General features: G+C 43.7%; 1 protein-coding gene across 10 annotated transcripts; it reads left to right on the top strand.

The window, feature by feature from the left end:
• Window positions 1-179,803: 179,803 nt before the first annotated feature.
• Window positions 179,804-459,911, top strand: epha7 (eph receptor A7). Of its 10 annotated transcripts, none has more exons than XM_068025783.1 (18): window positions 179,804-180,080; window positions 182,902-182,966; window positions 190,969-191,638; window positions 289,632-289,787; window positions 290,930-291,265; window positions 399,866-399,990; window positions 403,347-403,515; window positions 411,254-411,407; window positions 412,355-412,396; window positions 413,799-413,854; window positions 425,213-425,326; window positions 429,076-429,261; window positions 431,325-431,386; window positions 433,493-433,702; window positions 439,580-439,729; window positions 442,720-442,913; window positions 444,722-444,877; window positions 457,405-459,911. In XM_068025783.1, exons 1-18 carry the CDS (start codon window positions 179,984-179,986, stop codon window positions 457,517-457,519), a joined length of 3,057 nt encoding a protein of 1,018 aa, XP_067881884.1. In that variant the 5' UTR covers window positions 179,804-179,983; the 3' UTR covers window positions 457,520-459,911. The 10 variants fall into 10 exon arrangements, with proteins under 10 accessions (XP_067881884.1, XP_067881883.1, XP_067881887.1 ...); XM_068025782.1 differs by having other exon boundaries at window positions 425,201-425,326; XM_068025786.1 differs by having other exon boundaries at window positions 411,254-411,362; window positions 425,201-425,326; window positions 457,405-459,910.
• Window positions 459,912-576,716: the final 116,805 nt, after the last annotated feature.

Raw genomic sequence — 576,716 nt, 5'->3', positions numbered from 1 at the left:
GCTGTCCTATAATTTAATTCTATCAACAGGGGGCTGGGAGATACCATCTCTCCATCACCAATGGCTATGCATGCCAAAACCTGCCTTATGTCCATCACCTCTGCCTCTGCAGCTGAAAAGGTGGTGTTGGCTGAAGGGCCACCTCTGGTTCTCTGCCTCTCCTTGCTTTTCTATGCTCTCTTCTCCTGCAAGGGACAGTACAACAAACTGTTGTGCCTAATTTATCTCAGAATGGGAAGATTGACCCTTTATCCAATTATGTCAAACTCCCAGGCACCTGACCTCAAGATACAAACACATAACAAAGAGAAGTTTAATACAACAGTTTTATTCAGACACCAAAAAGTACAAGTCTCACATCTTGTACAAAATACTACCTGTCAATGCAGAGGTGATCAGTCTCTCGTCACGGTTGGTCACTGAGCCTCTAGACTCAGGATCCTGCCTTCGAGAGTTGTTCCCGGGTTCTCACCGAGAATACTCTCCAGTGTTAATCCTTATATATTCTTTAAGGCTTCTTGCTCAACCCATAAATCACATGATCTTGTTTTGCACAAATCTTCAAGCATTATCTCATCTTTGGCAAGCATTAGCCATTTAGCCACCTGGACAGAAATCCAGACTTGTTTATGATAACTGCTCATTTCCCTTTATCTGTTCCCCTTTATCTGTTTTTATTCAACAGTCCTGTCCAACGGTCACCAACCCTTAATCACAAGTCTCATCATGTCTGGTAGTGTCTCATCAATTTCTCCTCCTGTCTTTACTGCCTTAAAAGCATGTTGGGTATAAAGCGTTACTTGACCAACTTTTCAGGGCCTACAGTCCCCCCTTTGATCCTTATAAATTTTCTAATTTATTACGGATCACATTGCTCATTCTTCTAAATCGCGCCCTTGTACAGTCATAATTTCATTTTCAAAGTGAAGGCATGTATAGCACAATGCTAAAGGAAGCATAATTTCAGCATCATTATTGCATAATTGATCACTCGTACGAACACCATCACAATTTCTTTTCAGAGTATAGGCGCCATTCATTGTGTCTGTCTTAAGTATCCATGAGTAGGTTACACAACTAACCTTGTCTAAACATCGGCACAGTGGCGCAGTGGTTAGCCTCACAGCTCCAAGGATCTGGGTTCGATTCTGGGTACTGTCTGTGCGGAGTTTGCAAGTTCTCCCTGTGACCGCGTGGGTTTTCGTCGGGTGCTCCGGTTTCCTCCCACAGCCAAAGACTTGTAGGTGATAGGTAAATTGGCTGTTGTAAATTGCCCCTAGTGTAGGTAGGTGGTAGGGAATATGGGATTACTGTAGGATTAGTATAAATGGGTGGTTGTTGGTCAGCACAGACTAGGTGGGCTGAAGGGCCTGTTTCAGTGCTGTATCTCTAAAATAAAAATATATGGCAACTTCAAATATTGGTTACTTGTAAGGTAATTGTGCAACCTTATTCATGAATCCTCTTAACCTTCTTGATCAATTTCTGGAGTTTCCAGACCAAACAGGCCAAATATAACACCATGAGACATAAGGCTATGACCAGGACATGGGAGACGATCCTTATCCAGGGGTGTATCTGCACATTCGTGCCCCAATTCCATAGATCCTCCCACCAAGGTGTATCATTAACCTTCTCAATTTCTTTCCTTAATTCATTAATTTTTTGTTGTAATACACGTTGGGTACCGTTGCAAGCCCTTGCGAACGGCAGTGAGCTATGTGGACAATGGTGGGATAGAATATCAGAAGTGTCTCAAATACTGTGTAAGGTTCTCCTTCATGCTCTTGGTTACTTGGAGCTTCACTATCTCTCATTTATATATCTCCACCAGTTCCACTTTGCCCATCCTCACCGGCACTTGAGGGTGCAGGCACACCATGTGGTTAACAATGGGGCAGGACCTATTGCATCCATATTGATACTCCTGTCATGTCGTAGTTATACAATATCTCCCATCTCCCATATAGGCCACATGAGTTGGTTCAAATTCCACCTGTATAGCCTCCATGGTGCAATTGGCTGTTTCATTACAACCACATTTAGCCTTTTCCATCTTGTATATAGGGTGAGGACATACCATAATGGAGGTGCCTATACTACACCTGTCAATCGTGGTCTCTATCATCTCCCCCTCTATTTCTAATGCATTTGGTGATGTATCGTGATATTTCACGTACTGATCCCCTCTTATAACCCCAATATTTTCGACCTTATAAAGTACCTTCCTATGGGTTGATCTTGGTATAACCAGTATTGCCAGGAACACCCCTATCAACAGACTATTATTAACAACACAATTATCAACCGAAGTATACACCCAGGTTCAAGCCCTGAGCTGGAAACCGTCCAAATGTTGGTTTTGGTGACACGATACATTAAATAGATGCGTATTTGACATCCACAGAGGGACATCACCCTCATGCAGTTGCCTAAAGTTTTCTCTTGTTTGTTCAATCATCCAAGACCCATAACCGGTACAGACATAATTTCTAGATACATATTCAGAGATGTTCTGTCCCTCACCAATCAGCTCGTTTATGGTCCGAGCATGGCTTTCAAGTACCGTAACCAGGTCCCGAATTGTTCGAGTCAGGAGTTGGCCTGCACCAACCTGCCCACTCTGGATATTTTGTCCCTGTCTTAGCATTTTCTTCAGTTGTGCACTCAGGGTCTGGACTTTATAGTCCACCGAGACCAAGTCAATTGAATTAACCATCGAAGTCCCGGTATTGAATATGGTAGCTGCGTGGTTTATTAAGCTATGCTTCCGTCGGCGCTTTTTGGAACTTAAGGGTGCGGGTCTTGGGGCACCACTAGTAGAAAACGGTACTTGTTTAGTGACTTGCTGTATCAAGGCTTCATACAGGGCTCGGATCTCCACGGGACACCACTGGGGCAATTTGATATCAGATATGTTTAAAGCTACGGGTACCAGCTCATGGTATACATTATCATATAGGAATTTCTTAGTTTTTATCAACACCAGTCCGTTCTCTGGCCCAGGGCTCAATGCTGGACACATGGGATTATTATTCATTGTAGTTGACCCCAGGGACGTCAAGGTGGTTGTCGGATGTGTCGTGGACGTTGAGATTGCTCTTACTTCGATTTGAGTGTTCTTATTGGAACTACCGTCCTTTGAGCAGAGTACCGAGTAGGCACCCTCACCCTCAGCTTCCACGCATATTGAGCGGCCCTTACATTCGCTGATGATGGCGGCGTCAATTTCCACAAAGTCTCCAGTTCTGGTTACATCTTTAAGGAGGTTGTACCGCCGGGGACACGTGATGCAAGCTCTCTCGCCCACGCTAACAGTTACTTGTTTTTTCCAGGTACGATCGGTACTACCCTCTTCCATCATCGGCTCAATTGTTGTGAGGTTATGTCCTCCGCTTATTAATACTTCGTCATCCTGACAGTGGTCTCATTTATCGATCTTTTCGGTTCCCTCCCCAAGTATACGGATGGTGCCAACCACCATAGTCATCACGAACGATAGATACCAAAGTTGCATTTTGTTTCCTGTAGGATCAAGATAATATCTGCTCTTATTTACAGTCTTTCCATCCGACATCTACGACATTGGTGAAGATTTGAAAGGACAGTTTCCTTAACCTTTGTCGAATCCCTTCATGGTCAGGTGGGGGTCGATACTATCGAGCCTGCCTTTGGCCTGATGTTTGGAGTCTGTGCCCGGAAGAGGTTCCAATGGCGCCGGAGGGGCCAATGAGATAATCCTCAGTTTCATTCTTAAGTAATAATTCCAGGCCTAGACTTTGATCATCCCATATATTTTCCCCTTTCGGATTAACCCGTCCCAAGGCATCCATCATCACATGATGTTGGTGACTGCTCTGTTGTTCACCATATCGTTTCAACTGATTGATGTGGAACCATCGGGTGCCTCCATAATTCATCATGACTTTGTAGACAGAGGGACTGGCTTTGTCTATTATGCTTTGTCTATTAAAGTCCAGCATATTTAGGGGACAAAAAGGTTCCCATTTGTTGTACTCGGATCATAACTTGCTGACCAATATTTAGATCACACAGCCTAACTTTCCCATCAAAGTAGGCTTTGCTGGCCTGCTTTCTCTTCCCCATGTTTATAGCTGCTGTTAATTTAGTTGTTTTTAAATTGTCCAATAGGTTTCTCATGACCCTTTCATGGGCCATTGCTTCCACTTCTGGTTCTGACAGGTCCAGGCCCAAGAGGCCTTCAATTCCTCTCATCTCCCTTCCCGTCATAAGTTGGTAGGGGGTGTTTCCAGCAGAGCTGGATACTGTGTTCCTAATCATCATTAATACGCAGGGTAATACCCTGTATCAGGTGGAATTACTTTGTCGGACCTTTTTTCTAATCATACCTTTAAGGGTTCTATTCATCCTTTCTACTATGCCACTGGACTGTAGGTGATATGCTATGTAAAACTTTTGATCTTTACCGAGCATGGTCATAACTGACTGCATCACTTTCGCTGTGAAGCGCGAGCCTTGATCTGACTCAATACTACGAGACAGGCCCCATCTGGTAAAGACATGCTACAGGAGTATTTCCGCATTAGTTTGGGCAGTATTTACATGAGTGGGGAATGCTTCCACCCACTTGGTAAAAATGTCTATAACGACCAAAATATATTTGAAACTCCCCTTGCAAGGTTGTAGCGGTCCAACATAATCTATCCGTACGTTGGTCCAAGGACCTTCCACGGATCTGGTGTGTCTCAAATCTCCTTTTTGGGCATACTGGTCTGGGTTATTTTGGGCACAGATTAGACAATTTTCCGCATAATGTTTCATGTCATTCCCAAATTGAGGCCACCAACACAACTGTCCTAACTTCTTAACAGTGGGTTCAACACCCTGGCGTCCCTGTAAATCGTGGCATTGATAAATGATTTGGTTTCTGTCTTGTCTGGGTACTACAAAACCCATGAGTGTTACCAAGAGCAATGTTTTAAGAGGATGGAAGGACAACATTTGTGAACGGTCAATGTGAGGGGTGGGTGTGATATTGCCATAAGTTGAGGTGAGTATGGTGACTAGTCATATGGGGATATGAGGACATGCCTTGACAGAGACGGATGGGTGCACTTGCAAGTTTGTTGGTCTAAGGAGCAATCTGCAGGAGAAGGGTGGTGAAGGCAGAGTGAGTGGGTTTGTACTTGAATGTGCCATGCCACTCACTTTTCCTGACCCGATCAGGTCAGTAAACCTCCAGTGGCACTGTAACCAGTGAGGCATTAAAATCCTGCTGCTGACCTCCTCGGCCACCTCCAGACACATCTGCTTGTTCTCTGTAGTTGTTTTCTGCCTCCCATCTGTGGGGAACAGAATCTCCCTGCAGGCCCTTACAGCACACAGCATTATGTCCAGGGACGCATCAGAGAAGTGTGGTGCTGCCTTTCCATGTTGGTACTCCATCTGTGAAGTTCTTGACTCCGTGATGACATTTTGACAATCCTTCAATTCAGAGCCTCGCAGGGTCCCTTCAATATTAGAGCTGAAACAGACTGATGTGGATCATCATCACGTCTGCCCTCTCTAAATGATCAGAAAACCCAAAAGTCAGATGTAAATGCAGTGGCTAAGTTTAAAAAGCCAGTGACAAACATGGCGTTAAAAATTCCAGGTCCCCAACATACTGCCGGCCTCCCCTGCTAAAATAGGTTGGAAAGTTAAGCAACATGGATTGAGAACCATGTGTGGTTCATTGCCGCTTACTACGAATTAAAGCTTTTTACTGACCAATCCAGCAATGAGACTTCAACCCATGGAATGGAATGACTGATTTTTAATGAGATTTACGATTTGTAAATATAACCTTGTATTAAGCTTTGCTAGGAGTGGAATTGATCTTTGCCAGCAGCACGAACCATGCTCATAGTAAATTGGCAGCTTGCTTTAAACCATCCGTGGAAAAGAAAATCGTGCATGGTGCAAAATAGGTTGCTAATTCGTTACATGCGTCTTTTGCACTATCGGCAAAGGTCAATTTCACCCTCTCTATCTTTAAAGGGATAACAAAATTTTGCAGATCTGAAAACTAGATGCTGTATCTTTAATTGTGTCTGCAATTATAGGTCATTATATATTCTGTTGTTGCTATTATATTTAAGCATTAATAATTATAATTGAACTTGTCACAATACTTGTACAATTGCAGGAAACAAATCCATTGCCATGGAGATCAGATTTTAATCAATTGGCTCCATGAAGCACTGCATATGGTTCATATTCTGTGCAAATCATGGACCTGACAAATCATTTCCTACCTTACTTACCAATCAATGAAGCAAATGCAGGAATATAAAAGCCATTTCTGACTGTTTCACATCTCACAGTGGCATGGATAGAGAAATGGAAAAGATACAACAGAAGGCCTTAATCAATATACGTGGTCGGTAAATGCAAAGGTACATTTACTGAAAGCTAATGGTGCTTCGTTAACTTTCTGAAGTGAGTATCTATCAAAGATTATTCTGACAAATTATTCTGAGCCCAGTTTAGTCATCTCTGTTCATGTTTTGTTTCCTTCAAAACTGAAGCTGAACAATAGCTGAATGTCTCTCAGATGGGCAAGATGCCTTCATCCCACCAAATATTTGTGCTTTGGTGTGTTTTGGCATTAGAAGAGGCTAATTTGGGGATGATGAAAGGGCAATTATAACCCAACTATTCAGGATGGACTGAATTGAATAAAGATACCTGTACTAAGAATTAAAGAAAGGAACACAGTCTCAACGTTTAGCTGATAGTCACGATATGGCTTTTAATTGTGTTACTGCCTAGAGTAGCATAGTGGTGCAGCACATTGGAACCCCCTATACTGAGTAGTTCACCCAAAAATCCTCCCGTCACTGAGCCTATTATTTTATCAGAATTCAGATACTTTCCCACAGTGAGAAAAAAATCAAAGGGGAGTCACCCAATTACAAGCTCTTTCACATCTCATTTCAAGGTTTATTTCAGAGTGAAATTAGTACAGATCTGGGAGCAGTTCAGGTACCTGTCTTCTGGGCTGGGTGTGGTTTAAAAGGCGAAATTACCTTTAAAATGCTGTTTTCCTTCAATGGAAATTGAATTCAATTCACTATCACCCATTTTACATTATCTCACAAAGTCAAGATTTACCCAACAACCTCCCCCCACCCCCATCCTCACTGTGTCTTCCTTAGAGCTTTCTTAGTCTGTACCTGGTGTTGTGAATAATTGTGTGAATAAATTTCCTCTACAGAAGTTTGAACTTGCAGATAGGATTTCTACCATTTCTTAGCCATTTAGAACTGTTTGAGACCCATAGACATAAATCTGCTCCAGCATCTATATACTGATATCACCTAGCATTCTCCTCATTTGCTTACTTTTCATCTGTATATTTTGAGGTAATGCAATTATTTGGTGCAGTATCTTTTCAGCTCTTAAGTCTGGAGTGTAATTTAACCTCAACTGATAGGATGTAATCTCTCTCTACTGGTTGGAAGATCCTATCTGAAGCATGTTTGGGCAGCTTCAACGCAGCTTGTAGGTGGCAAATATATTATTGCCCACAGGACAATATAAATTTGGTACTTTCATGTGGTAGCCTGTGTTCATTAAATGTGATGTAATTTAAAGGCTCCACATTGAGGTAAGTACATTTCAAAAATTTACTTTTTGGGTCGCAGGCAGTTCCAAGGTCAGGTTTTACTGAATGCATCAAAGCAAATCAATCTTGTAGTGGTGACCTCAAATGGGCATTATCTTTCTCAAATATGCAATGGCACAATACCTGTTACAGGCACTGCACTGCACTCTAATTGTCTTTCCTTTCCTGACATGGCTGGTGGCACACTTCCAGCTGGAAATATGTGTGTACTTCAGGCCCAGTCGCAGCTGAGAAAGGGCACTGCACAACTCAATCTAAAGGCCATAGACCTAGAAATTCTGTGAATTCTCCCAACTTCCTGCTGTAACTTTGGCAGGAGACTGGCGGACTCACCAGAGAAACAAAACAAACAATATATTCTCTGTTGGATCCCCTGTGCTCCCACTGAAGTTACTGCAATAGATTGAGAGACCCTCATGGAATTTTTATGGCTTTGTGAGTCAAAGTAGAGGCAGCTTTACTCTGCATCTTACTCTGACACCCTTTGCCTTATTGAGCACAGGGGAAAAAATAAAAACACCAAAAGAAGATTTCGTTTTTTGAGAACCCATAAATACAAGTGATCATTCCAATTTTTTAGTACTTTCCAGCAAAATGATAAAAAAAAGCCCATGAGCCAGATAGTGCTGTATGTGAAGAACATTGTTGAGAGGCTGACTTCTATGAAGGGAAAAATAGATCACAGTAGTTGGGAGAATGTTAAAGACAGTAACATAAATCAGTTTAATTTAAGGTTTATGATGTCATTTTACACCGTGAATGACAACATTGCCATGTAACTCGCTCCTACCTATCCATTATTCTAGGTCCTAAAACCTGCACATGGAGACGTAATTACAAATTAACTGCATGATAAATGAGTAGTTCAAGTTGTTGTGAAGACATTTTTTTCATGTCAGCATATAAACTGCTCTGTCCAGATTAGATTCTGTGTAATATTAATGATCACTTTCAAACCTAGTAGTATCAGAGGGAGATGTAAGGTTAATGTATTTTGTACTGATTTGTTGACTCCCCTGCAATTCAATTAATTTCTGTGGGAAAGTGCTGGAGGGTAGATCTATACTATAGCTGTGCTTCTGCTTAATGTATAAATATGAATTGAATTAAGAATAGCAAAAAATATCTTTTTGTTCCTCCATAACAAACTGGTAACTGTAAGAAAAGTGAGAGGACAAGAGCCTTATTTATAATTCAAATTCTTGATGATAGCACAGGGATATACAATGTCCTTTCAAAACCATCATTGCAGTTTATACAGTCAGTCATTCAAAACAACTCCTGTTGATGTGATGGGTAAAGATGCGCTTTGGATATCCAAGAAGAGATCAATAACATAAAATGTGAAAACCGAGACAAGATTTTATCTCTGAGTGTGGACTCAGTGAGGCTCTTTCAGCAATTAAGATGCCTCTGTGTGACACCAAATCCTTCAGTTAGAACTTCTGGTGTCTGTGTAGTTCAGATTTCAGGATTCCTTTTTAGCAAAAGAAACATTACCTGAGGTTGTTATGCTAAGGGTAATTCACAATGTACTGTGTCATCTGAGACTTTCGTAGCGCACCCATTTTACAGTTATCCCATTCTGGTCAATGGGCAAATTGCTTGCTCAATAAATTTCTTGATTGAACTGCAGATTTGACTAGATTGCTACAGGTCAAGAGCTGACACACAAACACACTTTCATAAATGACTACATTATTGACAAACTCCAATCAAATTACCCATAGTTTAAAAAAAATCTTGCTGCTGTATGAAATGCATTTGCAGTAAGAAGTGCCAAAATTTTGTCAGATGCATTATTAACCTATCGACTATGGCTACATATTATGGAATGTTCCGTATATTGTAACAACATTAAATTCATGGGAGCCGTGTTCTCATAAGAACATAAGAAATAGGAGCAGGGGTAGGCCATTCAGCCTTTCGAGCCCACTCCGCCATTCAATGAGATCATGGTTGATCTACTTCGACACCATTTTCCTGCACTATCCCTGTATCTCTTGATGTTTTTAATGTGCAGAAATCTATCAATCTCAGTCTTCAACATACTCAACCACTGAGCCTCCTCAGCACCCTGGGGCAGAGAATTCCAAGGATTCACCACCCTCTGAGTGAAGAAATTCCTTCTCATCTCAGTTCTAAATGGCTTGCCCCTTATTCTGAGGCTGTGTCCCCTGGTTTTAGACTCCACAGCCAGGGGAAACATCCTTCCTGCATCTACCCTGTCGAGCCCTGTAAGAATTTTGTATGTTTGAATGAGATCACCTCTCATTCTTCTGAACTCCAGAGATTAATGGCATAGTCTACTTAATCTTTCCTCATAGAACAACACCTCCATCCAAGGAATTAGTTTGGTGAAGCTTCGTTGCACTGCTTCTATGGCAAGAATATCTTTCCTTCGATAAGGAGACCAAAACTGCACACAATACTCCAAGTGCAGTCTCACTAAAGTTGTATATAATTACAGTAAGATATCTTTACTCTTATGTTCAAATCCTCTTGTAATAAAGGCCAACATACTATTTGCCTTCTTAATTGCTTGCTCTACCTGCATGTTAGCTTTCAATGACTCAGAACAAGGACACCCAAGTCTCTTTGAAGTTCAACACTTCCCAGCCTCTCACCATTTAAGGAATAGTCTGTATTTCTGTTTTTCCTACCAAAGTGGATAACCTCACATTTCTCCACATTGTATTCCATCTGCCAAATTTTTGCCCACTTGTTTAGCCTCTCAAATCCCCTTGAAGCATATTTGCATCCTCCTCACGACTCACACTTGCACCTAGTTTTGTGTCATCTACAAATTTGGAAATAAATCTCCAAATCCAAATCATTGATATAGATTGTGAATAGCTAGGGCCCAAGCACTGATCCAGTACCCCACTAATCACAGCCAGCCAACCTGAAAATGATCCATTTACTCCTACTCTCTGTTTTCTGTCCATTAACCAGTTCTCAATCCATGCCAGTATATTCTCCCTGATCCCACGTGCTCTAATTTTGTTTACTAACATTTTGCATTGCACCTTATCAAAAGCTTTTGGAAAATTTAAATATACCACATCCACCAGTTACCCCTTATCTATACTGCAAGCTACATCCTCAAAAAACTCCAACAGGTTTGCTAAACATGAATTCCCTTTCATAAATCCAGTTTGACTCTGCCCAATCGTAACATTATTTTCTAAGTGTCCTGTTATTACATCCTTTATGATATGTTCTAGCATTTTCCCTATGACTGATGTTAGGCTAACACAGGGTTGTCCAACATACAGCCCGCGGGCCAGGATCCAGCCCGCCAAAGGTTTCCATCCGGCCCATGGATGTATTTCAGAGATGAGAAATTTTCCATTTGATCTTCTTCTAGACCTGCTTTTAAAAAACATCGTGCTGTCACATTCACAGCTGACAGCAGGAACAGCACTTTCCCAACTTCGGACAGATTTAGGGTTTTCCGGTGGGTTTTGACCATTTTGTAAAAGCCTGAAAACTTCTAATCTGTCTGAAGTTCAGAATCCACTGTTCCAGATGTCAGCAGCTGTTAGCTGTGAAAGTGACAGTGCAATTTTTAAAAAAAAATCTGACCAACCACAAACCCAGATGGTGTTTCCAGTTTTTTTCCCCAGCTACTCTTAAGCTTTTGTGTTGGACGCACCTGCTCCCTGCAACTGTCAGAGAGAGAGAAAGATGGGGGTGGGGGGAGAGAGAGAGGGAGAAAGAGAGAAGGGGGGAACAGAGAGAGAGGGAGGGAGCAGAGAGAGTGAGAAATGGGGAGCAGAGAGAGAGAGAGAGGGGAACACAGAGAACGATCGGGGGCAGAGAGAGAGGAAGATGGGGGACAGAGAGAGAAAGAGGGCGGACAGAGCGAGAAACAAGGAAGACAGAGAGAGGGGATACAGAGAGATGGGAGAATGACACAGGGAGGCAAGAGGACAGGAGACAGGGAGAGACAGAAACAGGGAGAGAGGGTGATCACAATCACACCTAACAGATGGACATCTATCCAGAATACCCCACATCGCTACAAGAAGTGTGCGAGCAAACATTGACTACTTGTGCAAGCAAAAAAAGTGCCAGGTATCTCACTAAATCAGTGTCCAACATAGTGAAAATTAAGTAAGTCAATAAATTAATCTTATCATTTGAAGCTTCTTCACAAAAATGCACATTTGTTATTGTTTTGATTAATTTTTAATGCCTTTACCTTTCCAAAATTTTCTCACTGGCTCCCGATGTAAATCAAAAATTGTAACGGGGCCCCCACGTGAAAAGGTTGGACAACCCTGGGCTAACAGGTCTCCAGTTCCCCATTTTCTCTCTCCCTCCTTTCTTAAATAATGCGGTTACAATTGCCACCTTCCAATCTGCAGGAACCATTCCAGAATCTACAGAATTTTGAAAGATGACCACCAATGCACCTACTATCTCTACAGCCACCTTTTTCAACACTCTGAGATGTAGATCATCAGGTCTAGGGGATTGATCTACTTTAAGTCCTATTAATTTCTCTAGTACTATTTTTACTAATATTAATATCTTGCATTTCCTCGTTTACACTAGTCCATTGATTCTCCATTATTTTTGGGAAGTTTTTAGTATTTTCCTCAGTGAACATGTGATTACAGAAATTAACTTGGCTCTCTGGATGGAGAGAGTGGCTCACTCAAATATTTAAATTCATTTTTCAGATATCAGGAATTAAACATTGTTCTGTATCCCGTTTTGGGCATGGGGCTCACGATTTGCGATTTGCCCGTCGCTGCCTGTTACTTGTGTGGCATGATTAAGGGGGTACTGTATGACATAATTTGATCAAGGAGTGATATATAACAGTTCATCTCAGCACCAGGACATCAATGCTAGAATTCCTCAGAGCAGTGTATTAGGCCCAATCATCTTCAGCTGCTTCATCATTGAGCTTGCCTCTATCAAAAGGTGAGAAGTGAGAATGTTCGCTGATGATTGTAGTGTTTAGGCCATTCACACCTCTTAGATAATGAAGCAGTCAGTGTCTAACCACCGCCCCTTGACATTCAATGGCATTACCATCCCTGAATTCCCTACCATTAACATCCTGATGATTGACATCAACTGGAAGCTTAACTGGACAAGTCATATAAATACTGTAGCTACAAGAGCAGGTCAGAGACTGGGAATTCTGCAACATGTAACTCACCTCCTGACTCCCCAAAGTCTGTCCACCAAGTCAGGAGTGTGATGGAATACTCTCTACATGCCTGGATGAGAACAGCTGCAACAACACTGAAGAAACTCGACATCATCCAAGACAAAACAGCCCACTTGATTGGCACCCCCATCCACCACCTTAAAGATTCACTTGTTCCACACCGACGCACAGTAGCAGCAGTGAGTACCATTTACAAGATTCAATACAGCAATTTGCCTAGCCTCCTTTGACGGCGACTTCCAAACTCACGACCTCGACCACCTAGAAGAACAAGGCCACAGTTGCATGGGAACACCACCATCTGCAAGCTCCCCTCAAAGTGACACACCAGCCTGACTTGGAATTTGTTACTGTTTCCTCACTGTCACTGGGTCAAAATCCTGGAACTACCTCCCTAACAGCACTGTGGTTGTACCTTCACCACATGGAACGCAGCAGTTCAAGAAGATGACTCACCATCACCTTGTCACAGGCTATCAGGGATGGGCAATAAATGTTGGCCTTAGCAGCGATGCTAGTATCCCATCAACAAATTAAAAAAATAATCATTTGATTAAGGGTTGTTATTTAGCTTCACTTCATGAAGGGGGATGATATAACAGATGACTTGATTAAGGGGTACTATATAACAGATCATTTAATTAAATGGTACTATAAAATAGATCATTTGATTATGTGTCAGCTGTGGTCCAGTTGTAGCACTCTTGCCTCTGAATCAGATGGTTTAAGTCCCATTCCGGAAACTTGAGCTCAGATATCTAGGCTGACACTTCAGTGCAGTACTGAGGGTGTGCTGCACTGTCGAGGTGCTGTCCTGGAGTTGATGTTAAACAAAGGCTCGTCTGCCCGGTCATGTGTCATAGTCATAGAGTCATAGAGTTATACAGCACAGAAACAGGCCCTTCGGCCCATCGTGTCTGTGCCAGCCATCAAGCACCTAACTATTCTAATCCCATTTTCCAGCTCCTGTACCATAGCCTTGTATGCTATGACATTTCAAGTGCTCATCTAAATACTTCTTAAGTGTTGTGAGGGTTCCTGCCTCTACCACCCCTTCAGGCAGTGCGTTCCAGATTCCAACCATCCTCTGGGTGAAATTTATTTTCCTCAAATCCCCTCTAAACTTCCTTCCCCTTACCTTAAATCTATACCCCCTGGTTATTGACCCCTCCGCTAAGAGAAAAAGTCTCTTCCTATCTAACCTATCAATGCTCCTCATAATTTTGTATACCTCAATCATGTTCCCCCTCAGCCTTCTCTGCTCTAAGGAAAACAACCGTGGCCTTTTCAGTCTCTTCATAGCTGAAATGCTCCAGCCCAGGCAACATCCTGGTGAATCTCTGCACCCTCTCCAGTGCAATCACATCCTACCTATGGTGTGGTGACCAGAACTGTACACAGTACTCCAGCTGTGGCCTAACTAGTATTTTATACATGTGGATGTAAAAGATGCCCTGACACTATTTAGAGGAAGAACAGGGGAGTTACCCAGGTGTCCTGACCAATATTTATCGCTCAATCAACATCATAAAAAAGACATATAATTTAGTCTTTATAACATTGCTGTTGTGGGAGATTGCTATGTGCAGATTGTCTGCCTTGTTTCCTGCATTATAACTGTGACCGCGCTTCAGAAGTATTTCATTGGCTGTAAAGTGCTTTGGAACATCCTGAGGTTATGAAAGGTGCTATATTAATTCAAGTCTTTCTTTAAGAGATACTGTAAATCAGATAATTTGTTTAAGGGGTATCAAATAGCAGATCAATTGATTAAGAACTGCGAAATGATAGATGATTTGAGTATGGGGTGTCATATAGCATCATCTAATTAAGGGGAACAAAATATTCCTGAAAACAGAGACATTTTGTTGAAGCTTTTCATCTTGCACTCATCAGGACAATTTGCAAGATACCAATGTAAGGAAAAGCAACAAATTTATACTGTATGAAGAGATTGCTGATTCGTTGGCAAGTGGATTCTGATTGGTAGAGGCATTGCCATGGAGAATGCACCAGTTTATGGTGACTGACAGTTAACAGCCAAGCTGGAATGTTGGAACCAGTAAAAGACAAGCCAAAGTCTTAGAAGGGAAAGAGGCAAATAACATAAAATGAGAATCCCCTGAGGCCTGGCCAGGATTGTCGACTGAATCCGTGAATGCCACAAGAGGAAGGTTTCACCAGAGAAACACACCGACACAAGGGCACAGAGGAAACCTAGAGAAAGGTCTGAGGTACGTCAAAGTAGACCAAGATAAAGAGTACAGTCACCTCACGTTCGAACAAGCAATAATTGTGGTGGTACATATCCTCACTACAAGACTTGTCCAGCGAGAGGAAAGAAGTGTAAAACCTATGGAAAAATGGGACATTTCGCAAGAGTATGCAGATCAAAGCCTGCAGAAGACATTAATAAAGAATGCCAGAAGGAAGATTATATATCCATAGCACAAGAGAAAATTTTTGTTCCTCACAACTACAAGTACCAATGCCTCCCATAGGCAATTCGACAGTCTCTGCAGTCATTGAGTCAGGAGCAACAGTCAACATAATGGATGCCCCAACATTCCATGAGTTACAGATGAGACAGAAACTGCAACTGAACAAAGTTATATCTAAAATTTTCTCCAACAGATCAGATACTCCTCCACCCATCCTAGGAATCATCCAAGTTATTTTCAAATCCTCCCATGGGTCCATATGTCAGACTGAGTTCCATGTTACAGACTCAAGCAAGGGAAATCTGCTAAGTTTCAAAACTGCCAGAGAATTGAAGCTGATCACAATCAACACTGTTAGAGAACAGAACTACTTGAAAAAGTGTGAACTGCCACAATTCATGCCTATACAACCCCACACACACTCAACAGAAAGCTTGAGAGATAGAGATAAAAATCAAAACCAGAGCATAAAGACACAGACAGACCGAAGGATGCATGCAAAAGATAGAGAGATAAAGAAGAAAACAAAGTCTTGGTTCAGCAAGAGAAAACATCAAAAATTATCTCACCATTTGACCCAAGAGTGCTTATGGTAGTTCAGAGAGAAGGAAACATGATCATAGCAAAGATAAGGAACTACATTATGAAGAGAAATATAACCTTCTTCAAAAAAGTCAATGCTAAAACAATTCCAGAAGAAAGTGAAGGAGACGACTTCGATGACTTCACGCCTGCGACAACTCAAGAAGCAGCTCAGTCAAATCGAGCACAGCTGAGATCAACACTGAAAGAGCCACAGAGAAGATCATCGAGACCTCATCAATTACCTATCTGATTTAAAGACAATGTCATGCATTGAGGATGAAGAGAGCCAGGCGGGAACAAAGTCTGGCATTGAGGGTGATGTGCCTGAAGTCTCTCTCCTCCAAGTTTTCAAACTTCAGTCCACTCGAGTTTTGTTTAACATAATTTTGCATGATTAAGTAGCGACAGATCAATTGTTAATTTTTAAAGAAAAAGGGGTAACTTTAAATTTAAAAGAAGGGGGATAATTAAATTAAATAAAGAAATGAAAGTGTAGTTGTGACTTCGCCTTTAAGAAACTATACCTTTAAGAGATCAGGCCACTGATGCAACTGATGACATGAGACATATATCAGGAAGAGACATCATTTTGAGAGACACACTCAACACATGGCTTCCAAAAAAAACGCATACAGCAGAAAGGAAAAGACTTGGACCTGAGGTCATGCAATGAAGATAAGTAAGACGATAAATAGTGTATGTGTTGGATCCAAATGTAAAGCCTGCAGTTATCATTTCATGAAGACTTAAAATATAGCACAACACAACAATTGGAATTTGGGGTACGATATAATTTGTCATTTGATTAAGAGGAACTATATATCAGTTCATTTGATTCAGGGGTGCTATACAAATGATCATTTGAATAGGGGAGTAGTGTATAGCAGATCATGTACAGTGTACTGTATAACATCATTTGATTAAGAGCAACAACAGAGCAGATTTCAGCCAAAATTCACAGTAAGTTAACCCCGGCTGTGCTCGCATACTTAGTTACAGGACATCAATATTAGTGCTTATGAGCAACTGTCTCACCAATTTATTCATTGTAGTGTGACATAGGGTATGTGGAGACCTAAATTAGAGGAAAAGGGAAAAATATATAACCGACAAAATTAAAAATATACCGAATATCATTTATTTCAAATGATGAGATAGTTGAGGCAAATGTAGAGGTTAAAGCAAGCAAGTCCAGTAGGCAGGCCAGGCAGGGGCAGGACAGGGAGTGTGGAAGGTCTGGTAGGCTAAACTGTATTTACTTTAATGCAAGAAGCCTTACAGGTAAGGCAGATGAACTCAGAGCATGGATCGGTAGATGGGATTGAGATATTATAGCTATTACGGAAACGTGGTTGAGGGATGGGCAGGACTGGCAGCTCAATGTTCCGGGGTACCGATCTTTCCGGCGTGACAGAGGTGGAGGTATGAGAGGAGGGGGAGTTGCACTATTGATTAGGGAGGACATCACGGCAGTACTTCGAGAGGATATCCCGGGGGAAATGACCAGCGAGGCCATATGGGTAGAACTTAGAAATAGGAAAAGGGTGATCACTTTGATGGGATTATACTATAGGCCCCCCAATAGTCAGAGGGAAGTGGAGGAGCAGTTATGTAGGGAAATCACAGATCGGTGTAGGAATTATAGGTTTGTAATAGTAGGTGATTTTAACTTCCCTAATATTGACTGGGACTGCCTTAGTGCTAAGGGATCAGATGGGGAAGAGTTTGTTAAGTGTGTCCAGCATAGTTTTCTGAAGTAGTATGTGGGTGGCCCTACTAGAGAAGGGGCTACACTCGACCTCCTCTTAGGAAATGAGGATGGGCAGGTGGTTGATGTGTCAGTGGCAGAGCACTTTGGGACCAGTGACCATAACTCTATTAGCTTCAAGATAGTTATGGAAAACAATAGGACTGGTCCTCAGGTTGAAGTCCTAAATTGGGGGAAGGCTAATTTCGATGGGACCAGACAGGAACTCTCAAAAGTTGAATGGGAGCGGCTGTTTACAGGTAAAGGGACATCGGGCAAGTGGGAGGCTTTTAAAAGTGAGATAAGAAGAGTTAAGGGCTGGCCTATTCCTGTTAGATGGAAGTGAAAGGCTGGCAAGTTTAGGGAACCTTGGTTGACGAGGGATATTGAGGGTCTGGTCAGGACAAAGAAGGAGGCATATGTCAGGTATAGGCAGCTGGGATCGAGTGAGTCCCTCGAGTATAGGGGATGTAGGACTACACTTAAGAAGGAAATTAGGAGGGCGAAAAGGGGCCAGGAGATTTCCCTGGCAGATAAGATAAAGGAGAATCCTAAAAGATTTTATAAGTATATTAAGAGTAAAAGAGTAGCTAGGGAGAGAGTAGGTCCCCTTAAGGATCAGTGTGGCAATCTATGTGTGTGGAGCCACGGGAAATGGATGAGGTCTCAAATGAATATTTCTCGTCCATATCTACCATGGAGAAGGTCATGGAAGCTAGTGAGTTCAAGGGAGGGAACACCGATATCCCGCAGCAAATCAACATTACAAAGGAGGAGTTGTTGGAGGTTTTGAAGCACATAAGGTGGATAAATCCCCAGGGCCTGACCGGGTGTATCCTAGGATGCTATGGGAAGCAAGGGAGGAGATTGCTGGGGCCCTGGCAGAGATTATTGTATCATCGTTAGCCATGGGTGAGGTACCGGAAGACTGGAGGATAGCTAATGTTATGTCTTTATTAAGAAGGGCAGCAGGGATAAGCCAGCCAACTACAGGCCGGTGAGCCTTACATCAGTGGTGGGAAAGTTATTGGAAGGGATTCTGAGAGAGAGGATTTATATGCATCTGAATAGGCATGGTCTGATTAGGGATTGTCAGCATAGCTTTGTGCGTGGGAAATCATGTCTCACGAATTTGATTGAGTTTTTCGAAGAGGTGACCAAGAGGATTGACGAGGACAGGACGATGGACGTTGTCTACATGGACTTTAGCAAGGCCTTTGACAAGGTCCCGCACGGTAGGCTGGTCCAGAAGGTTCGAACACATGGGATCCAGGATGAGCTAGCAAATTGGATACAAAATTGGCTTGGTGGTAGGCTGGTAGTGGAGGGTTGTTTTTCAGATAGGAGGCCAGTGACCAGTGGTGTGCCTCAGGGGTCAGTGCTGGGCCCTCTGTTGTTTGTCATATATGTTAATGACTTGGATGTGAATGTAAGGGGCATGATTAGTAACTTTGCAGATGACACCAAAATTGGTGGTATAGTGGACAGTGAAGAAGGTTGTCTAAGGTTACAACAGGATATAGATCAACTGGGAAAGTGGGCAAGGGAGTGGCAAATGGAATTTAACGCAGACAATTGGGAAGTGATGCATTTTGGGAAGTTAAACCAGGGCAGGACATATACAGTGAATGGCAGGGCCCTGGGGAGTGTTCCTGAGCAGAGAGACCTTGGGGTACAAGTGCATAGTTCCCTGAAAGTGGCAACACAGGTAGACAGGGTGGTGAAGAAGGCATATGGCATGCTTGCCTTCATCGGCCGAGGCATTGAGTACAAGAGTTGGGACGTCATGTTACAGTTGTACATAACGTTGGTTAGGCCGCATTTGGAGTACTGTGTGCAGTTCTGGTCGCCGCACTACAGGAAAGATGTGATTAAGCTAGAGAGGGTGCAGAGGGTACATCACAAGGATGTTGCCTGGTTTGGAGGGCTTGAGTTATAAAGAGAGATTGGATAGGCTGGGTCTGTTTTCCCTGGAGCGAAGGAGGCTGAGAGAGGACATGATAGAGGTATATAAAATTATGAGAGGCATTGATAGGGTAGATAGCCAGAGTCTGTTTGCCATAGTAGGGGTGAATAAACCGTGAGGGCATAGACTTAAGGTGAGAGGGAGGAGGTTTAAAGGGGATCAAAGGGGTAAATTTTTCACACAAAGAATAGTGGGTATCTGGAATGAGCTGCCTGAGGAGGTGGTGGAGGCAGGAACAGTAGCGACATTTAAGAGGCGTATGGACAGGTACTTAAATGAGCAAGGGATAGAGGGATATGGAATTAATGCAGGCAGGTGGGATTAGTATAGATAGGCTTTATGGTCGGCATGGACACAGTGGGCCGAAGGGCCTGTTTCTGTGCTGTACGACTCTATGACTGTATGACTCTATAGCAGCAATAAGGAATTTGGATTGAAATTGTCATTCCCAGTCTAGCTGTACCTTCTTGTCATATTGATGTATAGATAATGCTTCAAATAGTCTTACACACATTTCGAGAGGGATAATGTGTGCAATTCATTCGTGGACAATTCTTAATGGCACAGTTTTGTTACACTGCACCACAAATGAATGGTCAGATCAATATCCACTGGAGCTAATTACTAATCCCAATGAAACTGTTTTGGATTGATGGAAACTAATACTAGGTTAGTACATTCTTCACAATCCAGCAGGGAAGTTAGACGCGTTGAGTAACAGGCAGCATGATCATGTATCTTGTTGAATTTGAAGAATTGAACAAGATGCCAGTTTTGGGGAGATTTTCTTTCCAGCTGGAATTTTCAATATGATGTGTTAAGATTAATGTTGAATGCTCATTTGAATTAATTTGACTTGCATTGCATTATACATTTCCTTCAAATGTGTAACCAATAGGCAGTTGCATATGTTTCTGTAGTCTAGTTCTCGTTTCCCATCAATGGAGGATTCAGTTCAGTGTGATATATGTTTTAATGTCGCCATTAGAAAAATATCAGAACATATAGGTGTCAAAGTAAAAAGAGTATTCTGCAGATCCAGTTCCACTGTCTTGAAGATATATCACTAGGCATTCAGTATATAATTATATAATGATTCTCATATATTATGGGTAAAAGCAATACATCTTCTAGCTTAACTTTCAATGTTGAAGACAGGAACTGAATAGTGCAGTGAAACATGAAGTGATTTGGCGGCCTCAAATACATGTAAATCTTGTCGACGCACTATTGTAATAGTCCTCAAAATAGGAGCTGCTGAAGGTAGAATGTGGCAGGTGGATTGAACTGTGGTACATGAGTGAAACAGAAGTGGGAGAGTTTTCGACAAGGTAGTAATGTTTTTGTAACTTTGGTGTTGTTTACATTTCAGGTACAATCCATGCCCATATCTGCAAACTGCTGGCATTCTGAAATATGGAATGGAAAAGAGTTGTCTACCATTTTTGCAAGAGAATAGTTAGGCCACAATGTGAGTTTTATGTGCAAGTTTGGGCTCTCCATTATAGAAAAGCCATTAAAACTATATAGAAATGAATCACATAAATTCAGAAGAGTGGAACAAGCTACGTGAACTATAGACTTGAGAAACAGGGGCTATTTCCACTGTCTTCAACAGAAAGCTGAACATACGAATTAGAAGCAGGAGTAGGCCACTCGGTCCCTCGAGCCTGCTCTGCCTTTCAATAAGATCATGGTTGATCTGATTGTAACCTCGACTCCACATTCCCGCCTACCCCGATAACCTTTCACTCCCTTGCTTGTCAAGAATGTATCTACCTCTGCCTTAAAAATATTTAAAGACTCTGCTTCCACTGCCTTTTAAGGAAAAGAGTTCCAAAGACTCACGGCCCTCTGACAGAAAAAAATTCTCCTCATCTCTGTCTTAAATGGGTGACTCCTTATTTTTAAATAGTGACCCCTAGTTCCAGATTTACCCACAAGAGGAAACATCCTTTCCACTTCCACCCTGTCAAGACCCCTCATGATCTTACATGGTTCAATCAAGTGACCTCTTACTCTTCTAAACTACAGCTGATACAAGCCTAGCCTGTCCAAATTTTCCTCATAAGACAACCCGCCCATTCCAGGTATTAGTCTGGTAAACCTTCTCTGAACTACTTCCAACGCATTTACATCCTTCCTTAAGTAAGAAGACCAGTACTGTACACAGTACTCCAGATGTTGCCTCACCAATGTCCTGTATAACTGAAGCATTACCTCCCTACTTTTGTATTCAATTCCCCTTGCAATAAACAATAACATTCTATTAGCTTTCCTAATTACTTGCTGAACCTGCATACGAACCTTTTGCAATTTATGCACTAGGACACCCAGATTCCTTTGCAGCTCGGAGCTCTGCAATCTCTCATCATTTAGATCACATACTTCTTTTTTATTCTTCCTGCCAAAATGGACAATCTCACACTTTCCCACATTATACTCCATTTGCCAGATCTTTGCCCACTCACTTAACCTACCTATATCCCTTTATAGCCTCCTTACGTCTTCTTCACAACTTACTTTCTTACCCATCTTTCCGTCATCAGAAAATTTAGCAACCATACCTTTGGTCCCTTCATCCAAGTCATTTATATAAATTGTAAAAAGTTGAGACCTCACCACTGTCCCCTGAGGCACACCACTTGTTATATCTTGCCAACCAGAAAATGACCCATTTATGCCTACTCTCTGTTTTCTATTAGCTAGCCAATCTTCTATCCATGCTAATATGTTACCCCCTACACCATGAGCTTTTATTTTCTGCAATAACCTTTGATATGGCACCTTATCAAATGCCTCTGGAATTCAAAGTACAGTACATCCATTGTTTCCCCCAGAACATATTACTTCTTCAAAGAATTCCAGTAAATTGGTGAAACATGATTTCCCTTTCACAAAATCACATTGACTCGGCCTGATCACCTTGGCTTTTTCTAAGCACCCTTCTATAACATCTTTAATAATAGCTTGTAACATTTTCCCTAAGACAGGTGATTTAATAAAGGTTTTTAAGATTATGAAGCATTTTAATAGAATTAATAGGGTAAGACTATTTCTGTTGGTTGGGAAATCAGTGATGGCAGATAATCAATTTGAAATTATCACTGGGAGAATGAGGAAAGAGGATAGGAAAAATGTATTCTAACAGAAGGTTGTTTGAGCATAGAATGTTTTCCGACAGGGAGTGTTGAGGCACAGACCATTGTAACTTCTAATGGAAAACTGGATAAATATTTGAAGCAGGGGAAAATATAAAGTGGTGTGGAGAAAATGGGATTAGTTTTGGATTATTCTGATAGAGGCAGCACAGGCACAGAACAAATCGCCTCCTATTGTGCCATACACCTTTATGGTTCGAATACCTCTGAGATTCCCTGTAATGCAAAAATCTTGCCAAGGCATGGAATCATGGCTGTTGTAGATTTGATTATTTTGTATAATAGAATTCAGGAGAAATAATTGTATGATGCTAAGACACAGGGTGGGAAATTCCTGGGAGTTGCTCCCACTTTAATGGCATTACTTTCCTGAGGAAGTTTCCAATCATGGTCTCTTGATGGAAAGGTGTCACAAGAATCACCATTAACTCTTTATATTGGACAAGCAGGTACATGGCAATTGCTGCAATCTTGAGTGAAATATTACCACCTGATATCTAAAACAACTTTGGGGGGAATTTTATGCTGTCTGCCACAGCAGATTTGGTGGCGTGCGGGGTGATATAATTAGGCGGGAGGTTTTTTTCGCATTCCCAACAGCAGGATATTTTAGAGGAATTGTGTTGATGACGGGTTTGAGGCATTCTAGGGTTCCCCCACCACGGTGCAGATTGCAGCTTTGCATTCATTTAAATAACATGAATATTCATTGCCCTAAACATAGTTACGATTTAGTCCTGCCTGCCAGATTAAGTGAATGGCGAGCAAAATTCCCGTGCCACCCAGTTTTACCATGGCATGCAACAGTCGGATTTGTGCAGTTGAGTTTCAGGTCTATGCTCTTCTCTCTTTCACTCAGCCACTAAACTAACACCAGCATCAGAAAGGATGCTTGCTTTCAGGCTCGGCACCAGCAAGGGTGAATCATCTCAGGGGATGGCGGTGACGCCATGGGAGGGGGCTACATGGATGAGCAGCGGAGGGTATTTAGGGAGGGAAGGGTGAGGTGATCAGTGCATGGAGGAGCAGGGGAGGGTAGTCAGAGGGAAGGGTGGGGTTGATCAGGTGCACGGAGGAGTAGGGGAGGATGAAGTGGAACGTCCAAGTTGTTGAATGGTTGATGATGGTAAATCATAGATCATACATCATAGATCATAGAAAATAGGAGCAGGAGTAGGCCATTCGGCCCTTCGAGCCTGCTCTGCTATTCATTATGATCATGGCTGATCATCCAACTCAGTAACCTGTTCCCGCTTTCGCCCCATACTCTTTGATCCCTTTAAACCCAAGAGCTATATCTAACTCCTTCTTGAAAACATACAATGTTTTGGCCTCAACTGCTTTTTGCCGTAGCGAATTCCACAAGCTCACCACTCTCTGGGTGAAGAAATTTCTCCTCATCTCCGTCCTGAATGGTTTACCCCATATCCTTAGACTATGACCCCAGGCTCTCGACTCCCCCACCATCGGGAACATCCTTCCTGCATCTACCCTGTCAAGTCCTGTTAGAATTTTATAGGTTTCTATGAGATCCCCCCTCTTCTGAACTCCAGCGAATATATTCCTAACCGACTCAATCTCTCCTCATACGTCAGTCCCGCCATCCCAGGAATCACTCTGGTAAACCTTCGCTGCACTCCCTCTATAGCAAGAACATCCTTCCTCAGATAAGGAGACCAAAACTGCACACAATATTCCAGGTATGGCCTCACCAAGGCCCTGTATAATTGCAGCAAGATATCCCTGCTCCTGTACTTGAATCCTCTCACTATGAAGGCCAGCATACCATTTGCCTTTTTTGCCGCCTGTTGGACCTGCATGCTTACCTTCAGCGACTGGTGTACGAGAACACCCAGGTCTCGTTGCATATTCCCCTCTCTCAGTTTATAACCATTCAGATAATAATCCGCCTTCCTGTTTTTGCTACCAAAGTGGATAACCTCAGATTTATCCACATTATACTGCATCTGCCATGCATTTGCCCACTCACTCAACTTGTCCAAATCACCCTGAAGCCTCTCTGCATCCTCCTCACAACTCACCCTTCCACTCAGTTTTGTGTCGTCTGCAAATTTGGATATATTACATTTAGTTCCCTCATCTAAATCATTAATGTATATTGTGAATAGCTGGGGTCCTAGCATCGATCCCTGCGGTACCCCACTAGTCACTGCCTGCCATTCGGAAAAAGACGCAGTTATCCCTACTCTTTGTTTCCTGTCTGCCAACGAATTTTCTATCTGTCGCAATACACTACCCCCAATCCCATGCACTTTAATTTTTCACGCCAATCTCTTATGTGTAAAGATGCATTTTGTTGGCTGCGGGGGTGATGAGTGGATTAGATCAGTACTGTGTGAAGATATTTGGACATTTGGTAATGGTCTAAAGGGAGGGATGAGTGCTGTTAATGTTGGGAAACTGTTGGGGCAAATTGAAGGTCCTGTCTTGCAGAGGGAATGGTCACAGTCAATGGGGGAAAATGGATTCTGAAGGGGGGAAGGTCAAGACTAATGGGTCGGAATTCAACAGCTTCATATAGAGGAGAATAGGACTCAGCAATAATGGCCAGTTCAATGTGAAGAGGTTCAAGGGTAAGAGTTGGCATGTCGATAGTAATGGGGGAGGGATGGCATAAATTCATTGATGATTACACTGTACACAGTAATGGGGGGAGGTTCAATGGTAACAGAGGGAAGGGTCACGATAACATTGGGTGGATCAAGGGTGACAGGTTCAAGCTGGACGGTTGCAGGAGGAGGTTGGAAGCTAGGAAGACTTGCCCTGAATTCCACGTGCACCATTTTCTCCAACGATAATGGAAACCATGTGGACGCTCAAGGATTGCAAGGAGAGTGGGAGGAGGCAAACGACAGTGGGTGTGTCTTCTACCTGGCGGCAATTTAAAGACAGATATAAGGGAGCTGTTCATTGCCTTGATGTTTCAGCTCACTAGCAACAGAGAGCTGGATGATGACAATCTGCTTCTTTATTGTTCAGTTAAACCACAGTGACATCGGTCTCATACACCCAATTTGTCTAGTACCAAGGGAAGAAGAACAAAGAGAGAGACTAAGGAGGGCTCTTTTACCTCAATTCATGATGCTTGAGCACCAGCAACAGGTAAAACAGGAATGATAACATTCAGGAATAGCCTTACCAAAGACAAGCCCTGGCAGGTCATCACATCCTCAGGACAAGGACAAATTATCTTCAACTGTCAGAGTGGCAATGTCAGAGACGTCTAAGGATGTCACGTGAGATGGTCACAGAAATTTGTAAGATCCTGCGGCTTGACCTGCAGCTGTCGGCTTCAGTGGGAATCCCATGCTGGTTGACTGCTGTACTCATTTTTTTTCTCCAGTGGCTCCTTGCAGGGATCCATAGGCATCATATGTGGCATCTCGCAGTCTGCGACCCACAGTGCATCAAAGAGGTGGCCAATGCCGTTTCTCGACATGCCAATGATTTCATCTACTTACCTGTCGACGAGGATTGCCAGGCAGCAAGGTCTGCTACTTCAGCGCCATCGCTGGGGTCCCTAAAGTGCAAGGGGTGATTGATTGTACTGATATGGCCATTAGAGCTCTCTGGGACCAGCCTGCTGTATTTGTCAATCACAGAGGCTTCCGCTCTTTAAACATACAGCTGGTTTGCGACCACAGGAGAAGTATTGTGCGTGTTTGCACACGTTTCCCAGCGAGCTGTCATGACTCCTAAATTTTGAGGAACTCCCAGCTGCCAGCAGTTTCCGAGGAACCAGCCAAAATGGACGGATGGATCCTAGGCGGCAAGAGTTACCCACTTTGTACATGGTTGATGACACCAGTACATCATCCCCAAAGAACTGCTGAAGAGAGGTATAATGCTGCTCATGCATCTACCGGAGACATTATTGAACACACCATTGGCATAGTGAAAATGCGATTCCGTTGTCTTTACCGATCTGGAGGAGCTCTTCAGTACACGTCACAAAATACATTGTCTGCTGTGCCTTGCACAACTTTGCAATTAGACGCGGCAACATTCTGCAGGTGGAGGAATAGGAGGAACACCAGTCCTCCTCAGATGAGGATGGCTATAAAGAGGGTGAGGAGGAGGACAACAATGGCAACAATGCCATCACTGATGTGAGGGCCACGGAGAAACATGCAAGGGACATCAGGGAGAACTTCAGTTCTACATGTTTCGGCCAACAATATGTCACATCATCAAGGAATATTGGGAGGAGAAGCATAACAATTCCCCACCAAATTCCCTTTTACATAAGGTCTTATTCATTGCTGCAATCGGAAGGAAGCATTGCTGCACTTTCATGTGATTGGCATTTGAAATCATCTATGGGCTACAATGAATGCGAGTACACACCATTACAAGCAGTGTTAAGTTATGACTGTAGAAAGCAAAAGTAAGGCATGACAGTTTTGGAAAAAGTTATTAATCATCAATAGGAAAACAGCCATTATTGAAGAGCGAAGGCTCAAATTCCAATGAGGTATGGACTCTGGACCTTTCCTGAGATGCTTTGCAAACATCATTGCGTTCCTGCCATAGGCGTCCAAAAATATTTCTTTGCATCCAACTGTAACCAAGCAAAACATTACTGAGAGTGGATCAAATTTTGCATGAAATAAAATGTATCAATAAAACTTTTCCATTCTCACAATATGTACATCACCCATGCCACCTTCATGCTCAAAAATCTTTAAATTTTCTTAATCTACCATTATGTCAGGTGCTACCCTGACATTAGCAGCTGAGGTTGCCGCCGCCTGTTCAGTGCGCTGCCCTGTTGCTGTGGATGACCGTGGCAGGTGTACTCTGGAGGAACGGGGTCTTGGTAGCTCCATCCTACTGGGGGTCTGCAGCAATGGTGCTTGAGTATCCCCTGTGTGTTCGCCTGTTAGAGGTAAGGGGGTCAATGTCTGGTGGGGGGAAGACAAGACACTGCTTAACCTAGAGGTGTCCAGGGCAGCTGGGAGGGAGGCAGGGCAAGTGGAGATGGCGAGGCAGGAGCCACAAGGTGTAAGGATGAAGTTTCATCTCTGCTCTTGCAGCCCTATGTCGAAACTGAAGGAAATTGTGCGAACTCATATGAAGCAGATGCTTAAAGTGCCTCTGTTTGTGTCTCCACTGCTGATACCTGCACTCGAGTAGCTCCTCCTCCATCTGTGTGCACAATGGCACACGTCTGTCTCCCTGAGAGGAAGGAGCACCTGGAGGGAGGTCCAGGTTCCTCCTTCCCCTCTCGCTTAAACTCTGCTGCGTTGGGCCAATGGCAACAGCAATTGAGTGCAGGTCAGATCACATATGGCTCGAGTGCTCTATCAGACTTGCCGCAGAGCTCGCCAGACTCTACTGAGGAAGCCATACACTCAAATGTCTGGGACATGGCAGATGTCATGGCTTGCATGGACTCCTCCATGGGAACGCACAAAGCCAAGCATAACCTCAGGCGTTTCCGACATATTTTCCACATGGCTTTGCTGCACATTCAGCAGACTTCTCATAGCAACAAACAGGATCGTCATGGGAGTGGGGCTGAGCAGAAGTCTGGTCCCCAGCAGTCCTCTGATTATCAGGGGACCTGGCTGGCACATGCTCCCTCAGCTGCTGGGACATGTCTGAGTCGTGTACACCAGCTTGTGACCCAGATTCTAATCTTAAACCCACTGTGGTATGTGTGGATGTATCTGCGGTGGTGAAGGTGGAAGAAGAGGCACTTGATGGTGCACCCTCTGGGCCATTGACTTCATCTGCCTCCACAGAGGAGGAGGAGTCTTGGGCCACATGGCGTTCTGTGACTCGAGTGCAGGCACCTGCAGTGGAGACACAAACAGAGGCACTTTAAGCATCAGCTTCACATGAGTTCACGCAATTTCCTTCAGTTTCCACATATGGCTGCAAGAGTGGAGATGACACTTCATCCTTACACCTTATGGCTCCACCCTCGCCATCTCCGTTCGCCCTGCCTCCCTCCTCTCTTGCGATCTCAGACACCTCCTCCTCAGCCATGGTCAGGGACCCCTCTTCCCGTCTTAACATGTTGATGCTGGTTGTGGCTTTGTTTACCCTGCTGCAGACAGTGCAGGTTTAATGACATGGAAAATGATGCATTACAATCATTGCATACATGCATCAACATCACTCATTCTGAATTGGCTTTTGCACGACACATCCAATCGCATAAACAATACCAATCTTCATCTTGGCACAACATCATTTAGTGAATGGCACCAAGGCTGCACACGCATTCCACTGCATTCCTTGTGCACCCTCTGCCTTAAAGACGCAGAGCCATGGCAGCAAACAATGGAGAAGCTTTGCCTGGACCACTTACCCTCGCTGATCTGAGCAAGTCATTAATCCGCTTGCGGCACTGCATCCATGTTCTACGAGTGATCCCACAGTTCGAGACCTCCTCTTCTACCTCCATTCAGGCCACATTGGTCTGGCGGGAGGGTCTTCGCACTCCATCTGCAGACAAGAGGACCTCCCACCTTTCCCCGATGGCCAGGAGGAAGACCTGCAGGGAGGCATCATTGAACCGTGGGATGGGATGGTGCCTGCTGGCTGCTATTTGATTCACTTTGGCTGTAGGGAAAATAACACTTCCTCAGAGGGCCGAAGGCAGCACCAGTAGATTTCAGGCAATGCTGGATTTCTTCATCAATCTCAGCCTTCTGTGAGAGATAACTTCCAAGATACTGGAAGTGTTCCACATTTTCCAGGCATTGATCATGAATCCTAATTAATGGATCGGGGCATGTGCATTTGGAGCTTGCTGATGGAGGATTTTGCTCTTCTGAATTTTGAGTGTAAGTCCCATCTTCTCATATGCTTCAGTAAATAAGTCGATGATTCTTTGAAGATCCTTTTCCGACAAAGCACTTACTGCAGCATCACCAGCGTTTCACCATCCCTACCTTACAGTACGGGGCTGAAACATGGACAACGTATAGGAGGTACCTCAACGCACTGGAGTCATATCATCAGCGCTGCCTGCGGTAGATCCTACATATCAAGTGGGAGGATAGGTCCACCAACATCAGTGTTTTCTCACAAGCAGGCACCACAAGCATCGAGGCTATGGTTATCTGCCATCAGCTTCGTTGGGTTGGTCATATAGTTCCGATGTCAGATACCAGGCTCCCAAAGCAGGTGGTCTTCTTCCAGCTCAGTCAGGGCAGAAGAACCAGAGGAGGGCAAAAGAAGTGATTCAAGGATTTGCTGAAAGTCAACATGAAGAAATGCAACATTGATATCAGCTCCTGGAAGACCAACACCCTGGACCGAAACAGATGGAGGCAGAGTCTGTGGGAAGGATCCTAGCACTTTGAGAAACAATGACAAAATGAAGAGGAAACGTGAGAGCGGTGAAAAGAACAAGCCATGACCTGAACTAATAATACACAAACAGACATCCCACATGACAACAAATGCCCATGTGCCATAAAGTCTGTAGATCTCGAATTGGTTTTATCAGCTATCTTCGGACTCATGAAAGACAATCATTCTCACCTGTGAGGGATAGACAATAATAATAGGGAAAATAAATGATATAAAGTTGGTGGTGACTTGCAAAATAAGGGAGGCAAAAACATTTTGATTTAAGTTGGCCTGAAGATACTTACATGAAATGAAGGCTGCTGATCCTTGAGGCTACAAGCACAGAATGTTTTATATCTGAGGCAATCATGGTGCTCGGAGCAGTGATGGCGGATTCCACCAATGAAAAGCCACCCCTGCTGCACGATCCCACATGTCCTCCCTTGCCTGTCACCACAAGGCTTATTTAAATACAAAATCGCGTGGGAAAAGGGATTTGTGGTGGAAGCGGAAGTTATGACAACTTCTGGTCCCGCCGTCGGGATCGCTGCGGCACTTATAAGATTCCACCCTTTATCTATCTTATTTTCGGTAGTTGGGTATCACAGTTTGGTTCTGAGGGGTACTTGATTTTAACTGTCCCTGAATGATTATTGAGGGAGAGATATATCATTTAATACTGTATCCTTTCGGATGACTGGACCAATATCATCCTTGGATTCAGATAGTGATGGCAAATCCGCCAACAGCTGCTGGCATTCTACCTTCAACCTGTTGATTTTTGAGTAAATGCTGTATGGCTGCTAGTACTGCAAAATCATCTGTATAGCTGGCTTGATATCAACTGGAGCAAATGCCTTGGGTGTACAAAGTTGAACTACAAAGTTAATGAATTTCTCAGCTCTCTCCAAATAATGATTTACGGCAGCATTTGTGACACATATTTAACACAATTAGTAGATACAGGGCAATAGTTAATGACCAAATCACACTGCTGGACATTCAGTACTGAATGGTAGAATAAGATTTAGACTGTGGTTTGTAAATTCTGGGAAGCAAAGGCTTGTGATTGGTAAATCATGTGAATTGTGGACCATAGGTGGAATTATTGCACAGCCCCCATTCTCTGATTTATGCAGATGGGCCGAATATTTCACACTGAAAGTAGGTGTTATATTGCACTGTGGAATTTAGTAAACAACAGACATAGATGATAGGATAGACTTCCATGACATTTATCCACAGATGCAAAGGTTCAGGAAACCGGAATGGAGACCCATTTTACCAGCCTCTGGCTCTTTTACATTGCCTGGGATTTTCAGGACTTCTTTGGTAGGAAGCTGTGGAAATGGGTACTGACAGGTCTATTCCAGGCATATTAATAAGTCAAGAAAAGGTATTGCTGACTGACCCCCTGCCTCATTTTCCTAGGACAGCGATCATTGTGAACCAACCCCTCTTCTCAGTGCCACCAAATGGAAGAAGAACAACTGCATTTATATAAAGTCCTTAACATAGAAAAATGGAAAAATGATCCAAGACATTTTACAAACATGTAATCAGAAAAAAATTAACAGGAAGCCAAAGAAGGCGATATTTGGATGGGTGGCTAAAAGCTTGGTCAAATTGGTCATTTTTGAGCAGGAGACTGAGAGAGGTCAAGAGGTGGCAATGTTTAGGGAGGGAAATCCAAAGCTTAGGGCCTAGATCACTGATGTAGTTTCAAAGGGACCAATTCAAAATTACAATGACTTTAATTGGTCCCCATGAAAATACAGGAGTGCAATCGGCTTATTGCTAATTAGCTAATTGCTGATACTGTTCTATTTTAGTGATTTGTATTGTTCTGACATATGCAGTAGGCTCTTTTATAATAATTTGCTGCACATTGTGATACTTTGACTATATATTTGTGGATATTTACCGGTGATATACTTCACCAGATATTTTTGCAGAGATCTACAGTTGGATCATTGACAGTGCCAAAATGATTTTATTTCCGAGACACATGACATTCTTTGCCTTTGCAGGACTGTCACTAATATAGGGATCATTTCTACCACAGTAATAACACATACAGTTGAAGCTGACCTGGCTTGACTGTGATTTTGCTTTGGCATGATGTAGTTTTCTCTTGACATTTATCCAGTTGGTAGAGACACAGGATAGATATTACCATCCCATGCCACTGGAATGTGGGAATATTGATCCTAATTTTGTAACCCTAGCTGATCAGCATAGGGACTTACTAATGTACCCCTTCCTGGAAACTTCTCCAGTCCCACAACCCTCCGAGATATCTGCGCTCCTCTAATTCTGGCCTCTTGAGCATCCCCGATTTTAATTGCTTCACCATTGGTAGCTATGCCTTCAGCTGCCAAGGCCCCAAGCTCTGGAATTCCCTCCTTTAACCGCTCTATCTCTGTACCTCTCTTTCCTCCTTTAAGATGTGCCTTAAGATCAACCTCTTTGACCGAGCTTTTGGTCACCTGCCCTGATATCTCTTTACGTAGCTTAGTGTCAAATCTTTATTGATAATGCTCCTATGAAGTGCCTTGCGGCATTTTATTATTTTAAAAGCACTGTTGATGATGTCGTTGTTTAGTCTTCCCATTTGTTCCATGGCATTGACTTGAACAAGTTCTCTGGCCAGTTCTAAAACATTACTTTTTAAGTACACTGTTTCTACAAGACTCAGGAGTACAAAATTTTAGATGAACATCCTTCTTTAACCTGGATAATAAAAGCAAAATACTGCGGGTGCTGGAAATCTGAAATAAAAACATGCCTGCCTACTGGTTTGTTCATGTTTGTGCTTTTGGCTAGGGCTGCTCATTATTCTGTCATTAACACTCCCTCTGCATTAATGCATCATCTTTCACCACACCATTAGCACACTCTCTTTGCCTTTCCCCCCATGAGCTCCTTGCCAGTTAATCTCTCTGGCCCTCTGTCCTATCACACACCTTCCCTTTTGTTCTCTTTTCCCCATCCCCACTTTATTTGCTTAAAACCTATTACATTACTAACCTTTGCCAGTTCTGATGAAAGGTCACTGACCTGAAACATTAACTCTGCTTTTCTCTCCACAGATGCTGCCAGATCTGCTGAGTATTTCCAGCACTTTCTGTTTTTAATTCTATAATCTGTGTTTTGATTTCACAACCTGCATTAATGATAATGTGTTTTAATACTTGTTTATGTATGTGTAGAAAAGGCACCTGCAGGTCCTACAGATTCTTTCTTGTGTTGCCTAACCCATCTAAAATGTGATTGATTCCTATGTTGCATTTCAAGGATCAGTTTTTTTTTTAGTTTCACCATAATTTGTATCACCTCCAGTCTCAGACCATAGATTGTGCAAATTTTGCAAATGTTTTCCACAGTAAAACTCACTTTTTCAGAGTTTTAGTCATATTAAAATCCATCATGGCACTTGAATCATTCTGTCTTGAACAGACTTAAGTGAAGTCCTTTGATGGGTCAAATGAGGACACATGAGGTAATCTTGAAGCCATGTTGCTCGTAAAACTCTATTGTTATTCAGACAGATACAAATACATGAGATCCACTGGAAGTATGGTTATGACTCATTTTAGACAAGCCTACATCTATGTGAAGTCCATAAACCACAAAGGAGTTAATTAATCATACTTCCTAACCTCATTTCTAATTAACACTAAATTATCCATGAACCTTTCTTTCTTGGCACATCTTCATTGCCAAAATGCCATGCTGGTCTTGATCAACACTGATTATTTATTTTCAGGAAAGATTCTTGCCTACTCTGCAATTACTGCATGGTCTCTGTTCTCTACTGTTTGGATGAATATGTGTTTGTCGGACAATCCTCGACTTTAACAGCATAATTAATCCATTTAAAGTATACATCCTGGACTCTGACACCACCCGTTATACTTCAAAATTCTCAAGTTTGCTAACTGACTTCCCATAACTGCAGGACCAATATAACAGCTCCAAATTGGAAATCATGCATCCATACATTGTGATTTAAAAGAACATGGCCACAAAATTTGATTGCATAGCACCTGTATCTTCGGTACTATGGGTACTCTTTGGGCAGTTTGTTAACATGGGTGCTAGAAGCATGTGCAGGAATTATGCAGAGCAGACAAATTGTAATATCAGTCTGGCAATGCCATTTTCAACTACAATGTTCCAGCTAACACCCTTTCTTAACTTCTCACAGCTGAACATGCGTTCAGCAACAAGAAGCACCTGCCATGAGCCCAATCAAAGGGATCATCAACTACTTTCAGGTTAGTTGCTGATTGATTTCTATTGAGTTAGTAGAAGTGTTTGGCAGTTTGCACTGCTGCTTAAAGGTGGTGAAGTCTACAAAGTGGTGTGATACGTGATAAAGGCCTTGGTTCCAACTTCAAGGGTTCTGCTCACAACACTTACTCAGTCATGGATGCCGTACTTTCTATCCCCTTGGCGTGCAGCATGACAAGTAGAATGAGGAGGACAAACAGCTTGAAGAGGGAGGAGGGGAGAATGGCTTTTAACAGGAGGCCATATTCACCCAGGGTCTTCAGGGAGTAAGCTCAGTGAGCAACGATGTGTGCACTGTCTCAGTTTCACTAAGGAGGCATTGACTGAAATCTGCCAACTGTTGTAGGCAGACATACAGCCTCAGCAAAGGGCAAGAATAGCATTGCCAGTGGCTGTAAAAGTAGCCTTGGTCTTCAACTACTTCATGCTGGGCTCCTTCCAGACTGGAGCAGACAACATCTCCAAGATTTCGCAGTTTGCAGTCCATTGCTGTATAAGAAAAGTCACCGAGGATCTGAATGCAAAAAGTGGGGAATATATTGCATTCTGTCTTTCTAGAGAGAACCAGGTGGAGTGAGCATTTGGCTTCACCAGGATAGAACTTTCTGATGGTGCAGAGTGCCATTGACTGCACACAGGTGGATTTGTGGGCACTATAAATTCAAACACTTACCACAACCACAAAGGATTCTACTCCCTCAATGTTCCGTTGGTATGTAACTATACTCAGTGCATCATGCAGGTCATTGCCCAGTATCCTAATGGACGTCATGATGCTTTATTCTGTGCCAGTCCACTGTACCATTTGCATTTCAGCACCATGAGAAATCAGAGGGTGATTACTGGGTGGCAAAGGCTATCCATTGTTCAACTGGCTCACCACTCTCGGGTACAACCCATACACACATGAGCAGCATTCATTTGGTGAGAGCCATGACACTACAGATAGAAACGTAAGAGCAGGAGTAGGCTATTTAGCCCCTCGAGCCAGTTTCCGCCATTCATGCTGATCTGTGATCAATCTCCATATACTAACCTTTGCCCCATATCCCTTAATACCTTTGGATAACACAAAATGCCGTCGAGCAGATCATTACATTGCTTAAGTAATGTTTCTGCAACCTGGATGGCTCTGGAGGAGCCGTACAGTACTCTCCAGAGTACTGCTGCCTCCTGCACAATTTCATCATCATGAAGGGCACAATCCTTTCTACCAGGTATAAGGCAAGCAGCTGAGGAGGAGGAAGGGCGGAGGCAACCAACACATCCCCTTTCTCCTGGACTATCTATGATCAGCTCATCGACTACGATTCCAGTAAATGCAACCCCAATTCCTCATTCACCAACAGTTTCACACCTTCCCTTCCCTCTATTACTGACCATCACTGTGTCCTTTTGGCCACAATGCTGAAATAAAAACCACCGTAAAACAAACATTGCAAGTCAACTTTATCAAACTATCCAATATTCCATACAGAAGTCAACTAATCACCTCTTGTGCACTCCCTTGGAGCCTGTCTTCCATGTGCCTTTGCCTGTCCTAGTGCTGCTACACTGTGCTACCCCAGTGGCTGCAGCATGGCTGGTGGAGGGCTGCTGACTTTCAGTGGGGGAGACTGCAGATGGCCTGGGAGAATGGCCTTGCGCAGTTTTGGGCCTAGAAGGCTTGGCTTTGGACTGCACCATCTTGGCATGAGTGGCAGTAGACTGGGCTGGGTGGCTGACAGACAGCAACAAGAGGACTGGCCGAGTGGCAGTAGTGGGAGGATGAATGCTATCATCCTGAGAGAAGACAGCAGGTTCCGGCTCCACAGAGCCACTGCCACTAACTCTGGCAGAACATCAGCAGTCCTCGTAATCTGTTGGAGGACAGATTGATGGACTGTTGTGAGATGCTGAAAGACCCATTTGCAAACTGGTATTCATAGCAATGATGGCAGCAGTCTGAGGATTTGTGGCAGGGAGTTGAACTTGCATGGTTTCAGTCTGAACTACCACTGCAACACTAAGATGTGTGGTTTCTGCTTGTGCTGCAATGGAAGCTGAAACATCGATAATCAGACGCTGCATCATGGGTGGGATCAAAGTGTGGGAATGGAGTTGTCCACCAATTCCATGCTGAAAACGATGGGCTCCAAGCTCTGTGCAAAGGCGTGTGCAAGGTCATTGTCAGATTCCTCCGTGCTCCTTTACGGTGACTGCAGGCTTTCTGGCATGTCTGTCAATGCACCAAACATTTCTATGTGCATACTCATCAGCCTTCTTCTGTATACCATCCCATCAGAGTTCTCATCTGATTCCTCTGAAGCAGAACTTGTGTGTGACCTCTGGGGAGCTGCCACCTGTGCTACCCTTTCCCCCTGCCTGACTGGAGGCTATTCATGCCTGGTGATTCACCATGTGCAGATTCTGCCTCTAATCTACCCTCTAAAGTTCGCATCGTGTCAGTATCTGAGCTGGTGGCTGCAAGTGTCAGAGCGAGTGATGGTGTTTCTTCATCAGTCTCTTCATCCTCTTCCACATCTTGCTCCTGTACCAATGCATGGCCAGCTGGCAATCCGTGGGTCTCTGAAAGGAGAAAGGCACAAGAATAGGGTTGCAGTGAGGGAAGAGGGGAAAATAAAGAGCTGCATATTTACACGATCTGCTGTTTGGAAATCCAAAGAGTTTGTGGGATGAGGTAGAAATGGGATGTGAGAAGGTGGATTAGATATGAGTGAAATGATTTATTATTTTAATCCCTTGTAGGGACTAAACCAAATAAGGAGCACATCCCCACAAATCTCCTTTAATCAAGTTCAAACCAGACAAATTCTCTGACACTTAATTGAGTCCAAAGAATTGCACTAGCTTGCCCTCAAAGAAAGAAAACCAACAGCGAATTTTACCATCTTTCAGATGGCCTATTTGTAATATTTATGGCTGTCATAAATATCCCAGATATTATAAAGGTCTGGGAAATTATCTTCAATACGTATCTCTCGACTTAAAGAGAAACAGAGAGGGGGTTCTTGTAGTTGTATACAGAATACTACGTGAGACGGTTTATTAACTTTTTTATATTTATTAAAGAAATTAACATGCAATAAACTTCTTAAGTGGATAAGTATATCCCAAATCAAATATTACTGACAGATGTAACAAATATTCTTATTTCTAAAGTGGAATCCAAAAGTTTAACCTTGCTAATGTTACAGCAAAATTATCTTAGAATATCCAGAATATCCATCAAAATTTAAAGTAAACTTGCAGCTTAAATCCTCGAATAAGGCATGGGATGAGCAGTGTTGTCTGAGGATACAGCACCCCTAAGTGTTTGCTTCTAAACCTTGTATTTTTATACTATTTCTAAGGTGTCATATGACTTTTGCATTAGATGTGACCTTCCTGTGATCCTTTTCAAATCCATATCTTTAATTAGCATTTTCACTTAATGTTTTACTGAAATTTGAAGTTGTGAGCTTTTATCTGGTCAAAATGTTTATAATTGTGTTTACTTGACCTCTCTTGTTCCTGTGAGTACATTCTCATTTATTGTTAATTACCCTTTTCATGGCACTCCAAAGTAACCTCCAGAGCCGACCTGTCTGAACAAACCAATTAAGTTTGTTGCTACCTCTTACTGACAGGATATTTCAATATATGTTTTTTTCTTCCAAGTCCCTGACAATAGAGATTCTATTCTAACTGGGACCTTGAAATATTGAACTCTACCATCTTAAAGGGGAACTTCAGTGAGCTCTGAAAACTAACCATTTATTCAATCTGTAACTCTAAAGGCATAATACACTATTTCCAAATTCTACTTAAACCTATCATACCTATATTACATCACATGAGGATACCTTCATCTTCAATGCTTTCAGCCCCATTCCTTGCTACAGCCTCAGTCATGGCCACTCCAATGATAGTGAGCACCATCTCCTCCATCAGGGTGGGGGCCTGGTGCGGTGCCTGTCTCCCACCAGTTGTGTGCTGCTGCCTCCTATTGTGGGCCACCCTGTCCAGCACAAGAGAGCAAAGTGTGTCAGTGAGTGTCATGAAATCTGTTTGGATGATGGGTTTTTCATGGTTGAATCACTGGCAGTGTGTGTAAACTGTGAGATGTGGGTGTGAGGCTTGCAGCAATGCTAAGTGTGTAAGGATGAGATGAGGCTATGAATGTAAGGTATGAGTCATGGTTGGTAGAGATTGTTGGTAGATAAGTGAAAGGGATGTGGTGCATTTGAGGCTAGTGGCTCAGTTGTAAGGATACGGCATTTCAGAATGCATCAACTCACATTGGCCACAAGTGTGAGGTCATTGAACGTCTTGTGGCACTGCATCCAAGTCTTCAGGGATATATTGCTGACATTAACCGTGATGACTATCTGTTCCCACTGCCTTCACAGTGTCTATCTGGAGGGCCTTCTGGACCCCTGTGAATAGAGGACTTCCCTCCTGTTCGCCACCTGCACTAAGACCTCCAGTACTGCATCAGAGAACCTTACAGTTCGCTCTCTACCATATTGTTCTATTCTTATCTCTGTGTAGCAACTTGTGATAAGGAACAAAAAGACACTGGAACAAATGCTATGAGAGGAATTGGACTTGCGTTATAAAACAGGTTATCTCTGACTCACCATAATACCTATGTTTTCAGTTGGCAACTGGAGACAACGGTTAGGACAAGATGCTTTAATAACTCAACTCAGATGGTCACTTAGAGCATAGAAAATGTTGGAGGAATCACAATGCGATGCTAATAGGTGACATATTTGTCTCCCTGTATCTCCCTGCTTGTTTTTTCTTAGGGCTGGATTCAAATTGAACACCATCACCAGTCATGTCCAAATTCAAAGTAGAAAAGCATGTTTTATAATATGAGGCCATGTAAGAAAGCCAAGAGTAAAATTATGAAATAATTTGTAATGCTCTCTAACCAGGTACTGTCTTGAATGTTGAGGAGAGAAAAAAAGGTGGAATAGCATTGTATAATTTTCATCATAGTAATGTCATGCACAAGAGGTGTGATGACATTTACACAATGCTATAATATGGTTGATAGAAATTATCATTGTCTTGTATAATTTTGTAAATCAACAAAAAAGTTTGCTAAACAGTAAGGGTAAACTATCATCAATTTTATATATATATATATATATATATAGTTACGAGTGCTTGTATATTTTAGGTTATTTTTCAGGGCTCATGTATTTTAGAACTGGACATTGATTTATTTTGGGAAAACTGAAAAGACTTCATGGATGGGTTTTTACCAGGGTCATTGAGAGGTCAGGCTTTGAAATAAAAAAGTTACTGGAAGGCACCTGTTTCCAAATAATTCCCCAGCAGGGATTGTTTTTGACTTGGGGTAGATGTTTACAGAGAAGTGACAGGCCAAGATTTCTAGAGGTCTGGATGCTTGTCTCTTTGTGACGTTGTTTATGATTTCACTTTGGACAGTTAGTTGGGATATGGACAATGGTTTGAAAAGACAGCTGGAGAAAACTTTCCAAGAAGAACAAACCACCCCAATTCAGTCTGTTCCAGCAATTTGGAAAAAGCCTGCCAGTTTTCCATCTCTCAAGGAGCTGAAAAGCAAGTGTAAGAAGCAGACTGAAACTGCGGCTGCATTCTTCCTATAAGGCCTGTGTCTGAAACCTCTGTTGCTGCATTTCCTGGAAGCCTACCCAAACTGAACTTTAACGTCACCTGAAAAGAACTGTTCTAGAAAGATCCCAGTGACATCTGCCTATACGCATTTGGGATGCCAAACCAAAACAAAGGACATCTTTCCATATCTTCTTCAAGAACTAGCAAGTATTTAACACAAGAGTTTTTTTGTCTGTTTTTTTTTGTAATAGAGCTCTAAAATGCAAATCCCTTTACTTTTTACAGTTAACTGGGTGCATGTGTGTGTGTGACTGTGAGGGGCTAAGGTAAAAAGGGAACTTTAATATTTCAATCTGTGTGTCTATGCTTTACTTCATTACTGGTTATGACTTGTTTTATAATAAACTAATAATTTTGCTGTTAATTAAAGAAACCTGGTTGGTGTTTTATTCCGGGATAAAAATAGAGTCTATGATTGACCATATCAGTAAGTGGGAAAAAATTAAGTATATGTTGTGAGCTGTGGAGAAGTGGAACTAAAATAAGCAGTGCACTCCTCCCGCCTCGGTGGTAACAATATATGTATACATATATAGACACACATGTGTGGGTGCATGTAGCCTTGTTTAGAGAGATATTTCCTGAACATTTTTCTATTGCTTTAGTTTAATTTTTTTAAATTTGCTTTTGGAATGTGGGCATCACTGGCAAGGTCAGCATTATTTGCCCATCCCAAATTGCCCTTGAAAAAGTGGTGGTGAGATGCCTTCTTGAACTGCTGCAGTCCATATGGTGTAGGTACACCAACAGTGCTGTTAGGAAGGGAGTTCCAGGATTTTGACCTGGCAACAATGAAGAAATGGCAATATAGTTCCAAGTCAGGATGGTTTGTGACTTGGAAGGGAACTTGCAGGTGTTCCCACCCACCTACTGCCCTTGTTCTTCTAGGTGGTAGAAGTCACGGATTTGGAAGGTGCTGTTAAAGAAGCCGAAACGATATTGTATTTGTAGGTTTATTAGATCTCTAAAAGAAGCACCACTTGATACTGCACTTTTATGGACTTTCAGAGGACAATTGACCAATTGTAATTTAAGTCGAGCATCTAAAGTCAGGAATGATTTCTTTTACCTCTTAACACTGTAATCATTTACAATATGATGACCCCACCCTTCAAACAAAAGTGCTGAATGTCTCAGTTACATACTCCAAATTGTGTTCAAAGAGATGCATGCTATTTTTGTTGTGCTACAGATCTTGTATTTCAGACTAGGGTTCAGAGCAAATCCAGGTCGGCAATCTGAGACAGGCTAAGTCTCCTAACCAGACTTGCACATGAATAAGCTCACACTTCTTGTACAGTACATTTGGTGTACTGGCCATTAATCTGCCAGCGAAAAGAAAATTTGTAACAGTCTATTTCAGTCTCAGTTTCATTCATACCGGCCAGCCCTTGATAAACTATCTCAGGCAAGGTTGGTCTACTCAGTTCTGTTTCAAGGGCTGTGATGAGGCAAGATATCTAGTTACTTTTTTAATGAAAAACTGCAGCTAAAGGAATCAAATTTACACAGAAATTGGTACATATGGTGCATGAAATTGTGTTCATTTATCAAATTAACAAGGGCAATAAAGCAGCTCACTACAGCAAAATATTTTCCATCCCTTCCTATGTAATTGTATTGTACTATGTCATATAATTTGCAGATCAGTAATTATGTATAATGATGGAAATCAAAATGAATTTTATGTATTTTTCAAATATATATACCACCTTATTGATGTTAAATAACTAAGCAAAGTCAGTACATGAAGTAATTCTGAAGATGCAGCACATAACAATGCATGAAAATAATACGTTTCTACCAGTTTCACTTAACATGGGTATACAAAAAAGCCATTCCTGATTATGCACGGACAACATTTATTTACAGATAGAATCATAGTATATCCAGCACAGAAATAAACTATTCATCCCATCAAGTCTGTGCCAGTGTTTATCTCCATGTGAGCCATCTGTTTGCTCCCCATGTTCTTAATATTCCGCTCCTTCAGACTTCTAATTCCCCTTTAAAAGAATTCATAGACAATAACAGTCTATGACAAAGAATTCCATCACCTTTTTGTTGCTCACATTAATCAGGCAGGTGGTGAGCGGTTACTTGTGGTACCCAACAAGAGGTGGTACCCACACTATATTGATGATCAGCTTGAATTGTAATGCATTTGGTGAGCTGCCCACAAAATCAATCCTGCCAATAGATGTCTTTTTTAATTCATTCATGGGATGTACGTGTTACTGGCAAGGCCAGCCTCAGTTGCCCATTCCTAGTGGCCCTTGAAAAGGAGGTGATGAGCCACCTTCTTGAACTGCTGCAGTCCAAGTGGTGTAGGTACACCCAGAGTGCCTGTTAGGAAGGGAGTTCTAGGTTTTGGCTTGAGCAGAAAAATCGAAGCTGACACTCCAGTGCAATACTGAGGGAGGGCTGCACTGTCGGAAGTGCCGTCTTTTGGGTAAGATGTTAAACCGAGGCCCCATTTGCCTGTCCAATGGATGTAAAAGATCCCATGGCACTATTTCGAAGAAGAGCAGGGAGGTTCTCCCCAATGTCCAGGCCATACTTATCCCTCAATCAACATCACAAAAACAGATTACCTGGTCATTATCACATTGCTGTTTGTGGGAGTTTGCCGTGCACAAATTAGCTGTTGTGTTTACAACATTACAACAGTGACTACACTTCAATAGTACTTCATTGACTAAAGCACTTTAAGATGACTGTTGGTCATGAAAAGCACTCTATAAATGCAAGTCAGTCTTTTCTTTGGCCCAGTGACAGTGAAGGAAAGGCGATAAGGTTTCAAGTCAGGATGGTGTGTGGTTTGGAGGGGAACTTGCAGGTGGTGGTGTTCCCATGAATCTGGTGCCCTTGTCGTTCTAAGTGGTACAGGTCGCCAGTTTGGAAGGTGCTGTCGAAGGAGCCTTGCTGAGTTGCTGCAGTGCTCCTTGTAGATGGTACACGCTGCTGCCACTGTGCACCATAGGTGAAGGGAGTGAATGTTGAAGGTGGTGGATGGGATGACAATCAAGCGGGCTGTTTTGTCCTGGATGGTGTCAAAGTTCTTGAGTGTTGTTGGAGCTGCACACATCCGGGCAAGTGGAAAGTATTCCGTCACACTACTGACTTGTGCCTTGCAGATGGTGGACAGGATTTGAGGAGTCAAAAAGATGTTTCTCGCCGCAGAATTCCCAGCCTCTGACCTGCTCTCTTGTAGCCGGTCCAGTCAATTTCTGGTTGATGGCAACCCCAGGATGTTGATAGTGGGGGATTCAGCGATGGTAATGCATTGAATGCCAAGAGGAGATGGTTGGATCCTCTCTTGTTGGAGATGGCCAATGCCTGGCACTTGTGTGGTGCAAATGTAACTTGCCACTTATTAGCCCAAACCTGAATGTTGTCCAGGTCTTGTGCATATGGACACAGACTGCTTCAGTATCTGAGGAGTTGTGAATGGTGCCAAATATATTGCAATCATCAGTGAACATATACTTGGTGTGTTTTTCTCCATCTTTGCCATCAAACAATATTATTTGTTCATTTAGTGCGTGAATTATTATAAGATTCACAGGAATACAAATAATATACGAACAATGCATGAATGTATATTGTAACTGAAACTGAAACATATATACACACAGCTAATACAGGAGTCCACTCTATCAGTTTACACCTGCAGCTCTCTGGTCAAGTATGATGTGACATCACTTCCATCAGTGACTCTCCACTTACAGTCTCAAAGTGATCCCACAACAATACTTTCTGATTCAATTCCTGAATGCCGAATTCAAAATTATATTGTGCTCCCTTGTTCTAGATTCCCCCACCAGAGGAAATAGTTTGTATGTAGCTACCCTACTAAATCCTTTTGCATGTTGAACACCTCAACTAGACCACATCACCTCTCAACTTATTAAACTCAAGGGAATACAAGCCAAGTTGATTTTCTGTGTCCTCATAATATAATCCTTTAAGCACTGACATTATTTTATATCCCTTTGTAACTTCCTGTTCCCATGTGCACCACCTACTATGCCTCCTAATATAGGTCCTTCTTTGGCCTCCTTATCTCGAGAGACAATGAGTAAGCGCCTGGAGGTGGTCAGTGGTGTGCGGAGCAGCGCCTGGAGTGGCTATAAAGGCCAATTCTAGAGTGACAGGCTCTTCCACAGGTGCTGCAGAAAAATCTGTTTGTCGGGGCTGTTACACAGTTGGCTCTCCCCTTGCGCTTCTGTCTTTTTTCCTGCCAACTGCTAAGTCTCTTCGACTCGCCACACTTTAGCCCCGCCTTTATGGCTGTCCGCCAGCTCTGGCGAACGCTGGCAACTGACTCCCATGACTTGTGATCAATGTCACAGGACTTCATGTCGCGTTTGCAGACGTCTTCAGAGCGGAGACATGGACGGCCAGTGGGTCTGATACCAGTGAGGAGCTCGCTGTACAATGTGTCTTTGGGGATCCTGCCATCTTCCATGCGGCTCACATGGCCAAGCCATCTCAAGCGCCGCTGACTCAGTAGTGTGTATAAGCTGGGGATGTTGGCCGCCTCGAGGACTTCTGCGTTGGAGATACGGTCCTGCCACCTGATGCCAAGTATTCTCCGGAGGCATCAAAGATGGAATGAATTGAGACGTCGCTCTTGGCTGACATACGTTGCCCAGGCCTCGCTGCCATAGAGCAAAGTACTGAGGACACAGGCTTCATACACTCGGACTTTTGTGTTCCGTGTCAGTGCGCCATTTTCCCACACTCTCTTGGCCAGTCTGGACATAGCAGTGGAAGCCTTTCCCATGCGCTTGTTGATTTCTGCATCTAGAGACAGGTTACTGGTTATAGTTGAGCCTAGGTAGGTGAACTCTTGAACCACTTCCAGAGCGTGGTGGCCAATATTGATGGATGGAGCATTTCTGACGTCCTGTCCCATGATGTTCATTTTCTTGAGGCTGATGATTAGGCCAAATTCGTTGCAGGCAGCCGCAAACCTGTCCATGAGACTTTGCAGACACTCTTCAGTGTGAGATGTTAAAGCAGCATCGTCAGCAACGAGGAGTTCCCTGATGAGAACTTTCCGTACTTTGGACTTCGCTCTTTAATGGGCAAGGTTGAACAACCTGCCCCCTGATCTTGTGTGGAGGAAAATTCCTTCTTCTGAAGACTTGAACGCATGTGAGAGCAGCAGGGAGAAAAAAATTCCAAAAAATGTGGGTGCGAGAACACAGCCCTGTTTCACGCCACTCAGGATAGGAAAGGGGTCTGATGAGGTGCCGCTATGTTGAATTGTGCCTTTCATATTGTCATGGAATGATGTGATGATACTTAGTAGCTTTGGTGGACATCCAATCTTTTCTAGTAGTCTGAAGAGACCACGTCTGCTGACGAAGTCAAAGGCTTTGGTGAGATCAATGAAAGCAATGTAGAGGGGCATCTGTTGTTGGCGGCATTTCTCCTGTATCTGACGAAGGGAGAACAGCATGTCAATGGTGGATCTCTCTGCACGAAAGCCACACTGTGCCTCAGGGTAGATGCGCTCGGCCAGCTTCTGGAGCCTGTTTAAAGCGACTCGAGCAAAGACTTTCCCCACTATGCTGAGCAGGGAGATTCCACGGTAGTTGTTGCAGTCACCACGGTCACGTTTGTTTTTACAGAGGGTGATGATATTGGCATCGCGCATGTCCTGAGGTACTGCTCCCTCGTCCCAGCACAGGCAAAGCAGTTCATGTAGTGCTGAGAGTATAGCAGGCTTGGCACTCTTGATTATTTCAGGGGTAATGCTGTCCTTCCCAGGGGCTTTTCCGCTGGCTAGAGAATCAATGGCATCACTGAGTTCTGATTTTGTTGGCTGTACGTCCAGCTCATCCATGACTGGTAGAGGCTGGGCTGCATTGAGGGCAGTCTCAGTGACAACATTCTCCCTGGAATACAGTTCTAGGTAGTGCTCAACCCAGCGGTCCATTTGTTTGCGTTGGTCAGTGATTATGTTCCCTGATTTAGATTTGAGGGGGGAGCGATCTTCTTGATGGTTGGCCCAAAAGCTCTCTTAATGCCATCATACATTCCTCTGATGTTTCTGGTGTCTGAGGCCAGCTGAATATGACTGCATAGGTGTTGCCAGTAGTCATTTGCGCAGCGCCTGGCCGTTCTTTGTGCAGTGCTTCTGGCTGCTTTAAGTGCTACGGATGTTAACTCGCTGGGGGCTTTCTTGTAGTTCAACAGTGCAATGCGCTTAGCGGCTATGACAGGTTCCAGTTCTTCAATATGAGATTGAAACCAGTCTGCATTCCTCTTCGCACGTTTGCCGTAGGTGGTCAAAGCTGACTCATAGATGGCGTCTCTGATGTGGGCCCACTTGGTCTTAGCATCCCCTGTGGGAGTGTTTTGAAGGGCTGTTACAAGTGAATTTAGAAATGTTTGTAACAGCTGTGGATGAGAAATACTGCCATACTATGCCTCCTAATGTTGGTAGCCCTGTGCTATAGCGTTGATGTCTATTTATGTATGTGGATTAGGCTTAATGTATGCCCTTTGCTATCCCTCGAATGCCTTTCTACACTTCCCAATGGACAGAGGAGTAAAGGATGTGTTTGGCCATTGAATGTAATGGTATAAAGTTCTGCTTCTGCTGATGGTCCACGGTGCCTCACACGTGCCTAGTTTTGGGCGACCAGAGATGATCTTATTCTCCTCCATTAGCACATCAGTGGTGACTTATTATAGAGTAAGATCTCACTGAGAACATGAGACTCTGCCTGCACAAAGATTGTGTGGTGGTCATTCCTGCCAATGTAATTATGGTTAAATGCTACAGGTAGACTGTTAAGGACAGGATTAAGTAGGTTACTCCCTTCTGTTAGCTCCTTCACCAACTGACATGGCCCAGCCTGGTAATTATGACCGGCGTTTTCTGCATCACCCACTCCCCCGCTGGAGCGAGCTGGAGGTGGGGCGGGGTGGGGGGGCTGTGTCATCAGATTGAGTGAGTGGCGAGGGGTGCCATTCCCGTCACCTTCTCACCCCTGCTGCAATTTTATGAGGGACGGCGGCAGTGAGAACAGCCCACCCATCCCAGGCCAATCAAGGTCCTGAAGTGGCCATTTAACTGCAACCTAAGGGCCTCCTCCAGCTGTCACTGGTATATTACCAGCAGTGGGCGGGCAGCTCAGCCTCTGCAGGAGGCCACCAAGTAAGACCTGGTAGCCACTTTGCCTTCAACCCTTAATTAACTAATTAATAAGTAGAGTAACTAAACCAGAGGGAGGAGATTACTGTATTAAGTTAGCATTTAATATTTATAGTAGGAATCTAGCACCAGGGACCATATAGTTAATTATAACAATTTAGTAAGGATTTAATAAGTATTTATTTATTTTATATTAATTAACTAATTACTGCTAGAAATGACAGTTAGAGGGGTGAAGTGCTTCACCTGTGAGATGTGGGAAGTCCATGACGCTTCCAGCGTTCCGGACGACGACATCTGCAGGAAGTGTACCCAGTTGCAGCTCCTCACAGACCGCATGGATTGGTTGGAGCGGCAACTGGATGCACTTAGAAGCATGCAGGTGGCGGAAAGCGTCACAGGCAGGAGTTTTAGAGAAGTGGTTACACCCAAGGTGCAGGCAGGTATTTGGGTGACCACTAGAAGGAGCAGGCAGTCAGTGCAGGAATCCCCTGTGGCTATCCCCCTCTCTAACAAGTATCCCGTTTTGGATACTGTTGGGGGCGATGGCCTATCAGGGGTAAACAGCAGCAGCCAGAGCAGTGGCACCACAGCTGGCACTGTTGTTCAGCAGGGAGGGACAAAGCGCAGAAGAGCAATAGTTATAGGGGACTCTACAGTCAGGGGCACAGCTAGGCGCTTCTGTGGACGTGAAAGAATCTCTAGGATGGTATGTTGCCTCCCTGGTGCCAGGGTCAAGGATGTCTCTGAACGGACAGGGGGCATTCTGAAGGGGGAGGGTGAACAGCCAGAGGTTGTGGTACACATCGGTACCAACGACATAGGCAGGAAGAGTGATGAGGTCCTTCAGGGGGAGTTTAGGGAGTTAGGTAGAAAGTTAAAAAACAGGCCCTCTGGGGTTGTAATCTCGGGATTACTCCCTGTGCCACATGCCAGTGAGGCTAGAAATAGGAAGATAGTGCAGCTAAACACGTGGCTGAACAGCTGGTGTAGAAGGAAGGGTTTCAGATATCTGGACCATTGGGATCTCATCAGGGACAGATGGGACCTGTACAAGAAGGACGGGTTGCATCTAAACTGGAGGGGCACAAATATCCTGGCTGCGAGATTTGCGAGCATCACTCGGGAAGGTTTAAACTAGTGTGGCAGGGGGGTGGGAACCAGAGCAGTAGGACAGCAAGTGAAATAAATGAAGGGGAACTAGTAAATAAGGCCAGTAAGACTAAGAGGAAGAGCAGGCAGGGAGATGTTGCGGAGCACAGCGGGACTGGTGGTCTGAAGTGCATTTGTTTCAATGCAAGAAGTATAACAGGTAAGGCAGATGAACTTAGAGCTTGGATTAGTACTTGGAACTATGATGTTGTTGCTATTACAGAGACTTGGTTGAGGGAAGGACAGGATTGGCAGCTAAATGTTCCAGGATTTAGAAGCTTCAGGCGGGATAGAGGGGGATGTAAAAGGGGTGGGGGAGTTGCATTAATGATTAAGGAGAATATCACAGCTGTACTGCGGGAGAACACCTCGGAGGGATCATGCAGCGTGGCAATATGGGTGGTGCTCAGGAATAGGAAGGGTGCAGTCATGATGTTGGGGGTTTACTACAGGCCGCCCAACAGCCAGTGGGAGGTAGAGGAGCAGATATGTAGACAGATTTTGGAAAGATGTAAAGGTAACAGGGTTGTAGTGGTAAGAAGGGTAGCAAGGATAATCCAGGAAAGTATAGGCCGGTGAGCCTTACGTCAGTGGTAGGGAAATTATTAGAGAGGACTCTTCGGGACAGGATTTACTCCCATTTGGAAACAAATGGACTTATTAGAGAGAGGCAGCATGGTTTTGTGAAGGGGAGGTTGTGTCTCACTAATTTGATTGAGTTTTTTGAGGAAGTGACAAAGATGATTGATGAAGGAAGGGTAGTGGATGTTATCTATATGGACTTCAGTAAAGCCTTTGAGAAGGTCCCTCATGGCAGACTGGTACAAAAGGTGAAGTCACATGGGATCAGAGGTGAGCTGGCAAGATGGATACAGAATTGGCTCAGTCACAGAAGACAGAGGGTAGCAGTGGATGGGTGTTTTTCTGAATGGAGGGATGTGACTAGTGGTGTTCCGCAGGGATCAGTGCTGGGACCTTTGCTGTTTGTAGTATATATAAATATAGCTGGCGGGCAGCCATAAAGACAGGGCTAAATTGTGGCGAGTCAAAGAGACTTAGTAGTTGGCAGGAAAAAAGACAGAGGCGCAAGGGGAGAGCCAACTGTGCAACAGCCCTAACAAACAAATTTCTCTGCAGCACCTGTGGAAGAGCCTGTCACTCCAGAATTGGCCTTTATAGCCACTCCAGGCGCTGCTTCACAAACCACTGACCACCTCCAGGCGCGTATCCATTGTCTCTCGAGATAAGGAGGCCCAAAAGAAAAAAGAAGTATATATAAATGATTTGGAGGAAAATGTAGCTGGTCTGATTAGTAAGTTTGCCGACGACACAAAGGTTGGTGGAATTGCGGACAGTGATGAGGATTGTCAGAGGATACAGCAGGATATAGATCGGTTGGAGACTTGGGCGGAGAAATGGCAGATGGAGTTTAATCCGGACAAATGTGAGGTAATGCATTTTGGAAGGTCTAATGCAGGTGGGAAGTATACAGTAAATGGCAGAACCCTTCAGAGTATTGACAGGCAGAGAGATCTGGGCGTACAGGTCCACAGGTCACTGAAAGTGGCAACGCAGGTGGATAAGGTAGCCAAGAAGACATACAGCATGCTTGCCTTCATCGGTTGGGGCATAGAGTATAAAAACAGGCAAGTCATGCTGCAGCTCTACAGAACTTTAGTTAGGCCACACTTAGAATATTGCGTGCAATTCTGGTCGCCACACTACCAGAAGGACATGGAGGCTTTGGAGAGGGTACAGAAGAGGTTTACCAGGATGTTGCCTGGTCTGGAGGGCATTAGCTATGAGGAGAGGTTGGATAAACTCGGATTGTTTTCACTGGAAAGACGGAGGTGGTGGGGCAACATGATAGAGGTTTACAAAGGTATAAGCGGCATGGACAGAGTGGATGGTCAGAAGCTTTTTCCCAGGGTGGAAGAGTCAGTTAATAGGGGACATAGGTTTAAGGTGAGAGGGGCAAAGTTTAGAGCGGATGTGCGAGGCAAGTTCTTTACACAGAGGGTGGTGAGTGCCTGGAACTTGTTGCCGGGGGAGGTGGTGGAAGCAGGTACCATAGAGACTTTTAAGAGACATCTTGACAAATACATGAATAGGATGAGAATAGAGGGATACAGACCCCAGAAGTGCAGAAGGTTTTAGTTTAGGCAGGTATCAAGATCGGCGCAGGCTTGGAGGGCCGAATGGCCTGATCCTGTGCTGTACTGTTCTTTGTTCTTTGTTCTTTGGTCTTGCAGGCTGGGGGGTGTGCTCTGCTGATCAGGCACCCTGTGGCCCAGGGATGGTCGCCCCCCCACGGTCCAACTTCCCCCACTGAAATACATTCCCACAACTCCCAACTGACCCCCCTTGCCTCGCTGGGGCCCAGCCGATTGTCCCCAGTGAATCCCCACAAACATACCTATTTTCCAGGGCCGGCATCCCTCTTGCTCCACTCCCTGGCTGCAGTCCCAGCAGCGCCACCGTGAGCGGTGGCCAATGCTGGGAATGAGAGCTGCCAGCCCACTGATTGGCTGGCAGCTCTTTGGAGGCGGGACTTCCTTTCTCAGAGGGGCAGAAGTCCCACCCGAGGCCAATCAAGGGCCTGGACCACGTAAAATCATAGTGTTGCTCCCAGGCCCGGCGGAGGCTGGCTCGTCCCTGAACTTTTGGCCAGTGGGCGGGGCCTCCTACCCAACGTAAAATTCCAGCCTATGTTTTTCAGGACTCAGCCAGCTTGGCCAGTAGGTTTACTACATTGAAGTCACCCATCTCACGGAATATTTTGTGCCCATGTTTCCTTCAGTGCTTCTTCTAAGTGGCATTCATCCTGGAAAAGTACTGATTCATCAGTCCAATTCTACACACAAGACTTTAGGAAGGGTGTGAAGGTTTTGGAAAGATTTACTAGAATAGTTACGGGGATGAGGGATTACAGTCATGTGGATAGACTGCAGAAGATGGTGTTATTCTCATGAGAGTAGAAAAGGTTAAGAGGAGATTTGATAACAGTGTGTTTAAAAGCATAAAGGGTCTAAATAGAGTAAATGAAGAGAAAATGTTTCCAATGGCTAAACGGTAAATAACTAGAGAGCACAGATTTATGTGATTGACAAAAGAACCAGAGGTGGCATGAGGAAAAACATCTTTATGCAACAGGTGGTTAGGATTTGGAATGCACTGCCTGATCGGCTGATGGATACAAATTCAATAGTAGCCTTCAAAAGGGAATTGTGGATAATACGAGCATATATATGAACATACAAACTCGGAGCAGGAGTGGGATATTCAGCCCCTTGAGCCTGCTCCGCCACTCTATAAGATCATGGCTGATCTGTTCGTGGACTCTACTTCCCTGCCTGTCCCCAATACCCTTTGACTCCCCACTTTGTCAAGAATCTGTCTACCTCTGTCTTAAAAACATTTCATGACCCTCCCACCACCGGTCTCCGGGGAAGAAAGTTTCACAGACTCATGACCCTCTGAGAGAAATATTTCTCCTTATCTCTGTCTTAAATGAGAGACCCCTTATTTTTAAACTGTGCCCCTAGTTTTAGTCTCTCCCACAAGAGGAAACATCCTTTCAACATCCACTCTGTCAAGTCCCTCAGGATCTTATCTGTTTCAATAAGATCACCTCTCATCCTTCTACACTCCAATGAATACAGACCCAACCTGTCAAACCTTTCCTCATAAGATAACCTTCTTATCCCAGGAATCAGTCCAGTAATCCTTCTCTGATCTGCTTGCAATGCAATTATATCCTTCCTTAAGTAAGGAGACAAATAATGTACACAATACTCTCGATGTGGTCTCACCAATGCCCAATATAACTGCAGCAAAACATCTCTGCTTTTATATTCCATTCCCTTTGAAATAAACAACAACATTGTATTTGCCTTCTTAATCACTTGCTGTACCAGCATACTAACATTTTGTTAGTTCTGCAATCTTTCTCCATTTAAATAACATGCTGCTTTTCTATTTTTCTGGCCAAGGTGGACAAGTTCATACTTTCCCACATTATACTCCATCTGTCAAGTCTTTGTCCACTCACTGAACCTATCTATATCCCTTTGCAAACTCCTTATTTCCTTTTCACAACTTAATCTCCTAGCTATTTTTGTGCTATCAGCAAATTTAGCAACCACGGGTAGACAGTGGCGTAGTGGTATTATCACTGGACCAGTAACCCAGAGACCCAGGGTATTTCTCTGGGGACATGGGTTCGAATCCCACCACAGCAGAAGGTGGAATTTGAATTTAATTAATAAATCTGGAATTAAAAGCTAGTCTAATGATGCCCATGAAACCATTGTCGATTGTTGTAAAAACCCATCTGGTTCACTAATGCCCTTTAGGGAAGGAAATCTGCTGTCCTTACCTGGTTTGGCCTACATGTGACTCCAGACCCACTGCAATGTGGTTAGCTCTTACATGCACTCTGAAATGGCCTAGCAAGCCACTCAGTTGTACCTAACTGCTACAAAGTCAATAAAAAGGAATGAAACCGGACGGACCACCCGGCATTGACCTAGGCACCGGAAACGACAATGGCAAACCCAGCCCTGTCGACCCTGCAAAGTCCTCCTTACTAACATCTGGGGGCTTGTGCCAAAGTTGGGAGAGCTGTCCCACAGACTAGTCAAGCAACAGCCTGACATAGTCATACTCACGGAATCATACCTTACAGACAATGTCCCAGACTCTGCCATCACCATCCCTGGGTATGTCCTGTCCCACCGGCAGGACAGACCCAGTAGAGGTGGTGGCACAGTGGTATACAGTAGGGAGGGAGTTGCCCTGGGAGTCCTCAACATCGACTCCAGACCCCATGACGTCTCATGACATCAGGTCAAACATGGGCAAGGTAACCTCCTACTGATTATCATGTACCGCCCTCCCTCAGCTGATGACTCAGTACTCCTCCATGTTCAACACCACTTGGAGGAAGCACTGAGGGTGGCAAGGGCACAAAATGTACTCTAGGTGGGGGACTTCAATGTCCATCACCAAGAGTGGCTCGGTAGCACCACTACTGACCGAGCTGGCCGAGTCCTAAAGGACATAGCTGCTAGACTGGGTCTGCGGCAGGTGGTGAGGGAACCAACACGAGGGAAGAACATACTTGACCTCGTCCTCACCAATCTGCCTGCCGCAGATGCTTCTGTCCATGACTGTATTGGTAGGAGTGACCACCGCACAGTCCTTGTGGAGACGAAGTCCCGGCTTCACATTGAGGATACCGTCCATCGTGTTGTGTGGCACTATCACCATGCTAAATGGGATAGATTTCGAACAGATCTAGCAATGCAAAGCTGGGCATCCATGAGGCGCTGTGGGCCATCAGCAGCAGCAGAATTGTACTCAACCACAATCTGTAACCTCATGGCCCGGCATATCCCCCACTCTACCATTACCATCAAGCCAGGCGACCAACCCTGGTTCAATGAAGAGTGCAGGAGGGCATGCCAGGAGCAGCACCAGGCATGCCAGGAGCAGCACCAGGCATACCAAGGACGGCACAGTGGCGCAGTGGTTAGCACCGCAGCCTCACAGCTCCAGGGACCCGGGTTCGATTCCGGGTACTGCCTGTGTGGAGTTTGCAAGTTCTCCCTGTGTCTGCGTGGGTTTTCTCCGGGTGCTCCGGTTTCCTCCCACAAGCCGAAAGACTTGTAGGTTGATAGGAAAATTGGCCATTATAAATTGTCACTAGTATAGTTAGGTGGCAGGGAAATATAGAGACAGGTGGGGATGTTTGGTAGGAATATGGGATTAGTGTAGGATTAGTATAAATGGGTGGTTGATGTTCGGCACAGACTCGGTGGGCCGAAGGGCCTGTTTCAGTGCTGTATCTCTAATCTAATCATACCTCAAAATGAGGTGTCAACTTGGTGAAGCTACAACACAGGTCTATCTGCGTGCCAAACTGCGTAAGCAGCATGCGATAGACAGAGCTAGGCGATCCCATAACCAACGGATCAGATCTAAGCTCTGCAGTCCTGCCACATCCAGTCGTGAATGGTGGTGGACAATGAAACAACTAACTAGAGGAGGTGGCTCCACAAATATCCCCATCCTCAATGATGGGGGAGCCCAGCACATCAGTGCGAAAGATAAGGCTGAAGCATTTGCAATAATCTTCAGCCAGAAATGTCGAGTTGATGATCCATCTCGGCCTCCTCCTGAAGTCCCCAGCATCACAGATGCCAGACTTCAGCCAATTTGATTCACTCCACGTGATATCAAGAAACGACTGAAGGCACTGGATACTGCAAAAGCAGTGGGCCCTGACAATATTCCAGCAATAGTACTGAAGACCTGTGCTCCAGAACTTGTCACGCCCCTAGGCAAGCTGTCCCAGTACAGCTACAACACTGGCATCTACCCTGCAATGTGGAAAATTGCCCAGGTATTTCCTGTGCACAAAAAGCAGGACAAGTTCAACCCGGCCAATTACCGCCCCATCAGCCTGCTCTCAATCATCAGTAAAGTGATGGAAGGTGTCATCAACAGTGCCATCAAGTGGCACTTGCTTAGCAATAACCTGCACAGTGACACTCAGTTTGGGTTCCACCAGGGCCACTCAGCTCCTGACCTCATTATAGCCTTGGTTCAAACATGGACAAAAGAGCTGAACTCAAGAGGTGAGGTGAGAGACATCAAGGCAGCATTTGACCGAGTATGGCATCAAGAAGCCCTAGCAAAACTGAGGTCAATCGGAATCAGGGGGAAAACTCACCGCTGGCTGGAGTCATACCTCGCGCAAAGGAAGATGGTTGTGGTTGTTGGAGGTCAATCATCTGAGCTCCAGGACATCACTGCAGGAGTTCCTCAGGGTTGTTAATATTAGATTCCAGCATATGACAGATGTTAAGCCAACTGGCCTATAGTTTTCTGCTTTCTGTCTTCCTCCTTTCTTGAACAGCAGAGTTACATTTGCTATCTTCCAATCTGATGGGATCTTTCCAGAATCTATGGGAATTTTGGAAAATTAAAACCAGTGCATCCTCTATCTCAGCAGCCACTTCTTTTAAGACCCTTGGATGAAATCCAACAGGACCTGGGGACTTGCCAGTTTTAGTTCTAATAACTTTCTCAATGCCCTTTCCCAGGTGATGGTAATTGTTTTAAGTTCTTCTCTCCCTTTCAATTATTGATTCACAATCATTTCTGGGATCTTATTTGTATCCTCTTGAAGGAGAAATTGTAGGGATATTGGGAAAGAGTGGGACTAACTGGATTGCTCTTCAAAAGAGCTGACACAGAATCAATGGGCCGAATTGTCTCCTTCTATGCTGCATTGTTCTGTGATTCTATGATTCTATGAATTGGAGCTTTCAGGACTGAGATCAATAGATAGTTGTTAGGTGGGATATCAAGCAAAAGGCAGATCATAGAGTTTCGGTGCAGATCAGCCATGATCTAGTTGAATGGTCGAACAGGCTTGAGGGGTTGAATGGCCTAATTCTGTGTCTAGGTCAGCTTACTTGCCTATCATCAGAGTAGTGACTGGCATAAAACAGAAGTAATTTACAGGGTTGTTTGGAAATTAGGGCACAAGTTTTAAAAAAGCCAATTTAGACTGAAGTTTGGAGCAGCATCTGGGGGTCAGGAACTGTATTTGACTCAGTCTGTTGACTGTCAGCCAGTTAGGCTAGAAGAACTGGATACTTCTCCCCTTGGCAGATATGCAGTGGGGTGGGCATATGCCAGTGGTATGAGAGTGGTCACAGAATTTTCATAAACATAGTGCATTGCAAACAGAGTGTAAAATTGGGAGTTTGGTGAGAAGGAAACTCTGGTAAGTAGTGGGTTAATTTAGTTTAACATTTGGAATTTAACTAAGAACTTCAAAAACTATAAATGAAACTGCAATCATTATATGATCGAGTTCAACATAGCATTTGAAACTGAGAAACGTGAAACAGCGACGAAGATTCTAAATTTAGGTAAGGCTGACTTCAATGCATTGAGACAGAGATTGTCCACAACTGGGCAAATCTGTTAATGGGTAAAATGATAGAAGATCAATGGGAGGTGTTCAAAAAAGAATTTAATGTGATTCAAAACCTGTTCATTTACTCCTAAGGGACAAGAACTCTATTTGTCAAATATATACAGCCAGGGCTAACTAACGAGGTAAGGATAACAAAAAACTAAAAGGAAAAGCATACAAAACGGCAAAAAAAAGCACAGATCCTAGCAAATGCCAAAAATACAAAGAGCAGCAAAGGGTGTCAAAGCAGATTGTAAGAGCTACTAAAAGCAAGTATGAAAAAAACCTTGTAAGGAAAATCAAAATCAGCACAAAGTATTTTTACCATTATTTTAGGAAAAAGGTGGTCAGGAACAATGTGGGATCTAAAAGTGATAGAACTGGGTACTTACTAAATATTTTCCAAAGCTGCACAAAACCCTGGTTAGATCACACCTGGAGCACTGTGAGCAGCTCTGGGCACCACAGCTTCGGAAGGATATATTGTCCTTGGAGGGAGTGCAGTGTGTGTTTATCAGAATGATACCTGATAAACTAGGCTCGGTATTCTCTGGAATTTGAAAGATTAAGGCTGACTTGATCAAAGTTTTCAAGATATTAAAGGGAGACGACAGGGTAGATAGAGAAAAATAATTTCTGCTGGTTGGACAGTGTAGGACTAGGGGGCATAGTCTAAAAGTAAGGGCCAGATCTTTCAGGAGTGAAATTAGGAAACACTTCCATACACAAAGGGTGGTAGAAGTTTGGAACTCTCTTTCACAAATGGCAATTAATCCTAGGTCAATTTTAAATTTTAAATCTGAGATTGACAGATTTTTATTAACCAAATGTATTAAGGGACATGGGGCAAAGATGGGTATATGGAGTTCGGTCACAGATCAGCCATGATCTCATTGAATAGCAATTGAGAGGCTAAATGGTCTACTCCTGTTCCTATTTTTCTCTGCCTCCCAATGTAAAACTATCATTGATCCTCCACTATTTCCTATCAGAACCACTATTAGCTATCTGAGCTGGTTTGGAGGCTAGAAAGTTTTTAAGCCAGGCAGGAAAAAGGCAGTGGGCGGGGGGGCGGGATGAAGAACAAAAGGGAAGGTCTGTGATAGAGTGGAAGGTAGGAGAGATTAACTGAGAGCAGAGATGATAGTGAAGGTGTTGTGATATCACTTTAACAGTCTGAGTACTTCACATACATCATCACAGGAAGTGACATCAACCAACATGTGATAGCTCAGTTGGAGCTGTTCGTCATTTAAACATGCATGTATTGTAGAGCTCTCTTGTAAACCTGTTATTTATTAATAAAGAACCCACTCTTTGATTACCTTTCAACTCAAGATTGTTTGGTACCTTATTGCTGAAAAAGGTAATAACACAACAAAAGGCAGAATGAATTAGTAACGGAGCAAATAAAGAAACAAAGATGTGTCTAGAGGAGGTGCAAATGGGAAAGCAAAATCACCAACAACAGCTGCCATCCAAAAAAATAGGCAGATGTCATGTCATGAAATTGTTGAACTTAACTTCAAGTCGGGAAGGCTGTAAAGTGCCTAATAAAAAGATGAGGCGTTGTTCCTCGAGCTTACACTGAGCTTCACTGGAACAGTGCAGGAGGCGAAGGACAGAATGATCAGAATGGGAGTGGAGCAGAGAATTGAAACGACAGGTGACCATCACCCAATCTGAGGAACAGCACCTCATCTTTTACTGGGCACTTTACAGTCTTCTGGAATCAACACTGAGTTTAACAATTTTAGATCATAACCCCAGCCCCTTTTTTTGATAGCAACTGTTAGTGGTGATAACACAGATTGGGTGATCGCTTTGCAAAATACATTCATTCATTCAGACAGTCCACATGACCCTGTGTTTCCGGTTATCTGTCATTTTAATTCTCTGCTCTACTCCCACTCTGATCTTTCTGTCCTCGGCCTCGATGGCATGGCACTTTTGTACAGCAAAAGGAGCAAATCATCTCTTACAAACCTAAGCTGGCCCATGTCTCATCTCAGCTTGATCCCAGCAGGTAGCCGCTGTTGGCCCCACCTCTAGAGCATGTTCCTGGGCATCGTCTTCTAGATCCCAATGATGTCATGCTTTGAAGGGGAAAACCCAGAAATCCAGTATGTGCTGTTGCCCTGAGAGATGGTAGTATCAAGCAGATACACTCCAGCCATTTTCACTCCACTAGGTCCTGGATCTCTGGCCCCACAGATCAGCAGGACGGCTGGTCTAATGGGTGATATCAGATCCTGAAAGCCCTGAGGGACAGCAGCATGCATTGGAGCCTTTATAGTCTGGAAGCCTTTGTGTAGGCCGCTGTCTATTCTCACCCCTATTGTCATCAGAGTTTGCTTTTCAGTGGAGGTGGAGGCACCATCTGGACTTTGACCACTTGTTGGACAGGAATCTTCTGCAAATTCAGAAGTAGCAAGTGCTTGATCCTTTGTTTCCTGCAACAAAGCCAAAGTTTTGCTGGTGTTGCAAAAGAGAGTTGTCGACTTGAGAGTCATAACTACTGCACATTCTTCACATTGATTTGAGAGCCTGCGCACAGGTACTTTTTTCCTTGAACATCCTTTTTCAGGAGAGTCCCCAGGAGTTCTGGGGCCCACAACTCTTAAACTAAAGGCAGCCTTCTGCTCAGCCTCCACTAGAAAGTTGGTACATCCTCACTTTCTTCCCATGAGCTCTATTGCCTTCTCCTCGTAGGATGTGAGTGGTTAAAAGTGCTGCATTTCGCATTCCACCCCCCACCCCCCCACTGCTCCCCCACAATTCCTAAACCTCACTCTGTCCCTGGTATTGCACTCTTGTCAGGAACAGTGTGCTATTTTCTCCTGCAAGAAATATAGAGTAATTAAGGGGAAGGTTAGCAGTTGAGCAGTGTGTGTGTGTGTCCAGTGCCATCAGAGATCTGAAGTTAGAAGTGCTCGGTAATCAAAGTGAAGGAAGGAGTTTTAGGATTGTCCTTGAAAGCAATTGCTGTTAGGAGAAATGGGTAGCCATAGTTCAAGATCCTGCATTAGAGACGCCCCATAATGAGAGTATATTGTGAAGGGTTAGTTGTGCAAGTGCTGCTTTAAGAAGATGAAGAGTGTGCTAGTGCCCAGGATAGGCAAGAAAGGAAAGAAAGAGTGCCCTGTGTTTCTGACAAGGTTGTTGAACATCTTTCATGCTGCTCTGCAGTCCTGGGCGTGAGGGAATAGGTACCCAATATCAGTATCATCTTGCTCCAGGTGATATTCCTAGCTGCCTGGCCAGTCCGTACACTAAAGTGCCTGTGCGTCTGATTTTCATTTTCTCCAGGAGGGAGGGCTTGATGGTCTTAGTCAACAAATTTGTGTGTTCTTTTCCTCCTCCTGGTGCCATGCCCTGCTACCTTGTCTTGCTGCTTGCTGCAGGTGTTCCTGTTGTAGACATAAAACTTGAGAAGTTGAATGAAAAGATTTCTGAGACATGCAGTTATCTGTCAGTCAAATGAGTAAGCCAAGAACTGCTTCCTCCTTACCTGGTTATCTGCCAGTTTGATGCTGAAGTGTCATTTTAAAAGTTGTCCTTCAGCTTCCACACACACCAGCTAATTACACCCAAATGAAACAGGATTTATGCTATGACTGCTTTAATTGTTATGCAAATGAGATGTCCCAGGAAACTATCACAGGCTACATTTTCCCGACAGAATAGAAAACATGAGCTGGGATTGTTTTTGGGTCCTGAACCTGCCTTTGATGAGAAACAGATTAAAATCATGAGTTTCATGGGGTGAGCCCTTAACTGATATGGACACATGTTCTCTGTCCAATTGGAGCCATGGGGACAGGAGCCATGGGGATGTCCCTGACTCCTTCACGTGCAGTAAGTGTGTCCAGCTGCAGCTCTTGTTAGACCGCATGACGGCTCTGGAGCTGTGGGTGGACTCACTTTGGAGCATCCGCGATGCTGAGGAGGTCGTGGATAGCACGTTTAGCGAATTGGTCACACCGCAGATTAGGATTGCTGAGGGAGAAAGGGAATGGGTGACCAAAAGGCAGAGAAAGAGCAGGAAGGCAGCGCAGGTGTCCCCTGTGGTCATCTCCCTCCAAAACAGGTATACCGTTTTGGATACTGTTGAGGGAGATGGCTCACCAGGGGAAGGCAGCAGTAGCCAGGTTCATGGCACCGTGGCTGGCTCTGCTGCTCGGAAGGGCGGGAAAAAGAGTGGAAGGGCTACAGTCATAGGGGATTCGATTGTAAGGGGAGTAGATAGGCGGTTCTGTGGTCGAAAACGAGACTCCCGAATGGTATGTTGCCTCCCAGGTGCACAGGTCAGGGATGTCTCAGATCGGCTGCAGAACATTCTGAAGGGGGAGGGTGAACAGCCAGTTGTCGTTGTGCACATAGGTAGCAATGATATAGGTAAAAAACGGGATGAGGTCCTACAAGCAGAATTTAGGGAGTTAGGAGCCAAGTTAAAAAGTAGGACCTCAGAGGTAGTAATCTCAGGATTGCTACCAGTGCCACGTGATAGAGTAGAAATGAAAGAATAGTCAGGATGAATGCGTGGCTCGAGAGATGGTGCAGGAGGGAGGGGTTCAGATTTTTGGGACATTGGGACCGGTTCTGGGGGAGGTGGGACTATTACAAATTGGACGGTCTACACCTGGGCCGAACTGGAACCAATGTCCTTGGGGGTGCTTTTGCTAACGCTGTTGGGGAGGGTTTAAACTAATGTGGCAGGGGGATGGGAACCAAATGAGGAGGTCAGTGGACAGTAAGGAGGTAGTAACTAAAGCCTGTAAGGAACTAGATAATGAAGTCAGCGTGACTAAGGGGAAGAGTAGGCAGGGAGCAGATGATGAACGCAAAGGGACTGGTGGTCTGAGGTGCATTTGTTTTAATGCAAGAAGTGTAATAGGTAAGGCAGATGAACTTAGGGCTTGGATTAGTACCTGGGAGTATGATGTTATTGCTATTACTGAGACTTGGTTGAGGGAAGGGCATGATTGGCAACTAAATATCCCAGGATATCGATGCTTCAGGCGGGATAGAGAGGGAGGTAAAAGGGGTGGAGGAGTTGCAGTACTGGTCAAAGAGGATATCACAGCTGTGCTGAAGGAGGGCACTATGGAGGACTCGAGCAGTGAGGCAATATGGGCAGAACTCAGAAATAGGAAGGGTGCGGTAACAATGTTGGGGCTGTACTACAGGCCTCCCAACAGCGAACGTGAGATAGAGGTACAAATATGTAAACAGATTATGGAAAGATGTAGGAGCAACAGGGTGGTGGTGATAGGAGATTTTAATTTTCCCAACATTGACTGGGATTCATTTAGTGTTAGAAGTCTAGATGGAGCAGAATTTGTAAGGAGCATCCAGGAGGGTTTTCTAGAGCAGTATGTAAATAGTCCAACTCGGGAAGGGGCCATACTGGACCTGGTGTTGGGGAATGAGCCCGGCCAGGTGGTTGAAGATTCAGTAGGGGACTACTTTGGGAATAGTGATCACAATTCCGTAAGTTTTAGAATACTCATGGACAAAGACGAGAGTGGTCCCAAAGGAAGAGTGCGAAATTGGGGGAAGGCCAACTATACCAAAATTCGGCAGGAGCTGGGGAATGTAGATTGGGAGCAGCTGTTTGAAGGTAAATCCACATTTGATATGTGGGAGGCTTTTAAAGAGAGGTTGATTAGCGTGCAGGAGAGACATGTTCCTGTGAAAATGAAGGATAGAAATGGCAAGATTAGGGAACCATGGATGATAGGTGAAATTGTGAGACTAGCTAAGAGGAAAAAGGAAGCATACATAAGGTCTAGGAGGCTGAAGAAAGACGAAGCTTTGAAAGAATATCGGGTATGTAGGACCAATCTGAAACGAGGAATTAAGAGGGCTAAAAGGGGTCATGGAATATCTTCAGCAAACAGGGTTAAGGAAAATCCCAAAGCCTTTTATTCATATATAAGGAGCAAGAGGGTAACTAGAGAAAGGAATGGCCCACTCAAGGACAAAGGAGGAAAGTTATGCGTGGAGTCAGAGAAAATGGGTGAGATTCTAAACGAGTACTTTGCATCGGTATTCACCGAGGAGAGGGACATGACGGATGTTGAGGTTAGGGACAGATGTTTGATTACTCTAGGTCAAGTCGGCATAAGGAGGGAGGAAGTGTTGGGTATTCTAAAAGGCATTAAGGTGGACAAGTCCCCAGGTCCGGATGGGATCTATCCCAGGTTTCTGAGGGAAGCGAGAGAGGAAATAGCTGGGGCCTTAACAGATATCTTTGCAGCATCCTTAAACACGGGTGAGGTCCCGGAGGACTGGAGAATTGCTAATGTTGTCCCCTTGTTTAAGAAGGGTAGCAGGGAAAATCCAGGTAATTATAGACCGGTGAGCCTGACGTCAGTGGTAGGGAAGCTGCTGGAGAAGATACTGAGGGATAGGATCTATTCCCATTTGGAAGAAAATGGGCTTATCAGTGATAGGCAACATGGTTTTGTGCAGGGAAGGTCATGTCTTACCAACTTAATAGAATTCTTTGAGGAAGTGACAAAGTTGATTGATGAGGGAAGGGCTGTAGATGTCATATACACAGACTTCAGTAAGGCGTTTGATAAGGTTCCCCATGGTAGGCTGATGGAGAAAGTGAAGTCGCATGGGGTCCAGGGTGTACTAGCTAGATGGATAAAGAACTGGCTGGGCAACAGGAGACAGAGAGTAGCAATGGAAGGGAGTTTCTCAAAATGGAGACGTGTGACCAGTGGTGTGCCACAGGGATCCGTGCTGGGACCACTGTTGTTTGTGATATACATAAATGATTTGGAGGAAAGTATAGGTGGTCTGATTAGCAAGTTTGCAGATGACACTAAGATTGGTGGAGTAGCAGATAGTGAGGGGGACTGTCAGAGAATACAGCAGAATATAGATAGATTGGAGAGTTGGACAGAGAAATGGCAGATGGAGTTCAATCAGGGCAAATGCGAGGTGATGCATTTTGGAAGATCCAATTCAAGAGTGAACTATACAGTAAATGGAAAAGTCCTGGGGAAAATTGATGTACAGAGAGATTTGGGTGTTCAGGTCAATTGTTCCCTGAAGGTGGCAACGCAGGTCAATAGAGTGGTCAAGAAGGCATACGGCATGCTTTCCTTCATCGGACGGGGTATTGAGTACAAGGGTTTGCAGGTCATGTTACAGTTGTATAAGACTTTGGTTCGGCCACATTTGGAATACTGCGTGCAGTTCTGGTCGCCACATTACCAAAAGGATGTTGATGCTTTGGAGAGGGTGCAGAGGAGGTTCACCAGGATGTTGCCTGGTATGGAGGGCGCTAGCTATGAAGAGAGGTTGAGTAGATTAGGCTTATTTTTATTAGAAAGATGGAGGTTGAGGGGGGACCTGATTGAGATGTACAAAATCATGAGAGGTATGGACAGGGTGGATAGCAAGAAGCTTTTTCCCAGAGTGGGGGATTCAATTACTAGGGGTCACGAGTTCAAAGTGAGAGGGGAAAAGTTTAGGGGGGATATGCGTGGAAAGTTCTTTACGCAGAGGGTGGTGGGTGCCTGGAACGCATTGCCAGTGGAGGTGGTAGACGCGGGCACGATAGCGTCTTTTAAGATGTATCTAGACAGATACATGAATGGGCAGGAAGCAAAGAGATACAGACGCTTAGAAAATAGGCGACATGTTTAGATAGAGGATCTGGATCGGCGCAGGCTTGGAGGGCCGAAGGGCCTGTTCCTGTGCTGTAATTTTCTTTGTTCTTTGTTCTTTGAACGGAGATGGGTCAGATGAAATGGGGTCTGATTAAGACTCCCCAAGGCAACTGATCCTGAGGCTGCTAGTTGACTTCAGGGAGAAATCTGCTAACTGTGCCAAAGCCTTCCACAGCACCAGAGGGAAGTGAAATGTCACAGGGGAGCCAGAGACCTGGCACCTGTAGCAGGGCTGCCCTCGCTTCATGAATGTCAACCTGGGTGCAATGTTGGAGACGGTGAAGGGGAGGAGGGAGATCCTCTTCCTGGAGGGTGGCAGGAGGAGGCCATTTGCTGAAACCAAAGAGGCCTGGGTTCAGATTGCTGCTGTTGTCAGTGGCAAAAACTTGACTAGAAGAACCTGGATCCAGTGCGTAGAAGGTTCAATGACCTCATACATTCTGGCAAGGTGTGTGCAACCCCCAACCCTCAGGCTAGGTCTCCGGACTGGCACCCAACAGCAGGCACACCACCTGAGGAGCCTCAGGGCACATGCTGCTCTTGTACATAGGAGAAGTGTTTGCCCAGGACACTTACTGACACCTCAGAATGGCTCACAGCCATAGTGCTGCTGAGGAACTGTCACTGAGACATGCAACTTCTAATGAATTAGAGCAAATGCCATTGTCCATAGAGGACAGCAGTGCCTTATCACGCTCTCTCTTTTGTTCCTGCAGGAGAAACAGGCACATAACACTTGAGGGAGGGCCCAAACAGGATGAGGGGTGTTGTACTTCCAAAGAATCACACCAATGGAGCATCCCACCTCCTGCCCCTCCTCTTCCTCCAATGAGCTGGCTGAGGGCCTCACTATCCTCAGGCCCCACACCTCTCTGGAGGGTCATGTTATGGAGAGTAGCAGACCACCACAATACCAAGACCCTTGCAGGAGTGTATTACAGGGCACCACGTGACCAGTCCAGGCCTTTAATCACATCTTTAGAAGCCCAATGGTCTGCTCAATGGTTGTCCTCGGGAGCAGGTGGCATTGGTTATAGTACCTCTGTGCGTCTGTCTGGGGGTCTCTTAGCGGAGTCAGTGACCATCTCTTCAAAGGATATCCTTCGTCTCTCAGGATCCATCCAGAGACTTTGGAGGATGGAGTGAAGAGCTGCGGCAGCCTGGACTGCCGGAAGATGAAGAAGTCATTGTGGTTGCCAGTAAAGCGAGCACACATGGAGGAAGCTCTTGTTGTGGTCACAGACCAGCTGAACGTGGAGGGAGTGGAAGCCCGTCCTGTTGATGAACCCGACTGGCTGGTCACTGGGTGCAATTGATGATGCCCTGCACCTGGGAGAATCCAGCAATGGAGGCAAAACCCACTGCCCTTTGTGCCTGCGAGGCCTCATTTGTCGTGAAATGAATGTACTTTCCAGCCCTGGCACGGCAGATGGTGAAATTTGAATTCAATTAAGAAATCTGGAATTAAAAAGCTAGTCTAGCGTGACCATGAAGCCATTGTCGATTGTTGTAAAAATCCATCTGGTTCACAAATGTCCTTGAGGAAAGGAAATCTGCTGTCCTTACCTGGTCTGGCCGACATGTGACTCCAGACCCACAGCAATGTGGTTGACTCTTAAACTGCCCTCTGAAATGGCCACTCAATTCAAGGGCAAATAGGGATAGGCAATAAATGCTGGCCTAGCCAGCGACGCCCACATCCCATGAACGAATAAAAATAAAAATAGAGTCAGAGAGTCGTACAGCATAGAAACAGGCCCTTCGGCCCACCGCGTCCTTGCCGACAATAATGCCTATCTATACTAATCCCACCTGCCTGCATTAATTCCATATCCCTCTATGCCTTGTTCATTCAAGTACCTGTCCAGATGCCTCTTAAGTGTTACTACTGTTCCTGCCTCCACCACCTCCTCAGGCAGCTCATTCCAGATACCCACTATTCTTTGTGTGAAAAATTTACCCCTTTGATCCCCTTTAAACCTCCTCCCTCCCATCTTAAATCTATGCCCTCTAGTTTTAGTCACCCCTACCATGGCAAACAGACTCTGGCTATCTACCCTATCTATGCCTCTCATAATTTTATATACCTCTCTCATGTCCCCTCTCAGCCTCCTTCGCTCCAGGGAAAACAGACCAGCCTATCCAATCTCTCTTTATAACTCAAGCCCCCAGGCAACATCCTTGTGAATCTTTTCTGCACCCTCTCTAGCTTAATCACATCTTTCCTGTAGTGCGGCGACCAGAACTGCACACAGTACTCCAAATGCAGCCGAACCAACGTTATGTACAAGTGTAACATGGCATCCCAACTCTTGTACTCAGTGCCTCGGCTGATGAAGGCAAGCTTGCCATACGCCTTCTTCACCACCCTGTCTACCTGTGTTGCCACTTTCAGGGAACTACGTACTTGCACTCCAAGGTCTCTCTGCTCAAGAAAACTACCCAGGGCCCTGCCATTCACTGTATATGGCCTGTACTGGTTTAAATTCCCAAAATGCATCACTTTGCACTTGTCTGCGTTAAATTCCATTTGCCAATCCCTTGCCCACTTTCCTAGTTTCTCTATATCCTATTGTAACCTTAGACAACTTTCTTCACTGTCCACTATACCACCAATTTCGGTGTCATCTGCAAACTTACCAATCATGCCCCCAACATTCTCATTCAAGTCATTAATATATATGACAAACAACAGAGGGCCCAGCACCAATCCCTGCGGCACACCACTGGTCACTGGCCTCCATTCTGAAAAACAGCCCTCCTCTACCGCCCTCTGCCTCCTATCACCAAGCCAATTTTGTATCCAATTTGCTATATCACCCTGGATCCCATGTGTTTGAACCTTCTGGACCAGCCTACCATGCGGGACCTTGTCAAAGGCCTTGCTAAAGTCCATGTAGACAATGTCCATCACCCTGCCCTCGTCAATCCTTTTGGTCACCTGCTCGAAAAACTCAATCAAATTCGTGAGACATAATTTCCCACGAAGAAAGCCATGCTGACTATCTCTAATCAGACCATGCCTTTCCAAATGCATATAAATCCTGTCTCTCAGAATCCCTTCCAATAACTTTCCCACCACTGATGTAAGGTTCACCGGCCTGTAGTTCCCTGGCTTATTCCTGCTGCCCTTCTGAAATAAAGGCAGAACATTAGCTTTCCGCCAGTCTTCCGGTACCTCACCCGTGGCTAACGATGATACACAAATCTCTGCCAGGGCCCCAGCAATCTCCTCCCTTGCTTCCCATAGCATCCTAGGATACACCCGGTCAGACTCTGGGGATTTATCCACCTTAATGCACTTCAAAGCCTCCAACACATCCTCCTTTGTAATGTTGATATGCTCCAGGATATTGCTGTTCCCTCCCTTGTACTCCCTAGCTTCCATGACCTTCTCCACAGTAAATACAGACGAGAAGTATTCATTTAAGACCTCGCCCATTTCCCGTGGCTCCACACATAGATTACCACACTGATCCTTAAGGGGACCTACTCTCTCCCTAGCTACCCTTTTACTCTTAATATACTTAAAGGATCTTTTAGGATTCTCCTTTATCTTATCTGCCAGGGAAATCTCATGGCCCCTTTTCGCCCTCCTAATTTCCTTCTTAAGTATAGTCCTACATCCTCTATACGTCTCGACGGACTCGCTTGATCCCAGCTGCCTATACCTGACGTATGTCTCCTTCTTTGTCCTGAACAGACCCTCAATATCCCTCGTCAACCAAGGTTCCCTAAACTTGCCAGCCTTGCACTTCCATCTGGCAGGAACATGCCGGCCCCGAACTCTTCCTATCTCACTCTTAAAAGCCTCCTACTTGCCAGACGTCCCTTTACCTGTAAACAGCTGCTCCCATTCAACTTTTGAAAGTTCCTGTCTGATGCCATCGAAATTAGCCTTCCCCCAATTTAGGACTTCAACTTGAGGACTAGTCCTATCCTTTTCCATAACTATCTTGAAGCTAATAGAGTTCTGGTCACTGGTCCCAAAGTGCTCTGTCACTAACACATCAACCACCTGCCCATCCTCATTTCCTAAGAGGAGGTCGAGTGTAGCCCCTTCTCTAGTAGGGCTTCATACTGCTTCAGAAAACTATCCTGGACACACTTAACAAATTCTTCCCCATCTGATCCCTTAGCACTAAGGCAGTCCCAGTCAATATTAGGGAAGTTAAAATCACCTAATATTACAACCCTATAATTCCTACACTTATCTGTGATTTCCCTACACATCTGCTCCCCCACTTCCCTCTGACTATTGGGGGGCCTATAGTATAATCCTATCAAAGTGATCACCCCTTTCTTATTTCTAAGTTCTACCCATATGGCCTCACTGGACATTTCCCCCGGGATATCCTCTCTAAGTACTGCCGTGATGTCCTCCCTAATCAATAGTGCAACTCCCCCTGCTCTCTTACCTCTACCTCTGTCACACCAGAAGCATCGGTACCCCGGAACATTGAGCTGCCAGTCCTGCCCACCCCTCAACCACGTTTCTGTAATACCTGTAATATCATAATCCCACGTATGTATCCATGCTCTGCGTTCATCTGCCTTACCTGTAAAGCTTCTTGCATTAAAGTAAATGTAGTTTAGCCTACCAGACCTTCCACACTCCCTGTCCTGCCCCTGCCCTGCCTGCCTACTGGACTTGCTTGCTTTAACCTCTACATTTGCCTCAACTATCTCACCGGAGAGACTATTACTTTGGGTCCCACCCCCCTGCAAGACTAGTTTAAACCCTCCCGAGTAGTACCAGCAAACCTCCCCACAAGGATATTGGTCCCCTTCCAGTTCAGATGCAACCCATCCTTCTTGTACAAGTCACCTCTACACCAGAAGAGATCCCAATGATCCAAGTAGCTGAAGCCCTCCCGCCTACACCAGCTCTTCAGCCATGCATTCATTTGCCTTATCCTCCTATTCCTAGCACGTGACACAGGGAGTAATCCTGAGATTACATCCGTAGAGGTCCTGCTTTTTAACCTTCTGCCTAACTCCCTATATTCACTTTGCAGGACCTCATCTCTCTTCCTGCCTATGTCGTTAGTATCAATAAGGACCACGACCTCTGGCTGCTCACCCTCCCCTTTCAAAATGTCCTGCAGCCGCTCCGAGACATCCTTGACCATAGCACCAGGGAAGCAACATACTATCCTGGAGTCTCGTTTGCGGCCACAGAAACGCCTATCTGCACCCCTTACGATAGAATCCCCTATCACTATAGCTCTTCCACCCCTTTTCCTCGCCTGCTGTGCAGCAGAGCCCTCCGTGGTGCCACAAACTTGGCTGTTGCTGCTTTCCCCTGGGAGGTCATCCCCCCCAACAGTATCCAAAGCGGTATATCTGTTTGAGAGGGGGATGGCCACATGGGACTCCTGCACTACCTGCCTGCGCCTACTACTCCGTCTGGTGGTCACCCAGCTCTTTTCTGCCTGTGCAGCCATTACCTGCAGTGTGACCACCTCACTAAACGTGCTATCCACAACTTCCTCAGTATCATGGATGCTCCACAGTGAATCTACCCGCAGCTCCAGCTCCGTAATGCGGGTAGCTAGTAGCTGCAGATGGATACACTTCCTGCACACATGGTCGTCAGGGAAACTGGAAGTGTCCCTGATTTCCCTCATAGCGCAGGAGGAGCATATCACGGGGCTGAGCTCTCCTGCCCTGACTTATCCTTAGGTTAATTAGTTACTCCCTGTGAGATGCAGTGGTGTGCAACCATCTGCCAGATGCCACCAAGGTCCACAGCTGATCCTAGGAAGGAGACAGAAGCCAAGATGTTTAAAGCCATAGTGACTTTAAGGGCTACTGGCAGGGCACAGTGCAGTGCTGCAGGTGTGAGGTCTTCGGCGATGAGGGCACAGAGATGTGTGACCAGAAAGCATTTGACAAGATGCCACATCAAAGCTTACTAAATAAAATAAGAGCCCATGGTATAGGGGTAATATATTAGCATGGATAGAGGATTGGTTAGCTAATAAAAAACAGAGAGTAGGCATAAATGGGTCATTTTCAGGTTGGCAAGCTGTAACTAGTGCAGTGCCACAGGGATTGGTGCTGGGGCCTCAACTATTTACAATCTATATTGATGACTTGGATGAAGGGACAGAATGTATGGTTGCTAAATTTGCTGGTGACACAAAGATAGGTAGGAGATTAAGTTGTGAAGAGGACATAAAGTGTCTGCAAAGGGATATAGATAGGTTAATTGAATGGGCAAAGATTTGGCAGATGGAGTATAATGTGGGCAAGTGTGAACTTGTCCACTTTGGCAGAAAGAATAGAAAAGCAACATGTTACTTAAATGGAGAGAGATTGCAGAACTCTGAGATACAGAGGGATCTAGGTGTCCTCGTGCACGAAACACAAAAAGTTTGTACGCAGGTACTGCAAGTGATTAAGAAGGCAAATGCAATGTTGTCGTTTATTGCAAGGGGAATGGAATATAAAAGTAGAAACATTTTGCTACAGTTGTACAGGGCATTGGTGAGACCACATCTAGAGTATTGTGTACAGTTTTGGTCTCCTTACCTCAGGAAGGTTAGAATTGCATTGGAAACAGTTCAGAGAAAGTTCACTGGACTGATGCCTGGGTTGAAAGGGTTATCTTATGAGGAAAGGTTGGACACAGGTTGGGTCTGTATTCATTGGAGTTTAGAAGGATGAGAGGTGATCATATTGAAACATGTACGATCCTGAGGGGACTTGACAGAGTGGATGTTGAAAGGATGTTTCCCCTTGTGGGAGAGACTAAAGCTAGGCGGCACAATTTAAAAATAAGGGGTCTCCCATTTAAGACAGAGATGAGGAGAATTTTTTTCTCTCAGAGGGTTGTGAGTCTGTGGAGCTTTCTTCCCTGGAGAGCAGTGGTGGCAGGGTCATTGAAAGTTTTTAAGGCAGAGGTAGACAGATTCTTGACAAAGTGGGGAGTCAAGGGGTATTGGGGATAGGCAGGGAAGTAGAGTCCACGAACAGATCAGCCATGATCTTATAGAGTGGCGGAGCAGGTTCAAGGGGCCGAATAGCCTACTCCTGCTCCTAGTTTGTATGTTGGTATCTGAATGGAGAGTTGCAGTCTCCTGCAGCACTGGCTCTCGGTCATGTCAAGTTAAGTTCCATCTTTGGCGGTAGATCCTATGCTGAGGATATAGTAGCCTTTGTGTCCTTCCTGCCCCTTGCTCCTCTCCTCTTTCCCCTTGATGCCCAAGGCTCTGGCCTTTCTGCTGAGGGTATTGCCCCTCATCAGCACTGGGACCAAAATCTGAGAGTTGGGCCCCCATTGCCAGCTGCTGCCTTCCTTGTGCTCAAGTGACCCCTCTCCAGATTGTCTTTTGCAGCCTAACCCCTGCTGTTCCGCCCCCAGGATTCCAAGAGGGTGATACCTCCTACACTGCTCGATCGCTCACTGCACTTTCCCTGCCACCTGCGCTGTGCCAAGGGCACTTGTTTCCTAATGTCCGAATCCCCCTCTGCACCATTCACACTGTTATAGGTCCGAGGTAATTCCCTGGGGGTGGCCATGACTGGGTGCCCACTGTGTATCTGCCTCCCTTCGCCTAGTCTTCCCCAGACAGCTTGAGCAGTCTGTCCGCCCCTTTTGAAAATCCCAACAACACCCATTAATGAGCTCTTAATGAGCTCCTCAACCACCTTAATTGGCCTTAATCGGGGATCAGACAGGATTGCAATCCCACCCTCCCCCCATCCGAGTGAAACTGATTGGCACTGGTATCGGCATCGGAAAACAGGCACGTTGGTTCACGCCAGTATTTTCAGGCCCCATCCACCTCCGTTCCCACCCAAATTCAGCCCTATTTGGAAGCAGGGCAGAGGAAACTTGTCCTTTGATGGTTCTGATGGGAGACTCAGTTCCGACAGCAATATAAATGTTTACCTTCAGTACTGAAATTTCTATAATTCTCAATGTAACAGATTCTTTGGTGGTCTCACAACACTATCACCATGATTTTGGAACTGGTAAAGAGCCATAGTTGAGTCTTCCAAAGCTGAATACTTAAGAATTCCAAATACTCATCTGCACAGCTGGTTTTTTATATTGCACTTATTTTTTTTAGACTTAGTCATTTTACGAAAACATTACTGAAAATCTTTGGACCACACAAAGTGTTTGGATCTAAGAACAGCATATCAGCAAGAACATGAGGTCAGAATATGGTTAAGGTTGAAATATTTGCTAGCTCTGAAATAAGAGATTTATGAAAAGGAATGTAAAAAGAAGGTTCTTGCACATTTATTCAATCAATGCAATAGTTTGAGCCCACAAAATAATTTTTACACTTTGGCATAGTCTAAACCAGTGAACGATACAAAGTAGGCACAAAGAGGCTGAGAAGAGGTTAATGAGTCTGTGAACCTCCGGGTGATAGCCAGATAATTGGAGTTTGCACATAAATTCATCAGATTCAATCAAGCCACAAGGAAAGACAGGTTCTTTTCTGTGTGCTGGAACTCGCATTTGGTTGGGTGTGTGACTCGACACACTCCACTGATCATAGAACTGGAAGCCGTCAGCAGTTAATGTCACGCAGCTGTAGAAACAGTAAAGTGATCCTCCTAGCTGGAGGAAACGGAGCAAATTCCGGTACTATATTCTAGAACTTTACTGAAAATGAGCTCCAGTAAATCAAAACCCTCATGTATCCCTTTCATCACAAAAAAAATCAATAAATTAAGTTGATTTCACCGAGGTTTCATTGATTTTGAATGACGGACATTGGTGAGTTTGGGACAAAGGGAAGCATAATAGCACCATAAGTTGTATGTTAATGGAGAGAGTTGTGTTCCTATTCTGTGCTGGAGTGTGTGAAAAGAGATTTTGATGAGAGTGTAATTCACCTTTGTCATTTTCTGGGAAGCATAGGTGACACAAATAGTTGATTTTTTGTCTTTTGTCATTTGAAAAAAATCAGGATTTTCTCTAATTTACCCCATTTCAGTTAAAATAAAACATGGAAGAATATTTAAGAATACTAACAAAATACCATATTGTTTGTTTGAATGTACACTTTCATATTCATAATCTGCTCGTGCGCATTCATATTTTTGGCTGGAATTTGCCCATTTTGGAGGGGCAAGATCTACTTGGCATTCAGCCCTATAATATGGCTAATCATCTCAAGTCTCCCAAAATATGAGCAATTGTCTGTATCAAGGAAATAATAGTAAAAAAAAGCAAAGTCAAAATGATAGGAGAATATTCCTTGAACTGCTAAATACATAATTGTGCACCATAGCTTACTTTTGTAAAAAGAAAATGTGATTTTAACCAAGGTGCAGGCAAAACCAGCTGACTGCAGACAACAGGGCACAATCTAACATGTTTTACCAAATCTCATGGGTCAGGGGGAGGATTCTCCAGAATCAGGCTTTCACAGTATATGGGTGAATCAGTGGTTTCCCTACCAAAGATCCTGAGAACACCAGCTGGGGGTGGGGACAATAGTTGCAAAGCCTCCTCCTCCAAAAAATGCAGATCATAGCCTCAAACTTTAGCTTTAAACATTTTTGGGAAAAAAAACTATCCCCATTGTTTTTCCAGGGTCTAGGCTACAATTCTGATCTCTCCCCAACAGGCAGGAGCCGAATTCTGCCTCAACTAACTAAGCATTATGACCGGCAAGTTTGTGAGGGGCTAAAGAAGGGCAAATTCCCAGTGGAGTGGGTCCCCATCCTCAGCTTCACTGATCATCTGTAAATTTGTTCGTGGTGATACAAAGTTCTGATCCCCAAACCAGGTCACAGGAAACTATGACAAGTCTGGGACCGGGTGTGAACTGGTGTCAGTGGAGTTTACAGCTGTTCTGCCAGAATCCTTGTTTTCCCAAAAATATACTTTATTCATAAAAATCTGTAAAAAATACATTACAAAACATTCCAGAAAGTGCAAGAGAAATCAGTTTTCTTCAATACAGAACGTGAGTTGTCTCACAACCCTTCCATTCCATTTTACATGCAATGTACATTTGCATTACACAGCAAACCATATTTTGGTGCATACAGCCCGAGGGGTTTTACACATGTCCCAGCCCCTCAGTTCACTATGGCGGGAGGACCTTACACAGTGGCCTTACCCCATTGAGCCTTTGCAGCGGCTGCCCTAAGCTTTAGTGCATCCCTCAGCACCTAGTTCTGGACCGTGGAATGTGCCAGTCTGCAACACTCGGTCGTGGACAACTCTTTGTACTGGACAACCAGCAAGTTTCGGGCAGACCAAAGTGCATCTTTCACCCAAGTTGATGGTCCTCCAGCAGCAGTTGATATTTATCTCGATGTGCGTCCCTGGGAACAGCCCATAGAGCACAGACTCCTGTGTTACAGAGCTGCTCAGGATGAACCTCGACAAAAACTACTGCATCTCTTTCCACACCTGCTTTGCAAAGACACATTCCAGAAGGAGGAGGACAACCGTCTCTTCCCCACCACAGCCACGTCGAGGACAGCGTGCGGAGGCGGTGAGATTCCAGGCGTGCAGGAAGGATCTGACGGGGAGGGCCCTTCTCACCACCAGCCAATCTACGTCTAGGCTAATGTTCAAAAGTTCTGGTGATGAAGCATCCTGCCAAATGACTTTGGCAGTCTGCTCGGGGAACCATCCGACAGGATCCACCATCTACTTTTCCCGTAGGGCCTTGAGGACATTCCGTGCAGACCACTGCCTGATGGTTTGGTGGTCAAAGGTGTTTTGCTGCACAAACGTTTCCATAAAGGATAGGTGGTACAGCACGGTCCAGCTGGATGGAGCGTTCCGCGGCAATGTGGCCAGACCATCCTTCACAACATCGGGGACAGATAGAACCTCAGCACATAATGACACTTGATGTTTGTGTACCGGGGATCTACGCACAGCTTGATGCAGCCACACACAACGGTGGCCATCAGGATGAGGGCGACGTTGGGTACGTTTTTTCCCCCTTTATCCAGAGGTTTGAACATCATGTCCCTCTGGACCCGGTCCATTTTGGAACTCCAGATAAAGTGGAAAATGGCTTGGGTGACCGCCACGGTGCAGAAATGAGGTATGGGCCAGACCTGCGCCACATACAGCAATAACGTAAGTGCCTCGCACCTGATGACCAGGTTCTTACCCATAATAGAGAGAGAACGCTGCTCCCACATGCTCAGTTGATGGTGTACCATGGCTACTCACTCCTTCCAGGTTTTGGTGCACACCCCTGGAACCTTCGAACCATATCCCAGCATCTTCAGGTAGTCGGACCTGATGGTGAAGGGGACAAGGGTTCTGTCAGCCCAGTTCCCAAAGAATACTGCCTCGCTAATGCTGCAATTTACTTTGGCTCCCAAGGCCAGTTAAAACTGGTCGCAGATGCTCATCAGCCTGCGAACTGACAGCGGATCCGAAAGGAAGACGATGACGTCATCCATGTACGGGGAAGTTTTGATCTGAGTGCTTGGGATTGTCACCCCTCTTATGCCTGCATCTTTCCTAATGGACTCAGCAAAAGGTTCTATACAGCAAACAAAGACAGAGGAGAAAGGACAGCCCTGTCTGACTCCAGATTTGATCAGGAAACTTTCTGATTCCCACCCATTGATTAAGACTGCGCTACTGATGTTTGTGGATCCAATTACGGATGCCCTCCCCAAACCCCATTTTGGAAAACACATCCATCAGGTAGGTGTGCAGTATCCTGTCAAAAGCCTTCTCCTGGTCCAAGTTGATGAGGCAGGTGTCCACTTCCCTGCTCCATACATAGGCAATTGTATCCCTGAGTAGCGCGAGGCTATCAGAGATCTTCCTGCCGGGTTCAGTGCAGGTCTGGTCAGGGTGAATCACCAACTCCAGAGCAGACTTGTCCTGACTGGCGATGACTTTGGACAGGATCTTGTAGTCTACATTAAGCACTGAGATGGGCCACCAATTTCTGATTTCTGCCCTCTCCCCCTTCTGCTTGTAGATGAGGGTGTTGATGCCTTTCCTCATGGATTCTGACATGCTGCCGGCCAGAAGCATACTCTTGTATACTTCCAGCAGGTCTGGGCCGACCCAGTCCCACAAAATTGAATACAATTCAACTGTAAGCCATCGCCTCCAGGAGTTTTACTCATCTCAAAGGACCTGAGGGCCTTTGTCAGATCGTCAGTTAGTGGGTTTTCCAGACTCTCACGATGCTGTTACCTAAGACCTCCGTGATAGATGATAGGAAGGACTGGGAGCCCTTGCTGTCCATGGACTTCAGGTTGTATAGCTCGGCATAAAAGGATTTGCTGATCCTTAGAATGCCAGACTGCGATGACGTCACCGAACCGTCCTCTTCCTTCAGGCTGCTGATCACAGAGCTCTCTCTCTGTAACTTTTGGAAGAAGAAACGCAAGCACATCTCATTCTGCTCAACAGAGTGGACTCTGGACAGGAAGATGATCTTGGAGGCTTCCACGGCAAAGAGCAAATCCTGCTGGCTGTTCACCTCTTGGAGATCCCCCTTGACCTCGACCCCATCGACCGCAGCCAGAGCAGATTTTGCATTATTTTCTGGAGTTGGGACATTTCCCACTCTGTCTCTTGCTCTCTCAACACCTTTGAGGATAAAGAACCTCTTGATGTTCACCTACATCACTTCTCTAGGGTCAGCAGTGTTACATTCAGCTTCCATGTCACCCTGCCAACCCACTGATCGTCCTGTAGGTGACACTCAGCCAGTAGGAGGCAGTGGTCAGAGAAGAACACTGGCTTGATGTCGATGGATCTGAGCATGAAAGCACAGAACACAAACAGAAAGTCAATCCTAGAAGGGGCAGACCCATCCGGTCTTGACCAGGTGCATCTAAGCTGTGCTCCATCTGCAGGGTTGCTGAAGAAGTCATGCAGCTTGGTATCTTTCACTGTTTCCATTAGGAATCTGGACGAAGCGTCCAGTTTGCTATTGCCACTGCCGGATTGTCCAGCTGCATCAATTATACAGTTGAAGTCATCGCCTAGAATGATCAGACTGGACGTCGCCAGCAGCAGTGGAAGCTGCTGGAAGATGGTCAGCCGCTCATTGTATCGGACCGGGGCTTACACGTTGATTACCCGGTGCGGAGCATTGTTGTACATTATGTCTGCCTCGAGGAAGCGAACGCCCACCATCTCCTTAACTTTGGAGATGGTGAAGTTGCCTCCCTGCAGCAGAATACCCAGGGCAGTGGAACAGGAATCATTTCCCCCTGACCAGATCGATGGCCCTTGGGACCACCATCGTGACCATTGCCTGTAAGTGCTGAGGTGCAGTATCCCACACTCCTGCAGAAACAGTAGGTTGGCTTTAACCTTGGCAAGGTAACCCAAGGTCGTAACACATCACATAATGGATTTAACATTATGCACGTGAAGAGAAGCAATCTTTATACCCATTTAAAACTGGATGTTGCTTACCACACCAGGTGTCCTTACTAGTCCCAGTCCTTGGGTATATTCCTGCATACCCATAGTGTGCACAAGCTGTTGCACATGCGTCGGGCTCAGTAAACCCTTCTGGCCACTCACGGGGGATTTGTTCCGCTGGGGTGACATTGGGGGGGTCTTGTAGGTGGCAAGGTTTGGACTGTCCTCTGCTGGTGGTATCTTTCCCCTCTGTTCCTCCTCGAGGACGTTCCTGCTGCTGGCTTCCCGGAGCTGGAGTGCGCTGGAGGCTTCGCTGCTCCAGGCCTCGCAAAGCTGGAAGGCGCTGGGCATCTCGCTCTTTGGGGTTGGGGCGTGCTGGGCCCATCGCTGCTTCCAGTGCCACAGAGGTTGGGGGCTTTGTTTTCCACCTCCTTTGCATTCTGCCGCTTCTTTTGCATGTGCCATCTTTCTGGTTCTTCCTCGTCCGATGAGGAGCAGCTGCTGCAGTCTGTCTCAGATGGTAGCCTCCTCTTGCCACTGGTTTGGGTGGTAACCTGTTCCTTTATTTGGAGTTTCTTCTTTGTGGTTTTCCTTTTGACCACTTGCCACTGACCAGCTTCTCCATCTGCTGTCTCCTCTTCCATGGATTCTATGTGTTGAGGAGGAGTTTCCAGGCACAGGGTAGGTGTTGAGTCGCTGGTTGCATCCCCTTTCCTCTCCTTCTCAGATGGATTTTCCTCACTGCCGGGAGGGTTGCTGGTCTCCTTTGCAGCATGAAGCGTGATCACCATTCCTTCCCCCAGCCTTTCCTGTGACCTTGCCACCTGTGAGTAACTGAGGCAGCGCTTGGGGCCGGTCTTGTAGAGATGGCCTGCCCCACCACACTTACTCTAATTACAGTGCTTTATGTGATGGCCTTCCTGCTTGCAGTTCTTGCAGATGACTGTGCTGCAGTTGGCCGCCACATGAGCAGATTTGCCACAGGTCCAACAAAGTCTGGGCAGCCCCACGTAGACCAAGAAGCCTCGACTTCCCCCGGTGGGGAAGCTGGAGGGAGGATGGATGATGGCTCCATTGGCGTCGACCTTCAAGGTGACCTTGACCTGCCGCTTGTTGGTCCAAATCCCAAATGGGTCCTTGACCTTGGTGCTGCTGCCGGCCACCTCGACGTAGCTGGCGAGGAAGGTGAGGTCATCGACGACAGGGACACAGGTGTTGTAGAGGTGGATTGTCACTACCCAGTTGCATTGTGACGGCCGCGTGAAGAGCAGCTCCACCGTGAGGATGGACAGTGGCGCCTGGTTTCCCTTCTCCTTAAACACCTTCAGGAACTTGATGCATCCTGCCACATTCTTGAAAGTTACGTCGAAATATCCACTGCTGGGGAAGTCCCGCTGGCAGAAGATGTCCGCAGCTTGGAATTCGCAACATTCAATCAGGATTTTCTTAACAAAGAAGGCACGGTCGATGGGTGCACCTCCTTCGCTATCTTTCACCGCCACCCTAACGGTGTTACGCACCCCCTGGCCTGGAGCTCTGGTGTTGGTTGCAGCCATTTTTTACTTGAAGCTTTCCTGGGACAGGCACAAAAACCCCAACCAACAGGAAAACAACAACCATGATAGATCTCCAGTCCGAAATGGCAAAATGCAGTAAAAAAACAGCACTGAAACCTCCCCAAAAAAGCACAAAAACAGCACCTGCAGAATCAGAGGCCACTGATCATGGTGTCTCCCCTACCAGAATCCCACTTGAGTACATGGGGAGTCTACTGGAACAGCCAATAATTCCAGAGTCCCAACTCACCACTAATGGAAATTCACAAACGTTTGATTTGCACTGAGCAAAACATGCACACGGACTACAGAAGTGAAGAAACCCAAGCTCCTGAAAATTCAAATGAAAAATGCATTCAACTATAAAAATGTATTTCAAGAGCACTAGTTTGGAGAAGAATGGTTACCTGAAAGGCATTACAAGGCAGTATTCTGATTCAGTTCCAGACATCATCATTAATCAGCAGAGAGATGCTCAAGCATTTTATAACTGTTATTTAAACCCCAGGATGAAATTACTGCCATGTAATCACTCCTGGGTATCTGAGCTTTTTATATGTAATGGAGTGATTTTATTCAGTTCTGAATTTTTTTCTGACAATAGTGGGCGCCGCCAGTACTGATCAATACATTCTGCACCATCTGTAGATGATAAAGGATAAGCGATTGAGAAGTAGGTTCGAAATAATTACTAGTTGCTAACCAAAAAATAATATGACTTGTTTACATTGTGGTTAAAAAAAATATGTTGACAAGTGCAGCAGCATCATGATTGAGATTTTCCTTATGAGTTACACTGCTTTTCTGGAAGGAGGGGTGGAAAATAGGGCTGCCACTTGCCCTGTCAGCTCACCACCTGTTTTAACCCATGAAACAATCATTTGGCTTTACTTCTGCTGAATGCTTCAAGCACCTGCCCAGAAATGGATGGGCAGAACCAAATAAGATAGGATTGAGAATGTTATGCAGCAGTCATTTTCTGACATTACTGCCTTGTCTACATTGAATATAATGAGCTCCTGTATACAACAGGGGCAAAGAGTTGCGAGGTTTGATGGAGGACATTTCAAAATTATAAGTTCCACCCTAAGATGTTGCAGAGACCAAAAACATTTTCCCCTGCACCAACAGCAGAGGATTTTTCATTCCAATCACCTCCACCCTCCCAATTTCCCCCACCCCTTCCCCCACCCTACCAATTGCCCACAAAAACTCTTTAACTAGCCTGACAACAGAAAGTTTGCTGAAGACCATTCTGCCAGGTGAGTGGTTATCCCACCCTTCCACACAGCTTCCATAAATCGTCACCCATGAATGAATTTGTGAAGATTTCTCTTGTTTGGAATTTCTAGTGAAATCATGACAATTGCATTCAGAATTTTACTACAGACATCAAACAGAGGAAACCTTTCTGGATGCGTTGATGCTGTTGCCACATACAGTGACAGAGGAAGCCTGTTACATATTAAGTATTTTTCATAGTGACATTTGCTGATTCTTCAGTGAAGGTGTTATCAAGTATCAACTGCATGGAGCATCTTAGCCATTGAAAGTACCCACCTCGGCAGAATTGAAATCAAACTGAACCCCACCAAACTAATATTATACAGTGCGAGGGCGCATAGAAGTGATTTCAAACTACTAATCTCATCTCAGGATTTAGATGGTGGTTGTAACTCATTCAAGCTAAGCTCTTGTGGTGTATGATATCATTCTGAAACTCTAGATCATATAACTGCCTATAATCACTCCCAGATATTCATATTCTTCATGCTAGAAAAGGATGAAAGAAACAACCACATCAGTCTTCATTTCACTAGTATGGCTATGAATATCCATACCATACAGAAATGCTACTCTAACTCACTTGGTTTTGGGATGCATGAGTCTAAATAAATTTATATTTATCTTCGTTTAGATGAAGGTATAAGCAATCAAAGCCAAAGGATTTGACTTCAAATTGTAAAAGAAGCAACAGAATGAAACCAGCCTTCATTGCATGCCAAAGATGTGATCCAACAATGTAATGATATTCAGAATCAATCTGAATCAAATTACTTTGTGAATAACAGGTGACAATCATTAGTACTACATCACCCGACATTTTGTAACAAGTCGAGTTCATCTGAAAAAGCAGAGGATGCAACAGGACCTTAGAAACAGTAAAAAAAAACACAAATTCAACTGCATTTTATTCCGACACAGTGAACAGGCTTCAACAAGGACCTTCATTCAAAGGTTCTTGTGTTTTTTCAGTATGTTTATAGATTTGGCATGATAAAGAAAGATTACAGAAAGTGTTGGATTTCTGTGATCTTTGTGTAATGATGTTTTCTTGTGTCAATAAAAAGTAGGAATCCACTTTGGAATCTGTAGATTCAAGAAGGCGGGGATCACCGAGGTTAATCTGTGCCATGCAAATGTTTCACAAGTGCTCAAACATTATCACATCACAAAAAAATGGCTACTTTAAATCCAGATCAGTGAAATTTCATCTTCAAAGATGAGTTTTGCAAACAAACATAACTTTGTCATCTAAATACATCCAATAATATTTTATATTCTATAGCATAGTAATTCTGCTCAATTGCAATTTGTTCATACCAGTCTTTATACCAAGCTGTGATGAAATGTTTTAACAAATACTAAGACTTGCTGAATTCTTCAGTGTTGCCGTTCTCATTGGATACTAGATAGTACTAGATAGTACTAGATAGTAGAACACTATTCTTTCACCTCTTGAACATGGGTTCAAATCCATCTTAGAGGTAAAACAAAACTCTTCTCTTGTGTTTGATGGCTGCTGAGGGTCTTAGGTTAGATGAGTTTGGTCTATCTCAATCCAGTTCCCAGTGGGGGTGAATCAACAACAATAAACTGCCCAAAATTCAACAGTCAGGGTAACTTCAGTCACAGAGGAATAAGGATTAATGACTGGTTGTAAAATGGAACTATCTGGCTGATGTGGGCATGGAATGCTCTTTTAATCTTCAAGTTAAAACATTATGGCATGCACTGTAAGAGCTAGATCTAAAATGAGCTTCAAACACCATCCAACCAATGCTGTGCTCGACCGGAAATTATATGATATGACCACTAATAGAATTTGGGAACAACATATTATTCACTAATGCTAACACTCCCTTACCTCAACAGCCATAATTACAAAATAGGAACACAGGAGCAGGAGTAGTCCATTCAGCCCATTGAGCCTGCTCCACCATTCAATTAGATCATGGCTGATCATCTACCTCAACTCCACATAGGAACATAGGAGCAAGAAATGGATATGTTAAAAATGTATCTTTCTATACTATGCTCTGCTCTTGTGGTGCACAAAAACAGATTATCTGGTCATTTTCACATTGCTGTTTGTTGGAGTTTGCTGTGCACATACTGGCTGCCACGTTTCGTTCATTACAACAGTGATTACACTTCAAAATTTACTTCATTGGCCATAAAGTGCTTTGAGATGTCCAGTAGTCTTGAAAGGCGTCACATAAATGCAGGTCTTTTCTTTTACGATACTGCTTCAACCCCTTGAAAAAATTGCAATCTTATTATTCCCTCTCATCCATACTAAATCTCATTGCAGACAGTTCTGGCCTTACCTGTATTGTGAGTTATGCCTAGATTTTCATTGTTCCAGCATGTTGTAGAAAGGGGTTAAACTTAATCTTTAACAATGGAGGAGACCTCACAATTATAAAATACATAATCAAATTATCATCAATTACATAACAATGCATACAATAAATACCAGGTTCTTTTAATTCTGTCACTGCTTTGTCAGTCATCTGATAATATTATTTGGCAATGATGAATGACAGCCATCTTCAACCAATGTATTTTTAGCTCTACTTGGAACTGTCATTAGTATTTTTCATTTCATTTTATGGAGATTATAATGTATATCATAAAATATATAGATAGTAGAGAGGTTAGGGTTTAGATGACATTCATAACATAATAAAACTGCACAGTCATGTTCAATACATAATTTATTATGGATTGTACATAACCATTAAATCTTCTGGCAATTTTGTCTCCTCCTTTCCCAGGTAAATTTATGAATATCTATCCATCTGGTCTGCTCTCCATTGGAGAGACCAAACGCAGATTGGGTGACCACTTCGCGCAACACTTCCATTCAGTCCGCAAGCATGACCCTGAGCTTCTGGTGGCCTGCCATTTTATTAGTGTCTTGCTGACATCTCTATCCTTGGCCTACTGCAGTGTTCCAATGAAACTTAAAGCAAGCTCGAGAAACAGCAGCATAACTTTCAATTAGGCACTTTACAGCCTTCTGGACTCAACATTGAGATCAACAATTTTAGGCTGTAATCTCTGCCCCCATTTTGTTTCCTTTTTCTTTGACTGTTTCAGATTAATCTTGTTTTTCTCTTGTTTTTGCTTTCGAATGGCAGCTGTTTATTATTCGAACATTCATACCTCCTCTAGACACATCTTTTGTTTCTTTACTTGTCCCATTACCACTCCCTTTGGCTCTGCCCCACCAACTCCTTTTGCCATTTAATGATTCCCATCATCTGTCTATCACAGACCTTCCCTTTAGTTCTTCTTCCACCGTCCCCTAAATGGCGTACTTAAAACCTATTACATTTGTAAAACTTCCCAGTTCTGATGAAAGGTCATTGACCTGAAACGTTAACTCTGTCTCTCTCTCCCCAGATGCTGCCTGACCTGCTGAGTGTTTCTAGCATTTTCTATTTTTATTTCAGATTTCCAGCATCTGCAGTGTTTTGCTTTTCTTTCCATCCTTACCCACTACATTATTCAAAGTTAACTGTTTGAACACCAGGTACAAATCATAGCATTTATTTGCAACTAGGGTAGAACATTCTGTTTCTTTGATATCAATAGTTCACTATTAAAACAGTATGGTCTAGATCAGTTCATTTGTTGCAGCAATATTGCACTGGACTGTGAACTGGAAGCACCACATCCTGGTGACTTTATTTAAATTCAGTTAATTGGCAATATTGCAATCATATCAAAGATCAATTGTATTGGAAAATAATTTTATATACATTCTTAGAATGTCATATACTTAGATTTTCAAAAGGTCTTTGATAAGGTCCCACACAGTAGGCTTATGACAAAAGTTAGGGCATATGGGCCACAATTTTACCTTCAGGCAGTGGCCCGGCCTACCGCCTGAAAGGTCAAGGGTGAGTTTGCCTCCGCGGGCCTGGAAGCCACACAGTGATTTTATGTGGCCCAAGTGCTTAAGTGACATTGATCGGGACTTCCGCCACTCTGAGGCAGGATGTCCCGCCTCCAAGAGCTGCCAGCCAATCAGAGGGTCGGCAGCTCCTCAGTCCCAGCAGTGCCACTGAGAGTGGTGGCTACTGCTGGGACTGCACCCAGTGAGAGGAGCCACCATGGATACCGGTCTAAAAAAGGTGAGTGGGTGTCAGGCCTCGCCGGGGACAATCAGCTGGGCCCTGGTGAGGAGAGTGGGTGTTGGATTTTTAAAAATTCTTTCCTGGGACGAGGGCATTGCTGGAAAGACCAGCATTTGTTGCCTATCCCTAATTGCCATTGACAACTGAGTGGCTTGCTAGGCCATTTCTGAGGGCAGTTAAGAGTCAGTCACATTGCTGTGGGTCTGAATTCCCATGTAGGCCAGACCAGGTAAGGACGGCAGATTTGCTTCCCGAAAGGACTTTAGTGAATCAGATGGGTTTTTATGATGATTGATGATAACTTCATGGCACCATAACTGGGACTAACTATCAATTCCAGATTTGTATTAATTAACTGAATTTATCAATTAATTAAATTTAAATTTCACCAGCTGTCATGGTGGGATTTGGACCTACGTCACCAGGGCATTAACCCAGGTCGCTGGATTACTATTTCAGTGACATTAACATTACATCACCATCTCCCTTGACTGCCCTTGACATCAAGGCAGCATTTGACCGAGTATGGCATCAAGGAGCCCTAGCGAAACTGAGGGAGTTATACCTAGCACAAAGGAAGATGGTTGTGGTTGTTGGAGGTCAATCATCTGAGCTCCAGGACATCACTGCAGGAGTTCCTCAGGGTAGTGTCCTGGGCCCAACCATCTTCAGCTGCTTCATCAATGACCTTCCTTCAATCATAAGGTCAGAAGTGGGGATGTTTACTGATGATTGCACAATGTTCAGCACCATTCGTGACTCCTCAGATACTGAAGCAGTCCGTGTAGAAATGCAGCAAGACTTGGACAATATCCAGGCTTGGGCTGATAAGTGGCAAGTAACATTCGCGCCACACAAGTGGCAGGCAATGACCATCTCCAACAAGATGCTGAGGAAGTCGTGGATAGCACGTTTAGTGAGGTGGTAAGAGTAAAAGGGTAGCTAGGGAGAGAGTATGTCCCCTTAAGGATCAGTGTGGCAATCTATGTGTCGAGCCATGGGAAATGGGTGAGCTCTTAAATGAATATATCTTGTCTGTATTTACCGTGGAAAAGGTCATGGAAGCTAATGAGTTCAAGGGAGGGAACAGCGATATCCTGGAGCATATCAACATTACAAAGGAGGAGGTGTTGGAGGTCTGAAGCGCATTAAGGTGGATAAATCCCCAGGGCCGTACCAGGTGTATCCTAGGATTCTATGGGAAGCAAGGGAGGAGTTTGCTGGGGCCCTGGCAGAGATTTTTCTATCATCCTTAGCCACGGGTGAGGTACCGGAAGACTGGAGGATAGCTAATGCTGTGCCTTTATTTAAGAAGGGCAGCAGGGATAAGCCAGGGAACTACAGGCCGGTGAACCTTACATCAATGGTGGGAAAGTTATTGGAAGGGATTCTGAGAAACAGGATTTATATGCATCTGGAAAGGCATGGTCTGATTAGGGATAGTCAGCATGGCTTTGTGCATGGGAAATTATGTCTCAAGAATTTGATTGAGTTTTACGAGGAGGTGACCAAGAGGATTGACGAGGGCAGGGTGATGGACGTTGTCTACATGGACTTTAGCAAGGCCTTTATAAAGGTCCCGCATGGTAGACTGGTCCAGAAGGTTCAAACACATGGGATCCAGGGTGAGATAGCAAATTGGATACCAAATTGGCTTTGTGATAGGAGGCAGAGGGTGGTAGTGGAGGGTTGTTTTTCAGAGTGGAGGCCAGTGACCAGTGGTGTGCCGCAGGGATCGGTGCTGGGACCTCTGTTGTTTGTCATATATATTGATGACTTGGATGTGAATGTAAAGGGCATGACTAGTAAGTTTGCAGATGACACCAAAATTGGTGGTATAGTGGACAGTGAAGAAGGTTGTTTAAGGTTACAAAAGGATATAGGTCAACTGGAAAAGTGGGCAACGGAGTGGCAAATGGAATTTAACGCAGACAAGTGTGAAGTGATGCATTTTGGGAAGTTAAATCAGGGCAGGACATATACAGTGAATGGCAGGGCCCTGTGTAGTTTTCTTGAGCAGAGAGACCTTGGAGTGCAAGTACGTAGTTCCTTGAAAGTGGCAACAAAGGTAGACAGGGTGGTGAAGAAGGCCTATGGCATGCTTGCCTTCATCGGCTGAGGCATTGAGTACAAAAGTTGGGACGTCATGTTACAGTTGTACATAACGTTGGTTAGGCCGCATTTGGAGTACTGTGTGCAGTTCTGGTCGCTGCACTAGAGGGAAGATGTGATTAAGCTGGAGAGGGTGCAGCAAAGATCCACAAGGATGTTGCCTGGTTTGGAGGGCTTGAGTTATAAAGAGAGATTGGATAGGCTGGGTCTGTTTTCCCTGGAGCGAAGGAGGCTGAGAGGGGACATGAGAGAGGTATATAAAATTTAAGGTGAGAGGGAGGAGGTTTAAAGGGGATCAAAGGGGTAAATTTTTCACACAAAGAATAGTGGGTATCTGGAATGAAATGCCTGAGGAGGTGGTTGAGGCAGGAACAGTAGCGACATTTAAGAGGCATCTGGACAGGTACTTGAATGAGCAAGGCATAGAGGGATATGGAATTAATGCAGGCAGGTAGGATTAGTATAGATAGGCATTATGGTCGGCATGGACGCGATGGGCCGAAGGGCCTGTTTCTATGCTGTATGGCTTTATGACTCTATGATTCTAAGTGAGAACCGAACCATCTCCCCTTGTCATTCAATGGCATTACCATCGCTGAATCCCCCACTATCAACATCCTAGGGGCTACTATTGACCAGAAACTGAACTGCAGTAGCCATATAAATACCGTGGCTAACAGAGCAGGTTAGAGGCTAGGAATCCTGCGGCTGGTAACTCACCTCTTGACTCCCCAAAGCCTGTCCACCATCTACAAGGCAGAAGTCAGGAGTGTGATGGAATACTCTCCACTTGCCTGGATGGGTGCAGCTCCAACAATATTCAAGAAGCTCGACACCATCCAGGACAAGGCAGCCCGCTTGATTGGCACCCCATCAACAAACATTCACTCCCTCCACCACCGACACACAGTGGCAGCAGTGTGTACTATCTACAAGATGCACTGCAGCAACACACCAAGGCTCCTTCGACAGCACCTTCCAAACCCGCGACCTCTACCATCTAGAAGGACACGGGCAGCAAATACATGGGAACACCACCACCTGCAAGTTCCCTTCCAAGTCACACACCATCCTGACTTAGAACTATTTCGCCGTTCCTTCACTGTCGCTGGGTCAAAATCCTGGAACTCCCTTCCTAACCGCACTGTGGGTGTACCTACACCCCAAGGACTGCAGTAGTTTATGAAGGCAGCTCACCACCACCTTCTCAAGGGGAATTAGGGATGGGCAATAAATGCTGGCCTGGCCAGCGCCGTCCACATCCCATGAATGAATTAAAAAAAAATCTCCCCCGAATATAAGGCAATGAGGGTGGAGGGACATGCAGTGGGGGGGTTTAGTTTTAGTGGAGACAGCAGGTGCTGCTGCAGGACACAGGGTCTCTAATCAGGAGGGCCCCCTCAGCTCCAAGGAGGCCACCAGGTATTACTGGGCAGCCTCCTCAGATGCTGAAGTGCCCATCTTCCGCTTGTTGTGACTCCTGTTTCGTGCCAGAGGCAAGACACAGGATGGCCCCATGGTTTCATGTTGCCTCCCTGGAGATTCTCCTCCAGGCTGCAAGGGAAAGGCAGAAGGTTCTCTTTCAAACAGATGGCAAGAAGAGATCCTCTCATCTGACCATGTGAGCCTGGATGGAGATCACAGAAGAGGTAAGCAGCCATGGGGTCACCCCTGAACATGGGTGCAGTGCAAGAAGAGAGTCAATGGCCTCCTTAGTTCACCAAGGTGAGTGCTCCATACCTCTCTCTTTGGGGCATGCATGTGGCTACACAGGAGACAGTGCAACATGGGGATGGTGGCACCACAAAGGTGCTGACAAAGGGGCTTAGGCATCACTACATCCTCTCAGATGCATAGCTGCATCTCAGCCACAGGCCACCTTTTCTCACAGCTTACCCCCATTCCCTCTCCTGAGACCGGACGTGGGAATGAGTCATGTAGGTAACCCCAGCAGGGGATGAAGGGCTGCCACTAGAAGAACTGTTATCGCTCTCTTCCTGCAAAGTCTATCTCCCTCTTTCCACTTGCAGGACAAGTGACTCATAACAACAAGGAGACCTCAGGGATTGGCGACGAAATTCCAGATATATGGCCTCTCTCGCTGGCTGAAGAGGAGGCACTGGAGTTAGCGGAGACTCAGAACAGCCAGTCAATAGCGGATGGTGAGGATTGTCTTCATTCGACATCCATCACACTTCTGGAGATCCGCATCATGCATGGTTGGCATAACGAGATCTGTAATGCCTAACCCACAGATGTTTATGTTCCCTCATGCAGGTCGGTGTTCGCAGGAGGCTCCAACTGAAGTGGGACAGCTGTCAACCTCTGAAGAGGAGCAGTCAGAGGATGCACTGTCACATGATCCTCCTGCATCTTCCACCAGCCCCTTCCACCCGATACTTTCACCTTGGTGGATGTACGTTCAGTTTTAGAATCAGTTCACAAGCTGGTGAGAGCACCACATACACGCCCAAGCAACAGGCTGAGACTGAGACAGACGAGGCCACTGACAGTCAGATGACTGTGGTTGTCCAGGCCCATGCTGAGCCTCAGGCCGATGACGAGCCATTGATGTTGACAGCACAGGGCATGCTGGAGTAGAGCATGGCTACCCGATCCGAACCTGACAGGACCCGATGACATGTGTTGGGTTCGGGTCTGGTGGGGTCGCTCTTTCGGGTCTGGCATTCAGACTTGGGTCGGGTAACCATGCTCGGGTCGGATCGGGCCGGGCCGGACACATTCTTTCACCACCTCTAGTACGTGGCTCCAATGTTAATGTAATTTTTGGACTTGAAAGGTTGTTTAGTTACAGTTTTTTAAAGCTTGTGCAGATAAGCAACAAAGTGAAAAACGGAAGCTCGGTTAACTGATGGTCAGGTCGGGTCGGGTTGGGCGCAGGAAAAAATGAAAGGACTCGGGCGAAAGACAGAAAACATTGAGGTGAGCCTTTACTGAGTTCACTCTGATAGGCCATCATGGTGGCTGGAAGCAGGTAAGGTTGAGTTGTCTCTTGCCTCTCCCTGGCCCATTGTTCAATGTGCCTGGCCTCCAGCAAGGGGTTCAAGATCCAGTGCTGTCTGCTCAGCAGCAAACTTGTCGGATGAGGACTAGCGATCAATCATATCCTCTTTATGCAAAGCCTTCCCACTCTGCAGTACTAAATTGTGTAGAGCACAGCAGACCACCACGATACGCGAGACCCTCACTGGGGCATACTGCAGAGCTCCACCGGATTGATCCAGGCACCGGACTCTTATCTTCAGCAGCCTAATGACCTGCTTGATGGTTGCTTGTCTGGAGCCGTGGCAAATGTTGTACCTCTCCTCTGCTGCAATGTGAGGATTCCTCACAGACGTTAGTAGCCATGTCTTCAAAGGGTAGCTCTTGTCCTCGAGAATCCATCCCTGAAGGCGAGTGGGGGGCCTGAAAAGCCATGGCGCCTGGGACTGTTGAAGTATGTAGGTGTCATAGCTGTTCCCAGGAAGTGGGCAGACCTGCAGGAAACACTTTTGGTGGTCGCAGACCAGTTGAATGTTGATTAAATGGAAGCCCTTCCTGGTGATGAAGGTGGCTGGCTGGTCCATTGGAGCCTTGATGGCCACAGGCCTACTGTTGCGCATGTTGCACCTGGGGGAATCCAGCAATGGGCTCCAAATCCAATGTCCCTCTCTGCCTGATTGTTAGGGTCAGTCTGGTAGTGCACATAGTCGCTGGCCCTCTTGAACAGGGCATTGGTCACCTCCTTGATGCAGTAGTGGGCTGCTGCCTAGGAGATCCCACACATGTCCCGGGTGGATCGCTGGAAAGATCCAAAGGCATAAAAGTTGAGTGCCATGGTGATCTTCCGGGCCAAAAGCCTAGGGCGACCACTGAATCCCATATGTTGCAACTTGACATGCAGCATGGCACATAAGTCAGTGACGGCCTCCCTGGAGAGCCGCAGCCATCGCTAACATTCTGCTTGGACATTTGGAGGTAGCTGAGTTGAGTCAAGTACTCACTCGGACGCAGATGGGCCTGTCTTGGCATGGCCAGCTGCAGTTGCTCTCGTCATGCAGCTTCATGCGCAGTGCTGCTTTCTCCTGGCCTTCCCTCTATTGAAGGTGCTGCATCATGCCCTGGGAGTCCACAAAGACTGGGTGTATGAGTCCCATGGCAGGTGATCAGTAGGTCTCCAGAATGCTGTCCATGCAGTGATGAAGTTGCCTTGGCACCTTTGCCTTTGCTACTCCTTCAGAATACGCACTAATGGACCACAGTGTCCACCCTTGCTGAGAGTCAACTCTCTCACCTGATAGTATGGCCAACCATGCAGAACACCCAGCTGTATCGCCAACCGTGCAGAACACCAGAGACCATGCCCATCTGGTGCTGCCACCTGATAGCACGCCCAACCGTGTAGAGTTCACAACACTGCAGCCCGGTAATGGCATTTGGTCCCCATAGTCCCCTGTTCAGTGCTGTTCATGGCTGCCTTCCTATCACAGCACTGAGGTCTCACTTCGGTGCCGCCAATTTTCAATGGCCTGGGATCCGAAGGCACGTGAGGGCTGCCCGCCATTCACTTAATTCCAAGCCCCCCATTGAATTGCTTTCAATTTCATGCAAATATATTATAACTATCTGTTGAACAATTGAAATTGCAGTCCCATCATGTCGAGGCGGTGTCATCACCTTGGAGCTTACCCACTACTGACTAAATCCGGAACTGACGTCACGACATCGGACTTCTGGACAGACGTGTCTTCCACGCTTCCATTCCCACTCCAAATAGCCTCACTAAATCCAGCCCACAGTCTGGGCAGTTAAATGCCAAATGAACTTTAACATAGATAAATGTGGGGTGACAACAACAACTTACATTTAAACAGCACCTTTAATGTAGCAAAATGTCCTAAGGTGCTTCAAATCAGCGTTATAAAGCAAAATTTGACACTGAGCCACATAAGGTGATATTAGGTCAGATGACCAAAAGCTTGGTCAAAGAGATAAGTTTTAAAGAGCATCTTAAAGGAGGAAAAAGAGGTAGAGAGGCGGAGAGGTTTAGGGAGGGAATTCTAGAGCTTAGGGCCTCAGCAACTGAAGGCACAGTCACAATGGTGGAGCGATTGAAATCGGGGATACGCAAGAGGCCAGAATTGGAGGAGAGCAGAGATTTCAGAGGGGTGTAAGTCTGGAGGTGATTACAGAGGTAGGGAGGGGCAAGGCCATGGAGGGATTTGAAAATGAGGATGAGAATTTTAAAATCAAAGCATTGCTCAGCTGGAAGCCAATGTAAGTGAGCAAGCATCGGAGGTGGTGGGTGAACTAGACTTAGTGTTGAGCTAAGATATGACCAACAGAGTTTTGGATGAGCTTTAGTTTAAAGAGGGTGAAAAATGGGGGACTGGCTAGGAGTTCATTGGAATAGTCAAGCCCAAATGATGTACTTTGGTTGGAAAAACAGTGACATCACCTACACCATAGAAAATAAGAAACTAAATAGCATTGAAGAGCAAAGGGATCTAACATTACAGAATCACAGAATCACAGAACTGTTACAGCACAGAAGGAGGCCATTCAGCCCATTGTGTTTGTACTGGCTCTCCAAAAGAGCTATTTACCTAGTGCCACTCCCCTGCTTTCTCCCCATAACCCTGCACATTCTTCCTCTCCCTGTTGAATGCCTCAATTGAACCTGCCTCCACCACACTCTCAGGCAATGCATTCCAGATCCTAACTACTTGCTGCATGAAAAAGTTTTTCCTCATGTCGCCATAGCTTCTTTTGCTAATTACCTTAAATCTGTGCCTTCTTGTTCTCAATCCTTCCACCAATGGGAACAAATTCTCCCTACCTACTCTGTCCAGACACCTCATGATTTTGAATACTTCTGCCAAATTTCCTCTCAAACTTCTCTTCTGTAAGAAAAACAGTCCCAAGTTCTCCAATCTATCCATGGAACTGAAGTTCCCCATCCCTGGAACCATTCTTGTGAATCTTTTCTGCACTCTCTCTAATGCCCTCACATCTTTCTTAACTAGAAACTGGATGCAATACTCCAGCTGAGACCAGACCAGTGTTCTATACAAGTTTAACATAACTTCCTTGCTTTTGTACTCTATGCCTCTATTAATGAAGCCTAGGATACTGTATGCTCCATTAAGTGCTCTCTCAACTTGTCGGGCCACCTTCAATAACTTATGCACATATGCACCCAGGTTCCTCTGCTCCTGCGCCCATTTTAGAATTTCACCATTTATTTTAGATTGTCACTCCATATTCTTCCCACCAAAATGAATCACTTCACACTTCTCTGCGTTAAATTTCGTCTGCTACTTGTGCACCCATTCCACCAACCTGTCTATGTACTTTTGAAGTTCTACGCTATCCTCCTGACCGTCCTCTCCATCTTTAAACCACGATTCCCCATTGCCATTGCATCATATTCCCATACTGTTATTTGTGTAAGTAGCTCACCAACCTTATTCACCACACTTTATGCATTGTAATCCTGTCTTTGCATTCCTCGTAGTCCTTCTCTGTCCGCTCCTATCAAATATGGAACTACTCCCCTCTCTATTACTGTCTAACACTCTCACATTATGCACCTTATTCCTCTTTTCAACTTTATGTGCTGCTGCCCATCCCCCTACCAATTTAGTTTAAACCCTCCCCAAACATACTAGTGAATCTCCCGGTGAGGACATTTGTCCCAGTCCTATTGAGGTGCAACCTGTCTCTTTTGAATAGGGGTGTCCTGCCCCAGAACTGGTCCCAATGGCCCAAGAATCTGAAGCCCTCCTGCAACATGTTTCAAGCCACGCATGAATCGTCCCTATCTTCCTATTTCTACTCTCGCTAACGCGTGGCATTTGGAGTAATCCAGAGATTACTACCTCTGAGGTCCTACTCCTTAACTTCTTACTTATCTCATGAAAATCTGCATGGGCATAGAGCTGGCAAATGGAGTGTAATGTGGGAAAGTGGGAAATTGTCCATTTTGGCAGGAAGAATAAAAAAGAAGCATATTATCTAAATGGTGAGAGATTGCAGAGCTCTGAGATGCAGAGGGATCTGGGTGTCCTGGTGCATGAATCACAAAAGGTTAGTATGCAGGTACAGTAAGTGATTAGGAAAGCTAATAGAATGTTATCAGTTATTGCGAGGGGAATTGAATACAAAAGTAGGGAGGATGTGCTTCAGCTATACAGGGCATTAGTGAGACCACATCTGGAGTACTGTGTACAGTATTGGCCTCCTTATTTAAGGAAGGATGTAAATGCATTGGAAGAAGTTCAAAGAAGGTTAACTAGAATAATGCCTGGAATGCCCAGTTTGTCATATGTAGGAAGGTTGGACAGGCTAGGCTTGTATGTGCTGGAGTTTAGAAGTGTAAGAGGCGACTTGATTGAAACATATAAAATTGTGAGGGGTCTTGACAGGGCGGATGTGGAAAGGATGTTTCTTCTTGTGGGAGAATCTAGAACTAGGGGTCACTGTTTAAAAATAAGGGGTCGCCATTTAAAACAGAGATGAGGAGAAATTTTTCTCTCTCAGAGGGTTGTGAGTCTTTAGAATTCTTTTCCTCAAAAGGCAGTGGAAGCAGAGTCTTTGAATATTTTTACGGCAGAGGGAGATAGATTCTTGATAAGCAAGGGGGTAAAAGGTTATCGGGGGTAGACGGGAATGCGGAGTTGAAGTTATAATCAGATCAGCCATGATCTTATTGAATGGTGGAGCAGGCTCGAGGGACCGAGTGGCCAACTTCTGCTCCTAATTTGTATGTTCATATGATCATATCAGACAATCTGAAAATGGAAACCTGAGTATATATACCATGTGAAGCTCCTGAAGCCATGTTTTGGGTTTTGGGAGGGGGTCTGGTTGGGCAGGGGGGGGGGGGAAGTGGGGAGTTGCGGGGGGAAGAGAGAGAGGCTGTTGGAGTGATGGAGGAAGCACTGGGGGCACTGACCCCAAGGTACAAAGAACAGTTCACGACTCTAGTGAACTGGCTGAGAATCAGTTATAGTCAGGCTCAGGACATGGTAGATCAGAACCATGAAGTATTTGCATCTTGACCTGAGAGGTTGAGAGTGATCTGTCATAACCTAGAGATGCCATCTGGGGTGACAATAAAGTTAACACCTTACAGAATCCCAGAAGTCAAATAAAGGGATGTTATCCAGGAGATTAGGAGGAGGATGAAACTAGATGCAACTCAAGTATCACACAGTGAATTGCATAGTCCTATTGCTTTAGTTCCAAAAGCTGATGAGAACTGGTGCTTCTCTAATGACCTTTGTTGGAAACTGAGGTACCCAAGTTTGATGTTTTCCTGATACTCTGAGTAGATGAGTTGATTGTTAATAGCTAATTAACTTGCCACTTTAGATCTGACCAAAGCATATTGGTCAGTCCTTTCAGAGTCCGTGAAAGAGAATATGGCTTTTGTGCCTGCTGAGTGCTCTACCAATACATTGCCATGCCATTTGGATTGTATGGGGCCCCAGCCACCTTCCATTCAGTTATTATGAAGCCTCATATCTGGCTTGTGGTGGCATATTGGATAATGTTGTCATGTATAGTACAGATTAAGATTTGCATTTATGTAAAGTAAAGGCTGTATTAAAAAGCCAGAGAATATTTGAACTTGTAGCAAACTCAGGGAAGTGCCACATTAGGTTGTTACTCCTAAATGGGAAATAAGAAGGAAATACCCATACGATTTTAGGCATTGCTGGTTACTATCGATGATTTATTCTGGACTTCACGACCTGATTGGGCCACCCTTACTGAATTGACTAAAACAATGTTGTCAAACCTGTCACAGAAGAATCCTGAGGCTGCTTTCAGGGACCTGAACTATGTGCTGTGTAACAACCCTGTACTCATGAAAGAAGAATAGAACTTGCATTTATATGGTGCTTTTCATGACCACAGAATGTCTCAAAGCACTTTACAGCCAATGAAATACTTTTGAAGTGTAGTCACTGTTATAATGCAGGAAACACAACGGCCAATTTTTGCACTCAGCAAACTCCCAAAAACAGCAATGTGACATTGATTGAAGGATAGATATTGGCCAGCACACTGGGGATAACTCCCCTGTCCTTCTTTGAAATAATGCCATGGGATCTTTTACACCTACCAGACAAGGATCTCAGTTTCATGTCTCATCCAGAAGACAGCACCTCCAACATTACAGCATTCCCTCAATACTGCACTTGAGTGTCTGTCTTGTGCTCAAGTCCTGGAGAGGGACTTGAACCTGGAGCCTTATGACTCAGAGGAAAGAATGCTGCCAACTGAGCCACAATCCCAGACTATACCAAAGATTTTTCCTGTAAACTGATGCTACAGAGGTGGGTTTTGGTAGCTATAGTTACTCAAATGAATGAGGGAGAGGAACATCCTTTAGTCCCAGTCGGGAATAGTCTTTTATAGCTTTCACTTTATTCACTTGAGGCTTCCCCACCACACCCTGTACAGCTTACCCCAGATAATTGGTACCTGACAACCTAATATGGCACTTCCCTGGGTTTGCCACAGGCCCAAATATCCTTAGGCTGTCTAATACAGCCTTGACTTTGCATAAATATGAATCTCAGTCTATACTAATATGTGTTCCACCTGAGTAGGAAGCTATTACCTAGGAAGCAATGATACACTGTGGTAGAAAATGAGTGCCTATCAATTAAATAGGCCACAGAAACCTTAAGGTACTGCCTACTGGGGTGGCAGTTTCTCCAAGTGACCAATCACATGCTCCTCAAATGATTGCGGTCTAACAAAGGAAAACATACTCATGTTACTTGGTAGGTTTTGCCACTCCAGCCATATTGTTTTGACGTGGAAGACAACATGACTGCAGCTTATGGATACACCGTGCCCTCTGTCGAGCATACTACTTGGTTGGAAAGTGTAGCAGAGTGATTGGGGGCTTGTATGTCAGCTGCCAGCTGATGAAGGCTCTGATCCCTGAGAAAGAGTATGGCCCTTTAACAGCCTCACCTTTGAAAAGGTAATTGCAACTGGATTTGAGGGAGACTTTTTCTGGCCAGCTGAGTGTAAAAGTGTGAGGTTCAAGAGGAGGTGGAGAGTTTTCTCAGACCATTGTTTTGTAGGAGAAAGGAGGTGCTGCAACAGGAAGACCATGTAACAGATCGTGTGGTTTATTTTAATTCAGGTAATTAAGAAGGAACTAAGTTGAGTGCTGTAGGCACTTGGGCTTTCATATAATGCACCAAAGTTCCTTTGACAGTACCTTCCAAACCCATGACCTCTACCACCTAGAAGGACAGTGGCAGCAGATGCATGGCAACACCATCGCCTGCAAGTTCCCCTCCAAGCCACACACCATCCTGACTTGGAACTATATCACTGTTCCTTCACTGTCACTGAGTCAAAATCCTGGAACTCCCTTCCTAACAGCACTTTAGGTTTACTTACCCCACATGGACTGCAGCGGTTCAAGAAGGCAGCTCACCACCACTTTCTCAAGGGCAATTAGGGATGGGCAATAAATGCTGGCCTAGCCAGCGATGCCCACATCCCAGGAACGAATAAAAAAAAATCCAAAAGGGAGTGGAAAACATCTGTATTTGGGTCTCACCCCAACCTGCCCTCATACTGCCCCAGAACCACTTCAAAGATCATTGATTTTGTGACCATTGTTTCCACAGTATAAAACTACAGTGGAAGGGAATAAATTTTAAAAATAAACTCTTTAAAACGGGAAGGAAACCAAGGAGGAGGGGTAGAAGTATTGGTGAAGGAGAATATTACAGTGTTGGGAGAGAGGATGCCTTCGAGGGGTCAAGGACAGAATCTATTTGGTTAGAACTAAGAAACAATAGAGATAATATAACAAAACAGGATGTGTTCCAGAGGCCACCAACTAGTGGGAAAGATACAGATTTTCAAGAAAATTACAGAGAGGTGAAAGGATTACAGAGTAGTTATAATGGGGGACTTTAATTTCCCCATATTATTAGGATATTTATATCTTAATGTAAATTTTGGATATAAATATCCTAATATTAAGGAAAGGGCAGACAGGGGGAAGAATTTATGAAGTGTGATCAGGAGAATTGTCCAGATCAGCAACAAGGAAGGAGGCACTGCTGGATCAGGCTAATGAGGTGGGTCAAGTAGATCAAATGTCAATAAGAGCACATTTAGGAGACAGTGATCATAGTATCAGAAGGTTTAGGTTGGCTATGGAAAAGGACAAGGAGCAATCCAGAGTAAAAATAAATAATCAGGGCCAACTTCAATGGGGTGAGAACAGATCTGTCCCAGGTAAATTGGAATCAAAGACTGGCAGGCAAAACTGTAATGGAACAAAAGCCTGCCTTAAAAGAGGAGATAATTTGGGTATCGAGGTGCATTCCCACAAGAGGGAATGCCTAGGACAAATAAATCTAAAGCTCCCTGATGACATAAGAGATAGAGAGGAAGATGAAGCAGAAAAAGTGTGTGTATGACAGATGTCAGGTGGATAATACAATTGGGAACCAGGCCGAATATAAAAAGTTCAAAGGAGAAGTGAAAAAAGAAGCAGGAGAAGCAAAGAGACAGAATGAGAAGAGATGGCAGCTAACATAAAAGGGAATCCAAAAGCCTTCTATTGGCTTGTAAATATTAAAAAGGTGGTAGAAGGAGGAGTAGGCCTGATTAGGCACCAAAAGGGGATTTAGGCATGGAGGCAGAGGGCATGGCTGAGGTACTAAATAAGTACTTTGCGTCTGTCTTTACCAGGGAAGGAGATGCTGCCAAAGTCAAAGAACAAAGAACAGTCTCCAACCGATCTATATCCTGCTGTATCCTCCTACTATCCTCATCACTATCCGCAACTCCACCAACCTTTGTGTCGTCCGCAAACTTACTAATCAGATCAGCTACATTTTCCTCCAAATCATTTACCCTCTGCTACCCTCTGTCTTCTATGACCGAGCCAGTTCTGTATCCATCTTGCCAGCGCACCTCTGATCCAGTGTGACTTCACCTTTTGTGCGAGTCTGCCAAGAGGGACCTTGTCAAAGGCTTTACTGAAGTCCATATAGACAACATTCACTGCCCTTCCTTCATCAATCACCTTCGTCACTTCCTCAAAAAACTCAATCAAGTTAGTGAGACATGACCTCCCCTTCAAAAAACTATGCTGCCTCTCACTAATAAGTTTGTTTGTTTCCAAATGGGAGTAAATCCTATCCCGAAGAATCCTCTCTAATAATTTCCCTACCATTGACGTAAGGCTCACCGGCCTATAATTTCCTGGATTATCCTTGCTACCCTTCTTAAAAAAAGGAACAACATTGGCTATTCTCCAGTCCTCTGGGGCCTCACCTGTAGCCAATGAGGATACAAATATTTCTGTCAAGGCCCCAGCAATTTCCTCCCTTGCCTCCCTCAGTATTCTGGGGTAGATCCCATCAGGCCCTGGGGACTTATCTACCTTAATGCTTTGCAAGACGCCCAACACATCCTCCTTTTTGATAACGACATGACCCAGACTATCGACACTCCCTTCCCTCGACTCATCATCCACCAAGTCCTTCTCTTTGGTGAATACTGATGCAAAGTACTCATTTAGTACCTCGCCCATTTCCTCTGGCTCCACACATAGATTCCCTCCTCTGTCCTTGAGTGGGCCAACCCTTTCCCTGGTTACCCTCTTGCTCTTTATATATGTATAAAAAGCCTTGGGATTTTCCTTAATCCTGTTTGCCAATAACTTTTTATGACCCCTTTTAGCCCTCCTGACTCCTTGCTTAAGTTCCTTCCTACTGTCTTTATATTCCTCAAGGACTTCGTCTGTTCCTAGCCTTCCAGCCCTTACGAATGCTTCTTTTTCTTTTTGACTAGGCTCACAATATCCCGTGTTATCCAAGGTTCCCGAAACTTGCCAAACATATCCTTCATCCTCACAGGAACATGCTGGTCCTGGATTCTAATCAACTGACGTTTGAAAGACTCCCACATGTCAGATGTTGATTTACCCTCAAACAGCCGCCCCCAATGTAAATTCGTCAGTTCCTGCCTAATATTGTTAGAATTAGCCTTCCCCCAATTTAGCACCTTCACCCGAGGACTACTCTTATCCTTATCCACAAGTTCCTTAAAACTTATGGAATTATGGTCACTGCTCCCGAAATGCTCCCCTACTGAAACACCGACCACCTGGCCAGGCTCATTCCCCAATATCAGGTCCAGTACGGCCCCTTCCCTAGTTGGACTATCTACATATTGTTTCAAGAAGCCCTCCTGGATGCTGCTTACAAATTCTGCCCCATCCAAGCCCCTAGCACTAAATGACTCCCAGTCAATATAGGGGAAGTTAAAATCACCCACCACTACAACCCTGTTACCTTTACATCTTTCCAAAATCTGTCTACATATCTGCTCCTCTATCTCCCGCTGGCTGTTGGGAGGCCTGTAGTAAACCCCCAACATCGTGACTGCACCCTTCCTATTCCTGAGCTCCACCCATATTGCCTCGCTGCATGACCCCTCCGAGGTGTCCTCCCGCAGTACAGCTGTGATATTCTCCTTAACCAGTAATGCAACTCACCCACCCCTTTTACATCCCCCTCTATCCCGCCTGAAGCTTCTAAATCCCGGAACATTTAGCTGCCAATCCTGTCCTTCCCTCAATCAAGTCTCTGTAACAGCAACAACATCATAGTTCCAAGTGCTAATCCAAGCTCTGAGTTCACCTGCCTTACCTGTTATACTTCTCGCATTGAAACAAATGCACTTCAGACCACCAGTCCCGCTGTGCTCAGCAACATCTCCCTGCCTGCTCTTCCTCTTAGTCTTACTGGCCTTATTTACTCATTCCCCCACATTTATTTCACCTGCTGTCCTACTGCTGTGGTTCCCACCCCCCTGCCACACTAGTTTAAACCCTCCCGAGTGACACTCGCAAACCTCGCAGCCAGGATATTTGTGCCCCTCCAGTTTTGATGCAACCCATCCTTCTTGTACAGGTCCCACCTGTCCCTGAAGAGATCCCAATGATCCAGATATCTGAAACTCTCCCTTCTACATCAGCTGTTCAGCCACGTGTTTAGCTGCACTATCTTCCTATTTCTAGCCTCACTGGCACGTGGCACAGGGAGTAATCCTGAGATTACAACCCTAGAGGTCCTGTCTTTTAACTTTCTACCTAACTCCCTAAACTCCCCCTGCAGGACCTCGTCACTCTTCCTGCCTATGTCGTTGGTACCGATGTTTACCACAACCTCTGGCTGTTCACCCACCCCCTTCAGAATGCCCCCTGTCCATTCAGAGACATCCTTGATCCTGGCACCAGGGAGACAACATACCTTCCTGGAGTCTCTTTCACGTCCACAGAAGCGCTTATCTGTGCCCCTGACTATAGAGTCCCCTATAATTATTGCTCTTCTGCGCTTTCTCCCTCCCTGCTGACCAACAGTGCCAGCCGTGGTGCCAGTGCTCTGGCTGCTGCTGTTGTTTTCCCCTGATAGGCCATCCCCCCCAACAGTATCCAAAACGGTATACTTGTTGGAGAGGGGGATAGCCACAGGGAATTCCTACACTGACTGCCTGCCCCTTCTAGTGGTCACCCATCTATCTGCCTGCACCTTGGGTGTAACCACTTCTCTAAAACTCCTGTCTATGATGCTTTCCGCCACCTGCATGCTCCTAAGTGCATCCAGTTGCTGCTCCAACCGATCCATGCGGTCTGTGAGGAGCTGCAACTGGGTACACTTCCTGCAGATGTAGTCGTCCGGAACGCTGGAAGTGTCACGGACCTCCCACATCTCACAGGTGAAGCACTTTACCCCTCTAACTGACATTTCTAGCACTAATTAATAAATTAATTTAAAATAAATAAATACTTATTAAATCCTTACTAAATTATGTTACAATTAACTATATGGTCCTTAGTGCTAGATTTCTGCTATAAATATTAAATGCTAACTAAATACAGTAATCTCCTCCCTCTGGTTTAGTTACTCTTCTTATTAATTAGCTAATTAGGGTTTTAATCAATTTTTATCAATGTTTTATTTTCAAATTCAGTACAAATTCCCTACCAGCCAATCAGGTCACAGCTTTCCTGTGATATCACTATTTCAGTTTTTTTTCATTTTTTTTTCAGTCTTTTTTCACCAGGTTTGGAACTCCGCCCTCCGAGTCTTCTCCCTGGATGAAGGCCGCGAATCCCCGAGGTAAGTTTTTTATACTTACAGGTCCGGAACTCCGCCCTCCGAGTCTTCTCCCTGGGTGAAGGCCGCGAATCCCTGAGGTAAGTTTTTTATAGTAACAGGTCCGGAACTCCGCCCTCCGAGTCTTCTCCCTGGATGAAGCAGGTCTCTCTGTTTCTGCACCCCCTTTAGAATTGCACTCTTTAATTTATATTGCCTCTCCTCATTCTTCCGACAAAAATATATCACTTCAAACTTCTTTGCATTAAGTATTATCTGCCAAATGTCCAAACATTTCACCAGCCTGTCTATGTCCTCTTGAAGTCTATCACTACCCTTTTCACAGTTCACAATGCTTTCAAGTTTTGTGCCATCTGCAAATTTTGAAATTGTGCAGTGCACACCCAAGTCCAGGTCATTAATATATATCAGTCATGGTAATGAACCCTCGGAACCCCACTGTATACCTTCCTCCAATCTGAAAAACAACCATTCACAATACTCTCTGTTTCCTATCACTCAGCCAACTTTGTATCCATACTGCTCTATTCCTTTTATTCCAAAGGCTTCACCGTTACTGGCAAGCCTATTATATATCCATGTACGCGACATCAACTGCATTGCCCTCTTCAATGCTTTCTGTTACTTCATCAAAAAACTCAATCAAGTTAGTTAAACATGATCTGCCTTTAACAAATACATGCTGGCTTTCATTAATTAATCTACATTTGTCCAAGTGACAACTATTTTTGCCCCAAATTATCATTTCTAAAAGCTTTTCCATCACTGAGTTTAAAGTGTAGTTGCTGGATTCATCCTTACACCCTTTTTTGAACAAAGTTGTAACATTTGCAATTCTCCAGTCCTCTGGCACCACCCCCATATCTAGGTAGGATCAGAAGATTATGGCCAGTGCCTCAACATCCTTGGATGTGTCTGATCTGGTCCTGATGATTTACCAACTTTAAGTACAGCCTGCCTTTCTAACATCTCTTTCTCAGTTTTTAGCCCATCAAATGTTTCAACTAAAATAAAAGCAAAATACTGTGGATGCTGGAAATCTGAAATAAAAAAACAGGAAGTGCTGGAAATACACAGCAGACTGACAACATCTGTGGAGAAAGAGACAGAGTTTGATGACCTTTCATCAGAACTGGCAAAGATTAGAAATGTAATAGGCTTTTGAGCACATGAAAGAGGGAAGAGGGGAAGAAGAACTAAAGGGAAGGTCTGTGAGGAGGGCAGGAGAGATTAAATGACAAAAATAGCACGGAACAAAAGGCAAAAGGAGTAGTAATAGCTGTAGTAAAATACAAAGCATTTGTCCAGAGAGAGTGTTAGTGGCAAAATAATGAAGAGCTCTGTCCGAAAGCAAAAACATGAAAAACAAGTTTTTAAAAAACCCAATCAAAATGGCAGTCATGGTCTGAAGTTGTTGAATTCAGTTTTGAATCCAGAGGGCTGTAGACTGCCTAATCAGAAGATGAAGTGTTCCTCTTTCGCTATGATTTCAGCAGCATCTTCCTTGGTAAAAACAGATACAAAGTAATAATTTATCACCTCAGCCATGCCCTCTTTGTCTCCATACATAGGCCCCTTTTTGATTGCTAATCAGCTCCAGACCTCCTCTTATTACCTTTTTACTATTTATATGTCTACAGAAGACATTTGGATTCCCTTTTTTGTTCGCTGCCAGTCTCTTCTCATACTCACTCTTTGCCTCTCATTTCTTTTTTCACTTCCCCTCTGAACTTTCTATATTAAGCCTGGCTCTCACTTGTGTCATCAACCTAACATCTGCCATATTCTCTTTTTTTCTGCTTCATCTTACACATTAGCTCTTTCATTATCCAGGGTGCTCTGGGTTTGCTTGCCCTACCTTTCCCCCTCATGCAAATATACCGTGACTGTCGCTGAACAATCTCTTTAAAGGAAGCCATTATTCCTGTACAGTTTGCCTATCAATCTTTGATTCCAATTTACCTGAGCCAGATCTGTACTGGCCCCACTGAAATTGGCCCTCCTTCAGTTAAGTATTTTTTACTCTAAGATTGTTCCTTGCTCTTTCCCATAGCTAACATAAACCTTATGATGTTATGATTACTGTTTCTTAAATGTTCCCTTAAATGCACAAAATATATATAGTTTTGATACCCTGCATTGTTCCATAATGTAGGAGACAGGAAAATATCAGGCAAGCTTTTGAGGTAAATTGGAAAAAAAAAATAGAAAGCAAAGGGTGAGTGAGAATGGAGTTGCATCAACAAAGTAAAGTGTCACCTGAGGAGATCAGTGCTGGGGCCATTGTTTACAATAAATGTAAATGATTTGGAATTGTGGACAGAAACACAACTATCTAGTTTTGCAAGTAATACCAAATTGGGGTTGGTTCAAATAGGAAAGAGGCAAACCAAACACAAAGGAACCTGGATAGGTTGAGAAAGTGGATTAATGTGGTCAGATGAAAGGTAATGAAACAGAATGGAACAAAACAGTGGAAATATAAACTAAGTCATTCTAATTGACATGGGATAGGGTCTGGATACTGGTGGATAGCTCACAATAACCAACAGTGCCTTGTGCAACAGGAATAAAGAGACCCAATGGAGTGTTGAGATCTATATCCACAGGGATAGAGCACAAATCTCAGGATATAATAATGAGCCAGTATAAGGCTTTTACGCCCATGCCTAGAGCAATATATACAATTCTAATTGCCATACCACAGCATAGGTATTCAGACGTTGGATCCTCTTTTGATGTGATGTTGCCTCTCCCTGCCATTACCCTTTTGTTAGCATTATTGTTAACTCTCCCACAAAGCATTCATTGCTAATATTACTGCAATCGCTCCAACTATACTTCTGTTAACAATACTGTTGCCCTACTCCTCTTTATTAAGTTTATCTGTGAACGTTCACACTGAGTCTCATTTGTTGATGTGACTGCGACTTATCTCTGTTAGTCTTACTGCACCAGTCTTACACTTTCTTCTTTGTTAAGTCTGTATCCCGACCCTTCCCACTTCAGATGTTAATTTTAATCCACCCCTTCCATTAACCTACAGTATTGCTGCTTTTGGCACTACCTGGATTTTGATCTGGAGTTGAGTTCTGTGTTCTATGCAGGGGTTGCAGGGAGGGCTGTTGAGGTCAGGAAACCAGTTCTTTCGGGTTTCCTAAGTGTTCTGCAGAATTTGATTGCAGGGTGCCTTTAAGTTGGATTCCCACCCACAGGCAGCCTGATTAACAGGCGGGAGGCCTCTTAAGTGGGAAGCCTGCTTTACAGGGCCAAAGACTGGAAGAGCAGATAGATTGTGATTGAGGCATGAGAAAATTTACTGGGTAGGTTGTTGGGCCTGAAGGAAACACTCCTGCTCCTTCTAGCCCACAAGTACTGCTGTAAACTTGCTTACCTTATGGATTCCAATCCTCTTGTTGCTTTTTCGCTGCCGAGTTTCCTGAGGCCTGGAAAATTTGGCCACCTGGGTTTCAAAATAGGATGACTACTAAAATGAAGGTATACAGCCTCATTATAATATTGAAATGACCAACCCACTTCCCATGAACAGATGGTCGCCTACACCTCATCCCTCCTTTGTTAAAACCAGAAGTGGACGAGTTTGAGGCCAGCTCGGCTCCCATTTCAAATTTCTTGCATTTTAACCTCTGACATGACCCTAATCCACCTGTTTTTGGGAGTTGAAATTCAGCCCATACAATTAACTCTGAAACTGATACTTTGCATGGCAACCATTACCATGAATATCTGAAAGAACACCACCAGCAGAATAAATTATATGCATATCACCAAAAGGTTACGAAATACTCCATTGACTAACCAGATAGTGAATTGTCTGTATCCTTATGTTGTTGCATGAGATTTATTAATGCTAGCTGGAAAAACTTTTTTGTATAATTGGGAGCAGACACTAGAAGCTGACCTTCTCTGGCATTTAAATTTACATTTTAGGAGTATTTTCTGAAGTATGTTGCTTAGTGCAAACAACATCTTCTATTTCAATGCAGCATGCTTGTAATTGGGCACAGTCTGCTGCATAGTTCAGAGGAAGCGCAGTGGGTGGAATATCTACTGCTTTGAATGAATATTTTTATCTGTGCACAGCAGAAGTCTTGACTAGAATGATATTAAACACCCTTTAAAAACAAAGTTCTGTACATCAGGTAAATTTGTGGATGAGCTCAGGCTTTTCTATTTTTGTTAATATATTTATGATCTGTCACAAAATTACAAGATAATTATGGATGTAGAGGCTATTTGGTTTATCTCAGTTTAACCATTCAGAAAGACCCCAAGGTTCTACATTGTTCAATTGCTTCTTAAATTACTCAATTTGTTTCGTAAATGGCTCCAGTATGTTTGTGTCCACTACTCTATCCAGAAATCCATTCCATATTTGTCTTACCTTGTGCGAAGTAAAGTCACTTTATCAGTCTGAAATTTGCCTTTCACTAATTTGGATCTACTTTCACCATTTATATTGAAGTAATTTCCCAGATTTACCTGTTCTGTGCTGTTTACCATCTTGTATATCTTCATAAGATTACATCTCAGTTACTTCCTTTCAAGGTAGAAAGATCCAAGTTTCTCCAGCCTTTCTTCATACCTCACACCTTTGACTGCCTAGACATCAGCCTGATGACTCTTCTGAACTGTCTCAAATACTTGAATGTTTCCCTGTGGCTCAGTGACAAAAACTAGAAACATAGGAACATGAGTAGGCCATTCAGCCTCTCAAACCTGTTCTGCCATTCAATTAGATCTGTACCTTAACTCATTCTACCTGCCTTAGTTCCATAACCCTTTATACTCCTGTTTAACAAAAATCTATCAATCTCAGTTTTGAAATTTTCAATTGAACTAGCCTCTTTAACCTTTGGGGGAGTTACTGGGGGTTGGTAATAAAATTTCCTGCTTTCCAATGTCCTTTGTATGAAGAAGTACTTTCCAATATCATTCATGATTGGCCTAGGTAAGGTTATGCCCCATTGTTTTAGATTTGCCCACTAGAGGAAATAGTTTATTTCTATCTAACCTATCTATCTGATTAACTCCTTAAACATCTCAATGAGATCACCCCTTAATCTTCTTTCTAAAAGGGAATATAACCTCTCTTCATAATTTAACCATTTTAGTCCTGGTATAGTTTTGGTGAATCTGCACGGCCAATATATCATTCCTGAGGTGCAGTACCGGGAATTGATTGCATTACTCCAGTTGGAGTCAAACCAGAGCTCTGTGCAAATGTAACATAACTTCCACCCCTTTGTATTCCAGTCCTCTTGAAATAAAGGCCAGCACTCCATTAGCCCTTTAAATTATTTTCTGTACCTGTCCACTAGCTATTAATGATTTCTGTACTTGGATCCCTAACTCTCTCTCTGCTGTTCCACAGTTCCTCGCTTCTCACCACTTTAGAAAATAGTCTGATCTATGTTAGGTCGAAAATGGAAAACTTCGTATTTCCTCCACATTGAAATTCATCTGTCACTATTTAATTCACTCATTCAATCTATCAATGTCCTGTTACAACTTTCTGCTCCCATGGTGTTGAATCATCATCATTGGCAATCCCTTGTGTTGAGGATGATTATTCCTTGCAGATAGCTGGGTGGAAGTAAGCTTTGCTTGATGGGTGACCATTTGTTCCTGTAGTTTCCGACTAATTTTTTCTTGAAATTTCTTGAGCTTGGTGTTGTTTGACAGGCCCGAAACCTCAAAGTTTCCCTGTACATGTCACAGCGGTCGGTTCTATTTGGGAACTGCCTCAAGTGCCAATACCAAATGAATGAGTCAGTGGTCTGTTCAGCATTCATCGGACGTAACCATAGCATGTGTAATGTGCGCACCTTTTCAACCCCTGGTCCTGACTATCACATAGTCTTTTAGAGTACCATTGCTTCAATCTTGAATGTTGCCAGGATGTCTTGAAACTGTTTTTGGGCAGAAAAGAGTGTTAGTGACCACAAGATCATATTCAGCGCACAAGCCAAGAAGGCATACACTGTTGGGATTGGACTTTACAACTCCATGCTTTCCAATGGTGTTTTGCCAAAGGGCATGGTTTTCCCCCACCCTGGCATTGAAAAGTATGATCTTTGACTGTGATGATATAGCTTCCAGATTTGCATTTAGTTTAGAATAGAAGATTTCTTTCATCCTCGAAGTCCAAGGTAGATGCATAAGCACTGATGAGGGTAGCAGATTGATTGCCTTTGAGCTTAAGATTGAGTATTATAAGATACTCAACAGGGGGTTCATGGAGTCTCTCCATGAGTTTCTTTTTGATGTCAAAGCCGACTCCATGAATTCTGTGTTCTTCTTCTTGTAATTTCCCTTTCCATAAGTAAGTTGAGCCACCTCCAGGTTTTCCAGTTGGGTTTGGAGAGAGACAGGCTATTTTTAGGGAACCTTTTCTAGCCCTTTCCCCTAGTGGGGTGAGCAGAGCTAATCCTGAAGAGGGCTGCTCAGATATAGCTAGAAACACCAAACCACCCTTCTGCCTTGATTAAGAGTACAGCAGTTACTTGGTACTTATTTTCAGCATGTGACTAGAAGCTCCCAGACATCATGATTCTGCCCCCATCGCCACTAGCTGTTCGCCAAAGTGCATGAGGAAAATTGCCATCCACAGAAGGGCCTGTGTGTGGTGTCTTTTCGGGTGGGAGGTTGGTTGCACAGTAGGCCCCACACTGTCTTGGCGGGGCATTACCTGGTTTCAATGATCAGGTGAGCTGTATTATTGAGGGCAAGGCCCTGCTTCAACCTTTTGACTGCCTTCAAAGCCATCAGCTGATCCACTGTTGAAAGATTTTGTGTGGTAGGATTTACTGAATGGCAGCCCTTATACATACCCATTATCCCTACTATGTTTCCTACCTCCTAATCAATTCTTTATCCATGTCAATAAATTGCCATCAATTCCTTGTGGGGTTGTTCTCTTTAAAGCAAAGGATTGCAGGGAGATCTGATAGAGATGTACAAGATTATGAAAGGTTTGGATAAGGTAGACAAAGAAAAACTATTCCCATTAGCTGATGGTACAAGGACTAGGGGACTCAGATTTAAACTTTCGGGCAAGAGATACAGGGGGAATATGAGGAAGAACTTATTTACGCAGTGAGTGGTAATGACCTGAAACTTGTTGCTTTAGAGGGTGGTAGAGGCGGAGACAATCAATGTTTTAAAAAAAAAATTGGATGGGCACTTGAAGGAAATAAATCTGCAGGGCTACGGGAATAGAGTGGGGAATGGGACTGACTGGATTGCTCTACGGAAAGTTAGCATGGACTCGATGGGTCAAATGGCCTTCTTCTGAACTGTAAATAACTCTATGACTAATTCTTGTTAGCATCTCAGGTGTGGAACCTTATCGGATGCCTTTGACTGTTCATATAAACAACATCCTTATACATTCCCTTATCTATAGACAGTGACTGGAACACTACATAGTTTGAGCTTGTCTTCCTCTAACTAACACTTAATTGGTTTGGCTATATAGCCCAGCATCCTGCTTGATGTCTGGAAATTTGGAAGAAAATCTCCCAGGTGCCATTAAAACTGTACCATTTTTTGCCAGGTAGGTCATGGGAAATAGGCATGAATTGAGGTCCAGTTGTCAACATGTTCAGTTGTGATGGAAAAAAATCTGCCCTGTCTCCTAATCCACCAATTTAGTCAATCATTAGTTGGCAGATTTCATCTGGAGTAGGAAACAGCCAGATTGTTCAACTTGACTAAAGCCTTGAAGTGTGTAGAGAATTTAAAGCTTCTCACAGCAGGGTTTTAAAAACTCTGCAAATTAAATTAGAAAATTATTTGTTACTGACAAATATAGCATTTCATTTTTTCATATAATCCATTATACCATTAAAAATTCTATTTTGTCCAGCAATTTTGGTACACCTTGCTGGGTGTCAAATATTATAATGTAAAATGTTAGTACTATTACATCAAAAAATCACTGCAACATGTGGAAAACAAGTATTTATAAATGTGGAAATGTTTAGTTATGGCAAATAACTGGTTTAAAATTGTGAGCTGGTACCATCCAAACTACAAATTGTGAGCAAATTAAAGCAGGCCCCAAAGATAATCACACAGTATTAATGATTTAAGAAACTCAGGTTGCAGAATCAAGTTAGGAATTGTGCAAATTTTGAATGAAATTTGAAGTGAAAACTGACTAGGCCAAGTAAAGAAGACACATGACAAAAAAACTTAAAATTAAAAAATCCACAAAAATATGCAATTGTAAAATGAAAATGATATGATAAACATCTAACATGACAAAAAATAGATCACAATGACACATTGCTCATTTTTGTCTATCTCCAGTTTTTACACATTACTGCGTGACAAGCTTTAGAAAGAATCCCCAATGGAAATATCCTCCAAGGATTAGTACATCACTGGAGGTCGCCCAACATTCCTGTCAAGTCAGTCTTTAGCCAAATGTATAAAGATCGAAACAGTAACATCCAACTATTGTAAGGAAGAAAATCTCAAGTGTGTGAATCACAACAACCAAACAGAAGATATCTGACAACTATTGGACCGCCATGATATTGTTAACTACTTTATTTATACCCCATATGGGGTATCCAACTTTTTATCTCTGTTGGCTACTTACATACGATGAAGCCTCAGAGGCCACGTAAAGGATGTATTTGTGTAATTAAAGATACATAAAAGCACTTGCCTCTTTCTGAGCCAAGTTACAAACATTACATTTACTGCTTCATTTCAAGAGCAAAGTGAAGGGACCTCAAAGCGCCAATAGTTAGTACTTAGAGGCCCCATTTGTCCTGCAGGCCATAGTTTAGGAACCCCTGTCATACACACAATTGAATGAATGTTGCACATTATCCACAACAGTGTCCAATTGGTTAAAATCATGAAGGGTTTAGATAGCATAAGTAAACAGAAACTGTTTCCAATGGCTAAAGGGTCAATAACCAGAGGATACAAATTTAAAGTGATTTGCAAAAGAACCAGAGGTGACATGAAGAAAAAAATTGCTCAACAAGTGGTTAGGATTTGCAATTGTTAAGACCAGGTGAGGAAGGGGTCTAGGGCTCCCCTCTTGGCCCTTTTCTGATTTGGCCGTATCACTTTTAACTTTCTAAGCACCTTTAACTTTTTACAAACAGTGTTTTTTGCTTCCCCTCAGTGAATTCTTGCTCACTGCTCTCTAATTGTAATTTTAAAGGAATCAGGTTTTCTGAGGTTTGAACAAGAAAGGTGTAAGTTTTTTAACCTTAAAACTCTAACTCAGTTAAAACTACTAAAAATATGCGGCACAACCATGCTGGCATGCTTACGTGATAAACACACACACAAATAGTTACAGAGGAGGAGAAAGAATTAAAGGGGAGTGGGAGATGGAATTCAGTTACTGGTTTTGGGTTGGATGTAAAGTCTTTGATTTAAGTTAAGTCTTGCAGTTCTCGTTGGGGCCCAGTGCACACTTTCAAACTTGTTTTGCTGGTACCAGAAGGCTGCAGTGGTCTTTTGTCTTGAGGCTTAAATTACTTCCGTAGGTCCCTGGAACTTTGCGTGAGAGAAAAACAGAGAGAGAGAGAGAGAGAGAGAGACTTTTCTTCTCTTTGGTCTTCAAATTGCAGTCTGCCTGAATACTTTACTGTGAGCACAACTCAATCAGGTTGGCCAGCAGGTTAGTCATATGACGAGCTCTTTGTTTGAGACAGCATTGCCTGTGAGGTTTGTTGATTCCTCAACACTTACTAGACACACTCGGTGGGGGGGAGGGGGGGGGGTGAGGGGGGTGGGGGTGGAATGCTGGCTCTTACACAGACAATGGATCTCAATGTATTTTAATCATCACTATTGACCAAACCCATCTGGTTAATTGAATCAGGGCACTCCTATTATCTCTCTAGGCAACTGTCTCTCAGAATGCAAATATGCAGCCATGTTTTTAGCCACTGCTGTGTAGTCCTTTTTAAACAGGTTATTTTCAATGTCCCATAAATGTTCAAATAGTGTTCCATATGACAAAATTAATATGTTTCCATTCGGCAGGTGTTGTTACCATCACACAATGCATTGCCTGACAGGGAAGTGGACACGATTTAATCATAGCCTTTAAAAGGGAATTTGATAAATATTTGAAGGAGAGAAATTGCAGAGATATGGAGAAAGAGCAAGTGAGTGGGACTAACTGGTTTGCTGTTTGAAAGAGCCAGCATAGACTTGATGGCTGTACTATTCTATGATTCCATAAACTTCTGATGACTTCTGATTCTATCTCCTGCATATTGTAGGACTGTAGTTTCTTTAGGATATTGAAAATCTAAACTGTCCAAGTTCTTCATAAAGCTGCATGCTTTTATTTTAATTGGACTCCTCCGTTGTTGAACACACATGCACATGCATAGAGTTTTGTAGCTGCATCTCTTTCATATACATATCTTATCATTAATTTAAGGACACCCTTACATTTCACTTTCTCACTTTCCCAGCTCCAGTGACCCACTGGTAATGAAATTATGTATACCACCATAATTTTAAAGTCCTTCATTCTACAACATAAAAACTGATCTTTCTCTATTTTTTAATATGTTTACATTTTTGTGTGTTTTTCAGGCCTTTAGTAAGGCCATCAACATCAGCTCTGAGTTGGTGAGAGTTCCACTAGTCCTTCTGAGGGCATAATGGGCAGTCTTTCTAGAGTAGCTCATGAACTCACCAGGACATGCCCTATTGTCATAAAGGAAGTGGGTGGAAGACTCATCTGCTTTTCCCTTAACCAAAACTTCTTGCAGAATCTGGTTCTGCTCCAAATTCTGATCCTTAAGCAGTCAATGGACCAACTCTCCACCCTTTCTCCCCCCTCCAAACTTTAGGTTCATGGTCTCAATAGTAATTTAACATTAATCATATTTATAGCACAATATAAATTATGTATTCATCAGTGTAATATATACTATAACTATGCAACAAAATTCACATGGATGACAGACTTTTTTTAACAATATGTTCAGAATAAGCCAAACCTGAAGCTGTAACTTATTGAGTGGTTGAGATGATGCCACAAACCATGAGAGCGCAGCTTATGTGGTTTACCAATGTCAACTCTGCTTTATGATATATTACTGTTTCAGAGCACACCCCAGGAAGCCTGTAAATTACATAGGTACAATGATTTCTGATGACCTTCTGGGTTCAGGCTTACTCTTTCTTATTTTCATTTTGTTTCCAGCGAGAATATCATTGGAGGTCAGTATTAGGCAGCTGGTGATGCTGTACCATGTGACTGGGACATGTCTTCTGTTACGTCAATTTGATTGAATAATAATTTTCTTTAATCCACTGACTGGAGATCTGAATTTATATTTTTTGAAGAAATGTAAGAGAGAACAGATGAAAAAAATGACTTTACCAGCAGCTTAAGATGGCCACCTAATTTACAACAACTACGTTGCAAGGCCTGTGAGGAGGGAGACAAAATGTCTATTCATTCCCCAGCAAGAGCCAAGACCCAGGAAGTTTAAGGGAATAACCTGTTCTTTTTAGCAAAAAGAGAAACACTGCTACCATGTTTGAATCACTGGGTGACTGTCATATGCCAATCCCCTCCCCGTCTATGGTTTTAAGCTTGTGTTTCTGTACAGCAGCAAGGAGAAACTTCTGGATTCTGACACATGCAGACCTAAGTGGGGGTCCCCCTATCTCTCTCTCACTCCATTTCAGTTTACAAGCTTCGAACTCTGCCTGTTGACTGACCACCTTTGCATTCTCTGGCTACAATCAGAAACCCCGATGGAGGAAATCATCTGCATCACTGTGTCCAAGAAACTCAGTCATCTACCTCTTCAAACTAAAAGCCTCAGGACCACCGAATGCAGCTAGAAGCCAGCCGAATCACTAAACACTACAGACTGTATACCCCTTTTTTCGATGGACTTTAACTCAACCAATCTACCTTTCCCCATTCTGTAACCTATTTGTGTGCGTGTAAACCTCTAGTTTGTGTGTGTGAGTTGGCATGTAGTTTATTATTTTCATTAGTTCGGTTTAGGTACAATAAAGTTAACCTCTTTCTTTTTTAAACTCAAGAAAACCTATCCGAATGGTTCTTGTTAAGATCATAGAAAGTAAGTAATCAAACACAGACTGAATTGGCCAGTACACCCACTTTAAGAAAGAATTAAAACTGTTGTGGTCAAACAAGGAGAGGGAAAAAAGGGAAGCCCTTCGACCCCTCCTCACTTAACTGTAACATTTCTATAATAACACATAACTATATTACAAATATTATGAAGATCTGTTTTGCTAGCTCATAGTTGTAGTACTAAAGTCCCAATGTATGAATATCTTAATCGCTGTAACATTGACGGTCATGCCTTCAGCTGCCTGTGCCCGAAGCTCTGGAAAACCCTCTCTACCCCTCTCTCCTCCATTTAAGATGCTCCTTAAAACCCACCTCTATAACCAAATTTTTGGTTACCTGCCTTAATATCTCCTTATGTGGCTCGGTTTCAAATTTTGTTTGGCGTTGATGTGAAGCACCTTGGACCATTTTATTGCATTAAAGGTGCCATATAAATGTTGTTGTTGGAAATATTACAAATATTATCTCACTGAGAATGATCCATTATTCTCTAGGTAGTAAATAATGGGATATAATTTCCAATTGGTGGGATTGTTGCTGCTGGCATGCTTCAAACGAGCTGTCACCAGGACATTGAGTTTTGTGAGAAAAAGCTGGTCCCTAGAGGAATTCTGTATTCACAGTTTTCTGTCTGAGCTTGGTGTACACACAGCTTGCTCGAGCATATTATATGGAAGAATTTCAATGTAATATTCAAATCAGAGCATTTCTGACGTCCTGTCCCATGATGTTCGTTTTCTTGAGGCTGATGGTTAGGCCAAATTCGTTGCAGGCAGCCGCAAACCTGTCGATCAGACTCTGCAGACACACTTCAGTGTCAGATGTCAATGGTTGATCTCTCTGCTCGAAAGCCACACTGTGCCTCAGGGTAGATGCGCTCGGCCAGCTTCTGGAGCCTGTTTAAAGCGACTCGAGCAAAGACTTTCCCCACTATGCTGAGCAGGGAGATTCCACAGTAGTTGTTGCAGACACCGCGGTCACCTTTGTTTTTATAGAGGGTGATGATATTGGCATCGCGCATGTCCTGAGGTACTGCTCCCTCGTCCCAGCACAGGCATAGCAGTTCATGTAGTGCTGAGAGTATAGCAGGCTTGGCACTCTTGATTATTTCAGGGGTAATGCAGTCCTTCCCAGGGGCTTTTCCGCCGGCTAGAGAATCAATGGCATCACTGAGTTCCGATTTTGTTGGCTGTACGTCCAGCTCATACATGACTGGTAGAGGCTGGGGTGCATTGAGGGCAGTCTCAGTGACAACATTCTCCCTGGAGTACAGTTCGAGGTAGTGCTCAACCCAGCGGTCCATTTGCTTGCGTTGGTCAGTGATTATGTCCCCTGATTTAGATTTGAGGGGGGCGATCTTCTTGATGGTTGGCCCAAAAGCTCTCTTAATGCCATCATACATTCCTCTGATGTTTCCAGTGTCTGAGGCCAGCTGAATATGACTGCCTAGGTGTTGCCAGTAGTCATTTGCACAGCGCCTGGCTGTTCTTTGTGCAGTGCTTCTGGCTGCTTTAAGTGCTACGGATGTTAACTCGCTGGGGGCTTTCTTGTAGTTCAACAGTGCAATGCGCTTAGCGGCTATGACAGGTTCCAGCTCCTCAGTATGAGATTGAAACCAGTCTGCATTCCTCTTCGCACGTTTGCCGTAGGTGGTCAAAGCTGACTCATAGATGGCGTCTCTAATGTGGACCTACTTGGTCTCAGCATCCCCTGTGGGTGTTTTGAAGGGCTGTTACAAGTGAGTTTAGAAATTTTTGTAACAGCTGTGGATGAGAAATTCTGCTCGTGTTGATGCGCGGGTGGCCCTTCTGCTTGGAATGATGCAACTTCTTTGGTCTGAGTCTAACCTTGCTGCACACCAGGGAGTGGTCGGTGTCGCAGTCCGCGCTGTGGAAGCGGCGTGTGATTTGAACACTGTTTGAGGAGGCTCGCCTTGTGACAATGAGGTCTAGCTGGTGCCAACGATGCGATCTTGGGTGCCTCCATGAAACCTGGTGACAGGGTTTAGTGTGAAAGAACGAGTTGGTGATGCAGAGGTTACGATAGGTACACAACTCAAGCGGTCTCTGCCCGTTCTCATTCATCCTTCCAACACCATAGCGCCCAAGGCAGGAGGGCCATGAGTCATGGTCGGCCCCAACCCTGGCATTAAAGTCCCCCAGCAAGAACAGGTGTTCGGTGTTGAGGATGCTGCTAATGATATTATGAAGTTCCTCGTAGAACTGGTCTTTAGCTTCATGTGCGGAGCAGAGTGTTGGAGCATAGATGCTGAGTAGGTGTACTGGACCAGAGGTGGTGAGCAGTTGGATGGACAATATGCGTTCCGAGCCATTTGAGGGAGGCTCTATCATGCTGAGCAAGGAGTTTCATATTGGCGAAGCCCACTCCATGCTGTCTTGGTTCTTCAGGATCCCCGCCCTGCCAGAAGAAGGTGTAGTCTTGCTCTGCTAGAGATCCACTCGCAGGGAGGCGTGTCTCCTGAAGTGCTGCAATGTCTACATTGAGTCTGCTGAGCTCGTTGTTAATGATGGCGGTCTTCTGAGAATCGTTGATTTGTGTAAGGTCTTCCGACAGGCCAGGACACATACTTCTGACGTTCCAGCTTGCAAAGCGAAGGGCTGGTACCTTCTTTCCTTTTTTCATGTTGTTTGGTGCGGTGTTTCAGTCCACTTTTCGGGCAGTGACCCTGAGCTCCAAGCACCCATTGAAGCAGGTGGACTGTGGCGGGACGGAACCTTATTGACCGGGGGCTGCCTGGTTTGAGGCGGGCGGTAGCTGTCCAGTGAGGTGCGATGACCTCTCCCACTGACAAAGGCAACCCGTGGCGCCCAATCTCTATGCCAATTTAGCTGGACTTATAACCCGTAACTGCTGCCTTCTGTGTTGTTTCAGTCACTGTGAGGCAACTATGGAGTGACCTCTCCATGGTGCATGCCTGGGCGAATTTATGGAGGTTGAGAGTTGCCCAAGCATCAAAACCCCCCTCTCGGCCTTTCTGGTGGGGTCCAAAGGAGTGCAGAGCACCAAGTTTGGCACCGGTATGGCTGCAGGAACTGCCGGAAACATGCCAAAGGTGATACATGACCGCCTACGGGGTTGCGCTCCGGATTTTCTGTTCGGGTTTACTCCCTTAGCCTTAGTCTCTCCCGAGACGCCCACAAGGCAGTGAGGTTGTTAGGGCCCCTACACAGGTGTCGGAGGATGTCGGTGGGAGGAGGGGGTGCGAGGGGGAGGGGTGGAGGGAAGGGGGTGCGAGGGGGAGCTGGGAAGGGGGCTGTAAGGGGGTGTGAGGGTGCAGGGGAAGGGGGTGCAGGCGGAAGATGGTGCGAGGGGGGCCTGGGAAGGGGTTGTGAGGGGGGAGGGGGTGCAGGGGGGTGGTGAGCTGGGAGAGTGGAGATGGGAAGGGGAAGGGGGGTGGAAGGGGAAGTGGGGGGAAAGGGGATGCAGGTAATAAGCCATTTCCTCAGTTCCCACCATCGACGCCTGGAAAGCACATCCGCGTCCTTCAGGAGGTAGGCGACATCCTCGGTACCAGCATTGCCGACAGTGCGCTTCAGATACTCTCCGAGCCATCTCCCGCAGGCGCTTTGAAGTTGCGGCCGAGGAGCCGTTCGTGGCTATTTGCGGGTTCAGGGCTTCCCCTCTGTGATACTTATTTTCCGAGGGTCCCGCTGCTCCTTCCTCTCTGCAGTGGACTTACCGCACACCGTGGCTGCGGACACTCCGCATGGTGTAGACAGCAGGATTGGAGATCAAAGTATCACCAGCTGTACTTTGCTGTTTCGTCCGGATTTCGTTCAATTTCATTGAGAAAACAAAGAGCAAGTATGGCTGGGGGAGGGCAGTGGGCCCAGGTAACCTAAACTAGCTGTTAGCTTGTCATTAGGGCTAAAATGAACTGATTTCTTTGGTTATAAACAGCAGAGAAACTTTGGGAAAAAGTTATTGATGAAAGTAATATTCGTTTCAGTTTGAAAGAGTTTAAACGCAGGAGACAGAAGGCAAAAACTTCAGTGACTGAAACAGACTGCACTGAGGGAAATGCTCCATCCATCAATATTGGCCACCACGCTCTGGAAGTGGTTCAAGAGTTCACCTACCAAGGCTCAACTATCACCAGTAACCTGTCTCTTGATGCAGAAATCAACAAGCGCATGGGAAAGGCTTCCACTGCTATGTCCAGACTGGCCAAGAGAGTGTGGGAAAATGGCGCACTGACACGGAACACAAAAGTCTGAGTGTATCAAGCCTGTGTCCTCAGTACCTTGCTCTACGGCAGCGAGGCCTGGACAACGTTTGTCAGCCAAGAGTGACGTCTCAATTAATTCCATCTTTGCTGCCTCCAGAGAATACTTGGCATCAGGTGGCAGGACCGTATCTCCAACACAGAAGTCCTCGAGACGGCCAACATCCCCAGCTTATACACAATACTGAGTCAGCGGCGCTTGAGATGGCTTGGCCATGTGAGCCGCATGAAAGATGGCAGGATCCCCAAGGACACATTGTACAGCGAGCTCGCCACTGGTATCGGACCCACCGGCTGTCCATGTCTCCGCTTTAAAGACGTCTGCAAACGCAACATGAAGTCCTGTGACATTGATCACAAGTTGTGGGAGTCAGTTGCCAGTGTTCGCTAGAGCTGGCGGGCAGCCATAAAGGCGGGGCTAAAGTGTGGCGAGTCGAAAAGCCTTAGCAGTTGGCAGGAAAAAAGACAGAAGCGCAAGGGGAGAGCCAATGTGTAACAGCCCCGACAAACAAATTTTTCTGCAGCACCTGTGGAAGAGCTTGTCACTCTAGAATTGGCCTTTATAGCCACTCCAGGCGCTGCTCCACAAACCACTGACCACCTCCAGGCGCTTACCCATTGTCTCTCGAGATAAGGAGGCCAAAGAAGATTCAAATCAAAAGATAAGACATGCAAATCAGAACACACATGATATTTAGTGGTGTGATGGGTTCGTGCCATGGGCTAAGGACACCCATCTAAAGTGGATGTAAAGAGAAACCTATTACACAATCATAGAATGGTAACAGCACAGAAGGAGGCCAGCTCTCTGCAAGAGCAACTCAGCTAATCTCATTCCCCCGCCCTTTCCTCGTATCCCTACAAATCTTATTTTTTCAGGTGCTTATCCAATTCCCTTTTGAAAGCCATGATTGAATCTTCTCCACCACATTCTCAGACAGTGCATTCCAGATCCTAACCACACGCTGCATGAAAAGGTTTTTCCTCATGTCGCCTCTGGTTCTTCTGCCAATCACCTTAAATCAGTGTCCTCTGGTTCTCAACCCTGCTACCAATGGGAACAGTTTCTCTCCATCTACTCTGTCTCGGCCTCTCATATTTCTGAACACTTCTATCAAATCTCTTCTCAACCTCTCTCCTCTAAGGAGAAGAACTTTAGCTTCTCCAATCTATCCTTGTAACTGAAGTCCCTCATCACTAGAATCATTCTCATAAATCTTCTCTGCTTCCACATCCTTCCTAAAGTGCAGTGTCCAGAATTGAACACAATACTCTAGTTGAGGCTAAATCTGGGTTTTATAAAGGTTCATCATAACTTACTTGGTGTTGTGTTCTATGCCTCTATTTATAAAGCTCAGGATCTCGTATGCTTTTTTCACCACTTTTTCAACCTGCCCTGCCACCTTCAAAGATTTGTGCACATATACCCCCAGGTGTCTCAGTTCTTGAAATTATACCCTTTATTTTATATTGCCTCGCCTTGCTCTTACGACCAAAACCTATCACTTCACACGTCTCTGCATTAAATTTCATCTTTCTTGTGTCCGCTCATTCCACTAGCCTGTCCATGTCCTCCCAAAGTCTATCACTATCCTCCTCATAGGTCACAACACTTCCAAGTTTTGTGTCATCTGCAAATTTTGAAATTGTGCCCTGCACACCCAAACCTGGGTCATTAGGAGGGGCTGAATGTTTTTTCTTTTTTTTTTTCCTTTTAATGAGTCATAGAGTCATAGAGTCGTACAGCATAGAAACAGACCCTTCGGCCCACCGCGTCCATGCCGACCATAACGCCTATCTACACTAATCCCATCTGCCTGCATTAATTCCATATCCCTCTCTGCCTTGCTCATTCAAGTGGGAGTCTTTCAAACGTCAGCTGATTAGAATCCAGGACCAGCATGTTCCTGTGAGGAAGAAAGACTAGCTTGGCAAGTTTTGGGAAGCTTGGATAACACGGGATATTGTGAGCCTAGTCAAAAAGACAAAGGAAGCATTCATAAGGGCTGGAAGGCTAGGAACAGATGAAGCACTTGAGGAATATAAAGACAGTAGGAAGGAACTTAAGCAAGGAGTTAGGAGGGCTAAAAGGGGTCATGAAAAGTCATTGGCAAACAGGATTAAGGAAAATCCCAAGGCTTTTTATACATTTATAAAGAACAAGAGGGTAACCAGGTTAGCCCACTCAAGGACAGAGATGGGAATCTATGCGTGGAGCCAGAGGAAATGGGTGAGGTGCGAAATGAGTACTTTGCATCAGTATTCACCAAGGAGAAGGACTTGGTGGATGATGAGCCTCGGGAAGGGAGTGCAGATAGTCTCAGTCATCTCATTATCAAAAAGGAGGAGGTGTTGGGTGTCTTGCAAAGCATTAAGGTAGATAAGTCCCCAGGGCCTGATGGGATCTACCCTAGAACACTGAGGGAGGCAAGGGAAGAAATTGCTGGGGCCTTGACAGAAATCTTTGCATCCTCATTGGCTACAGGTGAGGTCCCAGAGGACTGGAGAATAGCCAATGTTGTTCCTTTGTTTAAGAAGGGTGGTAAGGATAATCCAGGAAATTAGAGGCCGGTGAGCCTTACGTCAGTGGTAGGGAAACTATTAGAGAGGATTCTTCGGGACAGGATTTACTCCCATTTGGAAACAAATGAACTTAGCAAATTAGCGAGAGACAGCATGGTTTTGTGAAGGGGAGGTCGTGTCTTCCTAATTTGATTGAGTTTTTTGAGGAAGTGACGAAGATGATTGATGAGGGAAGGGTGGTGGATGTTGTCTATATGGACTTTAGTAAAGCCTTTGACAAGGTCCCGCATGGCAGACTGGTGCAAAAGGTGAAGTCACATGGGATCAGAGGTGAGCTGGCAAGATGGATACAGAACTGGCTCAGTCACAGAAGACAGAGGGTAACAGTGGATGGGTGTTTTTCTGAATGGAGGGATGTGACTAGTGGTGTTCCGCAGGGATCAGTGCTGGGACCTTTGCTATTTGTAGTATATATAAATGATTTGGAGGAAAATGTAGCTGGTCTGATTAGTAAGTTTGCGGACGACACAAAGGTTGGTGGAGTTGCGGATAATGATGAGGATTGTCAGAGGATACAGCAGGATATAGATCGGTTGGAGACTTGGGCGGAGAAATGACAGATAGAGTTTAATCCGCACAAATGTGAGGTAATGCATTTTGGAAGGTTTACTGCAGGTGGGAGGTATACAGTAAATGGCAGAACCCTCAGGAGTATTGACAGGCAGAGAAATCTGGGCGTACAGGTCCACAGGTCACTGAAAGTGGCAACGCAGGTGGATAAGGTAGTCAAGAAGGCATACGGCATGCTTGCCTTCATCGGTCGGGGCATAGAGTATAAAAATTGGCAAGTCATGTTGCAGCTGTACAGAACCTTAGTTAGGCCACACTTAGAATATTGCGGGCAATTCTGGTCGCCACACTACCAGAAGGATATGGAGGCTTTGGAGAGGGTACAGATGAGGTTTACCAGGATGTTGCCTGGTCTGGAGGGCATTAGCTATGAGGAGAGGTTGGATAAACTCGGATTGTTTTCACTGGAACGACGGAGGTGGAGGGGCGACATGATAGAGGTTTACAAAGTTATGAGCGGCATGGACAGAGTGGATAGTCAGAAGCTTTTTCCCAGGGTGGAAGAGTCAATTACTAGGGAACATAGGTTTAAGGTGCGAGGGGCAAAGTTTCGAGGGGATGTGCGAGGCAAGCTTTTTACACAGAGGGTGGTGAGTTACTGGAACTTGCTGCCAGGGGAGGTGGTGGAAGCAGATACGATAGCGACGTTTAAGAGACATCTTGACAAATATATGAATAGGAAGGGAATAGAGGGATATGGGCCCTGGAAGTGCAGAAGGTGTTAGTTTAGGCAGGCATCAAGATCGGCGCAGGCTTGGAGGGCCAAATGGCCTGTTCGTGTGCTGTACTGTTCTTTGTTCTTTGTACCTGTCCAGATGCCTCTTAAATGTTGCTACTGTTCCTGCCTCCAACACCTCCTCAGGCAGCTTATTCCAGATACCCACTATTCTTTGTGTGAAAAATTTACCCCTTTGATCCCCTTTAAACCTCCTCCCTCTCACCTTAAATTTATGCCCTCTAGTTTTAGTCACCTCTACTATGGGAAACAGACTCTGGCTATCTACCCTATCTATGCCTCTCATAATTTTATATACCTCTCTCATGTCCCCTCTCAGCCTCCTTCGCTCCAGGGAAAACAGACCCAGCCTATCCAATCTCTCTTTATAACTCAAGCCCTCCAAACCAGGCACATCCTTGTGAATCTTTTCTGCACCCTCTCTAGCTTAATCACATCTATCCTCTCGTGCAGCGACCAGAACTGCACACAGTACTCCAAATGCGGCCTAACCAACGTTATGTACAACTGTAACATGACGTCCCAACTCTTGTACTCAATGCCTCGGCTGATGAAGGCAAGCATGCCATAGGCCTTCTTCACCACCCTGTCTACCTGTGTTGCCACTTTCAGGGAACTATGTGCTTGCACCCCAAGGTCTCTCTGCTCAAGAACACTCCCCAGGGCCCTGCCATTCACTGTATATGTCCTGCCCTGGTTTAACTTCCCAAAATGCATCAGTTCACACTTGTCTGCATTAAATTCCATTTGCCAATCACTTTCCCAGTTGATCAATATCCTGTTGTAACCTTTGACAACCTTCTTCACTGTCCACTATACCACCAATTTTGGTGTCATCGGCAAAGTTACTAATCATGCCCCTTACACTCACATCCAAGTCATTAATATATATGACAAACAACAGAGGGCCCACCACCGATCCCTGCGGCACACCACTGATCACCGGCCTCCAATCTGAAAAACAACCCTCCACTACCACGCTCTGCCTCCGATCACCAAGCCAATTTTGTATCCAATTCGCTAGCTCACCCTGGATCCCACGTGTTCGAACCTTCTGGACCAGCCTACCATGCGGGACCTTGTCAAAGCCCTTGCTAAAGTCCATGTAGGCAACGTCCATCACCCTGCCCTCATCAATCCTCTTGGTCATCGTCTCGAAAAGCTCAATCAAATTCGTGAGACATGATTTCCCATGCACAAAGCCATGCTGACTATCCCTAATCAGACCGTGCCTTTCCAGATGCATATAAATTCTGTCTCTCAGAATCCCTTCCAATAACTTTCCCACCACTGATGTAAGGCTCACCAGCCTGTCGTTCCCTGGCTTATCCCTGCTGCCCTTCCTCAATAAATGCACAACATTAGCTATCCTCCAGTCTTCCGGTACCTCACCCGTGGCTAACGATGATACAAAAATCTCTGCCAGGGCCCCAGCAATCTCCTCCCTTGCTTCCCATAGCATCCTAGGATACACCTGGTACGGCCCTGGGGATTTATCCACCTTAATGCGCTTCAAAACCTCCAACACCTCCTCCTTTGTAATGTTGATATGCTCCAGGATATCGCTGTTCCCTCCCTTGAACACATTAGCTTCCATGACCTTCTACACGGTAAATACGGATGAGAAATATTCATTTAAGACCTCGTCCATTTCCTGTGGCTCCACACATAGATTGCCACACTGATCCTTAAGGGGACATACTCTCTCCCTCGCTACCCTTTCACTCTTAATATAGAATCTTTTTGGATGCTCCTTTATCTTATCTGCCAGGGAAATCTCATGGCCCCTTTTTGCGCTCCTAATTTCCTTCTTAATTGTAGTCCTACATCCCCTATACTCCTCGAGGGACTCACTCGATCTCAGCTGTCTATACCTGACATATGCCTCCTTCTTTGTCCTGACCAGACCCTCAATATCCCTCGTCAACCAAGGTTCCCTAAACTTGCCAGCCTTGCCCTTCCATCTCACAGGAACATTCCGGCCCCGAACTCTTAATAGCTCACTTTTAAAAGCCTTCCATTTGCCAGACGTCCCTTTTAAGAATTTTTTTTGTGACTGTTTCCTTTTTTTGTTTGTTTTGTTTTTCACATTTTGTTTGTGGCAGAACATGTTGGGAATGTTTATCTGGAAACAAAAACGGCCAAGCATTGTCCAAAAAAATCACTGAGAGCCAAGTGCAATTGAAGCATTTTTCAATGTTCCACAGAACAGGAAAGTGGTACAAGAGCAGACAGGAAAAAGAGGATTTTGCAACGCCCCCATTTACTCAAGGTCAGGGAGCAACAAGAAAACGAATGCGTGCTACAGAGCTCAATACTGGTTAGCAAGACAATTTTGTCGTTGCTTTCAAAACACCCCTTTTGCAGTATTTTGTGGTTAAACAGGCACAAGATGAAGGAAGACATTGCAGAGATCAGCAGGCGCTGGAACCAAACTGCCCACACTCACTATTATGCCACCAAATGTTTCTACTTCGCAATGGCTGAAGTCATCTGCCGCTGCAGGGTCTGCAGGTCAGGACAGAACCAGTTTCACATCTACTATAAGGAAACCTGCCAGCCAACCTGCAACATAGAGATGATCTGCTCCTGGCAGTAAAAAGTCACCATTGCTTTCAACATTTCTGCCTTTTCCCTCTTTCAGGCTAGCTTTGGGATAATCTATAGTATCAGCCAAATTTGTGGTGGCATATAAATAAAACTGACTGACATGCTATACTGGCACTTTTAGCTCCCTTTTTAAAGAAGAGCAGTGCCACAGCTATTCGATATTGCCACATTGCTGTGTTTCCCAAAGTACAGGGGCTATATTGATAGTAGTCATTGTGACTAGCAGATTCCTTCTGTTCAGCACCTCTTGTATACTCCTTACTTATGCACTGCAACCCACACAGTGATATTGTGATAGTCACTCCAGCTCACTAACTGCACCCACCGGGATATATATAGCTGTGCTGGTACCTTCAAGTATTACTGAGAAGGATGCAGGGTGCAGTCAGGTGCAGGTTTTTTGGACCGTACTGGGAACTGTAGCTGGTTCGTGGGGAGGCCTGTTGAAAGCAAAGATGTTTAAATGCTACCCCTTCCAATATTACTTGCAAAGTACTGTGCTTTTTCTCTCATATTTTAGCAACACTCCCAAGGTCACATTTGGTGCCCTGCTTGTCTTGATCTTTTCCCCACAATGAAGTGTCTTACTAGACCATACCAGAGGATATTATGAGTCAACCATCAGTCGAAAGTCATATGTAGGCCAGCCAGAATATGTGTTTTTTTTCCCCCTTCTCTGAAGAATATTAGTGAAGCAGTTGGCTTTTTACAGCTATCTGATAGGTTTCACAGTACGTTTCTGGCACTAACCCTTATTAAAATCAATTTCAAAACTTGTCATGATGAGATTTGAACTCACAACCACTATGCTACTGAACCTGATTCCTACAGCATGGTGCTCTGCTTGTGTATGCCTGGATGACAGTGAGGGGAGGACAAAGAACATGATAAAGGCAGTTAGTCCTCAAGCTGGGGAAAACTCAAGCTCCGCTCTGTCCCATTTCCTCCAGGCTCCAGCTCCAGAAAGTTACTGCTGTTGAAGAGAAAATAATTTCAGGACCCTAACCTAGTTTTGGTTTTCCCCCACCTGTGACATGCCACTTTGTTCTGAAAGTTGCAATGTAGTTTTAAGATGTTGGAAATGTCAAGGACATGTAAAGTGACACCCAGGTGGTCATGTTGCAGCCCATCATGTGTGTGAGCATATGAACGTGTCATACAACTGACTTTTTGTTAGAAACATTTGTTGAGTGAAACTCTTTTCAGTTAACAGTGTGCCAAAAGGTTTATTGATCAGTTGCAGCCAGAATTGTTGTCCTGCTTTTATATGAGCATGATTGGAATCATGCATCCAGTGCTTTGTAAGGGGCTGCACTAAGACCCATGGAAACAATTAGTGATAAACACACTTTCCCATCTATTTGGTATAAGATAATGTGAAGTAGCCTTATCTTGGGATTCATTTCTTCAAGTCCACAAACATATTTCTTATTAGTGGTTCAGCTCCTTTAGATGAGGCAGGCAGCATTGACCCTGAGTCAAGCCATGCCAAGCACTCTGTACAATTGCCCATGGAGAGGGTGCCCCAAGGTGCCAAACACGGCAAGCCTCCTTTCCTATACTTCTTGCAATCATAGTTCTATTGCCATATTATAAATCTTTGTATTAAAAAAGAAATAAACACAATTTTCTTCCCATGGTTTTGCCTGAAAGAGTTGACTTGCTCTTTACAAGGATGTCTGTGGAACACTTTAAATGACAGCAACTGCACTGAATATTTCACCTTCAAATCTGTGACTGCAACTTGTGAATGACAGGTTGGAAGCTTGCAGAAGACATATCATTAAGTTGCATCCTGAAAGACTTAGCAAAGTCAGACGTGAACTACTCGGACAGGAACATAGCCTGCACTGCAAAATTTACCCATGATTGGCAACTATTGTAAGAAAATAGACCCAACTGTATGCAACAAAAAAATCAAATTAACAAAAACAATTGACTTTTTGGGTGGTAGGTTGACCATAATCTCTAAATATAATAAGTAATTTTACAGATTTGTGCTCCTGACCGTAGAAATTCACCCATTGGGAGCAAAATTTGTAAAATTGCCCCACAATGTTTATGGGGTGCTATGTCATGGAATGTACTAATTTGTATTTCAGCCCATGTGCTGAAGGAGGTTAAATCCAGATCAAATGGTGACTTTGGGGGGAAAAATTGGATAAACCCCGAAAACAGGCGCAGGGATCGTGAAGAGCAATTAATCCACACCAATTCATTGCAATGCAGGCAGCGTACAAACATTGTGCTGCCTGTTCAATTACATATCATGCAGCCAGTACTAAGCTAAGCACACGATTGAGCAGCTGCACACTTGAGTAGGTGATGCAAAATCCTGCATGTGTTAAACTTGCCTGAGCAACTTAAAGCAAGACTGTCCATCTTCAAGGGGAGCTGCATTTTGGCTTAAGCAGCTGCTGGATTTCATTGCAGAAGTGACTTTGACCTGGGAAAGGCACAAGAAAGGCACAAAATGGCAGAGAGTAGACTTCAAGGTTCTGGAAGCCTTGGTGCAGCAGGTAGACCGGAGGAAAGAGGTCTTCAATTCACTGGAGACCAGGAGTTTACCACAAATGCCATAAATATAGCCATGATGACCTGGATGCTGTGCAGAAAGATGTTCAATGACCTCACACGAGTGGTAAATGTTAGTGAATGCATCTTGAAATGCCTCACTGCTCAATGCACCACATCCCCATCACTCACCTACCAACAATCTTCATCAATCACCACATATACCTCACATTCACAGCTCCACCTTGTTGTCACATACTTAGCAATGCTACAAGCCTTACACCCACATCTCACACCTTGCACACACTATCAGTTATTCAACAATCATAGGCATGTCACCCAAGCACAATGTACCACACTCACAGACACACTTCCTTCTCTCTTGCAGTACAAGTTGGTGCATAACCACAGGCAACAGATGCTAACTGGTGGAGAGCAGGTATGGCTGTATGTCCTCACCCTGAAGGAGGAGACAGTGCTTGCCAATGTTGGAGCGGCCATGACTGAGGCTGTGGCCAGCAGCGGAGCTGAAAGGATTGAAGATGACAATAAGTTCCTACCTAATCTCCTTTTTCACATCCCATTCCCCCCTCATCCCCACAGTTGCTTTGATTTCCAAGCTGCTGATGGTGTAAGCATGCATTTCTTACTTTCCCTCACTTCCCCCACCACAACCTTACCCCTGTGTATTTGTCCTTTCAGATCCCGAAGAACTTCCACCTGTCTCTGCAGTAGAAACGTAGAAACACAGAAAGATTTATGGTGCAGAAGGAGGCCATTCTACGCCAGCTGAAAGAGAGATATCCAGTCTAATCACACCTTCCAACTCTTGGTCCATAGCCCTGTAGGTAACAGGGCTCAATGACATATCCAAGCGTTTTGAGGGTTTCTGATACTATCACCCTTTCAGGCAGTGAGCTCAAACCCCACCATCCCTGTGATGCAGGAGTGTGAAGTGCAAGAGGAAGAAGAGACTGATGATGATGAAGTACCATCACTTGATCTCGCACTTGCAGTCACCAGCTCTGATACTGGCACTTCGGGTAATTTAGAGGCTAGCATAGAGGTGGGATCTGTATGTGGAGAGTCAGCTGGGCACAAGTGGGCTGCAGCCAGGTCAGGGGAAAGGCCAACTCCCCGGAGCGGAGTGCTACAGAGCACTCCGATGAGGTCTTCAATAGGGTGGTGTACAGAAAATGGCTGATAGGAATGCAGAATGAAATGCTTAGTGCATTGGCATGTCTGCCAGAAAGACTGCCGTCACTGTCATGGAGCATGGAAGAGCCTGGAATAAAAACCGAAAATGCTGGAAATGCTCAACAGGTCAGGTAGCATCTGTGGAGAGAGAAACAGAGTTAACGTTTCAGGTCTGTGACTTTTCATCAGAACTGGGAAAAGTTAGAAATGCAATAGGTTTTGAGAGGTGGTGGAGGCAGGAACCCTCACAACATTTAAGAAGTGTTTAGATGACCACTTGAAATGCCATAGCATACAGGGCTACGGGCCAAGTGCAGGAATATGGGATTAGAATAGTTGGATGCTGTATGGCCGGCACAGACACAATGGGCCGAAGGGCCTGTTTCTGTGCTGTATAACTATGACTAAGTGAAAGGGAGGAGGGTGGGAAAAAGAACACAAGGGAAGGTCTGTGATAGGGTGGAGGGCAGGAGAGATTAAATGACAAAAGCGTTGGTGGTGCAAGGCACAAGGGAGTGGTAATGGGTCAAGTAAAGAAACAAAAGTTGTGTCTAGTGGAAGTGTGAATGGCAGAATGATGATCAGCTGCTGTCCGAAAACTGAAACATGCAAAGTAAAAAGAAACAAAAAGGGGGCAGAGGTTACAGTTTGAAATTGTTGAACTCAATGTTGGGTCCGTAAGGCTGTAAAGTGCCTAATCGAAAGATGAGATGCTGTTCCTCGAGCTTACAGTGAACTTTATTGGAACACTGCAGGAGGCTGAGGACAGAGAGGTCAATATGACAGCAAGGTGGAGAATTAAAATCACAGACAACCAGAAGCACGGGGTTACACTTGCAGACTGAAAGAGGGTGGAAGAGTCTGACACCAACTTGGTACAGGGCTTTGCGAAGAGCTTGGGGCTGATCCTTTCCAATGTTAAAGTGGTGGCCAACTCCATGAGAACACTTGCGGATCAGATGCAAAATCTGATGACCGATGGCTCAGCTTCCATTGCAGCACAGGCAGAATCAACCCATCATCTGGGTGCATTGGAAGCTCAGATCAAAGTCATGTAATCTCAGCTTGTTGCCGTGTAAATGTAGCTTGGTGCCATGTAAGCTCAGACTGCTTCCATCATGGCTGTGGTTTCAGAGCAGTGCAGCAATCTTTCCTCCAGCAGATTAATAGGATTGCTGAGATGCTGTCCAGGGGAGTGATAGTGGCTCCATGGAGCACAAATCTGCTGTCCACCCTCAGGATGACAACACTCTTCATCTTACACTGCCATTCTGTCAGTGCCTTTACTGTTGCCTGGCAGTCAGCCAGGCCAAGCTTCTACCGCCCATGCTGAGGTGGTGCAGGCTGAAGCCGGGCCTTCTAGGCCCAGAGCTGCTCGAGGACATCCTCTCAGGCGATCTGCAGTCACCCCCACTGAAACTCAGCAGTCTTTCATCAGCTATGCTGCAGGCACTGGGGTAGCACTGCGTATGAGCACTAGGACAGACAAAGGCACATGGAAATAGGTACTAAGGGAACGTACAAGGGTGAGTTGTTTTCTTTTATATGGAATATTGGATGGTTTGATTGATAAAGTTGGTTTGAAATGGTTGTGTTGTGGTTGGCTTTTATTTCAGCATTGTGGCCAAGAGGACGCTGTGTTGGTCAGTAACAGAGAGAAAATAAGGTGTGGAACTGTTGGTGAATGTGGAATTCAGGTTGTGTTCACTGGCACACAGTTGGATAAGTCAATCATAGATAGCTAGGCTGAAAAGGGGAAGTTTTGGTTGCCTCCTCCCTTCCTCCTCTTTCTCTTCCTCCTTCTCCTCAGCTGCTCGCTGCATACCTGGTAGCGGCAGTGCCCAAATGACAGTGAGATTGTGTAGGATGCAGTAGACCATGACAAAACATGACACACGTTCCAGAGAATACTGCAGGACTCCTCCACAGTGGTCCAGGCAGTGGATGTGTTGTTTAAGCATGCTAGTGGTCTGCTTGATGACATTTTGTGTGGCAGCATGGATCTCATCATATGCATGCTGCCCACATGGGCATGGGTTGTGCACCGGAATCACAAGACAGGTGGTCAGTGGATAACCCTCGTCGTCCAGTAGTCACCCTCTGGCTTGCCTTGGTGGCTCAAATAATGATGGTACAGCAGACTGACACAGATCAAAGGCATCACTATTGTTGCCAGGGTAACAGACATTCAATAATATGATGCGTTGACCATGGTCACACATGAACTGCACATTTTCTTTGCACTTGTGGTACATCACTTCATTTAAATCTGGCGCATACAAAACGACAAGTGTGCAGACAATGGCACCCTACACCATGGGGAAGCCCACTCTCCTAGCAAAGCCATGTGCATGTTCTGTCTGTTTCTCTCTGGTCAGACGGAATGCAATGTACTCTCCTCTCCTGGCAAATAGAGCATCAATCACCTTCCTTAAATAGCAGTTGACACCATCTTGGTAGAAGCTAGAGATGTTGCCTGCTCCAGGCTGATCGGATCCTAATGCGAAGAAGTTCATCACCACAGACACTTTCACAGCCGCTGGCATTGCTGTCCTTGCCCTCCTCTGAGGTTGAAGGTCTACCTGCAAGAGCTGGAGATTTCAGTGAGAACCCCCTTTGTAAAATCGAGAATTTACACACTGTTCCTCACTGAGGTTGAGGTAAGAGAATTGCTTCCGTAAGACTTGGGTGGATACGACTTCCAGTTGAAAGCCCTTCTCTCCTTCCTCCTCCTCCCTCTGCAAGCAGCTTGTCATCCTCTGTGTTTCCTCTTCTCATTCTCCCTAACATGGTGCAGTCCAAGGGAGATGGTAACTACAGCACCCATGCCTCGGAGCAAATGGTCTGAGTAGAATAATTGAAGCAAAGACTTCACCACATGCAACACCACTCCCTGCAGACTCCATCAACTTTAAATAAGAGTGTAAACTCAGCAAGAGCCAATAGAAATCAATCAGCAACTATCCTGAAAGTAGTTGATGATCCCTTTAAATAGCACTGGCGGGGGGTTGGGGGATCCTTCCTGCTGCTGAATACATGTTAAGAAGCGCCAAGGAAGGACAGAAGACCACAACCTAGCTCACTTTCCAGAAACTCTCTAAAGACCCTGAGAAGTCCGCTGGGTCAATTCATCTTGTTTTCGGTCTTTGAAGAAAGCCTGCTAAATTACCTCTCAATGCTGCCTGAAAAGAAATGTTCTAAAACATCTCAGTGACCTGTCTATGGATTCTTAGAAGTTAGACTGTATGCCAGTTTTGGAATAACATATCTGCTGTTTTCTTCAAAAAATGGGCAAGTTTTATTTTGCCTTTAACAAAACTGAATTTATAAAAATCCCTTTTATTTTTTCGGTTAACCGGTGTATATGTGTGTGCGAGTGTGAAGGGACTAGTGTGAAAACAGAACTTTAAAATTTTGATCTGTGTTTATGTTTTACTGCATTACTAGTTAAGACTTGTTTTATAATAAACTGATAATTTTGTTGTTCATTAAAGATATCTGGTTGGTGTGTTCTATTCTGGGAAAAATAGAGTATATGATTGACTGTATCAGTAAGTGGGAAAATTTAAAATAATATGTTGTGACCTGTGGAGAAGTGGGATTAGTATAAACAGTGCAATCCTCCCGCCTCAGTCGTAACATATGAATTGGGACTCTCTTTTGCCGGGATAAAACCAACTATGACGAAGTACAATTGTAAGTGGGGTAATAATAATTGAAAAAGAAAAAAGAAAAAGAACCAGGTTTCTTCTGTAATAGAGTAAAGTTTACACCACCGGAATGTCTTTAATAGTTGCTGCGACTTTTCTGGGGAAGGAGGATGTATCCCTGAGTGATTTGAGATACTTAACAAAGGTCAAATTAAAGGATTTGGCAGACCTGTTAGCATTAGATTTACAACCAGGAGCTAAGACAGCAGACATAGTAATAGCACAATATTTGGAATTGGAAGAAGAAGAAAGCAAACCAGAGGGTAGTGCATTTGAATTAGCTAGAATTGGGTTACAGATGAGGCAGCTTGAACTTGACATGGAAAAAGAAAAAGGAATAGAAATGGAAAAACTTATGCTTGACAAGGAAAAATAAAAATAAATAGGATTAAGAAACTTGAGCTTGAGGAAAAATTGACAATAAAAAAAATGAACTCGCATTGCAAATAGAGAGAGAGAGAAGAAAGAGAAATTGAAGTTAAAAAAGTTGAAACTAAGTCAAAAGAGTGGACTTAGTGGAAGTTCTGGTAGGGAAAGTTCTATCTCCAGCTCAGGACCCAATGGAGAGCTGTTTAAATTTGTGCAAGCCCTCGCTAAGTTTGAGGAAAGGTATTTTTCATTTCTTTTGAAAAGATAGCCGATCAGTTGAAGTGGCCAAAGGAAAGCTGGACACGGCTCATGCAAAGCAAGTTGATGGGTAGAGCTTATGAAGTTTATACCATGCTTTATGAGGAGGCTTCTGCAGATTATGAGATGGCAAAAAAGGCTATTCTCACTGCGTATGAATTCATCCCTGAAGCTTACTGGCAGAAATTTTGGAACCTCCTGAGAGTGTCTGTTCAGACTTATATAGAATGTGAGAGAGGAAAGCAAATTAATTTTGATTGTTGGATATGGGCACTAAAGATGGGAGCCACGTATGAGAACCTTAGGGAAATAATTCTCCTAGAAGAATTTTAAAATTAACTCCCTCTGTAAAGAAGAACCCATGTAGAGAACCAGAAGGTTTCAAAGGTCAGAAAGGCAGCGGAAATTGCTGATGATTATGAGCTTGTCTGTAAGCCCAAACCCTTTGTCCATCACCCCTACAAACCCGAAAAAGATAGAAGGTGGGAGAGTGAAAGGAAGTCAAGCAGCCGGGGACAAGAGGGACTGCTGGGAATGCCCCGGATCTCTTCCTCAGGCCAGAAAGGAAGGTGCTGATGGTAGAAGTGAGGTCTGCAAGCCTAAAGGTTACCATTGTCACAAGGTGGGATATCTTGGTGCAAAATGTTGGAAGTTGTGGGGAAAACCCATAGGACTTATTGGAGTTCACAAAGCCAATGCAGTGAAAGGGGCCCTGACCGAAAGTACAGCAGATCAGGCTGTTGCTCTGACTGCAGCTGTAAGCCTAAGTACAAAAACCACTGTGAGTGCAGGTGTTGTGAATAAGATACCTGAGAGTTATAGGGAATTCTTGTCAAAAAGAAAAGTAACTCCTTATCCCTCTAATGAGGCAGGCAAACGTATAGTTATACTTAGGGATACAGGAGACACGCAAACTCTTTTGCTGAGGAAAGGCATAACATTTCCACCAGAGAGTGCACTGAACGCTAAAGTTTCAGTGAATGGTATTGGCGGGAAATACATACCCGTACCTTAGTATCGGGTGCACCTGGAGTGCAACCTAAAGTCTGGAACAGTAACTGTAGGAATTATCCATAGTTTGCCAGTAGACGGAATTGACTTACTCCTGGGGAATGATTTGGCCGAAGCGAAAGAAGTAGCTTCTCCAGTAGTCACGGAAAAACTAAATGAAGTTAAAGAGACAGAACAGTTACAAGAAAAGGTTCCAAGAATTTTTCCTTGTGTAGTAACCCGAGCATTGGTTAAACAAGTTCCATTGCTGGAGGTAAAATTGGCACCACCGTCAGATAGCCGAATATCTGAAAATTTCTTTGGGGATTTGGATACTCGAAAGTAAATATTTAATAAGTCTTTTCTGATCACAGCTCAGCAAGCTGATCCAGAGCTAAATAAAGTAGTCAAGAGAATTTGTGAAGTAAATTATTTGACTGACACCCCAGATCACCGGAAGAAGTATCGGCTGTGTCATATCTATATGTTAAAACAATATTATCGACAGGAGGAGGATAAGCAAGCACAGGTATGTCAGTAGTAGGGACAGTGAAGGATGAAAGGGATAGTGAGGATGAGGCAGAAGGGGGCCTAGACAATTTTCAAATTGAACCTCCTACTATCCAGTTAGCTAATACTGAATTGCTACGGAGATTGGACACTATGCTTTCATATTTAGATAAAAACCAATGAGAAGACCTAACAAGGCTACTCAAAGCATTTAAAAGAGTTTGTAATGATAAGCTGGGATGTACAATCTTAGCCACACATGGTATTATCATGCAGGCCCCCACTGGCCAAGAATAAGGCACATTAATTTTGTCGTGGACATTAAATTTCAAATTGTAGCTGGGAAGAAGAGAAGGCCTGTTACAAGGGCTGCCAGACACTTGGCTGGAAGACATTTACATACCAATAGGGACAAGAGACATTACATCCCTTATCCATTTAACCCACAATGGACTTTGAGCACCAGACATTGAAGGCAAGGAAGCACATTCCAGGCCCTGCTAAGATGATACAATCCACAGAGCCAAGACATGGTCAGACCAGCTAGTCACATGACTAACCTGCTTGGCAACCTGGGTTTTTCTGAATTGTACAAACTCAGAGATTCTGATTTCTCCTGGACTGAAAAGACCTCTTCTGGCTGGCTCGGCACAGCCTCTCCTGTCTGCTCCCATCTCTTTCTCATGGAACTCCAGATCCACTGAAGACACATGAACCCCAAGAGATAAATGTCTCCTACAGCGAACAAGGTTAAAGAAGAATATTGGGCCTCAATGAAAAGCAAGATGTACCTACAATCAAGGACTCTACACTGAGCTCGAAGATCCGTAACAAAAAACCCTCTTCAGGGATTGCCTCAAACATTTCCACTTTATTTCTTCTGCTCTGTTCTGTCTCTATCTGCATGTGTGTATTGCATATGCATGCTAAGCTGGGCACGTCATATATCCATAGGCGTTAACCGAATTAGAGTTTAACTTTAAGTTTAATAAATCCTTTCTCACCTGGTCGTAACAGCGTGGATATCGGGGAATCTGTTCCTATAAATTGCCCATGGGATCCAAGGCAATTTGGCAAATTGGATCCAAAATTGGTTTCGTGGTAGGAGGCAGAGGTTGATGGTCGAAGGTTTTTGTGAGTGGAAGCCTGTGACCAGTGGTGTACCACAGGGATCGGTGCTGGGACCCTTACTGTTTGTAGTGCACATTAATGATTTAAAAACATAAGAAGTAGGAGCAGGAGTCGGCCATTCAGCCCCTCAAGCCTGCCCTGCCATTCACTCAGATCAGGCTGATCTGTCTCAGGCCTCAACTCCTCTTTCGGGCCTGAACCACATAGCCCTCACCTGCCCAAGATTTCAAAAATATATCTACCTCCTCCTTAAATACATTTAGTGACCTAGCCTCCACAACTCTCTGAGGTAGAGAATTCCAGAGATTCACCACCCTCTGAGAGAAGAAATCCCTTCGCATCTCAGTTTTAAATATATGACGCCTTATTCTGTAACTATGTCCCCTAGTTCGAGATTCTCCCACCAGTGGAAGCATCTTCTCAATATCTACCCTGTCAAGCCCCGTTAGAATCTTATATGTTTCAATAAGGTCTCCTCTCATTCTTCTAAACTCCAATGAATAAAGGCCTAACCTGTTTAGCCATTCTTGATAAGACAACCCCTTCATCCCAGGAATCAGCCTAGTGAACCTTTTCTGAACTGCCTTCAATGCCAGCATATCCTTTCTTAAATATGGGGAACAAAACTGTACGTAGTACTCCAGGTGTGGCCAACACCCTGTACAGTTGTAACAAGACTTCACTATTTTTAAACTCTAATCCCTTAGCAATAAAGGCCAAAATTCCATTTGCCTTCCTAATTACTTGCTGCACCTGCATGCTAACTTTTTGTGTTTTCTGTACAAGAACACCCAGATCCCTCTGTACTGCAGTATTTTTTAGTCTTTCTCAATCTAAATAACAATCTCCATTTTTATTCTTCCTATGAAAGTGGATGACCTCACACTTTCCTACATTGAACTCCATCTGCCAAGTTTTTGCCCACTCACTTAACCTATCTTTATCCCTTTGCAGATTCTTTGTGTCCTCATCACAACATGCCTTCCCACCTATTTTTGTATCATCAGCAAATTTGGATACACTACACTCTGTGCCTTCCTTCGAGTTATTAATATAGATAGTAAATAGTTGAGGCCCTAGAACCGATCCTTGTGGCACCCCACTAATTATAGCTTTCCAGCCTGAAAAAGATTCATTAACCCCGACTATCTGTCTTCTGTGTGTTAGCCAATCCTCAATCCAAGCCAACACATTACCCCCAATACCCTGAGCTCTTATTTTGTGCAATAACCTTTTATGTGGCACTTTATCGAACACCTTCTGAAAATCCAAATACACTACATCTACTGGTTCCCCTTTATCCACTCTGCTTGTTTTTTCCTCAAACAACTCTAACAAATTTGTCAAACATGATTTCCCTTTCATAAAACCAGGTTGACTCTGTTTGATTGCATTATGTTTTTCTAGATGTCCTGCATTTCTTCCTTAATTATAGACTCTAACACTTTCCCAATGACAGATGTTAAGCTAACTGGTCTATAGTTTCCCGCTTTCTGTCTCCCTCCTTTCTTGAATAGGGGCATCACATTAGCGGTTTTCCAATCCGCTGGTACCCTACTGAAATCCAGTGAGTTTTGGTATAACGACCAATGCCTCCATATGAATATAGGAGGTATGATCAGTAAGTTCGCAGATGACATGAAAATTGGTGGCGTCGTAAATAGTGAGGAGGAAAGCCTTAGATTACAGGACGAAATAGATGCGCTGGTAAGATGGGTGGAGCAGTGGCAAATGGAATTTAATCCTGAGAAGTGTGAGGTGATGTATTTTGGGAGGACTAACAAGGCAAGGGAATATACAATGGATAGTAGGACCCTAGGAAGTACAAAGGGTCAGAGGGACCTTGGTGTACTTGTCCATCGATCACTGAAGGCAGCAGCACAGGTAGACAAAATGGTTAGGAAGGCAGAAGGGATACTTGCCTTGATTAGCCGAGGCATAGATTAAATGAGCAGGAAGGTTATGATAGAGCTGTATAAAATGCTAGTCAGGCCCCAGCTGGAGTACCGTGTACAGTTCTGGTCACCACACTATAGGAAGGATGTGATTGCACTGGAGAGGGTGAAGAGGAGATTCACCAGGATGTTGCCTGGGCTGGAGCATTTCAGCTATGAGGAAAGACTGGATAGGCTAGCATTGTTTTCCTTAGAGCAGAGAAGGCTGAGGGGGGACCTGATTGAGGTATACAAAATTATGAGGGACATATAGGGTGGATAGGAAGAAACTTTTTCACTTAGCAGAGGGGTCAATAACCAGGGGGCATAGATTTAAGGTAAGGGGCAGGAGGTTTAGAGGGGATTTGAGAAAAGATTCTTTCACCCAGAGGGTGGTTGGAATCTGGAACACACTGCCTGAAGGGGTGGTAGAGGCAAGAACCTTCACAACATTTAAGAAATATTTAGATGAGCACTTGAAATGCCATAGCATACAAGGCTATGGGCCAAGTGCAGGAAAATGGGATTAGAATCGACAGGTGCTTGATGGCTGGCACAGACACGATGGGCCGAAGAGCCTATTTCTGTGCTGAATAACTCTATGACTCTATGACTCTAAAGCAACATCCTTATCTCTTAAGTCTAGAGAAACAGGGCCAGGTAAAAGCAGAAATCTAATACATGTCGGAAAACCATCTAATAGAACCCAGTCAAAGCAGCTGGAGTTCACCAGTTAAATTAGTGCCAAAACCTAACATTTCAACTAGACTCTGTATAGACTACAGAATAATTAATGCAGTAACAAAGACAGACTCATAGCTAATACTTCTCTTGGAAGACTGTGTTGACAGAGTGGGCAGTGCCATGTTTCTTACAAAAGTAAACTTGTTAAAGGGGTACTGGCAAGTTCCTTTAACATGCCAAGTTAAATATCATCCTTTGTCACAGCAGACGATCTTTTCCAATGTCAAATGAAGCCATGCAGGCTACAAATTCCCCAGCAAACTTTCAGAGACTAACGAACCAAGTGATAGCCAGTGTTCCTAACTTGTAGTTTACCTTGATGATGTGCTGCTATACAGTGACAGAAGCGCTGCACAAAGAACAGCCAGGCGCTGCGCAAATGACTACTGGTAACACCTATGCAGTCGTATTCAGCTGGCCTCCGACACCAGAAACATCAGCGGAATGTATGATGGCATTAAGAGAGCTTTTGGGCCAACCATCAGGAGGATCGCCACCCCCCCCCCCTCCAAGTCTAAATCAGGGGACACAATCACTGACCAACACAAGCAAATGTAGCTAGAATTGTACTCCAGGGAAAATGTTGTCACTGAGACCACCCTCAATGCAGCCCAGTCTCTGCTAGTCATGGATGAGCTAGACGAACAGCCAACAAAATCGGAACTCAGGGATGCCATTGATTCTCTCGCCAGTGGAAAAGCCCCTGGGAAGGACGGCATTACCCCTGAAATAATCAAGAGTGCCAAGCCTGCACTACTTTCAGCACTCCACGAACTGCTTTGCCTGTGCTGGAATGAGGGAGCAGTACCACAGGACATGCGCAATGCCAATATCATCACCCTCTATAAGAACAAGGGTGACCGCGTTGACTGCAGCAACTACCGTGGAATCTCCCTGCTCAGCATAGTGGGGAAAGTCTTCACTCGAGTCACTGTAAACAGGCTCCAGAAGCTGGCTGAGCATGTCTACCCTGAGGCGCTGTGTGGCTTTCGAGCAGAGAGATCCACCATTGACATGCTGTTCTCCCTTCGCCAGCTACAGGGGAAATGCCCCGAACAACAGATGCCCCTCTACGTTGCTTTCATTGATCTCACCAAAGCCTTTGAACTCGTCAGCAGACGTGATCTCTTCAGACTACTAGAAAAGATAGGATGTCCACCAAAGCTACTAAGTATCATCACCTCATTCCACGACAATATGAAAGGCACAATTCAGCATAGCGGTGCCTCATCAGACCCCTTTCCTATCCTGAGTGGTGTGAAACAGGGCTGTGTTCTCGCACTTACACTGTTTGGGATCTTCTTCTCCCTGCTGCTCTCACAGGTGTTCAAGTCTTCAGAAGAAGGAACTTTCCTCCACACAAGATCAAATGGCAGGTTATTCAACCTTGCCCGTCTAAGAGCGAAGACCAAAGTACAGAAGGTCCTCATCAGGGAACTCCTCTTTGCTGACGATGTTGCATTAACATCCCACACTGAAGAGTGTCTGCAGAGACTCATCGACAGGATTGCCTCTGCCTGCAACGAATTTGACCTAACCATCAACCTCAAGCAAACAGACATCACGGGACAGGATGTCAGAAATGCTCCATCCATCAATACTGGCGACCATGCTCTGGAAGTGGTTCAAGAGTTCACCTAACTAGGCTCAACTATTACTAGTAACCTGTCTCTCAATGCAGAAATCAACAAGCGCATGGGAAAGGCTTCAACTGCTATGTCCAGACTGGCCAAGAGAGTGTGGGAAAGTGACGCACTGACACGGAACACAAAAGTCCGAGTGTATCAAGCCTGTGTCCTCAGTACCTTGCTCTACGGCAGCGAGGCCTAGACAATGTATGTCAGCCAAGAGCGATGTCTCAATTCATTCCATCTTCGCTGCCTCCGGAGAATCCTTGGCATCAGGTGGCAGGACCGTATCTCCAACGCAGAAGTCCTCGAGGTGGCCAACATCCCCAGCATATACACCCGACTAAGCCAGCGGCGCTTGAGATGTCTGGGCCATGTGAGCCGCATAGAAGATGGCAGGATCCCCAAGGACACATTGTACAGCGAGCTCATCACTGGTATCAGACCCACCGGCCATCCATGTCTCCGCTTTAAAGATGTCTACAAATGCAACATGAAGTCTTGTGACATTGATCACAAGTCATGGGAGTCAGTTGCCAGTGATCGCCAGAGCTGGCGGACAGCCATAAAGGCGGAGCTAAAGAGTGGTGAGTCAAAGAGACTTAGCAGCTGGCAGGAAAAAAGACTGAAGCGCAAGGGGAGAGCCAGTTGTGTAACAGCCTTGACAACCAATTTTATCTGCAGCACCTGTGTAAGAAAGAGTCTGTCACTCTAGAATTGGCCTTTATAGCCACTCCAGGTGCTGCTTCACAAAACACTGACCACCTCCAGGTGCTTATCCATTGTCTCTCGAGACAAGGAAGCCAAAGAAGTGATACAGTGACACTTGAAAGGAGCACTTGGAGCAACTAGAAGCTCTGTTCTGGAAAATTACAATCAGCTGATCTGGTGAAAGACATTGTGAAAAAATTAAAATCCAGAATGCTAGACTATTTTGATGAAGTTTTCGATTACAGCATTATCACTTGAAGATTGTCCACATTGTGGCTAAAAATAATGTTATTGCAAATGCTGTATTGAGAATATAACTATGTTCAAGTTATTTGAATGAAAAGAGGGTACAGAGCAGAATTGTATTGACTACAAGAAAAGAGTGAATGAGTATGAGTGTGAAAATGTGTTTTCTATTTTTCCCTCACTTTGTAATGAAACGCATTTAAAAATGGTGTTTCATTCCTCCGAGAGTGGAGGTGTTATGAAAGTGATTCTGTTTTTATTAAAAATATTTTTAAAGGAATTTATAGTTAAACTGAATAAATGTTTGACCAGTTTTTTTTTAAAGGAGAGAGAGCCATCAATGGGCCACTGAAGGAACTGGATTGGCAGCAATATTACTGGTTGCCACATGACTCAAGTTAAAGAGAGAACAGAAACCCTGGTAACAGGAGCAGAGAAGTGACAAGTGTCACTTGATTGGACAAGCCAGGGAGCAGCAGCACGCACCTGGGATGGGCAGAAAACTCACAAGCTTTTTGGTTGTGAGTCAGTGCGTGTTTTATCTTCTGGAGTGAGATAAAGTCAAGTCTGCTGAAGAAATGTCAAGGAAGGACAGAAGACCACAACCCAGTTCCCTTTCCAGAAACTCTCTCAAGACCCGGAGAAGTCCACCATGTCAATTCACCTCTTTTCCTGTCTTTGAAAAAGCCTGCTAAATTACTTCTCAATGCCCCCTGAAAAGAACTGTTCTAAAAGATCTCAGTGACCTGTCTATGGGTTCTCAGAAGTTAGACTGGATGCCAGTTTTGGAACAACAATTCTCTACTCCTGTTTTCTTCAAAAGATGAGCAAGTAATCTGCCCTAGACTTTTTTTGTCTGCAGCAGAGCTCTGAATTTTAAACAATCCCTTTTATTTTTTCGGTTAACCGGTGTATATGTGTGTGTGAGTGTGAAGGGACTAGGATGAAAAGAGAACATAAAAATTTTGAATTGTGTGTTTATGTGTTACTTTATTACTAGTTCAGACTTGATTTGTAATAAACTGATAATTTTGTTGTTCATTTCAGAAACCTGGTTACGGTGTTCTATTCTGGGAAAAATACTGTATCAGTAAGTGGGAAAATTTAAAATAATATATTGTGACCTATGGAGAAGTGGGACTCGAATAAACAGTGTGCTCTTCCCAATTTAATGGTTAAGTGACATTGTTAGCTAGAGCGTTGAGGTGTCAAGTGAGCATGACTCGCAGACTGGCATCATGATCTAACTATTCTGCATACTTCCGGCGCAGGCTCCTGACACCTGCACCAACGCTTCACTAAAATAGTGTCCAGCACGGGCCGTACGCATATGTGACATGGATGCTGTTTTTCACCCAAAAGGACATCTGTAGTGCTGAAAATACAGGGGCTACTGAGTCAAATTTTGCAGCCTTTGTCTGTTATACACTGGAAACTTTTGCAGCTATACAAATCACACTGCAACAAGCTAACATAGATACCGTTCCCAGTAATCCTCTGTGCAAAGCAATAAGTTAAGTAGGTGTCAACAGTACGTGGTTTCTCAATTACAATTTGATTTAGTTGATTGAATTTCATGTATCATTAAAAGCTTTCAGAAAAAGTTTTTTTTTAGCCTGTTCCACATGTTCACTAATTCTTCTTCAAGGATTTAATTACAGATTTTTTATCACAACAAGAGTAATTTCTCACCAGATGTTTTCTTTGTATGAATTAATAATAAATGCATGTATTTATTTAACGTGCACAATTGCTATGATACATTCTTCAACTGATCACTTCAGTGACTGACATTGAATGCAGTGTTCACTGAAACAAAGGATACAGAGAACAGAAACTGCTGTAATATTCAAAATTTGTTCACTAAAACGTTGTGGTGATAAACACAGTATTTGAAGGTCAACATCTAACTTTCATTGTGTCTGACTCTTAGGGCTGAATTTTACCTTGCAGGAGTTCATGGATTTGGGAGCAGGTGGAGGGGTTAAAAACTGAGAAATTGACAGCCAGTTGGGAATACAGCACCAATCCACTCACTTTGACTTTTAACTGCAGTGCATTAGGCTGCGGGCAAACAACCCCCTTGGGAAAGGCAGGTGGTCAATTTCAATCAGTTAATTGTTCAAATTAGAGAGATATTAACCTGGCTTTTGAAATTCAATTGTAGGTGCCTGGGCTTCCCGGGCATCCTGGAACTTGCCAGTGAAAACAAGGTGAGAAAATACCAGCAATTGAGGGGGCTGAAGACCTGGCAAAAATATGCCAGTAAGCACTGAAAGCTCAGAGTTGATTTCTTGCCTGACTGTATTAAAGACTTTGTCCCAGTACATGGGCTGAGAGGTTAACTTACACGACTTTGGAAGTTTGTACAACTGATCTCCACTTTGGAGATGTGACCTAACAGAGCAGAATGGCTGCTGCTTATACTGTTTTATTCTGGACCTCAGATGAGGACCAAGATGTCCGACAGCATCAACAGAAACAACAGGAGCAGGAAGACACCAGCAGGAATACCAGCTGCAGGAACATTGCCAGCAACACCAGCAGCAGCAGCAACAACCTGCTCCTCACAGACCTGCCATTCTTTAGGAGAGAGAGGAGATGAGCAGAGAGGCGTAGCCCACTGGAGGCCATCCCCATAATACAAGATGTATAGGCTGAGGATCAACTTCCTGGACATGTTGGAACACCAGTGTCTCAGGAGACTCAAGGTCTCACATCAGGCAGACCTTTGCAGCCTCCTGAAACAAGACTTGTTGCCAAGTGAAACTGGTGGTCAGTGGCTGTCAAAGTGACCACTGCCCTCAACATCTTTGCCTCTGGCTCCTTCCAGGATCTCATAGTCGGAAGCTCACAAATACATAAGACATATGACTGATGGAGTGTTTTCCAGGACAGGTAATTGGATCAACTTTGCCACCAATACCGCCAGCAGATTTGCAGCTCCAGCTGGCTTCCCAGAGGTGCAGAGTGTCATTGATAGCAGGCATGTGGCAATTAAGGCACCCCCAGATTACTCAGAAGTGTTCCTCAACCTCAAGGGCTTTCACTCCATCAATGTGAAGCTCTTTATGCGAGTGTATGCAAGATTCCCAGGCAGCCGTCATAATCCTTTCATCCTATGGCAGACCACCCTCCCTAATCTCTTCATACTTTGAAGCAGATTACAGGATTTTTTTTTCATGAGATGTGGGCGTCGCTGGCTAGGCCAGCATTTATTGCCCATCCCTAATTGCCCTTGACAAGGTGGTGGTGAGCTGCCTTTTTGAACTGCTGCAATCCATGCGAGGTAGCTACACCCAGAGTGCTGTTAGGAAGGAAGTTCCAGGATTTTGAACCGAGCAACAGTGAAGGAATGGCAATATAGTTCCAAGTCAGAATGGTGTGTGACTTGGAGGGGAACTTGCAGGTGGTGGTGTTCCCATGCATTTTCTGCCCTTGTCGTTCGAGTTGGTAGAGATCATGGGTTTGGAAGGTGCTGTCTAAGGAGCCTTGGTGCATTGCTGCAGTGCATCTTGTAGATGGTACACACTGCTGTCACTGTGCATCGGTGGTGGAGGGAGTGAATGTTTGTGGATAGAGTGCCAATCAAGCGGGCTGCTTTGTCCTGGATGGTGTCAAGCTTCTTGAGTGTTGTTGGAGCTGCACCCATCCAGGCAAGTGGAGAGTATTCCATCACACTCCTGACTTGTGCCTTGTAGATGGTGGACAGACTTTGGGGAGACAGGAAGTGAATTACTCAGTGCAGGATTCCTAGCTCTGACCTGCTTTTGTAGCCATGGTATTTATATGGCTACTCCAGTTCAGTTTCTACTCAGAGACAAAGGATACCCACTTAAAACTTGACTGATGACACCACTGAAGAACTCAATCAATGAAGCCCAGGAGCAGTACAATGAAAGCCATATGACAACCAGATGTGTGATTGAGCAAACCATTGGCATGTTGGAAACATGCGTGAGGTGCCCGGACTGATCTGGAGGCATTTTTCACTACACAGCAGCTAAGGTCTCCAGAATGGTCATGGTGCACTGTTCTCTGCACAACATTGCAGCGCAGTGAGGTTTGGACCTGTGGAAGGAACAAGGCACAGAATACAGAGCCTCTTCCAAAAAGGAGGTGAAGGAGGTAGAATGTGATGTTGCCAAGGCACCAGCAGCGGCACACATTGTTGCCCATGATAACCTCATTCTTGCAAGTTTAACTTAGGTTCCACCAGTTCAGTCATGCCAAAACCATCTCCCCCACTTACCTAAATATAAAGCAGTCCTGCAAACAACTAGTCTCCTTTTCACAGTCCCCATTGCTCTTGTCAATTCTTGTCTTATCATTCATCATAAGTGAAAAGACCACTTGCCAGTCAGCAACCAAAAATGGACAACACAGGAAAGTGGTGGAAACAAATAATTTTTATGTGGTTCAAAAACAACACCGAAACATGCTAATCTAACATTGTGTAACATATCCATGCACATATGTTTGTGCATCTACAAATGTTTACTCTTTCCTCACCCAGCACTTTGTTGTGGTACAACCACTGTGCTTCAGCAGAGGTAGAGGTAGGCTGCTCAGATCTCTGCTCTAACTGCTGAGATGCTCTTGGTTGACTTCCTCTGGGTTTTAGAGCTCGTGAGGCCCCCGCCAAAGACTAGTGCAACTGCACCTGTGCCGTGCCAGTCTCAACCATTGGCTGAGGGTGGGGGAGGGGGAATGGGGTGAGAAGTGGAAATGCTTTGAGCCGAGTCCCCATGTCCATGTCTCCTTTCACCATCATCCCTCTCAGGGCCATCCTGACATCCCTGCTAGCAATGAGCTGGACAGCACCTTGCTGTAGATCAGTGGGGTGATGAACAGTCAAAACTAGAGTTTCATGAATCCTACTTGAAGTGGTATTCATAGCGTACAAGCCATTTGTGAAGGCCTGCTTGCACTTGTGTGATTGCTGCATTTCATGATCTATGCAGGTGGCCACTCTTTCCATGGATGTAGACAACATCACAAAAGCCTACATCATCATGCTGCTCATGTTTGAGCCAGACTCTTCTAATATCTCTGCAAGAGTGCACAGTGCAGCTTGAACGCCTGCTAGTACATCGCACATTCTTTGCTGATGCTCCAGAAGTATCCTGTTCATCAATGGCTCCCAAGGGTCATCATCTGCATCCAGCTGAGCAGAGCCTGGAGTGGCCTCTGACATGAACTCTCCACTGCTGTCTCTAACATCCGCTCTTGTTCAACTTGTGATGTGTGAGTCACCAGGTGAGAACCCAATTATCTTCCTTACTGGTCCGACTGAAGTATGAGTGTCTGAGCTGGTGCATAGTCTGCATGAGTCCTGTGATGGTGCATCCTCAGAGTGAGTGACCTTTTCTGAGGAGTTGTCATCCTCCTCCTGAACCTCCTCCTGTGAGACACTTGAAGGCTGTGTGGGAGGATAAAATCATGAATTAGAACTGTCCAGGTAAGGATATTTTAAGTTATCATTATGCATGAGCATATTTCACTCACTGCTGACATCAAGTCAACATGTTGTAAGTGTTACATGCCGCTTGGTTATCTGATATTTAATTCTGTCACCAGGTAATTGGAAGGCCCCCGTCTCCCCATCTCCAATGGCCAAGCACATAGAGGCTCTGCTGATGTCCATCACCTCCTCCTCTGCAGCTGTCAATTGCAAGATGGCTGGAGGGCCACATCTGGTTCTCTGCCTCTCCCTTGTGTTCTGTGCTCTCTTTTATCCTGCAAGGAGGTAAAGAAGAGAACCTATGAGTGAGATATATGTTAAATGGATGGATGGAGAGCATTTGTTGAGGGTGACTATGAGGGAGAGGCGTGACATTGCATAAAGCTGAGGGTGAGTATCAGTGGTGGATGGACAGATGAGGATGCAAGGAAGTACATGTATAGAGAGAGATGGGTGTACCTGCAAGGTAAGTTGGTGAGAGGAATATGTGCTGGAGTAGGCTTGAGAAGGCAGAGTGAGGGAGCCAGCATGATACATACATCAGAATATAGTTGAATGTGCCACTGTACTCACCTTTCCTGCCCTGCTTAGATCATTAAGGTGCATTTGGCATTAAATCCAGGAGCCACACATGTGATGTGGATCCACCACACACCTGCAGCAGACTTCATGGGCACTCTCTATCCATGCCTTCTTTTTGTCATGGCAGGCTTCTTCCTTTCAGCAGTAGGAATAATATCTCCCTGTGGGCCTTTACAACATGGCATTCAGGAATACGTCACTAAAACATGGTGCAACCTTTTGAGTGTCAATCTGTCACTTCCTTGTGTTCTGCTCCCAACTCCAGAAACAATTTAATTTAATGTTTGCAATTTCCCTTTAAATGCTGGAGTTGAGTTCGCTTCATGCGGGTAGTGATCACGCCTGCTCAATCTAATTGAGAAACCTGGAAATAACATGTTAATACAGTGACTGCTGTGGGACAACCTTAAGAAGGGACACCTTAAGGGCTGTAAGGGAAGGTCATTGGAGGAAGTGATGTTGTGTCGCACATGACCAGTTAGTTGTGGGTGTAGCCCAACAGAGATATTTATGTTTAGATGTAGCTCATGAAGTAACTGTTTGTATATATATATGTTCCAGTTAGGTTATAATAAAACCCACGTTTACTTTGAATGTTACTTGTAGTCCTGTGACTCTTACAATAGATCACACATCAAAGGAACAAGTCATAATGCATTGGTTAGATTATAAAGCCACTGACAGAGGTACTGTACTTACTTCTGGTTTCCTAGACCTCCGAACCCCTGCATATCATCCAGCACTTATTCATCTCTTTTTTTTAAATATCTTTGTCTTTGAAGTCTTTAAAATTATGATTGTTTAGAGATGGAAGTATTTGCAAGTATTGCCTGGAGATAACTATTGCCTTTCAAATTGAGGGAGTTAGTGAGGGCTGGCCTATGGAGAGGTCACATTTAGGAAGCAGCTGAACAGCATTTAAATATCTTCAGCAGTCATTTGAACTCCTGGGTTTTCATAGGAGAGAGCAAGGTGGTGGTTGGTGCTGTGAAATTCCAGCGAACCAGAACTTTTTTGCCCATGGACCACTATTTTTTGCCCATGGATAAACTATTCTATAGGGCACAGAAGGGCTCTGACCTTAACAGTAGCTGGTACAACAAGCCTGGCAGGAAATAAAAGACTGGTTCACTGTTCTTCTTCCAGCATACCTGTGTCCAGAGATATCTTCTTTGGCCTCCTTGTCTCGAGAGACAATGGGTAAGCACCTGGAGGTGGTCAGTGGTTTGTGAAGCAGCACCTGGAGTGGCTATAAAGGCCAATTCTAGAGTGACAGACTCTTCCACAGGTGCTGCAGATAAAATTGGTTGTTGGGGCTGTTACACAGTTGGCTCTCCCCTTGCGCTTCTGTCTTTTTTCCTGCCAACTGCTAAGTCTCTTCGACTCACCACTCTTTAGCCCCGCCTTTATGGCTGTCCGCCAGCTCTGGCAATCACTGGCAACTGACTCCCACGACTTGTGATCAATGTCACAGGACTTCATGTCGCGTTTGCAGATGTCTTTAAAGTGGAGACATGGACGGCCAGTGGGTCTGATACCAGTGATGAGCTTGCTATACAATGTGTCCTTGGGGATCCTGCCATCTTCCATGTGGCTCACACGGCCAAGCCATCTCAAGTGCCGCTGGCTCAGTAGGGTGTATATGCTGGGGATGTTGGCCGCCTCGAGGACTTCTGCATTGGAGATACGGTCCTGCCACCTGATGCCAAGAATTCTCCGGAGGCAGCGAAGATGGAATGAATTGAGACGTCGCTCTTGGCTGACATACGTTGTCCAGGCCTCGCTGCCATAGAGCAAGGTACTGAGGACACAGGCTTGATACACTCAGACTTTTGTGTTCCATGTCAGTGCGCCATTTTCCCACACTCTCTTGGCCACTCTGGACATAGCAGTGGACGCCTTTCCCATGTGCTTGTTGGTTTCTGCATCGAGAGACAGGCTACTGGTGATAGTTGAGCCTAGGTAGGTGAACTCTTGAACCATTTCCAGAGCATGGTCGCCGATATTGATAGATGGAGCATTTCTGACGTCCTGTCCCATGATGTTCGCTTTCTTGAGGCTGATGGTTAGGCCAAATTCGTTGCAGGCAGCCGCAATCCTGTTGATAAGTCTCTGCAGACACTCTTCAGTGTGGGATGTTAATGCAGTATTGTCAGCAAAGAGGAGTTCCCTGATGAGGACCTTCCATACTTTGGTTTTCGCTCTTAGACAGGCAAGGTTGAACAACCTGCCACCTGATCTTGTGTGGAGGAAAATTCCTTCTTCTGAAGACTTGAACGCATGTGAGAGCAGCAGGGAGAAGAAGATCCCAAACAGTGTGGGTGCGAGAACACAGCCCTGTTTCACACCACTCAGGATAGGAAAGGGGTCTGATGAGGCACCGCTATGCTGAATTGTGCCTTTCATATTGTCGTGGAATGAGGCGATGATACTTAGTAGCTTCAGTGGACATCTGATCTTTGCCAGTAATCTTAAGAGACCACGTCAGCTAACGTGGTATGGTGGATGGTATCTTAGCAGGTATGGATAAATTGGCTCTGGTACTTTCTGACATCCCTGGCAAGCTGCCTCATCCTTCTCCATTGAAGCAATGACAACAAACCATGAACAGCAATTCCTAAAGCACTGATCTGTCTGTCAGCGAAAGCTGGCTGCGATGTTCCTCTGACTTTCTGCTGCCAGACCAGTGTCCCTCTAATTTACTTTGTTGTGTGCGGTCTGTTTGTTGCACTGCACAGTCCATTTAAAATTGCTGTTCAGGCACGAATGCATGCATCTTAAATGGAGCGTTGGTTGTGCATGGCCTGTTTTTTGCACTACATGGCACGTTTCGGATTTCCACATAGCCATGCAGCTTAGTGGGAACATTGCGCTGCACCACCATAACTTCAATGGCAACCTCATTTGTACACAGATTGGGATTTCCACTGCACTACCAACAAAGTTATGGGGAAGCAGCAGAAGAAAAGCTGTCAATGCTGAAAAAATTAGCTTCTGATTCCTGATAAGCAGAAACCTGTTTGGGTTCTCATCTCTATTTCATATCAATAGGCTTACTGCAATGCAAAAACATTGCAGGCCTCTCCCCTTAAGGGCCAATAATGTCCAGATTTACATGCCAAATAAACTTGCTGCACAATCTGAGCACAAAAGGACATCAGCTACTGAAAGACCCTGCAGCAATATTATGACCGGCAATCAGCTAGTGAGATTCAGATCTCCTATTGTTGGCATAGCGCAGTATGCTAATACCACACTCCAGGTTTATAACTCTGGTCTCAAGGATTGGTCTCAAGCATTGCATTTTTGATAATGGAGAAATAATAGTGGAAAAAAAAAACAACAGAAATCTCAACTACTGCATCTGGAAAAAATAGAGGGCTGCATTTTACCTCGGGCGGATGGGAGCTGGCCACCGACGTAAAAGTTGGTGGTGAACCCGCTTCCGCCCGGCCAGGGGATCCATCCCACATCTTACGCGTCCCGAGCGTTAAGTGTTCTGAGGCAGTACTTCCACCCATATGAGGGAGGAAGTCCCACCTCATTGAGCTGCTGACCAATCATTGGGCTGGCAGCTCTTAGTCCCAGCAATGCCACCAGGAGTGGTGGCCACTGCTGGGACAGCAGACCAGCCGAGAACATGGAGTCAGGAGTCCAGGTAAGTTAGGGTTGTCTCGCCGGGCTAATCGGTCGCGCCCCAGCAAGGCAAGGATGGTTTGGGGGGAAGGGGGGGGGGTCGTCTCAGGTCCTGGGGGTGCTTGGGGAAAACGGGGGTGGCCCTCAATCGAGCATCCTGTGCCCGTTTGTCTCAGCCCCTCCCCCGCCCCAGTGTGCTGAGGTTTCACTAGTAGCCTTTCGCGTCTCCTGGATGCCCACTTGCCATGGGTAAAATCCCTGTGGAGGCGGGCGAAGTCCTCAAATAGCCGTTAAGTGGCTACTAAAGGGCCTTGATTGGCCTGGGGCGGGCGGCCCGTTTCTCGCCCCCCCCCCACCCCTCCACCCCAGCCCACGTAAAGTGGGGTGGAGGAGGAAGCAGGTCGGGAAGGCCTCCCGGAGCCTCCCGCTCCATTTTACGCCTCTCACCCATCACCATCCAGCTTGCTGGGGTGGCATAAAATTCCAGCCAGAGAGTGTCATGAAGATCCCCACCTGCCAAGAATGGGGCATATTAATTTTGTCATATGAACATTAATTTTAAACTGTTGCTGGAGTGAATAAATGACTTGTTTTACAAGAGATCACCAGACACTTGGCTGGAGGACGTTTGTATACTAAGACACAGTGCTTGGAGAGCCAAAATATTTGCTCACTGATTCAATTAACAGAGATTGGGCTGGGCAATGGTGATCCACATCTTGTCGGGGTAAGAGACAGCACTACACCACCCCACCCCCTCACCGAAAGCTTTGGAATCCACAAATGCTGAAGTGGTTAAACCAGCTGGTCACATGACTAACCTGCTGGTCCAGGCTTTTTTAACAAGACACAGGACTGTTTGGAGTCAGACTCTAGTTTACAACTGAACCTGGAACAAGACAACCTCTCTCCTGGCTGGCTCTCTCTCACTTTCTCACAAGCCACCGGACCTACTGAAGATACGTAAACCTCATGAGAGAAAAAGACTCCTGCATCGAAACAAGTTAAAGCGTGCACTGGGCCCCAATGGTCAGCAAGACTTACTGGCAACCAAAGACTCAACATCAAGCTCAAAGGACTGTAACTATAATCCATCTATTGCCTCAAACTTTTCCCCTTTATTGCTTCTACTTTTTTTGTCTCTATCTGCGTGTGTGTTTATCGTGTATGCATGCTAGCATGGTCGCGTCACGTGTTCGTAGTTGTTAACCAAATTAGAGTTTAAGATTAATAAACTTCCACCTTTCTTGTTTAAAGCTAAGAAAACCTGTCTGATTTGATTTCTTTGCCTTGCAATTGGAAAGCAATGAACAAGCATTCACTGAGGGGCAGCTGAAAACACGGTGTTTTCAAAAATTAAACCCTGTTACAGTTAAACCAGGCAAAGGCTGAGATGGAACTCCTAGACCCCTTCTCACCTGGTCGTAACAAGAGGCTAACATTTCAAGTATGATCTCTCATCAGTGTCACCTGTGGCTCAATGGTAGCACTCTTGCCTCTGATTTAGAACACTGTGGATTGAAATCTCACTCCAAAAACCTGAGCACGTAATTTAGGCTGACTCATCAGTGCAGTGCTGACTGAGTGCTGCACTGTTGGAGGTACCATCCCTTGGACAATATATTAAACTGAAGTCCCTTCAAATGGATGTAAAGAATCCCATAGCAATATTCTGAAGAAAAGCTGGGAAGTTCTCCCTGTTATCCTGACCAAGACTTATCCTTCAGTCAACAAAAATATTTCTGGTCATTATCACTGTTGCTGTTTGTGGCACTTACAACTGTGATGACACTTCAATAGTATTTAATTGGCTATGAAGCACTTTGGGATAGCCTGAGGTTGTGAAAGGTGCTATAGATCTATCTTTCTTTTATAAGAATGAATGTTATAGAAGTGCTGCAGTTTGGTAATAAAATATAGGTATCGCCACCTGTGAGGTGCTTATGGCTCTGCCCTCTGTGAATAATCCTCTCAATCAATATTTATTGTATCAGACTACTGCCCATGATGTGTCTTCTACTTTATCATATACATAGACTATTTATAACTATGATAATGTTTTATGTACTTCAGTCTTTCATAGGAATAACTTCTATTGCGCCCCATCAATAGTACCTTAACAGTATCGCCATTTTATGATTTTAAAATCACAACACTAGAGATTGTGTATTGGAGAGTGTATCGTTCATGAAGGTGAATTGAGCAAGCAATTGTATAAGAAAGTGAAGAATGAGAAAAGGTGTTTCAACTCATTTTCCTGCTTGTTCCAACAACCTGTTTGCAGCTTAAACCACCAATGTAATTAATGTGCTGAAGATGTTGGAAAACTACAGGTAAAACTTTGACAGTGATAACACTCATGATATTATTCCCTGACCTTATACTATAATCAAAAGATGGTGTCAAGGGGTTGAAATTTCTCTAGGTATTCTTTCTTTCTTTCTTTTTGGGCCTCCTTATCTCGAGAGACAATGGATACGCGCCTGGAGGTGGTCAGTGGTTTGTGAAGCAGCGCCTGGAGTGGCTATAAAGGCCAATTCTGGAGTGACAGGCTCTTCCACAGGTGCTGCAGAGAAATTTGTTTGTTGGGGCTGTTGCACAGTTGGCTCTCCCCTTGCGCCTCTGTCTTTTTTCCTGCCAACTACTAAGTCTCTTCGACTCGCCACAATTTAGCCCTGTCTTTATGGCTGCCCGCCAGCTCTGGCGAATGCTGGCAACTGACTCCCACGACTTGTGATCAATGTCACACGATTTCATGTCGCGTTTGCAGACGTCTTTATAACGGAGACATGGACGGCCGGTGGGTCTGATACCAGTGGCGAGCTCGCTGTACAATGTGTCTTTGGGGATCCTGCCATCTTCCATGCGGCTCACATATTATTTTTAGCATATTGGTTAACACAATTAGATCAAATACCTATGTCCAATATTTTAACAAAGTCAGTATCCTGTTAGGAATTTGATCTGGGTCAGAAATGGTACTGAGCAATTTCAAGCCCAGGAGATCAGTCTAACATTATCATTAAATAGTATTCAACCTTGACCATTTCCATTTCACAGATAATCCACCATTGGTCCCAACAGTCCTAATCACAATATTTTATTGCATAGAGTAAATTCAGCAAGCTCGCTGTAGTACCAGTCATCAGAATGGACAGAAAATCAATTCTCTAAAAGTTGTGGAATTTTGTATATTACACTTCCTGGCCTGAAAATTCCACTGTGGGTGCAACCTAGAAGTTAGATTCAGAAATTGTGCCCATTCCAGTGTCCATTCTGCCAATGTCAAGATACGCTCAAATATCCTGGCTATCTCATTAGAACATGCCCAAACATAAAAATAAACATACTACAGTATAAACAATTTGGGCCCAGGGGAAGTGCTGAAGTGCTGAATTTGCATCATATATTTCTTCTTTAAGTATGAAAATTAAAATTGCAACTCATTCAACCATCGTTCATGCATTTTAGGCACAGCATGTTTAAGAACTTGCATCTGGGAAGATTTTCAGTTTTTAATGTGACTTATACTGATGGCATAAAAATACATTTAAAGAAACAGAAAATACATAGCAAGGTCTCAGTGATGATAACCATTTTTTAAAACACTCAAAAAATGCAATAAAACATCAGAGAAATGACTTTGTTTCCTGCTATGCTTGACAATCTGGTGGTAGTTTTCAGAGAGCCTCTGAACAACTGCAATTGCAGGAATCACACATAGAAGGCTCTGTAGCTTGGGCAGGACCTGTTTTATGGGCTGAAATGTGTTTGGACAGAGGGATTGATAGATGGCTGTAAAAGATTAAGGAGTTTGGGATGCATTGCATGCTCAAAATTCCATTTATTCTGAGGCTGCGTAATTGATTTGCACACAAGTTAGGCATATCCCTGGATGCAAATATGGACAAAATTCAGCACCCTTCATGCATCAACAATAACTTTTATTTTTGTAGCATCTTTAACACAATAAAACATTCCAAGGAATTTCACAGGAGCATTATAAAGCATCATTTGACACCAAGCCTCACAAGGAGATAATGGGCTGAATTTTACTAGCCCTCCAACGTCGGAGATCATGAAGGGGGAGGCCCAGAATGACCCCCGATGCCGGGTAAATCCCACCCCATTTTACTGCCAGTGGCGGGACCTCAGTGCAGCGCCCCCCCACCCACCCCCGCTGCTCGGTGGCGGAACCCCAATTTAAATATGTTAAGCGTTACTTACTTTGCCTGATTTTGCATCCTACTGCTCGTCCCCCCTCAGTTCCGCATTTTTCTCTTAACGGGCAACTGGCATGTACCACCCCATTCATGAATGACAGAAGCCAGTGGGAGAGCACAAGAGGGAGCAATCGGAGACAGTGCAGGTAAGTCTCTGTATACCGGGGTCTCCACTCGACATACTTGAAGGGAGGTGGCGGGGGATGGGATTACTGGGGGCACAGCTCTGTATACTTGAAAGGAGGTGGGAGGGGGGATGGGATTATTGGGGGCACAGCTCTGCAGGCATGAAGGCAGGTACTGCATACCCTCCCTCCATAAACGGTGGCCACTCTGCGGCATTGTTTGTTTGTGTGAGTGAAGGAGCAATGGCTCTCCAGCCACCCTGTGTGTGGGGACGGTGCCAGAAATGGTAGGTGTGTAAAGGTTATCTGGCTAGTGGGGCAATCGATGCAGCTGCTACAATCTGAATGTGGTCATGCTGTGCCACTCTTAGTGGAAGCTAAGATGGGCAATGCCATACCACGCCACATAGTTGATGCATGAAAACACCTGATGCACCAATCAACATCAATGGCTGCCCTGTTAGGAATCTTTGAAGATGTGAAGGAACTGATCTTGATTGCAACTTGGAGATGGGGATTGTTCACCCTATATTATTTGATCCACTTTTACTGAGGAACCATAAGCGCCGCAGGCAAAACCAGCAGGCAGGTGCAGCCCACGTAGAGGCCCCTGGTTGTGAGCAGCAGCAGCCCCAAAAGGAGCTTGCCACAATAGAATGCCGTGCATCTACAGATCCCACATGACATACCTGCAGATGTCTCAGTGCCAGTGTCAGAGGCAACTGCGGATGTCGAGGGAGGCGGTGATACATCTCTGTGCCCTGCTCAACTATGACCTGCAGCCCATGGGCTTCAGTGGACATCCCATGCCTGTGGCCGTCAAAGTGACAGCGGCTCTTTACCTTTACACCTCTGCATCCTTTCAGGGGTCCACCAGAGACATTTGTGGGATCAAACAGTCAGCAGTGCACTACGGCATCAGGTGTGTCACCGATGCCCTGTACTGGAGGGCCGGTGACTATATCCGCTTCAGGACGGACCCTGAGAGTCAGTCCCAGAGGGCCATCAGTTTTGGCTCCATCACAGGATTCCCACAGGTGCAAGGAGTCATAGACTGCACCCATGTGGCCATCAAGGCTCCCGCCGCATGACCAGCTGCATAAGTAATCCATAAGGGCTTCCACTCGCTCAAGGTACAGTTAGTATGTGATCACCATAACTGCTTTATGCAAATCTGTACCCGCTTTCCAGGCAGTTGCCATGACGCCTTCATCCTGCGTCAGTCCCAGTTGGCATTGCTGTTCACTGAGCTGGCTCAGATGGAAGGGTGGCTTCTTGGAGACAAGGGCTACCCTTTGCAGACATAGCTCCTGACACCAGTGAGAATACCCCGACAGTGATGCAGAGGAGAGTTACAACGTCAGCCATGGCACAACAAGAGCCACCACCGAACAGGCGATCGGTATGCTGAAAATGCGCTTCCGTTGCCTGCATAGATCGGTTGGTGCCCTGCAGTACGAGCGGAAAGGGTAACTTGCATCTTGCTGTTTGCTGTGCTCTGCACAACTACACAGTCAATAGTGGGGAGGCCTTGCAGGATAAGGAGAGAGGTCAGCAGGACTCATCCTCGGACGATGAGGATGCTGAGGACTTACAGCAGGAAAGGCGCATGGGAGGACAGAAAGCATCCAGGCGCTGCATGCAGGGTGAGCAGCGAGCTAGGAATGCACGGCAATGCTTTATTGATCACAGATTCTCCACACCATAGGAATCACCGTGGGCTCTGCAAGCCACACAGCACCCTCGTTCACCTGATGTGCAGCAGTCCACATCTGCAACATCTTTGCGTCCACCATTATTGGCAGCAGAATACTGAGTCATTGTCCATGTTACAGCATCCTCAAAGATATGTACCGAAGTCATTGGAGATCGATGATACAACCAACAACTGCCAAACTATCTTCAAACAACAGGCCATCCATCCCTTGCAGTGGCACATTAAACAATGCAATGCAAATACGGCGAGTCAGCATGGAAACCACAAACGTTCGAACTAGCAGACATGAGTGGATCAGCAGTGGCAGGACTACCAGCGTGTAAGGACATCAACATCATAACCATCCACGAGAGCATTGCCAAAGGGAAATCTCCAAGGACCGGAACCCGCTCACAGACTCTGGCCAGCTTCAAATGATGTAGGCTGGAAACCCAGCAACAGCACAACTATGCCATGCCTTCAATTCTGCTCTCTGGAGAGCCGCCAGCAGCACAACGAGCCAGAATGGACAGGTATCTCCAGGAGACCAAGTACTCTTCCCCCAACAAGACCTCGACTTTGACCCCCAAGCCTTCAGATGCGGAGGATGAGGAGAGGTGAAGGACACGCCATATCCCGAAGAGGCAGAGGAGGAATGAGTTGAAGCAATGTCTATTGAATCTTTGAGATGAGGTGCCGGAGCTTTCCAAGAATGAGAAGGCCTCAAAAGTGGTCATCTTGAGAAAAGCAACAGTGTTGACAGGCTGAAGGCAAAGCAACAGAAACTGAATGCAGAGAGGGAGAAACTGCAGAAAGAACAGCAACCGATGAGCCGCAAAGTCCTCGAGCAAGTGTTGTCAAACCACCAAGACGACCTATGGACGTTTGAGCCTCTGTTCTTGTAAATTTCATAATCTCCAGCAGCCATGTGCAAATAATTTTGATGGTATCTAATTTTATGTATTTTTTACTTTTAGCATACGAGACTTAACTTTGGAAAAAAGGGAGATGATGCCTTGAAGAGTAATGTACCTTTAAGATCTTAATATGCTAATGAACCAAGTACCAGGACATAGTCATGTGACAACATGCCAGTCTCACTCTGCTATTGTAACACCAAGAGGCAAGTCCTGTAATAGTTAGCTCTGTACTGTATATATTAGTTAGCTGTTTAATAAACCTGTTTGAGATCTTCAAACAACCTGAACTCCATGCATCTCATTTATGATGCATCAGACAACATAAAAAAAGTTTCTCATTACAGTGAGTATTCCTTTAGTCGCACTTGAAATCAATATCAACGCCAGGTTTGCTCCCAAACTGCTGTTCACTGTTAGGAGAGGGTGTTACTTGAAGTGCTAGCCACCAAAATATCATAGAGTGTAGCTTGCATTTTAAGCGGCAATTAACTGTTTAACGAGCCTCCGAGCGGCTGTTCCAAGTGGCTGTTCCGAGCAGCACTTAAACTCCTTTACCAAAATTGCGCCTTGTGCTAAATGTGGGCTTAACCACAATTACAGCTTAAAACCCCATCTTAGCCACCTTGGAAGTTCTTTAGAGCCTTGGGTGTTTGGCAAAAATCATTCTGCCATGTTTACTGTGAAAAAACCTTGAACAGATGGTGTCAAACTACTTTTTCTATTTTTTATTCGTTCAGGGGATGTGGGCATTGCTGGCTACGGCAGCATTTGTTGCCCATCCCTAATTGCCCTTGAGAAGGTGGTGGTGAGCTGCCTTCTTGCACCACTACAGTCCTTGGAGTGTAGGTACACAAACAGTGCTGTTAGGAAGGGAGTTCCAGGATTTTGACCCAGCGACAGTGAAGGAACGGTGATATAGTTCTAAGTCAGGATGGTGTGTAGCTTGGAGGGGAACTTGCAGGTGGTGGTGTTCCCATGCATCTGCTGCCCTTGTCCTTCTAGGTGGTAGAGGTTCTGGGTTTGGAAGGTGCTGTCGAAGGAGCCTTGGTGAGTTGCTGCAGTGCATCTTGTAGATGGTACACACTGCTGCCACTGTGCATCGGATGGAGTGAATGTTGAAGGTGGTGGATGGTGCCAATCAAGCGGACTGCTTTGTCTTGGATGGTATTGAGTTTCTTGAGTGTTGTTGGAACAGCACTCATCCAGGCAAGTGGAGAGTATTCCATCACACTCCTGACTTGTGCCTTGTAGATGGTGGACAGGCATTGGGGAGTCAGGAGGTGAGTTACTCACTGCAAAATTCCCAGCCTCTGACTTGCTCTTGTAGCCACAGTATTTATGTTACTGGTCCAGTTCAGTTTCTGGTCAATGGTGATCCCTAGGATGCTGATAGTGGGGGATTCAGCGATGGTAATGCCATTGAACATCACGGGGAGATGGTTAGATTCTCTTTTATTTGAGATGGTCATCGCCACTTATCAGCCCAAGCCTGGATGTTGTCCAGGTATTGTTGCATACGGACATAGGCTGCTTCAGTATCTGAGGAGTCGTGAATGGTGTTGAACATTGTTCAATCATCAGCGAACATCCCCACTTCTGACCTTATGATGGAGGGAAGGTCATTGATGAAGCAGCTGAAGAAGGTTGGGCCTAGGACACTACCCTAAGGAACTCCTGCAGTGATTGGGACTGAGATGATTGACCTCCAACAACGACAACCATCTTCCTTTGTGCTAGGTACGACTCCAACCAGCAGGGAGTTTTCCCCCTGATACCCATTGACTCCAGTTTTGCTTAGGCTCCTTGATACCATACTCAGTCAAATGCTGCCAAATTTAAAGAAGGAATATATGTTGTGTGCTTCATTCTTTCCTTGAGCCCTTTTTGTTAACACTGAGTTAAACCAACTTTGCATAAATAAACTTTCACCCCTTCCCCAGTCAGTCATCTTTCTCTCTCAGGAATACTGCTCTGGCTACCAATATACAGGCTTGGGCTTAGGTCTGGAGTTGGTGCACCATCCTTCATCAACTTACTAAAACTCCTCATCCTCAGTGATGCCAGTTTCCATCTCAGCTCCACTTGCCCTCCCTCCTCTGAATTCTCTTCCATCCTGTCCTTCCTTAGCTTTCTCCTCCATATAAACACACCTACCCATATTCTCCAACTCCCCCTCCAACTTGCCAGCTTATATGGCCATTCAACTTTCATGATCTCAATCGCAGATAAGGCCATCTCTAACCATTTCCTTGTGTCCCTCACCACCCAGATCCATTTACCCTTTTTCAATCTCCACTTCATTCTGCAGCCACCCTGAAAAAATAATCTCCCCAGTCACAACTATATTTCCAAACTTCCAACTGACCAGCCTCTGAGAGTCTATTTGCTATGATATTTCTGCTGCTGTTGAACTGTTCAACCACTCTCTTATCTCCAACTTTAATGCCCTTGTCCCCAGTAAAATCCTTACTCTCTCTTATCCGGTCATTTCCCCTGTATGGCCCCATCTTCACTCCCTCAATTCAAAGGAGTGCAGACTTGAGTGTATTGCTGCATGATGGGTTTAGCCATCCATCATCCAATATAGCTGGACCACATCAAACAGCATCAGGCCTCAATATCTCTGCCAAAACTACCACTACTCCAAAATCACCTGGTAGCAAATATAAACCTCAGCTTCCTTTCTCCACTAAAAACACTCCTCCCTGTCTTCTCCAGTCACATCTCCAACCAGAAGAATGTGGTGCGTATGAACTTCTTTGCCACAAAGAGTTAGATCATATATCATAGCTGCTTCTGCTACTCTCCCCTTACCTTTGTCCATTAAGCTAAAACTCCCCCATGTCATGAGTTTCTTTGTGTTATCTTAAGCAACACAATAAGGTACATGGATTCCAGTTCCTTGAAGATCTATAGAAGGTTTATAAACAGCTAAACTAATACTTACGATACAGAGCAGACTATATACAGAACCTTTGTTCAGGGTGTTGCTGCTGTCATGCAGACCCCCACCTGCCAAGAATGAGGTGTATTAATTTTGTCATATGAACATTGATTTTAAACTGTTGCTGGACTGAAGAAATAACTTGTTAAAAAATCACAAGACACTGGGCTGGAAGGATATTTGCATACTAAGAGATGCTGCTTGTGGAGACAAAGGACTATTCCCTGATCCACTTAACCCAAGATGGACATTGATCACCAAACATTGAAGGTGAGGAAGCTCACATTCCAGGATGACTGCTAAGATGGCAAAATCCATAAACAGAAGTGGTCAAACCAGTTAGTTACATGACTAACTGGCTGGTCCCAGTTTTTTTGAACTAGCCACAGGACAGTTTGAATTCAGAAGGCTGTTTGAACTGGAATCTGGAATAAGGAAGCCTCTCCCTCTCTCTGCCTTTCTCCCCAAGCCACCAAACCTATGGAAGACACGTAAACGTCAAGAGAGAATGACTCCGACATTGAAACAAGTTGAAGCGTGAACTGGGCCCCAACGAACAGCAGGACTGACCGGCAACCAAAGACTCCACATTGAACGTAAAGGACTGTAACTACCAAATATTGCCTCAAGCTGCTTCCCTTTATTCCTTCTAGTTTTTCTGACTCTATCTGTGCGTGTGTTTATCGCGTATGCATGCTAGCATGGTCGGGCCACATATTCATAGTCGGTAACCGGATTATAATTTAAGATTAATAAACTTCCACCTTTCTTGTTTAAGTCTAAGAAAATCTGTCTGATTGATTTATTTGCCGTACCATTGGAAAGCAATGAACAAGGATTCACTAAGGGGGAGTAAAAACATGGTGTTTCTAAAATTAAACACTGTTTCGGTTAAATCAGGCAAAGGTTGAGAGGGAACCTCTAGACCCCTCTCACCAGGTCGTAACACTGCTCAGAGTGACTATGGCTTCTAGTCACATGAATAAATCCTCGTACTTAGCTCAGTAGCATACTGAATTCTTAAAGGGACATCACTCTTAAAGCAATCATACAACACCCCATACATAAGGCTAGATTTGATGCAGGTGGCAGAGGTCCTGATGCCGGGCCAGAAAGATGAAGTGAAACCTGTCTCAGCCATTCTGGGGGACCACTGGCCGCATTTTACTGTGCTCAGGCAGTTAACTGCCTGGCACCAGGGTCCCTGTCCCTTTAAGGACGGTGATCCCGCCTCTAAGAGCTGCCAGCCAATCAGAGGGCCAACAGCTCAGCAGCATCACTCGGAGTGGTGGCCACACTGGTACTGCAGTAGGCCCAGGAACAGGAGCAGCGCTGAAGCCCTCGAGTACAGATAAGTGCGGGTGGGCTCTCCAGGCCCCGTCAGGCAGGCCCTCACTCGCTATTTTATGGGCCTCCACACCACCCTGACCGTCCCTAGAAAGCTGATAAAATTCAGTCAGGCAGGCCCTGGCGAGGATTGGGAGGTGGTTGCTGAGGGCAGGGGGATGTTGGTATAGGGGCGGCCTTTGCCACAAGGGGCCCTCTGCAGGCCACATATTGTGCAAACAGGAGAATCCCTGCACCCCGCCCCCACCCCCCCACCACCCCCACTCAGCCCACAGCTTTTGAGTTGGTCCTCATAAATTTTGTTGGAAATGGTTATCTTCAGAACATAAGAAATAGGAGCAGCAGCAGCAGCAGGCCATATGGCCTCTAAAGCCTGCTGTACCATTCAATAAGATCATGGTTGATCTTGTGCTTCAATTCTACTTTCCTGCCCTATTCACAATACACTTAATGCCCTTAGTGTCCAAAAATAGACAAACAGTGAGAGTTTGTTCCAAATTATCTTTATTCTTCTATGTTTTGGTGGCCTAAGTCTCTGTTGTCTAGGTTACTAGGTCTACCCTACCTTGGCTCCATGCTTACCTATGTGTTCATAGCCAAAGTATCACCAGCAAAAGCTTCTCTTCTCATCCCGCACTGCTACCTTAAGTACTCCAAGGATCTTTCCTTTGCCCCTTACTTTTTTTCATCTTCATGCTTGCCCTTGGCATCATTATCTGCAGATTTGGGATCAACTTCTACGTGAATGCTGATGACATCCAGCTTTACTTCTCCACCACTTCTCTCAAATACTTCAGTACTTTTGTGCTAACAGACTGCTTCTCCGACATCCAGTCTTTGGATGTGCCATATTTGCCTGGCCATTTTCGCAGGTTGTTAGACTTTTCACAACGCTCTATTTGACCCAAAGTGAGCTTCTAACTCTGTATTCTCTCCATTACGAAGACTTCCACCTCTGTAACATCGCCTGCCTCCACCCTGCAATTTGCATATCTGCTTTGGAAAACCATGCCTTTGTCACCTCTAAGCTGGACTATTCCAACAGTATCCTGGTCAGCCTGCCAACCGCCACCCTCTGTAAATTTTAGCTCATCCAAAAAGGTAGGGGCTTTCCATAGCATGGAATGCATCTTCTCACTGTTGACAGTACGAGTTGTGCTTGCCTGAATATCTCAGACTGCCCTTGTGAACCTGGAGACATGCCAAACAGACAAGAGATTGGAACTTAAGGCAATTTCAGTGCTGGACATGATATCTGCAGTATCCCACATCACTGCCCACAACGGACGGATTTGTCAGCAGTACCAGAAGAAGGTCTAGGAGCAGGCTAGTTTGACCATGTCCTCGCCAACATTCATCTCACAGGCATGAATCAAATCTGTGAATTTTATGAGGGTTGTGATGCACCCAGTTTTTGAGTTTTAGTTGGCATTTTACTGGAAGTGGTTACTTTGAAGGTTTGTTAGAACATGTTCATTCTTTTTTCCATTTTTGGTGGCCTTGGTCTCATGCTCCTTTTTGAGCTTTCTGTGATGTCTGTTGATTTGGAGATGAGCACATGCACAGGCTGAGATAAGTCTGTTAGTCTCTTCAGGATTGACAGTCTCGCTTTGAACCAGACATTCATCCATTTTCTTTCTTGAGGAATTGACCTATGCAGCACTAACCATTTTTGGTGGGTATCTATTTCAGATGTCTAAAAATTCATCTAACTCCAATCTCATGTGAAGCCAGTTAATTTTCTGCTTGTGTCCTCTCACTGTGCAATTAAATTTTCGATATATGGGGCTCACAGTGAAACTTGAAGCTGCAGATTAATGAGGCACAGCAGTCTCAACCAGGTGTAATTAGTGTGTTTCTTCACTATTTAGCTTAAGGAAAAACATTTTATTGCTTCCACACTTTTACTGGCGCTTTTAAACTCATCACAAACATAGAAAAACATAAGTCATGGAAAAAAAATCTGACCATAAGCTGGGAACAGTGACATTATTGATACATCATTCAAATCATTAAGATACATCTGTCGTAGTAAATTAAACAAAATAAATGTGATGGACAACTAAGAAGAAAACGCTCACAAGTATTATCCCACCAGCAGGACAGACCCACCAGAGGTGGTGGCACAGTGGTATACATTCAGGAGGGAGTTGCCCTGGAAGTCCTCAACATTGACTTGGACCCCATGAAGTCTCATGGCATCAGGTCAAATCTGGGCAAAGAAACCTCCTGCTGATTACCACCTACTGCCCTCCCCACCCCCGGCTGATGAATCAGTGCTTCTCCATATTGAACACCAATTGGAAGAAGCACTGAGGATGGCAAGGGTGCAGAATGTTCTCTGGATGGGGGACTTCAATGTCCATCACCAAGAGTAGTTCAGTAGCACCACTACTGACTGAGCTGGATGAGTCCTAAAGGACATAGCTGCTAGACTGGGTATGTGGCAGGTGGTGAGGGAACCAACAAGAGGGAAAACCTACTTGACCTAGTCATCACTAATCTACCTGTCACAGATGCATCTGTCCATGATAGTATTGGTAGGAGTGACCACCGCACAGTCCTTGTGGAGACGAATTCCTGTCTACAGATTCAGGGTACCCACCATCATGTTGTGTGGTACTACCACCATGCTAAATGGGGTAGATTTCGAACAGATCTAGCAACTCAAAGCTGGGCATCCATGAGGCACAGTGGGTCATCATCAGCAGCAGAATTGTATTCAACCACAATCTGTAACCTCATGGCCCGGCATATCCCCTACTCTACAATTACCATCAAGCCAGGAGACCAATCCTGGTTCAGTGAAGAGTGCAGGAGGGTATACCAGGAACAGCACCAGGCATACCTCAAAATGAGGTGTCAGCCTGGTGAAGCTACAACACAGGATTACTTGTATGCCTAACAGCGGAAGCAGCATGCGATAGACAGGGCTAAGCGGTCCCACAACCAACGGATCAGATCTAAACTCTGCAGTCTTACCACATCCAGTCATGAATGGTGGTGAACAATTAAACAACTAACAGAAGGAGGAGGCTCCACAAATATCCCCATCCTCAATGAAGAGGGAGCCCAGCATATCAGTGCAAAAGACAGCAAGGCTGAAGCATTTGCATCCACCTTCAGCCAGATGGATGATCCATCTTGTCCTCCTCCTGAAATCCCCAGCATCACAGATGCCAGTCTTCAGTCAATCCAATTCACTCCACGTGATATCATGAAACGGCTGAAGGCACTGGATACTGCAAAGGCTATGGGCCCTGACAATATTCTGGCAATAGTACTGAAGATTTGTGCTCCAGACTAGCCGCGCTGCTCGCCAACCTGTTCCAGTACAGCTACGACACTGGTATCTACCCGGCAATGTGAAAAATTGCCCAAGCATGTCCTGTACACAAAAAGCAGAACAAATCAAACCCAGCCAATTAACACACTATCAATCTACTCTCAATCATCAGCAAAGAGATGGAAGGGATCGTTGACAGTGCTTTCAAGTGGCACTTGCTCAGCAATAACCTGCTCACTGCCGCTCTGTTTGGGTTCCGCCTGGGCCACTCAGCTCCTGACCTCATTACAGTCTTTGTCCAAACATGGACAAAAGAGCTGAATTCCAGAGGTAAGGTGAGAAACTGCACTTGGCATCAAGGCAGCATTTGACCGGGTATGACATCAAAGAGCCCTAGCAAAACTGGACTCAATGGGAACTGGGCAGAAACTCTCCGCTAGTTGGAGTCATACCCAGCACAAAGGAAGATGGTTGTGGTGTCTGGAGGTCAATCATCTCAGTCCGAGGACATCACTGCAGGAGTCCCTCCGGGTAATGTCCTAGGCCCAACCATCTTCAGCTGCTTCATCAATGTCCTTCCTTCCATCATAAGGTCAGAAGTGGGGATGATTGCACAATGTTCAGCATCAGTTGCGACTCCTCACATATTGAAGCAGGCCGTGTCCTGATGCAGCTAGACATGGACAACATCCAGTCTTGGGCTGATAAGTGGCAAGTAACATTCGCGCCACATAGCTGCCAAGCAATGACTAGCTCAAATACGAGAGAATCTAACCATCTCCCCTTGTTGTTCAATAGCATTACCATTGCTGCACCCCCCACTATCAACAGCCTGGGGGTTACCATTGACCAGAAACTGAACTGGACCAGCCACATAAATCCTGTGGCTACAACAGCAGGTCAGAGGGTAGGAATTCTGCAGTGATTACCTCACCTCCTGTCTCCCCAAAGCCTGTCCACCATCTACAAGGGACAAACCAGGAGTGTGATGGAATACTCTCCAGTTGCCTGGATGAGTGCAGCTTCAACAACACTCAAGGAGCTCGACACCATCCAGGATAAAGGAGCCTGCTTGATTAGTGTCCCATCCACCACCTTCAGCATTCACTCCCTTCACCACCGACACACCGTGGCAGCAGTGTGTACCATCTACAAGATGCACTGCAGAAACTCACCAAGGCTCCTTCGACAGCACCTTCCAAACCCGTGACCTCTACCACCTAGAAGGATAAGGGCAGCAGATGCATGGGAACAGCACCACCTGCAAGTTCCGCTCCAAGTCACACACCATCCTGACGTAGAACTATATCACCATTCCTTCACTGTCATTGGGTTAAAATCCTGGAACTCCCTTCCTAACAACACTGTGGGTGTACCTATACGCCAAGGACTGCAGCGCTTCAAGAAGACAGCTCACCACCACTTTCTCAAGGGCTATTATGGATGGACAATAAATGCTGGTCTAGCCAGTGATGCTCACATCCCATAAACGAATAATAAAAAAATCATTTTGACACAAGTAAATTGCTGAGAATATGTGCCTGTCATGAATAGAGGAGAAACGACTGTAAATTATGTTTTGTGCACTTGAGTGTTATTGTCAACTGCCATGTTAAGTTCTTACTTCTGTGTTCCATTTGTTAAAATGGAGGAGGGAGATCAAATGGGACAGTTGCTTGAAGAGGTCCAGTCATAGGACCCAGAAGCCACCCTTTTCAGCCTGCCTGGATTTGAAACTGTAACAGTTGAGGGTATTGCTTGTTCAAACCACAGCTGCCTTCAAGCTGCATTGATTTCTCTCTGATGCCTTCCTGCAAGCAGCAAGAAAAATTAACAAGAAGACACGGGCTGCAAAACAGCAGGAAAGTCTGCTTTCCACCAGTTTTCTCTCCATCAAAAAAGGCGACTTCAGCAATTAAGCTGCCTCCATTTACTTCCGAGAGTACATGAAGAAGATAGTGTAAGAGAAGAGGTATTTCCAAACCGCATTCCCCCACCACCCCCCTCACCGCCCCCTTCACCCACTCAGCATTTCCAGTCAGTGATCTCCAGTTTGGGACTTTCCACTATTTAAAACGGACTGTAGTTTCAACTGAAACCCATGATAGTTTATAGTTAAGCAAATTATCTATTTAGTAAATGTCCTTACCTTTTTTTATGCCTTTAACCTTTCCTTGTATGTTTGTGAGCGTGCGTTGCAAAGTTAATCCCCTTCCTGAGTTTACGAGTGTGTGTTAATAAACCCTACTTCCTTGTTTTAACTTTAACAACCCTGTTGTTGTTGCAGTCCTTTACTCGTCGGGGTTTAAGGAAGGGGATAATTCAATCATTATCTGTTCCGGACAGTTTGTGGGAAATAGAAAGAAATTTGTTTTTTAAAAAAAGATTAACTACCTGTTTGTAACAGTGCCAAACATCAATTTGTATGGGAAATAGAAAGATAAATAATATGATAGAATGAATGCTTTGATTCTATACTTCGGCCAGGCATAAACACACTAAATTTGCAAGACTATAGATAATTTAATCAGTCTTCATCTTTTTCATTGCTTTTACAATTTTTTTTATTAACAGCTAAAGGGTAATTAATCAATTCCATTTTACTCATAGTATGATAATGATAATACATCTATTTATTTCAAACTGTTCAAAATACATAATGATTGTCAAAGACGTTAAAATATGTCAGTGGAATGGTTCAGGTTGTTACGACTGAGGTGGGAGGAGTACACTGTCCTTCCTACTTCCACTTCTCCACAAGTCATAACATTTTTTTTAATGTTTACCCAGTTACCTATGCAGTCAATCATATACTTTACTCTTTATCTCAGAATAAAATACACCAAACAGGTTTCTTTAATAAACAACAAAATTATCAGTTTATTATAAAACAAGACTTAACCAGTAATGAAGCAAAGCATTAACACACAGATTGAAATATGAAAGTTCCCCCTTTTAAATTCCCCACACACAAATTCACATACACACTGAAAAAAATACAGAAATTATCTCTGCAGAGGTCAGTTACAAAAACAAGGCAAAAAAGAATACTTTGGCCAAATACTTGTTAATTCTTGAAGAAAAAAAGGGAAGATATGGAAAGATGTCAGTTGTCCTTTTTTGGTCTGGCATCCCAAATACGCATAGAGCAGTTCTTTTCAGGCAATGTTGAGGATCAGTTTGGTAGGCATTCCAGGAGAAATGTGACATCAAGAGTTTCTGGCAGGCTTTTCAGGAGAAATGCAGCATCGGTTTCTCTATTTCTTACACTTGATTCTCAGGAAGTTCCTAAAGAGATGGAAGAGGATAAGCCGATGATGGCTGCTTTCTGGCTGGTTTTCTCCAACTGTCTTCAAAACAGTTCACACCCCAACAGACTGTGCAAAGCAAAACCAAAAACAATATCTCAAGAGTCAAGCCTCCTGACCCCTATAAATCTTGACCTGTCACTTTTCTGTAAACATCTTTCCCAAGATTTCTCTTGTTTATGGCTTAAAGCATATGACTTCCAGCAAGGATGTTTTTAAACAACATCTCAGTGTCCTTTCAATGAACTGTCAACAACAAAGCAAAGTCCAGCTTCTATGAAATCTTCAGCCTTTCAATGAATCCATCTCCACAATTTAAATATAAGTCCTCAAAAGCATACACTTAACAAAAAGTACAGAAGCACTTTCATAACAGGGTGTATGTTTTTTTTTTCATATTTGGGACCTTGGTTCAAATCTAGCCCATGTTAATGGGATGAAAATCTCTTGTCTGGTTAGCTGTAAAAGTTTGAGCAATCTCAACCCAGTTCCTAGTACACATAGGTCCACATCACTGAAATTACCTCTAATGTGGCACTGGTGGCAGTCTTACTCAGATATGCTATAATACTGCTGAGGCATGGAAAATTGAAATACCAAACTAGCAATTAGGGTACCTTTATGGGGCACAGTTGAGGTAGCTTTATTGAGGTAGCTCCCAATGCTAAATTGACCTGGAAATGCTGGGTACTGACATATGGGGATGATTTTCTGAGCTTACAATTCCGGTGGCAGCACATATTGGAAAATTGAAAGCATGCTATTGTTGATTTTCCATCCATAATGGACAGCAAACCCATAATTTTCCAATATGTGCTGCCAGTGGTGAGGTTCTCTTTGAGCAACATGAATTTGGAGTAAAAGTCAAAAATATTTAATTCCTCCCCAGTGGAATTCTTACTTTGATGAGAAAAGAAAATTGCTGACAAATATAATTTTTTTAAAATTGTTAATTAATAATAAGGTAAGGTAGACTGCTAAGATTAATTAATACAATAGGGAATTCCACATATTATTCATATTTAAACTAGTAGCCTTTATGAAACTTATGAGATTAACCATACTTCTAACACTGTCTCTGTAGAGAAGTTGCCATCTTCAAATGTTATTGAAATCATGCTGTGACCTTGCAAGAAATGACTCATTGTAAAAAAACAGGATTGAAATAAAAATTTGGTCAAAGGCAAATAGTAAGATACACATAGTTAAGATAATAAAATAAAAAAGTGAGGAAAAGATCATTCTAGAAATAATGATAAAAAAACTCCAAAATATATTGGTCATCTTCTAAGCTTGTCACAGGTTATGAATCTCTACAAGATATGACATTATAGAGGTATCTTTCAGGTTGGAATAAAGCATCAGGAAAACAAACTATGTGGATTACTATATTATCTGCCATCCTGTAAAATTAAAGTCTATCAATGTTATAAATGGGAAATTCATCTTTTCTCAGTCTTGCAAGGAATCTTCTATTCTACTCTGTAAACAGCAATTTGATATTAATTAATATTTGACTTGATTAATTACAACAGCAAACAAGAGCATCTCCTCTTGTCTCTATTGCCTTTTAAAGCCATTATTGTGTCTCTGTAGTTCCACTTCCCAAACATATACTAAAATAAACTAATTCACAATATCAACCTCTTTGGAAATATATTTTAAGACTGCAACCATACTTTTTCACTATTACATGCAATTATCTCTTTTTCTATCATTTTAAAATATCAAATTCATTATAATGTCTATTACTGAATAGTATTCAGTCTGATATCTTCATTGGATGTTTCATTTAAATTCAAGTTAGCTGTGGCAACTTGATAGGTCTTAGCTTCGATAAACAATACACAGTATTAAACAGACCATTAAAACATCAAACAGATTGTGCTCTGTAAAAGTGAATAGGAAATTGGTGCTTGGGAACCCAACAGTAATGAGCTGGCTATGACAGAGAATAATTTGATGAAAAGGACTGCGCTACATCATTATCGAAACATCATTGCACATTCTGTAATTTCTCTTTCAGGGGATAGTATGTGGTGTAATCAAATGGTTGAGTAGAATAGTTACCATGAATATATGTTATGCACACTTATCCTCTGAAAGAGGATAGCAATCTAAAGATATCTCTCAACTGGTAAAAGGGAACTCTCATTTATGAAACCAATTTTGCATGTGCTATACTGTGAGGCTTTCCATCATCAATTATTTCTGATAGGGACCAGGTTTCTTTGGTGATGTAGGACAGTGAGAAATTCAGCAGACCCCTCCAATACCGCCTCAGGTTGAAGCTCCCTGGAGGACATCAAAAGTTGGCAGATATGCTAATATTCAGGCCAACTGTCTATAGGTATAATATGTTTCATTTAGCCTGAAACAACTGTAGTCAGAACTGAAGCTCTTTACTCAACTTCAGTCTCTGAGACAAAATTTCAGTGGCATTTTCTAATGGTTTTTCACTGATGAATGCAGTGGTATAAAAAAAGGTGAGGCTCATTTTGCAAGATTACTATAGCAAAGTGAAATAGTTATCTGCGTAAACCATATTTACATTTCACAAAATAATATAAGCATACCTTTATTCTTAAGAAGAAGGCTAATACAAATGTCTGCAAGAGACCAAAGTGTATGTTGGAGTCCTTGCAGAAAATAATATTTTTATAATAAAAGCAAAAAATGCTGGAACTATTCAGCAGGTTTGGTAGCATCTGTGGGGAGAGAAACAGAATTCAGTTTCAATTACCTTTCATCGGAACCTGTTGGGCTGAATTTTCCCAGTTGGGTCGCGATCCCAACGTTGGCCCCAATTCCGGATTGGGAACCCGTAAGTGGCCCTGGCAGGACGTCAGCTGCAATCTTCCCAGAGGCAGCCAATTAAGAAGCCTCCTCTGGGAGCGCTCTCATTAAGGATGGTGGGTGGACCAGGGAAGCGAGAGGCCCAATAGGAGTGCCTGCAGTGATGCCCGGCTGGCCGCCTCACCAGGGAAGGTGGGTACTGCTGAGATAGGCAGGAGACTGCAGGGGCACCTCAAAATAGAGGTGCTCTCTGCAGCATTGGGAAAAATTAAAGAACACGATTAGCCACTGCTGTCAGGCAATCAGTGTGGAGGGGGAACCCCCACAAAGGATGGCTTGTGGCCACATGGTCGCTTCCCAACGAATCCATGCTGGGGTGAATGAGAGAAGTTGTCTATGGTACCCTGGAATGCTGCCGGGAGGCCACCTCTAGTTAAATGCCGTGCTCTGGCCTCAGCAGTGGAGGGAACTATCTGCCGTCAGGAAGATCTCGGCAGCATCATCACCTTTCCCCAATTTGGCCCATTAATAGGACTAATGGCTATGCACTGCTGCCAGACCTGCTGAGTATTTCCAGCATTTCTGTTTTGATTTCAGAATTCTAGCACCCACAGTACTTTGTTCTTGTATTCACATTTTTATAATGCTTAGTAGATCCCAGAGCTGCCAAAAAATCTGATTTTTAAAAATCAATCAAAATAGAAATATTTTTCCAAAGAAAGAAATAACTTGTATTTATATAAGCATCTTTCTCATTTTAGGACATTCCAGAGCATTTCACAGCCAACAAAGTACTTTTGAAGTGTAGTCACTGTTGTAGTGTAGGCAGATGGGACAGTCAATTTGTGCACAGCAAGGTTCCACAAACAGCAATTAAATAAATGACCAGATAATTGGTTTCAATGATGTCAGTTGAGAGGTAAATGTTGGCCAAGGCACCAGGAGAACTCATCTGCTCTTCTTCGAATAGTGTACCTGAGAGGGCAAATGGAGTCTTGGTTTAACGTCTCATCCAAAAGATACTTTCAGCCTAAAAATCACACATCTCTCACGAATGGAAAATATGTTTTAAAATAGATGGCATCACTGCGATCTGAGTCACATGATTTTTATTTTTACTATAGAAGTTCATTGTAACTGACTCATGATATTGCATCGCTTGTGGAAACAAAAATATTATCAAGTAGCCATCAAAGAAGAATTGCCTATAAATGCAGGTTATAGTTTTAAAAATCTGTTACCTTGCAGTAGATTGTTAAAAGACATTAAATCCATTCTAAAGGAAGTAAAGGCATCATTTAGAGAAAGCAAAAGTTATTTGTCTGTTACAGATTTTCATTGTAAACCTTTTCTTGGGTTTTGAACATCAGCATAAAATGATGAAGTGCATACAATTCAAAAACAAACCTAGGAATTAACTGTTATAATATTGCCATATAAACTCTGAACTTGTTCATATTAGTTTCTATTTATTTTAATGGTTTCATGTTAAAGTAAGAAGGAACTTTATATGAATGCATTAATTATTGGCATACTAATATCATAATCACTAATTTCTAGACTACACGTATGCTGGTGTGTGATTTTGGAAGGGGTTAACATCCATATATGTCAGTGCTTGAGGGGGTGGAATGGAAATGTCTGGTTGAATTTAGGATGGGATGTGACGTGTGGGATAGGATTCAATGGGATCACATTACTCTACTGTCTGATGTAACACAAATCAACGATTCCTTTTTTTAATGGTTTTTAATATCTCACATTTCACATAGGTAAGTATTAAACATTATTTAGGTGGTACACAAATTAAAATTAAATTAAAATAGAAACCATTTCATTTATGCAGGGAAAGGTCCATTTAAATATAATACAAGATGCAAAAGGGTAAGTCTGAAAATGAGGAGAAGATCAGTCAAAAAGTGTAACAACAAAAGAAACATTTAAGAATTTGAAGTAGGATTCAATCAACTGTGGATTAAAATACTGTCTTCCTTTATCAAGGCCTCTAGAAGAGGTGCTTCGATTGTCAAAAATGGTATGTTGTTTTGGTGAGAATGTCAAGTGCTCAAAAAGTATCAAACCCACAATAACCTTCATTCATTCTGAATGAGAATTGTTCCTCGGGATGTGAGGACCGTCAAATTAACCCTTTCCTAGTGAAGCATTTCAAACTGCTTTGCATTCAACCTGAGACTAGAAAAAAAATCCTATCATAGTAATCATTCCATTATTCCATTGGCTGCTTGTTCCTCCCATGTCCTGTGGTCCCCTAAAGTGATAGACATTGGGTAATGTGTACCCTTGGTGATTGCTGCATCTTTATGCTTACCTTTTAGTTACATTAGCAATGCCTAAACCTTATCGAACAATACTGAAAAACTTAAATTATCGATCAATGTTTTGATGTCACTGATCAAGTTTGACATATACATATATAAAATGGAGCACCAACATGAATATTGCTAAGATAAGTAGAGCTTATTCAAGGAGCAGCTACTGTGTGTCCTTGATAAGTATGTACCTGTGAGGCAGGGAGGAGGTTGTCGAGCGAGGGAGCCGTGGTTTACTAAAGGAGTTGAAGCGCTTGTCAAGAGGAAGAAGAAGGCTTATGTTAGGATGAGACGTGAAGGCTCAGTTAGGGCGCTTGAGAGCTACAAGCTAGCCAGGAAGGATCTAAAGGGAGAGCTAAGAAGAGCAAGGAGAGGACACGAGAAGTCATTGGCGGATAGGATCAGGGAAAACCCTAAGGCTTTCTATAGGTATATCAGGAATAAAAGAATGACTAGAGTTAGATTAGGGCCAATCAAGGATAGTAGTGGGAAGTTGTGTGTGGAATCAGAGGAGATAGGGGAAGTGTTAAATGAATATTTTGCGTCAGTATTTACAGTAGAGAAAGAAAATGTTGTTGAGAATACTGAGATTCAGGCTACTAGGCTAGATGGGATTGAGGTTCACAAGGAGGAGGTGTTATCAATTTTGGAAAGTGTGAAAATAGATAAGTCCCCTGGGCCAGATGGGATTTATCCTAGGATTCTCTGGGAAGCTAGGGAGGAGATTGCAGAGCCTTTGTCCTTGATCTTTATGTCGTCATTGTCGACAGGAATAGTGCCGGAAGACTGGAGGATAGCAAATGTTGTCCCCTTGTTCAAGAAGGGGAGTAGAGACAGCCCTGGTAATTATAGACCTGTGAGCCTTACTTCGGTTGTGGGTAAAATGTTGGAAAAGGTTATAAGAGACAGGATTTATAATCATCTTGAAAAGAATAAGTTCATTAGAGATAATCAGCACGGTTTTGTGACGGGTAGGTCGTGCCTCACAAACCTTATTGAGTTTTTCGAGAAGGTGACCAAATAGGTGGATGAGGGTAAAGCAGTGGATGTGGTGTATATGGATTTCAGTAAGGCGTTTGATAAGGTTCCCCACGGTAGGCTATTGCAGAAAATATGGAAGTATGGGGTTGAAGGTGATTTAGAGCTTTGGATCAGAAATTGGCTAGCTGAAAGAAGACAGAGGGTGGTGGTTGATGGCAAATGTTCATCCTGGAGTTTAGTTACTAGTGGTGTACCGCAAGGATCTGTTTTGGGGCCACTGCTGTTTGTCATTTTTATAAATGACCTGGAAGAGGGTGTAGAAGGGTGGGTTAGTAAATTTGCAGATGACACTAAGGTCGGTGGAGTTGTGGATAGTGCCGAAGGATGTTGTAGGGTACAGAGGGACATAGATAGGCTGCAGAGCTGGGCTGAGAGATGGCAAATGGAGTTTAATGCGGAAAAGTGCGAGGTGATTCACTTTGGAAGGAGTAACAGGAATGCAGAGTACTGGGCTAATGGGAAGATCCTTGGTAGTGTAGATGAACAGAGAGATCTTGGTGTCCAGGTGCATAAATCCCTGAAGGTTGCTACCCAGGTTAATAGGGCTGTTAAGAAGGCATATGGTGTGTTAGCTTTTATTAGTAGGGGGATCGAGTTTTGGAGCCACGAGGTCATGCTGCAGCTGTACAAAACTCTGGTGAGACCGCACCTGGAGTATTGCGTGCAGTTCTGGTCACCGCATTATAGGAAGGATGTGGAAGCTATGGAAAGGGTGCAGAGGAGATTTACTAGGATGTTGCCTGGTATGGAGGGAAGGTCTTACGAGGAAAGGCTGAGGGACTTGAGGTTGTTTTCGTTGGAGAGAAGGAGGAGGAGAGGTGACTTAATAGAGGCATATAAGATAATCAGAGGGTTTGATAGGGTGGATAGTGAGCATCTTTTTCCTCGGATGGTGATGGCAAACACGAGGGGACATAGCTTCAAGTTGACGGGTGATAGATATAGGACAGATGTCAGAGGTAGTTTCTTTACTCAGAGAGTAGTAAGGGCGTGGAATGCCCTGCCTGCAGCAGTAGTAGATTCACCAACTTTAAGGGCATTTAAGTGGTCATTGGATAGACATATGGATGAAAATGGAATAGTGTAGGTCAGATGGTTTCACAGGTCGGCGCAACATCGAGGGCCGAAGGGCCTGTACTGCGCTGTAATGTTCTAATTATATCACTTAATTATGTAATTTCTAAACATTTCAGTTTAAATTATAAATTCCCAGACACATAATTTTAACTTTTCTGCACTTTAATTCTCCTTGCTTGTTGATACATTATGTACGCCAGCCTGCGACAGAAAATAATTGGAAGATCTGAAACTTGTGGCTAACAGAGTGTCTGTTTCCTGGGCATGTCATGAACATCACATCACATATTGCGCTGAATTTTCCTGGACGCGTCAACATCCTGATGTTGGGATGAATTCCGGATTGGCAACACGGAAGTGTCCATGGAGGATGACAGATACGATCTTCCTGGAGACGGCCAATTAAGAAGCTGCATTTGGGACCTCCATCCAATTAGGGACGGCGGCTGGGTTGCAGCATCGGGAGGCCCTTTCAGCTTGGCTTGTGGTTAGGGCCGCCAGCCGCATTTGCTATGTGGGCGATGCCTGGCCCTCAGCAGGACCAGCAGTGCCATCATGAAGGCACCGTCAGTGAGATGGAAGTGTCTGCTGTTTAAGCAGGGCAAGCAATAGTGGAGACATCAGTCTCCATGAAGTAGCTGCAAGGGCGGGGCCGTTTGCTTGAGGATAGATCCCCTTCGTGAATTACAGCAAGCAAATAAATTTATCCCCTCAAATGAGTGCTTGCACCTCCCACTGCGGAGCTGCCTCTGGTCCATTTTCGGGCTCCTGACCCAGCAGGGAGGATAGTAATATACTTCAGGAGGACATATCAGACTGTGCTGTCAGGAAAATCTTTTGCAGTCTGGATAATTGCAGATAAGTGGCATATTACCATCTTTAATTGAATTCCCGCCACTGCTGTCAAAGCCACTGTTCCACCTCAGGTAAAAGCACTTGGAGGCGGGAGCACTTCAGGGAGCTGACCCGATGTGCAACTTTCCAAATTGCCTCATGCCCCCACCTCCAAAGCCCCCTCCATAGGGGGGGAAAATTTAGCCCATACCTGAAAAGCATGTATGATAGTCTTCCAGGTTATTACTGATGCTTGATCAATACTATTTCATGTACCAAAAAGAAGCACAAATGTCACTTTTGCTCCTTAAAATTATAAGCCAAATTTTAAAGAAACTCCGGGGCAGTGAGCAAACACAACATGTGTTGAGTTACTGAGGTGCAAGAAACAATTCCAGAATTGATTTCTGGTCTAGAATCAGAAAATGAAACAATGCAAGGATGGGCCATTCGGCCTATTGTGTCTATGCAGGCTTTAAGAAAGAGCTATCAAAATTAGTAGCACTCTCCTGACATTATGTCTGCGTGGGTTTCCTCCGGGTACTCCGGTTTCCTCCCACAACCAAAAGACTTGCAGGTTGATAGGTAAATTGGCCATTATAAATTGCCCCTAGTATAGGTTGGTGATAGGGGAATATAGGGACGGATGTGGTAGGAATATGGGATTAGTGTAGGATTAGTATAAATGGGTGGTTAATGGTCAGCACAGACTCGGTGGGCCGAAGGGCCTGTTTCAGTGCTGTATCTCTAAAAAAAATTTCCCCATAGTCCTGCAAACTATACCCTTTCAAGTTTTTTTTTATCTAATTCCCTCTTGGAAGTTATTATTGAATCTGCTTCCACCACCTTTTCAGGCAGTGCATTCAAGATCACAACAATTCGCTGTGTAAAAAACATCCCTTCATTCTCACCTTTGGTTCTTTTGTCAATGACCTTAAATCTGCGTTTTCTGGTTACCGACCCTTCTGCATAGGAAGCATTTACTCTATTAACACCCTTCTTGACTTTGAACAGCTCTATTAAATTCCCCCTTAATCTTCTCTGCTCTAAGAAGAACAACTCCAGCTTCTCTAGTTTCTCCAAGTAACTGAAGTCCCACATCCTTGGTACCATTCAAGTAAATCTCTTCTGTACCCTAAGGCCTTAAAATCCTTTTTAAAGTGCTGTGCCCAGAAATGGATGCAATATTCCAACTGGAGCCTAACCAGTGTTTTAGAAAGGCATAATATAGCTTCCTTACTTTTGTACTCTATGCCTCTGTTTATAAAGCCAAGGATCTAATGTGCCTTTTTAACAACCTCCTCAATTTGTCCTGCCACCTTCAAAGATTTGTGTAAATAAAGAGGATTGGAAGATTTAATCTCCACCCTTACTTCTTTCAGCAACTCAGCAACTTTCAGCTTTTCTATTTTGAATATTACTAACCTTCTAACTACCTCCTTTACTTTTATTCTATCCAAATTCTCCACTACCTCATCCTTTACTGTGACATTGGCAGTATCCTCTTTAGTGAAGACAGATGCAAAGTACTAATTTTGAACCTCAGCCATGACCTCAGCCTCTGAAGGAAGTTCTCCATTTTAGTCCCTAATCAGCCCCACCCTTCCTTTGACTACCCTTTTACTATTCATATATTTATAAAATACATTTGGGCTTCCTTTTTATGATACCTGGTAACCTTTTCTCCTACACTCTCTTTGCCCTTATTTCCTTTTTCAGTACTCCACTGTACTTTTTGTGTTCCGTGTGGTTCTCTGTTGTATGAGCCTGACATTTACCATAAACCTCTTTTTCAAGTTTTGTTTAATTTCTATATATTTAGTCCTCCAAGGATTTCTAGTTTTGGGTGCCCTTTCTTTCTCCTTCTTGGGAATGTTTCTAGTCTGTACCCGAACTATTTCTTCCTTGAAGGCCTCCCAGTTTTCAATTACTGTTTTACCTGCCAATATTTGATTCTAATCCATCTGGGCCAGATCCCTTTTTAACCCTATTGATCTTAACCATTCAAAGGTGGGGCACTACGACTGGTTTCAGCATGTTCAAACTATGGAATGGGAAAATGGGGCAGTTTGCCTGCTCCCAATTGCCAGCAAACGTCTGGTGAAAGGTTTGTGCTTGTGGCCTTGGCCAAAACCTGGATCAGGATTTGTTTTTGGTACCCCCCATGGCAAACAGTCCATCAGCAAATTCTGTCTAAGCTCATACATGAAGAAAGATCAATTGGGTAAGGGTTTCTGGCACATACAGAATCAGACCCCAGCATGAATCCTGTCATGGTAGGACTAGAGTTCCTGTGGGTAATTCAGAGGAAGTTAAAAAAAAAGAGAAACCACAGCAAGAACCTATTAAATCTGTATGGGTGGTTTTAAAATCTAGTCTGGAGATTATGTAAAATAAAACTGATCCTGGCATAAATGTACTGTACCCCTTATAATCAGTGCTAACTATTTCATCAAAGGTAAAACAGAAAATCTGCTTTAAAAATTCCTATAACTATTTCTATAATGTTTTTGTTGGGCTTTTATAGAAATCCCACTGAAGGGGCTACACTGCCCTCTACCCTGGTCACCTGTGTGACTGAATTCTTCAGTTTTAACTTCTGTTAAATGGGGAGGCAACCTGTCAAAGATTTGAACTTGAATAAGATGACTAAGGTATAATTTATAAAAGGAGCACTTTCTCCATCCAACATTTTCAGAAAGCTGTGATTTAAAACAGGAATTTCCCAATATTTTGGTTGAGAAAAGGAGACCATTGCAAAAACCTGAAGTCACTGGAAAAGCATAATTTATGATTTGCACTACAGATAAATATAATCGAAACGGTCCAAGAAATACTGAAGAATTGACAACTGTAGTGACTCCACCTCAGAAGTGTAACTGCTGGATACCCCTCATGGTCACTGGGTAAATCCGTTGCCTGTTGTGGTACTGAGCCACACAAATCAAAATGGCCTAAGGTTCTGTTCTTAGTCTGTGATTTCAGCCAGGGATGTTAAAGTTGACCTCAGTATCCCGGGGTTACAGCTTGGGAAGGGAAAAATTAGAATGTGCCCCCCCTGCTCCACGATGTAGCATTGATAGGGGAGGATTGGGCACTGACCCTTACTGTCTAGGATCACAATAAAGATTGAGGTACCGGGAGGGGGGAATTTCTTGAGGAACTGTAGCCCAACCTGACTCCTTACACACTGCAGGGAGTGACTCCTTCAGCATTTCTCCCCGCTTTTTACTCCACACTCAGTGGACTGACTCTTTCACTAGCCTAACTGCTTAATATCTCTCCTTCCCTAGTCCTTTCGGCATTCTCCCAGGACTGACTCACTGGTGTATCTGTTTTATATCTTTTCCTGCAAACTCTCGGAGGTGACTTTCCAACCCGACTGAACTGTGTATCTCCCTGCCCCCGGTTCTTTGTAGGAGTGACCCGTTTACAGGTGGCTCCGGAGGCCCATTTCCTTCTGCGAACTCTCTCACTAGAAACGCCTTGCAAGTCTTTTCTGTCCTGGATTTTTGCTACAACACCTTAAAAAAAATGCTCAGTTTTTTTCGCCACCACGCGTGTTACTGAATATAGGGCTCGTCCTATTGGAGAAAACAAACTCCTCCTTTGCCACACTCGGATTGGTGACACAGCCCCTCCTTACAGGCAGTTGTGTGGGCAGCTGCGGTTCCTGGGTGGCTGCTCAGACTGTCACTCAGTGCCGGGGGCTGGCTGATAGACCTGGCGGCTGCCCGGCTCTCCGCCCCTAGCCAGCACTGTCCGCTATTTGAGTGTGTGGAAGTGAAGCCTGCTGGCAGATCCTGGGACCTAAAGCGTACAGATACGGCGACTTTGTTGCAACAACAACAAAAAAAAGAGCCCCTCAAAATCCAAGGCAGCGGCTGTCATCATGAGCTCCAAGCCGAGCCGCGCTCTCTGGATTATCTGCGGCTGTATATCTTTGCTCAGTACCATGCTCACACATCTGACGCAGGCTGCAAGAGAAGGTAAGAAACAGCAGAAAAAAGTCTTCCTCCTCCCCCTTTCCTGAAGATGCTGCTTGCCTGACCGATTCGCTACTTTGGGACGGGACAGCACAAGTGGGAAACCCCCGCCGCCGCCGTGGTCCCTTCAAAGCCCCGGCTCTGTCCCCTTCCCGGTAAAGGCAGCCGGAGCATCCAGCCAGGCTCCAGGTTCATGGGATAATATCACTGATCATATTGAGTTTCAATATGTTTTCAAAAATTACAGACACTGTGCACTTTTAGACCTCACTCCAGATTCTGTGTCTTTGGGAAACTACAAAGGGAGCACATACAGCAGTTTTACAAGGTAACGCGGATCAGCGGATCTCCGTCCACTATTATTATTCATTCATTTTTAATCTGTGAGTGTGTTAGCTGCCGATTGGAATGAATGCAGTGGGCAATGTGGAAAGCTTGATGCTTAAGCCTGATGATCAGGATGGCAGGGAGCGCTCCCACACTGCGATACATGGTGGCAGTGCCAGTTTCTGGAGCTTTTCACTTGCATCTCTGAATCGCGGAACCCACCGTAAAGGTGCAAATAGGGAATTGTATACGGCCAATACAGAATGTGTTAACACTAATGTCGGCACTTAAAGCCAAAACGGGAGTGCACTTGGGTGAAAGAAGTGTCGGTGGCGGAGTTTGAAGCCAACTGAGCAGCTCCGAGCTGTAAATACTGGGAGCTGCACTTAAAAAGTTTTTATTTGGAGGTTCTGGACTACATTTCCCCCGCGCCGTACAAAGAAAAATCGAAATGTTCCACGGAATTTGGAGCAGAAGTTGGTTTGATATTGTTGATTAAATGGGCTGGTGAGGGAGAGAACGTATTTTACAAACACCGATAATAATCTGGCACCACTATTGCTGAGTTCAGCCGCACAGCAGCCTGCCCACTCCTTTCAGATCCTACACTTTTCCTCCCAAATTCCTTCGCACTTGCCTTTCTCCGATCTCTCGTCACCCATGCGTACAAGTGTCGCAGTCTCAGTAACGGAATGCTCAGTCGAATAGATCACATACATTATAAACTTGTCTAAAGTTCGTGCTAGGCAGCTAGGACCAGAGCAGCAACGCGAGATAATAGACTATCTGCCCTAAGTGCCCTGGCGCTGGTGTCCTTAAGACAAAAGTGTAATGTAGATAAAAACCTGAAATTCTAACCATTGTGCACAAGTTTGAATGCGATGTATAGTGTCGAAAGGTAAATGGCAATTAGGAAAGTGTCCCAGGTAACCCGGCTCACCCCAGTTGCATCGCCTTGCTGGTCTTTGAAAGGGTTTTGCTCCCCAAGTTATCTCTAACATGAAATCTGCATTTTATTAATCGCCCTTACAGGAAAGATGTGCTGCGCTCGCGTATTTAGGCGTTGAGTAAAATCGAGATAAAAATGTACAACTTGTGCAAAAGACGTCTGATTTCCGATTTTGCATATGCATTTGCAGTTTGCTGCTCAGGATGTTTCAGGCGGCGCTTTCTCTGCTCTCTCGTGTGCTAGTTACCTGCAGCTTCTCCTCGCACTGGCTTACACCTGAAATGAGATACAGAGCTCTCGGCCACCCCACAGTAGCACGGCCTTCCTTCTAACTGGCCACACAGCGATCAGCAAACAGCTTCTCTTGTGAGCCAGTGAAAGTCCTTTTCCCCATACTCTCCCGATGGAGAGAGAAACTCGTTCAGTTCAGGCCAGTTTCATCCATTCGAAACCAGCTCTTGCCACCCCTGCATTGATCAGACAGAAAGAGATACCATGTACATTTAAGTAAATATAACTTTCTTCGAGAGGGAGACCGGGACAAAATTATTAGAAAAGGGAAATCAGTGGCTCAGAATTCGTATTGATTTGTATTTAGTGTGAATTTCTAAAGATGTCGGTATTAAAGCAGTTTTAAGGAAAATCACCTCAGTATTAACCTGACGACCTGAGCTCAGACATCCTCGTTTTTCACCACTTTACCAACGTCAAGTATTTTGTTTTCCGATTTTAATGATAATTTAGTGACATTGAAATAGGTAAACAGAAGGGCGGCAGTCGTTTTTTTAAAGTTCGTTCAGAGACTGTTTAAAATGCTTTGTGCCGCACCGTATGTAAAATATGTTTCAATGGGGAACGTCTGTGATAGACGCCGCTCGGACAACTGCTGCCAGACGCCAGAATCGGATTGCATTTCGATCTGACATGAATAACCACGTCTAATGGTCTCCCATAGCCCTGTTCCCAGAACAAGAATTGGCAGTGAATTCTCGTCAGAGAGAAAAGTTCAGTGAGCGAGCGGGGTCTCGGTTGAACCCGCTGGCTGTGCCCTCCCCCACCTCTCTTCCTGGAAATAAATACGGATGGCCAAATACACACTGTAGCGGCGACCAGGAATTTCTGTCCTCTATCGGGATCAACACAACGAGGCCCCGCAATATGGGACACCACTGTTTGGAGAGCATACGCACGAATTTACACCTTTAGTTCATGGGAGTGGTTATTTTCTTTTAAAATGTGATTAATAGTAGACGGAACGGAGAGAGAAAGTGGTTCTTTCCAATATCCAAAATTACGCTGTAAACGCGCGCATAGAATGCAGATTTTATAGACTCAATTTGAAATCAAACACGACCTTTTCAAATAATAGTTTAAATTGTCCTTGTTGAAACCAAAACAACTTTAATTGGCGGTCTGTGCATCGTCTGGGTAAATATTCTTTTTTAAGGGATATCCTTACAAATTGATCCAAAATAAACCTTTATTGTGTTTATGTAAGTAGGTGACTGCTGTTTTACTCTTTTTGTGTGATTCTTTTTTTTCTGGCAGTTATTTTGCTGGATTCCAAAGCACAGCAGACAGAGTTGGAGTGGATTTCCTTTCCTCCCGATGGGGTAAGTAAGTCTTCACGTCTCTAAACCCTTTTCAAATGACAATTATTCGCCAATGGCACAGAGCCCTAACCTCAACCCGGAGGACCATATTTGTATCCTTGCCTCCGGCTCTAAATTTCAAGTGGGCTTCGCTGCAATTCATTACAGAGTCCCTTTGTGTCCATAGCCCTGCCTCAATTAGCGAGTAGATCGACTGTTTAAAGTCAATTAGAACTAATCTAAAAGAGAATGTTATATTTTGTAACGTAGAGCAGCTAGTCATAAATCACACACTCCCAAGACTTAGACAGTTGAAGCGCCTCTATCTGGGACAAATGGAAATTTAATAAATAGCAATCAATGGATTTTCAATATACACGAACACACACACACACGCAAACCACTAATATCCTTCTTATTCCCAGTGTAATCTGTTGATTTCACCTTTGAGCTATTCTTTATCTCAGAAGTGAATGTGCATTTTTGTTTGCTTCTGGAAGATTTTGCTGTAGAACTGTACCTTTTTACATCAATTAATTAAACTATATTTCATATCAAATATATTTAATATTAAAAAATAAATTTATTTTTTAAAGTGGGTAAATATATTAATATACTGGCAAAATGTATAACAGGAACATATGTAGATGCACTTAAATAACTTGGAATTTTTGAAATGCATTCTAGATGATGAGACAAATAAACATTTCAGTTACTAGTGCTGGGTAGCATGCAACTGGACTATACCTACAGGCTGTTCAGAATTTATCGTAATTTTTTATACCTCTGATCGAATTATACCCTGTTTATACTGCCTCCTGTGGGTGGGTCTGGGAGAATTTCACTTTCACCCCAAGTCAACCCCATAGCCAGTTCCAGATCACAGGTGGGCTAGAATTTGCTTTATTCTCAAAATATCAGTGGTGTTTATAGGGTAATTTTGGAATTAGATTGCACCAGAAATGGAAAATATCATAGTTTGCAAATTGCCACATAAATGATGCATTAGATAATGATAACAATGGCTAGTTGCAGAGAACACCTCTTGTCAATTTGAATAATACTCTTTCTTTCTTTCAATTATGTGTTTATCCTTTTGATGCAAAGTAATTTAACAATTGTGTTGTATTCTTATATATACAAAATCCTGTGTGGCATTCTTCTTTAATATATTGGTCTGGATATGGTAAAGAAATTGAGAACATCTGATGTTAGTCATATGTTTTATTTCCCTTTTTTTAAACTTTACACTTCACTGGAAGTTCCTTTGCACAGTGCAACATTGCATTTCTCACCTTGTTGGGACCAGAGCTTGGGCATATTTGCAGCAAGGTCATGTAAGTCACGGAATATAACTTTCTGAGGTAACATCTCAAGCATACTAAAATAATTTGTTTTGATTAAATCAAGATGTATAACTCACTAGTATTGAAGAATTTTTGTCGATAGGGAGTGTTCCTATGTGTTTGAAAATTGCTCACACTGGTAAGAAAGCCAAAATGTTTAATTAATCCAGACAAATATGTGATGGCCCATGGCTAATAAATCAAACTGATAAAGATAGAAGATCACAGGATTGAACACATGGCAGTGCTGTGAATTAGACAGCAATTCACTGTTTTGTAATGCAGGAGGATTTGTTTTTGTTTGCATCAGCAACAAAAAACAAAACAAAAAGTATATAAAATAAAGAGTGGTGCTGTTTCATGATAATCAGTGGGACCAAACCTGCGTAATTATATTTCAATTGCCTTTGATGAATTTGACTTTTGTGCTCATTAAGATGAGACTTGTTACTGCTCGGAGTGAAACACGTTTTCACTTCTTGGTCCAATGTCAGCAGCAACCACTCCAAACTCAGGTAAATCATAGATAGAGTAACTCTGCCAAACAATATGCCTCAACCTGTTCACCGGAGTGCATTTTCTCACTTCTCACACCAGCTATCTTTCTAACTTCTCTCAGGCAATTTCCTGAACAGGGCATTTTTTATGCTCCACTGGACCGAGGACTCCCCCCACCACCCCCCCCCCCCCCTCCACTGTGGTTGACAGGGCACTCACCGTGTTTGGCCCATTTCCCGCACCTCCGCCCTCACCTTTTTCCCTCCCTCCCAGAGCCGCAATAGGGTTCCCCTTGTCCTCACTTTCCTCCCCACCAGCCTCCACATGCAAAGGATCATTCTCCGCCATTTCTGACAACTCCAGCGTGATGCCACTATCAAACGCATCTTTCCCTCTCTTCCCCTGTCAGCATTCCGAAGGGATCGTTTCCTCTGCGACACCCTGGTCCACTCCTTCATTACCCCCACCACCTCGTCCCCTTCCCATGGCACCTTCCCATGCAATCAGAGGAGATGTAATACCTGCACTTTTACCTCCTCTCTCCTCACCATCCAAGGCCCCAAACACTCCTTTCAGGCGAAGCAGCGATTTACTTGTACTTCTTTCAATTTAATATACTGTATTCGCTGCTCACAATGTGGTCTGCTCTATATTGGGGAGGCCAAACGCAGATTGGGTGACCATTTCGCGGAACATCTCCAATCAGTCCGAAAACATGACCTCGAGCTTCCTGTCGCTTGCCATTTCAACAGCCCCGCCCCCCCCCCCCCCCCCCCACCACTGCTCTCATGCCCACATCTCTGTCCTGGGCTTGCTGCAGTGTTCCAGTGAACATCAACGCCAGCTCAAGGAACAGCACCTCATTTACTGATTAGGCACACTACAGCCTGCTGGACTGAACATTGAGTTCAATAATTTTGGAGCATGATTGGACCCCTTTTTTATTAATATAATAAAAGCAAAATACTGCAGATGCTGGAAATCTGAAATAAAAGCAAGAAACGCTAGAAATACTCAGCAGGTCTGGCAGCATCTGTGGAGAGAGAAGCAGAGTTAACGTTTCAGGTCAGTGACGCTTCTTCAGAACCTTTTTTATTTTTAGTTTCACTTTTTTTTTTTCATTTTATTTTAGTTTGTTTCATCATTCAATTTTCTTTACCATGTGTCTGTCCACTGTTTTTTTTTCATGTTTGTGCTTTTGGCTAGGACTTTCATTATTCTGTCATTTAACACCCTCTCTGCACTAATGCTAACTCGTTCACCACACCATTAATACACTCTTTGCCTTTGCCCCATGACCTCCTTGTTAGTTATTCTCTGTGACCCTCTGTCCTATCAACACCTTCCCTTTTGTTCTCTTTTGCCCCACCCCCCCCCACTTTATTTGCTTAAAACCTGTTGCATTTCTAACATTTGCCAGTTCTGACAAAAGGACCTAAAACATTAACTTTGCTTCTCTCTCCACAGATGTTGCTAGACCTGCTGAGTATTTTCCAGCAGTTTTTGTTTTTATTTCAGATTTCCAGAATCTGCAATATTTTGCTTTCATTTTTTTATGCTCTGTGCTCATGTCCCTTAGGAACTGAGTTCAAATTCACCCAAGGTCATGCCATGTAGAATGCTTATAGCACAAAAAGAGGACATTTGTATCCCATCAGACTGGTCTACATTTAAATCCAGTTTCCAGAGATGAAAAGAAAATGTACCAACTGACTACAGCACAGGAACCCATGCACAATATTTGTATCTGACTAAAATTTGCTGGCTATTCCCAAGCCATACCATTTTCAGCATTTTTTCCTCATAACAATCATATTTCAAACTGCTGATGCTTTCAACAGGGATCATATAAAATCCTTGACTATTTCTGAGAAGTCAGAGCGAATGTACCCAATATGTAAGGACTTAATTCACCTGGCACTACAAAATAAGAAGGCAGAACTTTCACTTGGCTTGCGTACCCTGCAGTAAGTTATCCAGCAGAGGCTCTTTTGAGAGTCATGCAAATCTTGTGATATGGAATCTACAGAAGGACTTCAGTAACCGTGTGTTTGTCTGAGGTAAATGAATATCAATGGTTTGGACATTCCAGAAGTTGTCTGCACCATTACAGGGGGCTTTTCATAAATGGGATTTAGAAGGGATTGTTACTCAGCTCTTCAGAAAGGTTTCAGTTTATCTTTGAGGCAATCAGATAAAAAGGACTCTAGTTTGGCAAAAGGTGGTTGTATTGAGTGGCTTTGTTGTCTGAGCTTGTCTTTTTAGACTGTGTTTTAGTCAGAACATTCCTCTCTGCTTGCTCTGGTTCACATGACAGTCCTTAATGCAGTTACATTGCTCACTACCAACAGGTATTACGGTGCTGTCATTGTTCTTGGCTTGTCTGCTTTTCTTTAATTCGAGTCTCATTCAAATAATGTTCACTGTATAGGAGTAAAAGCAGTGCCAAATAAGGTCTCCATTTCTGTGGTTCAAGGAAAAAGGAAGTCATCAAGCAGGTATCCTGCAGAAACCAAGTAAAGATAAAACATGGATTAAGACTGTGTGTCTAATAGACCGCAGAATGTAATATTTATGACAGTTAGAGAAAATGAATTTGTTTGTGTATTTCATCTATGATATTGAATGTAAAAATACAACTAAAGCATGTCAGGCAATAATATGTTCCAACCCTACCAATACAAAAATAAAACAGATGCAAAAATAAACAGGTCATTGCCCAGGTGGGTCTAGTATTAACTGTCTTGCTTTTGAATTATATTAATGAAAATTAATCTTAAAATCTGCAGCTCCCACTTCCCTGGCCTATTAATAGCCATGATTAAAATATATATTTTTTGCAAATTACTTTATTGTCTATTTAAGTTGCCATAATTATTTCCTACAAGTATTTTTTCTGATTAATGATGTTACATACATTTTAATTTAACAGCTCTACCAGCTGTTAGACACGTTTGTAAAAACACATCATCAACTTGTCAGTTCTGAATTCATGAAACTGGAAATTGACAATTAACCCACTGAGAAGGGAATTCTGCAGACTGCCCTTACATTTCTAGAATAATAACCTTTTCAATTGCCCACTGTGTTGTACGCTTACTTGAAAAACAAATGGAAGCATAAGGTCTACGCATTGGAATCGACACAGATGGGTGTAAAATCAGGCCCGGTGCAAATAAAATGAGGTAATCTGTGTATTGCAGGGCAGAGAGAGTTAATGGAAATTTAGGATAGGCACATCCTCGGAACAGGAGAAATTAAATCTGCAGTGATTCATAAATTAACTTCTCTCCTGGTGCAGCTATACATTACAGAAGTTTAACTGTGAGAACGAATGTGCCATATCTTCTCATTTTATAAGACATGTTTTTTTCCAGCAGGGTTCCATGTTCGAAAGTGTGTGGTTTGTGCACTTGTACCACTCTTTTCTCTGTGTGATTGGTGGAAACCAATGAACAGCTTTGTAAACATGCAAGCCATACACTCATCAACATTGATCTCAATCAGAAAATGTCTGAAAATGTGACTTCGGGACATGATTAAAAAACTAAAGTGCAGTTTGGCCTCTTTGGGCTGGATTTTATGGGCCTCCTTGAGGTGGGATCAGAGGTGGGGGGTGGGGGGGGGGGGGAGGTGGTGGAAGACCTGTCACTGCCCCATCTCCAAGCGATTTTGCTGGGGACGGAATAGGCTGAGACCTAATTGAAGCCCTTAAGTGGCCTATTAACAACCGTTGAAGGGCCTCTTCCCTCCGTCACGGGATCTAACCAATGGCCCTGTGGTTGGCCGGCAGCTCTTGGAGGCAGGATCCCTGTCTTTAAAGAGACGGGGATCTGGACATGGGACACTTAAAGTAGCAAAACGACGGAGGATCGCTCCAGGGTGGGAGGTGGGGGTGCATGAGAAGGCCTAGGCGGGGATCCCCCTGCCTTTTTGACCTGGTGGCTGGAGCCCTGCCTCCTCCACAAAACCCAGCCCTTTGTTTCCAGTTATGCCTGAAAAGGAAATAATTATGATGCTTTTTCAGGCTGCAGTTAGAGGGAAGTTAATGAACCTTGAATCTGTTGTACTTGATAGATTCATCTAGCCAGGGTTCAGTCCATGTTAATATACTGTAAAATTAAAAATAAAAGCACTTTATCTGTCCTCTACTTTCTGAGATAAAAGGATTAAAATTTTGTTCTAAAGACCATGCATATCTTTCAAATGGTCCATTTTGTTTCCTGCCTGTCTTCTTGACAAATTTCTTTGCCAGCTTTTGTCTTCCCCTCCCCTTCTGAAAATATCAAGGTGAATTTTCCTCTTTGCAGTACATAGGAATAGGTGCTCTGTGATTAAGTGAGGGAAGGGCTTAGCCCTGTTATATCAGGTTTCTGTGCCCACTGATCTGTTCCAGAAGTTCCTCAGGCATGGCTATCAATGGGCCAGTTGCAGGTGCAAAGCTACCATTTTAATATGGTGGGAGGGGCCTTGCTGATATCCCCACTCACTTACTGCGTTACGCAATCATTGAGAGCCCCTTTGAAGAAACCCGGTGTCAGGGCCTGCTCTGACACCCTGTGCTGCCTCAAGGGCAGGCTGAAGATCAAAGAACCCAAACAGACACCAAAAGATTTCCAATTTTTGACCACCCCTCCCCAGTCTATCACAATTGCAGCTGTGCTTCAATTTCTTCCCTGGTTTTCTAATGCAAGGCCAAGTTAACAGTGAAATCTTACCATGCAAATAGCCATACAGGAAATCACATGATCCCCTTCTCTGACAGGCGCAGTGCACCCTTGCATGTCTGTCAGGCACCCAGCAGACATCATTGATGACTATTGGTTTCGTCAACATCATGTTAAATTTCCATTGGCACAGGTTGCTCTTTTAGTATCTTGTTCAAGTGGCCGTTATTTATAGGTGAGGCTTGATAGTGTGTGTTAAGTGCTTCAGCTGCTTAGCACATGACGGTCAGACTCAATCCTGTTGGTGTTTGACCTCCACGTATGCATTTCTAATATAGAGCTTCAACTAGGAACCCAGTATAATTAGCCTCACCTTAGACAAGAGGTACTAAGGTCAACTGTAGCACCTCAGGCACTACCAAACTGATCGTTAGCTAATTGAACATAAACTGCAGATCCAGCTTAGGTCCTCACTGGTCTGCATTGAGCAGCAGCTCATTGGATAAAGTCACCTAACCATTGGTGGAGACGATTCTTGTTTTATAAATTGCACAGCAGTACACCTTCAAATAATCAGTATTCCAAAATAAAGTAAGTTGTACAGTATATGGGTAGATCTGATAATCTAGGTCCAGGTTACTGCATTGTCGAGCAGCAGTTAACTGTCCTTGTTTGACACAGATGTTTGATGTGGAGAATAGAATATGCTTGCTGAAAGGGAGTGACAGTCAGTTGATGTGCTAGAAAGGAAATTCTTCTTGATGCTTTGACCAAAAAACTTGGATAAATGTTCAGGGTATAGACATTTTAGGGTCCTATTAAAAATTTGTAATTCCGGTGTATAGCATTCCATGCTGGAAACTCAGATTGGGAATTTGGCACAAAGGCCAGTTGGCCCTGCAGGAACTTCCACCAACTAAAATTAGTACTGGGAAAATTTTATGGGCCAATTTGTAATAGATCCCAGTCAATGTTGTCAGACTGTTAGTTGAATTACCATGATATAGATTTATCCTAATGCTTCTTTAAATGAACGGCACCATCCCATAGGCAGGGTGTAAAAGGACTCAATATTAGTATTGCCTAGTAGAGTCTCAAGTGACATTGCTTTATTGAAATTGCGTCATCAGTTATGCATTTTTTGTTGGAAACTAGAGATATTGTTGGACTGTTTGGCATGTGTGGCTTTTATCTGGAAGCTTTTGCGTAATGACTCCACTTTTGAAACCATTCAGAAAATATTGCTTGTAAACTTTGCATCTCCAATACTGCAAAGCTCCCTAACCTGAAACTCTCTGTTTGGTCAAGGACAGAAGAGAATTTATAATATTCCACAGTGCAACAGCTACTCCTGATTTTAATCCTTTTCAAGGGCTCTTGTGTGAATTTTTTTTAATGTTTCAAAATGCAGTTTTTACAAACGAACAAACAAAAAATGTATTTTTGGGGCTTTTTGGTCTCAGTTTATTGTTATGCCATGGTAAGGTTACATCTTACACTGTTGTCTTTCAGTGGGAAGAGATCAGCGGAGTAGATGAGAACTACATTCCCATCCGCACGTACCAGGTGTGCAGAGTAATGGAACCTAATCAGAACAACTGGCTGCGGACTAACTGGATTGCAAGAGGCAATGCTCAGAGGATATTTGTGGAGGTGAAGTTTACCCTGAGGGATTGTAATAGCATTCCAGGAGTCCTGGGGACATGCAAGGAGACATTTAACCTATATTACTTTGAGAGTGACTCAGATGCTGGCAGGACCATTAAGGAGAGTCAGTACCTCAAAATAGATACAATTGCAGCTGATGAAAGTTTTACTCAAGGGGACCTTGGGGAGCGTGTAATGAAGCTTAACACAGAGGTGCGAGAAATCGGGCCTTTGAAGAGAAAGGGATTCTACTTGGCTTTCCAGGATGTGGGTGCTTGCATTGCTCTGGTGTCTGTGCGTGTTTACTATAAGAAGTGTTGGTCAATTGTGGAAAATTTGGCAGTTTTCCCAGACACAGTGACAGGGTCTGAGTTTTCATCCCTGGTGGAGGTGCGTGGAACTTGTGTCAGTGATGCAGAAGAGGAAACAGAAAACCCTCCTAAGATGCACTGCAGTGCAGAGGGTGAGTGGCTGGTGCCCATTGGCAAGTGCATCTGCAAAGCAGGATTTCAGCAGAAAGGGGATGAATGTGAGGGTAAGTGCTCCATTTTACATAGAAATGGTACACTTGTAATTTATCAAAGCTATTTATAAATAAGGCCTGAGGCCCTATCTCCAGAGATTAAATGTTACAAAAAATGAAGATGAAACAAGGGAATTTTCTAAGAAACAATCTTAAGCTTTTGGATTGTTGTACATAATTCCTAAACCAATACTCAAGTTGTTGGACTGCTTGATTCCAAACAAGAAGTTATTTGTGCATGATAGTTCTAGGTCTGAATGTCATACAAATTCATCTGCTTCTGTGAAATGACTTTTATTAGTTTTCGGCCAGGCCACTAAATAGAGCACCCCATGGAATTGGATCAGGCAGAGGTTAATTCTGAGACTCCAGCCTTTCTTGTGTTGTGCTTTCTGCTTCTGTTCTTGACAGTTTATAGAGAATTGCATGACCATATCAATCCCCTAAACCCTAAGCAACGGGCAATACTATATTAGTGTGCGGATAGAAAGTGGAGAAAAGCGATGTAAAAATTAAAAGTACTTTTTAAAAAATTCAACATAAAAACATTTCAGGCTTCACTTTTTAACTTAGTAGAATCCCTGTGAATAATTGTGCTCCTGGTCTCAAGCTCCGCACTAGATTTTTCCAGTTCCAGCAGCCCATCAGGTCATTTTCTTATATCTAACATTGAACTAAAGGCTGTGGCAAAATGATGTTGCCAAACTTGACCAGTGTTAAAGATATTTAAATGTTTACAGCCAGGATTGATGGGAGAAACACGCATGGCTTCCACGTGCCGATTTCTGGTTCCTGCCAATCATACAGCAGGAACTAAGGGAGACGAGCACAGGGCAGTGCTATGTGTCCACAAAAAATTGTCTGCTTCCTGATGTCAGCCCCACACTGAAAACTGAAAAATAATCTTCAATACAAATCGAGGTTGAATGGAACACCAATTCTTCTCAAAGATAAGCTTTTTTAGCTTGTACCTAATAAAACTGCCACTTTGAGGCACTGCAGATTTAATGTTGCTTAGAAGGAACAATAAATTTCCAATGATTTGAACTCAAAGCAGATAGTAACAGCACTGATAATATAAACATAATCACCATCGATATTCACTGCAAAATGTTGCATCTGTAGATTAAACACATACCTCTTGAGAAAAACTGTTAGCTTTCACTTTAAGGAATTATGTATAATCCGGATAGAGGGGCAATTATTTCTTAAACCATTATGTCTTATTTTAAGGATTGTGTGCTATGGCAGTGCTTCCATGTGATGCCTATTCAGTATATTGGTACCACGACACTTGGTGGGGTTATACATTTTCACTGGATATTTGGTCAAATTTTGTGGTCTGTACACATTTAAGAAAGACAAATTTCTGGCTGTCCATGGACCTAACTAAAAAAAAAGCTTCAAACGTTATGTATTGAATGTGTAAAATTCTTAGAAAAGTATTCACTGTAATCCTACAGAAAGAAATAATGTGCTGGGACTTATGGATGCAGAAATGCTACTGGCGTCCACCAGGAATACATTCCAACCAGTTTCCTATATGTCCTTCAATTGCCTGTAATGAGCTTCCATTCACAACAATATGGTTGAATTCTTTTGATTTATTGGCACATGGGGTGCGGCAGTGAGGGGGAGGGCTAAGATTTTCAAGTTGTGCCCAAAACGAGCGTTGAGTGCATGGGGCATCTGTTGGCCTCAGCCAAAGCCTTGGTCAGGAGGTCTGAACCATTTTCAGGGTTGGGCCTCAGTTGATTCCTCAGTGTCAGCTGTGACTCAGTTGGCAGCACTCTTGCGTCTGAGTCAGAAGGTTTAAGCCCCAGTCCAGAGATTCAAGCACTTAATCTAGGCTGACAGTCCAATGTAATCCTGAGGAAGTGCTGCACTGTTGGCTTGCTGTCTTGTAGATGAGATGTTAAACCGAGTGTCCCTCTGTTATCTCAGGTGGGTGTAAAAGATTCCATGGCACTATTCTGAAGAAGCACAGAGGACTTATCCCTAGTGTCCTGGCCAATATTTATTCCTCAATTAATATCACAAAAAACAATTATTTGGTCATTATCACATTGCAGTTTGTGGGAGCTTGCTGTGTGCACATTGGCTGCTGCATTTCCCACATTACAACAGTGACAACACTTCAAAGACCTTCATTGGCTGTCAAGCACTTTGCAAAGTTCTGAGGTCACAAAAGGCACTATATAAATGCACATTTTTAAAGAATTCAGCCAGTGAGCAGTGGGTCTGCTGTAGCTTACTGATTTCAGAAGTTTAAAATTGATTGATTCCTTCATCGATCTGGCTGAAGGTTGGGCTTGCGGGTGGAGGGTGGGTGCGGGTGTGGAGCTGATCCTTGAGTGGGGAGGGGGTTGGTGAGAACAGGCTGGTAACAGGCCATAAGATTCATGCTCCTCCTGGTCCTATAATTTAAAAAAAAGAAATCTTACACTTTTCAGAATGGCCTGACGTGGTCCATTAAAGGACAGCCAATTCTGCACAGCAAACAACAATGAGATAATGAGAAGATAGTGATAATAAAAACAAGAAATGCTGGAATCACTCAGCAGGTCTGGCAGCATCTGTGAAAAGAGAAGCAGAGTTAACGTTTCGGGTCAGTGACCCTTCTTCGGTTGAGAAGATAGTGATGTTAGTTTAGGGATAGATCATGACCAGGACAGATGTTAAAGATCCCATAGTGCTATTTTGAGGAAGAACATGGGATTCTCTGTGATTCCCAGTCAATATTCTTTTCTCAGTCAACATCACTAAAACCAGATTAACAGGCCATTCATGATGATTACAAGATTGGTGTGTAAAATGGCTGCAGCAATTGCCTGCATAGCGGTGGTCACAGCATGTTAAACTAATTACGTGTGAAGTCATTCTGAGAGATGTGACAGGATGCTTTAGAAATGTAGGACCCTCTTTGTTTACTTTTAAAACAAAATCTACCATGTACTTGGGTCGAGGCAGCTGGGTTGAAAGTCTGCTGGCTGTAAGTGCCTGACACAAGTTTGGGCAGTTTTAAAGCAGTTCTTATTGGTAATGGGCCCACTGCACAAAACTGCCCTTATTGCCAGAAAATTTGGCACTAAGTTCGCAATCTTGCTCGAGAGAAGCCAGAGAATGGCTGGTCTAGTGATGAAGAAATGCCATATTAGTGTAGTTGAGACCGCTGTCCTGTGGTTGGGACTAAGGAACGTTGCCTGGGAATTTCCTCAAGAGAGCTATTCCTGGTCCGTTTCTGTAACCTTGCTGGAAGTGCGCTGGAAATCCCTCTTACATGTGGAAACAAGGGGCTATATTTTAACTCATTCAAAATCCTTCCACGGGCACAGAGTTAAAATTGGGCCCAAAATTTTCTGGCAAAGTTATAGCAGTGGAGAGGGAGCAACTGTGAGGAAATTTACAGTCATTGAATAGAGTAGCAAGCTAACTTTCTATCTAATTATACCGCATCGAACTTAGAAGTACCTGATGCTGACACTAAGTGCTCAAAATGGACATTATGCGACAAACTAGTACTCGTATTCTTCAATAAAAGCAAAATACTGCGGATGCTGGAAATCTGAAACAAAAACAAGAAATGCTGGAATCACTCAGCAGGTCTGGCAGCATCTGTGGAAAGAGAAGCAGAAACAACGTTTCAGGTCAGTGACCCTTCTTCGGAACTTCCGAAGAAGGGTCACTGACCCGAAACGTTAACTCTGCTTCTCTTTCCACAGATGCTGCCAGACCTGCTGAGTGATTCCAGCATTTCTTGTTTTTGACTCGTATTCTTCACCTTGGTTCTCAGAAACTCTGATTTAAAAATAAATTGGAATTATTTGGGAGATATTGGCTGGGATTTCTCCACTGCCAGGGCCAGAAGTGGGGTGTGGAGCATGGCGGGGGTTGTGATCCAATTAAGTGGCAGCCGCTGGGCTTGCTGTCCAACTAAGCATGGCAGCCTGCCCCCAAGAGCTGCTGGCCCAATCAGAGAGCTAGAAGCTCAGCAGCCTTAGTAACCCCACCAGGAGCCAAGGCCATTGTTGGGGCTGTTGCTGGAGAAAGAGAACTCAGCGACGCAGGTGAGTGGGTCTAGGGGTCATCAGGCAGGCAATGACAACGATGGAGGTGGGTGGGGCATGGATGCTGAGGACAGGTGGCGTCGATGCCACGGGGTGGCAACTGTCTTTGTGAGCCAAAGAGTGCTTAAAAAGGAGGCCACCCCACTTCCACCTCCTGAGCCCTCTGGTAGGCCGCCAGGGTTTACCTGGTGGTCTCCCCACATGGCAGAGGACTTCTCCCACCCATTCGCTGATAAAATGCCAGCAGAGGCAGGAAGAGACCCTCAATTGGCCACTTAAGTGCGGGCCGTCTGCCATCTTTCCCACCCCTGTCAAAATGGTATGGCAGCAGGAAGGCCTTTCTGCCACCACTTTGGCAGCCTTTCTGCCTCCAACCCCATTCTTAAAGGGCCGGGCCATTGACAATACCAAGGAATGAAATGAGAGCTGGTACAATGTGGGATTGATGTGTATTGATGCAGAGTTGTGACACCAATGCTTGATTGCCTCATCTCTGTTGCATTCTTGGGCAGGATTTTGGTTTCGGGTCGGGAGCCCAACGCCAGGGTCAAATGGGGTCACAGTCCTGCACTGTGTAGGAAACAATCACCCGGCAGTGATTTTCCCCAAATTGGCCAGTTGGTAGTCTGAGGGTGGGCTCACTGTCCAATTAAGAATGATGGGTGGGCTCTTAAAGATGGAGGGCCAATAGGAGGCCCTCCAGCTCAAAAGGAGCTGCAGCCTGCAGAGAGAGAGAGAGAGAAAGAGAGAGAGAGAGAGAGGGCGCCTCCATCTTGAGGCATTCTCACAGCAACTTTTAAAAGTAATAATTTTAAAAATGGCTACAACAAGTGGGGCACCATTGTTGGGGGTGAAACCACCAGGAGGCCGCCTCCAGGCAGTTGGCTTAGTTCATGAAGCCTTGGGTGGATGGGTGGGGGGTGGGGTGGGCTGCAAGCTGACTGGAAAATTCCAGTAGCCCTTCCAGTAACTGATCCCACTTTCAAATAAATGGCCCGGGGACGGGATCATACCAGCGAACTGGCATGCAGGCAGCAGCATGAGTTTTCTCGTTGGCCTGCCTCCATAGGGGTGAAAATCCTGTCCCTAGTCTCAGCTGTGTCAATGAGGAGAATGCTAAGTGAGTTGGAGACTTGCTCATGAGATGTGAATGAAAATTGGAGGCAGAATCTTTGTCAGGTTACGCACATATACTTTTCAGCATTGTAACTGATGCCTGCCTGGGAGCTGATCACCTGTTTTGTTCTCTGTTCGCAGAGGGAGTATGACCTAGGAGGAAGCAGTAAGGGAATAAGGGAAGACTTATCATAGAGAAAACAAGATATTCCAGAATTTCCTGGATTGCATTTCATGTAGAAATCATGCCACTATTTATGCCAGTTTCTAGCTAATCTTGCCATTGGGAACTTATGACCAAATTTCGTGAGACATACATTTGTATATGCCAAAATGTAGAGACAAGCATAAAACCACCATATGCAATTGGAGCCTGAGGAAAGTGTGGAACATACACGATCTTCCTTCTTTAAGTTCCTCTTTTATCTTATTGATGTTACGCAAGTTAAATCTAGCAGCCATATACGTGTTCATGAACATCTTAAGAGAACGCTTTTCTCTTTTAATGTAGCATATTCTGATGCAAATTAAACAGCATTCAACATTATGAAAAATGCAGTGCAATTCTTATTAAGAAGAATTTTTTTTAAATTGCTGTAAAACACTAAAAATAATTTTGATTTCCTGTGATAGTGTAACATGGGTGATAGTGAAATGGCAACCAGTTTTACAGCTGTGTCAGTTAACCAGCTGGTGTTTCGGCGGGCATAACTCAAACTGCTCTAATGATCGAAGAAATTCACGTGTAGCGATGATTTGGCATATAACCCTCATAAATCAGTTACGTGTGTATTTCCTAAGAAAAGAATGGCGCAACTCTGCTCTAATGCCATAGTTACACTGCAACCTTCCAAGAAGTTCTGGACCATTGACCTCTTTCACCCCATGTTTAAGCTAGACAGTTTCTGCAGTTTCCACATTGAATGCAGCAAGCAGCACATGAGGAATTAATAAATAGCATGCCTCATTGAGTTTAGTCAGACATGTCTGCAGTATATCATACAGGGAGGTGAATTTATTTTAAGTACGTGATACTGTTTAAAATAAACGTATAGTTAATTATGCAAACCTGACTTTAAAGATAAAGATAAACATAAAATACTTAGGCTGCCTTGTTTTGCTGAATGGACTAGTATTGCTACTACTGTGTTGTTCCTGTTGGGTTCATATTTTTTGGACTGTGCTTAGAATAATATCCTCACAGACAATAATGACAACAGCAGCCACCATAAAACGTGCTACTACAATGTTAGGTCCTTGGAACCACTGTTCCAGCTGCACAATAACCAAAGTCTTCATTTCAGTGCATCTGTGATCTGTGGACCAACATCTCTCCTGTACTGCTCCCTTGTCGGTGAGTCACAATGTGGGAACCTGATTGTGGTACTTCAGCCATTTACAATAATGTAATTAACAAAGGTGTTGAAATTAAAAAAATATTATACTTGCTTAGTTTACAAGCAACTTAGCAGTCTTAGTTTAGTCTTCTTTTCGCTTCTGACCTGGCATCTTTTAACATAATATGCTTGGCACTTTTGATTTGCTAAATCGTAATTCTTCCAGACTTACTGATGGTGAATATAGTTACATCACACCACTGCTTCCTCTTTTTTTCTCAGTTGTTTCTAAAAAGAACAGAAAGAATCTTTTTTGGGTGAACTGTTTTGATGGTTCTGTTGTTAAGTGCTCCACTTGGTTTATTACTGAACCACACAGATTTGGAAGGCCGTAAGGCTGAAGTGTGGCCTGCGGTGAGTTCACGAATCTCAGTTGGGCAGCAGTGGGAGTACAATAGTATCCTGGGCTCCCAATTATCAGCTCATTGAATTTATGCTCAGTGGAACATGCACAGGTATGGACATCACACCAGGTCAGGATTGGGTTTGTCTGTTTGGACTCACTGTCTAGGTTTACATATGAAGATTGGTAAGAAGTGAAAGATAGTGAAGGGATGCTGGTGCCTGTACAATGGTATTGAATGGTATTGCATCTTGAGCCATCACCTCCACGAGCAGAAGGGAGTAATCGGATAAAAATAAAGAAGCTGTGTGTTCTAATTGGACTTTTGTGTAAATGATTTTAATAACCCAGTGCTGTTAATTTAAAACTACAGTTTTGTTGACATTAGTATTATTACAGAGGAATGTTGTCTTTGCACTTGAGTGTAGCAGTGTGTATGTGCAAGTGCACTTTTTATCCTTGGCACCAATCCAAGACAATCATTTGTGGAATACGCTATTCTGGAAGCAAGCCAACATCTTGTTTACAGCAATTCTTTCTTTCAGTAATCCTGTTAACTTTTGGTAATGCATAAAAGCACCAACTGGGGAATGACAACCCCTTTTGGGGTCTGTGTGTAGCCAATACTGAAAGAGTGCTTGCAAGATAATGGGGTGGACCAACTGTGCGAAGGCGAAAGGCTCTTGGGGGTGAATTGGTTATATTACTTAATGAATTCAGAAGTCGTTGTGATCCATTTAATCTTCCCTATTAAAGGGATGTTTTCACCCTGCAAAATGTTCTTCAAGACCTTTCAAAATGTTGGTAGCTGCGCAATGTGTGTACAATGGCATGATCAGAGCCATGTGATCTTATTTCATTTGCCTGAGATTAACAATGAGCTATTACCTTTTTTAAAAATGCTGTAGTACAGCAGATGTAACTGTTGCTGCAACATGAGTCTACTGGGGAGACAGTTTAGTTGAGTATTCAGAGCAGACCTTTTTCCGAACATTTCAGGACCTGTGACCTGCCAAATATGATAATATTGCTCTGTTAAATGTGTTAATTCCCTTAATTTTAGGCACTGCTTTGAGATGCATTCAATGTTGTGAAGCATTGGTACTTCAATCAGTCACTGTGTCTTGGACTGTTGGCTGGGGCTTGGCATGCATTCTCTACCTTTATGAAAAATGGGAGAAGAATAGAAAGACTTTTTTATTAAAAGGACCAGTTTAAAAGAAACTGAACACTGACATATTTATTTTGCCATAAATAAACCACAAAAGTTTCCATTTTATCACAGTGGGAGGATCATTGATCAGTCCTGAGTCTTGTTGAAAATGGCAGGAGTTTTAAGTTGCTATTTCTTTTTTCATTTGCCTGATAGCCTGATGTTTTCCTTGTACACAGCACTTAAGAGGCTTTGTAGATTACTATTAGTGAGACTTCAGTGCTGTCGTTTGATTTTTCTCCCTGAAGTATGTAACATTGACAAGCTGCCAGCTCCCCCCGTTGAAGGTTTTATCGAATCAAGTAAATCTTGAATCGTTCCTCCTCAGCAGCAGGGGTGAGGAGTATGCCGTTGTGAAGTACAGAGCCTTTAGAAAGTTCTACTTCAAGAGAACATTTCAGCTCAGGAAAAAGAAAGTAATAAATGGTGAAGAAAAAAAACTCTATAAAAACAGCAAGGCTCTCCTAATTGAAAAGCTGCAGGGCCCGTTTTCTTGAACTTGTATCATTAAGTACCTTGGGGGTGGGGTGGGGGTGGTATTGGATTAAATTCAGGCTCGTCAAATTGCATGAGTTTAGTTTGATATGATATATAGATATACTGTTATTAAATGTAAGCAGCTCCATTCCTTAAATGGCCTTAGCAATTTATATGTGATCATAAATTTTACTCTTAACCTTTATTTAATATTGACATACCTACTTAAAGCATATTTCACAATTCCTTAATGTTTATTATCACGTTCTCCAGTTGTTTTGTTTAAATATTGTATTATAGTCACTTTCTTATCTGACCTCCACTCAGGCTTGCTTCAACTTGAATTATAAATCTGCTATCAGCAGTTTCTCATTTGAAACTTCTCAAGTTCTTAAGAAAAATAACGTAAAATTGACAATATGACTTTCTGGCTCTTCTGTGGGATGAGAAGGTAGCACCTTATGGGAGTGGAGAAGGTTAGACATTAAGCTCATTGTGCTGCTTGATCTGCTGTGTGCATCCAGCATTTTCTCCACTTATTTCAGTTTTCCTTCATCTGCCATATTTTGTTTTATGATGAACAGCAAAATCAGATATTCAGTTTCCCAAGCCCCTCCAATATCATTTGTTGGATGCATTCTCCACTTAGTGGCAAAATTTTAAAGGGCATGAATAATTTTGGTATTAGTTATTTCAGGAGGGATTGGGTGATACAATGAGTACAGAGCATTTTCCCTGACTGGTCTTCCTCTGCTTGCCTACACATCACCCTTTCCCTTTAATGGACTGGCGAGCCTAGAAGCAGAAGATCCCAGCTTTTAATTTAGGAACATAGGTTCAGATCCAGCTGAAATCAATGGAATTGAGGACTTCTCTTCGTGCACTTCTATGTGAGATGAGTTTGGGCAGCCTCAACAAACTTCCCAGTTGGCACAGGCCACACAGCACAAAATGAGCCACATAATAATAATGCAAAATTTGCATTTGCATAAGCTATTTCTCATGGCAAAGTGTCTCAAAGTACAAGGAATTACTTTTTGAATTGCTGTTGGCATAAATTTTACACCCTTACCTGGTAAAGCAGCAAGATTGGCTGGTTCAAAAATGGAAACTGTCACATTAGTGCTGTTGGGGTTCAATTTTGCAGTTGGATTAAAGCATGTCATTGGACAGAGATTGTTGTAGACAGATTTGCTCTGCATTGAACCACGCAGTATCTGAAGTGGAGTGCATGCATGCAATTTCTGGGACAGAGTACGTGATTGTCCTAGTAGTTCTCTAAATTTACGAAGGTGTTCAACAGGGTGGAGTTGGAAATACCGTGGTCGAAATTGGTTATGACCCAAATTTGGGTTGTATAACCAATAGCATGCAGACAGAACTGGGAGGCACAAGGCTCACCTTACCTTAGGCCTCCTGCTTTAGTTCAATATTTTGGGCGAGCTGCTGGCTCCTGTCGCCCCTCCAAAAATAGCTTGTCAATTTCCAAGGAATCAATTTCCATGCGCCAGACTCGCCAGCAGTGGCCACACCTAAATCCCAGGATGTGGGGACTACAACAGGATGGGGGTCGCTCGGGGGCTGGCAGTCGCCTTCAGGACTTCTGTGGAGTCACAGAATTGACACTTTTATGCCCCAGTGTTTCTGTCCAGGAAAAGCATGAGGACTAATTTCTACTCCAATGTTCCCACTTATGGGTGAGTCCAGAATGCAGAACAAGGGGCAAGGGAAACCAATATAAGATAGCCACTAACAGATCAAATAAAGAAATTTGGAATATTTTTCTCACAGAGGTGAGAATATAGACCTCGCTGCCACATGACATAGTTGAAGCAGACAGCATTAATGCATTTAAGTGGAAACTTGTTGCATGCATAAGGGAGAAGAGAATAGGGTGGTACATGGGGCAGAGGTTATTAAAGGTAACTAGAGTGGGAGAAGAATTGTGTGTACATTTCAGTCTCCTTACCTAAGGAAGGATATACTTGCTTTAGATGGAATGCAAGGAAGGTTCACTCGTCTGATTCCTGGAATGAGGAGATTATCCTTTGAGGAGAGATTGAGTTAACTATACCTGTGTTACATAGAGTTTAGAAGAATGAGAGTTGATTTCGTTGAGACATAGAAAATCTTTAAGGGACTTGACAGGGTGGTTGCTGGGAGGATGTTTCCCCTGGTTGAGGAGTCTGAAACTAGGAGGTCACAGTCTCAGAATAGGAAGTTGGCCATTTAGGACTGAGATGAAGAGAAATTTTTTCACACAAAGGGTTGTGAATCTTTAGGAATCTTGTACCCCAGAATTGTGGATGCTCAGTTGTTGAGTATATTCAAGACAGTGATCGGGAGATTTTTGGATATTAAGGGAACCAAAGGATATGAAGATAGTGCAGGAAGACAAATTTGAGGTCAGCATGATCTTACAGAATAGCGGAGCAGGCTCCAAGTGTCAAATGACCTATTCCTGCTCATATTTCCTATGATCTTATGTGCAGATGCAAACATGACACAGAGTGAATGGCCTGTTTCTGTGTTGTACATTCAATGTAAATAGGGGGAGGATCTCTGCTGTTCACTAATTATAGCAAAATCATAAATGTTGTATAAATAATATGTTTATGATTTCCCTGTGAATCACATATGTTGGAAATTTTCTCTTGGGATCTAAACGTGGAAATTATGTACCAATATTGAGAAGCCTCTTCTTGATGAAGCCAAAATGTATTTAAATTTTTTTTTCTTCATTTTTAGCTGTTTCAAGGTTGATAACGTTGAGGTAGAATCAAAGCCCAGGATAAATAAACAAAGGAGTTCACAATAAAAGCTCTCTTGTAGTATGTGTTGATTATCCCATTGCAGTCCCTGCTTGACTGTTCTTCTTGTGCTAACAGAAAAATATTGATAACCTAATTTCATATTTTTCTCACTATCTTTCTCATCGGCCCAGCATAGTTCTTGTATTGTGTGCAGAAGGAAATGGTCTTGTATGTCATAATGCAAAGCGTTCAATTCCATCAAAAGATTAACATTTAACTTTCTTTTTTAAAATAAAGAGTTCTTCAAACATATGCATTGGGATACCTGACACTAAGGAGGTGAAATTGTCTTGGACAGAAATGAATCAACAGCCTGTTTTACCACTTGTCTGAATTCCTTTTCCACTGACTTCAATGGAAAAAAATTGATCAGGTGGAGTGTAAAATAGGCTTAAATAAAAACAAGAAATGCTGGAACCACTCAGCAGGTCTGGCAGCATCAAAAATAGGCTGCTGGTTCACTATCGTCCATTTTATGTTTCTGTCCAAGATGCATTTCACCCCCTGAAAGCTCACATATTGCTTCTTGAAAACAATAACTCATACTGGGTTGCAGATACACAGCAGCTCCCTTGTGCCACACTTATGTGACCTTTCATTTTGTAAGCCTTGACAATATTGGAAGGACGTTCAGTCAAGTGGGACATTACAACTGAGCCTCATCCTGTTCTCATCTACACCAGTAATGATCTGAACATGCATCTATCAGGGATAAGGACAGCAGTCAGGAGCTAGAAAATCTGGATGATTTTCTTTCCTCCCTAGCCTCGGGGCACTGAAGGTAATTGTAATGTTGCCATCACTCAGCAAAGACCAGGGATCAAGCATGAAACCTTCCCAGCTTGCGTGTCTCATTGTCACTCAAACTGTTGCTTTTAGCCATTTAGCTAGTACTTGAGTCAATTTGTTTTTTTCTTTGATGCACTCTCATTGAGATATTGTTTACCATATAGGCACTGCAATCCAGGAGGCATGCTGTCTTTAAAACAATACTGTTGTTTCAGTGGTCTTTGGGCAGAATTTTGTGTAGATGTTTGAAGTCAGAATGAATTGTGGCATGGGGAACAGAGAATCGCGACGGAAGCATCTGCCCGGAAGTCAGGCGTTGTGATGTTAGTTCCAGAATTAGTCAGCTGTGGGAAAGTAGCGAAGTGGAATCACCGCCCCGATGTGACAGAAATGTTTTTTAAATTGCTGAACAGTTAATTTCAATACATTTGCATCTAATTCATCAGGATTCAATGAGGGTGGTGGTGGTTGTGATTCAGTGGACAGCAGGAGGCATTCATGTGCTTTCAGGTTCATAACCATTAGAAGCTGGTGGCACCGAGGCAAGGCTTCAGTGCTGAGACAGGTAAGCAGCCATGAACAGCACTGCATAGGGGAAGAGGTGGGTCCGGAGGACATTTATGGACAGCAGTGTTGTGCGCTCTGCAAAGGGGTGGGTGTCTCGTGGGCTCTGCAAGAAAGTCGGAATCACAGGGGCTGCGCACGGGGGGTTCAGGGTCTTGGGGGATCTTTAAGTGGGGTTCAGGATCTCGGGGACTCTGCAAGGGGGTTGGGGTCTCGGGCTCTGCAAGGGGTTCAGGGTCTCTCTCAGGGGCTTTGCAAGGGGGGTTGGGGTCTTGGGGGCTCTGCAAGGGAATTCGGGGTTCTGGGGGCTCTGCGGTGGGGTGGGAGGGGGGGTGTTGGAGTGGGGCTTGGGTTTGAGTGGCTGTTTTGGGTGAACTAACTTTTGGGTGAGATGTGTGTTTGCCAAATACTGCTGGATGAGAGAGTTGGTCATCAGCAAGGGTGGGCACTGAGGGTCATCAGGGATTCTGCTGAGAGAAGTAGCAAAAGCTCAGTTACCGATGCAGGGTTGTCTCTGCATCGACAGTGTTCCATAGGTCCACTGGTCACCTGGTACGGGTCTCATATACCCTGTCTATTTGGACCCCAGTGGTGTAATGTAACACCTCTGACAGAGGGAGGGCCAAAAGGCAGCTGCGCCAGCCCGTGAAGCTCCACGTTGAGATCAGCAGTGCCAAGGAGGGCCCATCAACACCAGAGAGTGTACCGGACTCTGATCAGCTACCTCCAAATGTCTGAGCGTCTTTGCCAGCGACTATGGCTCTCCAGGGAGGCAGTCAGCGACTTATGTGCCCTGCTGCAGGACGAGTTGCGACTCATGGGGTTTGGCACTCACCCTATGCCAGTGGCCCTGAAGATCACAGTGGCAATCAACATTTATGCGTCTGGATCATTCCTGGGATCCACCAAGGACATGAGTGGGGTCTCACAAGGAGGTGACCAATGCCCTGTTCAAGAGGGTTGGGTGTTCTATTTCAGAAAGCTTGCTGCAGAAGGATTGTGCTGGAACTAATCTTTACTCAATCTTACATTTATTTTACAGACTAAAAGGATTACAAACATGTAGCTCCTTACTCAAACCTCCTCCAGTCTCAGTTAATGTCTCCTTATATGTGCTTAACACCCTCCACCTGCACGTAATTAAACAATTGATAAATGCCCTGGTAACTGAGCTTTTGCTACTTCCGCCTGGCAGAATTCCTAATGGCCCTCAGTGCCCACCCTTGCTGATGGCCAACCCTAAGCCCCCGAGACCCCGGCTCCCCCCCCCCAACCCTTGCACAACCCCCAAGACTATGTGTGCCACCCGACCAACCCTGACAGTCAGGCCGAGAAGGTCGTCAGATTCGGGGCCATCGCTGGATTCCCTGGTTGCAAGGTGTGATAGATTGCGCACATGTGGCCATCAAAGCTCCCACGGACCAGCCAGTCGTCTTCTTCAACAGAAAAGGGCTTTCCTTCTATCAAAGCTCAACTGGTCTGTGACCACCAAAACCATTTCCTGCAGGTGTGTGCCCACTTCCCAGGAAGCAGCCACGACACCCACATACTTCAACAGTCCCAGGTGACACAGCTTTTCAGGCCGCCCGCTCACCTTCAGGGATGGATTCTCAGGGACAAGGGCTAACCATTGAAGACATGGCTACTGATGCCTGTGAGGAACCCTCTCAATGCAGCAGAGGAGAGGTACAACATTCACTGCTTCACCCGAGCCATCATTGAACAGGCCATTGGGCAGCTGAAGGTGAGATACCACTGCCTAGATCAATTGATCCAGTATACCACAGGGAGGGTTTTGTGGTGGTCTGCAGTACTCTGCACAATCTAGCACAGCAGAGGGGAGAGGCCTTGCATGACAGTGACATGACTGAATGACACTTCTCTACCGACGAGGAGCTTGCGAAGGAGGGTGATGAGCAAGCAGCACTGCATTTTGAAGCCCTTGACTAGAGGCAAATCAGTTGAGTGACATGCCAAAGAGGCAAGAGATAATCTCAAATACCCACTCCCAGCTACCCTGATGGCCACTCAGAGAAAAACCAATAAAGACTGACCTCAATGCATGCAGTCAGCCATCTTCTTTCTATTTGTGTTCCGTGCCTAGAGCCCAGATGAAACATATGCTAGTGCCCATGGGTGATCATATTTAAATGAGGGCTGTGCCTACATTGGCATTCCACTAAGGAGGAAGGGTGAAGTCAGCAGCTCACAATTAAGGCATGATAGAATAATCACTTTTGCACAATAAACGTTGATGGCTTGAACAAAAGAACTTTACATGAAGCATCACATGTCAGATATCAAACATCCATGAACCCCCAAGTGTGTCTAGGTGCATTTCTTTATACTTTGGCCTGTGATGACTTCGGCAGCCGTCCTCTGGCTGTATGAGGCTTGGAAGGCCCCAGCTGCCTGAGGGTTTCCTGCACTGGTGCAGGACTCTCCTCGGACACCACAGCTGCTGGAGCTGGGCTCACTGCAAAAGGGCTGAGGAGCCAGTGTCCACACACAGATTGCCCTGAGGGGAGCCCCCAGCTGTGGAGGTCAGCCTGTTCTCCTTTCAAGATTCACTTGAATCTCTTTGCTCACCAGAGAAGGACCAGGAGCTGGCAAAGACTCCAGGCATCCCATCCTTCTCTCACCTTGCCACTGCTGCGTTGAGTTCATGACCAAGGCAATGGTATGCAGGTCTGTACGCATCAGTGGGACCTGGCTCTCCATGAGGGTCACCAACCTCTTGATGGAGGAAGCCAAGCCTGAGACATGGCAGCACTCATGACATGGATGGACTCCCCCATTATCTGCACATTGCCTTTGGCAACTCTGCCAGATGTTGCCTTATCTCTCTCTGCAACTCCAGCATGCCCTGTGCTGTTGACTGTAGAGGCTCATCGTCAGCCTGGAGTTCATCATAGGCATGACCACCCACAGTCCTCCAACTGCCAGAGCCCTCGGCTGTCTCAGTCTCAGCCAGCTGCTCGGGCATGCGTGCAGTGCCCTCACCAGCTTCACCTCAACAGCCGAGTGGAAATGCACCATGGTGAAAGTTTCTGCACTGGTGGAGGGTGCAGCAGAGTCATGGGACGGTGCATCCTCCGAGTGCTGCTGCTCCTCAGAGGTGGATGTCTGGTCCCCTTCTGATGGAGTCTACGCGGACGCTGACGTGCATGTGTGGGTTAGGCTGTGGAGATCTCATCATGCCAACCATACATGATGTGGGTCTCCAAAGGTGAACTGTATGTTGATGGAAGCCAATCCTCATCCTGTTGCATGGAGACTCCAGTCTCTCCATCTGATATGCTGTGGCCGCCCTGTGTCCCTGCCAATTCTAACGCCTCTTCCTCACCTGTGGTGAGAGGCTGAAGATCTGGAATGCCTCCGCATGTTCATTCTGTCTCCCTCCTGTTGTGGGCTCTCTTGTCCTGCAAGTGGAAAGATGTAGATAGTCATACTTCACAGACAGATCAACATGACAGTTCTGCTAGTGTCAGCTCCTCGTTACTCCACTGGGCTTTCACATATAGCTCATGATGCTGTCCGCTGTCAGGGGAGTTAAGTGGGGTGAGCTGTGAAAGAAGGAGCCCTGTGGCCAAAAGGCAGCCATGCATCTGTCAGGATGAGGTGATGCCGAACCCCCCTCTGCCATCACTGTTGTAGTGCCACCCTCCCCATGTCCCATTTCCTCTGTTGCAGCTGCTTGCAATCACTAAAGGGAGAGGTGAAGAGCACTCAAGTCGAGGGGTGGGGGGGGGTTGGCGGGCGGGCGGAGGGGGTGGTGGATGGAGATGTGACCCCACAGCTGCTGACCTCCTCAGCGATTTCCATCCAGGCTTGCTTGGTCAGGCGGGAGAACCTCTTCTTGCCATCACTGGGGAAGAGGACCTCTTGTCTTTTCCTTGCAGCCTGGAGGAGAATCTGGAGGGAGGTATCACTGAACCATGGGACCACCCTGTGTCTTGCCTCTGCCATCTTGCGGGCTCCGCCTTGGGAGGTTAGGAGGTCCAGAGTCACTGCAAAGTGGGTCACAGCCTTGAGCAGGTAGCAGCAAATGAGTGCTGGGAAGCGATGCAAGCAGGGCTGGCAGGCCTTTAAATATGGTGCCAACACTTGCTCCGGAGTCATCTGGCACCATATTCAGCGCCTCACATCCCGCCCCACTGCGTGATTGGACGAATCTCGTGCCTCCATAATGCAAAATGGCTACCTGCTGCGTGATAGCAGTGGGGCAGCTGCCCATATGACGGACGGGAACGGTGCCCATTCCCGGGTCCATCACGAGTATAACTAAATTCAGCCCTTTGTGTGCAGCATTACATCAGTTGCCATCTCGTCATTTGAAGCAAGTAAAAGTTTTGGAATAGCATAAAGTTAATTTTTGTTATGGCAAAACATGTTTGTGTCACAGTTTGGATTGCAAGTGCATTAATACAATACAGCCTGGAGTTAATACAGGTATAGTAAAGATAATAGTTCATTTCACAAAATGCAAAGTGAAAGATTATCCTGTTCCAAAGTGGAGTCCTGGATTGAAATTGGGCAGTCATGTTGGATTTAATCATATTAATGCTGAACATCAAGTCATTCTTTAAATTTTTCACTTTGAAAGAAATAAGGAACTTTCATTTATGCAGCACTTTCATGACCTCAGGATGTCCAAAGTGCTTCATAGCTAATGAACTTCTTTGAAGTGCAGTCACTGTTGTTAGTTTTCTAAGCAAATATGGCAACCCATTTGTGCACAACAAGCAACAAGATAAATGACCATTAAACCCATTTTGGTGGCAACAATTGAGGGATAAATACTGATCAGGGCAACAATTTTTTCTTTATAAAATTACATTAGATTAGATTAGAGATACAGCACTGAAATGTTTTGTTCCCGGCATATTATTGATAAAAAAGCTTTAAATATATTGATCCCGAAATTGCTCGGCTGTTCTGGCAGATTCTTGGTGTAATTTGAGGGGAGCCTGGTCGCATGGGATGTAAACTCCACCTGAACCCAGGTACAACAGGTCCCAGACTTGTGCAGAAGTTTCCAACGGCCTTTTCTGGGAGCAGAACGACTGATCAAACCTAACAAGAATACTGGCATGGAGTGTGTGGCTCAGGGTTCCTGTGTCCTCACCCTTGCAGGGATCCAGTGTAAGTTCAGAGGCTGATATGCTGAATGAGAAAAGGTGTACTGACTTCCTAATGGGTGGAAGTGAACTCTGTCAAGGTTGAGGTTGGGCAGGAATTAAGGACTGGAACCCTGATGAGGATGTAAGGGCACAATTTAGAAAAGTCCACTTGACAAAGAGCTGAACTCAAGAGGTGAGGTGAGAGTGACTGCCCTTGACATCAAGGCAGCATTTGACCGAGTATGGCATCAAGGAGCCCTAGCAAAACTGAGGTCAATGGGAATCGGGGGAAAACCCTCCGCTGGTTGGAGTCATACCTAGTGCAAAGGAAGATGGTTGTGGTTGTTGGAGGTCAATCATCTGAGCTCCAGGACATCACTGCAGGAGTTCCTCAGGGTAGTGTCCTAGGCCCAACCATCTTCAGCTGCTTCATCAATGACCTTCCTTCAATCATAAGGTCAGAAGTGGGGATGTTCGCTGATGATTGCACAATGTTCAGCACCATTCGTGACTCCTCAGATACTGAAGCAGTCCATGTAGAAATGCAGCAAGTCCTGGATAATATCCAGGCTTGGGCTGATAAGTGACAAGCAACATTCGTGCCACACAAGTGCCAGGCAATGACCATCTCCAACAAGAGAGAATCTAACCATCTCCCCTTGACATTCAACGGCATTACCATCACTGAATCCCCCACTATCAACATCCTAGGGGCTACCATTGACCAGAAAAAGAACTGGAGTATCCATATAAATACCGTGGCTACAAGAGCAGTTCAGAGGCTAGGAATCCTGAGGCGAGTAACTCACCTCCTGACTCCCCAAAGCCTGTCCACCATCTACAAGGCACAAGTCAGGAGTGTGATGGAATAATCTTCACTTGCCTGGATGGGTGCAGCTCCAACAACACTCAAGAAGCTCAACACCATCCAGTACAAAGCAGCCCACTTGATTGGCACCCCATCTACAAACATTCACTCCCTCCACCACCGACGCACAGTGGCAGCAGTGTGTACCATCTATAAGATGCACTGCAGCAATGCACCAAGGCTCCTTAGACAGCACCTTCCAAACCCGCGACCTCTACCAACTAGAAGAGCAGCAAATACATGGGAATGCCACCACCTGCAAGTTCCCCTCCAAGTCACACACCATCCTGACTTGGAACTATATCGCCGTTCCTTCACTGTCGCTGAGTCAAAATCCTGGAACTCCCTTCCTAACAGCACTGTGGGTGTACTTACCCCAAATGGACTGCAGCGGTTCAAGAAGGCAGCTCATCACCACCTTCTCAAGGGCAATTAGGGATGGTCAATAAATGCTGGCCTGGCCAGTGACGCCTACATCCCATGAATGAATAAAAAAAAACATGGATGATATTGGGGACACTGGCTAGTGTTTTCTGCATCCCCAGTCCGGCCACCTATGCAGGGTTTGGTGGATGCCTGAGATGTGCCCCTTGTGCAGATACCCATTGGGCCAATTCAAATGTTGTGACCTTCCACCTATCCGCTTATGGTGGCAGGGTAAGTGGCAGAGGTCACATACGAATTAGGAGCAGGAGTAGGCCATTCGGCCCCTTCATGCCTGTTCCATCATTTAATAAGATCATGGCTGATGTGACTGTGGCCTCAACTCCACTTTCCTGCCTACCTCCGATACCCTTTGACTCAATCTCAGCAGTAGCTACCAGATCCAATCACTAACCAATATCAAACCTGTTGTTGGTATTCCTGTGCTGTATGACATAACAGTTCAGATTAATGTGATACTTTGCTGCATAAAATACTTTTTGCAAATTGTTCTATATGTGCAGGTTGCTGTGCAATGTGTTGGACCATATGAAATATAAACAAAGAAATGCCTCTGAAAGGTCCCAAGATGCGTTACACATTCCAGATCCATAGGGCTTACTGAACTGAACCAGTTTGAATGCTTCACTCGTTTAGAACTTTATGCTTCCTTGAATTTAATTTAGGCTGAGAATGCATCAAGAAAATGTGAATAAAAAGACTTATGAAATAACAATGTGAAAGAAATAATGGGGTAGATTTTCATCTTTACCACCTGCACAGAGAGGAAAATCAGGCAGGGAACATTATACACCCATAACAAGGCTGCCCATTCACTTTCTATTTAATTTAATGGAACAAATTTATGTGGGTTCCGTTACAGTCGTTCATTTCTCCCTGTTAATGAACCTCTTTGCACTCTACCCAGGTGATGTTGAAAAGTCGGCAATGAAGAATTCGGGCCCAGTGCTGACAATGTTAATCATTTATCTGCTCCAGTTAAGAAGAAATTGATAACAATTTTTAAACAATTTTATTGGTCACTTTTGAAGAATTAAGAAAAATTCCATAGCAAAATTTAAAGAAATTCTGCAAATAGTTTCAAAGTTGTAATTTATAACAAGCAAGCAACTCTTTATTTTTTTCAGTATCTTTGAACTGTATAAAATCTAATATTTTAGAGAAAAGTTATTTGACAGGAATGCCTACTTGAGCTAAACTTTCCCTGTGGATAATAGTTCACAGTGAGTCAGTGTAACAGAAACCAGGATCAATCCCCTTAATGGTTTACACAGATCAATAGTGCGATTTTCCTTCCTGGAGTGAGCAGCATATTCTGAAGCCTGGATCCTATTTAAACCATTGAATGGGGGAATGACGAGCTCCATTCATTGAGCATGTGGCAGCATCTTCCCAAAATAATCGGGGCACAGGAAGCAAGAGAGCAAAACCAGAATTTTCATTTCTCCTTCTGAATTTATGCAAAGGGAAACAACAACAGTGGAATGGTGCATGGTGGAAAGATGCCCTGTGATGTATTAGCAGAGCCTGTAGTTCTCTCACAATGTGTTTCAAATCATGAAAGGTTTGGGGAACTGAATCACGTACTGTTTGGGGAAAGGAATCAATGCAAGTTTCTTCCTCCAAATGCAGTGGTATTCTTGTAATGGCCACTGACAGAGGCATGGAAACTGATAGTCTGAGGTAGAGCACTGAGAAGACAGGGGACAAAAGACATAAGCCGCACTTAAAACGGAAAGAAACTGCAATGGCTGCGTCCTTTATCTGTGCGAATTTGAAGCAAACAAGTGCAACTTGGCTCCAGTGTAACCTGGCAGAGCAATAATATACATCCAGAGATCCTATAGCAAATTAGCAATGAAGAGAATCATGTGAAAAGCACACTGAAGACTATCGTGTAATTTGCATATTAGCGCATGCCAGAATATTTTGACGTCAGTCTAAAGGTAGTTAAAATTGTAAACTGGCAGACTATCAGACAAAAGCTATAATATGGGTGCCTGATCCATGATATAATTAAAAAGTCAAGTCGAGTGTCCTTCATCAGTTTGAATTAAAAAGGATAAATAAATGTTTAGCAATCATGATATCTGATAGTAAAAATTTGTGCGTGGTAGAACATTACCTTGTAGAAAAATGCTATTTTTTTTCTTGAAAGGAGCTTTCGGTGGCTTAGAGAATTCCAGTCCGTTGTGATCAGCATTTTAATCACAGAACTATTTTCTTTTTGAAGCAAATGCCTGAAGAGCAAATGCAGTGTTGTGGAGCGGAGGACAGAATTAATACAACTTTAAACGTGCTGCATAAAATATTTAACAGAAATGAGTTGTGAGTAAATGAGATGGCTTGCCAATCATGTCACTTGAGCAGCCTCCTCTGAGCTCAGCTTCAGCTTTCACCAAAACGTGTTGTGATCAGCTCATTCATCACAGTCCATGGAAAGGGGCCAGCTCATCTTTCACTGCTTCCCGTCTTCTGTCAACCTCTTTCACATAGAATTGCTCTTTGTACTTTAAAAAAAAACTTTCCAACGTATGACTTCTTCCCCCTTTTCTGTAAAATGAAAGGGACATTAAGAAATGTGAGGGAATGGGGCTGTGGTAACAAGTTACACCCACCTAACTTGCAACCAACAGCAATAGCATTTATTCAACATGGTGGCTGCTGTGAGCCATTAAATAATATAATGCTTGAAAGAGTTTAAAAGCTATGACCGCTGGTCAGAATTTCTTTGACATTTTTGAAAAGATCCTTGAAGATTTGTATTTCATTGCTTTTGTTAGAAATTGTCAACTTGGTGAAATTCCACTTTATTGGACATTGCCGAGTGGGTAGAAATCCACTGTTTTTGATGTTCTCAAATGGGTGGAAATCTGCTGTGATATCAAATATTATCAGTTGGGTGAAATTCCACTGCCATGCTGGCCATTACAGAATAAGTAAACTTTTATCGCTGAAATCTACTGGTTGGCAAAGTGCTACATCGAATCCCTTTGCTGCCATTGCTGCAAAAGTTTGTTTTTCAAAAGTATAACCACCAATATACATCATGAGAGCTTCAGTTTGATAATTACACACTAGTAACCACTTGTGAAAATAAGTGAATGTGAACATGCGCTTAAAAATGTATTTTCTCTTTTCGTTGTGGCTCAGTTGGGAGCACTCTCACCTCTGAATCAGAAGTTGTGGGTTCAAATCCAGGAGGTGAGCAGAAAAATCTAGACTGATACTCTAGTGCAGTGCTGAGGGAGTGCTGCATTGTCAAAGGTCTGCCCTCTCAAATATATGTATAAGAACCCATGGCACTACCTCAAAGAAAAACAGGATGTCCTGGCCAATATTTAGTCCTCAACCAATATCATTCCTACAGATTATCTAGTCATTATCACATTGCTATACACAAGTTGGCTGCTGCATTTCCTACATTATAACAGTGACCACACTTGAAAAGTAATTTGTTGTCTGTAAAATGCTTTTGGACAACCTGTGGTCATGAAGGATGTTCTATAAATGCAAGTCTTTCTTTTTCTTTCTTCACTTTGGACCATGCATCCATCTTTATCAGAGAAAATGCACCTACACTTTACCCTGAACCCCATGCATGTGCTGCTAGGATGGCTGTGGGCATAAATCCGTGGTATGTTAGATTATCAGAAAGCTGCACCACCATCCCAATTAGACATGAGGAGTATTGAGGAGGTGGGATGTAACAGATGTTCTGACCATACTAGAAATATAAACTCCTTGCCAAGCACTGAAGGGAAATACAGCCCAACTGAAGGTCAATTTAGTGACAAAATCCAACATTTATCTGCTGATCTGAATTTTAACAGAAGACTAATGTTATAGCTTCTGAATATGGTCTAGATTGTTAATGGAGTAACTCAGTTCCATTCAGACCAACAACCTTTCCAAAGACTTGGGAACACTTCACTTCCATCACTTTATACACATTTTCCCTCTTTTAATACATTTAAGAACATAAAAGGAATAGGAGTAGACCATTCAGACCCCTGAGCCTGTTCCGCCATTCATTTAGATCGTGGCTGATCAGTATCTTATTTCCATCTACCCGCTTTCATTCCATAAACCTTAATTCCATTATCTAACAAAAATCTATCAATCTCAGTTTTTAAATTTTCAATTTAACAGCTTTTTGGGAGAGCTCGTTCCAGATTTCATCTACCTTTTGTGTGGAGAAGTGTTTCCTAATATCACCCTGAACAGCCTAGCTCTCATTTTAAGATTATGCCCTCTTGCTGTGGACACTCACACCAGAGGAAATAGTTTCTCTCTATCGACCCAATCAAATGCTTTAATCATTTTAAAGACCTCAATTAGATCACCCCTTAATCTATTCACATGGGAATACAAACCTAGTCGGGTGGGTTACTGACATGGCTGTGGACCCCTGGCGCCGGCTCGTGGCTCTTCCGACTCGGCGGTGATATGCGTTCGGGCCACACTGAGGACAGTTCACCCCTGTTGACAGGAGCCTGCCCCCCGCTGCTCTCCCTCCAACTCATGAGAGGGGAAGATGCAGCAATGGTCACTATCCTTCAACCCCAGAAAATGGCAAAGGCTCCTGCCAAGGGTCTAAAACACTTGCCACTGGAGCGACGAGCCACCTTCCCCTCGGCCTTCCCAGCTGACCCAAAGCCGGTCATGGCGCACTGCCAGAAGAGGAAATGCGCCCAATGGCTGTGCCCATGCGGGAAGCGGTCCCAGCAGAGGAGAGCCGCCAACACCCCCGAAGTGTCCGATCCATGCCACCGAGTTGAATCCGCTGGGCAGACTGCGCGGACACCATGCATTTTACCTCTTAACGGTTTCACACCCTCTTGAACTCTCTCTTCAAAGTTCTTTTCAACTTTTCCTTATGGTGCTTGTTAACTATCGGTCTCGTGCCAGTATTTAGCCTTAGATGGAGTTTACCACCCACTTTGGGCTGCATTCACTGTCCTCATAATTTAAACCTTTTACCCCTGGTATGATTATGGTGAGTATTATCAGGGGGTGTGGTGGTGGGGGGCAAGGTTGGGGTGGGATAGTCACCTACTCTTAGTCAGAGATATTTAAAACTCCAACTTTGTGGACCATTATGATCCTCTTGATGCATGACACTGGGAGTTGTTGCTTTTATACAACAATTATCTCAGACGTGATGATCTGGGCTATGCTTCATTGTCCATGCTGAGTGAAGGAGAGACAAGTTTCACGTAAAATCAGAAAGAAAGTTGCACTGAGGCCCCCTTAGATCTTGCATGAGAAATGTATCTTGAATCCCACCACCTTGTTCAAGGAATGGTGCAAATGACCGAAAAGGGAGAAAATAGCTAAATAGGTAGTCAAAAAAAGAAGTGACACGTCTGTGAAGAGAGCATTCTATACAGGCTGGAGGTATTCATTCTGTCAAATGTTATCCAATTACTCTAGTCAATCATTGTACTTCCCTAGATAAAACCTGAAGAAGAACACCAAATGCAGTGAACATATCCCAAGAGTAACATTGAATGTAAAACTTGTTAGACCTCTTGAATCATTAAGCTGTCAGTGGAAATATTTACTAGTTTATGTTTGTGAAAACCTCATGTGTGAAATATTGCAAGACTGGAAAGGGTTAACATGCTGGAACTGGCAGTGATTGCCAGCCAGTCCTTTTCCCATAAAAAACAGAAATTCTGTCTCAACCTTTCAGGGAAAAACTGCACATATGAAAAGATTCCTTTAGCCCAGAATTTTATTTGCAAGTTAAATCTACTGTTGTTTCCATAGCTAGCCATGTCAACCAAATGCTAATGTGATTCTTGTTTGATTAACTGTCTTCTCTCCTTAGTTATCAGTTGCTACAAGTATATTTCTGGTGGTGCCAGTATCAGAAATATCATTATCAGGGCCGATATTGATGACTTGTTTCTTCCCATCTATATCGAGTCTTTCCTTCTTGTTTGGAACTGGTATAGTCAATATATCAGTGGATACATAAAACTTAAGTACCAGATGAGCACTAACTATTTTGGGCATCAATAGAAAATGTCAAATTGCGATTCACATTCATAAACCTTTGAAATAATCTTGTTACAGATGATTTTTTGAAAGGCTCCTCAGTGTATGAAATTCTCTGGTGAAAAGGGTTCAAGCACTAATTGTCATTCATCACTAACTATACTCTTACAGAGCAGAAAACATTGAGAAGTGGTGAAGCACTGTGCTCAGCAGCATAACATTCAGCCTCTTTACCGCAACATGTACTGGAGACTGCAGTAAGCGACTTTTTTTAAAAAAGGAGACATCCCTGCCGAGATTTAGTTATTTGAAGCTCACAGATTTGAAAAGTATAAGCTCAATCGATGAAGATGTCTGGACCAGTTAGCACCAATAATGATGAAGGCAACTGAGAAAGTTGGAGAGTTCTTTTGTTGGGGAGAGAGTAGCTGTGATGGTGGTGTACACAGGGCCAAGGTCAGCCAGCTTCATCATCCATCTTCTTCAGTGGCAGCTTTCTGTCAGGTCCTGGCTAACTCCCCCCTCAACAGAGGCAGCAGGGCTTCTATTGTTGACACCAGCCAATTCCCAGCCAAGTGTAAATGAAGTTAATATTCACTGACCTAATGCATAGCCAATGAGATCCCCCAGTGTAGCTTTGGAAATAATGGAATTCGATACTTTCAAAAGCAAATGTAGGTTGTTTGATTAACTTTAGTTTTACCAAGGATCAGTTATGTTTATTTTCAAATTCCTTTCAAGACTTTATGTTGTATATTGCGCTACCTTCAGGGATTGAAAAATGAGCTATGCTGAAGCGACTCAATCTCTACCTGATGGCGTTTTGTCACAAATGTTTACTGATAAGGAACATAACTTTTTATAGAAAGGGATTCAAGCCCAAATGTTTACATGTTTTAGTGTTTTCTTAAAATAATTATATAATAAATTGTGCCTACACCAGTGGCTTGGGGAGGAGTGAAGGGAAGGAACTATAAAGACTGCAGCTCCTGTTACTGGTTTTATTCAAACTCTTTGGTGTGAGCTAAATCACAGAATGGGAAGAAATGTGTCTGTCCAACTTTGATTCCTCATACAACACATTCTCAATCTCAGCTGTGCTTTCAAGGGGAGGTTTCGGGCAAAGGCTAGGTGCCAACCTACAGAGGGTGGTTGGGTGTGGGAGGGTGTGTGAATCAAAGCTGTCATCACTGAAGGACAATATTGCTTATCTCCAAGTGATTATTTTATAAATTGAGGGATTCTTTATGGAATGGGAAATCAAGAGGAGAAAGAAGAGATAAAACAAAAGGAAGACTTAAGAACTGTTCAGAGTTGATTTGGTGTGCCTGTGAAAGTAGGGATAGTGGAATATTCTTTTTGAAACTGCTACAGAATTCTCTGCAAAAAAGTAAGTTGTGTGATTCATCTGAAAGCATCAAGAGACAAAAGGCTGGAAATTTCCTCGGCACGCATCTTGCTCCGCCTCTGCAACTTCACCGGAATTGCATTTACACGCTTAAATGGGATTTCCACCAAATTTTGGATGAAGGTACAATAGGAGCAGCTTTGATGAAATCCTTAGCCATAGTTTTATGTTAAAAGCAGTTATTGGTGAGAAGCTCCAAAGTCAACCCTTTTTTTCTTTCTCAGGTTTAACGCACAAGCTTAGAAAAGCAGCTTGATTGTTTTCAAAAATAATTTTCTATACCTTATAACCTCCCTAAGCGAGAGAGACAGGCTTCTTGTCAGAGTTGAATTGCAGACAATTTTGTGCTGTGAGCTTGTGTCCACTAAGACTTAGGTTAACACTGTTCAATTTCATTTAACATAGGGTAGCACAGCTGGCAGAGAGAGGAGACTTTTTAAGCCTGCAGTCTGGGCTGTATTTGAACTTTGGTCCCAGAGGTGAAAGGGCAGCACGCTAACTCACTGCATTACCCAATCCTTCATGTTATTATAGTTTTAAATATGAGCAACAATGTAAGTTTGATACCTTACTTGTCACGAGCCTTGCAGAGTTAACTAAAATACTAAAGTTGTCGCTCCAGAGTTTTGTATTAACACAGGATTCTTTGTGTAGGGAATTGAAGCTCCCATCCTGTGCACCAGCGTGGTAGGATGTGGAGTTGCCTTTTATCATAACCCAAATGGCTCATGCTGTTGTCCAGAGGGCCGATGAGTCAACCTTACATTTATATACCAACTTCTGCAACTGTTGGAACCTAGGTCTGCTTACGACTTCAGAGAACATAGGCAGGATGAGGATGGGCCAGGAGGTGGATGAATTTTTAGCAAAGGCAAAAATAAAATAAAACAATTCTTCATTTTAATTAGAGATTTAATTTCAGTTGCTGAAGCTTGAGGTTCACTTTTTCCGGCAGCATATTCCATGTGTTCTTGCATCTGTCTCCTGTAACGTTCCTTTTTTTACAGGCCATCACATCTAAAAATGAGTTCTCTTCCCAAAATTAGCTCATTTTGCTTTTAAATGTGTACAACATCATTTAATTCGTTACGGAATTATATTGAATTCTCCTTGTAAACAACTTCAGAATCACTTCTTAGGAAAACACATATTGATTTTTTTCACCTCATTGAACATGTTTATTTGTACAAATTGAGGAAATGATTTTTTTCTGTTCAATATTCACTTGGAAGAAACCTGTTGAAATAATTCAAATTAACATGTTGTTTGAGTTCCAATAATGTTTTCCAATGAAAGAAAGATTTACATAGTGTTACATAATGTTACATGGGTGGTGGGGGGGGGGGGGGGGGAGGGGGGGAATTTAAACTCCTAAAATAGGTGGGTTCGGGGGGGGGGGGTGAATGAGAAGTAAACATTTTCTAAATCTCAAACCTGACCCCAACCCACCTGCAACACTAAAATAAAAGCAAAATACTGCAGATGTTGGAAATCTGAAATAAAAACAGAAAGTGCTGGAAATACTCAGCAGGCCAGGCAGCATCTGTGGAGAGATGAAAGGTAATAGACCTGAAACGTTAACTCTGCTTCCACCTCCAACACAACCTCTTCTGATTTAATGGAAGTGGGTTGGGGGTGTGCCAGGTAACTAACCCACTCCCAGGAGGCTAGTCGGTCAGTAAAAGCTTTTAAGAAGGCAGTGTGCATCTATTTTAACATGATTTTTATTTATAACCCATGAAGATGTAGTTTTCTAGGCTCAGGAAACCAGGCAAGCAAAAGGAGGCGAGAAGGGCCAGTTCATAGAACATAGAACATAGAAAATACAGCACAGAACAGGCCCTTCGGCCCACGATGTTGTTCCATAGGTAAGTGCCTTTACTGCACTGTTTGTGAGTCAGTAGGAACAGGAGTGTTCTCTGCAAACCCAACAAGCAAACCTCTTTACAGACCCTATGATTGCCCAACTCACCAACCCCCTCAATCTGCGACTCTCCTCCACACTCGATCTCCAACTCACCCCACATTTGGGCGGCACAGTTGTACAGTGGTTAGCACTGCAGCTTCACAGCTCCAGTGACCTGGGTTCGGTTCTGGGTAGTGCCTGTGCAGAGTTTGCAAGTTCTCCCTGTGACCTGTGTGGGTTTCCTCCGAGTGCTCCTGTTTCCTCCCACATGCTAAAGACTTGCAGGTTGATAGGTAAATTGGCCATTGTAAATTACCCCTAGTGTAGGTAGGTGGTAGGAGAATTGAGGGAAGGTGGGGATGTGAGAGGGAAATGGGATTATTGTAGGATTAGGATAAATGGGTGGTTGATGGTCGGCACAGACTCGGTGGGCTGAAGGGCCTGTTTCAATGCTGTATCACTCTATCCCCAATCTCCTTCCAGAATTCAGGATTTCCCCTCCAATCACCCTGCAACCTTCATGATCTCTCTCCTAACCTCTGCAATATCCTGCAGCCCCCCTCCACCACCACCCCCACCACCAAACCTCCACCTGGATCTCCCCTGTCCTGGATTTGCATCTGGTGAGCCCAATGTTAATTGTGTATCAATTGTTTGATTATGTGCAGGTGGAGTGTGCTAATTGGGAGCTTACTTGAGCACTTATAAGCAGACACTGAGACTGATGGAGGGTTTGAGTGAGGAGCTACATGTTTGTAATCCTTTTACTCTGTACAATAAATGTGAAACTGAGTAAAGATAGGCTCCAGCATTATCCTTCCATAACAAACTTTCTGGAGTTTAACACCCAACCTCGAAATCCCCCATTTCCGCTGCTCCCGCACGATCTTTCCTTCCCGCCATTCTCCTCCCCAGCCGCAGCCATATGCAACAGGCTTTCACATCCAATTGGCTGCCAGCTGAAAAAGATTTAAAGATCCCCCCTGCTCTCATGCTCACATCTCTGTCCTGGGATTGCTGCAGTGTTCCAGTGAACATCAATGCAAGCTCGAGGAACAGCATCTCATTTACCGATTAGGCACACTACAGCCTGCCGGACTGAACATTGAGTTCAGTAATTTCAGAGCATGACGGGCCCCCCATTTAACTTTTATTTTTAGTTATTCTTTTTAAAAAAAATTTTTGTGTTTATTTTATTTTATCTTAGTTTGTTCAGTTTGCCTACCCACTGTTTTTTTCATGTTTGTGCTTGTGGCTGTTCAGTTTTCAGTCCGTTAACATCCTATCTGTACTAATGCTTTGTCTTTCAACACACTATTAACATATTGTTTGCTTTTGCTCCATGACCTTCTGGTCGGTTATTCTCTGTGACCTTGTCCTATCTACACCTTCTCCTTTGTTATCTCTTGCCCCACCCCTGCTTTACTTGCTTAAAACCTTTTACATTTCTAATATCTGCTAGTTCTGAAGAAGGGTCACTGACCTGAAACGTTAACTCTGCTTCTCTCTCCACAGATGCTGCCTGACCTGCTGAGTATTTCCAGCATTTCTTGTTTTTATTTCAGATTTCCAGCGTCTGCAGTATTTTGCTTTTAAATTTTAAAGGTTTCTGGGTTGCCTGTCTGTAAATCCTCCCCTGCTCTCCACAGACCCGAATAAATATGGGGGCTATAAATTCTACAGCACAGAAATAGGCTATTCGGCCCAACAGGCCTAGACCACTGTTTATGCTCCACATGAGCCTCCTCCCACCCCTCTTCATCTATTCCTATCAACACATCCTTCTATTGCTTTTTCCTTCATGTGCTTATCTAGCTTCCACTTAAATGCGTCTGTGCTATTTGTCTCAACTACTCCTTGTGGTAACATTGATATAGTGCCTTTCACAAACTCAGGACACCCCAAAGCGCTTTTGAGCCAATGAAGTACTTTTGAAATGTAGACAATGTTGCAATGTAGGAAATGTAGTGGCCAATTTATGCACAGCAAGATCCCACAAATAATCTTTTTTATTAGTGATGTTGGGTGAGGATAAATATTGGCTTGGACATTGTGGAGAAATTGCCTGCTGTTCTGTGATCTGTTCTGGATTCTTTTTTGCCCACCTGAGAAGGCAGACAAGGCTTTGGTTTAATGTCTCATCCAAAAGACAGTATAGTATTCTCTCAGTACTGCATGGAGTGTTAGCTTAAATTTTGTGCTGAAGTCTCTGTTGTGGGAGCTTGAACCCACAATTTATTGGCTTAGCGGTCATAGTGCTACCACGTAGCCACGGCTTACACTTAACAAGAAGAATGCTGTCATTCCATGAGGCAAAGATAGGTGGAGAAGGAGAGAACAGGTCATGGCTCAGGGAGGAGAGGAGCAATGAATAAAAGCAATATTAAAAGAGGATGATTGGAACTGGAAAATCATATTGTGGAGGAATTGACAGAAAGATGCAGAAAAATTGACTGGAAAAAAGAATTAAAAATAGGAGAAAGAAACTAAAAAGAATTACAAAGAGGTGGGGGTAATTTTAAGTTTGTACATTAGTGTAAAATGAGTAATTACAAGGCATGAAAGTAAAAACGGGGACAGATATACAATGGGCCACCAACTCCCTCTCATTTTTTTTATACTTTCACACAGAGTCAAGGTTTACTTTAAAATTAGCAGCAGGGAGTTGAATTAGCGAGCTGGAATGCTGCACCTCAATGTTTCTTTTACTAAATAAAAAACAACGGTCCAGATTTTCCTGTAAAAATAACAATGAGGCTAATGGCGCTCACCATTTTTTAGGTGCAAATGGTACAGCAACTTCAGGCAATAAGCAGATGTGTGGTTCAACTAAAATGTCCAAAGGTTGCTGTCCGAGTTGTGCCGCTCTGCCATTAGCTTTGCAAAAACAGCATCTTGCTGTCTGCCTCACCATTGAAATGCATTGAATGTTGGGAAGTTTCTGTATTTGTGTTGTAGGTAGATACCAAGCTTGCCACAGAAAGTTAAGTCTTATCTATTCCAATCTAGGTACCCTTTTAGCAGCATAATGTTATTTACTGCCAATCAACCTCTTTGGCACTGAAAGTTAATTTTTACAACTGTGGAGTCTCATTCCTTCTGTTTTTAATGCTGTTGGTGATGTTTAAAATGTCAAATCTATTTTTTTGACTTTTTATTTCTGTCTCTTTTTACTCTCTTAATACAATCTTTCTTTCTCTCTCTTTTTGCACCTGATTTGACACTGAACTCACCCACTCGGATTTACGCTTCCTTTTCAGTACTTGCACAGTTTACTTCACAATCCTTTCATCTGAATGGATAAGGAGATACCCAGTTGCTTGCCCTGTTCACTCAGGTCCCAGATGCCTGGTCTCTCTCACAGTGACATTAATAGCTCATATTCAGTAACTTGCCAGGCATAGAATTATAAAAAAACTTAAACCACCCAAGGCCAAATCTAACTAACGACACATGTCATCAGATGCTACAGCAAATTCTGGCCCCATTGTCAGAGACAGCGGATTTAAAATCTTTTGCAGAGAATTCAAATTTACCCTGGGGTGTCAAAAGAGTATCCTTTTATTTCAAAAAAAAAATAACAATGTTTTGAAAGAAGGCTGACAGTGCCTGCAGCTGGTCTGACACTGTCACCTAGCCCAGCTGTTTCTGTCAGCATGAGGAGAAGGAAGCGTGTATGGTGAATGAACAGACGACAGCCTCAGCAGGACCTGGGCTCTTTTGCCTGCTGATTAGTCTCAGTGGCAGTACAGGGAGGGTTCAGCACAACCTGTAACCCGCGCTCTCTATCTCGGAATAAAGGCTAAATTACACTTTTTTCTGCCTTGGATCTCAATGGAAATAACTTATATGGACAGCAGTTCATTCCTGATCACATTGTCAGCGTAACTGTGATTTTTTTGAAAAAAAATCTTTTGAGTGGAAAACACTGAATGAAAGGCATTAAGGAAGAAAATTGCATTGCATAGACAGGTCCTCTAGGAAAGAGAAAAATTAAAATAGATTATGGTAAGCTTGAGATATTTGCAACACTTTCATCGTCTAGGAATTTTTAAAATACATGTGCAGGATTTAACCAAAAATGGTGGGAAATTATTTTGCTGTATATCTGCATGCATATAGTTAGTGAACGAATGACTGAATGAAAGGGGCAATTCATTGAATTTGTAGCATAATTAACGACTTCCTGTTCTTTCATGTGAGAAACTCTCATGATACACCTCTTTTTGAGCAGTAAGAGTAACATGTAAAGTAATGCAGACTTTCAGACCCATGGAAAGCCATGTTACTTTGTCTTTATTACTTGAATGTCTCTGAAACTAAGGAGATTTATCGATGCTAATTTTCTATTGTCATGCTTCTGACAGGCATTCTTCCCTTCCAACAACTTACATCATAAATTTGGGCCTGTGTTCCACACGATTTTCCGACCGTTTGATCCAATCAAAGGATCAAATGCACAGTGGCACTCAAATTTCTGATAGGAGCTGTCTCTGGGGTAAAGCTCCCTACCAAGATTGCCAAGTCAGAAAATTACCCCCATGACACCTGGCACCTGCCTACTTATATTTTGTCTATCTACCTACCTATCTCTCTGTCTGTCTAACTATCTATTTTCCCATTTTGCACCACACCAATTTGTTTCATCAGAGTTATCAACAGGAGGAACTTCACCTCACTTCTCATGTCTTTTGGAATCTTCTTGGCTGAACAGTGCAACCCATGTTGTAAATAGATGATAAGTCGTACTGGGACTATGATACAATAAACATATTCATCAGTGAGTCTGACTAGATAGCTGACTAGTGATGAACAGCAACAATTACTTGCATTTATTTAATGCCTTTAACGAGGGTTATCAAACAAAATTGCAAGTGTCTCAGAAGGTTGTAGGGCTGGAGAAGATTACAGAGACAGGGAGAGGTGAAGCCATGGAGGGATTTGAAAACAAGTTTAATAATTTTTAAATCAAGCCAATGTAGGTCAGCAAGCAGAGGGAAGTGGGTGAAATGGACTTGGTGTGAGTTAGGTAATAGGCAGCAGAGTTTTGGATGACCTTAGGTTTATGGAGAGCAGAAAATGGGAGGTTGGCCAGTAGTGCATTGGAATTGTCAAGTCTAGAGGTAACAAAGGCTTGGATGAAGGTTTCAGCAGCAGATGAGCTGAGGCGGGCGTGGAGTCGAGCAATGTTATGGAGATAGAAATAGGCGATTTTAGCGGTGGGGTGAATATGTGGTCAGAGAATCATCTCATTGTCAAATAGGACACCAAGATTGCAAAGCATTTGGTTCAGCCTCAGACAGATGCCTGGGAGAGGGTTGGAATCGATGGTTAGGGAATAGAGTTTGTCGCAGTGCTGAAGACAATGGATTCAACCTTCCCGATATTTAGTTGGAGGAAATTTCTCCTCATCCAGTACTGGATGTCAGTCAAGCAGTGAGGCAGTTTAGAGATAGTGGAGGAGTAGAGAGAGGTGGTGAGGTAGGATTTGGTGTCATCAACATACTTCTGGAAACTGCTAATGTGTTTTTGGATGATGTCATCAAAGGGAAGCATGTAGATGAGAAATAGGAAGGGGCCAAGGATAGATCTTTGGGGACACTAGAGGTAACAGTGTGGGAGCGGGAAGAGAGGCCATTACACCTGAATGTCTGCCTACAACTGAATAGACAGGAATAGAACCTGGCGAGTGTGTCCCACCTAGCTGCATGATAGTAGAGAGGTGTTGGAGGAGGATGGTGTGGTCAACCATATCCAAAGGCTGCTGACAGGTTGAGGAATAATTTATGTTTGTCATAGTCACATAGGATGTCATTTGTGAAGTTAAGGTTTGGGTTATGGCCAGGCATTTGAGCTACTCCACTTACACAAACTTGTCATTTTATACTGGAAAAAAAGTCATCTGAATGAATGCTTTTAAGTCCCCCCCTCCTCCCCCCCCCCCCCAAATTCAGTTGCAGTTTCTTTATTACTTTAATGTTATATCTGTAGCAATTTATTTTCTATTTTACTATTATTTTCCCACAGTGATGTTAGAAAAATATTATTCTTTAATGTTAGCTCAGTGTTAGCTAGAATTTGAGGTGATTATTTTATTTGCATTCATCCAGCCTGCCACTGAATGCCATTGGTGTAGTTGAGTTGAACACTGAATGACACAGGGAGCAGCCAGACCCGTTATATGCTCCATTCATGTATACGAAAACACTTTGCTGAAAGCTCCCTGGCTGCAGTATCTGTACAGCAATGTAAATGAGACAGAATTGTTGCTGTCAGAATGGTGAAGAACCACTCCGGCAGTGGTTTTCTAAGGGTTTCTGAGAGGCAACAGTGACTGGAGCCAACAATGACTGGAACATAAATGGATGCTGTAATGCACCATTTTGTTTCTGGCCAGAGTTAACTAAGCTCCCTGCCAGCATGCATTGGTCTACAGCACACTTTTCACATTGTTGGCTGATATACACCTTCCTCTGACATTGGGAATGGTTTACAGCCTCAAAACATATACAAATCCATTGCAGTTGTTTCTCAGCCTTCACTGAATTCTACCTTGCTCTGCAAATGGGGCAAAGCGGGAGTATTAGCAGAAATGCATAGTACAGAACCTCTTGAAGCAGAGGCAGTTTTGCAATGTAAATGGGGCGTTAGATTGGCTTGTAAACACTGCTCATTTCATTATTCAGCAAGTCCCTGACTGCAGTGTACTGCGAACATATTTACTTAGTAAAGATGATTAACTGTGGCGACATAGAGATCGGTTGTTTGCCAAAAAGTCCAAAAACAGCACAGAGCACAGCTGATGAAAATATGGGACCATTCAGTGGCATTCTGGAATAGCTGCTAATTTTTGTAAAGCTGTGGTAGTTCACTGAATGAAGCACTTGTCTGCAACAGATTGTGATCTGTGCAAATGCACAGTTAATTTAATTGGACTGGTGTGTCGATGGTTTTGAAGGGATACATTTCCTTCTTTTTTTACTCATTCATGGGATGTGGTATCGCTGGCAAGGACAGCATTTATTGTCCATCTCTAAATGCTCTTGACAAGCGGGCGGTGAGCCATTTTCTTGAACTGCTACAGTAAGTGGGAACTGCTGTAGTAAGTGCTGTTTGGGAGGGAGTTCCAGGATTTTGACACAGTGACAGTGAAGGAACGGCGATATAGTTCCAAGTCAGGGTGGTGTGTGGCTTGGAGGGGAATTTGCAGGTGATGGTGTTTCCATGCGTCTGCTGCTCTTGTCCTTCTAGGTGGTAGAGGTTGCAGGTTTGGAAGGTGCTGTAGAAGGAGGCTTAATGAGTTGCTGCAGTGCATCTTATAGATGGTACACACTGTTGTCACTGTGTGCTGGTGATGGAGAGAGTGAATGTTTAAGGTGGTGAATGAGGTGCTAGAATCCTCTTCTTTGCTACTGCTGTCACTGCTATTTGTTCTGTTGTACATATCATTTATTTTAGTTGTCCTGTTTCCATGCTACTTCTGCCTCTAATCAGGGACAGAGAAATCTAATACTCATTTTATTACACTAAACTTCTAGGTTAAGTTGGAGGTAACATAGTCCAGCAATATAGCAATAATGCTGTCTTCTTTTCTGCTCTGATTTTCATTCATGCTTAAAGATCATGTCAACACATCTTTTTTTCAGGTAACTGTAACTGTGCCATAGAGTTGTAAGTAGTAGTTGCAATTGAGTTACCAATCTCTGCCACACTATGGGGAGAAGTACTGAGTGGGGGACAGGCACTGTCACTTAAGGAAAGGTGTAATGTTAAAGTGAGATTCACTACAGGCTTCTCTTCACCACCACATAGTGGCCAGTTACAGAGGCCAGGAAGCATGTCATCTGTCCACTATCTTGGGTAAGGTTGATACTTGGCATGGGAATATTAAAATAGGAAAGGTGGAGAAAATAGACACCTTAAAGGCTGCTTTATCTCATCCTTTCAAAGACACATAATAGAATCTTTTATTGAACACACCTTAGATAAAAATGTAGTTCATCCAGCTTGCTGTAGAATGACAGTATTGTAACATAAAGCAGAGTATGCAGTGTGTGAAAAGGGACATCCTATCAACACAGCGATTGTTAATCCAGCATCTCGCAGAAAAGCATAGTTTCATTTTACTGGGCCCACCTGGACTTGTGTTTGATATGTTCAAAATTGAACATATTTCACGAGTACAGTAACCTCTCACCCTGTCTGATTTAACAATCTGATTCTACAATAACATGTCTCATTGAAGTCTCCTTCACTGATAAAGAAAGCTCATCTAAAAGAAAGATGGATGTTGTACAGATAATCTATCATCAAGCGATGTGAAGTGCATGCAGTGTGGTCATGAAACTGAGTATTAGTGCTCCAAGCAAAGTGAAACTGCTCTGTGTGCAAATGATCAGTAAAGTCAGTATGAATAGAGATCAGAGGAAATCTTGTCCCAAACCAGAAGGCAGCTAGCTTGTGCATCTAATTCACTTTTTAAGAAATTATTTTCACCCAAACTGTTTTCCCTTTGCTGCCTTTCCATCATAAAGGGCTGCTCTTGCTGGGGTATTTCTACAGGTGTCAGCTGCATTCAATAATAAAGTCAGCACTGCTGGAAGTAGATTTATGATCCCCACATGGCAAGCTTCTGCTATCAGAGGGAGGCAGCAAAGGACATGCTCGTCATACTGACAGTGAGATAGAGTGGGGGGGAGTGGGGAGGTGGGGAAGAGAGAGGAGGAAAATCAAAGGCTGAAGCACCTTGAACCACTTCTGTGCTGCTTCCACTGACAAATCCCAGTGCCGTTGGGGAATATAAAATGTAGACAATGTGTTTAGTATTGTTTAGAATTAATTATTTGGCATTTTTAAAATTCATTCTCTGCACTGCCAATTCCTAGTTACTTTGAGAAGGTGGTGGTGGGAAATGTTCCATCTAATTTCTCTTTGCTGTGTGCAACCGTTCGTTACCGCACAGGCATACATCTTAAAGGGATTGCTTCGATTGTGCAGCATTTTTGCCCCCTATGAGTTCAGTTCTGGACTGCACAGTGGCCGCGCACCCACGCAGTTTGGTGGAAATGTTGATGGTGGGCATTCTAATTGAACTACTGTGATGCAGCAGTTTTATACATTGGACAGGCTTCCTAGGCCACTAAACACACCCTGCCCTTTACACAGGAGCTTGTCGATAAATATTTCAATGACTAAACCATTTTTTAAAACTTGCTTTTTCCCCTTACTACTCTGTCAAGTGTCTTGTGACATTTTCCTGTATTAAAGCCCCGCTGATGGGTTTCGCAAGCATGGTGGTGGGCAGTTCTCCCTAGGCTCGAAGAAGCTCGCATGATTTGCATGGGACCCAGAGGAACAAACCTGCTTCTTCCGGCCCAGCTAAAATAATTTAAAGCTTATCTACTCGGGGCATCTTAGCACACCCAACCAGTTCTATGCTAAAGTGGCAATCGAGGTCTTGTGTATGTCATAGGACCCTGATTTGTATATTTCCAAAAGGCCTACTGCTTGAAACAGGCAGGTGTTCTGCCCACCCCGTGACAGGCCACCCCGTAAGGGTGACAGCGGGTAGAATGTTGGCATTAACAGGGGAGTAAATCTACCGACCCTATTCTGAGGTTGTTCCCGCCTTGTTAATTCTGATTTTGTCAAATTAAAATCAATGCCAAGATGCTCCAGTCTGCAGCCAATGTTAAAATGAGCTTTCAGATCAGACTGTGCCTGGGTATTCCAGCTAGTGAGACTATCCCACATGCTGGCAAGTCACAATGTTTCCCTTTAAGAGTGCCCTTAAATTCACATTTTCAGTTGGTCAGTAGAAAATGCAGGTTTCAGAAACTGCTCGATAAGAGGCTCACATATTCCTTCACTGCACGACATAGGAGGCAAATCTTCATTATGCTTTTCATGTACAAAGTTATTTAAATTGCTCTTAACAGAATTGTATTATTCTATAAAAGGTAAAAAAAAATACTTCTTTTGAAAACCATTACACTATTAAGCTATTTACCAAGCGATGTATACAAATCCAACATTGGCAATAATCTGAAGGTTTATTAACCAAATTACTTCACTAACTAGTGACCCTACTAACCAGTTAACACATGATCCCACTAACTAGTGAGGTTATTAGCCAGATATCTTTGTAAACCAGTGGTCAGACTATTTACACAACTTTACTGATGTCCGGTCACACACTGTGACACCCTCAAAAGGGCCGTCTGGAAATGCTGGAAAATTATGGTCTGATGTACTGCAAGAAAGAAAAAAAAATGGGATTTGAGGATGCGATTGATTTTGAGGCAAACGCATCAATCCTGAAAATGTATACCCTGGCAAATCACAATTTTTTTGTGACTTTTTTTTTGCTCTCTGAAAATGACACCACTTCTTGTGTTGACTCAGGCTACTGCTGACTGACTGAGCACTGAACTACTTATAGCCCTTTTCCCTACAGACTTTCAGATTCAACTTTAAAAGAATAGAAAAAGAAAGAAACAGAAGATGCAGCTTTCTATTGCAGTGCAAAAGGCTATCATGCCAAGGTGCCCTTAAGCAGAACAATGTGTAACCTTGTAGCTCAGAACTGGATGTTATAATAACAAGTGCCAATGAGTTTTCTAAAGAGAATTTTTTCTTAGCTCATTGTTTGCAACATTATCATCTCTTACCTCTTCTGAATATAAATGCAGCAAGACATCTTGCTGCAGTGAAAGCAGTCTGTGTTTTCAGGTCGCAGCTAGTTGCACAAAATTAACAAAAGAACCTGATGATAACAGACTTCAAGCATGTTGCCAACAAACTGTATTACCAGAATTACAAATTAAATCAATGCTGCTACTTTTCCAAAATGAACATAGGTTATCCCCTAGATAGCTTGGTGGCGGCACAGTGGTTAGCACCGCAGCCTCAACAGCTCCAGCGACCTTGGTTTGATTCTGGGTACTGCCTGTGCGGAGTTTGCAAGTTCTCCCTATGACTGCGTGGGTTTCCGCCGGGTGCTCCGGTTTCCTCCCACAGCTGAAGGCTTGCAGGTTGATAGGCAAATTGCCCCTAGTGTAGATAGGTGGTAGGGGAATTGAGGGGATGTGGTCGGAATATGGGATTAATGTAGGATTAGTATAAATGGGTGGTTGATGGTTGGCACAGACTCGGTGGGCCGAAGGGCCTGTTTCAGTGCTGCATCTCTAAATAAATAAATAAATGTACTGCCTGATATCAATTACAAGTGAGGAAGGCTACTCAGCCCCTCTTAGCTCATCCATACAGAAAGGCCCCAGAGTCCCTCACGTTCAGTATCCAATTGTTTTTAAATGAATGCAGAGTTTTCACCTCCATTACTTTTTCTGGAAATGTATTCTAATCATTGTTTATGTGAAGAATTATTTCCTAATATCAGTCCAAAATATACCTTTTCCTACTTTAAATGTGCATGCTTTGCCCTGCTCCTACAGTTTAATTTTAAGAGATACTCTGGGTTAGCTTCTCCTGTTTGTTTAACTATCTTATGTACCTCAGGTGCCTCCTTTCCAGGCTGAAAATCCCAAGTCCCTTCAGTCCTCGTAACTCAGATGCCTAACACTGGGGATCAACCTTATGGCTCTTCTCGCACTGCCTGCAGTGCTTCAATATGTCCTTTGGTCCTTGATGACCAGAAATAAGCACAGTACTTATAATATGGTCTGACTAAAGCACTGGATTCTAAATTCCTGTTGTTGTCTTATTGGGGCTGTACATATTAAATACTTCTGATTTGTCGTCTGCAGTGAACTAAGTTAAGAAAACTGGAATTTGTCTTCACCTGTCCCTTTTAAAGACTTAGCCCACTCTACTGACAATAATTCTCATTTGTCATAAACTACTTCACAGAAAAATGTGTGACTAATCTGGAAGTGTTCTGATATTCAATGCTTGGTCATGACTTATTCTGACTTCTATTGTTTTGGTGATATAGTTCAACATTCTATCAACTTTGCGATTGTTATTCTGTTTTGGCTGGACAGGTTGAATGCTTAATCTACTAAGACTTCAAGGAGTCTTTCAGCTTCAACTTTTGCTATTTCATTCACCATTCATGAATTCATGGAATATGCATGTCAACCGCGTTTTCCTTCATCTGTAATACTGTACACTTGATTTCATTAAATTTAATCTACCGTTGTTCTTCCTACATACATATTTCATCCAACCTATTCACTAATTTCTAAGCTGCCTTCTCCAGTTCTACAATCCCTCCTATATTCATATTATCTACAAAATTAAGCAATTTCCATTGGGTTCCTGAATCGAGGTAGTTTATGTCAATTAGAAACAGTAGCGATCCCAGCACTTTGGGCAACCTGTTCAGTTGTCCCTGTCCTCTTGAAATAACTCATCTTAGCCCCTGCTACCCTTTCGTTAATTTGTTACCAATTCACAAAATTAGCATCAAGTTTAGCTAATAACCTTTCATGTGGAACTTTTATTAATTGCTACCTGGATGGCCTGGTAAGCAACTAAATTGTGTTTAAAAAATGAACAACTTTAATCACTTAACTCTTTCTTGAAGGAAAGCCACTTCCTCCTAGCACAAATTCCTGGTGTTGTCTTATTGGGGCTGTACATATTAAATACTCCTGATTTGTCGTCTGCAGTGGACTAGGTTAAGAAAACTGGAATTTGTCTTCGCCTGCCCCTTTTAAAGACTTAGCCCAATCTAATGACAATAATTCTCATTTGTCATAAACTACTTCATAGAAAAATGTGTGACTAATCTGGAAGTGTTCTGATATTCAATGCACTGACAAAGTGCAGGAGATGGGCTGTACCCATTTACAGTCATAGCTTTCAAAATTAAGGATCCATCATTTACATTCCAGTGGCTGATGAATTCTTTCTGACAGGCACCAGAGATCAGTAAATTTGTTTGAGTTAGAGCCTTAGTTAGTTTCTAGTGCGATGTTATTCTGCCACTTTCCAAAGACAGGAAAGATCACATAGGATCAAATGATAAAATCAGAGCTGAAATAAACTACCAAGAATTCTCTGTTACCTGGGCACATGAATTTGACTAGTTTGCATTGGGTTTCTGAATCTATTAATGTAGATTAGGAACATTAGAGATTCTGCCCCCATCCAATAGAATGGCACTCAGTACCTCTCCCCACACTCTGACAACAATCCTTAACAAGTAACTGTTCTCTTTCCTTTACCAGTTCCTAATTCACACCTTGGTTTTTCCTTGAATTCCTACTGATCTCAAAAACGGCTTTTGCTAAGGAGCTTTTTCAAAGGCTTTTTAGAAGTACTACTTTGCTCTCCCCATCTTTGAGATGGGCCTGCTCAGGAGGATGTAAAAGATCCCTTGGCACTATTGAAATAAGAGTAGGAAGTTTATTCATTGTTCCTCCCTCAGCCAACACCACCAAAAGAAAATGATGAACTGGCCATTCATTTTATTTGCTGTTTGTGAACTGTTGCTGTTCCTTGCCTTGTTTACCAAGTGCATTTCAAAAGTAAAAGTGCTTTGAGACATTCGGAGGATGTGATAAAGTGCTTTATAAATGCAAGCTTTATCTTTCTTTCCCTCTTCACCCACACCTAATAAAAGATGTTTCTTTGATATTCTTCACAGATTAGGAAAATTCCAGTGAAATTGAAAGTTTTATAGGATTGCCAATAGTGGTTATTAATGGCTGAGCAACTGCAGTGTTATCGAGAATTACTTTTCTACCAGGGCAGAAGTTTAAAACCCCATTTCCACCACATATAATTTCCTAAAGTCAAAAAAATAGTAAACGATAACAGTGTCATTAAAATCTCAGTAATAATTTCCAGCAACAGCTAATTCCAGTCACATTTCTTGCTTCATATCCGGAAATGAGCTGGGATATTGTAACAATGCAACTGTGTAATTTCTTTTATTTTATTTTATTTCTTTTTTTAGCTAACTTCAGGAATTTATTCTGCTTTGAAAATACTAGTAAACAGCTTTGTATATTTAATGACCTATTTACTCTCGATTGATTTGATGTGAATTCTTTGCAAATCAATTTGTTGCAGATGAAAGACACAGAAAATTTCAATTCAGAACCCTTAGGAGTATTGACAGGCAGAGAGATCTGGGCGTACAGGTCCACAGGTCACGGAAAGTGGCAACGCAGGTGGATAAGGTAGTCAAGAAGGCGTATGGCATGCTTGCCTTCATCGGTCGGGGCATAGAGTATAAAAATTGGCAAGTCATGCTGCAGCTGTACAGAACCTTAGTTAGGCCACACTTAGAATATTGCGTACGATTCTGGTCGCCACACTACCAGAAGGACGTGGAGGCTTTGGAGATGGTACAGAAGAGGTTTACCAGGATGTTGCCTGGTCTGGAGGGCATTAGCTATGAGGAGAGGTTGGATAAACTCGTATTGTTTTCACTGGAACGATGGAGGTGGAGGGGCAACATGATAGAGGTTTACAAAGTTATAAGCGGCATGGACAGAGTGGATAGTCAGAAGCTTTTTCCCAGGGTGGAAGAGTTAGTTACTAGGGGACATAGGTTTAAGGTGCGAGGCACAAAGTTTAGAGGGGATGTGCGAGGCAAGTTCTTTACACAGAGGGTGGTGAGTGCCTGGAACTTGCTGCCGGGGGAGGTGGTGGAAGTAGGTACGATAGCGACGTTTAAGAGGCATCTTGACAAATACATGAATAGGATGGGAATAGAGGGATATGGTCCCCGGAAGTGCAGAAGGTTTTAGTTTAGACAGGCATCAAGATCGGCGCAGGCTTGGAAGGCCGAATGGCCTGTTCCTGTGCTGTACTGTTCTTTGTTCTTTGTTCCGTGGGAACAAAAATCTTTAAATGTGTCTTTTCTTTTTATGTTGCATCTCGTATTTTGCAAATCCTAATCTGTGTCCCGTAGCTATTGAACTGGTGTATGGGTTGCTGCATATAAAAATATAAAAGTATGAAATGTGAAGTTAGTTCAATGATATGTTGGTGCATATACCATTGCCTAATTATGGAATCCATGTGGCTTTTTCCCCTTTTGCATTGCCCTTGGTAATTATGCCTGGGAAGATGGGTGTTAGTGAGAAAGATGAAGGAGGGCTGTTATGGCGTGAGTACGAGGAATATCATCTGCAGGATTTTCTGACAGTGGCGTGTGAAACAAAAACCAGAAAGAAATAGGAAAAGTCCCTGCTAAATGCACTGAGAAATGTTCAGTGAAAGTGGGCTGCCAGGTAATGAAGCTGTAAGTGGCTCTGAGTGATTTCCTCAGTGTCCATCATTCTGTATTACTGGTACTCTCAAAGTAACCTTGTTTATACATATCATTCACAATAGAGACCAACCACCATTAAAAGAGGTTTTGTGTTTACATATTAACTGCTCGTAAGGTGCTGTTTGACAGATTTTTTTCCAAGGGGTTTCAATAGGAAGCAATTGTTACCTCCAGAACGAACATGCAGAAATGTTTGGAATTTGAGATTACGGGAAGGGAAATAGAGATATGTGTAAAAGAGCTACTGAACCAGATGTAATTTAAAATAGATCTCCAGTTAATACAGTTACTCCTTTTGTTATACTTTTATGCCCATTGAACTACTGTGAATGTTCTCAAATGTAGCTCATTCCTTTAGTGAGAAGACTGTGTTCCTTTATGATGGACACATGGAAAAGTAATGGGTTATATGTCATCTGAGACTTGTAGGGCAGGATTTTCCCATTCCCGGGGGTGGCGGGGTGGGGGAGCTGCGTCAGGACGGCCCCCGATGCATTCCCACCGCCGGGGATGTTTCCTGTGGACCGGCTGTTATGCAGATCAGTGCAAGGTGGCAGGCAGTCAATCTGCATATTTAAGGCCCCAATTAGGGACTATTTAGAGTGCTCGTTGACTTTTTTCTTCCTGGTTGCCTGCTGCGAGTGGTTCCCGCCAGCTTAATGGAGATGGCTTCCCTGCAGCCAGCTTGGGGGCCAATGGAGCCAGAGGCTTCATGCCCCTAAAAGGGTGCTGACGTCAGCAAAGGCCAAACCCGTGGCACAAACACTACCACTGGAAGGTTTTCCTCTCTGATCGGAGGGGCCTGCCTGCTTGGCCCCTCTAAAAGAAATTTATTAACTGTCACCCCTCTGAGGGTGCCTCCATTTTGAGGCATCCTCACGTTCTCCTAGCTGGCTCAGCAGTTCCCACCTCTCTTGGTGGGACTGCCAAGTCTCTCGAGCTGCCATCCTGAGATTGGGCCATCAGCAATGGGAGCCCGCCCACCGTCATTTGGTCCACATGTCAGAGTCCTGATGCCTGTTGGAAAATCCTGCCCGTAGTTCCTGTGTACAACTCCTTCCCTTCCCGTGCAGTACATCAGCAGGCATGGTGTATTGAAGAACTTTGCACTGAATGACAATAATAATTAAGCAAGAAGGAAGTTTGGCACGAGCTGTTTCATATTTTCTAATTTAAGTTTCATCAAATTTTCTCTAAATTTCTACAGTGTATAATTAACTACACATTTCAGCGTTACATGGGTGATAAATGAAAAGATTCAGCAGTGTTGCATTTTTATATGGAGTGTTTTTCCAACATTTCTATGTTTCAAATACGTACTAACTAAACTAATTAAGAGATTAGTTCAGTGGAGGAGGTGAGTAAACCAGCTTCAGCATTAAGTGATTCCTTTGGGGGAAAAACATAAAGGGCAATAAAAAAGGGCAAGTGAAGCAAAGCCGTCTCCTAAAGGCTATTAACAACCTGCACCATTTTTGAAGAGGGTAAGATGAACCAGAAACAAAATCACTTCCTGGCAGGATTGCTGGAGTATTCCCACTGGGATAGGGGACACAGTCTCCCTCTTATTCTTTTTCAAGGTGTCCCTGATTTTCTCAAATCATTCTGCGCTGCCCTGTTCAGTCTCTTTTTTACACACCAAAGCCAGTACCTCAAACATTTCTTTATTTAATTCCTCAATCTGCTGCTTATCTGGGTTTTTCCAGTTTTGAATAATACAAATAGCTTCACGAATTGAAGGGGTAGCTGCTGCAAACCAGTTTGTTCATTTTTAGCTGTCTTTCACAAAAGCCCTCGAGTGCAAAATTCTGATGTGTACCGACCATTGTTTTGGGTGCTACGAGTGGCCTTAGAGGTCCAAAATGGCGTCTGTGGCATGCACGCATACATTTCTGGTTTGAGTTGTGCCATACTGCGTGACTGGGAGAATGAGCAGGGGCCACGTGGAGCAGAGAACAGAGGAGGAGGGGGGAGAAGGATACTCAGTCGGAGGCCATATCCGCCCAGAATGTACAGAGTGCAATTCTCCTACCTGAACCTCAGCAAAGAACAGTGAATGAAAGGTCTGCACTTAAGTAAGGAAATCCTCACTGAAATCTTCCATCTGCTGCAACAACAACTGCAACTTTAGAGGAGGGAAAAGGCTGCAATGACAGCAGCTGTCAAGGTGATTTGTAACAATGAACTTCTGTGCGCCTGCCTCCTTCCAGGCTAGAGCTGGAGGTATTAGCAACATCTCGCAGTTTGTCATCCACTGTTGCATGAGGAAGGTCACTGACATTCTGCATTCAAAGAGAGCTGAACACATTTCATTTACTCTTGCTAGAGGACAGCAGGCAGAGTGAGCAAGCAGCTTCGCAAGGATTGCAGGGTGCAGTGCACATGGTACAGGACACGACATTTTGCACTTCATTTTGCGGGCTGCACATGTCAACTGAGATGTACCGCAACTGAAACGGATTCCACTCCTTCACTGTCCAGCTGGTGTGTGACCATAGGCAGAAAACCATGCAGGTCAGTGGCTGGTATCTTGGCAGTAGTTTGATGCCTTCCTTCTCCGGCAGTCCACGGTGTCATCTGCATTTGAGCCAGCATGACAAACCAAAGGTTGGCTACTGGGCAATAAGGACTATCTGCTGACACATGGCTGATGACTTCAGTGCACAACTTACACACACATGGGCAGCTCGTACAGAATGAAGGAGGAATTTCTTCTCTCAGAGGGTCATAAAACTTTGGAATTCTCTTCCCCAGAGAGCAGTTGAGGCTGAGTAATTGAATATATACAAGGCTGAGTTAGACAGATTTTTGATCTACAGGGAAGTCAAGGGTTATGGGGGGCTAGGCAGGAAAGTGGAGTTGAGGCCACGATCAGATCCACCATGATCTCATTGAATGGCGGAGCAGGCTTGAGGGATTGAATGGCCTACTCCTCCTCCTATTTCTTATGCTCTTATGTTCTTAGAGCAGACCATTGGCATGCTGAAACTACGGCTGGGATATTTTCAGGGCTTTGGAAATGGACTGGAAGACTAGAGGAGTAGTAAAATAGCAGTGAAAGGTGTTGGGAGGGAAGCCAGACGTGTTCCCACTACAGGGGATATTCTCAGAATTTTGCCAATGTCAGACTGGCATCCTGCCGCTTGGGGAATCCGCCAGCTGCATCGAGGCGGCCTCCTAGAGGCTTCCTGGGGTTCTTGGTTTCCAGAGACTCCAAGCCCTGAAGAGGGAGCCCCTGGTAGCAATGGGCACACCCATGGTCCCGACACTGCTGCTGGAGGAGTTACTCCTTCGATCACAGGGGCCTGCATGCCCGGCCCTGGCACAGAAATAAAATGTTCTCCTGCAGCCTCAGCAGTGGCCACTTCTATCAGTGGCACTGCCGAGGCTGCAGAGCTGCCAGCCCTTTGATTGGTCAGGCAGCTCGGAGAGGCAGCTTGTCATCCTTAATTGGACGGTGGTCCCGGCAACGGCCAAATAAGAGTCCACCATCGATAACATTGCTGTTGCGGTCAATTAATTGCATTGTCATTAAAAGCAAGCTGCTAACAGAAAAGTAAAGGTACAATAGGTAGCAACAATCGATATCTATCTAGTGCCATGACTATATACAAGAGGGAATTTATTTAAACAGAAATAAATCAATTTAACAATGCAAGACTGGAACATATCAGCCTGAACTATCTTTTTGTTGAAGTACCTCCTTCTTGCTGTTTTATATTGAATGTACTAAATGTTTCTGTCTTGTTGTTTATTCAACAGCTGTGCATTGTCTGCATGTCTGCTGTGTGCTGCCACATTCAGCCCTCCCATTGATTCTGCTTTACAGCAGTATTTCTTGATACAGCAATGGAAGGAAACAGAATGCTCATGGCCTATGTGCCATTTAGTAATAGGAGTAAAGCTCCTGGGTAGCTCAGTTTGAAAGGACAGTGTGTATCTAAACAGGATGGTCCCAGGTTTGAACCTCGATCTGTCACAAATTAGTTGATTTCAGCTGGGGCAGTGGTAGATGTGGTTTGATTAACCTCAGTGTCCCTGGGCTGCTGAGGGGAAAATAAATCAGTTCATGATGATATTGATTGATTGAGAGTGCTCCATGCATATGTTCAAGCATGGATTGACAAGCCACTCAGCCAGAGAGGGAGGAAGGGAGGGCAGGAAGGAGGAAGGAAGGAAAGAAAGAAAGAACTACGTACAGTAATATGAATGACCAAATTATCTTTTTTTGTGATGTTGATTGAGGGATAAATATTGGCCAGGATACCAGTGCCCTGCCCTTCTTTGAAATAGTGCCATGGGATCTTTCACATCCACTCGAACAGGCAGAAGGGTTTAACATTCCATCAGAAAGATGGCACCTCCAATAGTGCAGCACTGCTTCAGTACTGCATTGGAGTGTTAGTGTAGATTTTTGTGCTCGTGTAGATTTTCGTGCTCAAGCCGTGAAGTGGAAATTTAACCCAGAACCTTGTGACTCGGGGCAAGAGAGCTACCAACAGTGCCACGACTGACACTCCGGGAGGGTTGGCTCCCTGCAATTAGAGATGTGTGATGTTAAAGTGAAGAAACAGATGTCAGAAAACATCTGAATTTAAAATCATAGTTTTGTGGCCTTGTTGTTTGGTTTTATGTTTTGAAAATGTAGGGGCAAAAGGATACATAAAACATGAAGGGGAGTCCTAAAGTTTTCTATAGGCATATAAATCGTAAAAGTATGGGGAAAGGAGGAATAAGGCTGATTAAGGACCAGAAAGGGATTTACACATGGAGGCAGGGGGCATGGCTGGGGTACTAAATAAATACTTTGCATCTGTCTTTACCAAGGAAGAAGATGCTGCCAAAGTCATAGTTACAGAGGAGGTAGTTGAGACACTGGGTGGGCTAAAAATTGATAAAGAACAGTTATTAGTTAGGCTGACTGTACTTAAAGTTGATAAGTCACCAGTACCAGATCAGATGCATCCAAGGTTACCGAGGGAAGTAAGGGTGGAAATTGCAGAGGCACTGGCCATAATATTCCAAATCTCTTTAGATAGAGGAATGGTTCTAGAGAACTGGGGAATTGCAAATGTTACACCCTTGTTTGCAAAAGGGTGTAAGGATAAGCCCAGCAATGACAGGCTAGTCAGTTCAACCTTGGTGGTGGGAAAGCATTTAGAAAAGATAATCCGGGCAACATTAACAGTTACTTGGACAAATGTGGATTAATTAAGGAGAGCCAGCACAGATTTGTTAACTAACTTGATGAGTTTCTCAATGAAGAAACAGAGAGGGTTGATGAGGGTTGATGTGGTGTACATGGACTTCCAAAAGGCATTTGATAAAGTGTCACATATCAGGCTTGTCAGCAAAGTTGAAACCCATGAAATAAAATGGACAGTGACAGCATGGATCTGAAGTTGCCTGAATGACAGGAAACAGAGTGGTGGTGAACAGCTGTTTTTCGGACTGGAGGCTGGTATGTAGTGGGGTTCCCCAGGGGTTGGTATTAGGCCCACTGCTTTGCTTGATCTATATTAATGATCTAGACTTGGGTGTGCAGGGCAAATTTTCGAAATTTGCAGATGACATAAAACTTGCAAGTATTGTGAACTGTGAGGAGGATAGTGATAGACTTCAAGAGGACATAGACAGGCTGGTGGAATTGGCAGCCACATACCAGATGAAATTTAATGCAGAGAAGTGTGATGAGATACATTTTGCATGGAGTCATTATGGCACATTTATTTCTCTCAAGTGCCCGTTCAATTTCCTTTTGAAATCATTCATCCTCTCTGCTTTCACTACCCATGTAGGCAGTGAGTTCCTGGTCATTACCACTTGCTGCATAAAAAATTCTTCCTTGTATCTCCCCTGCATTTGTTGCCCCAAACCTTAAATCTGTGTCCTCAAGTCATTGTACCATCAGCTAATGGGAACAGCTTTGCTTTGTCTACCTTATCTGAAACTGTCATCATTTTGTACACCTCTGTCAAATCTCCCTTCAGTCTCCTTTTCTTCAAGGAGAACAACCCCAGCTTCTCCAGCTGAACCTTGTAGCTGAAATCCCTCATCCCTGGAACCATTCTGGTAAATCTCCTCTGCACCCTTTCAAGGGCCCACACGTCCTTCCTAAAGTGTGGTGATCAGAACTGGATGCAATACTCCAGTTGTGGCCTAACCAGAGCTTTATAAAGGATCAGCATTACTTCCCTGCTTTTGTACTCAATTACCTCTATATATGAAGCCCAAGATCTCATATGCTTTACTAACCACTTTCTCAATATGTCCCACCACCTTCAAGGATCTATGCACATGGATTTCAAGGTCCCTCTGTCCCTGCACACTCATTAAAGCTGTACCATTAAGTCTATAGTGCCTCTCCCTATTCCTTTTGTCAAAAGGCATCACCTCACACTTCTCTGTATTAAATTCCATCTGCCACTTGTCTGCCCATTGTGCTAGTCTATCTGGATCCTGTCATAGTCAACTTGTATCATCCTGTCGGCCACACTTCCAAGTTTGGTGTCATCGGCAAATTTTGAAATTTTTACTCCGTATTTGAATATTCATGTCATTTATATATATCAAAAAAACAAGTGGTCCTAGCACTGAACCTTGGGGAACATGATTGTCTACCATCCTCCAGCCTGAAAAACAGCCATTTACCACAACTCACTGTTTTCTGCCCTTAAGCCAATTTTTTATCCAAGCTGACACTGACCCTCCTATTCCATGAGCCTTAATTTTGTAAACCAGCCTTTTATGTAGTACTTTGTCAAACTCTTTCTTAAAATCCATATCGACAACATTCATTGCTTTCTCTTCATCAACCTTCTCTGTTATTTCATCAAACAATTCTATTAGGTTAGTGAAGCATGATCTGCCTTTTACAGATCAGTGCTGGCTCTCCTTAATTAACTCAAAACTTCTCTAAGTACCTGTTTTTTTTTAACCTGATTATTGTTTCTAAAACCTTACCCACCACTGACATTAAGCTGACTGGCCTATAGTTACTAGGGCATGACAAGGTGGATGTAGATCTGATATTTCCTCTGGCATGTGAGTCTAGAGCCAGGGGACACTGTCTCTGAATAAGGGGCAGGCCATTTAAGGCTGAGATGAGGAGGAATTTCTTCACTCAGAGGGTGGTGAATCTTAGGAATTCTCTGCCCAGATGGCTGTGGAAACTCAATTATTAAACACGTTCAAGACAGAAATCGATAGATATCTGGATGCTAATGATATCAAGGGTAATGAGGATAGTGCAGAAAAGTGGCATTGAGGTAGATGATCAGTCATGATCTAATTGAATGGTGGAGCAGGCTCGATGGACTGAATGGCCTAATCCTGCTCTTATGTTCCGATGAATGTCCTGACACCCTTTCTTGAATAAAGGTGTCATATTTGGCATTCTCCAGCCCTCTGGCACCTCCCCCGTATCTAGGGAAGATTGGAAGATTACGGCAAGTCCCACTTCCTTTAGCAACCTGAAATACAAGCCAACTGAACCAGGCACCATATCCACACTAAGCATAGCCAGCATATCCTGCCAATCAGTTTTCAACCCATCCATTACCTCTACCATCTCTGTTAACACTTTTAAGTATTCTAGCCTTGCCCTACACCTCTAAGCATTTATCACCTTCTTTGTTCCTAATAGGTCCCACCCCGCCTCTTATTAACTGCTTACAAGTTACATGCCAGTAGAAGATCTTTGTGTTCCCTTTTACGTTAACAACCATTCTATTCTCATATTCTCACTTTGCCAGTCTTATTTTTCTCTTCACTTACCCTCTCAACTTATTGTATTTAGCCTGGTTCTCACTTGAAGAATTCACCTGACATGCATCATACACCCTCTTCTTTAGTTTCATCATATCTCTATCTCACTCATTATGCAAGGAGCCCTGGCTTTGGTTGCTCTACATTTTGCCCTGTTGGAATGTACCTAGCCTGTACCTGAAATATCTTCTCCTTAAAGATCACCCATTGTTCCGTCACTGTTTGTGCTGTCAGTCTTTAGTTGCATTTTACCCCGGCTAGACCCCTTTTCATCTTTCTTCCATTTTAAAAGTTCTCCTTTAGATTTTTCCCTGCTCTTTTCCATTGCGAATCTAAACCTGATGATATGATGATTGCTGTTTAGAGGCCTGCTACCCGACCCGAACCCGACCGGGCCCTACGACGTGTCGGGGTCAGGTCGGGCCCATCTTCAGGGTCCGGCTTTCGGGCTTGGGTCGGGTCAGGCCGAGTCGGGCTGGACACATACGGTAAGTGGTCAGCTGGTAAGTATTAAAATTAAAAAACTTAACTGAGCTGGGAGTCCGGGATGAAACTGAGTCTGTGCAGTGAGCGAGTGACGTCACTATGTGAGCAGCCGGATAGCAGGGTGGCGCGAGCGGAGAACAATCGGCCAGGGAGGTGGGGGGAAGCAGCGAGGTCTGGAGCGAGTGGCTGAAGGGGGTGGGGGGGGGGGGGGTGGGTGTGAAGTGCCCAGTAGGAAGGAGGGGGAGAAAGTTGGGAGAGCGTCCAGTGGGGCGGGAGCTAGTAGCTGCATTCGGGTGAAATCAGTCCTGGTTAGTCATATAAACGAATTGGCAGCACATTTTATACTCTGCCAGATTTTCTCTTCCATCGATCGGGGTGCCAATTCACTATCTTCCAATGGAAATTCAATCAGAAAATTCCTTTTGTATTTAATGGGATTACTAGAATAGTAAATGGATCTGAGGATTATAGTTAGTATCCTATAATTACATAGCATATTACTGGGCTTTCATCCAACTTAATGTCAGGTTAGTTTGCTAGAACGATCTAGGCATAAGCATTTCTTGTGATAAATTGAGCAGTGCCATCTTTTATCCGGGCAGCTGCCTGAACATCGCAGGCACTGATGTTCCAGTGGAAGAGCCTGCATTTGCGCATGTACAAGTACTGCATCACCTAGTGGTTGCATTGTCAGCAAATGCAGCCTTTCCATTATTGCCACTAAATCATATTCCCACACATCTATTTGTGCTTGTAGATCATCAAACTATTCACCACACTTTGTGCGTTTACATACATGCATTCTAAAATTGTCCTTGTATTCCTTGTAGTCCTTCTTAGTCTGCTTCTATCTAATATGGTATTACTTCCTTCTCTAGTACTATCCAATACTCTCACTCCTTTATGCACCTTATCCCTCTTTTCTATTTCTATATGCTGGTGCCTATCCACCTGCCAATTTAGTTTAAACCCTCCCCAACTACAGTCGTGAACATCCCCATGAGGACATTGGTAGCAGTCCAGTTGACGTGCAACCTGTCCCTTTTGAATAGGTACCTCCTACACCAGAACTAGTCTCAGGAATCTGAAGCCCCCCTTCCTGCACTATGCCACACACTATGCATCGATCTTCCCTATCTTCATATTCCTACTCCCGTTAGAGCGTGACATTGGGAGTAATCCAGAGATTGCTACCTTCAAGGGCCTACTTTTTAACTTCCTCCCATAGCTCTTGGAAGTCTTGACTGTAGGACCTTAATGACTGCCTTCTCTATGTCATTAGTACTGACGTGTACCACGACTTCTAGCTCACGCCCTTCCCCCACAGAATATTTTACACCTGCTCCATGATATCCTTCACTCTGGCACCAGGGAGGCAACACATGCCGGGGTCCTTGATCTTGGGGATGGCCCGCTGCAGTCCACTTAAGTGCCTAATTTTCATTTGATTTAGCGGGCCTTCCCCAGAGGAGGTGGCGGGGGGTTCCCGTCGGCACTTTTGCGGTAGTCAAGACCTCTGTTGCCAAGACAAAATCTCGGCTGATGGGTCTAGTGGCTTCCTTCTGTGCTGGAACCATTCTATGATCCAATGAGAACATTTGTAGCAAGAGTTAGCTATTTTTGAGGTTGTTTGATCTCTGTCATTCAGTCAAACAAGAGAGATATTATATTGTACATAACAGCACTGTCATTCCTAGAGGAAATATGTTCACATAAGAACATAAGAAATAGGAGCAGGAGTAGACCATATGGCTCCTGAAGCCAGCTCCACCATTCAATATGATCATCGCTGATCTTCGGCCTCAACTCCACTTTCCCATCTACTCCCCAATATCCCTTGGTTCCCTGAGAAAGCAAAAATCTATCTATCCCAGCCTTGCATATGTTCAATGATGGCGCATCCACAATCCAAAAATACACAACCCTCTGAGTGAAGAAGTTTCCCCTTATCTCAGTCCTAACTTATCGACCCCTTATCCTGAGACAGTGCCCCCGTGTTCTAGAAAAATTAGTCCAGGTTTCCACTGCTGAGTGCTATGCAGTTCTCCTTTCTGGAAGTGAATCTATGTGAATATTGGCTGAAGGCAGGATTGAGATTTGCTCTGATTCCCTCCACCTGGTGATTCATCAGCCTTCTGAAAGGTAAGTGTTAAGTTTTGTTTTTCATTCATCACAGGATGTGGGTGCCACTGGCAAGGCCAGCATTTATTGCCCATCCCGATTTCTTTGAAAAGGTAGTGGTGAGCTGCCTTACTTCAGTAGAAGCGAGTGGTTTGCTAGGCCATTTCAGGGGGCAGTTAGGAGCCAATCACATTACTGTCAGTCTGTAGTCACATGTGGGTCAGACCAAGTCAGGACAATACAATAGTTTCATGGTTACCATTACTGACACTATCTTTTTAATTACAGAATTATTTAATTATGAATTTAAATTCCCCAGCTGCCATGGTGGGACTTGAGCTCATGTCACTAGTCCAGGCCGTCTGGATTAGTAACATAACCACTATGCTCCCATAGTCTAATGCCTGATTTTGTGAACTCGCATTCCAAGTGCTGACCTCCATATTTGGGGCTGCAGGCAGGCTCTCGCCGCCAGGCCGAAAAGGCAGGGGGAGCCTCGCCTCTGCCTTTTCGTGACCCCGCCGCACCCCCCCCCCCCCCACCCCCCACCACCACCCAGAACAATCCTCCAATCTTTTTGAATCAATGTTTCAGGAGGCGGGATCAGAGGGCCGTCAGCTCAGCCCAGGAGCAGTGGAAACTGCCAGTACTGCAGATGCCTCGGGCCCAGGCCCAGCATTGGAACTCTGGAACAGAGGTAGATGAGGCAGGGTTGCCGGGGCCAGTCTGGAAGGCCCCAGTGAGGGAGAGTGTTGGGGGGTGGTTGGTTATCGTGCAGTCCAGGGAGAGGGGGGTCCCGGGGGATGAAGTTGTTCTCAGTAGGTGTCCTCCGTGGGCCACAAATTTCCCAAGAAGGAGGGCCTGAGCACCCCAAGCCCGCAGGGAGGGCAGCAAATTTTTCAAAGCATCCTCCCCGCATGGTGGAGGCCCTCCCCTTAAGAGACCCTTAATTGGTTGTTAATAGGCCACTTAAAGGCCTCAGTTGACTTCGAGGAGGGAAGAGTGTTGGCGGCCTATCCCACTCTCGGTAAGATTGCTGAGCGACGGGAAGGCGATTGGCCCTCTGCCCCCACCCCCCTCCCGCCACCGATTGCGATGCTCCATGCCCAACCGCCCCCCCACCCCTCCGCACCCCGCCTCAGGGGGCCTCACAAAATCCTGGCCTTAATTTTCTAATCCATGCTCCCAATCATAAGAAAACTAGAAACTCTATGGATTGGGATCACCATGTCTTCCTGCTGTGTGTCGGGGGCCTGACCTTGGTAAAGGCACCTGATAATGTTGACTGTATTAATTTGTACGCGCTCCATAATTTTGGTACGTGGATTGAGTGTTTCTTCGAAAACCTTCTTAGAAACCTTAGGGCAGCACAGTGGCGCAGTGGTTAGCACCGCAGCCTCACAGCTCCAGGGACCCAGGTTCGATTCCAGGTACTGCCTGTGTGGAGTTTGCAAGTTCTCCCTGTGTCTGCGTGGGTTTTCTCCGAGTGCTCCGGTTTCCTCCCACAAGCCAAAAGACTTGCAGGTTGGTAGGTAAATTGGCCATTATAAATTGTCACTAGTATAGGTAGGTGGTAGGGAAATATAGGGACAGGTGGGGATGTTTGGTAGGAGTATGGGATTAGTGTAGGATTAGTATAAATGGGTGGTTGATGTTCGGCACAGACTCGGTGGGTCGAAGGGCCTGTTTCAGTGCTGTATCTCTAATCTAATCTAATCTAAACCCTATCCATACGGACAAATCCATTAAACTATCTGCAATACCAGTTATGCGTATAAATGGCCCTGTAATAGAGTTTTCAATGTCCTTGCCTATGCACCTTGCCTATTACAGATTCACCCAGATTTATGTCATGCACAATTGGGGATGCAATTTCAGCTATTTTAATTTCTTATTTCACTGATTTTTTATGCTTTCTAAAATCCTGTCAAAATATTTGTAAAAAAAAAAATTTCCCCTTCGAGCCCTCTCTCCCTGCCTCTGGCCACCTAGAATACTTAAATATTACTGTCAAGTATTTATTTCATTTGGGGGAGTGGGGAGGGGTAACAGTGAGCAACAAAACCTGCCCTGTAGCCTTTCCCTTGCTGAAGAGAAAAACCATCTGTGGCACTGTCCTAATTCACTGCCACTAAACAGCCAAACCAGCCCATGACACAGCAGTGTCCCTCAGCCCACTGACTAACTAAGAAGGAAAGCTGCCCTAGTGGGAGGGAAGAACACTTCCTCCCCTGCCCTCATTGAGTGAGAGACCCAGGCCTGTGTAAATGAAGAGGATTCCTGTACCCCCACTGAAAACTCCAGCCTTAGAGGAGGGAAAACCAGCTGTCCTGCTTCCCACTCATGATGAAAATCCAGGCCTGGTGGAGGAAAAGGGAATCTCCTAATTTTCCTGATGTGTCCCTGTCTTTGCTAGCCCTAACCCCTCTCCCAATCCTCCCTCACTTTCTCCCTAGTTTTCCTTCACTCCCCTTTGTCCACATTGCTTTCCTCTCCCCCTCTCTCATTTTCCCTTTTCCTACCCACTTTCCCCTTCATCTCTTTTTCACTCTTTCTTTCCCTCTCCTCCTCCTTCCTCTGCCCTCTCTACAGGCTTTTCCCCTGCCCCGTCTTTCCTTCCTTCACCGTTCAAATCAAAACCCATTTGATAGGAAATCGTAATCAGAAAGTGGCATCTTATTGTTCTCTAGTGTTGCATGTGACAAGACACTGGGACACCTTGTCACTTGTGGAATCTTCAAATAAAGAGGATATGATGAAGATCCTTCAGTCAACATTGCTAAACTGATGTTTGTCGTAAAATACAGTGGCAGTCTCAATTTGATTGTCAGCAGCTCAGATATTGCTAATCTGACAGCTCTGTCTGTACCAATGTCTGGATGTGAGAAATGTTTATCAACAAATGAGAAATTCACAAGTAAAGACACCAGGTGGTAGCTCTTTGACTTTGAGCGATCGTGTAAAATGGGTGACAGTGAGTTAGCAGACTGTTTTTTATCTCTGTCGGTTCTTATTTCCATTGTATTAGTGGAAATGAAAATGGGAAGAGCTGTCAAACGGGCTGTCAACTCATTGTTACCCATTTTACACTATTGCACCAAGTCAAAACCTATTCCCAGATGTTTAACAGTAGGTACGAGATGAAGTTACTGACAATAAAGTCAGGCTGACCAGACGTGGAGTTGGTGGTTGGTGGGGACAGGGGCGGCGGGTGTTTTGTGCTCTTTTTATGTTGTCTGATGCAACATAAATGAAAGGCATGGAGTCCAGTTGTTGAAGATTTCAAACAGGTTTATTAAACAGCTAAGCTATCGTACACAGTACTGAGCTAACTATTTACAGGACCTGCCCCAGGTGTTATAGTTACAGAGTGACTTGGGCTTGTAGTCACATGACTGCATTCTGGCACATAGCTCATTAGTATACTAAGATCTTAAAGGGACATCACTCTTAAAGGCAATCGTACAACAAGAAAAAGATAAAGGACTTACATTTCTATAGCATCTTTCACAACATCCCAAGGCAGTTCACAATTAATGAAGTACTTTTGAAGTGTAGTCACTGTTGTACTGTAGGGAAACACAGCAGCCAATTCGTACACAATGAGCTAAGTAACCAGATCATCTGTTTTAGTAGTGTTGAGGGATTCATCTCAGCCAAGACTCAGGGAGAACTCCTCTACTCTTCGTCAGATATTACTGTGACATCTTATAAGACCACTTGAACAGGCAGACAGGACCTCAGACTATCATCTCATTTGAAAGACAGTACCTCTGGCAGTGCAGCATTCCCTCAGTACTGCATGGAAGTGTCATCTAAGATTAGGCGCTCAAGTGTGGAACTTGAACCTACAGCTTACTGACTTGGAGGTTACCACTGAGATAAAACTGCCACCTTGGTAGGAGGAGTACCTTTAGTATAAATTATTTTGCCAGCTAGGTAATGTGAAAGCCTGTAAATAAATCTAGCATTTGGTAAAAGATTTTTGTGCTATTGATTCCTTTTCCCCTTCCCAGGAGATCTACTATTTCATGTCTCGTGCAGAGCTAGGAATTGCTCCACTGATACCAGTGACAAAACTCATCATCATGTGGCTCCACTGAAATCCAGACCAATCCCTGATACTACTCAGTTGGCAACTGAGCCTAAGAAACTCAGCACTGACTCGGTGTTGCCTTTTAACTGGGTCGATACTAAATTTAAAGTGACATAAACTTGACAAGACCACTAAATGGGCTTGCAAAGACCTCCCAGTTTCAGTTTATTCTGCTTTCTTTTGATAAGAAAGCAACACTGGGTTGGTCATACAACCAACAAAGCATTTCTTGAGTAAATATAGCCCCGTTGGTCAATGAATATGCTGCTGCCCCTTCATACGTTATTCCTCATGAACATTTATACCACAGCAACATTTATATTGCTGTAATATTTATCCCACAGTAATATTTATAAAATAAAGTGCCCTGCAGAACCAATGTCGCAAAGCAGCCAATTTGCACGCAGCAAGGTCCCACAAATAGCAACATGATAATGGCCAGATAATCTGCTTTTTTGATGTTGATTGAGGGATAAATATTGAGCAGGACAGTGGGGATAACTCCCTTGCTCTTCTTCAGAATAGTGTCATGGGATCTTTTACACCCACCTGAGAGGGCAGGCAGGGCCTCAGTTTAACATCTCATTTTAAAGACTGCACCTCTGCACTCCCTCAGTACTACACTGCCTTGCTTTTTGTGCTCAAGTTCTGGAGTGGGACTTGGAAGTCACAACCTTTTGACTCAGAGCTGCAAGTGCTACCAACTGAGCAACAGCTGACACCTTATACTGCTGTAATATTTATAGTGCCATTGAATTTACACTGCAGTAATATTCATCCCACAATAATATTTGTACTGCAGTAATTTTTATACCACACTAACATTTATGCCACATTAATATTCTACTACTGTAATAGTTACATTGCACTAATATTTGTACTACTGTAATATCTATACTGCAGTAATATATAGTGATAGTTTTGCTGAAGTGATAGTTATACTGCAGTAATATTTATCCCAGTGTAGTAATATTTGTACTGTGGTAATATTTGCTTGGGTGCTTGTCACTGCTGACAACAAACTGGGTGCTGCAATGGTATCATTCCTTGGATTTGACTGCAGTAATTTCCATTAGTATGCTGTAATGTTGAGTATGTGATGCTCAGAGTTCACTTTTGGCCTGCTCGCCTGCACTGTTTGATCATGATATTTTAATCAGAATGGAATGTGAAAAATGGAGATTGTCACTCTCTGACTTCAGATGGGGCTATAAGTTATCATTTAATCACTGACAAAAACATTATTACATTGTACTGAGATAGCAGTACAATTAAGTAAATTGTTTTTACTGAACCTTTAACAGAACATTCTTTGTGCGGTTAATAAAAAAGAAACAGACCTTGCCTGTGATTTTCGAAAGCCATCTGTGGTTGATCTATTGAAATTTTTGAAAACTGGAAGAAGTGGGTGTCTGCAGCTAACATTACAGGGGAGAAATAGGGACAAGTTGCCTGTCCACTTTCTGGGCCAGGCAGCATTACTTGACACTGTGAAGTTAACTGGGAAAGTCAAGACTCTTACAACAAAACAGAGCAAGGAAAAGGAAAGTTTAAAATCAGCAAAAAAAAACAAAATAAAGAGGAAAGATATTCGTCAATCTCTATTATATTTTGTGTTATTACAAAAAACAAGGTTAATTTTAAAATGGATGGAAAATTATTGGAGGCACATTCCTGAATTCACGATTATGCATTTACACTGTGTGGAGCTTTGTGCTAGGGTCAACTTGTAAAATCACTCTTTTGACACTATGGGCTGAATTTGACCTCAACGTCAGGGGTTGTGACAGGAGGGGCCCATAAAATACTTGCAGGAGCAGCCCGCCACGACCCCCAACGCCGAGAAGGCCCCATTGCATTTTATTGGTGGCGGCAAGGCCTCGGTGCGGCCCCCTCGCTACGGTGGGACCTTCATTTCCATATTTAAATAAATTAAAACAAGATGCTAATTATCTTACCTGCTCCCAGCGGCCGTCCCACGCTGATATTATGGGTACCGACCGCAACTCGTGTGCCTTCGGAACTCTGTTCGGAGTTCTTAGATTAGACACTGGTGAGGCAGGGGGAGGACTGAAATTATCGGGGGGGGGGGGCAGGGAAAACTATTCCTATTGGTTGTGGGGATGGTGGGAAGGGGTTGAGGGTCAAAGATGCTGAAGTTCGGGAGGGAAAGTTCGGAGTACCAAAAAGTTTTTTGGGGGGATAGATCAATTTATTTATTGAGTACACAGTGGGGGATGGGGGGTGGGAGAGGGGATTCAAAGCTAAATTAAACTTTTATTGAAATCTTTATCAAAGCATGACCTTTAAAAATGTTAATGTAACTGAAGGGCTTGAAGCCCTTTAAAAATGGTGCCGGTGCCTACGCAGTGGCGCCGGACGCTGTTGTCTGGGACGCAGCGGCCGCTCCTTCTGCTTCATCGGGGGTGACCGTGCCATCCCCTCCATTTAAATAAGCCCCCGCGCATAATATCGTGGGGGCTCAGGGATGGCGCCTCCGCGTGGGATGCACACCGCCATCAGAGTGCACCGCTGCGAACTGCGGCGCACTTGTAAAATTCAGCCCTATGACTAAACAATTTCATTGGTGATCAGTCGTATTTCATGTCAGAACAGACTACAACCTCAATTTTCCTGTATTGGTGTGGTGTTGTTTAGTCTGAAATGGCATTAGGCTGTTCTTAGACAGAATCAAAGCAAGTGTGCTATTTGTAGTGTCAGTGTTTTAAGCTCAAAAATTGGGTCCAAGATGTGCATACGTACTTCTGATGGCAAGTATGCGGGATGCCGTCGTAGTAAAGGTCAAACAAAGGCGTCCTTTACTCACGCCTGAAGCGGGCGTTAGTTCACGGGATCTAATACCAGTTTCTGGTCCCTGCTGCGACTTTGGTTGGACCTGAGGCAGCCAGTGCCAATCCTGGTTGCCTCTGGGAAAAGCAACTCTCAACAACATGTAAAAAAACATGTAACCATAATTACTGCAGCTCCTTGCCCCAAAATCTCTGATCTTGCTTCCAACCTTCAGGCCCTCCTGATCTCTCCTTCACCCCGGCCCCAACCTCCTAGCAACCCCACACTCCCTCCCGCAACAGCACTCCCAACCCCTCAAAACTATACTGAGGCCTATGATCTCCCTACCCAACCATCCAACAGCAATCCTGACCCCCCCCATTAGCACTCCCAATCACTGAACAATATTCCTGAGGCCTGCAATCTCCCAACCAACTCCCAATGGAGCCCTAATTACAGACTCCAAGGCACATCCATTCCTGCTCCAGACTCACAAACCGATCACTTAACCTGTAAATTAAAGCATTAAGCTGTGCGGGTCCTACTGCAGTGCCATCTACGTTATGATGACGCCCGAGGCCCAAAGCCAGGGCTGCTCAGACTTCATAATTTGAGCACGGGCTCAAATTGATCCATCTGTGAATCTCAGTGTACAGATATGAGTTTTATCTCGTATAAGTTATGAGAATTACTGACACTTCAAGACGCCTTACTATTTCGCAACAGATTTTGGAAGTGAAGTGAACCACTCTGATTTACCTTTCTGCTGCTTCTGAATTTTGCTTCTGCTAATTTTATTTCTTGATAAATCTGATTTGTAGTTGTAGCCTGGCTGAAATTTCATTCAGAGGTGTAGGCGGGTTTGCAGGCAGACGTGCCTGCAAATTGAGGGGTATAGAACATTCAAGAAGAATAGGAAGCTAGGTGAAGGTGCAGGGGTAACACTGTTAATCAAGGATGGCATTGGTGCAATAGTTAGAGATGACCTTGGTTCAGGAGATCAGGATGTAGAATCGGTTTGGTGGAGATGAGGAATAGTAGGGGAAAGAAGTCACGAGTGGGAGTGGTCGATAGGCCCCCGTACAGTAATCACAATGTAGGATGAAGTATACAAGAAGAAATATTGGGTGTTTGTGATATAGGGACGGCAATAATCATGGGTGATTTTAATGTACATGCAAACTGGAAAAATCAGATTGGCAATAGTAGCCTGGATGTGGAATTCATGGAATGATTTTGAGATAGTTTCTTAGAGCAGCACATTCTGGAACCAACCAGAGAGCAGGTTATATTAGACTTGGTATTGTGTAATGTGACAGGATTAATTAATGACCCAGAGTAAAGGCACCTCTAAGCAGTAGCGACCACAATATGAGTGAATTTTTGATTGAAAGAGAAAGGAGTGGGTCTAAGACTAATATTTTAAACTTAAATAAGGGCAACTATGTGGGCATGAAAGCTGAGCTAGCTGAAGTGAACTGGATTACTAGGCTAGGAGATAATTCAATAGAGAAGCAGTAGCAGACATTTAAGGGGATATTTCAGAATACTTAGAATAAGTATATTCCCACTGTAAAGAAAAATTCTAAGGGGAGGACCCACCATCTGTGGTTAACTAAAGAAGTTAAGGAAAGCATCAAACTTAAGGAAAAAGTATATAATTGCGCAAATGTGAGTGATGGGTCAGATGATTGGTCAGAATATAAAGAACGGCAGAGAATGACTAAAAGGTTAATCAGGAGAAAAAAATTGGAGTATGAGAGGAAGCTAGCTAGAAATGTAAAAATGGATAGCAAGAGTTTCTACAGGTATTTAAAAAGGAAACGAGTAAGTAAAGTGAGTGTTGGTCCTCTAGAGAATGAGGATGGGGAGTTGATAATAAGGAAATGGCAGATGAAATGAACAAATATTTTGCTTCTGTCTTCGCTATAGATGACACAAAAAAAACATTCCAGTAATAGCTGTAAATCAGGAGGTGGAAGGAAGAGAGGAATTTGGTGAAATTACAATCACCAGGGAAGCGGTACTGGGCAAAAGGATGGAGCTGCAGGCTGACAAGTCCCCAAGTCCTGATGGGCTTAATTTTAGGGACTTAAAAGAGGTGGCTAATGAGGTAGTAGATGCGTTGGTTTTAATTTTTCAAAGTTTTCTAGATTTTGCAAATGTTCCATCAGACTGGAAAGTAGCAAATATAACCCCTCTATTCAAGCAGTGGGTTGGGGAGGGGGGGGTTGCAGAAAACGGGTAACTGTTAGGCTAGTTAGCTTGACGTCTGTCGTGGGGCAAGTGTTCGAATCGATCGTTATGGAGGCTATAGCTGGGCAATTAGAAAAACTCAAGGTAACCGGGAATAGTCAGCACAGTTTTGTAAAAGGGAAGTCATGTTTAACCAATTTATTGGAGTTCTTTGAAGGTGTAATATGTGCTGTGGATAAAGGGGAGCTTGTTGATGTACTGTACTTGGATTTCCAGAAGGCATTTGACAAGGTGCCACATAAAAGGTTATTGTGGAAAGGAGGAGCTCATGGTGTAGGGGGTAACATATTAGCATGGATAGAAGATTGGCTGGCTCACAGAAAACAGAAAATATGCATAAATGGGTCCTTTTCTGCTTAGCAGGATGTGAAGAGTGGAGTCCCACAGGGGTCTGTGCTGGGGCGTCAACATTTTACAATTTATATCAATGACTTAGCTGAGGGGAGTGATGGAATGGTAGCTAAATTTGCAGAAGACACAAAGATAGGTAGGAAAGTATATTGTGAAGAGGACGTAAGAGGGCTACACAGGGATATAGATAGGCTAAGTGAGTGGGTAAAGACCTGGCAAATGGAGTATAATGTGGAAAATGTTAAGTTGTTCACTTTGGCAGGAAGAATAAAAAAGCAGAGTATTACTTAAACGCAGAACGACTGCAGATCTCCGAGGTACAGAGGGATCTAGGTGTCCTAGTGCATGAGTCACACAAAGTTAGTGGCAGGTAGAGCAAGTAATAAACAAGGCTAATGGAATGCTATCCTTTATTACGAGAGGAATTGAAAATAAAAGTAAGGATATTATGCTTCAGTTATACAGGGCATTGGTGAGACCACATTTCGAATACTGTGTGCAGGATTGATCTCCTTATTTAAGGAAGGATGTAAATGCTTTGGAGGCGGTTCAGAGGAGGTTTACTAGATTGATACCTGGAATGAGCGGGTTGCCTGATGAGGAAAGGTTGGATAGACTGGGCTTGTTTTCACGAGAGATTAGAAGAGTAAGGGGAGACTTGATTGTTGTTTATAAGATCTTGAACGGTCTTAACAAGGTGGATGTGGAAAGGATGTTTCCTCTTGTGGGTAAGTCCAGAACTAGTGGGCACTGTTTTAAAACTAGGGGTCTCCCTTTTAGGACAAAGATCAGAAGAAATTTTTTCTCTCAGAGGGTTGTGCGACTTTGGAATTCTCTTCCTCAGAAGGTGATGGAGGCGGGGTCATTGAATATTTTTAAGGCCGAGGTAGATTGATTCCCTTGCCTAACAAGAATCTAAGATTATCGGGGGTAGATGGGAGTGTGGAATTTGAGTCAGAAACAAATCAGCCATGATCTTATTGAATGGCAGAGCAGGCTCGAGGGGCGGAATGGCCTACTTGTGCTCCTAATTCGTTATGGTCATATGGAAAGTTCTTGCCAATGTCTAGCATGCTGGTGTGCCAGCATGTTCCTGCCTACAGCCTATTTTCGGGGAGGCAGCTTCTAGGGAGTGGCGGCTACCCACCGGGTAACCAGTTTGGCCAATTAAAGAGCCAATTGAGGGCACTCTTCACACGTCATCTGGATTTTCCAGTTGGCGGATGGGCCCCCCAATGTGGTTGGAGCCAGTAGATGGGATGGTGGCAGCCTCCAGGCAGCAGACCAGGGGGGAACCAGAGGGGCATCCCGCAAAGCAGCCCAGCATGGCTGCAGGCCATCCTGTGGAGGAGCTCCCCCTCTGCTATGATGGCCTGGCAGATGTGACCACAGTTTATTATGTACAATTTACGTCTTCAGAGGGCTGCTCCATCTTGAGCTGCCCTCGTGATCGCCTACCTATACTGGCAGCGTTCACCTCTCCCGGTGGGGCTGCCAGCCGCCCAGAGCCTCGGGCGCTCCCATTGGCTATCTTGGCTGTGGAGCCCACTCAGCGTCCTTAATTGGATGGGGCTCCCGAAGGCAGCCTCTCAATTGGCTGTCTCCTCAAAAATCTCCAGGGCCCTACCATGGCCACTTCTGGATTCCTAACTGGGAATTCAGCCCAGCATTGAGATCAGGACCCAGTCTGCCAGCTTGTTATTTGTCTGTCAGTTGCAGAGTTTCGGAGTTACTGGGCTAGAAATTCCTGTCATCAGGTGAGATATAAGCACCATTATCTCAGTGGTTGCCTGAGGAATTTGGGTCCCAGTAAGGGGGCTGTTCCTTTTTTGTTCTTTTTGATATTTTAAAGGCGCTTTCATCAGAAAAGGAAGCAGGAAGTGGGATGAAGTCACCTGCCATAATTTCCACCAGATCTATTTGCATTTCCCCTAATGTTACGTATACCTTACTAATGCTGCAGTAGTATCTGCCTTGCCAGCATTACATACTAGTAGAAGTGGAGCCCTGATCACTGTGTTTCTGAAAGGCAAATGCCAATTCCTCATCTATATAAGTAAATGGGATCTTCAGCCAGAATGTTCTTCCCCATTATGAAGCAGTGAGGTGCTGCTCGGAAATTCCTCATGGTTGCTGGAGGGCAGATTTTCAAGCAGCACAGTCTATAGCACAGATTCCTGTCCCTTTTATGCTAATGACTCCATACCCAGGATTTGGGATGGGGTCTGGACTCAAGCAGACTGGTGGATGGAAGCCCTACCCTGTCACACTTTGACACACAGCAGGATGGCAGGAATTTCAAGGCTGCTATTGTTCGTGTACATATGATGGTAAATAACTACTTGCGCATAAAGTTGCATTTCAGTTCATAGAGTGTTGATATACTTGGAAAAGCTGCTCTTTGCACTGGGCACATGATAGAGAATCTTGAGAGTGGCCAAACTAGGAATTCCCTCCCTAAATCTCTCCGCCCTGTCCTCCTTTAAGACCCTACTTAAAACCTATCTCTTTGACCAAGCATTTGTTCACCAGTCCTTGTGTGGTCCTATATCAAATTTTGTTTAGTAATGCTCCTGTGAAGTTCCTTGGGCTGTTTTATGGCATTAAAGGTGCTGTATAAATACAAATTGTTGTTGTACCTTGCATTTGGTGTAGTGAAAAGAATGCAATGGTCCTTCACTCAGCTTACTAAAGCTGAAAAAAAGGTTTGCCAAACAATTTTTCAAGAAGGCTTTATATTTTAAAAATGATTTGGGTGCACAATGTTTTCATACAAATAGGTTGTTACATAACAGGACATAAGGTCCCACTGCATTGACAAATACAATAACACAGGGATTATAAAGGAATCATCTCACTGAGGCTATGTGGCCCTTTTGCATAAATGAGCTGTGCTTTACTGTTATAAGAAGAGTATTTCAGATCATTTAGCGGCTCGACTTGAAAATTCCCATCCTATGTAACAATGCAGCTACACAAGTTACCCAGTACACAACCGCACTGCCAGGGCTTCCTGGCAATTCTGTGATAAACAGATCATAGGATATAGGAGCAGAAGTAGGCCATTTGGCCCATCAAGCCTGCTCTGCCACTCAAACAGATCACTGCTGATCATCCGCCTCTACGCCATTTTTCCCCACTATCCCCATATCCCCTGATGTCATTAGTATCCAGAAACCTGTTGATTTCTGTCTTAAACATGCTCAATGGTTGAGTTTCCACAGCCCTATGGGATAGAGAATTCCTCAGGTTCACCACCTGAGTGAAGAAATTCCTCCTCACCTTAGTGATAAAGAAATTCCTCCTCATCTCAAATTAATTCACCCTGGAGACCGGACAGTTTCTTGTACGGGGCTGGCTTCTACCACAATGTTTTTAAAACAAGTGAAAGAATCAGCGAAATATGACGTGTTGATCGCAATTTGTGCTTAAAGTTATGTGATCGTTTGCACTGCTTACACCAATTTCAGTCGAATTACTCCGAAAAAGTGGTGCAATCGAGCAGAAACTCTACCCCACAACAAAGAAATGTAAACTTTGCACACTGTGTAAAATCTGCGACCCAAGTACAGTCTATTCCAGTTAGTTGGAAGTTGAGTTTTACTCCAAAAAAGTGGAACTGCTTAGACTTACTTAGTTACAGGTACAAGAGCAGTCGGCACCACCACTCCTGAGGTTTTTTTAATGTTTATGAAAACTGAGATGTATTCTTGAGAAATTAAGTGAAATCAAGGCATGTCCTGCAGGCCAGAATGTAACAGTCAGCATTCGCAGATGGCAGTGCAGCAGGGGTTTGACAGGAGGCTCTAAATCATAGTGTGCAGCAAAGTATTAATGTACTTACAACATGGCCTGAGGGCCATGTGCAGCCCATTTCCTCCTTACCTGTGATTCTTGGTCGACGTGTTGCTCCTCGAGTCTCTGGGCTTCAATTCACAGCTCTTGCAGCTCTGAGACATTTCCAAAGCTAGGATTCAAGATGGAAGAAGAAAAACCATTAAGAGCCATTTTTAAAATTTAAAAACAGTTAGCAGACACAGTTGATTTTAGAGTAGTCTCTTTGGGAGAGTGCCCACGAACAAGTTGCTATTCAGGATTGTGGCCCTTAAAGAAAAGTGAATATCATCAATATGCTGTCACATTGCAATAATGGAAACAAACCTCAAAGTCTTCACAGTGACAATCTAAAATTTATTGTCCTCACTGTGGGAAATGGAGAGCACAACTGGGAATACTTAAGGAATTTGGCTATTTTTAATCTTAAAAGTTTTGACAATGCTGCAAACTGCAAGAGGATAGGGGTTGATGGACATCATCTGGACCTGAGATTAAATTACAACCTTTTACTTACTCTGTACCATCTCTTTTAATATATAGTATGTTATGTTTAAACACTTTGGGACATCCTGAGATTGTGAAAGGCACTAAATAAATGCAAGATCTTCCTTTCTATAAAATCTTGCATTTGCATCTGCTTCCTGTCAACTTTTTCCATTATAAATTCCTATTTTTATAATGGTAACTGCCTGTTATCTTGTCATGCTGCAGTTACACCCACCTCATTTTAAGGTAATTATACTTACCACTGTACCTACCTTTCAGCTCTTCTGAAGCTAGATGGTACTGCACCCCACGCCACCTGTTCACAAACCTGGCCAGATTCCCTTCCACTCCTGATGCAGTCACCCATCTTGCCCCATACCTGTCTATTCTTATGCTACTCCTGCCCATCCTCACTGCTGTCTCATGCGCATTGTGTTTATGCCTCCTCCCACTTTGTCCTCTTCGTTATTTTCCAAGTATTGACCTGGAGAACTGGCAGTTTAGTTTTTGAAATGCTTACAGCACTGTGAATAAAACGGGGAATGATACAGGATGTTACAGAGTGAGGAGAGTGGCTAGGTGGCATTGATGGTGGGGAGAAAGAGGACAGAAGGAAATAGGGTGAAGGGGTATTGGAGGGTGAGGAAGTGTGGTCAAAGGAACATAAGCTTTTATAAAAGCAAAATACTGCGGATGCTGGAAATCTGAAATAAAAACAAGAAATGCTGGAATCACTCAGCAGGTCTGGCAGTATCTGTGGAAAGAGAAGCAGAGTTAACGTTTCGGCTCAGTGACCCTTCATCGGAACATAAGCTTTTATGTTGCTTTCTGTGTTGGCTCCACAAACCTATGACCGCCACCCATCACCTATTATTCCAAAGCTTGACTGTGGCCTTGGCTAGATTGCTTCACCCAAACAGCAGCAGCTTGCTTTTATATAGCACTTTTAACATAGTAAAACATCCCAAGACGTGTCATAGGAGAGTAACAGGCAAAATTTGACACTAAGCCATGTAAGGAGATACTAAGACAGATGATCTAAAGCTTGGTAAAAGCGCTGTGTTTTAAGGAGCATCTTAAAGGAGGAGAGCAAGGTAGCGAGGTGGAGAGATTTAGGGAGGGAATTCCTGAGCTTAGGGCTTCAGCAATTGAAGGCAAACCCTCCTGAAACTGCTGCAACCCTAGTCAGAACCCATCCTCATCTGCCATTGATTTGCTCCTCCCTCCCACTGACATAAGAATGAAAGAGAAGAGGAAGCAAAGAAGATTAAAAAAGGAAAAAAAGAAAGCAGAAGAATGGAGAGGGAGGAGAACAGATCAAGAAACAAAGAAGTTAATAGAGACAGAAGCAAAAAAGGGACAAACAGAAAAGAACAGAAAAAGGTGGAGAGCACCAGAAGAGGAAGGAGGGATAGAACTAGCAACATGTAGATGGAAGATATTGCTAAGGCAGATGCTTACTATAAGCAATGCCATGGGGGCAATACATGGGAATATTTGAAATAAAAATGTTTGTGACTGTTAAAAACAGAGCTGTTGATTGAAGGTTGTGAGCAGTTAATGTGATGTTAGTGCTGGAGAATGACGTCGCATTATGAACAGATAGCTATAAGAACGAGAGAATAATTCTGCAGCTCTGAAGCAGAATTATAGACTTTGCATATTATAAGTAGGGGATAGAGGCTCAGGACCCATTGGATATATATTGGATATAACAGGGAATGTGACAGAATAAGACACATAAGCTGAAGCAGAGAGTATAATCTTTTGTTGAATCCAAAAGTTGGATAAATATTACATTCAGTAGATTTCAGTTATGTCATGTGCATTCACATTTACATTTTTAAAAAATGTTTTGAATAGATCGGAACAGAGGCAGAGTGAGGCAGGCATAGTATGCAATAAGATGACATCACAATTCTCTCATTTATATAGCACCCTGAATGTAGTAACATGTCCCACGGCACTTCACCGGGTCATTATGAAACACAATTTAAACTCAGGGATATTGAGACCACTTTAGAACTTTTCCTGTCTTCTAATTGAAATTAACTAACAGCACAGACTGGAGTATTGAACCGTGACTCCTTCATGATCTGATGCATTTATTTACCAGTTCAAAGAACTCTTGCAGTTGGTTGGGCTGAAATCCCATGGGCTACTCCCGCTCATCCTCCGAGCAGGTGACCCACAGAAACCCTGCTAAAATGTTGTAAACATTGTTTTCTGGGTGGTTTCCTGCACTGATATTACAGCAAGTGAGTGAGGGAATACCATGGGTGTTCACCCTCAGTGAGTTTAGTATTGTAGGGAACATCTGTTGTTCAGTACAGCACAAGTGGAAATGAAGATGGGTGCAGGGATTGGCAACGTGTCTGTGGTAAAAGATTCTGAGATCCGTGACTGGTAATTTCAGGAATGAAAAATTTCCCATTGACTTCTTTCCAGACAAGTCCAACTTTTAAAAAATTCACAGCCGTCTGATGGGTTCTGATATTTGTTTAAAAAGCCCACCGAAAAGCCCTAACTTGTCCTGAGTTCAGAAGCCGGTGTTCCTGCTCTGAGCACCTGCCATGTGAAACTGACAGCTGTGAATTTTTTTTTAGAAACTGACCAATCACAAAGCTGCTCTGGGGAGAGTTCCCACTCTCTGCAACTGTCAGAGAGAGAGGGAAGAGGGAGAGGGGAGAGAGAGAGGGAGAAGGAAGGGGAGAGGGAAGAGGGAAAGAGGGGAGAGAGAGAGGGAAGAGGAAGAGAGGAGAGAGAGGGAGAAAGGGTGAAAGAAGGAGAGGGGAGAGAGAAGAGGGAGAAGGAAGAGAGAAGGAAGAGAGAGGGAAGAGGGAGAGAGGGGGAGAGAGAGGGGGTGGGGGAAGAGAGGGGAGAGAGAATAGGAGAGGGGTGAGAGAGTGGAGGGAGAGAGGGGGTGAGAGAGAGGGGGAGAGATGGGCACAGAGGAGTGAAATTCATACTTCCGCCATGGTAATAGGTGGTGGACGTAAACAATGGTGGCATGCACATGCGGACTGCACTTCGCGAAGCTGCCGTTATGTTAAAAGCGGCAGCTCATTTAAATGGCCGGGGCAGAGACCCCACCCCCTGATGACATGGAGGGGGTGGGTGGTCTGTCCCCGGCAATGGTGTCAGCAGCCTTTGTGCAGGCGTTGGTGCTATTTTTAAAGGGCTCTGAGCCCTAACTTTCAATTTAAATATTAAAAGGTGACTTTAATAAAAAACTTTAAATCTATTTAAATTGCCCCTCTCCCATCCCCCCAATAACTATAAAATACACTACTTGACCTCTCCTCCCCACCGCCAAAACACTTACCTTGTGCTCCCGACCTTCCCCCCCGCCACTCCAAAGTTCATCAACTTTAAACTTTACCCCTTCCTACCATCCCCTAAACTAATGAAATGTCTTTGACGCTGCTCCCCCCTGGCACTGGAAAACCTACCTGCTGCCCCCTCCCCGCCAGTGTTCCGCATCGGATCCTCATTGACAACTGGTGCAAGCAAAAACAATGCCAGGTACTCGCTAAATAGGAAGAAATGCATTTTAAATTGGACGGTGTTTTGATGGCATTAAGTTGGCTATACAGTTTATATACAAATTAATTGTCCCCATATCCGTGACTGACTCAATAATGTTGTCAAATGTCTGTGCTAAAACATGCTGGTGCCTATCCCTGGATGGATGTTGGAATTTAAACACTGAGCATGTTCTATTATGAGCAAGACTTTTATTTTCATGCAAAAATGCACGTAATCCCAGATTGCAATTCCCAAGACACCAGTAAACATCCCAGAATCCCACTCAATGACTTCAATGTAAATGGTATTTCATGGATGACAGCTGATGCATTGAATAATGCAATTCATGACATAATAGTATTTGATGAATATATAAAAATATAAACAAAATGAATTTATTTCACTCCATTGTGTTGTACTGTCAGTGATGTTTGGAACACACAGGTGCAGAGCTAATCAAATGTCTTTGTGATCACTACTCCTGTTCAATTAATACTTGAAGAGATAATTCCCACTGCTACAAATGTGTATTTATAATTTAGCCAATCAAACTGTTGCACAGAGAATTATGAAAAGCTTAATGGTTATACCGAGTAATTGTTCTCAGGAATATATATAGGTATGAATGAGGGAAATTAAGTGGTAAATGGGGTTAGAATATTGTCCTTTCACTTCTGGGATGTGCTAACACCAGTGTTGGAGCCTACTTGAGTTTATGGAATGAAAGTTTCTGCTGTCTACTGGAATAATGCCATCTGAAATGGATTTAGGTAATCTCAATCAGTTTTAATAGAAGCACGTCCACAGCATAAACTGTTCATAATTCAGTGCCAATTGACACTACATTAGTAGAGAGGCTGTGAAAAGACGAATATGGGAAATAGTGGTGCTACTTTGGTACAACGGGGGTGCTCTGTTAAGGTTTGGTTAAAGCCATGGTTCGGGGAGTGAGGCCTTTAACCTCATTCGTTCTGTGCTGTAATGGACCTGGTATAAAATACTACATTACGTAATTGCATAGGGAGGCAGCTGAGGGACCTAGTGATCAATAAAATCCTGCCATTCATTTGGTAGACTCCTGACTTTAGATGGAAAGTTAGAAACTTTGCTGTGTTACAGCCAGGTGAGGAGGGGAGTCTCAGGCTCCCCTCTTGCCCTTACTCATGTTTGACCACGATAGGGTTTATTCCTTTTAAACTGTGGTTGTGCTGTGAGTGTTTTACCTGGATCCTGTTTTTTAATGGAACTTAAGTACACAGTCTGTGAAGTGGGTGATCTGGTAGTTTTCCACTGAAGCTGTATTCTTGAGGTCCTTGCTGGTCAAAGTGCACTTTGTGGTTGGTCTGCTTTGCTCAGGGTTTTTGTGAAGGCAGAATTGTAGTTGGCTCTCTTCCCCTGGTCTCTGGCTGTAGCAGTTTGTAGGCTTGGAGGGTCCACAGTCGCAGATGGTTTTCAAACTTGATATTTTCTGCGGAGAGAAAAAGAGAGAGAAAGGGAAGCCCACAGCTTTCTCTGTTTTTGCAATCTCAATTTCTCCTTGTCTCTTTATCCAAAGGAAACAAAAACAGTTTCCTCCCAGATGGACAGATGGTTATATAGCTGCTTCAGGTTTTCTGGAACTTTCTAATGAAATTCAAGGTTAGGAATTGGCTGCACATGCCCCAGGATGCCAATTTACGCTTGGAGGGGGTTTTCTCTTGCAAAGTCAATATGTTACGATTACTTTGACTGCCATGCTAATGAAGCCATTTTAGGTAATTCAATCACTTAGAGCAAGCCATGCTACTCAAACCGCTTGGATCTTTTGAATGTGAAAAGGTGTTGCAGATGCAAATTGCAGTGGCCATCTTGGCTGCTTTTTCTTTTAAATGTTACTGTAGGATTTTTTTCCATTAAAAGTCTTCTATAAGTTTCCAGCCGATGAAATAAATATTTCTCATTTGGCATGTGGGTTTTCTTGGCAGCTGATAGAAACAGGTATAAGGACATAATTTTAATGCTCAGAATTCAGCCAAGAAATTGATTACGCAGCTTTTTATATGTTTAAATTTCCCACGTGATAGTAACCTGCTCATAACTTTGTTGCCTCTGAATTATTAGGTCATCCCATTTTTAAGATAGCAGTTATACTTCACAGCTCTTCATTAACCCTGTAAGCTGTTGAGGACTCATTTTTCAGTGCAATGATTGTTTGGCTCTTGTGAAAACTTAGGTTTGAGATGATTCTTATTATGTGACTTTAAGTGAAATTATTGGGCTGGCTTGTTACAGTAGTTTGGTTAGTTAAAAATTGTTTTTTTTGAGGGTTGAGGTTGTTGGGGGCAGAGGCACAATTTACTTCCATTTTGAGGATATCTTTCAATTTTGATATCTAAACCTATGAGAGAAAGGATTGTCAAGCAATTTGAAGGCGCAGTGGTTAGCACCGCAGCCTCACAGCTCCAGGGACCCGGGTTCAATTCTGGGTACTGCCTGTGCGGAGTTTGCAAGTTCTCCCTGGGACCATGTGCTCTGGTTTCCTCCCACTGCCAAAGACTTGCACATGATAGGTAAATTGGCCATTGTAAATTGCCCCTAGTGTAGATAGGTGGTAGGGACTATGGGATTACTGCAGGGTTAGTATAAATGGGTGGTTCTTGGTCGGCACAGACTCAGTGGGCCGAAGGGCCTGTTTCAGTGCTGTATCAATAAATAAATAAAAAATAAATAAATAAACAATTTTCTTCCCGAAATTCCAGCCATTCAACTCATTGCAGAAAATACTATTGGAGAAAAAGGGGTTCAATATCAGAATTTAATCTGTAAAATGTTACATCCGAGAAGACTATTTTATTAGTTTTCCTTAAATCATCTACATTATTTTAAAGAAATCGAACAGCAATACATTCTTCATAATGCACAACTGTTTCTAAATGAACATGCTGGAACCTGCATTTCATCAGTGACAACAGAAAAACCTTACTGATAGTACTGTATTGACAGGGGGAAACCAAAGGGGAGATCAAAGTTTACAGGTGTCCGGCACCTCAAATTAAACTATGTCAATAGAGTACTTTTTTTCTTAATAACACTGAAATCAGGTCGAGTATTATTTTCCTTAGAGCAATGAAGGTTAATAGAGGTATTCAAAATTATGAAGGGTTTTGATCGAGTACATAGGCAAAAACTGTTTCCAAAGGCAGGAGAGTCAGTAATTAGAGGACGCAAATTTAAGATAATTAGATAAAGAACCAGAGGGAAGATGAGAAGACATTTATTTACGAAGCGAGTAGTTATGATCTGGGATCACTGCCTGAAAGGGTGGTGGAAGCAGATTCAATAGTCACTTTTAAAAGGGAATCGGTTATATATTTGAAAAGAAAAACATTGCAGGGCACTGGGAAAAGAGCAGGAGAATAGAACTAGGTCTTTTAAAGGATTGGCACAAGCACAATGGGCCGAATGGCCGCCCCATGTCTTTAATGTAATTGAATAAGCCTTTGTATATTTTTGATTTATGTATATTGTAAATAGTTTAAAATGCAGCCTATTTTCTCTCTGTCAATAATTCAGATGGAGACTTTAGTGCCAATTTGTCTTGGTTCCGACTGAAAATAATTAGTGCAATAAGCATAGGACAGACAGCAGCTTTGCTGCCCTCATACGCACCCGTTGTTTTCAATGGTAGGTCACAGCTGGTGTTCTGTAAATAAGCCATTTTAATTTACAGACGATGCAGAGCAAATCAGGATTACAGTTGTATGGTTAGGGAGCATGTGCACTGGACAGCTGAGTACTGCAGAATTTGTTTTCTTTTGGTGGGTGGTGGATAGGGGAGGGTGCTGTTCTTCAAGCCTGAAGATCTCTAACCATTGGCAATCCCATAATTGAGAGTGAACTTGGGGTATTCTTCCATGAATTTTGTCATTCCCAAAGAGCAAAAGATTGTCCACCATTCTTTCCCTCAAATCCTGCTCTTCTGACATCATCCAAAGATAAAAGGCCTGTTTCCCGTGTTTGCTGACAACACCCAGCTCTTCCACTTGTCTCAATCCCAAATTATTGCCGTCTCTTTGGGACTCACTCCTTCTCCTGATCTCTCCACCTTCCTCTTTGCCTTTAAAAGCCTTCTCAAAACACATCTTTGAACCAGGATTTGGTCGCCTCTCCTGGCCCTCCCGCAAAGACCTGGTACTCTCCTCTTTTCCCCTCTGTGAGGGAACTGGTAATATCTTCCTACTTTAAAGGTAATATTATTGCAGCTATGGTAAACAGAATTAAACTTCCAGTACTTCCAGTGAGCACCATGCAATTGTGACATGGTTGGTTTGGATGTATACACTTTGGCAATCCTCCAGTATCTCATGTGTGAGCCTAGACCATAAGTGTCATTGAATCATTCAACTGCCGATCCCAGTTGGCTTCATCAGTATCTAAGCATGTCCTTCCTACAGGGGTTGGGAAATAGGTTCAATATGAAATGCAGGCTGGGGTTTTATGGGACCTCAAGGAGCAGGCAGGTAGGTGGGGAGGGGATGGGGGTGTTATTTTACGGGGCCTCAAGGAGCGACCTGGGCAGCGGGGGCGGGGGTGTGGGGAGAAAAATTGAGAGGAAAGGAGGCGTGTGGCGAACCTGCCTGCTGCCTTCCCACTGCCATGGGATTGGGCAAGCCCACCCAGAGGCCAATTGAGGCCCTTAAGTGACCAATTAAGGGCCTCTTTCCGCCACTGCTGGCATTTTACCAGTGGCGGGTGGGGCCTCCACCATGTGGGGAGACCGCCTAGCTAATCGTAGTGGCCTCCCTGCAGGCTTGCAGGGGTGGATGGCCGGAGTCTCCTGCTCAGGTACTCTGTGGCCCACGGAGGGCTCCCCGGCGGCAATAGCTGCACCCCCTTCCCCTGCTGGCAGCAGCCCGCCGCCCTCACATACCACACATCCCCCACCCTTGCCAGGGCCTGCCTGACTGGCTCTGGTGACTCTAACCCTACCTACCTTGGTCTGAGAGTGGTGCCCAAGCTGCTACTCTGGCTGGGAGCAGTTCCAGCAGTGGCCACTGCTCCTGTTGGTGCTGCTGAGACTGAAGAGCTGCTGGCTCTCCAATTGGTTGGCATCTCTTGAAGGTGGGCTCCCTGGAGCCAGTCAGTTAATTGCCTGAGCAGCAGAAATGCGGCCGAGATCCCCCAAATGATTGAGGCAGGGTTGCCGCCGACATTCCGGCCTGACATTGGGACCCCTTCCATGTCACCAAAATTCAGCCCACAGTGTGCACACACTCATTCTGTGCCCAGTATGCGCCACATGTCATATTGGCTAGGGTGCTCTGTCTAATTCCAGGGCACCCACCCAATAACAGAACTTATGCCCATTGCCTATTTCAGGCTCACTTATGAAACTGGTTGGTGACTAAACACAGCATTCACCCTTAAAATGACCACTGGAGACTGCCAACAAAAGAGATTTTTTACTCACCTGAACACAGACCCTGAAGGAGCAAGAGTGCTTCTTCTGGTAACACACTAAAACTGTGGGCTGCTATTTGCCACCAAAGGCCAATCACCCCCACATCTCTTTCCCCGCCCCCAAAAAACTGATCCCTCCCTTCCTCCCCCAATTCCCAGGCTCACCATTGCTCTGGTGCTGACCCCCTGTTGGCTGCTGTTTACTTTTTGTGGAGCATGGACACTGTGTCATGTCCAGATGACACAAGAGGCCCATAACTGTGTGGTCTTCTTGCTCCTCAGATTCAATGTGGTTCCCGTTTGCCACTGGGTTCATGCCTGACTTCAGGATAGTCCCAGATTTGATCCCTGATCTGTGCTGCGTTTGTTGCTTTCAGCAGGAGCAGTAGTGAGGACTCTACAAATGGTTTCAGCAAGGGTGGGGGGGCAGGTGGGGGGGGGAAGAGTGAAAATTTAGCCAGGATTTATCTTCTGATTACATTGCCTGCTGCATGTATGTGGCTGTGAAGATGAGGGAGAGGATCAGGCTGGAGTGCGATCCGCCATGTGGTACAACATGTTGTCATAAAAGTGTGGTTGGCTGCAGTGAAAAGCTGCTTTCATTTATTGAGCAAACTATTAGAGAAGCATTTGTGTTGAACAAATGATCATTGACTACAATAGCCTGTCAATAGAGATCTGATAATAAAAATAATCACAGGGCTTTGGAACATTTATTAACCTACTGCCTCAGATCATGACAGATACCATGGACAAACATTTTACGGCGGCAAGCTTCAAAAGCGGCGGGGCACGCGTGCGGGATTTGTCCCGCAGAGCTGCCGCGATATTTCATGTGGGGGCTCATTTACAATGAGGGGGCGGTCCTGCCCCCGATGACATAGAGGGGGCGGGCGCTCCGTCCCCGGCAACGGCATCTGGTGCCACTGCGCAGGCGCTAGCACCATTTTTAAAGGGCTTCAAGCCCTTCAGGTCTATTTAAATTTTTAAAGGTACAGGTCTTTGAAAATAATGTAAAACTTTATTAGCAGTTTCAACTCTCTTTCCCACCCCCTCAATGACTAATGAATTTAATTGACTAATTTCCCTCTTCCTTCAAAACAAGTAAACTACCTTTCCCCCCGAACTTTTTTTAACCTTCAACCCTTTCCCACCATCCCCACCACCAATCGCATTAATTTTTGCCATTCCCCCCTCCTCCTGCGCTGAAAATTTCACTCCTCCCTGCTCCCCACCAGTGTTCCGCTTCAGATCTCCGAAGGTGTGGAGTTCCAGCAGCTGGCTGGAATATCGGAGCGGAACGGCCATCGCAAAAAAGGTAGGCCTTTATTCATGTCATTTAAATTAATTAACATATTTTAATTAGGTCCCCATCGCCGAGCGGCAGGGGAGGGGCCGCCATGAGGCCTCGCCGCTGTTGGTAATATGGGGCAGGGCCTTCCCAGCATTGAGGCCCGTGGTGGGCCACTCCTGGAGGTATTTTCTGGGTCCCCCTCCCCCCGCCATGACCCTGATGCCATGGGAGTGGTAAAATCCAGCCCCTTATGTGTGACAGATACTTTGGGCTGAATTCTATAAATCGGCGTCCGGCGAAGAAAATGGCGGCCCATCCGCCTGGGCTGCATGCCAAAGAGCCAGTGCGATTCCAAGTGCGGTGGTTTATTTGAATAACCAGGGTGGGCCACCCACCCCGATCACATGCAGGGGGCAGGCTGTCCACCACAGCAATGGTATCAGCTGTCTGTGCACAGGTGCTGCCGCCATTTTTAAAGGGCTGTCGGCCCTACTGGGAAATTTAAATATTTAAAGAATGAGTAAATAAAATAATAAATAAATACATCTCTTTTGCCCCCTCCCACACCCTAATAACAATTAAATTAATTATTGGCCCTTTCCCCCCAAAAACAATTAACTTTACCATCTGAACTTCCCCCCCCCCCCCCATGGCACAAGCTTTAAGCTATAACCCTGCTACCATCCCCTAAATTAATTTGACCTCCGTTCACCCGCGCCCCCCACACTGAGAAACTTACCTCCTCCCGCCTCCCCACCAGTATTGCGCCTCGTTTCCCCGGATGAGGATCCAAAAGCACGGCAGTGCTGGCCACCGGGGTCAAGATTGCAGGGGGACTTCAGGAGGTGACAGGAGAGTAAATAATGCAGGTATTTTAATTTATGTAAATATTTAAATTGCGGTCTCATTGACTCACCGCCCCTGGTAATATCGGGCCGGCCCTGCCAGTGTCGAGGTCGGTGGCAGGCCTCATCCGGGGCTATCTTCGGGCCCGCCACCGCCGCCCACCCCCACCCCCGCGACGGATCCAGACATTGAAGGCTCCAAAATCCAGCCTATGTGTGTGAGAGATGTCATGTGTGTGACAGAGACTGTGTGTCTGTGAGATATCGGATGGAATGTTCAGATGGGCTCGGAGGCGATGGCCGGGGTTGGAGTGGTGGGAATATCACGATGGAAGACGCTGAAACGGAAGTCTAGATCCGAATGACATGGCGGGAGGACAGTGTATCTCGATATGGCGAGAATGTAATTAAGGCAAATAAATTGCCAATTGAAAGCTATTTTGAGGGTTTTTTAAATTTTCCAGAAAGTGCACGGGAACCCTGGGGATTTCGAGCCTCAGCAGGTATATGGAGGCAGGAAGCAAGTGGAAGGTCATTGCTGGCTTCACTCAGCAGCATTGAATGAGCCAGACTGCCTGAGCAGAGAGGCTGGAGCAGTGTAGGCATTGGATGTCGATGTCAGCAGTGGGGGCTAAGTTACCAGCTCTGCGGGGGGGTGTGCAACAGATACTCGGTGTGTCTGAGATCCCAGCTGGAATTTTATTGGTGTGGTGGAGGCTCCAATAACAGGCCCAAATGCCAGGGACAACCCTGCCTCGGCTGTTAGTGGGCTGCTAGCCAAATTTTTCATCCCTTTAAAAAACTGGCACCTGTTGCCCACCACCCCCGCTCCCCCAGGAACTGCCAACCAATCGGAGGGCCAGTAGCCTTTCAGTCTCAGCAACACCACTGGGCCGCTGCCTAGAAGAGAGGATGTCATGGGAGCAGGATCTTGCTCCCAACCAGGTAAGTCGGGTCTGAGGACACCGGGGACCGTTGGGCAGGCCCCGACGAGGGTTGGCGGGGGCCGGGGGGTGGGGTGGGTGTTGGTGGTATGTGAGGGCTGGGGTGATGTTGCCATGGGGGCAGCCGTTGCCACTGGGGGGCTCCCTCCATGGACCACAGAGTGCTCAAATAGTAGGGCCGCCACGGAGACCTCAGGAAGGCTGCCAGGGTTCACCAGGCAGCCTCCCCATTTGGCGGAGAACCCACTCACTGCTGGTAAAATTCCTGCGGCAGCAGGAAGAAGCCCTTTATTGATCACTTAATTTGCTCAATTGTCCTCTGGGCAGGAGCCAGGAAGATAACAGGCACCCAACCTTCCCTCGCCAGACAGGCAGGCCCAGGCGATTGAGGGATGTGGGGGACGTTAAGAACCGGCAGCACCATTGCTGCGGGGGTGCTCATTGCCACTGCGGGGCCACCTCTGTGGGCCATGGACCACCCAAAAAGGAGGGGCCCCCAGCTCGCCAGGTTTCACTGGGCTGTCTCCCAACGCGGCAGGGGGGCTCCCCCGACACGGGCAAAATGCCCATGGAGGTGGGAAGTGACTATTAATTGGCCACTTAAGTGGCTCAATTAGCCTCCTGGCGGATGACCAATCTGTCAAACATCCCCCTGCTGGCAAAATAGCATGACGGCAGAAGGACATCAGCGCCCCCCCACACCCCCACCCCCCCACCATGCCTTCCGATGTCATTTTGCCAGCCTTCTCACCTCCCAGCCTGTCTCCAAAGGGCCCAGAAAATTCGCGCCATTGTGTGTTTGAGAGATAGCGTGTGTGAGAGAGATACTGCATGTGAGTCAGATACCACGTGTGCGGCAGTTACCATGTGCGACACAGATCACCTGTGTGTGTGTGTGATGGAAGGGGAGTTCTTTAATAGTTAGGGCTGTGTAAATAGCTCTGCGATGAAACTGAGGTAAAGTGTAAGTATTTCTATTTTGATGTGTATGAGAGTTTTTTCCTGCTGTTGAGTGCAGAATTTCATCTTTGCTTCTGGTTCCTGTCGGGTTTGGTTTCACTCAATCTGCATCAAAGTAAATTTTATGAATTTGCACGCCTGACACCAGCAACATTGATTGACCACTGTTCATAAATTCCCAATCAGTCCAGGAGAAGTTTCTTTTTTTTAATCTGTTTATGGGAATGTGGGTATCGCTGGCCAGGCCATCATTTATTGCCCATCCCCATTGCCCTGCCCTGCCAGGAGCAGCACCGGGCATACCTCAAAATGAGGTGTCAACCTGGTGAAGCTACAACACAGGACTATCTGTGTGCCAAACTGCGTAAGCAGCATGCGATAGCCAGAGATAAGCGATCTCATAACCAACGGATCAGATCTAAGCTCTGCAGTCCTGCCACATCCAGCCATGAATGGTGGTGGACAATTAAACAACTAACTGGAGGAGGTGGCTCCACAAATATCCCCATCCTCAATGATGGGGGAGCCCAGCACATCAGTGCGAAAGATAAGGCAGAAGCATTTGCAGCAATCTTCAGCCAGAAGTGCCGAGTTGATGATCCATCTCTGCCTCCTCCTGAAGTCCCCAGCATCACAGTTGCCAGACTTCAGCCAATTTGATTCACTCTGCGTGATATCAAGAAACAACTGAAGGCAGCACTGGATACTGTAAAGGTTATGGGCCCTGACAATATTCCGGCAATAGTACTGAAGACCTGTGCTCCAGAACATGCCACGCCCTAGCCAAGCTGTTCCAGTACGGCTGCAACACAGGCATCTACCCGGCAATGTGGAAAATTGCCCAGGTATGTCATGTACACAAAAAGCAGGACAAGTCCAACCGAGTCAATTACCGCCCCATCAGTCCACTCTCAATCAAGGGTAAAGTGATAGAAGGTGTCATCGACAGTGCCATCAAGCTGCACTTGCTTAGCAATAGCCTGCACAGTGACACTCAGTTTGGGCTCTGCCAGGGCCTCTCAGCTCCTGACCTCATTACAGCCTTGGTTCAAACATGGACAAAAGAGCTGAACTCAAGAGGTGAGGTGAGAGTGACTGCCCTTGACATCAAGACAGCATTTGACCGAGTATGGCATCAAGGAGCCCTAGCAAAACTGGAATCAATGGGAATCAGAGGGAAAACTCTCTGCTGGTTGGAGTCATACCTAGCACAAAGGAAGATCGTTGTGGCTGTTGGAGGTCAATCTTCTGAGCTCCAGGACATCACTGCAGGAGTTCCTCAGGGTAGTGTCCTGGGCCCAACCATCTTCAGCTGCTTCATCAATGACCTTCTTTCAATCATTAGGTCTAAAGTGGGGATGTTCGCTGATAACTGCACAATGTTCAGCACCATTCGCGACCCCTCAGATACTGAAGCAGTCTGCAGAAATGCAGCAGGACCTGGACAACATCCAGGCTTGGGCTGATAAGTGGCAAGTAATATTTGCACCACACAAGTGCCAGGCAATGACCATCTCCAACAAGAGAGAATCTAACTATTTCCCCTTGACATTCAATGGCATTACCATTGCTGAATCCTCCACTATCAACATCCCAGGTGCTACCATTGACCAGAAACTGCACTGGAGTAGCCATATAAATACTGTGGCTACAAGAGCAGGTTAGAGGCTGGGAATTCTGCGGCGAGTAACTCATCTCCTGACTCCCCAAAGCCTGTCGACCATCTACAAGGTGCAAGTCAGGAGTGTGATGGAATACTCTCCACTTGCCTGGCTGGGTGTAGCTCCAAAAACAATCAAGAAGCTCAACACCATCCAGGACAAAGCAGCTCGCTTGATTGGCACCCCATTTACAAACATTCACTCCCTCCACCACCGACGCACAGAGGCAGCAGTGTGTACCATCTACAAGATGCACTGCAGCAACGCACCAAGGCTCCTTAGACAGCACCTTCCAAACCCGCGACCTCTACCAACTAAAAGGACAAGGGCAGCAAATACATGGGAACACCACCACCTGCAAGTTCCCCTCCAAGTCACACACCATCCTGACTTGGAACTATATCGCCGTTTTTTCACTGTTGCTGGGTCAAAAGCCTGGAGCTCCCTTCCTAACAGCACTGTGGGTGTACCTACCTCACATGGACTAAAGCGGTTCAAGAAGGGAGCTCACCACCACCTTCTCAAGGGCAATTAGGGATGGGCAATAAATGGTGGCCTACCACCGACGCCCACATCCCATGAATGAATAAAAAAAAAATTTAATGCTTGGAAAGTCCTACAGAGGACGCTGACATCCACACCTGAAATAATTGGGGGACAAAGCTCTGTGCCAGAAACATGACATTGTTAATTTGACCCGATGGTTATTAGTGTGTTTTATTCATTATTATTGAGGAATTGTAGAGTTTTATCAATGACCACTTAAAACTTCCATTTATGTAGTGCTGTTCACATAGGGAATGTCCCAGAGCAGTGTGTAGAAGAGGAGGGGGAACTAGGAGTTAGGGAGGTGAAGCAAAGGTACAATTAAAGGAAATGGTTTGGGGACCACTTTGTAAGCAAAGAACACAGAACAAAGAACAGTACAGCACAGGAACAGGCCATTCGGCCCTTCAAGCCTGCGCCGATCTTGATGCCTGCCTAAACTAAAAGCATTGAAAGGTGGTATGGCAGGGGGATTTGGAAGGGTGATCGCAGCTGAAAGAAAGACCACCAATTGTAGAAGTGATGGCAGCATTAATATGACGTAGATCAGTGACTGAGGAGTGGAGGTTGTATTCAGGGACTTAAGGCTTAGAGACGTTTGCAGAGCTCGGGCAAGGCAACGTCAGCGAGATTGAACATGAAGTTGTTATCGCTGATTTACTGAATTACAGGAAACTAGTGACACAAGGTGAGGAGGGGTGTGAACGGGATGTAAGGCTTTGTGAGGATAGAGACAATGGATTGGATATGGGGATGGAAACTCAGCACAGGGTCAACACAACACCAAAGCTTTGCACCTCTGGGTTAAGCAGCTGTGGAGAGTCTGGGGCAGTAGCCTGGAGATGATATCGGAAGCCAAGAGGATTGCCATGGCTGATTATCATGACACTGATTGCATCAGCACAAAGGAAGGTCAAGTATTTTAACAGGCGATGGTGACGGATGAGACAATTAATTTTTTTTTCTATTGGATATGAGTTTTAACATTTTGATAAAATATTGGATTAAAAATCTGAATTGCTATTGAAACTGGTTGGTCAAACTCCACTAGCCATTTCAACCATCAACAAAAAAAAATCAGATGCTGATCCACTTGCAGGAGGGGTTAAGTTGAGATGCCATGTTCTGGAGTACCGATACAATTTCTTTTGGTCAGCTGCAGTCCTTAAGTTTGCTTTCCTTGTAATCTGCTCCAGTTTAGAATTGGTTTTGTATTCATAACCAAGCTGTAAGCATTACCCTTTTACCTCACTTAAGCATCAATCCCCATTGCTGTTTTGGACCACTTTGGCATTGTGATTTTTATTTCATAATTGACTTTCATCTGTTAAAAATTTTCGCAGGGTGGAATGTGCCTGTGCAGTGCATTGGTGATTTCCCCTGGCATTAATCCTCTGCTTTCCATCTCCATTGCTAATGATCCAAGAGTGACGTGGTTGCAGCTGGACTATTCTGTTCCCAAACAACCATTCAAGCTTCAGGAAAGCATGCAAAGCAGACCCTCTGATTCTGAATGACATTTCTCATTGTCCGACCTGTCAGACTCCAGCCCAGTGTTTAGCTGTCATCGTCAGTAAATTCCACATCCTGAGAGCTGGAGATAACGTTGTGACAGATCTATTACTTGCCAGCCTTTTTCAGATTTCAGAATTCTTGAGCCTCTGTTCTACGTCCCGATAATTGTTGCGGAGAAAGTCCTGCTTTTAAATAATCCCATCAGATGTTTTCCTCGAGCTCAGTCAGTCACCAGGAGGACTGACTGACTGGCAATGTTTTTAGCTCGGTCAGAGAGCAATCGTTATCCAAGTCTGCAAAGCAATTAGAAATGCAAAGCACTGTGTTACAAACCACATCATGTTTGATAAAATACGTTATAACATTGTGCTTGTGTTGTAAAACATGACATTGAAGGAGCAGAATCCACAGCAAAACCCTCAGAGATTTTGAGTTGCCTTTGGTCAGGGACAGTCCACAGGAATGAATGGTTAAGTATGTCACTAGGCATTTTCAGAACATCCCACTAAGTATTCTCGAATTTGTGTGTGTAGGATGCAGTTTTTCTGTAATGCTAGTTTAATTTATAATGTACATTCTTTTTGTATGTAAAGTTTTAAAAAAAATTCTTAATTTTTTTAAATTTTGTACATCAGGAAAAATAACTAGGGCCGGAATTTTAAGGCCCCCCAACGAGTGGGCTGGTGGCGGGGGTGGTGTAAAATTGAGCGGGAGGTGGTGGGGGGGGGGTGCATTATCAACCCCCTCCCGCCCCCACTGCAATTTCACATAGGGTGGTGGCGGCGAGAAATGGCCTGCCCACCCCAGGCCAATAAAAGCCCTTAAGTGGCCAATTAACTGCCACTTAAGGGCCTCCTTCCACCGCTGCGGGTATTTTACCCTCAAAGGCCCCAAGAATCCCACATGGTAAAACCAGGTGGCCTTTTTGCAGGCTGTGCGGGGCCCTCCTGATCAGGCACCCTGCGCCCCATGGAGGGCCACCCCCGAAGCGCCAACTCTCCCCAACAATTCCCCCCCCCCAGCCCCCCAACCGACCCACCTTGTCTCGCCGGGGCCCTAAAAACTTACCTGAGTTCCTGGGCCATCCTTCCTGTTGCCTCCAATGGCTGGCTGTGGTCCCGGCAGTGGCCAGAGCTCCCGGTGGTGCTGTTGGGACGAAGAGCTGCTGGCCCGCTGATTGACCTGCAGCTCCATTAGCCGGGACTTCGTGCCTCAAGGAGGTGGAAGTCCCACCCACGATCCAATTAGGGGCCTGAGGAGCGAAAAATCCCAGCCTGGTTCCCCAGGCCCGGAGGATGCGGGCTCGCCCCGGCTTTTCGGTTGATTGGCGGCACCTCCCGCCCAACGTCAAATTCCAGCCTTGTTATCTATTGAGTTGCTTAAAATGACCTTTGAATTGGGCAGGCAGAAAAATATATAAAAAGAACTGAGAATGATCGCATTTATGCGAAGGTTTCTTTGTGTGACTGGTTAACTGCTAATTAGTTTTTGTCCATGTTTTCCAGCGTATTACCAAAAGCTGGTTTATTCACCAAATTAAGGAGAAATTTCCCTTTTAATAAAAAACAGAAGATTGGTTGTTTTTTTCATGTTTTCTCATTAACAACCCAATAATAAAATCTAATTTGCAGAAATTGCTTATTTCAAAGCCCCACATTCCTGCAAATTTCATTACCAGGTCATTAATTATGTAGAAATACAGGAATTCTGTTCAAAACATTTCATCCCTCAGTGCTAAAACTGGCTTTCAGGAGAAAAGCAGTTAAACTAGGTGTTAGAAAGATGGCATTCTATTACCACAGTAATAGATCCACTATTATGGCGGGCAGCCATAAAGACAGGGCTAAATTGTGGCGAGTCGAAGAGACTTAGTAGTTGGCAGGAAAAAAGACAGAGGCGCAAGGGGAGAGCCAACTGTGCAACAGCCCCAACAAACAAATTTCTCTGCAGCACCTGTGGAAGAGCCTGTCACTCCAGAATTGGCCTTTATAGCCACTCCAGGCGCTGCTTCACAAACCACTGACCACCTCCAGGCGCGTATCCATTGTCTCTCGAGATAAGGAGGCCCAAAAGAGATCCACTGTCAGGTCGGGCATAATAAGATGACTGAGGAGGATGTAAAGTTCCCATGCATGGTTTTCAGAGTATTTTTGTAAAAGCCTATTCTAGTACATTCACTTTCTAATTTTCAGTTGGAATTGGACTGGAGTCGTGTCTTTGGCTGCCCCAACTTTGGGGAGGGAGTGATTTTTTAAAACATTTTTACAGCAGTTTGTTGTTCAGTGTAACATCCCTGCTGTCATTTTCCACTGAGAGTATTCTAGCTTTTTAACATGAAAACCAAGAAATATCAACAATCAAATAATTAAATATGCAAAATGAAAAAAAGCATCAGTAATAATGGTATGTAACTACTGAACTACTTACCACTTGGCCGTAGGAACAGAACTGATACAAATCTAGCCAAGAGTTAACTTGTTTTATTGTGACTCGGGGATAGAATTTCTTCTGGTAACTCATTGATGATTAATGTGTTTGCTGAAAATTCTTTTATGCACTATTTTAACCTAATTATTTAAAGTAAATAGCTGAGTGACTGCTAAAATAAGAATGATCTGTGAACAAGGCAGTCAGTACAGTCCCAGAGGAAACTAACCTTCAATGCTGGTGAAGTTCCTGCTGTTTAATTTGAAATGCTGGTAGGTATGGCATTTCAGGCATGGGCAAACGGATGGTCTGATCGGAGTGATATAAAATGGAATATTAAGCACTGTTTCCAGATTGAGTGCTCTCCTCTGATGCTAGAACAGGCTTTGTACCTCTGTAGTGGGAGTCTTACTACAGACTGACGGCAGGGTGTGGGAAACAAACTGAGAAGCTGCCTCTTGTGAATTTGAGGTGATCATTTCTAAATTTGATTCAGAAACCAGCTCAGTATGAAAATAAATGGAAATTTCCTTGATAAATTATATTAGTCAATCAACTTGTAGGGTTGAAATAACATAAGTTAAAGGAACAGACAGAATTAAATGGGCCACTCTGTCGCAACAAAACCAAATGCAGATATTTATGTGGCGAGAACTTCATAATTGAAAACAGGACTGATTCACTGAAGATTGTTCTCATAGTGAGCATGCATTTTAGTAATTAGTAAAGTTTCTGTGTTGAAGCCATTGTGTGGATTAGTTTGATTTCCAGAAGGCTTAGTTCTATTGACATGTCTCCTATCATTAGATCTTCTTGTTTCCTTTCACTATCTGTTTACCCTGGTTGCTATGTTAGCGAGCAAAGCTCTAATGACCTTTTGCTCTGAATGTGAGGCAAGGTCATGATCCATTCAAGCTCTGTGGCATCTCTCTGGTAAGTAAGATCTTTTACTGTTTAAGCAAAACCTAAATCTTTGGCAGTAAGTTAGATATATGCATTTTTACACACGCACACACGCACACACACATACACATGTACACAATTATGTTTAGTAAAGAATAGAATGTGTTGCTCTGTTTCCAAACTTATGCTGTTCCACTGGCTTTGAGGATCTGTCTGTGTCTTTCGTACTTTGTACACTGCAGTTATTACTGGGAAGATGCAAGTCTAGGCAGAGGAACAAAGGGATCTCCGAGTTCAAATACACCAATCATTAAAAGTTGTGCCACAGGTTAGCAAGGCCGTTAAAAAAAACAAGCACCCATGTTTATTTCTAGACGGACAGAATTGAAAAGTAGGGAAGTTCTGCTAAACCTGTATCGACCCTTGGTTAAACCACACTTAGAGAACTGCGTACAGTTCTGGTCGCCATATTATAAAAAGCATGTAGAGGCACTGGAGAGGATGCAGAGAAGATTTACAAGGGTGATACCAGAAATGCAAAGGTATACATATCAGGAAAGGATGGATAGGCTGGGTCTTTTTTCTCTTGAGGAAAAAAAGGCTGAGAAATGACCTAATATAGGTCTTTAAAATTATGAAAGGTTTGATAGAGTGGATATGAAGAGAGTGCTTCCTCTTGTGGGAAAGAGCATAACTAAAGGCCATTAATATAAGATAGTCACCTAGAAATCCAACAGGGAATTCAGAAGAAACTTCTGTACCCAAACAGTGGTGGGAATGTGGAACTCACTACCACAGGGAGTGGTTTGAAGCGAATAGTATGTTAAGGGGAGGCTAGACAAACATATGAGGGAGAAGGGAACAGAGGGTTATGATGATAGATTTAGATGAAGAAAAATGAGAGGAAGCTTGAGTGGAGCATCGATGCTGGCATGGACTGGTTGGGCCGCATGGCCTGTTTCTGTGCTGTATATCCTATGTATGTAATGTTTTGTTTGAGATTCCACACACTCCATCAGCGAACATGCCTGCCCTATAGTTAACTGCAGTTATGCTACTTGACAGCTTTTTTCATCACTTATCAACCCAATTTTATGGTTTGTTTTTCCTCTTTTAGGCCCTCTGTCATGCATCGCTCACTGGCTTAGAAAAAATAGATGAGTGAGCTAACCTACCTGCTGACCTTGAGTTATTTCCAGGCAGTGCATAATAGGACAACTTGTTAATCTTGATATTCCTGCTTAGTACTTGGCGAAGTGTCTGTCATTCATTCACCATCTTCCAACCTGGAAATTGACACTTTGACTATCATAAATATGAATGGATACAGTGGCATAGTTTGTTGGGACATCAGTCATTGTTCACATTACAAATTTAGGGAGGGATGTAGGTGATAAAGTTATACCTGCTTATTAATTTATGACCTGCTTGAGGAATGCAATTATTAGTCCATATACCATTATAAAATCCTGAGAAACAGCTATTCAGTCTGACTACCTTCACTCCATCTAGAGTCCATGTTTAATTGTTCTATCATGAATTTCGCTCCCACATCACCTGTTGACCCCCTGCTTTAGGAAACAGTAATGTTTTTCTCTGCCCGCCAAGAAAATATCTACAGTCTTGTTAAACAACCCTCAATCTACAATGGTTTGATAATAGTCCGACAATAGTGAGTTCAAATCCCACCATGGTAGTTTGTCAATTGGAACTAGAAGAAAGGGATAATGAAATCTGCCATTTCCTGTATGCAATTTTTTCTTCAACCAAATTTTGCCATTGGCTTCAGCCTACTCATTCAAAATGTAGATTGATACGAACAGACGAATTAGGAGCAGGAGTAGGCCACTTGAACCCTTGAGCCTGTTTCGCCATTCAATAAGTTCATGGCTGAACTGATTACTCCACATTTCACCCTACCCCTGATAACCTTCCACTTCCTATGGGGATAAATTGGAGAAGTTGAGATTTTAGTGTATTTATTAATTGATTTTCTTGTACTTTTGACAAAAAAGTATTTTCTACATGGAGTTATTTTTGATTTTTATTGACGGCAATTTTAACCCCCAAAAATAGGTGGGTTTGGGTTGGGTGGGAGGTTAAAATGTTAAAGATCTGGAACAGTCATGCAACTCAGAATCACAGAATCACCTCAAACCAACCTACTTCTGATTTTAATGGGGGCAGAATGAAGGGCGGGCCTGGGGAAATTCAGCAGGTAAAAAAAGGTGAGAAGAACTGGATCCATCAGGCTCGTGCCTTTACAGTACTTCATATGGGAAAGGAGGAGCAAGGGTGTTTCCTCCAGTCCCAAGAAGCAAACCCGTAAATAGCCCCCCACCCGACACCCTCCGCCATTACCAACGCCCCTGCTATGTCTTGTCTCCCCCGCCATCTCTGATGCCCATCCAATCTGTGCCCCCAACAACCTATCTGCTCCTGGGCTGTGGCCTTGAGTTGCAGGATTTCCCTGCCCGGCAGGTAGCTAAGTCTGTCAATCAGGCTGGCTTTCGGGTAAGAAATTTGTTTAAGCGAAAAAGCACCTATGCCATTGAGTTAAAACATCACAGCGTTTCTCGACCATAAATGTGTTCACTATCACCACCCACACCCCCTACCCCCGCCTGGCTCCAAAACTCTGCCAGTGGATATTGCAGCCTTTCTCACGTATTGTTACTTCTCTCCTGACCTATAATCTTGCACCTTTGACATTTGCATCTCCTTTTAAGTCTACTCCTGCCCATTAATGTAGTATTGTGGGGTTGCTTGGTGGAGGTGAGGCTGAAGTGCTAACTTTGGATAAAGTAAGCTTGCTTAATGTGGGTTTTTTTTAGATCATGGAACCATATGATTTTTTTAAACAATTTTCTTAGCAGAGTTGGATGAAAGAAAGGCTAAAACATAAACAGCTGAGCAGATTTGCTCTATGTCAGTTATTAGTGAGGATATTTTAGTTTAATATTATGACCTATTTTGATTTACTCTTAAATATAAACATGGAACTGTTTGTTTAATGCATTTGTGATCGATGTCACTCTTACTAATCACAAGTGTCACTCTTAATATTTTCCCCATGTTAATGGCCTTGGTAGTCGTCCACAGTGCAACATTAATCCTGTAGCTTGAGCTTTTGCCATATGATGCTTGCTTTTTGGGTTTCACTATTTGAAAACTCTTAAGACATTTATCCACAGAATGACGTGCCTGAAACAGGCAACTCCATAGATTAGGAAATTAATTCTGCAACCCATCAATCTGTGCTACACTGCATCACCATGCCTCACCTTCAGAAACTTAATTTTAAAAAAACAGGAAAATAGGGGACACAATCTGGATCTACTTAACTTCAAAGGGCCCTGAACCTGATCAGCAAGTAATCTCTGAGTGTCATGCCAACATGTTTAGATTATGCAGGAGAGATGAAAGCCTTTTACGTGCTTTTCAAATAATACATTAACATTTCGATTGTGCATTTCCTTTTCACTGTTACAGAATGGGACTAACTCTTCAGAGACATCAAGGGGAACTTTACCACACAAAACAGGTGGGCTAGGGTCAGGTCAGATGTTAAAATGTTAGAAATCTGGGAACCCGACACCTCCAGGACAGTCCACGATTTTCAATGTCTGGGCAGGGGGAGGGATTGGAAAAGTGTTCACCTCTAATTAAAGGCCCATTAAGCTCCTTTAGGAGTTTAACAGGTCGTGGAGGTTGGCATCTCAATTTTGGAAGGGGTGAACCCGAATGGTCTGGTGCACATTAGTATACAGCTGTTGGGTTCGTTGACGGGCAAAGAGAAAGTTTTTTTAAATGTTTAAAATTATTGGGAACCCTGCCCGATATCCTGCACAGGGATGTGCGCAGTACCTTTGTTTAGGATGTTTCATCTATTTAATATTTGTTGCTGTCCCTCTGAGGACAGCTCTCCTCAGCAAGGCAGCAGCAGGCCCCATCATGGCTGTCACTTGCCTTTGCTTCTGGTGCCAGACTGGCAGCTCCTTCCCCCATGGAATTGCTCAGCGTCTCTAAGTGGGCACTGAGTTCACCTCCTGCCCAATCACGCCATTAGCATGTAAAAATAGCGTCGTGTGAGCAACGCATTGGAGGTGCGGGGCCGGGACATGGAAATTATCCGGTTGGCAGGTTCCCGCTTGATTAAAAATCAAGCCCCTGAACTCCAATCCCAACTCACCTCCAACCTGCCAAATTATGGGTTTGACAGAGGCAGAAAAGGGGCCGGCAGGCAACTTGCTTCCAGAGGTGGGTTGACAATTTAAATATTTTAATGAGGCTGGCAGCCTCTGATTTAATCTGCTTTGCAGGTTTTACAGTCAGAGTCAGGGTTTACCACATCGAAGGAAACCCGGCAGCTGAAGGGAGTAGAGGACAGCTCTGCTTCCCCATGGCTCCCGTGGCCAGGGATTGGATTTATCTGGTCCTGAGACGTACTCTAGACTGCTCCCCACCCGAATGGAAGTCAAGCATGGCATGCACGTGGAGAACCTGTCTGGGCCAAAAGACATGGGCTGTGGGGTTATGACTCCATGAGGTGGGATGATAATTAAAAATGTTAATGAGGCTGGCAGACTCTGATTTAACCTTCTTTGCAGGTTTTACAGTGGGCGGCTATGGTTTTCCAGGCCTTGGGATACCTGACAGCTGAAGTGAGGCAAGAACTCCTCAGCATGCTGGGAAACCTGGATTTCCAGTTTTCCCAACCAAATCACCATCCTCCCCCACTGATGTAACCCATCCCTGTTAATATTTCCAACTCGAAGTCAATGGGAACTCCCTAACAGCACTGTGGGTGTACCTACACCCCAAGGACTGCAGTGGTTCAAGAAGGCAGGTCACCACCACCTTCTCAAGGGCAATTAAGGATGGGCAATAAATGCTGGCCTAGCCAGCGATGCTCACATCCCATGAACGAATAAAAAAAAACTGAGGTTCAGGTTGGAGAATTTCTCCCTGAACATCTTGGATGGATATGGCCTCCTGCTTAGAGCCCTTCTCCTTCTCCTCCCTTTTCAACATCTTGTCCTGCTCTGCCTGGCCTCTGTCCATTCCCTAAGTCATGCTGCATTCCAAGGAGAAAGCCTACTGGTGCATCCATGTCTGGGAACAAATTTGTTTGTGCAGAAGCCTGATGTTAGCAAAAAACTCCTTCAGCACCTGCCACACCACTCTCTAGACTTTTGCAACTTGAAACAACTATAAAAAGTACCTAACACTTGTAGAATCAAAGCAACAGCTAGATGAAATCAATCAGCAAATAAGTAGTTGATGATCCCTTTAAATAGTGCTGGTGAGGGGTTCTTCCTGCTTCTGAACACGTGTTCAGCTGTGCGAGGTTAAGGCAGGGCATGAGCTGGAGTGTAAGCTCCAAAATGGCATAGCTAGAGTCAAATCAGCGTTGCATGATTGACATTATGATCTGCCCCCTCTACATACTTCCATCAGCGTTCAGTGCATGTGCACTATCCCCCTCATTAATCTGGCATCTGATGTGATTCACCTCACAAATATCTGCGTGCACTGTGAATGCTATTTTGAAGTGCTAAGGGTGCTCATAGCACCCAAAAAAAGGGGCAAACGATTCCAATTTCTCACTCATCTTGTCTTTGATTTGAAGAACACTCCTTTTAATATCTTGCATTGTATTTTCTTAGTCTTTATGGCTCTGTTCTATGCTGGTTAGTAGACTTACTAACTGAGCCATTGCAGAGCATTTCTGATAGTTTTAGTATGAATGACTAAAATAACAATAATACATTTTTATCATCAGCCTAACTGATGTTCTTGCATTCCCAGTCAAAGCACTGTGCTTCAACTGTATATGAACATTGTAGATGGTAAAGTATTGAGTATTAATAAATCAACACTTTAAACATTTCTCATTTGTACCAGGCCATGAAATTTCACAGATGTGCAGATTATTCATCAGTATTTCTTGAGTGATAAGTAAATGCCACAGTCATCAATCCTCTTGTGTCAGTGTCATCACACCTCAAGGACAAGGTGTACACGGGAACTCAGCCAGCCATGCACAGAAAGCTCCACATACCACGATCTCAAGCACAATGACATTGCAAGGGTTTTCTGGGAGAAAGGTTAATTCCACAAAGATACATCTGTGAACCCACATGGATTGGACGAGGTCTGTGCAGGATGCTGTAGTAATGACCCAACATTACAAGCAAGGCACTCACCAGATTGTGACTCTGATCTTTAATCCTTGCTCAACCTGTGTGCCCAGAAACCGGCTGTACCAATTTAAAAATTGTTGCGATTCTGTGTGTATATATATATATATATATGTACCAACTTCACAGTTATCGTTTGAAAACTATAAAAAAAAGTTAAAACAAGACACACAAAATTGAGTATTGAAGATGACAAATAACTAGGTACTGACAAAGTCTGCAAACTACACTAGTTATAAATTTACAATTTGCCATTGTAATTTTTGGGTGTCATATGAGAGAGAAAAGATTGTATTTATGTAACAATGTTCATGAGCTCAGAACATCCCAACATGCTTCGAGCCAATGAGGAACTTTTGAAACATTGTCACTGTTACAATGCTGAGAAGGTGGCAGGCAGTTTGTGCACAGCAAGGTCCCACAAACAGCAATGAAATAAATGATCAGATAATCTGTTTTGCGATGTTGGCTGAGAGTTCAATATTGGCTAAAACTCTCTTGCTCATCTCCAAATAGTGCTATAGAATCTTTTATTTCCACCTGAGTGAGCAAACCTCGGGGATAGAATCTTATCCAAGAGACAACACTTCCCAATAGCGCAGCAATCCCTCCATCCTGCACTAAAGTGTCAACCGAGGTTATGGCTTCTGGAGTGATGATTAAACCCATGACCATAAACCTATTCAGAGCCAATAGTACTACCACTGTTGCTACCTAATAATTCATCGCAGTGTGATAACTGTCCATTTTTCTGTGTTTTACTTTAATTTTTTCCATCATACAAATCCCAGTTGCATCAGCTTTTAGAAAGAAATAATGAACCCACAGTGTCACAAGGCGCTGGAGCTTTCCTTGGTGCAAAGGCATTACAAAAGCTTTGGAGGAACAAAGGCTGTACTTTTGTTGGATATTTTTAATTCTGTATAGCATAAGGGGCTGCACAGTGCATGTGCGATCTCCTGTTTTATTCTTTGCAAATAAGATTTGGGGCTGGATTTTCGTTACAGAGGTGGGAAACAGGAACTGGGTCAGTTTTTGGATCAGAAACACCACTTCCAGTGGGAAACTGATTTGGAATCAGATTTTCAAAGGGATAAGCCCTTAATTAGTATGGAAACGGGTTTCCTGTCCACTTAGAGCCAGTGGGGCCGGGAATGGAGGTGGATCAGATCAAATGTGGGGCTCATGTAGATACCCCACAGCAGCCATCACTAAGGCTGCTGGTTGTCCTGAGGGAGAGAAAAGCATTTTGTGCCAAAACCTTCCACGAGGGGCAAGTGAGATGTCACAGGGGAGCTGGAGGCCTGACACTAAGGGCAGGACAGACCCTCGCTTCATCGATGCCCACCTGGGTCTAATGCTGGAGGCCATGAGGGAAAGGAGGGAGGTCCTCTTCCAGAAGATAGCAAGGCACCTCTCTGTTCAGTGTTATCTCCATCGACCCGCTCTTCCTTCTTCTCTCTTACTTCCTGCTCCTCCCATGAGCTGCCTCCTTTCAGGGTCTCACTGTCCTCAAGGTCCGCACCTCTCTGGAGGGCCATGTTATAGAGAGTGCAGCAGACCCCCACAATGACCGAGACCCTTGCACGAGGGTATTGGAGGGTACCACCCGACCAGTCCAAGCACCAGAAACGCTTCTTCAGAAACCCGATGGTCTGCTCAATGGGTGGCCTGCTGAGCAGATGGCATTGGTTGTATTATCTCTGTGCCTCTGTCTGGGGCTCCAGTAGAGGGGTCAGTAGCCATCTCTTCAAGGGATTTCCCTTGTCCCCTTGGATCTATCCACGTACTTTGGGGAATGGAGTGAATATCTGAGCCAGCCTGAACTAGCAGAGATGAAGGAGTCATGACAGCTGCCAGGAAAGCAAGTGCACACATAGAGGAATCTCTTGTTGTGGTTGGGAACCAGTTGGACATTGAGGGAGTGGATACCCTTCCTGTTGGTAGATCTCACTGGCCAGTCACTGGGTGCCTTGATGGCCACATGGGTACAATCAATGATGTACTGCACCTGGGGGAATCCAGTGATGGAGGCTGAACCCAATGCCCTCTGTGCCTGCGCAGACTCATTTGTGTCAAACTGGGTGTAGTCCCCTGCGCTCCTGAAAATGACATCCGTGACAAGCCTGATGGTCTGGTGAGCTACCGACTGCGAGATGCCACCTAGGTCCACAACTGATCACTGGAAGGACCCAGTTACATAGAAGTTTAGGGTGATAGAGACCTTGACAGCTGCAGGTAGGGGACTGCCATGGCAGCCACGAGTCCTCAGGTCATTGTGGATTAGAGCACACAGGACCGAGACCATCCTCCTGGATAGCTGCAGTCTCATATGGCACTGATTCTCTGTCATTTGCAGGTAGGTGTCTCTTTGGGCAGTAGAACTGATGTCTTGCATAGCATCTTCTTCACCTTGCAGCTCCCCGCTGTGCTCCTCTGGCCTCCTGCTGTCCAGGAGGTTGCATCCGCTGCAGCTCATCCTGGCTGCTCTGTCCAATGTCAGAGTAGTTGGTTCGCATCTGAACTCCCTCAGCTGGTCTTTGTGCATTCACCAGGCCTTCCCCTGTCAAACACAGCTTCCCCAGTGATGCCAGCAGCCTCACGGCCCTCTCAAGAATCCTACCACTCACCACTGAGAAAAGCCAGTCTTCCAGCTGCAGCAATGTCTACTCTGTGGCACCTTTGGAGCAGCTAAGCTTAGTTTTGGGTCTCAGCATCATGTTAATCAGCCCCTCCATAGCCCTCATGGCCTCCCCGCAGTGTTTATGTCTTCTATACCCTCCCCTGGTCCAGACATGGCGTTCTCCCTGTGCCCTTCTTTTGAAAATCCAAAACTGCAGCTGATAAGCCTGTTAATGAGTTCCACAATGAGCTCAATAGGCTGGAGGCATGTGGCATCCCTTTAAAAATGGCATCACATTCCAGAGGTGGTGGCACAAAGTGTCGACCTCAGAGAATGCGATTTTCAAATCATGCACGCACCCACACATGCTTTCAGTGGGCTTTAAAAAACTGGCCCATGGCCTCAGCATTGATACTTTTTTCAGAAATTCTGAGCAATCTCAGCACAAGATTGAGATAAGAACATTATCCTGACCATCCTCTGTTCCTGGCCCACTTCTCCAAAAAGCTCCAGTGCTCATTCCAAAATGCAGGGTTGGAGGAGGGAGATGCTGTTTATCTCCAGAGCTTGGAACCATTTGCCTGCTCATCTTTTGATGTATTCTGTTTCTGGCCAGCTGGAATATTGTCATTTTAACAAAGTGTCCAATATTTATATAACTTTACCATATAAATTCAAAGTGATTGCTCATTCAGAACTTGTTTAGGGTCAACTACAAATCCTGTAAGATTTTGAATAATTCCAGCATCCTATTGGTTTACCAGCAAAGGGGCGGTGAGGAATTTGTATTAATTTGCTTGAGAGAGAAAAGAGATTTAATTGTTATAAAGTTGATGAGTAAACTATAATTAGCTGAGAGAATTCTGTTCTGACTTAAGATGATTTATTTTCCCTACATTAGTGGTGAACACTGAGGCACCATAATGACCATTAATAAGCTGAAGGGGTGATCATTGTTGGTGATAAATGGGTCTTCTCTTGATTTACCTCATACACAAGCTGAGTCCTGATGTGCATTACATGACCATCTTTTCTTGTTTCTTATTTATTCTTCATGATGTTCTTAATAAAATCTGCACTGAACTTTGACCATTTACTGCCGGCGAAGTAACTGACATTAAAATGTTATATTTTCCTTTGCAGCTTGTGAACAAGGATTCTATAAGTCATCGTCGCAGGACCATCGGTGTGCCCGCTGTCCAGCTCACAGTCACACAGATCGGGAAGGATTCTCATGGTGCGAATGTGAGGATGGCTACTACAGAGCTCTCACCGACTCTCCCTCTGTATCTTGTACCAGTAAGTTCACTCATTTTGCCTTATGAAAGCAAAGCTTTTCAGGTGTTCAGGCATAGAGTGTGGTTCTCACTCACCTGTGCAGCTAATGGACCTGATTTTGGGCCTGTAATCCAGTTAGTGAACTGTCTAGTTATCCATTTCTTCAGTTTCAATTGACTGTTGACTGGGAATAGAAATTTGTAATGTTTTTTCCTGGTTTCCCAGTTTTTTTGCAGGCTTTTAAGAGTGACCAGAGATTAAATTCAATATGATTGTTTCCACTTAGCAGGCTTAGAATGGCCGGGGAGCTGGGTCAGGACAATTTATTTCATTGGGGCTTGAGGACATATTTAGGATGGTCCTTGGGCCTCTTTCATTGGGCTTCTTTCATTAGGCACTTATGCCCAGTGTGCCGATCATTTTGCGCCTGGTATTGGGTGCTATTGAATTTAGGGTGCACTGCTTTTAGTTTAGTTTAGTTTAGAGATACAGCACTGAAACAGGCCCTTCGGCCCACCGAGCCTGTGCTGACCATCAACCATCCATTTATACTAATCCTACACTAATCCCATATCCCTACCACATCCCCACCTGTCCCTATATTTCCCTACCACCTACCTATACTAGGGACAATTTATAATGGCCAATTAACCTAGCAACCTGCAAGTCTTTGGCATGTGGGAGGAAACTGGAGCACCAGGAGGAAAACCACGCAGACACAGGGAGAACTTGCAAACTCCACACAGGCAGTACCCACAATTGAACCCGGGTCGCTGGAGCTGTGAGGCTGCGGTGCTAACCACTGCACCCAGGAGGCAGGAAGCATTCCCTCTTCAAAACAGTGGCTGTTCTTTTCTGAGCTGTACCTCTCCCTGTCCCACCATATCTCATGTGGATAGTAGTAATTGCACTGATTTGAGTAGGATATCTGGGCCATGGTGGAGTACCATTATATCAAGTAATATATTTAACAATCTAAAAATACATCCAATTGAGAAAGACATATTTTTGTTAAAAAAAAGTCTGAAAATTCTTGCAAACAGCTTTAAGTAGCTCATTTAGAGTTAAAAATATTGTCAGTTTTGACAAGACCGCCTAATGTACACATTTTTTGTCTGGTAGCATGCCTTTAACTGACCGGTATTTGTTTTCTGATTCCTAAGGACCTCCTTCTGCGCCACAAAATCTCATTTATAACATAAACCAGACAACAGTGAGTCTTGAGTGGGGTCCACCAGCAGATACTGGAGGTCGGGATGATGTTACCTACAGGATCATGTGCAAACAATGCAGCTGGGAGCAGGGTGAGTGTGTACCTTGTGGCAGCAGCATCGGCTTCATACCCCAGCAGTCCGGATTGGCCGATACGTTCGTGACAGTGGTGGATCTACTGGCCCATGCCAACTACACATTCGAGGTTGAAGCTGTGAATGGCGTCTCAGACCTGAGCCGAACCCAGAGGTTATTTGTGGCCGTCAGCATTACCACTAGTCAAGCAGGTAAGTTGCTGAACCAATAAGTGTCAAGACAGGCCATGCACAGCCTGTGATGTTGATACATAACACCTACTTTTTATCTCCAGCTTAATCTCCAGAAACATTTATACGTTTTAACTGTCTCTGTTGTACTTCCTGTCCTCTGTTCAATTTATTTGCTTTAGTCAGCTGGTACTAAGCCCAAGAAAATGAATTTATTTACTCACTCTATTTCCATACTGGTTACTGTAAGGCAAATTTTTGGAATGTTCTCTTTATTTATAATTACCATTGAACTTGTAATATTTCTTGTTATCTGAAATTAAATCAGTCAGGTTTGGAATATGAGAGGATCTTTGAACATTATGTTGCTGTATCAACCTCTGATCCCCTCTTGGCCTACTCATGAAGCGAGGCCCCAGTTTATCTCGTGCCTTCTCATAATTATAGGCCTCTCACCCGAATATCACCTTAGCAAATCTCTTATGCACCTTTATGTGACCTTAACATCCTCCAAAAGTACCAGTGGGTTTACAACTTTGTTACAAAAGCAGATAGATGAATTCTTCCTTCCAGTCATTTAGGTCCTAATCAGACCATTCTCATTTTATTCCTGCCTTGGTTTCAGCTTGTCTTCCTGTATTTTCTGTAGAATTAAGAATCTATCCCTTGATCTTGTGAATGTTTGACTGCAGTCACATTTATTGTGTTAAGTGACAATATTGTCACTTAACAGTTCTTTAACTGTGAAGTGAAGTGAAATTTGTGATACTATTAGGCCTGTGGAAGAAATGGACTAAATTATTTTTCTCGTCCATGCTTTCTCCTGTGGCTACTGCTGTGGTTTTGTTTGGTATTGGTTGCTAATTAAGTTATACCTTTAGGGTGCATTTACTCTACAGGGTTAGTGCTGGTGTGAAACCAAAACTACTTTGCACCAATGTTAAACTCATGAAGTGTAAATTAGGCGTTAAAGCTCAAACTCACTCCACAGCATAGAGCGAGGCTCCCTCTGTTTCACTCCATTGTTAGATTGGGGCCTGACTCTGGATTTAGGATGCAGTCACACTATAACTGTCACATCAATGTGAAGTGAAACCACTTTGCAGTGTAATTCACTCTCAAAGTGCAAGGTTCCAGCAGTGAGCTCAGTCTCTTAGCTTGGTTTTGGTCGGATATTGCCTTGGAGTGATTTTCTGCAGTGCCTTTCTAATTTTCATCCCAAGTATCTGTCTCTTGATCTCAGTTCTCAGTTTATCTTGTTTTTTTTCCTCTATTATAATCTAGGCTTAGAAATTATTAAGACAGACCCTTAATATGTTCACATGAAATTCCTCTGTCAGCTGTTTTGATGAAAGTGTTTAGCCATTTAAATGAAAGGGTTACCATCTATGTTGATCTAGCAGACAGACCAGAGCCATAGCGGCACTTTTAAGTTGTCTAATATTACCAACAGCCATTTCTAGTTTATACTCACTTTGCAGTTGCATTGCTGGTTCTGTATAAAGAGCACTGCTGGGATTACAAAGTGATGCATATGAACTGTGCAGCTATACTACCGATCTACAATTCAATTTAACATAGAGACATAGAAAATGCACAGCCCAGAATGAGGCCATTCAAACCATCATGTCTATGCTGGCTGAAAAAGAGCCATCCAAACTAACCCCACTTTCGAGCTCTTGCTCTGGCACTGTTTTTTGTTTCTATTTGTTTTTTTAAGACACACACTGCAATGATGTTTCTTTTGGGCCTCCTTATCTCGAGAGACAATGGATACGCGCCTGGAGGTGGTCAGTGGTTTGTGAAGCAGCGCCTGGAGTGGCTATAAAGGCCAATTCTGGAGTGACAGGCTCTTCCACAGGTGCTGCAGAGAAATTTGTTTGTTGGGGCTGTTGCACAGTTGGCTCTCCCCTTGCGCCTCTGTCTTTTTTCCTGCCAACTACTAAGTCTCTTCGACTCGCCACAATTTAGCCCTGATGTAAGCTGTATTGAAATACATCATTGCATCATTGAGTGTGCTGTTACTATGATAAAAAATGATACAAGCTTCTCTTCCCTCCCCAAACAATAGAAGAGTTAACCAACTTTCTTTTAAATGAAGGCAGCAGTGCTTTAAAAGCTAAGACACACAAAAATATTTTTATAATTCTTTCCCCCTCAAATCTTCGTTGTTTTCTTGTAATAGGACATGCTTTGCTGCTATTGTTAAGCACAAATGTAACACTGCTGTTACTGTATGAGTTGCGGGCTCATTATTCAGGACACACGCACTCCTTTGGTCTTGCCGCTTGCCACTTTAGGTTGAAGATGTTTAACCTTTTGCTGTCACAAATTGATACAGTAGTGCAGCAGAAGTGTGTTACAGACCTTGACAACATGTTGAAACTGTTCTTGAGGGATGCAGATTGCTTAAGTCAACACCCTCACACATGCATATCTTTCCATCCCTGCCTCCCCTCTCACTGCCAGCTTTGACAAAAGTCATAGCACTTCATTAGCCAGGGCACAGGACCAGCGATGTGTTGGCAATGAATATATTTAGAATGGATAATTCAGGCCTTATTTTGGTCTCAAGAAATAAAATGGTCCAGTTTAAGAACAACAGAGGAAACTAGTGTAAACTATGCAAGGACTCATTCCACAAGATGTAAACAAATGATAAATAAGTTAAAGGTCAGCATTTTTGCCGTGTTGATTTGATTTATGTTGCTGAATGTCAAAACCAAGATGCGGTCAATAATGGCATGATAGAATGTACACCGCTAAGGAAGCAGAGGATTTTTAACTGGCACGAGCTGATTCATCATTAAGCTAGCTCAATGAAAATGTTTCTGGGCAGCTGAAGGGAGATCAATTAACTGCTAAGTCCATGGGAAAAAAATTAGCAACCTTGCTGCACTCCATTTGCTGAGAGGTCGAGCACTAAGAGAGAGATAATTGCTGCGAGCAAGCAGAATGAATCGGGGATGAGCAGAAAGTGATGATGTATGTTTAGTGACAAGATATGTGACAAAGATTCACGCTTGGGCCGATGACTGCTCGACTCGGCAAGGACATAAGGACAAGGGAAGGAGACCTGAGAAAAATAATTAGCGCTTCTTCCGAGCAAGCAATTCTTAATTAGCCATGGCATGTCAGCAACAGACAATTAGTGTCCTCAATTTTTAAAAAATATTTGCCATCAATTATAATGCAGCAGTGAGAATATTTGACAGAAAGTGCCTATTTCACAGTCTCTATTCATGTAACAGACAGAAATGAAACAACAGTTTGTAATATTAGAAGATGGCAGATTCAGTAATCGTTTATTGTATTGAATCCAATCTGCAATTTTAAGAGATGTGTATCATCAATATTAATAATCTCAACAATGCCTCTTAATGCAGGGATGCGCCGTTATGATTTGGGGTAGCAGAGGGGGAAGCTGGTTCAGAGATTTAAGGAAGATCCATTGCCACACCCCATTCCAACATTGCATAGTGTTTCAAGCAGCTCAGTAGGCAAAACAAAGGATTCATTTGTGGTGTTTCCTTGTGTTCAATACAGTGTATGTTAATGAAATATAAAAATAAATGGAAAATGCAACATTACATTTGTGCTCAACCTCCTTATTAGCTTTGAGATCTGGAAAAAAATATACTAAAAGGTACAGAATAGGGCAAATGTGGGTACCTCTAATCACTAAAACTACCTTTGAATCTAAATACTAATGGGGGTAAAATTCTGCCTCTTGATAATTTTAGTGAAAAGTGAGTACAAACCAGGAAATCCCACTGTCCTGCAACCATTACTGATGGAAGAAATTATTGATGGGAGAAATTTCATCCCCCGAATGTTGCTGTGTGGTAAGATGGGAGGATTAGTTTCTTAATTGCTTGATGTTCAGAGGATGGCAGGCAACATTTTGTGACTTCATGTAAAACTAGCTGTTAAACAATGCGACAAGATTAGTCCCAATAGACATGTTTGTTTACAGGGAGCGACCTGAAGTGCATGAAATGTTTTAACCTTAAAGGAACAATGTGGTGGGTCCCCATAAATTTGATCTCTGATAACAGAACTCCTCTTCATTACTCTTTTTATTTTGTGTGTGCCAATTCTGGTTTCCATCATTATGTTGAACACTGGCTGCTGCCTCTGCATGCAGTGACTGCTGTCCTTTATGCTTTGTAGAACAAAAAGATGAAGCCGAAACTAAAAATCAAGGAAAGAAATGATTTAAAAGGATAATGAATGTCACAGGTTCAGTGTAGTGCCAGGTGTGAAACTGGTGAGATATTAACCCATCCCTCAGAGCAAATGTCCAAGTCCCACTCAAGTCTCATTTTCTCAAGGCTGGGGAGGAAATGCTTGAATGACTTTTAATTGCAGCGCCCTACTGACCTAGCTGTGTGTTATTTCCTGGCTAGAGGCGTCATTTATTTGTACTTTTATGTATTTGTGTGCAGGATGGGGTGGGGGAGCGGGGTTTGTCAAGAGGTGCTATGTTCAAATCGATCTCAGTTTTACTGCTTATGCTTATTTTCTCTACACTATAGGGTACATTTTCCTGGGTCTGTGCTCGGGTGATCCAGTGCACCTAGGCATAACAAATACGAGATGGGTCAGAGCATAAGCCCTCAAAAGAAAATCTCGATATTTAATTGTAAGACCGTGTTGGTATCTGTTGTCCATCATAATATAAAATTAAAGAGGTATTGCTGCCCTGTAAAATTACTGGAAAGTAATCATCAAACATGCAGCACAATTAAATCATGGATAACTAGATTACATTGCCACTTCCCAGAAAGAAAGACTTGCATTTACATTGTGCTTTTCACACCCTAACATCATCCCAGAGTGCTTTACAGCCAATGAAGTACTTTTGAAGTGTAGCCATTGTTGTAAGAAATATAACCACTGGTTTGCGCACAGCAAGGACTCACAAGCAGAAATTAAATAAGTGACCAGATCGTCTGTTTTAGGTGTTCATTGAGATAAATATTAGCTAGGCCACCAGAGAGAACTACCCTGTCATTCTTTGAATAGTGCCATGCGATCTTTTAAATCTATCTGAGATGGCTGACAGAGCCTCGATTTAATGCCTCATCTGAAGGACGGCACTTCTGATATTGCGGGACATCCTCAGTACTTCACTGGAATTTCAGCCTAGATTATGCACTCAAGTTTTGTTTTGGAGAGTCTCAAACCCACAACCTTCTAAGAGGTGAGAGTGTTACCACTGAGCTGAGGCTAACACCACTATAGCATTGAATCACAGAATTGTTAGGGCGCAGAAGGAAAACATTCAGCCCATCGTGTCCGCACTGGCTCTCTGAAAGAGAAATTCTCTCACTCTCATTCCCCTGCCTTCTCCCCATAACCCTGCACATTCTTCCTTTTCATGTAACTGTCTAATTCCCTTTTGAATGTTTCAATCAAACCTGCCTCCACCACATTCTCAGGCTGCGCATTCCAGATCTTAACCACTTGCTGCGTGAAAAAGTTTTTCCTCATGTCATTTTTGCTTCTCTTACCAAATACTTTAAATCTATGCCCTCTCGTTCTCAATCCTTTCACGAGTGGGAACAGTTTCTCTCCATCTACTCAGTCCAGACCCCTCATGGTTTTGAATACCTCTGTCAAATCACCTCTCAGCCTTCTCTTCTCCAAGGAAAACAGTCCTAACTTCTCCAAGCTATCTTCATAACTTAAATTCCTCATCTCTGGAACCATTCTCGTGAATCTTTTCTGTACTATCTCCAATGCCCTCACGTCTTTCCTCGAGTGCGGTGCCCAACATTGGACGCAATACTCCAGCTGAGGCCGAACTAGTGACTTATACAAGTTCCCATCACCCTTACAATTTCATTTAAATCCTCCCCAACAGCACTAGCAAATCTCCCTGCAAGGATATTCGTTCTAGTCCTGCTAAGATGCAACCCTCCCATCTTGTACAGGTCTCACTTGTCCCAGAACCGGTCCCAATGTCTTAGAAATCTGATGCACTCCCTCCTACACCAGTTCTCCTGCCACATATTCAATCGCTCAATTCTCCTATTCCTATGCTCACTTGCACATGGGACTGGGAGTAATCCTGAGATTACTGCTTTTGAGGTCCTGCTTTTTAATTTTCCTAGCTCCCTAAAATCTGCTTTCAGGACCTCATCCCCTTTCTTATCGATGTCATTGGTACCAATGTGGACCACGACCTCTGACTGTTCACCCTCCCCCAGAAGAATGTCCTGCAGCCTGTCCGTGACATTTAGTCTTCATTTGGAAGACAGTGTAATAACAACAAAGCTGGGTTGCTGCTTTAATATTGCAGTATCAAGTGCAATTTACTCCTTGTAATAGCATTTAACTTGAAATATTACTCTATGACATTAACATGCATCAGTTATTTGCTACATCATTGTTTGTGGCATCAAATTTGAAAGGTTATTGCTATTACTAAGACTTGGTTGAGGGAAGGGCATGATTGGCAACTAAATATCCCAGGATATCGAGGCTTCAGGCAGGATAGAGAGGAAGGTAAAAGGGGTGGAGGAGTTGCATTACTGGTCAAAAAGGATATCACAGCTGTGCTGAAGGAGGGCACTATGGAGGACTCGAGCAGTGAGGCAATATGGGCAGAACTCAGAAATAGGAAGGGTGCGGTAACAATGTTGGGGCTGTACTACAAGCCTCCCAACAGTGAGCGTGAGATAGAGGTACAAATATGTAAACAGATTATGGAAAGATGTAGGAGCAATAGGGTGGTGGTGATAGGAGATTTTAATTTTCCCAACATTGACTGGGATTCACTTAGTGTTAGAGGTCTAGAATTTGTAAGGAGCATCCAGGAGGGTTTTCGACAGCAGTATGTAAATAGTCCAACTCGGGAAGGGGCCATACTGGACCTGGTGTTGGGGAATGAGCCCGGCCAGGTGGTTGAAGTTTCAGTAGGGGACTACTTTGGGAATAGTGATCACAATTCCGTAAGTTTTAGAATATTCATGGACAAAGACGAGAGTGGTCCCAAAAGAAGAGTGCTAAATTGGGGGAAGGCCAACTATACCAAAAGTCGGCAGGAGCTGGGGAATGTAGATTGGGAGCAGCTGTTTGAAGGTAAATCCACATTTGATATGTGGGAGGCTTTTAAAGAGAGGTTGATCAGCGTGCAGGAGAGACATGTTCCTGTGAAAATGAGGGATAGAAATGGCAAGATTAGGGAACCATGGATGACAGGTGAAATTGTGAGACTAGCTAAGAGGAAAAAGGAAGCATACATAAGGTCTAGGAGGCTGAAGAAAGACGAAGCTTTGAAAGAATATCGGGAATGTAGGACCAATCTGAAACGAGGAATTAAGAGGGCTAAAAGGGGTCATGAAATATCTTTAGCAAACAGGGTTAAGGAAAATCCCAAAGCCTTTTATTCATATATAAGGAGCAAGAGGGTAACTAGAGAAAGGATTGGCCCACTCAAGGACAAAGGAGGAAAGTTATGCGTGGAGTCAGAGAAAATGGGTGAGATTCTAAATGAGTACTTTGCATTGGTATTCACCGAGGAAAGGGACATGACGGATGTTGAGGTTAGGGACAGATGTTTGATTACTCGAGGTCAAGTCGGCATAAGGAGGGAGGAAGTGTTGGGTATTCTAAAAGGCATTAAGGTGGACAAGTCCCCAGGTCCGGATGGGATCTATCCCAGGTTACTGAGGGAAGCGAGAGAGGAAATAGCTGGGGCCTTAACCGATATCTTTGCAGCATCAGTGGCGGCACAGTGGTGCAGTGGTTAGCACCGCAGCCTCACAGCTCCAGGGACCCGGGTTCGATTCCGGGTACTGCCTGTGTGGAGTTTGCAAGTTCTCCCTGTGTCTGTGTGGGTTTTCTCCGGGTGCTCCGGTTTCCTCCCACAAGCCGAAAGACTTGTAGGTTGATAGGAAAATTGGCCATTATAAATTGTCACTAGTATAGTTAGGTGGTAGGGAAATATAGGAACAGGTGGGGATGTTTGGTAGGAATATGGGATTAGTGTAGGATTAGTATAAATGGGTGGTTGATGTTCGGCACAGACTCGGTGGGCCGAAGGGCCTGTTTCAGTGCTGTATCTCTAATCTAATCCTTAAACACGGGTGAGGTCCCCTTGTTTAAGAAGTGTAGCAGGGAAAATCCAGGTGAAAATTATAGACCGGTGAGCCTGACGTCAGTGGTAGGGAAGCTGCTGGAGAAGATACTGAGGGATAGGATCTATTCCCATTTGGAAGAAAATGGGCTTATCAGTGATAGGCAACATGGTTTTGTGCAGGGAAGGTCATGTCTTACCAACTTAATAGAATTTTTTGAGGAAGTGACAAAGTTGATTGATGAGGGAAGGACTGTTGATGTCATATACACGGACTTCAGTAAGGTGTTTGATAAGGTTCCCCATGGTAGGCTGATGGAGAAAGTGAAGTCGCATGGGGTCCAGGGTGTACTAGCTAGATGGATAAAGAATTGGCTGGGCAACAGGAGACAGGGAGTAGCAGTGGAAGGGAGTTTCTCAAAATGGAGACGTGTGACCACTGGTGTTCCACAGGGATCCGTGCTGGGACCACTGTTTGTGATATACATAAATGATTTGGAGGAAAGTATAGGTGGTCTGATTAGCAAGTTTGCAGACGACACTAAGATTGGTGGAGTAGCAGATAGTGAAGGGGACTGTCAGAGAATACAGCAGAATATAGATAGATTGGAGAGTTGGGCAGAGAAATGGCAGATGGAGTTCATCAGGGCAAATGCGAGGTGATGAATTTTGGAAGATCCAATTCAAGAGTGAACTATACAGTAAATGAAAAAGTCCTGGGGAAAATTGATGTACAGAGAGATTTGGGTGTTCAGGTTCCCTGAAGGTGGCAAAGCAAGTCAATAGAGTGGCATACGGCATGCTTTCCTTCATCGGACAGGGTATTGAGTACAAGAGTTGGCAGGTCATGTTACAGTTGTATAGGACTTTGGTTCGGCCACATTTGGAATACTGCGTGCAGTTCTGGTCGCCACATTACCAAAAGGATGTAGATGCTTTGGCGAGGGTGCAGAGGAGGTTCACCAGGATGTTGCCTGGTATGGAGGGTGCTAGCTATGAAGAGAGGTTGAGTAGATTAGGATTATTTTCATTAGAAAGACGGAGGTTGAGGGGGGACCTGATTGAGGTGTACAAAATCATGAGAGGTATAGACAGGGTGGATAGCAAGAAGCTTTTTCCCCAGAGTGGGGGATTCAATTACTAAGGGTCACGAGTTCAAAGTGAGAGGGGAAAAGTTTAGGGGGGATATACGTGGAAAGTTCTTTATGCAGAGGGTGGTGAGTGCCTGGAACGCGTTGCCAGCGGAGGTGGTAGACGTGGGCACGATAGCGTCTTTTAAGATGTATCTAGACAGATACATGAATGGGCAGGAAGCAAGGAGATACAGACCCTTAGAAAATAGGTGACATGTTTAGATAGAGGATCTGGATCGGCGCAGGCTTGGAGGGCCGAAGGGCCTGTTCCTGTGCTGTAATTTTCTTTGTTCTTTGTTAAGAAACACACTGGCTACTCGAAACTCAAATGCGACATTTTTTACTTTACTTTGGTTTCACAGTTGGCACTTGACTGGAAGAATTTGTCTCAAATAATTACATGCAAGGAAAAAAATGACCCAAAAATATAATCGAAACCAGTTGAGTGAATTAGGGCCAGACAGATTTATCACTGTGTCCTGAAACCTCCCAAGTGGCTTGTGAGCAGAGGACAGAAGGCCTTGCATGACAAATGTGTTGTGAGCGAGTGTGTGTGTGTGAGCCTGCACGTGAGAATATGTGTGTCTGTGAGCGTGTGAGTGTGTCGAAGTGTGGTATCTTTATTTATAAATACAGCTTCTAAACAAATGATTATCGTCTGAACATATGATAAAGCACAGAATTTTATGAGCCACTCGACACTGTGGGTCGCGGGGGAGGGGGTGGGGCCGTAAAATTCTGTGGGGAGAGGCCCGCCTTGACCCCTGACATCAAGAAGGGCCCGCCGCATATTACCGGAGGCAGGGGAACCTCAGTACAGCACCCCCCTTGCTGCTTGGCAGCTGGGCCTTCATCTAAACATTTAAGTGAACAAAAATTCGATGTAAATGAACTTAACTGCTGGTGGCGGCCATCCCACGCCGATTTTATGGCCGCCGATCGCACCTCGCGCGATAACCTGGTGGGGAGGGGGGCAGAATAACACTTTCAGGGCGGGGGAGTGGGTAACACAGTATTCATTGGCTGTGAGGATGGTGGGAAGGGGTTGAGTGTCAAAGGGAATACATTTCCGGGGGTGGGCAGGGGGTGGGGGGAAGTTCGGGATATCAATAAAAGTTTATTATGGGGGCAGAGGGCAATTTACATATAAATTACCCATTGGCGTGTGAGACGGGATTTAGAGTTGAAATGAAATTTTATTTTTATTTCCTGGAGACCGGGACCTTTAAATATTAAAATGTTACTGAAGGGCTTGAAGCCCTTTAAAAATGGCGCCAGCGCCTGCATGCCTGCGGCGGACGCCGTTGCTGGGAACGCGGCGGCCGCCCCTCTCCATCATCAGGGCGGCTGTTCCGCTTCCTCTATTTAAATGAGTCCCCGCGCGTAATATCGCGGGGGCACTTTCGTGTCGGAAGGCCGCCGGCGGCGCTACTAAAACTCAGCCCAATGTTTCAGCATACTGTGCGCAAGGTTGTATGACATTGTCTTATTCACTCTCAGCCTCACCATACCGTTGAAGTACTAAGCAGAGGCTAGACAGACCTTCACAGATTAGAGCAGGGCAGGGAGGTTGAATTTCAAGTGATCACTTCCATTAGGTGGAAGATAGGCAGAGTGAGCTCGCCGGGCACCCAGTGGAAGCAGGTGAAGGCCTGAACCATGTCCATGGTGATATTTCATTTGTATTCTATCAGTGACTGCTTGCGCTTTTGGAGCAGTTCACTGATGGAAGGGGGTTGGTACATCGAGCAGCTCAACTGGATCTCAGTCGGTTAAAGCAATTTAAAAACAGAGTGGGAAGCAATCCTAAAGGATGGCTGCAGAAGGTTGCACATTGGAGGGGGGTGGGAAAACAGGGAAAAGTTGACGTTTGTGGTGTCAGGATTAGAAATGCTCCTCTTGGCACCACAAAAATAATTTAGACACCTTTTTTCAGCTTTTTCTTTTTAAAAAAGCCTACAGTGGTCCCTTTAAGGAGCACCTGTTAGTTTGTTCTGTACCCATTACCAATGGGTGGAGTGTGCATGTCTCCAGTGGGCACCTAGGCTACTCATTTCAAGAATCCTAACAAAATAGCAGAGAGTCACTGGGAACAGGAGAGTAAGTGTGTGCAGCCATTTTCATTGTGCTGCCACCCTCTCCACTCCTATTTCTGTACAATGGTGAGAATGAAAACCATCCCCAGGCTGAGCAGAAATAAAATACTGTTGGATTTTTTACTCACCGGTTTTCTCATCAAAGGCATTGCTCCAGCAGTGGCCTTATGAAGCTCTGGACACCAGCAGCATGCACACCCCTTATCTCCTGATTAGTTTTGCAGTTGGTAAGCAAAACCTCTCCCTCTTGGAGTGCACTCAGGGAGATTTAACTCAAGCTATTCCTGCGAGCTGCCGAACAATCATTTACAAATTGGCATTCATAGAGGACTAGGAGCAGGCCACATTTCTGCTCACTCAGACTGGGTATTATGTGCCACATGGGGAATTCCATAAAGGAAAGAAAATTAGCATATATACATGAGAATAAAGCAAAAAGAATATATGAAGTGTCACAGAGTGTTAGCCCATTTTGAACAGCTGAAAGGAATTGTTAGGAATACTATTTGTACACTAATATCAGTATATTAAATGAATAATTTATTTTATGGGAGTGAACCACAATATTTCTTTTATGCTGACTTGCTGTGATGTGTGTTGATTTCAGTCCATTTGTGGTGCATTCACTCCAGCTGGTGGCAAAACATACATTCAGAAATCAGGGTGTTTTCCTTTTCTGAATCAACCTAAATGTATTTAGGGATGAACAATGAACAAGAAGCAATAGCTTCCCCCCTATTGAAGAAAAATGCTGGTTCTCTGAGAGACAAGTGGCTTATGAAGGCTAACTCACTGTTTCATGTGTGCAGCATAGATGGAACCCTGCACATGAGAATAGTTGAGCAGAAAACTGTTCACCCGGAGGGTAATGGGGGTCTGGAACTCACTATCTGAAAGTGTAGTAGAGGCAGAAACCCTCATCTCATTGAAAAATTGCTTGGATATGCTCTTGAATTACTGTAACCTACAGGACTACAGACCAAAAGCTGGAAAGTGGCAGTAGGCTGAATAGCTCTTTTTCGGCTGACACTGACGTGATGGGCCGAGTGGCCTCCTTCTGTGCTGTAAATTTTCTATGTTTCAATGTAAAATAGCATTAAAGGGGCATCATCATCTTGTCATAAGTGATGAGTGGAAGATTGAGCGGTTAAATTGTGTGTGAGCTGTGGCTCAGTTGGAAGCTGCCTTGCTTCTTAGTCAGAGGTTATGGATTCAAATCTCACTCCAAGACTTGAACGCAAATATCAAGGCAGACACTTAAGTGCCGCGCTTTTGGAGATACCTTTTGGGTGAGATGGGAGGCCCCATCTGCCCTCTTACGTGGATATAAAAGATCCCATGGTGCTATTTCAAAGAAGAGCAGGGGAGTAATCTCTAGTGTACTGGCTAATATTAATCCCTCAATCAACATCACAAAAACAGGTTATTGTTGTTTGTGGGAGCTTGCAGTAACTACACTTCAAATATACTTTATTGTAAAGTGCTTTGGGACATCCTGTGGTTGTGAAAAATGCTCTATAAAAGCATGTCTTTTTTTTTACCATAACAATATCGCCACCAGAGTTTTTACCAAGATGGTAACAGAAGGAGAGTTTCTCACAATCGTTACTGTTTCGAAAGTCTTTCCAAAAAGAATTCAGAAAGTTAGTTCCATGATGATCAGAAACTGACCGATAACCATTTCATAGTCCAAAATATTTCACAACCTCTCTTTCTTTAAACAGGTGCTCTATTTTATCACTGTTGCATTTAAAGTCTCTCACACAAGGGCAATTAGGGATGGGCTTACTGAAACTATTTTTCTGTCACATTAAAGGATATTATTCCAAATCTTATTCTCTGTTCTTGGAATTCAGAATTTTTCATTGAGATTTCAATTGAAAAAAAAGGGGATATCCTTAAAAAGAGGTGAGAGGGGAACAGGGGCTGAATTTTACCGGCCCCTCGACGTTGCCGGTCAAGGCGCAGGGGCCAGTAAATGTTGAAGGGAGAGACCCGCCTCAACCCGCCCCCCGCCCCCCCCCCCCTCCCCGGCAGCAGGCCCTTCATCTGCATATTTAAATTGACAGTAATTATATTCAGATGAACTTACCTGCCGTCCCACGCCGATTTTACGGCGTCCGTTCAGCCTTTGCGTGCCTTCGGAATTCCACACAGAGTTCCAAGGCGAGATCCGGGTGGGGAGGGGGGAGTAATAGAAATCTCAGGATGGGAGGGGTGAAGGAGCGGGGAAATCAATTTTTATTGGATGTGGGGATAGTGGGAAGGTGTTATAGGGAAAATGTTATAAGTTTAGTGGGTAAAGTTTGGGGAGGGAAAAAGGCATGTGTTGGTCGTTTCGGGCATTGAAATGACCATTGGGGGATTGGGGAAGGGCCATCCACACCTTTCTTACTGTTTAATAAAATTTTACGTTGTTGCCCATTTAAAAATTTAAAGTAATTTTAAGGGCTTAAAGCCCTTTAAAAATGGCACCGGATGCCATTGCCGGGGACGTGGAGGCCGCCCCTACACGTCATCGGGGGCGGGCGCTCCACCCCCACTACTTAAATGAGCCCCCGCGCAAAATATTGCAGGGGCTCCTTGGCGGCCCTTCCATGTCCGAAGGCTGCCGAGGAAAGCGGATAAGTATTCAGTCCCAGGACTTTATAAAACTCATTGCAGTTTGGGCTTTGTTATTCTTGATTTAAATACAAGTAGAGCTAACTGTGTGCCATTATTTAAATAATTATTAAACACCTTTTAATTATACAGGAACACTTAAGCAGATAATAATTAAGATGATGTCTCATTAATAAACATTAAAGTTAAAAATAGTTCACATGACATGAATTTTTGCATTCTTTATAAGCCACTTCAGATTCCCATGTATGAATTAGTATTTAACAATTCTACAGTTTACATTGTTAATTTATTTATTTAATGCGACATGCTTCATACAGACTGGATGTAATGCATATCACTGTCTTAATCCTCCTGAAGTCCACACATTAATCTTTACCTCTCTTACCAGATAATTCAATAAATTATGTATTATTTTAACAGCATTTAAAACAATGAGGGCAGCAAATGTTTTGTAACACAGCCAAACAAATTTCCAGAACCCTCAATCTGTTAGTCCTCAAAAAATGATAGAACTTGGACCTCACCCCTGCCAAATTCCCTCATCCTCCCAATAGATATTGCTGTTTGAAACTGTTTAAAAACAAAGACCATGTTTCACAATTAATTCACATTTATTTCCTTGATCATTATGCATTATTGCAATATTAAAGCATATTTGGTGACTTGAGTAATGACACGGATATTTTTGTTTCAGAACAAGCAAAGAAATAAACTGATATAAATGTACTTTTCCCAAATATTTAGGAATTCCTACTGTAAACTGCTATGTTGGGGGTTTTAGCTGCTGCATTGAGTTTGCCCACCACCCTTTCAAATCAGGGATCTGGGTTCAAATTTAGGCCCGACATTCAGAATGAAAGTATTCTGTCTCAGTTGGCTATAAGCATCCAACCTATAATGAGATCGGGTAGTTTCAACCCAATTTCTAGTTGGCACAATTCCACACAGCACAAAACTGACCTGAATTTAGCACGTGTTGACTCAAATGGTGTTAAATCCATGTGTGCTATCTATAGCACACCTATTAATGTGCCTGCTTTAAAATAGCATAGGCTGGAATTTATGCATATTGGGTGCACTAAAAATAGTGCAGAGAAGGAATTAAATCCAGAAAGTGGCAATCTCCCCGAGAGAGACCGTATGGATGGCTCATGTGAGAGATGGAAAATTCAGACCAGTGCAACAGGGGATGCTGTTTTGAGTGTTAAGCGGAAGCATGTTGTTATGACAGAGCAAAGTTAAACCCATCTAAAACTCTGCTGCCAGTGTCCTAACTCACACCAAGTCTCACCCAACAATCAACCTTGTGCTCGATGACCTACATTGGCTCTTGGTCTGACAACATCTCAATTTTAAAATTCTTATCCTTGTCTTGAAATCCCTGCCTGGCCTCAACCCTTTCTATCTCTAATCTCCTCCTGCCCTACAACCTGCATCTTGCACATCCCTTATTTTAATCACTCCTCCATTGGCAGCCATGTTTTCAGCTGTCTAAGCCCTAAGCTTTGGGATTCCCTCCTTAAGACTCTCTGTCTCTACACCTCTCCTCCTTTAAGCTGTTCCTTAAGACTTCTAGTAATATCTTATGTAGCACAGTGTTAAATTTAGCATAATAATGCTCCTGTGAAGCACTTTGGGGTATTTTATTATGTTAAAGTCGTAATACGAATGCAAGCTTTTGTTGAGTTTACTGTACACACAGCCATCTTATTCTTGGTCATAATCTGACGATTAATGGAAAAGGTAGAGGAATGTTCCACCCTCTCAGGTAAATCATCTAATGGGATCAACCTCCCCACCCCCTGCCACCCAAAAATATATCAGTAAGTGTCGGACCTGAGATGCATTGCATTGCTAAAATACTCAGGTCTTATTAAATCCTCTCCTTTTATATTCTGATGTTTTACCTTTGGGTCTTACCATGCAACACAATCTCACAGTGACAGGGTGAACAGGCAGGTGGTGACCAACTAGCTTAGGTCTGCCAATCCTGCTCTGTAATGAAAAGGCCCAGAATGACTCTCAACCACTAACTGATCCTCTCTTTCTTACTGGAGTGTGGCATGGTTTAGCTCAGGAGCTATCTGAAGAATCACATACATGAAGCTGCATCTGCTGGAGTATTGTGTTCAAATTTCACCATACTCTACACTTTAGGAAGGATGCCAAGGCCTAAGAGAAGGTATAGAAGATATTTACTAGAATGGTTCAAGGGATGAGGACTTCAGTTGCATGGAGAGACTGGTGAAGCTGGAGTTGTTCTCTTTAGAGCAGAGAAGATTGGGAAGAGATTTGATAGAGGTGTTCAAAAGCATGAGGGGTGTAGACAGAGTAGATGGAGATCCCATTGACAGAAAGGTCAAGAACCAGAGGTCACAGATTTCCTAAATTGGCAAAGAACCAGAGGCTACATTAGGGGCTGAATTTTACCTGCCCCCCGAGGTAGGGGGTTGTGACAGGTGGACCCAGAAAATACCTCCGGTAGAGGCCCACCATGGGCCTTGATGCCTGGAAGGCCCCGTTCCATATTACTGAGGTCTCGTGGCAGCCCGCCTGCCGCTTAGCGATGGTGCCGAAATTTCAATATGTTACCGGATGCTGATGAACGAATAATTAGTTACCTCATCGCGCCGACTGTCCCGCTCCAATACTATGGTCAGTGGCCGGCACTCCTGTGCCGTCCTATCTCCGACCAGTGAATTATGGCGGAACACTGGTGTGGAGGGGGAAGGAAGTTTTCAGGGCTTTGTAGGGGGGCGGGAACGGGGTCAAACCTTTTTGATTGGTCTAGGGGGTGGTAGGAAGGGGTAAAGTTTGTAGTTTATCAACTTTTGGGTGGGGGGAGAAGGTCAGGATCGCAAGGTAAATTTTTTTGTTGGGGAGAGGGCAAGTAATAAATTTTAAGGTGGGGGGGCGGTGAGAGAGGGTCGCGATAATTGTATTCAGTTTTTCATTATCAGGTTTCTTTAGAAATTCAAATTACATTGAACTATAATCATCTTCCCTTGTGCTAGATATGACTCCAACCAGTGGAGAGTTTTCCTCCCAATTCCCATTGATTTTCATTGTGCTCGGGCTCCTTGATGCCACACTCAGTCAAATGCTGCCTTGATGTCAAGGGAAATCAGTCACACCTCAGGATGAATGTTTTACTCTGTAACATAAAATGAATATTTAAAGCAGGCTGAATTTTATCAGTAGCCGTGCTCCGCGGCAGTGAGATGTGAAAGCGGCCTTCCGACACGGAAGTGCCGCCACCGAGTACCCGCGATATTACGCGCGGGGGCTCATTTAAACAGAGAGGGGGAGCGGGTGCCCCCGATGACGTAGAGGGGGCCGCCGCCGTGTCCCCGGCAATGGCGTCGGGTGCCACTGTGCAGGCACCGGCGCCATTTTTAAAGGGCTTTAATGCCCTTAGTTGAAATTTTAATATTTAAAGGGGAAATTGGTTAAAACCTCATTTTAAATTTTTTTTGGAACCTGTAGGCCCTTTCAACCCACTCCCCTAATGTCTATTTTAGGGCCAGTGACCTTGAATTAACTTTGCTGACATTGCAAACATTCCCCTCCCCCCCCCCCCCCCCACCCACCAACTTTGTCACTTTTGCCCTTCAACCCCTTCCCACCATCCCCACAGCCAATAAAAAATGTTTTCCCCACTCCCTCCCACCTCCCGCCCTGATAATTCTAGTCCTCCCCCCTTCCTACCAGTTTCTCGCCTCTGAACTCCATATGGAGTGCTGAAGGCATGCGAGTTGCGATCGACGGCCGTAAAATCGGTGTAGGATGGCCACCACCAGCAGGTAAAGTCACTTGTATCTTATTAATGTTCATTTAAATATTTAGATGAAGGCCCCACCGCTGCCAAGCGGTGGGGTGGGTGAGGGGCGGGTGCGCACTGAAGCCTCGCCGCCGGCGGAAATATGCGGAAATATAACGGTAGGGTTCTTGGGCATGTGGAGGAGCAGAGAGACCTTGGGGTCTATGTGCATAGATCGTTGAAAGTTGCAACTCAAGTGGATAGGGCTGTGAAGAAGGCATATGGGGTGTTAGCGTTCATTAGCAGAGGGATTGAATTTAAGAGCCGTGAGGTGATGATGCAGCTGTACAGGACCTTGGTAAGGCCTCATTTGGAGTACTGTGTGCAGTTCTGGTCGCCTCATTTTAGGAAGGATGTGGAAGCCTTGGAGAGGGTGCAGAGGAGATTTACCAGGATGTTGCCTGGAATGGAGAATAAGTCTTACGAGGAAAGGCTGAACATTCTAGGCCTCTTCTCATTAGAACGGAGAAGGATGAGGGGTGACATGATAGAGGTTTATAAGATGATCAGGGGAATAGATAGGGTAGACAGTCAGAAACTTTTTCCCCGGGTGGAGCAAAGCGTTACAAGGGGTCATAAATTTAAGGTGAAGGGTGGGAGATATAAGGGGGATGTCAGGGGAAGGTTCTTTACCCAGAGAGTGGTCGGGGCATGGAATGCCTTGCCTGGGGAAGTTGTTGAGTCAGAAACTTTAGGGACTTTCAAACGGCTTTTAGATAGGTATATGGATAAAGGAGAATGATGGGGTATAGATTAAATTGTCCTTGACAGAGGACAAAGGATCGGCACAACATCGTGGGCCGAAGGGCCTGTTCTGTGCTGTATTTTCTATGTTCTATGTTCTATGTTCTATGCGGTGGGGCATTCTCAACGTTGGGGCTCGAGGCGGGCCTCTTCCGCCAGAATTTTACGGGCCACCCCCCAATCCCCCCTGCCACGAACCCCGACGTTGAAGGGCTCCTAATATTCAACCCAGCATATCTGTGCACTTTATCATTTGTAATATGAACGCCACAAGTCATTTTTAGCAAAATATCTCCTTGATTTGATTGCTACGAAATGACAAGAACCATATCTTCTTACATTATAGTAGAATGGACAAATATTACACATTTTGTTGCAGAAACTGCTATTTACAGACCTATAGGTATATTCCTGAGTGAAATGGACATTCTCTGATCAATATACAGCTCCCAGGATAGCGGCATTGCCTTTCAATAACTAATATCAAACTCACTGTAATTCAATTACTGTCACTAACCAAGATATTCTGATTGTAACACACTGCTACCATTACCTTTATTTCTTTTCATTTCCCAATTCAGATCACTTCCCCACTGGGAATACTTAAAGAGACAGGCTCTGCTAGTAGCTAAACATCACAACTCTTTTCCAGACTCTCAAATAGATGTCAGCGATGCTATGAGAGATCCATTAGTATTATAATTCATTAACTGAATTGATTATGTTTGAAACACAGAGACTGATTTATGCAGGTACCTAACAACACATTTCTGTTGGTACCTGGAATTGCTTCAGTCTGCTCAATCTATATTTTATTTTACTTTATACTTTTGAAATCCAAGAATCTATAGTAACATTATCTGCTACCTGGAGTTGCTGCTTTGCCCTTACAGCTCAGGTACCAGTTTATGGTGTTCAGGCATTTTTATCACTTGGATCTTTGATGTTCAATTATGTACATGCATATCAAGGACCCTAGTTGAAGTCCTCAAACTGGCCTTCTGATGTCTGGAAATAGAGAGGCTAAAGACTTAGTTTGGTGTAAGACCCCTATTTACATTATGCTGGTACAAGACAAAAAAAAACTAATTGAAACAGAGCTGTGGGTTCTCCCCACCAGTTGTATTGTTTACTTATATGGGGAGTTGACTGGCTCCAGTTTGAACCTGGCACTGGGACTAGGCTGGAAACAGGAAGCTATGTATGTGAAGGAATGCTTTTTGTCGAGCTGAGTTCCGTTCGATCAGAAAAATAACCACTTCAGGCAAGACAAAAAGCGATAATCTTACTCAAATGCTGAGCCATTCCAGCATAAAGGATATTGCCTCTTTAATCTCTGAGCATTATTCACTGGGGAGATGAAATCGTATTAATTTATCACTCCCATTTTGATGGACACTGTTGCAACAATAGCACTAAATGGTGTCAAATGATCCAGTAATCTAGAGTCCCATAGCTGACCGCTTCCGCTCCTGCTCACCTCTTTCCAAAGCAAAGTCTTTGACTGCTTTTCTTCAAACATTTATTTTAGTAGTTTTACATTACCCTGTCCTTTCTCTCTGCTCTTAAAGTATGTTTCAATGAAGTAATTTGATGAGCACTGACCAGCATAATTCAATTCAACAGCTGCGGAAAGTACCATGCTCTCACTAGGGAAAAGCCTGCCTGGGTTAACCCGTAGCTTTTTTTTAAACGGTTTTTGATTTATCTGTCACCTGATCCATCAGCAATGAATAATTTTCATGGAAGGTGCACTTTAATTACTTTCCCATTTAACTTGCATTATCATTCCCTATCTTGGTAATTAATCTCTCCTAGTATCCAATTTCGGCCTTTATTGCTGGCAGACGGGCCCCCTGAATCATGTGTGCTTGAGCGGGTGCTCCAGAGTTATTTGACAGAGGTTTTCAAACAAGTTTTCAATTCATTAAAGTGCTCAAATCGCCGTATCTCCAGTTTGTTGGGATGACAGCTCTCCAGCATCCCCAGAAGTACACACATGACTGACACTGTGTGGCGACTTTTGAACATCCTTGCTGGCATGCAAGGTTCTTTTCAGAGGGTTAAGGTGCTTAATTGTATCACAAATGTTTCCTTATAACATCGCCGGCCAACCAAGCAGTGTGACAGCTCTAGATTTCTAATGAGTTTGGCACAACTGCTATAATTACTGCAGTTTGTCATTATTAGGATTCCAAGTACAACTGGACTTTAAACATTTTTGAAAAAGTATCAGTAAAGTTTTTTTTTAACACTAGTACATTATAACTCAGTTTAGAATAGTTTCCCTCTAGGTTTGTTGCACTTTTCTTGGTACATAGTAGAGGTGAGGTGACTGGTCTGACTTAGGATTTTGGTTCCATTCTGGTTGATTTGGTTCAGTTCAGTTCAGTTTGAATGAAGACCCCCTAATTAAAGCTTAGGCTACAAAGATGATCGCTGTACACAGTTCATAGTACAACTGGAAACTTGACTTAATATTGAGGGCTCAATGTTCAAATGATGGTGTTTCACAAATATAGATGAGTTTGCAGAGTGTTCCATTTGTGATTTGTCTGAAAATTTTGTGTTTTCAGTGCCCCTCTACTGCTTTGTGCAGTGGCACAATTCTGTGAAAGACCCTGCAGTTATGTAGCACCATTCACAACCTCAGGTCATTCCAAAACACTTTATAGCCAATGAAGTACTTGTCAAAGTATAGTTAGTCACTGTTGTAGGTAATGCAGCAGCCAAAATGAACACAAAGGTCTCACAAACAGCAATGTGATAATGATCAGATAATCTGTTTTTGTGATGTTGGTTGAGGGAAAAATATTGCCTGGGATACCAGATCTCTGGTATCTGAAAAATATGTAAACAGCAAAAGTAAAACAAGGGTATGCTTAATCTAGTGGCCGCTAATCGAAATGGGCGAGAACACACTGGCAGTAGATGGAAACCCATGGACTTACTGCTATCGGAAAGTGCATTGAGTTCTGCACTGGCCTATGCCCTTTTGCCAAAAGGTAGGGTGGCATGGAGGTTTTTCTAGACATACATATTCGCAAACTATGGAAGTGTACTGGAAAGGTTCTTTTGTGGGGAGAGGTGAACACAAATGGTGCTTGGGCTTGACAGCATTTTTTTTGAAATGTTAACCAGGCCTAGGTTGTTTCTCAGCTGGGTCGTGGGTATCTTACCACAGAGCAATCTGTCAGCTTCCCTGAAATTTACACTGTGAGCCAGCAGCCAGGTTTGGTGGCTTTGACTTCTTGGCCCAACATTGTGCTCACACTGAGCAAGTGGGTAGTTTAAGCAAGTAATTCCACTATTCACAGACTGCCAGAGGGGGAGGGGCACATGAATAAGCAGTCAAATGCTGCATTGGTCATTCAAGCTGATTAGGCCAGGAGCGAGCACTTCATATTTTTACTAACTACATCCTCTTTATGCCATAGGAGATAAATCAAAATGGAAATAGTAATTATAAATATGTAGATAATTAAAAAAGTAGATCAACTAGAGCTAGAGGAACTGATTTGTCAGATAGATATATTTATGAATTATTTCTTCTTTCTTTCTTTGGCCTCCTTGTCTCGAGAGACAATGGGTAAGCACCTAGAGGTGGTCAGTGGTTTATGGAGCAGCGCCTGGAGTGGCTATAAAGGCCAATTCTAGAGTGACAGACTCTTCCACAGGTGCTGCAGATAAAATTGGTTGTCAGGGTTGTTACACAGTTGGCTCTCTCCTTGCACTTCTGTCTTTTTTCCTGCCAACTGCTAAGTCTCTTTAACTCGCCACTCTTTAGCCCCGCCTTTATGGCTGTCCGCCAGCTCTGGCGATCACTGGCAACTGACTCCCACGACTTGTGGTCAATGTCACAGGACTTCAGGTCGCGTTTGCAGACATCTTTAAAGCGGAGACATGGACGGCTGGTGGGTCTGATACCAGTGATGAGCTCGCTGTACAATGCGTCCTTGGGGATCTTGCCATCTTTTATGCTGCTCACATGGCCAAGCTATCTCAAGCGCCGTCGGCCGCCTCGAGGACTTCTGCGTTGGAGATACGGTCCTGCCACCCAATGACAAGGATTCTCTGGAGGCAACGAAGATGGAATGAGTTGAACGTGGCTCTTTGCTGACATACGTTGTCCAGGCCTCGCTGTTGTAGAGCAAGGTACTGAGGACACAGGCTTGAAGCACTCGGACTTTTGTGTTCCGTGTCAGTACACCATTTTCCCACACTCTCTTGGCCAGTCTGACATAGCAGCGGATGCCTTTCCCATGCGCTTGTTGATTTCTGCATCGAGAGACAGGTTACTGGTGATATTTGAGCCTAGATAGGTGAACTCTTGAACCACTTCCAGAGCATGGTCGCCAGTATTGATGGATGGAGCATTTCTGACGTCCTGTCCCATGATGTTCGTTTCCTTGAGGCTGATGGTTCGACCAAATTCGTTGCAGGCAGCCGCAATCCTGTCGATGAGTCTCTGCCGACTCTTTTCAGTGTGGGATGTTAATGCAGCAGCGTCAGCAAAGAGGAGTTCCCTGATGAGGACTTTCCATACTTTGTTCTTGGCTCTCAGACGGGCAAGGTTGAACAACCTGCCATCTGATCTTGAGTGGAGGAAAATTCCTTCTTCTGGAGACTTAAACGCATGTGAGAGCAGCAGTGAGAAGAAGATCCCAAACAGTGTAGGTGCGAGAACACAGCCCTGTTTCACGCCACTCAGGATAGGAAAGGGGTCTGATGAGGCACCGCTATGCTGAATTGTGCCTTTCATATTGTCATGGAATGAGGTGATGATACTTAGTGGCTTTGGTGGACATCCAATCTTTGCTAGTAGGCTGAAGAGACCACGTCTGCTGACTAGGTCAGAGGCTTTGGTGAGATCTATGAAAGCAACGTAGAGGGGCATCTGTTGTTCGTGGCATTTCTCCCATAGTTGACAAAGGGAGAACAACATGTCAATGATAGATCTCTCTGCTCGAAAGCCACACTGTGCCTCTATAGATATATTTATGAATTATTGATTAGGCAGATATTAGATAACTGACGAGATAGACAAGGCAGTTATAATAATTTGACAAGCAATGAAATATACTCACATACTACTTTAGTTTATATCATAATTCAGTCCTGGAACCAGCCATCCATTTGAATCACCCTGATTCTCCCCATGTGCTTATGGGGTAAATTTCAGGGTTTAGTCCATTCATTTTAATGGATGAGAAATTAGCAGGCTGCAAATCAGACTTGCTGACCGTATTGGTGATATGTGCTCATATCACTTGAAGCTTTGTCCAATCATAAAATTTATCACTGTCTGTATTGGAAAGAAGCAGTTAATTATGAACCGGAAAGAACAACATCTGTAGAAATATGTTTCCATGATATTCCACACGTGCGCATTCAAGTGACTTTAATTGAATTGCTCGATCTTGGTTCTTGTCACACTCCTCAATGTCACTATGATGGTGAGCTAACAGACGTGCCAAGTGTGTGATAAGATGTACTAATTGGTACATTAGCAGTAAGAGAACGTTTGCTTATGCTCTTAAAATTTCTCTGTGGAGTAATCTGATTTAACGTACATTAAACATCTGTCTGCCTGTAATAACCTTTCACCCTCTGATTGCTTGCTTTCAAGTATTACTCCAGGGTTTTACATGAAGAAAGGACCAGGCATTGGGCTGCAACAACTTGAGAGCAATCAAGCTATTCCTGTATATCTGACTGAATACTCTTTCTGGAAGCTGCTTCCTGATTAGTTATCGATATCCAAAGAACACATCTCTATATCTGTCATTCAGGGTTCTTAGGAGTTTGTTTTCAAATGCATTAAAACCGCTTTGGATTTTGGCTTCCGAAGGCTCACTTACATCATTGGAGGATTATCAGAGGTGCCTCAGCTGAGCTGATTGATATAGTGGTAGTCTGCAAAGCAAAGAACTTTTGCTGCACCACATTGCCCCACTGTGTGGCAAATATCTGCATTGGAGGTAATGAGGCAAGTGACTGGTTAACTTGTTTTGGCTCCTTACATATCCTTTGTTTTATAGCTGGCCCCACGCAGGTAGAAACAACTTACTGGATGCCATAGTGGTATCTTCTTCGAGGTGAGCTGCAACCAAGGCTAAAGAGCACCTACACCCATCAGATGCAAACACCCCTGCTGACTATATATCCAGTGTCCTGAGCCAGTGCTCAGGTCTCTGTCGTCGGCACTGTCTAGAATGGGGCCAATTCAACGAGTGCTGTTTGGGAAGGAATTCCAGGATTTTGACCAGGTGACAGTGAAGGAACGTCAAGATGGTGTGTGGCTTGGAGGAGAACTTGCAGTGGTGACGTTCCCATGCATCTGCTGCCTTTGTCCTTCTAGGTGGTAGAGGTCATGGGTTTGGAAGGTGCTGTCAGAGGAGCCTTGGCAAGTTGCTGCAGTGATGGTATAGACTGTGTGCCGTTGGTGGAGGGAGTGAATGTTTAAGGTGGTGGATGGGGTGCCAATCAAGCGGGTTGCTTTGTCCTGGATGGTGTCGAGCTTCTTGAGCGTTGTTGGAGCTGCACTCATTCAGGCAAGTGGAGAGTATTCCATCACAATCCTGTCATGTGCCTTTTGGACAGGCTTTGGGGAGCCAGGAGGTGAGTTACTCGCCACAGAATTCTCATCCTCTGACCTGCTGTTATAGCCATAGTATTTATACGGCTCAGGATAGGAAAGGGCCCTTTCCTATCCTGAGTGGTGTGAAACAGGGCTGTGTTCTCGCACCCACACTTTTTGGGATTTTCTTCTCCCTGCTGCTTTCACATGCGTTCAAATCCTCTGAAGAAGGAATTTTCCTCCACACAAGATCAGGGGGCAGGTTGTTCAACCTTGCCCGTCTAAGAGCGAAGTCCAAAGTACGGAAAGTCCTCATCAGAGAACTCCTCTTTGCTGACGATGCTGCTTTAACATCTCACACTGAAGAATGCCTGCAGAGTCTCATCGACAGGTTTGCGTCTGCCTGCAATGAATTTGGCCTAACCATCAGCCTCAAGAAAACGAACATCATGGGGCAGGATGTCAGAAATGCTCCATCCATCAATATTGGCGACCACGCTCTGGAAGTGGTTCAAGAGTTCACCTACCTAGGCTCAACTATCACCAGTAACCTGTCTCTAGATGCAGAAATCAACAAGCGCATGGGTAAGGCTTCCACTGCTATGTTCAGACTGGCCAAGAGAGTGTGGGAAAATGGCGCACTGACACGGAACACAAAAGTCCGAGTGTATCAGGCCTGTGTCCTCAGTACCTTGCTCTACGGCAGCGAGGCCTGGACAACGTATGCCAGCCAAGAGCGACGTCTCAATTCATTCCATCTTCGCTGCCTTCGGAGAATACTTGGCATCAGGTGGCAGGACTATATCTCCAACACAGAAGTCCTTGAAGCGGCCAACATCCCCAGCTTATACACACTACTGAGTCAGCGGCGCTTGAGATGGCTTGGCCATGTGAGCCGCATGGAAGATGGCAGGATCCCCAAAGACACATTGTACAGCGAGCTCGCCACTGGTATCAGACCCACCGGCCGTCCATGTCTCCGTTATAAAGACGTCTGCAAACGCGACATGAAATCGTGTGACATTGATCACAAGTCGTGGGAGTCAGTTGCCAGCATTCGCCAGAGCTGGCGGGCAGCCATAAAGACAGGGCTAAATTGTGGCGAGTCTAAGAGACTTAGTAGTTGGCAGGAAAAAAGACAGAGGCGCAAGGAGAGAGCCAACTGTGCAACAGCCCCAACAAACAAATTTCTCTGCAGCACCTGTGGAAGAGCCTGTCACTCCAGAATTGGCCTTTATAGCCACTCCAGGCGCTGCTTCACAAACCACTGACCACCTCCAGGCGCGTATCCATTGTCTCTTGAGATAAGGAGGCCCAAAAGAAAGAAAGAAAGAAAGATTTATACGGCTGGTCCAGTTAAGTTTCTGGTCAATAGTAACCCCCAAGCTGTTGATGGTGGAGGATTCAACGATGGTGATGCTATTGAATGTCAAGGGGAGGTGGTTAGATTCTCTCTTGTTGGTGGTGGTCATTGCCTGGCTCTTGTATGGCATGAATGTTACTTGTCACTTATCAGCCCAAGTCTGAATGTTGCTGAGGTCTTTCTACATGTGGACACAAGCTGCTTCAGTATCTGAGGGGTTGCAAATGGTATTGAACATTGTGCAATAATCAGTGAACATCCTCACCTCTGATCTTATGATGGAGGGAAGGTCATTGATGAAGCAGCTGAAGATAGTTGGGCCTAGGACACTATGTATAAGACACTAGTTCGGCCATAGCTGGAATACTGCGTCCAGTTCTGAGCGCCGCACTTTAGGAAAGACGTGAGGGCATTGGAGAGAGTAGAGAAAGGATTCACGAGAATGGTTCCAGGTATGAGGAATTTCAGTTATGAAGATAACTTGGAGAAGTTAGGACTGTTTTCCTTGGAGAAGAAAAGGCTGAGAGGTGATTTGATGGAGGTATTCAAAATCATTAGGGGTCTGGACAGAGTAGATCGAGAGAAACTGTCCCCACTCATGAAAGGATCGAGAACGAGAGTGCACAGATTTAAGGTATTTGGTAAGAGAAGCAAAAGTGACATGAGGAACAACTTTTTTATTGCAGTGAGCCGTTAAGTTCTGGAATGCGCTGCCTGAGAACATGGTGGAGGCACGTTCAATTGAAGCATTCAGAAGGGAATTAGACAGTTATATGAAAAGGAAGAATGTGCAGGGTTACGGGGAGAAAGCGGGGGAATGGAACTGAGGGAGTTGCTCTTTCAGAGACCCAGTGCGGACACGATGGGACGAATGGCCTCCTTCTGCACTGTAATGATTCTGTAATACCCTGAGGAACTTCTGTAGTGATGTCCTCTGGCTGAGAAGATTAGCCTCTAAAAACCACAACCATCTTCCTTTGTGCTAGGTATGACTCCAACCAGCAGAGAGTTTTCCCCCTGATTCCCATTGACTTCCCTTTTGCATGGGCTTCTTAATGCCATACTTGATGTTGATGACTGTCACTCTTGCCTCACCCCTGGAAGTCAGCTCTTTTGTCCATGTTTGGACCAAGGTTGGAATGAAGTCTGGAGCTGAGTGGCCCTGGTGGAACCTAAACTGAGCATTGGTGAGCAGGTTATTCTGAGTAAGTGCCACTTGATTGCAGTCAACAACACCTTCCACCACTTTGCTGATTATCGAGAGTAGACTGATGGGGCAATTGTTGGCCGGTTTGGATTTGTCCTGCTTTTTGTGGACAGTTTACAGCTGGGCAATTTTCCACATTGTCGGGTAGAGGTCAGTGCTGTAGCTGTACTGGAAGAGCATGGCCAGGTGCACGGCTAGTTCCAGAGGACAAGTCTTCAGCATTACAGCTGGAATATTGTCAGGACCCATAGCTTTTGCTGTATCCAGTGCATTCAGCCATTTCTTGATGTCACGTGGAGTGAATTGAATTGGCCGAAGACTGGCATCTGTGATGCTGGGGACATCAGGAGGAGGCTGAGATGGATCATCCACTTGGCACTTCTGGCTGAAGATGGTTGCAAATGCTTCAGCTTCTCTTTTGCACTGACATGCTGGGCTCCTCCATTACTGATGTTTGTGAAACTTCCTCCTCCAATTAGTTGCTTAACTGTCCATCACCATTCATGACTGAATGTGGCAGGACTGCAGAGCTTTGATCTGATCCATTAGGTATGGGATCACTTAGCATGTTGCTTCTGCTGTTTGGCATGCTTGTAGTCCTGTGTACTAGCTTCACCAGGTTGGCACCTCATTTGTAGGCATGCTTTCCTGTACTCCTCATTGAACCAGGTTGGTCCTTGGCTTGAAGGTAATGGTACAGTGACAGATATGCCAGGTCATGAGATTGCATCTGGCCAACAGCACCTCATGAATGCCCAGTTTTGAGCTGTTAGATCTGTGCTAAATCTATCCTATGTAGCACAGTTGTAGTGCCACACAGCACAATGGAGGGTATCCTCAATGCGACGGCTTGACTTCATCTCTTCAAGGACTGTGTAGTGGTCATTCCTACCAATATTGTCATGGACAGATGCATCTGCGACAGGTATTTTTGTGGAGGGCAAGGTTAGGCAGGCTTTTCTCTCTCATTAGTTCTCTCACCATTTGCTGCAGGCCCAGTCTGGCAAATATGACCTTCAGGACTCATCCAGCTCAGTCAGTAGTATTGCTACCAAGCCACTTTTGGTGATGGACTTTGAAGTTCCCCCCTGGAGTGCATTATATCCCCTTGCGACACTCAATGCTTCTTCCCTGTGGTGTTCAACATGGAGGAGTACTGATCCATCAGCTGAGGGAGGGTGATAAGTGGCAATCAGCAGGACGTTTCCTTGCCCATGTTTAACCTGATGCCATGAGACTTCATGGCATCCAGAGTCAATGATGAGGAGTCCCAGGGCAACTCCCTTCTGACTGTATACCTCTAGTGAGTCTGTCCTGCCGGTGGGACAGGACATACCCAGAGATAGTCATGGTGGAGTCTGGGACATTGGCTGTAATGTATGATTCAGTGAGTATATCTATGTCAGGCTGATGCTTGATTAGTCTGTGGGATAGCTCTTCCACATTTGGCACAAATCCCCAGATGTTTATGAGGTAGACTTTGCAGGCACGACTCGGCAGCATGTACCTTTGTTGGTTCCAGTGCCTTGATTGATGCCAGGTGGTCGGTTGTCACTCTGTGTAGATGTGAGTACCCCGCTGGATGCCAACTCAATATTGCCGGCTATAGAACAAAGAACAGTACAGCACAGGAACAGGCCATTTGGTCCTCCAAGCCTACGCCAATTATGATGCCTGTCTAAACTAAAACCTTCTGCACTTCTGGGGTCCGTATCCCTCTATTCCCATCCTATTCATGTATTTGTCAAGATGCCTCTTAAACATCGCTATCGTACCTGCTTCGACCACCTCCCCCGGCAGCAGGTTCCAGGCATTCACCACCCTCTGTGTAAAAAAAAAAACTTGCCTCGCACATCGCCTCTAAACTTTGCCCCTCGCACCTTAAACCTATGTCCCCGAGTAACTGACTCTTCCACCCTGGGAAAAAGCTTCTGACTATCCACTCTGTCCATGCCACTCATAACTTTGTAAACCTCTATCAGGTCGTTCCAGTGAAAACAATCCGAGCTTATCCAACCTCTCCTCATAGCTAATACCCTCCAGATCGGGCAACATCCTGTTAAACCTCTTCTGTACCATCTCCAAAGCCTCCACGTCCTTCTGGTAGTGTGGCGACCAGAATTGCATGCAATATTCTAAGTGTGGCCTAACTAAAGTTCTGTACAGCTGCAGCATGACTTGCCAATTTTTATACTCTGTGCCCTGACCAATGAAGGCAAGCATGCCGTGTGCCTTCTTGACTACCTTATCCACCTGCGTTGCCACTTTCAGTGACCTGTGGACCTGTACACCCAGATCTCTCTGCCTGTCAGTTCTCCTAAGGTTTCTGCCATTTACTGTATACTTCCCACCTGTACTAGACCTTCCAAAATGTATTAGCTCACTTTTGTCTGGATTAAACTCCATCTGCTATTTCTCCGCCCAAGTCTCCAACCGATCTATATCCTGCTGTATCCTCTGACAATCCTCATCACTATCCGCAACTCCACCAACCTTTGTGTCATCCGCAATATATAGTCTAGTCTTCACTTACCAGGGGTCTCTGGAGTGAGATTCAAACTCCTCACCTTCTGACTGAATTGGGAATGCTACCACTAAGACAAAAGTTCACTCCTGCTAATTGTATATCCCCCCCCCAAAATGGGAGGCAGCAGAGTATCGTCCTGGTCATAAATATGGTCACTGTACTCAACTACCAAATGCTGATTAAATTGCTAATGTTAGTCAAGAACTGACTGTCCTGTCAGCTACTTTATTAACATTAAGAACATAAAATTGATCAAATGTATCAGTTTACTTTGCCCCTGTTGCAATTATACTACATCCAGTGATGTTGGAGGAATGGGAAAGTACCTCCTCAAGATGCTCAAACCTCAACAGAGGACACTTTGGTTTCTGTTATCAGACCTATCTAGTCTCAGCCATTGGGGGTGACCAATCTCATTGCTAGAAAGAAAAAGAGATCCATATTTTTAAATGATTTTGTTTGGTTTTATTTATTACAGTGAAAATGCTGATAATTGTGTACCAAGCAAACTTTGCAGGGCCATGGGAAAAGAGCTGTGGACTGGGACTAATTGGCTAGCTCTTTCAAAGAGTTAGCACAGGCATGATGGGCAGAATGACCTCCTTCTGTGTTGTATAATTCTGTGATAAGCAAAACAAGAAGACAGCAGTTACATTTCATGCAGCAAATGGAATGTTTTCCTTTTCACCTTGATCATAACCCCTTGCTCCGAACATTCCCCTGAATTGACAGCTCTGTCACTTATCCTGCAGATTTTGCATGACTGCTATTTGTGACTACCTATCAGTGAAATAAGAAATTGTATTGGGGTTGGTCTGATGTTTATTGTAAGATAGCCTGGTCTGCATAGTGACTCGGGCGCTAGACACTGCCTGTATCTCTACAGGTCTACTGCCGAGAATAGAGGATCTGTGTACAGCAACAAAAACACTGGGATGTGGTTCACTGACACTGGTCTCCCTGAATCTGAACTAAAATGACACCAATGTGAATATAGCTTTTGCATTATTGATATGTATATACTTTCTTATTGTCACTGAATTTATGGTGACACTTTTTTGTGTGTTTGGCTGTGAATGTATGTGGCTGTTTTAACAAAATCATTTTGCGACTCTGTGTGGATTTTGAGAGCTGGTGAAGAAAGACATCTGCAGGCTGGCTAAGTGCCACTTTAAGTGATGTGTGTGTGAAAATGTTTGGTTTCATTTGTAACAGTGAAAATGCTGATAATTGTGTGCAAATCAAAACAAATCAATAGCAGCCAATTATATGCCTTGTACCAAATGGAACATTTGTGCTTTCTGACCACCACGTTTAGAATAAACAGCTTTCCACATTTTGGAGAAGCATTACAATGTGTGAGAACAATCATATTATTTATCTACAGCATTCTTGCCTGTGAGTTGGGAGAGGTACTCATCAGCCCTTCTAAAAAAAAATCCTAGTAATTCATATTTTGCAGATAGATTGGGGGTAAAATTAATCTGCAAAGGAGCACAAAATGGGTTCATTGCAAATTGGTAGCCAGCTTCATAACACACCCAATTTTCTTTTCCATTGGCTGATTCACTACAAGCCCATTTTTGACACCGGTAAAGACTAATTTTAGCTCCAGTATCCTCTGTAGACATTAGTGTACAAACACTAATATTTAGTTTTTGGGAGGCTGCTGTTCAGCCGCCTTATTTTAAAATTAGACAATCTTGTCCAAGGCAAGTCCCATATTGGACATTCTGGATGCAGCATCAACTTTTCACATTGATAGAGCCGATGACATTAGGGAAAATCAAAACAAGTTTTTTGCAAGATATTTTAAGGTGTTTATGAAGAACATGATTACATAATCACCAAAACAATGCAGTTGAGTGACAGATTACATACTGTGCTGAATCTTTGACATGTTTTCTCACCATTCTTTTTTGCCCTCCCTCCACTTTTCCTGAAGGTTTTGACTCCTTTCAGTAATACAGTTTTACGGGTGCTGCTTGGTCTGCAGTACCTCACCCAAAAATTTTGTTTGGCGCTTGACAGTGGATATTAGTGACCTGTTCAACCCTAGCGAGATCAGAGACAAGATTAATCAAAAATTTTGTCCTGCCATCACATGTTCAAGGACTTCTGCATAGTGTTCAAGAGCACGAACCCTGGCCAATTTTGTTTAAATCTTTATTGAAGCACTCTGCCCACACTGTCAGTTGACCTCCACTAATTTAGCACAGACTTCAGATTGAACCTGGAACCTTTCTGCTCTGTATGGTTCAATTACTCATTAGAAACTACAGGGGTAATTTAAACATAGCTCAATCGATGGGAAAGTGATGGGATCGAATTGGCGCCTGTTGTACACCCTGCCTGATTTTATTTTCCATCTCAGTCAGTACACACGTTTGGCCCATTTGTACTAGGCTTCTTAAATGCTGAAGAAAAGGATCAGAAATTGTTTTATTTTGTGGGGCCAGGAGAAGTCAGCTAGCCCCCCCACCTGACTCCCCCAACAGCCAGCGAGTTGCATTGGAGAACTCCCATTTGGCAGCTCACTGGTAGTATTCAAATCAGGCCCAAACCCAAAAATGGTTTGATCCTCCTGATGCCGGCTTCGGCCATTATCCCCAGCCTCCAATAAACATTTCAGACATTTTAAATCCCTGACCATATACTTCAAATCAAGCTACATGTTGCACAACATGAAGAGTTAATTGACTTATAGAATTGCAAGAGTAGAACCTCTCAATGGTAGCAGGTTGGTGAGTGAAACATGACAGCCAAGCTGCCGTTCATTTTAATAGTGTCTGGATAATCAGCCAAAGAACTCTATAAAGAAATGAAATTTCAAACCAGCATTTTAAGTACATAGATTTCTTGTATTGGCTTAATGAGCTACTATAATTTCTTCAGAACTTATGTCACTTCTAATTTTCTCAAATGAATCAGTAGCTTGCCCCCTTGACAACAGCTGTCTGGCTAGCAGGAATTGGATCGCTTTACATTTTTTATGTATGGGGATTAGGTCCATTATGTACAGGTTAACACATAGCCGGGAGTGTGTAACAAAGCTGCAACACATCAAGCTGTTCAGATGTCACTAGAGTCAAAAAGAACAAAACACGAATAGTTTATCAAAGTTATCTGAACCCAGAGATAGGTTGTTGCCTGGAACCACATTCCTCTTGTACTATTATTCTGCACAGTGCATGTGGAGGTACTCAGTTTTATAAGGTTAGTAGCAAATCGAGGACAAAATCTTTCATGATAGCAGGCACATACAAATATATAACTGATCAAAACTGCTGCAATATTGTATCACTATCTCAAACTACAGTGGCTCAACACTCAATGTTTTTTCCACATTGACTGGAGGTGCAGTGATATTGCATTGAATAATTCAAAGTGCTGTGATATTATATCACATGAGATCGATTGTTGTGATATTATAAGATCTCAATCTGATTATGGTGATATTATATGATGTGCTGATTGTCATGATAGTAACCCATTGTCATGGGTTGGAATTTTTCCAAAAGTCAGGTAGTCCTGCCACTGGGACCAAAAGCGGGTCCCAATTCCGCGTGCATGGACGGCAGAACCCTGGGCGGGATTTTATTGGTGGCCAATTAAGAGGCCACCACAAGGACTGCTGTCCAATTGAGAATGGCAACCCACCTCTCAGAGCTGCCAGCCAAATCAGAGGGCTGGCAGCTCGCCAGCCCTCGGTTGTGCCACCTATAGAGGTGGTGCTGCTGATGTTGCTGGGAGAAGAAGAGGGCGCCTCCGTGTTGAGGTGCCCTCGAAAGCTAGGCAAGATTATTTTTGCCCACTATGCTGGGACCAGGCAGGTCCCGGTTATTGGAGGGGAGAATCCTGCAGCGGCGGCATCGGAGCTGCGGGTGAGGCCATTACTGCTGGGAGCCCCATCTGTGAGCCATGGAGTGGCCATAAAGGAAGGCTCCACCAACACCTCGCCCCGCACCCTGGGAATCTGCAAGGAGGCCACCACAGTTTACCTAGCAGTCCCCGAACACGCCAGGGGCCCGAACCGATGCTGGTAAAATGCTGGCTGGGGCGGGAAGTGGCAATTAATTGGCTACTTAATTGCATGAATTGGCCCCCTGCCTCCAGTCAGTGGGCAGCTGCATTGTGGCAGTTCCCACCATTGACAATACCCCCTGGTGGTGGGAAAACATTGGGCTCCCTTCCTGATGCATTCTGCCACCACTTTGCAAGCCCTCAAACCTCCCAGCCAAACTCCAGAAGGCTAGTAAAATTCAGCCTTATAAAATGTGAATCTAATTGCGGTAATATACGGGGCTGAATTTTATTAGCGTACCACACATCGCGGCGGCACGCTTTGAACTCGGCGGCCTTCCGAAACAGAAGTGCTGCCGCTGAGCCCCTGTGCTATTTCGCGCTGGGGCTCATTTAAATCGAGCGCAGGCACTGTTGCGGTGCCATTTTTAAAGGGCTTCGAACCCTTAGATGAAATTTTAATATTTAAAGGGAAATTTGGTTACACCTCATTTTAAAATTTTATTGAAACCTGGAGGCCCTTTCAACCCACCCCCCAATGTCTTTTTTAGAGCCATCAACCCCAAATAAACTTTATTGACATCGCAAACTTTCCCCCCCAAACCTCGTAACATTTGCCCTTCAACCCCTTCCCACCTTCCCCACAACCAATAAAAAGTGTGTTGCCCGCTCCCCCCGCCACCCTGAAATTTTCAGTCCTCCCCCCTCTCCACCAGTGGCTGGCCTCGGAATTCCATATGACGCGTGAGTTGCGGCCAGTGGCTGTAAAATTGGCGTGGTATGGCCGCCCTGACCAGGTCAGTTAATCTTCATTTTGTTTTAATGAACTTTAATGTTTAAATGAAGGCCCCGCTGCCAAACAGCGGGGGGGAGGGGGGGGGGTTGCCACACCAAGGCCTTGCCGCCGCCAGTAATGGCAGATGGTGAAATAATTGAATTCAATTAATAAATCTGGAATTAAAAAGCTAGTCTAATGATGACCATGAAACCATTGTCAATTGTTGTAAAAACCCATCTCATCTGGTTCAGTAATGTCCTATAGGGAAGGAAATCTGCTGTCCTTACCTGGTCTGGCCTACATGTGACTCTAGACCTACAGTAATGTGGTTGACTGTTAAATGCCCTGTGAAATGGCCTAGCAAGCCACTCAGTTCAAGGACAATTAGGGATGGGCAATAAATGCTGTCCTCATCAGTGATGCCCACATCCCACAAATTAATATTAAAAAAACGAATCAGTTTTTGGTGATATTGTATTATTTGAGTCAGATTGTGATGATATTCTGGAGAATCCTGAGCATGGGAGGCCTGACACCTGTCGCATTCATTAATGAATAATTTTAGAAAGCGGTCCTTTAATGTGTGTTAAGTTTCTAATTTACATATTCAAGGAGCCTAACACCTGTTTTAGCTGTCCACCTGGTTGCGTAAAAAATGGGCCCCTCAACTTTGGCAATTGGACCAACACCTGTGCAGATTGAGGTCAGGCCACCCCACTGCTAAACTGGCTGGCTTTGTGCCCATTTTATATCTGAGAAACAGGCACAATACATACCAATTTCTACTCAAATCAGACAACAATGTGAACATACTTTCTTTAAAAAAAATAGCAATTATTTTCAGGAACCTATAAAACTTTATCATTTGACCAAAAAGCAACTAATGTTCAATCAATCTTGGCTTCAAGAACATAACTCAGTACATGTACTCTTCAGGTGTGATTAATTCTCCATTAATTCTTTGACCTGTGTGTATATGCACATGCATCCACTTCGCTTCAGAACATATGTTGTACATTTGAAAAGTGTCTTATTTTGTGGAGCATTTGATCAGGTTGAAGCAGTCACAGCATTTTAAGTGTTTCATTTCCTGTAAAGAAGTATACGAGAGTGACAATGGAAATTAAATTCTGATGTGTTTGATCCCATACACTATTTCATTACAGCGTAACCTAGATTAATGGTCAGTTATACCATGTACTCACCAGTCATAAATGACATAAATTTTCTCTTGTCTGGCTCCTATTTCAGAAGTCTGAATTGTCCTGTACATTGGCCAACACCAGATAGTTTAAATAAAAAACTAAAAGATTTGAGTTTGGAACAAGATGAGTTTGTGATATATTTTGTATTCTTGTTCCTGGCACAAACCAATTTTCATATCCATTACTGATGGCAATGTGGTTTGCATAACAAAATAAATGCAAATTAGTACAATTGCAATACAAGTGGGAGGAAGTCATGCTTCAGTTTTGTAAAGCCTTGGTCAGAACCCATTTGGAATACGGCATTTGGTTTTGGGCACTGTACCTCAGGAAGGATTGGAACGGGTGCAGTCCAGTTTCAAAATTATACCAGTACTTAAAGGGTTAAATTATGAGGACAAATTGAATAAACTTGGCTAGCATTCACTTAAGTATAGATGATGGAGGGGTGATCTGATTGAGGTGCTTAAATTTTAACAAGGATTTGATTGGGTAGATACAGGGAAACTATTTTCTCTGGTAGGGGAATCAATATCAAGGGGAGAAAATCTTAAAGTGAAGCTCGGCCATTTAGAAGCTAAATGATAAAGCACTTTATTACACAAAGGGTGGCAGAAATCTGGAACTCTCATTCCCCAAAGACTGTGGTCGCTAGGACAGTTGATGTTTTCAAACATATCAAGGGATATGGAGTAAAATCAGGACAATGGAGTTGAGGTACAGATCAGTTATGATCTATTTATATAGCAGAGCAGACATGAGGGGCTGAATGGCCTACTCCAGTTCTTGATGTTCCTATGTTCCTAAGTTATTACTGCTTCTTCATTGACATTTGCTACACTTTCTAAACTTTTAAATTGGTGTTGATTATCTTGAAGGAAAACAAGCTCCGAAAAATCAAAGAAACCTTTCTCTTCTTAAATTAAAATATTTCAGTAATATGATATGTGAAGCACTCCCTAGCTTCTTGGCACAGTTTCCTTTTGGCACAGTTTCTACCCATTGTTGCATGGTGCTAATGTGTGATTGCCCCTATGTTATCAGTTGTTTGAAATATTTAAATTGCATTGGGCAACATCATTGCACAAGTCAATCTAAAAAGTGAAAAAAAAAAGAATTTTTCTTGAAATTAGAGCATAAAGAACAAGAGGTAATATTTGAACATTTGATTCTGGAATACTAGATGTGCCCGATGTAACAATCGAGCAATTAAAAATAAATGCAGTCGTGATTTTTTGATAAGCTGCCTGCTGTTGGTGTGGGATCTTGGAAAGTTTTGACCAAAATGCATTCCATTCTCCAACATTTGGCATCTTTCACGTTGATCAATAGGCAATAAAAACAAATCACCCAAAGTATACATTTAATAGGAGGCAGGGGTAAATGCTACAGAACTTGCAAATATGGGTACATTTTTTTGCCATTGGTTAATTTAAAGAAAAATAGACACAGCATAACATAGGTGTCTTCACATTATATTAAAATGAAAGGGTGGAAAATCACAGTCTCGAATCCCATGGAAGAAGTATTTTTCCAATAGATCACATTTCTTACAGAATCAATGTTTATAAGAAACTGAAAATGCTGTATGTACATAACAGGTCAGTCAATAGAGGGAAAGGATAGGTTTACATTAGGGATCACCCCCCTCACCACTGCCATAATGAAGATATGCACACCTACAATCTTAACTTACCTTTTTTCAGATGCTGAATTTCCAGAATTTTCAGTTTTTATTGCAGATCACCAACATTTGCAATTTATTTATTAGCTTTTCTTAATAATTAGCTTTAAAACTGTGTTGATCAGTTGTCTTGTACTGCTGTATGAAGAATACAAACTAATAATTCTGTTTATGCTATACATGTTGGAAATTACAGCCTGGAAATAATTGAGTGATATTATTGTGCAAACATCTAACACATTTGTATCAAATAATTCTACTATCTTACTGAGACTACCAACCTGTTCATTTTAATGGATTAACATCTCCATTAAATAATGAAGACAGGATTTATATGAAGATCTTAGGTGTTTATACAGTAGCATAATTCACAGTCACTTCCCGATTCATATATAGACCATTTCCTTAAACAATTGGTATTTTTATTTGGTTTTTTTTGCATTTTTCTCCCTTGTGGTATGTGCTCCTATGCTGGGGATATATATTAATCGAAAGCTGTGGAGGAAATTCCTGCAACAGGATGTTCCTAGCCACAGGAAATATTTACAACAGGAAATCACTGTCCACAATTGCATTACTTAATCAATTAGCTCCTCTGATGGCAAAACTGAGTGCATAAAGAGCACTCATGGTCGAATTGATTTAAATTTATGAAATTGACCCCAATTGAAACTTTTTTCAAGCTGTTCTGAAGGTCTAGATCTTCCCTTTGTAGGTCATAGAAAAGGAGCAGTATTAAAGTGAAAACATGTGTTTTTCTGACCTGTTCAGAAATGTGTTGGATTTTGATTCTTTAGGTGAGTTACTTACTCAGTATTGCCGACAGAGATACAATACTATAAGTTGTATTCCCTGATTTTAATGACTGGGAAATGGAATGGAAAGACTTTTGAGTACAAGCAGGTGTGCCAGACAATCCCGCTATCTGTTTCTGTTACATTCACTGCAGCAATACTGCTCCTGATATGACATTATTAAAAAAAAAAGCCATTTACAGTTGAGACTTTTAACAATTCATACCACTAAACTCAATATGAAAATCCATTTCTGTTACTATGACAATGGGAATGGATCTGTCTGCCCGAGTAGATGACACCTGGAACATGATTTTTAGAGGAGGATTGAATCTGGAAGGATAACATTACAGGGAGAATTTTCCATTGGTATGTGTCAGTTGCTCATGTTTGCTCTTGGCACACAAGGAAGGGGCATGGACGTTCCCAGAGGAGGCTTTGTGTCTAATGTCTGCTGGAATAACACTGCTGGAATACCCTTGTTTCAGAGCAGGTTCCTGTTGCTGGAATGTGCAAGGCTCATTCAGGTTAAAATAATGCTGATGAAAATAGAACTTTCCTGTTCTGCATTTTGGGTGAATTTTCCCCAGAAAGTACTTTTCTGTGTTTGTGAATGTACATGTCTGTGATCATGGAAGGGAGTGGACTGCCAACTTTTCACTCATGTTAGGACTGAGTTGTTGGAGGAGAGGGTTAGATCTGTAAGGGGAGAAAAATCAAAGAATGTGTGCAAGGAGATAACATCCCTTTAAAGAGGGAAATAGAAAATAAAATGGAAAGGAGTGAAAATGGAAGAGAAATAAAAATGTTAACAAAAGAAACTTATAGCAAAGTGGAGAAACACTTAAGATAGTAATCCGGTTAACTGCTCAAGTATTAAATAATCAATACCTCTTTCTTCTTGGGTTCACACTAACTTGGCAGCCAGAACCATTTGCTTTCAAATGAGTGCTCCCAGACCAGTAACTCTCAGCAGCATTCTTTTCTGACCCCAGAACAAAAAAGGCCACGATCAGCTCTTTGATGTAAGTGTCCTGATGGCCCCAGAATACACTGAGCATAGAGGCACATATTTTAGGTGTACATCTTTAACGTCTCATGAATCATTTTGAAGCTATCAGAAACCATTATAAATAAATTATAAACTTCTTGAAAAGCATTATAAATATTAATAAATTGTTTTGTAAAGTCCTTCACTGTCATTATTTCCCTTTGATGACAATAGGTAGCAGAAGGTATAGTATGGTGGGTACTTCAGAGTGTACGCTGCCGATAGTAGCTATCAAGGAGAGGTTTTCACACATAGGTGTAAAGATGAAAAGTGATGTATATATTAACATATCCTGTTATTGTGTGAAGTGCCCTGCCTATCCTTTGAGTGCCATGATCTCCAGTGTAGAGGAACCATCTACTCTCAAAGGCAGGCTTTTCATCATGTTAGTGCTTGATTTTGGAGCAGTATTCTGCCAGTTGGAAGTTCTGCTCCACTGGAAATGTGCTGAGTTTACTGTACATTTCCCAATGAAAAGGTCCTGAGGTGGTAGATGTCCTTTCCCACTGTTCTTGTGCCAAGTTGTCAAACATAAAAATTGACCCTTTTAAATGGGCATCTAGGGTTGCTAGGTAGCAATAAGTATTCTGAAAGTGTTGGAAAGGACACAACAATATACAGGTGTTTAAGCCTTTTTGGTGATTCTCTCAGTACTGGTCTGAAGTGGCAGCCTCAATTAAGTGCTCAGATTTTAGTGTGGGTCTGAATCCACAACTTTCTGGCTCAGAGGCAAAATTGCGACTACTGAGCCAAGGCTGACATTTAGTACTAATGTGCTGACCAGGAAAATTGGGTGTGAACAGCACTCTTCCATTTCTTTCTGTCTGAAACCATTTGGCAGGTCTGTGGATCAGCCTCTGGTATCTGGCTGTTATTCACATGGTGGCTATGAGAGTGAGTACCATATCTTAGGATGTAGGGAAAATGAAAGAACAAACTTGCATTTCTGTAGCACCTTTCATGATTTCAGGGTTTCCCAAAGCAATTTACAGACAATGAAGGACCTTTGATGTTTAACCACTGTTGCAATATAGAAAGCAGGAAGCTTGTGACAATGTCAACTTGTTTGTTTTTGGGTGCTACTGGCTTTTTGTGAATAGAAATTGGGATCAGCAATGTATTCAAACAAACCAAATGTTTGTCTAACGAAGGTGTACCTCCATATCTTAACTTAACCCTCTCTCTATACACATGCATTTCCATCAGAGGTGGCTGGAGAGTGATTAGAAACTAGAATTTTGGAGGCTTTTCCTTTCCAGGGACTTTAAGCCAATTGTGCTTCTTCCACTTCACCCCAAGCTGAGATTAGTTAATTCAGCAAAGTAAGGATCAAAGTAGGCATTTTCTTGGTAGATCAGCTACTCACCTAATAACCCTGAGCCATTGGGGGTGCTCCACAACAGATTGGATACACAGGAAAAAAACTGAGTTCAAAGAAGAAGTAGCTCAAAGTTGGTTATGATGTAGCCTGTTGTACCCAAGTTTTGTAATATGAACCCTCTGGAGAGCTGAGCTTTTTACTCAGTGATATTTAAGAGAAGATCTTTATAATACATATAGATTCCTTGTCTCAACACCAAGAAAAGATTTTCAGGAAAGCAGCTTGGTAACCTGAGTGAAACATTCTAATCAAGTCATTTTTCGTGTCATGCATTACTAAAGTAATCAGTCCAAAAGAGAATTGTGTTTTGATTCCTGCAAATATTTAAAAAGAACATTGCCTTTTTTTTTGCTTACCTGTGTCTTCCCCCCACCCCCCGAAATTGTTGAGTTGTTGCTGGGGATGTTTCGCAGTGGCCTGCCAGTACTTCGCCTAAGTGATCATTCCTTCCAGGTGAATGTCAGCAGGCTACTCAAAGTGGATGCATCACAGCTGACTTTGCTCACTTGACATGCACGCACACACACATCCACCCGTGGTTACCAGATAGGAATCAGGAAAGTGAGAATCTTATTTGAGTTTTCCCCTTCCCCAACCCAGAGATGCGAATGTCAATTGTAAAAGCCTTAACATCACCCCAGAAAAGGTCAATTAAATCAGCAGAGATCAGGGCTTGAGCCTAGGATCTTCCTGCCTGTAATGCTGAACTATCAGCTGGATAAACTGACTCAGACACTGCAAAAGCCAAGACACAGTCGTCCTGAAAACATGATGTGCAAAGCTTGTTCTATGCTTGTCAAACATTTACATGCAGCAATACAAGTTACATAGGAACAGGAGGTTTCAGACTGGTCTGTCTTCTCCCCAAAAAATCCCCAGACGTGGAAGTTAATTTGTTCATTGAAGGTAATGCAAACATCAGCATGAATATTAAGCTGGTTTTCCTGCTGTATACTCATGGCAGATTCTAGAAACTGAGTGAAGAATTGTAATGGAGTTATTTCACAGAAGAAAGAGCACTTGTTTAATTCATCCTAACTGAAATTGGACTGTAGGCATGAAAACTGTCCACTTACAATGACCCAGTTTCCATTCAATTGATGAAAACATGTTTGATGATAGATTGAAAGTAGGACAATGTTTGACAAGCACATGGGAGCACCACCATCTGCAGGTTCCCCTCCTAGTCACACACCATCCAGTCTTGGAACTATATCGTTGTTCCTTTACTGTCGCTGGGTCAAAGTCCTGGAACTCCCTACCTAATAGCACTGTTGATGTACCTACCCCACACAGACTGCAGTGGTTCAAGAAGGAAGGTCATCACCACCTTCTCGAGGGCAATTAGGGATGGGCAATTAATACTAGCTTCGCCAGCGATGTCCACAGCCCATGAACGAGTATATAAAAAAAAGAGGACGGCAACTGACAAGATTGGTCGATAAAATATTAGTTCATGTATTCAGTATATAACATATTGGATAATATGATTCCAATTATTGTATATTCATACATATATGAAGTAGATGAGTAGATATATGACCTTCCACATTAGGGTTAGTTGTGGTACTCAACCATACAGACCAGAAATATTCTAGGTTCAATTATATATCTGTACTACATTAGCCAATACTGCAGAGGCAGCAATGAAGTACTGCAAATGGTATCAGCTAGGGAGGAGAAAACCATCTTTTCCTGTTACTCTCCTCCTTTGAGTTTAGAGATACAGCACTGAAACAGGCCCTTCGGCCCACCGAGTCTGTGCCGACCATCAACCACCCATTTATACTAATCCTACACTAATCCCATATTCCTACCACATCCCCACCTGTCCCTATATATTTCCCTACCACCTACCTATACTAGAGGCAATTTATAATGGCCAATTAACCTATCAACCTGCAAGTCTTTGGCATGTGGGAGGAAACCGGAGCACCCGGAGGAAACCCACGCAGACACAGGGAGAACTTGCAAACTCCGCACAGGCAGTACCCAGAATCGAACCCGGGTCCCTGGAGCTGTGAGGCTGCAGTGCTAACCACTGCGCCACTGTGCTGCCCTGCATAAGCCTTGTCACATGTCTGGCAATACATTTCTGTTAAACCCACAATGCAACATCTTCCTGCTGTGTCATTGCGGTAATGGGAAAGTAGTCTGCTCAGTGGGGGACATCTTGCAGAGAAAGCACAAAATGCATCAACAACAACTTGCATTTATATAGCACCTTTAATGTTGTAAAACATCCTATGGTACTCACAGGACTATTATCAGTCAAAATTTGACACTGAAACACAAGAATGTTAGTGAACAATAGGAGCATTGACAAATCTTTGGAATCTAAGCAGAAATGATAACCAATCACAGCCACAGAGCGAGGGCTAATTACTTATCAGAGCTGAGACTTGAATTGGCAGTTAATAGCTGAGAAATCAGCTGTTCAGAAAAGACTTCATGCAACCAATGCTGAAGTTTGATTGACTAACTTTGGATGATTAACAGTTCACAAAATAAAACAGTCAATCAAAACTTTCATAATCTTATGCACTCCTCCCATTATAACATAATTTGTTACCACACCTAATATAAACAATTAGGAACCATGCAGTTTATTATGCAGACGTTGCTTTTTGACTGCACTCCAGACATTTAAAGCATATGCAAAATTGTACTCTTTGTGTGTATAGCTTTGCCGTCAGTGTCAATCGTAGATTGAGAAGCATTGTTCATCTATACTTTCGAGTAACAAAAATGACAAACTCAATTGTAAAATATTACTTCAGAGACATGCAGTTATGACTTTCTTGATTTTTATGTGTAAATTGCTTTCTCTGGTTTAGCTAAAACAAAGAAAAAAAGTTATACCCATATCTTTTACATCTTGGTTGTTAAGTCATATTTACTTAAAAAGGGTTCTTTTATTACAGCTAGTTTGTCCTAGGATTGAAGGATGAAGGAAGTGGATCTCTCTCATTTTCTACCTACATATTTTTCTAATATTTTCTTAGAAACAGCAAAGGAAAGAAATTTATAGAGTTTTCATGTGGATTAATTTCTAGGAAGTTGGCATTCACAGGATGCCAGCCATCTCCCACCACAACTCAACTGGCAGAATTGCACTAAATTTTAGCCTCAAGATTTCAGATTGCCATCTCCATATCTTTCCTGCTTAAAATTTTCTGCAGTTACTTGACTCCTCCATAAGCATTTAGAAAGATTGTTCCCATACTCTTCAGTCATGGAGATCATTGGAGTTCTTCCCCAGAAACACTTGATTCCTTTGGGAAAAAGGAGATGGAGAAGGAACATGTTTCTGGTCTGTAAATTGAGGCATGAATGAAGTAATGTAATGTAGAAGTAATGGGCAAACAAGTAGCAGATGTAATTTAATACAGAGAAGTGTGAGGTGATGTATTTTGGCAGAAGGGATAGGGAGAGGCAATATAGACTAAGTGGCACAGTTCAAAAGAGTGTGCAGGGACAGAGGGAGCTGGGGGTACATGTGCATAGATCTTTGAAGGTGGTAGGACATATTGAGAGAATATTTGGCAAAGCATTTGGGATCTTGGGCTTCATAAATAGAGGTAATGAGTATAAAAGCAGGAAAGTTATGCTGCACCATTACAAAGCTCTGGTTAGCTCTACAAGTAGAATATTGTATCCAGTTCTGGTCACCACACTTTAGGAAAGATGTGAGGGTCATTGAGTGAATGCAGAGGAAATTTACCAGAAGGATTCGAGAGATGAGGGATTTTAGCTACAAGGTTAGGTTGGAGAAGCTGGTGGTGTTTTCCTTGGAGCAAAGGAGATTGAGGGGAGATTTGATAGAGGTGTGCAAGATTATGACAGGTTTATATAAGGTAGACAAAGCAAAACTGTTCCCATTAGATGATGGTACAAGAACTAGGAGACACAGATTTAAGGTTTTGGGCAAGAAATGCAGGAGGGACGTGAGGAAGTACTTTTTTATGCAGTGAGTGTTAATGATGGGGAATTCACTGCCTATGAGGGTGGTACAAACAAAGACAATTGATGTTTTCAGAAGGAAATTGGATGGGCACTTGAGGGAAATAAACTTGCAGGACTATTGGAATAGAGCAGGGGAATGGGACTGACTAGGTTGCTCTACAGAAAGCCAGCATGGACTCGATAGGCCGAATGGCTCCTTCATTGCCGTAATGACTGTATGAAAGGACTAATAATCAACAAGCAAGGTTAAAGATCAGGAACATTTTAATTATTCCACCCCTGTGTATTCACATGAAACACAGTCTGAGCAAAAGCCGTCAATACTGTGTTGGGTAACGCATTTTAAAACAGCTCGTTAAATATTTGTGTAAGAGTGAGATTGAAAGTTATAATGATAGACACAGATCATCAAGGTTTCTATAGGTAAATTTTATGAATTTAGACTCCTGCCATGAAGCAGGGAACCCTGCAGGGATCACTTGGAACAGCCCTCAAATTTTTGACACACATCCTGGCACACAAAGTTCATCAGTAGAAACCCAAATTAGTAAAGTCTACCCTTATGGGTTTCCAGAGCAAGTTAGTTGTTTCATTTATAAAATCAGATCAACAAGGATGATTCCACTATCAAGCATCTCCAAAGGAAGTTGAGGTTGCAGAAAGTATATCTCAGAAAATTGTGGGTGTGCAGTCGACAGCTCTGCTCATACAGATTTAGAGATGAGGAAGCTTCACAGAGCTTTACATTGTTGAAGGCTACTTGTAGCAAGCTCATTGTTTCTCTCAGGAGATGGGCAGTTTGCACTTGGAGAGACAATAGAGAAAATGGACTTGAGCAGGAATTCATTTCTTTTCCTGTTGTATGTTCAGATACGAACTTGAGCTAATTTTCAAAAATCTGCAGTTCACCTTTCTTTTTATACATTAACTTTGCATCATTTCTCGGAAGAGCTGATGTAGGAAAGGAAGATACCATGTTAGGGTTGGGGTCAGGAATGCACCAAATCCACTCTTTTTTTCAGCCCTTCAAGAGCATTGGAAATGGTGACGTAACATCCTGTAAAACTAATGCCACGTATCCCAAGTATCTTACAAATGTGTAAATATTTATTTTTTCCTTACCAATGAAAAACTGTTGGAGAAGGACGGAAGAATATTCTAATTATCATTCTGATTGGCCTAGCAGGGGCGTTTTTTTACTGTAATATTTACAGTTCTACATGATTGATAAAAGTGTAGCTGTGAAAAATGACAATGTCATGAAAGCTGGCCCAATAGGAACTGCGTTAGGGTGGGGATTTCTAAGGTTGCAGTTTAAAAGGTTGCAGTTTAAAATGCAGGTCAACAGCAACAGCAAAAAGTAGAAATTAAAGGAGAGCCTCATCCTTATTGCCCTCATCTTTCTTTATATTTTCTATTCACAAAAGAACAGAATTGGAGATTAAGGTACTGCATTTTGAATGATATATGTGTAAATTAAATGAAGTCACAGCTGATAGTACTTGGCCTGCAGAAATCAATTGCTACCTTCATTTGCAGACACATAAGCATTCTGTTGTGGTATGCAGAATGAATTTGCAAAGAAAATGCATTAAACTATTCATGACCAAGCTGGAATATTTATGTGCCTTATAGAGACTGTTTGTTGTTGTTGTTGAAACCTTGTGTTAAAGTTTTGATTTAGCCCTCTCCAATTGCTTTTTGGCATAATTTTCTTCTTGGCCAAAATTCTGAATGGAAAATGACTAAGCACAATTTACACCTGTCCAGTGGATCATAGGCAGGCCTTACTGCAATTTGTGAGGTCAGTCTGATTTACATAATTATGACCACCTCCTGGTGCTATGAGCAGCAGTTATTGCAAGTTTGCAATTTGGAGATTTTGGGGAGAGAGAGACCAGCAAACTGACACAGAATTGAAAGGCTGTTGCCCCTTAAAGATGTCATGCAAACAGGAATTGTTTTGCATGTACAATGGAAAGTTTTTTTAATTTTTATTTTATTTATTTAGAGATACAGCACTGAAACAGGCCCCTCGGCCCACCGAGTCTGTGCCGACCATCAACCACCCATTTATACTAATCCTACATTCCTACCACATCCCCACCTTCCCTATATTCCCCTACCACCTACCTATACTAGGGGCAATTTATAATGGCCAATTTGCCTATCAACCTGCAAGTCTTTGGCTGTGGGAGGAAACCGGAGCACCTGGCAAAAACCCACGCAGACACAGGGAGAAGTTGCAAACTCCACACAGGGAGAACTTGCAAACTCCGCACAGGCAGTACCCAGAATTGAACCCGGGTCGCTGGAGCTGTCAGGCTGCAGTGCTAACCACTGTGCCGCCCATCAAGAACATCTGCAAGAGGGTCCAGAACCCCCTGGTTCATAGATGATGCAGTACCACTCCACCACTTCATACAAAATTGGAGTAGATCATATGGCTCCTTGAGCCTGCTCCACCATCATGTTGTGTGGTAGAGCAGGCTTGAGCGGCCATATGGTGTATCCTGCTCCTATTTTTTGTGTTCTTACGAAGTAGTGGAAGTGGCTCTGCATCATGTCAGGCAGAGGAGGGAAGGTATGTTCAGTATGGAATGATGCAAGCCCACAAGGAGGCAGGAAGTGTTCAGGGAGGTAAATGCCAACATAACCACCCACACATGTAAAGTCAGCATTAGAACAGGTTGAATAGCCTTAGCAGCGATGGCAAGATAAGAGGAGTTAACAAGAGGAGTTAAGGGGAGGCGGTGGCGTGGTGGTAATGTTACTGAACGAGTAATCCCGAGTCCTGGCCAATGCTCTGGGGATATGGGTTCGAATCCCACCACAGCAGATGGTGAAATTTGAATTCAGTTAATAAACCTGGAATTAAAAAGCTAGTCTAATGTCCGATGACCATGAAACCATTGTTGGTTGTTGTCAATTGTTGTAAGAACACATTTGGTTCACTAACGTCCTTTCGGGAAAGAAATCTGCCGTCCTTACCTGGTCTGGCGTACGTGTGACTCCAAACCCACAGCAATGTGGTTGACTCTTAAAAAAAAAAATGCCCTCTGAAATGGCCTAGCAGGCCACTCAGTTCAAGGGCAATAAATGCTGGCCTAGCCAGTGATGCCCATGCCACACAAATGAATAAAAAAGACCTTCCAGAAATACACTGTACTAACACATCTGCCACTTACAGTGACTCCTGCAACAGTATGTTAAAGGGTTTGAATTGCTTATCATCATTGCTCAGGAGGCAGCATGGAGCTCTTTACGTCAATAGACTTCACCTGGAAGTATTCCGTCATTCACAACTTCCACTAAAGCTTCTGTGAAATGTAATAATTTAGTGCTTGCACCTATTATCACAAACAATTAGAAATGCCTGATGTCAGCTGGACTTTACTGCATCTCATGTTGTAAAAAGACAAATCTCACTTTTTGACTTTTTAATGAAGAAGACAGCCCATAATAGTGGAATGACTTGCTTACAGTCGACAAAGAGAAAGCCCTGCAGCTTCTGCCTAGGGTAGGCATTGGAGATGGGGAAGTAGAAGGTCAAATGACAACTGCAGATCTGTGATGACACTTCTCCTTCTATCCTATTGTACCCTGTATGGACTTTGCACTGCAGCAATCCAAGTCAAACTTCCCCTCCTTCTCTAAACGAGTCAGTAGAGGAAGAACTAAACCAGGATCCCACCGTATCCAATCCTGCAAACACCTCGGAACACACACTTTACTCCTGCAGGGTGCAAGCTCAGAGACATCCATTCCATAGGAATTGGAGAATGAATTATAGGGAAGTGCATTAGGTGTCACACAAAGCACAAGTGAGCAGGAGCAGCTGGGGTGTAACATGTTGCTGACCAGAAGGTGAAGAATTATCCTTCCTTAGCTGAAGAGTGTGAGGTCCAGAACTTACAGATCCTGCATTTTAAAGAAGGATATTTTCAGAGTATCAAGCGGCTATTTAGACACTGGAAGATGTTCGACAACAGATGACAGACTGAGAGGACAACGCTACCAGCATGTGTGACACTGAAATGGTTAGCTTCCCAATATTGCAATCTACTCTAAGACCATCTGCAGGAGAAGTCCCCACAACAGAGGCCTGAAGTGCAATCAGTGCTTTTTCCTTCAATGCTCAAACCTCTGCCATAGAACTGTGATAGGTGCCAGATTGCAGAAGGCCGCATTTTCCAGCCTCCAAATTGTTGACTCTGATTTGCAGACAGGTATCTTGCTGGGCTTCACTTCCAGCATTGTTACCATTGGGTTCTGCAGGTCAGTGGTCATTCAGAGCTGGTGCCCAGAATGATAGCATAGCAAGAGTGGCACAGATGATACAGTTCAGTATCAGAATGGCAGCAAAGCAAGCCCTCCTGTTCAGTACATGTGGTTGATGAAATAACTCTGGAGAACAGTGCATCATTGCATCATCTGTGACTTGCTTGATGCATTTGTGCAAAGCTTTTCAGCGTAATTACAGATGTCCCTGTCAGTGGATTAGAATCACTTTGTGGCATAGAAGTAGAAGGGAGTGATATTCTGAACAACCTGTGATGCAATGATCCCTCTAATTTTTCTTTGTTGTATGAGGCCTGTTTGTTGTACTACACAGTCTCTTTAAAATCACTGCACAGCCCTCACACATGAATCTTAAAGGGAACATTGGTTGTGAGCATAAATAAAAACAGAAAATGCTGGAAATACTCAGCACATCAGATAGCAGCTGTGGAGAGAGAAGCAGAGTTAACTTTTCAGGTCTGACACTTCTTCCCCTCTATCCCCCCCCCCCGCCCCGCACCCCAACCTGCCGTCAGCATTCCGAAGGGATCATTCCCTCTGCGACACCTTGGTCCATTCTTCCATTACCCCCAACAGCTTGTCCCCTTCCGACGGCACCTTCCCATGCAATCGCAGGAGGTATAATACCTGCCCTTTTACTTCCTCTCTCCACACCATCCAAGGTCTCAAACACTCCTTCGGAGGTGAAGCAGCGATTTACTTGTGCTTCCTTCAATTTAGTACACTGTATTTGCTGCTCACATTGCAGTCTTCTGTACATTGAGGAGACCAAATGCAAATTGGGTGACCGCTTTGCAGGACACCTCCGCTCAGTCCGAAAGCATGACATGAACTTCCAGTTGCGTGCCATTTCAACACATCATCCTGCTCTCATGCCCACATTTCTGTCTTTGGCCTAATGTAGTGTTCCAGTGAACATCAACCCAAGCTCGAGGAGCAGTACCTCATCTTTTGATTAGGCAGTCTCCAGCCTTCCAGACTCAACATTGAGTTGAACAATTTCTGAGCATGACTGGCCAGTTATTATTTATTTTATTTTTTCATTTATTTTATTTTATTTTTTTACCATGTGCCTGCCTTAAACTTTGTTTTTCGTGTTGTGCTTTTGGACAGTGCTGTTCATTATTCTGTCATTAACACTCTGTCCGGACTAATGCTTTGTCTTTCACCACAACCATTAGCACTCCCTTTGCCTTTGTCCCATGACATCTCTCCTGCCCTCTGCCTTATCACACACCTTCCCTTTTGTTCTCTTCCCCACCTTTCCTGCTTCACTTTTTTAAAACCTAATATATTTGTAACCTTTGCCAGTTCTGATGAAAGGTTACTCTGCTTCTTTTTCCATAGCTGCTGCCTGACCTGCTAATTATTTCCAGCATTTTCTGTTTTTATTTCAGATTTCCAGCATCTGCAATATTTTGCTTTTATTTATATTGGTTGTGAGCAGCCTGTTTGTTAAGGCTTGTTTTTAAGAAAGACAATCTGTGTTATATATCATTCTTCAAAATAAGTTCCGTTCCACAAACTAAACCTGTTTGCATTCTGTGTTACATCATGGATGTCAACATCAGCAACAACTTGCATAGCATCTTTAACATAGTAAAATGTCCCTCCTGCTTCGCAAAACAAAATTTCACACTGAGCCATGTAACAGATGTTAGGGCAGATGACCAAAATTTTCATCAAAGAGGTAAGGTTTAAGGAGTGCCTTAAAGAAGGAAAGAGGGGTAGAAAGGTTAGAGATAAAGGGAGGAAATTCCAGAGCTTAGGGTCTTGGTAGCTGAAGGCACTGTTGTCAAAGGTGGATCAATTAAAATTGGGGACACTCAAGAGGCCAGAATTGGAGCAGCACAGATATCTTAGTGGAATGTATGCTGGAGGAGATGACTGAGATGGGGGTGGGGTGGGTGGGGTGGTGGTCGGGGTGGGATGTGGGCATGGAGAGATTTGAAAGTAAGGATGAAAATTTAAAATCGAGGTGTTGCTTAACCAGAACCCAATGTAAGTCAGTGAGCACAAGGGTGATGGGTGAATAGGACTTGGCACAAGTTAGGACACAGGCAGGAGAGTTTTGGATGGCCTCAAGTTTACAGAGTGCAGAATGTAGGAGGCCAGCTGGGAGCGCATTGGAATGGCCAAGTCTAGAGGTAGCAAAGGCACAGATAAAGGATTCTGCAGCAAGTGAGCTGAGGGACTCCTTCAATTTCCGTAAGGAGAAAGTCAAGATGATTTTTCTTGTCTCTCTTTGGAAGGCACCTCAATCTCTACTCTATACTTAGCTTGTCAACTTTTTGAGGGCTAGGGATTTGACTGGATTTAACTTGGGTACCTGATATTTTGTGAGTCAGCGAAAAAATCATGACCTTATTTAGAAAAATGAACTAAACCTTCAAAACTGCAGTGGCGATCAGTTCAGTACTGACTGCCACTTATAGGACAAGATTGCAAAGTCCTAAATGGAATCTCTTCTAAATGCACACCCAGTCATTATTTTTTTTCAAAAGCCAAGGAAGCAGATTAGTGACAATTCAGCTCATTCAACCCCACACAAAACAAGCTAAGGTAGAGCGGATATGGGATGTTCTGTTTTTTTAATATATAATTGCACATTTGGATTAATGCCACTTGCACAAGTCAGACTTTAAAAGACGAAATTAAACCTCATTCAGAGCATTGACTGGAGATTAGTTCCACACAGAGACTGAAGAGCTGCTTGCCAGCGAAGGCCAAGGAAATCTCATGCACTTGGCAGAGACTGCACACATTATTTAAAAAAGTCAATTTGAAAAAAATAAATAAAAATACCAGCTTTCTGTTTATGGTGAATTGAAAAAAAAAAGGTACTGATCTGAAACACTCTGAATAGTTGGCAAGGCTCCAAGATTTAATCAGTATTCTGTACCTTCAAAGGCCTCATCCAAACTCCAAAATCAGTTTTTACATCTGTAACCTTTTCCATTCTCTTCACCAAATAAAGTCAATATGTAAAAGGGAGTATGTAACATGGTTATTTTTATGCATTCAAGGTCTGGATGATTAATTTTTCTTCCATGTATCCTACAAAGTGGCAGTAAGTCACTTCAATTAATTTTACTTCTGGCCTCCCCACATGGCTTTGCTTTGATCTAAAATAAGTAATCATGCATGTACAAACAGGTCAAAGGTCAGAACGGTCATTATAAATTGGAATACTTTTTGGGGGAAAGGGGATTTTGAAATATTTTCTTTCCAAAATATCAGTTACACAATCGGTCACTCATGAAACCTTTACAGAAGTTATTAGACTTCTTGGTGGTGAATTGGGGGGATGTGTTCTCGACACAATGGGCACCACCATGTTTCTTGCCAGCTGTAAAATGGTTCTCAGTTACATTTTGAAAGCAACAATAGGAGTGAGTAATAAATTGTACTGAATGTCACATTCAGAAAACATGTCTTTTCTGCAGTTGGAATCATTACAGAGGCAAAGTTTTGTGTAGAAATTTCAGAAGCACAAGCTGCAGCCAATTGAAAATTCCTTTTGTTATTTGCCAATGTTGTTACCTGACAACAGCAGTCCTCGCAGTTTTTAATGAATGAGAAGGTGCATATTAGTGGCAAATAACATGTCAGTATTCATTTGGGCACTAGATGAAATGCAGTGGATAAACTGAGTCTGTTAGTGATATTAAACTGTCAGAGTAAAAGAGTATGCTATTCTCTTATAACTGTATTGAAATGAAAGTCAATATCTCTAATTTAAATCAGGTGATTCAAAAGCACTTTCAGATCATGTGATTAAAAGAGTGTGTTGTCCACTGTGATCTGCCACACCAATGGCTGGCAAGACAAGAAATAAAATCTCATTGAAAATGTATTTGAACCTGTCGTGTAAACTCTAGTGTATGTTATTAAAAAAGGTATATTTCAAGGATGCAACAAATCTCAGAGTTTAGACAGCATTATTTGCCCTCTTAGCATGTTGCTAATAATGTTTGTATTTTCTCTAACTTTGTTATTTTTCTATTTGTTTTCAGTATGTGGTTGACATTGGCAAGGCCAAATGTATTGCCCCCTCCTTAGTTATCCTGAGAATCATAGAATAGAATCATAGAATGGGGACAGCACAGAAGTAGGCTCTTTGGCTCATTGTGTCTATGCCGGCTGTCTGAAAGAGCTACTCAGCTAGTCTCACTCCCTGGTCTTTTCCCGTGGCCCTGCAATTTTTTTCTCTTTAGATAATTATCCAATTCCCTCTTGAAGGTCTCGATTGAACCTGCCTCCACCACACTGTCAGGCAGTATGTTCCAGATCCTAACCGTTCACTACGTGAAAATGCTTTTCCTCGTGTCGCTTCTGGTCCTTTTGCCAGTCATCTTAAATCAGTGTCCTCTGGTTCACAACCCTTCCACCAATGGGAACAGTTTCTCCCTATCTACTCTGTCCAAACCCCTCATGATTTGATGGATTATCTTAGAATCATAGAATGATCCAGCACAGAAGGAGGCCATTTGGCCTGGCACAGGCTCTTTCCCCATAGCCCTGCAAATGTTTCCCCTTCATGTATTTATTAACTTCTTAAAGGGAATTGATCACTGCATCTGCTTCCAAAACCCTTTCAGACAGTGCATCCCAGATCATAACAACTCACTGCATAAATGTATTTTTTTTCTCATCTGACTACTGACCCCTGTGCTACTGGAAACAGTTTCTCCTTATTTACTCTCCCCAAATCCTTCAAGATTTTGAACACCTCTGTTAAATCTCCCCTTAACCTTCTCTGGTTTAAGAAGAACAACCCCAATTTCCCCTCTCCATGTAACTGAAATCTTTCATCTTTGCTACCATCCTAGTAAATCTCCTCTGCATCCTTTTTTATGGCCTTGACATCCTTCCTAAAGTCTTGCCCCAGTACTCAAGCTGAGGCCTAACCAGTATTTTATAAAGGTTTAGCATAAAACAGGATAACTGAGCGAAACAAAAGCAAAATACATTGGATGCTAGAAATCTGAAATAAAAACAGAAAATGCTGGAAATACTCAGCTGGTCTAGCAACATCTGTGGAGAGAGAAACAGAGTTATTGAAAGGTCACAGACCTGAAACATTAACTGCTAGGCTAGGCTACTCAGAGAGCATTAAGTCAACTGAAGTCACATGTGGACCATGCCAGGATGTGTTCAAAGGATCTTTTCCCTGACTTGCATTCATGAACCAATTGGACTTTTACAACAATCTGATGCTAGCCCACAAATTATTCTCTTGTGGAATCAAGGGATATGCGGAGCGGGCGGGAAAGCAGAGTTGAGGCAGAAGATAAGCCATGATCATACTGAATGGCGGAACAAGCTCAAGGGCCGTGTGGTCTACTCCTGCTCCTCTTTCTTGTGTTCTTATTCATTTAACTTATTTGAGCTCATGACATCAGGATTGCTCGGCCAGTACCAGTGCCATAACACTGCCACACTATAATGATATTTTCTGACCAGACTGAAGGAAGGTGTGCAATCATGTCAAGGACAATGGGTGATGGGACCATGTCAACAATATGAAAAGGCCTGTTTTTTGAGTGACTTCTAACTGTCTTTCACCTGCTGCAGTGCCCTGACTCATTATCGGAGTAGTTTTCTTATTTGTTCTCGGCATGTTAGTGATTATGAGATGTTGCATTTATTGGCTATCCTGAGTTGTCCTGAAAAGGTAGTGGCAGACCATTTCCCTGAACTGCTGCACTCTTTGTGGTGATGGTGTTCCCATAATGACGTTAGATTGAGAGATCCAGGAATTTGGCACAGTGATGTTGAAGAACTGGTGATCTGTGTCCAAATCATGATGGTACATGACTTTTTAGGAAACATGGAAGTTATCATGTTCTCACAAGATTTTAGTTCTTGGCTCTGTTGTGCCTGTTTTCTCATCGTTACAAGTACCATTTTGCCCAGAAAATAGCGTCCTTGATGTATGCACATATTTCTGGTTCTAGCCACACTGGATTCCATTCTGGCAAGGCAGTTAATGCACAGGGAGCATCTGGTGGAAGTGTGCAATGTAGGCAGATCGTGACATCAATCAGTGTGTAACTCCAATGAATACCCTCTCTTAACTTTGTACACTGAACATGCATTCAGCAGCAGGAAGGATCCCCCACCACCAGTGCTATTTACACGGATCACCAACCACTTTCAGGTTAGATGCTGATTGATTTCTACTTGCTGTTGCTGCATTCCTAAAACGGTTCTAGAGTTGCTTAAAGTTGTTGAAGTCTACACGGAATAATGCTGTAGGACATTGTCCTGACTTCAAAGATTCTGCACAAACCACTAGCTCCCAGATATAGGTGCAGCAGTGTTCATCCCCCTTGGCCTACAGCACGACTTGGGAGAATGAGCAGAGGTGACACAGAACAGGACAAGCTTCTCGAAGAGGGAGAAGGACGAGGGGGAGAAGGGCTCTCATCAGGAGGCCATATCCAGCCAGAGTGTTCAGGGAGTAATTCTCCCACCAGAGCCTCAGCGAGGAACAGTGTGTCTCCACTTCACTAATGAAGTCCTCACTGAAATCTGCCTCTTGCAGCAGTCACAACTGCAGCTTCAAGTGGGGTGAAGACCGCATTGCCAGTAGCTATGAAAGTGACTGTGGCCATGGACTTCTTCCAGGCTGGATCTGGAGATATTGGTGACATCTTCCAGTTTTCCATCCATTGTTGTGTTTGAGAGGTCACTGAGGATCTGTATTTCAAGAGAGCTGAATACATTTTATTCTGTCATGGCAGCAAGAAACATGTGAATTGAGCACGTGGCCTTGTGAAGATTGCAGGCTCCTTCGTGATGCAGGGTGCTATTGATTGAATGTATGTTGCTATGTGGGCTTTGCATGTCAACTCTGAGATGCACTACAACTGGATAGGATACCACTTCCTCAACGCCCAGCTGTACACAACCAGATGCAATGTATCATGCAGGTTAATGCCTGGTATCCTGACAGCAGTCATGATGTCTTGATCCTGCTGCAGTCCACTCTACCATCTGTATTTGAACCACCACAACAAACCAGAGGTGGCTACTAACAGGGCCTATCCACTGACCACCTGGTTCATGATTCCACTGCACATCCACGCACAAATGACAGCATGTATATTAACGAAAGCTATACTGCCATATGAAATATAATCAAATAGACCATTGGAGTGCATAGACAATGCTTCCACTGCTTGGACCACTCGGGAGGAGTCGTGCAATACTTGGCAGAGCGCATGTCAAGATTAATCATTGACTGTTATATGCTGCACAACTTTGCTCTCATGAGGGCACAGGCTTTGCCACCAGCTATACAGCAACCAGCTGAGGAGGAGGAAGAAGAGGACAAGCAGGAAGATGAGGAGGAGGAGAAAGGAAGGAGGCAACCTTTCTAGCTGTCCATGATTTTCTCACCCAACTGTGATACCAGTGAATACAAGCCCAATTCCCCATTGACTAACAATCCCACACTTTACCTTCCCTTTTCAACAAACCATCACAGCGTCCTCTTAGGTACAATGCTAAAATCATACCCACCACAAAATAAATCTTCCAAAACAAATTTAGAAGTCAAACATTGCCAGATTGCATACAAAAGTCAATTAATAACCCATGTCCATTCCCTTAGTGCATGTCTTCTGTGTGCCTTTTCCAGTCCTGGTGCTTCTGCACTGTGCTACCCCAATGGCTGGTGGAAGGCTGCTGACTTTCCCTGGGGGAGACTGCAGATGGCTTTGCAGAATGACCTTGAGCAGCTCTGACCCTAGAAGGCCTGGTTTTGGACTGCACCATCCCAGTATGGCTAGTAGCAGTCTAGGCTGGTGGGATGCCAGTGCCCTGCTGTTGCGCATCAAAGTGGCAGTGGTGGGAGGATGAATGCGGAGATGCTGAGTGAGGACAGAATGCTCATGCTGCACAAAGTCACTGCCACTCCCCTGGCACAGAGCCTCAGCAATCCTAGCAATGTATTGGAGGACAGATTGCTGTATTACTGTGACATCCTGCAAGCCTCTTTGAACACTGCTATCCACATATTTGATGGCCGCACTCTAAGCCTGTGTGGCATCAAAATGAACTTGCCTGACTTCAATCTGAGCTTCCACTGCAGAACCCAGACAGCGAGTGGCATGTGATTGTGCTGCAATGGAAACTGAGATATCAGCTATCAGACATTGCACCATGGTTGGGTCCGCAAATGTTCTCATGGAGTGGACCACCACTTCCACACTAGAGAGGATGGGCTTCAAACTCTGTGCAAAGCCCTGGAGCAAGTAGGTGCCAGACCCCTCCACTCTCTTTGACATTGGTTGCAAGCTTTTTGGAAGGCACCAAGCATTTCATTCTGTATACCATTCAGCCTTATCTAATTCCTCATTTGAGTCTTCTACAGCAGAATTTTTGTGCGACCTCACAAACTGGCACCTGCGTTACCCTTGTCCCCTACCCTGCCTGCAGGCCACTCGTGCTCACTGACTCACCATGTGCAGATCCCACCTCTATGCTATCCTCTAAAGTATGCACAGTGTCAGTATCTGAGCTGGTGGCTGCGAGTTTGAGAGTGAGTGATAGTGTTTCTTCTTCATCACCGTCTTCCTGTCTTCCACTCCTGTCTCTTCCAGCACTACCTGAACAGGTTGCAATTCTTGGGTATTTGAAAAGAGAAAGACGAAACGGTATGGTTGTGATGAAGTGAAGGGGGGAAAGCAAGACTGCATGCTTACACCATGTGCAACTTATAAATCAGAAGATATTGTGGGATGAGGGGGAAGTGGAATGTGAGAAGGAGAATGAGGTATGAGGTTACCATTATCTTCGATGATTTCAACCACACTGCTGGCTATAGCCTCAGCCATGGCTGCTCTCACAATGGCGAGCAGCATTACCTACATTGAGCTGAGGCCGTGCAGCTGTGTCTGTTCCCCACTGGTTAGATACTGCTATGTGACACCTTGTCCTGCAAGAGAGAAGGAAGTGTGTCAGTGATGTGGCTGTCATGGCTGAATAGCTTACAATAGTCTGGATTTTATGGAGGCAGCAGCAGTCCCGACGCAGGTCCCAAAAGGCAAGTGAAACCCCACCTTGGCCCTTTGGAGAGCAACCCCCACCTTGGTTCTATTTAGTGGCACTCGTCAATTAACTGACCAGCGCCGGGATCCCTGTTCCTTTAAGGATGGAGATCCCGCCTCCAAGCGTGCCAGGTAATCAGCAGCTCAGTAGTATTGGCAGCGCTACCGAGAACAATGGCCAATGCCAGTTACTTCAAGAGGCCCGGGACCAGGACCAGTGCTGGAGCCCCAGAGCCCAGATAAGTGTGGCCAAAGATTGCCTACAAAGGAGGCCCCATTTCCACGTCCCACCCCACCAAGCCTGCAGGGAGGCTGCCTTGTTTTATGGGCGACCTCCCCCTGTGACCCCACCGGCCACTGGTAAAATATACCAGCGGCGGCGTGACGAGCCCCTTAAGTGGCTATTAATTGGCCACTAAAGGGCCTCAATTGGCCTTTGGGAGGGAAGGCTGTCTTCAGCCTTTCCTACGCCCAACAAAATCGTATGGCGTCAGGAAGGCGAGGTGCACTCCATCTGTCGTCTTCCCTTGCTATTTTACGGGGCCCCCCCCACTTCCCATCCCTTCTCCTAAGGGGCCATAAAATTCAGCTCAGTATGCGCAAACTGTGACATGTGGGTATGAGACTTGCAGCAGTGTTAAGTGTGCGAAGATGAAGTGAAGCTATAAGTGTTCGGTATGAGCCGTGATTGCGAGATTGTTAGTGGGTAAGTGATGGCGGTGTGGTGAATTAAGTAGTGTTTGAGGCAAGTGGTGCAGCTAGTTGGCTATAGCATTTGACCATTTGTGTGAGGCTGTTGAACCTCTTGCGGCACTGCATCCAAGTCCGCAGAGCTGGACTCATGGTATTGACCTGCGTGGCTGCCTGTTCCCACTGCCTTTGCAGTGTTTGGCTAGGGTCGCCTGTGGAGAGATGACGTCTTTCCTGTTCTCCATCAACTGCACCAAGGCCTCATGTGCAGCATCACAAAATCTTGGAGCATGCTCTCTGCCATGTTGTGCCATTTTTGTGGCTTTCTCAGGTCAAACTCACTTTTACAATGACTTCCAGAACCTCTTCCAACCAAAATGAAACTCATCTTTATGAGGTGCAAATTGTCTTTAAGTAGTGCAGGCTAACCTCTCACGATTTGAAAATTTGACTGCCTGGTAACTTGTAAGCTTCATACTTTTACCTGTTTAATGTCAGTAATTTTACCATCACCGTAACCTCTTCCAGCTCTTCAAACTCTCACCCAAAATCTCAGTTCCTCTTGTGCATCCGCCATTGATGGCCATTCCTTCAGCCGTCTAGGCCCCACATGTTCTAATCCAGAGAGCCAGGTGATGAAGGATAGAAATGGAGCCAATCTTTACATACTTCTATAAGCTTTATTACAAAAATACATATTACGAACACACACCTCCTAACTTAGCCACGATAGTTTGTCTGTTCCTATTTACATAGGATATACAGCACCGAAACAGATCATTCAGCCCAACCAGTCCATGCTCTACCCAAGCCTAACAAAATGCCAAATGTCAAAAGTGGGATTTGTAGGAGCACAAGTGAATCCCCAGTTAATGCCCACCACCTGCATACTTTTAAACACAATGAATATACAATTAACACCACACTCTGCAATTCTGCCCCTAAATCACACTCACTTTCCTTTAAAATCCTCCTGAAAACCCAGCTCTTGGACCAAGCTTATGGTCACTCCTCTCAATATCTCCTTTGACCTGAAATTCAATTTTTTTTTCTGATTATGCCTCTCTGAAGTGTCTTAGGATGTTATTTTACATTGAAGATGCTATTTAAATGTAAGTTGTGCTTGTAGTAGTAGCAGCAGCAGTAGTAGTACTTGCTCCTCCTTTTAGTCATACCTTAAGCTTTTAGTCACCTGTCCTAAAAACTCTTTATGTGGCTTGGTGTCAAATATTGTCTGATAACTTACCTGTGAAGCACTTTGGGATGTTTTTATTAGGTTAAAGGTACTATATCAATGTCAGTTGTTGTTGATTTTTTTATTCATTCATGGGATGTGAGTGTCACTGGCCAGGCCAGCATTTATTGCCCATCCCTAATGGCCCTTGAGAAGGTGGTGGTGAGCTGCCTTCTTGAACCACTGCAGTCCATGTGGTGTAGGTACACCCACAATGCTGTTAGAAAGGGAGTTCCAGGATTTTGACCTAGCGACAGTGAAGGAATGGCGATATAGTTCCAAGTCAGGATGGTGTGTGATTTGGAGGGGAACTTGCAGGTGGTGGTGTTCCCATGCATTTGCTGCCCTTGTCCTTCTAGTTGGTAGAGGTCGCGGGTTTGGAAGGTGCTGTCTAAGGAGCCTTGGTGCTTTGCTGCAGTACATCTTGCAGATGGTACACATTGCTGTCACTGTGCGTTGGTAGTGTAGGGAGTGAATGTTTGTGGATGGGGTGCCAATCAAACGGGCTGCTTTGTCCTAGATCATGTTGAGCTTCTTGAGCGTTGATGGAGCTGCACCCATCCAGGCAAGTGGAGAGTATTTCATCACACTCCTGACTTGTGCCTTGCAGATGGTGGACAGGCATTGGGAAGTCAGGAAATGTAGCAGCAGTAGAGAGCAATCTGTACCCTCCTCTCTACGACTACATAAACAAAGACTGGAAAAATGCATCTATGAGGAAAGATTGGATAGGCTGGGGTTGTTCTCCTTGGAACAGAGAAGGCTGAGGGGAGATCTGATTGAAATGTACAACACTTTGAGGGGCCTGGATAGAGTGGAGGTGAAGGGTCTATTCACCTTAGCAGAGAGATCAGTGACGAGAAGGCACAGGATTAAAGTGATTGTTAGAAAAATTAGATGGGAGATGAGGAAAATCTTTTTCACCCAGGGGGTGGTGGTGGTCTGGAACTCACTGCCTGAAAGGGTAGTTGAGGCAGAGACCCTCAACTCGTTCAAAAGGAGTCTGGATATGCACCTCAAGTACCTTAAGCTGCAGGACTACGAACCAAATGCTGGAAAGTGTGATTGGAATAGGTGAATCGTTTTTCGGCTGGCACAGACACAATGGGCTAAGTGGTCTCTTTCTGTGCCTTAAACTTTCTATAATTCTATGATTGTTTTAATGAGCAAAATCTATGAAAAATGGCCTGAAAAATCCACTCCAGAACATTGGCAGTTTGCATGTCAAAAGCAAAAGTAAATTGGATGTTGCATAGTAATAATAATCTAGGATTTTATACATTAAAATAATCAAGGGTTTTATGGTAAAAAACTGTAGACTTTCTAGTGTTTTCCCTACGGTGTTTAGATGCTATTGATATAGTTGTTCTGTGGTGCTGGAGGCTCTGTGGAAGTTTAAATGGCTGTGGCATTGGCACTGGCATCAAATGAAATGCAAGGCAAAGTTGATCCATAGCTTTGGACTGCAATCTCAGACTCAGTATGCTTTTAATCATTCTTACTTTTATATCTCATTGGATCCCTAATCATTTCATTTGTTTCAGTCAAGTATGGAACCAGCTTTTCTACAAACATACTGAGGAATTCCAGAAATGAAGCTTTTTGAGTACAATCTAACTGGATTGAAGGGTGTCGTGCCATGCATTTATTTTGTGAAGGAATAACTAGGGGACTTATAAAGTAACTTTCAGCTGATTTAGTTGATGAGGTCAGAGCAGATCACATCCTGAATTTATTACAGATTAGTCCCTTAATCCCTAGCCAGCATTCCACTCGCTGAGAGCTTTGAGGTCTTTCAGGAAACAAATAAAAAACACAAGATGAGGATTTGGGGAAAAAAGTGGAACTGGCTCTTTTTTTTCCCTGGCAATTAATAAGGGGACAGCCCTCTGACAGGCCTTTTGTTGACTTGGAGAAAATGAGCAAGATTCCTGATGCAATTGATGAGTGAAGCACATGGGGTTAGAAACATGGTGAGATGCTGAGAAGGCAGTTGAGCTGCCCAGGCTGACAGCATTAGAGTTCTGATTTCTGCTTTAGTTTAAAGGGCCTTGTGCTGGCAAGTGACGCATTAGTGACCAGAGATTAGCTCTGAGAAGTTACAAAGTGCCGGCTGGTTGTAAACAGAGAAAGGGGACAAGGGAATCTCTGTCGGACAGCAGGTTTGTTGTCCTTTCCTATCACACTCTCTCTCTCCTAATCTAAGAAGCTTTTCGCTCAGGTACAGAACTCCACAGCCAAAATATGGTGCACAGTTGTTGCACCTTTGATACATCTCCACACTAATCAAATTATAAATTTGTTAGTGGGGCTTCTGTCCTGAAGATTGTTCAGATTCAGGATTACAATAAAATTTACTATTGTACTGTAAGGCCTACCTGAAGCCCTCCTCCTTTTCATTCAAGCCTAATTCATGCTAGTTTAGCTTAAATTCACATCTTTAATCTCCTATATTACTAACATTGAAAGCTGTAAGCATGCCATTTTGTGTATACAAAATGTTCAGTTTATTTAGTTTTATCCATATAAATGTAAGTGTGGAACACTCACAATATTTCATTATTGTTATTGTCTCTGCAATGGTACCTATATTTAGCATACGATGAATGCTCTGTCCAGTGCAAAATAATGCTGTGAGTTCTTAGTATAACCCTTTTTGAGAATTATTTAGCGCTTGGACTGGATTTGGCCTCTTTCATCACCCATTCATGTTAGCGAAAGATTCAGTCATGCTGCTGTGGAAACCATCTCATTCATATTACAGGATGATTTCTACTGGGATCGATTGACTTTCAAACAAATGCACATAAAATAGTTTGCACATTCTGCTGTTTGCTATTTACTTTAGTGCTTAGAGACTGCCTAACAGCTGGGGCAAAATCACCTCAGCCAGCAGTATTGGCATTGTCCTTTGCTCCCTGATGGAAGTAAGCAAGCACGTTTCAGCCAGTTGTTCACCAATGGCAATCTTCTACACTGCTTTTGCTGATGCTGCCATCTAAGGCATGGTTGTAAACTACTTCCTTAGGCAGTTTACATTGCTTCCAGCTGCAGCAGTATTACTTCACTTACATCAAGAGTTAACCTTCGCAAAGAGGAAGTTAGGATTTCAGCAACATGTGTTTTTGTTCATCCATGAAAATAAATTTATTACTCACATTATGTCGGGCACAAATTGCACTCCATTCTCCTATACACTACATAAATTTTATCAGTATACAAAAAATAGGTTATTCTGTAGGTCACTGTTTTATTTTTTAACTCATTTACATTGGCAAACAGAAGTCATATTTATCCTGGAATTCAACTTGTTTGTTACGACATATTTTTCACATTACCCATTAAAAATCGGCACTGCAGTTATTAGGATAGAGATCCAGATGAATGCGGATGTACTGCCAGTACCTGCTGGCAGTGGGTTCTCCCTTAATTTGCCAACAGATTCCTCCCCCTTTCATCCAGCAGCAAGTTGGTAATTCAGGTTTTAAATGAATAATTATAGGGAAGATTTACGCTGTTCACTATTTACAGCAAAATCATAAATACATGTTGAAAACCACATTTACAATTCTGAGATTCACAAACAGTGGAAATATTTTCCTTACAGTGTAGTTTCTTCCAATTTATAGTAAGTAAATTGAATATTAGGTCACTTTCTAAACAGATTAGCTATTATTTTTGAATTTTATTTATTGGCATGTATTTAATGCAGAACTCTCAAGACCAGTACCTCCTAGCAAATGAGCAAGTTTTACGATTGAACAGCTAATTTTGCATTTGTTGCTTATTCTGTTGACCTTAAAGCTGGTTATTTATGCAGTAAAAGGAACCAGGATGGATGGAAATTCAGACTTTACAGGATTCTCACCAACTTCTATATCTGAAATTTAGTTATTCCGGGATTCTGTTTAAGGATAATGTCTGTGTACTGCTTTCTTGCTTTTAGATAGCCATCTTTTTGTTTGTTCATTCTCCGAATATGGCATCACTAGCAAGGTCAGCATTCATCATCCATCTCTAGTTGCCTTGAAAAGATTGTGGAGGCCTTCTCCTTGAATTGCTGCAGTCTGTGAGGTCTTTTTTTATTCTTTCAAGTATATGGGCGTCACTGGCTAGGCCAGCATTTATTGCCCATCCCTAATTGCCCTCGAGAAGGTGATGGTGAGCCAACTTCTTGAACCGCTGCAGTCCATGTGGGGTAGGTACACCCACAATGCTGTTAGGAAGGGAGTTCCAGGTTTTTGACCCAGTGATAGTGATACAGTTCCAAGTCAGGATGGTGTGTGACTTGGAGGGGAACTTGCAGATGGTGGTGTTCTCATGCATCTGCTGCCCTTACCCTTCTAGTTTGTACAGGTCGTGGGTTTGGAAGGTGCTGTTGAAGGAGCCTTGGTGAGTTTCTGCAGTGCATGTTGTAGATGGTAAACACTGTTGCCACTGTGTGTCGAAGGTGGAGGGAGTGAATGATTATGATGGTGGATGGGGTGCTGATCAAGCGGGCTGCTTTGTCCTGGATGCTGTCAAGCTTCCTGAATGTTGTTGGAGCTGCATCCATCCAGGCAAGTGGAGAGTATTCCATCACACTCCTGACTTGTGCCTTGTAGATGGCGACAGGCACTGGGGAGTCAGCAGATGAGTTACTTGCCACAGAATTCCCAATCTCTGACCTGCTGTCATAACCAGAGTACTTATATGGCTGGTCCAGTTCAGTTTCTGGTCAATGGTAACCCCCCAGGATATTGATAGTGGGGGATTCAGCGATGGTAATGCCATTGAATATCAAGGCGAGATGGTCGGATTTTCTCTTGTTTGAGATGGTCATTGTCTGGCACTTATGTGGCGCAAATGTTACTTGCCACCTTTCAGCCCAAGCCTGAATGTTGTCCAGGTCTTGCTGCATGCGGGCACGAGCTGCTTCAGTATCTGAGGAGTCATGAATGATGTTGAACATTGTGCAATCATCAGTGAACATCCTCACTTCTGACCTTATGATCGAAGGAAGGCCATTGATGAAGCAGCTGAAGATGGTTGGGCCTAGGACACTACCCTAAGGAACTCCTGCAGTGATGTCCTGGGACTGAGATGATTGACCTCCAACAACCACAACCATCTTCCTTTTAGCTCGGTATGACTCCAGCCAGTGGAGAGTTTTCCCCTAATTCCCATTGGCTGCAGTTTTGCTTAGAGCTCCTTGATGCCACACACTGTCAAATGCTGCTTTGATGTCAAGAGCAATCATGCTCACTTCACCTCTTGAGTTCAGCTCTTTTGTCCATGTTAGGACCAAGGCTGTAATGAGGTCAGGAGCTGCGTTCCCCTGGCGGCACCCAAACTGGTCAAGGTTCTCTCACAATATAGTTAGGTAGGGAGTTATGGGATGTTGACTCAGCGACGATAAAGGAGTGGCGATATATGTCCCAGTCAGGAGCTTGTGTGACGTGGAAGGGAACTTGAAGATGATGGTGCTTCCATGCACTTGTCTTTGTCTTTCCATGTGGTAGCAGTTATAGTTTTTTCTGAAGAAGCCTTGGCAGTTTACTGTAATGCATCTTGTAGATAGCTCATAATGTAGCCACTGGATTGTAGTTGGTGGTGGAGGGGGATGGGATGTTTAGGCTCATGTGGGAGGTGCCGATCAAGTGGATTGCTTTGTCCTGGATGTTGTGGAACTTCTTGAGTGTTGGAGCAGCAGAACCCATGCAAACAAGTGGAGAATATTCCACCAGGCTCTATAAAACTGTTGGGCCAAACCATGCAGTACTGAGATCTAAGCCTAGATTTTCTTCTTGGCATTATTTTGATGCCAGGTGAAAAATCCGGGCTCCAGGTTGCATATGCAGTAACCGCCTCATTGTGTTTGCTTCACAGAAAATGTCGCCCTTAATGCTCACAGAATCTTGGTTCTTTTACATTATAAAGTGCTTCCAGCAAAGGAGGAAGTGGATGTCTGCATCGAGCTGGAATCCTAAGGGCCACCTTTATGAATGGGCATTCCCAGCATATAGCTCAAATTCATAAAATGAGCCTCTACAATTTAACAACCTTGAGATAAAGTCAACCATCTTGGAAGTCAGTCTCAGATACACCCACAGAAATATAATAGGCTCCACGAAAGATTCAAGATGATAATGTTTGGAAACTTCTTCAGTGAGTCTTTGTGTGGTGCTGGACTTTTTCACAATATTTTCTGCAAAGAATAGTGCAGTCTTCTTAATGGTGATGACTGGTAAACACCACTCTGCTCTTAGTGTTTATTCTCGGTATCTCTTTTCAGTAAGATAAGATAGTAGTAAGATAGAGTCGTACAGCTGTGTTCTTCTGCCATTTTCCAAAAGTAATGGGCTTTCTTTAGAGTTCTTACTGATGGAATTCTGGCAATGGTTTATTAGCCTCCATCAATATTTTTTTATTCGTTCCTGGGATGTGGGCGTCGCTGGCTAGGCCAACATTTATTGCCCATCCCTAATTGCCCTTGAGAAAGGGGTGGTGAGCTGCCTTCTTGAACCGCTGCAGTCCAGTTGGGGTAGGTACACCAACAGTGCTGTTCGGAAAGGAGTTCCAAGATTTTGACCCAGCGACAGTGAAGAAACGGCGATATATTTCCAAGTCAGGATGGTGTGTGGCTTGGAGGGGAACTTGCAGGTGGTGATGTTCCCATGCATCTGCTGCCCTTATCCTTCTAGGTGGTAGAGGTTGCAGGTTTGGAAGGTGCTGTCCAAGGAGCCTTGGTGCATTGCTGCAGTGCATCTTTAGATGGTACACACTACTGCCATTGTGCGTTGGTGGTGGAGGGAGTGAATGTTTGTAGATGGGGTGCTAATCAAGTGGGCTGCTTTGTCCTGGATGGTGTTGAGCTTCTTGAGTGTTGTTGGAGCTGCGCCCATCCAGGCAAGTGGAGAGTATTCCATCACACGCCTGACTTGTGCCTTGTACATGGTGGACAGGCTTTGAGGAGTCAGGAGGTGAGTTACTCGCCACAGGATTCCTAGCCCCTGACCTGCTCTTGTAGCCACGGTATTTATATGGCTACTCCAGTTCAGTTTCTGGTCAATGGTAACTCCAGGATGTTGATAGTGGGGGATTGAGCAATGGTAATGCCATTGAATGCCAAGGGGAGATGGTTAGATTCTCTCTTGTTTGAGATGGTTATTGCCTGACACTTGTGTGGCACGAATGTTACTTGCCACTATCAGCCCAAGCATAAAATGTTGTTCAAGTCTGCTGCATTTTTACACAGACTGCTTCAGTATTTGAGGAGTCGTGAATGGTGCTGAACATTATCCAACAATTTTTGTAGGCCTGGTTAAACATTGCCATTTGGGATTAATTAAATCTCAGTGTCGATGCCTTTAGGGAATGAGATGAATTGTGTTCGCATTAGATTGTCATCATTCAAACAATGGTAGCACATTTGCACCAACCAGTATCGTCTACAAATGTGAATTAGATTATGGATTTTCTTTGTATTTTATAACCCCATCCAAGAGTATGCAAAGTCCTGCATTCTGATCCAAAAAGGTAGGATCACTTACCATTAATGTTTTGAATATTATTTTCTTTTAGTTCTTATTAACTATATTCAGTCAAAAGAAAGTTAATCTTGAATGCAGAAATTTGTTCGCACAGCGCTGCTTCTAGCACTGTGACAACAATGATGAATGCGTAGCCTGTGGCACTGCCTGCCCCTGGGGCATTAACATAAATCTGCATAGTGCCACTTACAAACAAATTTCTCCTCCCTAAATGTTTTCACTCCAATTTACATGTGTTTGTAGAGGAATGAAGAGGAATAGATCTACTCGTATTCTGATGAAACGTTAACTCTGCTTCCCTCTCCACAGATGCTGCCAGACCTGCTGAGTATTTCCAGCACTTTCTGTTTTTATTTCAGATTTCCAGCATCTGAAGTATTTTGCTTTTATTATTGATCTATTGGTCTCTGGCATCAGATGCAGGGAAAGAACTAGGAGGCCATCACATCTCTGTTGATATTTTTGTGTTTGCAGCATGTGGGGATTGGATTGTCCATGCACTGACTTGCCATACTTACTTTACTAAAGTCAGCTCCATTACCCCAATGACAGAATTGCAGGCCCACAAAAATAAGGGAATAAGGAAATTTGTTTCTGTAATATAAATGTGAGGAGTTGACACTTGGATGTCGCTTTCCCAGGACCCAAATTGCAAATGTTAAAGTGTATCTACACTGAATTACTGTAATTATAGAACCAGGTATCATGATCCTAAAATTGGAGACAATTCTGAAGTGCTTCTCCTTGTGTTAATGTTTAAGCTGATTAATGTGTAATTAATTTATTAGAGATGAAATTCCTGTATTAACACTTTAGCCTAATACATAAATGTGTGTAACAGCTTTTGTTTTGTCCTGAAAGACAATAAAAATATTTAGCCTTGGCAGAATACTTCCCGAAATGCATAAACTAAACAAACCTGACAGAGTCTAATAATTGGTTTTTACTGTTTACTTTTCCCAGTCTCCACTAGAAAGAAATGGGTTTACAATCTTGGTTCAAGGATGTAGTGATAATATTAAGACATAAAAGCTGAATTTCCTTGGGGCTTCTCCCACTCTGTCACCGGAGCTACATTTACGAATGGAAACAGGATTCCTGCAAAATGTTCACAAAAGTTACAGCAGTAAAGTGGGAGAGGAATCACGAGGAAGTTTTCCCCCATAGTTGTATGCTAATTAGTTATCCTGATCAATTATCCTGATTAGTTACCCTGGGAACAGGGCAGGATTCCTCAGGATCGTCATGATGCCATTATCATCAACTTGTACAAAAACAAAGGAGAAAAATCAGATTGCTCCAACTACCTTGGGATCACCCTCCTTTCTATTGCTGGGAAGATCCTGGCTACAAGACTTATGAACAGGTTTGTGCCTACCATTGTGGAGGAAAACCTCCCAGAGAGCCAGTGTGCTTTCAGAGCAAACAGTTGCACCACAGACATGGTATATACACTCAGACAATTACAAGAAAAGTGTAATGAGCAAAACAAAGGCCTGTATGTCACTTTCGTAGACCTCACCAAGGTATTCACTGTGATCAGAGATGGACTTTGGAAAATCCTTGTAAAACTTAGATGCCCACCCAGGTTCCTGGCCACGGTGAAGCAGTTTCATGAAAATCAGTATGAACAAGTCAAGCAAAACAGAGACCTCTCATTTCCCTTCTGAATCCCCAATGGCAGTGATGCGTGCTAGCCCCGACCTTATTCACTATCTTTTTCAACATGATGCTTCAGCAGGCAACGGAAGACCTTAAGGAGGGAGGTTATGTATGCTTCTGGACTGATGGAGGCCTTTTCAACCTCAGGCTTCTTCAGGCTCACACCAAGACACAAGAAAAACTCATCTGTGAACTTCTTTTTGCCGATGACTGTGCTCTCCAGGCCCACAGTCAGTCAGACCTGCAACGTATAACAACACATTTTTCCGAGGCGGCACAACTCTTCGGACTAAAGATCATTTTAAAGAAAACTGAAGTCCTGCATCAGCCTGCACCCCCAAGAAGAATATAGACCAGTCAAGGGGACCAAGCGGAATTTTTAAAAATTCATTCATGGGATGTGGGCATCGCTGGCCAGGCCAGCATTTATTGCCCATCCCTAATTGCCCTTGAGAATGCCATCAAGCAATTTACTTATTTGGGAGCGTCATCTCGTTTGATGCCACCATAGACAAGGAAGTGGACAATAGGCTCTCAAAAGCAAACAGTACATTTGGCAGACTCTACAAATGAGTGTGGAGCAACCACACCCTCAGAGCACAGACCAAGCTCAAAGTGCACAAAGCCATAGCCCTCACCACCCTTCTGTATGGTGCCGAGTCATGGGTCCTCTATTGCCTTCATGTACACCTTCCAGAGCACTTCCATCAGTGCTGCCTCCGCAGCATCCTCAAGATCCGCTGACAGGACCGCATCACAAACGTTGAAGTCCTGGCAACAGGCCATCCTCCTGTTAAGCCAACTGTGCTGGGCGGGTCACGTTACCCGGTTGGACGACTGTCGCCTGCCCAAGATTGTGTTGTATGGAGAGCTGACCACTGGTAAAAGAAACAGAGGGGTCCCATGCAAAAGTTTCCAGGACTCCCTGATGAAGTCCCTCTCTGTGTGCCACATCGACCATTGCCAATGGGAAGTGAAAGCCATAGATCGTGATGCCTGGAGATGCTACATCAGGAAGGCTACAGACACCTTTGAGACTGAGTGAAGCACCAGCATGAAAGAAAAGGAGGAGAAGGATAGATCCAATTGCCCCCAGCAGTGACTACTTCTCCACTGTGGGAGAATCTGCCAGTCATGGATAGGCCTGACTAGCCACCAGCGGGCCTGCAACCGATGAGTACAACCTTCCCAAATTCTTGGTCCACGCAGAAATGCCAGGAGAGTTATCCTAATCCAGGACAAGACAAAAAAAGGAGTTCATGTGCATATATCTTTGCAGGTGGCAGGACATAATTAAAGAGTAGTTAGCAAAGCATATGGGATTTAAGGCTTCATAAATAAAGATGCAAATGCAGGAAAGTTATGCTGAACCTTTATAAAGCTCTGGTTAGGTTACAACTAGAGTATTGCATTCATTTCTGGGCATCACACTTTGGGAAGGATGTGAGGGTCCTTGAGAAGATGCAGAGGAGATTTACCAGAATGGTTCCAGGCATGAGGGATTTTAGTTACAAGGTTGAATTGGAGAAGCTGGGGGTTGTTGTCCTTGGAGCAAAGGAGGTTGAGGGGAAATTGATCGAGGTGTACAAGATTGTGACAGGTTTATATAAGGTAGACAAAGAAAAGCTGTTCCCATTAGCTGATGGTACAAGGACTAGGGAACACAGATTTAAGGTTGTGAGCAGAAGATGCAGGGGGAAATGTGAGGACAAACTTTTTTATGCAGCCAGTGGTAATGACCTGGAACGCTGCCTATGAGGGTGGTGGAAGCAGAGACGATGAATGATTTCAAAAGGAAGATGGATGGACACTTGAGGGAAATAAACTTGCAGGGCTACAGGGGTAGAGTGGGGGAATGAGACTGACTGGATTGCTCTACAGAGAGCCAGCATGAACCTGATGGGCCAAATGGCCTCCTTCTGTGTCATTATGACTCCATAAGGGAGCTATTAGTAAGACTAAAGAATCCTTAGCTGCACTTGTCTTCTGATCAGGCCACACCTGGATTGTGGCAGCTGGCAAAATTGCAGAATAAGGTCAGTTGGAGATATAAGTTCCCAGTTTATTTGATCTGCTCCTCGGGCTGTTTTTCCTTTCCCTCCTGTATCCGAGTGCTAGTCAGGTGGAATACAGCCAAATTTGAACTTGCCTGTATTTCCAGGTTCAATTCCTGGCATGACTTAGCATCTGGAAATGAGGGAGGAAAATAATAATTACAAGCTGCGGTCTTCCTGCTGCTTCCAAAAACAGCAGCCAGAACACCATCAGCCCTGCAGATTATTCCTGATATCTAAAAGCAAAAGATACTTACCTTTTTACCAACTCTGTCTTGTTGCTGCCAATCTCCTCTTAAGTCTTCCAATCTTGTTTGCCGTTGGCTGAATCATCGCTCAATTGGTATTCTCAGAGAGAAAAATGAGGCACATTTTGCAGTTCTGTCCTTCACACCTCAACTACATGGATGGCCATGCCTGCACTTGCTTCGAGTGCAAGCACTCGACCCCATCCCTCAGGCCAAACCATAGAAATCTCCAGGCAATGCAAAGGAGCTGGAGATCCCATTTTTCAGATCCCCTGCCCTTTTTCTGTTTTTGCATCTAAATGTTGAAGCTTAAATAAGATAAAATTTATAGTCAAAGGTTGTCATTGTGTGTCAGCCTTAGCACAATGTTGCACTCTCACCTCCAAGTCAGAAGGTCACGGTTTCGAGACCCACACCAGAGGCAATGCGTAATCTAGCTGACCTTGCTGTGCACAAATTGGCTGCTATGTTTTCGACACTTCAACAGTAACTACACTTCAAAAGTATGTCATTGGCTGTAAAGTGCTTTGTGATGTTCTGATGTTGTGAAAGATGCTATTTGCATGCAAATTCTTTCTTCAATCATTGTTGATTTTGTATACTACAGTAACCTGGTTCTCTTAAGGATCAATATTTCTAAACCCATGATGTCACTCTTCAGATTGAACCAAATGAATAATGAAAACAAACTTTTCCAGGCATAGGACCAGGATTTTGCAATTTGGGGAGGGAGATAAGAAAAGCAGAAAGCTTACTCTATAAAGATTGGGATCATAATTATTTGGTATCTACAGCTAATGCTAATGCCTTTCTCTTCCTGCCATTGCTTAAATTGTGCCCATCCCATTCCTCATCCTTTGGGCAGCACAGTGCGTTAAAGCAGGCAGATAATCATGGTAGTCATGTACCACATTTTCCAGTTTGCTTTCAAATATGTTTGCCAGCATTCATAGATGAGAGAGGGATGGAGAGGCAGGGAGCAACCGAGGTGCAATCACATATGAAGTTTATTCCAACTCTCCTGCTTTGCCATACATATTTAATAACATTATTTTGCTTCAGTTGAAGGAATCTATCACAATTCAGATTGGTGCCTGTTTTCTCCACTGGAGAGAAAATGTAATAGAAAATAGCACTTTATTTGTCCCGTTTATTTGTTCCGTTGCCTGATTCGATATACAGCTGCTATAATATGCAAGATTGTGATTAACAGTTGCTGTTTCCTATAGCAGTATCAATAATCTTACTTAAACTGACCTGCACAAAATGTGTAAACCTTAAGGCAAAGTTATGAAAGGAAGTGGAAGAGGCCCTGGTTTAGTCTGGGACAGACTCATAAGAGGACTAAATGTAGATTACTGTAATTGATTTACTTTTGGAAAAATTATTAGGCTATATAAATAGGCATTGTATCACTAAATTGGCAGCCTTTTCTGCCTTGATTTAGCAATTGCAAACAGAATTGATTTTGTGAACTGTAAAATGGGGATATATTGTCTTATTCAATGTGGGTGGCTTCAGTTGTTCCAAACATGGTTTCAATCCATAGCAGTAAATTCATATTCACTCTTGGTATATAGAAATCCAGATTACCAAATAACTTTGCATTCAACTCTCAAGTAAAAATTTTAAAAAATCCTTTTCCTTCTTAATGTGTAGACTTTTCGATCGAACCATAAAACATTTCCCAGTTATTGATTTCCCTTTCAGTGCTCAGCTCACCAAATAGTGTAGCATTGACTGACTATGATCTTTCATTTAATAGCATGTGTTGCCTATTCACATTCCAAAACAGTGTTTTTGCAAAGTTTACAATTGTCTTTGTTTAGACTGAATTGAATGAATGATTAAATGAGCTATGATACTAAGTTTCACAATTTGGCAGTGTTTATCTGCAGTTTAGAGAAACCCTGATCCAAGCATAATTCTGATCCAAGCATCACATTTCTTGGCAAAAGTAAGCATGCGTTTATCAGGAGTCAGCTGTACCTACAATAAGGTCTAATTAGTTTTGGTTTTCTTTGGCAGGACACCAAGCTCAATCAGACGTGATGTGCTTACTGGTCTTTATTCAAAGCACTTGCAATAATACCATAGGAAGCCTCAGTAAAACTGATATAGGTTTATGAGAGTTGAATATCTATGCGATGGTGCACGTCTGGCTCATTTCATTTTGTTTAACTAGAATTAGAATGTAATGGTAATGACATTATTGGGGAACTGCCTTAAAGAAAATATTGTACCCTGCACTGCAAGGGTACTAAAACAATTACACTTAAGTGCACTTAAAAAGGCATGATTGCAGAGGCACTCTGGATTAATTAGCTGCTTTACACTACAACATCTAGTGATGGTTCTAATATAAATGCCTTAAACAATCTCAGTGGTTAATGAGCAAACACAAAATAACAAAAGGGCAATAAAGTTAATCATAATTTTTTGTAATAACTTGATTTTTAAACAAGATACTGGAAGTGGCATTTTCTCCAGGGGTGGGTCAATTACAATGTCTGTGGCATTGAGGGAGCACTCCTGTTCCTCCTGGCTCAACAGTCATAGGGCTGAGTTTTACTAGCTTGCCACCGATCACGGCGGCGAGCTTCAAAGATGGCGGGGCACACGCGCGGGATTTGCTCCGCAGAGCAGCGATATTAAATGCGGTGGCTCATTTACATGGCCGAGGCAGACCGCCTCCTCCCCCCACCCCCAACCAATGATATGGAGAGGGCGCGCGTTCCATGCCCGGCAATGCCGTCCGGCAGCACTGAGCAGGCGCCAGCGCCATTTTTAAAGGGCTGAGAGCCCTAAATGGCAACTTAAATTTTTAAAGAAGCAGTGCATTTAAAAGTGTTAAAAATAATTTTTAAAATCTTCCCAGCCCCTCTCCCACATCCCCCCATAGTCGTACGTCGTTCCTGCCCTCTTCCCCCCCACCACAAAATACTTACCTTCAGTACCTGATCTTCCCCCCACCCGCCACCCAACAAAGTTCAGAAACTTTTACCTTTACCTCTTCCCATCACCCCCTCAACCAATGACGTAAGTTTGACCCCGCTCCCCCCTCCCACATTGAAATACTTACCTCCTCCCCCCTCTCCACCAGTGTTCCACATTGAATCTCCGGTTGGGAGTGCCAATCACCAAGCATAATATCGGAGCGGGACGGCTGTCGGGACAAAGGTAAGTAATTATTCCTTCATTTTAATATTTTAACACATTCAAATGGATGTCCCATTGCCGAGCGGCGGGGTTGGGGGGACCGCCCACAAGGCCTCGCCGCCGCAGGTGAAATGGGGTGGGGCCTTTCCAGCCTCAAGGCCTGTTGCGGGCCTCTCCTGGGGGCATTTTCTGGGCACCCTTGCCACGACCCCCAACGTCAAGGGGCCGGTAAAATTCAGCCCATGGGATGGAATTTTATGCTGTCCCCCGTGGAGGTTTTGGAGGCAGGGAGAGCATAAATCAAGTGGGATTGTGGTGGGGGATGGGTCCCACCACCATCTTGCCTCTGCTGTAATTTAGTCCGGGGCGGGGCCTGTGAACAACTTCCCACCCCACTGCCAATTGAGGACCTTAACTGGGTAAATTAACCCCCACCCCCCGAGGGCAACCCCCCTGCCCTTGCTGCCGACACCCCCCTTCCCCGTGACCCCCACCCCGCGAGACCCCTCCCACCTGACCTACCTGAGGCCTGCATCCAGTAACAATCTCCCTAGAGTTGATTTGGAAAATAAAAAGTGAAAATGGTTTCCATGGAAAGAGATGTTGGAGGCTAATGTTGGGAGTCGAATTTCTATCAGTTGACAAGCTGTTTTGTATTCTTCTTTATGAGCATGAGGAATCTTAAAAATGAAGTTATATGTATGAACAGTTTTCAAGACCACAGTTAACTTGAACCTTTACAGCAAGTAAGTCACTGAGGGGAAAAGAAATGTTTGGCAGGAACGTGCAACCCATGCTTCCTAAATCTGCCTCAACCTGAATTTCAGAAGAGCATCCCTTACTGTGCCAAATATATGTCATTCTTTTGCCTTTTAAAGTGAGACATCCAATTTAATGCCAATTACTGCCCAATTAGAAACAGTTTTGTACTGTAGACTCATGCCTACCAGATAGTCATTTCTTTTAAGACCCTTAAAATGACCATCATTGATGCCTTTAGTTAGAGTCAGATTCAAAGCTGGGCAATAGAAGTACAAAGCCAATGTTCTGAACCATGTTTTAACCCAGTCTAAAATATAATTATCCTGATTAAACTATCTCTGCTAACCATTCTGTCTTATTGAACACTTGAACAACATTGAGCACAGTGCAAACCTATCAACTGCAACATCCTTTTGGAAATATAGTTGTCCCAATTAAACTAAATTAAGTCAGTACCTATTTCAATGTACTAGGACACTGGTACCTTTCTCCGCTATTCGTTAGTGCCAGCTATATCAGCAATGGAGCCAGATTTTGGGACTCTTTAATGGGTGAAGCAGGAAACAAATGTAGAATATTCCTTGCATTCTCATAGGGATTAGTTCAGTGGTTTTCAGTATAATATTAAATTTATCTGGTCAATGTCATTAGATTGGAGTCCAAACTATCTTCACAATGTAGTGTGGATTGTTAGTTTTAACAAAAAAATTCTCACTGTTAATCAATGTTACCTTTATATCTAACAATGTGAGCCCCAGAAACTGTCATGTACTTCCAGTGTATGAAACCTTGTGCTCTGATTTCAGTCTTTTTGTTACACTTGCATGTCAGCTTTTTACCATTAATCGTCCTATGCCTACCACTCTGTAATTGCACAATTGGCCACCAAATGGCACTTATTATCTTTACTTCATAGAGTGTGCAAAATGCTATCTGACGGTTATTCATCTGAAAACTTTTGGTCTGATTTTGTTTCTCATTAACTAAAATTCCTCATGGATAAAATAAGACGTTAAAGATAAAATGTTAAGACAATTATATATTTCAAAATACCACAAAATTACTTAATAGCTTGAATTGCTTTTTGCATCTTTTAATGTCTTCACTAAAGTTGTTCCTTGAAGGTCTCAGCCTCTCCCAAAGGCCTGGCCTTAGACTTGATACTTTTGCCCTGTGCTGTTATACTGTTAGTTGAATTTGGATTGTGGAGCCTGAGCATATGCACTGCACCCAATTTCCCAGGATTCTTTAGTACTGTTTAATGGACTGTACTGAGGAAATATTTTTCTTAAGCTCCTAGTAATTTCTGAAGTTTTTTTTGTTTTTCAAAATTATTTGATGAAAAGCTAAGTAATTAATTGTTAGCTTGATTCAGCCTTAGCAATCTCACTTCTGACTCATTGGCCGGAATTTTACAGTGGGCGGACGGGAGCCGGACTCCGACGTAAATGTAGGTGACAACCCCACTTCCGCTCAGCCTGGGGATCTGTCCCGTAGTTTACGGATCCCCAGGCTTTAATTGGCCCGAGGCGGGACCCACCCACTTGAGGGAGGAGGTCCCGCCTTAGCGAGCTGCCGGCCAATCAGCGGGCCAGCAGCTCTTAGTCTCAGCAGCGCCACCGGGAGCGGTGACCACTGCTGGGACTGCAGCTCAGCCAACCTGATGGAGCCAAGAGAGTGGGTAAGTTTGGGTTGCCTCACCAGGGGGATCGGTCATGCCCTGGTGAGGCTAAGGTGGTTGTTTGGGGGAGGGGGGGCATCTTGGATCCCGGGGGTGGGTTGGGAGGCGGGAGCCGCCCTCAATCAGGCACCCTGTGCCTGACTGCCATGCACCCCACCCCCCCGCCCACTCCCGGGGCACGGAAAGGCCCGCAGCTACAGCTGGGTGGCCTTTCACGTCTCCGGCACGCTCCCTTGGAGGCGGGCGAGGGCCCATAAGTGGCCGTTAAGTGGCCACTTAAGGGTCTTGATTGGCCTCGGGCGGGCGGGCCGTTTCCCACCCCCCGCCCCCCACCGGACCTCCGTTAACTTGTTCAGAGGCGGAATCGGGGCGGGTAGGCCTCCCAGAGCCTGCTGCTCAATTTTATGCCGCTCCCCCCCACGCCACCATCCGACCCGCTGGGGCGGCATAAAATTCCAGCCATTAGATGTAAAATCAGGAATCACATTTCCCACAAAAAAGGTAGTGGAAATTTGGAACTTGCAATCCGAAAAGGCTGTTGATGTTGGGTCAATTGAAATTTTCAAGACGACTGTTGACAGATTTTTTTATTAGGAAAGTGTATCAAGGTATATGGAGCCAAGTTTTGTAGATGGGTTTCAGGTGCAGAACAGTCATAATCTAAATGAATGGCAAGAAGACTCGAGGGAATGAATGGCAAATTCCTGTTCCTATGTTCATAGGTTCAAGCCACAGTCCAGAGACCTGAGTGGATAATCTAGGCTGGCACTGCAGCGTCATGCTAATGTTGAATGCTGCACTGTTGGAGGTGTTTGATATTCGGATGAGACATTTCACCTGACCATTTTCATATTCAGGTGGAAGTAAAAGGATCCATTGGCAATATTCCAAGAAGAGCAGGGGAGCTCTACCCATGTCTTGGTCAATATTTATCTCTCAATAAATATCACTATGAAGAGATTGTCTGACATCTGTCCACATGGCTGCTATGTGTGAAGTGACATTGTGGGCAAGATGAGGACATTCATTCTTTTTTTCCTTCAATTTTCCATCTCTTGTATAAAAGTTCTAATTATTGCTATCGCAGTGGTGTGTAATCCAAGCTAAAATATTCAGTTAGTATCATGATCAGGATTTCTCACTTAACCAGAAGGGGAATTTTATCTTGGTGGTGGGAGTCCCGACATCCAGAGAGATCGACACTAAGATTCCTGCATCGCTTCTTCTATGGAAGGACCACCTAATATAGTGCCAAGCAGGCACTTAAGTGGACAGCGGTGGGCCTTCCACAGGATCACAGACCCTGTCACTGGAAGTTCCATCCTTGCAGAGCTGCCGGCCAATCAGAGGCTGGCAGCTGCAGTGCCGCTGCAGAGGCACTGGCTGCTTCTGCAGTTGCACCTACCGGAAGCTGAGAACCATTGATGGAACCAGGCCTCAGGTAGTTCATGGTGGGAGGGGTCTCACAGTGTTGGGGTTGTTGGGGTGGGGGGAGACAGTCAGCAGTAAAGGCAGGGGAGCTCCCCTTCTCAATGCTGGGTCCCTCGTTCAGGCACTAAGTGCCTTGAGGGACCCCCCGCCCCACCCCGCCCCACCCCCAGAGCCAGGAAGTAGCCCGCATGGTATTCCATGCTGTGCTTCCCATGCAGCAATAGGACGGCCTACAACACGGCTAATTGCAGAGGCAGGAAGAGGCCCTTAATTGGGGGTTAATTGCCCAGTTTAAGGGCCTCAACTGGCGGCAGGGTGCGAAGGCCATTCATAGGCTTTTCTGCCCTGCATTAAATTTTGGCAGAGGCAGGAACTCACCACCAACTCCCACCCCTCCCCCTCATCCCACCACCATTCCAACCGATTTTATGCTCTCCCCACCGCCAAACCTGCCAGAGGAAGAGCATAAAATTCCTCCCCCCTCCAGATATCTATTCCACTAGTTGCAATTGTACTTGTTGCAGGTATAATTAAACACTCAAGTGTTCCAAACGAATATCCCAGAGTGAAAAGATCTTAAAGCTGCAGAAAGCTGCAGTGACCCATCCAACCAGTGCATAGAAGTAAGTTGACATATGGCAAACTGTAGCCTTAAAAGAGGAGTGTTGCTAAAACACTGCTCTGAAAATGTAATTAATTGCCAGTGTTATCACTAAGCATATTTAGTGTACTGACAGCAGAGCACTTTGAAATATTGCACCTTAATGATGTGCTAACACTCTTCACTCTGATATTCTTAGTTTACCACTTCAAATTATTCCTACCTCTATCACTGCCAATATTTCAATCTAGTTTAGCATAAAGGTTAAAAATCTCTCTCCAGACACACCCTATCTTATCCCAAAATGGATAATTGTACTTCCAGGTGTTTTCAGAGTTGATGTGGATTTAGTACTAAAGCTTTGCACACTAAAGCAGTGTAAACCTTGATGAAAGAGCCATGTAAACCCCAGGAAATGGTGTTAACATTTTTTACTCTAGTTTTCTATAGTTTCCACCACCTGCCCATCAACGTTACGGCTGACAGGCAGGGAAACCCCTGCAGAAATTCACCCACTAAATATTTTTTTCTCTGTCTAATTACCTATTCCATCTGCTCTGAGCTAACCACTAAATAATGTACCAGTTCATGAGTCAAGAATTATTCAAAGAGTTCTGTGAACATCATATAATCACTAACATTCAATTCTGATAATTGGGTCCATGCTTTCGTGCTTGCAGACACATTGTATTAGCTCCTTATTGAATGAATACATTGACGATGTTAAGCTACAGAAAATCATAAAGCCTCCAAGGCATTTTGTTTGGCTCATTCAGTGCAGTCACAATTATGCTGAAATGCACACGTCATACTCTGTCAACATTTGGTACTTTCACTGCAAATCAGATAACTAAGTTTTAAGATATTAATTATAATTACAAAGTGATGTACCTATTTAGGATTTGTTTTCTAGGCACAAATGATCTGAGTCACTGGAACACATTCTGAAGTGATAGACTGCAGTAATTCTGTAACACGCCTGCTTTGTTGCTGCAAAGTTAAAATATCGGACATGTATTAAACCCGGGCCTGAGATTAGTACTGATACTTACACCAGAGGGCTTGGAATTAATGTTCTGATGGCCTTCACCATGAATATACCTGACATGTTTAACTTCTCCGAAAGAAACTTATTTGTTCATAAACTCTACAAAGCTCCTATAAATTCCCAAATTATGATAATTATTGGAATTTAGTTATAGCTCTTGTTTTCCTGTTGGATTTTCCCAGTAAGTGTCCATTCCATTCTGCTGTTTTTTCTTGCCTTTGGATCAAGCCATGTCTCACCTCTTTATCTTTCTTGCCTTTACCAAAGACAGCTGGGTCTACAAGTCTGTCAACGTTCTACAGACAAACTAATTTAACAGCATAAATGGTGAAAGCTGCTTCACAACTTAAAACAAGATCAATATGAAAATCTATTTTGAATACTAACAACAACTAAGTGGAAAGGAAGGAACTTAGGATTTTAGCACTGTGGGTGTACCTACACCCCAAGGACTGCAGCGGTTCAAGAAGGCAGCTCACCACCACCGTCTCAAGGGCAATTAGGGATGGGCAATAAATGCTGGCCTAGACAGTGATGCCCACATCCCATGACCGAATTAAAAAAGATTCCTAAGAATGATTTACACCCCATGAATTACTTTTGGAGTGCAGCCATTGTTATGTGAGCAAAATTTGCCGCCAATTTGCAGTGCTTATGGTGGAGAGGGCAGGCCATAAAATCTTAGCTTTCGTGCCTTAAAATTAAGCTGTTTAAATTAGTGTATGAACACATCTCATTTATATGAAATGTCACTATTTTATGCTAACTTAAAATAACCTCTTAAAATAGACAACAGAATTAGTAGAAATTTATAAACCATTTTTATGCTAGGGAGGCAATTTCTCCTGTCATAGTGATAGTTATAGTGAAATCATTATGTATTCCTGTCATATAAGCACATTAATCTAAGCCTAACTTCCAGAGCAGTCATGAGGGAGAGATGTATTATCAAAGGTTTTGAATAACATGTTAACCTGTTTCAAAGTTCCTGGCCCTCTTTGTGCTTATCACATTGGGGTGTGCTAAACAGCTTGGGTACATTGTAAGCCACTGCCACCTGGCTCTGATTTTCAGGGGAACGCTGCAATCTCCTAAGCCACCCTTCTGTGTAGTGATATGACAAATGCATTCATTACAAGTGCATTTATGATTTTGCTACATATCACACAAAGGAAATCTTGAATCAAAAGAAAATCGTGTGTGCTCATTCAACATTTGCACCATCAGTTCCCCCTGCTGAGTTGATCAGCATGCAACATTTGAACAAAAGTAGTAGAAACAGATATAAATGTAAGTGTTACAATTTGTCAATGCTTTTGAAGTGGTTTTGATATCAAATAAAGTATGCTGGAATATTACCTAATTAAGTATCTTTTTTGATCTATCTTTTGACTGGCACTGCTGGTACAGTTTGAAGGTGTTACAATGTAAAAGCAGCTTTTATGTAACCAAAGTTTGAAGTTTAGCTGCTGATGTAAGTTACATGCGACTGGTTTGGTAATGACGGGTTTCATTAAGGTTGGATCGGTCCTGTCTACTCTTAATACAAAGTTGCTTAAATTATTGGTTAATTCGAATTGTAATTGTGTGGAAAAGAAAGCCTCTTGTGCTGTTTTATTAAAATTGCTTAATAATATTTTGCATAATATCTATCATATTATAAAACAAATCATTGAGGTAAATTAAATAGATGCATTTAAGGGGCAGCTAGATATATGAGGGAGAAAGGAATAGAAGGATATGCTGATAGATTAAGATGACTTAGGGAGGATGGAAGCTCAGGCAGAACATATATGCTGCTATAGACCAATTTGGCTGAATGGTTTATTTTAGTGCTGCAAATTCCATGTAATACTGTTGGATAACTCCAATTTTTATTTTGACACAAAAACAACTTGAAATTAAACAAAAGTAGCCTTATCTACAAGTCCCAGACACAAGATGAATCCTGGCTATATTATTTCTGCACAATCAACACAACTTTGATCAAACTCCCTGGGTATACTATTGCTATGATGTAGCTTTCTACCTAACAAGTTGTAGGTGGATGGGCTGATGAGAGAGAATAACAGCGTGAAATGTCACAGCTGAATCTGCAGCATAATCCTGAAAATACGGGAACGCCCACCCCAACCTTCCACACCACCCCACTCCCGTGCAAACAGGATTATTATTTATCGTATTGTTCGTACGAATTGAAGAATCTTAAAGCAGGCACCGTTAGTTGATCAAAGAAACCTCCTCATAAATCGCCTGATTGATGTTGCTTCTTAAATCACTTAACCCTCCAAAGATATAAACGTGCAAGTGCAATGGGCTGCTCCGTTTGAGAATTCCTGCCAGCCTGCCTGTCAGATTGTCGTATTCGTGTTAATCAATTCCTCATCAATGCTTGGGTTAGGTGTCACTCTGAGACCTGCAGCTCTCCACTCTCATTGATCACAGTTTTTCTGCCAACAGATCAAAGCCTTCCAGACATCTCACTACAGTTTAGTTTTCTTTACACATTGGCAGCCCTCATCACTAAAACACCTGATAAAAGTTTTGAAAAGTTCTAACACTGAGGCATTTCATGCTCCGAGTCTTCATCAATTCTGGATGGTTTGATGCGATTTGTTTTATTTTTTAGTATGACCGCACAGTCGGCAGTGGGCGTCGCTGTTGAGTCTTGTATAGCAGTGGAGAGACTCGAACTTCATCAGCTCTTTTCACCCTAGAACATTTCCATCTCGTAGAAAAGCGTTGCTGTGTGGAAAATATCTTTCTGTCACAAAGGTGTAACGCACTCAAGGACTGCAGATGTCCTCATAAGACATAAAAACACTTTGCTCCAGCTGATTACAAATATCTCCAAAACTGCAAGAGTGTTGTAAGGCACCGCAAGGTTATTTATATCTTGCACAAAGCATTCATTTTGGGATTGTGAGCTTTCCTGTTTATAATTTTCACGAGATTGGATATCTTTATAATGCAACAGTTTGCAATATTACCATTCGGTTTAACTATGGACCATTGCATCATGAGAAAGGGTTTCTTCTTAACCCTACCCCACCAACCCCCACAGCTCCACTCCTGGAGCTAGTGATTTATACTGGGACACAGTACCACAGTGTCATCTGCACTCAAGGGAGCCGCAGCACTGTGTGTCAGTAAGCAAAAGCAAAATAGTGTGGATGCTAAACATCTGAAAGAAAATGCTGGAAATACTCAGCTGGTCAGGCAGCATCTGTGGAGAGAAAAACAGTTAACATTCCAGATCAATAATCTTTCAACAGAACTAGTGTCAGTCGGCAGTTTGTTGCTATCGGCAGTACAGCCGAGCTCAATGCTGTCTTTACCTTATTTCACACACAGACAGACACACACACATACATACATGTTCCAGCAGGGATAACTGGATAATGATTAATAATTAATAGTGAGACTGATTTTTTCTCTCCCTAGTCCAAGAATACGGAGACCAATTGTAGTTCCCCGATTGCCACCCAAACTGAGATAAACTAACTGAGTAAAGATTGAAGATTTAATCTGAGAGCATTCTTGTTCATATGGTTTATTACTATGTCAGATAGTGCCTCTACCCACCAAGCCAATGGGGAGCTTTTTTTTTAAGACAAGAAGTCAATAATGTTAAAATAGTTGTAATAACAGCTGATAAAAGAGTTGGAAAATAAAAAGGGAAATTCTCATCTGTAATCCTAGTGGAATCTCAGCAGGCAATATTGGATACTTCAGCTGGTGAAGACTGCCACCAACTCACCACCCAACTAGGTTTTCCTTCCCAACCACCACAGCTGCCCAGACCTTTCCCACTTGTGCAAATGATGATGGAACTGGGCATGAATTCCTGGTGAATTTTGATGTGTTATTGGTTCTCAACACAAACATACCAAACACTATGAGGATGATTGGTAAGTCAAACGAAAGGTTCTTTATTACAGAATAACAAGAGAGATCTTCAATACATGTGCTACCTGCTGATTTATACTTCTCCAACTACTGTATCACATGTTAACTTGCATCACTTTCTGTGATGATGTATCCTAAACTATTTACATATTTAGCAGTATTTTAACTATTATTAAAGCAGTTAAAGCCAGGTCGCAGCATCCCCCTTTCCTTAAATAGAAAAATTACATAAGTTATAAGATATATACATAATTAAATAGGATAATTCTGAACAGAATTTACACATGTATTGACTCTCACATTAATTATTCACATGTCTCTGAAATGTACAGGTGGTCTCCTGACTTGACCTGATCTGGTAACAGTGAAACTTTGCTGAGATCTGGAATTGTCAATTCTTTTCTCTTGACTCGTAGGTTCAGACTGACAATTATCTAGTACATGAGTGTTGTACGTGTCATCTTCCTTAACACCACTCTCAGAACTTGAATGTGAATGCGTTTTTGATGCGACAGGAGTGTTAGGTATGATGCTGTTGGATAACTCTCTCAGCTGACATCTATTCCTCCTCAGCGTTGATCCATTCGAGGTGGTTACTGATATGAATGTGGCTCATTATAGATCTTTGACACTTTCTGCAGGGAATCATGGCTGGAATTTTATATTCCCCCCCCCCCCCCCACCCCCTGCAAGAGTGGGCTGGTAACAATGGGGGGTTGTAAAATTGAGTAGGAGGCAGGAGGCGCCCGTTCCCAACCGCCTTCCCCCCACCCCCCCCCCCCCCCCCCACCACATCCCTGCAAATTTACAAGGGGCGCAGCAGTGAGAAACGGCCCACCTGCCCAGGCCAATCAAGGCCCTTAAGTGGCCAATTAACTGCCACTTAAGGGCCTCCTCCCACCGCCGCTGGTATTTTACCAGCAGCTGGCGGGTTACTGAGTTCCCCCAGGAGGCCGCCAAGTAAAACCTGGTGGCCTCCTTGCAGGCTGGGGGGGTGGGGGGGTCCTTCCTGATTGGACCCACTGTGCCCCACAGAGTCTCCCCCTACTGCCCATCCGCCCCTACTACACAGCACTCCCCCGCCCCCACTACACAGCACTCCCCCACCCCCACTTCTAACCAACCCCTCTTGCCTCGCCGGGGCCCAGCCAATTGTCTCCAGCGAGGCCTCACAAACATACCTTTTTTCTGGGGCCGGCGTCACTCTTGCTGCTGAAGCTGGGTGCAGTCCCAGCAGTGGCCAGTGCTCCTGGTGGCGTAGCTGGGACTGAGAGCTGCCGGCCCGCTGATTGGCCGGCAGCTCTTGGAGGTGGGACTTCCTACCTCAGAGGGCTGGAAGTCCTGCCCACGGCCAATTAAGGGCCTGGGCCATGTAAAATCCAGGTGTGGCTCCCAGGCCCAGCGGAGGCCGTCTTGCCCCTGACTTTTTGGCCGGTGGGCGGGGCCTCCCACCCAACATAAAATTCCGGCAATGTCTTCTGTTGCGGGATTTCTCTGACCTTTTGTCCAACCTGCAGAATAGGTAACTCCACGCTTGCATCTTTGTCATATGTGATTTTCATTTTCTCTTGTCTTCCCAATAATTTATCTTGAACTGGCGACAGTCTAATCAAATGATGACTCGGGAAAGTGGTCCTGACTTTCCTTCCAAACATGATCTCTGCTGGGGATGGTAATCCTGCATCTAGGGGTATTGCTTGTGGGTGCAACATTGCTACTGGATGTCTTGATTAATCTCCTTATATTTCAAAATTAATGACTTTACTGTCCGCACTGTCCTTTCTGCCAGTCCATTTGACTTTGGATAGTGTGGAGATGGCATAACGTGATTTACAGCTCGCTTTGCGCACATGTCCTGAAATGGCTTACCGGTGTACAGTGGACTGTTAACCAACACTATCTCCTCCAGTGAACCGAAAAGACTGAAAACTGCACTAATCATGTTTGCAACAATGCATTGATGTATCCCTCAGTTGGTGAATGATAGAAAATTTGGAGAAGTAGTCAGTAATCAGTAAGAAATCATCACCTCTGACAGTAAATAAGTCAGCAGCTATTCTTGATCATGGATGTGATGGAAAATCATGAGGTTGGTTCTCTGTTTTAACTCAGCTGATGCTCTTGACATACAGTGCACATCCTTGTTCTTTGTTGTTATTGATCCCTGGCCAATAAACTGTCTCATGTGCAGATCATCAGGATCTTTCAATGTCCATGTGACCTTGATGTAATTGTGTAAGGATATCTTGATGAAGCATTTTTGGAATCAACACTTGTCTACATTTTGAAAATGACTCCACTTGATCTCCCTAACTCGTCACGATATGACCAAAAAGGTTCTGAGGTCTGTTGGAACCTCTTGCATTGTATCTGGCTATCCATTGATGATGAGCTGCCATAATGCCATGCGGACAGGATCTCTGGAAGTCTCTTCTTGGAGCTCTTCACATTTCTTCTGTCCAAATCATATTAAGTCAATGTTGTACACATCTTCTAGCTTCACATCTATTTCATCGTCTTGTCCATCTAATGGTAAATCTTTTGTCTTCTTGGGGTTGGCTATTCTGCTCAATGTGTCAGACATAACCATGAGGTTTCCAGGTTTATATCAAGCCTAGTAATCGTACCTCTGTACTTTAATTGATAGCCTTTTTAGTTGAGGTGGCAGGCTGGTGATTGGTTTTTGCCAAATCATTGCCAATGGTTTGTGGTCAGTCTCGAAAATAAAGCTTTTGCTAGTAGATATGTATGGAATTTGGTGATGCCAAACACTAATTCCAGTCTTTTATACTTTGTGGTCGAATAGTTCGCCTGAGTGAGTGACAAACCTTTAGAACTGAATGCAATTGGCCTACCTTCCTGTAACAGACATGCTCTGAGACCCTTTTGTGAAGCATCTACTTGGAGTGTAGTTTCTTTCCTTGGGTCATAATATTGTAAACATGCTTCAGCAGAAAGTGACTGTTTTAACAAATCGAATGCATGCTAATGATCTTCATGTCACAAGAATAGTGTATCTTTCTTGAGAAGTTCACACATTGATGATGTTTTGTCAGAGAAATTTGAGATATATGATGCTAAGAAATTACACAAACACCTCTGTAACTCTTCCTTATCTTGAGGAGTAGGCATTGATTGCACATCCTCAACTTTACTGGAATCTGGTCGTATTCCAGTGTCACAATAGACTGAACTGAAGAAATTAACATGGTTCACATTGATAGCGTATTTTTTGCTATTAAACATGAGACTATCTCTTCTGGCCATCTCCATTAGAATATGAAGATTGTTGTCATACTCTTCCTTGGTACTTTCCGTGACCGCAATGCCATCTGCAATGCAAACACAGCCAGGAACATTCTGGGTAATGCGATCCATTTGCTGTTGGAACAGGTATTGACTCACTGACAGACCGAATGGTAACCATAGAAAGCAATACCTTCTAAATGGTGTTCTGAATGTTGTTAGTTCCTGTGAATCTTCGAAAAGGTGGAATGACCAGTATCCATATTTCGCATTCAAGCTCAAGAAAAATTTGGCTTGACCAAACTTTGGGTTGAGCTCTTCTAAAGTAGAAATTTTGTGAGGACATCTTTTGAGTGCTCAATTCAATCTTCTGTGATCTAGACATACCCTAATGGTACTATCTTTCTTGATTACTGTGGTTATAGAGCTACACAAATCAGTGTGTTGCTAAACACGGCATTCCATCCTGTCAAGCTCAGCCTTTAGCTTGTCCTTGATCTGGACGCTGCACTTCTGAGGCGGGTCTATGGAGGGAACTGCGTCGTCTTTCAGGTGAAGAACAGCATCCCCTATAAAACTGCCCATGGTGTCAAATCTATCTGGGTGTTTCTGTTGCAGATCTTGAATAGACTCAATAGGATCACACTTGCCTTGATTATGCAGCATTGGCACTTTACTGATCTCATGAATCGTCATGATCCAGAGTTCACTGCATGCTGGTAGTCCTGCTATCGCTGGACCATTGGTGTCAACAACATAGAAGACTTGTGGTGACCATGCAAAATTTGCATATCTGCATTTCAATGTCAGTGGCGCCATGCAGCAGATTGGTGAACCATTATATGTGATGATTCTTGCTCTTGTTGGCTGTAAGATAGACCCCCACTTCACTAGGTACATGTTTTTGAGTATCTGCACTGGTAAAATGTTGGCGCTTGCCCCGTATCTATCTTCAGTCGTAGCTTGTGCTTGCCACTCTTGTCAGGACATATAATTTCAACTATGGTGAAGACGTCCAGTTGTGTGATTGCATTCATGTGCTGTGTAACTGTCACCATATGGAAGACTTGTTCACTTTCAGTTCCTTCTTTGCTGTCCAGCCTTTGCCTACCTCATGGACATGCCTGTGCTTGAAATGGTACTTGTTGAATTCTTTTTTTATTCTTGCCACCAGGCAGCATCTAATTTTTATTGAGCTGTGACTTCTGACCGCATCTTCGCTGCCAGATTTGCTACACAGTCTTGTCCAGTGTCCCTTAAGACAGCATGTCTTGCAGGTATCTCTTCATGAAGGACAGTTACGTGACTGATGCATTAGATCACACTTGCCGCATGCCTTGCCCTGTCGAGGTGTCTTGACTATCTCAACTATAGTTATTGCTGCTCCAAGCTCTTGTATATATTGTCTGCTTGCAGCTATGGCTTCATATTTTCTGCCTACTTTAAGGAAACTGTCGATATTGTATCCTTTTTCTGATCAAGCAGTTCCTTTTGGAATGCCTCTATTGGAGTTGATGCGATTAACAGCTCCATTATCCTCTTGGAGAGTTCCGCATCTGAGAAATCACAGTCCTTGCCTTTGTCTTGACAAACTGGTCAATAGCTTCTTAGGGCTATGGGCTATGTCTATTGGCCATCAGTTCTAGTTGATGGACCCTGAAGTTGATCATAACCTTTAATTGGTCTTCCAGCATTGTCCAGTGTTTAGTTGAGTCTTTCTGGTCTGCTTCTCACAGTCCAGAAGTGTTGATGCGATAGAGACCTTCATTGCCATTCGCCATCTTTATTTTTATTGCTTGCTTGTCAAGTTCTGTGACTACAAGATCTAAAAGACATAACTCCATATGCTGTCTAAAAAGTTGGAATTCATGAAGGACATCTGGAACCTTTCAATTCATCTCTGGCTATTTTGTGGTCATGGTGTTAAAACATCCTGCTCACAAGAATTCTTTTGCCAGAGCTTTCCCTTTATTTAATTACTTTCCTTCAAGGAAAAGAATATTTTAGGTCTACTGTGCCTGCAGCACTGGACTTTTGCCACGCCCTGAGCTCTGTGGCTGCAGCGTGGGCTTTTAGCTTCCACAGAGGGAGAGCTTGCCAATGAAGCTCTTTTGGTGGGAAAACTATGAAGCTTAATTGTGGTGCAGTCTTGCAGCCCCAACATGAACTGAATTTTTTTTCCCCTTTTGAGCCCAATTCTGCCTGCTCTTTGGGCGACTACCTTTCGACAAAACGCCCCTCTTTTAATTACTCACACACTCTCGGAGTACTGATTCTCGAGTGTCGTTCTCGACTCTGATCCTGTGTCACATTGCTATTGCTCCTTCCAGCTATCTTCAGTGTTATCCCAGGCTTTTATGGCTTTGTACAGGAGAAGCCGTTGATGCCACGTTTGTGATCGCTACCACTGTGTCAAACACCACCAACACATCAAGTACCTCGGCATTGCTGCTACCCCGTTGTGTTCCGCTGCCACCATATCGTGTTATTAGTTCTCAACAAAAATGTACCAAACATTATGAGGATGATGCACAGTGGCAGCAGTGTGTACCAGACAAGATGCACTACAACAACTCACCATGCTTCCTTTGACAGCACCTCCCAAACCCGCAACCACTTCCACCTACACTTCTACCTATAAAGACAAGGGCAGCAGAGGCATGGACACACCACCATCTGCAAGTTCCCCTCCAAGCCACACACCATTCTGACTTGGAACTATACTGCCGTTCCTTCAGTGTCACTGGGTGAAAATCCTGGAATTCCCTCCAGATGAGCTGCAGCGGTTCAAGAATGCCGCTCACCACCACCACCACCTCAAGGGCAGTTAGGGATGTACAACCAATGCTGGCCTTGCCAGTGATGCCCACATCCCATAAAAAGAATACATTTTAAAAATTGGTGCGTCAAACAAAGGATTCTTTATTGCAGAATTTCAGGATTACAGGGGAACTCATCAATACATGTGTCACTGTGATGGAAACCACACCTGTCAAAATGAGACACATTAATTTTGTCATGTGGAACAGTATTTTTGAATTGTTAACTGGACTTGCAATAACTTGTTTAAAAAGACCACAACAGTGGCTGAAAACATGGCTGCACATTTGCATTGTAAAAGATAGTTGCATGCAGAAGACAATGGGAGTACTCCCTAATTGAATTAGCCAGATGGGTTTTGTCAATAGTGATGGTCAAGGGACATTGAGAGACATTGAGTCAACATTCCACCCACCACCGCCCCCCCCCCCACATCCCGCAACTGACAGTGTCTGGTAAGCTTGAAGGAATCTACAAATCTCGCGGGTGAGGCTACTGTAAACAAGGAGCTGGTCACATGACTAACCTGCTGGCCAACCTGGGGTTTTTTGAATTGTGCCTGACAAAGAACAGTTTTTGGAAGAGACTGCAACTGAACTTCAAGAAAAGAGCATCTCTCTCTCTCTCTCTCTCTCCCTCTCCCTCTCTCTCGCAAAGTTCCAGGGACCCACGTATGTAAATTAAGCCTCAAGACAGAAGACCAGTGAAACAAGTTTGAAAGTGTGCACTGGGCCCCAATGAGAACTGCAAGACTTAACTTCAATCAAAGATTTTACACCCAATCCAAAACCAGGAACTAAATTCCATCAACTGCTGTAAACAACCTCCCCCCCCCCCCCTCAATTCTTTCTCCTCCTCTGTCTCTGTTTGCATGTGTGTTTATCGCATATGGATGCTACATGGTCACGTCGCGTATTTTTAGTAGTTTTATCTGAATTAGAGTTTTAAAGTTAACAAACTTACACCTTTCTTGTTTAAATCTGAGAAAACCTGTCTGGTTGATTTCTTTGCAATTATAATTCTAGAGCAGTGAGCAAAGACTCACTGAGGGGAAGCTAAAAACAAGGTGTTTTAAAACTTAAACCCTGTTAAGGCCAAACCAGGAAAAGGCTGATAGGGAGCCCTAGACCCCTTTCTCACCTGGTCGTAACAGTCACCTACTGACTGACACTGCTTTGACACTGTATTGTACGTAAAGTCTTTGATTGTAGTTAAGTCTTGCAGTTCTTGTTGGGGCCCAGTGCACACTTTCAAACTTGTTTCGCTGGTCTTCTGTCTTGAGGCTTAAGTTACTTCCGTGGGTCCCTGGAGCCTTGTGTGAGAGAGAGGAAGAGAGAGAGAGATGCTCTCTTTTTGAAGTTCAGTTGCAGGGTCTTCCAAAAACTGTTAGCATACATGACTTTCTGTGATGATGAGTTTAAACTCGTTGCATATAAGGCAGAGTACTAACTAGTATTAAAAGCAATATCACAACAGATTTCCCTACTCTATCTGTGGCTGCCATGTGAAGGTTGCGGTGATCTCTGCAAAGCTAGGATAAATACCCGTATGGAGTGAATGGTTTTCGTCATGGACCCCACTGTTTCTTTGGGTAGACCCAGAGACTTAGCTGCTATCAGTTTCATTCTCAGCTGAGCCACAGAAGAAAAAGGTCACATCTTGGGTGTGAGTAGCACTAAAATGACTTTAATCAATTTGCATGTGCTGATCAAGACTTTTTTGACATCTGTCCTGGAGCAAGTTTGATGTATTGATTTTTCAAAAAAACAGCCTGGCAGGATTTTTGTAGAAATTCTTTTGTTCTGCCAATAACACTGTGCAAAAATAAAGCATATTGAATCAATATTGAATTTTTCAATTATCAGTTTCGAGGCTTAATCATTGATTTTCAGGATTAAGCAGCATTAAACATAGAGAATTGCATTAATTTGTTGATAATTCACAGGGCGATTAATTGAAACTGAAGGAAAGCCTAGTTTTATTTCATGTCTTAAAATATATTTGCTGCCAGTTTTTGCACCTCCCATGTTTTTGTTAGCATTAGTGGTAATAGTCTGGATAGTTGCTGTTAGTAATTTTAATAAAATGTGCCTAAACATATCTTCAAATGTTCCGCATCAGTTTCAGCATCCTTTTGCATATGTGCTGTGAATTACTGCTGACAGTCTGTGGCAGCATGAGAGTGAGAAAAGGCTATTTGTCCCATCAATCTTGTTCCTGCCTCAAACTATGCAGAACCAGCCCTGTCATTGACTCTACACAGCCAATGTCATTTTGTGAAGGTGGGAGAAAAAAAACACAAGCAAAACCTCCAAGAAGATAAAGCTGTGCCACATTTGTATTTCAGAATTCCAGCATCCATAGTATTTTGTATTTGTGACCAATTTCTTCTTGATCTCCAATCAAACAAAATTCAAGATAAATTAATATAACCCCAGAATTCACTGTGGCAGTTGCATTGAATGAATTAGTCATCCTTTGTCTGAGGAGGAATCATTATGAATCACAGACAATGCAATCATCTCTGTCTGTCCTTTACAACCTTTGATCCTGTTCTTGGAACTGATATTTATGGTACCAAGAACTGCTGAATGTGGCTAGAATCAAAGCAGCACATAAAGAGCCTTTCAATTTTTTTTTTGGTTATTTAAACTTGAGACCTGTGATGCAAGAGAATGGGAAAAGTTTAATTGATGGCAGCCTGGTGTTAAGAATTCATCAGAACTCTGGTAGTCTAGTGAGGAGAGAGCTTTTGTTTATGCTTCCAGGTGTTCTAATGGTAAATGTGTGGTCGGTCCCAGTGGAATGTATCTGGATCCTCTAGTGGTTAAATGAACGTCTCAGCCAGTCTTGTGGTGATATGCATTGGTGTCAGTGGTAATAGGTACCCTCCAAATTCAGTGTTTGTTTGGCTCAGTGGCAGCACGCATGTCTCTAAATTAGAAGGTTGTGGGTTCAAGCTCCACTTTAAAGACTTCAGTCCATAGTGTAGGCTGACACTTCAGTGCAATAATGGCAGAGTGCTGCATCATTGGAGGTGTGGTGTTGTGATGAGATATGAAACTGAGGTCTTATTTTTCCTTTCAGGTGAATGTAAAAGAATCCAATAGCACTATTGGAAGAAGAGCAGGGAAGTTCTCCCCAGTGCCTTTGCGAATATTTATCCCTCTATCAGTAAAAACAAATTATCTGACCATTTGCTCTTTGTGGGATCTTGCTGTGTGTGTAAATTGGCTAGCAAATTTCCTGCATAATGACAGTGAGTACACTTCATAAAGTATTTCATTGGTTGCAAAGTCCTGAGGCTGTGAAAGTCACTGTATAAATGCAATTCTTCCTTTCTTTAATGTAGGAAACATTGCAGCCAATTTGTGGACAGCAAAGTCCCACAGACAGCAATGAGATAAATAATAAGCTAATCTGTTTTAATGATGTCAGTTGAGGGATCTAATACAGGTCAAGGCACTGGGGAGTACTTTGCAGCTTTTCTTTCAGTAGTGTCATTTGATTATTTTATGTCCATCTGAGAAGGCAGACAGGGCCTCACTTTACATTCTCATCTGAAAGACTGCACTTCTGTCAGTGCAGCGCTCCTTCAGGAAGGAAGAGATCAGTGCTGTAGTGAGAAACGATATAGGCACTGGAGATCAAGGCATAGAATCAGTCTGGGTAGAAATAAGAAATAGCAAGGGAAAGAAGTCACTGGTGGGAGTAATCTATAGGTCTCCAAACAGTAGTTCCGCAGTGGGGCACAGTATAAACCAGGAAATACTGGGGGCTTGTAAGAAAGGTATGGCAATAATCATGGGTGATTTTAATAAGCATATAGACTGGATTAGTCAAATTGGCAAGGGTAGCCTCGAGGGAGAGTTCATTAAATGTATTAGAGATTGTTTTTTGGAGTAATACGTTGTGGAACCAACCAGGGAGCAGGCTATTCTAGATTTGGTATTACATAATGAGGTGGGATTAATAAGTTGTTAATTAATGTCATTGTTAAGGATTCTCTAGGGAAAAGTGATCATAGCATGCTAGAATTTCAAATTTAGTTTGAGGGCGAGAAGCTGGAGCCCCACACGAGCGTTCTGGAGTTAAACAAAGGTAATTATATAGGCATGAGGACAGATTTGGCCCTAGTGGACTGGGCAGGAAGACTACAAGGTAGGACAGTTGACGAGCAGTGGCAGACGTTTAAGGAGATATTCAATTTATCCCAACTAAAATATATTCCAGAGAGAAAGAAATATTCTAGGAGAGGGGAAAAACATCCACGGCTAAGCAAGAAAGTTAAGGATAACATAAAGACAAAAACTAAGGCATACCATATTGCAAAGGCCAGTGGGAGGCTGGAAGATTGGGAAACTTTTAAAGATCAACAAAGGGTTACTAAAAAAGTAATAAAAAGAGCAAAGGTAAATTATGAAAGAAAACTAGTGCAAAATATAAAAACGGATAGTAAAAGCTTCTATAAGTATATAAAAGGGAAGAGAGTAGCTAAAGTGAATGTTGGTCCGTTGGAGGATGAGACTGGGGAGTTAATAGAGGGAACACAGAAATGGCAGAGACATTAAATCAGTATTTTGCTTCAGTTTTCATGGTGGAGGACACTAGTACCATCCCAATAGTGCCAGGTAATGCAGAGATTATAGAAAGGGGGAACTTAGAACAATCATCATCACTAGGGAAAAAGTACTGAGCAAACTATTGGGGTTGAAGGCAGACAAGTCCCCAGGGCCTGATGGCCTACATCCTAGGGTCTTAAAGGAAGTGGCAGTGGAGATAGTGGATCCATTGGTTATAATATTCCAAAATTCTCTGGATATGGGAAAGGTTCCAGTGGATTGGAAAAAAGCTAATGTAATGCCCTTATTCAAAAAAGGGAGGGAGGCAGAAAGTAGGAAACTATAGACCAGTTAGTTTAACATCTGTCATTGGGAAATTGTTAGAATCCATTATTAAGGAAGTAATAGCAGGACATTTAAAATGTCAAAACGCAATCCACCAGAGTCAGCATGGTTTTTTGAAGGGCAAATCGTGTTTGACTAATTTGCTCGAATTCTTCGAAGCTGTAACAAGTAAAGTGGATAATGGGGATCCGATAGATGTAGTATATCTGGGCTTCCAAAAGGCATTTGATAAGGTGCCGCACAAAAGGTTAATACACAAGGTAAGATCACATGGGGTTAGGGGCAATTTATTAGCTTGGATAGAGGATTGGCTAACCAACAGAAAAGAGAGAGTTGGGATAAATGGGTCTTTTTCTGGTTGGCAAGGTGTAACTAGTGGGGTGCCACAGGGTTCGGTCCTCGGGCCCCAACTATTTACAATCTATATAAATTACTTAGATGTAGGAATAGAAGGTACTATCGCCAGATTTGCAGATGACACTAAAATAGGTGGGACAGTAAGTTGCAATAAAGAAACAAGAAATCTACAAATGGATATGGATAGGTTAGATAAATGGGCCAAAATTTGGCAGATGGATTTTAACGTGGATAAGTGTGAGGTTATCCATTTTGGTCAGAAGAATAGAAAGGCAAATAATTATCTAAATAGAGAGAAACTTCAGAGTGCTTCGGTGCAGAGGGATCTGGGTGTCCTCGTGCATGAATCGCAGAAAACTAGTTTGCAGGTAAAGCAGGTGATAAGGAAGGCAAATGGAATTTTGGTATTTATTGCTAAAGGAATAGAGTATAAAAGTAGGGAATTGGTGCTGCAGCTGTACAAGGCATTGATGAGACCGCACCTGGAGTATTGCGTACAGTTTTGGTCCCCTTACTTGAGAAGGGGTAGTTGCATTGGAGGCACTTCAGAGGAGGTTTACTCGATTGATTCCAGAGGTGGGGGGCTTGTCTTATGAAGAGAGATTGAGCACTTTAGGCCTTTACTCTCTGGAGTTTAGAAGAAGGAGAGGAGATCTAATTGAGGTATATAAGATGATTAAGGGGATTGACAAAGTAGACATAGAGAGGATGTTTCCTCTTGTGGGGCAATCTAGAATGGGAGGTCATAGTTTTAGGATAAGGGGTAGCAGATTTAAAACAGAGATGAGGAGACATTACTTCTCTCAAAGGGTCGTGAATCTGTGGAATTCAGTACCCCAGAGTGCGGTGGATGCTGGGACATTGGGTAAATTTAGGGAGGAGATAGACAGATATTTAATTCGAAATGGGTTGAAGGGTTATGGAGAAAGGGCAGGAAAGTGGAGTTGAGGCCAAGATGAGATCAGCCATGATCGTATTGAATGGCGGAGCAGGCTCGAGGGGTTGAATTGCCTACTCCTGCTCCTAGTTCTTATGTTCTTCTGTTCAGGAGTGCACTGGGCTGTTAGCCTTGATTTTGTGTTCAAGTCTGTAGAATGGGGCTTGAGTCCACAGTCTTCAGGCTCTGAGTTAAGAGTGCTACCACTGAGCCACATCTAAAATTGAGATTGCAACACTGATTAACTTCAAAAGTACTTAATTGGGTATAAAGCGCTTTGGGACATCCTGAGGTCATGAAAAAATGCACCCATCTTTAGAAGTGAGGAATCTCTTTACTGGCTGCACACATCTAAGAAAGGACTGTCCCCATTGTGCAGTGTCTACTGTTAGAATCAGGTGAGGAAGGGCTCAAAGGTCTCCCCTCTTTTCCCCTTCTTTGACCACAACAGGTTTATTTCTTTTTTAGTGAATATACTTGCCAATTCAGTGAGTGTTTACTTGTTTATGTGCCATGATCATAAAAAAAATTAGACAGTTTTTCTCAAGCTTAACAAAGACGGACGTTAATTTTATTGGACTTAGAATCATAGAAAGTTTATGGCACAGAAAGAGGCCACTTAAACCGATTTAAGTAAAATAAAATACATTCCAACTTTCTCACACACACACACACGCCCACACGCGCGCGCGCGCACACACACACACACACACACGCGCAAACAAATAGATTACAGAGTGGGGAAGGATAGATTGGTTAAATTAGAGTCCAGTGAAATAAAAGGGGTATACAGTCTGTGGAGGTTGGTGACTTGGCTGGCTTCAGGCTGAATTCGATGGTCCCACCTTTTCCTTTGGTGGTCCTGAGGCTTCCGGTTTGAAGATATGGATGCTGATTTAGTGGTTCTCTGGGAGACAACAAATGCGGCTGAATTCCTTCAAGAGGGATCTCTGTCTGTTCTTTCCGGAAAGTTTGCTCCTCTCAATAGCTCCCCCATCAGACTTAAGTCATTAAGTACAGTGAGCATTGATCAGTGAACAGAATAACACAATCAAACACACATCAATTAAACCACTGAACTAGACAGTATACAACAGGGAATATGCCTCGGTGCTTGCAGTCAGGAGATAGAGTTCGAAGCTTACAAGGTCTCCACCAGTTTAATATTCAGGTTTCCAGCTGGTAGATTAAAATGTCATTATTCGACCTAGCACGTTTTTGTGATGCTACTCAGACATTGGCCGGAATTTTATGCCACCCCAACGAGCCGGATGGTGGCGGGGTGGTGGTGGAGGGGAGGTGGCATAAAATGGAGCGGGAGGCTCCGGGAGACTTTCCCGACCCGCTTCCGCCTCTGCTCCCCTATATGTAGGATGGGGGGGGGGGAGCGAAAAACAGCCTGCCCGCCCCAGGCCAATTAAGGCTCTTAAGTGGCTACTTAAGGGCCTTCGTCCACCTCCACGCGGATTTTACGCGTGGCAAGTGGGAGTCCTGGAGCCGGGAAAAGCCGCCTGGGAAAAGCAAACGGCTTCCGATCATCTCGGGGCATGGGGGGGGGGCCTTGCTTATCGGGCACAGGGTGCCCGATGGAGGGCCGCCCCCACTACCCCAACCAGCCCCAAGACCCAACACACCCAATTTACCCCCAAACGACCACCCTTGCCTCGCCAGGGCCCAACCAGTTACCTTCAGTGAGGCAACCAAAACTTACCTGGACTCCTGGCTTCATGTTTTCCTCTACAGTCAGCTGGACTGCAGTCCCAGCAGTGGACATCCTGCTTCGGTGCAATTAAAGCCTGGGAACTGTAAAATGTGCGTCGGATCCCCAGGCGAGGCAGAAGCGGGTTTGTCACCAAATTTTCAGTCGGTGGCCAGCTCCCGTCCGCCCAACATGAAATCCCAGCCATTATCCCATTAATCAGACAGAAGGCAAGAATTATTCAAACCACGTCATCAGTGAGAATGGTGATTAAAAACCTCTACCTACCCATAGTGCAAATTAAAAAGTGCAAAGAACATCTTAAAACTATGTACAGCAGCTCGAATGTCGTTATTTCAAATTTATTTGTAGATTTGTAAACATATCTTCCCACATTATATGATATAGGTGACTTAAAGCATAGAATTCAAACCATTTTCTAATCATTTCTGATATACAGAGTTCCAGTCACTCAAAGTAGTTCTCATTTGGTGTTAATGTCTCATATTTCTAATCCATACTTGGCATTTACTGAATCTTGGTCTAAATATAAACATTCCCCAATTATCTATTTTTTAATGTCAGTACTGTAAGTATGGTCAAATTACTGCTATGCTTTCTCTGGAGTCAATATATTTAGGAATCTAATCACTGTTGTGTAAAATATATCTTTGTGAAGTGCTTTGGAGTTCAAGCTTAGATTCAGTTGTTGAATGAATGATTGCATGAGCTCTGGTGCAGAAACTTACAACTGCAAGTTGTAGAAATGATTAGCCTGGAAGAATATTTCGAGGGAAAATACTTCTAGATTCATCAGGATTCACTTATAAGGTCTGTTTAAAATCTAGGGGATGATCTTAACTTTCGCCAATGTTGTAAAACCGGTGATAAAAGATAGGCCACACCCTAACTGAACAGGCAGAGTATATAACAGGCAGCCATACTGATATCGTCTGTTTTACACAATCACATGTATTGTTTGCATGCATCAGGAAAGTTGAATAAAAATACAGTTTATAATATTGTAGAATATAGTTATTTGGGGTTAATAATGACCAAGCTTTTACTTTGCACCTATGTGCTTCTACTAATTGGTATCTCCCTTCATTTTCCTTGTGGATGATGAAGTGGATTTTCAGTTTATGTACACAAGTAACTTCTATGAATATCAGTCTTGGAATTCACAGGTGGGCAGACCTTGTCATGCAGACAGATATTGAAGCCAACCTCAGAGCTAAAGCCTTGTCATATTATGAGGAAAGAGTTACACGACATATATCAAAGCAAGGCCCTATCATTATCTGAAATTTTATTTTCCGACTCACTGAGCCACTGCTGACTGGAGGGAACAAAAGTGGATTCTTTCAGTACTTCTGAATGTCTGGTCTGTGTGTGTAATCACTGATTGATCGAAGGACCTTCGCTTTCTGACTAAAGCTGCTGCTAGAGAGATCCCTGGTTCAGCTGCTGAGAACTTCCTCAGTAACTCACTGCAGAAGCTAAGTGGGAGGGAACTATGAAGGAACAGGCCTTTGGCAGAGTCATAGATTTCCTTGTAGATTTTGTCAGCTGGCTTTGCACAAAAAAAAATCTTAATTATTATTCCTGTGTATTCTTAGTTGCAAAGATTAGTTGACTCATTCCCAAAAGATTGACTCAGTAATTCAACTGGTGCAATATCGTACAATTTAAATGAGAAATGTATTATCCTTTCACCTAGGGTGGATCACAATTCTTGAACTGTTTTTGTATTGTTGGTGCTTTACTTCCAATTCAGGGAAACTGGCATCTGGGAGCCAGCTCTCCTAGTCTCCTGAATCTATCATTGCCACCCCCACCACCCCATATCAAGATGATATGGTTAGGTTCCTTGGCTTCCCAAAGAAATTCCATCTGGAACACCTCCTAATTGGCCTAATGGAATCTTTACCAGCTGAGAACAAATGCTAATTGTCCTATGGCCCTCGTAATGGCCCAGAGTACTGGCAGGAACATGTCATCGATCTCAGAGGGAATTGATTACTGCAGGATGGCTCATTAGCTCATTTGGGAGATCAAGAGTTGGAGTCATTTTGTTTGCTGCGAGGACCTGCCAGTGTCACATCCACTAGGCATAAATGGCATGGAACTGCTCCAACATTCTGAGCCTCAACTGAGGCAGACAAGGCTGATGCACCCTTACAGGCATGATGCATCCACCCTGACTTTGCTGGTAATGCTGCCCCTACATTTTGGGACAGGTCAGCAGCCTTCATTTAAGGCAGTCATGTGTTCTGCTCCATCACACTTTCGCTGGCAGAGTGGACCCATCTGAATTTCAGCCGCTTTGTATTTTTGAAACATCATCGCCTGGAATTTGCACAGGGCTTCTCCCAATCGCCCAGCCTACCTCGATGGAAGCCATGAGGAAATGACAGAGAAATACCAGTTTACACCATTTCTTCAGAGGTTTCTGCCGATCTTCCATGAAAGCTACAGCAGGAAATCAGGGCAACCCCCCACTGAAATTCTACCACTATCCATATACCTGGGAACCCAAACACAAACTTCCAAAAGTAGATTGCGTGACTCATAGGCAGTTATGTCTTCAAAAGAAATAACTGGTTAAAAGCTGAGAAGTTTTTTGAGTTCATTCTGAATTCTCAGATTTGGTCAGATAAAGAACTGTGAAAGAACTGTCTAAAAGAGATTGACTTGCATTACCAACATTACATTTCAATTCCAATAGAAACAAAAACTGAAAGTAACAAAACCTATCAAATCACATTACCTGTAGCAAGAACATTATTTGTCAAACAGGACAAACCATTTCATTGTTTACAATACTTTATTGAAAAGAGTAATTAACCCATTATAGACTTTGCTTATGAAATAATTTGGTGCGCTATTTTTAAACAAGTGCCCAAACCCATTCAGATGAAGTTCCTATGTTTAAAAAGGTATATGATTTTGTTAAAATAGCAAACACAAGTATTTCAATGAAAATTATTAAAAATAATGAACAATAACTTTATTCTTTTTTTATATGTTAATATTGTATTCAATAGTATCCGTCAAGTTCTTCTGTGTTTGCCATATGTTTTTCTTCTTTGGCCTCCTTGTCTCGGGAGACCATGGGTAAGCGCCTGCAGGTGGTCAGTGGTTTGTGGAGCAGTGCCTGGAGTGGCTATAAAGGCCAATACGAGAGTGACAGACTCTTCCACAGGTGCTGCAGATAAAATTGGTTGTCAGGGCTGTTTCGCAGTTGGCTCTCCCCTTGCGCTTCTGTCTTTTTTCCTGCCAACTGCTAAGTCTCTTCGACTCGCCACACTTTAGCCCCGCCTTTATGGCTGCCCGCCAGCTCTGGCGATCGCTGGCAACTGACTCCCACGACTTGCGCTCAATGTCACAGGACTTCATGTCGCGTTTGCAGACGTCTTTAAAGTGGAGACAAGGACGGCCGGTGGTACCAGTGGCGAGCTCGCTGTACAATGTGTCCTTGGGGATCCTGCCATCTTCCATGCGGCTCACATGGCCAAGCCATCTCAAGCGCCGCTGACTCAGTAGGGTTTATAAGCTGGGGATGTTGGCCGCCTCGAGGACTTATGTGTTGGAGATACGGTCCTGCCACCTGATGCCAAGGATTCTCTGGAGGCAGCGAAGATGGAATGAGGTGAGACATGGCTCTTGGCTGACATACGTTGTCCAGGCCTCGCTGCCGTAGAGCAAGGTACTGAGGACACAGGCTTGATACACGTGGACTTTAGTGTTTCACATTTCTGTTTAATTGTAAATAAATATATTGGTTGATTTAGCCTGAAAAATTTCTCACTTGTGCATAATATCCACCTTTTCAAAAACATGCAGCACAGCGCAAGATAATCTGCCAACAGATTACAGCAAGTAGGGTTGCATTAATTCTTAGAGTAATACATCTTAGCAATGGCGCAGTTTGAATTGTGTGCCAGTCCTACTCACATGAACTGCTGTGAAATTATTGAAAGAGAAAAAAACAAAATTGTCGTGATTGTAATAATGTACTATTTCATGTATATATTATGTCAGCTGTGGCTCAGTTGGTAGCACTTTTGCCTCTGAGTCAGAAGGTTATGGGTTTAAGTTCCAGGCCTTGAGCATAAAAATCAAGGCTGACACTCCAGTGCGGCACTGTCAGAGATGCCGTCTTTTGGATGAGATGTTAAACCAAGACCCCATCTACTTTCTCGGGTGGATGTAAAAGATCCCATGACAATATTTCGAAGAAAAGCATGAGAGTTATCCCTGGTGTCCTGGTCAAAATTTAGCCATCAATCAACATCACAAAAACAGAATATCTAGTCATTATCACATTGCTGTTTGTGGGTGCTTGCTATGTGTATACTGGCTGCTGCATTTCCTGCATTACAACAGTGACTACACTTCAAAAAGTACTTCATTAGTTGTAAAGGGCTTTGAGACATCCGGTGGTCATGAAAGGTGCTATATAAATGCATGTCTTTCTTTCTTTCTATTTGCAACATAAGGACTGATTAGAGAATGGCATGCATCATATCAGATGGAGAGGCTTGAGACCAGAGTGTTCAGTGTGTCAAAATATGGCTAGCCAAAGCATAGTATGCTGAGAGTCTGTACATAAATTGTGCACAGGACCTCAAATACAATGCAAGTTCAGAGTGTCCCTATAATGTAATTGGAGCATCTGAACAGCATTCCAGGTATACAGGGCCCATTTCCAATGAGCACATTGGTGGCACTTCACTGGCAGCCAATTAGCTGCTGGTGACCGACATTTGGCTTTGTGATGCACTCAACATGTCATGTGTTATGAGCTGAAAGTGACGCTCAAATATTTCATTAAACTAAGAAAGAACTATTTGAACAGTCTTGTATTAGTGTTTCGGTGCAGACGCATCTGCCTCTGTGATGTCACATAACCTTTTGTTAGCAGCAATAGGCTAAAATGTCAAAGATCAAAACTAGCAAATCTGGTATTCAGCATTAATGGCTAAAGCTTAATGTTGACTAGTGCAGTTTAGGAAGAGCTGAATTTAATTTTGAGAATTATGGCATAAGTTGATGTGTTTGCAGCCAGGCCCTAAGCCTCATCAGACAGGACTTGGTTGACCAAGTTTCAGAAACAGCAGGTTAGGCCAAGGCTTTGAAACTCTGCTTGTGCAAAACTGTAATATAAACTGTACTGGCTTTCATTTGATTTTCAGTAAGAGATCTTGTACTTTTCTTAGGAAGGACAACCCAATATAACTTATCGAGTTGCTGCTTCATAGAAGCCAGCTCTATGTTTACTTTCATAAAATGTGGTCAACTGCTGTGATGGAATCATGCAAAAGTAATTTTCCCAACATCAAACAAGCAGAGCCTCAGTGTTGTCATTGGGACATTTAACATGTTAGCACTGATACACAAGAGGAAAAGTCATACTTTAACCAATGCATTTCAATATTGTACAATGTACTTAATTCATCACCTCAAAATTCCTTCAGCAGTGCCATATAAGTGACTGACCTATAACCACCCTGATTCACACCTACATAAAAAAATGATTGCACTTCAAAAGTAACTCCTTGTTTGTGCAGCACTTTGAGACCCTTCTGAGGACATGATGAAGTGTTATATAAATTTAAGTCTTTTTTTAACATTCATTCTAGCCCAAAAAGCTCAACCTAGACATAAATCAATTTTTGATCATTGTACTGCTACGTAGTTTTCCCAGTTGAAATGAATATTGTATGAAAATTCTATCATGCTTTTCAGACCTGATTTTAAGATTGCCTGATTTGGGGTTTTCAGCATGGAGTGGCACTTGCAAGTTGCACTGCTTGGGAAATCACTAGCCCAGAGACATTTATTTCCTGTCAATTTATTTAAATGCTAAAATATTAGGCACTTTGAGCTTGCAACTTTTCAAGCTGGACTCCCAATGCAAGGAGCTTCCCAAGTGGGGAACACCTGATCGTAAATCCTAGTGACAAAACTGATGGTTCTGTGATGCTCAGGTTGTGCCACACACATGCCTGGTAGAGCTGTGCTGCAGGAAATTGCCATCTCAGGCAATTGAATCAGCTGGTGTTGTCTGTGCTTCATCAGGAGTCATAGTGAAACCAGCATGTGGGCTGGAAACAACATTGCAGTTCCCACAGGCAGCATTTTCATACTGCATTCCCGCCTGGGTCCAGGCGGAGAGCATTTCCTAGACATTAACTTTTAATAGAGAGCCCAGGGTCGCCAATATATTCCTTAATGTCTCCATACAATCGCAGAGGTTTTTGTGGAAACAGATGGTTTAGGACAAGCATAACAATTAAGCCATTTTCTGCTACAGTGACTTGCTCAGTTACCTGTCAATGTGTTTCTCTGCTTGACTGAGTCCTGTCGAATCTGGTAAGATGTTAAAATGATGATTAAAGTACTGATTTAAATGCATGCAAAAGACAGCGCCTGCAATAAAAGCACATTTGGGGTTGAATATGTGGGTTTGTTGTGGTTTAGAGCAAATACCCCATTATTTGACAAAGAGATCAACATCATCAGGTTTATTTATTGGTATTTGCAGATCAGGCTCTGAGCTTCTGCTTTTTATTGTGATTTATAGGCACATCTGAGTCACATATGCAGCAGATATAAAGCATCATTGTACATACAGTGCAGGTTGCCTATCAGGCACAAAGACCAATCGGAAGATGTCTAGATTGCTTCACTTAAATTTAGGGACAGTGACCAACACAATATTCACAGAAACTACTATTTAGATCATTTTAATTGTGCATCCCACAGGGACATTTGCAATAAAACTATCTCCAAGGATTTTGGATTCAGACTTCTTTCTTTTATGAAAAATGATGATGATTATTTTTGTGTGCCACACTACTGTTGATTGGAGCAGGATCCAATGTTATCACCTAATTTTGAAAGCTATCTGAGTAAGATTGCAAGTACATGTCACTAGTATCCTGAGGACAGAAATTCAAACCATTTGCATATATATGATGAAACATTTAAAAGCTAACATTAGATTTACAACATTTTCCTTTGCTTATGTAATTCTTATTTGGGGGGGTGGGGGCTCATTCAACAGTTACAAGTATAAATGTTATCCTAAGAACTGAGGAGGAGAGAGATGCACTATTATTGGCTGTAGAACTCTTAAGAAAAATATGAAAGAGGGGAAAAAAATAAAAAGCAAACAAAAAACTGAGTCATATTCAATTTTGTTGCCTGGACAATAACCTGATGGAGCGGATTGCTTGGCCGAGGTAGAATCCGCCTGATTTTCAGCCATTCATATTACCCCTATTATGTGCAGTATGATCAAAAATGATTCTGAACAAATTCTCTTTTATGATGTTAAATACTGGAAATTGTTGTCTTTCTCCCCTCTCGAAGCAGCTATTATGCAGGTCCAAAGGTCAGGGATAGTATTGTGCTTTTATATTCACATTAGTAATCTGAGGGGTTTTCATGCCTTCATACTTTGGAAACCAGTTCGAATTTGCTTTATTATAGACTGAAGACTGTCATTTTAGAAACAGGGAACCTTTTCATCTGGTCTTCACAGAGCAGTGCTTTGCAATGTCAGTTTCTAGTTGTTTAGCCACTGACATCCCTCATTGAAGACAGTTACGTACTGACATCAATTAGTGGCCAGTCATGAAAACTATTTTTTCACATGAGGTGGCTGCTGCGCTAATCTCTATTTAGTGTTCCAGTCTGCAGGAAAAATAAAAGGACCTCACGGGAGCATTGCCAAGGATTTTTTTTCATACCCTATGAAGCCCAAAGGGTTATTAATGGGATCCTTTGGATTTTTTGATGAGGGAAACATTGGGATTAATTGCTATAAAATTGTGTCGACATTGAACTCTCTTTGTTTTTTTCACCTTACTTGTGGCTGCCTGTGTTAACAACCCTATAATTGATGTGAACAAGTGAATAAGTAGTTGGCAACAAGTGTTTCAATTACAGCAAGGAGTCTCTATCATTGCCACCTCACCTGTGGCGTAGGAAATGAACTTAAAAAGCATTATGGGTCACCAGGTCATAAATCTTCGGGAGAAAATTGACAGCTGTCACCAAGAACGGATGACAGTAGTTGTAACAATGGAGATTAAAAGAGCAACCAGTGAGGATACCACTGTCTCAGGAGAGATGGCAAGGGGGGAGTCGGGGGTGGTGAGGATGTATGGTAATCTGAAATAATTTTGAAACTCAAATACCCATGGGATATCATTTTTACAACTGAAGCAGATGGCTGTTGTTTATCTCAGTGGGGAGTAAAGGAGAGAAAAAAATTAAAAAATTAGCATCAAATAACTCATGAAGGGCAATGAGTGTTATTAGAGAATCACACTCAGTGCTGTCCTCCCAAAACACTGTCGTTTTGAGAGCCATTGTTATGAAATAGTATGGGGGATTATAAAGAGTTTTTATTTATATGGACATTCTACATTTTGCAGAGTCAGTACATTGCCTGTAGTATTGGAAAGGGGGTCCTAGTTACTTAAAATAACTTATAAAGAGGGTCCTTTATATTATATTATATTATATTATATTATAAAGAGGGTCCTTTATTTCTATAATTGCAAAAGCTCTTGGTTTGTGCTGTAGTGATATGTTTCTTCAATCAAGTCTATTCCAATTTTGCGCAAAACTCAATCCCAGAGGATTGGCTGACATTGTCACAGATTTTATAGTGTCATCGGATACATGCGTACCAGGATTAATTAATGCTAATCCTGCATGTAGTGTGTACTGTTCTTCAGATATGGCAGACAGAGGGAATGAACTATGGCAAAATATTACACTAAGGCCAAGATGTTAAGTAATGGGGCCAACATTCTGTTGCCCAAATCCCTCAATAAATAAAAATAACCTGCTGAACATTCTTCTGGATAGGAGGGAAAGGTTTCATATTTTGGTTTCTTTTTGGGAAAACATTTTTGTTCATTTGCTTAAACTTTTATGTTTTTCTTTTGACCTTTTCCTCTCATTTCTTTTTCCATTTTTCTCTGGATATATTACATTAAAAGTCATTCTTTGAACAGCATTGTAACTGACGGTGAGAACAATATACCCTGCCCCTTTCATCATGCAGCTTTATGGTACAGTTTATTCAATATTATGAGACATCCAGTATAGCACAACACACAATTAGGACTGTAATTAAAGCAAAGTATTGTTTTATTTATTGAAGTAATGCCATTTATACTAAGAAGGTTAATGTGCTATTTTACTGACCAGTACAACGGGAAAAATTGATAAGGTTAATAAAGGCTAAATTGCTTCTTTAAAGAGCTCTGTTAAAAACATTGCCGCAATTCTAACTATTATTTCCTAATTTTAAAAGTTCTATAACCAAAACATCAGTGACCCTGAATTTCCACACAGTTTCTCCTAATCTCCTGCAGCAACTTTGATGGGAGATGATCACTCACACCTCTTCTCCTGCGGTTCTGCTGATCACCCACCAGGAGAACACCCACAGAATTTTCAGGCTTTTTACCTGGAGCACACAATGTAAGTTCCTCACAAGAAATAACTCATCTGGTGATTTCGGGAAGGAGAAGCCAATGTCCCACTGCAATCCCTCACTATAAACCAATTCCAAACACCATTATTCAGGGTGATAAAACTGCTTGATTAAAAGGCATTATTTTCAGCCAACAAGTGCTGGAAGAAATTCCAGTTTAAAATCCACACAGAGCAAGTACACACAGAAATGAAAGATGAATAATCATGGCATTTACTTCTTACCTGCCACAAATGTGTTGCTGTTACGACTATAATTATTTTAACAAATCAGAGATGAACAGAAAAGACAGATAGCTGTTGGGCAGTTTTAAAATGGAAATTTATTGTGTAGAAAGAAAAACACATTTCAGAGAAACAATCCTGCCCTCTCTTCTTTACCAGAACAATAATCTTCAGGTAGTTTTGTTGCCTGAATTTAAATAAATTTACATAACTTTCTCTCAAAACTAAATCATTTTTATTTTGTACTGCATTGAACAAAACCATCTTCCTATATTTATATTTTCATTTAAATTTCTATTATGGCGCTAAACACTAATAAGCTCTGATGTGAATATTCGTAAGATTCTCAGATGAAGACAACAGGAAGTGTTTTAATGAAACTGCAGGAATATGTGGCTGATTAGTTTTGACATTTTGATTTCAATCTTGGAGTGAGTTTGTCTAGTGCTTATTGACAATGTTTGTCCAAACAGCTCCCTCGCAGGTTAGTGGCGTAATGAAGGATAGAGTGCAGCAGAGAACTGTCAATCTCTCCTGGAAGGAACCAGAACATCCCAATGGAGTCATCACAGCATATGAAATCAAGTACTATGAAAAGGTGAGGGCTGCACTGGCACATAAATACCTGCACTTGCGCTGTACTGATCCTTCAAAAACCTCAAGCTAATAAGTTTCCAACTAATAATGTTAGAGTTTTGTTCAAAGGCTATCATTATATTATTAGGTTAGCTCAGACCAGAAACCTCAGTGCCAAGATTCTTCTGATGGCGTGAGGAATTAATCTAATGAGCAGTGGAGCCATTCAGAAGGGAAGGCCCCAGGTTTATCTCAGCCATAGTAATGGCTTCATCTTGCTTTTAGAAGGAGAAAATCTGCCAAATCTCCAATCCCCAACGACTATCCTGTGTCATCTCTGCTGAAAGTCCATTAGTGTAGACATTGGGTGAGAATAGTATTTGGTTTAATTACAACTCTCCACTGTGGTTAAACAGCTAATAATTACACTTGAATAATGGTCGCATGATTGAAGGATCAGGGCTCACATGTTAATGAACTTTACATTCTCCTGTGTCTCCAGGCAGCAGACCCTGTCACCTTTACTTTCTTAGAGGGAGGAGTTGTTCAATTGTTTGCGATTATTTTATACTAAAAGCTTGTAATCTCTATTTTAAGGAGGTAGAGTTGCCAACCCGGCAAGCAGGGCAAGAGAGAAGAAAATTGGCAGGAAACAAATCTCCATTACCAACCAAAGGATAAGGTTCAGTTTGTGCAGGGTTAATCCATTCAGTGATACTTTCCAAGGTATTACTTAGATTTTATTTAAATATAATAAAATAAATATTATGGAAGTCAGCTGGCTGTCACCTACACTATTAAGCTCTATTCTGTTGGTTAGCAAAATTAAAGCACAGGAGGTAATATACTGGCATGGATTAAGGATTGGTTAACAGGCAGAAAACATAGAGTAGGAATAAACAGGTCATTCTCACATTGGCAGGTAGTGACTAGTGGGGTACCGCAAGGATCAGTACTTGGGCTCCAGCTGTTCACAATATATATCAATGATTTGGATGTGGGGACCAAATGTAATATTTCCAGGTTTGCGCATGACACAAAACTAGGTGGGAATGTGTGTTGTGAGGAAGATGCAAAGCGGCTTCAAGGGGATTTGGACAGACTTCGTGAGTGGGCAAGAACATGGCAGATGGAATATAATGTGGATCTCCACTTTGGTAGGAGGAATAGATGTGCAGAGTATTTCTTAAATGGTAAGAGATTAGAAAGTGTGGATGTACAAAGGGACCTGGGCGTCCTCGTCAATAAGTCACTGAAAGCTAACATGCAGGTACAGCAAGCAATTAGAAAGGCTAATGATATATTAGCCTTTATCGCAAGAGGATTTGAGTATAGGAGTAGTGAAGTCTTGCTTCAATTGTATAGAACCTTGGTTAGACTGCACCTGGGGTACTGTGTGCAGTTTTGGTCCCCTTACCTTAGGAAGGATATTATTGTCATAGCGGGAGTGCAACAAAGGTTCACCAGACTTGTTCCCGGGATGGCGGGACTGTCCTATGAAGAGAGATTGGGGAAACAGGGCCTGTATTCTCTAGAGTTTCGAAGAATGAGAGGTGATCTCATTGAAACCTCCAAAATGCTTAAAGGATGTTTAAAGTAAGATGTTTCCCCTGGTTGGGGAACCTAGAACCAGGGGACAAAATTTCAAAATAAGGGGGAAGCCACTTAGGACCAAGATGAGGAGAAATTTCTTCCCTCAGAGAGTTGTGAATCTTTGGAATTCTCTACCCCAGAGGCTATGGAAGCTCAGTCATTGAGTATATTTAAAGCAGAGATTGACATATTTCGAAATACCAATGAAATAAAGGGATATGGAGATAGTGTGGGAAAAAGGCATTGAAGTGGATGATCAGCCATGATCGTATTGAATAGCGGAGCAATCTCGTTGGGCTGAATGACCTACTCCTGTTCCTATGTTCCAATATTCCTATGTTCTGCATGTGATTATTGTACTGCAGTCTGGAGAGAGTCTTTATCATGATGACAATTCCATCCCCTTAAATGCAGCAAGTGATAGTCTTGGCATTAATAGTGGTGACTGCTACTTGATGTTACTTGCATATGTATGGAAGCTGATTCTATGCCTAAGATTGATATAAGTCAACAGTTTGTAAATAAAGAGTAGGTGGAAGAGGCAAGATGAAGTTCCGAAATGGCGATGGATGGATATTGAGAGAATCCATTGTGCAAAATGTGCTGGCTGTGTTAAGACAACGAGGAGTGAAACACTAGAGCGATGGCACAGAGGTGAACATTGGAAGAGAGACAGTGGAAGAAAATGGAATGATCAACTATTTTGAATGTTATGGGAAGGTCTCTGAGGAAGGAAGGATAAAGTACAATGGTAACAGTCATGAACAGTGTTGTTGGTGACTTTGACCAAAGCATCAGCCTCTGCTCACTGCCACCCCACAATGTCACTTGCATTCAGCACTATCTGGGGAATCACAAATACAAACTTATGGCTTAACATAGCACCCACCGTGTGTTGGAGCCCTAGTGGACTGTGCCAATGTACTTTTTGCCTTTACTTCTAAGATATCGACATTGTCAATAATCAACCAAACCACAAAAGACCTCCAACTCTGAACAAAGAGTGTGGCCTGATGGTCACTAGTGTGCATAAACAAACCATAGTCATAACACTGTGATTGGTAAGGGCAGTATCAGTGCAGTGATATCACCTAGCTGCAACAGAAAATTAGTCTGTAAACTTTCAGACGTTAACTAATCAGATTAAAATGGCAGGTACTGCCTAATATACCAATAACAAACCCCCAGGGAGTAATTCCACCTGGCGGCAAAATGTTGCTCACACTCCCTCCACAGTAGTAAATGACTTCTCTCTACTAAGTGGAAAGCATTCACTTTGAAGCTTGTTTTTGCTGTTTAGATGAAGTGATAAAAATGAATTAGTGCTGGAACTAGATACTGGAGCTGAATTCTATGTATTAAACAAAGACTATTTGGAGGCTGGGTTCTTCCTTTTGAGAGATTTAATCTGAACAAAGATGAAAGTATTAAAATAATAGACTGGAATAAGCTTTAAAAAGCCTATTTTAACAAGATGGGATACCACTAGATAAAATACAATGGATTCCTGGGGTAACTTTCAAGGCTATAATTAATCACAAAGGTTAAGTGATGTCACAAGCTGCAAGATCGAAGTTCTAGTGGTTTGTGAATGTTATTTGAATCTTTCAATTAAATAAACACCCTTTAGCTCATTCATGGAGATACCATTAGCTGTGATATGTATAACATAGATCTTTTGAAAAATAAAGTTCATTTTGTTAAGTATAACTCTGAAATCATAAACTCCCTCTCTCCCATTTTTTAATTTGCCGCAGCCTTTAATGCAAGTTATTTGTTTTCCAGAATCTAAAAGAACGCACTTACTCCACAGTCAAAGCTACCGCAACATCAACTACCATTAATAACCTGAAACCAGGCACAGCCTACATATTCCAGATCCGAGCATTCACCACTGCTGGCTATGGGAACTACAGTCCCAGGCTGGAAGTCTTAACCCTTGAAGAGAGTACAGGTAAGATCTGTGAAAACTGCCCTTCTGTGTTTTCAGGCAAGAAAAGGTACTCAAAGCAGATTCAGCCTGATTCAAAATCTGTAGAAAGGGAAGGCTGAGGTGAGTTATCCCAGACTGTGCTTCATGATCAGTCTAATAACAGCAATGGCAGAGGCCCAGGACTAGGTTACCTGGCAGATTTCTCTGCTGGCTAATAATGAGTTTATACTGCAGTGAGAAACTAAGGGGAGGAGAAGGGAAGATATTTTCATTGAGAAAGGTTAATGCACTGGCTCTGCACAAGGTTTTTACCTTGCCACATTGTTGATAAACCAATGCATTGTTGAATCCTTAGATTTTAATGACAAACTTCCTTTCGCTCTTGGTGAAGTTTCATGGGCTCTGACAAAGATTGAGTAAGTTTATACAGTGGGAAACTGTGCTGATTTAGCTAACCTCTGCCAAAAGTCATTTAAGAAGCTACAATTGGACTCTTATTGGCATAGGTGGCTGCCTAGGCTCTGTGGAACCTGCCTAAAATAGGTGTTAGGCCCCTACTTATGTAAATGAGGGGCCAAATGCCTGTCTCAAGACCTGCTCCTGATAGTTATTCAGCAATCTTTGTGGGGAAGGCGGTGGCGTAGTGGTATTATCACTGGACTAGTAACCCAAAGTCTGGGGACATGGGTTCGAATCCCACCACAGCAGAAGGTGGAATTTGAATTTAATTAATAAATCTGGAATTAAAAAAAAGCTAGTCTAATGATGAAACCATTGTTGATTGTTGTAAAAACCCATCTGGTTCACTAATGTCCTTTAGGGAAGGAAATCTGCTGTCCTTACCTGGTCTGGCCGACATGTGACTCCAGACCTACAGCAATGTGGTTAACTCTTACATGCCCTCTGAAATGGCCGAGCAAGCCAGTCAGTTGTACCTAAACGCTACAAAGTCAATAAAAAGGAATGAAACCGGATGGACCACCCGGCATCGACCGAGGCACCGGAAACGACAACGGCAAACCCAGCCCTGTCGACCCTGCAAAGTCCTCCTTACTAACATCTGGGGGCTTGTGCCAAAGTTGGGAGAGCTGTCGCACAGACTAGTCAAGCAACAGCCTGACATAGTCATACTCACGGCATCAGGTCAAACATGGACAAGATAACCTCCTACTGATTACCACCTACCGCCCTCCCTCAGCTGATGACTCAGTACTCCACCATGTTGAACACCACGGAGGAAGCACTGAGGGTGGCAAGGGCACAAAATGTACTCTGGGTGGGGGACTTCAATGTCCATCACCAAGAGTGGCTCGGTAGCACCACTACTGACCGAGCTGGCCAAGTCCTAAAGGACATAGCTGCTAGACTGGGTCTGTGGCAGGTGGTGGGGGAAACAACACAATGGAAAAACATACTTGACCTCGTCCTCACCAATCTGCCTGCCGCAGATGCTTCTGTCCATGACTGTATTGGTAGTAGTAACCACCGCACAGTCCTTGTGGAGACTAAGTCCCGCCTTCACATTGAGGATACCGTCTGTCGTGTTGTGTGGCACTACCACCGTGCTAAATGGGATAGATTTCAAACAGATCTAGCAATGCAAAACTGGGCATCCATGAGGCGCTGTGGACCATCAGCAGCAGCAGAATTGTACTCAACCACAATCTGTAACCTCATGGCCCGGCATATCCCGCACTCTACCATTACCATCAAGCCAGGAGACCAACCCTGGTTCAATGAAGAGTGCAGCAGGGCATGCCAGGAGCAGCACCAGGCATACCTCAAAATGAGGTGTCAATCTGGTGAAGCTGCAACACAGGACTATCTGCATGCTAAACTGTGTAAGCAGCATGCGATAGACAGAGCTAAACGATCCCATAACCAACGGATCAGATCGAAGCTCTGCAGTTCTGACACATCCAGCCGTGAATGGTAGTGGACAATTAAACAACTAACTGGAGGAGGTGGCTCCACAAATATCCCCATCCTCAATGATGGGGGTGCCCAGCACATCAGTGCAAAAGATAAGGCAGAAGCATTTGCAACAATCTTCAGCCAGAAGTGCCGAGTTGATGATCCATCTAGGCCTCCCCTTGAAGTCCCCAGCATCACAGATGCCAGACTTCAGCCAATTCGATTCATTCCATGCGATATCAAGAAACGACTGAAGGCACTGGATACTGCAAAAGCTATGGGCCCTGACAATATTCCGGCAATAGTACTGAAGACCTGTGCTCCAGAACTTGCCGCGCCCCTAGCCAAGCTGTTCCAGTACAGCTACAACACTGGCATCGACCCTGCAATGTGGAAAATTGGCAAGGTATGTCCTGTATACAAAAAGCAGGACAAGTCCAACCCGGCCAATTACCGCCCCATCAGCCTACTCTTAATCATCAGTAATGCGATGGAAGGTGTCATCAACAATGCCATCAAGCGCCACTTGCTTAGCAATAACCTGCTCAGTGACGCTCAGTTTGGGTTCCGCCAGGGCCACTCAGCTCCTGAGCTCATTACAGCCTTGGTTCAAACATGGACAAAAGAGCTGAACTCAAGAGGTGAGGTGAGAGTGACTGTCCTTGACATCAAGGCAGCATTTGACCGAGCATGGCATCAAGGAACCCTAGCAAAACTGAGGTCAATGGGAATCAGGGGGAAAACCCTCCGCTGGTTGGAGTCATACCTAGCACAAAGGAAGATGGTTGTGTTTGTTGGAGGTCAATCATCTGAGCTCCAGGACATCACTGCAGGAGTTCCTCAGGGTAGTGTCCTGGGCCCAACCATCTTCAGCTGCTTCATCAATGACCTTCCTTCAATCATATGGTCAGAAGTGGGGATGTTCGCTGACGATTGCACAATGTTCAGCACCATTCGTGACTCCTCAGATACTGAAGCAGTCCGTGTAGAAATGCAGCAAGACCTGGACAATATCCATGCTTGGGCTGATAAGTGGCAAGTAACATTCATGCCACACAAGTGCCAGGCAATGACCATCTCCAACAAGAGAGAATCTAACCATCTCCCCTTGACATTCAACAGCATTACCATTGCTGAATCCCCCACTATCAACATCCTAGGGGCTACCATTGACCAGAAACTGAACTGGAGTAGCCATATAAATACCGTTGCTACAAGAGCAGGTCGAGGCTAGGAATCCTGAGGCGAGTAACGCACCTCCTGACTTCCCAATGCCTGTCCACCACCTACAAGGCACAAGTCAGGAGTGTGATGGAATACTCTCCACTTGCCTGGATGGGTGCAGCTCCAACAACACTCAAGAAGCTCGACACCATCCAGGACAAAGCAGCCCGCTTGATTGGCAACCCATCTACAAGCGTTCACTCCCTCCACCACCGACACACAGCGGCAGCAGTGTGTACCATCTACAAAATGCACTGCAGCAATGCACCAAGGCTCCTTAGACAGCACCTTCCAAACCTGCGACCTCGACCACCTCGAAGGACAAGGGCAGCAAATATATGGGAACACCACCACCTGCATGTTCCCCTCCAAGTCACACACCATCCTGACTTGGAACTATATCGCCGTTCCTTCACTGTCGCTGGGTCAAAATCCTGGAACTCCCTTCCTAACAGCACTGTGGGTATACCTACCCCAAATGGACTGCAGCGGTTCAAGAAGGCAGCTCACCACCACCTTCTCAAGGGAAATTAGGGATGGGCAATAAATGCTGGCCTGGCCAATGACACCCACATCCCATGAATGAATAAAAAAAAAATCTTTGTATTGGAGCATGTCGGTGAATATTGAATGAGAACAGGACTGGGCTTGACAATGAGACAGTTGTTGGTTGACACTTGCTGTCAAGTCTCACAAATTAACCAACACATTGTTTAATCCCAGTTTTTAATGACAGCTGAGTTGCCAGATGGTAACATGGGTCTATGGAACTGTAACCAGGTAAAGAATCAACAACATCAAGGAAAGGCATGAGTGGGGAAAATAGCTGAAGATTTTTTCCCAAATCTGCTGTTTTTTCTGTATTTTTTGTGCTTTAAGATGATAAACAGAATCTCATTAAACAAGGTCATTTTGATCAGCTGTAAATACTTTGTCTCAACCCTGAATCTGTGCATTGCTGTGAAAGAGGCACGAGTTGATAACCGACTTTTTTTCCAGTAATCAGTTTAACAATGGGATTTGAAGACATAGCTTTAATATTTTGTGCACAGGATTTCAGCAGCAGTCATCTCCCATTGGCTAGTTAAATATAATTTTAATGAATAATAAACATGGCATAACACATATCATTTTACTTGATATATGCTGACAACTGCTGCATGATATATGCTGTTCTGTACTGTTTTAGATATACCAACTATTATATAGAGACAATGTTGTTATATACAGATTATTATATGCACTAACAGTCCTGTCATATGCCAAATGTCTTAGATAATATCTGCACTGAAAGTGCCACTATATACTGACTATTATATGTACTGCTTTTATATACTGACTCTTATATGAATTGATAATGTTACTAATACTGATTGCTAATTGCACTGTATACGTATGTTATCCACTGACCGTGCTATTGAATATACACTGTGATATATTGACTGTGCCAAAGGATGTACATTGACAGTGCTACTATATACTGACTGTTATGTATACAGAGAGTGCTGCTAAACACTGATTGTATACTTGCATGTGACTGATATACATCGCATGTTAACAATTACTGACTTTAGCACTTGACTCTATTACATTAGGTGTAATGATAAATCTGTTACATACTGCTCGTACTATTAAATGATGTATACTGACATTGCTAATATATATTGCGTATGTTATATGATATATATTGACTGTCTTGTATGAGATACACTGATAGTGCTCATGGTAACTTGCTCTGTTGTACATTATGCAATATCAATGTTATTATATACTGGTTGTATTGTGTGATAGAAACTGATATTACTGTTATATATTGGCTGTGCTTTATTATGTGTACTGAGCGTGCTAGTGTATGCTGATTATGTTATGTGACATATGCTGACCTATTTTCCTGAAATCAGCAGTGCATTATCACTTGATAAATTTGCCTTGGTCACATCACAATTGCTATTACTTTAATGTCTTTCTAATCACCACAAATAACTGCTGTCAACCAAACAATAATGTCTTTAGCCTTTCACAATAGTTAATGTAAACAAAATATCATCAGATATGAGGGAATGATTTCAAGCTTGTTGTCTTGTAGGGATTCAAAAACAGCTATATCAACAAATGGACCAATGTGATTATTCTCTTCATACTGTTTAACTTGTATCTATTTCACAAATATAGTTGCATTTAAAAACTGACAGGAATGGTTTCAGAGCAATTTAAAGGAGAATAACTATTGTATGCCTCAGAATTTGTCCATCTGAGTGTCTTATATTTTCTCTTTTACACCATTGTATGACATTATTATTTTATCTAATTTCTTGACTGGTTTCCTAATCTTCCTATGGATTTTTTTAATGTTCATGTTTAAATGGCAGGACTCTGTTCTGAATATCAAATCAATCACCAAAAATGACACAACTGTACAGTGACAAAAAGAAAGGGAATGGTTAAATATTGTTTAATTAAGGTTTCCAAATTAATGTAATTGACTGCTGCCTAACAAAGCTCTCATTTCCCCTAGCACATTTTTTTTTCCTTTGGGCACCCTCCATCTCCCACCAACATAAGTAGATTAACTCTGTAATTTTCTAATCTTGCCTCAAGATCAACCTTCACCTGTAGTGTTGGGGTCAGCCCATTTGGGATTAACACTTACCAGGAAGCCCTTAAGATTTCATTGATGTCCTTTTTCTAGTATTTCAGTGCACTTACACATGGGCAGATTATTAGCTTTCCAATCAGCTTAGATTTTCTTAATGAGATAACATTGTTGTAATTGTTCTGCTTATGATAAGTGCAGTACTTCATTATTTTTTGGCACTCATTCTTTGCCTTGTAATCAAACTAAGCGAGGAAGTAGGAATTTAAGAAGTCAGTATCGATGCTGAGCAGTTAAAGGTAGTAAGTAATCATTTTGTCTGTGTCTGAAGCTTTAGGCCCTCTAGCTGGATTTCCACAATTATATGGTTAGCTGGCACCAGCCGGACTCACTCATTGGAAGATCCGAGTTTGGCTACTGCTGGAATTATTTAGGAACTGCAGTTCGACCTAGTTTCAGTGGAATCAGTGAGACCAAATAATCTCACTTCTTCCCACAATTGCAAGTGCATTAAAGGAAACAATATGCATGCATTTTGTGAATATCTCTTTATTATCACTGTATGAGCACGAAGGAGGACTTTTTATGTGTGCACTGTAAGCATGGAACTGTTGTCCTGTTATTTAAATTGACTTCAGTAAGTGAATTTGACGGCGTTAAAAGATTCAAACGATGGTTCATTTAACAATAAATAAACAGATGCCTGCTTCATAGCTGTCAAAGCTGTACAAATCTCCAAGAGTATTAGCACTTATCAGCAAAAATTTCCACATGTAAGCCACCCTTCCAGAATTGCAGTACTTCAGCATGCTTTGCTGGAATCTAGAATATCTTTAAGCCAGAATCCATACACCTCTCATTTTTCTATTACTGTGGTATTATTCAGTGTATGATAAGGGTCATTTATGTTTCATCCGTACAATTTCAGTCCGTTCAGAAAGTACACGTTTAAAAGAGAAATTGAATCCCAGTGGATGAAGTAATTTCTTCCATTATTTTGCTTGTGTTCGTTTCCATTTATTTTTGCTGGGAATGTTTATCAGCTGTTCTTGATCATTTGCCCAAAGTAGTTCATACTCGTTTTTTGATACACTGGATTTTTGATGACCTTTTTCCCTTTATACGTTAATGATAGAAGACATAATCCTAACTATAGGTCTTGTGTAAACTGCATTCTGTGCAACAGCAATTTAATTACATAAATCTTCAGTTACAGTATTTACCCTTAGTTTGTACTTCTGGCAGCCGACATTGAGTGCTCTGACTAGAGGAATGAGAAACCTAACAAAACACATTGACAGCAATTAATTAAAGATAAATGTGAGTAATCTAGTAATAGGAGTTTTGGTCCATCCTTTGTCTGTGGATGCTAAAATATTTATGATTTAAATGGGTCAATTTGAAATCTCATTATTCACTAATAGCATCAGTTTTCTTCCTCTGTACACTTCTCTTAAAGGCATGTATTTGGCCAGCCTTGTTTTAATATGCAAGTACAGGAATTTCTGATTACATTAACAGAAAACCTCTGGTTTTATTACATTCTTAAGGCTGCAAGCCCACTTCAATCTTTTCAATAGTAGTTAAACTGATTATTTGAAATGCATGATTATATGAGAAGATTCAATCAGAAGATTGAGGATTCTTCAGATTTGTCTGTAGTGTCTGTGAAAGATTAGAAATGTATTTGCTAACAGGAAGTCCTTGTTTTCTTGATCAAACATGCCAAGAGTATTGCAGGTTTAAGCATCTATTCAGGGTGCATGTAAATTGTGAGAAGTCAGTTGCATACCTAAAGGGATGTGAGGCATTCATGAACAGAATAATAGATTCATCAACTAGATATCCAGACAATATAGAAGCTGCTTTCTTTTCTAAGAAAAGCTACATTGACTGTACTGAGTTATGTTAACTTTGTTTGAGCTTTTGTTCATCTGGATATTTCCTTTACCCCCAAAATTTTGTGAAATATTGCCCTGCTGTGATCTCAGCCATCCTGATGTGAAATGCTTTCCATTCTATTCCTAGCTACAGCTGCTTCCACTGAGCAGAACCCAGTCATTATCATTGCTGTGGTCGCCGTAGCAGGGACTATCATTCTGGTCTTCATGGTGTTTGGCTTCATTATTGGACGAAGGTATGGAACTAAGGAACATGCAGACGTGGGGCACATGATCGAGGGGTACGTGATTGTAGTGTGTACAATTAAAGGGCATTCTATTGTGGGAGAGGGGATGATTGTAATGTGTATGATTGCTGGGCAGATGACAACAGCCCACATTTAAGGCCTTAAGCCTTTTCCGATCATGTTGCGGTAGCAGAAAGTCGTCAGCTAACTAGAACTAGATAGGGCAAATAGCGATGTTCACAGTCTTCAGTTGGTTATAAATGTAAGAATTAACGTCAACTAACCCAGTGTACATCTTGAATTCATTCCATGGCTTGTTGTTGTATAATATTTTATATGTGGTCCTGCAATATCTTTTCTCTGCATTCCACTTCCTTGGCATGGCTCTCTCTCATTGTTACATCACTTGAGTTGAACTGAGAAATTCCATCTCTTCCAATGATTTCTCCTCTCATATCTGCACAGTTACCACAAGTGTACCTCAGGATTCCATCCTTGACTCCCTCTTTTTCATTATTTACACCATTGATATGGTATTCCTTGGTGACATCATCTGCAGGTATAAAGTCAATTTCCAAAGTAATCTGACAGCACTCAGCTCTACTTCAGAAGTACTTCATTGGCTGTAAAGCGCTTTGGGACATCCTGAGGTCGTGAAAGGCGCTATATAAATGCAAATCTTTCTTTCTTTCTTTTCTTTTTTTTACCTCTTTGTTTCCAGCATCATCACAATCGGCTAGTATTAACACCTGGAGGAGTTGAAGTTTCCTTCAGCTCAAATTTGGTACAGCAGAAGCCATCCTCCTCGGCTCCCACCAACACCTACCTGCCACTAGTCTCTGCTCCATCGTCCCTAAAGCCTTCTGTCTTGGCACCTCTTTCCCTTTCCTTAAAATGCTTCCTAAAAATCCTTCTGTTCCACCATGCTTTGGCCCTCATCCCTAAACTACTGTTTCCCTTTTTCTCCTGCTTGATGTTCATCTTTCTTCCACCGTGTGAAGCATTCTGAGATGTTTTCCTTACGTGAGAAGAGCGATAGAAATGTAAGTTGTTGTACTTTTTTCTTGTTTCTGTTTATGTTAATTGTCTAGCATCGTATCTGAAGCTGCACAGGAGCGAGGCTATTAATAATGCAGAACAATGGGCAGGTGGTGTAAGGTCATAGTAGAAGAATAGGATATTGGGTGTCAGAAATACTGCCATAGCAAAATACCATCTGCTCTTTCTAATACACCAATGTGTACCCCACAGGCATACAGGGTAGATAAAGCATTTTATTAGCCTGGAAATTATGTATTGCGATATTACCGATGGGTTATTGATTCCGTTAAGATAAACAAAGCGAGGATTTAGACTTTGTAACATATTAACTGTTCACACTTAACACATATGTACAATAATATTGTACAGTGTTATTGCCAGGTTCATAAAATGATATATTTACTCTACAGGCCTGCAAACTGCAAGATTTGTATATTGGAAAGTTTAGATTATATTTCTGTGATTTTGTAACTTGAAACCCGGTTTCCCATTGTTCTTTCCTTTACACGCTCCACTCTATTCTACAGTGTTGTTACCACATAGAATGGCATATAGCGAAGCAACACATATTTACTTTGTAAATCAGAAAGTTTAAATCTCTCCATATCCCACATGAGCATAGCTCAGTATCCTAATACAATATCCTAATTTGTACATTAGTGCACAGTACAATGGCAGAATATTCACACTACACAGCAGCATACAATTCAGGCAGAAAATATCCTGACTCTACAATAGCTTGGATTGTGGTACAAGTATCAGATTGTACAGTATCACACAGTTCAAACACAAAATATTCATACTGCAAAATAGTGTGCAATACAGAGCCAACTACACAATAGCACAAAATATCAGACCCTACAGTAATGCACAGATACAGACACAGAAGGGGTAAAATTCAACTTATGCAAGAGCATAGGATGGACTGTAGTGAATCAGCCGCTCGTTTTACAATGTGCCTGATTTCCCTTTCCATTGACTTCAATGTAAAGACAAATCAGGCAGGGTGTACAAGTGCCCGAGCTGTTTTTTTGCATCTCTGCCAAAACTGAATTTTATCCCAGGATATCCATAGGATGCAACAGCATATAATACAGGGGCAAAATATCCATAATCTACAGGCACAAAATATTCAGACTAGTGTACAAGATTTGCATGAACATGAACAAAAAACATGGTCTAATGTACACTCATGCATTAAGATTACGAAGGCCCGAGAGGACATGTCCAAAAATGAATGTATACATCTGAATATTGGATACTGTATCCCAGAATCTTATACTGAACGGTAACTTTGATCAGTCAGTCAGTCCTGTAGCAAGTGCTGGCAAATATATTCGCCAGCTGAAGCTGATTTATATCAAAGGTGTATTAACTTTGATGAATTCTCATTTTCTTACTCAGGCACTGTGGTTACAGCAAAGCTGAGCAGGAAGGGGATGAAGAGCTCTATTTCCACTGTAAGTATACTAATTAACCCTCAGCTCTCAGAAGCACTTGGGCCTTTTTATCAAATGCTCTTCATTCTCTGCAGATCTTTCTTGTAGAGTTATATTTTGTCCTTTATCCCCCTTGAACTTTGCAACAGTTAAACATGGCAATAATATAATGCATCAACAAGGCTCTAATAAGTTACTTGCTATGTTTATGACTGTGTTTTTATTGATTATCCTGCATCATTCCACCAAAGACCGAGCCTAAGAAACTGTGAATTAAAATTGTTGCAGTCATTTCAAAGGTATACAAAATGAAGACATGCAATCATAAAGAATGCAATAATGAATGTTTTTATTTTACAGTACTAGTTTTTGACAGTTTATGCTGAATAGCTGTTTAGTTTTACAGTGGAGGCAGCATAGCTGCCAAAAACATTTAAAGTTGCAAACCCCCAGAAATCTGTATAAACAGAAAATGCTGGAAATGCACAGGTGGTCCAGCAGTACGTTGAAGAGAAAAAGGACAAGTTAACATTTCCGATACAGATCCTCCATCAGAACTGCTGAAGTGTCTACTGCGAGACTTTTAATCTGCCTATTCTCCTTACCGATGTTGAAGGACCTGCTGTGTATTTCATCAGTTTCTGTTCTTATTTCAGATTTCCTGCATTTACTGTTTTTCTTTTTATTTATACTGTGTAAAATCTGTGCAGGAGAAGTTCAACTCATGGCTGCTGTTTTTCTGGTGCTATTACCTCCAAATTTTGTTTTGCAATTTGCTATGGACAAACTATGCTGGAAAAGCATTGGCGGCCATAATGGCTCAGGTGCCTGAAATAGCTATTATGCCACTTAAACATTCACACTGAGGATACCATCCATCGTGTTGTGTAACACTACCACTGTGTTAAATGGGATAGCTTTCGAACAGATCTGGCAACTCAAAGCTGGGCATCTGTGGGCCATCAGCAGCAGCATAATTGTATTCCACCACAATCTGTAACCTCGTGACCCGGCATATCCCGAACTCTACCATTACCATCAAGCCAAGGGATTAACCCTGGTTCAATAAAGAGTGCAGGAGAGCATGCCAGGAGCAACACCAGGCATATCTAAAAATGAGGTGTCAGCCTGGTGAAGCTACAACACAGGACTACTTGCATATCAAACAGTTGAAGCAGCATGCGATAGAACTAAGCGATCCCACAACCAACGGATCAGATCAAAGCCTTGCAGTCCTGTCACATCCAGTTGTGAATGGTGGTGAACAATTAAACAACTAACAGGAGGAGGAGCATCCTCAGCAATGGAGGAGCCCAGCACATCAGTGTAAAAGGAAAGGCTAAAGCATTTGTGACCATCTTCAGCCAGAAGTGCCGAGTGGATGATCCATCTCAGCCTCCTCCTGAGGTCTCCAGCATCACAGATGCCAGTCTGCAGCCAATTCCATTCATTCCACGTTGATATCAAGAAACGACTGAAGGCACTGGATACTGTAAAAGTTATGGGTCCTGACAATATCCTGGCTGTAGTACTGAAGGCACATGCTGCAGAACTCGAGGGGAGTGCTCAAGGGAAAATGATGACGTAATGGTAATGTCACTGGTCTAGCCATCCAGAAGCCCAGGCTAATGCACTGGAGACACAGGTTTAAATCCCACCATGGCAGCTGGTGAAATTTAAATTCAATTAATGAACACATTAAATTAATATTAAAAACAATCTGAAATTGAGAGCTAGTCTCAGTAATTGGTGCCAGGAAACTGTCATTGATTGTTGTAAAAATCCATGTGGTTCACTAATGCCCTTTAGGGAAGGAAATCTGCTGTCCTTACCTGGTCTGGCCTACATGTGATTCCGGACCCACAGCAATGTGGTTGACTCTTAACTGAGCTCTGAAATCGCCTTGCAAGTCACTCAGTTGTCAAGGGCGATTAGGGATGGGCAATAAATGCTGGCCTTACCAGCGACGCCGATATCCCATGAAAGAATAAATTAACTGACTGCATCCCTAGCCAAGCTGTCCTAGTACAGCTATAACTCAGGCATCTACCCAAAAATGTGCAGCATTGCCCAGGTATGTCCTGTCCACAAAAAGAGGGCAAATCTAATCCGGCCAATTACCCCGACCCCCCCCCACCCGTGAGTGTAATCCCAGTCATCAGCAAAGTGATAGAAAGTGTTGACGACAGTGCTATCAAGCAGTATATAAACAGGAACAACTTGCTCACTGATGCTCAGTTTAGGTTCCGCCTGGGCCACTTGGCTCCTAAACTCATTACAGCCTTTGTTCAAACATGGACAGAAGAGCTGAACTCCAGAGGTGAGGTGAGAGTGACTGCCATTGATATCAAGGCAACATTTGACCGAATGTGGCATCAAGGAGCCCTAGCTAAATTGAAGTCAATGGGAATCAGAGGAAAAACTCCCCACTCGTTGGAGGCATACCTAGCACAAAGGAAGATGGTTATGGATTTTGGGGGTGAATCATCTCAGCCCCAGGACATTGTTGCAGGAGTTCCTCAGGGGAGTGTCCTGGACCCAACCATCTTCAGCTGCTTCATCAATGACCTTCCCTCCATCATGAGGTCAGAATTGGGGATGTTCGCTGGTGACTACACAATGTTCAGTACCATTCATGACTCCTCAGATACTGAAGCAGCCCGAGTCCATATGCAGCAAGATCTGGACAACATTCAGGCTTGGGCTGATAAGTGGCAAATAACATTCGCTTCACACAAATGCCGGGCAATGGTGATCTCCAGCAAGAGAGAATCTAACCATCTCCTCTTGATATTCAATGGCATTACCATCGCTGATTTCCCCACTGTCAATATCCTGAGGGTTACCATTGACCAGAAACTGAACCACATAAATATTGTGGCGACAACAGCAGATCAGAGGCTGGGAGTTCTGTGGCGAGTAACCCACCTCCTGACTCCCCAAAGGCTGTCCACCATCTAAGTCAGAATTGTGATGGAATACTCTTCACTTGTCCGGATGAGTGTGGCTCCAATAACACTCAGGAAGCTCCACGCCATCCAGGACAAAGCAGCCTGCTTGATAGACATTATATCCACCATTTTAAACATTCACTCCATCCACCACCGACACACAGTGGCAGCAGTTTGTACAATCTACCAGCTGCACTGCAGCAACTCACCAAAGCTGCTTAGACAGCATCTTCCTAATCCACGACCTCTACCACATAGAAGGACAAGTGCAGCAGATGCATGGGAACATCACCACCTGCAAGTTCCCCTCCAAGCCATACACCATCCTGACTTGGAAATATATCGCTGTTCTTTCACTGTCGCTGGGTCAAAATCCTAGAACTCCCCTTCTAACAGCACTGTAGATGTACCTACACCCCAAGGACTGCAGCGGTTCAAGGAGGCAGCTCACCACCACCTTCTCAAGGGCAATTAGGGATGGGCAATAAGTGTTGGCCTTGCGAGCAACGTCCACATCCCATGAAATTAATAATAAAAAAAATGGAGGTCCCGTACGGGTTGGAGGGCCCTGAAAGCTATTCAGTGCAAATAGGCAGATCTTGCACCGTGGATGTTCCATCTAGTCGTACCAGGCATTGAGGGGTCGAACCAAAGTTCTTTCAAGGGAACTTTAAAGGCCATACAAAAAAAAACCCTAGGAATTTTCAGTTTTTATTTTTGTGGACTCAGGAGAAGCAAGAGTGTTTCTTCTGGACCCACAAACTATTCCAGCCCACTGCCAGTGCTTTTCAGATCCCCCACTAGGATACCCCTCCCTCAGACCCATCCTGCCCGATTAGCTCAACATAAGAGTCGTCTGATTTCAGACTTGTGAGCTGCAGTGAGATACCCATTTCATGTCAGCAACTTTTAAGTGAGGCCCAAAGCCAAATTTGGCTCGGACTTCAGGCCAGCACAGTCCAGTGCCCAAACTCGTCGCTCTGGCAATGTTGTGCCTGTTTCAGGCACATGTCAGATTTCACAGCCTATATCTTGTATTCTCAAGCCTGTTCATTCCTCAAAACAATTCTCCTTAAAAATCAGTGCTTGGAATTATTTTGTGGGTTGTCCTTATTGTCCACCGTAACTTCAGAAGATCTGTGGAAACTCCAGAGCTACAGCACAACCGACCATTAATACCATTTCTCTGGGGTTTCTGCCGATCTCCCACTGAAGCTACTATGGATGATTGGGAGACCCACCACAGAATGTCCAACTGCAGCTTTGTAAATTGCATTGAGCTGTTTATCAATTTGAGGTTCACTTACCAGTCCATGTTACATATTAGTTTTAAAAGGGTTTTATTCTGACCATTGTAATGTGGACTGTTTACTGCAGCAACTGAACTGATCAATGAATCTGATTCACTTGAATGGCAGTCAAAATCTGTAAGTCTGACAAAATGTGGCTCTTCACCTTTGTGAGCAAGGCAGAACCCAGCCTAGACTGATGAGATGGAAGAATTTTTTTTTACAAGGTTATCAGTTGTTAGAAATGAACATGTCACACTGGTGCAGTGAAGCTGGCGCTTTTTCAAGATTAGAGTGAAGACAAGTCTTGGGAGGAGAATAAAAGGAACTTCTGCAGCTGATTGTGCTCGAGAACAACTTCCCAAGGCACTTCATACAGGTGAAAGCAGGCGCTAAGCAATAGTAAGAGGTAAGGTTGGTGGCATAGTGCAAAAGGCAGAGGTTTACAGAGGATGTACCAAAGAGTAAGATAAGATGATTGAATGGTCTGCCACTTCAGCGAGGGGCATACAGTGGAGGCCAGAATCAGACAATCACAAAGCATGGGCTGGGACACAGGGCCGTAGCAGGTTGAAATGGTAGTGTTCTGAGGCCATAAAGTGATCTGCAACCAAGCAATTTAAATTCAGTATATCGGAGGATGGAAAGTTGGTGCAAATTGATAAGAGTAGGGGTAATGGGTTAGTGGTACTTAGCACAGGACAGGATGTAAGCTTTTTGGACTAGTTGGCATTTATATAGAGTGGAGATCAGGAGGATGATTAGGAGGGCATTGGAGAACTTAAAGCTTGGTGTAACAGAAGTGTGGCTAAAGGTGGTAGTGAGGCTGGAATAGAGGTGAAGATATATAATATTACAAAGGTAATAAAGGCAGAATATAATAAAATACTCAGCAGATCTGTATTTCCAGCATTTTTAATTCTTATTTCAGATTTGTAGCATCTGTGGTATTTTGCTTTTGTATTAGTATTGCAAAGGTCTTGGAGATGAATAGGAAAATAAATTAGGAATTCAGCCTTGGCTTTACCAAGACATCAATGTTGCACGTTCACTCTGAACAAGAAGCTGGGAAGACAAATTGAGTTCAGAACCTGGGTATGTATTTTTTGGCAAAAGCTGAATGGAATTTGGTTTACTCATTTTGAATTGGAGAATATTCTTTCATCCATAACTTAATGATGGTCATTGAATTCAAGGTGATGATAGTAATGCCGAACTGAGTGTTGTCAGATTACACAGGAAGTGGTCCTGTGGTTCTGGCAAAAGAACCAAAAGCAACATGAGGAAAAACTTGTTCACACAGCGAGTGGTTAAGGTCTGGAATGCGCTGCCTGAGAGTGTGGTGGAGGCAGGTTCAATCGAGGTATTCAGAAGGGAATTAGACTGTTATGTAAAAAGGAAAAATGTGCAGGGTTATGGGGAGAAGGCGGAGGAATGACACTAGGTGAATTGCTCATTCAGAGAGCCAGCACAGAGACGGTGGGTCGAATGGCCTACTTCTGTGCTGTAATAATTTTGTGTTTGTGAATGTGATGCTCCTGAGGGATAGCAGCATGTAAATGAGTGAATGAAGGATGAAACCTTTGAGTACTCCATAAATAACTATGCAGGGCAAGAGGAGAAGCCATTGCTGCAGGTATGTTGGCAATGTTGGGACAGATAGGATTGGAACCAACTGAGAGCAGTCATCCAGAAGTGGTCCATGGAAGAGAATGGAGTGGTTCACTATGTTGAACACCAAGAGAAGGCCAAAGTTGATGAGGAGAAATCTATCTGTGTTGCAGTAGTTAATTCTGGTATTGGCTGATAAAATGGAAAACCTCCGCAGCACAGCCATTTGTCACTTCGATTAATCCAAAAAGCCCTCAAAAATATACATTTAGAAACAAAATACTAATCACAGAGCGATGGGATCTGGAAAACAAAATTATTTAAGGAAGATGGCAGGCTCTCAGTATATCAGTAAGCTAGAATAGTTACCTCCTTTATATATTTCTATATCCTCGATGTTACTGTTGGTTGCACCAACAGATGAAGACTGAGCACAGTCTTACGTATTTTTCTGTCCTCTAATACTTTTTACAGGGTTGTACGAACACAAAGACCTGGGGGATTCACATACACAGATTTTGGAAGGTGGCAGGACAAGCTGATAAAGCTGTTCTAAAAACTTATGGAATCAATGGCTTTATGGTAGCTCATGGAGGCATGCCTCCTCACCTTGCCCCATGCTTGAGGAGTGGTGACCCTCAAGCTATACATCACCAACTGTCTCTTTCTAATGGGAAGAGATGCCTATGGTTCTTTGGGACTATGGCTAGAGCAATAATAAATGGAGGAATAGAGAACAAAAGCAATGAAGCTATGATAAACCTTTATGAATCACTGGTTAAACCTCAGCTAGAGTATTCTGCCCAACCTAGGGCACCACACTTTAGAAGGAATGTGTAATGCGGAAGAGATTTACCAGAATGGTACCTGAGATGAGGGACTTCAGTTGTACAGAGAAATTAGGGAAGCTGGGGTTGATCTCCCCAGAACAAAGAAAGTTAAAGGGAAATTTATTAGAGGTGTTCAAAAATTTGACAGAGTAGATAGAGCGGAATTGTTTCCACTGGCAGGAAGGTCAATAACCAAAGGACAGAGATTTAAGATAATTGGCAAAAAGTCTTTGCTCAGCGAGAATTTATGATCTGGAATGCACTGCCTGAAAGGGTGGTGGAAGCAGATTTAATAGTAACTTTCAAAAGGAAATTGGATATATACTTAAAAAGGATAAATTTTTAGGGCTATGGGGAAAGAACAGGGGAGCGGGACTACCTGGATTGCTTTTTCAGAGAACCAGCACAGGCACGATGGGCCAAATGACCTCCTCCTGTGCTGTATGATTCTATATTATTCAGTTTGTTTTAAATAGGGTTACATTACTATTGAAATAGCAGAGCAATGTCAGTGTCAAACTACATCTACAATACCTCCAACTTACACCAATACCTCCAATGGTAATTTTCAGGCTTACATCTCATTATTTCCAAAGTAGTCATTTTAATTATACCACTCAGTTATGTTCTAATAATAGAATAATTTAATAATTTTACACTTAGAAATCCCAATATCAAGATCATGTTATATCACTGGCCTAGATAGGAATTATCATGAAAATTAATGAACAGCATCTCTGACTTTGTATGAGAGTGTCTGTATATGCTTGTGTCATTATAGATGCACATAGGTCTGTATGTACGTGTGTGTGTCTGTGCATATGTGCTTGTTGTTAGTATGCATGTCTGTATGTGATGTCAATCACAGTTAGGATCTGATCAATACTTGTTTATTTCAGAGTGCATCAATCATCAGTAGTGGAACCTCACTGGAGCTACTCATGTAATGCTGGTTATGGCTCAGACCCCACAGTCCATTAGTTTGAAACTTTGGCTGCATTTCACCTGATATTTCCCTGCACTAAAGGCAGTGTAATGATGACCCACAATGCTAACCACCTTAGGCAAACCATTAATTAAGTAAGAGGCATTGTCAGATATGAGGCTAGGCTGTTTTGAAGAAGTTAGGTGGGGGGTGGGTGTAGAAAAAATCTCTCCAAAGCCTAGATACTGCATTTATGTGTAGCACATGACAAATAAAATGTATGGCCAGCATATTAAGCTAACTCAATTAGGATAGATTGACTTTAGAACCATAGAAAAATTATGGCACAGAAGGAGGCCATTCATCCCATCGGGTCCACGCCGGCCAGAAAAACTAGTCACCCAATCTAATCCCAATTTCTTACCAGGAGAGTTAGCTGATACCCAATATTGCATGAAGAATGGTCAGCAAATTGATAGTGGATAGATCCCATTAATAAGTTCACTTTAAGATGCAATTTGTTGTGTATATTGCCAGGCAGCTTGTGATAAGACATTCATATCCGATTCTGGGACAACTTGGATAGACACAGTAATTCTAAATGAGAACAGGGAGAATCAGTTGGCATCAATCCACTGTATTTCTGTAAACTGATGATGTAAGTAATGCCTACTCTAAAAATGGATTTTTATTTGTGCCATAAATGTCATGTAGTTGGGTCTCTAAGAGTTTTGAGTTAATCCTATTGCAACAATGCAAAGTATCAAATCTAACTACTACAGTGTCTCTGATACTGAAGCAATTAACTAAAGTTGTAGTAGATCTCATCCCAGGTTTTCCATAAGTCTGTTTTGTATTAAATCCTAGAAGCACTCCAACCCATGACCAATTTATGCAATTATTTCTAATATCAGACATTTTTCTTTAAACTTTAATGAATTATAATTCAGTCCACAAGTATGTAACTCTGAACATAAGCAAGTTCCAGATATATTTATAAATTCCTACCAGTTCCTGTGTGTGCCTCTGTATCATGAAGCAATAGCTGTCCCCTTATGGGCACATCTTGATATAGACACCTTTTTTAATCCTCTCATTCTACTGCATGCAACAGAAGAACATTAAACTTTCATGCTGTATGCTCCCTTACCCTTTTCTTAACTTTGTGTTTTATTTTTCATCTAAATATCCATGCAAAGCCCTCAATCATTCCAGAACTATGGTATTGAGTGAAAGCAGCCTCAAACATGCTGTATTTTTTTCTCACTAATTTTGTCCCCTTACCTCACTTTCAGTCCTGTGATCAAGCGGCCATTTTCCTATCTGAGGCTTTATGATGATTGTCAACAAACTATTCACTATGTGAAAGGTGGTGGGGGTTGGGGGTGTGAGTCGCAGCTGAGCCCGATTCTGCCTTCACACGATAGATACCTGGATCCGCACATCCAGCGGAAATCACTGAGCAGTGATTATGACCAGAATGCCGAGCCAATTATCCCAAATCCTACCCCAGAGACACTGAGGAGAGGCACAGTCTCTTTTTTTTATTTGTCATGGGATGTGGGGATTGCTGGCAAGGTTAGTATTTATTGCCCATCCCTAATTGCCCTTGAGAAGGTGGTGGTGAGCTGCCTTCTTGAACTGCTGCAGTCCTTGGGGTGCAGGTACACCAACAGTGCTGTTAGGAAGGGAGTTCCAGGATTTTGACCCAGCAACTGTGAAGGAATGGTGATATAGTTCCAAGTCAGGATGGTGTGTGGATTAGAGGGGAACTTGCAGGTGGTGGTGTTCCATCTGCTGCCCTTGTCCTTCTAGGTGGTAGAGGTCGCGGGTTTGGAAGGAGCCTTAGTGAGTTGCTGCAGTGCATTTTGTAGATGGTACACACTGCTGCCACTGTCCGTCGGTGGTGAAGAGAGTGGTGAAGGTGGTGGGATGTCAAACAAGCGGGCTGCTTTGTCCTGGATGGTGTCGAGCATCTTGAGTGTTGTTGGATCTGCAGCCATCCAGGCAAGTGGAGAGTATTCCATCACACTCCTGATTTGTGTCTTGTAGGTGGTGGACACGTATAGGGGAGTCAGGAGGTGAGTTACTCGCTGAAGAATTCCCAGCCTGTTCTTGTAGCCACAGTATTTTTGTGGCTAGTCCAATTCAGTTTCTGGTCAATGATAACCCCCAGGATGTTGATAGTGGGGAATTCAGTGATGGTAATGTAATTGAACATCAAGAGGAGATGGTTAGATTCTCTCTTGTTTGAGATGGTCATTGCCTGGCACTTGTATGGTGCAATAGCTAAGAATAGCACAGAATGGTGGATGAATCTGGGATTTGCTGGTGCTTATGCTTCAGCTACTCATGGATAAACCTGCTGAATTAGTGATGGAGTTTCCTTTATTTTCCACCATGAATGAATGCTGATTTTGATCAACATATGTAGGGCTTCTGATTTTGAATTAAATGGTGTTTATTTTGAGGCATTCAATCACTCTCCGTACTCTTCTGGACTGGATTAGTACACTAACTCCAGCTGCCAACTGTTCAGTTATTCTCTCCAGCACATTAGAATGTTTTTAAAATGCTCATGAAGAAAAAGATGAAAATGACTGCCCAAAGTCCTTTGGTCTTTAACACGAATATAAGAGGATCATTGATTCTTGTAATACATGCAGAATGCTGCCAAGGAAATGGAGAGAAGCGATAATATTAGACAAAAATGTGAAAGCTGGAAATCTAAAATAAAAAAAGATGCTGCAAGTTTCAGTTTGAGATCTTTATCAAAACCAAAAAGAAAGATAGTGAATTCTTCTGTAAACCGAGAAATATGGGTCAGGCATAGAGACATACAATAAAATAAAAGCAAAATACTGCGGATGCTGGAAATCTGAAATAAAAACAAGAAATGCTGGAACCACTCAGCAGGTCTGGCAGCATCTGTGGAAAGAGAAACAGAGTTAACGTTTCGGGTCAGTGACCCTTCTTCGGAACTGACAAATATTAGAAAAGTCACAGGTTATAAGCAAGTGGGGTGGGGGTGGGGCAAGAGATAACAAAGGAGGTCTAGATTGGACCAGGCCACATAGCTGACCAAAAGGTCATGGAGCAAAGGCAAACAATATGTTAATGGTGTGTAATAGAGACATACAAGTTACTGTTACTAAGCGGAAGAATAGCTGGATGTTTTGCAGTGGCCATTCCAGTCAGGTTTCCTATTTTCATTTCGAATGAAGGGTTTCCAAGCATAACTTGACATTTTGTTGTTGGACCTGCTGCATATTTTTAGAAATTTCTGTGCAAACTGATACGGCATCCAGGTTGGATTGGCCCTAGTCTCACTGATAGACTACCTGAGCTATGGTATCACCAGTGTAATGCCTAATGTTTCCACCGAGCCATTTTCCTCCAGTCCAACTGGGTTTTGATTTTGTCCTCAGTTACTGGTAAACAATTTGAAACAACAATACAGTAGCTATTTGAAAAAAATTTGCATGCAACTGCTTGAATTGCATTAACTATTTCCAAAAACTCAGCTTGGACAGAAGAAAATGGTCAATGAGCACCTCTAACTGGCACAAATCCTCAGGTTACTGATAATGAGGTCAGTAAATCGGATTTTAATGCACTATTTACAGAATCACTTTTCAGTCATTCCTTGCCACAGAATGGACTGAATCAGTGCAGATCCAGAGATGTGTGTACTGTTGTTCCCACACGTGCAGCAGCACATAGTAATTCATCACAATCAATCTTCCCTCACTTTACTACAGTTAAATTACCAGGTTCAAGAACATACATCGATCCAGAAACCTATGAGGACCCTAACCGAGCTGTCCATCAATTTGCCAAGGAATTAGATGCTTCCTGCATTAAGATTGAAAGAGTGATTGGAGCAGGTGAGTCTGTTACTGGCAGATGATTGAACTATTCCACTTAAGTAATATTGAAAGTCATGCATCTTAGATGATAGCAGTGTGTCCCAGTGTAAGAGAGCCCAGTAAAATATTTGGCATTTGAACTATGATTCAACAGATATAATGGGATGTGATAATGGCTTGGTCTTCTAGTGTGTGATAAGAATTCTAGTGTAAATTTTTTAGGAACAAGAAAAGGACCATGAAGCCTAACAGGTCTATCCCTTTTTGTCAGATCTTAACTGCACCTTATCTTATGCTACATCCCCTTCATTTTCCAAAAATACATCTAGTTTGTCATTCCTTGAACCCATTTGTATTGTACACCTCAGTGAACTTCCCAGGTAACTTATTCCGTAACGCTAATACTCTATTGAGTGAAAACATTGCGTTGCACCTGCTTTTCCTTTCCAACTCCTAATTTCTAACTAAAGTTGGGGTTGGATGACAGTAATTATTGGTCCAGTTTTCACACAATGAAGTATGTTATAGGAAACTTCAAGAAGATCTCGATATTGCCTGAAATATTTAAGCTTATTGGTAAAGGAGAAAAAAAGCAGTATTTTGCCAGCCCTGTGGAAACAGGGTTGGGGGCTGCTGGGAAAATAGCAGGGAGCCACTTTGGGATGGCTCCCCAGGAAAGTTTCCCAGGGCCGGGGTGGGATGTGGATTGGCTGCCTGCTCCACAGAAGTGAGCAGGCAATTTAAATAGTTAAGGTAAGATAAAAGCAAAATACTGCAGATGCTGGACATCTAAAATAAAAACAGAAAGTGCTGGAAATACTCAGGTCTGCCAGCATCTGTGGAGAGGGAAGCAGAGTTAACATTTCAGGTCAGTGACCTTTCATCAGAAAGGGGGGATTTTTCAGGCTCACCGGCATTTTGCTGGCGGCGAGCACCAACCCCTCCCACCACTATGTACAGAGGCCATCAGTTCAATGGAAGCAGCCTCCCTGTGGCAGTCTGAAGGGTCATTTGAGCCGGAGGAAGGAAAGGCTTCCCCCAAGGCCCCATAATCCCCTGGAGGGATTTCCCCTCCGTTCCACTGGGCCTTCTGTCTTCCCCACTCTGCATTATCAATTTAATGTTACGCTTCCCTGGGTGCCAACGTCTTGAGGTGCCCTGGAGATCTTCTACCTGCCTCAGCAGCACCCACCTCTGTTGAGCCAGCAGCATCGAGAGCCCGTCTGCTGTCCTTAATAGGACAGTGAGTGTGGAGGTAGTCAATTAGTAGGTCGCCTCTGGGATAATTACAACGCTGCTGGCAAGCGCGACTCAGGACCCCCATTTGATCCTGACGTCAGGATTCTGAAGCTCAAGGGGAAAATGCTGCCCAAAATCTCCAGAAACCAGAATTTTGTTGTGACTGGTATAGGATCCTATTCATGTCCTTGCCCTTTAAATGAGGGCAACCTTTTGTTTTTAATTCCCCTCTGAAGGACAGATATGGCCACTTCTTTTACAGCTGGCAAGGATTGTGAATTCAGGTGTAGCATGCCTGCTTTCCATTGAGAGAGTACGTTAATATAAACATTGTATATCATGCCAATGGGATGTAACCCAAAAATAGCCCATGACTATCTGGGGATATTTTCAACTGTCAACCTCCTGCTTTTCAGTTGGAAAAACAGCTGACCAGCCGTTGACAACCGGGGAGGGGTTGGGCACTTGCTGATGGTGTGGGATTCAGCGATTGTATTGCCGTTGAATGTCATGGGGAGCTGGTTAGATTCTCTCTTGTTGGAGATGGTCATGGCCTGGCAGTTGTGTGACTTGCCACTTATGAGCGAAAGTCTGAAAGTTGGTCAGGTCTTGATGCCCAAGACCCACCTGATGCAATTTTCAGCTGGGCCTGCAAATGGGCAAGCAGCACCCTCTGTCCATTTGTATCAGACATTGAGTGGCCTAAACAATGATCCTTAAAGGGACTGCTGAAGGCTGGTCAATCAACGACCAAAGAAATTTTTATTTTTGTGGGGCCAGGAACAGCAGAGATACTGCTTCTGGGCCCATGTAAAGCTGACTACCCGCTGCCAACCCATGCAAGACATCCCGTTGCAATCTCCACTCTCCCCCCCCCCCCCCCCCCCCCCACCCTCCCGTCCAAGGCTGACTGGCCAAACTGACAGATATTCTGCCCTCCCCAACTGGTGAGCTGCAATGCAGTGCCCACTTGGAAACTAACTTCCTAGCAGCATATCAATGAAGCTTGAACCTGAAAATGGCTTGGGCCTCCTACTGCCAGCTTCAGGCCTGTTTCGAAAGTTAAAAAAACACCCCCATTTTTCCATGTAGTAAGATCTTGAATCTATGTACTCACAAATCATAAACAATACACCCCTGCGTTGAAATAGTTCAGCATTTTAAATCTGGGTCAGTTTGATAGGTTGGGATGGAATTATAACCCTGTAAGTGAGTGGATCAAAGTGAAGGCCAAGATTTTCTAACTAATGATACTGTGAGGCCACTCTGCCCTTAGCAATACAACAAAAAACCATTAACAAGACGGACAACAAGACCTGGACAACTTTCAGACTTTCGCTCATAAGTGGCAAGTCACACCACACAAGTGCCAGGCCATGACCATCTCCAACAAGAGAGAATCTAACCATCTCCCCTTGACATTCAATGGCAATACAATCGCTGAATCCCACACCATCAGCATCCTGGGGGTTACCAGTGGCCAGAAACTTAACTGGACCAGCCATATAAATACTGTGGCTACAAGAGCAGGTCAGAGGCTGGGAATTCTGCGACGGGTAACTCACCTCCTGACTTCCCAATGCCTTTCTATCATCTACAACGCGCAAGTCAGGAGTGTGATGGAATACTCTCCACTTGCCTGGATGGGTGCAGCTCCAACAACACTCAAGAAGCTCGACACCATCCAGCACAAAGCAGCCCACTTGATTGGCACACCATCCACCACCTTAAACATTCACTTCCTCCACCACTGGTGCACAAAAGCAGCAGTGTGTACCATCTACAAGATGCACTGTAGCAACTCACCAAGGCTCCTTCAATAGCACCTTCCAAACCCACGACCTCTACCAAATAGAAGAACAAGACAGCAGATGCATGGGGACATCACCACCTGTAAATTTCCCTCCAAGCCACATACAATCCTGACTTGGAACTATATTGCTGTCTTCACTGTCGCTGACAGCACTGTGGGTGTACCTACATCATACGGACTGCAGCAGTTCAAGAAGGCTCCTCACCACCACCTTCTCAAGGGCAATTAGGGATGGGCAATAAATGCTGGCCTAGCCAGTGACGCTTACATTCCACAAATAAATAGAAAAATAAAGTTCTACGCACAATGAAAGAAGTATTATTTTGTACCCACACATCGCTAATTAAATCTATGCAACCTCCTTTTAATCATGTTTTAGCTTCATCATATATTCATAGTAAAGTACATTTTTCTTCAAAATGATGTATTGTTGAAAATCATTTTATATCTTCCAAAATAAGAGGGAATGAGATCATTGGTCATATTCCTGGATTTGTTACATCATCATAACTTCATCTTTATCTTTTTTACTGGGGGAAAATCATTTAGCACCACTTTTTTTAAGTTAACTTTTGAGAGACCATAAATTTAAGCCTAAGTTCCTCAGTTACTCAGGGAACATCCAGATGACCTGGAAGTAATCACATCAAGAAAGGAAACATATTTATTTCCACATGCCTCCACTCTGACTGAAACATCCCTCTCCATTCCACAGGTGAGTTTGGAGAGGTGTGCAGTGGTCGCTTGAAGCTGCCTGGAAAAAGGGACGTGCCAGTTGCAATTAAAACCTTGAAAGTGGGCTACACCGAAAAACAGCGAAGGGACTTTCTCTGCGAAGCAAGCATAATGGGACAGTTTGATCATCCCAATGTGGTTCATTTGGAAGGAGTCGTTACCAGGGGTAAGAATCATAGACTAGTACAGCACAGAAGGGGGCCATTCAGCCCCTCAAATGCACCGTCTCTCTCACAGAGCAATCCAATCAGTCCCACTCCACTACTCTTTTCCTATGTCCCTGAATTTTTTTCACCTTCAAGTATTTAATCAATTCCCTTTTGAAAGCTACTATTGAAACTGTATCCAACCACCCCCTGCCACCACACCTCCCCCCCCCCCCAACTTTACAGGCAATGCATTCCAAATCCTAACCAGCCATTGCATAAAAAAGTTTTTCCTCATGCCACATCTATTACTTTTGCCAATCACCTTAAATCTGTGCCCTCTGGTTATCAGCCCTTTGGCAATTGGAAACAGTTTCTCTTTATTTACTCTAGCTAAACACTCATGATTTTAAGCACCTGTATCAAATCTCCTCTTCATCTTCACTGGTCTCAGGAGTTCAAATCCAGCTTCTCCAGACTATCCAAGTAACTCATCCCTGGAATCCTACTCATAAGGTTGAATTTTTAGGGTTGTATTGTACCCTTTTCACACTTGCCACTTGCAGCCACCCTCCCTCCCAGGTCAGGTGAAACATGGTTAGATCCAGTGTATCCTCCCTCCCTCAACTTCAGAGGAGCAGCCTTGGCTGCACCAGTGTAATACTCTTCATCCCCTATCCCATTCCCAAAACCTTCAAACACCTCTTTATACCTTGGATCAAAAGGTAGTGTAAAAAGAGAAAACAGATGGTTATTTTGCTATCCAGTTCTATTTGTATAATGACTCAGTCACAATCTTTACAAATCAAGACACATTTTTGTAAATTTAAAGTGCATGTAGAAAGCATGCACAGTGCTTCAGGTAGATTAACCTGAAACTGAACTTACTACTTTTGGGTAAATGTAGCTATAATAGCTTAGACTGATCCAGCTAATTCGCTAACTGATGTGTCCCTACTCCTTCCCCTGAGATGATGTGGCATCATTCTTTCTCTTGGTGGTAATTGCTAGATTTTATGCCATTGTATATATCAGCTTTTGGTTTCTGCTTCCTGCCAGTTCTGTTGAGGATGATATACAACAAAAGGAAACAGACAAACTAATAGAGGTGGGGCACACCAATAGAACCAACAGTCTGGGATGGGGACACACTAATAGAGACAGTAGTCTTGGGTAGGACATACTGATTGAATCAGAAACCTGAGGTGGGAATACATTACTGCAACCAACAGCCTGCAGTGGGACATGCCAGACATAGCAACAGTATGAGGTGCCATGTGCCAATAGAACTGATAGGCTATCACAGATTTTTCACTTCTGTAATGACAAAATTAATCCCATTAAATATTGTTCTTAATCTCTATTTAATTCCTTTTCAAAATAAAGTCCCTCCACTATTGGACATGTTTGGACTTCTGGCTTAGTGTAACACTCTCACCATATGTTCAAAATATTTTCATTCGGGTCAGCTTCAAAAAAGAAGTGCAAAATTAAACCTGCTGCTTCCATCCTTTTTCATAATCTTAACAGCGATGATGAAGCCCCTCTATCTCACAGTGCCTGCCTTAATTCCACCAACAAAATGTTTACATACTTGTATATTTGTAAATGGGCATCAATACAAAATTAAAATCTGATTTGATCTGGCACTTTTAAAGTCCCACTACGACCTCCACACTCACTATCCCAAGCAAAGTCTGGGTTATAGGTGCTTTACCCAATCCAGTTCAATGAAATGCACACAAGAGTGTGTAAGTCTGATTTTAAAATCTGCATCAATTGGTGGTACCTTTCCCGTTATTGAGGAGGGGGTGGAGGTTTGTTCGATTTGCAAGGCAGAAATACAGGACATACAGTATCAGTCATATCAAAAACCCTTCTGGCTTCTTGTGTGATTGCATTAACCTATTGCTTGCATCTTGATGTGCTCGTTAATTAACATCCTGGAACCACAGGCAGTTCTAAGCAGCAGCTGCAAGCTGCGTCAAGCACTTTGAAAACTATCAGATTTATCAAAGGAGAAAGCTTCTGCAGCCACCCAGAGGAACTTGTCATTTACAGTAAGCTTGCTTTATTTGTGCAGGTAAACCAATTATGATTGTAATCGAATACATGGAGAATGGAGCATTGGATGCATTCCTCCGGGTAAGTGACAAAACAAACAGAATTTTACACATTGTTGTAAAAATATGTGATAGAAAATGATCAAAGATTTTGCATCTTCCAGAAGAATATAATAGCTTTTGATCAGAATGGACTGTCCAGGTTAAATTCATTTTAAAAATGTCAATAATTGTGTTTGTACCAATATAAAAAGAATGTACCAACTAAATTGGTACAATTTTCTATAAACTTCAGCTGGTTGTATTAAAATTTGAATTTAAATACTGTTTATAGACCTGTTTAAAAGTTACAAATCTTTCACTGGTATTTCTGTGAATATATGGATAGAAAGTAAGGAGAGAGGAGATGTTGAACTGGCATGGGGCTACAGTAGCAACACATTTAGAAATAGTTATTTCCATTAAATCAAAGTTTACCAAAATCCATTTTGGTAAACATTTTTATCTTCAACTCTGTTCATATAGGATAGTGAGACATTGTTAAATAGAAGCAAACAAAAATGATATTTTTAAACCACTCTAGCCTGTGGTCTGCAACTGAATTGACAAGAATCGTCCTCATGGCAGCTTTTTATTGTTACAGCAAATGCTGCGAGTCATCCCCATTTTAAATGCAAAGATTCTCAGTGCTCCTTCATTTGACTCCCCAAATTTCTTGGCATCAGTTACCTCTTCAAAAAGTGAAAGAAAAATCTCCATGGCAACAAGTGACAAGCAAGTTATAAATCATTTCCTGCTTTTCTACCTAGTCGGTAGAGAGAATGATAATTATGTCACTGTTACAATCTTGTGTTATTTGTATATCATTCATGGACAAGTAACCAGAAAACAAGTCACATGAAGAAATTGATGCTAAGAGTCAATCATGCAAATGTGTCTTTTACCACTATCATGCTTTTTGTATTTTTTTCAGTAGTTTGCACCCCACGTGCCACATTTAAAATTAACCATTCTTTTTAAGATATCAAGCCAAGATGAATCTCGTGAGGTACCCTGCTTCAGAGAATCCAACATATGGTGGTGGATTCATACTGCTCAGCACACAAAGAAGCAAATTAGAACATTGTCTCTCACTCTTAAATATTATCTTGCCAGCAATGCTTTACCCTATCCCTCACTCAAATAGCAACTCCTCCATCAGTGACAGCTTGTCACAGCCTCAAATAACAACTTCTTTATCAATGACAATATGCCCCACATTTAAATATAACAACTCCTTCATCATGCACTCATTCTGTTGAATCCTGTGACTCAATTTCCTCCCCTCAAATACTAGTACCTCCATCAGTGACTCAGCTTGTTATATTCTCAAATTCCAATGCCTCCAGCAGTCACTCAGCCTGGCCCCCTCACTAACAAGCTCCAACATCAATGATTCAGTCTGTTCAGTTCCCCTCATCTGTCTCAGCTTATCCTCCCTCTCTGTCTCAGGTACAACTCCTCTGCTGTGTCATGTATAAATTTAACCCAAATGTATGAACCGTCTGTAAATATTTGGGCTGGCATTAAGGCACATTTGTCATGCACTATCATACTTCTGTAGTCACTTTTTACTCAGCATGCACTCTACAGTCTCGGCCCCAGCTTAGGCCATGGGTTGGGCAGAATGTGAATGCCAGTAATCACAGTAAATTACTTGGACAGATTCTCCACTGATTGTGGATTGCCTGGGTGAAGCACATTAAGGAAGATTGAGTAATAATGATCACAAATATGTAATTGAGCCCAGCCAATATTCCATGTATTTATCCTGTGAAACCTTTAATATCCACCTGAACAACTGGAAACAGGCTAACAAAGGCTGAGTTTAACATCTTATCCAAAGAACAATACCTCAGTCCTACATGAAGTGTCAGCCTAGGTTATGTGCTCAAATCCTGGAGTGGGGCTTGAAGTAAGAGTTTTCTGACTCGGAGGTCATCGGAGTGCCACCAACTGAGCCAAGCTGCCACGCCTCAGATTAAAAGTAAAGGCTGACCAATTCAGGTAGCTTTCTGTTTTAAATGCATTATTCATGAATCATTAATCAGATAGGAATGAGGTCAAGGCTTGATATGATGCATTAAGTAATAAGTGTTCCGCAAAATGTCGCTGAGGTTACACATGATCATTGTTTTTATCCAATTAGAAACATGATGGACAGTTCACGGTGATTCAGCTAGTGGGAATGCTACGTGGGATTGCAGCTGGGATGAGGTACCTTGCCGACATGGGTTATGTGCATAGGGATCTGGCAGCTCGTAACATTCTGGTCAATAGCAATCTCGTCTGCAAAGTTTCTGATTTTGGTCTCTCAAGAATTGTGGAAGATGACCCAGAGGCCGTCTACACCACGACAGTGAGTAAAATACAGCACATCATTCTTGACAGTTGAGAAAGCACTTGTACCATCTCTAAGTATACTTCGATCTCTTAGAGTTTGTTATTTGGCACACATTCAGCAAAACCTGGCTCTGTTGAGGTGCACAGTTCACGATGACTCAAAAATACCAAAGAGCTGAGTTGTGGGATTAATTTTAGCAGAAAGCTGCCAGGATCTAGTTGAAGGCTGATTTTGAACCCTGAAGGCAATGGAGATTAAATTTGAGTTGGATGTAATACAACCCACAGCAGCATGGACACCATGGTTAAAATCACTACTGACATTGGTCACCAAAACCACTTACTTTCATCTATCAACATCTGTTGCCAACATCATAACTCCACCTGCACTGCCACAGACACTCTTAACCATGCCTTTGTTATCTGTAAATTCACCTTCTCCAATGTCTTTCTCCCTGGTATCCAGAATTCCACTCTTCACAAACACCAACTCATTGAAAACTCCTATGTCATACTAAATCCCATTGAACCATCACTTCCACCTAGTAGCTCCACTAGCTACTGCCTTACATCCAAGTCTGTGTCCTTTAATCCCTCTCACTCAAGCCTATCCACCCATTCCACCTCTCCACTATTGATTGCAGAGTCTTCAACCATCTTGTAAGATCACTACTTTCAGGATTTCCACTTCTAAATCACTCTGCTTTACTATGTCTCTCTCACTTTTGAAATGCTTCTCAGAACCTACTTTCAGACCAGGTTTTTGGTCATCTTTCCTAATCCTTCCAACTCCGTAAAATGTCTTATAATGATTTCTGTATTAAAGGTGCCATCTAAAAGCAAAGTGTTGTAAGTTGTCTTCACCTGGTATGCATTGAAAAGGATAAAATGTGTAGGAGTCTGTTTCAAAGCAGTTGTGCTTCTTTCACTTCATGCCACACTTAAGACCATTTATTAAAACTTTGTTTTGGGCAATTAATGAAGCAATGACAATGATTATTTTAGAAATTACTTCAGTTGTAGTGTGAGCAGGAGTAGGAAGGCTTCATAAGGCTAGTGGTGAGCATTTTTGGTAGGCATGAATTTACTCTTCCTGCTTTCACTGTTTATAGTTGCAGCAAAGCAACATTTTGTTGGCAATTGCACCTTTTGTTGGCAATAGGGCTTTTCTTGTCTAAATTACAGGTTTCTTTTCTTTTAAAATTGCATCTTTCCAATTGCAAACGAGAGCTAAATCCTGTGTGCAAGTTTGACCTCTGCTTGTGATTGTAAATGTGCTATGAAATGACATTCACAAATTGCCCTATTCATGAACTGTCATGTCATCAGAATTACTTGATGTATCATTGGCTTATAACATACTTCTAGGTATCTGTTATCCTATATGTGTAAGCACACAGTGAAATTGAGTTCACTCGGTCTATTTAAGTTCAGAACCTGTGCATTCTGACACCTGATCTATCTACTCAATAAATTATGATGGGCCCAAACTCCCTTTAGCTAGATTTAGTACATGCCCAGGCAATCATAACTTCCTATTTATACCACAGCAATGATCAGAGTCTTATGAATAAATACAGAAGGGAAAAATTGAGGCATACACTAAGTACATGAACAGCAGGGAGACCATGCCAAGGGAGAATATGAAGAGATTAGGAGCAAGTAAAAAAAAAAACAGTTAGGCAGGCAGAGAGGAACTATGAAATTAAATTATCAAGGAGCATAAACCAAATAGTAAGATATTCTGCATGCACCTAAGTAAGAAAATGAAAGTCAGGATGTGAATAGGACCATTAAGGGATAGTCAGAATTTTTTTTTAAAGGCAGAAATAGGGTCAGCTCAACTACATCAAAAGATGCAATCAGAAAAAATATAACCATATTGAAAATAAAAAGAGGGAAAATATTCAATAAATTAATTTAAAAAGGATAAGATTCCTGGTCCAGATGGATTACATCTGCGTATTTTAAAATAATCTAGGGAAGAGATAACAGAGGTGCTATTACACATTTAAAAAAATTCATTCATGGGATGTGGGTGTCGCTGGCTGGGCCAGCATTTATTGCCCATCCTTACTTGCCCTTGAGAAGGTGGTGATGAGCCGCCTTCTTGAACCGTTGCAGTCCTTGGGGTGTAGGTACACCCACAGTGCTGTGAGGAAGGGAGTTCCAGGATTTTGACAGTGAAGGAACGGCAATATAGTTCCATGTCAGGATGGTGTGTGGCTTGGAGGGGAACTTGCAGGTGGTGGTGTTTCCATGCATCTACTGCCCTTTTCCTACTAGGTGGTAGAGGTGGTGGGTTTGGGAGCTGCTGTCGAAGGATCCTTGGTGAGATGTTGCAGTGCATCTTGTAGATGGTATACACTGCTGCCACTGTGCGTCTGTGGTGCAGGGAGTGAATGTTGAAGGTGGTAGATGGGGCACCAATCAAGCGGCCACTTTATCCTGGATGGATAACTCACACTTCTGACTCTTGCCTTGTAGATGGTGGGCAGGCTTTAGGGAGTCAGGAAGTGAGTTACTCGCCACAGAATTCCCAGCCTCTGACCTGCTCTTGTTGCCACAGTATTTATGTGGCTGGTCCATTTCAGTTTCTGGTCAATGGTGACCCCCAGGATGTTGAAAGTGGGGGATTCAGCGATGGTAATGCCATTGAACATTAAGGGGAGATGGTTAGATTCTCTCTTGTTTGAGATGGTCACTGCCTGGCACTTGTGTGGCACGAATGTTACTTGCCACTTATCAGCCCAAGCCTGGATGTTGTCCAGGTCTTGCTGCATCTGGACACGGGCTGGTTCAGTATCTGAGGAGTCATGAATGGTGCTGCACATTGTGCAATCATCAGCGAACATTCTCACTTCTGACCATATGATGGAGGGGAAGTCATTGATGAAGCAACTGAAGATGGTTGGGCCGAGAACACGACCCTGAGGAACTCCTGCAGTGATGTTCTGGGACTGAGATAATTGGCCTCCAACAACCACAGCCATCTTCCTTTGTGCTAGGTATGGCTCCAACCAGCAGAGAAATTTCCCTCTGATTCCCATTGACTCCACTTTTGCTAGGGCTCCTTGATGCCATACTCGGTCAAATGCTGCCTTGATGTCAAGGGCAGTCACTCTCACCTCACTTCTGGAGCTCAACTCTTTTGTCCATGTTTGGACAAAGGTTGTAATGAGGTCAAGAGCCAAGTGGCTCTGGCAGAACCCAAACTGAGCATCACTGAGCAGGTTATTGCTGAGCAAATGCCATTTGATAGCACTTTCGACGAACCCTTCCATCACTTTGCTGATGATCGAGAGTTGACTAATAGGGTGGTAATTGGTCGGGTTTCATTTGTCCTGCTTTTTATGTACAGGACATGCCTGGGCAATTTTCCACATTGCCGGATAGATGCCAGTGTTGTAGCTGTACTGAAACAGCTTGGCTAGGGACGCAGCGCGATCTGGAGCACAAGTCTTCAGTACAATTGCCGGAATGTTGTCCGGACACATAGCCTTTGCAGTATCCAGTGCCTTCAGCTGTTTCTTGATATCAACGTGGAGTGAATCGAATTGGCTGAAGACCGACATCTATGATTCTGGGGACCTCCGGAGGAGGCTACACTACCAAAAGGACATGGAGGCTTTGGAGAGGGTACAGATGAGGTTTACCAGGATGTTGCCTGGTCTGGAGGGCATTAGCTATGAGGAGAGGTTGGATAAACTCGGATTGTTTTCACTGGAACGACGGAGGTGGAGGGGTGACATGATAGAGGTTTACAAAATTATGAGCGGCATGGACAGAGTGGATAGTCAGAAGCTTTTTCCCAGGGTGGAAGAGTCAGTTACTAGGGGGCATAGGTTTAAGGTGCGAGGGGCAAAGTTTAGAGGGGATGTGCGAGGCAAGTTCTTTACACACAGGGTGGTGAGTGCCTGGAAATTGCTGCTGGGAGACGTGGTGGAAGCAGGTAGGATAGCGACGTTTAAGAGGCATCTTGACAAATACATGAATAGGATGGGAATAGAGGGATATGGTCCCCAGAAGTGCAGAAGGTTTTAGTTTAGGCAGGCTTGGAGGGCCGAATGGCCTGTTCCTGTGCTGTACTGTTCTTTGTTCTTTTGTTCTTTGTTTGAAGCCGAGATGGATCATCCACTCGGCACTTCTGGCTGAAGATGATGCAAATGCTTCAGCCTTATCTCTTGCACTGATGTGCTGGGCTCCCCCATCTCAAAGATGGGGATATTTGTGGAGCCTCCTCCTCCTGTTAGTTGTTCACCACCACCATTCACAACTGGATGTGGCAGGACCGCAGAGCTTAGATCTGATCCGTTGGTTGTGGGATCACTTAGCCCTGTCTATCGCATGCTGCATATTTAATAATTCATTAGATAAAGGTGTAGTGCCAGAGGACTCGCAGATAGCTAACGTAATATCTATGTTCAAGGAGGGAGATAAAACATGTCCAGGGAACTGTAGACCACTCAGCTTAATATCATTGACTGGAAAAATAAAGAAATCTTTCCTATAGGAGAAATAGAGTGGGTCTTGAACCCACAACTTTCTGACTCAGAAGCAAGAGTGCTACCAACTGAACTATGGCTGACACCTAAGGAAGTATTGAAAGGTATTAGTGATAGATGGGCTGGTTATAGATCGCAGTAAGTGGAATCCAAAGAAATGCTTCAACTTTGGAAGTAGATAGAATGTTAAAGATGTAATATGAAACAGGCTGGATAGAAAATTATGAAGCATGTGAAGAGTTAAGTAGATTTTTCAGAAATGATAGTTACGGATAGATTCCAGGCTCCCGATTCAGTCAAACCGGAGTGGGAATCTATAACATATGTAAAGATCAGTAAAGAACAACATCCAAAACCATGGGGCTGATTTGGCAAATGCAGGCTGGTAATAGAAACCTTACTTACTGCTCATAGATATTGAGAAATTGCAGGCATGTTGTCTCCAAGTGTCTGTTCATCGATGTCTTGCATGTGAAGGTCTCCACCACCATGCTCTGAAATTCAGCCCGTTCCCACAAAATTCCTGGGTGTGTGCCAGACAATGCTGCGACTGACTGCCCATGGGAGAGGTGTAGAATTTGAGGCAGAGCCTGGATCTGCCAGGGTCCTGCTCATTTTTAGCCCTATTGAAAATCCTAGTACTCTGGGGTACAGGGTCATATTACACCCACCCATTAATTTGCAAGTGTATTATAACATGATCTCAATGAGGAAAATACATCATGTGGCATATTTTCCTCGTCCACACCTTGAGCAGAGATAAGAAGGATACTTATGAATCCCTGGTGTCCAGTGTTACTGGGACCTTGAGGATGTGTGGGAGAAGGAACTGTTAAAATTGTTGATCAGATCCACTGTTTCAGGATTGTTGAAAACCACAGAAGACAGAAGCAGCTTTTTATTTTTTTTTCTGCATCTCTCCCAGAGCCCTGCTGGACCAGAAATACTGTGGCAATGTGCCACAACACAAATCATCCCCACCTCAGTGAGACAGGTGTCAGAAATAGTGTAGACTATTAACACTTAACTTATCTAAGTCCCAGGACCTTGGATGGATTCAGTTTTTTCAGCACTGGGATGTGGGAAGTTCTGCTCTGCTCAAGATATGTTTCACCTCAAAGCCTTTCAGGAACATTGGGACCAAAGTGCATGAAATAAAGCAAATTACTTTCTTTGTATTTTGCCTCATTGAATCCCTTGGAAGTATTGCAAAAAATAGAACTTGAATTCTGGATTTGGGCTCAGTTATGCATTTCCATCTCAGTAAATATCCAATTGTACCTACTTGCAATAATCCAGATAATGGTGACATTGTAAGGTCACTAATTCAAAACAGTTATAAAATTGAACTTTGACAACCTTTGATGGGATGTTCTTTATTCCCATAGGGTGGTAAAATTCCAGTTCGGTGGACTGCTCCTGAAGCCATACAGTACCGCAAGTTTACATCAGCCAGCGACGTGTGGAGCTATGGAATAGTAATGTGGGAAGTAATGTCCTATGGAGAGCGACCTTACTGGGATATGTCCAATCAGGATGTAAGTTGCTCTTTATAACCGATGGATCAATTAGCACTGCACTTACTCTGTGCACATTGAAATCAGGTTCTCATTGAACCACTGGTTGACAATCTGCAATTCCAATGCAGGATAATTGTTATAGACACTGAGTGCTACAAGCTTGAGAGAGAAAATCATTTGGGGAGGAGAGATGTACTTCTATCAAGATGATTTTTAATCAATGTATTCACTTGTGTAAATAGATTGCTACTATATGTCAGGCCCCCAATTAGTCTTTGCTAAAGAAAAAAAATAGCAATTAATTCTATGCAGCTGACACTCGAAAAATAATTGAATTATTTCTCATTGTAAATACAAGTCATTTCATGATTTGTTAGTTCTGTTGATTGAAATGACAGACATCAAAGACATGTTCTGAAACACTGAAAAAAATCAAGTTGAGAAGTTTTTATGTAGCACATTAAGTACTTCTACCTTGAGAGAGTCTTGTCAAAAGCAGGCACACAATTCTCTCACCATCACTGCTCATGACCGTAACACTGCTGACCTCTGAAAACCAGACGATTAGGTAGGTCCAGATTTTTGTGGATCTTGAGAGCTGCCATCAGATGAAGTGTTTCACATATTGGTCTCTGAAACTCCTGGGACTCAAATGCAATCACTGCAGTTACACCTGGAACATGTTGACCATTGCCCTCCAGTGCTATCTTTACCAGAGTATGGAGGGTCAAAGGGAGAGCATCTAACTTGTATGGGCTCATCAACGGAACATTTTGGGTGCCCACCTGCCCCATGCTGCTGGCTATTTGAGGGGGTTTTAGAGGTCTCCCCCAGAGAACCGATTCGGAGCCCCCTTACAAAGGAGAACAATAGTAGAATATCCCTAGCCTGTCCTCCCTCCAGTTGGAGCCCACTTGCAGTTTTCTGGAAGCAAGCAAACATCTCCTCACTGAACATACCAGTCTCTGAATGTGAACCAAAAAGCAGAGGGCTGAATTTTAAGGGCCCCCTCGGGATGGAAATGGAGGCGAGAGGATCCCATAAAATTGCATTGGAAGGCGGGGGGCAGATTGTCTGTCGCATTCCTGACACCTTCCAATTTAATCCGCGCAGGGAAGGCTGAGGATGGCCGTCCTGCCCCAGGCCAATTGAGGCCCTTAAGTGGCCAATTAATTGTCACTTAAGGACCTCTTCTCACCTCTGCCTCAATTTGATAGAAGGCGGAGGGGCCCACTGCTGCACAGAGACACTGCCAGGTAAAACCTGGCAGCCTCCTAGAGGGATCAAGGGGGGGGTCCCTCCTTTGGGGGCAAACCAGGGACACCGGAGGACCTCCCCCCCCCCCCCACAGTGACCGCCGCTCCTCGGGAAAGACGCCCCCTCCCACCCTCACCAACCACCCCCCCCCCACCCCACCCCGCTGCCTAGGCCTGCCTGAATGGCCCCGGCGACCTCAACCCCACTCACCTGTCCCAGGGTCTCCAGATAGCTTTGTACTGCAAGGCAGTCATAACTGCTCCCTGCTGGCATCTCTTTGAGGCGGGAGCTCGTCCAGTAAAGGTATGGCATCCCGGACAGCAAGCAATTAATTGCCCGACCGCCATGGAATTGCAATGGGGGTCCAATGGAGGGCCGAGGCCGGGTCTCCCTCTACCTTCCGGCCTGCTACTGGGACCCCCGTCATCACAATAAAATTCAGCCCAGAAACTCTGAACTTAGGAGCTTTCTGTCACTGGCCTTGTTAGGCATAGACTGAGTTTTATCCCCTAAAGGACTGAGTGGGAAATCCTAGTTTATGACTGAGCTGGTCCCCTGGAAATCTGACTCCTAGTTGTCGATTCTAGGCCCATTCCAAGCCTCTCCTACCAATATGTCAAAGTGTCCAGATGTGTTTCAGTCAGGATTTCAGGTGCCTGAAACCCATAGTCTGGTTGATTTAAAGTTCCAAGCACTATGCAGGAAAGCAGCACAGAATGTAAAATCCAGTTTGTTGGGGGGTGGTGGGGGGGGTGCGAGATTTGAAGGAGCTGACATTTGGTGGGTGCTGCAGAGATCTCTGTCAAATGTGGAATGGTGCAGTGGATTGTGTTGCATTAGGGTTTAATCAGTTATCTGCATATAATGTGTGTATTGCTTCAGGAATTATACTCTGGTATGTACTCACTGCACCTTCAACAAAACCTTCAACATATTCAGCTGTATAACATTGGCTTGTTCCCATTTTGTACATCTTGTGCTGCAATAATACTGCATACACACCAAACTATTTTTAAAAATGTAGTCTCCAGTAGACTTTGATTTGATAGTGGTTCAAGAGGAAAAGCAAATAGGGAAGATGGGCATGGGTCGCTGTTTGAGTGCTGCTCTCTAGGGATCCTAATTTAAATGTAATAGCGCCTGGTGTTACTGTGTGATAGCTGTTGCTGTTAAAGGTAACTCAACTGTCAGAAAGTGGAAAACAGATGCTTAGCAAAGCAGCAACAGAAAATAAATTTCCATTCCCTAGTTAGAGCTGATGAAGTTTCATTCACTGACACCTCCCTTCCAAACTTTGTTGCTAGATTGGCGTGACAAAAACGTTATGTAACTTCAAGGTCACTCGGGTAGGCCGCCTTCCTCTTGAAATGGGGCCTGTTTAACTCACAGGGTTGATTTTAGTATGACTGCATCCATAATCTTCCTCAGAATTAATACAGACTTCAAAAGAAGACTTCCAAGCGTCAATATGATCTCCTCGATGGAATAACAGGGATCTCTGTAAGTCCTGTCATGTGGCCTGTTATTTTAAATCACTGTATCAAACAAAGCCAAAAGATAGGTATGGCACAAATAGAAAGCTGCTGCACTCATCATATCTTAATCTGACATGTTATGTAAAGCATTTTGTAAGTGCAGTGTGGATTATCTTTATACTATCAGTAAATTCTATTAGAGTGTTGGAAATGGCTTGCTTTACCGATACATGAATTTACTTCGATCTCACTTACTTACTTTTCTTCACTGTTTAGGTTATAAAGGCTATTGAAGAGGGTTATCGTCTCCCTGCTCCCATGGACTGTCCACCTGGCCTTCACCAACTAATGCTTGACTGCTGGCAGCAGGAACGCAGTGAGAGACCCAAGTTTGATCAGATAGTTGGGATTCTAGACAAAATGATCCGTAATCCAAACAGCCTGAAGGTTCCCCTGGGTACCTGCAGTAGGTGAGGAAAGTCTTGACATGAATTTGTTCTACTAGAATCCAAGTAACTAGAGTTATAGAGAAACTGTCACTATCGATCTTCATTAAATGAGTTATGTCTATAATTACCAACATATTAAGTTAACCATTACAGAACACTTCGAAAGGTGGCATACAATCTTCCGGCATTTGCAAGCTAAAGCTTTGACATGATAATGCATTCGTGTAAATGATGACAACAAAAGAGGGAGAGGAGGCTGGAGGTGTTTTACTCTTGTATGATTAAAAATGTTAAAAATACCACTGACCTTTTCGCTGTTGGGTGGTGTGATAAGGTCATTTTTGCTTTATTCTTTCATGGGATGTGGGCATCCCCAGTTGCCCTTGAGAAAGTGGTGGAGATCAGCCTTCTATAACTGCTGCAGTCCATCTGGTATAGGTACACCCACAGTGCTGTTTTCCCCTCAGTATCTCAGATAGTGGCATAGAAATGAGATGTTACATCTATTTTATGAACGCTAAATAGATGCAATGTGCGCCAATGTCAAGGGTCAATGTTCTGTGTCCCAAGTACAGGGCGGCACAGTGGCGCAGTGGTTAGCACCGCAGCCTCACAGCTCCAGGGACCCGGGTTCGATTCCGGGTACTGCCTGTGTGGAGTTTGCAAGTTCTCCCTGTGTCTGCGTGGGTTTTCTCCGGGTGCTCCGGTTTCCTCCCACAAGCCAAAAGACTTGCAGGTTGATAGGTAAATTGGCCATTATAAATTGTCACTAGTATAGGTAGGTGGTAGGGAAATATAGGGACAGGTGGGGATGTTTGGTAGGAATGTAGGATTAGTATAAATGGGTGGTTGATGTTCGGCACAGACTCGGTGGGCCGAAGGGCCTGTTTCAGTGCTGTATCTCTAATCTAATCTAATCTAATCTACACCTGAAAGGAGTCTGACTGGATATTGGGTGGGACCATTTTTAAGGAGCTAGGGGCAGCTGCTTAATAAAGGCATTAGGCCCCTTGCATACTCTAATGAGGAGCCTACCAGCTTAATAAATGGCAATTCTGCCTCAGTATTGTTGAGTAATAAAACATTTCCAGGTACTAAGGGCACTGTTACATCCTAACGTTGTACAGTGGGGATTCCCATGTGTCCAGAAAACTCATCTTTCAGTAGTACCACAAGCCACAGTCCTGATTTTTACCTAACCTCCTTGGAGAGAATGGGAAAGGCTGGGATCGGATGCCCATTTTACACCTCATTTGATTTTACAGTTCATTGGAGTCCGACCCGGTGGGGTGGAGTGGAAGAGGATGAGGAGGATTTTATGTATTTTGGAGAATTTGTTTCCTCCATTTTTTCCCTTTTCATGCTGAAGTGCGATTCCAGTATCTCTCAAGTAGTCAGTTTTCTCATGTTGCTAATAAGTATTAGCAGGAAATGCAGCTGCGAGGGCTAGCAAAGTTGAGCCCAATCTTGTCTTCACCTGACAGCCAGACACCCGCACTCTGCAGCATAGGTTACTGGGTTGTGCACAGGAGAACCCTGTGGCTGATTGTAGCCTCCCTACTGACATCAGCTTGCTCAGCACAGCTCAAAGATCTAAATTGAGATCATTCCAGTCACTATGGCTCACTCGCACACCTGACCATACATTTACAAATTGATCCATCAGAGGGCTGAATTTTACTCCAAATTTTAATTAATATTCATAATTATGTAAATTAGTCTATTTGTAATGTGCTGACATTTTGTTATGTGTGAACTACTTGATAAATGCAGTATTGAGTGTATTTTAGGTGTGTTTATGATTATTGTTTCTGCTCCTGCCCATACAGGCCAATCAATCCTCTTCTAGATCAGAACACTCCTGACTTCACATCCTTCCGCTGTGTAGGTGACTGGCTAGAGGCAATCAAGATGGAGCGATACAAAGATAACTTCACCGCTGCAGGGTATAGCACACTGGAATCTGTGGCCAGGATGACCATTGAGTGAGTTTAACACTGAGAAACCAGTCTGAACCAGACAAATGTCTGTACCACAAAGGGGCAAAAATGAAGCCAATATTTTTCATCCAGTTGTCAATTTGGAAATATCATATGATTTGAGGCTGTAGCAAGGCTACTAGTTTTCGAAAAAAATGGATGGATGTAATCCTTAAAACACCAGTTAAAAATCCTGAAGTCCCTTGTGATAAGAACAGTATTTGCTTTAATCATTCACAATAAACTGTGACAATTATACAAAATAGGAGTCCTTTGTACATTACAGGCAAGGTTATTAATTTTCCATTTTTACAGAGATAAAGATGGAATTGCAGTATGCAGCCCCAAAAGAATTAAGAATCCCATGCAATAAAATGTAATTTGATTTTGGCTATAATTTGTTTATTTTGTTTTAAATTCTATACATTGCGATTTAAATCTAATTAAAAGGAAGCTTTTAAAGGAAGGTTGACAAAATAAGAACTGTGTCCTTTATAATAGCACAACTGTCCCTTGAAGCAAAGGATAGGAGAGCAGGTGGATAAAGCTACTTAGCTATGACATCGATTTTGCAATGCATTTCTGCAGATTTTTGTCCTCTAAGTTGTTTGCAGCATTTTTACCACAAATGTTTCAACTTCGCAGCTATCATGTAAAAGTGCAGCGGTTTAAATTAGTAATAATATACAAAAGCTTGCTGTAAGAAATACACAGGGGCTAAAGGTAATCATAGAAACAGTAAACTAAGCCTACAAAATCATATAAAAATGTAATATCTATTTTAGGACCAACACATTACATTCAACATGATTTAGAGGTAAAATATATGCATTGTCAGTTTCCCCTTTCCCTAACTTCTCTTTGCTCTTCTACTCTTTACTATTTTCAAATTTTGCAAGTTTCCATTAAAGTATATCACAGAATAATACAGCACAGAAGGAGGCCATTCAGCCCATTGTGCCTGTTCTGGCTCTTTTGTAAAATCAAGTTAATCCCATTCCCTTCATCGATCTTACCCCTTAACGCTGTAAAATTTTTCTCCTTTTTTGGTATTTCTCCAATTTCTTTTTGAATGTTACTATTGAATTTACTCCATCCGTCCAGGCAGTGCATTCCAGATCCCAACAACTCACTGTGTAAAAAAAAAATTTTCCTCATGCCACCCTTGGTGCTTTTGCCAATCATCTTAAATCTGTGTTCTCTGGTTATTGGCATTCTGCCACTGGAAACAGTTTCTCCTTATTTACTTTATCAAAACCAATCATGATTTTGAAAACCTCTATCAGATTTCCTCTTAACTTTCTCTGCTCCAAGAAGAAGAGTAAGAGGATAACTAAAGAAAGAGTAGGGCCCCATAAAAGACCAAAAAAGTCCTGTGTGTGGAAGCAGAAGATGTGGGTATTGTTCTTAATGAATACTTTGTTTCTCTCTTCACAAAAGAGGGGGATGATGGAGCCATTGTAGTTAAGGAGAAGGAGTGTGAAGTTTTGAATGTGATAAACATAGGGAGAGAGGAAGTATTAAGGAGATTAGCATCCTTGAAACTGGATAAATCACCAGGGCCGGATGAAATCTGTCCTAGGCTGTTAAAAGTAGCCAGGGAGGAAATATCGGAGAGGCTGACCATCATTTTCCAGTCCTCACTGGATACAGGTGTGGTGCCAGAGGATTGGAGAACTACTAACATTGTACTAATATAAAAGCAAAATTACTGCAGATGCTGGAAATCTGAAATAAAAACAAGAAATGCTGGAAATACTCAGCAGGTCTGGCAGCAGTGACCTTTCATCAGAACTAACATTGTACCTATGTTTGAAAAGGGAGCGAGGGATAGACTGGATAATTACAGGTCAGTCATGTACTGGGCAAATTATTGGAATCAATTCTGAGAGATGGGATAAAGTGTCACTTAGAAAGGCACAGATTAATCAAGGATAATCAATATGGATTTGTTAAGGGAACGTCATGTCTAACTAACTTAGTCATAGAGAGATACAGCACTGAAACAGGCCCTTCGGCCCATCGAATCTATACTGACCATCAACCACCCATTTATACTAATCCTCCATTAATCCCATATTCCCTACCACATCCCCACCTTCCCTCAATTCTCCTACCACCTGCCTACACTGGGAGCAATTCACAATGGCCAATTTACCTATCAACCTGCAAGTCTTTGGCTGTGGGAGGAAACCGGAGCACCCAATGGAAACCCACGCGGTCACAGGGAGAACTTGCAAACGCTACACAGGCAGTACCCAGAACCGAACCCGGGTCGCAGTGCTAACCACTGTGCCACCCCAACTTGATTGAATTTTTTGAGGAACTAACAAGGAGGATTGATGAGGGTAGTGCAGTTGATGTGGTCTGCATGGATTTTAGCAAGACTTTTGACAAGGTCCCACATGGCAGAATGTTTGAAAAAAAATAAAATCCCATAGGATCCAAGGGAATGTAGCAAGCTGGATACAAAATTGACTCAGTGGCAGGAAACCAAGGATAATTGTTGATGGGTGCTATTTCAACTGGAAGGTTGTTTTCGCTGGGGTTCCGCAGGGGTCAGTACTAGGTCCCTGATTTTTGTGGTACATATTAACGATTTGGACGTAAATGTAGAGGGAATGATCAAGAAGTTTGCAGACAACACAGAAATTGGCCGCATGACTGATAGCGAGGAGGATAGCTGTAGACTACAGGAAGATATCAATGGACTGGTCAGTTGGGCAGAAAAGTGGCAAATGGATATTAACCCAGAGAAGTGTGAGGTGATGCATTTGGGGAGGTCAAACAAGGCAAAGGAATGCACAATAAAAGGGGGGATACTGAGAGGTGTAGAGTAAGCGAGGGACCGTGGAGTGTATGTCCACAGATTCCTGAAGGTAGCAGGACAGGTCGATAAGCTGGTTAAGAAGGCATATGGAATCCTGTCCTTTATTAGCCAAGGCATTGAATACAAGAGTAGGGAGGTTATGCTGGAGCTATATAAAATATTAGTTAGACCACAACTTGACTAGTGGGCTGAATTTTACTATCCCTCTGACATTGGGGGTCATGGGGGCGCCCAGAAATTTCTTCCAGGAGAGGCCCGCCATGACCCATGACGCCGAGAAGGCCCTGCCGCATTTTACTGGCGGCAGCGAAGCCTCGGTGCGGCCCAACTGCCGCTTGGCGGCAGGGCCTGCATTTTACTACTAAAATTAATTGAAGTACATGCAAATAAACTTACCTAGCCCTGGTGACAGTCCCACGCTGATATTCCAACCACTGGCTGGAACTCCCGTGCCTTCGGAACTCTGGTCAGAGTTCTGAGAGGTGGCACAGGTGGGGATAGGGGAGGAGTGAAATTATCAGGGTGGGGAGTGGGGGGGCAGCAGGGAAAACACTTTGTATTGGCTGAGGGGATGGTGGGAAGAGGTTGAAGGGCAAAGGTAACAAGGTTGGGGGGGGTGAATTTGGGTTAGGAATAAAATTAATTTAATAAAGTGCGATAAGCCCAAAAACATTGGGGGATTGGGTGTGGGGGGTGGTAGGAAAGGACCTCCAACTTTTATTACATTTTTTGAAGACAATGCACAATTATGTAACTTTAAACATTCAAATTTCTTCTAAGGGCTTGAAGCCCTTTAAAAATGCGCAGTGGCGCCAGATACCATTGCCGGGGACAGAGCGGCCGCCCTCTCTACATCAGTGGGGCGGCCGTTTCGCCCCCTCTATTTAATTGAGTTCCCGCGCGAAATATCGGAGGGGCTCAGTGGTGGCTGCTCTACACGGGCGGACTACCGACTTCAAAGCGCGCCACCGCAATTTGCGGCACGCTAGTAAAAGTCAGGTCACTGTGTGCTGTTCTGGTCACCTCATTACAGAAAGAATGTAATTGCACTAGAAAAGGTACAGAGGAGACTTACGAGGATGTTGCTAGGATTGTAAAATTGCAACTTTGAGGAATGATTGGAGAGTCTGGAGTTGTTCTTCTTGGAACAGAGGAGGCTGAAGAGAGATTTGATTGAGATGTATAAAATTGTGAGGGGCTTGAATAGAGTGGATGGGAAGGGCCTACTTACCTTAGCAGAGAGGTCAGTGACTAGGGCACATAGATTTAAAGTGATTGGTAGAAGGATTAGAGGGAAGATGAGGAAAAACTTTTTCACCCAGAGGGTGGTGGGGTCTGAAACACATTGCTCATTTAAAAGGAGCCTGGATGTCCACCTGAAGTGCCATAAACTGCAGGGCTATGGACCAAATGCTGGAAAATGGGATTAGGCTGGGTGGCATTTTTCAGCTGGCGAGACATGATAGTCCAAGCGGCCTCTTTCTGTGCTGTAAACTTTCTATAATTCTATGATTCTGAGAACAACTCCAGCTCCTCAAATCTTTCCACATAACTGAAGCCCCTGATCCCTGCTGCCATTCTAGTAAATCTCTTCTGCACCCTCTCCAAGGCTTTGGCATTCTTCCTAAAGTGTGGTGACCAGAGTTGAACACAATACTCCAGCTGAGGCCTAACCAGTGTTTTATGAAGATTTAGCATGACATCCTTGCTTTGTACTCTATTCCTCTATTAATAAAGCTCAGGATCCCGTATGTTTTTTTTAACAGCCTTTGCAACTTGTCCTGCCACCTTCAAAGATTTGTGTCATAGTCATAGAGTCGTACAGCATAGAAACAGGCCCTTCAGCCCACCGCGTCCATGCCGACCATAATGTCTATCTATACTAATCCCACCTGCCTGCATTAATTCCATATCCCTCTATGCCTTGCTCATTCAAGTACCTGTCCAGATGTCTCTTAAATGTCACTATTGTTCCTGCCTCAACCACCTCCTCAGGCAGCTCATTCCAGATACCCACTATTCTTTGAGTGAAAAATTTACCCCTTTGATCCCCTTTAAACCGCCTCCCTCTCACCTTAAATCTATGCCCTCTAGTTTTAGTCACCCCTACCATGGGAAACAGACTCTGGCTATCTACCCTATCTATGCCTCTCATAATTTTATATACCTCTGCCATGTCCCCTCTCAGCCTCCTTCGCTCCAGGGAAAACAGACCCAGCCTATCCAATCTCTCTTTATAACTCAAGCCCTCCAAACCAGGCAACATCCTTGTGAATCTTTTCTGCACCCTCTCTAGCTTAATCACATCTTTCCTGTAGTGCAGCGACCAGAACTGCACACAGTACTCCAAATGCGGCCAAACCAACGTTATGTACAACTGTAACATGACGTCCCAAATCTTGTACTCGATGCCTCGGCCGATGAAGGCAAGCATGCCATCCGCCTTCTTCACCACCCTTTCTACCTGTGTTGCCACTTTCAGGGAACTATGTACTTGCACCCCAAGGTCTCTCTACTCAGCAACACTCCCCAGGGCCCTGCCATTCACTGTATATGTCCTGCCTTGGTTAACTTCCCAAAATGCATCACTTCACGCTTGTCTGCATTAAATACCATTTGCCACTCCCTTGCCCACTTTCCCAGTTGATCTATATCCTGTTGTAACCTTAGACAACCTTCTTCACTGTCCACTATACCACCAATTTTGGTGTCATCTGCAAAGTTACTAATCATGCCCCTTACATTCACATCCAAGTCATTAATATATATGACAAACAACAGAGGGCCCAGCACCGATCCCTGTGGCACACTACTGGTCACCGGCCTCCAATCTGAAAAACAACCCTCCACTACCACCCTCTGCCTCCTATCACCAAGCCAATATTGTACCAATTTGCTAGCTCACCCTGGATCCCATGTGTTCGAACCTTCTGGACCAGCCTACCATGCGGGACGTTGTCAAAGGCCTTGCTAAAGTCCATGTAGACAATGTCCATCGCCCTGCCCTCGTCAATCCTCTTGGTCACCTCCTCGAAAAACTCAAATCAAATTCGGGAGACATGATTTCCCATGCACAAAGCCATGCTGACTATCCCTAATCAGACCATGCCTTTCGAGATTGCATATAAATCCTGCGTATATATAACCCCGAGGTGTCTCTGTTCTTGCACCCTGTATAAAATTGTACCACTTAATTCATATTGCCTCTCCTCATTCTCCTACCAGAATGTATCACTGCACTCTTCTCTGTGTTAATTTTCATCTGCCATGTGTCTGGCCATTTTATAAGTCTATGTCCTCCTGAAGTCTGTTACTATCCTCTTTATTATTAACTGCATTTCCGAGTTTCATATCATCACAGACTTTGAAATTATGCCCTGTATACCCAAGTCCAGATCATTAATAAATATCAAAAAGAACGGTGGTCTCGATCCTGATACCTGGGGAACACCACTGTATACTTCCCTCCAGTCTGAAAACCACCCTTTCACCACTACTCTCTACTTTATGTCTCTTGGTGAATTTTGTATCCAAGCTGCCACTGTCCCTTTAATCCCATGGGCTTCAATTTTACTAACAAGTTTATCTTATGATATCTTGACCACCACCTGTGGTGGTGGAATATGGGATTAGTGTAGGATTAGTATAAATGGGTGGTTGATAGTCGGCACAGACTCGGTGGGCCGAAGGGCCTGTTTCAGTGCTGTATCTCTAAAACTAAAACCTTTTGAAAGTCCGTATACACAACCATGCTACCCTAATCAACCCTGTCCGTTGCTTCATCAAAGGACTTGAACACATTTATCAAACATGATTAGCCTTTAACAAATCCCTGCCTAATTTCATTGATTAGCTCACATTTTTCCAAATGCAAATGAATTTTGTCCCTCCAGAGACAAAGTTCAAATACCACAAGAGCAGCTGCAAAATTTTAAATCAGCTAATTAAATAAACCTGGAATAAATGGCTAGGATCAGTAATGGTGACCATCGAACTACTAGATTGTCATAAAAACCCATTTGATTCACTAATGTCCTTTAGGGAAGGAAATCTGCTGTCCTTGGCTTGTCTGGCTTATATATGACTCCAGAGCCACAGTAATGTGGTTGAATATTAATACCCTTTGAAATGGTGCAGCAAACCACTCAGTTAGCAAGAAGGCAGCTCACCATAACTTCACAAAGGGCAATTTAGTTTAGTTTAGTTTAGAGATACAGCACTGAAACAGGCCCTTCGGCCCACCGAGTCTGTGCCGACCATCAACCACCCAATTATACTTCTTTTTTTTTCTTTTGGGCCTCCTTATCTCGAGAGACAATGGATACGCGCCTGGAGGTGGTCAGTGGTTTGTGAAGCAGCACCTGGAGTGGCTATAAAGGCCAATTCTGGAGTGACAGGCTCTTCCACAGGTGCTGCAGAGAAATTTGTTTGTTGGGGCTGTTGCACAGTTGGCTCTCCCCTTGCGCCTCTGTCTTTTTTCCTGCCAACTACTAAGTCTCTTCGACTCGCCACAATTTAGCCCTGTCTTTATGGCTGCCCGCCAGCTCTGGCGAATGCTGGCAACTGACTCCCACGACTTGTGATCAATGTCACACGATTTCATGTCGCGTTTGCAGACGTCTTTATAACGGAGACATGGACGGCCGGTGGGTCTGATACCAGTGGCGAGCTCGCTGTACAATGTGTCTTTGGGGATCCTGCCATCTTCCATGCGGCTCACATGGCCAAGCCATCTCAAGCGCCGCTGACTCAGTAGTGTGTATAAGCTGGGGATGTTGGCCGCTTCAAGGACTTCTGTGTTGGAGATATAGTCCTGCCACCTGATGCCAAGTATTCTCCGAAGGCAGCGAAGATGGAATGAATTGAGACTTCGCTCTTGGCTGGCATACGTTGTCCAGGCCTCGCTGCCGTAGAGCAAGGTACTGAGGACACAGGCCTGATACACTCGGACTTTTGTGTTCCGTGTCAGTGCGCCATTTTCCCACACTCTCTTGGCCAGTCTGAACATAGCAGTGGAAGCCTTACCCATGCGCTTGTTGATTTCTGCATCTAGAGACAGGTTACTGGTGATAGTTGAGCCTAGGTAGGTGAACTCTTGAACCACTTCCAGTGCGTGGTCGCCAATATTGATGGATGGAGCATTTCTGACATCCTGCCCCATGATGTTCGTTTTCTTGAGGCTGATGGTTAGGCCAAATTCATTGCAGGCAGACGCAAACCTGTCGATGAGACTCTGCAGGCATTCTTCAGTGTGAGATGTTAAAGCAGCATCGTCAGCAAAGAGGAGTTCTCTGATGAGGACTTTCCGTACTTTGGACTTCGCTCTTAGACCGGCAAGGTTGAACAACCTGCCCCCTGATCTTGTGTGGAGGAAAATTCCTTCTTCAGAGGATTTGAACGCATGTGAAAGCAGCAGGGAGAAGAAAATCCCAAATAGTGTGGGTGCGAGAACACAGCCCTGTTTCACACCACTCAGGATAGGAAAGGGCTCTGATGAGGAGCCACCATGTTGAATTGTGCCTTTCATATTGTCATGGAATGAGGTGATGATACTTAGTAGCTTTGGTGGACATCCGATCTTTTCTAGTAGTCTGAAGAGACCACGTCTGCTGACGAGGTCAAAGGCTTTGGTGAGATCAATGAAAGCAATGTAGAGGGGCATCTGTTGTTCACGGCATTTCTCCTGTATCTGACGAAGGGAGAACAGCATGTCAATAGTCGATCTCTCTGCACGAAAGCCACACTGTGCCTCAGGGTAGACGCGCTCGGCCAGCTTCTGGAGCCTGTTCAGAGCGACTCGAGCAAAGACTTTCCCCACTATGCTGAGCAGGGAGATTCCACGGTAGTTGTTGCAGTCACCGCGGTCACCTTTGTTTTTATAGAGGGTGATGATGTTGGCATCGCGCATGTCCTGGGGTACTGCTCCCTCGTCCCAGCACAGGCATAGCAGTTCATGTAGTGCTGAGAGTATAGCAGGCTTGGCACTCTTGATTATTTCAGGGGTAATGCTGTCCTTCCCAGGGGCTTTTCCGCTGGCTAGGGAATCAATGGCATCACTGAGTTCCGATTTGGTTGGCTGTATGTCCAGCTCATCCATGACTGGTAGAGGCTGGGCTGCATTGAGGGCAGTCTCAGTGACAGCATTCTCCCTGGAGTACAGTTCTAGGTAGTGCTCAACCCAGCGGTCCATCTGTTTGCGTTGGTCAGTGATTATGTCCCCCGATTTAGATTTGAGGGGGGTGATCTTCTTGATGGTTGGCCCAAGAGCTCTCTTCATGCCATCATACATTCCTCTGATGTTTCCGGTGTCTGAGGCCAGCTGAATATGACTGCATAGGTGTTGCCAGTAGTCGTTTGCGCAACGCCTAGCTGTTCTTTGTGCAGTACTTCTGGCTCCTTTAAGTGCTGCGGATGTTAAATCGCTGGGGGCTTTCTTGTAGTTCAAAAGTGCAATGCGCTTAGCGGCTATGACAGGTTCCAGCTCTTCATTATGAGATTGAAACCAGTCTGCATTTCTCTTCGCACTTTTGCCGTAGGTGGTCAAAGCTGACTCATAGATGGCGTCTCTGATGTGGGCCCACTTGGTCTCAGCATCCCCTGTGGGAGTGTTTTGAAGGGCTGTTACAAGTGAATTTAGAAATTTTTGTAACACCCAATTATACTAATCCTACACTAATTCCATATTCCTACCACATCCCCAGCTGTCCCTATATTTCCCTACCACCTACCTATACTAGGGGCAATTGCTAATGGCCAATTTACCTATCAACCTGCACATCTTTTGGCATGTGGGAGGAAACCGGAGCACCCGGAGAAAACCCATGCAGACACAGGGAGAACTTGCAAACTCCACACAGGCAGTACCCAGAATTGAACCCGGGTCGCTGGAGCTGTGAGGCTGCGGTGCTAACCACTGCGCCACTGTGCCGCCCTTAGGGATGGGCAATAAGTGCTAGATTTGCCAGCAATGCCCACATCCCATGAATGAATTTAAAAGAAAACTTTCCGCATCTCTGACATTTGACTGACTGGCCAGGTTTATCCCTCCTCCCTTTTTTAAACTCTTTAGCATACGTCAGTAGTTTGTATTTCAGAAGAAATTCCATTCAGTGCTTTTTGCTGTTGTCACACACAGAAGCTTTATAATACCTTTGCCCTGTTCACTCCCATTAGGGTTGATGTTATGATTAGTCATAATCCGCTGCCTATCCTTGTGCCTTTCTTCCTCTTCCAATTTTCCTTTCCCTCCAGTTTATTTATTTATTCTGTTCATAAGCATTAGAAGTTCTTTTATATCTTGTCCAAATGGCTACACTTCAAGTATGCGCCTTTATAATGATTGTTGACAAGCTGTTCAGCCATTAAAGCCAAGCCGAATTCAATTCTCACCTATCACTGAACCATGCAACTTTCCAACAGACATTGTTAGCTAATAACCCCGAGTGGAAATATTAATTAAATTATCCCTTCCCAGACTTGTGACACTGAAGCCATTTGGTAGCACTTCATATATCATCAAACTAAACACAGATAAAGGAGTAAATCTGGGAACTCCTGGGTCTATCTGTTCTGCTTACGACCATACCACTGGTTTCCCAAGGGAGGATATATATTTTTGGTGATTCGTCAAGTGACATAGCAGAGAATGTGAACAGTATGGAAAAAGATGTACAATACATTCTGTAGCAATTATCACTAGAAAACTGTTGGTATTTCAATCCAGCACTTAGATTACATCTGTGTTCACAAGGAAAATAATCACCAGTAATGAATAGTCATTAAAAAAAATGAGCTATTTAAATTTTCATAAGACACCAGGACCAAATGGAATAAATCTAAGACTACTTATAGAACTGAGGGTAGAAGTAGAGGGAACTATGGCAGAAAATCTTAACTGTTCATTGGATATGGGGTGGTGAGGCGGGGGGCTGGGTAGGGATGGTGGGGATAGTGTTCTCAATGAATGAGAAAATAGTCAGTGAAAGTCTTGATTAAAAAGGTCAGAAACAAGATCCTTCAAAATAGAAGCCTGAAAGGAAAAATATTATAGCCTATTCGAAAAGAGGCAATTATAGTTTATTTAACAGGAGTAAATGCAGTAACTCAAATCAATGCGGGTAGGTCATGGCTAACAAATTGATAATAGTTGTGAGGAAGACATTGTAGGCTAAATACTCTGTTTCAGCATTCACGATGCAGAACTGCCCTGGTTGGGAGAGCACAGAGAGAAATTGTGCAGCCATAATTCATTAAATTATAGGCTACGGGTGTGCAATGGGAAGGTGGTGGCGTAGTGATAATGTCACTGGACTAGTCATCCAGAGCCCAAGCTAATGCTCTGGGGACATGGGTTTGAATCCCACCACGGCAGATGGCGATATTTGAATTTAATTAATAAATCTGGAATTAAAAGCGAGTCTAATGATCACCATGAAACCATTGTCAATTGTTGTAAAAACCCATCTGGTTCACTAATGTCCTTCAGGGAAGGAAATTTGCTGTCCTTACCTGGTCTGGCCTACATGTGACTCCAGACCCACATCAATGTGGTTGACTCTTAACTGCCCTCTGAAATGGCCGCGTAAGCCACTCAGTTGTCAAGGGATGGGCAACAAATGCTGGCCTAGTGAGCGACACCCACATCCCACAAACGAATAAAAAAAATTCCCAACTTATGCAGATACATGCAAGGAACGGCAAAATGGAAAATTTGCTCTTGCACTTCTTGACTTTCAACAAGCATTTGATGAAGTCCTTCTGAAGAATCTTATGGCTCCAATAAAAGCAAGGATGTTGTAAATTTGATAATGAATTGTATAGATAATGGAAAATGGGAGCAGTTATTAGTAACAACACTTCTGATTGGGCAGCTGTGACCTTTGGAACGCTGCAAGGATTGACCGTTGGCAATCACTACTGTTCATAATATGTATAAGTGACCTCAGTGAGGGCATTGTAATTAAAATCTTATGTTTGGAGATATTACTAGTTTGCCTGGGAAAGCAGGATGAGGAGAGTAAAGAGGTGAAATGCAAAGTGACCTACAGACATGTAATACTGGAAAGTGAAGAGCAGATGATGTATTCAATGTCAAGAAATGCAAGGCAATGTACATCAGTGGTAAAAATAGCAAATGTGATTACAAACTGATGGATGTAACGACTGATAAAACACTTGACAGTTTTGTGGCAATGTATAGTAGCAGTTGTAAAGGCAAATAAAATGCTGTACTGATAGATTCAAAGGGTAAACGTGCTCTCATTGAAAAAGAAAAAATTATGGAGAGAGTGCAAATAATGAAAGGAATCAATAAAATTAATGAAGGTCTTTGGAGAATGAAGATGCAGCAACTGTGGCGCATCACTATAAGCCACCATTAAGCCATGCGCTAAATGTAACTGAAGGAGTAACTTCTTCATAGATTTGCCACTAAGTGTAGCAAAATTTTCTGAAGGAGATTCCTGAATCAGTAGGCACTGGGAAAATTTTAAATTGACACAGTGTAAGCATTTATAAAAATGGTCAGTATAGGTCCTGAAAGAGGACCCAAGTGGCAGAGCAAACTGGGTGCACTGAATGAACACATCTCATTCCTACTTTCTTATGGCCTTGCATGTTACAGCTGCATTGCGTAAATGTGGTTTTAACTTGCTGTATTGAGTTAACCTTGAATTTTTAATCACCGTGCCTTTCTGTTATACAGGGACGTGATGAGTTTGGGAATTACATTAGTTGGCCACCAGAAGAAAATCATGAGCAGCATTCAGACTATGAGAGCCCAGATGCTGCACTTGCATGGCACAGGGATCCAAGTGTAATAGACCATTTCTCCCTTCATGCAAAGGGAAGACTTTCCTAAAACTTGGAGAAAAAGATACCATCTGCTGCTAAGTACTGTCAGTACCAACATTCTTCTAAGTTCCTTCCTGTTATGGATCAGAGATTCAAGGGAAGATGTGCAACAGTGTTCCTCTATGCCACCTAAAGAACAAAGAGGATGTATAACAGTACACAATGAGAATGGCTGGAACATGCACATTATGAAGAAACTACTACCTGCAACATTTAGAACTTTACACAAAAACAAAACAAAAGAAAAACATTGAGCGTTCTAACCTCCTTTTGTCTACTGGGCTTTTTAAACGTGTACATATCAATTTACGTAGACTATATTTGTCAAAGGCACTCACCATGTTATGGTTAATCAATTAAATTGTTTTCAAGATTTGTGCTTGCTGAATGGTGTTCATTCAGCCATCTTCTCATTACTGACCTGCAATATTGGGTAGAAGCCAAAGAAGGTTATCTCTATCCTGGGTGTTTAATTAATCATTGACCCATCTCTATCTACCCCATCTATTTTATCTATTTGATAATTTTAAAACTGTTATGCCACTTGTAGTACATGTAGGCAGTGGCCATTTTAGTTTAAATTTGATAAGCTTTTCCTTTCTCGTACATATTAGTATTCTCAAAACTTCCATTTTTACTTTGTGTCAGTGAAACTATTTCCATGTACTTCAGGAAGGAATTTGCCAGTTCCTAAGACTTCCATAATAATAAAAACAGAAATGCTGGAAGTACTCAGCGGGTCTGGCAGCATCTGTGGAGAAAGAAACAGAGTTAATGTTTCAGGTCTGTGACCTTTCATCAGAACTTCCATTGTTTTAAGATTTTATTCAAAAAAACCTAAACATGCAGAGGCTGGATTATGAAAAAGGGTTAATGCTCTTTGAATCAGATTATTTTTTCAGTACAATGTAGCTAGTCCAGGCCTCATCATAGCATGGCACCTTAGCAAATATATTGATGATGAAAACATTTTAACAATAAAATAAGGATCAAACACATTAAGAGACTGCAGTTAACTGTCAACTGGATGGTAAAAGCAGGCATCTTTACTTACCTGATTTGTCCAGCCTTAGACCAGATGGAAACATGAAAAGTAAAACATAACAGGCAGCAAAGGGAATTGAGGAACCATGTTGTTAGATATTAGGTAATTGTGTTTCAAATGAGCTATAGTGAGACAGAGCATGGAATGAATATGGGTCTGTCCAAAGGTTCAAAATACAGGCCGACTTGAGTCTGCATATCCACAGACGAATCTAAAGATGGTCAAAGCAATCAAGCTTATTGAACTCTAATCAAAATCTCTTTTCTCAGGGGATTGTGGGGCAAAGTTCAAATCCAGAATTCCATGATCGGTACAACCCTACCAATCCTCTATTCATTGGATTTTTCTCATCTGCATTTGTACTCAACCATAGCAGAAATGATGATAACCTGGTCGGCACTGACAGTCAGAGGATTCCAAAGAGTGGTGGAGCTGTTTAAGTTGATTTTGATTGTATCATGAGAGATCCCACAGCTCAGATCAGAATTCCAGTCTCATCTACTTGCGTTGTGGGATGTGAACACTTCTATGTAAAAGTTGTAATTTATTTATACTGTCATTTTTTTTTACACAGGTCTGTCTGTAGTGAGCTCAGTACACATTGAAAATGCACTATATTTTTCTATTTCACTGACAGAGAATCACAGACAACTCATTTATTTTCAGTTGTACATAATAATTAAAATTTAAAAAAAATCACATTTAGGACCAAAGAAGGTTGTAGATTAGCAAACATTGTCTAAATAGAATCCGAAGAGATGCCATTTTTCTGACTTTTTCAGATCATGTACAGTGTTTTTATAATTGTTTTTCTTTTTTTGGGTGTTATGCATTCTTTTATTTATTTCTGTTTGATTCAGAAACAGTGGCCCTAACATTATACAGGGGGTCTACCAGTGTCTTGCAGGAGCTCCAAAAGGAGATTAGTAGGGGAAATGGCATAGATGGATGACCATTTCCACTGTTCTACTTGGAGGTTGCACCATCATCCTGCTAGAGTTATGGCAGGAGACTGGCAGAACGCCTGCAGAATATCAAGGACCAGTATAATTTCAAAACATTTTTCTTTTCTCACCAGAATTTGTTGCATTCTGTTAACTTGGAAAGTGTATAAATATTTCGTTAGATTTTTTGTGCTTATTCTGATGGTCTTATTTTTCAATTCTTTGTAAAAGACTGTAAATATATTTTTTTGAAAAGTGCCTCCATGATTTCCAGTGGTTTTATTTTGTTTGATGTTATGGACTTTTTATTTAGCTCTGTATATCTTTCTAAGGTCCAGGTTATGATATACTTCCACTACTGAATAAATTACCTGTCGAAGAAGAAAAAAAGGACTTACATTTATATAAAGTTTTCATGAACTTAGGACACCCTACAGCAATTAAAACTGATGAAGTGCTTTTTTTGAAGTGTTGTCATGTAGGAAATGTGGCCAGCATCTCCCACAAGCAGCCATGTGATAATGACCAGATAATTTTTTTATAGTGATGTTGATTGAAGGCAAATATTGGGCAGGACACCAGGGATAACTCCTCTGCCCTTCTTCAAAATAATGCCATGGGATCTTTCACGTCCACCTGAGACAGCAAGCGGGCCCTTGTTTAACATCTCTCAATAATGCACTGGAGTGTCAGCCTACTTTTTTTGTGTTCAGATCTCTGGATTGGGACTTGGTCCCACAATGTGAGGGCACAAAACAGATTCTGTGGAATTTTGAGATTGACTTTAAGTGTTGTGTTTTAAAATGGAGTGAGTTTTCACAGGATTTTAGTGGTAAGGCTGCAGGTATTGAAGGTATGTATTAAAGCCAGATGAGCCAGTTTGTGGAATGTCATAGTTTACAATCTAATTCAAATTAATACAATTAGGGTCTTTCATTTCATTCCAAGCAAATTTTCCATGATCCGCGATGTTAAGCAAATTAATATCCATTCATAGGATGGGCAACAAATATTCACACCCATTGTGGACAATTCATGTTCATGTGGCATGGCTCCTCTGATTTCTGGGGTTAGAATTAACTAAAGGAAGAAAATGTCCTGTGCTTTGAGGTAGTCAGACTTTATACAACATATTTTGAGGTGTAGGTCTGTGACTGGGTGCTGGAGGTTTTTGCTGTTAGAAGGTAGAAGGCAGTGCCACAAACAAGGAATTCGATTCACACGAGGGATGGGATGAATGGGTTATTCTTTCCCCCTTTTCAAGGAGAACAATGAGATTGAGTGAAGTATATGGCCTTCATAGCGAGAGGATTCGAGTACAGGAGCAGGGATGTCTTGCTGCAATTATACAGGGCCTTGGTGAGGCCACATTTGGAATATTGTGTGCAGTTTTGGTCTCCTTATATGTGGAAGGATGTTCTTGCTATAGAGGGAGTGCAGCGAAGGTTTACCAGACTGATTCCTGGGATGGCGGGACTGACGTATGAGGAGAGATTGAGTCGGTTAGGATTATATTCACAGAATCACAGAATAATACAGTGCAGAAGAGGCCCATCGAGTCTGCACCGATACAATAAAACACCTAGAGTTCGCTAGAGTTCAGAAGAGTGAGGGGGAATTTCATAGAAACCTATAAAATTCTCACAGGACTTGACCGGGTAGATGCAGGAAGGATATTCCCGATGGTGGGGGAGTCCAGAACTAGGGTCATCATCTAAGGATACAGGGTAAACCTTTCATGACTGAGATGAGGAGAAATTTCTTCACCCAGCGAGTGGTAAGCCTGTGGAATTCGCTACCACAGAAAGCAGTTGAGGCCAAAACAATGTATGTTTTCAAGAAGGAGTTAAATATAGCTCTTGGGTCTAAAGGGATCAAAGGGTATAGGGGGGAAAGCGGGAGCAGGCTACTGAGTTGGATGATCAGCCATATCATAATGAATGGCGGAGCAGGCTTGAAGGGCCAAATGGCCTACTCCTGCTCCTATTTTCTATTTTTCTATCATTTAGTAAGTTTTGGCCACAAGGAAAAGCACACCCGCTGCACCAGCCATACATCTAAAATCTGTCAAACATAAAAAAAGGAAGAAATAAAGAAGAGTCTCAGAGAAAGCTCAAAGCATTTCACAGATGATGAATGTCTTTGCAATCCAGTACTATGATGTTGATGTAGGGAAATGACAGTTGCAGTATTAACACAATTACAGTTTTTAAAAATCCATTTGTGAAACTGGACACATTCATTTCCTGCAAGTACAAATTAATTTCAGTTTTGCTCCAGCACTTCTGTGTTTTTTATTGTAATTTAATAGCATTACTGTTTTATATCTCTCTCAATATTCACCACTACTCTGTAACAAAATAACCTGTCCCAAAGGCTGCTGACTGTCAGAAAATGATGGCTTTATTCGAGAAAATATTCTGCAGGATTCGACGAGTGGGTGGAGTTTGGTGCAGAAGCAAACAGCAGGCATCATATCAGGGATGCAGTTTATTCCATTACTCCAAGGATACAGCACACAAGGCTACTTGTACTAGGGCATACGTGACATGATTGCATGTCTGAAAATAATGCTGACAGGCAAATAAACTACTACAAAGGTAAAAAAAAATCTATATCCACACATCCAGAACAAATGCGTGTCATCTTCAAACCAGTGTTATTTGTGCTTTTGATGTTTTACCCTGAGGACATTCACAGGATTGTGGAGGATGCAGTGGTTTTAGTAAAATGTGACATTGCTTTTCAGCTCCTTTGTTTTGTTGGTGCGTCATGTCATTAAAAATTGCAAAGAAAATCCAGGGGATTCTTCTGGAAGAGTGATTGCCACCATCACTGCACCTTTAGATAATCAGAACTGTTACTAGAGAATTACAAGGCATTTTAAAACCTTTAATTTGCCTGCCTTTTTCAATAGGTTCCCCTATGGCTCAGTAGATCCATATTAGTTGATGAAAATTGCAATTATATCATATGTTTGTATTATGTTAAACTTTGCATTCAGATTAAATAACATTGGTAGCCATCATTAAATAAGTTGTGCACCTCATTTGGTTTTACTTTTATATGCAGTAATTGTACCCTCATTCACTCTGAGACCATTATTTTTTATTATTGAAGGTATTTCCTTTATTTCACATTTAATGTGTCAAGGGGTAAATCTCCTATTCCAGCCAATCTCAGCACCAACCATCCTGTGTCTGAGTCAGCTGAACTCGTAGGTTTGAAAGCACATTTATCATGTCTGTCACTGTGCCACAGGCTGTCAGGGAATTAAGGTCAGGCTGCTAATGGGCAGTAACCAGCAGCCATAGTACTAGTCAGTAGGTTGCTGGCCATCCTGCTCTCATGCCCACATTTCTGTCCTTGACCTGCTGCAGTGTTCCAGTGAACATCAACGCAAGCTTGAGGAGCAGCACCTCATCTTCCAATTAGGCACTCAACAACCTTCTGGACTCAACAGTAAGTTCAATAATTTCAGAGTATAACTGGCCTTTTATTATATTTCATTTTATTTTATTATTTTTTAACCATGTGCCTGCCTTAAACTTGGTTTTTCATGTTTGTGCTTTTGGACAGAGCTGTTCATTATTCTGTCATTAACACTCTCTCTGGACTAATGCTTTGTCTTTCACCACATCATTAGCACTCCCTTTACCTTTGTCCCATGACATCTTTGTCATTTAAGCTCTGCTGCCCTCTGCCCTTTCGCACACTTTCCCTTTTGTTCTCTTCCCCACCCCCCCCCCCCCCCAACCCCATCCCACTTCACTTGCTTAAAATCTATTCAATTTCTAACCTTTGCCAGATCTGTTGAAAGGTCACAGACCTGAAACATTAACTCCGCTTCTCTCTCCACAGGTGCTGCCAGACTTGCTGAGTATTTCCAGAACTTTCTGTTTTTATGCCATAGTACTGGTGGTTGGCTCATACCGCACTCCTCGGACTGAATTTTATTCTCCCACCACTGGGAGGTCAACAAAATTCAGCCCCTAGTAGAAAAACAGGAGGACAACCCTGCTTGTAATAGGTTTTGAAAGTATCTTCCCATGTGACAGATTTTTACTGGCAGTATCATAATGCATTAATAATTCTAGCTTAGAAATTACTGTTACTAACATTAGTAGATCCTAATTTCTTTATTTCATTTTCATTTAAATGAAGCATTGAAATAGTCCAACTTTACATCATAATGTTGAGAACAGAACACGTTCCTAAACCATTAATAAAAATGTGATTTATATTCATATCTCTATTATTTTCTATGTAAGTGCTAACTTCATTCTCATGAGATTTTCTGCTGACCTACATATTCTGCTTTTAAAAATATACCTCAAACCCTTTTTTTAAACTTACTGTACAAATAAATAAAAAACTGATCAGACTGTGACATCTTAAATAGATATTTTGGAAATACCCACTGAGTTCTAGCTACTCAATTTCTTTACATCTGAGTAGTCCTCTAATCTTAGTCCTCTAATGTCAATAACGTATTAGGGTTGTGTTGTTTAAACATCACACAAGTCATTTCCTGTTAGTTTATCAGCACAAATCCCTGATGGTAATAAAACCAACTTTCATCCAATTTTTAATGTATGAAAGCTGCTGCTAATGCAGGTGCAGTAACTGCTGATTCCTGTGGGCATCAGAGAGCTACACGTAGGGCTGAATTTTATGAGCCCTCCAGCGTCAGGGGTCATGGTGGGGAAGCCAGGAAAATTCCTCCGGGAGAGGCCTGCCACAACTTCTGACGCCGAGAAAGTCCCGCCATATTTTAACGACGGCAGTGATGCCTCGGTGCGCCCCCTCCACACCTCCCCCACACCCCCGCCGCCGCTTGGCAGCGGGGCCTTCATTTAAATATTAAAATGAAGTAAAATAAATGCAAATTAACTTACCTTGTCCTGACAGCCGTCCCATGCCGATATTCCAGCTGCCGGCTGGAACTCGCGCACCTTCGGAACTACGTTCGTAGTTCCAAGGCGTAACACTGGTGGGGAAGTGGGGAGGAGTAAACATTTCAGGGCGCAAGGTGGGGTGGAGCGGGGAAAACCACTCTGATTGGGTATGGGAATGGTGGGAAGGGGTTGAGGGTCAAAGATGCTGAAATTGCAGGTGAAAGTTCATATTTTTAGAAATTGGTTTTCCTGGGGGATGGGTTATTTTATTAATTGATAACTCAGTTGGGAGGTTTGAAAGGGGATTGAAAGTGTCTCTGCAATTTTATTTGTTATTTCTGGGTGCCGACACCTTTAAAAATTTGATTGTCCCTGAAGGGCTTGAAGCCCTTTAAAAATGACACCAGCGCTTGCGCAGTGGTGGCGTCGGACGCCACTATTGGGGACGGAGCAGCGGCCCCCTCTATGTCATTGGGGGAAGAGCGGCCACTCCCTCCATTTAAATGAGTCCCCAAGCAAAATATCACAGGGGCTCAGCAACGGTGTATCTGCGCCTGAAGACCACCGATGAGAGCGCGCCGTCGCGATTTACGGTGCGCGCATTAAGTTCAATTGTTTGTCAGGGCTGTTACGCAGTTGGCTCTCCCCTTGCGCTTCTGTCTTTTTTCCTGCCAACTGCTAAGTCTCTTCGACTCACCACACTTTAGCCCCGCCTTTATGGCTGCCCGCCAGCTCTGGCGATCGCTGGCAACTGACTCCCACGACTTGTGATCAATGTCACAGGACTTCATGTCGCGTTTGCAGACATCTTTAAAGTGGAGACATAGGCGGCCGGTGGGTCTGACACCAGTGATGAGCTCGCTGTACAATGTGTCCTTGGGGATCCTGCCATCTTCCATGATTTAAATTTAAACACTACACGGTTCTGTAACCCTTATTACATCCTTGTGAGTTTAGTTTTACATTCCCTGTAACAATGCTCACAACTGTCTTACACAAGACAAAAAAGAACCAAGTTAAAACAATTTGCTGTCTTTTTACAATTTTTTTAGAAAGACATGCAATTTATCCATTCTTTAATCTTTTATCCACAAACTTTGTCAACCCTTGAAGCAGTGACTGTGAACTGTAAATTTTTGGAGTTGCAGATTGACAAGTCCCCGGGTCCTGATGGACTTCATCTTAGGGTCTTAAAAAAAGTGGCTAGTGAGATAGTTGATGCATTGGCTTTGATTTTCCAAAATTACTTAGATTTGGGGAAGGTTCCATTAGATTGGAAAATAGCCAATGTAACTCCTTTATTCAAAAAGGGAGGGAGGCAGAAAGCAGGAAACTACAGACCAGTTAGCTTAACATCTGTCATAGGGAAAATGTTAGAAGTAATTATTAAAGATGCTATAGCAGGGCACTTATAAAAATTCAAGGTAATCAGGCAGTCAACATGGTTTTGTGAAAGGGAAATCATGTTTAACCAATTTATTAGAGTTCTTTGAAGAAGTAACATGTGCTGTGGATAAAGGGGAACCGGTGAATGCACTCTTCTTAGATTTCCAGAAGGCATTTGATAAGGTGCCACATCAAAGGTTATTGCAGAAAATAAAAGTTCATGGTGCAGGGGGTAACATTTTGACATGGATAGAAGATTGGCTAGCTAACAGGAAATAGAGAGTAGGCATAAATGGGTCATTTTCTGATTGGCAAGATGTAACAAGTAGTGTGCCACAGGGATCAGTGCTGGGGTCTCAGCTTTTTACAATTTATATAAATGACTTGGATGTAGGGAACAAAGGTATAGTTGCTACATTTGCTGATGACACAAATATAGGTAGTAAAGTAAGTTGTGAAGAGGACATAAGGAGGCTACAAAGAGATATAGATAGGTTAAGTGAGTGGGCAAACATATGGCAAATGGAGTATAATGTGGGAAAATGTGATTGTTATGGCCAGGTGAGGAGGGGTGAGGAGAGGTTCCCCTCTCTCCCCTTCTCTTGTTTGACCGCAACAAGATTTATTCCTTTTTCAAAAAACAGCGGTTATGCTTACCACCTTAGTTAGTGTTTCACCCTTCCCCTAAATGTAATTGCAATGAACCAATCAGACAGGTTTTCTTGAGTTTAAACAAGAAATAGATAAATTTATTAAACTTAACTCTCTAACCCGATTTAAAATACAAAAATACGCTATACATACACATTCACACGAGAGTCACACACACACAAAATAGATTACAGAGGGAAACAGATTTGGTGGTTAGATTAAAGTCCAGAATAAATGGAATTTAAATACAGTCTGTAAGTCCAGTAGTCCTCGGCTGACGTCGTAGTTTTGAAGTCCTCACTGGTCCACGTGCACTGCGGTTGGTTTGCTTTGCTCAGGACTCCTGAAGGCAGAATTGTTGTTGATTCTCTTCCCTTCGTTGCTGACTATAGCGGTCTGTAGGCTTGGAGGGAGTCCCCAGTCACAGCCAGTCTTCTCTTGTTATTTTCTGGGGAGAGGGAGAGGGGGCAGCCGCCTGCTTTCTTCTTGTCTTTTCAGTTACTTCCTGTTTGCTGTCTGTGTGACAAAACTTCCAGTTACTTCAGAGCTGCACAAGCAGTCACATGGTTCTATAAAATCTCTTTGTTTTTAATGAGGTTTTTTCTGGAATCATCTAATGAAATTCAAGTTGCGATATGCCCCAGGGCATCCATCCACACTTGGAGGGGGTTGCCTCTTCCAAAGTCAATGAGTGGGAATGGCTTTGACAACATGCTGATAAAGCCATTCTAGGTAATTCAATCACTTGGAGGAAGCCATTGTTCTGGCTGTTAGGCTTTTGTCTCCAGTCCAATCTCCTGATATTTCAAATGTAAATTGCAGTGGCCATCTTGGCTGCTATTTTTTAAAAAATAACTTGTAGTTTCTTTCCATTAAAAGTCTAATGTAAGTTTCCAACCAATGAAATTATTATGTCCCATTTGGCATATAGTGTTTTCCTGACATGAAATTGTCGATTTTGGAAGGAAGAATTTAAAAAAAGCATTTATCTAAATGGTGAGAGATTGCAGAGCTCTGAGATGCAGAGGGATCTGGGTGTCCTCGTGCATGAATCCCAAATGGTTAGTATGCAGATACAGCAAGTAGTTAGGAAAGCTACGCATCCACACTCACATTCGTACAAGAGACACACACACAATTAGATACAGAGAGGACAAAACAGAGTTGAGAGGTTGGAGTAGAGTCCTTAATAAAAATGGAATTTAAATACGTAAATGTAGTCCCAGTGTCCTTAGTTGAAAATGGGCCGTGTGCATAATTCGGGCTTGCTTCTCTGGTTCCGGAAGGCTGAAAAGAGGCTTTATCTGTCCTCTTTTTCTGACTGTGAGGATCTGTAGATTTGTGGTTTAGCTGCAGCCGACGGTCCCCCTGGGAATTTGCTGGAGAGCAAGAGAGAGCGAGAGTTTCTTCTTTGGAGTTCAGTTACTGTCTGCCTTCTGATGCATAATTCACAAACTCTGAGTTACACAGGTATTCATGTCATGTGACCACCTCTTTGTTTGAAACAGAAGTTTCTGGAATGATCTTTGAAATTCAAGGCTGTTCAGACATACCTGGTAAGGGAGTTGGCGCTTTCAAAGTCAATGGGTGTCAATGGCTTTTAACGAACAACATTGACAAAAGCATTCCAGATAATTGAATCAGTGAGCACTCCCATTGTTCTGGTTAGATTGTGTAATTACCTCTGTCTCCCAGTTGGCCTTTGGCTTATCATATGCAAATTGTGCATGACTATCTTTAGCTGCTCTGTTCTGCTTTCTTAATAGTTATTTGTAACAATGTCCAGTAAAATGTCTCAGGCAAAGTTCCATATGCCGAGATTAATATTTTCCATTTTGCATGTGGGATTTCCATCACAGTTTGTAACCAACTTGTGGGCTGTAATTTAGCAACAGTCATGAACTAGTAAATTGAAGGAGGCAGCTATGGAATCATTACTCTCAGATTCTGCATGATTTATTCCCTGTCTGCAGTTATCTGCACATTCTCAGATGGCACTGACATTGTCTAGTTGAGTCAGTGTGATAGTCTGTTTGAGCTCTGAAGGAGCCTGTAAGAAGATCAAATGCAATTTGATAATCTCCATTCTTTCCAACTCCAAACCAGAATGTCCTTGACCAAATATTTCTATGCATTAATTGATGTATCCAGTGAATGAAAGTATAGTTGCTGTTCTTGTCACAGTCTTCTATGCATTTCTTCATGAAGTTTGGATTAAGAAATTGAAAGGAATTGAGACCAGTGTAATTTGGTCCTGAATGGTTAAGAACTGCTAGAATGGTAATGTGCTAATATCACACAATTTTCTGGGGTCAGCTCCAGCTGTAGGTTTGAAAATGTGTAGGGAGGTATCCTATTGGTGGGACTGGAAAATTGCTTGTGTATGTAATTTAAAGAGTTGTGGGTGATCAGTCGCTGCTTTCTTTGGTAGAATATTTTCTGGGAGTTTCAATGTAAAAAAAAAATGGGAAAGTCCAAAACTTATAGATTACACTTATCAGGAAATATTGAACAGGTGAGCCTCTTTTCTCTAGAAGGAAGGTGAAAAGCTGAAAGGTAACCTGATAGAGGTCTTTAAAATTATGAAGGGGTTAGATGGGGTAAATGTAGAGATATTCCCACTTGTGAGGGAGTCTAAAACTAAGGGCCATATACAGAAGATAGTCCTTAATGAATGTAACAAGGAATTCAGGAGAAACGTCTTTATCCAGAGAGTTGTTAGAATGTGGAACTTACTACTACATGAAGTAGTTGAGGTGTCTAGCAGAGATTAATTTTAGGGGAAGCTACATAAGTATATGTGAGAAAGAAAGCAAAGGTTTGCTAATAGAATAGGATAAAATAATGTGGGAAGAGGCTCGTGTGGAGCGTAAACATAAAGGCCAGTTGGGCCGAATGGCCTGTTTCTATGCTGTCAATTCTATGCAATTCTATGGACTGAATTTTTCCAGCTTGCCACCGATCTCAGTGGTGACCTGCAAAAATGCCGCGGTGTACACTCGAGATGTGCTTTGCAGAGCCGCCGCAATATTTAGCACGGCGGCTCATTTACATGGAGGGGGTGGAACACCCGCCCCTGATGCCCTAGAGGGGCCGGGTGCTCCATCCTCGGCAATGGCATCTGGCGCCACCGTGCAGGCGCCGGCACCATTTTTAAAGGGCTTCAGGCCCTTCCGCATCATTTCAATATTTAAAGTGAAAGGGGAGGGAAAATTAAACATAAAAATTTATTCATAGTTTCAATCTCCTCTCCCATCTCCCAAGGACTAATCACTTTATTAATTGCCCTCTTCCCCCAAATAAATTTTCTTACAATCCCGCACTTGCCCCCCCTAAACTTTATTGATTTTGACCCTCAACCCCTTCCCACCATCCCCTCAATCAAAAGCAAGAGTTTTCCCCGCTCTCCTCCCACTCCCGCCCTGAAAACTTTACTCCTCCCCCCTCCCCACCAGTGTTCTGCCTCGGATCTCCGAAAGGCAATACGAAGGCGCAGGGGTTCTGGCAAGCGGCCGGAATATCAGAGCAGGATGGCCATCGCGATGAGGTAAGTATTTATTCATTCATTACCATTTATCTAAATATTTAAATTAAGTTTCCATCGCCGATCGGGTGGGGGTGATGGGATGCCACCACAAGGCCTCACTGCCGCCGGCAGTAATATGGGGCAGGGCCTTCCCCACATTGAGGCCCATGGCAGGCCTCTCCCAGAGGTATTTTCTGGGCCCCGCCAGCATGACACCCTATGTAAGTAATTAAAGAAAAATGTCATGATAGGGGATAAAATTCCTTTCTGCCTATAGAAAACCTCACAAAGCTTTTTAACCCATTGCCAAGGATGAAGGGGGACCGGGAAGATGTTTGAGCATGAGCTTGCAGTCAAATGGTGAACCAGCCCAATACTTAAAACCCAGTTTGGTGCCTATTGAGGTAAATGTTGTGAGGAAGATGGGCTGTTTGCCATGGCATCATCTCCACAAGTCAGCATGTCTGGAAGGAGATACCGACAGGTTTAAGGGTGGCACAGTGGCGCAGTGGTTAGCACCGCAGCCTCACAGCTCCAGCGACCCGGATTCAGTTCTGGGTACTGTCTGTGTGGAGTTTGCAAGTTCTTCCTGTGTCTGCGTGGGTTTTCTCCGGGTGCTCCGGTTTCCTCCCACAGCCAAAGACTTGCAGGTTGATAGGTAAATTGGCCATTATAAATTGCCCCTAGTGTAGGTAGAAGAATGGTGAGAATGTAGTCGAGAAAATAGGGTTAATGTAGGATTAGTTTAAATGGGTGGTTGTTGGTCAGCACAGACTCGGTGGGCCGAAGGGTCTGTTTCAGTGCTGTATCTCTAAATAAAAATTAAAAAAAAATAAAAGGCTGCAGCTGAACACTATTGTCACTGTTCGTGCTAAACCTAAGGTGCACATTCACTGTACGCATCCCTGCAGCAGGTGGCACAATTCAAGATCTGACTCCCTGCTGACTCATAGGAACATAAGAAATAGGAGCAGGAGCAGACTATATGACCCTTTGGACTTGCTCCACTATTCAATAAGATCATGGCTGATCTTCTCTCTCAACTCCACTTTCCTGCCCTATCCCATATGCATGATTCTCTGTGAAAACAGTTCATCCCATCTACATGTGCCAGGACAAGCAGATATAATGTGGCGTCTTGACCAAAGAAGCCAAACAGGCTTTGCTGACTGTTCTCCTTTCACCTATGACATACTGTGAATAGGATGTTTTTGATAAACCATCTATAATTATAGCTAGTCAGGCATTCATATGTTATGGTTGTGCCATTGGCTGTGGTGTCGTCAGCCTCCCTTGGGAATTGGAGCCTCTGCACATGCTAACCAACATGCCAGAGTAAAGTTCACTCATCTGTCTATAGGAATGAGTGTCAGGGGACTGGTAGATGGGCACAGAACAACGCTGGTGCAGCAATACTGGCTTGATATCTCCCCAGTAGTCCTTCTTTGCTTTCCCCAAAACATCTCAGCTATTGGGAAATCCACCAGTAGAAGTAGTGGAGAAAAGGCTGTAGAAAAATGTCAAAGGCTTCTGAAAAAAAAACTCAGTAACTTAAAAGAAAAGAAAATTGATGCAGAAATGACTTTAAAACAAATCATAAAATCTTACTATCCCCTTAAATGAAATTCTGTACCTGGATGCGTCTTCCATTTTAAAATATTTTTAAAGACAAAAATGTACATACACAGTGCAAACTTGGCAGAGATCCGGAGGAACAAAACTCAACACCAGTGTGTCCTTGCAGTAGACCTTTTCAGATACTTCCTCCCGAGAACACCTATAGCCTGAGCACCTATCTGGTGTCCCTGGTGTACAGGCTATGGCTGAACAGACATTATTGCTTTGCTCACTCCCTGCAGAATTTGGGTCTGACAAGGATTAGCTGGGTTTAGGAGCTTATAGTCCATGTTACGCCAATTTGCTAGCATAAGTTGGGTACTGGGTACAGTCTCACTGAGTATGCCAAGTGGACAGAATTCCTATCTCACAACACTTACTGTAGCAGAACTGCTAAAGAGGAAAATCTTAGCCAGTTTGAGAGAAAAATTAATCCTTCCTTCACAAAAATTAAACTGTACATAAAAAGCAATCACACTCAACTTAGAGATCTCAGTGCTTTGCACCAGAGCAAAAAGGATTGTTATTATTACTTTTTAAAAGTGAGAACCTGTAAGATTATAAATGTCATGGTGGGGACATGATTGAGGAAATGTTTGACTTAACCCTGCTTTCTTCTGGTGATTACATATTAATTTTCCCTGATAGTATGAACAGTGATATTGTGTTGGAGGAGATGCATCAGAGTTTTCTTGTCCTGCTGTGGTGAGCATATGATCATTCCCCGGTTGTGTCCTTCTTCTTTGGCCTCCTTATCTCGAGAGACAATAGATACGCGCCTGGAGGTGGTCAGTGGTTTGTGAAGCAGTGCCTGGAGTGGCTATAAAGGCCAATTCTAGACTGACAGGCTCTTCCACAGGTGCTGCAGAGAAATTTGTTTGTCGGGGCTGTTGCACAGTTGGCTCTCCCCTTGCGCCTCTGTCTTTTTTCCTGCCAACTACTAAGTCTCTTCGATTCGCCACATTTTAGCCCCGTCTTTATGGCTGCCCGCCAGCTCTGGCGAATGCTGGCAACTGACTCCCACGACTTGTGATTAATGTCACAGGATTTCATGTCGCGTTTGCAGACGTCTTTAAAGCGGAGACATGGACGGCCGATGGGTCTGATACCAGTGGCGAGCTTGCTGTACAATGTGTCTTTGGGGATCCTGCCATCTTCCATGCGGCTCACATGGCCAAGCCATCTCAAGCACCGCTGACTCAGTAGTGTGTACAAGTTGGGGATGTTGGCCGCCTTCTGTGTTGGAGATACGGTCCTGCCACCTGATGCCAAGTATTCTCCGGAGGCAGCGAAGATGGAATGAATTGAGACGTCGTTCTTGGCTGACATACGTTGTCCAGGCCTCGCTGCCATAGAGCAAGGTACTGAGGACACAGGCTTGATACACTTGGACTTTTGTGTTCCGTGTCAGTGTGCCATTTTCCCACACTCTCTTGGCCAGTCTGGACATAGCAGTGGAAGCCTTTCCCATGCGCTTGTTGATTTCTGCATCTAGAGACAGGTTACTGGTGATAGTTGAGCCTAGGTAGGTGAACTCTTGAACCACTTCCAGAGCGTGGTCACCAATATTGATGGATGGAGCATTTCTGACATCCTGCCCCATGATGTTTGTTTTCTTGAGGCTGATGGTTAGGCCAAATTCATTGCAGGCAGCCGCAAACCTGTCGATGAGACTCTGCAGGCACTCTTCAGTGTGAGATGTTAATGCAGCATCGTCAGCAAAGAGGAGTTCCCTGATGAGGACTTTCCGTACTTTGGTCTTCACTCTAAGATGGGCAAGGTTGAACAACCTGCCCCCTGATCTTGTGTGGAGGAAAATTCCTTCTTCAGAGGACTTGAACGCAGGTGAAAGCAGCAGGGAGAAGAAAATCCCAAAAAGTGTGGGTGCGAGAACACAGCCCTGTTTCACGCCACTCAGGATAGGAAAGGGCTCTGATGAGGAGCCACCATGTTGAATTGTGCCTTTCATATTGTCATGGAATGAGGTGATGATACTTAGTAGCTTTGGTGGGCATCCAATCTTTTCTAGTAGTCTGAAGAGACCACGTCTGCTGACGAGGTCAAAGGCTTTGGTGAGATCAATGAAAACAATGTAGAGGGGCATCTGTTGTTCACGGCATTTCTCCTGTATCTGACGAAGGGAGAACAGCATGTCAACGGTCGATCTCTCTGCACGAAAGCCACACTCTGCCTCAGGGTAGACGCGCTCGGCCAGCTTCTGGAGCCTGTTCAGAGTGACTCGAGCAAAGACTTTCCCCACTATGCTGAGCAGGGAGATTCCACGGTAGTTGTTGCAGTCACCACGCTATATTTTGGTAACGACAGAGGACAAATGGTGATGTGGTATAAACCACTGCTCTTTGCTTTTGGAGACTTGGATCTAAATTCAGCCTGAGGGTGGGTGAAAAAAGGTCAAATTTTCTGACAGCTTTGCAGGTGAGTTGAGTTTCAGCAAGCTCTGCCCCTGTGGACATGATACCACAGTTAAAATATGCCCACAAAAATCAATGACTTACTAAATGAACAAGCCAGACAACCCCACAGAGAAATCATGCAACTTCCTGCATAAACTCAACAGCTTGCTATCAACTGACTGCCACAGGAAAAAAAAAGATTTAAATAAAAGCAGTCTACTTTGTATCTGTGTTCGTGAGGATAATAAAATGAAGTAGAACACCTTTCTACTTTTCACCTTGTGGGAAATTCAGCAGTCCTTGATTGGTGTGCCAAAGGTCAGCTGCAACACAACTCAACATATAACAGCACCGTAGGTCCAACACATTATATGCACCATTTTCCTACATGGTATTCCTGTAACCCAATGTCCATCCTTAACTGTTTCCTAAAGTGAGATTGTTGGTTACAAAAGCAGCACAGTCCTGCTGACTCATGTTCATTGGAAACTGGTTTGGATGGAGACTGGCTGAGCCTATGCACCCCTCAAGAACCTGGCCTATATTTTCTGTTGTGGCTTGAAGGAGGCCTGGCCCTAGTGCATCTTGCTGAGTCAGAATAATTCACTGGCATGTGGTATTTCCAATGCCATTGGGTTGTCTGCCGCAGACCGGGGAAGGGGAGTGAGGAAGCCACAATGTAGCATGGTCAGCAGTGCTGCCTGAAGGAAAAGACAAGAAGGCTGATTTTAACTTCGCACAGAGATGAAAATCTAATGATAGCGCATTAGCCATCCATTACACATGTAAACCGATTTCCTTCAAAGTCAATTAAACAATGGGAAGACTGAAGCTTTAGCCCCAGCACAAATTCTGGTCCCATTCCATCGATTACACTCCCCTTCCTATCCAGAGTCTCAGGCTGAACCTGACTATTCATGATGTCGGCTTTTTATTTTACACTAAGCTAAACTTCCGACTCCATATTCTCTCCATCAAAGATGGCTTTCTTTCATCTCTGTTATACCATCCACCTCCACCCACCTCACTTCATCTGCTGTTGAAACCATTATCCTTGTCTTTGTTACCTCAAGACTCAGTGAGTCTAATGTTCTCCTGGCCAGTCTGTCATCTTCAACCCTTCAGAAACTTGAGGTTTTCCAAAACCTTACTGCCCATATCCTGGCTCACATCAAGTTTCAATCATTTGCAACCCCAGTCCCCACTGACCTACTTTGGCTCCCAGTCCACCAATGTATCATTTTAAAATTCTTATCCTCATGTTCAAATCCCTCAATTGTCTCACTCCTCCTTATCTCTGTAACCTCCTCCATCCCTACAACTCTTTGAGATCTCTGCATTCCTCTAATTTTCATCTGTTGTGCATTACCCAATTTCCTTTCCCTCATCATTGGTGGCTGTGCCTGCAGCTGTCTGGGCCCTAAGCTCTGGAATTCCCTCACTAAACTGCTCTGCTCTCCACCTCTGTCTCTTCTTTTGAGAAGCTACTTAAAACCTACCTCTTTGACCAAGCTTTTTGTCACCGGTCTCCTTATTTAACGCGGTGTCAAATTTTGTCGATTATTCTGTGTGAAATATCTTTGGGCATTTAGCTGTGTTAAAGGTGCCAAATAAATGCAAGTTGTTGTTGGATAGTAAGATTCCCTTGGGTGCAAGGTGTCACAGATGGAGCTCGTGCCATCATCAGGACCTTTCATATCAACCCTATAGTCTTAAGGGTTTGCACTTATTTAATGTTCAGGTGATATTTAACCACAGATACATCAATATCTATCCCAGTAGCCATTATCCATGGCACTTTCATTGTGTACCATTTCACAGTGAAGAAACACTGGCTGGATAGCTCTTAGGAGAACAGTTTACCTTCTATGTTCATAGATCCTGGTTCCACTGAGAAACCCGCTGACAGCAGAGGTGCACTTTGACCTGGATACCTCAGCATCTATTTTCTGTTCCTTGGCTGCTAACTTCACCTTTAAGAAAAAGTGCCTCATGAAGCTTTGGCACCAAGAAAGAGAGTGCAAAAGAGCAGTGACTATGCACAATGCTTAGGGTGATTGCAGAGCAGGTGACAGTTCCCAGCATATGTGCCCCATAAGAAATGTGTGAAAATTGAGGAAGATAGTCACCTTGGTCTTGCTCTTGATACCAGTACAACTCTTTCTTATTTGCAGCCAAGCTGTTGATTGTATTGACTCAGTCCAAAATCACTCCACAATCCTGGGACTTTTACTAGATGGTGACCTTTGGCCCCAAATTGTGCCAGCCTCCTTTATTGGATCCTCGACATGCATGTATCATGGTTGCACTTAGAAACCTCCTCACAGCAAAGGAGCATCTTGGTTTCTCGTGCACATTTGGTGTACCTCCTGCAGCAGGACCTTCAACCCTTCAGCATCAAGGTAAGCAATGTTGCCTATACATCCCCTCTGTGCCATTGTGAGTACATTTTTCTGGCATTACTACTTCAGCAATAACCTGCTTTGGGTTCTGCCAGGGCCACTCAGTTCCTGAGCTCATTACAGCCTTGCTCCAAACATGGACAAAAGAGCTGAACTCCAGAGGTATGGTGAAAGTGTCTTCCCTTGACATCAAGGCACTATTTGAGTGAGTATGGCATCAAGGGGCCCTAGCACAACTGGAGTCAATGGCAATAGGGGGAAATCACTCCACTGTTATACCTAGCATAAAGGAAGATGATTGTGGTTGTTGGAGATCAATCATCTCAGTCCCAGGACATCACTGCAGGAGTTCCTCAGGGTAGTGTCCTAGGCCCAACCATCTTCAGCTGCTTCATCAATGACCTTCCCTCCATCATAAGGTCAGAAGTGGGGATGTTCACTGATGATTGTACAATGTTCAGCACCATTCTCAACTCCTCAGGTACTGAAGCAGTCCGTGTAGAAATGCAGCAAGACCTGAACAACATCCAGGCTTGGGCTGATAAGTGACAAGTAACATTGGTGCCACACAAGTGCCAGGCAATAACCATCTCAAACAAGAGAGAATCTAACCATCTCCCCTTGACATTCAATGGCATTACCATGACTGAATCCCCGACTATCAACATCCTGGGGGTTACCATTGAATAGAAACTGAACTGGAGCAGCCACATAAATACTATGGCTATAACAGCAGGTCAGAGGCTGGGAATTCTGCGGCGAGTAACTCACCTCCTGTCTCTCCAGTGCCTGTCCACCATCTACAAGGCACAAGTCAGGAATGTGATGGAATACTCTCCACTTGCCTGGATGGGTGCAGCTCCAACAACACTCAAGAAGCTCAACACCTTACAGGACAAAGCAGCCCACTTGATCAGCACCCCATCCACTACTTTCAACATTCACTCCCTTCACCACAGATGCACAGTGGCAGCAGTGTGTACCATCTACAAGATGCACTGCAGAAACTCACCAAGATTCCTTGGACAGCACCTTCCAAACCCACGATCTCTACCATCCAGAGGGACAAGGGCAGCAGATGCGTGGGAACAGCACCACCTGCAAGTTCCCCTCCAAGCCACACACCATCCTGAGCTGGAACTAGATCGCTGTTCCTTCACTGTTGTTGGGTCAAAATCCTGGAACTCGCTTCCTAACAGCATTGTGGGTGTACCTACACCCCAAGGACTGCAGTGGTTCAAGAAGGCAACTCACCACCACCTTCTCAAGGGCAATTAGGGATGGGCAATAAATGCTGGCCTAGCCAGCGATGCCCATATCCCACGAACAAATCAATATAAAAAAACCTTCCCTTTTATGATGAGCTGCAGCCCTTTAAGAACTGCTTTCTAGCCAGATATTACGCTCCCAATCAAGTGTGCTACAGGCCAAGCTCTGTAGACATGCCTATAGGCTATTCAAAAAAGGAGGTATTACTTGTATCACAAAGTTAAGCACAGAATAACTCATGAGATATGGGCACATGCCAGCACAACCCTACTTTTGCTTCTCTCATAAAATCAAGGCTCCATAGCAACCACAGTGTATGTGACTGGTTCAAACAGGCTACTGTTACAGCTATTGCAGCTTGACATAACAACCGCATGAAATTGTCAGTTCCAGGCTGCCTGGTCCTCCACTTTATTTTTGGGCATACTAGAATGGTTTAGATTGACAAAAGAAAGAAGATTTCACTATGAAGTTAAAAAAATGCAAATTATATGAGTGTCATTCATCTGTTTTGGCACAGTATTTAACCCCCTTCTTGCCATTCTGAATTTAGTAATGTTATTAGATGACAAGGGAACAATGAGCTACTCCAGAGTCCAAACAAAGGGGACAGTATGGTGGTGCGGCACCCTGATAGTTTAAGTAGCATGTCCAAGATTATTATGGAAAGTAATATAGGGTAGAGTGTAAAACAGCTGTTGCTGACCCCTTCCCGCCTGGTTTGATCTTCTGATCTCATTCTTCCACGGTTCTCTGCCATTTCTTAACTGGTTATGTTTGTTCCCATCTTCCTTCATATTTCCGTATATATTATTATTTGCCTTACAGGATTGTGTGTGGGTATATATTATGTTATTGTGAAATATTGTACTTGTCTATCATAGTTACTCATCCCACCCACACAGATACTGAATTGCTTTGAAAGATTTTTGCATTTCTATTGTGCATGTATAAGCAGTGAGGCATTGGCATAGTTGCTCTCTGACTTCTAATCTTCTAAGGAGCTTACTAACTTTGGTAGGTAAGTACAAGAAGGAGGGAGGTGAATATACTTCAACTATTGTGAAGCTTGATAGGGAAGGCCGGATATGCTTGCTGTGAAAGGGTTTATAGCTGAACAGAATGCTAGTCTTTCAGAGAGAAACAATAAAGAGGAATTAGATTAAGTTCTTTATGTCCCAGACTGACAGAATTAAGTGCAGCTTGCATGTACTCTGTGTGACAAATGCTGGGACCTGCAGTGTTAATTGAATCAGCTTTGATAACAGCTTATTTAAAAAGTACTGCCAGGTTTATGCTACCAAGTTTGGAACAAAATCTCAGTGTTTACAGTTACACAAACCCTGATTTAGTTGAAATGGCAGACAGCATTAAGTTACCAGCTGCTCTTTGCCAGGTTGACTGGTGAGAGACAGCAGAGTTGAAAGCCACAATGCAACCATGGGAGTTTTTGTTCCTCATTAGTATAATAAGCCTGGAGAATCCTGTGGAAGCCAGAAGAGCATAAGTTCCTTAACTTATCGCATTCTAAAATTTAAATTTCCTGATCTGGTTGGCTAGTGGTGCATTCTGAGCCATATAAAGCATGAGAGTCTCATTTAACATTTTAAATCAGATTCCAAATACTGATTAATGGGGGAGCCTGTTATTTTCTACATCTGCATTGCATTAATCTTTTCCATTTTAAAAGGGTGTGAAAGGACAACCATGTTCTTGCATGTGGAGAACAGATTTCATCAAGCTACATTGCTTTTTGTTGCCACAACTTGAAACCAATAAGGAAAGCTTTCACTGTTCCCTATTACATTTAATAGACAAGGTTGGAAAAAAACAAAGAAGAATCATAGAATCATAGAATGGTTACAGCACAGAAGGAGACCATTTGACCTGTCGAGACCGTGACGGTTCTCTGAAAAAATAACTCAGCTAGTCCCACTCACCCCCTCTTTCCCCATAGCCCTGCAAAGTCTCTCTCTTCAGGTGTTTATCCAATTCCCTTTAGAAAGGTCATGATTGCATCTGCCTCCAACATAGTCTCAGACAGTGCATTCCAGATCCTAATCACTTGCTGTGTAAAAAGGCTTTTCCCCATGTCGCATTTGGTTCTTTAGCCAATCAGCTTAAAGCAGTGTCATCTGGTTCTCAACCCTTCCACCAATGGGAGCAGTTTCTCCCTACCTACTCTGTTCATACGCCTCATGATTTTGGACACTTCAATCAATCCTCCTCTCAACCTTCTCTTCTCTAAAGGAGAACAACCCCAGTTTCCCTAATCTATCCACTCCTTCATCCCTAGAAGTATTGTCATAAATCTTTTCTGCACCCTCTCTAAAGTCTTCACATGCTTCCTGAAGTGCAGTGCCCAGAATTGGACACAATACTCCAGTTGAGGCCAAACCAGTGTTTTGTAAGGGTTCATCACCACTTCCTTGCTTTTATATTCTCTGCCTCTATTTATAAAGCCTAGAATCACGTATGCCTTTTTAACCACTTTCTCAACCTGTCCTGCTACCTTAAATGATTTGTGCACATATCCCACCAGGTCTCTCCGTTCCTTCACTCCCTTTAGAGTTATATCCTTTATTTTATATTTGTCTCCTTGTTCTTCCCAGCAAAATGTACCACTTCACAGTTCTTTGCATTAAATTTAATCTGCCACATTTCCACCCATTCCATCAGCCTTTCCATGTTCTCTTGAAGTCTACCACTATTCTCCTCACAGTTCATAATACTTCTAAATTTGTGCCATATGCAAACTTTGAAATTGTGTCCTGTACACGCAAGTATTAATATGTATCAAGAAAAGCAGAGGTCTGAGTACCAACCCCTGGGGAACACAACCTTACACCTTCCTCCAGTCTGATAAACAACCGTTCATCACTACTCTCCATTTCCTGTCACTCAGCTAACTTCGTATCCGTGCTGCCACTGTCCCTTTTATTCACAAGAACACAAGAAGCAGCAGTAGACAATATGACCCATCAAGCCTGTTCCGCCATTTAATACGATCATGGCTGATCTTAGGTTTCAACTCCACTTTCCTGCCTGCTCGCCATATCCCTTGATTCCCTGAGAGACCAAAAATCTGTTTATCTCAGCCTTAACTGTATTCAATGATGGAGCATCCACAACCCTCTGGGGTAGAGAATTCCAAAGATTCACAACCCTTTGAGTGAAGTAATTTCTCTTTATCTCATTCCAAAAGATCGGCCCCTTATCCTGAGACTGTGTCCCTGTGATTTAGATTCTTCGACCAGCAGAAACAATCTCCCAGTGTCTACCCTATCCAGCCCATTTAGGATCTTGTATGTTTCAATGAGATCACTTCTCATTCTTCCAAACTCCAGAAAATATAGGCCCAATTTACTCAGCCTCTCATCATAGGACAACCCCCTCATCCCAGGGACCAATTTAGTGAATCATCACTCTACTGCCTCCAATCCAATTATATCCTTTCTTAAATGTGGAGACCAAAACTGCTCACAGTATTCCAGAGGTGGTCTCACCGAAACCCTGTACAATTGCAGCAAGACTTATTTATTCCTGTACTTCAATCCCCTTGCAATAAAGGCCAACATGCCATTTGCCTTCCTAATTGCTTGCTGTACCTGCATGCAAACTTTCTGTGTTTGTTGTACAAACACATCAAAGCCTTTTTGAACATCAACACTTACAAGTTTTACACCTTTTAAAAAATATCCTGCTTTTCTGTTCTTATGACCAAAGTGAATAACTTCACACTTCCCTATATTATGCTCCATCTGCCATCTTGTTGCCCACTCACTTAACCTGTATATATCTTTGCAGCCTCTCTGTGTCCTCCTCACAGCTTACCTTTCCATCTACCTTTGTATTATCAGTAAACTTAGATGCATTATTCAACAGGATTCAATTTTGCTGGCAAGTCAATTATGTGGCAATTTATCAAACCCCTTTTGGAAATCCATGTACACCACATCAACTGTATTACCCTCATCAATCCTCTCTGTTACCTCACGAGGAAACACAACCAAGTTAGTTAAACAAGATTTACCTTCAACAAATCCTTGGTGGCTTTCTTAATTAATCCACACTTGTCCAATTTTGTCTTGATTATTGTTTCTAAAAGCTTTCCCACCTCCAAGGTTAAATTGACTGGTCTATAGTTTCTGGGTTTATCCTTACCTCCCTTTTTGAACAAGAGTGCAACATTTCTCCAGTCCTCTGGCACCACCCGTGTATCAAAGGAGGATTGGAAGATGATGACCGTACCTCTGCAATTTCCACCCTTATTTTTCTCAGTATCCACAGATGTATCCATCCAGCCTATTGATTTAGCAACTTTAAGTACAGACAACCTTTCTAAAACCTCTTTATTAATTTTTAGCTCGTCCAGTATCTCAATTACCTCCTTTTTCACTATGACTTTGGCAGCATCTTCTTCTTTGCAAAAGACAGATGTAAAATAGTCTTTTAGTACCTCAGCCATGCCCTCTGCCTCCATGCATAAATCCCCTTTTTGGTCCCCAATTTGTCCCAGCTCTCCTCTTACTCCCCTTTTACTATTTATATGTCTATAGAAGACTTTTGGATTCCCTTTTATGCTAGCTGCCAGTCTCTTCTCATACTCTCTTTGCCTCTTATTTCCTGTTTTCACTTCCCATTTGAACTTTCTATAGTTAACATGATTCTCACTTGTATTATGATCCTAACATTTGTCTTATGCATCCTTCTTCTGCTTCATCTTATTCTTTATCTCTTTTGTCATCTAGGGAGCTTTGGGCTTTGGTTTCCCGACATTTCTTCCTAGTGCAAATGTATTTCAACTGTTCCCAAACTCTTGTCTCTTTAGAGGCAGCCCATGTTCCATTACCATTTTACCTGGCAATCTTTGATTCCAATTTACCTGGGCCAGATCCGTTCTCACCCCACTGAAATTGCTAGAGATATCGGTTAACAAAATGTCTGCGCACACCATTGTGCCACCTACCATATATAAAGGCTGAGGGACAGCAGCCTGGTAATGTTGAAGGACAACCATTTCCATAGGCTTTGGTGCCACAAGCACCCAAATATAGAGCTGTACAGAGTTCAGGGGCATTTTCAAGTAACCTCCACCATAGAGATGGCACTGTCTTTGTTTGTCAAGGTACTTCCCACTCCCCCAACCCCTCTAACAAAAAATGGGTGAGTTTGGTTCCTTTGAAAGGTTAATATGTTGAAAATCTGAAACAGGAACCCAAGCTGCCTCAAAACCATCCATTTCTGGTTTTAACAGAGGTGGGAGGAGGTGCAGGTGACCAAGCTGCTCACAGGATGTGGGTTGGTTTGGTCACTTAACTATTTTAATAAGGCTGCATGCCTTCATTTTAAAAATCATTCTATTCAACAATCGGCTTGGTTTCCCTGGCTGCGGGAAACCCAGCAGGTGAAAGGAGTCAAGAGGATAAGTGCCTTTACAGCACTGCTTGTGGATCAGGTGAAGCACGAGTGTTTCCTCCAGACCCGGTACGCCACCCAGTAAACAACCACCATCCATGACCCACCACCACTTCTCAATCTGTTTGCTTTCCCCTGATCACTATCAGTCACCCTCCCCAATGACCACCATCTGCTCTCCACACCCCACAATCAGAGCCTCACTGTCACAAACGTACCACCTCCATGATCTTCCCACCCCTCCCTACGACTAGAACAACCTGCTTTCACCTCAGCTGAGCTGCGGCCTTGTGCTGCAGGTTTCTCATGCAACAAGAAGTCAGCCTGTCAATCTGGCAAGCTGTGGGTGGGAAACCTACAGAAAAAATAATAAAGACACCCTGCAGTTTTTAACTGCAGAATGTTCTGGAGACCCATACTTCTCGGAACAGCCCACATCCCCCTGTTCTCTCCTCACATCTGAACCAATATCCAGACCTAGGTTTTTGGTTACTTCTAGGCTAGTTTACTGGACATCAAAAGAACTTAAAGACCCTATCGAGCTGTACTATAATGTGCCTCTGATTTGATACTATTGAGTCATAGAGTCACTCTATAACTCAATAGTATCAGATCAGAGGCATATTATAGTACAGCTCGATAGGGGTCTTTAAGTTCTTTGTTATCTGCTGTACGGTCCACAACTTTACCAGACAAAGAAGCCTAATTGTGGAGAAGGAGGCAAATCTGCAATTTATATCGGGTAGGATGCAGAAACATCAGCTGTGAACCAAGCACTCATCCAAGAGACATTCAGCTCAGTTACTGCATTTAGAAACCCTTGATGCCATATGAGACCAAAAGAGTAGCTCCATGCACTTTCTACAACACTGTTCTGCAATTAATAGCAGTGTCCATCCTCTGCTGTGCTGCTAACTTGTAAACAATTAGAAAGAAATTGAAAGACAACAGCCAAATACTAATTTATTCAACGCTGTGTCAGTGATGGTACTAGACTGAACTTTCCAAATGGGCATGAGCCCAACTGGAACTGGATTGAGCTTAATTTGCACTCACCCAAATTGATGTGCACTTATTCGACATAATGTTCCAGGTTCAGCTTCATTACAATATTGTGAGCAATCTGAAAACATCAAGAACATCTTTGAGCAGCATTTTGGCAGGGGTTGGTGAAGAGAGTAGCATGCAACTGGCCCGTAACAGTTTAAACTGCAGGTGACATCACAATTGTTTCAGAGAAGGAAAAAAAATGTACAGTGAATGTGCAAAATACAGAGAGCCCCCTCATTGGCAGATCCAGCAGTGGAAGTACTGTTGCAGGACATGAGCCAAAGGAGGGTTCAAAAATAACTGTTCCTAGGAAATAGAGGAAGATGTTCAGGGCAATGAATATCAAGTTGATCACTCCACCCACAGCCAGACAGTGCTGAAAGAAGTTTAATGATCTCATCAAGTCTGGTAAGGCAAAAAAGCTTTGGGCCCAACTTCTAAGAATGAACGATACTAAGCATGTCTGGCATTTACAATGCCTTTCCCTCAAGTTAGCACTGTATTAATTTTTTTTTAAATCACTTCCTATCAACACTCATGAGACACGCTTTATACCCTCAGCCATCACTGGAAGTGTTTTTTCACTCATCCTTTCATGCATTTAACCACAGAAAGCCTTGTGCAGGATGTAATTGCCTGTTTTATACATCTGTCAGCATGCCCATTAAAAAAACACTTCTTGCATTCTTTTTCAAGGAAAAGACAGTACTTAGCAGTTGAGGGACACCAATGACAGGTGATAGCTCTCAAAATCATTAACATCTCATCCACTTTGAGGAACAAGTATTGAAACACTGGGGAGGGAGGCTATAAATGGAATTGGATTACTTGGTAGTTGAAAAACATATGCAAGCTGTAGGCTCTTGATGCTTCTCATCCTTCTCGTGCTGTTTTGCCCTATACTAACTGCCAGTGAAGCACAGACAATTTATAGATGAACTCCACTCATCATGAAACCATTGTCACCTCTCTTTCTCTTTTCGTATGTTTCTGAGTAAGAATGTGAAAGCATGCAGACCTGCCTGCACTTCACATCCATGCTATCACTCATTCCATCCCTCACAAGCATCAGCTCAAAGGCATTTACTTCAGGAAGGTAGAGAATGAGCCAGAGGGGGGTACACAGTCATGGCTCAGTGGTAGCACTGTCAGAAGGTTGTGGGTTCAAGTCCCGCCATTGGAAAGTTGCAGTGCCACTGCAGAGGTGGTGGCTACTGCTGGAAGAGCACCTACCAGAGGCTGAGGAGCGTTGCTGCACCCAGGCCACACGGCGGGAGGTGTCTTGCACGGTGAGGGTTGTGGGGGGAGGGAGTGGTTTAGGAGGAGTCAGGAGCAAGGGCAGGGGGTAGCTTTCAGCAGGCCCCCCTTCCTGATGCTGGGTCCCTTGTTCAGGTAGTAAGTGCCTTTTAATGAGGGACCACCCCCCACCCCTACCCCTGGAGCCAGAAACCAGCCTGCACGGTTTTTCGTGCCATGCTTCGCATGAAAAGGCCCTTAATTGGGGTCAATTGCAATGAAATTTTGCCAGAGGTGGGATGATGGAGGGAACCCCCACCCCCCCCCACCCCCAACCCACCATCCCACCCAATTTTATGTTCTCCCTGCCTGCAAAGCCGCCGTGGGGGAGAGCATAAAAGAGTAACAAGACAGGTATTGGCCAGGCAACGCTGAAGCAGCTGTCAGATTTTAAGAAGGTGACTCTTACCCTCCCTGGACATGAATCAGTAGAGAGCATTGGGAAAAGATGAGTTTTGGGGCTTGTTGTCAATTTCCAGCAAGTAGCCTCCATTTGTTATCATCTTTCATGCAACAATTCCCTTTCTAAATCCTCACAGCAGAGATTGTATGTATGTTCTTTGGAGAAAAAAACAAAGTAACAGTGGAAAATCTTTGCTGGAATTCATTCATAATCACAGATTTGTGCACCAGTCTCCCTACCTGTGCAGCATCTCTGTTGTTCTCGCTTTTCTCCTTTCCTTCATTCTTTTCCTTGGGCTTGCAGCCTGTTATAAGTTATCTCCTCGCTGGAGACCATATTGTTCAGCCTGCAGTAGTTTGTGATGTTTTTGGAACAGCGCTCTGGCAGAAAAGACAAACTAAATGAATCATTGCTTTAACATTGTATGATGTTCTTCACAGTAACTTGGATGATAGGATGGATCTGATTTTTTCCGTGCTCTGTTACTTTATGGGTGTTTCTAATTAGAGTCATCAGCCATTGTTCTCAATAGCCATATCTTCATTCTCTCTGGATCATAAATAATGCACACTATTGACTGCAGAATGCTAATATCCTTCATGCTTCCTGAATAATGGGCATTAATGTGTGGGATCAAATTTCTGTGACCTGAAACCACCTGAGCATCTATAGAATGACATCCCTTCTTTTTCATGTGAGCATTTATATTGATGTCTGGAGTCCTGATGGCCATTTATAACACCATGGAGTCTTGGGAAGTTTGCCTGGTGGTAAATGGTCTGTGCCATCTCCAAATTGCAGAAGATATTTCCTTTGGTAAACATGGCATCAGCCATTTGTTTTACACAGGTAGGAATTACAAACTCCCTCATCTGATAGATGTGGCTTGGAAGGATTTTATTGCAAAGAAGCTCAATATTGTAATAACCTTCAAAGAATTGGAAAGAATCATCTCAGTTGTTATTCTTAGTATTAATTTAGTCCACATCGAGTGAATAACTCATTCACTGCTTTTGCAATGAAGAGGAAGTGCTGAAGATGTGTGTACTCTGACATATTCAGGTACAAATGTTATAGGCAATGAAAATGGCTCCTTTGGTGTAATTTTTCTGACTGTGTTTCTGACAGGGAGCCTTGCCCACTGAATGTGAATATCCAAAATTTGGAGCATACTGCGCACCATTTTTCAACCATTTAAAATAATGGTTAGAAAATTGTGCTTGGTGAGGGAGAAGTTCAGAAGTGCTCAGCAGGTAAGACTCTTCGCTGGGAGCACAAAGTCAGAAGATAACCACTTTCAGGTATTGTTGCGAATAAATGTGCTTCCTGGGATATTATTGGAGCCAAAGAGATTTCTATGGTTCTATAGAGCAAACATCACACAATCTGAGTGGGGAAGGGAGAGGGGTAGGTAGTGGCGGTGGGGTTTTGTGCGGCACAGGGAATTCAGGGAACTGGGATGGAAGGCAGTTCCATTGGGTTTCTGCTCTTTACTGCCCTGATTCAAAATTCTGATAGGGGAGACAACACTGGAAGAGGCAGGGCTAGCAGAATAAGATCAGGTGCCAAACATATTGTGCGTTCTACTTCAGCTAATGCCAGTGGAAGGGAAATTCAGGCGAGATGCATCATGGGCAGACAAGTCGACATTGTCTATTTTACATTATCACCCAAAGTGAAAATGATCTGTGTGCCTGCACGAATCAGGTGGCCAATGGGTATCAGAACTAAATCATGGTGGAATTAGGATTTGGCAGCTTTCAGAATATTAGCCCCCCTGCAGAAATGTAGCATTCAACTGCCGAGCAGGAAATGTAAATTCCTGGTCAAGATTTCAGTTCATTTTCTCTGAATTTTAGGGAGGGATTTTAACTTTTTGACGCGCTGGGAGCCAGGCAGTGGGGTGTGGTGCCGGGACCCCGTGGAAAACCTGGAAGTCTAGGTTTCCCCACACAGGACCGAATTTTGTGCGCCCGTTTGAAGTGGGAATGATGGCATGGGGGAGCGAACAATTCTGTTGGAAGCATCCGCCTGGAAATCTGGTGTGACATCGGTTCCAGATGTAATCAGTGGAGGGAACGCACCAAGGCGGAATCGACGACCTGACGTGACGGGAATGTATTTTTAATTGCTGCGCAGTTAATTTCAATGTATTTGCATCTAATTCATTGCAATTCAATGGGGAGCTTGGGATTAAATGGGCAGTAGGAAGCACTCACGTGCCTTCAGGTTCATCACCATTAAAAGCTGGCAGCACCGAGGTGAGGCATCAGTGCCATGACACGTAGGCAGCCATGAACAGCACTATATAGAAGAAGAGGGGGTCCAGAGGTCATTTTCGGACTGCAGTGCTGTGCGCTGTGCAAGGTAGGGGGTGGGGTTGGGGTTTCTGGGGCTCTGCAAGGTGGGGGGGGGGTGGGATCAGGGTCTCGGGGGCTCTGCAAGGGTGGGGTGGCTTGAGTTTGGGTGGCTGTATCGAGTGAACAATCCTTTGGGTGAAATGTGTGGTTGCCAATACTGCTGGGTGAGAGGGTTGGCCAATAGCTAAGGTGGGCACTGAAGTCCATCAGAGATTCTGCTGGCAGAGGCAGCAAAAGCTCAGTTGCTAGGGCAGGAATGTGTCTGCATCAACAGTGCTCTGTAGGCCCACTGGTCACTTGGCACGGGTCTCATCCACCTTGTCCTTTTGGACCCCAGTGGCTTCATGCAATGCCTTCGACAGAGGAAGGGCCAGGAGGCAGCTGTGCCTGCCCGTGAAACTTCATGATGAGAGCAGCAGCAGCTGGCCTTGACAAGAAGGGCCCACCTGCACCTGAGACTGTACCGGACTTGGATCAGCTACCTCCAAAAGTCCAAGCGGCATTGTCAACCAAGACTATGCCTCATAAGGGAGGCCGTCACTGACCTATGCATCCTGCTGCAGGATGAGTTGCAACCTATGGGATTTGGGGGTTACCCTATGCTAGTGACCCTGAAGACCACAGTGGCATTAAACTTTCATGCATCTGGATCATTCCAAGGATTATCTATGGACATGTGTGGGGTCTCCCAGGTAGCAGTGTACCACTGCATCAAGGTGGTGACCAATGCCTTGTTCAGGAGGGCTGGCGACTATGTGCACTACCGGACCGACCCTGACAGTCAGGCCAAGAGGGCCATCAGATTCGAAGCCATCACTTGATTTCCCCAGGTGCAAGGTGTGATAAATTGCACACAGTTTTTTTATTCGTTCCTGGGATGTGGGCGTCGCTGGCTCGGCCAGCATTTATTACCCATCCCTAATTGCCCTGAGTGTCCATGTCAGAGGGCATTTTAAGAGTCAACTACATTGCTGTGGATCTGGAGTCACATATAGGCCAGACCAGGTAAGGATGGCAGATTCCCTTCCCTAAAGGACATTAGTGAACCAAATGGGTTTTTACAACAATCGACAATGGTCACATTAGACTAGCTTTTTAATTCCAGATTTATTAATTGAATTCAGATTTCACCATCTGCTGTGGTGGGATTCAAACCCACATCCCCAGAGAATTAGCCTGGGCCTCTGGGCTACCAGTCCAGTGACATTACCACTATGCCACCGCCTCCCCGATGTGGCCATCAAGGCTCCTACGGACCAGCCAGCATCCTTCATCAACAGGAAGGGCTTCCATTTCATCAACGTTCAACTGGTCTGCAATCACTGAAAGTATTTCCTGCAGGTGTGTGCCCACTTCCCAGGGAGTAGCCATGACACCTACATACTTCGACAGTCCCAGGTGCTACAGCTTTTCAGACCCCCCACTCGCCTTCAGGGATGGATTCTCGGGGACAAGGGCTACTCATTGAAGACATGGCTACTGAGCCCTGTGAAGAACCCTCTCAATGCAGCGGAGGAGAGGTATAACACTTGCCATGGCTCCACTCAAGCAACCATCGAGCTGGCCATTAGGCTGCTGCAGATGAGGTTCCGCTGCCTTGATCGATCCGGTGGAGCCCGGCAGTATGCCCCAGCAAGGGTCTCGTGTATCGTGCTGGTCTGCTGTGCTCTATACAATCTAGCACTGCAGAGGGGGGAGGACTTGCATGATGATTAGATGTCTGAGTGACACTCCTCCACTGATGAGGAGGACACGGAGGAGGGACAGGGACAAGCAGAACTGGATGTTGAAGCCCTTGCACCGGAGGCCAGGCAGATTGAGCAATGTGCCAAGAAGGCAAGAGGCAATCACATAATTACCCACTTCCAGCCATCCTGATGGCCACTTGGGATAAAAAAAAAGACTCACATCAATGCATGTGGTCTGTTACCTCCTTTCTATTTGTGTTTTGTGCCTAGTGCCCAGCTGAAACACACACTAGTGCCCATGGGTGACATATTTAAATGAGTTCCGAAGAAGGGTCACTGACCCGAAACGTTAACTCTGCTTCTCTTTTCACAGATGCTGCCAGACCTGCTGAGTGGTTCCAGCATTTCTTGTTTTTATTTAAATGAGGGCTGTGCTTGCATTGGCATCCACTAGGGGGAAGGGTGAAGTCAACAGCTCACAATTAAGGCATGATAGAATAATCACTTTTACACAATGAATGCTAATAGCTTGAACAATAGAACTTTCTATGAAGCATCACATGTTAGATCTCAAACACCCGTGAACCCCCAAGTGTGTCCGGGTACTTTTTTTAAAATGTTTGCGAGTGCTCCCACGTGGTGTAAACCCAGCCACAGCAACTAGGCTGGAGACAGGCTGCTGATCAGCTGCTTCTTGGCCTGTGATAACTTCGGCAGCCATCCTCTGGCTGCCTGAGGGTTTCCTGCACTGGTGCAGGACTCTCCGCAGGCATCACGGCTGCTGGAGCTGGGTTCACTGGAGGAGGGGCTGAGGAGCCAATGTCCACACTCGGAGCGCCCTGAAGGGAGCCTCGAGTATGGAGGTCAACCTCTCCTCCTCCCTTTTAAGGCCCTCACTGCTCACCAGAGAAGGATGAGGAACTGGAGAAGGGCACCTTATCCTTCTCTCACCTTGCCACTGCTGTGTTGAGCTCATGGCCAAGCTCATGCACTAACCTGCATGTGAGAACAAAAACATGTGTGGGTTAGACTGTGCAGATCACATCATGGCCATGGTGTGCAGGTCTGCGTACATCTGTGGAATCTGCCTCTCCAAGATGCTTGCCAACATCTCAATGGAGGAACCCATGTGCTCACATGCCTGAGACATGACAGCACTCATGGCATGGATGGACTCCTCCATCGTCCACTCATGGCTGTGCATTGCCTCTGGCAGCTCCGCCAGACGTTGCCTTACCCCTCTCTGCAACTCCAGCATGCCCTGTGCTGTCGACACCATAACTCGTTATCAGCCTGGGGCTCAGCATGGGCCTGGCCACCCACAGTCCTCTGAATGTCAGAGGCCTCAGCTGTCTCAGCCTCAGCCAGCTACTCAGGCACATGTGCGGTGCTCTCACCTGCTTGTGACCCTGATTCTACAGTCGAGCAGAAACTCACCAAGGTGCAAAAAAGTCATGGGACGTTGCATCCTCTGAGTGTTCCTCCTCCTCAGAGGTGGACATCTGTCCCCCTTCTGGTTGAGTCTCCTGCAGACACCAACCTGTATGTGAGAACAAAAAGATGTGTGGGTTAGACTGTGCAGATCTCATCATGCCAATCATATGCAATGTTGGTCTCCAGAAGTGAACGGTATGTTGATGGAAACCAATCCTCACTGTCTTGCGTGGAGACTCCAGTCTCTCTATCTGATATGCTATGGCCCCCCTGTGTCTCTGCCAATTCTAACACCTCTTCCTCACCTGTGGTGAGAAGCTGAAGATTCGGAATGCCTCTGCCAGTTCAGGCTGTCTCCCTCCTGTCGTGGGCTCTCTTGTCCTGCAAGTGCAAAGATAGAGATAATCATACTTCACAGAGAGATCAACATGACAGTTCTGCTAGTGTCAGCCCCTCGTCCCCTACTGGGCTTTCACATATAGCTCATGATCCCGTCCACTCTCAGGGGAATTATTGGGGCTGAGCTGTAAAAGAGGTCTGGAGCACTCACCTTGGCAGAACAAAAGAGGTCATTGGCTCTCTTCTTGCACTGTACCCATGACTGGGGGCTGACCCATGGCTGCTGACCTCCTCTGCAAACTCCATCCAGGCTGGTTTGGTCAGGCAGGTGGATCTCTTCTTGCCATCCCTGGAGAAGAGGGCCTTCTGCCTCTCCATTGCAGCCTGGAGGAGAATCTGCAGGGAGGCATCGCTAAATCACTGGGCCTGGGTCTTACCTCAGACATGGTCCCAGTTCTATCAGTCTCTGCTCCGACGGTTGGAAATCCTGGTGCAGCGGGGTCCAGGAGTTGCAGTCACAGGAACCAGCACCTACAGTAATGTTGCAGGGGGTCCAGAAGACACAGGAACCAGCAGCTACATTCGTGTTGCAGGGGGGGTCCAGTAGCTCAAAGTACCATCAAAGGGGTCCAGCAGCACTCCAGATTCATTGCCTCACTGAAAGGCAGCAATATAAGCAGGGCTGACAGTGCTTTAAAAATGACGCCCGCTACTGCTGAGGGATCAGCTGATAACATAATCTGCACCTCGGACCCCATCCCTGCCACATAATTGGACGGACCCAGCGCCTCCATTATTGTAATTGGCTGCCTGCCACGTGATTGCGGTGGGCCTGCTGCACATGTGACGAACAGAGATGGTGCCGACTTCTGGCCCCGCCGCGGGGATCCACGACAGGGTCACTAAATTTAGCTCACACTGTGAAGTTTTAACTCCACAGTGTGTGCGTGTGTGTGCGATGTCAGTGACAGGTTCTCTGTCCAGAAGTCAACCTGATTGACATAGTTGGTTTCCAGTCAGGTGGGAATCTGATTGCAGGATTGGGGAGGGGGGTCCAATCCTGGGAGTGGGCTCCAACCCCTGGGATGAGGGGTGGAGGTCCAGTCCCTGACCTCGATGGAGGATGCAGGAGATTGTGATGGTTGGGGCGGGGCTGGTGCTTTGGGATCCAGGAGGAAGCACTCTTGCTCCTCCTAGCCCACAAGGAATGCTGTGAAGGCACTTACTTTCCCCCGAGGCTGCCCTTGCCTCACTCCAGCTGCCAGGCCTGGGAAAACCAGTCGGCCACAGTTAAACCTGCAAAGGTTCCAGCCTCAGTAACAAACTTAAAGTGCATCCCACCTCCAGGCTGTGGGTTGGCTTGCAACCCCTTGTTCTGTTCGAGTAAAATACGGAAGTCAGCAGGTTGCAGCTGGCTTCCCGACATGGTTCCATTTTTTGGCCATTTAATCTCTTATCCCACCCAATCCCACCTGCTCACCCATGTTAAAATCCTCCCCTTGATCAGACTCAGTTCACTTGATCACAAGCATTCGAATTGTCAACTAAACATGTGAAATTCAGTGTGTGCCCTGATTTACATAAGTTACAAAGGCAAATATGGGGTTTTATTTCTCAGTCGTGCTGATTCTTCATTCCCCCATCCATAAATGTGCCTCTGAAATTGGGTATACCAGGAATTGAGTGTGCGAGGTCAGGTGCATGGTTTTTCTGACCCATGTCTGCCATTAGGAAATCCCTTCATCACTGAGGGATTTAACATCACAGATGTTTGCTCTTCACCTGGAATTTTTAATTGGAAAGAGTTGACTTCCCACTGAACCTTTTAGCTAAACGCAAGACAAAAATATTCCAAATTGTTATATGGTATGAATTCCGACATGGGTAACATCACTTTTTTATGTTCTCACAGTAATATACCACAGATGCTTGAGTAGAATCTAGCCCTTTTGATTCAAAGTTGCTAAATTCAATTATACATGATAATTTAATTCTTTCAGCGGTAAATTTCCACTCTCCTGTTATTTACATTGCTTCATTCCAATTATTGGATAATTCAATTTTTTGTGCAAAAAACATCTTTAAATTATTAATAAACTTTATAGAACCAGCTTCTCAGATTTGTATAGGTTTATTTAGGAACTACAAAATTCTTCTTATCACTTGAACTGTTGGTAAGTATTTATATCTTTCTCTGCTGTTTATTTATCTCAAAGATCTTTCTCAATATTTAGAGACATAGTGGGAGAGATATAGTGGGAGAGAAGAGAAGGAAGGAAGGAAAGGGAAAGCGAAAGAAGTGATTCCCTGATATAGCATTCAGAATCACAGAATTGTTACAGTGCAGAAGGAGGCCATTCGGCCCATCATGCCCATGCTGACTCTCTGAAAGAGCAACTCCCTCTGTTCCATTCTCCTGCCTTGTCCCCGTAACCCTGCACATTTTTCATTTTCTATAACTATCTAATTCCCTTTTGAATGCCTCAATTGAACTTGCCTCCACCACGTTCTCAGGCAACGCATTCCAGACCTTAACCATTCGCTGCGTGAAAAAGTTTTTCCTCATGTCACTTTTGCTTCTCTTACCAAATACTGTCCAGACCCCTCCTGATTTTGAATACCTCTATCAAATCACCTCTGAGCCATCTCTTCTCCAAAGAAAACAGTCTTATCTTCTCTAAGCTATCTTCATAACTGAAATTGCTCATCCCTGGAACCATTCTTGTGAATCTCCTCTGTACTCTCTCCAATGCCCTCACATCTTTCCTCAAGTGTGGCGCCTAGAATTGGACACAATACTCCAGCTGAGGCCGAACTAGTGTCTTATACAAGGTCAACATAACTTCAGTTCCGAAGAAGGGTCACTGACCCGAAACGTTAACTCTGCTTCTCTTTCCACAGATGCTGCCAGACCTGCTGAGTGATTCCAGCGTTTCTTGTTTTTGTTCCTTGCTCTTGTACTCTATGCCTCTATTAATAAAGCCCAGGATACTGTCTGCTTTATTAACCGCTCTCTCAACCTGTCCTGCCACCTTTAATGACTTATGCACATATACACCCAGGTCCCCCTGCTCCTGCACCCCCTTTAGAATTGTACCCTTTATTCTATATTGTCTCTCCATGTTCTTCCTACCAAAATGAATCACTTCACATTTTTCTGCATTGAACTTCATCTGCCCATTCCACTAACTTGTCTATGTCCTTTCGAAGTTCTGCACTATCCTCCTCACAGTTCACAATGCTTCCAAGTTTTGTATCGTCTGAAAACTTTGAAATTGTGTCCTGTACACCAAGGTCTAGGTCATTAAAATATATCAGGAAAAACAAGGGTCCCAGCACTGATCCTTGGGGAACTCCACTGCAAACCTTCCTCCAGCCCGAAAAACATCCATTAACCACGACTCTTTGTCTCCTGTCACTCAGCCCTTTCATAGCCATGTTGCTACTGTCCCTTTTGTTCCATGATGTAACAGTTTGCGCACATGTCTGTTGTGTGGCACTGTATCAAATGACTTTTGAAAGTCTATGTACATCTCATCAACAGCATTGCCCTCATCAACCCTCTCTGTTACCTCCTCAAAAACTCCAGCAAGTTAGTTAAACATGATTTTCCCTTAAGAAATCCATGCCCCCTTTCCTTAATTAACCTGCATTTGTCCATGTGATAATTGATTTTGTCCTGAATTATTTTTTCTAGAAGTTTTCCCAACACCGGCTGGCCTGTAGTTGCTGGTCTTATCTTTACACCCTTTTTTGAACAAGGGTGTAACGTTTGCAATTCCCCAGTCCTCAGGAATCGCAGAAAACACTGGTCAGGCTCACCATAAATGGACAGAAAATAAGGGGCTATGGGCCTGTGATTAATCATTGAGTAATCATAGAATCATTTGCACAGAAGGAGACCATTTGGTACATTTACCTGTGCTGGCTCTTTGGTAGAGATTGCCAATTAATCCAACCCCCCTTCTCTTTCACCATAGCCCTATATTTTGTTTCCTTCAAGTATTTATCCAATTCTCTTTTGAATGATACTATTGAAGCTGCTTCCACCACCCTCTTAGGCAGTGCATTCCAGTTCACAACAATGCAGTGTAAAAATTCTTTCCTCCTGTCACCTCTGGTTCTTTGGCCAAATAGTTTACTGAGCCTTCTACCACTTGAAGCAGTTTCTCCTTATTTATTCTATCAAAATCATTTATGATTTTGAACTCATCTATCTAATTTCCTCTTAACTTCCTCTGCTCTAAGGAGAACAACCTCAGTTTAGAAACATAGAAAATAAGAGCAGGAGTAGGTCATTCGGCCCTTCGAGCCTGTTCCACCATTCATTATGATCATGGCTGATCATCCAACTCAGTAACCTGTTCCCACTTTCGCCCCATACCCTTTGATCCCTTTAGACCCAAGAGCTATATCTAACTCCTTCTTGAAAACATACAATGTTTTGGCCTCAACTGCTTTCTATGGTAACGAATTCCACAGGCTCAACACTCTCTGGGTGAAGTAATTTCTCCTCATCTCAGTCCTGAAAGGTTTACCCCATATCCTTCGACTATGACCCCTGATTCTGGACTCCCCCACCATCTGGAACATCCTTCCTGCATCTACCCTGTCAAGTCCTGTTAGAATTTTATAGGTTTTTATGAGATCCCCCCTCACTCTTCTGAACTCCAGCGGCCATAATCCTAACAGACTCAATCTCTCCTCAGCCTCCAGTTTCTCCAGTCCCTCCACATATCCAAAGGCCCTCATCCCTTGTACCAGTCTAATAAATTTCTTCTACACCCTCTCAAATGCCTTGACACCCATCCTAATGTGTGGTGCCCAGAACTGAACACAATAATCTAGCTGAGGCATTTCCAGTGTTTTATAAAGGTTTAGCATAACTTCCTTGCTTTTGTACTCTATTTCTCTACTGATAAAGCTAAGGATTTTATATACTTTTTTAACAGCCTTCTCAACCTGTACTGCCGCCTTCAAGGATTTGTGTGCATACACTCCAGTGTCTTTCAGTCCTGTACTCCCCTTTAAAGCTGTACCATTTATTTTATATTGCCTCTCCTCATTCTTCCTACCAAAATGTATCACTTCTCACTTCTCTGTGTTAAATTTCATCTGCCATGTCCCTGTCCATTTTACCAGTCTATATCTTCCTGAAGTCTATTACTAGCCTCAACATTTTTTGCTACATTTCTAAGTTTGGTACGCTTTTCAAACTTTGAAATTATGCCCTGTACACCCAAACCAACTTCAAAAAAATGGGAGAAAGGATAAAGAAAAGAAACGAAAACAAAAGAAACAGTGGGAGGGAAAGAAAGAGAAAAATAAAGGAGCCAGTAGAGAACAAGGAATAGAGTGGGGAGAAAGATATTTTCATGACAGCAACAGATATGAGAACAAATAGAATGTGATAATACAGGGAAAGACAAAGGGAGAGAAATAGATTAAACGAGAGGCAGAAATTTTTGGAGAAAATGGTGGACATAATCCAATACATTTTTCTATTTTTATTTTTAATGACGCTTTAATTGTCATTAATATCTGAAAATGTCAGGTGTGGGACAGAAGCAATTAATGACAAATTCAGAATTAAAAATAGAAATAAAAAATATCATCTTTAATAGCGCTACACCAGTAATTTTTTTTTAAAGCTGGCTTTACTTGTGGGCGTCGCTGGCAAGGCCAGCATTTGTGGTACAACCACATCAACACTCGTATGATTAGAAAATGAATTTCTGCTATTATAAAATGAAAACTCATGTTAATAGTACCCCTGCTGCATCTCTCCCAGTATTCTAACCCTCTTCTGAATGTTAATTATGAGTCATGGATCCATAGGCACCGCCAACCTCCAGTACATTAGTTAAGTTGCAATTCTGTAGTAGTTGGCCCAGTCAGAATCAGCAGGCTATTTGACTCGAATAATGGTGTGGTTTTAAACCCTAAACCAATCCTGTTCTTACTTCATGGAACCACAGAGCACTACAGCACAGAAACAAACCATTTGGCACTTCAGTTCTGCGCTATGTTTTTCTCCATGTGAGCCACCTAGTCGAATCCTGCATTCCAATTAGCTTCACATTCCTTTTAATACTTCTATTTTCCAAGCAAGTAAATAATTACCTTTTAAAAGAATGTAAGTACTCTGCTTGAACAATATTTTGTGGCAGGTATTTCTAAAATCTAATCACCTTGTGCTTAACATCTTTCAACATTTCTATGTCTGTATTACCTATACACACAAGGGATCATTTTTAATTTTGCTCAGCCAGCAGGAAGCTTCATCCACTAGAAGGGCATGCCACTACTAGTTGAGCATATGTGAATTTCCAATATGTGCTCCCACCTGGAACAGAAAGTGAAGAATACCCTTCTGGAGTTTACTCCTTCGAAGATGTCTACTCTATTACCTTTCTTTTCTACTTCCTCCTGCCAGATTAATTTATATGCTCTCCTGCAGCTCTAGTTAACCATCCTATGAAGATGTTAATCCACACTCTGTTCAGATGTCAGCCCACCTATCAGTCTCCTTCAGTCCTGTCTAAAACTAGTCTCATGTTCTCGAGATCTGAACTCTTCCCTTCAATAACATGCATCTTATCACACATTTACATCCCTAATGTCGATGCTCCTATAGTGGAGAAAAATCCAGCCTGGGATTTCAAAGGTAGTGAATCAGTACCTGACAGGTAAAGAACGCCATCTTCACATTTGAGAGCCTCCAATTAAAGAACATGAAAATTTACACATAGTGGAATGATTACTGTTTGCCCAATGTGGAATGCATTTTCTCTCCCCATAGAGGCTTGTCCCACTTTTCCAAATTCAAAGAGAATAGGCATAGGTTGCAGATGAAAGTGTTAGGGATTCCCCAGTGTACATAAGGGCACTGCTGGAGTTTATTCAGCTAAAAGCATGGAACTTATCATTGCATGGTAAATGTCTTGATATATAAATGCAAGTTGCTGTTGTTTTGTAACTAAGAGAATATCATGAAAATTAGGTGAACGAGCCCCAATAAAACTAACAAAAAGCAAAAAATGTATACTTTTCATTTGTTAATCTTTCCCAGCCCAGTTTAATGAATCAAAAAAAAGTGTACACACCTCAAAGAATGTTACAATATGAATCGATGAGTTGTGCCATTCTGTGTACGTAGCACCAAAATGGGGAAACTGGGCAACACAATTCATTGCAATTGACTGATCCAAATCAATGAAAATTTTATATTCAAATATCCAAAATCAGGTATAAATTCAAGTCAGTTCTCACTTGAAAATCTTTAGTCTCTCATCCCTTGCTAAGCTGGAACACATTTCATCTGAAACCTTAACAACCTGTAAAGGTCTTACGAAGCAGAAGCTTGTTTTATTCAGTTACATTCAATCACTAGTTACTTAGTCTCTTGTTAGATAGAAATAGTGGAGACACTCTTTGCATCCATTGCTTCTTAATCTCATGTTCTCAATAAAGATAGCGTGTGAGTTTTGATTGAAATCAAACCACTATTCACTGTCATTGTTAACAAACCCAATGCAGACTTAACTTCACCTTTGACTTCAGTGACTCATCACAAGGACATCTCAGGACAGTCTTTCAGAAGCAACATAAATTTCCCAATTACAAAAATAAAGTGGTTTTGCTGTATCAGACATTACTTGCTTCACTTCATTTTGAGCCTACGCCTCTTTTCATTAACTTTCTTTAAGTGATTATATTATCTCCCTGCAGGGGAGACAACTGCTATGGGATCTAGCATGAGAGAGCAATAAAAAGCGAACAACTGAAAATAAAATACAGAAACAGGATGGTAGATTAACTCTTTATAATTCAATCTGTACACAGTAATGTGCTGATATATTATTCTTCTTTTGGGCCTCCTTATCTCGAGAGACAATGGATACGCGCCTGGAGGTGGTCAGTGGTTTGTGAAGCAGCGCCTGGAGTGGCTATAAAGGCCAATTCTGGAGTGACAGGCTCTTCCACAGGTGCTGCAGAGAAATTTGTTTGTTGGGGCTGTTGCACAGTTGGCTCTCCCCTTGCGCCTCTGTCTTTTTTCCTGCCAACTACTAAGTCTCTTCGACTCGCCACAATTTAGCCCTGTCTTTATGGCTGCCCGCCAGCTCTGGCGAATGCTGGCAACTGACTCCCACGACTTGTGATCAATGTCACACGATTTCATGTCGCGTTTGCAGACGTCTTTATAACGGAGACATGGACGGCCGGTGGGTCTGATACCAGTGGCGAGCTCGCTGTACAATGTGTCTTTGGGGATCCTGCCATCTTCCATGCGGCTCACATGGCCAAGCCATCTCAAGCGCCGCTGACTCAGTAGTGTGTATAAGCTGGGGATGTTGGCCGCTTCAAGGACTTCTGTGTTGGAGATATAGTCCTGCCACCTGATGCCAAGTATTCTCCGAAGGCAGCGAAGATGGAATGAATTGAGACGTCGCTCTTGGCTGGCATACGTTGTCCAGGCCTCGCTGCCGTAGAGCAAGGTACTGAGGACACAGGCCTGATACACTCGGACTTTTGTGTTCCGTGTCAGTGCGCCATTTTCCCACACTCTCTTGGCCAGTCTGAACATAGCAGTGGAAGCCTTACCCATGCGCTTGTTGATTTCTGCATCTAGAGACAGGTTACTGGTGATAGTTGAGCCTAGGTAGGTGAACTCTTGAACCACTTCCAGAGCGTGGTCGCCAATATTGATGGATGGAGCATTTCTGACATCCTGCCCCATGATGTTCGTTTTCTTGAGGCTGATGGTTAGGCCAAATTCATTGCAGGCAGACGCAAACCTGTCGATGAGACTCTGCAGGCATTCTTCAGTGTGAGATGTTAAAGCAGCATCGTCAGCAAAGAGGAGTTCTCTGATGAGGACTTTCCGTACTTTGGACTTCGCTCTTAGACGGGCAAGGTTGAACAACCTGCCCCCTGATCTTGTGTGGAGGAAAATTCCTTCTTCAGAGGATTTGAACGCATGTGAAAGCAGCAGGGAGAAGAAAATCCCAAAAAGTGTGGGTGCGAGAACACAGCCCTGTTTCACACCACTCAGGATAGGACACAGTAATGTGCTGATATATTATTACCACCAGAAGAAAATAGTTAACATCACCATCCCAGCTATTTTCCATTACCAGGGAGTTGACATTCCTTTTCTGATACTGGTAGCAAGGCTGTGAATGCATTCAACTCAAATTCTTTGCTTTTTTCTTAAATTTAAAACATGTTAATCTCTTTGTTGAAGTCATAAATGGCATAATTCCTTCTGAACTCATTACTAAAGTGCTCGGAGTCACTTTTGCCAGTCATGAGCGCTATATGAAATTTCAAGAGTGAACTTCAATTGTAGGAAATGAACATTTAATTTTCTTTTATTTAATTGGGCATAACATTTTCTTTGCGCATCTCACTGCTGACTGCAGGAGAAAGGGACAAATCAAGTGAATTGATGTTAGTAGCTAGAGTCAGTCATCAGAGGATTTAGACTTCTGGTCCGATGGAATGGCTGATTTTCAGAAAGGCTCCTGTAATTCAACTTCAGAATTAAAGACAATTCCACAAACACAGAAGTATAGACAGATCAATCACCAGCATTAGTTTTAGTAGAGGACAGACCTCATTGGGTGTATACAAATTGGAATTTAGGGAACTAAACAAGGAAACAGCCATTGGGACAGTTCCATTCTCCTAAGCCTCTCAAACAGTGTAAAGTCTCAGAGCCTGGTGAGTTTAAGGAGAGGAGGAAAAATCACAAGAGGTTCTTTGCCCTAAAGCAGATTATAATATGCTGCACAGGCATCAGAAAAGTTAAAGGCAAAACATGAGGAAGAAATGAAGATCTAAAGGAATAGTGGTCACAGTGGATAAAGTACAGCAGTTTATTATGAGAAAATGAAGTGAGTGGTCAAAGGGAACTAATGATGGAAGAAAATTCCTAAAGTGTATCTGACTGAAGTCTAAAAAAGGGGATAGAAGAGAGAAGTAAAAGTAAGACAGAGTTAATGAAGTATATTTGTTATGTGAAGTTTATGAAATTAAAAATACAGGTTTAATAGATGGGCTAAGGGATACAAGAATTGCCTATTGATCAACAAGCTGAAATAAAGGGTTATGTCTGTCGAGAAGAAAGTACAGAAACTTACAAAAACAGACATAAGCAAGGAGATTATTAAGGGAAAATAGATAGCATTAGTCTTGGAAAGTAAGTTACGATAGATCAGGAATGAGGTTCAGGCTATCACTAGACCTTGAGAATTAACCATCAGGGATCAAAGCTGGAGAACAGAACAATTAAGGAAAGACTTGTTATAATTTGAAGGGAAGCCAAGCAAAGGGAATGGCAAATGAATCAGTTGGTAAAACTAGAGAAAAAATTACAAAAGGCTGTGAAATTACCCAATTATTAATTGAATAATGAATTCGACTCGAGCAAAGAGTCGCTCTGAACAGGCTCCAGAAGCTGGCCGAGCGCGTCTACCCTGAGGCACAGTGTGGCTTTCGTGCAGAGAGATCGACTATTGACATGCTGTTCTCCCTTCGTCAGATACAGGAGAAATGCCGTGAACAACAGATGCCCCTCTACATTGCTTTCATTGATCTCACCAAAGCCTTTGACCTCGTCAGCAGACGTGGTCTCTTCAGACTACTAGAAAAGATCGGATGTCCACCAAAGCTACTAAGTATCATCACCTCATTCCATGACAATATGAAAGGCACAATTCAACATGGTGGCTCCTCATCAGAGCCCTTTCCTATCCTGAGTGGTGTGAAACAGGGCTGTGTTCTCGCACCCACACTTTTTGGGATTTTCTTCTCCCTGCTGCTTTCACATGCGTTCAAATCCTCTGAAGAAGGAATTTTCCTCCACACAAGATCAGGGGGCAGGTTGTTCAACCTTGCCCGTCTAAGAGCGAAGTCCAAAGTACGGAAAGTCCTCATCAGAGAACTCCTCTTTGCTGACGATGCTGCTTTAACATCTCACACTGAAGAATGCCTGCAGAGTCTCATCGACAGGTTTGCGTCTGCCTGCAATGAATTTGGCCTAACCATCAGCCTCAAGAAAACGAACATCATGGGGCAGGATGTCAGAAATGCTCCATCCATCAATATTGGCGACCACGCTCTGGAAGTGGTTCAAGAGTTCACCTACCTAGGCTCAACTATCACCAGTAACCTGTCTCTAGATGCAGAAATCAACAAGCGCATGGGTAAGGCTTCCACTGCTATGTCCAGACTGGCCAAGAGAGTGTGGGAAAATGGCGCACTGACACGGAACACAAAAGTCCGAGTGTATCAGGCCTGTGTCCTCAGTACCTTGCTCTACGGCAGCGAGGCCTGGACAACGTATGCCAGCCAAGAGCGACGTCTCAATTCATTCCATCTTCGCTGCCTTCGGAGAATACTTGGCATCAGGTGGCAGGACTATATCTCCAACACAGAAGTCCTTGAAGCGGCCAACACCCCCAGCTTATACACACTACTGAGTCAGCGGCACTTGAGATGGCTTGGCCATGTGAGCCGCATGGAAGATGGCAGGATCCCCAAAGACACATTGTACAGCGAGCTCGCCACTGGTATCAGACCCACCGGCCGTCCACGTCTCCGTTATAAAGACGTCTGCAAACGCGACATGAAATCGTGTGACATTGATCACAAGTCGTGGGAGTCAGTTGCCAGCATTCGCCAGAGCTGGCGGGCAGCCATAAAGACAGGGCTAAATTGTGGCGAGTCGAAGAGACTTAGTAGTTGGCAGGAAAAAAGACAGAGGCGCAAGGGGAGAGCCTACTGTGCAACAGCCCCAACAAACAAATTTCTCTGCAGCACCTGTGGAAGAGCCTGTCACTCCAGAATTGGCCTTTATAGCCACTCCAGGCGCTGCTTCACAAACCACTGACCACCTCCAGGCGCGTATCCATTGTCTCTCGAGATAAGGAGGCCCAAAAGGAAAGGAATGAATTCTTATATGAATATAAAAATACCAGGCACTGTTTGTAAAAGTTAAATGAAACAAGAGGGTTGATTTTAACTTTTGGTACCCGCAGAAAATGGGCAATAGTGGATCAGCCGCCTGTTATACATCCTGGCTTAATTTCCTTTCCAGTTGGAGTCAATGGAATGGAAATCAAGTATGGTGTATGATGCTTGACCAATCTGCTGTTGCCTGTTTTCTGCCACCAACTAAGGTTAAAAATCAGTCCTGAGATCTCAGAAGAAGATTTAACTAGAGAAAAAGAGAGGACAGCTTAGTCTAACAAGCAGTTTACAACTCATTTGGAAATTGTAGTCATTGCGGATTCTTTCTTAGAAAAGCAGATAGGCATGTGTGTCTTAAAGACAAACATTTGGAATTTCTGCAAGGTTCTACCAATCTCCCACTGTACCTTTGACAGTAGATTGGCTGAAACCCCAAAGAAATGTTTCTGTTTGTGGAGGCACTGGCCATGATCTTCTGATCCAACTTAAATGCAGAGGTGGTGCCAGGGGACTGTAGAATTGCAAATGTTACAATCTTGTTCAAAAAAGGGTGTAAGTATAAGCCCAGCAACTACTGGCCGGTCACTTAATCTCTGTGTTGGGAAAGATTTTAGAAATGATAATCTGGGACAAATTTAACAGTCACTTGGACAAATATGAATTAAATAGTGAAAGCCAGAACTGATTTGTTAAATCCAAATCGTGTTTCACTAACTTGATTGAGTTTTTTGATGAGGTAGCAGAGAGGCTTGATGAGGGTAATGCAGTTGATGTGGTGTACATAGACTTCCAAAAGGCATTTGATAAAGTGCCATATAACCGGCTTGTCAGCAAAGTCAAAGCCCATTAAGGAAAAGGGACAGTGGTGGCATGGATACGAAATTAACTGAGTGACAGGAAACAGCGAGTATTGGTGAACAGCTGTTTTTGGGACTGGAGGAACGTATACAGTGGGGTTCCCCAGGGGTCAGTACTAGGAACACTAGTTTTCTTCATATATATTAGTGACCTTAGCTTGCGTGTGTAGGACACAATTTCAAAATTTGCAGATGACACAAAAATTGGAAGTATTGTGAACTGTGAGGAGGCGGCAGTGGATGTTGTCTACATGGACTTCAGTAAAGCCTTTGACAAGGTCCCTCATGGCAGACTGATACAAAAGGTGAAGTCACACGGGATCAGAGGAGAGCTGGCAAGATGGATACAGAACTGGCTCGGTCATAGAAGACAGAGGGTAGCAGTGGAAGAGTGCTTTTCTGAATGGAGGGATGTGACTAGTGGTGTTCCGCAGGGATCAGTGCTGGGACCTTTGCTGTTTGTAGTATATATAAATGATTTGGAGGAAAATGTAGCTGATCTGATTAGTAACTTTGCGGATGACACAAAGGTTGGTGGAGTTGCGGATGGTGATGAGGATTGTCAGAGGATACAGCAGGATATAGATCGGTTGGAGACTTGGGTGGAGAAATGGCAGATGGAGTTTAATCCAGACAAATGTGAGGTAATGCATTTTGGAAGGTCTAATACAGGTGAGAAATATACAGTAATTGGCAGAACCCTTCGGATTATTGACAGGCAGAGAGATCTGGGCGTACAGGTCCACAGATCACTGAAAGTGGCAATGCAGGTGGATAAGGTAGTCAAGAAGGCATACGGCATGCTTGCTTTCATCGGTCAAGGCATAGAGTATAAAAATTGGCAAGTCATGCTGCAGCTGTACAGAACCTTAGTTAGGCCACACTTGGAATATTGCGTGATATTCTGGTCGCCACACTACCAGAAGGATGTGGAGGCTTTGGAGAGGGTACAGAAGAGGTTTGGAGGGCATTAGCTATGAGGAGAGGTTGGATAAACTTGGATTGTTTTCACTGGAACAACGGAGATGGAGGGGCGACATGATAGAGGTTTACAAAGTTATGAGCGGCATGGACAGAGTGGATAGTCAGAAGCTTTTTCCCAGGGTAGAAGAGTCAGTTGCTAGGGGACATAGGTTTAAGGTGCGAGGGGCAAAGTTTAGAGGGGATGTGCAAGGCAAGTTTTTACACAGAGGGTGGTGAGTGCCTGGAACTTGCTGCCAGGGGAGGTGGTGGAAGCAGATACAATAGCGACGTTTAAGAGGCATCTTGACAAAGATATGAATAGGAAGGGAATAGAGGGATATGGGCCCCGGAAGTGCAGAAGGTTTTAGTTTAGGCAGGCATCAAGATCGGTGCAGGCTTGGAGGGCCGAATGGCCTGTTCCTGTGCTGTACTGTTCTTTGTTCTTTGTTCTTGTATGATAAACTTCAAGAGGAAATAGACAGGCTGGCAGACAAGTGCCAGATGAAAGTTAATGCAGAGAAGAAAGAAATTATACATCTTGGTAGGAAGAACGTGGCGAGGCAATATAAAATAAAGCATACAATTCTAAAGAGGGTGCAGAAGTAGAGGGACAAAAATCGTTGAATGTGACTGGACAGGTTCAGAAAGTGGATAATAAGGCATTTTGGATCCTGGACTTTATAAATAGGGGCACAAAGTACAAAAGCAAGGAACTTATGGTGAACATTTATAAAATACTGGTTTGGCTTCAATTTGAGTATTGTGGACAATTCTGGGTACCACATTTTAGGAAGGCATTAGAGAGGATTTTTTTATTCTTTCATGGGATGTGGGCATTGCTGCTGGGCAAACAGTGCTGTTAGGAAGGGAGTTCCGGGATTTTGACCCAGTGACAGTGAAGGAACAGCAATATGGTTCCAAGTCAGGATCGTGTGTGACTTGGAGGAGAACTTGCAGATGGTGTGTTCTCATGCATCTGCTGCCCGTGTCCTTCTAGGTGGTAGAGGTCGTGGGTTTTGAAGGTGCTGCCAAAGAAGCCTTGCTGAGTTGCTGAAGTCCCTCTTATATATGGTACACACTGCTGCCACTGTGCGTTGGTGGTGAAGGGAGTGAGTATTGAAGGTTGTGAATGGGGTGCCAATCAAGTGGGCTGCTTTTTCTTGGATGGTATCTAGCTTCTTGAATGTTGTTGGAGCTGCACCCATCCAGGCAAGTGGAGAGTATTCCATCACACTCCTGACTTGTGTCTTGTAGATGGTGGACAGGAATTGGAGAGTCAGGAGGTGAGTTACTCACCACAGAATTCCCAGTCTCTGACCTGCTCTTGTAGCCACAGTATTTATGTGGCTGGTACAATTCAGTTTCTGGTCAATGGTAACCCCCAGGATGTTGATAGTGGGGCATTCAGCGATGGTAATGCCATTGAATGTCAAGGGGAGATGGTTAGAGTCTCTCTTGTTTGAGATGGTTGTTGCCTGGCACTTGTGTGGCGCGAATGTTACTTGCCACTATCAGCCCAAGCCTGGATGTTGTCTAGGTCTTGTTGCATCTGGACACAGGCTGCTTCAGTATTTGAGAAGTCAGAATGGTACTGAACATTGTGCAATCATCAGTGAACATCCCCACTTCTGACCTTATGATAGACAGAAGGTCATTGATGAAGCAGCTGAAGATGGTTGGGCCTAGGATATTATCCTGAGGAACTCTTGCAGTGATGTCCTGGGACAGAGATAACTGACCTCCAACAATCACAACCATCTTCCTTTGTGCTAGTTATGACTCCAACCAGCGGAGAGTTTTCCCCCTGATTCCCATTGACTCCACTTTTGCTGGGGCTCCTTGATGCCATACTCGGTCAAATGCTACCTTGATGTCAAGGGCAGTCACTCTCACCTCACTTCTGGAGTTCAGCGCTTTTGTCCATGTTTGGACAAAGGCTGTAATGAGGTCAGGAGCTGAGTGGCCCTGGCAGAACCTAAACTGAGTGTCACTGAGCAGGTTATTGCTGAGTAAGTGCCGTTTGATATCACTGTTGATGACCCCTTCCAACACTTTGCTGATGATCAAGAGTAGACTGATAGGACAGTAATTGGATGGGTTGGATTTGTCTTGCTTTTTGGGGACAGGACAAACCTGGGCAATTTTCCACATTGCCAGGTAGATGCCCGTGTTGTAGCTTTACTGGAACTTCTTGGCTAGGGGCACGGCTAGGTCTGAAGCACAAGTCATAAATACTATTGCCCGAATGTTGTCAGGACCCATAGCCTTTGCAGTATCCTGTGCCTTAAGCCGTTTCTTGATATCACATAGAGTGAATTGGATTGGCTGAAGATTGGCATCTGTGATGCTGGGGACCTCAGGAGGAGGCCAAGATGGATCTTCCACTCAGCACCCGTGGCTGAAGAAAAGTGCAGAAAAGATTCTCGAGAATGGTTCCAGAAATGAGGAACTTCTGTCATGTGGATAGATTGGAGAAGCTGAGGTTGTTCTCCTTAAAGAAGGCTGATAGGAGATTTGATAGAGGTGTTTGAAATCTTGAAGTGTCTGGACAGAGCAGATAGAGAGAAACTGTTCCCATTGGTGGAAGTCGAGAACCAGAGGACACGGATTTATGGTGAATGGTAAAAGAACCAAAGGTGACATGAGGAAAATCTTTTCTACACAGTGTATTGTTAGGATCTGGAATGCACTGCTTGAGTGTGTGGTGGTGGTAGATTCAATCATGACTTTCAAGAGGGAATTGAATAATTATCTGAGCTATGTGGAAAGGGAAGGGGAGTGGGACTAGGTGAGTTGCTCTTGCAGAGCTGATATGGAAATATCTGTGCTGTGCTGTAACCATTCTATGATTCATTGATTCTATGCTATCAATCTTCAGCTGAAGTTACAGCCATAGAGTAGGGAACTTCTATGGAAATGATACTCCACTACCTACAGGATGCTGCCTATTTGGAACTAGCGCAATACATATTGAAGATAGGTTAGAAGGATTCCTGAAAGGGGTAAGAAAGAGTGTAGTGATGGTCAGTCATCAAGGTAAACAAATTATGGGGAATGATACAGTTCTATTAAAAGCATGTGCACAAAGTTGCTCTCAAAATTCTTCTGGCATTAACCTAAAGTGTGGTGACCAGAACTGGATATAGACTCTAGTTGTGGTCTAACCATAGCTTTATAATAAAGGTTCAATGTAACCTCCCTGCTTTTGTACTTAATACCTCTATTTATGAACCTCTGCTTTGCTGATCACTCTCTCACTGTGTCCTGCCACCTTCAAAGATCTATGCACATGCACCCCAGATCTCTCTGTCCCTGCACACTCTTTAGAACTATTCTATTAAGTCTTTATGACCTTTGTTCATCACTTCTGCCAAAATGCATCACTTCACACTTGTTTGTATTAAATTCCATTTGCCATTTGTCTGCCCATACTCCTAGCCTATCTATGTCCTTTTGCAGTGTATCCTCACTGTTTTCCACTCCTCCAAGTTTGGTATCATCAGAATATTTTGAAATGTTACTCTGTATTCCAATATCCAAGTCATTTATATATATCAAAAAAGTGGTCCTAGCATTGAACCTTGGGGAACACCACAGACTACCACCCTACAGTCTGAAAAGTAACCATTTATCACGACTCACTGTTTTCTGTCCTTAAGTCAATGTTTTATTCAAGCTGACACTGACCTTCCTATTCTATGAGCCTTAATTTGGTTAACCATCCTTTTATGTAGTACTTTGTCAAAGGCTTTCTTAAAATCCATTTAGACAACATCTATTGCATTCCCTTCATCGACCTTCTCTGTTGCTTCATCAGAAGATTCAGTTAGATTAGTCAAACACAATCTGCCTTTCGCAAATCCATGCTGGCTATCCTTAATTAGCACAAACCTCTCTAAGTGCCTGTTGATTTTTATCCCTATTTGGATATCTCTTCCCACTGTTTTCTGAATTGTTCCAGAGGGAAGTTCTCCGTGGAACCTTTGCAGCAACTTTACCCTTGTGGAATGTTACCCGCTGTCTATAGCCACAGTGCACTCCATTTCAGAGGTGCAGGCTGCCTTTAAGTAGCATCATAAGTGCCTGATCTCCCGACATTCAAATAGGCGCATTGCCAATATGCAACGTAGGCAACGCTGCCTTACAATGACATCCCAGCACGAATTTCCACGGTCCCTACGACCACTTGAACAGGTAAGCATGTACGCCCGCCACCCTGTATGACTGCTTTTGGTCTCAATCGATTTTCTAGGCCATGGAGAAAGGCAGAGGCTTTGGATTTTAAAAAACACAGAGCTGATGGAACATGCTAACTCCCATTCCTATAACTTTAGAAACAGCCTACACAAAGATGCTGATCTGTGTCTGGCAACATGACATCCAAGAACTGAATAGTTAGCTGGTGAAGACCAGACAGTTACAAAATAGGACAAGAAATTCCTAGCCATATTGAGCAATGTACTGGACAAACCGGTACAATTTTCATTTAAAAATATCAGATTAGATTAGTTAAATAAATAAATCAGTAGTCCATTTAAATTTAGAGAAAATTCCACATAAAATGGTTCTATGTTTATGTTGCATAGAAATTGCAGTAGCATTACAATGACTGATATCCTGAACTAGGCCGTGAAAGATGAAAAGTAATGCCTGCACATACCAAAGGCCAATTATATACAGTGATACACAATATCCCAGTTACATTACCAAGGTCTTGTTGGAATGGGAGGGGAGAACATGAAATGATTGAATTTCAGGATAAATTTGACTGTACAAATGCAGCTGAATTACACATCCCAGAGTGTGGGTTTCATGTAAACATCAATCAAGATACATTCCAGTGTAAAAAGGCAAGTGGTGGTTGGAGGCCAAATTTTCTGACAGGCATGAAGACTGACAGAAGCCATATTCCTGACTGTCAATCAGCCTCAACAGGACTATGTAACACGTACACATGACACCCATATTCATTCTGTTCCAGAGTGTGCAATTACCATTCATTGTTTCTGTCCACGTGCAATGTCAATCAAATTTTATATTAACTAGAGTTTCAAAAGTTAAATAAGGCAGGCTTTTTTCTTTGAGCCTAATTTTTAACATTTCACTAGTATTACTGTAATTTAAAAAAAATGCTACATTTTTGCCTTTTTATCTACAGCCATCCAATTCACATTCCCTGGAGACAGAAATGATTCACGGCCGTTGAACATTAGCAGGAAAAGGCTGTCTTTCCAGTAATAGGACTATTCTTTTGCAGGAGATATTGAAATGTGGTAGTTCCACTTAATTTGGTCTTGAATAGCAACGGACGAGGGTGAATTTATCAAATGACAATAAAAGGAGCTTGCAGTTTGGAGAAAAGGCTATAACACCACCGTGCCAATTCTCTGGACCCATTTACAGTGGCAGCCCACTTAGACTGTGGGGCTGGTAAATTTACCCTTTAATTTCATTCCTTGCTGGGCCTGCAGGGAAGAACTCCACCAAAAGCTGTCAACAGAGCTATATGGAAATAGGTGGTATTTGCATTGACTACTGCCTGTCTCTCTCCCAGGACAATGAAATAGTACCAGAAGGAGTAAAATATACAAGGCAAGGTGTCAGAACAGTGATCTTACCTTTATCTTTTAGAGCCATGGGACCTATTCCACTGATCGCTCACTTAAATGGAATGGCAACCTAACATTCAGCAGACCATGGCTCTCTAACTCTTCCATCTGGAGCTAGTGTTGAGAACATCCCTTACAAGCTCTTCTGGCATGAGGACCATGACAACTCTGACCACTCATGTTACAGGGTTCTGCTAACTTTTGTCTTACACGGCCATTTACTGCCAAATGGGAGATATCCTTTACATGCTTGCCTTCACCTAATTCTGATAATATTGTTACAGAAGTGTTAATGGAGCTGTACTCCTGGCTCACCATTCAATATGTAAGTAAGCTGACCACCACAAATTACATCAGTGGGTAGAAATCCCTCCCTACCAGCATCATTGGAGACAGGTGTCCAGATTTTTAGTCTCGCAGTTGCAAAATTAATCACTGATATAGCACAATCCCTCTGATGCCTAACAATACAGCTTAGAAGACCATTCTTTATTGCAGCAATGTGCTGTATTCCTTTCCTAGCCAGTCATATATAGACAAATACAAACATTTAGGCCACAATTTTATGAGACAGAGTTGGCATATTAGAAAATTACAAGTGCAAGGTGCACTTCTGCAGTCATTATTGGGCAACAGAGATATTTGTCTGCAGCAACTTACAGGAAATTAAGCTCAGTTATAGTTAGTTTTGTGTGGGGCTCATGCCCACTGGAAACTGAACTAAACCCCCAAATTTAGCACATTATGCCTGATGGGAGCAGACTATTGCAAGGTTGAGGTTCACAGCGTATTCCTGACACAATTCCATCCCACACCATTTTAACAACAGCCTACTCTCAATCATCAGTAAAGTGATGGAAGGTGTCATCAACAGTGCCATCAAGCGGCACTTGCTTCGCAATAACCTGCTAGTGACGCTCAGTTTGGGTTCCGCCAGGGCCACTCAGCTCCTGACCTCGTTACAGCCTTGGTTCAAACATGGACAAAAGAGCTGAACTCAAGAGGTGAGGTGAGAGTGACTGTCCTTGACATCAAGGCAGCATTTGACCGAGTATGGCATCAAGGAGCCCTAGCAAAACTGAGGTCAATGGGAATCAGGGGGAAAACCCTCTGCTGATTGGAATCATACCTAGCGCAAAGGAAGATGGTTGTGGTTGTTGGAGGTCAATCGTCTGAGCTCCAGGACATCACTGCAGGAGTTCCTCAGGGTAGTGTCCTAGGCCCAACCATCTTCAGCTGCTTCATCAATGACCTTCCTTCAGTCATAAGGTCAGAAGTGGAGATGTTCGCTGATGATTGCACAATGTTCAGCACCATCTGTGACTCCTCAGATACTGAAGCAGTCCATGTAGAAATGCAGCAAGACTCGGACAAAATCCAGGCTTGGGCTGACAAGTACCAGGCAATGACCATCTCCAACAAGAGAGAATCTAACCATCTCCCCTTGACATTCAATGGCATTACCATCGCTGAATCCCCCACTATCAACATCCTCAGGGCTACCATTGACCAGAAACTGAACTGGAGTAGCCATATAAATACTGTGGCTACAAGAGCAGGTCAGAGGTTAGGAATCCTGCGGCGAGTAACTCACCTCCTGACTCCCCAAAGCCTGTCCACCATCTACAAGGAACAAGTCAGGATGTGATGAAATACTCTTCACTTGCCTGGATGGGTGCAGCTCCAACAACACTCAAGAAACTCGACACCATCCAGGACAAAGAAGCCCACTTGATTGGCACCCCATCTACAAACATTCACTCCCTCCACCACCGACGCACAGTGGCAGCAGTGTCTACCATCTACAAGATGCACTGCTACCAAGCCTTCTTCAACAGCACCTTCCAAACCTGTGACCTCTACCAACTAGAAGGACAAGGGCAGCAAATGCATGGGAACACCACCACCTGCAAGTTCCCGTCCAAGTCACACACCATCCTGACTTGGAGCTATAGCGCCGTTCCTTCACTGTCGCTGGGTCAAAATCCTGGAACTCGTTTCCTAACAGCACTGTGGGTGTATCTACCCCATATGGACTGCAACGGTTCAAGAAGGCAGCTCACCACCAACTTCTCAAGGGCAATTAGGATGGGCAATAAATGCTGGCCTGGCCAGTGACGCCCACATCCCATGAATGAATTAAAAAAAAGTTAGCCAAAATGTGGAGGCCACCCACCTCAGCCAAGTGGTGGCCTAACTAATGTCATCAGGCTGAATTAATAGATGGAAAATTATGGTCAGTGCAGTTGCAATTTTCTGATAAGCAGCCCCACTGTTTGTGAGGTGACTCTGGTAGCAGAGGGCTTCAGAAGGTACTGCCTACTCGCTGACTGCACCACAAAAGTGAACCCTTGTTTGCAATGTGCTTTGGGGCATCCTGAGATCATGATAAAACACTATATAAAAGCCAGTTCCTTCTCCCTTTCCAAAGTAATGGCACTGAGAGAGATACAGTAATGGGATGATTTCTATTCTTTTTGCACCATTGCTAAGTACTTGCACCAGCATGCTCAAAGAAAAGTTGAGCAGCTACTCAAAATCATAACACGTAGCAAATGTCGAATACTTGGGGGGAACAAGGGTCTTTGGACCTCTGGTTCCCAAAGCTCTCCACCACTGGGGTTTCCCTCACGTCATATTTAGGTATGTTGCAGAGTTATTGACAGATGTTGATTACTATGATAAGCCAACAACTCCATTATCATTGTATCACGCATCAACCAGAATGGTAGAAGGCAAATTAGGTGGACATTAGTTTTTCTTCAACTAACAACTCCTATGTTCCTAATAGGAAAGTAAATTGAGCTGCCTGGTAGCAGAAGCATATTCATTACAGGGTCATAATTCCTGAAAAAATACTGGAATAAGTTAACTACCATAGATTATAATTGAGTACTGATCATTCTCTGTAGCTTTTCAGAATGCTGATTCAGTACAAATGTCCTGGGTAATATTGTGGTCAACTCCTGAGAACAATCTGTGCAAGTTCCAAATCAATGAACTATGTGAACCAATTCAGGTAAAGCTGTTCCAAATTAAAAAACATACATCATCTCTCAGTTGGAGCAGTAACGCTATGTGCTACAACTGATTTTGCTGCACTGCAGGCTAACAGATTGAAATACCAATAGCTAAACACATATTGGCTATTCTGCACACTAGCTGATCTGATAATATCAACATCAGTAACATAGCAAATTAATTAAAGGTCATTTTATGCAAGCTAGAAATATAGGATATCAGCATAGTACCTTTAAGAAAAAGAGTGGCACTTTCAACACTGTCTAAACTTTCACTAATACAAAACAAAAATAATTCTGCACATCATCAAGCCAGTTGGTGACCAGCTGTGATGTAACTAGCTTTAAATTAGCCTAGTGTAAACAATCTAGTTTTAATCTCCACCATATACCAAACTCCCCATGATACTAACCAGTATGTCTGTCAGACCGTAACCTGACACTGCACGACAACAGGTGTGTACCATAAGAGCCAACCCAAGCCTTAGGTGAAAATAAATCAGACTTTCCACTTTCTTTTAAGAAAAACCTTTGAAGCAGTAATACAAAAGCAAAATACTGTGGATGCTGGAAATCTGAAATAAAATCTAAAAAAGTTTAAGTTCTGATGAAAGGTCACAGATCTGAAATATTGGGCTGGATTTTCTCAGCCTGTGGATACATGATTGGAAGTGGGGGTTGGGCTGGGAAAATAAGGGGGAGCTGCGTCAGGACGGCTCCCTGATGCATTCTTGCCACTGGGAAGTTTCCTGGGGCGGGTAGGGAACTGGACCGGCTGCCTGCACCATGGAGGCGAACGGCCAATTAAGGTGATTAGGGCCCCAATCGGGGTGATTTTGCAGCCTCGCGGAGCACACCCTCCCCTCGCCACTGCTGCATGTGAGGCCACCAGCTCAACAGAGGTGGCCTCCCTGCGGCAGACTGGGTGGTCTTTGGAGCCGGAAGCTCCATGCCCCAATGACAGGGTCGCTGGCAGGATAGGCAGCTATTGCGGCTGAGCCTCATCCAGCAAAGGGGTTTTCAATCCATCCTTATGTGCCTGCTGTCTTAGATCATGTTTATTTATTCACTCCTGTGCAGGCCAGCAAGGGGAACTCCATGTTGAGGTGCCCTCACAATTCCAGATCTGCCTCAGCAGCACCCACCTCACCCATGGGACTGTCGAGGCTCCAGAGTAGCTGGCCCTCTGATTGGGCCTGCGGGATCAAAAGTCTTCCCGCCGTCCTTAATAGGAAAACAAGTGCAGAGCAACCAATTAGAAGGCTGCCTCCGGGAGGATTGTGTGACAGGTGCATTACCGGAATGTGAGGGCTTGGCCTCCTGATGTGCTACCATGTTGGGATGCCAGAGGAAAATCCAGCCTGTTTCTCTCTCCAAAAATGCTGCCAGACCTGCTGAGTATTTCCAACATTTTCTATTTACCTTGAAGCATTAGTTTTCTTTCTTTTGTCTGATTTTTAAAAAAAGATGTAGTAAAAGAAAGATGTGGTAAATCAAAGAGTAGAGACAAGGCGAGAGAGAAAACTGTTAGTATGGGAAATGATAAACAGATCGTGACAGGAAAAGATAGAGAGTGCAAATTTAAGAGTAAATCAGCAGTCAAGGCTAGAAGGTACAAAATAATAAAAGGACAAAACTAAAGTCTCTGTAAATGAATGCACGTAACATTTGAAACAAAACAGATGAACTGATAGCGCAAATAGAAATAAATAAGTACGATCTGATAGCCATTACCGCAACATGGCTGCAGGATGACATAGATTGGGACCTGAATATTGAAGGACACATGAAATTTAGGAAGGTCAGGAAGCTAGGAAAAGGTGGAGGGGTGGCTCTGTTAATTAATGATGGTATTAGCGCAATAGAGAGGGATGACCTCAGTTCAAGAAACCAGGATGTAGAAACGGTTTGGGTAGAGATGAGAAATTATAAAAGTAAGAAGTCCCTCATGGGAGTGATGTACGGGCCCCCGAACAGTAACCACACGGTAGGACAGGATATAAAGGAAGAAATAATGGGAGTTTGTCAGAAAGATACGTCAATAGTCAAAGGGGATTTTAATTTATATATAGACTGGAAGAATCAGATGGGCAAAGGTAGCCAAGATGAGGAATTCATAGAATGTTTTCAGGATAGTTTCTTAGAACAGCAAGTTCTGGAGCCAACCAGAGAGCAGGCTATGCTAGGCCTGGTATTGTGCAGCAAGATAGGCCTACTGGAAATAACGAATGTAACTCCTTTATTCAAAAAGAGAGACAGAAAGCAGGAAACTACAGGCCAGTTATAATTGATGACCTCATAGTGAAGGCATCCCTAGGTAGCAGCGATCATAATATGATTGAATGTTACATTCAGTTTGAGGGAGAGAAGAATGGGTCCGAGACTAGTATTTTCAACTTAAACAAGGGCAATTATGAGGGCATGAAAGTAAACTAGCAAATTAGGTTAAGGGATAGGTCAATAGTGACAGACATTTAAGGGGACATTTCAGAATACACAGAATAGATATATTCCAATGAGAAAGAAAAATTCCAAGGGGAGGACCCACCATCCATGGTTAACTAAAAAAGTTAAAGATAGTATCAAACTTAAAGAAAAAGCATATAATTGCACAAAGATGGGTGGCAGGTCAGAAGATTGGACAGAATATAAAAAACAGCAAAGAATGACTAAAAAATTGATAAGGAAGGAAAAATTAGAGTCCAAGAGAAAGCTAGCTAGAAATATGAAAACAGATGGTAAGAGTTTGTATAGATATTTAAAAAAGGAAAGAGTTAACAAAGTGAGCATTGGTCCTATAGAAAGTGAGTCTGGGGAATTAATAATGGAAAATAAGGAGATGGCAGATGAATTGAACAGGCATTTTTCATCAGTCTTCACCATGGAGGATATAAGTAACATCCAGAAATAGCTATAAATCAGCAAATGGAAGGGAGGGAGGCACTCAAGAAAATTACAATCACCAGGAAAGTAGTACTGGGCAAATTGTTGGAGCTGCGGGCTGACAAATTCCTGGGTCCTGATGGACTTCATCCTAGAAGAAGTGGCTAGTGAGATAGTTGATGTGTTGGTTTTAATTTTCCAAAATTCCCTAGATTCGGGGAAGGTTCCATTAGATTGGAAATAGCGAATGTAACTCCTTTATTCAAAAAGGGAGGGAGAAAGAAAGCAGGAAACTACAGGCCAGTTAGCTTAACATCTGTCTTAGGGAAAATGTTGGAAGCTATTATTAATGGCGTTATAGCAGGGCACCTAGACAAATACAAGGTAATCAGAGTTAACAAAGATTTTGTGAAAGGGAAATCATGTTTAACCAATTTATTGGAATTCTTTGAAGAAGTAACGTGCTGTGGATAAAGGGGAACTGATGGATGTACTGTCCTTAGATTTCCAGAAGGCATTTGATAAGGTGCCACATCAAAGGTTATTGCAGAAAATAAAAGCTCATGAGAAGCGGTGGAGGGGGGGGGGGCAGACAAAATGGTCTGGGGTAGCACTGGGCGACATGCCCAACGTTGTCCTGCCCTTATGCCATTTCGAAATAAAACCAAGCCTTTGATCACAGAAAAATCATAAGTTTTTTGGAAACCATGATAACCATGGGGCCATCTAATTGTCATCTTCCTCCCAAAAATTATTCTCTCAAGAATACTGATCATAGTTTTGGCCACCCCACCAATGTTATATCCATGCAGGTTCATAGCGTAATTTCTATGCACTGACTTATTACAGTACTTCAGATTTTCTGGGTCTCCAAGATGCACTTTGAGATGCAGAGGTCAAGAGATGACAGGAATGGCTGACAGAAATGCATCATATGGTAAAGGATTAGATGAATTTTTAGTAGTGTTGCAAGTAGCACAAATCCCTCAAATGCATTGGAAAGTAAGAACAGGACTAGGTCATTCAGCTGTACAAGCATATTCTGCCATTCAATTAGATCATCACCGATCTGTGTTCAGCTTCATTTACTCACTTTTGCTCGATAGCCCTTGATAACCCTACACAAGAATAATCCATGTCGGAACAAATAAGAGGGCCTGAGAATGGACAGGCAGCAAAATCTAGAGTCATCAAAATGGTAGGTGTGTTTAACAGGCTTTAGAGCTAGATGCCTTCAAGTATTTTTTTTATTCATTCATGGGATTGGGCATCGCTGGTTAGGCCAGTGTTTATCGTCCATCCCGAATTGCCCTTGAGAAGGTGTTGGTGATCTGCCTTCTTAAATTGCTGCAATTCTTCAGGTATAGGTATGACAACAGTGCTGTTAGGAAGGGAGTTCCAGGATTTTGACCCAGTGAAGGAACGGCGATATAGTTCCAAGTCAGGATGGTGTGTGACTTGGAGGGGAGCTTGAAGGTGGTGGTGTTCCCATGCATCTGCTACCCTTGTCCTTCTAGGTGGTAGAGGTCACGGGTTTGGAAGGTGCTGTCGAAAGCGCCTTGGTGAGTTGCTACTGTGCATTTTGTAGATGGTACATACTGCTGCCACTGTGTCCGTGGTGGAGGGAGTGAATGTTGAAGGTGGTGAATGGGGTGCCAACCAAGCGGGCTGCTTTATCCTGGATGGTGTTGAGCATCTTGAGTGTTGTTGGAGCTGCACCCATCCAGGCAAGTGGCGAGTATTCCATCACACTCCTGACTTGCCTTGCAGATGGTGGACAGGCATTGGGGAGTCAGGAGATGAGTTACTCTCAGAATTCCCAGTCTCTGACCTGCTCTTGTAGCCACAGGATTTATGTGGCTGGTCCAGTTCACTTTCTGGTCAATGGTAACCTCCAGGATGTTGATAGTGGGGGATTCAGTGATGGTAATGCTATTGAACATCAAGGGGTGATGGTTGGATTCTCTCGTGTTTGAGATTGTCATGTGATTTGCTACTTATTAGACAGCAGTCAGAAGACCCTGAAACTGATGGCCATATCCAGTATTGGACGTCTCTCAAAAAAAGCTTCATTAATTTGATTGTTAAAGTGTTTTAAAATTACTTATTTGCCTCACACAGTATCACGGAAACATTCTTCACCCCCCCCACCCCCCCATTTCATGCCGGAATTTATTTGCCCTGCCCCCCGCCACCTGCCCCGCCTATTCATTTTGGCATCCTCTTCCCGCTTCATTCTGAGATCATCTTCACCCTTCCCAGTTCTTCCTGGAACCTTTCTTCTTTCCTCACTCACTGCTATTCCCAGACTTTATTTGGTGCTGCAACTGCTCTTGGGGGTCGAACTTTGCAGCATGGGGACAGAACTCCTGATTTAGCAAGATTATTGGGAAAATTTTCACTACATTTTAAAAAAAATCTATGCATAGGATATAAGCATTGCCGGCAAAGCCAGCATTTGTTGACTGTTCCTATTTGCTCTGGACCAGGTGGTAGTGAGCTGCCTTCTTGAACTGCTGCCGTCCATGTGGTGTAGGTACACCCACAGTGCTATTAAAAAGTGAGTTTCAAGATTTGACCCAGTGACAATGAACAAATGGCGATCTGGTTCCAAGTCAGGATGATGTGAGTCTTGGAGGGAAGCTTGCAGGTGATGGTGTTCTGATGTGTTTGTTGCTCTTGTCCTAGGTAGTAGAGGCCATGGGTTTGGAAGGTGTTGTTGAAGGGGTTTTGGCAAATTGCTGCAGTGCATCTTGTAGATGGTACTCACTGCATCCACTGTGCACCAGTGGTGGAGGGAGTGGATTTTTAAGGTGGTGGATGGGGTGCCAATCAAGCAGGCTGCATTGTCCTGGATGGTGTCGAGCTTCTTGAGTGTTGTTGGAGCTGCACCCATCCATGCAAGTGGAGAGTATTCCATCACATCCTGACTTGTGCCTTGCAGATGGTGGACAGACTTTGGGGAGTCAGGAGGTGAGTTACTCGCCACAGGATTCCTAGCCTCTGACCTGGTCTTGTAGCCACATTATTTATATGACTACTCCAGTTCAGTTTCTGGTCAATGGTAACCCCCCATGTTGTTAAATGGTGGGGATGCAGCAATGGTAATGCCATTGAATGCCAAGAGGAGAAGGTTAGATTTTCTCTTGTTGGAGATGGTCATTGCCTGGCACTTGTGGGGTGAAAATGTTACTTGCCACTCATCAGGCCAAGCCCTCATGTTGTCCAGGTCTTGCTGCGTGCGGGTATGGACAGCTTCAGTATCTGAGGAGTTGTGAATGGTTCTGAACGCTGTGCAATTCATCAGTGAACATCCTCACTTGTGACCTTATGATAGAGGGAAGGTCATTGTTGAAGCAGCTGAAGATGGTTGGGGCTAGGGCACTATCCTGAGGAACTCCTGCAGTGATGTGCTTGGACTGAAACAACCACAACCATCTTTCTTTGTGCTAGCTATGAATCCAGCCAGCAGAGAGTTTTCCCACTGATTCCCATTGACTTCAATTTTGCTTGGACTCCTTGATGCCACAATCGGTCAAATGCTGCCTTGACGTCAAGACAGTCACTCTCACCTCACCTCTGGAATTGAGCTGTTGTCCATGTTTTCACCAAGGCCGTAATGAGGTCTGGAGCTGAGTGGTCATATTGGAACTAAAACAGGGCATTGGTGAGTGGGTTATTGCTGAATAAATGCCGCTTGATAGCACTGTTAATGACACCTTCCATCACTTTGCTGATAAGTGAGAATAGGCAGTCATTGGATAAATTGGATTTGCTCTGTTTTTTGTGGACAGGACATATCTGGGCAATTCTTCACATTGTTGGGTGGATGCCAGTGTTTTATCAGTGCTGGAACAGCTTGGCCTGGCAGCTTGGTAGCTGTGAGGGGTGATAGCAGTCCCAAAGTTAACTTTTTCTAGTTTGAACCTATGTCCTCTTGTCCTGCTTCCACTGTTTAATTTAATGTATTAGTCCCGATTAGCTTTTTCCATACCATTTACGATCTGCAAGATCACCTCTTAGATGCCTTTGTGCTTCTTCTGGGCCCACAAATAAAATTCCAGCTCGTTTGAAACCTCTGGAATTAACCTCCCACTTCTAGGCTCTGGCTGTTAGACAGCTCAACTGGCTAGTTTTCTGCTTTCCCACAACAGGTGAGTTTTAGCAGGGGTGCCCACTGGGCATCACACTTCACCAGTGGCATTTAAATAAGGTCCAGCCCTTACAATGGTTCAAGCCGCACGGTGGCACAACAGGCAGGCAGCAAGCATGGTGAAATTCTGGCTCTCACAGCTGCTGACCAACATCTACCTCAAGTTAAAATCATCCCTTTGAGTTTCAAAACTACTAAGACTCCTACGTCGCTTTCAACTTTATTCCTAGTTATTTCAACATCATCATGGAGTGTGTATGTTGCCATTTGTCCTTTCTATAATTTGCACTTTGCATTTGTTTGTATTAAATTTCATCTGCTGCTGTTTGACATATTTACATATTTTGTTTGACTTGTTCTGTAATCCTTCGATTCCACTGCTCTCTTAGTTTGATACCATCTGCAAATGTAATCAATTTGCATTGAGTTTCTGGAACCAAGTTGTTGATAGAAAGAGTAGGGGTCCCAACACTACAACATCCCACTATTTCCCCATTCCAACACTCTTCACAAAGAGAGTGATCAGCACAAAGAATGACTTCTGAGTGGAGTGGTGCAGCTGAAAATTAGAATCATTTAAGAAATAAGTAGGTTTATCAATGGGAACAGTGTAGAGATATGCTGAGTGGAGGAGCCAAATGACCCTCCTAATCCGTAGTATTTTGTGATGTTGAAATTACACCATGACATACTAGCATGCAAATACACACGTCAACAATTTTTGTCCAGCTCCATCCCTCACTGCTGCCCCATTCCTCTAATCGATGCCCATTGTTTTCTATTGTTTGGCATATTTCTTATCAAACACCAAAGTTTTGCCTAAGACCCCACAGCTTTGAGTGCAACTATTGTGTGTGATTTTATCAAATGCCCTTAGGATATCTAAGTTCACAGTGTTGTCGAGTTTATTGCAATCAAATTCGATTGGCACTTCCTCAAAGAAATCAAGGAATTTGGTCGGAAACTACTGTAAAATGCAGTTTTCTAGGTTTTATTGCACAGATAATCCACAAATTTGATTCCATTACTTAACATGGAACTTAATTAAGACTAATAGATTTATAGCTGCCTGTCTTTGCCTCGTCACTCTTTTTGAATATGGGAAACCACAGTAAATTGTTTCCAATCTACTGGTACCTCTCCAGTGTAATGATTAACAGTGCCTCACAAATCTTCTTCTTAGTTTCTCTGAACACTCTGGAATAAATACTATCTAAGCCTGGGATTGGCTTTTTGAGACCTTTTAGCTTATATAGGACTTTATTCTCATTTATATTGAAGTCCTAAGTTTTACTTGCTACTCTTTTTATGGGATGGTATGTTGCTCATGTCTTCTTTTGTGAGTACTTTGAGCAAGTCATCATTCAGAATATTTACTATCTGGTCCTGATCCTCAGTTTCAAGCATATTTGCATCTTTTATTGTTCTCATCTCTTCTCTGACAGTCTTCTTGTTATTGTGATAGTGAAAGTTATGTTCAGATTCTGCTGATACATTTTTTTCCTAGATCTCTCTTTGCCCCTCTGATCAATCTTTTGATGTGTTTCTCCATGATCCTACATTCACCTCAGAGAATCCTTTCTCCCTTTTTCCTACAAGATTTGTAAAGGTGATTTTTCTTCTTTATTTCACTTTTAATTAAGCATTTAGAGTTATGCTTGTTTAATCTGAGCTTGATCCCCTAAAGTTTAAAATGCCACAGTGGCTGCAGTTGCCTCTTTAGCAAGAGATAGTTGAAACATTGCAAAATAAGAGCATACCCTTACACGGCACCTTTTAAATAACAATTGTCCCAAGATACTTTCTGGAGTTTGACGACAGCAAGAGAAGAAATGTTTTGGGGAATTAATGTTAGGTTAAATAAGTGGGGAAAGGAACCAGATTAAAAGCAAAATAAAAGGCAACAAGATATAGAAATAATCAAAAAATGCAACAAGCAAAAAAGGCGAAATGCTACTAAGGGAAAAGAGAAACCAGGCAGACAGAAAGAAGGAAACAGGAAATGGGAGAAAAGCAAGTTCGAAGTATTTCACAGAATTTGCTTTTGTTATTTATTTTCTAGTTAGCCCCTGCATTACATTAATAATGTACTGAATTTATCATGAGCTTTGGGATCCTGACATCGGGCTGAAAATCAACTTGCCGATTTTACTGTGGTGGCCTCCGATGAGGCTGCCTGTGGGCTCGTTGTCCAGTTGAGGATGGCGGACGGTCTCCTGATGTTGTTGGCCCAATCACGGTGCCAGCAGCTGTGAAGCCTCAGCAGCTTCACTGGGTGAGGTGAGCACTGCTGAAGCAGGCATGAGACCTCAGGGGTACCTCAAAATGAAGTTGTGCTTGGACAGGTATGCAAAAATTAAAATTTTCTGGGCTGAAGGCAGTAGGTCCTGTGGGACAGAGGGGAAACCTCTCTGGAGATGTGGGGGCTGCCATTTTGGTCCATGGCCCCCTCTTTGAACCATATCAAGTGTTGATGCCTCCTTGGGCTGCAGCAGGAAGGCCATCTCCATGAAGCTGGCGGCCTCCCCATACAAAGAGAGGCTGCCCTGCCATCAGTAAAATGCCAGTAACCCCTTAAAATGGCCTCCGTGGAGCGGGCAGCCGATCCACCTCACAGCCTACCTCTGGCCCACCACCAGGAAACATTCCTAGCAGCAGAACAGTGACGGGGAGCTGTCTTGATGCGGCTCCCTATTTTATGGAACCCTCCACCTCTGTTCCTGCCAATTGGAGGGTTGGTAAAATTCAGTCCAACACTACTGTTTGTATACACGCTTACTCGAAATTATTGTTATGTCCTTGCTTTTCTTTAAAGTGTTCTTGTGCATTTATCTATGTGGAGTCACGGCTACTGAGTACAGTTGATCAGATTTAACTTAAAAAGATAGATCTAATTAAGTTTTATGGTTAATTGCATGTTTGAAACTCACCATGGTGCTTATGGATCTCAAATCTAGTGGGAAGTCTGGAATCGAATTCCAGAGAAGGTTCTCTCGATTTCCCTCTGTAACCTGAGTGGAATGACCATGGAAAGCCTGGAGAATTGGATGACCATATATGCCATTTCTATAGAATTTCTGCTCATCTTCTGCTGATGTTATGGCAGGTGTGTTTGTCAAGAATCCTGATGGAAAGTCCGGTCTTCTGGCTCCATAAATCTACAGGGTCCTTTGAAAAGCAATAGCGATTCCACCCACCGGTGTTGAGTGCTAACCCTGCTGGAAAATGGTCAATTACTTTATTATTATATTGAAGATGGTTGGATAAGCACAACCCCCAAATAAAATTGAAGGGATACACTGCTGGGGAAAGAGATGTGTTTGCAGGTCAACTGGAAAACTGGATTTCATAGATGATGAGGAAGCTGGAGGAGCTGGGAGTGGGTCAGGACATTTTCTCCCTCAGTGGAGACAGCCAAGCTGGTACCCCTGGCTGGGGAGTCGACAGACGCATATATTCTGGGCTCCGCATAGAAAAGAAAGATGTTCAATAAATGATCACATTTATGTGCAGGTGCCAATGTCCATCTTTTTAAATTTAATTCATTCTCAGGATGTGGGCAAGGTTGGCATTTATTGCTCACCTTTGCTCTGAGAAGGTGCTGGTGGCTTTCTTCTTGAACCGTTGCAATCTGTTTGGCAAGTGACATGGTGTAGTCAGTCCCCTGTTCCTCCATCATGATCTATGGAGGCAAGGAATAAGTCTTGTTACTAAAAGCCTTTCGGACATGACTCTCCGACATAAATAAAGCAGGGAGGCTGGATTTTCTGAGCATAAAGGTGTTGTGACAACTTGCCAATTTGGCATTCACGTAGAGAAGGGTTTGGACCTGGTTACAGATAATTTGCACATCAATCGACTGGTCTCCCTTTCTATTGAAGAAATTCAAGGGTTGGCTGCTGGAGCTCTCAGTGAAACATATGTGTTGTTTTTGGAACCCAGATCTTTGGGGAAGCCAGCAACATGATAAAACTGTATAGACTGATCATGCTGTTGTCTTGGAGGCATCTCAAATGGCATGAATTCCTCAGTTCTTCTGAATACTGCATTAGTGACTTGGTGAATGCATTCCTGGATGATACCCTGGGTGATGTTGTGAAGGTCTCCTGTTACAGCTTCAAAGAAATTTGTGGCAAAAATAATGGCCTGGATATTGTGGTAGTAACGATGGTGAAACTGTCAGCATTCACTATCATTACTCCACTGAAACTGACAGAAATTTTGGGAGTCTGAGCATGCGCAGAATAATGCAGAAATCCACAAAATGCTGTCAGTGATTCAAGCTGCTTCAGAGGATACACTGTTAAGGTCCAAACAGAGAGCAATTCCTAAGCAATCAGTGAATTGATGAAACCTTCCACTGTAGTCTTACTGTCAAAAAAAGTTGCACCGAGTTGAATGAGGTTTAACTAGGGACTGAATTTTTCCACGATACCCGAGGTCCTGCCGCTGGGACTGGAAGTGGGAGCCGCTGCCGCTTGGACTGGTCAGGTGTGCGGGGAGCGGGTTGGAAGGTCATATTCTGTGGCGGCTGGCCAATTAACTAGTGGAAGGCGGAAGAGGCGTCCTGTAAGGGGGTGGTAGCAGTGTGAAATCACGCTGCTGGAAGTGTTGGCACCATATTTAAAGCACTGCCAGCACTCTTTTAAATCAATCCAGCCATAAAGCAGCCTGAGTGGAAGACAGAGGGCCTATCAATTAAGAATGGCAGAGGCAAGATCCCAGGTGGCCCCACGGTTTAGCGTAACCTTGCTACAGGTTCTCCTCCAGGTTGCTCAGGCAAGGTGGGAGGACCTCTTCTCCTGGGCGGGAGGAAGAGACCTTCCCACCAGACCAAGCAAACCTGTACAGAGATCGCAGAGGAGGTCAGCAGCTGTGGGGTCATCCCCAGAACCTGGCAGCAGTGCCAGAAGTGGGTGAATGACCTCATGCGATCAGCTAAGGTGAGTGCACCATACTTTGATTTCCTTAGGGGCTGATATGTAGCTATGTGTGAGGGAGAGCTTGCTGGAAAATGAATGCAAACTCAGTTACTGGCAATGGGACCAGGCAGCAGCATTGCCTGTCACAGGCACAGCAGCATCTCGGTGAATGGCCCTGGTCTGTCAGAGCTGACTCCTGCACAACTGCTTCTGACTGGCCACATGCAGGGGGCATTCCAGTGGCACCATCATGGATAGTAAGGTGGCCACCGGATGCTATGCCCACCTTGGCATGGATGATGAAGGAGCCATGAGTGCCGCCATATCTCTGGTGTGTGCATGCTTGGCTTCCTCCATTGAGAGATTGCTGACCCTCATGGAGAGCCACATCCAGCAGACCACACAATGGATGCCAGAAATGTGCACGGACCTGCATGCCATCTCCAACTTCGTGAGCTTTGTGCAGCAAAGGCTGTGTGATGGGGGTGGGGAGCGGCGCACTCCTCAGGTGAGCAGGGAGGTACAGGTGTGCCTTGAAACAGAAGAGGAGAGTCTCCTCTCAGGATATGCCTGGTGTGGGTAGCAGCTGCTCGGCCCCTCTATCAGTGACACAAGTGCCTCACTTAGCTGTGATGTTAGAGGAGGGCCCTGCACTTGTGCAGGAGGCCCTCAGTATGTCGGGACCCTCCAGGCCTCAGGCAGCCAGAAGACAACACCCACGGTCATCCCAAGCCACGGGGTAGCAAGGTCACTCAGTTGATAGCACAGTGGGAGCACCACATAGAAGCACATGAAAGAGATTTAAGAAGAGCATCCAGCTGTACGAGGGAGTTCACGGGTTAGTATTTTTTGGAATCATGCAGCTTAGTAGTTTTGTTGTTCACCAATAAATATGTGATGTGGCAAGGCATGAGGCTTCTTTGCATCTCTTGTGGATGCTGGGACTTCAGGAGCACCCTGACTCCGTCAAAGGTTGTGATGAGTGGGACCACACTGTGTGAGGTTGAGGAATTCTCCATGCCGCAGTGTAATGTCCCAAGCGGTGCAGGAAAATGGCAAGATCAATGAAGGAGATGGCAATGTGGCTGCAGAGTGCTGAGGATTTATTGAATTGCATGGATCTATCAGTAAAGATCATGTGAACCGTGCCTGTATTAACACGCCCTAAGCATAGGGTTCTTCAGCATCCTGCTTTGGTGATCATCTTCCTCCATTTTCCCATTGTCGGAGGAGACATCGTACTCCACAATATCCTCATGGTTCAATTACTCATCCCTCTGTAGCGCCAGGTTGTGCAATGCGCAGCACACCACCAAGATGCGTGAGACCCTTGATGGGCATACTGAAGGGCTCCACCAGATCTATCTTGGCATCTGAACCACATCTTCAAAAGTCCTATGGCCTGCTTGATGGTCACTCAAGTAGTGCCATGGCAGGTGTTGTAACTCTACTCTGCAGCAGTGCTAGGGTTCCTCACAGGCGTCAAAAGCCATGTCTTCAATAGGTAGCCCTTGTCACCCAGTATCCATCCTTGAAGGCATGCGGTGGGGGATGGAAAAGCACTTGGACTGCCTTAATATGTAGGCACCATGGCTGTTTCCCTGGAACCATACACACACCTTGCAGCAAGCGCTTGCAGTGGTTGCAGACCAGTTGTACATTGAGCGAGTGTTGATGAAGGCTGCTGCCTGGTCTGTGGAAGCCTTGATGGCTGCGTGTGTCCAGTCAATCATACCCTGCACCTGGGGGAATCCAATGATGGCTCCAAATCCTATGACCCTCTCAGCCTGGCTGTTTGGATCGGTGTGAAAGTGCAGGTACTGGCTGGCCCTCTTAAGCACGGCATCGGTGGCCATCTTGATGCAGCAATGAGCCCCAGACTGTGAGAGGCCACACATAGCTCCAGTGGATCCCTGGAGGCATAAAAATTCAATACCATGGAACACGTCCATTCAGTTCAAAAGCATGACCCCGAGCTTCCAGTTGCTTGCTATTTCAACACCCCACCCTGCTCTCATGCCCACATTTCTGTCCTTGGCCTGATGCAGTGTTCCAGTGAACATCAACGTAAGCTCGAGGAGCAGCACCTCATCTTTCAATTAGGCACGCTACAGCCTTGAAGACTCAACACTTAGTTCGACAATTTCAGAGCATGGCTGGCCTTTATTTATTTATTTATTTTTATTTTATTTTATTTTTTAACCATGTGCTTGTTTTTCATTCTGTGCTTTTGGACAGAGCTGCTCATTATTCTGCCATTAACACTCTCTCCTTCTCCACGAGCATTAACACTCTCTTTGCCTTTGTCCCATGACATCTTTGTTATTTAATCTTTCCTGCCCTCTGCCCTGTTACACACCTTCCCCTTTTTGTTCTCTTCCGCACCAGCACCCCTGCACAACAAACCCCCCGCCTCCCCCCACCACCCCCCCCCCCCCAAAACCAGCCCCCGCCACTTCACTTGCTTAAAACCTAATACTTTTCTAACCTTTGCCAGTTCTGATGAAAGGTCACAGACCTGAAACATTAACTCTGCTTCTCTCTCCACAGATGCCGGCTTTCCTGCTGAGTATTTCCAGCACTTTCTGTTTTTATTACAAAGCAGACTAATCAGGTAATTACTGAAACTGGCTTTCTTAGAAATCTCTTGTGACATTCTATAACTCTGCACTGTTAAGACCTGCCTTGGCTTACTCTAATTCTGTTTGATGAGAAGAAATGGTCAGAGTTGCTGAGTATTAATTATATCATGGCTATTTCCTTTTTGTACTGACACATTCCAATTAACCCTTTATGAATTCTTTGCAATTTGCAAATTATTTGCAGCAATAATTTTCAATGGAGTCTTTAATGATTAGCACAAAGCAGGTCAAATCTTACCCCAATCATTCCATCATCTTACCTGGAATATATATCAGACTGAAAAATATTGCTCATTCAAAAAATAAAACTGAATTAATGTTGGGGAAATATTACCAGGCATAACAACAGCTTGTATTTATACTGTGCATTAAAATCATAATAAAGCATCCCAAAGCACTTTATAGAAGCAAAATCAGAAACCCAACAGTAATGTTGGGGGAGATGACTGAAGCCACAGTCAAAGAGAGACATTTTGAGGAGTCCTTTGAAGGAAAGAAGTTTGGTAACAGCCAGAGAGGTTTAGTGAGAGTACTGCAAAGTTGGTTGTTGAGACAACTGAAGGCTTTGCAGTTAACTGTTGAATAAAGAGAGAGGAATGCAAAGGATATATGAGTCAGAGGAATGGGCTACACTGGCATGTAGGGTAAGAGGAAAAAGCAGAGTTAGAGAGGGCTGAGACTGTGGAAGGATTTGTACATGAGTATAATGATTTCAAATTCTCATACTGAGGGATAGGAAGCCAATGGAAGCCGGTGAGGTCACGGGGTGATAAGGAAGCCTTTCTTAAGGTAGGATAGCATATGGACTGTAAAGTTTTGGAAAAGTTGTAGTTTATGAGGGTGGAGGCTGATCTGAAGAGCTTTGGAGTAGTCAAGCCGCATGATAATGAAATCATGTGTAAGAGTTTCAGTGGCAGTGGGGAACTGAGGTAAAGTCAGAGGAGGGTGATGTTACCGAGGTGAACATTGGCAATATTTGTATTATAAATTGGGCTGAATTTGAACCTCAGCTCTGGTACAAACAAAATACTCAGGTTGTGGATCATTGGGTTCAGTCTGAGCAAGCAGCTGAGCAGAAAAATGGAATCAGTGTTGATAATGCAGAGTTTTTGGTGGGAACCAAACAAGATAACAGGGTGGTACAGTGGCGCAGTGGTTAGCACTGCAGCCTCATAGCTCCAGCGACCAAGGTTCAATTCTGGGTACTGCCTGTGTGGAGTTTGCAAGTTCTCCCTGTGTCTGCATGGGTTTCCTCCGGGTGCTCCGGTTTCCTCCCACATGCCAAAGACTTGCAGGTTGATAGGTAAATTGGCCATTATAAATTGCCCCTAGTATAGGTAGGTGGTGGGGAAATATAGGGATAGGTGGGGATGTGCTGGAATATGGAATTAGTGTAGGATTAATATAAATGGGTGGTCGGCACAGACTCGGTGGGCCGAAGGGCCTGTTTCAGTGCTGTATCTCTAAATAAAAAAATAATAAATAAAATAAAATAACATCTCTCTTACTGAGATAATGTTGGAGGATTTATTGCTCTTCCACAACTTGATGCCAGAAAAACAGTTAGACAGTACAGTGGTGGCTATGGAGTCAAGGATGGTGGTAAAGAGGTTGAAATTAGTATCATTAATATACATGTGGAAGCTGACCTCCTTCCCTACAACGAAGTTGTCAAGAGATAGCATATAGACAAGGAAAGGGATCCTTGGGGCACACAGATGACTGTATAGGGGGTAGATGGAGTAAACATTGCAGATAGAATAATAAAATCATAGAAAGTTTACAGCACAGAAAGAGGCCACTTGGCCAATCGTTTCTGGGCTGGCCAAAAAATGAGCCACACAGCCTAATCCCACTTTCCAGCATTTGGTCCATAGCCCTGCAGGTTATGGCACTTGAGGTGCATATCCAGATAACTTTTTCAATGATTTGAGGGGTTCTGCCTCTACTACCTTTACAGTCAGTGAGTTCCAGACCTCTACCACCTGCTGGGTAAAAACAATTTCCTCATCTCCCCTCTAATCTTTCTAACAATCACTTTAAATCTATGCCCCCAAGTCACTGACCTCTCTGCTAAGGTAAATAGGCCCCTCCCATCCACTCTATCCAGGCCCCTCACAATCTTGTGCATCTCAATCAAATCTCCCCTCAGCCTCCTCTGTTCCATGGAGAACAACCCCAGCCTGAGCAATCTTTCTTCATAGCTGCAATTTTCCAGTCCTGGCAACATCTTTGTAAATCTCCTCTGTACCCGCTCTAGTGCAATTACATCCTACATTTCCCTGGATCCCACGGGCTTTTATTTTTCTAACCAGTCTGCCATGTGGGACCTTGTCAAAAGCCTTGCTAAAATCCATCCACATCAATTGCACTACCCTCAGCTATCTTCCTTGTTACTTCTTCAAAAAATTCAATCAGGTTAGTCAGACATGATCTTCCCTTACCAAATCCATGCTGACTATCCTTGATTAATCTGGGCCCTTCTAACTAAGAGTTTATCCTGTCTCTCAGAATTGATTCAAATAATTTGCCCACTACTGAGGTTAGTCTGACTGGCCTGATTCAGTATATCCCTTGCTCCCTTTTTAAACAAAGGTACAACGTTAGCAGTCTTTCCGTCCTCTGGCACCACACCTGTATTCAGTGAGGACAGGAAAATGATGATCCAAGCATCCGTTATTTCCTCCCCGGCTTCTTTTAACAGCCTGGGGTGTATTGCATCCGGCCCTGGTGATTTATCCTCTTTCAAGGATGCTAATCCCATTAATACTTCCTCTCTCCCTATGTTTATCACATCCAATATTTCACACTCCTCCTTAACTACAGTATCTGCATTGTTCCCCTCTTTTGTGAAGACAAATACAAAGTACTCATTAAGAACCATATCAACATCTTCCGCCCCTAAACATAGGTTACCTTTTTGGTCTTTTATGCACCTTACTCTTTCCTTAGTTATCCTCTTACTCTTAATATATTGATAAAACATCTTTGGGTTCACTTTGATTTTTCTGGCCAATATTCTTTCATACCCTCTCTTTGCTTTCCTAATTTCCTTTTTGATTTCATACCTCCACTTTCTATACCCCTCTCGGCTTTCTGTAGTATTGAGTTCTTGGTGTCGGACATAAGCTTTCCTTATCTGTCTTATCTTACTGTGCAAGCTTCTTGACATCCATGGGGCTCTAGATTTGGCCATCCCATCCATTTTCTTTGTGGGAACATGTTTACTCTGAATCCCTTGAATCTCCCCTTTGAATGCTTCCCACTGCTTTGACAGTGATTTATCTTCAAGTAGCTGTTTTCAGTCCACTTTAGCTAAATCACTCCTCAGTTTAATATTATTGGCCTTGCCTCAATTGAGTACTCTAACTCCTATTCTATCTCTGTCCTTTTCCATAATTTATTAAAAATAACTGAATTTTGATCACTATCACCAAAATGCTCTCCCATTGCCACCCCTTCCACCTGCCCAACTTCATTTTCTAAGATGTGCTTTGAGACAGATAAAAGTAGAGTCAAGCAAATGCAGTACCACCTGAAATGAGAAATGGTGGAAGAGAATGGAATTGTTGACTATGTCAAAAGCAGCACACAGGTGATAGAGGGCAAGGAGTGATAGTGCATTATGACTCCAGTCACAAAGAACTCTCAGAACTGTTGGCATGGTGAAATCTCAACTGAAAGAAATCAGATTGGGACTGAAAGGAGAGGTAGATATGAAACGGGGTGACAATGGCAAGTTCCAGGATCTTCGAAAGGAAAGGGAAGTCAGAAACAGGAAGAAAGTTGAACAAGATTGCAGGTTGGTCATTTGTGGATGGTAGGTGATGATCACAGGTTCAAAGGATGGAAGGATGGTGCATGAGGAAAGGAAGCCGTTGACAATACCAACAAGCATTGTGTCAGGCAAACCCCCCACCTACCAAGACTAAGGCACACATTATTTCACCACATGAACATTAAAACTTAAAATTGCAAGCCCTGACTGGAAGGACATTTGCATAGTACTAGCAGTGTTGGAACAATGAAGACCCAGTCGTTGCTTCCCCAATGCACAGAAGAAGTGGTCAGACCAGTTTTAGTCACATGACTAAACTACCTGTCGCAGAGTATGTGAACTTCCAACAAAGGATTTTGAATTGAGACAAAATTGTGTGATCATGGAGTAAAGATCTCTCCTGGAACTGAAGCAAAAAAACCTCTCTCCTTTACGCTGCCATTTCCTTTCCATGGAACTGAATCTTGTGAAAACATGTGAAACTCAAAGAGAGAAAAGTTTCCTACATGAACAAGATTTTAAGAAGACCACTGGGCCCCAATGAAAAGCAAGACTACTTACAAAAGGACTGCAGTGAGCTCAAAGCACTGTAATAAGATATTACCTCAAACTGCTCCACCTTATCTTTTCTTCTCTTTTCTGTCCCTATTTGCATGTGTGTATCGCATGTGCATGCTAGCATGGGCGTGGCATATATCCATAGGCATGAACCGTATTAGAGTTTAAATTTTAAGTTTTAATAAAATTTCATCTTCTTTAAACCTGAGAAAGCCTGTGTGAAATGGTTTATTTGTCTTATAATTGGAAAATTGTGAACAAGGATTCACAAAAAAAGGAGCTCAAAACACAGTATGTTTAAAATAAAACCATGTTACAATAAGACCAGGTGAAGATAGTAACTGACCGCTAGACACACTGCTCACTTGGTCCTAACAATTGGATTATGGAGAGACATTTATATACTATGAATGAAAAAAAAAAGAAAGGTTGCTACAGCACAAAGCAAAGTGCAACAGCTTCATCATTTTTGCTGTTGGAAAGGAGGTGTCAGTGAGACAGGGCATCAGCTGACTGGCAGAGTTTCCTTGAATGCAAGTTGTTCTAGATTGCACCCATGTGGGAATCATAGCTCTTCATGTAATCAGCATGGCCCACATTAATGGAGAAGATTTGTACTTAGTTGCTGCTCAGGGGTTATATCACTGCAAAAATATCATTACCCACATCATTATCCATCATTGTATGGCAATCTGAAGTTCTCCTTATTTAAAAAGAAGGAAATATTGGGCAGATATCCCGAATGACAACAGAGTGATCTTCATTCATGTCTACTGACCCAACTAAAAATACTCTCTAACACCAGAGACGCACCTCGGCCGAGAAAGCTCAGCATCTGTTTGCTATTGTTCAACTGTCACCACTGCCTTCAAGAAAAGTATGTAGTGCAGTTTTAATATAGTGATAGAGTGTACATATTAAGAAGTACCAATAACTCAGGCAGACAGGAAGAAAATGCACCTGTGATCGTGCTTCACCTCCCCACCACCATTTATGTGCAAAGGACAGTGAAGGATGAGCCAGTGGCAACCCTGGCAGGAGGAAAATTCAGGTCAGGAGGTAAGGCCCCTATGTCACGTTCATTCTCGATCACTATTCTTCCTGATTTAACAGATGCGAATTCCAGCCCCCATCTCAGGTTTTGTGCCATGGTTGAAATCTGAGGAATCATAAAGAGTGCAGTTATTTTTTTTTTAGTTTAGTTTAGTTTAGAGATACAACACTGAAACAGGCCCTTCGGCCCACCGAGTCTGTGCCAACCATCAACCACCCATTTATACTAATCCTACACTAATCCCATATTCCTACCACATCCCCACCTGTCCCTACATTTCCCTACCACCTACCTATACTAGTGGCAATTTATAATGGCCAATTTACCTACCAACCTGCAAGTCTTTTGGCTTGTGGAAGGAAACCAGAGCACCCGGAGAAAACCCACGCAGACACAGGGAGAACTCGCAAACTCCACACAGGCAGTACCCAGAATTGAACCCTGGTCGCTGGAGCTGTGAGACTGCAGTGCTAACCACTACACCACTGTGCCGCCCTTATCTTTGCCTTGTTTCTGATATCACCACATATCTTCATTTTGAGCCAGGTACCAGAAAGTTGGGAGACTGCATTAACAAAGTGTTGCCATCAGGTGAGGAGGGGTCAAAACGCTTCCCTTTTGTCCCTCCCCTTGTTTGACCCCAACAGGGTTTATTTCTTTTAAACAGTGGATGTGCTTACCAATTCAATGAGTATTTAACCCTTTTAGGTGCTATGAACATAAAAGAACCAATCATACAGGTTTTCTTGAGTTTAAACAGGAAAGAGGTTAGTTTATTGTACTTAAAAATCAAAAACCAATCTAAGTAAAAATAATAAACTACGCTAATACTTGCACAAGTACACATGCAAATCATACACACACAAATAGGTTACAGAGTGAAGATGAATAGATTGGTTGGATTAGAGCCCAGTACAAATAAAAGAATATATAGTCTGGGTGCCTGGTAATTCTTGGGGCTGAACCTGTGGTCCTGAAGCTTCTGGCTGGTAGAGGTGGCCACCTAGTTCAGGGTTTTCTTGGGGACAGTGATGTAGATGGTTTTCTCCCCAAAGTTTCTGTCTGCAGCAATGATAGTCTTGGATGTTTTGCAGCCTGCAGACAGAGTTCAAAACTTAGTGTTGCCTGGAGAGAGAGAGACAGACCCCTTGAGTCCTGCACTAGTTAAAACTCAAAATCTTGTCTGATGTGTCCAAAAGAAACTCCATGTTTTCACACAGATGGAAAGACTGTCACATGATTTTCCCAGTGTTTGTGGTTAACTCTTACATGCCCTCTGAAATGGCCTAGCAAGCCGCTCAGTTGTACCTAACAGCGACGAAGTCAATAAAAAAGAATGAAACCGGATGGACCACGCGGCATCGACCAAGGCACCGGAAACGACAATGGCAAACCCAGCCCTGCCGACCCTGCAAAGTCCTCCTGACTAAAATCTGGGGGCTTATGCCAAAGTTGGGAGAGCTGTCCCACAGACTAGTCAAGCAACAGCCTGACATAGTCATACTCACGGAATCATACCTTACAGACAATGGACCAGACACTGCAATCACTATCCCTGAGTATGTTCTGTCCCACTGGCAGGACAGACCCACCAGAGGTGGTGGTACAGTGGTATACAGTAGGGAGGGAGTTGCCCTGGGAGTCCTCAACATCGACTCCGGACCCCATGAAGTCTCATGGCATCAGGTTAAACATGGGCAAGGTAACCTCCTCCCTCAGTACTCCACCATGTTGAACACCACTTGGAGGAAGCACTGAGGGTGGCAAGGGCACAAAATGTACTCTGGGTGAGGGACTTCAATGTCCATCACCAAGAGTGGCTCGGTAGCACCACTACTGACCGAGCTGGCAAAGTCCTAAAGGACATAGCTGCTAGACTGGGTCTGCGGCAGGTGGTGGGGGAACCGACACGAGGGAAAAACATACTTGACCTCGTCCTCACCAATCTGCCTGCTGCAGATGCTTCTGTCCATGACTGTATTGGTAGGAGAGACCACCGCACAATCCTTGTGGAGAAGAAGTCCCTCCTTCACATTGAGGATACCGTCCATCATGTTGTGTGGCACGAACACCGTGCTAAATGGGATAGATTTCGAACAGATCTAGCAATGCAAAGCTGAGCATCCATGAGGTGCTGTGGGCCATCAGCAGCAGCAGAATTGTACTCAACCACAATCTGTAACCTCATGGCCCGGCATATCCCCCACTCTGCCATTACCATCAAGCCAGGAGACCAACCCTGGTTCAATGAAGAGTGCAGGAGGGCATGCCAGGAGCAGCACGAGGCATACCTCAAAATGAGGTGTCAACCTGGTGAAGCTACGGCACAGGACTATCCGCGTGCCAAACTGCATAAGCAGCATGCGACAGACAGAGATAAGCGATCCCATAACCAACGGATCAGATCTAAGCTCTGCAGTCCTGCAACATCCAGACGTGAAGTGGACAGTTAAACAACTAACTGGAGGAGGTGGCTCCACAAATATCCCCATCCTCAATGATGGGGGAGCCCAGCACATCAGTGCGAAAGATAAGGCTGAAGCATTTGCAACAATCTTCAGCCAGAAGTGCCGAGTTGATGATCATTTCAGCCTCCTCCTGAAGTCCCCCACATCACAGATGTCAGACTTCAGCCAATTTGATTCACTCCACGTGATATCAAGAAACAACTGAAGGCACTGGATACTCTAAAGCTATGGGCCCTGACAATATTCCGGCAATAGTACTGAAGACCTGTGCTCCAGAACCTGCCACGCCCCTAGCCAAGCTGTTCCAGTACAGCTACAACACTGGCATCTACCCTGCAATGTGGAAAATTGCCCAGGTATGTCCTGTACACAAAAAGCAGGACAAATCCAACCCGGCCAATTACCGCCCCATCAGCCGACTCTCAATAATCAGTAAAGTGATGGAAGGTGTCATCAACAGTGCCATCAAGCAGCACTTGCTTAGCAATAACCTGCTCAGTGATGCTCAGTTTGGGTTCTGCCAGGGCCACTCAGGTCCTGACCTCATTACAGCCTTGGTTCAAACATGGACAAAAGAGGTGAACTCAAGAGGTGAGGTGAGAGTGACCGCCCTTGATATCAAGGCAGCATTTGACCGAGTATGGCATCAAGGAGCCCTAGCAAAACTGGAATCAATGGGAATCAGAGGGAAAATTCTCTGCTGGCTGGAGTCATACCTAGCGCAAAGGAAGATGGTTGTGCTTGTTGGAGGTCAATCATCTGAGCTCCAGGACATCACTGCAGGAGTTCCTCAGTGTAGTGTCCTAGGCCCAACCATCTTCTGCTGCTTCATCAATGACCTTCCTTCAATCATAAGGTCAGAAGTGGGGATGTTCGCGGATGATTGCACAATGTTCAGCACCATTCGTAACTCCTCAGATACTGAAGCAATCCGTGTAGAAATGCAGCAAGACTGGACAATATCCAGGCTTGGGCTGATAAGTGGCAAGTAACATTCATGCCACACAAGTGCCCGGCAATGACCATCTCCAACAAGAGAGAATCTAACCATCTCCCCTTGACATTCAACAGCATTACCATCGCTGAATCCCCCACTATCAACATCCTAGGGGCTACCATTGACCAGAAACTGAACTGGAATAGCCATATAAATACCGTGGCTACAAGAGCAGGTCAGAGGCTAGGAATCCTGAGGCGAGTAACTCATCTCCTGACTCCCCAAAGCCTGTCCACCATCTACAAGGCACAAGTCAGGAGTGTGATGGAATACTCTCCACTTGCTTGGATGGGTGCAGCTCCAACAGCACTCAAGAAGCTCGACACCATCCAGGACAAAGCAGCCCGCTTGATTGGCACCCCATCTACAAACATTCACTCCCTCCACCATCGACGCACAGTGGCAGCAGTGTGTACCATCTACAAGATGCACTGCACCAAGGCTCCTCAACAGCACCTTCCAAACCCGTGACCTCTACCAACTAGAAGGACAAGGGCAGCAAATACATGGGAACACCACCACCTGCAAGTTCCCCTCCAAGTCACACACCATCCCTGACTTGGAACTATATCGCCGTTCCTTCACTGTCGCTGGGTCAAAATCCTGGAACTTGATCAGTATGTACCTGTCAGGCAGGGAGGAAGTTGTCGAGCGAGGGAGCCGTGGTTTACTAAAGAAGTTGAAGCGCTTGTCAAGAGGAAGAAGAAGGCTTATGTTAGGATGAGACGTGAAGGCTCAGTTCGGGCGCTTGAGAGTTACAAGCTAGCCAGGAAGGATCTAAAGGGAGAGCTAAGAAGAGCAAGGAGAGGACACGAGAAGTCATTGGCGGATAGGATCAGGGAAAACCCTAAGGCTTTCTATAGGTATATCAGGAATAAAAGAATGACTAGAGTTAGATTAGGGCCAATCAAGGATAGTAGTGGGAAGTTGTGTGTGGAATCAGAGGAGATAGGGGAAGCGTTAAATGAATATTTTTTGTCAGTATTTACAGTAGAGAAAGAAAATGTTGTCGAGGAGAATACTGAGATTCAGGCTACTAGGCTAGATGGGATTGAGGTTCACAAGGAGGAGGTGTTAGCAATTTTGGAAAGTGTGAAAATACATAAGTCCCCTGGGCCAGATGGGATTTATCCTAGGATTCTCTGGGAAGCTAGGGAGGAGATTGCAGAGCCTTTGTCCTTGATCTTTATGTCGTCATTGTCGACAGGAATAGTGCCGGAAGACTGGAGGATAGCAAATGTTGTCCCCTTGTTCAAGAAGGGGAGTAGAGACAGCCCTGGTAATTATAGACCTGTGAGCCTTACTTCGGTTGTGGGTAAAATGTTGGAAAAGGTTATAAGAGACAGGATTTATAATCATCTTGAAAAGAATAAGTTCATTAGCGATAGTCAGCACGGTTTTGTGAAGGGTAGGTGGTGCCTCACAAACCTTATTGAGTTTTTCAAGAAGGTGACCAAACAGGTGGATGAGGGGAAAGCAGTGGATGTGGTGTATATGGATTTCAGTAAGGCGTTTGATAAGGTTCCCCACGGTAGGCTTTTGCAGAAAATACGGAAGTATGGGGTTGAAGGTGATTTAGAGCTTTGGATCAGAAATTGGCTAGCTGAAAGAAGATAGAGGGTGGTGGTTGATGGCAAATGTTCATCCTGGAGTTTAGTTACTAGTGGTGTACCGCAAGGATCTGTTTTGGGTCCACTGCTGTTTGTCATTTTTATAAATGACCTGGATGAGGGTGTAGAAGGGTGGGTTAGTAAATTTGCGGATGACACGAAGGTCGGTGGAGTTGTGGATAGTGCCGAAGGATGTTGTAGGGTACAGAGGGACATAGATAGGCTGCAGAGCTGGGCTGAGAGATGGCAAATGGAGTTTAATGCGGAAAAGTGTGAGGTGATTCACTTTGGAAGGAGTAACAGGAATGCAGAGTACTGGGCTAATGGGAAGATTCTTGGTAGTGTAGATGAACAGAGAGATCTTGGTGTCCAGGTACATAAATCCCTGAAAGTTGCTACCCAGGTTAATAGGGCTGTTAAGAAGGCATATGGTGTGTTAGCTTTTATTAGTAGGGGGATCGGGTTTCGGAGCCACGAGGTCATGCTGCAGCTGTACAAAACTCTGGTGAGACCGCACCTGGAGTATTGCGTGCAGTTCTGGTCACCGCATTATAGGAAGGATGTGGAAGCTTTGGAAAGGGTGCAGAGGAGATTTACTAGGATGTTGCCTGGTATGGAGGGAAGGTCTTACGAGGAAAGGCTGAGGGACTTGAGGTTGTTTTCGTTGGAGAGAAGGAGGAGGAGAGGTGACTTAATAGAGACATATAAGATAATCACAGGGTTAGATAGGGTGGATAGTGAGAGTCTTTTTCCTCGGATGGTGATGGCAAACACGAGGGGACATAGCTTTAAGTTGAGGGGTGATAGATATAGGATAGATGTTAGAGGTAGTTTCTTTACTCAGAGAGTAGTAGGGGCGTGGAACGCCCTGCCTGCAGCAGTAGTAGACTCGCCAACTTTAAGGGCATTTAAGTGGTCATTGGATTGACATATGGATGAAAATGGAATAGTGTAGGTCAGATGGTTTCACAGGTCGGCGCAACATCGAGGGCCGAAGGGCCTGTACTGCGCTGTAATGTTCTAAAAAAAACTCCCTTCCTAACAGCACTGTGGGTATACCTACCCCAAATGGTCTGCAGTGGTTCAAGAAGGCAGCTCACCACCACCTTCTCAAGGGCAATTAGGATGGGCAATAAATGCTGGCCTGGCCAGCGTCGCCCACATCCCATAAATGAATTTTTAAAAAATTCTCTTTTGCACAATGAGATCCAAGTCTAAGAATTCCAATCTGTCTCAGATCTTATTGTTTCAATGTTTACCCTTTGAGGCTCATCTCCACTAGTGTTAATGTTCCAAGATGGCTTTGAATGTCTTGTTAATGAAAGCGATACCAGTTAGCTCATTCAAACTGCTCAAGCCATTGTTCTGTATGAGGGCGATTCAGACATGCGTCTCCACCTTGATACCTTGGAATGTGAAGTATTTCAATGCATATTGCGATGGCCATCTTAGAACCATAGAAAAATTAAGGCACAGAAGGAGGCCACTCAGCCAGTCGTGTCCGTGCCACTTGGAAAAACTAGCCGCCCAATCTAATTCCACCCTCCAGCACCTGGTCCATAGCCTTGCCGGTTACAGCACTTCCGGTACATGTCCAGCTACCTTTAAAAGAATTGAGGGTTTCTGCGTCCACCACCATTCCTGGCAGTGAATTCCAGACACCCACCACCCTCTGGGTGAAAAGGTTTTCCCTCATGTCCCCTCTAATCCTTCTACCAATCACCTTAAATCTGTAGCTTAAATCTTAGCTGCTTTATTTTCAAAAGTTGAATATAGGTTTCCAGCTTTCTTTTTAAAACTTTAGTTTAGGTTTCCAGCCGAAGAATTAAAAATCATCATTCAGCATAGCACGTTCATGACAAAAGCCTATGACCTCCTTCTACTGGAGGGTGGCCTTCAGCCCCATGTTGGGCCATGCTCCTTCTGTGCATCCTGTCCCTCTTTTCCTGCATCAGATCTTCCAATTCATCAATATCAACTGTATGCTCTTCACATGCCTGTGCTCTATCATTATGAACAAATACAGAATTTTGCCCTTCCACCTGAAATTGTTTAAATACTGTGAGCTTGATCGGAATTTATTCTCCTCAGCCAAAATGTGTTACAGGTTAAGTTACCCAGACAAGCTATTCATGTGCCAGAATTACAGGAAGGGGTTATGTTTGAAAAATTGGTTGAGGTGAGCTGTCAGCACTGGTGTTCCTGTGCCATAAACTATCGCAAGCCTATTTTTGCCATTATCAGAATATTGGGATTTAAAGACTGTTCAAGGCACCATGCTACCACAGAAATACATCAAGAGGCAGCAGAAAGACTGCTAAAAAGAACTCTATTCTTCCAGGACAGTCACTGCCACTTCCTGGGGACGAAAGAGTTGGGCAGGAGAGGCTCATGCTGGCCCTAGCTCGGGTAGGGGGAACAAAATGGATACCAAGTGGTGAGGTAATGGAAGAGATCAACACTGACCCTTATACCTTACTGCAATCCCACCTTATTTCAAGTGAGATTGCCGAAAGGAACCAAATCCCAAATGTCTGCAGCTCTGCTCATTATTTTCATGCAATGAAAAAACAGGACTAACAGTTCCCCCAACCCCCGACCCCTTCTCCACACTCCTTTTGTCTTTTATCCACTATTTACATTTCAGCAAACCGGAGATCCCCCATCTGTTTCACATTAGCTGAATACACAAGAGACTTCCTACAAAAATTACGATAAATTAAACAAACCTTAAAACCTTGGAATTTTGAGAGGAACTTTTTAATTTTACAAATATGCACATTGGCAAACAACTCAACATATGTGTGTACTTACAAGTTGCAGTGTACAAGGGTATTCATCCACTTGTTTCACTGTGCTGTGTCCAAATGCATGTCAACACTAGCTCGGAGCAAAGGACCTGCTGATCTCCCAAATGGTCTTCCCTATAAGTGTTCAATTTTGCCTTAATCACTATATAGTTATCAAGAATGCACTTCAGATGATATCCAGGACAAGGACAATCAGTTATAACTTGCAATATGAACAGTTTTTAAACTGAGGTTAATAGTTGAAAAGATTTAAAATGGCGCTATCTACTTGTCAAGAGTGTGGATTACATAGTTTACAATATTATTTTTTTTAATAAATCAACCAGTGTTCTAAACAAGTTTAACATACCTTCCTTGCTCCATGCTCCTATTAATAAAGCCTAGGATGCTGTCTGCTTTACTATCTGCTCTCTCAACCTGTCCTGCCAACTTCAATAATTATGCACATATGCACCTAGGTCTCTCTGTGCCTGCACCCCCTTTAGAATTGCACCCTTTATTTTATATTGCCTCTCCATGTTCTTCCTATCAAAATGAATCATTTCGCACTTCTCTGCATTAAATTTCATCTGTCACTTGTCCGTCCATTCCACCAACCCGTCTATGTCCTTTTGCAGTTCTATACTATCCTCCTCACAGTTCACAATGCTTCCAAGTTTCATATCATCTGCAAATTTTGAAATTATGGCCTGTACACCAACGTCGAGGTCATTAATATATATCAGGAAGAGCAAGGGACCTAACACTTACCCCTGGGGAACTCCACTCCAAACCTTCCTCCAGTTCGAGAAACAATAATTAAGTACTACTCTCCGTTTCCTGTCACTCAGCCAATTTCATATCCATGTTGCTACTGTCTCTTTTATTCCATGAACTAGAACTTGGCTAACAAATCTGTTGTGCGGCACTTTATCAAATGTCTTTTGGAAGTTCATGTACACACACCAACAGCATTACCCTCATCAACCCTTTCTGTTACCTCTTCAAAAAACTCCAGCAAGTTAGTTCAACACAATTTTCCCAAAACAAATCTGTGTTGGCTTTCCTTCAGTAACCCATATTTACCCAAGTGACTATCAATTTTATCCTGCGTTATCATTTCTGGAAAATCTGTCAATCTCTGCTTTAAACATACTCAATGACTGAGCTTCCACAGCCCTCTGGGTAGAGAATTCCAAAGATTCACAACCCTCTGAGTAAAGATATTTCTCTTCATCTCTGTCCTAAGTGGCTTCCCCCTTATTTTGAAATTGTGTCCACTGGTTCAAGACTCTGCAACCAGGGGAAACATCTTAGCTGCATCTACCCTGTCTATCCCTTTAAGTATTTTGTAGGTTTCAATGAGATCACCTCTCATTCTTCGAAACTCTAGAGAATATAGGCCCAGTTTCCCCAATCTCTCTTCATAGGACAGTCCAGCCATCCCAGGAATAAGTCCGGTGAACCTTCATTGCACTCGCTCAATGCAATAATATCCTTCCTAAGGTAAGGGGACCAAAACTGCATGCAATACGCCAGGTGCAGTCTAACCAAGATTCTATACAATTGAAGCAAGACTTCACTACTCTTGTACTCAAATCCTCTTGCGATACAAGCTAACATATCATTAGCCCTCCTAACTGCTTGATGCACCCAGGTCCCTTTGTACATCGACATTTTCTAATCTGTTACCATTTAAGGAATATGCTGCACATCTATTCCTCCTACCAAAATGGATAGCCTCACATTTTTCCACATTATATTCTCTCTGTCACATTCTTACCCACTCACTAAGCCTGTCCAAATCCCCTTGAAGTCGTTTTGCATCTTCCTCACAACACACATTCCTGCCTAGTTTTGTGTCATCCGCGAACTTGGAAATATTACATTTGGTCCTCACATCCAAATCATTGATATATATTGTGAACAGCTGGGCCCCAAGTACTGATCCTTGTGGTACCCCACTAGTCACAGCCTGCCAATGCGAGAATGACCTGTTTAGTCTTACTCTCTGTTTTTTGCCTGTTAACCAATCGTTAATCCATGCCAGTATATTACCTCCTATACCATGTGCTTTAATTTTGCTGACCAACCTCCTGTGGTATTTCCAAGTTTGCAGATGATACAAAACTAGGCAGGAATGTGTGTTGTGAGGAAGATGCAAAGCCTTCTGAAAATCCAAGTACACTCCGTGCACCTACTCCTCTTTATCAATTCTGCTAGTAACATCCTCAAAAACTCCAAAAGGTTTGTCAAACTTGATTTCCCATTCATAAATCCATGTTGACTATGCCCAATCAGATCATTATTATCCAAGTGTCCATTTATCACATCCTTTCGAATAAATTCTAGCATTTTCCCTACCACTGATGTAAGGCTAACAAGTCTGTAGTTCCCTGTTTTCCCTCTCCTTCCCTTCTTAAATAGTGGGGTGACATTTGCTACTTTCCAATCTGTAGGAACCCGTTCCAGAAGCTATAGAATTTTGGAATATGATCACCAATGCATTCACTATCACCAATCAAGCAGGCTGTTTTCTCTTGCATGGACTCAAGAAGCTCGACACCATCCAGGACAAAGCAGGCCGCTTGATTGGCACCCCATCCACAACATTCACTCCCTCCACCACTGACGCATGGTGGCACCAGTGTGTACCATCTACAAGATGCACTGCAGCAATGCACCAAGGCTCCTTAGACAGCACCTTCCAAACCTGCGACCTCTACCAACTAGAAGGACAAGGGCAGCAAACGGTCAGGGACAGCACCACCGGCAAGTTCCCCTCCAAGCCACACACAATCCTGACGTGGAACTATATCGCCTTTCCTTCACTGTCGCTGGGTCAAAATCCTGGAACTCCCTTCCTAACAACACAGTGGGGGTCCCTACCACACATAGACTGCAGCGGTTCATGAAGGCAGCTCACCAACCACCTGCACAAGGGCAATTAGGGATGGGCAACAAATGCTGGCCTACCAGCGATGCCCACATCCCATGAATGAATAAAAAAAAAATCAGGTCCCGGGATCTTATCGACCTTCAGCCCCATTAATTTCTCCAATACAAACTTCTTACTAATGCTAATTTCCTTCAATTTCTCATTCTCCCTAGTCCCTTGGATCTCTAATTCTGGGAGATTTCTTGTACCTTTTTCAGTAATTAATTAATTACAAAGTAATCATTTAGCTTCTCTGCCATTTCTCTTTTCCCCATTATAAATTCTCCTGACTGCCTGTAATGGACCCACATTTGTCTTAGCTAAATGTTTCCTTTTTACATACCTACAGAAGCTTTTACAGTCTGTTTTTATGTTTTTTCTAGTTTACATTCATATTCTATGCTCCCTCTATCAATTTCTTGGTCCTCCTTTGCTGTATTCTAAAATCCTTTCAATCATCAGGTTTACGACTATTTCTGGCAACTTTATCGGCCTTTTCTTTTAATCTTATACAATCCTTAACTTCCTTTGTTAGCCACTATTGACTTTTTGGGTTTTTGTGCCTTAAAGGAATGTATAGTTGCTGTAAACCATGTAATAATTCTTTAAAGACTATCCATTGCCTATGTACTGTCATACCCTTTAATGTGTTTTCCCAATCCACCTCAGCCAATTTTCCCCTCATACCTTCATAATTTCCTTTGTTCAAATTTAACAACTTGGCTTCAGATTGAACTACCTCACTTTCAAACATAATGTAAAGTTCTATCATATTATGTCAGTCATCCCTAAAAGTTATTTTACAATAAGATTATTAATGAACCCTTTCTCATTACATAATATATCTAAAATAGCCTGTTCTCTAGTTGGTTCCTCAACATACTGCTCGAGAATACCATCCCTAGCACACTCTGGAAACTCGTCCTCCACAGCAATAGTCCTCATTAGGTTTACCCAATATGTATGCAGATTGAAGTCATCCATGATTACTGTATTACCCATGCTACATGCTTCCCTAATCTCCTGATTAATGCCATGCCCCACACTAACACTACTGTTTGGTAGCCTATAAACAATTCCTACCAATGTTTGCTGCCCTTTGATGTTTCTTAGCTCCACCCAAACAGATTTCACATTTTGTTCTTTTGATCTCCCTTACTAATGTACTGATCCCATCCCTTATTATCAGCGCAACACTAGATCCTTTTGCTTATTGCCTGTCCTTCCTAAATGTCGAATATCCTTGAATATTCAGTTTCCACTCTTAGTCACCCTGTAGCCACGTTTCCGTAATAACAATTAGATCATACCATTTACCTCTATTAGTGCCTTTAAATCGTCTACCTCATTGCGAATACTGCGTACATTCAGGTAGAGTGCCCTTCACCTTGTCTTTCACCTTTCACCATGACCTGCTCAATATCTTCTTCCTTGGTAAAGATAGATGAAAAGTATTCATTTCATGTCCCAGTCATGCCCTCTGCCTCCATGTGTAAACCCCTTTTTGTCCCTAATTGTCTCCGCTCTCCCTTTTACTATTTACATGGCCTATAGAAAATTTTTGGATTCCCTTTTATGTTAGCTGCCAGTCTCTTTTCATGCTCTCTCTTTGCTTCTCTTATTTGCTTCTTCACTTCCCCTCTGAACCTTCTATATTCAGCCTGATTCTCAGTTGCATTATCCATCTGACATCTGTCATAAGCACTGTTTTTCTTCTTCATCTTAATCTCTATCTCTTTTGTCATCCAGAGAGCTCTGGATTTGGTTGCTCTACCTTTCCCCTTCATGGGAATATACCTTGACTGTGTCCAAACTATCTCTTATTTAAAGGCAGCCCATTGTTACTGTTTTGCCTGCTAACCTTTGCTTCCAATTTATCTGGGTCAGATCCATTCTTACCCCATCGTAGTTGGCTTTCCCCAGTTAATTATTCTTACTCTGGATTGTTCCTTGTTCTTTCCCATACACAACCTAAACCTTATGATACAATGGTCACTGTGCTCTAAATGTTCCCCTACTGACACGACCCACCTCATTCCCAAGAACCAGGTCTAGCAGTGCCTTCTTTCTCATTGGACGGGAAAATTTTCCTGAACACACTATAGGAACTTCTGCCTCTCTCTGCCCTTTACACTGTTACTATCCCAGTTTATATTCAGATCATTAAAGTCCCCCATTATAACTACTCTATTAGTCCTGCCGCTCTCTGTAATTTCCTTGCAAATATGTTCCTCTACATCTTTCCCGCTAGTTGGTGGCCTATAGAATTCAGCTGAGCAATGTTCCTTAGGTCTAGCCAAATAGATTCTGTCCTTATCCCCTCTGGGAAATCCTCTGTCTCCAGCATTGCAATGTTTTCCTTAATCAATATTGCCACCCCTCCCCATTTCCTTCCTTTCCTATCTTTCCTGAACACCTTGTATTCAGGAACATTGAATACCCAATCCTGTCCTTCTTTAAACCAGATCTCTGTTCTAGCCACAACATTTTATTTCCACATGACAATCTGTGTCTGTAACTCACCAATCTTATTTACCACACCCTGCGCATTCACATATGTGCACAATAGCTCTAATTTAGACTTTATTACTTTCTCCCTTATTCTGAATCCACCTAATAACTTACTATTTCCTACTCTAGTGTTATCTGTCTCTCCCAGTATTCTGTGCATCTTGGTATTCCTCTCTGAAAGTATCTCCTGGTTCCCACACCTCTGCCAAGTTATTTTAAACCGTCCCTCATCACACTAGGAAATCGCCCACAAGGAAATTGGTCCTGGCTCTGTTTAGGTGCAGCCCTTCCAGCCAGTACAGGTCCCATCTCTTCCAGATCTGGTCCCAATGTCCCAGGAATCTCAACCGTCCCTCCTGCATCAACTTTCCAGCCATGCATTCATCTGCTTTATCCTTCTATTTCTATACTCACTTGCACATGGTATCAGGAGTAATCCTGTGATTGCTACTTTTGAGGTCTTGCTTGCTAATTTCCTACCTAGCTCCCTAAATTCTGACTGCAGGACCAAATCCCTCCTTCTGCCGATGTCATTGGTACCAATATGTACCACAACTACTGGCTGTTCACCCTCCCCCCTCAGGGTGCTCTGCAGCCATTCAGTGACATCCTTGACCCTAACACCAGGGAGGCAGCAAACCATCCTGGATTCACACCTGTCTATTCCCGTAACTATTAAATCTATTATTATTGCTCATCCAGTCTTCTTTGTGCCTCCTTGTGCAGCTGAGCCAACCATTGTGCCGTGGACTTGGCTCTGGCTGCACTCCCCAGACTACCATCACTTTATCAGCATTCAGAAATTTGCAGATGATACAAAACTTGAAGCTTTGTGAACTGTGAGTAGGGTAGTGTAGAACTTCAAAAGGACAGAGACAGGTTGGTGGAATGGGCAAATATCAGATGAAATTTAATGCAGAGAAGTGGGAAGTGATTCATTTTGGTAGGAAGAATATGGAGAGATAATATAAGATAAAGGGTACAATTCTAAAGGGGGTGCAGGACCAGAGGGATTTGGGTGTATCTGTGCATAAATCATTCATGGTGGCAGGACAGGTTGAGAGAGTGATTAATAAAGCATACAGCATCCTAGACATTATCAATGGGGGATTAGAGTACAAAAGCTAGGAAGTTATATTAAACTTGTATAGAACAATGGTTCGGTCTCATTTGGGGTATTGCTTCCAGCTCTGGGCGCCACTCTTTAGGAAAGATGTGAAGGCATTAGAGTGTAGAAAAGATTCATGAGAATGGTTCCAGGGATGAGGAACTTCAATTACGTAGATAGATCGGAGAAATTGGAATTGTTTTCCTTGGAGAAGAGAAGGTTGGGAAGAGATTTGAGGATTCTGGAAAGAGTACATAGGGAAAAACTGTTCCGATTGGAAGGCACTGATTAAGGTAATTGGCAAAAAAGGCAATGGCAACATGAGGAAAAATGTTTTCACACAGCTATTGATTAGAATCCGGAATGGACTGCCTGAGAGTGTGGTGAAGGCAAGTTTAATCAAGGCATTCAAGAGGAAATTGGATTGTTATCTGAAAAGGAAGAACATACAGGACTATGAGGAGAAGGTGGGGGTGTGGCACTCTGTAAATTGCTCCTTCAGAGAGCCAGCACGGACACAACGGGTTGAATGGCCTCCTTCTGTATTCTAACAATTCTGTGATTTTATGAGGACATAAAGGTGCCAAGCACTAATCCAAGTGAGAATGTTTCAAGTCTGATATTCTTTAGTACCTAAAACACTGAATCACTTCAGAGTCATGTTGGAATTTCTCACTTGTGTGCCCCACAGCCATGGAAAAATATGTACAGAGCCATTACACTGGAAGATTCTGGGTGCTTACGGCTGGGGCAGGCTATGGAAATGAGATAGGAGGAGTTTAATGGTGACTTCAACTTCATTTTCTTCCGGATATGTAATCAAGAATCCATTTTCAGAGGTTCATGAAGAGTTTGACAATAGACTTTGAGAAATTTTGGGTCTATTCAAAAGACCTGAATGGAAATCCAGGTGGCCTAAATCATATGGAGGGCATTGTGAGATACCTAGCCTCAATAATTAGTTGCCCAAGTCCCATTTTTTTTATGATTTCAGTCCCATGAATTGATTTATGGGCTGTTATTTGGGACATCCTTCTCCAGCTTGCCTTCACTCCTGACCGCCATATGGTGCAATTTTACATATGCAGATAAAAACATACAAATGTACGAAGTTGGAATAACATCAACAGTGCCACGTAAGTGCCCACCTCATGTGAGTCCATGAAAATACAGCATACAAGTAGATTGTGTTGCAGCATGCATTGGAGGCCTGAAAATTGGGAACCTGAAGACTTACACAGTCAGCTCTGCACTTCTGGGGCTGAATTTTGACAGCCCACCGTGAGTCCCAGTGGCGGCACTGGAAGTGGCTGCTGTCGTCGCACATCACATGTGCAGCGGTCAACTGTGATCACGTGATGGCCAGCCAATTAACATAACTGAGGCATGAGGTCCATCCATTTGCAAGACAAGGATGGGCTACGAGGTGTTGTTGGTAGTGTCAGCTGATAAAAACGCAGAGACTGGCATCTTTAAAGTGCTGCCAGCCCTGTTTGTCCTGCTGCCTTTCAATGCTGCAGTGAATCTAGAGTGCTGCTGGACCCCTCTACTGCTGCTGTAACTTTTGGACCTGCACACTGCTGCTGTGACTCCTGGACCCTCACGATACTGCTGTAACTCCTGAACACCCCTCTACTACTGCTGCTGCTGTAGCTCCTGAACACTCCTCTACTACTGCTGCTGCTGTAATTCCTGAACACCCCTCTACTACTGCTGCTGCTGTAGCTCCTGAACACTCCTCTACTACTGCTGCTGCTGTAATTCCTGAACACCCCTCTACTACTGCTGCTGCTGTAATTCCTGAACACCCCTCTACTACTGCTGCTGTAATTCCTGAACACCCCTCTACTACTGCTGCTGCTGTAGCTCCTGAACACCCCTCTACTACTGCTGCTGCTGTAACTCCTGAACACCGCTCTACTACTGCTGCTGCTGTAACTCCTGAACACCGCTCTACTACTGCTGCTGCTGTAACTCCTGAACACCCCTCTAGTACTGCTGCTGCTGTAATTCCTGAACACCCCTCTACTACTGCTGCTGCTGTAACTCCTGAACACCGCTCTACTACTGCTGCTGCTGTAACTCCTGAACACCGCTCTACTACTGCTGCTGCTGTAACTCCTGAACACCGCTCTACTACTGCTGCTGCTGTAACTCCTGAACACCCCTCTAGTACTGCTGCTGCTGTAATTCCTGAACACCCCTCTACTACTGCTGCTGCTGTAACTCCTGAACACCGCTCTACTACTGCTGCTGCTGTAACTCCTGAACACCCCTCTCGTACTGCTGCTGCTGCTACTTCTAGATTCCCTCTTCTACTGCTGTAACTCTTGAACCCCCCTCTACTGCTGCTGCTGGACCCCCTTCTACTGCTGAGATTCCTGGACTTCCCTGCACCCCTGCCCAGGGCTGTGGACTGAACGATGGAGTGGGAGCCAACAGGGACCATGCCCAAGGCAAGACACTGGGTGGCCCCACGGGTTGGTGATGCCTCCCTGGATATTCTCCTCTAGGTTGTAAGGGAAAGGCGGGAGGTCCTCTTTCCAAGGGATGGCAAGAAGAGACTTTCCTGCCTGACCAAGAGAGCCAGGATGGAAATCGCAGAGGAGCTCAGCAGCTGTGAGGCCACTCCCCGGAACTGGGTCCAGTGACGCAAGAGGGTCAATGACCTCCTTTGCTCCCCAAGTTGTGACCGCCATACCCATATCCTTTGGGTCTTGCATGTGGCCAAGTAGGAGGGAGCGCTACATGGGAAAGGAATCACCACAAGGTCCGTGGCAAGGGGCTGAGGCATCACTGCATCCTGTCAGATGCATGGCTGCATCTCGGCGACAGGCCGCATTCTTTCAGAGTTTACCTCCCATCACCCCTCCCTCATGTCCTCTAAAGCGGACGTGAAGAGGAGCTATTTAGGAGACCTCATTGGGGCTCAACAGGCTGCAACAGTGTCCTGTTGTTCTTATACAAGGTCTAACTGTGTCCCTCTTTCTGCTTGCAGGAGAAACAGGCCCATAACACCATGGAGACATTGAGGACAGGTGGTGGGATCCCTGATGTGCATCCTCTGATGCCGGCAGAGGAGGAGGCTCTGAAGCTAGCAGGGGCCCAGGGCAGCCGTGCAATCATAGACAGTGAGACTGGAGTGTCCACACAAGAGAGTGAGGAGACATTATGTTCATGTGTCCTCCACCACACTTCTGGAGAACCACATCACACTTCGTTGGAAAGCTGGTGCGAGGCCCACCCGCACACCAGAGCTGCTGATGGAGCCAAGGCCACTGATAGTCAGAGGACTGTGAGTGGCCTGGCCCATGCTGAGCCCCAGGCTGATGACAAGCCGATAGTACAAAACATACTGATGTTTCAGAGAGAGGTAGGGGAACATCTGGTGTTGCCAGAGGCAATAAGGGGACAATGGATACTATGAGTGCTGCCATGTCTCAGGTGTGTGAACGCATGGCTTCCTCCATCGAGAGGTTGCCGACCCTCATGGAGAGCCAGATTCCACAGATACGCACAGATTTGCACACCTTCGCCTTGGCCATGAACTCAGTGCAGCAGTGGCAAGGCGAGACAGGGTCGAGGTGCCTGGATCTTCCACCAAGTCTTCGTCCATCTCAGGTTCGCAGGGATGTGCAAGTGAGCCTTGAAAGGGAGGAGGAGAATCTGCCCTCCACATCTGGGAGCTTTTCTCAGGGCACTCCGAATGTGGTCAGTAGCTCCTCAGCCCCTCCGCCAGTGACCCCAGATCCCGTAGCCATGTCAACTGAGGAGGCTGGTGCACCTGTGTAGGATACCCTCAGCCAAATGGGGCCCTCCAGTCTTCAGGCAACCAGAATTTACCTGCCAAAGTCATCCCAGCCCAAAAGACAGCCCAATCAGCAGCCTGCCTTCACCTCAGCTTCCAGTGCAGGGTCTACACCACACGGAAGCACACAAAAGCCTATAAAGAAAAGCACCTGGATGCACTTGGGGCTTCACAGATGTAATAATTGGGCCTTTGCATTTGTTGTTACAATTGTGCTAATAAATGGAGGTCAGATTCATTGCTGTAAATAGATAATGCTTTCATTGCTGCATTTTGAGATGTAACCTTCACCCTTGCTCCCTCAATGGGCTGCCAATGTAGGCACAGACCACATTTAGTCAGCGTCTCAGATATGTCAGAACCTGGGCGCTAGGCACTGGAATGCGATCGGAAAGAGGTGACAGGCGGAATACATAGAGTTGAGTCTTTATTGAGGTGGCAGGTAATGGACATATATGAGATTGTCTGGTGCCTCCCTTGCACGTCTCTCAATGGCCCTAGCCTCTGGTACAAGGGGTTCAATATTCAATGCCTCTTGCTCAGTTACCTCCTCCACATTTGCCTCGTCAGATGTGGACTGGCAATCAATCATGTCGTTTTCAACCTCTTCATACAAGGCCTTGCCCCATTGCAGTGCTAGATTGTGCAGAACACAGCAGACCACCACGATACTCGAGACTGTCGCTGGGCACCGGAATCTCAGCTTCAGCAGCCCAGTGGCCTGCTTGATGGTTGCTCGGGTGGAGCCGTGGGAGGTTTTGTATCTCTCCTCCGCTGCAGTGCGAGGGTTCCTTACAGGAGTGAATAGCCAAGTCTTCGATGGGTAGCCCTTGTTCCCGAGAATCCATTCCTGAAGGCGTGTAGGGGACCTGAAAAGTTGTGGCACTTGGGACTGTCGAAGTATGTAGGCATCGTGGCTGCTTCCTGGAAATTGTGCACACATCTGCAATATGAATCTCCAGGTGTCGCAGACCAGTTCATTGTTGATGGAATGAAAGCCCTCACTGTTGATGAAGGTGGCTGGCTGCTCCATGGACGCCTTGATGGCCACATGCATGCAGTTGATGAAAGCTTTCATCTGGGGGAATCCAGTAATGACCCCGAATCCGATGGCCCTCTCCACCTGGCTGTCAGGGTCAGTTTGTTATCTCACATCGTCGCCGGCCCTCTTGAGCAGGCATTGGTCACCTCCTTTATGCAAAGATGGGCTGCTGCCTGGGAGATCCCATACGTGTCCCCAGTGGATCCCTGGAAAGAGCTAGACGCATAGAAAATAAGTGCCATGGTGATCTTCAGTGCCATGGGCCATTGGGTGTCCACCGAAGCCCATCAGTCGCAGCTTGTCCTGAAGCATGGTGCATAAGTCAGTGACCCCTCCCTGGAGAGCCGCAGTCCTCGCTTATGCTGCGGCTCAGACATTTGGAGGTAGTTGAGGCGAATCCAGTACACCCTCTGGCATGGACATGCCCTTCTTGGCATGGCGGTCTACTGCCGCTCTCCTATTGGAGTTTGACGGGTGTCCCCAGCTAGATCCTGGCCGTCCCTTCCACTGAGCCTCTGCTGCGCGTAACCAGGATTCACAAAGTCTGAGTGCATGAGACCTATGCCAAACGACCTTGCCTTGGGACCTTCCCGTTGATATTCCTCTCTGAAGATGCGCTAACGCCCCTCAGCACCCACCATTACAGAGAGCCCAGCACCAAAGATTGCACCCACCCTTGCAGAGAGCCCAGCACCGCAAGCCGCCAATGGCCTCTGCTCCCACTTTTTTCCCTTAACCACTGCTCCCAATAGTTGCCTTCCAACAGTATCGCTGAGGCTTCGTCTCGGTGCCACCACCTTTAAATGGTCAAGGATCTGAAGATATGTGATCCCCTTGTGCCATTGACTAAATTGGAAACCTCCCATAAAATTGTCTTCAATACAACGCAAATGCATTCTAACTAGTCGTTCACCAATTCAAATTGCAATCCCGCTGCGTTCTAACGGTAAGGCCACCTAGGAGCTTTCCCATTGCTGACAAAATCCCGAACTGACACCACAACATCGGGTTTCCGGATAAGCAGGTCCACCCCAATTTTTCGCCATCCCCCCATGCCTCCATTCCCACTCCTGCTGGCCAGTTAAAATCCATCCCTTTGTATGAACTGAGTGTGGAGTCTTACAGTTGTGGCTGTTGAATGTTTCAATGCACGTAATTAACACATGAATGGTAATGCTGTCTGCAGGATGGAAGACAGTTGCATAGGAACATATGAACAAGGAGCAGAAGTAGGCCATTCGGCCCCTCGAGCTCCTCCGCCATTCAATAAGATCATGGCTGATCTGTTTGTGTCTCGAATACAACACTCCCATCTACCCCTGATAACCTTTGATTCCCTTGCTTAGCAAGAACCTATCTAACCCCACCTTAAGATTATTCAATGACCCTGCCTCCACCACCTTCTGAGGCAGAGAGTTCCAAAGTCACACAACCCTCTGAGAGAAACAGTGCCCCCTAATTCTGGACTCACACAAGAGGAAACATCCTTTCCACATCCACCTTGTCAAGACCATTCATGATCTTATATACTTTGATCAAGTCTCCCCTCACTCTTCTTATCTCCAATGAAAATTAGTCCAGTCTGTCCAACCTTTCCTCATAAGACAACCCACTCATTCCAGTTATCAATATAATAAACCTCCTCTGAACTGCCTCCAACACATTTACATCCTTCCTTAAATAAGGAGACCAAAACTGCACACAGTATTCGAGATGTGGTCTCACCAATACCTTGTATAATTGAAGCAAAACATCCTTATTTAATTTTCAATTCTCCTCGTAATAAAGGATAGCATTCCATTAGCCTTCTTTATGATTTGCTGTACGTACCTACTAACCTTTTTTGTGACTCATGCACTGGAACACCTAGATCCCTGTGCACCTTGGAACTCTGCAGTCATTTTCCGTTTAAGTAATCTTCTGCTTTTTTATTCTTTCTGCCAAAGTGAACAACTTTACATTTTCCCACATTATACTCCATCTGCCAGATTTTTGCCCACTCACTCAACCTATCTACATCGGTCTGCAACCTCCTTATGTCCTCCTCACAACATACTTTCCTACCTATCTTTGTGTCATCTACAAATTTAGCTGCTATGCCATCGCTCCCCTCATCTTAGTCATTGATATAAATTGTAAAAAGTTGAGGCCACAGCACAGACCCCTGCGGGACTCCACTCATCGCATCCTGCCAATCAGAAAAGGACCCATTTATGCATACTCTCTGTTTTCTGCGAGCCAGCCAATCTTCTATCCTTGCTAATATGTTACCCCCTACACCATGAGCTCCTACTTTGTGCAATAACCTGTTATGTGGCACCTTGTCACATGCCTTCTGGAAATCCAAGTACAGTACGTCAACAGGCTCCCCTTTATCCACAGCGCATGTTACTCCTTCAAAGCACTCCAATAAATTGGTTAAACATGATTTCCCTTTCACAAAACCGTGCTGACTATTCTTGATTACCTTGAGTTTTTTTATGCGCCAAGCTACAGACTCCTTCATGATCGATTCTAACACCTTCCCCAGGACAGATATCAAGTTAACTGGCCTATAGTTACCTGTTTCTGCCTCCCTCCCTTCTTTAATAGAGGGGTCATATTTGCTATTTTCTGGTCTGATGGAATCTTTCCAGACTCTAGCGAATTTTGAAAAATTAACACCAATGCATCTACTACCTCATTAATCACCTTTTTTAAGGCCCTAGGATAAAGCCCATCAGGACCCGGGGACTTGTCAGCCCACAACGCCATCAGTTTGCTCAGTACTGCTCCCCTGGTTATTGTGATTTCACCAAGTTCCTCTCTTCCTTCCACCTCCTGATTTGCAGCGATTATAGGAATGTTTCTTGATTCTCTATAGTGAAGACAGAAGCAAAATATTTGTTCATTTCATCTGCCATTTCCTTATTATCTATTATTAACTCCCCATTCTCACTTTCTAGAGGACCAACACTCACTTTACTAACTCCTTTCCTTTTTTAACACCTATAGAAACTCTTGCTATCCATTTTTACATTTCTAGCTAGCTTCCTTTCATACTCTAATTTCTTTCTCCTGATTAGCCTTTTAGTCATTCTCTGGTGTTCTTTGTATTCTGACAAATCATCTGACCTGTCACTCATCTTTGCGCAATTATATGCTTTTTCCTTAAGTTTGATGCTTTCCTTAACATCTTTAGTTAACCACAGACGGTGGGTCCTCCCCTTAGAATTTTTCTTTACAGTAGGAATATACTTATCCTGAGTATTCTGAAATATCCCCTTAAATGTCTACCACTGCTTCTATATTGATCTATCTCCTAGCCTAGTAATCCAGTTCACTTCAGCTAGCTCAGCTTTCATGCCCACATAGTTGTCCTTATTTAATGTTAAAGTACTAGTCTTATACCCACTCCTCTCTCTTTCAAACTGGATGTAAAATTCAATCATATTGTGGTTGCTGCTACCGAGAGGTGCCTTTACTCTGAGGTCATTAATTAATCCTGTCATATTACACAATACCAAGTCTAATATAACCTGCTCTCTCTGATTGGTTCCAGAATGTGCTGCTGTAAGAAACTATCTCAAAAGCATTCTATGAACCCAAGGACCTTCTGTATAGTGAGGTAGCTGGAGGCCACATGACCAGTGGGGCACCCAAAGCTCCACTTCAAGGATGCTTGCAAGCATGGCATGAAGGCCCTAAATGTTGTTACAACCGAGGTGGGAGTAGTGCACTGTTAATTCAGTCCCATCACGCCACAGTTCATAGCATATTATTAAAGTTTTCCCACCTACCGGAAATTAGCCAAATTAAACACTTTATTAACCCCCAGAATAAAACAGACCAAACCAGGTATCTTTAAACAACAACAAATTAACTATTCATTAATAAACTAAATCTTAAACACTATTGAGACAAATTTATGTCTAAAGACCTTATAACTTCTTATTTACCCTAACCTTTATGTACACACATACTTTCAAAACCAATGGTTAACCGGTTAAAAAAAACTGTTTCTTCGGAATAAATAAGTAGCTGGGTTGTAAGTCCTGGTGATTTATATTCCCAGTTGATGAGGTGTCCCAGAGTAAAATAATCAGATGCCACATGAAGTCTCAAGGCGAATTCAACGAACAGTCTTTAAGGGATAAGCGTTCAAAGCACTTGGCTTTCAGCAGGCATCACACAATTCTTTCATCAAGGAGTGTAGCAACAGGTCCCCAACAATACAAATGTTCTTTTCTAGAGTTTTTCTCTCCTTAGGCAATACACAGCCTGAAGATAAATGTAGATTTTCTGCTAGGAGAGAGGGATCCTTCCTTTCAGTAAGCACGCTTCTCTGGTCTCCAGATCGGACTGATTTTAGTCAGTCTTTACATAGCTAAATTGATACATTACAGCACATCTCTCCTGCTGTTGCCTAAGAAAGAGACTTGCTGCTGGCACACTATTCTCATTGAATCTAAAAGCTTCTCTCTCTGCCTTAAAGGTGCACTTCCCACCTTGATTTTTAAATAGTGTCTTAAAGGCACCCTGTTTCTAAACAGACAAGAAAAAAACAGTTCCAAGATAATAAAATAATATATTGCAGATGCTGGAAATCTGAAATAAAAACAAGAAATTCTGGAAATACTCAGCAGGTCAGGCAGCATCTGTGGAGAGAGAAGCAGAGTTAACGTTTCAGGTTAGTGACCTTTCATCAGAACAGTTCTGATCAGAACATGATAGCAACTAACACATGTCGACTACACCCCTGGAATCATGGAAAGGAAACATGTAAACTGGAGAGTCTGAGGCTACGTTTCATGCAGTTTTCTCCCCGCCCCATTCATGGCAGTGACTCATGGAGCTGTGTGGTTCCACAGTGGCTGCTAACCCTTTGGCAATAGGCCTTTCTTCGGCAAGAGGCTATTCAGTTACTGTCTCAGAACTTGTTCTCAGCAGACCTATAGCCACACAAATTATTTTTTTCGTCATTCACTGGATGTGGGCGTCGCTGGCAAGGCTAGCATTTATTTGTCCATACCTAGCTCCCCTTAAGAAGTTGGTGGTGAGCCACCTTCTTGAACTGCTGCATTCCATAGGGTGAAGATACAGCAACAGTGCTGCTAGGGAGGAAGTTCCAGGATTTCGACCCATTGATGATGATGATCGGCAATATATTTCCAAGTCAGGATGATGTGTGACCTGGAGGGCAAGTTGGAAGTGATGGTCTTCCCATGCGCCTGCTGCCTTTGTCCTTTTAGGTGGTAGAGATTGCTGGTTTGAAAGGTACTGTTTAAGAACCCTTGGCAAGTTGCTGAATTGCATCTTGTAGATGATATAGACTGCTAACACTGTGCTCCAGTGAAGGAGGGGGTGAATGTTGAAGGTGGTGGATGGGGTGCCAATCAAGAGCTTCTTGAGTGTTGTTGGAGCTGCACTCATCTAGGCAAGTGGAGAGTATTCCATCACACTCCTGACTTGTGCCTTGTAGATGGTGAACAGGCTTTGCGGAGTCAGGAGGTGAGTTACTCACCGCAGAATTCCCAGCTTCTGACCTACTCTTGCAGCCACATACTTATATGGTTGATCTGGTTAAGTTTTTTATTAATGGTAACCCCCAGGATGTTGATGATGGGCAAAATCACTAATGGTAATGCCGTTGAATGTCAAGGTGAGATGGTTAAATTCTCTCTTGTTGGATATAGTTATCGCCTGGCACTTGTATGGCATGAATGTTTTTTGTCAATTATTAGCCCAAGCCTAAATGTTGTCTAGGTCTTGCAGCATATGGGCATGGACTGCTTCAGTGTCTGAGGAGTTGTGAACGGTATTGAACACTGTGTAATCATCAGCAAACATCCTCAATTCTAACCTTATGATGGAAGTAAAATGAAGCAGCTGAAGATGGTTAGTCCTAGGACACTGCCCTGAAGAACTCCTAGGGTTAAGATGATTGGCCTCCAACAAATGTAGCTTCACCAGGTTGGCACTTTATTTTTAGGTGTTGCTCCTGGCATGCTCTTCTACACTCCTCTTTGAACCAGGGTTGATCCCTGGTGTAAAGTATTGCAGTGGTAACCTCTCCTTTAAGAAACCATATCTTTAAGAGATCAGGTCACTGATGCAACTGATGACACCATCAGGCGCATAAGGAGACACCATTTTGAGACACTCACTCAGCACTTGGCTTTTCAGAGGGCAGATACACACCAGTGAGGAAAGACTGTATCTGAAATCAGACAATCTAGGTAAGTATGGCAATAAATATTGTCTGTGTTAAATCCGAATATAAAGACTGCAGTTATCATTGAAAGAACACTTAAGAGAACACTGGGCAGCACAGTGGCGCAGTGGTTAGCACCATAGCCTCACAGCTCCAGCGACCCGGGTTCAGTTCTGGGTACTGCCTGTGCGGAGTTTGCAAGTTCTCCCTGTGACCGCGTGGGTTTCCGTCGGGTGCTCCGGTTTCCTCCCACAGCCAAAGACCTGCAGGTTGATAGGTAAATTGGCCATTGTAAATTGCCCCGAGTGTAGGTAGGTGGTAGGAGAAAGGTGTGGATGTGGTAGGGAATATGGGGTTAATGTAGGATTAATATGAATGGGTGGTTGTTGGTCGGCACAGACTCGGTGGGCCGAAGGGCCTGTTACAGTGCTGTATCCCAAAATAAATAAAATAAAGCAGCAGTACACCTAGCTTAATGGCAAGGATATAGTGAGAGGATATGCTAGGTCATAAGGTTACAGATTGTGGTGGAATGCAATTCTGCTGCTGTTGATGGCCCACAATGCCTCATGGATGCCCAGTTTTGAGCTGCCTGATCTGTTCTGAGTCTATCCCATTTAGCACAGGGGAAGTACCACAAAACATGATTGATAGTGTCTTCAATGTAAAGATGGAACTTCATCTCCAAAAGGATTGTTCAGTGGTCACTCCACTAATACTGGCATGGACAGATCATTCAGTGACAGGTAGATTGTTGAGGATGAGGTCAAATAGGTTCTTCACTCTTGTTGGTTCTCTCACCACCGCAGCAGGCTTGGTGTGGCAGCTAACGTTCTTCACGACTCGGCCATCTCCGTCAGTAGTGGTGCTGCCAAGCCACTCCTGGTGATGGGCATTGAAGTCTCCCAACCAGAGTACATTCTGTGCCCTTGCTACACTCAGTGCTTTTTTCAAATAGTGTTCAACATGGAGGAATACTGATTCATCAGCTGAGGGAGGGCAGTTGGTGGTAATCAGACTTCATTGCCCATCTTTGACCTGATACCATGAGACTTTGTGGGATCCAGAGTCAATGTTGAAAAGTCCAATGCTGACTCCCTCCTGACTGTACACCACAGTGCTGCCACCTCTTGTGGATCTGTCTAGTGGTACAGGTCATTCCTAGGGATAGTGATGGAGGAGTCTAGAGCATTGGCTGTAAGGTATGATTCTGGAGTTTGACTATGTCAGGCTGTTGCTTAACTAGTCTGTGGGATAGATAATCCAATTTTGGCATAAGTTCCCAGATGTTACTGAAGATGACTAGGATGAGTGCGCCTTTGTTCTTTCCAAATGGGATGCCTATATTGATGCCTTGTGGTCCATCTAATTTTATTCTTATTGTATGTTGTTGTAGCTGTTTGGTACAACTGAGTGACTTGCTAGACCCTTTCAGGGGTTAAGAGTCAACTACATTGATGTGGGTCTGGAGTCACATAGAGGCCAGACCAGGGAGGCACAGCAGATTCCCTTCCTTAAAAGATATATGGGAATCAGATGGGTTTTTATGACAATCAATTATTAAATGGTCATCATTACCAATACTAGCCTTTAATTCCAGATTTATTTAATTAACTGAATTGGATTGAAAGGGATTTGAAATCATTTCTTCAGTTTCTGTCCCATGTTCTGGGTTACTGGTCCAGTAACATGCCTACTATCTTACTGTTCCCTTTCATGGTAGCAATCAGAGTGGGACCCCTGTTTTTCTTGCCCCTGTTATGACCAGGTGAGAAAGGGGTCTAGGGTTCCCTGTCAGCATTCACCTGATCTTACTGTAACAGGGTTTAATTTTTAAAACACTGTGCTTTAGCTCCGCCTTGGTGAATCCTTGTTCACGGCTTTCCAATTATAAGGAAAAGAAACCAGCAGATACAGGTTTTCTTAGGTTTAAAGAAGGAAGGTTGAAATTTATTGAACTCTAATTTGGTTGACACCTACGGATACATGATGCGTCCATGCAAATAGAGGCAGAAAAGAGCAGAAGAAAAATAAAGTGGAAAAGTTTGAGGCAGTATCTGAAGAGTTTTTGTTACGGTTCTTTGAGCTCACTGTGGAGTCCTTGATTGTCGGTAGATCTTGCTTTTCATGGGGCCCAGTATTCTTCTTAAACCTTGTTCGCTGTAGGAGACATTTCTCTCTTGGGGTTCATGTGTCTTCAGTGGATTCAGAGGCTTGTGAGAAAGAGATGGGAGCAAACAGGAGAGATCTTCTCAGTCCAGGAGCAAACAGTCTTTCTCCATTCAAACTCTCTGTGGCTAGTTCAAAAAACCCGGGAACAGTTAATTAGTCATGTGACCAGCTGGTCCAACCATCCTGGCCCTTGTGGATTGCATCACCCCAGCAGGCCCTGGAATGTGCTTCACCACCCCCTCACTGTCTGGTGATCAACATCCATTGTGGGTTGAATGTGTCAGGGAATGGTCCTTTGTCTACACAAGCATGCATGTTAGTATGCAAAAGTTTTTTCCTGCCACGGCTGATCTGTTCAACAAGTAATTTCCTCGCTCCAGCAACAGTAAAAAATTAATGTTCATATGACCAAACCAATATGCAGCTGGGGGCCTGCATGACAGTCCTTCTTGGACTAAAGTATGTAAAGACCAACTCAGTAATGCTCCTAGAGCTCACCACCGACTAGGGATCCCGATGGTTCGCATGGCTCAGTAAAAAAAAATCACAAATTGTAATTATTCACTAAGTCCTTAGGGGAATGCACAAAAGCCTGCACTAAAGTACAGCAGAGAGACAAGTGTTAGCCTTTGAAGAAACAAAGACTGACTAGATGTAAAACTTGTGGGTGGAAACTGTTTCGAACTGAAATCTTTTGAGAATGAATATTAAACCAGATAAGACATTGAACAGGACTAGAGACAAGGACGTTGAAAAGTAGCAGGCAATTCTGAATAGATTCAAATAATAAAGTACTGGAAAAACATAAATATTTGTTAGGAAGAATGGAGCAGGGCTAGTCACTTTGAAGTTTTGTTTGAAATAGTAGATTGAACTGAAAGCACGAACAAAAATGCAGCAAGAGCCAGAAACTGGACTGTTCATTGAAACACAGGCTGACTGCTATTACACTGAAAAATAAATTGCAGTGATTAGGGATGTAGCTGTTATCTAATAAGAGAGATCATTTCTCTTACACCTTTAGTGAAAGGTCTCATTTACATCATCATGATAATTAGTGTTAAGATTACTCTGACAGTGGTTTACAAAAAACAGCTTTTAAACAGGCCCGAAGATTGACACTGTGGGGTGTCCGCTGGATTCAGAAGATAAAGGAAAGCAAGTGGAATGCAAATTAAAAGCAGAACATACTAGAAATATATTAAGCAAGTTAATCACAACTGAAAAACATTGGTTCATATTCCTACATTACAGCAGTGACATTACCGAGTGTATCAGGCCTGTGTCCTCAGTACCTTGCTCTACGGCAGCGAGGCCTGGACAACGTATGCCAGCCAAGAGCGACGTCTCAATTCATTCCATCTTCGCTGCCTTCGGAGAATACTTGGCATCAGGTGGCAGGACTATATCTCCAACACAGAAGTCCTTGAAGCGGCCAACATCCCCAGCTTATACACACTACTGAGTCAGCGGCGCTTGAGATGGCTTGGCCATGTGAGCCGCATGGAAGATGGCAGGATCCCCAAAGACACATTGTACAGCGAGCTCGCCACTGGTATCAGACCCACCGGCCGTCCATGTCTCCGCTATAAAGACGTCTGCAAACGCGACATGAAATCGTGTGACATTGATCACAAGTCGTGGGAGTCAGTTGCCAGCATTCGCCAGAGCTGGCGGGCAGCCATAAAGACAGGGCTAAATTGTGGCGAGTCGAAGAGACTTAGTCGTTGGCAGGAAAAAAGACAGAGGCGCAAGGGGAGAGCCAACTGTGCAACAGCCCCGACAAACAAATTTTTCTGCAGCACCTGTGGAAGAGCCTGTCACTCCAGAATTGGCCTTTATAGCCACTCCAGGCGCTGCTTCACAAACCACTGACCACCTCCAGGCGCGTATCCATTGTCTCTCGAGATAAGGAGGCCCAAAGAACAGCAGTGACTATACTTCAAAAATATTTTATTGGCTGTAAAAAGCTTTGGGATGTCCTAGCTAAAGGTGCTATATAGATGTAAGTCTTTCTTTTCATATTTCAGGTCTGGCCTTGCTGTTCTGATAAGCTCCACCCTGAAGTGTTACCCTACCCTTTGATTTTTGCAGGCTATTGGACTTGCTGTACATTTTCGGTTGTTACGCCACTGTTACATTTGTTCCATTCAGATCAGAAGTTATCCAGTTGGTCAAAGGTTCATGCAAATGTCACAATCACCCTTTAAATAGCTGTGTGCTGCTATTATCTTTTTTCAGGTGTTCAGAACTATGTAGAACAGGCTAGCAAGGCACAGAATTGCAGTTGTCAAACAATGAGATCTCCTGGAAAAAGCAGGCAGATGTGGAAAAGGAGCTATTTTTAATCATGGGGAAATAAAAAAAACTCTACCAGTGGAACTGTAATTCTGGCGAGTGAAAGAAAACACATATAAAATACTTGATAGTTGATAGCTGTGCATAGCATCACAAAAGGTATGTGTGTAGGGATGTCAGGAAGAAAGAATCAGGTTCAACTATGATACTCCACATGATAAAATGGCCCACATCAATCACGGTCTGGATTTATACACCGATCGTGGTAACTCAGGTGAAGGACTGGCTTTTCTCCGCTGGTCCAGTCTCTTCCCACCTACATCCGTGACTCTTCTGACGCCCTACGTCATTTTGACAATTTCCAGTTTCCTGGTCCCAACCGCCTCCTCTTCACGATGGACATCCAATCGCTCTTCACCTCCATCCCCCATCAGGATGGTTTGAGAGCTCTCCACTTCTTCCTGGAACAGAGGCCCAACCAGTCCCCATCCACCACCACCCTCCTCCGCCTGGCTGAACTTGTTCTCACATTGAACAACTTCTCCTTCAACTCCACGCACTTCCTTCAAGTAAAAGGTGTCGCTATGGGTACCCGCATGGGTCCTAGTTATGCCTGTCTTTTTGTGGGATATGTCGAGCATTCTTTGTTCCAGTCCTACTCAGGCCCCCTCCCCCAACTCTTTTTCCGGTACATTGATGACTGTATCGGTGCCATTTCCTGCTCCTGCCCCGAACTGGAAAACTTTATCAACTTTGCTTCCAATTTCCACCCTTCTCACACCTTTACATGGTCCATCTCTGACACTTCCCTTCCCTTCCTCGACTTCTCTGTCTCCATCTCTGGGGATAGGTTGTCTACTAATATCCATTATAAGCCCACCAACTCCCACAGCTATCTGGACGACACTTCTTCACACCCTACCTCCTGCAAGGACTCCATTCCATTCTCCCAGTTTCTCCGTCTCCGACGCATCTGCTCTGATGATGCTACCTTCCATGACGGTGCTTCCGATATGACCTCCTTTTTCCTCAACCGAGGATTTCCCCCCACTGTGGTTGACAGGGCCCTCAACCGTGTCCGGCCCATTCCCTGCATCTCTACCCTCACCCCTTCCCCTCCCTCCCAGAACCGTGACAGGGTTCCCCTTGTCCTCACTTTTCACCCCATCAGCCTCCATATCCAAAGGATCATCCTCTGCCATTTCCACCACCTCCAGCATGATGCCACTACCAGTCGCATCTTCCCCTCCCTTCCCCTGTCAGCATTCCGAAGGGATCGTTCCCTCCGCGACACCCTGGTCCACTCCTCCATTACCCCCACCATCTCGTCCCCGTCCCATGGCACCTTCCCCTGCAATCGCAGGAGGTGTAATACCTGCCCATTTACCTCCTCTCTCCTCACTATCCCAGGCCCCAAACACTCCTTTCAGGTGAAGCAGCGATTTACTTGTACTTCTTTCAATGTAGTATTCTGTATTCGCTGCTCATAGTGTGGTCTCCTCTACATTGGGGAGACCAAGCGCAGACTGGGTGACCGCTTTGCGGAACATCTCCGCTCAGTCCGCAAGCAGGACCCTGAGCTTCCGGTTGCTTGCCATTTCAACACTCCCCCCTGCTCTCATGCTCACATCTCTGTCCTAGGATTGCTGCAGTGTTCCAGTGAACATCAACGCAAGCTCGAGGAACAGCATCTCATCTACCGATTAGGCACACTACAGCCTGCCGGACTGAACATTGAGTTCAATAATTTCAGGGCATGACAGCCCCCCATTTTACTTTCATTTTTAGTTATTTTTTCTTCCTTTTTTTTACATTCTTTTTTACATTTTTTACAGTCTTTTTTTTGCATTTATTTCATTTCATCTTAGTTTGTTCAGTTTGCTTACCCACTGTTTTTTTCAGGTTTGCACTTGCTGCTGTTCAATATTCAGTGTATTCACACCTAATCTGTACTAATGCTTTGTCTTTCAACACACCATTAACATATTGTTTGCCTTTGCTCCGTGACCTTTTGGTCAGCTATGTGACCTGGTCCAATCTAGACCTCTTTTGTTATCTCTTGCCCCACCCCCACCTCACTTGCTTATAACCTGTGACTTTTCTAATATTTGTCAGTTCCGAAGAAGGGTCACTGACCCGAAACGTTAACTCTGCTTCTCTTTTCACAGATGCTGCCAGACCTGCTGAGTGGTTCCAGCATTTCTTGTTTTTATTTCAGGTGAAGGACTGTTTGACAAATGGGATCTTTTGGATCTTTAGCAAGACATCACCTTTAGGTTAGAAGAGAGAAGAGAAATTTGTTGGGGGAGGGGGCAACATAGAAAATCTTGTACTTGGTGTGCACTGTTCTGTATATTATAAAAAGGGTATGGAGGCATTGGAGAAGGTACAGAGATTCACAAAGATAATACCAGAACTGAAAAGATGTACTTATCAGGAAATATTGAACAAGCTGGGGCACTTTTCTCTAGAAAAGAGAAGGCAGAGGTCTTTAAAATTATAAAGAGGTTTGAAAAGGTAGACATAGAGAAGTTTTTCACAATTTGTTCATGGGATGTGAGTATCGCTGACAAGACCAGCATTTATCGCTCATCCCTAATTGCCCTTCCGAAGGTGTTGGTGAGCTGTTCACCAGCAGGTTTGTTAGATGTTTCCACTTGTAGGGGAGATCAAAACGAGGTGACAAAAGATAAAATAGTCACCAATAGATCCAATAGGGAATTCAGAAGATACTTTGTTACCCGAAGTGTAGTCAGAATGTGGAACTTGCTTCCACATGGAATAGCTGAGGCAAATAGCATAGAGACATTTAAAAGGAAGCTAGATAAACAAGTAAGGAAAAAGGAGTAGAGGGATATGCTGATCGGGTTATATGAGGAGGGATGGGAGCATAAACACTGGCATAGTGTTGGATCGAATGCCTGTTTCAGAGTTATAGATATTTTTTGGTGAAAGGGTGAAAAACAGGCGCTAAATGGGTTTAATAAGACGTGCCTGTTTGAAAGTCTGGTATTAGCATGGAACTTTGGTTCTAATTGCTGGTTATTATAATTTGAACCTGCTTGGAAGGGCGAAAATGGAAACAAAGAACAAAGAACAGTACGGCACAGGAACTGGCCATTCGGTCCTCCAAGCCTGCGCCGATCTTAATGCATGTCTAAACTAAAACCTTCTGCACTTCCGGGGTCCGTATTCCTCTATTCCCATCCTATTCATGTATTTGTCAAGATGCCTCTTAAACGTCTCTATGGTACCTGCTTCCACCACCTCCCCTGGCAAGATGTTCCAGGCACTCACCACCCTCTGTGTAAAGAACTTGCCTTGCACATCCCCTCTAGACTTTGCCCCTCTCACCTTAAACCTATGTCCCTAGTAACTGACTCTTCCACCCTGGGAAAAAGCTTCTGACTATCCACTCTGTCCATGCCGCTTATAACTTTGTAAACCTCTATCATGTCACCCCTCCACCTCCGTCGTTCCAGTGAAAACAATCGAGTTTATCCAACCTCTCCTCATAGCTAATGCCCTCCAGACCAGGCAACATCCTGGTAAACCGCTTCTGTACCCTCTCCAAAGCCTCCATGTTCTTCTGGTAGTGTGGCGACCAGAATTGCACGCAATATTCTAAGTGCGGCCTAACTAAAGTTCTGTACAGCTGCAGCATGTCTTGCCAATTTTGATACTCTATGCCCCGACCGATGAAGGCAAGCATGCCGTATGCCTTCTTGACTACCTTATCCACCTGCGTTGCCAATTTCAGTGACCTGTGGACCTGTACACCCAGATCTCTCTGCCTGTCAATACTCCTAAGGGTTCTGCCATTTACTGTATACTTCCCACCTGCATTAGACCTTCCAAAATGCATTACCTCACATTCGTCCGGATTAAACTCCATCTGCCATTTCTCCACCCAAGTCTCCAACCGATCTATATCCTGCTGTATCCTCTGACAATCCTCATCACTGTCCGCAACTCCACCAACCTTTGTGTCGTCCGCAAACTTACTAATCAGACCAGCTACATTTTCCTCCAAATCATTTATGTATACCACAAACAGCAAAGGTCCCAGCACTGATCCCTGCGGAACACCACTAGTCACATCCCTCCATTCAGAAAAGCACCCTTCCACTGCTACCCTCTGTCTTCTACGACCGAGCCAGTTCTGTATCCATCTTGCCAGCTCTCCTCTGATCCAGTGTGACTTCACCTTTTGTACCAGTCTGTCATGAGGGACCTTGTCAAAGGCTTTACTGAAGTCCATATAGATAACATCCACTGCCCTTCCTTCATCAATCATCTTCGTCACTTCCTCAAAAAACTCAATCAAATTAGTGAGACACGACCTCCCCTTCACAAAACCATGCTGCCTCTTGCTAATAAGTCCATTTGTTTCCAAATGGGAGTAAATCCTGTCCTGAAGAATCCTCTCTAATAATTTCCCTACCACTGACGTAAGGCTCACTGGCCTATTATTTCCTGGATTATCCTTGCTACCCTTCTTAAACAAAGGAACAACATTGGCTATTCTCCAGTCCTGCAGGGTTAGCACTCAAACCCTGATTAGATACAATTTTTGTGGAGCAGTATCTGTGGGTTCCACTCATCCACTTGTACCTCCACTGACATATAGTGGCTCATTGTAGGGTGGCTCATGGACTGAGTGAGAGGGCACACAGATTCTCAGATGGGGCATTAGAGATCCTGGTGAAGGAGGTCCAGAGGAGGAAGGATGTATTGTATTGACAGGTGGAAATGGGGTCCACCTCACCTTGCTGTACCTCCTGCCCCTCTCTCCTGCAGCAGGTGGTGCTGCTCTGTCTGGTCTCATATCCTGCTCCCATTTATCTGGCAGACCAAGGAGGACCCCTAGCAAGATGTCAATGGCCAAACTTTCTTCTAATGACTCCTAAGGTGCCTTACAAGGTGGAGTAGTATAGCACTTTCTCTTTTTCAGTGAAGTCCTCATCAAATTTCCAGAATAAATGATGGTGTTGACGAAGTCTTGACAAATTGTCTCAGAAAGTCTGCCAATGTGTTCAAAAGTCGTCTTCAGACCTCCAGCAGCAAATGAAGAGTAAAAGGTAAGTATCTATTTAAGTAGTGCTCAAAATCCTCTGCACTCACTTGTTTGCTCCCAATCAGCTGGTTACTGTTGGGAGAGGGTGTTAGGTTAAGCATTAATGACCAAATGAGTGATAGCAGGCAATAGCAGGTGGCCGATCCTCGAGCAAGCTTCAATTCCTTTACCAAGCTGGCGTCTTGCAATAAACGTGGAATAAACCAGCATTTCAGTTTAAGACCCAACCTTAGACGCTCTTTAGCATTTGAAGTATCCAGAGAAAATAGCCGCTATGTAATTATGTAATATTAAAGTAAGAGTAATTGTTTAATTCTGTTTGTGTGGATTTTCCTGCTCTTTGACCTCGGCATATTGTATTGCCTGGGCACAGCACATCGAGGAAAATTGGGTGGGAAAGATCACAATCCCTTAATTGAGACCGTACAATTATCCATCCATTTAAACTTATGGCAGAAAATCAGATGGGTTTCCTAATGTGTGTGCAATCCTTCCCACTGAGCTTTCTTGGATGCGCCATGCTTAGGCAATCCAATACACACAGGAAAATCAAACACAACACCTCATTCAAGGTAAGACAGTATTATTTCACTTGTGCAAAAGACTGTCTTAACTGCCGTTCATGCTTTTGCAAGGCCAAGGAGGAATTTGAAGGTAATTTTAAATATAATTGGTTGGGGAACAGGGAGTCAATGTAGACAGAGCTGATGGATGAGTGGAACTTAGTCAGGGATGGATACAGACAGTTAAAGTTGGAACATGTTAGAGTTTATAGAGTGAGAAGGATGTAAAACTGGCAAGGAGAACATTGGAGAAATCAAGCCAGATTTTCCTATAAGTACCACCCAATTTTTCATCACCATTTTTGCCAGTTGGTGGAAGTGCCTGCCTTATAATGATAGGTGTTGTTACAGTCAGGTGAGAAGGGGTCATAGGGTTTCCCTCTTTTCCCTCTCCTTGTTTGACCACAACAGGTTTAACTTTTTTTTTTAAAGTGGATGTACTGGCTAATTCAGTAGGTGTTTGATATTTATTTGCTATGATCATAACAAGAACCAATCAGACAGGTTTTCTTGAGATTAACAAAGAAAGAGGTTAACTTTATTGCACCTAAACTGAACGGATAAAATAATAAACTTTCACTCATACAAACACACACACTAGAGGTTCACACACACACACACACACACACACACACACACACACACACACACACACACACACACACACACACACAAATAGGTTATGGGGTGGGGAAGGGTAGATTGATCAAATTAGAGTCCATAGGGAGAAAAATGGTATACAGTCTGTGGAGGTTGATGATTCAGCTGGCTTCCAGTCATCTATTGCTTCCAGCTAAAAGCCTCAGGACCACTGGATTCAGCTGGCTTCCAGCTGAATTCAGTGGTCCTGAGGCTTTTAGCTAGAAGCAATAGATGACTGATTTAGTAGGTCTCTTGAAGACAGCGATGCAGATGATTTCCTCCAAAGGAGTTTCTGATTGTAGGCGGAGTATGCACAGGTGGTTAGTCAGCAGGCAGGGTTCGAAGCTTGCAAGCTGAAAAGGAGGGAGAGAGAGTGAGAGAGAGAGAGGAGGGACCCCCACTGTCTGTATCCATCCCTGACTAAGTTCCACTCATCCATCAGCTCTGTCGACATTGACTCCCTGTTCCCCAACCAATTATATTTAAAATTGCCTTCAAATTCCTCCTTGGCCTTGCAAAAGCATGTCAGAGTCCAGATACTTCTCAACTTGCTGCAGAGAAACACCAGCTTAAAACCAGAGATGGAGGGGGGCTTGCCACATGACAGGTACCCAATGATTCAAGCATGGTAGTTAGCAATGTATTTCTTCTTGCTAAAGAACACAGGCAGTTCCCTTAAACTTCCTGGGTCTTGGCTATTGCTGGGATGAGCAGACATTTCATTTCCACTTCACAGGCCTTGCAATGTAGGATACAGTGTTGCAAATTAGATGGCCATCTTAATCTGCTAGCAAAGTTATCTTTTATCCGATCCTCCTTGAAATTTATTTAAAAAATACAAATTCAGGTCTCCAGCCAGGGGATGAAAGAAAATTATCATTCTACAAAGCAAGTTGGCATGGCAGTGTACTAAGATCCTCATATTCCCATTGTTCCCCCCCGCCCGCTCTCAATTGCATTCAATCATAATTATATTTGTATAAAATAGACAACCAGTATTGCTAAGCACTACTGAAAAGGTGGAAGTGAAATTAAAGAGCCCAATAGATATTTTCAATAAAGAAACTTTGGCTCCGAAATTATCTCAGAGGCACATTCAGTGCAGGGAGGGTGGAGTTATGGGTGAGAATCCCAGAAGTAGGGTTTTCCCGAAAGTCTTATAATGTTTTTCATCAGGTTTCCCACCTGACAGTCAGCCTGATTGGCAGGATGACTGCCTGTTGGGCGACAAAGCCAGTAGCAGAAGGACACAGGAGAGTGGAAGGTATAAGTGCAAGACTGCTCCACCTTGTTGGGCACCGGAGGACACATTTTGAAGCCATGATCGTCACCCCTCCAAGGGCTCGAAATTTGGTTGCCTCATTTTCTCGGCACAGGGCTCAGAGTAGAGGCCTGCTATCCGACCCAAACCCGACGGGACCCGACGACATGTGTCGGGTTCAGGTCAGGTCGGGCCCGTCTTCCGGGGCCGGCTTTTGGGCTCGGGTTGGGTCGGACCGAGTCCAGATCGAGTCGGGTTGGGTCAGGCCGGACACACATGGTAAGTCTTCTTCTTCTTCTTTGGCCTCCTTGTCTCGAGAGACAATGGGTAAGCGCCTGGAGGTGGTCAGTGGTTTGTGAAGCAGCGCCTGGAGTGGCTATAAAGGCCAATTCTAGAGTGACAGACTCTTCCACAGGTGCTGCAGATAAAATTGGTTGTCAGGGCTGTTACACAGTTGACTCCCCCCTTGCACTTCTGTCTTTTTTCCTGCCAACTGCTAAGTCTCTTCGACTCGCCACACTTTAGCCCCACCTTTATGGCTGTCCGCCAGCTCTGGCGATCACTGGTAACTGACTCCCACAACTTGTGATCAATGTCACAAGACTTCATGTCGCGTTTGCAGACGTCTTTAAAGCGGAGACATGGACAACCGGTGGGTCTGATACCAGTGACAAGCTCGCTGTACAATGTGTCCTTGGGGATCCTGCCATCTTGCATGCGGCTCACTTGGCCAAGCCATCTCAAACGCCGCTGGCTCAGTAGTGTGTATATGCTGGGGATGCTGGCCACCTCGAGGACTTCTGCGTTGGAGATACGGTCCTACCACCTGATGCCAAGGATTCTCCGGAGGCAGCGAAGATGGAATGAATTGAGATGTCGCTCTTGGCTGACATACGTTGTCCAGGCCTCACTGCCATAGAGCAAGGTACTGAGGACACAGGCTTGAAACACTCGGACTTTTGTGTTCCGTGTCAGTGCGCCATTTTCCCACACTCTCTTGGCCAGTCTGGACATAGCAGCAGACGCCTTTCCCATGCGCTTGTTGATTTCTGCATCGAGAGACAGGTTACTGGTGATAGTTGAGCCTAGGTAGGTGAACTCTTGAACCACTTCCAGAGTGTGGTCGCCAATATTGATTTTTGGAGCATTTCTGACGTCCTGTCCCATGATGTTCGTTTTCTTGAGGTTGATGGTTAGGCCAAATTCATTACAGGCAGCTGCAATCCTGAGTTTCTGCAGACACTCTTCAGTGTGAGATGATAATGCCGCATCGTCAGCAAAGAGGAGTTCCCTGATGAGGACTTTCCGTACTTTGTTCTTCATTCTTAGATGGGCAAGGTTGAACAACCTGCCACCTGATCTTGTGTGGAGGAAAATTCCTTCTTCTGAAGACTTGAACACATGTGAGAGCAGCAGTGAGAAGAAGATCCCAAACAGTGTAGGTGCGAGAAAACAGCCCTGTTTCACACCACTCAGGATAGGAAAGGGGTCTGATGAGGCACTGTTATGCTGAATTGTGCCTTTCATATTGTCATGGAATGAGGTGATGATACTTAGTGGCTTTGGTGGATATCCGATCTTTTCTAGTAGTCTGAAGAGACCACATCTGCTGATGAGGTCAAAGGATTTGGTGAGATCAATGAAAGAAATGTAGAGGGGCATCTGTTGTTCGCGGCATTTCTCCTGTAGCTGGCCAAGGGAAAACAGCATGTGGATCTCTCTGCTCGAAAGCCACACTGTGCCTCAGGGTAGACACACTCAGCCAGCTTCTGGAGCCTGTTTAAAGCGACTCGAACAAAGACTTTCCCCACTATGCTGAGCAGGGAGATTCCACGGTAGTTACTGCAGTCAACGCGGTCACCCTTGTTCTTATAGAGGGTGATGATATTGGCATCGCGCATGTCCTGTGGTTCTGCTCCCTCGTTCCTGCACAGGCAAAGCAGTTCATGGAGTGCTGAAAGTATAGCAGGCTTGGCACTCTTGATTATTCCGGGTAATGCCGTCCTTCCCAGGGGCTTTTTCGCTGGCTAGAGAATCAATGGCATCACTGAGTTCCAATTTTGTTGGCTGTACATCCAGCTCATCCATGACTGGCAGAGACTGGGTTGCATTGAGGGTGGTATCAGTGACAACATTTTCCCTGGAGTACAGTTCTAGGTAGTGCTCCACCCAGCGGTCCATTTGCTTGCGTTGGTCAGTGATTGTGTCCCCTGATTTAGATTTGAGAGGGGCGATCTTTCTGATGGTTGGCCCAAAAGATCTCTTAATGTCATCATACATTCCTCTGATGTTTCCGTTGTCAGAGGCCAGCTGAATATGACTGCCTAGGTGTTGCCAGTAGTCATTTGCACAGTGCCTGGCTGTTCTTTGTGTCGTGCTTCTGGCTGCTTTAAGTGCTCAGATGTTAACTCGCTGGGGGCTTTCTTGTAATTCAACAGTGCAATGCGCTTAGCGGCTATGACAGGTTCCAGCTCTTCATCATGGTGAGTGCTCTGCTAGTAAGTACTTGCTGTTGAGGATCTAATGGTTGGGGGAGAGATCGTGGGGGATGGGGAAGATGGTGGCGGGGGTCCGATTACTGGCAGAGCAGTGGGAAGTAGATGGAGGTCACGGAGGAGGTGTCTGTCATGGTTGCCATGGGAGATAGTGGTCGGGGTGGTTATGGAATGTGGTCGGAGTGGGGGCAGATAGTGATTAGGGGGGGGGGGTCCAATCACAGTGGGAAGGAAAAGGCAGATTGCAGGAGTAGCTGGGTTTTACAGACAAGCTTGTTGGGTGATGAATAAGCACTTCTGCTCCTCCAGTCAATTCTGTAAAGACCTTATAGATCCAGCCCTTCTCACCTCCTTTCACTTGCTGGTTTTCCCAAGGCTCGGGTAACCCAGTCGACTATGGTTAAAACTAGAAACACACGGCTGAATTTCAACAGCCGAAAATAGGTGGGTTAGGGTTGGCTCAGAGGTTAAAATTTTAAAAATCTGAAACCTGACCCCAACCAACCTGCAACCCACCAACTTTGGGTTTTACAGTGGTGGGAGAAGGGATGGCAGCCATCCTATTCCAGGAGGTGGGTTGGGCATTTCAATTATTTTAATGAGGCTGGCAGCTTCTGATTGAACTTGATTTTCAGGGTTTATAGTCTCCCACTGGGTCCCCCAGGTCTCAGGAAACCCAGAGCTAAAAAGAGGCAAAGACAATTGTGGGGAGAAAGAGGATGTCTCCCTGCCTTTATAACGCTGCTTGTGGGATCAGGGATTGGACTATCCCCCAGCATTGTACCCCTGCCTCCCCACCCCAGGTCAAGGATCAGGCCTACCTGCTCTGCAGCATGCTCCTGAGTACTCTGAGCTAGAGGCCTGCTTTAGGTCAGGAAAAGGAACCCGAGCCAAACCCGAACGAGCCACAGCAGGGCCCGTGCCCGACCCGGCCCGAGTCCCTCCGATTTTGCGCCGAGCCAGACCCGACCCGAACCCGCCACTAGTTGGCCCGACCTGAGCCTGACCCGACCATCCCTTTACTTACGCTCCTGACATCGAACCTGTAAGAAGCTGCAGCGCATGTGCGAGACGTCATAGTGATGTCACTCACTCACTGCGCAGACTCAGTTTCGTCCTGGACTCCCAGCTCAGGTAAATTTTTTTATTTTTAGTACTTACCAGCAGAGCACATATCTTGTGTGTGCGGCCTGACCCGACCCGACTTGATCTGGACTCGGCCTGACCCAACCCGAGCCCAAAAGCCGGCCCCGGAAGATGGGCCCGACCCGACCTGAACCCGACACATGTCGTCGGGTCCCGTCGGGTTTGGGTCGGGTAGCAGGCCTCTACTCTGAGCCCTGTGCCGATAAAATGAGGCAACCAAATTTCAAGCCCTTGGAGGGGTGATGATCATGGCTTCAAAATGTGTCCTCTTCAACACTGGATGTTCATTAGGTGAGCTGCAATGCAAATGTATGATTCCAATTTCGGGGAGCATATCTCCAATCTCAACCTCAAACGGGAGCAATTTATAAAGCGCCTAAGATTCATCAAGGTGGTGGCCACTGAACTGTGCCACCTTCTTCAGTTGGGCCTACAGCTGCACAGCAGGGCGAGGATGGCACTGCCAGTGGCCGTCAAGGTCACCGTCACCCTCAACTTCTATGCCAGGTGGGAGCAAGCAACATAGTCAGCATTTTTGAGTTCGCTGTCCACCACTGCATCAGGGATGTGACTGGATACCAGGAGAGGGAACTTCATCCTCTTCTCTCTTGCCAGAGAGAAGCAGGAGGAGTGGGCATGTGGCTTTACCAGGGTAGCAGGACTCCCAATGGTGCAGGGAGACAGCCACTGTATGTACATGACTCTGTGGGCCCCCCATGTAAACGGGGAGAGAAACAGGAAAGCAAAGGTTATCACTCCAACATGTAGCTGATGTGCGACCATGCACAGAACATCATATTGGTTAATACGCGCTATCCTAGCAGCAGACATGATGCCTTCATTCTGAAGCAGGCAACCGTTCCCATCATCTTTGGACCACCCTAATGGACCAAAGGCTGGCTGCTTGGAGATTACTGACTTTGTGAGGACAATGCGCCTATAATGAGAACTACACCTTCTGGAGCAGATCACCTGCATCCTCAAGCAACAGTTCTGCTGCATGGACTGTTCGGGGGGAGAACTCCAGTACTCATCACCCCAGGTATCCAAGTCCATGGTGGTTTGCTGCATCCTACAGAACCCCACTATCATGATGGCACAGTCCTTGTCATCAGGCATCTAGCAGCCACCTCGGGGGAAGCAGATGAGGAGAAAGAAGAGAAGGAAGAGGAAGAGGAAAAGGAGTAAGAAGCAGGGAGGAAGCATTCGGGACTCCTTCATTCTGTGCAGACTGTCCATGAGTGGCTACTGAGGCTCCCTTTCCCCTAAGAACTCATCACATCACCACCATTGCTCCACAATTCCCCAACTTTCAATCCATCTGCTACATCTCTATTGAGAAGGATGCATCCTCCATGGCTAAATAAGGAAGTTAAGAATGGTAACAAATTGAAAGAAAAGGTATACTGGAAAAGGAGAAAAGGAGTTCTGAAGAAGGGTCACTGACCTGAAAGGTTAACTCTGCTTCTCTCTCCACAGATGCTGCCAAA

The sequence above is a fragment of the Heterodontus francisci genome, chromosome 3 (assembly GCF_036365525.1).
Source record: "Heterodontus francisci isolate sHetFra1 chromosome 3, sHetFra1.hap1, whole genome shotgun sequence".
NCBI lineage: Eukaryota > Metazoa > Chordata > Chondrichthyes > Heterodontiformes > Heterodontidae > Heterodontus > Heterodontus francisci.
This window is presented reverse-complemented; position numbering and strand designations above follow the sequence as displayed.

Coding starts and splice junctions, on each gene's coding strand:
- epha7 (XM_068025782.1), top strand. CDS start 179,984: ATGAGCTCCAAGCCGAGCCGCGCTCTCTGGATTATCTGCGGCTGTATA. Junction 182,967..190,968: donor TTTCCTTTCCTCCCGATGGG/GTAAGTAAGTCT, acceptor GTTGTCTTTCAG/TGGGAAGAGATCAGCGGAGT. Junction 444,878..457,404: donor GTGGCCAGGATGACCATTGA/GTGAGTTTAACA, acceptor TCTGTTATACAG/GGACGTGATGAGTTTGGGAA.